Source organism: Pristis pectinata, chromosome 10, assembly GCF_009764475.1.
Source record: "Pristis pectinata isolate sPriPec2 chromosome 10, sPriPec2.1.pri, whole genome shotgun sequence".
Lineage (NCBI taxonomy): Eukaryota > Metazoa > Chordata > Chondrichthyes > Rhinopristiformes > Pristidae > Pristis > Pristis pectinata.
The window spans coordinates 53,676,702-54,249,556 of NC_067414.1; the positions used below are offsets into that span (position 1 = coordinate 53,676,702).

General features: G+C 40.3%; 4 protein-coding genes across 9 annotated transcripts; 3 read left to right on the forward strand and 1 right to left on the reverse strand.

Annotated features, from left to right (window-relative positions):
* The first annotated feature begins 12,718 nt into the window (after positions 1–12,718).
* On the forward strand, positions 12,719–242,956 carry rcan2 (regulator of calcineurin 2). Of its 3 annotated transcripts, none has more exons than XM_052025197.1 (5): positions 12,719–12,935; positions 13,616–13,838; positions 183,752–183,925; positions 188,961–189,132; positions 239,713–242,956. In XM_052025197.1, exons 2-5 carry the CDS (start codon positions 13,617–13,619, stop codon positions 239,871–239,873), a joined length of 729 nt encoding a protein of 242 aa, XP_051881157.1. In that variant the 5' UTR covers positions 12,719–12,935; position 13,616; the 3' UTR covers positions 239,874–242,956. The 3 variants fall into 3 exon arrangements, with proteins under 3 accessions (XP_051881157.1, XP_051881158.1, XP_051881159.1); XM_052025198.1 differs by lacking the exon at positions 12,719–12,935 and adding an exon at positions 12,961–13,100; XM_052025199.1 differs by lacking the exons at positions 12,719–12,935; positions 13,616–13,838 and adding an exon at positions 145,773–146,089.
* A 12,389-nt stretch (positions 242,957–255,345) lies between these two features.
* Positions 255,346–287,050, forward strand: enpp5 (ectonucleotide pyrophosphatase/phosphodiesterase 5). Of its 2 annotated transcripts, none has more exons than XM_052024846.1 (4): positions 255,346–255,406; positions 278,358–279,230; positions 284,409–284,588; positions 285,652–286,800. In XM_052024846.1, exons 2-4 carry the CDS (start codon positions 278,396–278,398, stop codon positions 286,050–286,052), a joined length of 1,416 nt encoding a protein of 471 aa, XP_051880806.1. In that variant the 5' UTR covers positions 255,346–255,406; positions 278,358–278,395; the 3' UTR covers positions 286,053–286,800. The 2 variants fall into 2 exon arrangements, with proteins under 2 accessions (XP_051880806.1, XP_051880807.1); XM_052024847.1 differs by lacking the exon at positions 255,346–255,406 and adding an exon at positions 271,644–272,029 and having other exon boundaries at positions 285,652–287,050.
* A 2,815-nt stretch (positions 287,051–289,865) lies between these two features.
* enpp4 (ectonucleotide pyrophosphatase/phosphodiesterase 4) lies at positions 289,866–362,237 on the reverse strand. Of its 3 annotated transcripts, XM_052024139.1 has the most exons (6): positions 362,047–362,237; positions 317,350–317,608; positions 314,863–314,933; positions 307,599–308,482; positions 303,070–303,240; positions 289,866–293,852 (listed from the first exon to the last, which is right to left on the reverse strand). In XM_052024139.1, the coding sequence occupies exons 4-6, from the start codon at positions 308,425–308,427 to the stop codon at positions 293,485–293,487; spliced, it is 1,368 nt and encodes a 455-aa protein (XP_051880099.1). In that variant the 5' UTR covers positions 308,428–308,482; positions 314,863–314,933; positions 317,350–317,608; positions 362,047–362,237; the 3' UTR covers positions 289,866–293,484. The 3 variants fall into 3 exon arrangements, with proteins under 3 accessions (XP_051880099.1, XP_051880098.1, XP_051880100.1); XM_052024138.1 differs by lacking the exon at positions 362,047–362,237 and having other exon boundaries at positions 314,837–314,933; positions 317,350–317,659; XM_052024140.1 differs by lacking the exons at positions 314,863–314,933; positions 362,047–362,237 and having other exon boundaries at positions 317,350–317,659.
* Positions 362,238–362,597: 360 nt separating this feature from the next.
* LOC127574793 (chloride intracellular channel protein 5-like) lies at positions 362,598–483,006 on the forward strand. Its single transcript, XM_052024142.1, has 6 exons — positions 362,598–363,253; positions 455,018–455,127; positions 458,035–458,160; positions 461,074–461,180; positions 477,623–477,804; positions 478,608–483,006. Exons 1-6 carry the CDS (start codon positions 362,858–362,860, stop codon positions 478,773–478,775), a joined length of 1,089 nt encoding a protein of 362 aa, XP_051880102.1. The 5' UTR covers positions 362,598–362,857; the 3' UTR covers positions 478,776–483,006.
* The last annotated feature ends 89,849 nt before the right edge of the window (positions 483,007–572,855 follow it).

Consider the following 572,855-nt stretch of genomic DNA (forward strand, 5'->3'; position numbering starts at 1 on the left):
AGTGGCTGAGGCTCTAAGTTCCAGACCTTTATCCAAAAACTGTTTTTCCTTATGACATAGAAGGTCATTTCAGCTCATCGATTCTATACTGGCTCACAAAGCAATCCCATTCTCCCACTAAATTTCTCTCTAATTTGACTTCCTCACAATCACATTAAGTCTCTCCTCCAGTATTTACCCCTCACCTACACGCTAGGGGCAATTTGCAATGGCCAATTAACTCACCGACCTACACATCTTTGGGAAGTGGGAGAAAACTGGCGTACCTGGGAGAAACTCATGCAACTGTAAGGACAATGTGCAAACTCCACACAGACAGTGCTGGAGGTCAGGATTGAACCCAGGTCACTGGAGCTGTGAGGTAGCAGCTAGTACATCTTTAATTCTCTTTCCCTTTTTAAGGAAAGAAGCCATGCTCCTTAAAACATACTCCTGGGCCATCTACACTAATATCCCCTCATGAGGCTACACCCCAGTGAAGCTCCTAGGAATGTTTTATTGCATTAAAGGCACTATAAAAATACAAGCTGTTGTCGCACTGACTTTAAATTTAGTTGTTATTCAAATTGCAATTGTTAGGATGTGTTTATAATTAAGGAACATTCAAATCATTAGGAGCTTGGAACATGCAGAGAAATAGTTCTATTGATGAGGTTACAAGAAAAGCAAAGCTCTAAACTTTAAAATAATAGTTTAGTATTAAAAAAACAAACAAATGCTGCTTTCATTTTAAGTGATTAGAATGGTATAATGGGGATGAATTTTCACAGTGCTTCTCCTGTTTGAGTCCCAAAAATCCCCAGAACATACACTGTAAATGGCAAAGACATAAGAAGGTTCCATAGTTGATCTATTGATCCATTAACCAAAAGGGGACTTCAAAGAAAATCATTGGCCTCAAAACTGGATGGGGTATTGCATCTTTTTCAGTGCTACAGGAACTGATTTGGTCACAATTTTAGAACATTGTGTTGCAACTTGCCCGACTTAAGAAATTAGATAACACTTCCATGCACATATAGTGCACACCGCAGAAACTTGAAGTGATCTCTTGCCTGCCCTGTCAAACTGGATCACGTAAATGCACCTTTTGCAGCACATGAACTAAGCACAGGTAACCTGATGTGAACATATGGAAGAACCACATCCCCCTTTCCCCCACCAAACCCCGCAATGTGCACCATTCAAAGGGATACTCAATTACTTGCACATTTTATTGGGGATTGTGTTTGAACAGATTTCATTTGGCAGGAATTGGGTTGTACAAGTGTTTCCAACTAATTTTGAAGTCCCACACTACCAAGTTCAAGAACAGCTACTTCCCTTCAACCATTCAGTTCTTGAACCAACCTGTACAACTCTAATCACTACCTCAGTATAGCAACACTGTGGCAACTTTGACCACTTCGCACTACAATGGACATTGATTTTACTTGTTCTAAACATGTTCCTTCTTGTACAATTTAAGCTTAATTTATGTTTAACTTGTGAATGCTACTTATATGATGCTACGTGCCTGTGATGTTGCTGCAAGTAAGTTTTTCATTGCACCGATGCATACATGTATGTGCATATGACAATAAACTCAACTTTGATTTTGACTTTGAATTTGAGGTGAAGGTTGAGGCCAAGGATTCCATTCTTGTGCAAAAAATGGGTTCTTGAGTTCTGAGTCTGCCGTGGCTCCAGCACCACCATGAACAGAAGGCAGCAGCCTGAGGACAAGGTCTCCAGGCCAGAGGAAACTGACAGGGAGAGACTTGTGTTGGCCTGAAGAACATGTTTTGTCTGAGACTTGCATGAGCAATGATCTTACATCTGCCTTATGAGTGATCAATGTATCTTAGGCTAAGATTCGCCAAGGAAGTGATGACTACCATCCACCACCTGATGCTGGTAGACCTCTAGCCATCAATCTGTGCCTTGATCATTCTGACTGAGACACTGAATTTCACAGTAACTTGCACTTTCTTTTTGTCTGGATCATTGAAGGCAGCACTGACAGATAAATGCCACATGTTAGAGTTTACCTCTGCTCTTTGAGGGACATCATGGAGTCTGTAAAGAGAAAAGAGAATTCATCTCCTCCTTGAGTAGAGGCATGCAGTTACTCAAATAGCTAGCTTCCCCTTGCTTTAAGGAGCCTGAACTGAATCTATATGCTATTGAGGGCTCTATGCAGGAACAGAAAGGGTTTTTACACCCCATACATGCAGAATGTTTGTCAAGCACCAACAGAAAATATTGATGGTGGACACTCTGTACCCAAGAAACTCTCATAGCTCATTTATTTACAGCCAATCCACTCTGCTTGCCATATTTCAATTATCATGCAGAACCAATGTTTAAATAGCAAGAGATTGAAATCCAGACCCTGTTGCAAAGTCTATTCACCATCTGCAAAATACAAAAGAATGTTCCCTATTTATCAAGGAGTCCTTGATGCTAGACTAGCTCCACTTACTATGGACTGCAAGTACGATGCAATTGCCATTTCTGATCATGCACTATTGAGATTATCAATTAAATTACCACATCTATCCTTTGATGTCAGACAATGGCGATTTAACCCTTCGCTATTACAAGACTTAGATTTCGTCCAATTTATTAAAGAACAGATTTCATTTTTCTTTTTAACTAACTTTACTGAAGAAATCTCCAGTGGGATAATATGGGATAAGTTTAAAGCATATATCCGTGGTCAAATTATTTCATATTCCGCTGGATTGAAAAAATGAACTAATAATGAAATATCTATATTGGCTGACAAGATTAAAGAAATCAATAAAACATATTCTGTTACTCCTAATCTGGAACTTCTTAAAAAGAGAACAGAACTCCAACTACAACATAGTTTATTATTAACATCTTCAATTGAAAATCTACTACTTAAAAACAAAAGTCAATTTTATATACATGGTGACAAATCTGGTAAATTATTGGCCAACCAATTGAAAGCTACTATATCTAAACGTCAGATTAATAAAATTCGTAAACCAGACGGTACCTACACAATAGATCAAGTTCAAATTAACAAACCCTTTCAAGAATTTTATTCTTCTTTATACCAATCAGAATCCCCTGAGGATCCTACTTTAATACATGAATTTTTAAGAGATTTGAAGACTCCCCAATTATCTTTAAATGAACGCTCTACATCAGATGCTCCCATTTCGGAGGAAGAAATAAAGAAAGTAATATTTTCAATGAATTTGGGTAAAGCACCCGGCCCTGACGGATATACAGCTGAATTTTTCAAATCCTTTTCTGATATTCTTGTTCCCTGGTTAGCCAAAGTTTTTAAAGATGCCTTATCAGTGGGTAAACTACCACAGTCTTTTTATGAAGCAACTATTTCTTTAATTCTTAAAAAAGATAAAGATCCCACTGATTGTGCATCTTTTAGACCTATTTCTTTATTAAATGTAGATTCCAAAATATTTTCCAAAATATTGGCCTTTAGATTGGAAAAGATTCTCCCACAAATTATCTCTGAAGACCAGATAGGATTTATTCAGAATCGTTATCTACATTTTAATACTAGGAGATTAATGAATATTATATATACCCCTTCATCCCAAATTCCAGAATGTGTTGTTTCACTAGATGCTGAAAAGGCATTTGACAGAGTCGAATGGGAATATCTATTCAGTACACTTCAAAGATTTAATTTTAGTCCTAAATTTATATCTGCGATTAAAATGATTTATTATGCACCTATGGCTTCAATACTTACTAATAATCAAAGATCTCCTTTGTTTAGGCTTTTTCGAGGTACTAGACAAGGCTGCCCGTTAAGCCCTTTATTATTTGATATTGCTTTAGAACCTTTGGCTATTGCACTTCGGGATTCTTCAAATATATGTGGTATTACTCGTGGACAGAAGGTTCATAAAATATCTCTTTACGCAGATGACCTGTTACTTTATATTTCTAATCCAGAGGAATCTATCCCCGCAGTACTATCATTATTAGATCAGTTTAGTGTTTTTTCTGGCTATAGATTAAATCTTAATAAGAGCGAACTTTTTCCATTAAATATGCAAACCCCAATTTATAGCCAATTACCTTTTAGATTGGTAACTGACTATTTTATGTACTTAGATGTTAAAATTACCAAGAGACATAAGGACTTACTTAAAGCTAATTTACTACCTTTAATTGACCATGTTAAACAATTATTTACTAAATGGTCCCCACTGTCTCTATCAGTGGTAGGCTGAATTAGTGCGGTTAAGATGAATATTTTACCAAAATTTTTATATTTATTTCAAGCGATTCCAACTTTTGTTCCGAAATCTTTTTTGACACTATTGATTCTAAAATTCTTTCATATATTTGGCAGAATAAAAACCCAAGGTTAAGTAAGAAATATTTACAAAAACTAAAAAAGGATGGTGGTATGGCCTTGCCTAACTTTAGATTATACTATTGGGCAATCAATATTAGATATTTAATTTTTTGGATACAAGATTCAGATGCAATTCAATGCCCCAATTGGGTACACCTTGAGTCCCAGTCAGTACTTGAATTTTCATTAGTTTCTATTTTAGGAGCTCCACTCCCTTTTGCACTTACCAAATTAAGTAAACATATGATTAACCCAATTGTTAAACATACAATACGAATATGGTTTCAATTTCGTAAATTTTTTGGATTGAATAAATTTAATCTATCAAGTCCCATTCAATCTAATTATTTCTTTCATCCATCCAGAGTTGATTCAGCGTTTTCCATATGGAAAAGGAAGGGAATAGTATGTTTTCGTGATTTATTCATTGATAACTGTTTTTCATCCTTTGAACAATTGTCTAACAAATACAATTTGCCTAGATCACACTTTTTTCGATATTTGCAGATTAGAAATTTTTTAAAAGCTAGTACACCTTCTTTTCCCACACCTTACAAAACTGAAATTACGGAAAAAATTTTAGGTTTTAATCCTTGTCAGAAGGGCTTGATAGCAATAATCTATGATCTAATTATGAAAATTCATTCAGAACCACTGGACAAAATTAAGAATGAATGGGAAAGTGAACTCCAGACATCTTTACCTACAGAGACATGGAAGAAAATTCTTCACTTAGTTAATACATCTTCAATGTGTGCCAGACAATCTTTGTTACTGTTTAAGATAGTTCACAGGACCCATATGTCAAAAGATAAGCTAGCTCGTTTTTATCAACATATAAATCCTATATGTGACAGATGTAAATCGAATGTGGCTTCTTTGACACATATGTTTTGGTCCTGTCCTCCTTTGGAAAAATATTGGAAAGATATTTTTAACATTATTTCATATGTATTGAAGATTGATTTACAACCTCATCCTATCACTGCAATTTTTGGAGTACCAAGGATAGAGTCTGGCTATCTATCTGCCTCCACTAACCATATGATTGCCTTGGTTACCTTAATGGCCAAACGATCCATTTTGCTTAAATGGAAGGATCCAATACCCCCTACTACTTTTCAATGGTTCTCTCAAACTATATCGTGTTTAAACTTGGAAAAAATTAGGAGTGGTACTGTTAATCCTTTGCTTAAATTTGAGGAAGTTTGGAGTCCATTTATTCAATATTTTCACATGATATAGATCCCCTTGTAATAACCTTTCAACTTAAAGGAATGGAGTTGACGACATAATATTGCTCTGTTTCTACTGAGAAATTTTAGTCCAGTTTTTTTTTTCTGTTTGTTCTTTTTTGTATTTTTTTTCTTTAGCTTAGTTTGGTTTGATATATTGTTTATAAATTTTCTTACTGTTTTGGGGATTTTTTTCTTTCTTTTATATTTAATAATAAATCTTTTCTTTTATATTATATTCATTCACGAACAGATCGTTGGATCTACAGATTTTTTAATATACTTTATTATTTTTTATGACTATCCATGCCATGATTGTTCTTCTGATCTCTTTGTATTACATGTACAAACATTGATGTTATATATTAATCTGTATTAATTTGAAAACTAATAAAAAGATTGAAAAAGAAAGAAAGAAAGGAGTCCATGTCCACCTGAAAGACAAAAGATGTAATATGGATATGGTGAGGGAAAATGAGAAGTAAGATGAGCACACTTATACCATGCACATCTTATAAAACAGACAGGAATATGGAATGAAGGGAAAGTAGTTTGAGATGGAGAATCAGCATGAATCAGCATGTGCTGTTAATGGGCACAGACTCTGCAAAAGCTTCCACATTAATGTCCAGAGTCCTCTTCTCCAGTTAGCTGGGCCTAGGGACAGCCAGTTTGTTGTGGGACACTTTGTTCTGCAGTAGAAGGGGAAGATTGCATAGACAAATTACAATCTACAATGTCCTTGCCATGACTAAGTAGATAAATGTGCTAAGGTAGAGATTCAAAAAATAGGAATCGTGATTGATAATAATCATTGATGTATTAATGATGAAAGAGAGGTTATATGTGCTGCAGGTGAGCAAGCAATTTCATTGCACCTTGGTGTATATGGGAGTAAAACTAATCTGATTTGATCTGACCGGTTGGATGATGGGATTTACTAATATGTTCACAAGTCTTGACCACGTGGGTGATATGAATAACTTTTGCAGGCACCATAGCCAGGTCTAGGATAATTCAATTCTGGTGTTGACCTTCCTAAACATCACCTCTCACTGCTGCTTTATTGTGATTGTTTCCTGGACCCCTGGTCAAGGAGAACCTCCCTCTTACTCTCCACATTAACAGCATGACTAGAAGTCAAGGTGCTCATTTCAATCCATGGTATGTTATGGCTTGCCCATTGACCTGTAGCACTAGCTGAAGGCAATGGGCACCACCCCTTTAAAAGATGTGGTCATGGCTTCTTCTAGCATCTGTTAAGATCAGCTTTTGCTTGTCACTCCTAATTTACACCCAGTGAATATACACTAATGCACTAAACAGTGTGGTTGTCACTGCTTAACTCTCTCCTAATATTAATGAGATTCAAGTACAAGTTTCAGGTGTAACCTACACCGGGTCAACTTGATACAAGGATCTGCATGCATTTTGATTGGTGAGTGCGTTCTTCAGTGCGATCAAATTTCCAAGCCATTTGGTTTATCATCCGTAATAGCAAATTTACTTGACTATCAAGGCCATTGAAGATTCCCTCCAAATCATGAGCGCCTGGATTTTGCATTCATTGATAAAAGACAGGGCTCACTATTGACCTGAAAGGATGCTGCCCACAACAATATAACCATTCCTATGTCGTGCATATCACTTTTCCTGGCTGTTTCCGACAGGCGTATGTAAGCTCTGGTGGAACTCTGCCATCCAGCAGCCATGATGTCGTCAAGTTCACTGAGGAAGACATTGAAGACACCTTACAGACAGCAAGCTAGGAACTAACTATTTAACCATTCTATAGAGGTAAAATAAAGATCGGAACATGCAGATAAGGTTACCATGGAAGCTGGAGAATAAAAGTTTTTTTTTACTTCAACATGTATTTTGAAATATTTAGCTGAGTAAATCCCTAGACATAAAATTGGCTTTTGAGGGCTTAAGGTTTTACTGAACTATAACTATGGCTATTGGAGCATTATAAAACTTACTTACACTTCATTCTACAAAGCTTAACATTTTTAGTGTGTTTTAAAGTAAGAACACTTCATTAATAGTTTTTGTTTATTTACTCAGGAGCAGGGAACACTGACAGCAACTTCTGGATTTCTGTATTTAATTGTACATATGTGTGCTCCATAAGTTTCTATAAGTTTAATGGTACAATGAATGCTAACACTGACAGCTTTCCTGTTATTATATGTATCAAGAATACCTGAAATACAGAATCTAAAATATATGGGATAAGACAGGCAGTAAGTACCTCAAAACATAATCACGTGTCACTCCATGGATCCGTGATTGAGAGTCCTGGGGTAAGAATTCGTGCATTTGTAATCTGCAAGGTATAACTACAATTATGTTGTCCTCTTGAGGATGCATCTTTGTATTCCAAATCCTCAAATAAATTTGCAGTCTGAGAATTTTTTTCCTGCAAGTGAAGACATGCAAAATAAATACAGTAAAAGGAAATGTTAAACTTGAAAATGTAGATATAACCAACACATAATTCAAATTACATTCATTACTGGAAATTCAAACATATTTTCAGCACAAATACATCAGCATAAAATTTAAAGCTTTACATTGACGTATAAATGTATTTTTACCCTACAATCTGAAATTCTGTCACGGAAGTGATGTTGTGTAAAATTTATTATTATCTGTAATACAAATCACGTTAAATCACCAGACTAATATCTAATCTGTTTTTGTGGTAGAAGTGCATCAATAAGCATTAACTTCACCCACTTATTTCCAGGTTTCCAATAACTGCAACCCTTTCCCAATATTGTGGAGCAAGTTGGAGTGGGTGGGCTTCAGAGGGATCAGAGAGGAAAGGGTAGGAAGGGGATAGAATGGTGAATTGTGTAGTTCATTGGTTTACAATTAATATGCCCCAACAATGGTCTGATCCAAAACTGGCACTTTCTATTGGAAGAAAAAAATTTGCATTTTGGAGTAGGAACAAGGGATCAAATGGCATACTCCTATTTCTAGTTCTTATGTCCTTTCAAAATCACAGGGTATTTGAAAGTCCAAAAGCTGATGTTTGAAGCATTGTCTGTTGAAATGTAGGAAACGAGACAACCATTTTTGCACTATAAACTCCCACAAACAGTAGTGCTACCCTAAGCAGATAATTTATTTTAGTACTGCTATTTGGGGGATAAATACAATTGGGTTATATCAAACCTTCGTAGGATTCATAGATCAGAATCAGATATCATTGATTTCCAAGCATAATATCTGTTCTTTTGATTTTCTTCTTCAGGCATCAGGATCCAAACTTTGGCTGTTTATAGGAAATACAAGTAAATGAATACATAGGATTTCTGGAGGAAGATATTAGGGGGTATGGTTAGTCAAATGTATGAAAAAGGGTACAATTTTTAGGTCCAATTAATGCTAAATTCAAATTGAAATAAAACCCCAAATTACAGGGGTTAGAAATCTATTTACTAAAGTAAATTGGATAATCATAAATCATCCATGTTAAGTGCCACAAATATCATTCAGGTTGTTTCCTTGCTACTGGCACTAAGCTTGTGGGGTATAAATACGGAGGTAAAGCCCGATTCTGAAGAGAAGTACAGACAGATGTTCTTCAGGGAATTTCACTGGAGTGCTCCTCCAGCTCTGATTCAAACTTGGGTTGCATTTATACTGCAGCTTTGGTGACAATTGAACTAAAATTGCTTTGTGCGGAAATTACATTGTATAAATGCACCTTCAATCACGCTGAAAACATTGTCATGTCATTAGGATTTGTTTGAACTTTTAGCCTTCACAGAATAAAGAGCTAAGGCCCTTAGCAATTGCCATCTCATTCTGAGCTAGTCAAAGCATACTGAGTTTGTGGATGTGCAACTCAACTTAATCATCATGGGAAATTTCAGACCAACTTCTCTTCTCTGGCATTAAGAGGATTCTGCAGTGAACAAAATGCTTGAGATGATATGCACCAACTCAAACTTGCCAGATGTTAAAAGAGGAGGGCCTAGGCATGGATGAGTGGTGTTCTACACTTATAAACACATTCTTACAGCTGGTCCACCAGGCTTTGACCTCCCATGCTATCAGTGGGTCATTTGCAACTGATTCAGGATAGCCATTGGGCAACCAATCAATGCCGATGAGGTCTTTGAGACAATCCAGAATCAAATGCAGTGTGATGCAAATATTAGTGCTGAGGAATGCCCACAAAAATTCAATGGTGAGTTCTGGTGGCCCACAAGACCACCAAAAGTGGTTTTGCTTGGCTTGGCAAATGTGCAAATGATAAATAAAAATGCTAAATACAAACATAATTAAATTATTGATTTTGTGCAAAACATTTTTGCAAAGAGGAGGTGGGGGAAGGGGGAGCATTAGGTGCTTGGGGTCACTAAATGCAACAAAGGTCTGGGAACAAATACTTTGCATAGTCTTGGTAGCTGTCACTGATGTGTCACTCAGTCAAGAAAAGATCAAACAATAAGAGTCAGTTGTGATGGAAAAAAACAAGGCTTAAAGATTAAAATACATGTGCTATATCTAATGATATTATAATTGGGACTCTCAAGGGAGTTTTCACCAGTCCAAGTGGGATGCTACATAATGATTGAATCATTCATAATGAATGGAATCAGGCAACTTTTTTATGTGTGTTTCTCAGGGTTGCAATTAAAGGTCATTGGGTGAAATTAACTGAAAACAAAAGCAAGATGCTAGAAATCTGAAATTAAAAAAAAAACAGAAAGTGTTGGAAGCACTCAGTAGGTCAACTATGCAAAGAAAGACAGAGTTAATATTGCACTCCCTTGTCTGTTCTAGCTGCCATTTCGTAGCTTTTATGAACAAATCACCACGTTCTCCCTTCCTAACTGCCTTCATTAACCCCATTGACCACTTACAGCTTATCCCCATGGCAACCCTGACCTCACCTTATCAGACATATACCCTTTGTCCTGTCCACTTCCCCCCAACCCCCTTCCCTGCAGCTGAATACTGACTTGTTTTCTCTCCTTTCCAGTTCTGGCAAAGGTTTTCAGATGTGAAACAGTAACCTTGTTTCTCTTTCCACAGATGATGCCTGACTTGCTGAATAATTCCACCGTTTTGTTTTTATTTGAGTAAAATTAATGATTTTCTCTCTCTCTCTCTCCACCGATACTGACATGCTGACCATGTGAGGTGCCAACAAGGTAAAGCTGCAACAGAGAACTGCATGCTTGCAAATGAACAAAAATATATTTTTGACAGAGCTAAGCAATCTCACAACCAACCGGCCGGATCAAACCTTGCACTTCTGACTCATATAGTTTTGAATAGTGGTTAAGAAAAAGAATGGTGATCAGGGTTGTTGGAAGTCAATTCTCCCAGCCCGAGGACATCGTTGCAGGAGTTCCACAGTGTCCTATCTCTAACCATCTTCAGCCACTTCATCAATGAATTTCCTTAAGGAAGAAGAGGCTCCAAGAACAGTGCCATCCTCAGTGATGACAGAACCCAGTGTGTGAGTGCTAAGTTTGGCCAGAAACGCAGAGTGGATGAACCATCTTGGCTTCTTCCTGAAACCCCTGCCTTTGAACAAACATGAACCAAAGAGCTGAATATCAGAAAGGAGCGGAGATAAACTGCTATTAAAATCAAGTAGCATTTGACCAAGTGTGACTTCAAAAGCTCTGGTAAAACTGCAATCAATGGACATTCAGGGTAAAACACTCCAAAGGCAGGAATCATACAAAAAGGATGATGATTATGGTTGTTGGAGGTCAATCCAACATCACTGCAGGAGTTCTACTGAGCAGAGTCCTATGCCGAACCACTTTCAGCTGCTTCATCAATAAATTTCCTTCCATCATTGAGTTAGAAGTGTAGTTGTTTGTTGGTGACTGCATAATTTTCAATTGCATTCACAATTCCTGAGTAATCCATACATGTCTGCAGCATGATCTAGGTAGGGTTCAAGCATGAGTGCCACAAAAGTGCTAGGGAATGACCATATCCATCAAGATACCCTTGACATTAAATGACATTATCATTGCCAGGTCCCACATCACCAACATCCTGAGGATCACCATTGAGCAGAAACTCAATTGGGACAGCCATATAATACCATGACCACAAAAGCAGGCCAGAAGCTGGTTATTCTGCAGCAAGTAACTCATCTCAAAGTCTTTATCCCATCTAAAAGTTACAAATCAAGAGCACAATGGAAGACTGTCTACCTGCTTTGATGACTGCTGGTTCATCAACACTTAAGATACTTGACACCATAAAGGTCACAGCAGCCAGCTTGATTAGTGCCTGATCCACTACCCTAAATATTCATTTCCTCCATTGCCAGTGCAAAGTGCACCATCTACAAACTGCACCGTAGCTACTCACCCAGGCTACTTTGATAGCACTCCCCAAACCTCAACCTCTGCCACTGAGAAGGACAAGGGCAGCAAGCACATAGGAACCCCACCACCTGCAGGTTCCCCTCCAAGTCACACACCATCTTAATTTAGAAGTATCTCACTATTAGATGGTGCCAGAGCGTGGTGACTTGTTGCAAGCCGCTCTCTACAGATCTACTCATTACCCTTACTATAATCGTTCTACACTTTTAAGCTTAAATTACCCCAATGCAGTCTATACTGACTCAATATAACTGCACTGTGTAATGAATTGACCTGTACAATCGGTATGCAAGACCAGTTTTTCACTGTACTTCGGTACAAGTGACAATAATAAACCAATACCAATGCAACCTAAATCCTAGAACTTCCTGCTCAATAAGATTGCGGGAGCACTTTCACCAGAGAAGGGCTATTCAAAATGGCTTACCACCACCTTCTCAAGGGCAATCAGGAATAGGCATTGAATGCTGGCATGGCCAGCAACACCTGGATCCCAAATAAGTAGAAACCCATCTTACGTTTTCTGTAGCTGTGGAATTCTTTTATCCCAGTTCTCATGTTGTTTACTAAATTTTTTTTTGGCATTGGCATCCAGCTGGCTCCCACTGAAGAAAGGTAACGTAGGCTCAACCACCCCCGCAGTTACAATGAACCACCTGCCCTGTCTTCAGCACAAACCCAGCGCCAGCCTAACGGCCCGCCCCCTTCTGTCTTCGCTCTCTTCCGATTGATGCCGGCACCTTGGTCCGGAGCGTAAACGTGTCGCAGCGCGGGCAGTGATGGGGCAGAGCGCCCGTCAATTAGGACGAGCGGGCGTGTCGCTGCAATGGATTGGCTCGTTGAACTGGCGCTGTGAAAGATGTCAATGGGTCTCCTCCCCACCCCCAGCTGTCACAGCGGGCTGAGTGAGAACAGAGGAAGCTGATTGCGCTCTGGCCGCAGGGAGACGGCGAGCTGGGACCCAGGCAGGTAGGAGATTGTGTTGCGTGTCAGTCAGTGTTGGAGTCTGAAAGCAGCAGTTAATCCGAGTTGAGCCTTGGAGGTGATGCAGAATAACAACGCTCGTAACTGCAGGTCACCGTGCTCATTCCCATCAACCGCCAGATTGGCAGCTCCACAGCTGAACAGTTAAAGGTTTGCAACGGTGTTTACAGCCGAGTGCTCCGGCTCTTGTGAGATCTGCACTTTATGGTGCGGCGTAGCTCATCTATCGAGAAAGGGTGTCCATCTCTTCAATGATACTAGTTTCATTTTATTTTTCCTTTGGGGCGCGGGTGCTGGTGTTGGGAGCCGGAACAAACCTGAGTAGCACTGCAAAATCAATGAACAAGAAATTAATCCGGAATATAGTGTGAAACACTGTCTCTGGTAAAGCAGTTCAAATTGATGGCTTTGCTGTTCCCTTATTCTGTGTTGGTTTCATTATAGTCATTTTCTACTTTTAGGCATTGCTGGAGAGAATTTTTATTGTGTGTCAATCTCGTTGTTTTGATATTCCCAGACTAACATAAGTGGGTGCCTTTAGGAGTGCTGATCGTTTGTTATCTCTCTGCTAAGGGTCTGAGATAATCATGTTTCCATTGAGGTGATATAATTTAACTGCCCATTGCAAGACTGCACTTAATCGCACTTACTTTGTTTTTGAGCAGGATGAGAGGAGACGATCCCTTTGCTGCTATGAAGAACCTGAAACGCTTCAGCGACAGAGCTGCTGCCGGCGATTTTTTCCTTCAGGCTGCAGACATCCGTGATCCTAATGATCACATCCTCTCGCAGGAAGATTTCGATGAGATAACGGATTTCAATGACCTCCCGACCTCACTCTTTGCCTGCAACGTGCATCAATCTGTTTTTGAAGACGAACAGCGAAGGGTATGTATGACCATCAGTAACATGGATGCAGATGGATCTGAAATTATTGAACAATTGGACTAGTGCATCCTGATTCCGTTTGTATTATTTGCTTTAAGCATGTCAGAATATCTCTAACAAAACACCCTGTTTAGTGACAGGGAGTAGCAATAATGAAGAATTGTTAGTAAATGAAAGACAGGCAGTGATGATAGATATCAAGATTGTGTTACAGATAATAGGCATACAAACACAATAAGAATTTTCTGGAGGAAAGAGTTTTGAGACAAGCTTTTAGTTTTCCAACAGAACATGGACATAGGCATATTGCCTAGCTTGGCTTTTTTCATTATATGTGCTGTGCATAAGTTGTATGTGGATGAGTGGTCGAAACTGGGGAGTTAATGGGAATGTGGGGAGAATAAAATGGGATTTGTGCAAATGGGTGCTAGAGGTGGGTGCAGATGTGATGAGCCAAAGGGCCTGTTTCTGTGTTGTAAGTCCATGTCAAGTTGTTGATGTCTGAGAAGGGTTGGAATGTGGAACTTGCTACTACATAGTGTAGCTGAGTGTCCATGTACATGAATCAGATGGAGGCATTTAAAGGGGAGTTTGAAAGTGTATGGGAGAAAAAGTTGCAAGGAGATGGTAGGCAAAAGAATGCTTATCAGGGCATAAACATTGCCAAAGACCAAATGGGCTGAATGGCTGGATCCTTGTTTCTGAATGGCCTGGTCTGATCTGTGATTAGCTATTTAAAAGCTGGAATTCCTGGGCTGCACCTTGCTGTCATGTTCTACAAAGGAAACAATAATGCTGAATATTACAATCTTAATACCATGTACAATTTTGGGTTGCTCTATAATGATAGGTCAAAATCTAATGAAACCACTGAATAATTCATCAATCTACTTTTATCAGATTTATAAAGGTGCTAACTATGGCATACTCATGAACCTGAAGATGCCAGGCTCCATCCCAGTCGCTGTAAATTGAAAACCAAGATCATGCTTTATTTTTAGTTCTGCAAAAATTATTTTTAAAAAAGCAGTGATTTTAGCCAAAAACATTTGCTTCTGTGTTCAGTGTGAAATCCCATGGATCCTTCTCTCTGATGCTTAGCAATTTTGTTTATGGAAGCGCGATCATACAGTTGCAACATGAAGATTTCTTTTAGCTGATCTTATAAACTTGTAGCACAACAAAGCAAAGAACTGTGCAAAGCACATGAAAACATCACACTATTTATAGCACACTGAAGAAAACCACTGATCCTGTGTTATTTTTGGATGTGGTGTAAAAAGCTACTGAAGTTCTCCAAGGGTTACTGTCCAACAATCCTGATAACTAAAACTTATGTTTGGATGTTAATTGGAGGACTTTGTCAGTTTGGTGCAAAATATGGTTATGAAAATCTTTGTTATTGATATGTGCAGTTATTATTGTTGAAACATTATCTATTTAACTGTTTAATATCTACACAAAAACAATGGCTAATCAGCACCAAGATTCAGTTTTATTTTCATTTTCTTCCAAATTCTTTGCTACACTGAAATAAATCCCAATAAGTGTTTAAGTTCCAAATGTAGGGTATAACAGCTCCCCAAATATTCTATTTTTGTTCATAGGTCTAGTGAACATTTTTAGCTCCCAAATGAACACTGCTTGAAATATGTGAAAAATTTTGGTTCAAAATGAGTTCCAGATTTTGGAACGTAGTGTGGGTCCTGTGAATTCTAGGATGAGTAACATTTACAGTGCCAATTTTACTAGAAGACACAGCAGTATTTTTATATTATTTAGGTAGTGCTTCTTGAGAAGTAAGTTGAACTCCTCATTTCATGTGTTTTGGATTGACTGAGGTTCATCCAACTTAAGCATGTAAATTTTATCTGTGTGACTGTAAACTCTCCAATGATTTAGACCTCTTACAATAAGCCCCTCTAAAGTGAATGACTGATGTCTTCTTCAAATATTTTGTCAATTTTAGAATACTTAAACAGTAAATAAAGGGTTCAAATAGTGTCCTATATCGTATGAGTGAGGCTTGTGATGTTTACACCCTTCATTCAAGGTTAGGCTGTGGATCCAAAATTATTCTCTGCTGTTCTTCTTTGAAATACAGTACAATCAGCATTTTAATGTTTTTGACCACTTTTGTGGTGAAGTGCACTCTTTGCTGTTCAATGATGTTCATTAGAGAAGGTCAATATTGATTATTGTATTGTATTTACAGGTTTAGTACAAATAATGCTGGAACATCTTATCACTTGCACACATTTTATTATTTTCTCTTGTTTTTCAAACCCTTTACAAAAGTAAAGTTTCAGAACTTAACAAAAATCCATTTCAGAAAATCCTGGTTAAGTTATCACCTGTCTCTGATACATGAACGTTGATTTCATGGTGTTCGTGAATCTCTGAAAATAAGTCTCAAGCTAGTTTTGATGGTCATTTCAAATTGAAGATACAATCAGTTGAATGAACAAGAACATTTACGTGGTAAGTGGGAAGATTTTTAAAATATCAAAATAGTTCCACGTTTTCTATCAAGTGTGAAAATTACCATCGGTAAGAAATAGAGCACAGGCCATCATAGTTCAATTGTAAAAGCATTTGGTAATGTATCTGACAGACTCATAACTGATAGTTAGCACAAGTATTAGCCACTGTTGTCAAGCTGATTTGAAGATGAGGTTTTAGCAATATCTGATGAATGGGAACCACATAAAATAAATTGTCATTATTGCTGCTACTTTTTAATAACATAGGATCATGTTGCAAATAAGTACCATATTTTTCACTATTTGCCTTCCATCTCTTTTTGTGGATTTAAAGTAGAAAATGTCAGGTGGGTGGGGGGAACTAAATTTCCAAACAAGTTCTGGATTAATATTCATGTTAGGTAGCTCATTTGTCAGTCCATGTGGACAATCCCAGATCCTGTAACAAATCCTAGTGATGGGATCATTTCCATCGCAAGCTCTGCGGCACAAGTACTTTGTTCTGAATCATAAGCACCCGTGTTCATTTTGGGCATTCACCAGGGCCCAACTTAAATGGGCCCTGATGACTTCAGGAGAGGTTCAAATTTCTGTGCAAATCTATACTTCTAAATATGTTATCATCAGGTCTGTTTGTGGTGCAACATTGTTAAATTTAAACCCCTGAGTGTCATGTTTTGCACACATTATAATTGTTCACTCTAAAATTAAATGTGAAGCCTTTCTCTAAAAAAACAGTTATACAACATTGACTCCCTAGATTAACAGATTTGACAATAATCCTGTTCTGACCCATGGCTAAAAGATAATCTGAGCCACTGTAATTGTAGATATATTAAATGATATAACATCCCTATTTTAGTATGTTCACATGGTGCTTAATTCTGATAAATTTTGATCTGAAGAGAAGAACAGTGTTCTTGTTCATGCTATTGTTAATACAGAGTTTAACAGTCTTCTGAATTACAATGTTTTTAGATTGTTTAATGCCATAGAATTAGAAGCAAGAATGAAGATCTCAGTTCTGTCATTTCTTTTGCTCTTCAAAGATGCTATTCTGCCCAACTGAATTATATCAGAATCAGATTTATTATCGCTGTCTTATGATGTGAAATTTGTTGTTTTGCAGTAGCAGTACAGTGCAAAGACATAAAATTACTATAAATTACAAAATAAATAAATAGTGCAAAACAAAAGGAATAATGAGGTTGTGTTTATGGGTTCATGGACCATTCAGAACTCCGATGGCAGAGGGGAAGAAGCTGTTTCTGAATCATTGAGTATGGGTCTTCAGGCTCCTTTATCTCCTCCCCGATGGTACTAATGAGAAGAGGGCATGTCCTGGATGGTGAAGGTCCTCAATGATGTCTTTCTTAAGGCACCACTTCTTGAATATGTCCTCGATGGTGGGGAAGGTTGTGCCCGTGATGGCGCTGGCTGAGTCTATAACTTTATGCAGCCTCTTGCGATCCTGTGCATACCAGCCTGTGATACAAGCAGTCGGAATGCTCTCCACCGTATATCCATAGAAATTTGCGGGAGTCTTTGGTGACATACCAAATCTCCTCAGACTCCTAACGAAGTAGAGTGAAGTCCATTCTTCCTTGAAAACTTTGAGAACAGTTTTAACCTAACTCAATAAACAATGGGATTGCATCAACTGTCAACTATACCCAGAGAAAAAAATAAAGTGACACATAAGATGAACACCCACTTGAATCCACTCATTTCACACACAGTGGTTTGATTGAATTCACAGTTTGATTTTTTTTCCCATATGGAAGTAGTTTGATTTCAGTAGTAACCATATCATTCTTTTGACCATTTCTTTTGAAATATAAATCACAACTGTTCAAATGTGTAAATGTGACTTATTAATACTGTTAAACCTAATTGAAGTGTCAGAGTGAAAACAGGTTGTCTCTAATGCAGTTTGAGTAGACTAGGCATGCAGGGATCATGGTTGAAAAGCCCAGGGCACAGGTGCTGGCACCCTGCAAGCTCTTGGCAATAGCTCACATGCTTTAATGATTTCAGGACAACAGTCAGATTACAATGAAAAATTCACCACAGATCATTGCATGGCTTCTGCTAAGCCTCTTGTAACATTGTGACCCATGGCTCATTCCTATTTGTGATTGCATGAAGTTCAGGTCACTTTATTCCAAACACATGCTGAAGGAACTGTTTGTACTCATAGCACCTTTGCCTTAACAGGTGTCACATTTTCTCTGGTTTCAAATCCAATTATATCAAATTGAGAAGTGGGAGATTCTGCTGCAAAATGGACTCTGCTGGACTTAGTTAATTTCACTCATTTGGCTCTTTTGACACATAACAGCAACATGTTGTTCTTCTGCTTATATCCTTAACCATGGCAAAATCAGTTGTAGCACTGAGCACCTATTACAAGAATGTAAAATTCATTTAAAGATGTAATGATTTCATTAAAAAAAAATTCATACACATTTTTAATTGCATGATGGAAATACTTATAATGGCATAATGTGTATTTGAATTACTTCTGTTGTATTTCATCAAGAAAATCTTCCATATTTAATCTTTCTCAAATGTTTTCTAAATGTTCTTTTACAAAAATCATATACTTTAAGCAAAGATTTCCAGCAATGGACAACGAAGATTAATCAAGCTGTACTTAATAGATGTTTTGACTTACCTAATGGAGGTAATCATATGTAGAGGCAGCACAGTGGTGCAGCTAGTAGAGCTGTTGCCTCACAGCTCCAGTGACCCAGGTTCAATCCTAACCTCCAGTGCTTATTGTGTGGAGTTTGACTATTTTCCCTGTGAGTATGTGTGTTTTCTCTGTGTGCTGCACTTTCCTCCTACAAGCTAAAGACATGTGGGTTGGTAGGTTAATTGGCCACTGTAAGTAGTCCCTACTGTGTAGATTAGGGGTAGAATCTTGCAGGAGTTGATGGGAATGTGGAGTGAATTAAATGAAATTGGTGTAAATGGGTACTTGTTGGTTGGTGTATTGACTTGGTTGGTAAAATGACCTGTTTCCATGCAATGTGACTCTGTAAGTAGAAGATTAAACAATAATACAAAAGGGAAAAACTTCCTTTGTGCATTATGTGGAGTGGAATTCCAACATGCATTTTTCATAAATGGATCCAATGGCTAAAGTTTCATTATCAACTGTCTTTCATTATTGAGGAATGTGGATTTATTATTTTCCTCATTGTACATGTTTTTTGGGTGACATGTGGAGTGGTATTTGCTGTGCCTGAAAGGAACTTGTGATCATTTTCCACCATTTACTTCAGAATAATACTTAAAAAATTGAAACTAATTTTAAAATGATAAAACATAATTTTTAATAACAATTTTGTTTATGATATTTTATCTTCTCTCTTAATACCATGCATGTGTTCCAATCTTTACCTAGTTTTCTTTGATTTTAAATACTTGCTTTTTCTTTCCTGCTTTGCTGGTAGCAAGAATTCTTTAATCTGATTGACTGATCAGCCTGGCTGTTGGCTGCACTGTTCCTTGATGCTGCAGTTCCTTCATAGATGGTGCCGCATTCAAAGTCACATCAGACAAGTAGAAGTGAATGCTCCAGCAAGGACAATCCCATTGTTGGTCTTTACTAGTATTTGTTGCACTTCAAGGGAGTGTATTGTTTTAAGTGCAAGATTCTTTGTGACTATTAGCTTTCTGATACTTCACGCACATGATATAATTCTTATGCACAAGCTTAGTGAATTTTTAATGGACTTTTCAGTCATGAGGAGCACTCTAGCCTATTCTGATCTTGCTTTGACGAGTGCACCAATAGACACTTTTGAGCAAGAATCATTAGATGGCAATGATATTTTGAACTAGTCTGATTTTGCTTTCGCTAATCTAAAGACCAGTTGCAATACCCTGACTACTGCCTTGGCATCAATCAATTAATTCTGGAATTAAATCTGATTGCTTCTAGTCTGCATAGCTCAGTTATACTAATTAAGGTCCTGCATGGCAGTCTGGTCTGGAAGGTTAAGTCCCATGGAATCCAGGGAGATCTAGTTAGGTGGATTCAAAATAGGCTCGGAGGTAGGAAGCAGAGGGTGGTGGTTGAAGGTTGTTTTTCAGAATGGAGGCCAGTGACTAGTGGTGTGCCACAGGGTTGGTGTTGAGACCCTTGTTATTTGTTATTTATATAAATGATTTGGATGCGAACGCACAATGCTTGATCAGTAAGTTTGTGGATGACACGGAATTAGGAGGAGGTGTTATTGATAGTGAAGAAAGTTATCATATATTACAGGGGGATCTTAATCAGTTAAGGAAATGGGCCAAGGAGTGGCAAATGGATTTCAATACAGATAAACATGAGGTGGTGCAATTTGGAAAGTCAAACCAGCGGAGGACTTTTACTATGAATGGTAGGGCACTCAGGAGTGCAATGGAACAGAAGGACCTAGGAGTAGCATAGTTCATTGAAAGCGGCATCACAGGGAGACTGGGAGGTGAGAAAGGCATTTAGCATGCTGGCCTTCGTCAGTCAGGGCATTGAGTATAGGAGTTGGGACATGTTGCAGTCGTTTAAGTTATGGTGAGGCCACACTTGGAGTACTGTGTACAGTTTTGGTCACCCTGTTATAGGAAAGATGTGGTTAAACTGGAAAGCAGGTAGAAAAGATTTTTGAGGATGTTGCCAGGACTAGAGGGCCTGAGTTATAGGGAGAGGTTGGCCAGACTAGGTCTTTATTCCTTGGAACATAGAAGAATGAGGGGCTACCTTATGGAAATGTTTCAAATTATGAAGAAGCACAGATAAGATGGATAGTAACAGTCTTTTCCCCAGGGTAGGGAGTCCAAAATGGTGGGTATAGGTTTAGAGTGAGAGGGGAAAGATTTTAAAGGGACCTGAGGGGCAACTTTTTTTACACAGAGGGTGGTGAGTATATGGAATGAGCTGCCAGAGGAAGTAGTTGAAGCAGGTACAATAGTATCATTTAAGAAGCCCTTGGATAGGTACATGGAGGAATGGGGCTTAGAGGGATATGAGCCAAACGCAGGAAATTGGGACTAGCTGGGTGGACACCATGGTTGGCATGGACTCGTTGGGCTGAAGGGCCTGTATCTGTGCTGTATGCTCTATGACTCTACAGTAGAATTGTTATCAAAGCCATCAGAGTTCTACTAATTTATGTAGACCATTGTGAGCTTGTGCAGTTCTCTTGTTTTGCAATTCAATTTCAGTTGTGCTGACTTTCAGTTTTGTAAATTTGATGAATTTTAAGCTATGATTGATTTCAGAAGCTGCTACTGTGACTTTCCAATTACTGTGGTTTTACTGTTCAGTTTAGAAGATTTCTAGAGAAGGAGACTATTGTAAGGAGGTTTGAGGCTAGACATTGTTTCTGCAAGAAAAAAAGTATTGAATCAGTTTTGTCAGTTTTTTTAATTCATTGAGTTGTTTATTCCATTATATTGGAATCATTTTAAGTCTTGTTTTTACATTTATTGCTTTTGTGATTTTTAACTTATCTGAATATGCTTTATTTTTTATCAAATAGATGCATCTTTGTAAATATAACTTCTCATTCTCTTGATCCTCTTTAACCGAGAGATTTGATTGAAATAAAAGTAAAACTGGCTTGTACTTTTTCTCCCAAGGAATCCCATCTGAAATGAGCCAATTATAAAACAAAAATGGCTAAATCTTCATCCTTAATCATGTGTAGTAAATGACATATATATTGGTGGCACAAATTATACTCCACATTAGAGGATCTGCTCCTTTGACTTCAGCCACTCCTGTACATGCATATTTAGCACGTGATTGAGGACAGATTTCTCCCCCTTAGTCCATCTGTGTCAATTTCATTAACCTTCCTCAAAGTTAATGAAAGTTAACATTCAGGAGGGCTGCACTGAAGCTCCTAGTAAGATGTGAGGCTAAGCTAAAGTTCACAATGTTCCCAATGTGTTTAGTCATGCAGTTATTTTTAAAAATGTGGCAGAGGTCCCAATTAGATTAACTCACTATGCCATTCATTCCCTATGGTTATGTATAGGATACAAAATTTAGCACATATTTTTAGGCAGATTCAGTGGGTGGGGGGGGGGGGGGTTTAAATAATTTATTAATGTGTTCAAACTGTCATGGAAAAAAATCCTGCAGTTATATTTTTAGAATACTTTTTAAGATGTTTCTTAAAAATCTGAATATTGCCAAACCAGTTCTACTCAATATTACTAATCTTACTCGAATTGACATCAACATGGTTGATTCTTAACTGTCCTCTGAAACATTTAGCAAGCCATTCATCAGTAACCAGTATTGGCATCTATATGCAAAATCTGAAATGAGTTTAATTGTTATATATCTATGATATATTGAAAATCCGGTATTAGCTTTCTGTTGTCATGTTTTGACAAATGTTTGTATCAACATTTTTCATTATTGATTAAAGAGAAGAAAGACTTGCATTTATGTAGCACTCGTCATGTCCCTTTCTTGAATTCCCACAGCATTTTGCAGCCAATTAATTACTTTTGTGGCACTGTCACTGATGCAATGTAGGAAAAATTGCAGCCAATTGCACACAACATCCCAGACAGCAATAATGGAATGCACTTTAGTGACAGATAAATATTGGGACATCTCTGGAGATAAATCATCATAAATTTTAATCTCCTCACTTATAAAGAAGAGTCCATGGAAACTCAGTACATTTAATTTACAGTCTTTAACTAATGATGAAACTGAAATATCTCTCTATTGCAATTCCAGTTTCTTGGTCATTATGTACTGGCACTCCAATTAATGAATCTTCTCTGCTTCCCAACATGTTGTTAGTTTTTGCTACTTAATTTTATGTCACTGTGCTTTATAAGTAATGTTGATTTCACATATCTGTCAGATTTCAAAGAGCATCAGCTGCATTTCATTTTTCAAAAATGCAGTTATTATAAATAGGAACACAAGAACCCTCAAAGTCATCAGCCTCATCACCTGTGTCAACTTTACTATCCTCTGCAATGTCCTGAGAGCTGTAACAAATCACCGTGTGAAAATGTTTCACTTTCTTCCATTTGTAGTATCTATATCTACTTCTTTGGGTGAGTTTAGGCCCATTTGAAAATCCTCTTTTTTTATCTGAATGAATCAGTCTTCAAGTTAGCCAGAGCAATGGACTTAATGAAGGTTGCCTACTTTGTGTCGGAGTTTGCTCTGTACAGTATCAAAGGAATATAACGCTGTCAATACCCTGCAAAAACTATGTCAAATTATCAATAAAGAATTACCGATGCTATGTTTACACTATGAACATAACTGTTGTACCTTGACATGCTCAACCTATTGAAAATGTATGAACTGAATACTAGTGATAAGGCTTTATGTATCACTCTGGTTATGAAAATTCTGTTCTGTATACAGAAGATCAAATGCAGTATAAATCATCTGGTGAAGAATGATTATTGTAGTCTCTTTGGTTGTGGTAGGTCTGATGACATTCCAATACTTTCTTTAATTGTCAATACTTTGTGAAACCCCAAGAATCAACTTCTTAGATGTTTATTCTTTCTGTACTGGTGTCCTGCATCATTTAGCGAGACACAAAATATACATTTAAGATGTTTGCTGTCTGTTGCAGTGTAAAAGTGACCCAGGTGTAGTCTTGGAGTTTACACCTGTCATTTGACCCAAAACCACACATTGGAGTGGTCTGTTGACACCTGGAGGTAATTTTAACCTTACCTGCCTGACAAACAGGAAGAGGATTAATGATGTGCTCACTGGTGTGAATAAAGCAGACTTATTAGTTACATTCAGAAGACAAATGGATAACTAATTGAAAGGAAAAATAGTTTAAGGGGCAAGTGGAGAGGGCAGGGCAGTGGAATTAACAGAGTCATTGAATTAAACAGCATGGAAACAGGTGCTTTGGCCTAACCTCATACATACCGAACATGTTGTTTACTTGAGCTAGCCCCATTTGCTTGTTTTTGATTCATATCCCTCTAAACCTTTCCTATCCATGTACCTGTTTTTCCTTAACTGATGTAACACAAGGATAAATGCTAGGGTCACTGTTATTCACCATTTCTGTAACCGATTTAGATTCTGGAACTGCAAGTTATATAACTCACTCCAGGAAATGTATTATCTTTAGGGTTTATAGATGTAAGCTCCAAAATATTGCCTACAATGAGTCATGTTTGGAAGAAAAAACAGATGTACTGCCTGGAAATTGCTTCACACAACTGAAAAAAATTGATTATGAGCAGATGAAAATCAGCTTAATCTGGAGTGGAGTAATTTGCGCTCATTTCTAGGTCTCTAATGCACATTGGGAAATTTGATTCCTGACCTTTGGATTTTTATTTCCATAGCATTTTATTCTTGTATAAAACTCTCCAAAATGATACCAATAATAGTGAGCCACCAAAAGCTTTTTCTCCAGCATGATTTTTTGATCTAAATGGTCTGCACAAAGACAGGTTTTATGTCATCATAAAAAATGCTTTTCCTAATCCTGTTTTTCCTGAAACATTGTTATTTAAAGGACTGAAACTCAAACTATATTCTTTGTCTTCATTGAAATTTGTGACTTCCTGTGATCTCAGATGTAGTCTCACACGCAAGTCAAGACTGCTTTGCCCATTGATGTCAAGATTGTGGTCACTTGCAGCTTATTATCCTGAGGATAATTTCAGTCTGCTGCTCTGATCTCTGCTATATCTCATAGTTTGCTGCTCACTGCTCCATGAGGGAGGTACCCACACTCCATACTCAAGGAGAGAAGAGGTTTAACTTTGCTTCAGGCCACAGGAGAGACATAATGAGAGAGATTTTTTTAAAGAGATATCTTTATTAGTCACAAGTACATCAAAACACACAGTGAAATGCATCTTTTGCATAGAGTGTTCTGGGGCAGCCCGCAAGTGTTGCCACACTTCCGGCACCAACATAGCATGCCCACAACTTCCTAACCCGTACGTCTTTGGAATGTGGGAGGATACCGGAGCACTCAGAGGAAACCCATGCAGACATGGGGAGAACGTACAAACTCCTTACAGACAGCGGGCCAGAATTGAACCCAGTTCGCTGGTGCTGTAATAGCGTTATGCTAACCGCTACACTACTGTGCCTGCCCAGGCTTGTCTTGTCAGGTTTGCCTGGTTATAGCTGTGGAACGGTCTCCACGGTCCCCTTGCACAAAAACAAGCTGCCTGCTGGTACTGTTTTACAGCAGGCCTATCCAGGTCTCTCTGACACCCAGGAAATTCTCTCTGCCCCTTCATGGTTTGTAGCATCCATTCTTTAAGAAGAAACTATCCTGTGCAGAAGAGAGAACACTACCTCTATTGTAGAATGTCCCTTCAAAAGGTGGCTGCTAAGCTGAATGCAGGTTGTGAAGACTTGCTACAGATAATAATCCTATCCTATGAATCCTATGAATCTTGGAATCAATAATTGCAATCTTTATATCATTTGTACGAACAGCATTAGAATGTTTTTATGCCATGCCATTTCTAGACCAAGGTGTTTTAACATTTTATGTTAGAGTTCAAGATCACATGCTCACTTAAATGGCGGCCTTACCTTAGACAATTTGGGCAAATCATTGTTTTTTCAACTTTTCAGCAGGTTTTTCTTTCATCCTTCAGATCCTTTCACCATAGACTTCTGTCAATAACAAAAAACAACAATTTAGCACTAGAAATTTCTATTTGTGTTGTAGTTTGTTTTTTCTATTTTTTCTGCTATAAACCTCAAATTGTGACCTGTGATGGAAAACATTACTGATGGACAATTTGTCTTGAAGTGATTTTGTTGCAAGCTGCAACTACTCCATAAAAGAGTACTTTTACACTGCTAAAATAAATGCAGGTTGTATTTATGCTATAGTGAATCAGCCCTGTTCTGTGTTAAGTGTAAATTAATGCCACTAAACTGTCTATGGTCTCCAATCATATAGTTTTGAAGGTCTAATTTTGAAAATGTGGGCACATAATTGCTCTTTAAAAGAGAGGCTGACTTCATAGACAGGAAGCCAGAAGAGGCTGCGTGTGAATCATTGCATCAGGATAATTTTCATGAAGTAGTGATGTCACTTTTATGTACTGAAGAGGAAAATAAAAATTGTCATTTTATTTTGTGAAGATTGTGTCCTTTCAGTTTGCATCTAACATATATAACTTATTCATTTCATGATGAACAGTTCTGCGTTTATGGTCATAAGGGTTTTGCACTGCTGTTGCTTGACCCTACTACTGATTGGATATCAGACAAATTAACTTTGCTGATTTTAGTGTCTTCTATCAACAAAAATTGTTGTTTTGTTTATACTTATCAATATTGAAAATGGGTGCAGCAAAAATAATTACCATTTCATCTGTGTAGTATCAGAAAGAAAGATGGAAAATATTTGTCTAATTATATGCTGATACCTCCCAGAGAGTGTCAAACTTAATCAAACAGATTTATCAGTCCTGGTGTGGATGTAAGTTCAATTAGTTCAATGATTTATTATTGCATGTTCAAACATAAAAGTCATGCTGCCAGTTTGCTAAGTCATCCAGATAACTTGGGCTGAGGCAGCTTAAAGAAGTAATACACGGTACTTCCTGAATTTTCCAATGAGAATGAGATGTCTGCACTTTCAATTAGGGATACAAGTTCCAATTATCAATATATCAAAGAAATGCACAGGAGTTCTCAATGGTGCCATGTTCATTACCACTCTTTCAACCAACTGATGCAAAAAAATATTGTATCACTGGAGCAATGTCAGAGGCCTGTGCCCACTTTGGACTCCTCCATTACTCCAATGACACCCAATGAAAGCTCAAGGAACAGCATCTTTCATCTGAGTATGTTATAGCCATTGGGACTTAATATTGAATTTAACAACTTCAGGTAACCTTTTTCCCCCTCTCTTCACAGACATGGCTATGCCTTTCTGTTTCAATGTTTCTTTTCTCTATTCAATTGCTGCTTTTTAAAGTAATTGTTACTTTGATACCTTTGGTATAGATATTTCAGCTGTTTCTCTCCATCTCTCCTGCTGTCCTGCAATCTAAAAAGCCCTTGTCTTCTCACTTTTCCTGTTATGATGAAGGGCTCTTGACCTGAAACATCAGTTCTATTCCTCTCTCCACTGATGCTGTCTGACCTGATTAATGGTTCCAGCATTCTCTGTGTTTGTTTCAAATGAACTGGTCATCATTATGTTGCTTGTGTGAGTTTTTTTTGTGATATTGGACTGCAAATACTGTAACTGCTCTTCAGTACAACATTTACTGCAGCACAAAAAAACTTCATTGACTGAAAAGAGATTGGGAAAACCTAACCAGTGGCTATGGGAATACATGTGGTTTCTTTTCATGACTGAGCCACGATAAACTTTTAAGGGCTGCAGAGGTACACTGTTTCAGCTGTGGGTTAGTTGGTTGTACGTTTGTATTTAAGTCAGAAGATCATAGGTTCAAGTTGAACTCCAGAGTTGAAATGCAAAAGCCAGACTTACTCTTCAGTACAGTACTGAGGGAAGACAAGAGGGAGACAATAAAAGACTACAGATGCTGGAATATGGAGTGACACACAAAAAGCTGGAGGAGCTCAGCGGGTCAGGCGGTATCTATGGAGGGAAAAGGACAGTTGATGTTTAACGTTAAGACCTCCATCTGGACTGACAATGAGGGAAGACAGTGCTGTCAGAGATGCCATCTTTCAGATGGGATGTTAAACATTGACTTTATCTTCTCTCCGAGGTGGATGGAAGATAGCCCAGAATGTTATTTCAAAGAAGTTTAGGCTAATTGCAGCTAACATCACAAAAATATCTCAGCTGAACCTCATTACATTGATTCTAGTGAGAGTTTGCTATGCACAATTTGGCTGTTATGTTTCCTACATTACAATATTGTCTAGGCTTCAAAAAGCACTCAATTGCCTGTAAAGTGCTTTGAAATGTCCTGAGGTTGTGAACAGTGATGTAAATGAAGTTTATCTCTTTTATGGTTATAAAGAAAACATTAGCACATTTTTTGGGGCAGACCTTACCATCTGGAACAATCTGTTCAGTTCTGTCTGTTCCAAGAGTTGCATGGTATATATAGAAAAACCAAGTTAACAATGAAAATTAAATTTTTTGTCAATCTTTAAAACATCTCAAGAAATGTTAACCATAATTAATTTTCTTGAGTAGCATCACGATTTGCAAAGCATTCACTTCATCCTGTATCTCTGTTTACAAATCTGATTAAAGAGCATGAAGACTACTTTAAAACATTGTTGCTCTGCAAATCTGCAATGACAGTTGTGCCGGAGAGCAAACTGATTTTGAACCTGATCAGTGCCCTAATGTATGACATGAACAGGTATTATTGAAGGCAAATTTACAATTACTTAGATTAAAACTAATAAAACTTCTATAAAGGTGGTTTAAATTTTTGCAAGCTGTTCTATGGTTACAATATATATTTATGAAAGAAGCTGCAATTATGTTCTGTCAGCTTCGGCATCTCCTAAATTTGCTGAGCCAACATGAAGAACAAATAAAACTGCAGATGCTGGAAGCCAGTCAAGCGGCATCTGTGGAAAGAGAAACCAGTTAACTTTTTGGGTCAGTGACCCTGCCTCAGAACTGGACCAGTGGGCTAAAATAAACTTGAGTCCAATACTCATTTCCACAACAGAATAGGATGCAGCATCTCACATATTCTCATTGAGCAGTAAGTTTGGACCATTTGCATTATCATGGCCTGTCATTGTGTCCATTTTAGACTCCAACATTAGGCAAAACCAACATTTCACACTGATACTTCAAGAAAGTGCTTTTAGAAACACTTGATTATAATTTAGTGCTTGGTCTGTTGGCATGGTGACAACATATCTCCTTTTGCTAGTTGATATAATGGAACAGCCATTTGTAACAAACCCTACATATGACAATCTGCAAATAAAGACTCTGGACCAAGTTGGATGCTACGTTTCAATATGTTGGTGACGTTGTATAAAAGTGGTCCAGTAAACAATCCAAGTATTTTGAGAAAAAATAATACTTGGATTGTTTGCCTGACCCACTTTTATACAATGCCTTCAACATAGTGAAACATAGCACAAAAGCTGGAGACAACCAAGGAGATATTAGTTTAGTAAAATTGGCATTACTTGTCCCTCATTTCATCCTGAGCCTGAAGTCATCTCACCACAGTCAGTTACTGACTGGTATTATGCATTTGCCAGAATGAATTTGCAGAGTGAAATGACCGAATAGGACAAGGGGAAAATCATCTAAATGCATCACGAATGCAGTAAGGCCTGTGATGTGGAAAGCAAGATCAGAATTTGGAAATGTGGTTCACAAAATTAAATAAGGTATGATATGTCGAGATCTCATATGTTATAGTTGTCAACTATATGCTGAGGGATTTATACATCAAGTATTGCCAATAACGGTGATGAAGCCCATGACTGTCGTGTTAATGAATGTAACATGATATCATTAAAGTGTTGTACTGCAGCATGGAATATATATGTGTTTTATTCTTCAGTCATTAGGTTTTCCCAATAAAAACAAAACTTTATGATCGATACACATTTGTCCACATACCATGCTGGATGCAGCTTTTACTAATTTCTTAGATCTTTAAATCTTCATAGGATGCTGATAACATTATTATCACACTATGTGTACCATTTGTACAAAAGACATCAAGTGTTGTTTAGCGCCTTAATGCTGTCACTTTATATTGCATGGCACATCCACCCAGTATGTCGATGCATGACTTCAGTCATGTTAACTTTTAACGCCCCGTGAGGAACCAGGGACAGGAAATAAGAAACTATTGTGTTGCCCAGATTGCTAGGAAAAATTAAAACGAATCCAGGTTCCAGTAATTTCATTTCCCAAAATACTTATTAAAATGAATTAGGATTCTGATTTTGGTAAATTATATGCTATAAAACAGAATGGAGTGACTGAGATTTTATTTTAAACAGGTTAGATTCTCCGATAACATGAGATTAGTTTTGCAAATTGCACCCGACAGGTATACAACATACAAGACAAAAGGATGAATTTAAAACCTTAGTCTTTGGTGATTGGTTGGCTATCTCTGCCATCTTCTAGCGAGATAGGACACCTGGTTGAGTGGTGCCACAAAACAACAATCTCTCGCTCAACGTCAGCAAAACTAAAGAGCTAATTGTCGTCTTCAGGAAGGGGAAGGAGGGCAAACAAGCGCCAGTCTACATTTGGGAATCAGCGGTGGAGAGAGTCAGCAGCTTTAAATTCCTGGGTGTTAACATATCGGAAAACCTATCCTGGGCCCAGCACATAGACGCAATCATAAGGAATGCATGCCAGCGTTAAGGAGGTTCGACTTGTTACCGCACACTTTAACAAACTCCTACAGATGTACTCTTGAAAGTATCCTGACTGGCTGCATCATGGTCTGGTACAGCAAATCAAATGCACAGGAAGGTTAGAGGCTGCAAAGAGAAGTGGACTCTGCCCAATGCATCATGGGCACATCCCTCGCCTCCATTGGTAGTATCTACAGCAGGCTCTGCCTCAAGAAGGCAACATCTATCATCAAAGATCCCCACCATCTGGGCCATGCCATCTTTTCACAGCTACCATTGGGCAGGAAGTACAGAAGCCTGAAATTCCACACCACCAGGTTCAAGAACAGCTACTTCTTCAACCATTCGGTTCTTGAACCAACCAGCAAAACCATAATCACTACAGTTTAGCAACACTATGACCATTTTGATCACTTTGCTCTAAAGTGGACTTTGTTTTTTTTTAATTGTGTCTTCCTTGTAAAAAAAAAGTGTATAATTTATGCCTAATTTATGGTTTTCTTGTGAATGCTGCTTATATGATGTTTATGTGCCTGTGATGCTGCTGCAAGTAAGTTTCTCGTTGCGCTTGTGCATATATGTACTTGTGCATTTGATAATAAACTTGACTTTGACTTGATTTCTAGATGGCTCCAACTTTGTGGCTTAATGCTTGTGGGCAACAAATCCCAATATAGTAATACCCTCTGAATTTGACACAAGGCCATTTTGGTTGAAGCAGAGACACAGTTTTAAAATTAAAATTACTTTTGAAAGTAATATTAGAAGATAATGAGTAATTTTTATAATGAGGTGGTGAGGAACAAGGTTGTATTGGAAAACAGTTTCAGAGTGTTGAGTCTTAAGCTTTCCATGTCTTTTGTCAATAGGCACCAACTATTTTCAGTAACATTACAGCACTCTCCCTCTGAGAGCAATCTGTAGTGCCTTCTGCTAACAGGTGGCAACCTGATGGATGCAGACTCTGGTGCTGAAACAATTGGAGGACCTGTGGAAATCCAAACCTAATTTCATTCTATCCACGTATTTAATGTAGCACATGAGATGCAGTGGTTCCCATCAACCATAAAGGGACCAGGGAAATCCACACTAATCCATAATGAATTCAAAGGAATGGTTGTGCTGCCTAAATTAATCAGTTCTTGATATTTTGCAACAAAGATATAAGTAATATAGTAAATCTATCACAGTGCTTCCTTCAACAATTTAAAGACAGTTCTTTGAAGTGTTTACAAACAGATATTGCCAGCTGCTGTACCTAATGATTAACATGCACTGAAGTGTGCACACATGGAAAGAGGCAAATTGATTTTGCCAGAAGTATTTTCAAAACTGATTAATTTGGCCCTTTTTTATTGGCAATATCAGAGTGCAGTTCTCCCTATGACTAATGACTAAATAAGCTGACTAGCCCAGGCAGAGTTGCATGTTCGTATAAGGCAGAGAGACTAATTTAATAAAACTTAGTTGTCATTTTTCTGGGCAGTGGTAACCAATGTTCTGAGCAACTGTGAATTAGTAGATGGCGCAGAACAGCAGAATGTTGCATTTTTGAAGTTATTTCGCTTTGTAATGGACCCAATAACATACAGAGAGATTTTTATTGTCTCACTGGAAATGGTGCAAGCTCAAAATTAGGCCGTTTCGGACAATTTGGAAGCTGACATGAGAGATGAGGTGTGCTTGTATGACATTCCAAATTTATGTTAAGTTTAAACTTGGTTGATGAACTGCAGAGACTCTTCATTGTTAGTAAAATCTATCTAAACTACCTCCAATAAGAGGGAGTCTAACAACCCATCCCTGACATTCAATGGCATCACCATCACTAAGGACCCCACTCTCAAATTCCAGGGGTCACTATTGACAAGCACGCGACAGCCATGTAAATATCATGGCTGCAAGAACAGGACATAGGATGAGTATCTAACAGCGAGTGACTTGTCTCTTTCCACCAACTACAAGGCCTAAGTAAGGAGCATAACGTTATAGTCTTCCCTTGCCTAGATTAATGCATCTCTAACAGCAATGAAGAAACTTCTCACCATTCAGGCAAAACATCCCACTTGATTGGCACCCTTCACTCACTTTTATTCCCTCCACTTCATTGTACCACGGTTGCAGTGTATGTTATCCACAAAGTATAGCAATGCAGTGACTCTCTTAGCGCCACCCAAACATGCAACAACTACCACCAAGAGGGACAAATCAGAAGGCTCATAGGAATACGACCTCCAGCAAGATCCCCTCTAAGTCGCACATCATCCTAACTCAGAAATATATTGCCATTCTTTCATCGCTAGTAGGTCTAACTCCTGGAACCTCCTACCCAACAGGATTGTGGGACCACTTTCACCCAGTAGCCTCACCACTCTCTCAAAGGCATTTAGGGATGGGCAATAAATACTGGCATTGCCCAAAAACAGAATAATTACAAAAAATTCAAAAAGATCCGTGTCACACAGAATCTATGACTTACTAAAATGCTTGAGTTCAATATTCCATGAAACTACAGCATATATGTTGGTGTGTTTACAGTGTACTATGGAATGTTATTAGTTTGAAACGAAGTGTGTCAGGGTTCTTTACCTAAATGTAAGGTCATGAAGAAATAATCAGATAAACTTTTAACGTCACAATACATGTGAATCTCAAACACCGTCAGACCAGATCTGTAAGTTAGTTCACACAGTGTTCTATCAATTGGATTCACCTTTTCAGCCACAACTTTCCACCTGTTGTTGGTGCTGACTGGAAGGTTTTCTATCCAGGATTGGGAACCTATGGTTTACTGCCTATATTAACGAATCCTGTGAGAGAATCGTGGTGCCTTATCTTGCAGTCATTGTTGTCCATGGGAAACGGCTCGTGCTATCTGCAGCTACAATGCACCTTCCTGTTTTAAGAGACAGAGAGGCAATTCTCCATCCAAGTGGCCATTACTTGCCCTCCCCATCCTACCAACCATCATATACTACACATAGACAGGCAGGCAGTAAGCAGTCTCGGTGGAAGTGGCTGCACACTTGTCCAATGATAATAAATCTTAGCAGGAATACCCTGTATCCATACGTACTGCACATGCTCACTGTATAACCACTTCTGTACATCACTGCATTTCTGGACTTGTATATTGGCAGGAAATAGATTAGAAATACACATGTGGCCTTGGTTTTCAGGATGTATCTCCATCAGTATATCTATCATTAGGCGTTGGCTACTTTATCGTCTTTTTCTCGTTGGGATGTCTATTTCTTCCGGGTATTTTGCCCTTCTTCAAATGTGGCTTTGACTCTGTGATTGAACACAACTTTGCATTTTCATGTAGTTTTTTTAGCCTCATGCTCCAGTTTCTTTTGCTTTGCCTACCCATCCACCTCTGCTCACTAGCCCCCAACCCCCACTCTAAACCACCCACAATTGCTGTGAACCTTTGAAATAATGCTCAGTGCTTGCCTTGGTTTCTGATACGTGCTGTATGACCTGTTCTAAATCTGGAATGCATACTTATACTCTCCTCCACATATCTAAACACAAGTGAAACATTTCTGATAACAAGAATAAAAAAGGGGCAGTTTGAATAGATAGGATTTTTTTCTTTACTGACTACTTCAGAAACGTGAGTTTCCATACTATATTGAGCAATGCAATCCACTTGGAAAATATTTTCTTTCAGTTAGCAACACACATGTATCTGAAAATATCCCATGAATGAATGGCAGCCACACTGCTTGTCAGCAGTAATACTTAGAGAAGAATGAGGCCCGATATTAATGTTCTGAGGTTGGTAATGTTCATAGAGAAATGATAAAAACAATAAACAACAATATGTTGCTTAAGCAGTAATCTACCCAGAAGTGTAAAACTGTATAAAGTTTTCTTTAATCCAGTTCAATTCAATGTTACAACTGATGTAAACAAGGGAAAGCAGGGAATAGAAAAGATTTAATTCATCTACTATTCATGATGCTGTATACTATTGTTTGTACGTTAGTGTACAGAAGTCAAAATTGACTTCTAAAACATTTGTTAAGTGGCAAATTATGCTGAATTAGTTGAAAATATAATCATCAGGAGAAATTCCAATTTTAAAGATTTCTGTCATCTGAAACATTGGAAAATAATTAAGCTGAGGTTGTACTTTTGAAATCAGTACGATGTAGTTTTAGTAAGTAATTAAATATTATAATAATCTGTAAGTCTGAGTGATTGATATGTAGATTGTTGTGATGGGAGTTTCATATGGAAGCTCATCACTTTACAATTGTAAAGTCCCATAGAAATAAATAATCTTGAAATTACTGATACTGTTGCATCATTGATACTTATAAACCTTGGCATACGAATACTTATATAGTCACAATGCACATTCTGGTCTAAAAATAGGGTGTTTGATGGTGTGCCTGAGATGATGTAATGCTGTAAGAACTGATGTTGGAATGAGTAATGCTTTTATGTTCAATATCTTCATAGAACAATTGACTTTGTCTATTTAGATATTTGCTTATCTTTATTTCAAGGATGTTCACTGTGAATATGGCATCTTTAGAGTGGAGCTCTTTGAGGTACAGCTCAGGTCACTGAGTTAGAACTATGCTCCTGTAGGTGTAAACCTTTCCACATTTGGCTTAGTGTGTGTGTGTGTGTGTGTGTCTGTGTGTGTGTGTGTCTGTGTGTGTGTGTGTCTGTGTTTGCACATGTGTGTTTTTGTCAAAAACTTTGAATTACATAGCCTAGAAATTGCAACACACAAACAGGTCATTTAGCCTAAACAATTATGTTTTTCTTTGGCCTTCACATGAGCGGTGAACTTAATCCCAGTCTGTTTCCAGTCAGGCTACAAACATCAAATTGGTTAAATGGTTTATGCATGTACTTTTAACCTTGATATTAAATAACATATTTAAATTCACAGCAACCCTCTTGAAATTTATAATGTAGGAACGTAGGAAATATTTTTCAGGTTTTAAAATAGAAAGATAAATCGATTAAGATCCCTGGATGTGCAACACGTTATTTCTAACAGTGAGTACTTAACCAGCTGAAAACATTTTCATCTATGTTCCCCTTAAACTTTGGAAAGTGTGACTTTGCAGCACTGCCAGGCACTTCTTCTCTCTTCAGGCTCTAACCTCTGAAAGTTTGTCTGAAAACTTCTTCATCTTTTTGCTCTTTCCTCTAAAGTGCTGCTTAAAACCCAGCCGTTTAACCAAGCTTTTGGCCACTTTACAGAGGTTTATGTGATTCAGTATCACACCTGGTTTGATAATGTGTCTGTGAAGTGGCCTGTGACTTTTTACAGTGCTCAAAGGTTTAGTATAAGTACAAGAGTGATGCAGGAGACTGCAGATGCTGGAATCTGGAGCAACAAACAATCTGTTGGAGGAACTCAGCCTGTCAAGCAGCATCTGTAGGGGGAAAGGAATTATTGATGATTCAGGTCAATTCAACTCGTCATGCCAATCAGTGGGCACCTTTCCTAATTAACCCCATTGCCCAGTACTTAGTCCATAGCCCTCTATGCTTAAGCAATTCAAGTGCTCATCTAGACACTTCTTAAATGCTGTCAGTGACCCAGTTTCAATCACTTTCTCACATAGTGCATTCCAGTACTCTCTGGTTGTACAGGGTCCCCTTTATATTCCCTCTGAATTTCTTCTCCCTTACCCTAAACCTATGTCCTCTAGTTTTATCTACTTCTGATATGGAGAAAATATTCCTGCAGTCTACCCTGTCTACACTTCTCATAATTTTATATACCTCAAACATGTCTTCTCTTAACCTCCTCCACTCCAGGGAGAAAGGACCTGGATTCTCCAGTCTTTCCTCATAAATTGAACTGCTCCATCCCAGGCAACAAGCTGCTGAATCTCCTCTGCACCCTCTCCAGCACTATCATGTCCTTCCTATAGCATGGTAACCAGAACTGCAGTTGAGGTCTGACCAAGGTTTTATAAAGTTGAAGCATAGCCTCCCTACTTCTGTATTCAGTATCTCAACTAATGCCAGTATCCCATATGCCTTCCTATGTTGTCTACCTCTATTTCCAGCTTAAAGGACTTGTACTCCTAGATCCTTCTGTTCCTCAATATTCCCTAAGACTCAGCCATTCATGGTATATGTCGTAGTCTCATAGTTCTCCCAAAATGCATCGCCTCACATTTGTCTGGATCAAACTCTATCTGCCATTTTTCAGTGCATTTCACCAAAACTTCAATAAGTCTTTGCAGCCTAAGACTACCTTCTCAACTATCAACAACTCTGCCAATCTTTGTGTCATCCGCGAACTTACTGATCTTGCCTCCCACATCCACCTCCAAGTCATTCACATATATTACAAACAACAAGGGTCTCAGCACTGGTCCTTGTGGGACACCATTAGTCACAAGTATCCAATTGCGAAAACAACCCTCTACCATTACCTCTGTTTTCTGTTGCCAAGCCAATTTTGGATCCAGTTTGCCAACTTGCCTTGGATCCCATGGGCCCTAACCTTTTGAACCAGTCTCCCATGTGTGATTTTTCAAAGGCTTTACTAAAGTCCATATAAATCACATCTACTGCCCTGCCCTCGTTGAAATACTTTGTTACTTCTTCAAACAATTCAATCAAATTGGTCAGACAGGATTTGCCCTTCACAAAGCCATATTGGTTATATCTGATTAGTCCATGACTTTCTAAATGATCATTAATTCTCTCCCTTAGCATTTTTTTCCAGTATGTTCCCTACCACTGACGTTAGGCTCACAGTTCTATAGTTACCGTTTTTTTTTCCTGCTGCCTCTTTTGAAAAAGGGGACCACGTTTGCTGCTCTCTAGTCATCTGGTACCTCACCATTGCCCAGTGAAGATTTAAAAATCTCAGCCAGCGCTCCAGCAATCTCTTCCCTTGTCTTCCGCAGCAGCCTGAGATAAATCCCATCTTGACTTTCACTTATCCTTTCACTGGATTCTCCAACTGCGAAGTCTGTTTCCTTTGAGAGTACGAAAGAAAAGTATTCATTTAGGACCTCACCTGTACCTTCTGGCTCCACACACAGATTGCCCCTGTTGCCCTACATTTTCCCTGGTTATTCTTTTACCCTTAATATACTTAAGGAGCATCTTTGGATTTACCTTAGTCCCATCTGCCAGTTATCTCTCATGATTCCTCTTTGCCTTCCTAATTTTCTTTAAGTGCCCCTCCTACACTTTTTATACTCTTGACAGGCCTCCCTCATCTTTAGTTCCTATACCTGAAATATGCTTCCTTTTTTTCTCTTTATCCAGTCCTCAATATCCCTCAACATCCAGGGTTGTCTATGCGTGTTACCCCAGGCTTTCACACATACAGGAACATGTACGCCTTGAACTCTTGCTATTTTTCCTTTGAATGCTGCCCACTGTGCACATGTAGATTTATTTGCAGTTAGATGCTCCCAATTTACCTTTGCTAGGTCCTCCCTGATGTAAATGAAATTGGTCTTACCACAATTTAAGACCTTAATTATTGTCCATTCCCATCCTTTCCCATAACTACTTTAAAATATACAGAGTTATGGTCACTATCTCCAAAATATTCCCCTACTGAAACTCCCTCCACTTGACTGGCTACCTTCCCCAAGATAAGGTCCAGTAATGCTCCTTTTCTCATTGGCCTACCTACATACTGTGCCAAAAATCTCTTCTGGACACACCTCAAAAATTTCGCCCCCTCTGATCCTTTAACGCTAAGGCAATCCCAGTTAATATTTGGGAAATTGAAATCCTCCAGTATGGTAACCCAATTTTTGTTGCATCTCTCTGATATCTGACGACTCGTTGCAAGCTGCACTCTGCAGATCTACTCATTACTTCTATTATAATAATTCTACTCTATGACTCTAACCTAAATTCTATGACTTTAAGAATTACTAATAAGGTTCTTTTAAATCTCTGTGACTGTAACACTTTATTCTGCATTCTGTTATTGCTTTCCCTTGTACCACCTCAATTCACTGTTGTAATGAAACAAACTGTATGGATGGCATGCAAAACAAAGTTTTTCACTATACTTAGTTACATATGACAAAAATAAACCACTTACCAGTTTACCGCCAGTGGCTGCACCTCACTGAAGATCCTCCAATCATGTCTCAGTGAGTGCAACAATACCGTAGATCCCTGTGTTAAAGCTTTGAGTTCAGCTACTTTGCTAGTTACACTCCTTGCCTTAAAATAGATGCAATTTAGCTTGAATTCCCTTGATGTTTACTTACTCACTTGTTCTGCCTGCTGGACTTAACAAACTTTTTTTCCTCTAGGTGCTTGTACCTCTCCATCTGAACAACTACTTTGAGTCCCCTGCCCCTGCCAACTCAGAGTGAACCTTCCCCAACCAGCACTAGCAAACTTCCCAGCAAGGATGTTGGTCCCACTTTGGTTAAGGTGCAATCCATTCTGAGTGTACTGGTTCTACCTTCCCCAGAAATGGTCCCAATGATCTAGGAATCTAAAGCCCATCCCTTCAGCCTTGCATTCTTCTCTATTCCTTTACTCAAAACCTTTGAGGTCCTGTTCTTTAAACGGCCATCTAGCTCCCTAAACTCATGTTCCAAGACCTCATCCCTTCTCCTACCTATGTTATTGGTACCCACATGTACCTTCACCTTTTGTTATTTACCCTCCCCTTTCAGAATGTCCTGCAGCCACTCCAAGGCATCCTTGATTCTAGCACCAGGGAGGCAATATACCAACTTGGAGTTTCTTTTGAATCCACAGAAATCCTTATCAGACCCCCTTACAACAGAATTCCCCACAACTATTGCTCTCCCGCTCTTGGTTCCCCGCCTCCACATTCCGTTAGCTTTCCTAATTACTTGCTGGAGTTGTTATATGGTTTCAGAAAAGTTTCATGGTTTGCTTTAATCCTGTGAGGTGATTAGTAATTACTGTCAATGCAATGATTGTAGATAGAGGAGCACAGGTTTTAGTGCTGATGTCTGGGGAATTCCAACTGAAAAACTGATCATCACCACCTTCTGCATCTTGTTGCAGAGCCAATGTTGTATTCAAACTGTCAAAGACCCTTTAACCCCATGGACTACAACTTGCTAACAGGTCTATCCTAATGGTATTGTGCATTTATAGCAATTTCAGAATATTATTCTGAAATCATTTATTTTATAATGATACCAAGTACAGATATTACATATATTAGAAAACGGCTTCTCTGGCAAGAGATTTCACCGTGAATGTTTAAAGAATATCAAGGTATTCTGGTAATTTATCTCCAAATAATTGCAACAAACAGGCTGTTGGCCTTAGTTTAAAATTAACTAATTTTACAAAGATGTTGTAGAATTATTGCTTTTTATTACTATTATCCACATAGACTCTGACAGCTATTGAATACTTGGCGAATAAGATTTATCATGCAGTTATAATTTGTAAAACTGGTAGTTAGTGTCTATGAGCAATGTGAAGCTGAGGCTAAACTGCAGCAATGTGTTAGCTTTTTGTCACCAAATAGGCTTAAATAATAAAATAAATAAAATTTGCTTGTTCAGTGTGAGATATTGGCAGTCTTTCACTTTCAATAATTCAATTTGATTTATGGAGAATGCTAAGAATAACATTTACTGGTTCTGTAATTAGCTGTAGTTTTGCATCATAATACCTAGCATTTCCACATCATAAGTTATTTTTGTAGAAATTAACTGCAAAAATGGATATTTAAAATAAAAACTGCACAGATTGTTCAGTAACCTCAGGAATAAAGTTGCAGATTTCCTTCTCTGTGGGAATGATAAGTTCCTCAATGAAGAGACTGACAGGAAGAGAAATTGTTTTTTTTAAATCAATAATCCTTGCCATCTGTGAGAGATAAAGAACTTAATGTAGTTCTATGCTCTTGGACACTGAAGTGAAATGAATGTGTTTATAATTACACTTTTTTTGAAATTATGTTGGTCTGGCAGAATTTCTTAATTATCTATTGTTTCTTCTTCTTCTTTTTCTTGTATATTATTATCTATTGTTTCTTGTTTATCTCTCCCTAACAAGGCAATACTAACAAATATGAGTTTTAAGAACAAGTAAAGGTCTTTAGACTTGATGAACAAGCTTATATTTCTTTACATGGATCAGCTGCACTAATGCACTCCTCATACACTACTGTTCCTTATAAAATAGCTTTTCAAAAACTGTTCATGCTGTTTTCTTCAGTAACCTTATCCAGTAATTTATTCAAAATTCTACTATCACTCAACTAAAAATGTATTGGCAAAGCTCAATTCTTAAATGTCTAATTTTTCTCCCTTGATATTTGAATTGGTCACCATAATGAACAGTTATCCTTGATCTGTTTCATCAGTTTCTCTCATAAGTATATAAATATACTACCCGATTTGAGCTGACTGACCATCGACGGTTCTGTAGGTTTGTGAGTCAGCTTGGCTGAGACTTCTGTGGGTGCTTGGCTACACATGGGAGTCAGAGGTGAGCTGGAGGCCAGATGCATCCAACTTCCTAATCTGTTACTGGGCTCACAATTGGACAGAGGTCACATTGTATCTGGCCCCCTAGCTTTAGGTCAGGGCTGGCAGGCATGCAAATGATGACTGCCTTCATTTGAATGGGGTTACGACCCTGTCATAAAAGGTTAGTGCAGGTATGCGTTTGAGTTCTTTCACATTAATATTTTTAGTTATTTAAGTCTATCTGAGTAGCTGTTAATTATCTATTACAATCAGGGATATTTAAAAACAATTTGAAAGCCTTTAAGAGTGGTGAGCTGTCAGTGGTTTACAGTGTCTTCTGGGGTGTGGTCTCAAGATGCACAGCCTGAAACCCACTAGTTGCTTTAGTCCACTACACTTTTTGTGAGTTCTCTGGGATCCACTCTCAGTTTTCAGCATCTGGTGAAAATGAGTGCAGGCATGCAGACATCAGAGCCACTGAGTCCAGGCTGAGTCCAGCATAGTTCGGTTCATTCCCTCACAGTATTCTCTATTTCACAGGAAATATCATCTTTTTAATCATATTTTAAATTCCTGATATTTGGCATCATCCTTTTTGTTTACTTTCCCAAGCCATTATTTCTACACTCACTTTACTTCCTGTTGTATTCATTTTTTGGTTGCATTGTTGTGTTAACTTTTCCATTATAAATTCTTTTTCCCAGTTCCCACTTAATTTTCTCAAGGCAGTATTCTGTCATAGTTTGCTCAAGAGTATAACAAATCACTCAAAATACTTCTTAAGAAGAATTTTGATTTGTCACATTTTTTCTCAGTAATTCAATTTGGTGTCTAAGATAACTTATCTAACATAATTTAAAATCTATTTTTATAGTGAGATAGCTGTGGAAACAAAGAGTTGTAAATGTTTATTGAACAGTATCAGATACATTGCTTTATTATATTTTTATTCCTTTTCCATTATAGGTTCATTAGACATAGGTTCAGTCTCTCAGTAATTCTTAGGCTCAAAATGATTTGAAAAGGTGCACTGGGTTTACATATGTAAATTGGGTACCTAATACTCTAACATATTGTCTCAGTATCTCCCTTATTAACTCTCTAAGATAAGGTAGGTTAAACTATCAGGGAGGATGCTTTATTCATGCACCAGTTTACAGTCTCTCCCTCAAGTACCTTCTCAAGCACTGTTACAATACTAGCTTGCACAAGACACAGTCCTTAAAGGGGTGGCACTATCAGAAAATTAATTATTGTCCACAGATTGATATTACATATCAAACATCCCACCTTTGAAAAACAAATAAAAATAAGCATTCTAATAGTTGTCCATTCTCTATGTGCTTTACTTTGGCACAGGGGACAATGGACTTCCTTCCAGATCTTTCAGAGAATGAAGTGATTTCTTTGGCTGTTCCTTTCAAGAGATCTGCAGGTCTTGCATTTCTGTAAATGGGCCCTGAGAGGTTTGAGCTCTCGCTGTCTCTTTCCATCCTTCCAGACGTATTCTCTTCAGGCACTGTATTGTACCATCTTGCCTGGTCGCCTCCTCAGTCTTTTACATCAACAGTTGAGGGAATTGAATATGTTCTGCCCTGCTGATTGTCTCAAGCTCAGTATCCTCAGCATTCCTTGTGTCCTTGAGACAGGTTCAGCTAAGCTACATGCATATTTTGCCCAGTTAATACCGAATCCTTAACGTTGTGTTCTTGCAAGCATTCTCTGCAGCCTCTTCAATGCTTTTTGGAGAGGCTCAATAGCAACATGTGATCACCGTGCAGTTATACAACGTGATCACGGTATACTGGTCCAACATCCCCAGTCTAAGGTTAACAGAAAGAAATGCATTCTCAGTTTGCACATATATTGGCTGTTTGTCTGTTAGAGTCTGCTTGTGTATGATATAGGCGGGGATATAGTTACACAGTGGCACAGCTGGTGGTACTGCTGCCTCACAGCTCCAGCAACCCATGTTCAATCTTGCCCTTTGGCACTGTCTGTGTGGAGTTTGCATGTTCTCTCTGTGATTGCAAGGGTTTCCCCTGGGATGCTCCAGTTTTTTCACACATCCCAAAGACATGTAGGTTGATACTGTATTGCACTGTAATTGCTCCTAGTGAGTAGGTGAGTGATGGAATCTTTGGGGATTTGGAATTGGAATTGGTTTATTATTATTATTATTATTATTATTGTCACTTGTGCCGAGGTACAGTGAAAAACTTGTCTTGCATACCGATCGTACAGATCAATTCATTACACAGTGCATTGAGGTAGTACAAGGTAAAACAATACAGAATGCAGAATAAAATGTCACAGCTACAGAGAAAGTGCAGTGCTGCAGGTAGACAATAAGATGCAAGGTCATAACGAGGTAGATTGTGAGGTCAAGAGTCCATTTTATCATAGTTGATGAGAATGTGGGGAGAATAAAAATTGGATCAGAATAAATGGGTGTTTAATGTTTGGTGCAGACTCAGTGGGTGAAAGGGCCTTCTTCCATGGTGTGTGACTCTATTAGGGGTGGTCATTTTAAACAGGTGCTTAGGAACAACTTCTTGCAGAGGGTGGTAAACCTTTGGAATTCTTTGCCCTAGAGGATTGTAGAGTCTAGATCATTGGGGGTATTTAATGAGGAAGTGGATGCATTTTTGAAATATTAAGGTATGGAAAGCTATAGAGAATTGGCATTGAAGAGGAGATGAGAACCATAACAGATGGTCATATTGAATGGTGGGACAGTGAGGGGCTGAATGCCCTACACCTGGTCCTGTTTTCTTATTTTTTTTATGTTTAGAAGATTCCTATTGTAGTTTTAGCCAGAGTATTTCGGAATGACTGTAGATCCAAACAACCAATGCCCTCCAGGTACTCTGAGCCCTGCCACTTCCCTTTGATATGTTTATGGAATCTTCAGTAGCACAAATTTAACAGCAAGTAATTGCTTCTTAACAAGGTTTTAACAAGCAAAGGACATCAATTGCAAGTCAGTGTTAAAATGGATTAAATTTGATTAGTAGCAGGAGCAATTTATGGGAAGTTGGATGTGCCTGGATTGTCCCTGGAACCAAGTGATATGAAATGCAAATCAGAAATCAAATGTAAATGAAACTAATAGGCAGTAAAGAGACTGCTGTTCATACTCTATTCACTAGTATTTTAACATTTATTAATACTATAATGTTTTCATGACCTGTAAACTAGGACCACTTTGATCTATGTCCATCAAATTGGCTATCAATCTCTTCAAAAAAGCTGTGGCTGTATCTCTATGGCAGCCTTTGAGCATTCAGTTCCATCTTGCTGCATGCACCACATCACACCCAGGGGAGAGGCTGCATAAAGCTGAACTGCTTGGTTCATCAGAGGGTTAGTTAAATATTTCCATAAGGAACAATACAAAGTCTATTTTATGAACGAACATTCTTGTCAGAAGCCTTGCCTAGCAGAAGAAGATAATAAATTAACCTATTAATTTTATTTATCCTTTGACAGTTTAAGATATTCTGCAAGGTATTGCTAAATGAAATCCATATCAAATTTAATCCCTTGATAGGGAGAGATTAAGTGACTTGGGAGAGATTAAGTGACTTGGCAAAGATCTAGCAAAATGAGTGTAGTTTGGGAAAATATGAAGTTGTCCATTTTTGGCAGGAAAAATAAAAAGGAAGTGCGTAAGGATCTGTTATGCAAAAAGCTGGTATGCAGATATTGCAAATAATCAGGAAAGCTAACAGAGTTGTTCATTTCTAGGGATATTGAATACAAAAGTAGGGAGGTTGTATACTTCAGTTATATATGGCAATGGTGAAGTAATGGGTACAGTACTGGCCTCCTTGTTTGAGGAAAGATATAAATGCATTAGAAGCAGTTCAGAGAGGTTTTACTAGACTAATTCCATAGGGCCATTTTATGAGGAAAGATTGGACAGGCTAGGCTTGTATCTACTGGAGTTTAGAAGACAGAGAGGAGACTTCATTGTAACATACAAAAGCAATCTTAAAGGAGTGGATGGGGAGAGGATGTTTTCTTGTGTGGGAGAATTTAGAACCTGTGATCACTGTTTAAAAATAAGTGGTTGCTCATTTAAGACTGAAATGTGGTGATTTTTTTCTTTCAGTGGGTTATGAGTCTTTGGAACTGACTTCCTCACAGGGAGGTGGAAGCAAAATCTTTGAATATTAAGTCAGCAGCAGAGAGATACTTGATAAGCAAGGGGAGAAAGGTTGTGAATGTGGAGTTGAGGTTACAATCAGATCAGCCACAGTATTATTAAATGGCAGTGCTAACTCCAAGGGGGCCAAGTGGCCCTCCACTTGCTCCAATTTGTATGTCCTCTTGTAGTCTTAATCTACAGATTTTAATCTGACAATGTGATATTTGCAATATCTGGGCAGATAATTCAGTTTTTGTGATGAATAATAATTATTCAGGATGTGAATATTTCCTTATGGATAATAAACATGAGGTTGCATGTTTCAGAAGGCAGTTATACCTATGAAAGCTGTCTTTTGCTGTGAGCATCAGAGGAAGTTTGGGTGATCTAACAAACATCGGGTAATGATTATAACAGCCAATCATTACCTCAATTTACAAAGTGGTCAAAAGAGCCACAAGTTATATTTACAGGTTATATTTTACAATAATTATATTTATAATTATAGTACAAATTATATTTACACAGTACAAGGCTTGAATTGTAAATTTTGGTTTGTGCATTTATATATATTCCAGAACTAATGTATGTGCTGGCAATTAAGGATGTTCTCCCAATGATGATTTCGTGATAAATCCAGTTTCACTCACCACACCATAAAATCACATGCAAGCAATTTACGGAAGACATCGGTGATGGCAAACATTAATGCATTTGCAGTCAAAAGTCAATAACTACAGGTCTCCTGTTTACAGTAATCAAAGTGCACTAAATCCACTTTAATGCTATTAGGTCTGCAGCTGCTCTTGGATTAATTCCACCATCGATATCATAGCATGTGGATTAGGAAGAATTTTCCAGAGCTTCAGAAAGAGGTTTGATTTTCAAGGTCAGTTTTTGTTATAACTTGATCAGTATGCTCCAGCAACATTGAAACTCTCCCTGTCACAAAGAGTGAGAGCTTTAATTATAAGACCTGAGTGCATAATTGACATCAGTATCACCTGCTTTTTGGGTACCGGAGTTGTTGTATATGTATAAAAATGGCAAACTCTTCTGCCATGACTTATAACACAAAAAAAAGTACACCAGGTCCCTCAAGTCTGCCCCACCATTCAGTCTGATCATGGTTGATTTATGCTGGCCTCAACTCCTCCTCTGTGCCAGTTGTCTAGAACCTTCAATTCCTCAACCTTTCTAATATTTATCTATCTACCCCTTGAAAACTTCTAGTGATCTGGCCTCCACCACCCTCTGGGGCAGAGAATTCCAGAGATTCACTACCCTCTGAGAGAAGAAATTTCTATACACATCAGATTTAAAATGATGGGCCCCTTGTAACTATGTCCCGTGATTTGTGACTCTCCCACTAGTGAAAACATTTCAACATCTTTTCTGTCAAGCCCCCTTATTTGTTTGAATAAAGTCAGCCCCCATTCTTCTGAACTCTAAGGACTACAGACCCAAATGGTCCAGAATCAAGCATGTTACATGCCACCTTGAGAAAGGATAAATAAAAAGCATTCTTTATCCAAGTCCGCAGAAGCAGGCATTAGAATATTTGTAATGCAAGTACACTCAAATTTTCACTACCAGCATAGGTCTCTGAAACTCACTAAAACCAGTTGCAGAAGGTGTATCTTGCTGGTCTGAAGCACCCCGTAGTCAAATAATGAGGCTCTGAGTGGCAGCAGAAGCTTACACAACACAGTGGAGAAGTTTCACAGAAACTCCCCTGGAAACTTTGCCTACTGCAAAGCCCTGCTTCCTGTTTTACCAGGCATCAAAGATGTCAGGGATTTGAAATGTATTATAATATCCATCATTTCAGATATACTGACAAACTATTAAGCAAAATTAAGAAGTGAAAAAATAAATGATGAAAATAAAAAGCAAAAATACTTAAAAATAATTTTAATTAAGTATACCTGAACCTGAACCATAAACATTAAACATGGGAAATAATCCAGGACAGTACGGGCCCTTTGGCCACAATGTTGTGCCGACCTATATAAACCTACTTCATGATCAATCTAACCCTTCTCTCCTACATAGCCTATAGCCCTCTATTTTCCTTATATCCATGTGCCTATCTAAGAGTCTTTTAAATGTCCCTATTGTATCAGCCTCTACCACCAACTCCGGCAGTGCGTACCAGGCACTCTCTGTGTAAAAAATCTACCTTTGACATCTCCCCTCAACTTTCCTCCTCTGACTTTAATCTGGTGTCCTCTGGTATTGGCCATTGCCACCTGAGGAAAAGATGGTGGCTGTCCACTCTATCTATCCTCTCATAATCTTATACACTCTATCAAGTCACCTCTCATTCTGTGTCGCTCCTAAGAGAAAAGCCCTAACTCGCTCAACCTTTCCTCATAAGACATGTTCTCTAACCTAGGAAACATCCTGGTAAATCTCCACTGTACCCTCTCTAAAGCTTCCACATCCTTCCTGTAATGAGGTGACCAGAACTGAACACATTACTCTAAGAGGTTTTATAGAGCTGCAACATTACCTCACGGCTCTTGAACTCAGTCCACCAACTAATGAAGGCCAGCACAACCATACGCCGCCTTAACCACCCTATCAACTTGCGTGGAAACTTTGAGGGATCTATGGACTTGGATCCCAAGATCCCTCTATTCCTCCACACTGCTAAGAATCCTGCCATTAACCTTGTACTCCACCTTCAAGTTTGATCTTCCAAAGTGTAACACTTCACACTTGTCCAAATTGAACTCCATCTGCCACTTCTCTGCCCAACTCTGCATCCTGTCTATATCCCATTGTAACTTACAACAATCTCCTACACTATCCACGACACCTCCAACTTTGTGTCCATCTACCGACTTACTAACCCATTCCTCCACTTCCTCATACAAGTCATTTATAAAAATCATAAAGAAACAGGGATCCCAGAACAGATCCCTGCAGAACACCACTAGTCACCACCCTCCAGGCAGAATATGCTCCATTTACTATCACCCTCTGCCTTCTGTGGGCAAGCCAATTCTGAATCCTTGCAGCCAAGTCTCCATGGATCCCATGCCTCATGACCTTCTGGATGAGCCTACCATGGGGAACTTTGACAAATGCCTTAATAAAATCCATACACACCACATCTACCGCTCTACCTTCATCAATTTGTTCTGTCACCTCCTTGAAAAACTCAATTAGGCTTGTGAGGCATGACCTGCCCCTCACAAAGCTGTGCTGACTATCCCTAATAAGACTATGCTTCTCCAAATGCTTGTAAATTCTGTCCCTAAGATCCTCTCCAATAGCTTTCCCATTACTGACATAAGACTCACTGGTCTATAATTCCCAGGATTATCCCTCTTACCTTTCTTGAACAAGGGAACAACGTTTGCCATCCTCCAATCCTCTGGTACCACTCCTTTGGCCAGGAAGGACACAAATCATTGTCAATGCCTCAGCAATCTCTTCCCTCACTTCCCGTATTAACCTGGGGTATATTCCATCGGGTCACAGGATCTTATCCTAATATTTTTCAGAAGCTCCAACACTGCCTCTTTCTTAACCTCAACATGCTCCAGCACATTAGCCTGTTCTAACTGACCTCACATTCATTAAAGTCTCTCTCCCTAATGAACACTGCAGCAAAGTATTTGCTAAGGACCTTCCCCTACCTCCCTTGCTTCCAGCCACATGTTTTTCTCTTTATCCTTGAGTGGTCCTACCCTCACATTTTTTTGTGATTAAGCAAATCACAAAAAAATTCGAAAGGAGGATTTTTTCCTTACCTTTCATTTCTGCACCCCGACAATCCTCTTTGAAAGCAATGGAGTTTTGGATCCCACATCAGGTCTAATCAATTCCCTCGTTAAAGCTGGGGAATTAAGCACAACCCAGCCCTGCTGATAGACTCCATAGAGTGTCCAGCCAGAGAGTGCATTGAAAAGTACCAAGCCAATTTGTAAGCATGGAGTTTGCCTATGCATGCGCAGAAGTCCTGGAGGTGCTGAATTTACATGGATATAAGTCAACAGTTTATCCACAAATGTGGCTATTTAGCAGCCACTAGGAATATTCCTGCTGGAATTTTACTACGCCCCAAAACAGCACCAGTTTGCATTGCCTCTTTTTATTCAGTTACTGGATGTGGGCATTATTGGTGAGGCTTACATCTGTTACCTGTCTCTTGTTGTCTTTGTGAAGTATCAATGAACCACTTTTCTAACTGCTGCCATCCTTCTGAAGGATGAATGTTGGGTAGAGAGTTTCACGATTTAGAACCAGCGATGAAGGACTGTATTTCCAAGTCAGGATGGTGTGTGATTTGGAAGGGAACCTGTGTTCTCATGTGCTTTTTGACCTTGTTCTTTTTAGTAGTATAAGTTGCAAGTTTGGGAGATGGTATCAAAGTATCCCATAGAAGAGCTCCAATCAGTTCTAAATACCACCTCAGAAAAGAACGTACATATCATAATCAGCACTGACCAGCTTCAGGAACAGCTCCCTCTTCTGGTCGTGACCTCCAGACCCTCCCAAGGTCTGCAATCTTTCCATCTCACCACACCATCATCTCCTATCAGTGCTTCCTAGGTCACTGCTGATCACTAATCTTACTCTTGTTCAAGAAGGCTTTAACTAAATGTTGTGATGTACCATTGGCTTGCCAACGGTGTATGGTGAGGAATTGTGAATGGAAGTCAAAATGGAATGCAGTTGCTGGAAACCCAAAATGACAACAGCAAGTCCTCGAAATGCTCAGCAGGTCAGGCAGCATCTGGAGAGAATTGTGATTGTAAACCACAATGGAGTTACATTCATGTGATGATGATGGTAAGATCATTGAGGAAGGTAATCAGGCTTGGGTCACTGTTCTGATGCCCTGCTGATGTGATGACTGGCTGTTGACAGCCACAACCATCTACCTTGTGGCAGTCACCGGGGAATTTTTTCTATTATGTTTAATTTTGTTGCCATATAGAAAAAGAAGTTGATGAAATTACAGGCAATTCTTCTCAGGCATTCTATCTGGATAATAGTTATAATGAGGCCAATGGTTTTAATGAAGCACACACTGATAATCAATGAGTGGATTATTGTAGGTTGATGTTATTCACAACACTGTTGCTGACTTCTTTCATTATTGCACTAATGATTGGGAAGATGCTGCTAAGGCCAGGTAAGATTGATGGTTCTTATTTTTGTGAATAGAGAAATCAATGAGTAGATGACATTGATAATTGTACTCTAACATTAGAGAAAAGGGCTATTTTTGGCGTCAACACCAGAAGGTCATCTGGCCTGCTATCTTTGACATTGCGTGAGGCATTTGTTGGTGATCTACACACTGACCATATAGCATACCTAAACCCTACTATTTCTAAGCCCAGCTTTCTTAGACGTGCTTAGTACCCAAGCATGAAATTGGAAAATTTGGCTCAGCGTTTTTAAAAATAAGGATATCAAAAAAAAGCAAGAAGGATCAAGACAAGGAGATGCAGTGTGCAGGTGTGGAAAATGTGCATTATGGAGATGGAGTTACCTTAAAGAACACAAGCAATGCCATATGTGCTGAAAGTAACATCTGGGATGAATGAATCTAGGAAAGACAAAAAAATCAGGTGAACTGTGGCATTATGTTTTTTCCATTTAAATTTGCTGTGTATTTTTTCAATCACTGAATATAGATGTTGTTGGTAAGACCAACATTTTTGCACAACTTTAATTGTCCCTGAACTGAGTGGTCAGCTATTTCTGAGGTCAGTTAAGATTCAACATGCTGGTGTGGAATTGGTTTCACATATTGGCCAGACTAGGTAAGAAAGCGGATTTCCTTCCCTCATGGAAGTTGGTGAATAGAATTAGTGTTCATGGTAACCTCACAGGTTCATGGTCACTACTGCTGTAGCTAGTTTTTTAACCCTAATTTCTTCAACTTATTGAATTTTAAATTCCCAACTGCCAAGTCCCACAATGACAAATTCTGGATCATTAGTCCAGACCCGAATAATTCAAAACATAAACATTATATGTTCATTTCTTGACTCGTGTGACCATGGACAGCTACTGAATCAGTGGCTGATTGGATTGACTGAAAAGGAAGTCAAGGAATTAAAGGGTTTATTCTGTGCCATTTCAATTTGTCTGTGTGCAATTTCATAATGACTAGAAATGCCAGCAGTTTGTGATTTGCTTTATCTTTTTTGTGTTAAACTGCCACACAGTAAGAGGACTTTAAGCCACTGATTTCATGATAAATACTTTACTACTCAAATATTTTCAGAACTTCAAGTTATTTGACAGATTTAGTATTTTTTCTTTTTTAGATTATTTTAGTTTATTTTTGTTATACAGTAGAAACTCATTGCGCTTAGTGTTAGAAATCTCTGCATTTCTGTTCATTCCTTTTACTTAATTGTTGCATTTCCCACAGTTTATTTATATTCCCACATTCCCCAAACTCCAATGTTTTTATTTTCCAGTAAATTTTCTGTTCTTTCAGGTTACATCACATTCTGAAACTTGAACTGTGCTCATAGAAAGGGATAGATTAGACTGATTGAGCAATGTCAACACGAGATTTAGTAGGTGTTTTTGAATTATCCAAATGCTTGCAAAAATAGGACATATATAAATATTTGTCTCGCGACTAAGGAAAATGGTATGATGTGACTCACTGTTACCAAACTGACTGCACATAAGCTGCATAATTTTCTTCAGAGAGAAAATCATCCCGATATGTTTGTTCTAAGGGAAGTTGACATTCATCTCATGAATAAGGCTGAATCATCCCACTTAAGAGCAACTGGGATGCTCATTTCATACAACAACTGGTCCTTAATTTCTGTGAATTTTACCAACACTTTTTTTGAAACCAAATTAGTAAATGGGATAGTTACACTAGGAAAAGACTAAGCTTGCTAACAAATGATAGAATAATTATACAAGAGCAATTTTTTCTTCTTATTGTTTTGTGCAAAGTAGACATGAATCTAGTCCACATTAAAATCAGAAATATGACTTAAATAAAATCTCCCTTATCTAATCTCTAATCTAAGGTCTGTGCCTGTATGAGAACTTTGGGCCCTTTTTGAGCATTGGATTTGCATATGCCTGTTGAGCCAATGATGTCAAAGTATCTGTCGTCCTGCTTCCATACATATGCTGTCATAGGTGTGGCGGATCCGGAACACATTTTTGAAACTGTGTGACGTGCACTTAGATCAAATTCCTATGTATATTACTTAAAAATGCGGCATAGCGTGGAAGGATTTCTAGCTCACAACCTGTGTAAGAGGTTTCATTGTATACTAGTTTAGTAGAGACATTGAGGCATTTATGTAATGGGTTAATGTTTCTGTTAAAATAGTGCATAGGGGAATGTCATAAGAACGTGTCAAGCATTAGTCCAACGAGATCACTAGCTGTACTTTCTAGACTATCACTATTTTTAGCACGTTGGCTCTAGGCCAGAGATTTATGATAAAGAGCATTGGTTCCCACAAGGAACTGTTGTACTCTTTAGTATAATAACTGCCAAATGTCTGAAACACATTGACAGAACATCAAGAATGTTGTGTCAGCATGTGTATCAATCTGTACTTGATCATTTACTATGTCTGAGAGTGATGACAAGAGTAAAAAAAAATTAATATAATCTTTAAAATAATAGCTTTTTGGCCCCAATTTTTCTTTGGCAAATCAACATATATGTGTCATGTGGAAAATGTGAGATAACCCCCAAGGTGAAGATATTTCTTGTAAAAACAGAAATACTCAGTGGGTCAGGCATCACCTGTAGACAGAGAAACAGAGTTAACTTTTCATGTTGATGACCTTTCATCAGTTTTGATGACTCTGTTCCCCTCTTTAAAGTTGCTGCCTGACCTGCTGAGTATTTCCAAATATTTTTGTGTTTATTTCAGATCTCTAACATCTATAGTTTGTTTTGTTCTTTGAAAATATGTGTATTTGTACCTATAGGAATTCACATAGGATTTGGTCAGGTGTATATTTTAAGACCATGCAAATAAGGAAACTGCATCATCCAATGTCTTTGCTCTATCTGCTTGCTGACAACTTGGGGCAGAAGTGGTGGAGTGTATCTTTGGTAATCAACGTTACTAAGAGCCTGGGAGTTTAGGATTCAAGCTTCTTAGAAAGCTGATTTCTCCACCATTGTCAGTTGCAGACCAATCAAGTGCAGCACGGAATTCATTCAATTCTAAAATAGTTGTGTTTTTGTTAATTGATCCTACAATGAAGTCAGGCACCTTATACTATGGAAAGGCATCACAGGGTGTCCCTGAAATAGAGTTTCCAGTTATGCAGTAGGTGTGCCCACCTGTGTACCTTTCATCTCACATGTGGGATCTGAGGTGCAGTAGATAGGTAGTAAGATAACTCCATCAAAAATCAACTACCATTGTAGCTGCACGGAAATGTGGAGTCTGTCTGTGTTGCAGGAATTAAGCAGTCAAAGCAGTTCTGACACTCATTCCTGTAAGTTGTAAAGCCAGCCCTTCCTGGACCTATCTCTGCAACTTTCTTCCTAAACCCATTCAACTTGCCACATCTTTAAGATATCTTTCTCTCAGTGTCTTTAAATGCTTCTTTAAAATATGTCTCTTTGACTATGCCTTTGGTGAATTCTCACATCCTCTGTTGCTCTCCAGCTCATATGAAATGCTCCAGAATGCCTTGTTTTGTTAAAGAAACCAAAAAAGCAAGTTGTTGTTGGAAGGTTGTTGTTAGACCCTACAGCTGTCAATCAGAGAGCACTGACCTGTGATTAGATGAGGTTAAAATCTTGCCTCATTTGGGTTGGAGATTTCTGTGCACTGATTTTGTGTATTTCACGTGTATTTGACTATGAAATTAGATCATGCCTTCTCTGGTGTTCTTCTCATATATCATGCCAAAAACTGCTCTTTGTAATCTATGAATAGTCTTGGTTTTACAAGTTCAGCTAGAACGTCATCCGTATTTCCAAGTGGGTAGTGATTTCATTTGAGTACTTTAAGTTCCCTTGGATTGTTGCACAGGAGCATTTTAACTCAGGATACTGACCATTACAAGAGCCTTTCCATCAACAGGCTTATTGGATACTTGCCCACTAGTCTTTTGCAAGTAGAGCTAGCTTTCAATCTGACAAATTTGTGATTTGGATTTTGGAATGAATTTGCAGATTTTGTTTGAACATCCCCTCTCCTTTAGAAGACATCCTGCATCTTGGCCAGTGCTCCACCTTCACAGTATTCCTATGACTCACTTTCACAGGTCACCCATGTTTAATGATTTGCATCTGGAACAGATTTATGCCTAATTGGCATTACTCTGCCTCCTATTCTTGGAATTTCAACAATGGACTCTCCTATTCCTTAATGGTTTTATTTCTGTTTTGTTGAACAAGGGCAGTGTGTGTGTGAGTTCATGCATACAGGTGGCACAATGTGGAGCAATAAGAAGTAGCAAGCAATTTGGTTGTCAATTTTTTTTTTGCCAAAGTGGTCCCACATGTAAACTGACGAAGACTACTGGTCTAGACCTGTCAGGATTTTGAATATTTCTATCAAATCAGTTCTAGGCCTTCTCTGATCTCAGAAAAATCCTAAATTCTGCATCTATCCAAATAACTGAAGACCTTCTTTCCCCAGATCATTATAACATATCCTTCCTATAGCCTGTGACCTGAATTGGATGCAGTACTCGAATTTTGGGTGAATCTGCACTTCATAGAATTTCACATAACCTCAAAGCTTCTGTACTCCTTGACTCTATTTCTAAGCTCAGGATGTGGTTTGTTTATAATTTGCTTTCTGAAGATGTTCTAACACCTCATAAGATTTATGCACAAATACCCAAAGGTCTCTTGGTTCCTGAACACTTTTAGAATTGTACCCTTGATATTGTGTTACTGTTCCTCAATCTGCATACTAAAATGTATCAGTTGAACTTCTCTATGTTAATTTTCATTTGCTATGTGTCCACCAGTTCCGTTTTTATGCAACCTCTTGAAAACTATCACTAACCTCATTGTCTAGCACACAAGGTTTTTACCATCTGCAAATTTTGAAATTTTGCAATGTACACCAAATCATTACATGCATCAAGAAAAGCTATGGCACTAATACCAGTCTTTTGGGTACACCCTCTACCAGCTTGCTCAATACTGATCACTATTTCATGCCCTAAACCAATTCTGTATCCAGGTTGCAACAACTTCTTTTATTCTGTGGGATTTCATTTTGTGGGTGTCGTCTGTACCTTTGAAAGCCCACACATACATCAATTGCATTCCCATCTCCAACCTTCCCTGTAACCTCATTAAAAATTTAATTGTTACTTAATAATGATTTGCCTTTAAGAAACCCATGCTGATTTTCCTTCATTAATTTAAATAACTATCAATTTTATCCCTGATTATCTTTTCCAGCAGCTTCCCTTTAACTGAAATTAAACCAACTGGACTGTGGATGCTGGAATTATCTTTATATCCTTTATTAAACAATCATGAAGGGAACATTTCCATTTCTGTCATCGGGCATCAACCAACTGTCTGAAAAGGTCTGAAAGATTGTGCCCTCAATTTCTGCCCCTACTTCCCTCGGGATTCAGACCAAGTGATTTATCTTCCTTAACCACTGCCGGCCTTTCTAGTGTCTCCTTATTCTTAACCTATTCAATATCTCAATTACATTTTCCTTTACTATAATTATGCCATTCCCTTGATAGATGAAAGATTTTATTTGGTACAGCCGCTTAACATAGAATCAAATAAAACTGGCAAACATTTCCCTCTCATGATTTTGAGTGCTTAGCTGAAAGCACATTGCTGCATGAAGCTTCTTAGGCTCCTACATTTCTTGCTTTTCAAAACATTCTGGTAAATTCAGAATGCGGCCATGGAATATTTGTTACCAATTCCATTAACAAAAAAATTACGTTTTCAATACATGTCGGTTGTGTTTATTAATCATTTCATCAGTGTCCTGTCACATTACAAGGATTTCAATGTCAAAGGAAAATGGGCAACTTCCTGAACTGGATGAAAAGTTACATTAATATTCATCTATTCATGGTGAGGGAATAGAGAAAGAGGACCAGGTAAGGTAAGCACCTCTCTGGGGCAATATTCCTTTCAACTTACTCTGGAGTAACATTGATAAGAGTCAAATCCAGTCCCTCCTCCTGCTGGAGCCAAGGGTAATGCATTATTGAGACATGAATACAGATAGAATGAGAAAAAACTTGCATATTTTTTCCACAGAATGACTCAAACACTAAGAAAATAATCAAATATAGCTGACCCCTACATTAAAGGGGAGTTGCGTTCCAAGAAAACGGACTGTATCGCAATTCTCCCTAACGCAAAACCGTGTCATCTGCGCATGTGTCAAGATACATGAGTTGAAAAGAAATAAATTTTGTGTTGATTTATTTACTATTTTTCACATAAATTCAGTGAGAGCAAATTTTACTCCGTATCTCCAATTATTGGGTAGTGATTTTTGAATTCTGTAAGGGCGAATTTCATAAGCCATAGTGGCGGTAACACTGGGGTCACTTGTACCGTTGTAGAATTGTCATCCTTTAAAAGTAGCCAAATGCCAGAAGTGAGATATGGTTTTGTAATTTGTTTCACTGATGTGCAATTAAGAAATCATTACAACAGTTTGATCTTCCTTTTCTCACTTGGGTTCTAAAATTTGGGATAATCACTAAGGCTGTGTGGAAAGATACAGCTAAATGCTGTAAATACTCATTGGGAAACTCCTCTCAGGGCTTCATTTGCTACTGGAGTCTTCTGCAAATTTGGTTGCACTTTTGTCATGAAATCATGCCCAGTAATTTTAAATGAAGAAAACTTTACAACAAAGTAACCTCACGTTTCTGATCTGTACTCTCAGCTCAAGAAGCTTTCATCAGGAGAATACATACCCCCCTGACGTGAGGTGGTTTGAAAGGCTTCAAACTCAATTTTTATCCATGCTTTCCTGTTTATGTCCTTTTATTCATAAATTAGTGGCATATTATAATGTTGATTTATTTCCTCTTGGCCTCATTTTTTATGGTTTATTTTTCCTTCAGCTTTATTTTTGCCAAATCTGACATCTCATTACATTTTCTTTCTTTGTTCTTATTTTCCCTTTCAGAATGCCACAAGCTCTCATCTTCAGTTTTGTTCAGCAAATTTCAATGTCTTTCAAATAGCATATTTTGCAGATCCTATCTGTGAATGAGTTATTATTTATTATAAGGTATTTATAGCATCTACAGACTTTAAAACATGAATTTTTTGAGTTGTGTTAATAATAGAAAGACAGACAATTGTCAGTGAGATCATTATGACAAAAATATTACTGTGGGCAATTTACATTCTTTGCTTTGAAATGATAATTAGTGTACATCAATATAATTATGTTGTTTGTTGCTCCAATATGCCTGAATTAACAGAGGAGTCAAATAATATACAAATGAGTCATTTCTCTCCAGCTGCATCAAAATAACAATAAACTCATTAAGTATAGTATCGCAGGGTTCAAGAAAATATTATTTACAAAGCATTACCAGTTGTATCTTAACAGCAAAAAAGGTGAGTTCATCACATTGATTAACATTACTCATTGTGAAAAAAAATTTATAAACAATATATGAACATCAGTAAACTGCATGTCCAGGTTAGAATTTATGATGTAGCTTTTACTGAATGACGTATCTGGAAAATCCAGTATATATTCAGATTTACTAAACATGCAGAAGTCATACACAATATTATACACACTAACTTGTCATTATAAATGGAAACTATGACAATGATGAAGCTTAAAATGGTTCCTTTGTCTGTATTGAATCAGCATATCCCTCAAGTATTGCCAGCATAAATAAGTTATGGTTGTTCACAAGAGTGAAGGAATGGCTAAGACTCATGTCTCTCTGTGTAAAATTGCACAGCTCATTTATGGTAGAATGTGCTTCTTTATACTATGCAGTCAAACAAAGCTGGTGGAACTTTGAAATATAAACAGAAAGTTGTAGAAAGGCTCAGAAGGTCAATCAGCATTAGGAAGTTCATATTCTGACAAAAAGTTCACAAAACTTGAAAGAAACCCTTCCTCTCTGCACGGATGCTGAGTGTTTCTAGGATTTTCTTTTTTTATTGCAGTGAGTAATGCCACTATTTGTTTTATTTATAATTTCTTATCCAATATCCATTTATATAATTCTGACTTCCCACTTGACTGAAAGTAGTGACTCAGGCTGAAATGGGTGCTTTTTTGAGAAACCATATTTCTCTCACCTGTTTTCCAACACTTTCAGTAAATGGATCTTCTTTCTTCTGTATAAATGAATCATGGTTGTTCACAAGGGAGAAGAATTGGTGAAGCCTCATGTCTCTCTGATTTGTGAAATCTTTATTTTTTAAGCAATAATCAGCAGTTTAGAGAGCTATAAGACTTGAGCATGAATGATTAACCTTCCTTGGACTAAGGTATCTTTATTAGTCACATGTACATCGAAACACACAGTGAAATGCATCTTTTTGCATTGAGTGTTCTGAGGGGCAGCCTGTAAGTGTTGCCACGCTTCTGGCACCAACATAGCATGCCCACAACTTCCTAACCCATAATGTTTTAAATGTACACGTCCATTCTTCACATTAGCAGATATTAGCACAGTTCAAGGTTTTTGTGGACAGAAGTGACTCATGTTTTCATTTACAGTGAAAAGAAATAGGTAATACAAGTTGAAAACTGCAAACCAGCAAAGAAATACAAGAAGCATAAAAAATCATTGAAGGTCTAGTCATCTTTTGTAGGTTGGATTTTCTGATCAATGTTATTTTAACTGCACTGTGTCTCATTTACAATACCACTAACATTAATAAAATGGAAATTGGAAAATCAAAGCTAGAACCTTCAGTTGTTGAAAAGTGTTCCAGTTACTGGCAAGGCAATTTAAATTGGTTCCAATTACTTAATCTACTTCCAGTGTAATTTTTCATGGCAGAGAACTATTAGGGAGCTATTTTTTGTTCCCTTATCAAAGAAGCAACAATATTAGTTCACATTCAGCATTCTGCTTTCAGATAAATTTAACATATATAAAAGTGCGATGCAAGGATCCCCAAAGTCATACACACTCTGCAAAGCCTAGGCCAAGTAGAATCTGTACAATCCAGTCAATACCAGAGCCACATCTTGCAGAGTCTGGTAGATCCAAACACTTTTAGCAATTTCCCATCAATTAATTATTGAAAAGAATCAATTGAGTGAAGGGGTAAAAGTTTCATCAAATTGAGTTTTCAGGTTAATACATTGGAAGCCAAGCTAACAACTCTCTTCATTTTACTTCCATCTCAGTTCTTCAGTGGCATAAAGTACCTGCAGTAGGAAGCAGCTGCTGTTATATTGGCATATATAACTATTCTAATGTGTAATTATATCATAGTTACAATTTTCCATAATTTCTACTCATCTAATGTGATTTGTATTGTCTTTATTTTTAAACTGCACATTCAAATTTGTTAAGCACTATTCTTCATATGGAATTCATTTTAGAGCGTCAGTAATCAGCTGATGGAGGGTGGTTTCTTGTTTATTTTGTTCCCTTTTTCTGTTATTGTTAGGAGACTTTAATTAGCTGTGGTTCTGCTTTCTTACTATTTTTATTGATAGTGAGTTTCCCAATGGGGTTTTCCCTGTAGCTGTGCAATGTAAAGCAAGATGAGAATCCGGGGGAGGCCCAGTACATCAGACTCCATATGCAACGCAGGTACCCTCCTGCTAGAGTATGTGCAGAGAGGGGAACATAATGCTGTGCCTCAGGAGCAGTTTGTGCAGAAGCTTTGATTCTGGTAGGAAGCCTTCCTGGAGTCAGAGCACATACTCTGCTACAACTTTGGCACAGGCAGTGCCTATAAAACTTGCACTCTTTAGGTTTTGGTCTTTTTTCTCAGTAAGTGTGGAACTAAAATAAAGCATCTCATTTTAGCTTTGCACTCTATTCTTTACTTTAGTTCTTGGTCATTAAGAGATGAAAATAAAATAGACGAAAGCTAGAAGTGAATGCATGTGGATGTGCATGTGTGTGTATTTGCCCAGTAAAACTGGTTATCTTTGAAATTGGCTGTACTTTATTCAGTGGTACGAAACCATCTGGCTTGATACTGAAAATGTGAGTACTGAACTTCTGTAGCCAAAGTTCTGACTGTTTTGCATGGCTCTCAGTGATGATACCAAGCTTTCATGCTCAGAAAGCATTTAAATAAAAATGTAGGATCATACCCCAAAGTGGATCACCAAGGCAGTATATGAGGTGAGCCTCCCTAAGGCAAGATCTTCTGTAGCAAGGTCTTCTACCTGTGGCACCTCCTGGTCACTATTTTCCTTCTCAGAGAAAAAAAAGTGGAAATAGTTTTCAAAGACATCCAGTTAAGCAGACTTCACAACATGGGGTAAAACAGGAATGTAGGTGCTCCAGTCCTTGTGACGTGCTTTGCTAACAGTTCATGGAGGGGAATGTTGGTCTTTTTTTGGGTGGGAGGCTATAACTAGTGGGGTAACAGAGGGATCTGTGTTTGGGCTTGAGGTATCCAAAAGATATAGCAATAATTTGTACAAACAAACCAAGTGAACTTTGCCAATGACACTAAACTGGGTGGGATTGTGAATTCTGAGAAGGATGCCAAGAGGCTTCTAGGCAAGTGAGACAGATTGAGCAAGTGGGCAAAAATATGGCAGATGCAGTATAAAATGTGAAGTTATCCACTTCAGTAGGAAAAAAAATGGAAAGGTGGCTCATTATGCAAATGATATTCAATTGGGAGGTGTTGATATACAGAATGACTTGACTATTCTTGTAGACTAATCACTGAAAGAACAACACAGGTCCAGCAAGCAGTTAAGGAGGCAAATGGTATGTTAGTCTTCATAGCACAAGGATTTGGATACAAGATCACAAGACAAGGGAGCAGAAGTAGGCCATTCAGCCCATCGAGTCTGCTCCAAAGAAAAGGGGAAAAAGAAAAAAGAAATGAGAAATGGGGGGGGGGGGAGTCTGCTTCATGAGCAAAAAAAAACCTATTCTAACCCCAATTTCCGGCCTTATCCCCATATCCCTTGATAACTTGACTAATTAGATATCTATCTATCTCCTCCTTAAATGCATCCAGTGATCTGGCCTCCACTGCTGTATGTGGCAAGGAATTCCATAAATTCACTAAGCTCTGGCTAAAGAAATTTCTCCTCATCTCTGTTTTAAACCTGTACCCTCTAATTCTAAGATTGTGCCCTCTGGTCCTGGACTCACCCACCAAGGGAAACAGCTTGGCCACATCTACTTTGTCCAGTCCTTTCAACATTTTAAATGTTTCTATGAGGTCCCCTCTCACAGTCCAAGAGCCGACAAATGCTCATCATATGTAAGCCCTTTCATTCCGGGAATTATCCTCGTAAATCTCCTCTGAACCCTCTCTCTGAACCCTCTGCACTGAACCCTCTGCACATCCTTCCTAAGATATGGGGCCCAAAACTGTACACAGTATTCCAAATGAGGCCTCATTAGTGCCCCGTAGAGCCTCACCAACACTTCCTTTTATACACTATACCTCTCGAAATGAATGCCAACATAGCATTCGCTTTCCTTACCACCGATCCGACCTGGTGGTTAACCTTTAGGGTATCCTGCACGAGTACCCCCAAGTCCCTTTGTACTTCTGTACTTTGAATTTTCTCCCCTTCTAGATAATAATCTGCCCTCTTATTTCTGTTTCCAAAGTGTACAACTGCACATTTCTCAACATTGAATTTCATCTGCCATTTCCTTGCCCATTCTCCTAAACTATCTAGGTCTCTCTGCAACCTTCCTGTCTCCTCAATACTCTCTACTCCTCCACCTATCTTGGTGTCATCCGCAAACTTAGCCACAAAACCATTTACTCCATCATCCAAATTGTTAATGTACAGGGTGAAAAGAAGCAGCTCCAACACCGACCCCTGCGGAACACCACTAGTAACCGGTAGCCACCCAGAACAGGATCCTTTTATTCCCACCCTTTGCTTTCTGCCAACCAGCCAATGATCCACTCATTCTGTTATCCTACCTGTAATTCCATGACCTCTCATCTTATTAATCAGTCTCTTGCGCGGCACCTTGTCGAAGGCCCTTTGAAAGTCTAAATACACAACATCTACCGCCTCTCCCTTATCCACCCTGCCTGAGATTTCTTTAAAAAACTCCAATAGGTTGATCAGGCAGGATCTTCCCTTCACAAAACCATGTTGGCTTGGACCTATCTTGCCTTGCACCTCTAGGTATTCCATAACCTCATCCTTGAGGATCGATTCTAATAACTTTCCCACCACTGACATCAGACCAATAGGTCTGTAATTTCCTTTATGCTGCCTCGCTCCTTATAGGAGCAAGGATTCCTTGCTACAATCATGCAGAGCCTTGGTTGAGATATTACATGCAGTATTGTTTGCAGTTTTGGTCTCCTTACCTAGGAAAGAACATACTTGCAGCAGAGGGATTACAGCGAAGGTTCACTAGTCATGACTGTAATGAATAGTGCGGTAGGGCCAAAGGGCCAAATGTCTTATTCCTGCTCCTATCATTTACATTTCTATGTACAGTGGGTGAGAAAAATGATAATCATAGGTTCTTCTTGAATCTCACCCATCCTTCCCCAAGAATTTTAGCTCCCTTTCCTCATATAGGAAAGAAGACAGGTTAGTTTGTAGCGCTGTCACCTCCAGCTGGACTTTTTGTTGGCTCCTTCAGAAAGATGATGTTCCAATTGCAATTTTAACTGTTAGTTAAGCTAGACAGTTATTGTAGAAGCTCCAGTGGGTGTGAAGATTGTTGTATGTGGCATTACATACAAGGCTTCCTGTGTAGTGCTAAATGCATACAAGTGAAAGCTGTGGTAGCTATAAAGAGTGCTCCACTGCTCATACTGTACATTCATAAACCAGCTTTTAAAGAGCTCTGAGAGAATAAGAAAGGAAGGTAATTATAAGTGGTAAGTCATGCTGTATCATATGTTGGAGTTAGCAGAGAGCATATCAGGAAGAGAGAATTTTTACACTAATCCACATCTGGTAAATTGTCACTACAACTGGAGTACAAGGCTATTGTGTTTGTCTAGAAATGAAACCACACGACTTAAAATTCATGACAGTTTCTCAAAGGATTGTTTAGTAAGTTATTGCCAGAAAGGACATAGAGCATCAAGGTAATTCTGGACAAATCTATTTTAAAATTTCTCCATTGAAGTATAGGAAACTATATTTAGTTTAGTTACATAATTTAATACAAACGGTTGCATCATTTGTTTGCTTTGCCTACCCCTTGACATCTGTGTATTTATTTGTGGCATTTGTCAATTTAGCTTTCCTAGTGACATTTGCAGTTCCACCAGAGGTGGCTGGTACAGACATGCTCACATGCAAATTTACTGGATTGCAGTGGAGGTTAATGGATGGAACTGTATCACTGGCTTTGGCTTTGTTTCAGGCAGCCAGTGAGAGTAAAGCTTTCAGCTGTCTGAACTTTAGAGCTGGATAACTCTTATTGGTGCTTCACAAGATCTGAGATGGTACCTCCAGAGGCAGGTTAATGACCAGAGAGCATTTTGGTTTCTTAAGAAAGTTTAATCAACTATGCAGCATTTTACATGGCAATAGGTAGCTGTCTAGTTGATTGTGATGTCGCCTTCCTGTTCATCATTTTATCAGCGCAGACTCCAATATCAATGAAATAATACCTGGAGTTAAATATATTTTAACAGTCACATCAAAAAAAACAATTTCCAACTCAAAACGTCAACAATTCCTTCCCTTCCCACAGATACTGCTCGACCCGTTGAATTCCTCCAAAAGATTGTTTGCTGCTCCATATTCCAGATCTGCAGTCGCTTGTGACATTTTGGTTTATCATCTCAAGGAGATCAGTTCCAAAGTCAAAGTTGGAAATTGTCCTAGGACAACAATTTTCAAGCAATTTTGTGGTTTTCTCACACAACCTGTTACAATGTATTTGTAGACATATGAAATTGCTTCTTGCCCATCCTCAAAAGTAACTGCATACTTCTCCCTTATTTCCAAAATGTATGGTTTACTTTTCTAACAAGACACACAAACTCCATCCCCCTGCCATCCCCGCCCCCGCTACCCCCTCCCAGCATCTCCAAGCACTCATCATTATTCTTCCCTTCCTTCTCCAAACTCAACTATATGCTTCATCCTTCATTCCCAGATGTATACCCTTAAAGAAGTTCCAAAGAGGCTCAACGACTGGTTATCCTTAGAAAACGATTATATGTGGGTGCTGTTAAAAAATGTCTTTTGATCAATTCTATATGTCTTCACTTTAGCTTAAAATCAGGTGAAATTAGACAATGGAAATCTCTTTTGCAAAAAGCAATCGATGCTATGTCATTTTAACTTTGACAGATTTTTATTAGCTCGAAATATTAACAGGCATAATGAGTCAGTTCACAGATCAGAATGATCTTGTTAAATGGTGGGACAGGCTTGAGAGGCTAAATATTCTCCTCCTGTTCCTATGTTCCGCAATACCAGTATCAGCTCATCAGATTTTAGACACCGTGTAAAACTAACATCATTTGAAGAGACACCCACCAGTAATATAGTTACTTTGTTTCTCATTGTTTTTATGTGGAAACTAAGGAGTTGTAGGTATTGAGGAACTAGAATTATGTGACTTATTTTCCATAGAGGATGCAATGCAACACAGTGAGCATTAGAGAAAATGGACAGTTGCACTAAAGAAAGGTTAAAAGGACTTTCATGTTTAGCATCTTCGCAAGCATTTGACAATTGGTGAATTACTTCAGAATTATGCTGAGCCAAGCAAATGCAAAAAGGTCACAAAATAGGTCACAAAGGTCACTCTTGACCTCACAATCTACCTTGTTTGACCTTGCACCTTATTGTCTACCTGCAAGGCACTTCCCTGTAGCTGTGACACTTTACTCTGTATTCTGTTATTGTTTTCACCCTGTACTATCTCAATGCACTGTGTAATGAATTGATCTGTACGAACAATATGCAAGACAAGTTTTTCACTGTACCTCGGTACAAGTGACAATAATAAACCAATACCAATACCAAATAATAATGAGATAAGTTGATGTGTGGATTTATCTTGATAGGACTGGTTGAGGAATTTAGAATCCACACCAAACCTCCTGGTCATTTTCAGGTGTGTCCACTGGAAAAGGCAGATTCAATTTATTGGGTCCAAAATCCCAGTGCTCTGATCCAGATTGGAATATCCACAAACCAGATCAGGGATCTTCCAAATGAGTATCTATTGGCACTAGATTTACTGAGAATTCTGGTTTCACAGAGCACTTAAAGATCGGACTAAAAAAATTGTTGCTACCTTCACAATGACAATTGATTTTTGATGGGGAAAACAAGATTTGAAGAAAATATAATTACAACTATTCTGGTAGGTAGCACTGAGTCTCCTCCTGTCCTTGGTGTCATCATTGAGATCATGGATAAAGAAAAATTGCATCCCTTTCCAAGTCTAATGGAGGTGTGCAGCTTACAAAGAAAGTAGCTGAATTCTTATTCTAAATTCTGCCTTCTAACCAAGAAGTTCAAGACCAACCTCTTGATCCAGAGTCATTAATTCTTACTATGCAGCGCACCTAGTATAATAAACTGATCAATTAGCCCGGATTAAGTGCTAAACTGCTAGAGTGGAACACAAACCCTTGCTCTACTAACTTAAGGGGAAGAATGAGACAGGATACTATGTTTGTAATATTTGAGGATTTAATTGGGATACTGTTCCATAAAGGAAATACACCATATACAAAGCTCAGGTTTGTTCCTTTAGCACTTAATTATATTTACAATTGTGTCAGATTTTATTCATTTTGCTCCTGTCCCTAAATGCCCTTTAGAAGATGGTTGCAAGTCACTTTCTTGAACTGCTGCAGTCTTCCAGCTGAAAATGCTTCCATTTGTTAGAAAAGGACTCCCGGAATTTATTGTGCTTTACAACAGAATATGCTGGATCTACTCAGCAGGCCAGGCAGCATCTGTGAAGAGTGAGAGAGAGCTAATATTGTGTAGTATTTTGCATTTTGTTTGTCATGCTTTATCACTTTGTTGAAACATCTCAAATTGAGCTTATTTATTTTAGGAAACAAGTAACCAAAATCTATAAGTGATTGAGTGGAGTCAATAGAATATTGAACTATCTGCCAGCCTCTTGCATTTGGCACAAGACTCATCTCCATTTTGCCATTTTTCATTGTTTTTTTATATACTCTTTGCCTTCCCCTCCTTCCTATCCCTTAAATAGTTGCTGTCCCTATTTGTTGCTCTATGCCCTGAACCTGAGTTGAAAAGTGAAAGCACAAGAAGACTTCATACCAATAAACAATAATCTAATAAAACCGTGACGGAATGTGGAGCAGGTTTCAGGAAATAACTGCATTTTTCTGTTTCCTAAATGCTTGCATGGTTTAAATGGAAAACCTTCCATGTCATTGTGAGTATTGGAATAGCATGAAATGCAAATTTCTATTGTTTTGTTCTTTTGAAGAAAAAGCAATACTCAATTACTAGGTGTTATTGTGGAAGTCTTATCAGCTGGATAAGGATGTACTGCATATTCTGATTAATTGCTGCATAATGAGCACAGGCTTATGAGAATATTTGCTGTGATCTGCTTCTGCAAGATTTTTAAACAATTCCCTGTCCTATATAGCTCTTTAAAATTTAGATCATGGGAGGAGAGCTTGTGAGTCACCAAAATTGCTAATTCGATTATGAAGAGATGTTCAATTTCTTATAGACCAGAATTAAATCTGAAGCAGAGGATCATGTGTGCAACTCCATTCCCATTACCATGGATTAATTTGGTATTTATGGATTTTTTTTCACTTCACGATGGCATTGGGACCATGGATGTCTTGCACACCAGACCCAGCCATTTTTGACCAAGCTATTCCAGTAAGATGTAAAACGTTGTACTCGTTGATCTAGTACACAAAAAAAGGACCGGTTAAAAGGACCTGGTTAAAAGCCATTCAATCAGCCAGCTCACAGTCACAAAAATGAGAGAAGAAATAATTAATATGGCCATCAAGTGACACTTTTCCATTACTTCCTGGAGCCCTTGATAGCATTCTCGCCTCTGCATTAGGTAGTTTTGGGTAGAATGCCCATTTCAGAGACTTCAGTACAAAAGTCTAAGCTGACATTCTAGTGCACTACTGAGGGTGTGGTGCACTGTTTGCAATGACATTTTTTGGATGGGTCATTAAAATGAGGTCCCATATATAATCTGGTGGGCGTTAAAAAAAAATCCCATGGCAACTTTTTACCAAAAAAATGAGTTCTTTCCAGTGTCCTGTTCAGTATTTATCCCCAAGCTGATAGCATTAAAAAAGATTATCTGCTCATTATCACATTGTGAGATCTTGCTGTACATAAATTGGCTTCCATGTTTCCCACAACATGATAGTGGCAGCATTTGAAAAAGTACTTTATTGACGGAAAAATTCTTCGGAATATTATGCGGCTGTGAAAAATGAAAGCTATTTTAAGATTTCCACTGAACATTGTTTTGAGGCCATCATCAGTGAAATATCAAAAAAGAAGCCCCTTGCGGCCTTCTCAGCTTATCTGAGCAGAGGCAATAAATACTGCCCTTGCCAGCAATGCTTTTTACATATTACTGGATGCTTGTGATCCATCCTATCACTGATACATTCATCTGCTTATATGAAGTTTCTGTTACTGCCTGCATCTGCTCCAACTATAATTGGCAATCTTCTTGGATCTTTCTCCAATCTTCATCCAACAACTAGCACTTCGAAATAGATTCATGGTTCACTTGACACATTGGTATTTCTGGAGGTTAGCTTAAGGCAAATAAACTGCTATTTTGCCAAACGAAAATTTCTGTATTTCAATATAATTATTGCACACGAAGAGCTTAAGATATTTCTGCTGGTTATAATAAGGTGGAATATAAATGCATATTATTTTGTTCATAGTCAAAATAATGACAACTTATATCTTTAATAGTGAACAGGTGAGATTATTTGAATAAAATTCCCTGACTTCGATGCAGGAAAGACGCACTAGCATAACGGACAAGCTATGCTTCAACCAACCTTTTGATGTTTTTGTGCTCTGCATTTTCATTTCTGGAAAACAACAGTGAAAGTTCCCAGTAATGTTTGGATTCCTTGGAGTTCAGGACAAGGCCTGATGGAACTAATTAGTGAAATTTATTTATCTGCTTTTGTTGCATTACAAACTTATCACAGAACATAATTATTAACTAATAACTGGAGGGAATGTGAGGAGTAATTAACAAGAGCATGATCAATTACAAGCCTTGGTTGGAGGATGTTAAATTCCAGTACTTATGTAAGATAGGGTAGGGGAACATGAGACAATTTTGCATATTACTAGTCCACTTGAATTTCAAGTTCTGTAGCTGTGTCAGGCTTGATGACTACAAAACCAAAAATTGGTTTGCTCATGGGCTTTGAAGAGCCTTTCTTGTTCTAGGTCTCGCACATTTGAAATAGCGACAAGTGAAGCGAGCCTGTTGACAATCCAGCAACTGCACCATGCACCAGGTGGGATCCCACCACCAGGCACATCTTCCCCTCCCCTCCCATCTCCACTTTCCGCCAGGATCGCTCTGTCCGCAACTCCCTTGTCCATTCGCCCCTCCCCACCGATCCCACTCCAGGCACTTATCCCTGCAATCGTGCCATGTGTTACACCTGCCCCTACACATCCTCCCTCACCATCATTTAGGGCCCTAAACAGTCCTCCTAGGTGAGGCAGTCCTTTACATGCGAATCCACCAGTGTCACTTATTGCACCCGGTGCTCCCAGTGCGGCCTACTCTACATCAGTGAGACCCAACGCAGATTGGGGGATCGCTTCGTTGAGCACCTTTGTTCCGTCACCGGAACAGCCCGGATCTCCTGGTGACCAGCCATTTCAATTCCACTTCCCATTCTCACACTGACATGTCTGTCCACGGCCTCCCCTACTGCCAAATTGAGGCTAGACACAGATTAAAGGAACAACATCTCATATTCTGTCTTGGTAGTCTCCAACCTGATGGCATCAACATCGATTTCCCTAACTTTCGGTAACCTCTCCCCTCTGTTCCCCCCTTGGGTTTCCCTTGTCCCGCTGGCCCCTTTACCCCTTCTCTTTCCCCTTCCCTGGCCTCATGACCTACCCATCACCCACACCTTCCTCCCTCTGGTTCCCCACCTCCTTCCCTTCCTTCCATGGTCCACTGTTCCCTCCTATCAGATTCCATCCTCTTCAGCCCTTTGCCTCTTCCACCTATTACCTCCCAGCTTCTCACATCATTCACGCTCCCCCCCCCATCTATCTACTTTCCTCCTCTCACCTGGAAGAGTTGGCTAAGCAAGCATAATTCAGGTGTAGTTGGTATACAGGGGAGACATAATGATGCAGCTAGTGGAGCTGCTGCCTGACGGTCCCAGTGACCTGGGTTCGTTTCTCAAGAGCCAGTAAACAGTGAACAGTGACCTGATTCACCTTTTTTTAAAAAAGATATCCTAATACATTGACTTGGTTGACTTCAGCTGAGATAAAATAGCACATTGTTACTATCAAGTGATCATCCTATATGGCACTGACTGTCCCAACTTTTCTGCATTTCAGTCAAAGGTGTTTTTGGGGAAGACCAGATCCAAACATTTCTTGCAACGATACATAAAGCTTAAGTATTGACTGCAGCGCAGTTAGCAACTCTTTTCCCTCAGATAGAAGGCACCCAGTTCTGGTGGTGCTTCAGATACATGAATATAATAATCTAGGCTGAATCAGCTTTGCAGTTTTGAGGAGGTACTGCTCTGCTGGAAAAGGCCACTTTCATACACGCTGTTAAACCAATTTTGCAATTACTCTTTCAGGTTCCATTGATTCTATTGAAAAGAAGAACAGGCGAATTATCCCTGATGTCCTGTCCAATATTTATTCCTTAATTGACATTGCATAACAGGATATTTCCAGGGGAAAATCTTATATAGTAGCTGATGGAATAATGGGTTGTAGATGCCCAAGGACATAAGAGGCATCAAAATATCATTTCTCTGGCATCTCAGAAGTTGCCAAAACTTTGAAGTCCTATCCCAAAACCAACAAGACTCTCGGAGGAAGACTGATTTACCCACCTCTTATATTGAAATGGCCCTGAATCATGAACAGTGAAATCAAGAGACGTGATTTTGTGACTGTGCCAGAGCTATGCCTCCATTTTGTAAAAGTGTTAGTATGATTTCTTATGATTTACTTAATCCATTTATTTGAAACAGGATATAAAAATAATGTTAATCAGGAAATGAAGATATCTGTAAATGCATTACGAGACAGTTTGAGATATATGAGCATTCTTATTGAACATATGCACTGTTGTAACTTGCCAGTTGAACATTGAAGAGCCTTTATTGCCATCTAGTGATTGTAGATGAAAAATCAGGAGGCTTATTTCCAAAGGATGAGGAAGCAATTCTGCAGGGATATTTACATAATTTACTTTGGCAAATGGAATTTGCAAAGCCTTTCCAGTTTTGTGATATCTTCAAGAGTTGTTGCTATATATAATTTTATGAGGAGCTTATAGTTTATATTGGACATGAGAATGGAGTAATGTGAAGTGGGCTGTTTCTAAAGCCCTGCAAGCTCTTGTTGCCATTTTTAAAAATTAATCTATTATAATGAAGTTTCCTTTCCCATTTGAAAAATGAAAAAAAGACTAATTAAGGTTTCCAACCAAATTCCCTATAGTCAATGGTCTGTTCAAGATAACTTTTTCAGGAATAAGAATTCTGGAAAAGAAATCTTAGTCAAATGCTATTTTCCTTTCATTCATTCATGGATTTCTTGTGTCTCCCTGACAAGGCCAGCTTCTAATGCCCATCCTACACATAGAAATAGAGAGCATGGCAGAAGTACCAAATGAATGCTGCTCATCCGACTTTACTAATGAAAAAAGTCTGACAAAATCATAGGAAAAGACGGATTTCTTGAGATATTGGACAGGCTACCAATTGATAAGCAGGAAGACTAAAAAAGGTAGTTCAATGTAAAATATTTAGCTTATGCATCTCGAACCATAAATCATATGGGCATGGATTTAAGGCGCTGTTTACTTGTAATTTGCTTTTGACATAGAAGCATATTCAACAGTATGGTGTGTGCTCTTCTCATGTCAGTGCCTGAATTCGTTAGAAAGAGTGCATGGGCATGTGGCAATCAATGGATTTTAATATTTCTACATTACCTCAGGCTAGATGATGAGATGTTTTGGCTTTAGTAAACAGCCACTCAGATTTGCCGCAAATGAAGGGGGAAAATATTGTTGAAAGCAAAGAGATAAAAATCCACCTTCTGAGAGACTTTTTTGTTACTGCTCAGTAATGAGGGACCAAGTCCACACAGTCCATTATTGGGGACTGAGGCTAATAATCAATAACAATCTCAAAGATTGCACTCCGCAGACTGGAGATGTCAGTCAGGCTCCCTGATTGTGCCCACTGTTTCTTTCTACCAACCTGTATCTTTATTAAATAAGCTTGGTTAATAATTACAGTATATTGTTTTCTGTATAAGTAATTAGGGTTGAAAGGCAGGGTTATCAGAAGAAACGTCAGCTGGTAGTTACCAATTCTCTTCAAATATTCAGATAGATTTTTAGATATTAAGGAAATCAAAGGGTGTGGGGGTCGTGCAGGAAAGCGGCGCTGTGTTAAATATCAGTCATGATCTTATTGAATGGCAGAGCAGGTACAAGTTGCCTCATGGCCTACTCCTGCATCTATTTCTTACATTTAGAGCTTCTGTATGCTGTGCTTCTGTCCGTATTTTCAGTAGAGGTGTTGACATTAGGTTGGATCGTGCTTGACCTAGCCCAAGCTTCAAGTTCAACACTCACCTCCCCCTTTGATGACCTGCAGCTGCATGCATCTTTTATGACTCCATGGACCCAATTGAACTCAAGGCCAGACTACCATGGCCGTTCCACAAAGCAAACCAGTTCTGAGGATGATCAGCCCTCAGTTGACGGATGCCGACGCCTTGTCCTCTGACCATTCTATTGGTCTTTTGATATCTCTTGCTTTGCTGTCACCGTCCTTTTCAATTATTTCTCATAGTCTGTGATAATAAGAGACTTTTAAAGTTGTGCATTATTTGCATGTACCATCAGACTAAAACTGTAAAAAGGAGATCACTTCGAAAGCATAAGGTTATTGAAAAATGCTTGGTAACTTTTGGCAATTTCTAAGTTGGTATGTATACAAGTGCCTTAGTGTTTATGAGATGCTGGTGGTGCTGATAGGTGGCGTGTAAACCTTCACATTATTAATCACACTTGAAAGAAATAATTAATTATGTTAAATGTTTTGATCTTAGAGGCAGAAGTCCTCATATTCTTTAATTACTTCTTGCTTTTCGGCATCCACACTTTCCTTTTGTTTTTGCAGAACATTGTCAGCAGGTGGCATCACTTAAATGCTTCATCTCAGCACTTCCGAGTTGGTAGCACTAATATGCTCAAAGGTTGAACTATTTTAATGGAAGACTTTTAATACAAATATAACTGTCATTGAATGCATTTCTACTTTTTTATATATTTTGTTCTGCCAACTCCACATCCAAGCATTTTTAGAAAGTGTCTGTCAATAGAGCATGACTTATTAGTACTTCACTTATTAGTACTTGAATCAAGAGGTCTGCTCAGGTAAAAAATGAAATAACAATCCAACCATGGCCAAACTGAACCCGATGCGAGCTCAAGGATCGATAACTTTTTTTTGTTTTGACACCCGACCAGAGCTGAATCCGACATGTGCATTTGGGTCTGACTTGCAATTTTTTTTTCCAAAACTGATCTGATTTGAATCCAATGTATGTTCTCGGTCCTTGTTTGGCTCAGGTCAGTTAGCCAGGCATAATCTGAACATCAGTAGCAGACAAACAAACATCATAAAATAATGTGTTACTTCTGATTATCCTTAATTAGCTTTCTGCCCATTATATCATACGTTAGAACAAATGTGCATTTGTACAGTGCCTTTAATGAACTGAAGGTATCCCGATGCAACTTACATGTAATGAAACATGTTAATGTCTCATTACTATTGTGATGTATGGAAACTCTGGTTGAATTAATTATGATTGTTGCCTTTGAAATATGCTTGTATGCTACCTGTGAATGTTTACACATTCCTGAGAAATAGCAAGAAATAGCAGAAGCAGGTAAAGCCAAATTGTATCCAGTTACACATTTGGTATATTTTGTAGGCTTTCTTTGGCAGACTTGGAACTTTGTGACACATTTCCAATATACATTTAAGTTTCCAAATTTAGGATGTGGATTGTGATATTATGGATGGCTTGTAGCTAGGTGGAGGTACACCATAAGCATACTCTGAGTGAATGTGGACAATAAAACCAAAAGACAGAAAATGGAAGATATGGTGTGAACCAAATGGTCTTCAGACTTTGAAACATTTGAGAGGAATTTGTGTTACTAGAATGAAAACGATAACCATTTCAAGAATGCTTGGTATGCTGAATTGCTGAATTTTTAAGGTAAGGAATGTTATCAGTGGCAAGAGACATTTTTTGTTTCTGAGGCCAATCTAACCACAAAGTGGCTGGGGTAAAATGTATTACTCAGTCAGAGGGAGAATAAAGCTTCTTCCATTCCTTTCAGGAACACCCTTCATGGTGGTGTTAGTGATTTGATTTCTTACACTGACCATCCTGCAGCCTATAACTAAGGCTGAATTGAAGAACCAATGAGAACATACTTGCAGTAAGGTTTGCTGAATACCTCGTTAATCTTCCATCTGGGAACCAATACAGGACATCATCCACCAAAGAATGTTCACCACTGCTGTTCATGCACATGTCCGGCACTCCTATTTTGATTGGCTCAGTTAGTTTTGTGAGGAACCAATAGATAGAAAGAAAGAAGACACATGTTTTCAAGATATCCCAATAAATTTTATAATCAATGAAGCATTTTTAAACTGTAGTACCTGTTGCAAGATTGAAAAAAGCCAGGACCACAAAAGCAATATGATAAATGCTTATTTTAATGATGTTAATTGAGAGATAAATGCTTGTGGACCTTACTCTTCTTTAAAAAGTGTTCAGGATCTTTCCTGCCCATTTCAGGGGGCAGAAAGGACCTCAGTTTATTTGGCTGAATCTTGATGATAACTGTTAATAGATCTGTGGTGAACACAATCAAATTTGGGATTTTTGTGCATGGGCTTCCCATCACAAATGTTCTGAACTTGTAGACAGACTCCAAGCAACAGGACTATGCATTGCCAGAGTCTGAATGAAGTTCAACTGCAGACCAAGAATTCTCTTGAGATTATTCTAGAATTTACATCAGACAATCTGTTCAAGATTCCTACTCAAAGTTAGACTTTGTCAGCAATTTTGTGTGGGGAGTCTTGTTCTGAACCTCCACAGCGCTCTCTTGGTCAGCACGTGCACCAAGCCGGTCAAAACTGGATTAGCAGGAAATCGGAGAGGTAAATGTAGGGGGCAGCTGCCTGAGCTAATGGCTCATCTGTAAGGCACCACTGCAAGAGATTGTCAGTACCGTCCAAAGTCAACCTCTATTATGTTTACCTGCATGGCACTTCCTCTGTAATTGCAACACTATCTTCTGCATTCTATTTTATTTTACTACCACTATGTAATTATGTATGGCATGATCTGTCTGGGTGGCACACAGAACAAAAGCTTTTCACTGTATCTCAGTACATGTGTCAATAATAAAATAATACCAATATGTGCTTACATCCAAGCGAAGGATTTGAACCCACAACCTTCTTCCTCTGAGATATGGCAGATATTTCTGCAGGATAATTCCTTTCTGTCCTTTGCTTCAAGATCATGCATTCAAATACCACTCCTAGACTTAAGCATATAATCAAGTGCAGTAGTAATATTGTAAATGCTGTGCTTCAAATGGCTTTTTACCATGCATTTAAAAATGTGCTTAAACTCTTGAAATTACAAAGTTATTTCTCAAAAATATGATAGTGACGGTATATAATATTTCTCAAGAGGTGGTACACGGAAGGAGTGTATCTGTCACATTGGGGAGAGACTTAGGTAAGTATTACTAGTTTCCTAAACATTATTTTGCTGCACAAGCAGTAAAAATGCGACAACCAGTGCAACTATTTCTTGTTTTCTCATATATTCTTTGGATGCATAACAAAAAAGGAAATTTGGCACATAATTATTCAGTTTATGTCCATGATCTGAGTTACATTGTTGTTTGAAAAATTGAATGTATTTATGTCATGCTGCTAACAGGTTAATTCTCAGCAAGTGGAGGAATTTTAGCATTAATGTTGTTATCGTGCAGATTCCAGTTACATAATTATTCACAGTGGAAAGTTAACATTTCAGCATTGTTTTCAGCTGTGCCTTATATGTGGAGTAAGTTCCACAGAAACATAAAAAATCATGAATTAATTCACTCTCATGGAACTTGTGTGAATAAAAGTAAATAAATCAACACAAAATCTATTATTTTCAACTCGCGTTTCTTGACACATGCGCCTATAACATGATTTCGCATTACGGAAAATCACAATATGTACTGTTTTCCAGGAACACCTGTACACATATGGATATATGACAAATACTTCTGTGTACAGCTGAGATTTATTGCAAACAGAATTTTGATCACATCACCTGACCTACATTAGTGAAAGTTTTTGGACAAATTTTATGTGTCCTATACTTTCTGATTAAGGTGGTCAAGTAAAAATAATGATTATTCTTGTTTATCAGCTTCTGTTAAAAGGCTGGAGGGAAGTTCCTCCTTATCAACAGATATGTGCATAATAACAGCCTGTCTATGCTTGGATGTATACCCAGGCTGTTATTTATAAATTTGCCATCAATTATGATATTAAAATATTACAAAGCAAATTAACATTGAACTACAAATGGGAATAAGATATCTTTATTAGTCACATGTACATCAAAACACACAGTGAAATGCATCTTTTGCGCAGAGTGTTCTGGGGTCAACCCGCAAGTGTCGCCACACTTCCGATGCCAACATAGCATGCCCACAACTTCCTAACCAGTACATCTTTGGAATGTGGGAGGAAACCAGAGCACCCGGAAGAAACCCATGCAGACACAGGGAAAACTTAGGAACTCCTTACAGACAGTGGCTGGAATTGAACTTGGGTTGCTGGCGCTGTAATAGCGTTACACTAACCACTACACTACCGTGCCTGCCCTAAATTTACTTTAGAATGTCAAGATACATCCGTAAAGTTGGTTCACTTTATCAAATATTTCAAGGTGACTCAGTGGATAAGTGGAAAGTGTCTGCATGAATTAGTGGGCACCTAATTTGAGGTCCACCATGCATTGATCCCAGTCTAGGTAACAGTGGGCATTACAGTTAGCAGAAATATTGTGTAGTGAAAAAGGAGGCCTCTAGGGCTCCCACAGAAGCAGCTGAGCAACATCTGTTTACAGTGTTCCTTTGTGATCTTGTGAATGCATCAAAAACAATTACCATTTTCATATTTTCCAAACAGGCTAAAGTTCTGTGGTTGTTACAATGGAGAGTTAAGACAGGGGTATATCAGAATGGCCACAGACATTTTAAGGACCAAAATATACTGGATTTCAGCAGCTTGTACAAGGCCATTGACATCAAGGGATGCAGATAAAGTCAGAGACTCGTTAGCTCAAGAACTCTTGCTCCCTGACCCTAAGGGATCGACTTTAGAAGATAAGGAGGGGCCCCCTTATGGGGAGCAATCCTACGGAAGACCACTCAATACAAACCCTCCCCATTCTTGAGCAGTAAACTATAACCACATGCACCTTCAGTCTGCCAGAGGCTCTTTCCCTGTGACACTTACCCCGATTCTGTGAACATCACTAGTCAGTACAACATCTTTATCCCATGCTCATGAGTTGTTGATTGGCAACAGCAATTACTGGTTTCTGGCAAAATGTGTTTGCTTGGTGGAATGTAATATCATTGAAATACTCAGGTCAGTAAAATGTCATTGTGACATTTAGTTATTTCATTTAGGTGTTCCTGTAATCCAGAAGGAACCAGCCAAATGTTAGAAGAATGGCCGAGTTTTCCAAGAAGGGCATCCTACTGTCAGAAAAATAACTCAGAGCAATGGTTATTTAAGTCAAACTTTGGCTAAGGATTTGACAAACAACCTGTATGATAATATCTTATAGTCACGATCTAACTTCTGGGCATGAAGTCTCTTTAGATTATGTTCTGTCAGTAACATTATTCATGGACTGGCTCAGCAACAAGATAACAAATTTTGCTAATCTGCATCTGATTTTACTGGGAAAATATCCATCCAACCAGAAAATGTTGCCATTATTCAAATTTACCACTTCACTGAACTGCCTAACTGATAATGCATGTTAATGATGCTAAACATTGTAAATATGCACATCATATGCCAGTAGAAAATATAGTGCTAAAAGAGGCAATAGCTGTATGCTTCTTCAAGCTAGATTTTTTCATTTATCTAAAACAAGTTGCAAATACAACTCTCCATCCATGCTTGGGGATAGGATATGATTGGAAGTCAGAAAAGTTGGACAGAGATCAGAAGCCAGAGCCAGGCAATACAGAGTTGGAGGGAGGAATGTGAAGGACTGAGTTGGGTGTGGGTCATGGGCCTGGCATCTGATGAAGGAGGAGGGGTTGAAGTTAATGAATTAGATCCAATGCCTGCTGAAACCAGTCATCCTTGCACCCTGCCCTTTCAGCAGCTGGGATACTTGAGACCTGGGACAATTGTCTAGCCAGAGCTAAATTTAACTGAGAAATTAAATCTCATTGTAATATTTAAATTACTAGCTCACCTTTGGCGATTGGGCTTGTTATCTGTCCTCCATTTTGCCTCCAATGAAGTTATAGGTGCTTGGCTCTGAGATTTTTAGCATTTTAGTATTCATCTCAACCCAAACCCACCTGCTTTGGGAGGCTGTAATCTCCTTCTTTGATTCATCTCATTGCTTATTTTAATTGTTGTTTCACGGCAGGGATCCATGTTCAGTCAATGCCTTTACTGCATGTCCAAATGTCAGCTGCATGCATCAAAGTTCCACTGTTTGAGTTTGCAACTACCTGCAGAGTAGCCAAGTTGCAGAGTCAGAGTGTTTGCCAAAGTGGACCACGTCTACTGCCATTCCATGTTCAAACACTGTTAAAGGACAGTTGACACCAGACTTGCTTCTCTTTCTCCATTCCCTGTCACGCTGTGGAGGATGGGGTGGAATGGGTAGGGCCTTGACTGCTATCTCAGCTGAGGGTGAGTGCAGTTTGGGCCTTGTTGCAAAGGCAGGTAGAATTGAAAAAAAATGGAAGCAGGAGAGACAATATTAATCAAGGAACTAGAATATTACAAAATGTGAACATGTGGTTTTAGAGTTAATCAAGGATTCCTTCATAGCACTAGAATATTGCAAAACGTGAAAATGTTTTAGAGTTAAGAAGAATATGGAGATTGTTAATCCATTGGCAGAGTAGACTTCTGAATAATGAAATGAAGAAAGATGAGGAGATGTGTGGACAATTTGGAGGAAAATATTGGAGCAGAAACATGGTTATGGGTGACTTTAATTATGCAATGATTTATGGCTTGGAAATTATCGAAATAACAGTGTTGCAGGGATTCCTACAATGTAACTAGTGGTGCATTCATGATTAGTGATGTCCCCACTGAATAGGCACCCTTGGTTTTATCAGCAGTGATACTAGACTGCTGAGGGATGAGGGGTAATAGCTAGGAGCCCAGGCTAGGACCCTGGGTGGGATTGCAATCTCCATCCCTCCATCCTTTCAAAAAGATTGAGTTTAAAAGAACATATGAATGCAGCCTTTTTAGGGATGTTACACAGCAGGAATCTGGTTGTGATGTTAATTTAGTTGTGAAGTGATGCCTTTCTAGGTTTAAAATATTTACTGTAGATGAGGAAATTAAGTGGCCTTGAAATGAACAAATTAGTATTTGGTCAGACCGTAATTGTATTTTTAAAGAATAACTATTACTAATTGGAAATAAAGATTCACAGTTTAATCCTTTAGAAATTCTCTGGATGAAATAGGATTCTGAACATTCAGAAATACTCCTTCGGTTTGCCATATGCTCACATTTGTTTGTTTTTCACATGTTTTAATATTTTATTGAATAAGGTGCACAACAGTAGTCTAAGCAGTCACGTACACATTTTACACCAAATTCACAACCTGATGAGGGCAGGGAAGATTTCTGGAATTTATTTAAGCTTGCCTCCCACGAGTTGTCAGGTCTTAAATGCAGAAGTTTATCACTTGAGTTTAGAGCAGCTAAGGAGCCCTTTTTAGGGGTGCTATTGGATTGTTCCTAAACCTGGGCATAGGAATTGGGATTGGGGATGAGCAGGCATCTACTGCTTCCAGTGCAGGCAGCACACAACCTTTGTCTGATAATAGTTGCAGCATGCAGCCAGCACAAACCACAGTGTCGGCCATCTGCTGTACACCTGAACAGGTGGCCAACACTGTGAGTGACATCTGCTCAGTTCTTGAATACAGGCCATCAGAAAGTGACTCATGACATTGACCCCACCATTATCTGGTCCTTTCTGAAAGTTATTTTGTGGTGTCTGATGGCTGAAGGCACAGAATTCATTGCAGTACAAGCAGATGCCGGTCAGCATCTGGGTGCTGCTGTGAAAGATGGGTTTGCTACATCATAGCCGTGGACGACGTCATTGCTCTAAAGGAATTTCAGGATGACTGAGCAGCAGGCAATATGTACTCCTAATGGATTACTAGAACTGCTGAGGCCTCCACTGTTACAGCATCTTCATAGACAACAAACTGCTGTACTTTCTGAAGTTGGCATGTGTGTCTTCCCACCACTGCCACTTCATCTGTGCTCTTGCTGCTGTCTGTCAGGCCTGTCTGGTGCCACACATCCTGAGATGATGCAGTCTGCAGCTGGCCTTTTGGGTCTTCTTGGCAGCGGGTCCTGGAATTTTTGATGCAGCCTTGGAGAACATGAGGTGTGCTTTATGTTCAGAGCACAGCCACCAAACAACCTTTCAGAAGGTTGTGGGATCAGATGACTGGCAGTCAGCACTGTGAGAACCAGGACGCAGTGGCACAAGGAGTTCAATGACCTCACATGCACAATTAAAGTCAGTGAATGCACTTTGAACTGTGCCAGCTCTAAGTGAATGCACAATGGTGATGCTTGTGTTCAATGCAGCTCTCTTTCATTTAAAAAGACAGGTTGCAATAAATATTTGTGTTTTGAGGCCTAATCGACTTTGTGATGATTAGCAACAGAGGGAAAGTAAGTTGTTGCACTGCTGATCAATGTGGAATGGAGGGCACAGTTAGAGGAATTGTTCACCATCAGCCAGATCGAAGTAAATCATATTATGTTCCTCTATGTTTGCTGGTAGATTGGATTGCCATGAAAATTATACAGATGTGTCACCCCTGCCTTACACTTCTCAGGGAGCAGCTTTGACAACCAGAGATGCCTCTTGCGCTCAGTCAGTTAGACAGCTCCATAAATTTCATGCACACAACCCCTGAATTTGTTGGGGCTTCTGTCAGACTCTGGTCACAGTTCCAACAGCAGAACAGTGGAAATGGCAAGCATTCCATTTTACTGGGTGTCCACATTTTTCTGCATGTTCCAATCTGGTGTGAAAGAGGTGGAACCTGAAATTGAATAGTTATGAATTGCAGGTGTTGGAAGTAAAAACAGAAAATGGTGGTGTACTTGGGTCAGGCAACAGCTGTAAGAGAGAGAGTTAACATTGCAGGTCAATGACTTTTCATCAGAGTCGCCGCTCACCTGTTTTCAGAATGGGTTAGGGAGGAGAGTGAATCAGGCTCCCAATCTTTTGGTTTCATGGGACAGGCTATAACCTGAGATGCGCCTGAACCCTTCATACATTCCAGTGGGAATAGTGCTGGAAAGCACCATTGAGATCAGGACTTGTGCATGATTGGGGCCATGGTCACTACATCATCACAGATGTATTAGACAATTCATCATAAGTCCAACATAAAGGCTTTAGGTACTTTATTTGGTTCCATACAGAGTGACTGGAAGAGGAATCACCAGACACAGATACCTTGACCACATTACCACTGAAGCACTGCAGAAGCTTTAGGTGCACAGATCCAAGTGCGTGAGGTCCCTAGTGCAGGAGCACAACACATTTCCAACCATGGCACAGAAGGAGAAAATCCACGTTTAAGAGAGATTGCAAAAACAGCCTCATTCAGACTTCTGCTGGTTTATCTAATTCAATCCATTGGTTAGAGGCTTTGAAATTTACATCCATTATTTTTGCATCCTAATATTCTTTATGTAACTGAACATCCAGATGCTCAGCCATGGCAGTATATAGTAGCATTGTATTTATTGACCATTCCTAATTGCCTTTGAGAAAATGGTGGGGAGCCCCTTTTAGGACTGCTGAGGTCCTTTTGATGAAGCTACTCCCACAATGCTACTGGGAAGGGGATCCCAGGATTTAGAGCCAGCAACAATGAAGGAACTGCAATATATTTCAGATTGGAGTGCAAAGTGAATGGGCACATGCTGCTGGTAGTGTCTCCATACTTCTGAAGTTCTTATTCTTCTTGGTCGTAGAGGTTGAGGCTTTGGAAGAGTCTTGGCAAGTAATTGAATTACATTTTGTATATAGTGCAACCACTGTGAAGCAGTGATGGAGGGATTGGGTGTTTCAGATAGTGGATAGGGTACCAATCATACAGGCTGCATTCCTGGATAGTGCTGAATTTCTTGAGTATTGTTGGAGCTGCATTCATCCAGAAAAGTGCAGAGTGTTCCATCACACTCCTGATTTGTGCTTTTTTTTTAATAATAAACGTTTATTCACTAAAAGCACTACAAAAGACAACCAGTGTCAATACACTACATCTAATACAGAAAAGAAGAAACTAAGCAATGACATACTACGGTAGAGAATGCAAACTAATACTAACGGAACACACACGCGACGCTACACCCGTTAACGCGACACGTGACACTTCAAATAAGAATCGCGTTTGTACCGTCCACGACACACGCGATCCCCTGAGGGGTCCACTGAGCGCGGAACTCAGCTAGGGTGCCCGCGGAAACCGCGTGCTCCCTCTCTAAACACACCCGCGCGCGCACGTAAGCGCGGAAGACGGGCAGGCAGGCCGACCTGCCGGTACCCTCGGCCGCCCTCCGCCGCGTCCCGTGGATGGCCAGCTTGGCCAGGCCAGCAGGAGATCCACCAGGAGATCTGCCGCGCGCCCCTCCCCGCGCCGCACCAGGTGCCCGTAAACCAACAGCGCTGGGCTGAAGTGCAACCAGAACTTAAGCAGCAGCCCCCGCAGATACTCGAAGAGGGGCTGCAACCTCTTGCACTCCACGTACGTGTGGTACACCGTCTCCTCCCGGCCACAGAAGTGACAGGCAGCCGCTGATTTGTGCTTTATACACAGTGACGAGGCATACCCAGCCTCTGACCTACTTTTGTAGCCATAGTATCCATGTGGCTGTTTCAGTTGAGTTTCTGATCCATTGTGTTGATGGTGAGGGACTCGGTAATGGTAATAACATTGAATATCAAGAGTATGTAGTTAGATCCTGTCTTGTTAGAGATGGCTGTTGCCTGACATTTTTATGATGTGAATATTATTTGTCATTTATCAGCTCAGGTATGAATGTCATCTAAGTCTTGCTGCATACAGATATGGATTGGCTTCATTTGTTGAGGAGTTGAGGAGGGAATTAAGCATTGTGCAATCATTGGTGAACATCCTCACTTTTGACCTTTGGGAAGCAGCTGAAAATGGTTGGGTCTAGGACGCTGTCCTACAGTGGGGCTGGGATGATTGACTGCCAATAACCGCATTCCTTTGTACAAGTTATGACTCCAACCACAGGAGTCTTTTTGCTACCATTGACTTCAATTGTACCAGGGCTCCTTGTTGGCTTGATGCCATGAGCAGTCACTCACATCTCACTTTGGGTATTAAGCTCTTTGGTCTATGTTTGAACCAAGGTTGTGAAGAGATATGGAACCAAGTGGCCTTGAGAAAAATCGTAAAAACTGCAGATGCTGGAAATCTGAAACAAAAACAGAAAATACTGAAAAAATTTAGCAGGCAATACCTGTGATGGGAAAACAAAGCTAATGTTTCTGGCTGAAGATCGTTCATCAGAAATGAAGAAACCCAAACTGGGCATTGTTTAGGAGGTGACTAAGTGAGGCTTTGCTGGCACTGTTGATGACAGCTTCCATCAGTTTACTGATAATTGCGAGCTGAATGACAGCAATGGATTTGCCTTGCTTTTTGGGAACACAACACAGCTGTTGCAATTTTCCAAATAGTTGCATGGATGCCAGTATTGTAATTGTATTGGAACAGCCTTGCTAGTGTTGATGTTAGTTCTTGCATGCTGTACCAGAGCTGAGATGTAGTGTGGCCCAATCACTTTTGCTGAATCTAGTGTAAGAACACAGAACAGTATAGCACTGAACAGGCCCTTTGGCCCACGATGTTGTATCAATCTTGATGCCAATTTATACTAAGTGTCTGCCTCCTATGTATCATCCATATCGCTCCATTCATATTCATGTGTCTATCTAAAAGCCTCTTAAGCTCCACCAAACTGCCTGCTTCCACTACTACCCCCAGTAACCTATTCTAGGCACCTACCAATCTCTGCATAAAAAAAACTTTCCCCCTCTAACCTTAAAAGCATAGAACGTAGAACATTACAACATAGTACAGGCCCTTTGGCCCACAATGTTGTGCCAACGTTTTATCCTGTTCTAATATCTACCTAACCCTTCCCTTCCACATAGCCCCCCCCCCCTTTCTTTATTATTCATGTGCCTAAGAGTGTCTTAAATGTCTCTTATGTATATGCCCCCCACAACCTCTGCAGGCAGTGCATTCCATGCACCCACCACTCTCTGTGTAAAAAAACTTACCCCTGACATCCCCATTATACCTTCCTCCAGTCACCTTAAAATTATGCCCCCTCGTGTTAGCCATTGTTGCCCTGGAAAATGTCTCTGACTGTCCACTTGACCTATGACTCTCATAATTTAAAAACCCTCTAAGTTTGTCCAACCTGTCCTTATATCTCAAACCCTCTAATCCAGGCAGCATCCTGGTAAACCTCTTCTGCACGCTGTCCACAGTCTCCACATCCATCCTATAAAGGGGCGACCAGAACTGCATGCAATACTCAAGTGCAGTCTGACTAAAGTTTTACATAGCTGCAGCATTACTTCCTTGCTCTTATACTCAACACCTCTACCAATGAAGGCAAGCATGCCGTACGCCTTCTTTACCACCTTATCCACTTGAGTAGCTACTTTCAGTGAACTATGAACCTAGATCCCAAGATCCCTCTGTACCTCAGTGCTACTAAGCTTAACTGTATACTTTGTCCTTTCATTTGCTTTCCCAAAGTGCAACACCCAGCACTTGCCCAGATTAAACTTCATCTAGCACTTCTCTGCCTGATCTGTAACTGATCTATATCCTGCTGTACTCTTTGATAGTCCTTTACACTGTCCACAACTCCACCAATCTTGGTGTCATCTGCAAACTTGCTAATCCACCCATCTACATTTTCATCCAAATCATTGATATACTGTATATCACAAACAGCAGAGGTTCCAGGACCGATCCTTGCAGAACACCACTGGTCACGGGCCTCCAGCCAGAATAACAGCCTTCCACCCCTATTCTGTGTCTTCTATTGGCAAGCCAGTTCTGAATCCAAACTTGCAATTCATCCTGGATCCCATGTATCTTTATCTTCTGAATCAACCTACCATGAGGGACCTTATCAAATGCCTTACTAATGTCCATATAGGTAACATCCACTGCCTTACTCTCATCAAGCTCCTTTGTCACCACCTCAAAAACCTCAATCAAGTTTGTAAGGCATGGTCTGCCGCACACAAAGCCATGCTGACTGTCCCTAGGCAGGCCATGCCTTTCCAAATGCACATAAATCCTAGCCCTCAGTATCCTCTCCAATAGCTTCCCTATCACTGACATGAGGCTCACTTGCGTATAGTTACCTGGATTATCCCTATTTTTGTTCTTGAATAAAGGCCTAACATTTGCTACTCTCCAGTTACCTGTTGCTAGCAAGGCCACAGAGATCCTTGTCAAAGCCCCAGCAATCTCCTCACTTGCTTCTTTCAATATTCTGGGATATATACCATCATTCACCTTAATGCTTTTCAGAAGGCCCAACACTACCTCCTCAATCTCAAAATATCCCAGCACATTAGCAATGCGTCCCAGCGAGGATATTGGTTCCCGTCCAGTTCAGATGCAAACCATCTTGTTTGTGCAGGTCCTCTCTGCCCTGGAAGAGAACCCAATGATCCAGAAATATGGAGCTCTCCTTCCTGCACCAGCTCCTTAGCCACAAATTGAATTATTTCTCACCTCACTAGCACGTGGCACAGGTAGTGATCCTGAAATTATAACCCTGCTTTTTAACTTTGTACTTAGCTGCCTAAAATCATTTTGCAGGACCTCATCCCTGCTCCTGCCTATGTCATTGGTACCTATATGGACCATGACCTCTGGTTCTCAGTCAGCTCTTGATATGATGTGGGGTGATGCGATCTCAAGAGGATGTTGAGATGAATCAACCATTCAGGACTTCTGGCTAATGAAGGGCATGAATGATTTAGGCTTCTCTTTTGCACTCACATGTCAGGCTGTGCCACCACTGAGAATGGGTGTTTTTGTGCTTCCTTCTCCTCCCAGTAGCTGTTTAATTGCCCACTACCCTTCACGGTTAAATGGGACAGAACTGTAGTCCTTTGATCTGATCCATTGGTTGTGAGATCACTTAGCTTTGTCCAGTGCATGCTGTGTTTACAGTCCTGTGTAGCAGCTTCACCAGGTTGGCACCTCATTCTTTGATAAGCCTGGTACTGCTCCCAGCATGACCGTCTGACTTCCTCATTGAACCAAGATTGATGCCCTGACTTGATAGTAGTAGTAGAACAAGGGATATGCTGGACCTTGAGATATGGATGTATATTTCTCTTGCAGTTGATGGTCCACAGCACCTCATGGATGCCCAGTTTTAAACTGCTGGATATGTTGTGAGTCTGTCTCATCTAGCACATTTATAGTGTCACACAACACAAGAGAGGAATTCCAAGGTGTGAAGACGTGACTTTGTCTCTACAAGGGCTGTGCAGTGGCCACTTCTACTGATTCTGTCATGGACAGGTGCATCTGCAAATGTAGATTGATGAGGATGAAGTCAAGTAGGTTTATCCCTCGTGTTCATACAATACCTTCCGCAGTCCTAACCTGGTATACAAGTCCTTCAAACTTGGCTGACTCAGTCTGTGGCGGTGCTACTAACCTACTATTGGTGATGGGTTCCCCAAGTACATTTCCTTCCTCCAAGTGTTCTTTGAGATGGAGGAGCACTGATTCGTTTGCTTAGGGAGCAGGGTAGCAGTAGGATGTTTCCTTGCTCTGTTTGGCCTGATGCCACGGGACTTCAAGGAATTGGTCGTGAATGCTGAAGACTCCCAGGGCTACCACCTACCCAAGCATACCACTCGCGTGTGAAGGTTACTTATTTCTTATCAGCATGATTGTATTGCTAACATTGCCGATTTAACAACTAGTATTTATTATGTTGGCCATTTTCTTACCGTTTCATTGTACCAGCATACTTTCACCTCTGATACACTGTGCCACTAATTTTGTTGGGTCTGTCTTGCTGCTGGGACAGGACACACATAAGGATTGTGACGGAGAAGTCTGGAATTTTTCTGTTCAGTATGATTCATGACTAGCGCTATGTCATCCTGTTCCTTGAATAGTTCATGGGACAGCTCTCCCAGCTTAGACACCGGATGTTTGTGAGGAGAATGTAACAGGGTTGACTGCGCTGGGAGTGACTTTGCTGTGTCTGAGTTCAGTGCCTGATGGTTTATCCACTTTATGCTTTCTCTGTTTAAACAGAGCAGCAATGGTACAACTGAGTGGCTTCATTGGCCATTTCAGAGTCAACACATTGAGAGTCAGGATTGGCATTTAGGCCATACTGTAAAAGAACGGCAGATATTCCCTCTAAAATGCATTAGTGAGGCAAGTGACTTGTTACTGTAATACTGTATTTTGTGGAACTCATTAATAAGGACTAGTTTCAGATTATTAATTGAATTTAAATTCTGCAGCTGTCATGGTAGGATTTATACATATGTTCTGGATTGTTAGCACAGGCCGCTAGATTGTTAGCATAGTAACTTAACTGCTATACCACCAGCATACTTAGCTTATGGTGCACCTGTAAATAATGATGTTGTGAAATCTGAGTGGCATTAATGTATTAACATTCAGGATCTTCCAACAACATTTTGCGATAATATAGACCAGACTGGTAGAAGGTAAAGAAAATTGGCTCTGCCATCATTAGGGCCTTGAAGTTTATTCAAGTTAATTGTTTGAACAAAGGAGTTAAATGGTTTTAAGGACTTGTTCAATGTTCATACGTTGATGTTGTTCAGGGGTTAAGTTTTAAGTTTTAAGAATAAATTGGATAGATACATGGACGGGAGAGGTCTGGAGGGTTATGGACTGGGTGCAGATCAATGGGACTAGTGGAATAAAGTTTCAGCACAGACTAGAAGGGCTGAATATCCTGTTTTCTGTGCTGTAGCGTTCTATGGTTCCATGTTCTATGGTTCTATGGGTTAAGTCACTTTTTAGGCTTTATCTGCACAGTCATGAGATAGAAAGTGCCAGCAGCATAACTATTTGACCAACTGGACATTACCAATGGACTTGCAAAGCCACCATGAAAATTGGATCTGTTGGATTTCTGAATAAATTGAATATTGATACTTAACTTTTAACCATCACAATAAAAGCCCTGAAAACTTGCTGGATTATTAAAATATTTTTGGTGTCTTTGCACCATATACCTTAAATGAAAGCAAACTGCTTCAACTATTTGAACAGCACCATTTCCTTAAAAAGAATCTACCATAAACTCAATCCAACACTGAAAATTTGCAAATGAGTCCAAATTGGCCTCATTAAAATTCACTCAACTTCCAAAGTCGATTTGTATCTCCTCACTAATGACAAGACAATTGGCTGGGCCTCCCGAGAGCCTGCTAAATGGTCTCAGATTTACATCTGTGTCCCTCTGTGAGCAGAACAGCCATCAACCACATAAATTCCAACCAGCACTTTCACAGAGTGAATGAAGCAAACTCCAATCGTACACAAGTAAATGTGAGCTTTAAATTGACTGACAGGTGTGTGAAGTACAGCTGCAGTTTCTCCATGCTGCACAGTGCACCAGCAAGAGATTAAAAAAGATGGAGAAAAATCAGTTGTAAACCTCAGGAGTTCTCTGACTGAATTTCTTCATAACACATTCAAGTGCCTTCTAATGATATCAGTAATATCCTCAGGCAACGTATAAATTTCATGCATGCCAAAATCAGTTAGTTTGTGCATGGTTGCCCGCACATTTTCACTCAATTCCCAAAGTCATTAGAATGGTTGCACATTTATCTTTGTTCTAATTTTATATCTCTCTTTTGCACATCAACGCTCATAAATTGATACTACTGTGATATCAGTCAGTGGTCAAAGTGGACGATTGCCTAATGCAAGTATAATACTGCAGCACTTTGGGTGTATATTGATTGCCACAAATGAAAAGAAGTGTGGGGAAAGAAAAGGCCAATCATGTTCACTGTACCCAGTATCCCACTATGATTATTTTCTTGGATGTCTCCCCACCGTCTGTTGATATCCTTTAAGAGATACATGTTTCCTTCCTTTGTCAATTCTGGGCAAAAATCCAAACAGATCTTGTAATATTTCTGTAGCCAGCATTTATTATTTTGTTCCCTTTTTAATGCTTAAAATCTGGTGATTTTGGAAAGGAAAATGGAAAGGTATAAAGGAAAATGAGTTGGTTTCCAGCCTGAACGCAATGAGACAGGGAGAAAGACTCCTATTTGCAACAGTATTAGAGGCTGACTCCCAAAAGTACTGCCAAGCAGCCTTTAAAATTACAGAGAATTGATAAAGTCTAGGTTGATAAAGTTTAAGTGGAAGTTTGAGATTTGAGATAGGTGCAAGTAAATCATAGGGCTACCTATTTCAGTTGAGAACATTGGTAGGAAGCTGGGCATGTGAATACGTCAGTTTTTTTCACAATTCTTTGTGAAACTTCAGAAGTTATCTATATCAGGATATTTTTGTTTATTGTCAGCTTAGGTCTTTATTGATCTACCAATGTACCATGCCCCTTATTGGTTTCATTATACTTTCATCATAAGCCATTTGAAACCCCAAACAAATCACATGCACTGAATTTTTCTTGTTCTCTGTCTTGGTTACCTCCCCTTATAATTGAGGCAGGTTCTTCGTATGTGGTTTGCAGTTGGAGTAGGTTTTCTGGCAGGGCATAAAACCAGTGTTGTTGGTTAGCCACTCATTACAGAGACTGAAATAAAAGCAGAAAGTACTAGAACAACTCAATGGGTCAGGTACCATCTGTAGAGAAACAAAATTAAAGGTTCAAGTTGATGACCCTTTATCAGAATGCATTTCCAGCAATTTTCAGATTTCTTGATTTCTAATATTGCTGTTTTTGCTTTTGTGTTATAGAAACTGCTAGAATTTCATTTCCATGAAAATCAATGGAAATGAAAATAAGGCAAGGTTGATGACAGGCAGCTGATTAGTAACACCACCTTTATGACGAGGGAGAAAATTGAAATTCTACCCTGGTGGTTCTATTATCTGACTGCTGCCCATAATTGGTGCACCCTCTTCATGGTCATTGAAAGCTACTCAGAAAATGTACTCAAGCATTTTCCCACTCTGGAGATTGGAAGAACTGCCTTGTAATTTATATTTTACTTGTCTTTTGTTTCTTGGACATATTTTTATTATTTTCTATTCATTTCAGTTTTTGATGTAAATAGAATTCACCCAATGATAAGGTAAGTGTATGTTCCCTGGCTATACTACCAGGTGATGATTTTGTTTTTCTGATTTAAATGTCCTCTACTCATGTTATATCCTTGCAGCTATATCATTACAGCATATTTCACGAGATTGTCAATGAGAATCAGTACTCTAGGGCAAAGTACTCCATTGATTAGCACCCCATTCAGCACCTTACTGCTTCCCTAATCTGGTGCACCATTCCTGCAGCATATGCCATCTACAAAATGCATGATAGCAACTTGTCCAGACTTCTTCGATGACATAGTACAAACCTTCAGCATCTATCACCTAAAAAAAACTGAGCATTCAGAAGCTGAGCATTCTAATTTGGTGTGCTATGTGATAGGAGGGGTACCTGCAGGTTTCCCTCCAATCACAAGGCATCTCAAATTAGAAATAAATTATCATCCCTTTAGGTCAAGTCCTGGAATTCCTCACTTACTCTCCTGCAGGAGTACCTTCACCACAAGAATACCAGTAGTTCAAGGAAGTGACTGTCACCACTTCCTTCTGAAGGGTTATTATCAATGGCAAAAGTTGCTGGTCTAGCCAGCATTACACATATCCCGTGACAAACTAATAATTGAAAATTAATCCACTTCATTTCTTCAAGAACTTTGATTCTAGTTTCTAACAAATGCCAGGGAGAGCTTACAGTACAATATTAATGCCCAAATGAGTTGCTGGGTGGCACAGCAAATTGTCTTTCCTTATGTTTGTAGGTTCTTAAAAAAAATGCCTTTCCCCGAAGTGTTTGTTTAAAGATATTAGCTTGTGGCACCTGCACACAGCCAATTACAATTTTTTAGTAAAGGTTTGGTTAGTCAATGTAAGCTGAATAATGAAAGACCTGCCTTGCTCTAAATGGAAACCATTGGTACCTCAACTGCTATTTTTCTGGGTGCCCAGATTCTCAGCTGAGCTATTGTGCCAGCTTTTGAAGTATTGTTTTCCTTCGGAAGCACATCAACTGTCAGAGGCAGCTGAGGCCTCTTGACAGCAGGAGCAGGGGGAACAGAAACCAAGCATCTGTATATTTAACCAACAAGAAAACTTTAATAATTTGCTTTGGTGCTTTACAACCCTCACCTAATTAGTTAGAGGTGTGGCTACAATACATCCCTATTAATTAGTGACATCATTGTAGCCAGTGAGATAAAGAAAAGCATTTTCTGGAAGCAAGACTGTAATTTTCTCAAATGGAAATGACACAAACCATTACTTATCAAATTATACTCATGTGAATATTTGTACAGAAGCTAGTGGCACAATACAGTCCTCTTAAATATACACAGTCCACTGTTTGAAATCTAACACCATTGAAATCTGCTTTAAGGGAAGCACAAATGGACAAGGCAGCTGATACTGTAACATTGTGGTTAAGTTATTGGACTGTTTATCAAGGGACAGAAGCTCCAATCCCACCACAGTAGCTGGGGTATTAAATTCAGTTAATGAAATAAATTCTGGAATTAAAGAGGTAAAGGCCATGAAACTATTTGATTATTGTTAAGAACCCAATCCATTCTGAGGGGTAGGTTTTTCACACAGAGGGTGGGGAATCTGGAACAAACTTCCAGAGGAGGTAGTTGAGGCAGATACAATGACAACATTTAAAAGACATTTGGACAGGTACTTGGATAGGAAAGGTGCAGAAGGATATGAGCCTAATGCAAATGTGATTAGCATAGACAGGCATAGTGGTCAACATTGAGGATGTAGGCTGTAAGGACCCATTTCTGTGCTGTATGATTCTATGATTCTTTCTATTCTTCATAAATGCACAGTGTGAGAAAGTATACTGGTCTGGCTTGCCTGTGACTCCTGGCCCACAGCTCTGTGGTTGACTCTTAACTGCCCTCTCAAATGGGGCACCCTGTTCAAGGACAATTGAAGAGGGGAATAAGATCATAAGACATAGGAGCAAAATTAGTCCATTTGGCCCTTCGAGTCTGCTCTGCCATTCAATCATGGCTGATATTTTATTCAACCCCATTCTCCTGCCTTCTCCCCGTAACTCTTAACCAATCAAGAACCTGTCAATCTCTGCCAAATCCACCCAACAATTTGGCTTCCTAAGCCCTCTATGGCAATGAATTCCACACATCACCACCCTCTGGCTGAAGAAATTCCTCCTTACCTCAGTTTTAAAGGGATGTCTCTTTATTCTGAGGCTGTGCCCTCAAATCCTAGACTCTCCTACTAATAGAAACATCCTCTCCATGTCTACTCTATCCAGGCCTTTCATTATTCCATAGGTTTCAATGAGATTTCCTCCTTCGTCCTACTGAATTCCATCAAGTACAGGGTGAGACATCAAATGCTCCTCATATGTTAAGCCTTTCATTCTTGTGAACCTCCTCTGGTCCCTCTCCAGGGCCAACACATCTTTCCTTAGATATGGGCCCAGGATTGCTCACAATATTTCAAATGCGGTCTGACCAATGCCCTATAAAGCCTCAGCAGTGCATCCTTGCTTTTATATTCTAGCCCTCTCGAAATGAGTGCTACCGTTGCATTTGCCTTCCTTACTACCTTGTACCTTCGATTTCTGAATTCTCTCCCCACTCAGGAAATAGTTTACACCTTGGTGCATATCCCCACACTTCCCTCAGCTGCATTTCATCTGCCACTTCTTTGCCCACTCTCCTAACCTGTCCAAGTCATAGTCATAGAGCCATACAGCATGGAAACAGGCCCTTCAGCCCAACTGGTCCATGCAAACCAAGATTCCCATCAAAACTAGTCCCATTTGCCTGTGTTTGGCCCATATCTCTCTAAACCTTTCCTATCCATGTGCCTGTCCAAGTACCTTTTAAATGTTGTTAAGGTACCTGTCTCAACCATTTCTTCTGGCAGCTCATTCTATATAGTGACCACTCACTGGGTGAAAAAGTTGTATCTCAGGTTCCTACTAAATCTCTCCCCTCTCACCGTAAACTTATGCCCTCTAGTTCTTGATTCCCCAACCCTGGGAAAAAGACTGTGCACATCACCATATCTTTGCCCCTCATAATTTTATACACCTTTATAAGATCATCCCTTATTCTCCTACGCGCCAATGAAAAAAGTCCCAATTTGTTCAATCTCTCTCTCTATAACTCAATCTCTTGAATCTCAGTAATATCCTTGTAAATCTCCTCTGCACTCTTTCCATCTTAATGGCATCTTTCCTATAGCAGCGTGACCAAAACTGAACACAGTATTTCAAATGTGGCCTCACTAACTTTCTGCAGACTCCCTGCCTCCACAACACTACCTGTCCCCCACAATCTTTGTATCGTCTGTAAACCTGGCCACAATGCCGTCAGCTCTTTCATCCAGATCATTAACATATAAAGTGAAAAGTTGTGGTCCCAACACTGACCCCTGTGGAACTCAACTAGTCATTGGCAGCCATCCTGAAAAGTACCCCTTTATCCCCACACTCTGCCTTCTGCCAGTCAGCTAATCTTCTATCCATGCTAGTACCTTGTCTCTAACACCATGGGCTCTTAACTTGTTTAGCAGCCTTGTGTGCGGCACCTTGTCAATGGCCTTCTGAAAATCCAAGTAAGTAACATCCACTGACTCTCCTTTGTCTAACCTGCTTGTTACTTTCTCAAAGAATTCTAACAGATCTGCCAGGCAAGATCTCCCCTTAATAAAACCATGCTGATTCCATCCTACTTTATCATATACTTCCATGTACTCCGAAATTTCATCCTTAATAATGGACTCTAAAATCTTACCAACCACCGAGGTCTGGCCTTCCAGCCTGTCTCTTACCTCTTAAACAGAGGGATCACATTTACGATTTTCCAGTCCTCTGGGACCCTCCCTGAATCCAGTGATTCTTAAAATATCACTACTAATGCGTCCACAATCTCTTTAGCTACCTCTTTCAGAACTCTGGGGTGTAGTCCATCTGGTACAAGTGATTTATCCACCTTCAAGCCTTTCAGCTTCCCCAGCACCTTCTCCTTAGTAATGGCCACTACACTCACCTCTGTTCCCTGACTCTCTTGAATTTCTGGCATGTTACTGGTGTCTTCCATTGTGAAGACTGATATAAAGTACCTATTCAGTACCTCTGCCATTTCTCTGTTCCCCATTACTACTTCTCCAGCATCATTTTCCAACAGTCCAATGTCCACTCTTACCTTCCTCTTACCCTATATGTATCTAAAAATTTTTTTGAAATCTTCTTTCATATTTTTGGCTAGTTTACCTTCGTATTTCATCTTCTCCCCCCTTACAGCTTTTTTGGTTGTCCTCTGTTGGTTTTTAAAGGCATCCCAATCCTCTGGTTTCCCACTAACTGTATGTCTTCTCTTTTGCTTTTATGTATCCCTGACTTCCCTTGTCAGCCATGGTTGCCTCGTCCTCCCCTTTGTGTGCTACTTCTTCCTTGGGATGAAATTCTGCTGGAATAAATGCTTATATTCTTTGAAGGAATAAAAATAAGTTATCAGCAGCTTTGTTTTTTTTATGTTCTGCACATGAGTGAAGGGTTAACATATCTACAGTGGAAATATGTGCCTATGCATTCAGATCAAAAATATAGTAAGTATATGTTTGTGTATGAGTCTAATTCTAACAATCCGATGTTGTTCTCTTTTTCTAAATTGTACGATAATTGCATATGATTATTTCTAACATCTTTGGCTGGTGTTTAAAAAAAAAAGACAAATACCTGCATGTAATGTTTTGATTTCTTATTTACCAATAATGTTTAATAGAAATGTTGTATGAAATGGTCTGAGTTTTCATAAAATTTTAGGTATACAAAGAATATTCCTAGTAGACAGAGAAGTAGTGCAAAAGCTGAAATAAAAACAGACAATTGCCAAAAGATACATCATCATCCTAAAGAGAAAGCTCTGTGACAATTCAAGGAAAATTTGCTATTGAAAAAGGAATAAAGTAAACATTTCAATACTGAAAGGGTGGGGTGACTTTTATGGAAATATTTTCATTTCTGTTTTATTCTCTTGAGTAATAAGGGAGTGACCAGTGTGAATTCTGATATGGGAAGGTGCCTGTAGTGCAGCACAGGGTGGCTTAATCAGTGCAAGTCAGTTTGTTGATTCCTCGATTCCATCACATTTACAGCTCTGTACGGAGAAGAAGTTAATGAAGGAGGAATGTTAGGAGAGTAATGGAATCAGCAACAAAAATAGGTGCATTAACTACAGTGACTAAGCAAAGCGAATGGAAATCCACAGAAGGAAAAAACACAGAGCAGGGAACTGAAAATCAAAAGGGAGTTATGCTCCAACGCAGAAAGATCAGGAATAAACAAAGAAAATGTTGGAAACATTTCAGCCTGTCGGGCAACATCCATGGAAAGAGAAAAAGAGTTTACGTTTCAGCTCATAAAAACTTCAGAAAACTTTTCTCTCTTTCCCAGTTCTGATGAAGGGTCTTTCACCTGAAACGTTAACAATATTTCTCTTTCCACAGATGCTGTCTGATCTGAAGAATGTTTCCAGCATTTTCTGTTTTTATTTCAGATTCCCACCACTCGCAGACTTTTGATGTTCTAAAAATGTCATTTTTTCCTTTCTTGTCGCACTTTCCAAACCGATCCATATTTCCAGACCTTTTATGTGTTCTCCCTCAGAATTAAGATTATAGATTATATTTTTTAACTGGAAATGATACCATTATACTTATGGCCCACGGATTTGCAATTTCAGTGCTAATTTTTTTGGCAACACCTTTCATTGTAGGAAATGTAGTTAAATCATTGGACTAGTATTCACAGGCCTGGGCCATTTACGAGTTTGAATCCAACTACAGCATCTACATTGGATCTGAAGAACTAATATCAGTACTGGTGACTATGAAACTACTGGATTGCCATAAAAATCCACCTGGTTCACGAACATCCTTTAGGGCCTTAATGTGACTCCAGATCAACCAATGTGATTGACTCTTAACTGGCTTCATAATTCAGGGACAAAAAGGGATGGGCAATAAATGCTGGCCTTTGCTGTTGATGTGCACATCTCATAAAAGAATTAAAAGTAGTCTTGATGGCAATATAAAACATGCTTGATAGATTGGGATTGTCATGCTATTCGTCATGATGATATAGTACATAGATAAGGCATTAGTACTGAAATTGTAACCTGAGTTACCTACTGCACTGTATGCTTCACATCCTGTGGGCCTGCACTAAGTATGAATACCTAATATGGCTCAGGACCATACAGACAGGAAGAACTAAGACCTTCTGTTTAAAATGCCTGCAAGGCTCATCAGGCCTCCATTTGTTTGCAAATTAGTTCTGCTCATCACAATCTGGTTGATAGGCCAGAGGGAATCACATCAGTTGCTCAGAGTCAATGTGTCCTGACTGCCTCTGATCTTACACAAAGAAAGCTCAGTTGCCATGTAGCAAGGCTGTTTCATTTGGCTGTCATTTCCCTTCTTCCTTTCTTCAAATGTTGCAAAAATTTCAGAGTAGCACAACTTAATGTCAGCTGGAGTGAAATTTCAGGGGTCAGGGCATCAATTTCATGTGATGTTGTCATTGATCCTGAGGTCCCCACCATTCCAGAGGTCAGTCTTCAGCCAATTTGATTTACTCCAGGTGATATCAAGAAACGGCTGAGAACAATGGATATGGGAGAAGACAGTATGCCAGCTATAACACTGAAGACTTGTGTCTCTAGCCAAGCTGCTTCAGTTTAATTTCAACACTCATATCCACCTGACCATGTAGAAAAATGCCCAGGTTTGTCCAGTTCAGGAAATGCAGGACAAGCGCAACCCAGCTAATTTCTACCTCTTCAGTCTACTCTCAATCATCAGCAAACTGGGGGAAAGTGTCATCACCAGCGCTATCAAGTGGCATTTATTCACAAATAACCTGCTCGTCAATGCTCATTATGGGTTCCACCAGGGCCATTGAACTCCATTACTAATTGGTAATTGGTTTATTATCATCACATGTACTGAGGTACAGTGAAAAACTTTGTTTTGCATGCCATCCATAGATCATTTCACAATAGTACATCAAGGTAGTACAAGGGAAAAGCAATAACAGAATGCAGAATATCATTACAGTTACAGAGAAAGCGCAGTGCAGGCAGACGATAAGGTGCAAGGCCATGACAAGGTAAATTGTGAAGTAAAGAGTTCATCTTCTCGTATAAGAAGACCATTCAATTATCTTATAACAGCGGGATAGAAGCTGTCCTTGAGCCTTGTGGTATGTGCTTTCAGGCTTTTGTATCTTCTGCCCGATAGGAAGGGGGAGAAGAAGGAAAGTCCAGGGAGGGAGGGGTCTTGTTCCAAGCATGATAAGAGAATTGAATTCCAGAGGTCAGAAGTGGTTGACAGTTGACTGACAGTGTTATCATCTACAAAGTCTACTGTAATTACATACCAAGGTCAATCCAAAAGCACTTCCCAAACACATGCTCCTTAACCACCAAATCACAAAGCATCATTGTTGCAGGGTCTAAATGGAACTCCCAGCAGTACTGTGGGAGAAACTTCACCAGAAGTAGTTCAAGAAGGCACCATACCACCTTCTCAAGGCCTTGCCAGTGATGCCTGCATTCTGAAAAATGAATAATCAAAATCTGGTGTTGTGACAGAACTTAAGAGAGTATGTAATTATGTTTCAATCCCCAAATGGGTTCGGGGCATGAAATCATGGACAACGTGTCTGAGTTATGAATTATTTCTTGTTTGAAGGTTTGATATGATGTTTTTGTAGGAGTAAGACTATTTGAAAACAGAAATTTAATTTAGTTTGAGGGTTAGTTACAGCAACCAGCAAATTGGAAATATTGTGCAGAATTTATCAAATGAGTCTTAATGGAGTTGAGAAGCAATATTCTTTTTGGCAATAATATAGATATTTTTATTCTGATCATGCAGGAGGATATCTGCTGGTATTTACCCTTCTGCTCAACTCAATTTATGCTGAGCTGCTGACAACAGAATTTGGAACAGCTCACTCAGGTTATTAAGGATTAGGATGTTCATTTCATTCTCAGCACAATCCTACTCAGAAAAAACCTTAATCTACCAGATATATTCCAAGCCCACTGCCCACTCAGTGGACCCCTCTATTTCCTGTAAGTGCTGAATTGTTTAAATCGAGTTCCGTAAGTTTCAACTTTGGACAAGACAAACTGATCTTTAATAACATGAATGATTCCCTGCAGTTCCATCTTCACTTGGCACGTTTTCCATTTGAATACAATCAATAAATGTTTAGTATGGAGATTAGTCTGGTTTCTTTAATTATATAATTTAACAATAACTGAAGATCATCAGTAGAGCTTAGGGAACCTGCAGGTGTGCCAGAAATTTCCTGAATGGTGAACTCAAGGTGAACTCTGAAATCTCCATGACAGAGCCTGTCTAATTTTGCCTCTGGAATATCATCTACTTTCCCTGCTGCCTCAGTTTGATTCCTTATGTATTGACTCACCCATCCTTCCCCTTTGTGTGCCGTCCCTACTCCCTTCACTCCCTCACTGATGGTGCGCCAGCTCTTCAATTTCCTCCCTAACCCTCCCCAATTTACTACCCCTCTGTCCTCCTTCAGATCTTCCTTAAAACCTACAGCCTTGAAGCTTTGAGAAAGTTTGTGGCCAATGTTCCTAATATTCTTTTTGGCATGGTGACCAGTTATGTCAGGCCATACATCTTTGTATAGTAAGGGTGCTGTATGGAACATAGAACAGTACAGCACAGGAACAGGCATTTCAACCCACGATGTTGTGCAAACTAATTAAGCTAATGACAACTAATCCCTTCTGCCTGCATGTGGTCCATATCCCTCCATTCTCTGCATATTCATGTACCTATCTAAGAGCCTCTTAAATGCCACTATTGTAGCTGCCTCCACCCTGGCGGCGCATTCGACGCAATCACCACTTTCTGTGTGATTAAAAACCTGCTCCGCACATCTCCTTTGAACTTTCCCCCTCTCACCTTAAATGGATGCCTTAACATTAAAATTAGACATTTTGACTCTGACTGCTCTATTGTCCGAGACCACAAGAAACTGCAGAGAGTTGTGGGCACAACACAGCACATCACGGAAACCAGTCTCCCCTCCATGCAAAAACAAAGGACTGCAGATGCTGGAATCTAGATGAAAAACATGATGATGCTGGAGGAACTCAGCAGGCCAGGCAGCATTTGTAGACAAAAGCAGGTGGTCAACATTTCGGGTCAGGACACTTCTCCCCTCTATGGATTCTGTCTATACTTCTTGCTGCCTTGGTAAAGCAGACAATATAATCAAAGACCCCACCCACTCCTGACGTTCTCTCTTCTTCCCCCTCCCAATGGGGAGAAGATACAAAAACCTAAAAGCACGTACCACCAAGCTCAAGGACAGCTTCTATCCCACTGTTATTGAATGGTCCCCCGATACGATAAGATGGACTCTTGACCTCAGAATCTACCTCGTTGTGGTCTAGCAACTTATTGTCTGCCTGCACTGCACTTTCTCTGTAGCTGTAACACTTTATTCTGTATTGTGTTATTGTTTTTCCCTTATACTGCCTTAATGCACTGTTATAATGAAATGATCTATATGGATGGCGTGCAAAACAAAGTTTTTCACTATACCTTGGTACTTGTAACAATAATAAACCAATTTACCAATCTATCCAAGCCTCTCATAATTTTATAAACTTCTATCAGGTTTCCCCTCAGCTTCTGCTGCTCCAGAGAAAACAACTTGAGTTTGTCCAAACTCTTCTTACAGCATACATCCTCTAATCCAGGCAGCTTTCTGGTAAACCTCTTGTGCAGCCTCTCCATAGCTTCCACATCCTTCCTATAATGGGGCAGCCAGAATTGAACGCAATACTCCAGTTGCGGCCTAACCAGAGTTTTATAAAGCTGCAACATAATTTCCTGACCAACAAATAAAGCATGCCATACACCTTCTTTACCATCCTATTGACTTCTGTGGCCACTTTCAGGAAGCTATGGATTTGGGCCCCAAGATCCCTGGGGATATAAATGCAAGTTATTTTGAAGTTTATGATTCTCACAGAGGAGACCAATTTGGTCAAGTGAGGTGAACAGCGTCATTTTCTGATGTTCCTTAAAAAACATTACTGCCTTATTACTGCTGTGCACATTTCTTAAACTCCAGCTGGCCAAACAAAACTTCCTACAGTTTTGTGCAGGCTTAAAAATTTCCCTTTTTGGTAATTTGTGCATCTGAAAAATAGCATACAGTTGTGATTACCTTTAATATTTATGGGTTGGGAATTGGGAGGAGCAGAGGCTACACAGATCTCTGCTGTCTGAACTCAAAACCAATGCATGCCATTGAGATAGGAGTCATTTCTCTCTCTTCTGCATGGAAAATTCCCATGTGAGACAGGTTTGCACAATGCCAGCCCTGTGTGTATAATTTCTCATTCATTCGCTACCTCACTAAAACTTAGATCAGTATTGTATCTGAGCTTGAAAATGCCATGCTGATGCAGTGGGATCTACTCTCCTGGATCTTCGTGTGGCACATTTGGTTGTACTACACCTGGCCTGGGAATGTTTGGTGCATACATTGGTAAAAACCTATTTCCTTTCCCAGCACAGGCAGTGTCACCTTTACACACCCAGAACATGTTAAAAATAAAGGAGCAGAGCTCTTTGGTGCTTCATGGAACTTTTAGCAGCAGTTCCTTGATACAGCTAAAGAACAACAGCCGGCTGGACTGGTGGTAGTGGAAAGGGCACGCATTATTATTCTAGCTTGTCCAAGTTATCCACTGAGAATTCAAAGACTTAGCTGGTATTTAAACCTATTGTAAAATGAATGTCTTGACCTTGCCATTTTGTGGATTTTTCCCCTTACGTTGTTATGGTAAGGTTAATTTATACCTAGTAATGCCATTTTATACTCTCATGACATTAATTAAGATACGAAATGTTTGCTGCCTTTGACATTTCGTTCTAGGAAGATAAAACTCTGGAGGAGCCTAGCAATTCATTGTTAAAAACTATTGCAAAAAAAGATGCGTGGCAGTGCAAAATACAAACAAAATAGCAAAAGTGACCTTCTTCAGTTCTGTTGTGAGTGAGAGTCATTGGTTATAGAGACTGCAGAAGATTAGGTTCCACTGAATATACACAGTTTAAAAGGTGCTCATTCACTATTTGAATTACAGTCTTTTGAGGGAGAAGTTGATCTTTAATCAGCTAGCTCTAAACTAGTGCTTATCTGTCATCAGTTGTACAGTCCTCAGTTTTAGGTTCCAATGATTGAAGCTCCTGCTCCTCTGCAGTGACTATGCAAGGAGGAGGTGATTTTACAATCCATACCTATGTAATCGCAGCTTGAGTACCATGGCCTGTACCATAAAGGGCAGACCAATCTTTAAAGATACCTACAATCTACAGGGATATAGATAGGCTATGTGAATGGGCAAGAAATTGATAGATGGAGTATAATGTGGGAAAGTGTGAGGTTATCTACTTTGGAAGGAAGGATGAAAAAGCAAATTGTTATTTAAACAGAACAAGACTATAACCTATTGCAGTGCAAAAGGATCTGTGGGTTTTAGTACATGGAACACAAAAGGTTAGCCTGTTGATACAGTGAGTAATCAGAGGGTTGATGAAATGTTGGCTTTTATTGCAATGAGTATAAAGTAAAAAGAAGGGAAGTTTTTATATAACTTTATAAAATGCTGATGAGATCACCACTGGATTATTGTGTACGGTTTATGTTTTCATAGTAAAAGAATGATACTTGATTTGGAAGCACTACAGAAAAGGTTCTCTGGGTTGGTGCTTTGCATGAAGGGATTATTGTAATAAGGAAGGTTGAGCAGGTTTACTCATTGGAGATTAGAAGAATGAGAGGTTATCTTAATGAAACATGGGATTCTGAAGGGCATTGCTGGAGAGGATACTAAGAAGATGTTTCCCCTTAGGGGAGTGTGGTAGAATGAAGGTACATAATTTCAGAATAAGGAGTCAGCTCCTTAAGACGGAGATGAGGCGGAATTTCTTTCCTCTTGAGGTTTAGAATTCTCTACACCAGAGAACTATTGCGGCAGAATCAATGAATATATTAAAGATGGAGACTGATAGATTTCAGGAGAGTTGAAGGGTTTAAGAAGAGAGGGTAAAACTGCTGTTGAGGTCAAGTTTGGATCAGCCATGATAATATTGAATGGTGGAGCTGACTGGACGGCTGCTTGGCCTTCTCCTGCCTCTGTTCCTTATGTTCTTATGCTCTAAATTTGTTGCTTTCTTAATAGCTGAACCTCTTAGATCAACATTCCTGTGATCCTCAGCTATGGGTGTGGGGTGGGGATGTAGTGTCATTCTCTGACCTGTTGCTTGCTTCTGTTCTGGTTTGACCTCTGGCTGTCCCAGTTAACTTGTTCAATTTGTTGCCTTCAAGCTGACTGACTAATTCCCATGGAGAGGGCTGTCAGAGCTGTGCAGAGTGGCATTGAATAAAGTAAATAAAAACAAAATAGTGGAGCATAGTAATAGTGCTCAATAAGCAACATCTAAAAATGCACTGCAGTTGCTCACCTTGGCATTTCTAACAGCACCTCCCACATCTGCAACTTATAAGGTAAGATGTTTTTATTAGTCACATGTACATCAAAACACACAGCGAAATGCATCTTTTGCGTAGAGTGATCTGGGGGCGGCCTGCAAGTGTCACCATGCTTCCGGCACCAACATAGCATGCCCACAACTTCCTAACCCATACTACCACCAAGAAGGACAAGGGCCTCATGTTCATGGGAATACCAGCACTTGTATGTTCCCCTCCAAATTGTGCACCATCTTGATTTGGAAGCATAACACTATCCTTCACCATCGTCGGGTCTAAACTTTGAACTTCCTACCCAACAGCACTGTAGTAATTTCACCAGAAGGATTGGATTCAAGATGGAGGTTCACCACTACATGCTCAAGGGCATTTAGGGCTGGGTAATAAATGCTGACACATGTCCTCAAAAAATGAATAAGTGCTGGGAGAATCTATATTTGATGGGCACCAGTGAGCTTCTGTTATTTCTGATTGTACAGAAAGAGGAAACATGTTAACACATATACACATATCCTCAAACCAACTTGCTGTTGAGCAGACTTCACTACTGATGTTTACAGGCCTGGGTGTCAGCAACTGTGTGACTGAATGTTATGGAGAGTCCAGTAAGAGTAAACAATGTACAGATCCTGAACATCTCCTGCCTCCTTCTAGAAGCCAAGCCCTGCATTAGAAGGGTCAGGTACAATAATAGTTACATAAAAGTGCATGGAAGTTTTACTTCAGTGTCATTAGAATATTAGACATAATACCTATGTCACTGTAACACATACACATGAACCCTCTCATATTTCATAAGCAGCCTGTTCAAGTTAAAATTCTTATTATGGTTAGAAATGCAAATTAGCACCATTTTAAAATCACCTTTTCCTACCTATGTCTGTATAAACAAAGCATTTAGTCATCACCCAAGTGACTATATGGAATATTTTCACATGGCAACTAGTTGAAGTGATTAACAAGAATGTGGAAAGCCTCTCCGAAATAAAGGTCAAGGTCTGTAGGCCATTGTAAACACAGCTGCTGATTCTTTTCTACATGGATTATAAAGAGCCTGTACTTGAATAGAACAGTAATAACTGATTACATGAAAGCATGTTTATTGTTGCTTTTATTTGCATCTACAACTGCTTCTTCCTACTCAGGTGGGAGTGGCAGGATTGGTTAATGGATAATCGATGGTCCCTAGTTTTCTGAGACTGTAGAAAACTGTAAAGAATTTGAAATAACAATCTAGCCCATTAATTACAATCGACATCATTCAGGCAGCTGCAGAAAGCCAAAGTATTCATAGAATATCAATGTGATTTTCTTATATGAAATGATAAATTAATGTAATTTGCTTGTTAATGAGCCTAAAAGTTTGATTATTTACAATGGTAATTATCTGCTGTTTCAAGTACTTACAGAGAGGGCAATGCATAATATCAATTGGCAGGATTTCAAACTCTTGGAAAGAGTGTCATTATCTCTGTATATGAGCTTTCTAATGCCGCGGAGAAGTGATGTTGACAATGTTTTGTGGTAGTGCAACGCGCTTTGCAATTGCTATAGATGCTGTTTTCCGTCATTTGCCATTTTATTCTGCAGACCAGAATTTGAATTCAGTCCCAAAACAAGTGAACATGATCATTTTATTTCAGTGCCAGTTGTCCCAATTGCTTTAGCCAATCGAGTGATATTTGATATAATACACAAAAGGTGCTGGAGGAACTCAGCAGGCCAGGCAGTAAGCTCTGTGTTATGAAAACAAATATCAGTGAATATGACAGAAGGTCTTAAACCTGAAAAGTTAACACTCTCTCCCTTTCCACAGATGCTGCCTGAATTACTGAATGTTTCCAGAATTTTTTGTTTTTGTTTCAGATTTCTAGCAACTGCACTTTTTGATTTTCATCAGTGAATCCCCACCTCCACCCATAACTCCCAAAGGTATTCAGCACCAATACATGACAAGCAGCCTGCTCAAACTTATGTGCAGAAAGAATTTGGTCATCACTGTCAATGAGACAGATGGTATCCTAGAGTGGCCACGGGTTACAGGATGCTTATAAGTCATCCTCAGTGCCATAGGCATGCCTAAGAAGAAGAGGAATGGGCAACCACCAGAGACTGAAATATCAGCAACCAGTCAGATCTTCCCTGACAACCAAATGAGCACCGTACCAGTATAGTACAAGTATTTCAATGCTGGGTAAATGTATGGCTTTAGGAGATCTGAAGTTTTTGAGAAACAATATCATTGAGCCACCTAAAGATGGCAGTGTGTCAAGAACATTTAGTCTGCAATACATCATCTGGTTTGCATCACTTTTTTGCCTGTTTCTGAAATGGGAAACAATTTTTTTTATTTAGAGGCTTATTTCTAAGTTTCAGTAGACATGGAGATTACACGGGACAAGGAAAAATAATTTCCAAACAGGGAAACTGCAAATCCCATGGAACTTTGCTTAAGTGAGTTGTTCGTGACATTATAAGGATGACTAATTTCAGGACTTTCCATGCTGTACAGGCAAGTGAGATAGAAGCAACTTGAGCATATGGCAAGGAAGCCAGAGGGCCATCATATCCATTTGATGCTCTTTGGGATAATCTGTTTGTTAAATTGTTGCCTGCCTGAGGTATATATGACACTGATGTCATTCTGATGTCAGTTCATTTTAGTAATTGGTGCTGTAGTGCTTGTAAACAAATGCAAGCCTTTTCTCATTACAATATGTACCGGTTAGAGAAAAATAATGATGCATGAACTGGCCTTGATGGACAGAAGTAAAGAAGCAAACTTTTGTTCCATTGTGAGCGTGAGTAAGCGAGAGCAGTAGCAATTTTTAGCATGTGAGCATTTACTGATTTGACAGAGGTGTTGCACGGCAAAACATGAGTTCAGCAGCAGATGACTGTCTAGTACCTTATCTACAGCCATAATGTCTTCATCCTCTGACAGTACTCTGTGCCAGGTGCATTTTAACCTTCCTGGCAGACCAAAAGGTTGGCAAGACCTATCCGTTGACCACACATGTGATAAATGAGGTCCACAAACTACAGATCAGTGTACAACATGCAGGCAATGAAAACTGTGCTGCCCCTTGAAATATGATAGAGCAGACTATTGTCATACCAAAATAATGCTACTGGGCTACAAAGATTCACCATCCTCTGAGTTTGCAGCTAGGATGTTTCCCTGGCTGAGAAGTTTTAACAAGGTATCACATGAAATGGCAGGTCTTTTAAGACCGAGATAAGGAGAAATTTCTTAACTCAGAGGGTGGTGAATCTTTGTAATTCTTTACCCAAGAGTGCTGTGTCAATGAGTTTATTCAAAACAGCGATGAATAGATTTCTGGATATTATTGGCATTAAGAGATATGGGGAGAAAACAAGAAAATGGTGTTGAGATAATAGATCAGCTAGAGAAACATCCTCCCCACATCTCCCTTATCATTGCCCTCCAAACTTCATAGAAGTCTAGCCTACTCGATCTCTCCTCATGTGACAGATCTGCCACCCCAGGAACCAGTCTTGTCAATCGTTGCTGCAATCCCCCTATAGCAAATGCATTTTTTTAAAGAAAGACTAACATTCCCAGATGTGATCTCACCAAGTCCCTATATAATTGTAGTGAGACGTTTTTACTTTTGTATGCAAATCCTATTGCAGCAAAGCCCATAATATCATTTGCCTTCCTGCTTGCTGCATCTGCATGCCAGCTTTAAGTGACAGAGAACAATTCCAACAATGTTTACTTGTGGCCTAAATTGAATTGTTTTGGAAGATTATGTAATATTGTTGAAAAAGCTGTGACCTCAGCAGGTTTCTTATCCTATGCTATTCATGTACCCAGAAGATACAGCCCTACAATCTGCTTAACCCCTTGGTTTATGCCTTGGTTCAGATAACCTGCCTCAGAACAGCACATGAAGTATTGTTCTACCTCCACCAAATGACACTGAGGCATTCCATTGCTGAAGGACCTGGCATTCAAAGGACATCCAAGGTGGTCCGAAAGGGAGTGGCATTTAGTGGTGGTGGAGTGGGAACAGAGTTGTGTTGAGATTTCTTACACTCTGACCAAGAAAGCCTCAACTGCTCCTGGAGTTCTCATAGATTCTGTGCTGGATCGATGGGAGAGGATGGTTCCCTCTTCTACCCACAAGGCATCTGAAAACCCAACCTTCATTAAAAGGGCTGTAGATGTAACAGTCTCCTCTTTTCCCTGTTTTTTTTTTGCTCTTTGGGCAACCACCAGGACCATAGATGAGGAAAGTTTTCATTGTGATCCTTGGATATTGTTCATGGATTTTAATCATTTGTGTTTGGCAATTTAGTATCTGTGAAACAGAGCATAAAAAATCTCTAAAATTTTAGTTGGTCACATAAAGGTTTTTGCAGCATTATTCAATATATTATGAAGAAAAATAATCAGTAAGTTTATTTACAGTCATTTACTTGAGGATGGAATCAAGGCACCCAGTTTAAAGCAGCAAGTTGTGTGATATTTTTGTCTGATTGAAAGCTTTTTGAATCTAACTGATAATTTTGTTTGGCTCTGATTACTGTTTCAGGAGAATAAATTATTAGCCTGTGTTTTTGAAATTAATGGGGCAGTTGAAGCTTTTTGCAGAAGCAGGAGTCTGTCTCTAGTCATCAAGGTCTAAACTAGTGAAGCATGTTAACGTATCAGAGACCTGCAGATGATAAGATAAGTAAAAGAAAACATGCAGCTATGTACGTGGAGAAATGAATTGTGATTAATGGTCTTGCAAAAACATTTTAAATATTATTAGTTTAAATTATCATGAAAGTGCTAGCTAAACTCATCAATTGTAAAAGTATGCTGTCTTCCTGTGACCAACCATTTGGCTGCTGCTAAATAAATTTGTTTGGCCATTAAATTCCAAAAGAATTTTTATTTTAGTGCTGATCTATTGCATTTTAAAGCCAATAAGCAAAATGTAGGGCCATGAAATTGAAGCACGGGTAAAGTAATTGAAAATGTTTCATTGTCTTTGGTGTGCTAAACAGACTAAAAAATTACTTAACCCTGGTTATTAGGGCCACTGAAAAGATAATGGTGGATGTGGGGAGCTGAGGATTACCCATGGGAATAACCTGAGACATGAAAGCTAAATTAGCTGGAATGCAAAAGGTAGAAGAAACCCTAATACCTAACAGTCTGCTCCCCCAAAGCAGTTTGGTTAGGGATACAAATAAACCCTGGCCAAACTGTGCTCTGTCACAGAAAGTTGCAGCAGGCAGTTAGGAAGGCAAGTGATATGTATGTTGGCCTTTATTACAAAATGACTTACTGCAATCATGTCTGAGCTGCCAGTGGTCCTGGGTATCTAAAAAAAATGCATGATCTGGTGGGTGATTGGTTCCATTTCCTGATTACTTTGGATGAGGAGAATGACTTAAATTCCTGAACAATCATAAAGTCCCCTTACAATTTGCTGAGAAAATGCGTCAGAGTTCTCTGATGGTCTAGTGGGAGATGCAATAGAAATCCCTGATGCTGCAATGGTTAAATTGAGACTTCTCTGGCTATTTATTTTGATCGAGGATGCGTAAGAGAATTAACTTTCCTAGATAGATACCAGGAGATGCATCATATTTTCCTGAAAGTTCATGGAAGGAGTCAGAGGCATCATTTCCCTGAGCGTCAGTAGATGCTGCACTGGTGTTCCCTGCTTATTCAGTGAGGTGTTGCCGCAGAGGTTGTCAGTGCTTTGTAGGAATACCTTCATTTTTTAGGCATTCAAGGAAGCATCTGTCAAGAATTCCACAGCTGCATGGGACAGCTGCATTTGATTGATAATCATGGTTTACAGATTGGTTCAGAAAATTCAAAATATGGAGCTTTTTATCTACAAATGTCACATCTGAAATATCAGTCATAACCTTCTATGTTTCATGAAGGCTTGGGGGTCCAGTCTGTAATCAGAATACAATTCTGGATGAGGAAGCCCGTTTTGAAGGCCATCTTAATTCTTCCATCCAAAAGACAACATGGCATCCATTTATTTATTAAATGATTATGAAGTTTTGATGCCTGTTAATTCAAAAGTTTGTTTTGTAGATTGATTACTCATTTGTGTGAGAATGACATTAATTAATAGCCTTTCAAAGGGAGCTTTTGAAAGGCACTTTTGGAAGTAAATTTTCAAAGGGCTAATCACAGTCCATTTGGATTGCCACTCTCAAAGAAGTTGGCCAGGAGGAACTTCAATCTCTAAATGCTTGACTTCTGTTGATTAGCTTTCTATCTTATTGGTGAACATGGACACTCCCTCCCTCACAACAATTAGCAGAGCTTTACAGATCTCATGAGAAGATCTCTCAGCACTTTTGAGATATTTGCCATCTATATCAGGAAGTATTTTTTCTTTGTTTTGATCCTGATTTTATTCCCAGAGAGGCAGAGTTGAAGGTATATTCCAAAGCATTTGGAAATGGACAGAGCTATCCCATAGGGTTGAACGATGGGACTACTTCTGTTCTTTGGCAATAACATTAATTAGGATCTAACTCTGGAGGGGTCTAAGATTACAGTTGACAACAAAATAGGAGACATACCATTTTTTTTTAGAAAACCGAAGGAAAGTCGATGCCATATTCATGCCTCTCATCCACTCTTGCATTTGGCTGACCCAGTTCTGGACAAAGATTGCCATCAGAATGTGATAATGGGATCATGGAGATGTAGAAGCCAGTGAATGTCAGAGTGAGGTGGCTAGACTTGTTCGCTTTGGTGCTCCCTGACACGTTGTGATGCAAATGTTACTTCTCATTTATCAACCTATGCATAAATACTGTTCAAAATTTGCAACATGTAAGCTCTAAATGTCTTCATTTCTGAGGAATCACAAATGCAACCTGAGCATTGTGTAATCTCCAGCAAACAACCTCGCCTCTGCATATGCATGTACAGTATATGTATAATGAGGGCAATTAAAGCCTTGGTGATAAGGATGGTGGCCTGGGAGAAGGTGCTGTTGTTGGTTACTTAAGGATTTTTGCATTTACAGGATTGGTGCTACCTCCAACCCTGGTGGTTTGAGGTGGCTGCTATAGGTAGTCCATGGCTTAGAAATGCAAAGGAGGACAGGGATAAGTGCTGCCTGATAGGACCGTGAGCTTTGTGATCAGTTGAGGTCTTCAGGATGTTCCATGCTGACCACTTCCTAATGGACTTATGGTCCAAGGGATTGGTCCGGAAGAACTTTTCCACGAAAGACAGGTAGTGCGGCAATGTCCAGCTGACTGGGACGCCGTGTGGCCATGGGGCCAGTTCCATCCTTTGAAACAGCCGGGACAGGTAGAACCTCGGTACATAATGACACTTGGTGCCCACGTACTTGGGTTCCACACACAGACTAATGCAGCCACAGACGAAGGTGGTCGTCAGGATGAGGGCGACGCTGGGGACACCTTTACCCCCATTGTCCAGGGACTTGTGCATGGTGACCCGTCGGACCCGCTCCATCTTGATCCCCAGATGAACTGGAAAACGGCACGGGTGATTTCCAAGCCGGAGGAGTGAGGAACAGGCCACACCTGGACTCGATGGACACTATGGGGTGGTTCCCAGAGCAGACTGTCCAGACCATCTGGCAGAATACCTCATCGCCAGAACTCACCAACAAGCACTAAGACCCCCTCGCTTGGCTGGCAGTGAGAGGGGCCCTCGCAGTCAGATCCATCCTGCATGGTTGGGGCAACACCCCTTAGCGCGCACTGCCCCTGGCAGGACTGTGCTGGGGATGAGATGGTTGCCCACATCTTTGCGGGCTGTTGGTTTGCGAGGAGGGTGTGGCGAAAGATGCAGGGGTGCTTATCATGTTTCATCCCCAGCAGCTGCATAACAGAGGATTCTCTGATCTACGGGCTGTTCCCAGGGACGCACACAGAGACGGACATCAGCTGCTGCTGGAAGGTCATCAACTTGGTGAAAGGACGCCCTTTGGTCTGCCTGAAAATTGTTGGTCTCCCAGCACTTTGAGATGTCTGTAGGGGAATGCTGCTGACTGGCACATTCCAGGCTGCAGGAGTACGTGCTGAGGGACGCACTGAAGCTGGGTGCAGCCAGCGCAAGGGCTCAGTGGGGAAGGATGACAGTTTAGGGTTCTTCTGCCACAGGAGAGGGCGGGGCGGGGTCTGGGAGGAAGCCCATCAACTGTTTGTAAATATGGGATTGGGGTATCACCCCAGGGAGCCACACGTGTGGCATCGGTGCTGTGTTTTTTTATATATAAAAAGGTAACACTAAGAACGGAACTGTACACGAACGTAAAGGTTTGAACTGTTTTATTATTGTATATAGTTTCTTTTATTATGAACAAAGTTATTTTGTTAAAAAAAAAATCAGTTTAAGGTCTTGATCTTGAAACATCCTTTTCCTTAGACGACTAAAGCCTGTGCTGGTGCACTGAAAGCAATGCCGAATTTCATCAGCAAAGTCTGCCTTAACTGAGAGGCAGCTTCTGTGACATGGGAGGTGGTCCACATTTTCGGGGTTCTCATCATGAACCATTATTATGAAATGGGGAGTGGAGTGCAGTGGGGAACAGTAAGTAGAGCACCTTTGCTTTATGGCTGTTGAGAGTAAGGTTCATCCTGTGGTATGCTACATTGAATGAGTTGATGATTAGTAGGAAACTGGTCTCCAAACATTTACACAAGGATTGTCTAGATATTGCGTCTCAACTACTGAAGTTGGGGTGAACTTGTTTCTGGAGTGGAGGTGACATAGGTTGAATCGTTTCCCATTAATCCTGTAGGATTAGCTTCACTCCAGCAGGAAGCTTGTTGGAGGTGAAGTGCGGCATTACAGCAGAAAGGTTCATGGAAGTATTGGGGTGATGACTCAGCCTTGCTCGATGCTGATCTGCATTGAGTTTGGATTTATTGTAGACCCTTTGGTTACAATCATGGCTCACATGCCATTGGGCAGACCACATTGCTGGCCTGCCTGACACCAAACTCCTGAAGCAGGACATCCCATTCCAAGCTCTTTCATGATAAGAAGTTGCCAGACTGACAAATTAAAAAGATATTCTTAATACCTCCTGGAAAACATGCAACATTCCACCAGTGCTTGGGAATTGCAGGAACATGACGGTCAAAGTGGAGATGAACTATTTAGGATGACATTAACAACCTGGAATTTATGTGTTGGGAAAAGTGTAGTCTAAATGATGGGCAGAGTGCACTGCCTCTAAACCAATTTACCCATCTGATTCACCAACCTTTTCCTGTCCCACACCTGTAGCAAAAACTGCATCCCACATTGGCACTCATCAGTCATCTCTGAATCCGCAGAACTAGAGTGGAAGAAGGTCGTATTTGATCCTGGAGGACCACTTAAGAAAATAAGATACGTATAACTTAAATGCCCATGTACACCCATATTTATGAGGTCTTGGGCCTAAGTAGGGGTACACACAGAACCCAACTTGAGAATCATTGAGCAAATTGCTTGCTGCCTCCGCACATCTGGTTTAATTATGGACCGAGTGATGAGTACATTCGGCAGCAAACTAATTCATCAACATTAATATTGAGTTTTTTCCAGAAAAGGTGTTCAGCAAATCTTTTGTAAGCAGATACAATAGTATAAAGGTCAAGTTATTGGACTGTTATCCAGAAATCTGAACTAGTGATCTGGAGACATGAGATTTAATCCCACTACTGAAGCTGGGGAATTTAAAGGTCATGTTATTAAATAAATTTTTCATAGTGACGATGAACCAACACTATCTTTGTAAAACCCATCTGGTTCACGGAAATTTTCTTCCCTTACTTAGTTTGGCCTACGTGCAACTTCAAACCATGTAATTGACTCTTGACTGTGCTCTGAAATGATGTAACAGGGCATTCAGTTCAGGAAGCAATAGGGATGGATAATTACTGTCCATCTTGTCAGTAATGACCGTATTCTATTAACAAATACGTAAGTAAAGTTTCCAAGCACATAAATGACATAGGCATTAAACTGCAAAATTGTACCATTGGATCTGAGGGAATTTAAATATTATATTTCCAATTCTTTTCCCTCTCTAAATGGAAATAGATTTAACAAAGGTTTTTTTTTATTTTCCTTTGACTAACAACAATGTGAGACCCAAACAAGTCACTTTTAGATTGTTTCAATGGAATATGGCATTGTCAACGAATAAGTGATGCATAGAGTAAGGCTAGCATAAACCCTGTCGTTGGACTTGCTGAACATTGAGAGAGCTGAGTTGTAGCTATTGAGTAATATATTTAAGGGAAACTGGGGTGAGGTTGGTGGATGTTGACTGGAGGACAGTGTCCCAATGCCAGCTGATATTTCGGTCTGTCTAGCCAGAGATGTGGTTAGTTTCAGTTCACAGCCTGCTAATAAACACAGGTATTATATACACCTTAGGGACACTAAGTTTTATTCATGATAAATGGCAGCTTCAGAATACAAACAGCTTTAATACCTGTTGTCATGGAAATGGATGCAGACCCCAAACTGTCCCCACTATACAAAGGATGTTACAGCAAGCAATCTCCATGACCAAGTAATACAGAAAAGAGCTTAATCAATCTGAAATATTGAGTATTTTTTCAAAGTGCAACATTAAGATAAATAACTTCCTACTTTTTGATTGTAGGTTTGAATTGTTGGAAATCATAAATAAGGATGAACACCTGGCTAAAACTAGTGTTAAGTTGGGTTAAAGAATGGTGTCTCCCACTGATATCAGGGGATGGGGAGGGGGCAAGGATCTGTCAATGAAAACTCTAGTTGATAGGCTGTGAGGCTGAAATCAGCTGATCATATTTCAGGATACAAGTCCTCCTCAGGTTACAACAGGGTTCTGTCCATGAATTGCTCATAGCCTGAACAGTTCACAAGTTGGAAATATGGCTGAGAACTGAGTTCCCAGGCAGCAGCAAATGCCTGCAGAACTGCAGCAGCCAGCAAATCCATCCTGCAGGTCTCCCAAACGCTCGCTGGTATGTACGGTATGTATATAAGTCGGCCTTTCCCTAAGCAAGGGAGGACCTGTATTTGACCACTTTGAAATGCCATCTACTTTAAATGTGGGTCAAGACTTTACATAATAGGACAATTTTTTTGGAAGAATGTCAATGGAAGGCAGAGAAAAAAAGAATCAAAGTTCTTTCTGAATTGTTGCTCTCCATTGCATTGCACATTCTTTAAAGGAGTAAGTTGGTTTAGTAATCACTATATTTGCAGTGAGAACTGAAAATGCTGAGAGTACACAGAAGGCCAGACACCAATGAAGTAGAAAGATTTGTTTATTTGGATGTGAGCCTTTATCACTACTTCCATTAAAATATAATAAAAATCGAAAAAATCGAACAAAACATGCATGGTCTGTGGAAACATACCCTGGGTGGCAGCATGGATGTTTCAGCTCTCTACTTTTATTAACCTTCTTATTTTTCCCACCCTGTATGACAGGTTGACACAAATTAAGCAGAATGAAACAGACACATTAACAAAGTAAGCCAAGATAGACTCATGTAAGAGGAGGTATTCTATAGTTTGGCTCATTCTTTCCAAAGATTAAACAAATAACTCAGTGAAGAACTCTATCCAGTTCATACAATCTCCGGAAGGGAGCATGTCAAATTCTTCTCTGTCCTCCAGACTAATAAATCTGTAAGCATGTGGACAGAATGACAAATCTGCAAATCTATAATTAATATGTTGTCAGGCGGTGGTTGGAAAGTTAAATAATGATGGCATGTAGATGTGGATTGCACCACAGATTTGCTTTGTTTTGGTGAAATGTTTGTAGCAATAGTGCAGAGACCATATACAGATTGCAGCTGTGGAGTTGGTGATCTTTTCAATAAAAATGGTCTGTATTAAACTGAAGCTGTTTTCAAATACACTGAATCAAAATGAAGTACAAAGCAGCAGAACAATATTAGTTGGACTTTTTAAAGGCTGACCTAGTTTCCTCTGTATGTAATCTACAGATTTAGGTCACAAGAGATCAAAAGGACAGCAGCTAATGCAGAATGTAAAAGCAAATTAAATTAGAATCAAGAAGTTATTTTCCTGAATGTGATTTCATAATCTGTCTGATCTGTTAGCAATATTAAATAAATATTTTGTTACTCTTTTTCAGTTTTTTTAAACTGTAGCCAGGAACCCTAATTGTCTGCTTATAATTCTCAGCATGCATGGAGTAATGCACTTCAGAGCCCGAATATTTTGGGAGATCAGAAAAATGATTTAGTCAGGATATGAAGAAAACAGCCAGTTTTTCCCCTAGGTTGTCTTGAAATATTTCAAGGAAACTCAGCAGCAAATTTTCCAGTAACATAACCTTGCTATTCTGGTTGAAAGGAATGATTTAGTATACAAGGCAGTTCATGTACTTCATCAAAGGCATAGCTATCCATTCATTGAGCACATTAATTGAACTCCTCAGTTTTTTATATATTTTGAATCTCACCCAACAAAGTCTTCTACTGGAATGCCATCCCTGGCCTTTTAAAGGGCCATTTCACTCCACAGAAGAATCGCTGGATTATATGTCCACACGCATCACCCTCCACCACCCACACCCCTCCACTTTCCTCACCAGTGAGCAGTCAGTCTGTGCTCCTAAAGCATGGGCAGCCCTCTTTGAACGTTAAAGTGACATAAAATTGGTTCGGGTCTTTCACTGTGCCACAAATGAAGACAATTCATTGTCAGTTAAGTGCTTGGGACATCCTGAGGACATGAAAATCCAAATTCTTTTTCCTCCTCCATTTAGTGTCTACCTTCAAATATGTTGCCTCACTTTGGTCAGAACTTCTTTCTTTTACAATGTTGTGCAAATGCTGTGTGCCACAATCTTTCCTCTGTGTTTTAGGAATATTGGTCAATGATCCAGATAGGAGTAGAAGTAGTGTTTGAAGAAAATCTGCAACACGGACATCTCTTGTTCCAATGTGCTCCTTGTTGCATATGAATGGCTGGTTAAGATGGCAACACTGCATGATTCATGTCTCCCTGAAGCCTTTCTTCATTTTCCGTTGAAAGAAAGAAGCAAGCATGTTATTGCAGAGTGAGAATTCATGTATCAATATGGACTTAAATTAGGTTTCCCAAACAGTGTGTTGAAGATTTGAGTGAGCTCCATAGTAATTTGAATGCAGTGGGAGAGATGAAAGCATTGTTGAAGTAAACAACTGTAAGAAGAAAATGAACAGATCATGTAACAAACCTTTCATCCAGATGAACATTAGGATACTGACCGATGCCACAAAATTAACTCTAATTTTCCATTATGTACATATTATTATTTAGATGCATGCTGCATCTGTCACATCTGAGGAACAGCACAACATAATTCCAAATAGGCCTCTCAGCAGCATCTTCAGTAAACATTTTTGGTGCAATTTATTGAGAAGTCTGTGTTCAATGCCCTCTTCTGAAGTGTTTTTACTGGCTGCATGAAAAAAAGTGGACACACTGGTGTTGTAGCAAGTGACAAGCTGATAGTAATCATACTTAGATGGCATTTTTGTTTGTTATTTTCCACAATTCATTTTGGAAAATTAAATGATGATATTTAAATCATTCATAGAAAAGTATAAGTGGGTGAATTAATTTGAAATTACTGAGTAAAAGCAGTATTTGAAATTACAATTCAACTATACTACACGTCATTACCATTTCTAACCATCTTATTGCAATATTATATGAGCTGGGTAGATTACACAGTAGACTGTCAGTTCATTAACATGAACAACATCCATGCTTAGAAGTGGACACTCTCCCCACTCTTGTCACTAACTGTCAGCACCCTGTGTCAGGTATAAGTAGCATGACCAGAAGCAGTAGTGCTACCATCCTAAGAAAAGCATTAAAAATTCACTACGTACTTCCTTCCAGCATTCCCACCAGCCACCTTTCTCCAAATAAGCTCAGAAGGATTTAATCCAAAGTATAGATGGTTTGAACTTAGGTACAGATCATTTCACATTCCAGCCAGTAGAGAATGAAGCTTGAATTCCATAAACTTGGCTGGATTTAAATTCCATCTCCACTGCTGGAAACCTTGAGATCCCATAAAAATAAATAATTTACAAACAAATTTGATTTAGATATTACTATAGAGACACAAGAGACTGCAGATGCTGGAATCTGGAGCAAAAAATGAGCTGCTGGAGGAACTCAGTGGGTCAGGCAGCATCTGTGGAGGGAAGTGGACAGTCAACATTTCAGATCGAGACCTTTCATCTGGACTGAAAGAGCAGAGGGGAGATAGCCAGTATAAAGAGGTGAGGGGGAGGGATGGGGCAAGAGCTGGCAAGTGATAGGTGGATCCAGGTGAGGAAGGGTTGATTGGCAGATGGAGTTAAGTGGGAGAGGGAAGGGCGGAAATGGCGACAAAAGCTGGGAGGTGATAGGTGGAGGCAACAAAGGACTGCAGATGACGGAATCTGATCGGAAAGTAAGGTGGAGCATAAGAACCAAATAAGGGAGGTTGAGTGAGCATACAGGAACAGTGGGGGAGGGATATTATTATAGATTTGTAGATGGGAGAGAAAATATACTTATGTAGCGGCTGCTACCGTGATGTGAAAGCAAGACACTAGTCGGTGGGCTGCAGAACAGAAACTGATTTATTTTCCTGCCTTGCGCAGGCCTTTTAAGAGGAACGGTTCCGCCCACCGAAAACGGAAATGACATATGCGCTACGTCGTCAAACTTTTTCCTGCGCGTGGGTTCTCCCCATTGTTCGGGGAAGACTAAGGCCCAACGCCACCTTGGGCCTCACCGCTCCGACGACGCGCGACCCGACCGCCGAGCCGGTTCACTTGCTCGGACGGTGAGTCACTACACTTAGATAATATAGTAAATTCAAATCATCTCATACTCTGTGTTACATAAGAAACATCTCATTGGTGATGGATAGATTGCTTATAATTTTCAGTACAAATTTCATGCAGGTATACTTGGCAAAATAAAGAAAATCATTTCTGTTCCTACAGTCTCCTGGATCAACAATTTCTGGCAGATAAGGTTGAAAATGACTGTACTAATTTGTAGTTCATTGCCACATGAGATACATGCAATTAGATTGCAGTATTGGCTCAATTATGGCATTCTTATTTGAGTCAGAAGGCTGTAGAGTTGAAACTCCATTCCAGAGACTTGACCAGATAATTTAAGACATTTTAAAGCAGTAGTGAGGGTGTACCTGTATCATTTGGCTCATGTGTTAAACCACAATTATTTCATTTGGACCTGACAGATCACGTAACACTTATTGAAGAAGAGCAGAAAAATTCCGTCAGAGTCCTCATTGATATTTAGTACGTAACCTGCACTGGATTACCCAGTTGTTTACTCTATAGTATTTGCAGGACCAGGTTGTCAGGAAGCTGGCTGTTATATCTTCTCCACTGGCTATATCTCAAAAGCTACTTCTTTAGATGTAAAGCGCTCTGAGATCTTCTGAGGTTTGTACTTAGAATCTTGTGCTGATCACACAGCATTGTGGTATCTATGTATTGTACTCAGAAATTTAGCCTATTGACTTCAACAGCATTGAACTTCAGAAGCAAAGCAAATAGTGCAGCTGCTGAGGTATTATGGTATAGTTTCAAGTGGTCAAGGACATGCATCTTCCCCCAAGTTTTTCAATCTTTTTCTCCTAGTAGTTAACATTCCCACCTTTAAAGTACTTATTGTGTCCCAACTTTAATTTGATAATTTCATTGTTGTGTGACAATTTTTAAAGATTTTTCTCATTTCATTTCCTCACCTTCATAATCCGAAAACAGTGACTCAAGTAGTTTTGATTGTTTTTATTTTATTCAGAGGATGTGGGCATCACTGTCAAGGGCAGCATTTACTCCTCATTCCTAACCTTAAAACGATGATAATGAACTGTCTTCTTCAGCTGCTGCAGTCCTTTTGGTGAAGATACTGCTGCAAAGCTGTGAGGGAAGGAGTTCCAGGAATCTGACTGGTGACTCTGAAGGATCTGGGATATTCTTCCAAGTTAAGGTGGTGTCTGACTTGGAGAGGAGCTCACAGTTCATTAGGGCTCCTGTACAACTACTGCCCTTGTCCTTCTTGGCTGCAGGATTTGTGGGTTAGGAGGTACTGCAGACAAACCCCTCGAAAATTACTGCAGCACATCTTTTAGATGATCATGTGTATTTCAGCACTCTGATTACATAGCCAAATGGTTATGCTTCACATGTGTGATATCAAAAAATTGGCACATGATTTTATTATAGGAGCCTTCACTTTCAAGCCTGATCTTATGATAAATTTTAACTCCTTCCAGCTGGTTAAAACAGATGGCCACGATTGAAATGGAAGTGCTGTGGTGTTGAACGCCTGTCCTATTTCTGCTTTGCCACTGTTTTTTCCCGGAGCTTTTCAGGGATATCAGAGGTGCCTTCCTGACTGTTTGTTATCCCATAGGTAAAAAATTTAATTTATTAGTAGTATAGTCAAAGTTTTCTAAATTGATACCTGCTTAAATTTTGTCAGTTAAGGAACAATATTCTACAGCTAAATCTAACTTCATATTTTTCTAAGATGTGTTTGTTTTCCCTTATTCCTAAAACCATCTGCTGTTTTGAACACCTTTTTCTCTTGAGGATCTTAGTGTATTGGCAACAGGGAAGTGAGGCAAAGATCATTCAGGGATGTAGAGGTTTAATTTATTTGATATTTATTCAAAAAAGATGGGGAGGAGACAAATTTAACAAACTTCAAAAACGACGCTCTTTGCCCCCCATAAAGTAATTGGCAAGGTATATAGCAGGCTATGGACCCAGTGCTGGTAATTGGGATAAGTACTTGATAGTCATCATAGACATGGTGAGCCGTAGGGCCTGTGTCTGTGCTGTATGTCTTAGTGACTCTATGATTCTGTGGAGGTCATGCTGACCCATTTGCTAACCTTAAAAGGTTCTAAACTGTAGTCACATTCCAGGATCTGAGTATTTAACAATCAAGCTGATACTTCAGTAGAACAACGTGGAAATTCTATGGTATTAGATGTGTGTTTTTTTTCCCTAATGTAATGTTGAACCAAGGCCAAGCCTGCTTATTTCCTTCTGAACAATTCAAAGAAGAGTGTGAGTGGTACCGGTATCCTGGCCAACATCCTGCACATCACTAACATCACCAAACACACAATGGGTAGATTTTAATTTAGATCACCAAAGCTGTCATTGAGGCTCAGGTAATCTTAACTTCTGAAACTGATTCCAAATTGGTAACTTGGTTTATTATTGTCGGTACAGTGAAAAACTTCTTGCATACCATTTATACAGATCAATTCATTGCAACAATGCATTGAGGTAGTACAAGTACAAGGTAAGACAATAACAGAGTGCAGAATAAAGTAGAACAGTTACAGAGAAAGTGGAGCGCAGGTAGACAATAAGGTGCAAGGTCATAATGAGGTAGATTGTGAAGTCAAGAGTTCATCTTAATGTACTAGGGAACTGTTCAATAGTTTTATAACAGCAGGATAGAAGTTGTCCTTGAGCCTAGTGATATGTGCTTTCAGGCTTCTGTATCTTCTGCCTGATGGGAGGGGGAAGAAGAGAGAATGTCTGGGGTGGGTGGGATCTTTGATTACGCTGGCTGCTTTACCAAGGCAGCGAGAAGTGTAGGCAGAGTCCATGGAGGGGAGGCTGGGTTTCTGTGATGTGCTGAGCTGTGTCAACAACTCTTTTCAGTCTCATGTGGTCACGGGCAGAGCAGTTGCCATACCAAGCTGTGATGCAGTCAGATAGGATGTTTTCTATGGTGCATCGATAAAAATTGGTGAGGGTCAAAGGGGACAAGCCAAATTTCTTTAGCCTCCAGGACAGGACAGGTGATGTTCACTCCTAGGAACTTGAAGCTGTCAACCTGAAGCTACAGGAATTACATCAATTATAGTGCAGAGCAGTTAAGATTGTTGGGCGACAAATGGAAACGGGCCCCAGCAGGGCAATGTTGGAGGGGTTCACATGTGCTCCAGGTGGCGCAAAAGGCTTTGCAAGAGTTACTTTTGTAAAATGTACCGTGTCATCTATTAGCTAATCACCGTGCTCAAGATGTGTGGCTTTGTGTGAGCTTCTGAATGTGGAGATTAAAGTATCAATAACTTTATCAGTCTATTGTTTTTGGATTTTAATTTGGAGAAAGAGCAGAGACAAAGTGTGTGGAAGCATTCCTTGGGAGATTAAATAGAATGAATGGGACATTGCCATAGCATAAGGAACAAAAGACAGTAATGGGTAGAAAGTCAACGTTTCTAAGAACAAGAAACAAGTGTGAATTTGACACATACCCTTCATCAGGCAATCATTAATAGCATATGATCTGCAGAAGGAGAAGTCTGATATGCAATTTATGTCCCCATTCTATATTATTTTAATATATCAGATAGTTTCATTTTCTAAATCTTTATGCTTGGACATCATTAGTATAGTTTTTTTTAAAGCCTTTTGTTGCTAACAGCTGTTGATTTTTTTGTTCTGGCACACAAAGGAAAATGGCTGCCTGCAGCCTCTGAAATTAATCCACATTGATGCCTGGAACCAAAGTTTCTACTTGCTTGAAGGAATGCAATAAATGTGCAGTGGTGCATTCATCTGAAAAGAGCAATTAAAATGGCGGTCCCATGGTACTCATTGAGGGATCAGTAGCTACATTTCTTGGAATTTATTTTTGTTGTCTGCATTTATCAGCTCATAACTTCTTACCAAATCATTCACATTTCCAATGTTGTCAGTAATGATTCTAGTACTTTTTACTATTCCCTGCCCAGCTTAACAGTTGGATTCACCAGCCTTCTACGTTACTGCTGTAAATATCTTTTCTACGCAAAACAAAAGGTAGTTGAAAAAATTATCTATAGCTTAAGATACTTTCTGTTGCAGAATATGAGTTTATTTCATTCTTTGAAGCAAGCTGTGTCCTTCTGGAAGTGTATATTTAAGCCAATGGTTCCTAAGCAATGTTTGGATTCACCCAGTGTCATGAACATATTATTTGACAAATAAATGATAAGTGCACTGCAATATTTGGAAGAACAGGAGTATGTGGCCATATAATTTTGATTGGAAAGTAATGAAGATTTGAGAGTCTGCTTCTGATTTAATAGTGGATCCTGAATCATCAATATGATTAAGCTTCGAGCCATTTTACTTAGCTTGCTGAATGGTAACTTTTTGACATTGCTGTCTGATTGGCAGGTGGCTATGCCATTATTATTATTTTCTTCATGATAAATAATTCATAACGCATCCAGAAAACCAAGACATTTTCCCTTTGCTTCAGAGAATGACGTCAAGATAGGGCAGTTCATCAGTGCTGCAGATATAAAGGTGGTGCTCAGTTGTGATTGCTGCATTAAACTGCCACTCTAAAGGCTGCAGGAAAATTCATCCTCATTGCATCTTTTCATACAGATAACACATTTCAATGTAAAATGATAAACAAGATTCATCATTGCAGCTGTGACAAACTGTAGATATTTCTGGTAATATATAATTTTCAAATGATTTTTATTCAGCACCATAACAAACCTCAAGGTTAAACTCAAATCCCAGCTTCTACTGATTAATTAAATAAGATTGAAATAAAATATTACCAGTCAGTGCCTTTATCTATCAGAGAAGTAAAAGGACAGATTCCGTGTGGCCCTGAGATTTCAGGTTCATTTATTTTCTAAGCTCTGAATTGTTTAATGTGTGAGATGCAATTTGACATAGTTTGTGAATGATGGGTATGACAGGATGGTGTCGATGGAGCTTTACTCTGTGTCTAACCTGTTCCCTGGGAGTGTGTGACAGGACAGTGTGAATGGAACTCTACTCTGTGTCTAACCCATGCTGCCCCCCCACCCCTCAAGAGCATGTGATGGGACAGTGTAGGGGAAGCTTCACTCTGTGTCTAGTCCCTGCTGATCTTGCCCTGGAAGTGTGTACTAGGGAAATGAGGGGGGCTTCATTCTGTATCTCACCTCTGCTGCCCCTGCCCTGGCAGTGTGTGATAGGGTAATGTAGAGGGAGCTTCACTCTGTATCTAACCCATGCTGCCACTGCCTGGGAGTATGTTTGAAGGGACAGTGTAAGGAGAGCTTTACTCTGTGTCTGACCTTGTGCTGTATCTCACCTGAGTGAATTTGTTGGGATAATGTCGAGGAAGAGGGCTTTCCTCTTGATCTAACCTTGTACTGTGCCTTCATTAGTGAGCTTGATGGGGTAGCAAAAAGGGAGTTTTACTCTGCATCCAGAATAAAATGCTCAATACACTATTCCATACTGAATGAGCCTTCACCAAGGGAAAGAAGTGCCCCCTTTCAATTGTTAGGGTTTGAATTAGGAAAATCCAGCCTCCAGTCTGAGTTATAACATTTTATTCTGGAAAACCAGGAGATGCTGAAAAGGGAACCAAGACAAATTAACCAAGGCCTACCTGAGTGAAAATGCAACTATGGTTACGACAGTTTAGGCAATGGGGCCAGAGCTGAAACCAAGGCCCACAGCCGAACAAGGTTGATGGCCGTCTCCTTTTGCTTTATCACAGGACTTCTGGGATTTTTTCCTGTTACGTAAAATTGTGTTGAAAGAAATAAAAATTTCTTGTGACTTACCCCACAAGTCACCCTGCTGGTCAGAGTTACTACACTGAGGGCCGGTCCTGCTGAAAATATTTAGAGCCAAAGATTACAAACAGGCATTCTTCACCTTGGGGCCTTCTTGCTCTCTACCTTTTGTGGATGTTACATGGTACAGTCAAGTATCGTTCTCTAACCAGGCTCAGATGTGCTCTGACAAAGTGGGAGTCAGCAAATGAGAAGTTGTCACTCCCTGGATGTACCTTACTTAGAAAATAACACAGACACAGTGGGCCGAATGGCCTTGTTCTCTGCTGTAAATTTCAGTGATTCTGTAATGTTAGGGTGACTATGCATCAGGTCACTTTTTTTTTGAATTAGGATGGTTCTATCTTTCCGTGCTTCAAACACAGAGCAAGCTTTATAAACCATTAGTAATCTTTTCAGTACATGTGGCACTTTTAAATTAAGGTAGGATTACAGGATGACAACCATACTTGAAATTATAAGCTTGATTATACTTTTCTGAAATTAATCATTATTCTGAAACTGCTTGTCCTGTCCCTTTTCCATTTTTCAAAATGTTCCATGTCATCCCACTGCTGCCAATCTGCTCCACTGCTCCATTACTCTTTTCCAATGAAATTATGCCCATTTTATCTGTTTCCTTTTGATCATCCTAATTTTAAACTTCACCCTTGGTCCCTGAATTTGGCATTTAACAGGAGTACCAACCCCTCCAACCCCTGGACCGTCTACCGCTGAAGTCAAGTCATCGTTCTTATCAAAATCTTATGAAGATCTCTTACATCTTTGTTTTTGCACTATGGTTATGGCAGACTTCCCATGGAAATTCAAATCCTGTTAGTGATAAGAAAAAGGAAGATTGGTTTTATCGATGGCTGAGATCATGGAATCTTTGCATTAAACAATGGTTGTGTTGAAGAAGGAGCTGAAAGCTTCTTAACATCAATCATGTTGAGTATTCATTTAGATTCACTCCTTTCATTATGAGACAGCAGGTGGGAACAAAATGGAATTAATTGTGATAAAGATACTATGATTGTGGCTGCAGTAATATTAAGTAATGAATCTTACCATTCCAAACACTTCAACAAAACCCTCTATAAGTCAGAGGTTGACCCAGCACATCTGAAGCTGTTCTTCTTCCACCAAAGTCATGGGTCCTCCCACTGGTAACCACAATGGTGTTGGGTTTACTGGAAGAATGCTGATAGCAGGATCGCCAGTCAGATTGACTCCCAGGGCTGCATCAACGGCAATCCTGTTGTGGCCCTTTTAGAACTGTTAGCACTCTTTGACAAGTTAGTGTTGCTATAGCAAGAACATTTGAGTAATCAACTCAAGTCTAAATAAGTCTTGCATGTAATTAGTGCTATTCCTGCTTCAAAAACAGCTGGCCATATTGAAAATATACTTGGAAGTAATTCTTGTTTCTTTTCATGATTTGTCATAACCTATGCCATGTGCCTGTGCCGCAAGGTGAGATAATATTGTTACCTAGAGTGATAAACAGGGCCTACAGCACAGGAGGCCACCTGACTCATAGAACAACACCAGATCTGTGAAGGGGCCTTCCAATTAATTCTATTCTGACAAGTTTCCTTTTCTAATATTTTTCTTGTTCAAATATTTCTCTATTTCACTTTTGAACCTATATTGTGGATCTTGCTGCATCACTCTTTTAATTCAGGCATTCCAGGGTAGAAAGTTGGACACATAGGACTGTGTTTCTTTCAGTGGTCCTTATGGCAATTTGCTGCGAAATTAGTGTATGCCAGGCATAGTACCCTCCATGTCACTCCTGGCTCAACTATGTTTTAAAAATGCTCCTCCTCAGATGGGATCCCACTTATTTAATTCTGACTAATTTCCTCCTCTTCTCCAGTGCTCCACCACATGGTATCAACTCCCTTAAAACTTAAGCATCTGTCCTGATCCTCTGATTTTGCAGTACTTACTGTTCTCAGTCAATATAGTTGATCAGAGCAAACACAGTTTTTGCCTTGTACATCTCAAAGAGGGAGCTTACTGCAGAAGCCAAGCCCCTCATTTATATATGGAATGGTGGAACGCCTGTCTTAGAACACTGCTACACCTCCAGAAAATTTGTCTGATCTGGTGTCTTTCAAGTGTTCTGGGGATGTTGGTCCCCAAAATTGGCATGTGTAAGATGGATGCAACACTGGCTGTTCTCAGGGACTGCACATCCAAACCTTAAACATGCTCAACCTGAAACTTGGTCAGACCATTTATCAGGCTCCCTGCCCACTACCTAAAACAAATCTCAGTCCCCTTACATTTAGAAGTGAGGGTCCTGGCCAGTTTTAGAGCCTCCATGCCAAATTAACCTGCATAGAATGGAGCAGGCATTGGGCCTGATCTATTGAGAATTTTTATGGAGGTTGCAGTGGCCACCTTCAAAGTGTCACATCAAAACAAAATAAAATTACTGTGAAATCAGGAGGAGCAAAGATGCATTTGTCACTTTACTGTATCTCGGGATTCATCTATGATACATTGCAGGCCACAATGACACCAGCTCTTGGAGATGTGACAGGCACCAGTGGTTCATCCACATTATATTTACGTCCCTCCAGGCATGATTTCCAAACAGCCTTGGGTCTTTTGATAGTGGGGTCTATTCTGTGCACAGTACACATGGTTCACACAAAAATGTGCCTAAAGTAACATCAGCTCTCTTTTTCTTCAACTGGAAGTCCACCAAAACCTTAATGGGTAAGTTTGCTGGATTTGACAAAGGTGTGCATTCAGAGTCCTACCAGCAATTCCTGGATTCTCTTGTTGATGTGAGTTCAGCAACAAATTGTGTGTTATAGTACAATAAAGACTGAAGGATTATTAAAAGTAGCTGTTTAGTGGAATGAAAATCAGAAAAATTGATAATGCGTAAGACAATGGCTTCACCATAAAGTGAACACTGACTACAAATTACTCAATAAATCCTTTTGGCCTAGAAATTCTGGTGCTGAAGCTAAATACTGTTTTGTCACGGGCCCTCCTGTTACAAATTTCAGACATGCCCAAGGCCTTTTGCCTACTGTCCAGGGTCTGGCCTGCATGTGTTCCCAGATGCAGACCAATGTGGTTGACTCTTGGCTGTCTTCTAAAATGACCCAGCAAGTCATCTAGTTCAAAGGCAATTAGGAGTGGAGAATAAATGCCAGCCTTGCCATTGATTCTCACATTTACGGCAGTCTTTTTGTATATAGTGATATTGTACAGTTCCCAATAGGACCCTATGTTAAGCTACATGCATCCTGCTTGGGGTATTAACCTGTATGTGACAGTCCTAACTCATTATGTAAACAATGCCCTTTTTTCACATCTACTAATCAAAGAGATGCTTTACCCAATCAGCTCACAATCACTCAAAGTCACACTGAAAGGCCATTATATGGTTATATTGTACCTATATTAATATATAACATAGCAATTGTGTCAGGCAGCAATAAAACCTGGAACCAATTCATAGTAAATAGGCAGTATGCTAATTAGATTTTGGGATTAAAAACTTGTTCCCTTTGTTTGATTCTAAAGTGCAATGCAAATGAAAGCTAATGCTCTGAATGTCCCTTCATTATGGGGAGTGCAAGGATGATAGCATGGAACATTTTTTTTCACAGAATATTCTGTTTTTTTGCTTCAGTGAAGTTGAGATTTTTAAGCAACTTCCTGCTTAATTGTGAAGATAAATTTACTTTTGCTTAATAATCAGATTTAAGTGGGGTATCTGATTGAAACAATCCGCATGCTGTGGTGAATTTTTGTATAATTATGCAAATGAATCATGTGGTCAAAGGTTCCAGTGATTTAAATACATGATTAAGTAGCTTGTCTACTGAGTTTCTTGCTGTAAGAATTAGAATAAACACCCTTGTTAGAAGTGCCTATGTTTTGCAGATATTATAGCATTTACCAGCAGTGTAGCAGTATCACCTTTTGTTATGCTACGGATGCTTGCTCTGAGATTGTGTCTACTCCTGACCACAGTCACTAACTAAGAACCATCTCAGCATAAAGCCAGTGGATGCCCATCTGCACTGCAAGAACTTAAAATCAAGCAAATAAGTTAGGCATAGAGAGGAAATATAATCTTCTTCCATGGAAGCATGAGATAGGGCATATATTTAGATTTTTTTTCAGAAATTTCCTGGTATTTGCCAGCCCAAGTATGTTTTGCAGCCAGTTGGCTCTTTGAAGATCTCTGCAGTAACCAAGGCCAGGAAAATTGTTGGATTGGCACTCACTTATCCGCCATGATTATGAGCTGAAAGAGAAATGGCCAGTGTTGAACAGCTTTCAGACTTTTGACAGAAAACATTTCAGAACAAATGCAGGGATAGGTGAAGAATGTCCATGGAGAGGATTGCTCTATTTGTTGGTGTAACCCTGGAGATAATAATTCTGCTACTCTTTTTGTATCAGGGGACCCTCTATAAAAGGTGTTATAAGCACTGTACAAGAATCATGGCAATGTATAGTATGTATTGTACAGAAGTCCAGAGGCTACAGTGGCACAATTATGGATGATAGTATTGTAAACCATGTGATACCATACAGCACTAAAAGAAGTGAGGCTATGTTCTACGGTGGGATTACTTTATGAGGCTTCAGTGAACCTGGATCATGCCTGGTGAGCAGACCAAATGCCTTCGAGCCCAACACAGCCCTGACCTGTTGTTCCAGCCCAATTGTCGCCCCTGTCATTCACCCCATGGCACTTCCAGTCTATGCCTCAGCATCCAATAATATGGATTTCCTCCATTCAATATATGACTGATGGTTGATCCCAGTGGTTACTGTGCTGCTGAGGCAGTGGGGGCACAAGGCCAGTGCTGTAAAGGTGAATGAATATTTTAGGACTTTCTTGATTCTCCTTTGGGATTAATGTCTGCTTTGCTTCAGCAGATGAAAATAATTGAGTCACTGGTTGAGATTGCTTCAGTCTGTAGAAACAGGGCATGGGTTTGATAAGATAAATAGATGAACATCCTTTTTAAATGTCACTTTTTTATATTTTAAATGCACACCGATTTTTATTTTGTGAAGTTTTTGGATGAACAATATTTTAGGAAACAGATTGTTAAACGTTTGAAATTTGGTAGGGTCTATATATTAAATAAAGTGATTGGAATTGATGTGTTCTGTAACTCATGTACCATTTGGGTAACTTGCTGGAGATTAGGGAGAAGTATGACTTTAGTTAGAAACAAATTAACCAGGTTAATTCTGTGATTCTGAACCTCCAGGAGAACAGCTATGAGAATTCAGCTAAAAGACAGAGCTGATACTCCAAACTTACTCCCAATGAGCTTAACTCCCTTTGAGAAAGCAGAATTGAAAATTTAGCTGCACTGTCCCATTTGTGTTTACTGAAGATCCTGAATCACACATTTTCCCTCAAACGATTCTCATGAGTATGTACATAACTTATCATAGCTCACATTGTCTGCCAGTTCCCTTTACTCGCTTCACTCGTCCCGTACAACAACATCAATCAAAGAACTGTTTCCTGACAGTTTTGAAACCCTTAATTTGTCTGAAATGTTACATTCTATTGTAAGAATTTCTTTAACTTCCAAATACATTTTGGGAATGTCTCTGGAGGCACAAGAGACTGCAGATGCTGGAATCTGGAGCAACACACAAAAAGAGCTGGAGGAACTCAGTGGGTCAGGCAACATCTATGGAGGGAAATGGACAGTCAACGTTTCGGGTCAAGACCCTTCATCAGGACACCTGTCCTGTTGCTGGACCCACTGAGTTCCTCCAGTGCTTTTTGTGTGTTGCTTGGGAATGACTCTAGTGGCTCTAAGACTTTCTCAACAAAATGAATATATTTACTTTTTTGTACTTTGTGAACACTCTTCAGAATATAGGAATTTATCTAAGAGTGTGGAAGATGCTGTTTCACAAGAGTGATTATCTAATATGATGAAAGTTCTGGAAATGCCCCAAATCAATCTGCAACATTCTGAAGGTTGATGGGCTTCAATTCTAGGAAATGATCCAGCAGTATCCTTTGGACAATGGGCTGGAGTTAGCTCATTACCACCATTGTCCAGCAGTGGTCCTTGACCACATGGAGCTGAGAGACTGGATACACTTGGCTTCTGACCCCTCAGTCTATCTCAGTCATGACCAGAGGACAAGTGTTAACCGTGTTCATTTAATGGGGTCACCAAACTTCATTAAGATGATAACTTTGGTTTAAGATTTTTTTATTTACTTTGCTTTATTTCACATTACATATAGGTTTTAAAATCATTTTAGATAAATTAAGTATTAATTTATATTTACTTACATCCATTTAAGCTGTTTTATTAAATGCCTATTTATATCAGAGATATTTAAAAATAGTGAAATTGCCTTTGACAGTAGTGAGCTATCAGACCATCAGAGTGGTTTTGGGAGCAATGTTTCAGATTCTGCTGCCTGAGGCCTTGTTGGCACTTGTAGCCTCTCCACCTTGTGGAAGGATGGCAGAGCGAAGGCCTTCAGCACAGTGGGTGCTGCAGGTAAATACAACTGTGGGATTAACATGTAGGCCGAGTGTGGATGTCAGGTTGGATTGAGTACGTTGTGCCATCACTATTTGGAATTATAGGTCTACCATTATGGGTCTTTCATTATTCTGGAATATGCAAAGGACTTGAGTTACCAGAGGTATTTTCCTCCATCTGAAAGAAGACAATCAAAAGACGAAGCACACAGGGCAGCATTTTTAATAAATAGCCTGAGCAGAAGCCTTACCTTTCAAGTATACAGTCAGCCAGCAATGAGGAAGAAAAACTTACTCAAATAATGCAATTGATAGGATTGTTCCTCTGAAATAGCAATAGAGTTTACTTTGGGCATTGGTCTATTGATTTGTAAATATTATTATGGAGTCAGTGCATCACAATACGGCTGCAAGCACCAACTTACTTGAAACATTGCTTGATCTGGGCTGGAATGCACTGTAGAAACAGCCAGACACTCTGATCTCAACATTCATTCTTGGACTGAATGTATGTTACTCAAAGGTAGATTATGTCACATAAGTTCGTTGTAAATTAATATAACTTCAGGAGATATACCATATAAATGGAAAGTCTAGATTTCTGTTACTCTTGTTTTTGGAAATGCTCGTTTACTGTTTTTAATAGATGGTGTTATTTTATTGTATGTATCTGACAAATAGGTCCACATATCATAAAGTCAGAACAAATAAAAAATAATTGTAAAAAGCAGATGTTAATATAATGATAGTCTAACATTTCATTGCCCATCAAAAAGAGTTGCCAAGATTGTTCATCACCAGAATGTACTTTCACTATTGAAGGCTTAGTTAATGAGATGAGGTTCAGTATATTAAGAGATAATTATCTTAATGCTTAACTATTTTAGTAAGACAATAAATTTCATTTGTATGGCTTCCTCAAAGAAATCTGTCTGTAAATTTATAAAGATGATTTAATGATGTTGTGAATCCATAAAATGATTTAATTTTAACGTAAACTAAATAAGGATCATAAGTAAACAGTCACATTGTGTTGCCATCCTTAATGTTACTCAACTAATAAATAGCTGTGAGTAAAAATACAGCAAATAGGTTATTCGGCTTTTATAATACAATTTTTTTAAACAAATTTCACAAGATCTCTAATTACTGCCAGCACGGTCTGTTAATTCAAAGAATGCCTATCTGTATTGATGTCAAACATACAAAGTGCTATTCAGAACCTTTGGTTTTGCAGGCAACCTTTACTATGTACATGGTAGCACTTCAAATAATTTGTGTAGATTCACTCATTCATTCAATGTATTTACCTTTGAAAAGGTATAATCGCCAAGAGTATTAAGGTTTTCTTTTCCATGCCATACAACTCTTAACCAGGCAACTTAGCATACTTTGTTTGCATGCATAACATAAGCCCATTGTAACAAATGCTTGAATACTGTATATTGAAGGGATCTTCCACTGACTGAGCTCACTAGTCGTTTGCCTTTGGAATAAGCCGTTTCTTACAGCCTTTGCCATTCACATTCAAAAACACTTTGGAATTAATAAAAAATTTAAAAAAGATTATAACATTTAAAATTATTAAATTAAAATAGCTAAAATCTTTTACAAGCACTTACATATAATTAAACACATTCAAACTAACTGAATTAAAACCAATAAAAAAATCTACCTGTGTTTCTCTAGGAAGCGTTTTGCTCCTATTGAAATCAATGGGACTCTGGTACCTGACCCAAGTTCAGTGGAAAGATTTCCCCGTCTACCTGGAATGAAAACCAGGATCTCAGCCTGCACTCAGGATTTCTGAGCAATCACAACACCCCCCCACCCCCAGTGCTGAAAAACTGGCATAACTACCCCATAACCCCATAAAGTTTAGTTACAGACAATTATGTGTTGGTCTAACTGTTTTACCTTCAGGAGCATAGATAAAATTTGAGGTACTGGTTTGTTGGTTGACAAGGAACTTTGGAATACAAGGAACTTTGCTGTATGTATAGAACAATACATTAAATTTCTGTTATGCATCATGTTGCTAATTATAGTCATACTTTAGAGTTTGAGAATCAATTCAAATATTCGTTCTGGGCAGGACATGGCACCGAGAGTCATTGAATATACGGTCATTGGGAAGAGCAGGAAACATTGACATGAGGGACATAAGGAACATGTAAACTCTAAACTCAGCAGATTCTGTTCTCCAGTCTGTAGCAGGCTCTTGGGAAGTAAAGGGAAACACAGGTTAAAGACAGATTATTGATGCCCTGCACCCTTTGTGTGATGATTTGTTCTGTATCCTTTGTAGGTGAACAAACCAGTACTGAAAATGTAGTGATTTTTATCTCAAAAGAGACTGAATGAAGATTTTGTCCTTCTTGAAGTCAATGGAAACTAAATATGCAAACAAAATATGCAGTTACTACTCCATTGTGAGTTTAGTGCATGCACGTTCAACAGAATCTTCTTTTGGCAGGCTGGTGGTTATAGTGTGGCCATCTTCTAGGATGCCCAGTATTTTCTCTGGTGATGCCATTAGTAAGTTGTTGCCATTTTGGTGATCATTACCATCTGTAGTCATCAGGAGGGAGTTGACGGGCAGGTGAGAAAGAATCAGTTACAGGGAAATAGTTGGGGGAATAGGATTAATGGGATTTCTCCGAGGGCCAGCTTAGACTTGATGGACCAAGTTGGCTCGCTCTGTGCTGTAAGAATATATGAGTTGATCCAGAAATTCAATTACTAAGTGAATATTTTTTATGTATTACAGGATCAAAATTGCCACAAACTTAAAATCCTTATCCCTGTATTTACTGGCTTCACCATCTCTCCACATGTGCAAACTTCCACAGTTCGAACTTCAGTGCACCAACTTTACAATTTTTGGGCCCTGGACTCTTATTAACTATTTCACCACCACAGGTGTTTATTGCCTCAAACATTCAGGCCTCACATTATGGACTCTCATCCCTAAATCCTTCCATCTCACTAGCTTCTAGTCCTCCTCTCAAAAGAACCTGCTTTAAACCCACCTTTTTGACCAATAATTTGGTCACTTCTATCACTACTTCTTCTTTAGACATCTACTCATATAATAAATACAATTTTTGTCCATTTCCTGAGTTATTTTCTTTTGCAGATTCCTGAGTTTTTGGTATAGGTTGAAACTCTCTAGTCCGGCATTTCTTGGGCCAGCATGTTTCAAATCTGCAGTACAGATCTCTACTAATAAACTAATTCTAACTAAGATCTAAAATTAACTAAGTTCTGTACTTATCTGTAGCTAAATTAACCTACCTGTGCAATTTTTGCAAAGTCAGCTGACTGTGATTTCAGCTGTCTGCATTTATGACTTACCAAGACTTCGGATTAAGGACAGTTCTCAGAACCCTTAGGTGACCCAGATAAGTCTATACTTAAAAAGAAGTTGTTCTGCTCAGAGGAAGATGATCGGAAGCAATTTTTTGTGGTCTGGATTTTTGTCATTCGGCACCAGTCAGGTCCCAAGGGTGCAGGACTAGAGAGTTTCAACCTGTTTGGCAACTTCACTGAATGCAAAGCCACCTGCTTGTTGAATGACAGTAAGTTCAAAGTTGTAATGGGAAGGTATTTATCATCATCGATCTATGCCACAGGAGAGACATATCAGACTAGCATATTTATAATAGAATTATAGAATGTCAGCAATGAGAAGATATTAACAATGACATTTTTGATGGACAAAAATTAGACATATCTCAAACCTATTGAGGCAGACAGAACACTGTTAATTTAACAGCTTGATAATGGACTAGACCGAGTTCTGATGTGGAAACTTGCTGGAGGTTAGATGAAGGCACATTTGATCTCCCATTCTGTCAGAACCCACCAATGAATCCAATAGCGCCATGGGAATGTATTTCACATCTAGCCCGCCAGCTTTATTTCAGCCAAGGAGCAAGCTATGAATGGCAATGACAACCCGGGCAGTGGAACCTAAACCCCATCCCATGGCTACCACCCACCTTGCTGCTATTAAAGGCATTTGCACAGTTTTCAGATACCTGTGATATTTAGAAATATTTAAGCAAATTTAAGTAATTAAAAATATTAAAGAAATAAAAATCTAGTTAGAAATATACTGAAAATAATTTAAAACATAAATATGAAGTGAAATAAAAATGAACAAAATGAACAAATGTAGAATCATAGAGACATACAGCACAGAATAAGGGCATTTGGCCCACCAAGTCCGCAGTGACCAACAGCACCCTTTCATACTTATCCTACATTAATCAGATTTTATTCTTCACACATTCTCAACAACTCTCCCCAAATTCTACCACTCACCTACAAACTTGGGGCAACTTAAAGTGGCCCATTAACCTACCAACCCACTCATCTTTGGGATGTGGGAGGAAACTGGATCACCTAGGGGAGACCCACATGGTCACAAGAAGAATGTGCAAACTGCGCATAGACAGCACCCAAGGTCTCTGGCGCTATAAGGCAGCAGCTCTACTAGCTGCGCCACTTTGCTGCCCTTAATTTAGCTTTCTAACATTTTTTTGAGGAAACTGAATTTCACAGATATCTAAAAACCATGAAAATACCTTTGATAGCAAGCTGTCAAATGCTATCAGGGTGGAGTTGGGAGTGGGCTGTTGGGTTCCAACTGCCTGAGATGTAGCTGTATCTTGGGGCTTGCTCCACCTCATGGAAAGGTAATGGAGTGTGTGATCCCAACACAGCCCAGCACAGCCCAGCCCAAGGGTATCAAAACTGGTCGTGGGATTAGCACAGTTTGATCAAGCATAATCTGGTTCAGTATCTCCTAAGACACACAAAGATTTGTGTATGACACACAAAGATTTCAAGTGGTTTCTGGTAACCAATTAGAAACATTTGTAATACACTGATGATAACTATTGTTCTGGACAATGAAGATAATTTATACTTTATTTAAGTAAATATGATTTTGGGAGGATTTGTTCAATTGCAAAGAATATTCAGGATCCCATTTGGGGGGGAGGTATCTAAATGACAAAAACAATTTAATGACATCTCCTAAGGATTATTATTATTCATTTTAGTGTGGCAAATTAAGATTTAAAGTCACAATTTAACTAACTGAACACAATGAGTAGTGTATTCTTGGAACATAATTTCTCGCTGAAGTGACATTGAATGAAATCCAATCCAGAAAACATTTGAAAGCAAATCAATTCACTGCAGAAATAAATAGATATTGTGCAATTCTTTTGTATGTAATTCATTCACATTGCTTAGTTTCTTGTCTCTTGCAATTAAGAAAATAAATCCTCTGTCATATTATGACTGGCCTCTGCAATGGGACCCTGCTGTTTAGATCACTCAGAGACATCCTCTGGTACTCTCCAGGGAGGACCTCACGATTCATCATTGCCTGCTACCTGCCAAATAATCTTGCCATCATGAGAGCACAGCCTTTGTCTGAAAGAGTAGCATCAGGAGGAGGAAAAGGTCTGAGGATGATGGTATATGATGAAAAGAGAGGTCTTTTTGAGATGCCTTATTGCCCTGAGAAATGCTTGAGGATCCCACCACATCATCTCTGCTGGTAAGCATTGAGATAGCCTTTGCCACAGTGCTGTAAGACTTTGGTATGATGTGCCCTTAATCTTTTAAGTGTAAAGTTGGCATTGTGCCACACTAATGCCTAGAAATAACAGGCTCCATTGTGCAAGGCCATCTACTTCCATTTTGTCCCACTGCCTGTGCTGCCATTCAGTGCAGTGGCCCCAAGATGCACAATGACTGGAGCCACTGGATTCAGTGCTCACCTTCCCTTCAACAGGTCGAGCCATGAAGCCATGCTGGAATTACTCATGCTTAATGCACAGTGACAAGTGTTCCTCCTGCGCAATGCCACTTTAAAGCATGTTTCTAGCACAGTACCTATTTTACTTACTGAGCAAATACTGAGTATTATAAAAGGTTTCTGTGGCAAGACACAGGAACAGCAATTGATTCAGTTTTGCAGATGGTTGAAAGTGGAAACTTGATACACCCTGTGCACCTCATCTCATCTGGGTAAATCAATAGGAAATCAAGGATTGCATGTCATATTCCCTGCAGACATGAGAAAATGCCAATGGAAAATACACCAAGACCACTAAATATACCTGCTATTCAAAATCGGGGATGGTGTAGATTGCATGAGCCCATTTTAGTCTAGGATTAACGTCCTCTGTAGAATTCATCAAATTGTGAGGATCAAAGAATATGAAGCAAAAATATGCTGAGATTTACTGCTCAGCATCAGAAATGTGCACCAGCTCATTTCCTCCAGCTGGATTTGAGTAATGTGTGCTTTAGGAGGAGGGCAATGATCGACCAGTATTACACCGGTTTTTCATGAAAAGTTGAAACCAGTCTTTATGGATCGGACATTTTTGGCCCCTTTATATCCTCTCTTAGATAGTCCAAAAGAGATTCACCAGGCTAATTCCTGGGGTGAGAGGATTCTCTTATCAAGAGAGGTTAAACAGGCTGTGTCTGTGTACTTTGGAACTTAGAAGAATGAAGGGTGATCCTATTAAAACATCAAAGATCTTCATCCTACTGGGGCATGACAGAGTAGATGCCAAGATGTTTTCACTAGTGGGAGAGTCTTGAATGAGGGGACAGTCGTTTAAACCAAAGTATGTAGAAATTTCTTCTTGCAGAGGGTAGTGAATGTCTGGAATTCTCTACCTCAGAGAGTTGTGGAGGCCAGATCATGAGCAGAATTTAAAGTGGAGTAGATAATTTTTGAATGATTGGGGAACTGAGGGTTATGGGGATTTGGCACAGAGCAGGAATTGAGGCCTGGAGCTTGAGTGGTGGGGCAGGCTTGGGGGGCCAGGTGGCCTCCTCCAGGTCCTGATTTCTTGTGTTCTTGGATGCCTCCTATAATGCCAGGAACTGTAAAGGCTATGTAAAATGCATTAAATTACTTCATTCTCTTTGGGATATTTTCATTGGGAATGTGTTTCTGATAGAACATCAGTATTTCTTTGCGATAAGGAGATCAGATAGAAGAAGCAGACTCCTTCCAACCCTATGGAATGTGTTAGAGAGGGCACTGTTGGGCTGTCCTCTGAAGGCTGAAAACTCCCCTATTGGTACTGAGCTTTGAATAGAAGAAAAATGTTATCCAAGGAGTACTGTACAAAAACAGAGTGTATTCTGTTCATTAAGTTAAACGGATGGAAAATTGAACCTGATTCGATGTGGGCACAGTTTAGAAACCTTAAAGAACAAACCAGTACCATCTATAATTAGTTAGTTTGGCTAAGGGCTCTTAATTTTTGTATTTTTATTCTGCTAGTTGTATAATTTAACTACATAGCCCTGTCTGACATTCCTTTCTGGATTATTCATAAAACCTGGTTGGCAGCCAAAGCTGTTCTGCATTTTTTGCATTGCTGTCCAGCTGTTTTTTTTACATGTACAGCATACAAAAATTATAAATACCACATGTGCTGATTTTTCTATTAAGTCTTTTTTTATGTGGAATCTTCATGTTAGAGTGGAGAGTGTGAAAACTTTAATGTGTATTTAGATTTTTTTATATAGTGTAGACAGAGAAACTGCTTATATCAAGAATTACAAATATTTGTTTCTGTTCAGTTTATTTATATATGTGTGTGTATATATATATATATATATATATATATATATATATATATATATATATATATATATGGATTTGACATTTCTGTCTAACAATGTTCTGAGATTCCTTACCCTGTGACCCTCTCCATCATAAACTTAACAGGAGTTTACTTCTCTAGATAAGATAAAGTTGGAGAAAAGGTCTTTGTGTTCTCAAGTGGTTACAGAGTTGAGTTTGAAAAAGTGAAGTTCTTGCATTTCAAATTAATCTCAAATTCTTGAAAATACTGAAGAAAAATAGATCTGTATAAAAAGTATATTTGACCTCTGTTTTGACCTGTTTGTACTTTTGTGCTCAAATTATTAAAACCAGAAATGTCACCCTTTCCATTCCCCTAAATTACTGAGATACCATAAAGTAACATTCTTTATTTCTGGTTGTTGAGATGGTTGCCCTGGTGTTTCCGTTGGCAGGGCACTCAGTGGTGTCATTCTGAACCAAGTTCAAACTCTGCTCTGTGCTGCTATCCAATCTCAGCTATTATGGTAGTTCTAATTGTCCTCTGCAAACAAGGCAGGGAGTGGCAAAGCACTGACTAGTGCTCTCTATCTTTCTCAAAGTCTTTACTGGCATTGTGTATATACATACTTCAGATGAGGGAATGTACAGGTTTGGTGATGGTCTGCTAATACCTAGGCCCCATTTGTTACAGTGGACAGGACTCAAACATGAGATGGCTAAAGGTGGACAGCCAACTATCCTGAGCTGAGCACCTCAGTCCAGGTTTGACCCAGTTATCTCCCACTCAAAAGTGGAGTAATACAGCCATTGCCCAGAAGGTGGAAAAAGTATAACAGACAATAAGAGGCTGCCATGAAGTTATCTAAGGGAATAATGTACAAAAAAAAGATTCTATTGTCTGCTCATTAAGTTAAATGGATGGAAAATTGAACTTGATTCAATGTGGTCAAAAATACCACAAGACCCCAGGTGACCTCTAGCTCCTGAAAATCAAAAATCTGCAGGTGTTAGAAATCTGAAATAAAAACAGAACATATTGGAAACACAGCAGGTCAGGCAGTAATTGTGGAAAGGGAAACAGAGTTAATGTTTCAGAACTGGAAAGAGATAAAACAAGTTAACATTAAGCTGTGGTGAGGCTGGAGGAGGGATGGATAGGACAAAGGGAATATCTCTGGTAGGGCGAGGCCAGGATTGTGAACCAGGTCATCTGACTGATGGGTTAATGGGGGCAGACACAAGGAAGTGCATAGTCCTTTGTTCATAAAAGCTATGAAATGAGGGCAATTAGAGAGTGAGACCAAAGCAATGTAAAAGATGTGAAATACAGATCTGAACTGTCATGTCCAGTAGGTTAGACTATGTTAATGGAGAGAGATTAATTGAGCCTACATCGCAGATGGGTGGGCCAGCCCATTCTGATACAGAGAGAGAAAACAAGTTACGTGCAGTTGCAGAATTCAGTGTTGAATTGAAGTCCGCAAAACACACAGATGGAAGATGAGGTGCTGTTCCTCAGGCCTACATTGGGCCTCAATATAATAGTGTGGCAATCCACAGGCAGATCGGTCAGAGTGGGAATGGGAAAGAGAATTAGAGTGGCAAACATCTGGAAGCTTAGGGTATTCCTGCAGACCAAATGTAGGTGCTCCACAAAATGATTACCCAATCTACATTTGATTTCTCCAGTGCAGAGGAGAGCACATTATGAACAGTGAATGCAGCACACTAGATTGGAAGAAATGCAAAGAAATCTCTGCTTCACTGGGAAGGAGTTGGGCAGATGTTGCAGCTCCAGTGGTTGCTGGGAATGTTTCTATAAGAAGGGAAGGATTGGTGGAGATGACAGAGCAGACAAGAGAATCATAAAGTGAATGATTCCTTTGAAATGCTGAAAGGGGAGGGGAGGGGAAGATGTGTCTGGTGGTAGAAGGTCATTGAGGGTGGCAGACATTGAAAAGGGTGAACCATTGAATATGGGCGCTGGTGGGATGGAAGGTGAGGACCAGTAGAGCTCTCTCTTTCTGTCTAGGACAGGGATTGAGAGTAGAGGTGCAGTTAATCGATGAGATGCAGTCCAGAGCTCGGTTAACTGTGGTGGAGGGGAAACCATGGTTCAGAAAGAAAGAAAACATCTCAAAGGGTGGAAATTCACAGCAAAAGCAAAGAGACTTTCCAGTTATGGATGAGTGCAGGAAGTAGCATCAAGGTGAGGAAGGGGGCCCAAGTAAGACTGAAACAAAAGCTGCTTCACATATTCCATGAAAAGACAGACATAGCTTGCGCCTGAGCAAGTTCCCATGGTTACATTTTTGATCTGGAGAAAGTGAGTGTATTTGAAGAAGAAGTTGTTCCATGTGAGAACCTTTTAGCTCCACTCAGGTCAGCACCTTATGATCATTATGCGATTCTTTACCATTTGCTTCCTCACACAGATCATTCACATCTATTCCGACCCCATTCTTCCTGCAAACCTCTGACCTTGTGAACTATTGTTCATATCCCTTTGCCTCAGCCAACTTAATGGCAACACAGGTTTGTCCTGGCTTGGCTTTGTTCTAAATAACATAGAGGGCAACACATTTGCATTAATAGTTACCTTACAGAAAGACCGTTTGAACAAAAAGATATTTATATATTGTCTAAATTCTGCAACATGTCCGCAGGTAATAATAAAACCCAAAGAACTTTGCTGCAGTTAACAGAATTTGCTCATCCAAGTTTCCCATCATGCCTTACAATTACAATTTTACAACTATTCACAAGTAAGAGATCGGGAGGGATTTGTTTGAAACTATATGTGTTTCAAATGATATTTTCATTGAGACCTCTCAGATGATGTAAAGCACTGCAGGGCACCATTTGATAGATGTCCTTGTTCATCGACGTTCTGGCCAACATTTATACATTGTGTTTATAGCAGATTATTGGATCATTTATTTCATAATTAATTGTCACACCTACAGTATCTCTGCAAATTGGTTGCCAAGATTCCCTACATTTCAAGTACTTGATATAACCCAATACTTGGAGAGGGGTTACCAAAGAGTGAGTTGTTTTTCTCTTTTAGAGGAAGGTTGATACAGAATGCCTGGCAGAATTGGAAGTATTGAGGTTATATATAAGACAACAAATTATACACTTACAATTAATACTGGTTTACTGACTTAGTAACTAAACTACTGAACATGGTGATGCAGGGCTTTGTGTTGCACACTAGATGGCTGTGTTATCTTAGGACATAAATTTTCTCAAAAACGTTGCTACTGTACTACTTTAACTTTGATGGATGCGTCACAGAAAACCTGTCAATACAGGACCAAGTCCGAATGCACTCATGACCTGCTTGAGAGGCTACAGATATGTTGAGCCTTAATCCACAAAATGCTTATGCTCATTTCTTGCTGCCGTCATTGCTGTCAGATTGCATCACAGCACACAAGTTGAATCACAGAAGATTAAAGTGAAAGAGTGCACTCATGTAGAATGATTTACGTCAGGCGTGGTGATCAGATGCCAAAGCCTTGCTGGAAAATGAATCTTTTACTTCAATTATCAATGCTGAAGTCACTTAAACTACTAATCTCATTACAGCCTTGGTCCAAACATGAAAAAGAAGAGCTCAACTCCAGAGGTGAATTTGGAATAACTGTTCACAAGTGCCCTTAACATCAAAGCAGCACTTTGATTGAGTATTGCATCAAGGAGCCCTGGCGAAACTAAAATCACTGGGAATCATGGGGAATTCGCTTCACTGGTTGGAATCATACATAGCACAAAGGAAGTTGGTTGTGGTGGTGGGAGGTCAACCTTCTCAGCCACAGGACATCTCTGCAAGAGTTCCTCAGGATAGTGTCCTAGGCCCAACCATCTTCAGCTGCTTCATCAATGACCTTCTTTCAATCATAAGGTCAAAAGTAGGGATTTATGCTGATGATTGCACAATGGTCAGCACCATTCACAACTCCTCAGATAGTGAAACAGTCCACACCCAAATGCAGTAAGAACTGGACAGTATCCACGCCTGAGCTGATAGGTGGCAAGTGACATTCACACCACACAAGTGGCAGGCAATGACGAGATCCAACAAGGGAAATTCCAGCTATCACCCGCAGGCATTCAATGGCATTACCGTCACTGAATCCCTCACTATCAATATCCTGGGGGTTATCGTTGACCAGAAACTGAAGTGGACTAGCCATATACACAATGTGGCTCCAAGAGCAGGTCAGAGGCTACGAATCCTGCAGTGAGTAACTCACCTGCTAACTCTACAAGACTCAAGTCAGGAGTGTGATGGAATATTCTCCACTTGTCTGGATGAGTGCAGCTTCATCAACACTCAAGAAGCTCGACACCATATAGGACATAGCAGCTCGCTTGATAGACACACCATCCACAACCATTCACTCAATCCACCACCAGCACATAGTAGCAGCTATTTATAACATCTATAGGATGAACAGCAGCAACACACCAAGATTCTTTAGACAACACCTTCCAAACCACGGTGTCTACCAAGGGCAGCAAAAGCATGGGAACACCAGCACCTGAAAGTTGCCCTCCAAGCCACACACCATCCTGACCTGGAAATATATTGCCATTCCTTTATCGTTGCTGGGTCAAAATCCTGGAACCCTCTCTGTAACAGTGAAGTATGTATACTCACACTTCAAGGACTGCAGCAGTTCAAGAAGGCAGCTCACCACCACCTTCTCAAGGGAAATTAGGGATGGACAATTAAGTGCTGGTTCAGCCTGTGAAGCCCACATCCCTTGAATGAATAAAAAAAGGTGTACTGCAAGGATCATAAAATAGTGCCTTTTTCATTGAAGTGTATTTGGGTGAAGGTTAATTCATGAGTTGGAATTATGTATAATTTATTAGGGAAATAGTGGGCAGGAAATTTGTACAAAAGATCCAGAAATGGTTGGATTGATTGTTTTCAGACATGAGCCTATAGAATCATGGAAACTTACAACACAGAAATGGGCCCTTATGCCAATACATAATGCCTATCCATTTGCCCACATTAGGCCTGTATCCCTCTACTCCTTTCCTATCCAAGTGCCTGTCCAAATGCCTTTTAAACGTTGTAGTTGTATATGCCTCCACTACCTCCTCTGGCAGTTCATTCCAAATATTCACCATCCTCTGTGTGAAAAACTTACCCCTCAGATCCCCTTTAACTTTCTCCCCTCTCACCTTAAACCTGTGCCCTTTAGGGTCTACAGTGGATGCCACCTCCCTGGCCCTACACTCAGCTCTGGAGCATCTGGACAGTAAAGACACCTACGTTAGACTTTTGTTTATTGACTACAGCTCTGCCTTCAGTACAATAATCCCAAGCAAGCTTGTCACCAAACTCCGAGACCTAGGACTCAACACCTCCCTCTGTAACTGGACCCTTGACTTTCTAACAAACAGACCGCAATCAGTGAGGATAGGCAGCAATACCTCCGACACGATTATTCTCAACACTGGTGCCCCACAAGGCTGCGTCCTCAGCCCTCTACTCTACTCCCTATATACTCATGACTGTGTGGCCAGATTCTGCTCTAACTCCATCTACAAGTTTGCAGATGATACCACCGTTGTAGGCCGTATCTCAAACAGCGATGAGGCGAAGTACAGGAAGGAGATAGAGAGCTTAGTGGAATGGTGTCATGACAACAACCTTTCCCTCAATGTCAACAAAACAAAAGAGCTGTTCATTGACTTCAGGAAAGGGGGTGGTGTACATGCACCTGTCTACATCAATGGTGCTGAGGTCGAGAGGGTTGAGAGCTTCAAGTTCCTGGGAGTGAACATCACCAACAGCCTGTCCTTGTCAAATCATGTAGATGTCACAGCCAAGAAAGCTCACCAGTGCCTCTACTTCCGCAGGAGGCTAAAGAAATTTGGTTTGTCCCCTTTGACTGTCACCAACTTTTATCAATGCACCATAGAAAGCATCCTATCTGGATGTATCACGGCTTGGTATGGCAACTGCTCTGCCCAGGATCGCAAGAAACTGCAGAGAGTTGTGGACGCAGCCCAGCGCATCACGGACACCAGCCTCCCCTCCTTGGACTCTGTCTTTACCTCTCATTGTCTTGGCAAAGCAGCCAGCATAATCAAAGACCCTACCCACTCAGGACATTCTCTCTTCTCTCCTCCTCCATCGGGTAGAAGATACAGGAGCCTGAGGGCACGTACCACCAGATTTAAGGACAGCTTCTACCCCACTGAGATAAGACTATAATGAGATGGACTATGACTTCACGATCTACCTTGTTGTGACCTTGCACCTTATTGCACTGCACTTTCTCTGTAGCTGCAACACTTTACTCTGTACTGTTATTGTTTTTACCCGTACTACCTCAATGCGCTCTGTACTAACTCAATGTAACTGCACAGTGTAATGAATTGACCTGTACGATCGGTATGCAAGACAAGTTTTTCACTGTACCTCGGTACAAGTGACAATAATAAACCAAAACCAGTACCAATACTTTCCTGCCCTGGGAAAAGAATTCTGACTATCTACCCCATTCATGCCCCCTATAGTTTTGTAAACCTCTGCAAAGTCACCCCTCAGCCTCCTACATTCCAGTGAAAATAAACCCAGTCTATCCAATCTCTCCTTATAACTACAGCTCTCCTTTCCAGGCAACATCCAGGTGAATCTCTTCTGCAATCTCGCTATTGCTACCACATACTTTATGTAGTCTGGTAATCAGGACAATACGCAATATTCTATGTGTGGTCTAAACAATATTTTATACATCTGCAATATGATGCCCCAAATCTTATACTCAATGCCTCGGCCTATCGAGGCAAGTATAATAAAATGCCTCTTTCACTACCCTATCCACCTGTGCCTTGTACCCCAAGGTCTCTCTGTACATCAACACTCCAAAGGTCCCTGAGATTTACTCTATATTTCTTAACAGAATTTGACCTCCCAAAGTGTATTATCTTCCACATGCCTGGATTCAATTCCATCTACCACTGCTCGGCCCAACTTTCTAGCTGACTTTATGCCCTGCTGTATCTTTAAATAACTTCCTCATTATATATGACTCCAGCAGGTGTCATCTGAAAACTTACCGATCATACTCCCTACAAATTCTCACCCAAGTCATTTATATATCTTACAGACAACAAAGTTCCCAGCACCAAACCCTGCGGTACATCACTTGTTTCAGATTTCCAGTCAGAAAACACCCAGCCACCACTACCCTCTGCCTCCTATGCCTCCTATCACCTAGCCAATGTTTGGATCCGGTTCACCAACATGCCTGGGATATTTTGTGCCCTGACCTTCTGGACCAACCTATCATGCAGGACATTTAGTTGCAGACTCTCTTGCCCTGAGCATTCATCCATTTCAGGAACACAAAGGTTGTTTAGCCTGGGAGCAAATGTTTGTTCCTGTTGCATTGCTAGAGCTGGATCCAGTGCCTGAGCAAGCAAAAGCCTTTCTAAATAAAGTGTTCTCTCTCAGAAAAACAGCCTCAGACTTGTAGTTTCTTAAATAAAAAATCATTGTCAAAGAACCTGTCAGAATGTCTGCAGCCTACATATTTATAAAAGTATTAATTTTCTTTATGACGTAGTGAGAAAAACATCATGAAATTGAGTGGAGTTGCTTCCATTCAGTGGAATGAAAGCCACAGCAACTGTGTGTATTTTACTCTTATAATGGTTGTGATTTAAGAGGAAACATTCCAGTGCTTTGGAAATCAGCCAATGAAAATTACATATTTTTATTTAAGGTGAAGAAGTAATCTAATGCTAAAAATATCATAGAATGATGTCTTAAGTTAAAAGTCATCCACTAACTTAATATTGTAATGGAGAAATGCTATGGTAGACTATTTTAAGTGTGTGAGTGTAAGCATTTGAGTGGCGCATTACTGTAGGTGTGAGTCAGAGCCTGCACTGTGGCAGGCAACATTGTTTTGATGGATAGGCCTAACTCATAATCATGTTCAGTTTGCTTCACTGAACACCCTCAAGATAAAAGTCTTAAAAAAATGAATTTGGCTGATGTCAGTCTGGCAGTGATGTCATTACTGAGAGAGGGTGTTCAGTGCTGTTCAGTCCTCCTTCTGCTGCAGTAGACAGAGTCAGGGCTCTGAGACAGAATCAGCCACTTACTGGCTGAGAGGCAGCAGCACATTGGCTTCAGGCTACAAAGCTTCTAGCAGTAGACTTCTGTAGTTTAATTCTTGACACAGCTTGCCCAGTTAGTTTGTGAAGTGCACTTTACCAAGGAGTGCAGTTTTGGTGAATGGGAGGATGCCAGCCCTTAACATGGACTGTGAGCTTTCTACTCTGCTTGCCTGTCTGGTCGATGTGGAAGTTTTTACCAGCCAAGAGATAAAGGTATACTATTTAATATTATCTAATTTTGTCAACCTTCTCTAAATATTTAGGCTAGGCAGTTAGTGTGATAGTTAAGTTCCATCTGGACTGAATACAGCTGTGAACTATTACAGTCTTGTACAGGATATGTTTTACATAGTACAGAAGTAATGAAGATTCTTTTCTCTGTAACTGTGATCATACAGTAGGTTAAAATGTATCTTCTATTTTTTTCTGGAGCCAATGTACTTTACAAAACAAATTATGGACTAGATCATCTGGTAGTTGATTCTCTCCTATTGCTCCTTATGTTCCTTCAGCTGCTTATCGGCTCTTGATTATACAAATTAACATATTTCCTCATGTAACTAAAGCTGGATGTCCCAATTCTTCCCTGAGAGTTTAAATAACTAAATCATTGGCCAAGACTACTTGTTTGCTCTTCCTCTGGAATTATTTAATCAAGGGTTCAGTAAGTTAAAGATCGAAAATAAAGGCAATCATTTTAGAATGCATGAAGAGGACTGGAGAATTTTTAAGTAGACTTTGAACCAGTTTGGTACAAGAACAAAAAATATTGACAGGTAGTAAAATGTAAGTACATGTCCCATTTTATGATTATGCCCTCATAATTATCACCTATTCTTGTCAGGAAATACTGGCTGTAATTTTGCTGCACGTGCAAAGGACAGTGAACAACTTCTCACAATAATTAGCTGCAGGTCAGATGCATAATGCAAGGTTTGTATTCCCTTCCTAACATACAGAATCCTTCGATGTGTAAATATGTTAAGTGCACCTCAGCTTCCTGGCATATTCTGTGCTGGTTTGGAAAATATCATGCTAGAATCTGACTGACCACAAATCAGGCCACACCCACAGAACAATCATTGCATTCGTTAGCAGACCTATGAGAAAGGATCAGAAAATTAGCAAATTAGCCTGAAACAGTTTGTTCAAGGGCACTGATATATTTTGAAAGCTTTTTTTTTAATTTGCAAGACACCTAACACTAGTCCAATGAAAAAAATAGTTTTGTATATTTCTTAAGTTTTTTTTTAATGATTTAGCATTTGGTTTAATTACATGTAATGGTTTCACACTGATTTAAAAGGCTTAATTTTTGTAATAAACCCACTTTCAGCTGTGTTGATCAAACTTTACAAAGTTGCTTATTTTAAACAAGTTTTTCTTAAATAAAAGGTAGTTTTAAAATGCTGCACAATGACAAAATTCATTTCAGTTTTTATGTTGTCGATAAGCAAATAAGTTTGAGCAGTGAATTAGGAGAAAAAGAAATGTCTAAATATACTTAATTTGGGAGATAGATTTTACTGGAATCATAGACTAGGCCCACGGTGGAAACTTGGGTGCCTATTCAAATCCATTTTTGGAAAACCAAAATAGAATCTGCTTTCAGCCGTGGGTATCATAATATGAAAAATACTTTTCTTCACGTCCCCTTTCACTCTTTTACCAGTCACTTTAATTCTGTGATCTCTGGTCCTTGACCTTTATGCCAATGAGAACAGTCTCTTTTTATTCACTTTGTCTAGGTCCTATATGACTTTAAACACTTCATTGAATCTCCTCTCAGCCTTTTATGATCTAAGGGGAGCAGCCATAGCTTCTCCAGACTATCAGTGTAACTGAAGTCCCTCATGCCTGAAATCAGTCGATGTTTTTCCTAAGGACCTCATATCCTTCTGAAAGTGCACTGCCCCAAATTAAACACAATGCTCCATCTGAGACTGAATCATTGTTGCGTAGATGTTCATTATAAATTTTTTGGTTTTATGTTCAGTGCCTCTATTTCCAAAGCTCAGGATTCTATATCCCAATATCTCACTTTACCCTGATTGTCAAATTAGGAGTTCAAGATAATCTTTGCCTACTTTTGATTGTGTTGGAACTGCTGACCTCAAAGTTCAGTATGACATCTGAGTGTTGGTAAGTCATCTCTAGCTGAATATAGTGTCCCCTATTCCTGGTCAGATCAGAAATGATTGAGAATTTTCTCTGCTCCAAATGACTTGAAGACACAAAAACTCAAGAAAATAGGAGAAGGCAAACTGGACCCTCAAATTCAGCCCACATTCAGTATGATCATGGTTGATCAGTCCAGGCCTCAACTTTTCTTCTGTGCCAGTTCCACATAGTCCTCAATTCCGTTCTTTTATAAATATATCCACGCCCTCTTTAAATGCCTGCAGTGAACTAGCCTCTATAGCCCTCTGATGCAGTTAATTCCAGGGACTCACCATCCTTTGCGAGAAGAATGAATTCATACACGTAATTTCTTTGTTACTATCCCCCAATCACTAAATTCTGCTGAAATCAAACTGCTTTTATGGAAGGTGTTGCTGCAGATTTGATTGGTTCAGTTATGCTGTTGTTCAGGAGGACCTATGTAAATAGATTCTCTGAGCAGTCTGCTACAGTGTGTAATTTAAAGAGACTGGTTGCTTATGTCTAAGGCTACAGAAGTTTGAACGAGCAATAGCAAGCAGTTAACAGTAGATCCATTGAGGATTCATCTTCTGGAGCTTGGAAGAAACAAAATAATGAATAAAATTCCATATAATTCAAACCAATACTTCTGCACAATATTGCAATCTTGACAAAAATTAATGTTTTTATTAATTTTGATTTAATTCATGTTCTCTTTACTATATATTTTTCAAACATTGCCCAATTAAGAATTGGACTGGAAACTCTTCTGGTGGTCAAGGTTCTTTTTAGGGAGGCTGGGGCTATAGATCTGAACATGTTTTAAGTCTGAGGAATAATTACAGATAAACTTAGAACCATAATTGTGGTTTCAGGAAATCTTCACTGACATCCTGTACACGTGGGATCTACTTGCCTTTTTTGTTTTTGCAACTCTCATTTTATTCATGCTTCACAGCACCTGAAGCTACAGCAGGACAAAGTGACTAATCCAGGGACCAGTGCAAATTATCATTTGTCTCTGTGGAAATCATGCTTTCTCCTTCGTGCAGCAGTAGAAAATCCAGAGCCTTTACTGTCTGAAGCAGTTATTTTCAGGCCGGAAAATGTCAACGTATTTGTTCCTTTCCATTTGTCAGGAAAATCCAGTAGCATAGGCAGGGTGTTATCCAGAGAGTGTTTGCACATGACCATGTGGACTAACTAAAACAATTTCGGAAAAGATAAATTCAGATAAATCAAATTAAAAGAACTGTTATGTTAAATAGCATTTAGCTACTCCATCAGTACAGTTTCTAATAGGCCCTGCATCGTCTTGATGAACATTGAGAAGCACAAATTAATTTTTACTAGTCCAGTTTTTACTGGAGTTGACTTGCTCTGGAAGAAAATTCATTGGTTTCTGTTCTCCATCAAGTGGCTTAGGGCTCATTCTTTAAAAAAAACAGTTCTCCGTTGTAAATAAAGGGGCTGGAAATTTTCGAAGGTAGTTGATTGAACATTCTGAATAATCCACTACTAGTACCAATGGGCAGAAATTGGACCAAGTAAAGTCCCTGGGACCTACAGAAAAAAATAAAGTGCAGTCCAGAGATGTTTTGCTCTCGAAAACTTTCAATAATAGGGAGCCCTTCTGATTTTCTCCTCCCTCTGCTCACAGAAAACCTGTAATAATGCATCACCATACGAGGCAGATCTTCACAAAAATCCTGAGTATCTGAAGATTTTAATATTCAAAATCATACAGAAGAAAAATGGTATAACACCCTCCAAAGTGTATTTGACAGTTGATTTTATCTTGATTTCTGTAAGATTGCCTTAACATTCTTTGACTATTCATTTGCTTTGCAAAACAAGCCAATCCATCATACCAGTTGCCAAATTGTAAGAATTTTCTGCTATCATTTTGTGCTTGAACAAAGGAGTGGAAGGAATAGACAGGTATATTGTGTAGAGAGAAGGCACTGAGCTATCACATTTTCTGCTACCAGTTCAGATACTGACACCATGTGCATCCTAAAGGTTAGTTAGTGTGGGTTCAGCAAGTGGTGAGTGACTGGGCATCAGTAGGCTACAGCCAGGGCAGCGTGAAAGAATAAAGCCAAACTTGTCAGGGAACTGTGCCTTAGACAATTTCTGCTTCAGAGAACACCAGTGTGGACTTTGATCTACAGATCTTGGGCTCGAACATGGAAGTGCTGGGAGCATTGAGCAGCCCACCTGTAAGCCTACAACCTATGTCGAGAAGCTTGAAGTAGGCCTCAAACAACTTGTCACAGAGCTTTGAGTAGAACCTGGAGCCCATCCTTTTCAGTACAGAAGTGCCGGCCATTTCTATCAGTATACCTACGGTTCCAAGCATGGCATTGTGACTGAAGGCAAATGTTGCAGCTTCCTTTGCTGTGCATGCAGCTGGCCAACATCAGTTTACGTCTGTGCAGATCAGTCTGCTACCATCTAATGACACTAATGTTTGAAGGGGCATCAGAATAGCTCAATAATCTGACCTTAAACACACTACAAGGATTGGTGAGGCACTTTCTGTTGCCCTATCTCAGGAAGACAGCAGTTGACTCCTACCTTTGCCACTCCGCTAGTGTCTTTGCAATTGTCTGTCAGCCGGCCTCCCCAGACTTGTGCTGTCCATGCTGATATAGTTCAGTACATAGTCAGGCCTTCTTGGCTCAAACACTTTGAGGTTCTTTCCAAGGTCTCTGAGAGGCTGCAGTCTCCCAGTCTTCCACCAGCCATTCTACAGCCACAGCATTGCATTTGGATGAATACTTCACACTGTGCTGAGACAAAAAGAAGCTGCTCAGGTTGCTTGCTCCCTTGCTATTTCCTTCCTTTCTCTAATCTTTTACCTCTACCACCTCCCCCCTCCCCCACCACGTTCCTGCTCCCCATCCTTGATATGTAACTGGTAACGGGAGCCATCACATCATGATGACCATGTCATGAAGCATTGAGTAAGCCATCACAAATAGTGCTGATTATTGCACAGCACTTTCAGAATGGCTCAGATTGTTTCAAGTGTTGTTTCTGCATGCCAGTGATTTCTTCAATCACATTTGAAAGTCAACCTGACTTTTATAGCATGTATACTGTGTGTGCGTGTGTGTGTGTGTGTGTGTGTGTGTGTGTTACAAACCAGTCATGGAGTCACTGGGCAGCACTTTTCATTTGTTTCAGGTGAGGGTCTCGTGTTATTAGTGCAGCAGACTGCTGGGGAATGAAGGCATCATGATTGCCACCAGATTATCAGCCATTGACCTACATGATTTGATGTCTGTGGTCACACATCAGCTTTATATTGAGGGAGTGGAAATCATTTCAATTTTGTATAGGTCAGTGTTGACATGCAATGTTTGTGTAATGATGTGTACACAGTCAATGACATCCTGCCTCAAGCTGAAGCCTGCAGTCTGGTGAATGTGCTTGCTCTCTCCATGGTCATTTCTGGAAAGAGAATGAAATACAGTGAGTACTCTTGGAACTTCAGCGACATCCCTTGTGCAACACTGAACAACAAACCATGAGATATTGCAAAGATCCCCAGCTCTAGTCTTGAAAGAATCAAACACATAAGTGTTCATCATTATATTTCCATGGCAGGTGCTGACAGTGTGGTCCTTGTTCTGCTCTGAGTTCACAGCAGTTATGGCTACAGCAGGTGGGAGATGTTACTGAGGTTGTCCTTCCTTAAGTGCAGGCATCTCACACATTATCCCTTGCTGAAGTTTAGGTAGGAGAATATTCCCTGAACACCCTTGCATGATGCTTACTAATTCCCTCATTCTGGGACTAGCTGATTTGTGAAAAAGCATTGAAGAGAACATAATACTTCTGTCACCTGCCTCATTACTTCCTACAGACTTCTGCATCTTGAATCAACCACAGAAAGCAATGAATACTGCCAGAATCTTGCCTTGGTTGCGTAAATTATTTATAACCATAATTTGTGATAACATTAACCTTTTAGTTCTTGTAGCAGTTCAAAGTGCTGGAGGTAATTAGGATGAGGAATATGCATCAGGCCTTTAGTGCTCCACACTTAGTTTACTTTCAAATTCAGTCAAGGTAAAATTTTGTCTCAGTTTTGATCTGGACCCAGAATGGGTGCAAGCCTAAAGCAGGAAGCTTGAATGTAGGCTTATATTTTGTCTGATCTAAGCAATGTTGGTGAGCAGCTGAAACCTGTGGCACCTATTTCTGCAGAAACTAAATTCAGACTGCCTGCTTCACTAGCAGCAGTCTGTTATGAGGTGCCAGGAGGAGGGTGTGCAGACCTTGGGTGACAATCCAGAGTGCCGCGTAACTGGGAAGTGTTCCCAGTGTGCTTGGTTCCACAAGAATCTTGTGGGAGAAAAAATAATACTCTGTTGGCAATGATCAGAAAAATAATTGCCACAACTTAAATGGAGAAGACTCTGCTCCCCACTCCATCATAACCAAGTTTCTGTGGGGTTTTTTCTGACACTAATGTTCTCTGTTGCACTTTGTATGCATCTGAAAAAAAGACTTTGCCTAGCTTTAGGTTTGATTTTCAAATTTCCTTAGGGAGCAGAACAGTGGACCCTGAAACTGAGCAATGCAGCCCCATATCATCCTTGTAATATGGGTTCAACCTGGTCCAATTTTTATAATATTTTAAAAATATATATTTGAGCACCTTGATTCAGACCAGGCTAGCCTTTGATCATTTTGGAATGGCTCTCCTGCTCTCACACAACTTCAACTACAACCAACCTTAACATTTGGATTCAGAGGATGTGAAGTTTTGGAATCTTCAAATCCAATATTTGAAATTACTGCTCTTCAATTGTTTAAACAACTTAAATGTTTTGTGCAGAATGCTGACAGTTATGACAACACAATTCTAAGAAGCTTTTGGATACTGGTTTTCTGACTGTGGACAACTGGATGTAGCTTTCAGTTTCGTGAAGTGATGTCTTTTGAAGTTGACATTGCACACTTGTTGGTGAGTAAGGGAACATTACTGCCCTGTTATTCACAGTTTATCTGAAGGAGATAAAACAGGAAAAGAAAGTACAAACAATTTTAGACCTTTAATTCAAGATGTTCAAATTCTGCTCTAACATATTAGAGTTAAATGACATATTGATGATCACAGGAGTATCATAAAATCTGGTTTGGCTATAGGAAAGCCATCAGGAAATAGCCTTCAATTGAAGTTGAAGATCTTATGGCAATCCTCTATACATTTTTTATCTCCAAGAACAGGATTGTTGAATGGGCTCCAAGCTGTTTAAACTGATGCCTCCAACCATTTCAATTCCAATTTTAAACTAATTAATAAGCTTATGCTTACTTAGTCTTCATTACAACTTCAACCTGCTACAAATCAACAGTAAAGGAACATTTTAATTGATAGTATAAATAAGTTATGTGCAGTATTGATGTCCATCAGAGCAATTAGTTCTACTAATTGTATCCATTGGATAAACAACTTAGATCAAACTGGAAATAGATTGCCAAAAAAGATGCTGTGTAATTCAAAAGTTTAATTGAAAAAATAACTAATTTGGAAATGTTTTCAAGTTAAACTTATTGTAAACTAAATAATGTAGCTTGAAGAAAACCTGTACAAATATTTGTGTGCATGAGGCGGAATGGTTTAACAACCCAGATTTTCATGGTTTAAATATAACTTTAAGAGAATGGAAGCGTATATAAAGACAAAGAAGATTCTAATTTTTAAATCATTTCAAAAACGTCATCGTGTTTTTTTTTCTAAAGATGCTAGCATTACTGGAAGAAAGTTGGAGAGGCAACACATATAAAAATTTATCTTAATTCCAGTTGATCCTAGTCAGGTGGTGCTGGATATTGGGTAGACCTGGATTGACAAGATGTTCCACATGGGTGTCTCTGAAATAGCTTCCTTCTTCCTGAACCTTGGCTTCCCCACTACCAGAGTGGCAGAGCCCTTGACCACAGGTCATCTGTTTCCCACACTTCTGCTCTCACCTCCTCTCCTAGAAATACTCGGGTCCTTACCATTCACCCCAGTACACTTTGCATTCAACAAATCATCCTTTGCAATATCTACCTTCTTCAAAAAGATTCCATCACCAGATACATCTCACCGCTCCTCCTTTTTCAGCATTTCAAAGGGATCATTCCCTTCTTTATCCCTTGGATCTTTCGTCTTAATTGATCACTCCCCTTATGGCACTTTCCTATGCAAGTGCAGGAGGTGCAACACCTGTCCTTTTATCTCTTCCCTTCTCACCATCCAGGGATCTAAACATCCTTCCAGGTAAAGCAACAATTCACTTGCACTTCTTCCAATCTATTGTACTTCATCCAGTGTTCATGATTCAGTCTCTTTTACACCAGAGAAAACAAACACAGATTTGGTGATCTCTTTGCGAAGCACCTGTGTTCAGTCCGCAGGAGAAACTCTGAGCTTCCTGCTTCTTGCCACTTTAATTCTCCTTCCCAATACCACTCTGGCCTATTGGTCTGCGGACTCCTGCCCTATAAAAGTACACTCCAGCCCAAATGTAAGATTGCAAAACAGCACCTCACCTTCCGTTTAGGTCTGTTGCAGCCTTCCAGACTCAAATGCAAATTCAATAACACCGGTAACTCGTTTTGTCTGTATTGGAACTGGCCAGTCCATCTGTGGTCTTAACTCAGTTTTTCTCTCTCCATTGGCACACCCGGACTTGATGGGCATGCCTTACAGTTTTGTATTTTCCAACTTTATTGTCCCTTTGTTTGTGTTCCTCATCCTTAACTGCTCCCATTAACCCATCGACTGGATAATCTTGTTTACAGTTTATTGCCACAGCAACCCTGGCCTCACATTATCAGAAGTATTCCCTTTGCCTTATTCATTTGTCCACCTCCACCTCTGTAACTTAAAACCTACTTGTTTTCTCTCTTTCCTAGTTCTGATGAAGCATCTTTGACCTAAACGTTAACACAGATGCTGCCTGACCTGTGTCTCTGGCATTTTCTGTCTTTAGACTTGAAACATTAACTCTATCTCTGTCTCTACAGATGCTCTCTAACTAGCAATCTTCAGGATTTTCTTTTTTTTATTTCAGATTCCCAACAAATTTTGACTCTTTTCTCATTGGAATGGCAGACTATGGCTTCTCTTCTTAAATTCATACTCCTAGTGTCTGCTTCTTGGTTTGGATGAATGACCCCAGTTACTTAATGGAACCAATTTTCATCGACGGCATGAACTGCAGATGCTTCTGCTCCACGATTGTTGCTGCAGAAATCAAAGTTCTGAAGTCTGTGATTTTATTCAAATTCCCCAATAGGAAGCAGAAACATTAATGTTTCCCAGCAATTATTTTTTGAGGTTTATATATTTTATTTCTCAGAGTACTTCTAGCTGGAGGTTCTGAGGGAAATCAAGTTGAGCAGGTTAATTCAGTAATTTCCTCATTAATGGATGAATTCAAAGATTAAAAACTTAAAGTATGAGGGCAAAATTGGCATTCAGTCAATGAAGTCTTCTTATTTAATACATAGTTTAATGTTCTTGTTTATTTTCAAATCTATTGAACCTATGAATACTGTGAAGGAGGTGATTCTGTAAACTTTCAGTGAGACAGCACTCTGAAACTTCTTCAGAATGTGATCAAGTGAATGATTAGATAGAAATTCAGAAAGACAACTTAGATTACCTTGCTCAAGGCTGGCCAATTGCATTTTATAAATAACATATTATGGATCCAGGGACAATGCTGCTTTGGTATATTTTGTTATTTTTCACCCTTATTACTAGCAACCTTAAACTGATATTTATCTAGTTCTATTTCAATGGAGCTTGTGCTAGAGATCTGCAAAAATGTACGTGTAAAAGTGTTATTTTCATCTTCGGTCTTGCTAACATTTTGTTATTTTGCAGAACATTTTCTGGTTTTACCTGTAAACTGCTTGTATTGAAAATCAAAAAGTACTGCAGATGCTGGAAACATTAAACAAAAGCAAAGAATGCTGAAACTCTCAGCAAGTCAGGCAGCATCCATTGAAAGAAAAACAGGGTTAACGTTTCAAGTTGAAGTTTGAATAAGTGCTGCCTGACCTGCTGTGTGTTCCTGGCATTTTCTGTTTATATGGCTGCTTACATTGGCTTTGCTACATTAGTTTAGACATCAAGATCATAGACATTATTAAATGTAGTTTATGCATTGGACAATAAGTCTTTGGAGCCAATTTCACTCTATTTTCTTTATTGATTTGTTTTAATGTCACCCAAATTATTTGTAATTTGAATCCAGAATTTGAAGACACAACAAAAGTAGATCAAACTGTTTTGCTTTGAAATGAACATGTCTGATCCAGGAGAAACTTGGTTTGAATTGTGGGTGGATCACTTTCAAAATGCTAGAATTTCTATTGACAAAAAAAATCAAAACCATAAAATAACTTGTTTCATATTTACTTGTGATCTGAAATTGGTTTCGAGAGTTAATGTTTGAATTTAGATCGAAAGAAAAACAATACAAACACAGGCAACTTCATTTTGTATCTTCCAGCTGCCAAAACTGGAAACACTATGCAAAAGTACCTCCAGCTAATATTTCTTAGATGTATTTTCATCTGGTTTCCTCTTACAGTTAGTCCTGATTCTCCTGCAGGGTCCTTCCACAGGCACCAGCATTCCATGTAAATCTTGTTGCCTGTTTTAGAGTCTGCAGGCTAATTACTTGACCATGGAGACCATTACAATTGAGATTCATCCTATTTTCCTAACAGGTACATTTTTAACAGAGCTCAGTCATTAGCCATCAAAGCAATAAGATGGCCAATCCTCTCCCCCCACCAGGCCTGCAGGACTGGGACCAATTATATTTTCCAGGCTGAGAACAGAACAACTGTGAACTAAATATATGATCTGTAAGCTTTTATCCACTATCCAGTGGAAGAACTATTCATTATCATTTTATTGTATGCACAGAATTATTGATTATTTATTCATGTAGGGATAGACGTTTCCATTAATCCACTTGGTTATCTTAGGTTGCCAAGGTCTAGGAGGAGGACAAAGCTGAGATGGGGAAGATTTCCTCCAAATAACAGGGTTTTGCTTACTTTTCCTCTATGTAATGTGACCAATCAATCCAACCTGTCCAACATATAAAGAAACAAATCTGCCCCATTAACCTTTTCTTATGCACCATTCAAGAAACGGTATATGAGAAAAAGTTCATGCTTGTTGCTTCTTGATCATCTCTGGAAGTTGTTTTGACTGCTCTATTGAAAATACTTAACAAAATCCTACTAGTTATACATTGAACATACTTACATTTCATTGAATGACTGCTTGTTTCAATATCTGCAATTAAAATCATTCACCCTTTTAAAATGTAGATTAATTGTTTAGTTAATACAACAAAATGAAAATCAAATTGATGAAAAATAGTAAACAGAGGGATCTTTTCTTGAAGATTAAATATTGTTAGACCATCAATGGAAGCATTTCTGACCTTTAGGGAGTAATGTGATGTACTGTCTCAGTACATCAATAACTGTGATGTGTGAATGCACGAAGTGATGTGCTTCAGGACTCAAGCAAAACAGCTGCTTAGAGGTCATTTCAGGTCCATGAAAGATATTAGTATTGCATGGATGGGGCTGCTGCTTTCTGCTTGGGCCTGCTTTTCTGTGCGTGACCCAGGTGTATTTTGTTTTGCTGTATAAGCATGGAGCAGAGTGATAGGAGCAATGTCAGACATGCACTGTATGACAATAAACATCACCTTTTGCATACCTGAGTAATTTGTGAATTAAGCCAGAATGTACCTGACCTTGACTGTGCCTCCTGTTCAACCCTCATGTGATCCTCCTGGCCATACTAACCTTTTGTGGCCTTGCGGTTTCAATTCCTGCTGCAGCCATCCTGCAAAACAAAGCTGTCTGTTAGCAACAACCAGGCCTCAGGTGGAGGGTCCTGATGAACCTCAGGCCCCACCACCAGACTACCCTGACAGCTTTTTGGCAGCTTGAGTTTTACCTTTACTTAATTGACAAGCTCATCAGAATGAATGATATTGTACTCAATACCCAAGCTATGACTGACATAAAGCTAAGAAGCTGAATACAAGGTGTATCTGCCCCCTCAGCTCAATGCAAGTGAGCTTTGCTCCTGGCCTCAGTGCTAAGAACAGTGACAGAGCAAGAGGTTCAATGCACTGGTGTCCAACTGCCAGCATACCCCATACCTCTGTGTACAATGTGCAAGCAGGGAAGTCAGGAAAATGCTGAACTGCAAAGACGACCTTGTCGGCAAATCTCCTCTACCAAGATATAAGCACCTATGGGCCTACTATGATCCAAACTGTGTGATCAAATTTTCATTAGCACAATATGCCAAATAAGGTACCAATCATATTTATTGGATGATTTTACATCAAAATAAAACCACAAAGCACTTAAAAAAAACACTCTACATGATCGAATTTCTGGACCCCAATATCTTTCTTTGTCCTGGAAGTAACTGTTAATATTCATCTACATTATGGTGACAAATTCAACAAGAGGATTCAATGATGCGAGAGTACTAAACAGTGACAACCACCAGATTTGCACCTGGGCGGGTGTAACCCTTCCCAGCTCCTGAAGAATTTCATTTACAGCTTGATCCAATTTGCCAAATAGGCATTGTTGGCTGGGCTCTTAGAAATTTGGTAGCTTTCCCTCTGAAAGCACAGTTAAATAACACAATATGGTTGTTATTGCTCTTGAAATAGCAATATTTATAATGGGTAGCTTAGGAAAAACTGAGAAAATGTTAATTTCTGTCAAAAATGCACTTGGATCTGTTTATCTGTTTAGGAATGGTTAAATGAAGAATTGCTACCTCCAGCATCCTTAGTGTGTTAGATCACTGCAGGCTAGTCACAGCAGTGGAATGCTAGTCACAAACCACTGTCCAATTTTGTTTCCTACATGTGCAGAGGTGGCAGAGAGCTATCCGAATGGTATGTATAATTAGCTTTATTTTTCAGCAAAGAATTCCATCTGCCTTAACTCACCATCTATAATTTTGAAAAGAAATATTTTCAAGGGTTTTTTTTTCAGATGACAGAGTGAAGAAGATAATGTTATATCCACCATAAATTGTGAGAGACAAGTTTATGTGCTGCATATACAATGTTGACCTGCTGACAGGTGTAGCACTAGGGGCTGGAAATTAATTTGCAAATCATGTTTGTTTTTGGAAACATGCTAAAGGCAATTGAAACATCTGATCATATGGAATATAATGTAACTTTGAGTCATACACTTCCACGCACAAGACTTACCTAAGCACAAAGGTTGTTGGGTAAGCAGCAATGACGTCATTTGCCCTTTGAATGCTCCAAACTTTGCCCTGGTGTTGTCCACCGAGCTTCAGAAAAGCAGGGAGCCCACTACTGTGCCCATCCCATCTCTCTGAGCATTTGGTGAGAACTGCTGCTTTAAGAGTTTCTACCACTGTGGAATATCTCTTCCTGTATAAATCTGAAATTCTGTTTCACTAGTGAGCACAAAGGCTGGGTAATCATCCATTTACTGACACAATGCTTTGAATTTTGTCTGCAAAGGAAAATTACTTCCCTTCTTCCTGGTTTAATTGTGCAGTCCCATTCTAGCACACATTTCCATGTGCATTCAATGTCCAGCTCTATTTCTGCAAAGGATAAAAGCACATTTTATTTAGTGTTGACCTTAAGTTAAGGCACACCTGTCCCTAGCATCTCCCTCACAGTGCCTTTCTAACATTGGGCTTTGCCATAAGACCTGTCCAAATTTGAAAGGTCACAGAAGAAGCCTGTGCTCAAAGAATGAGTTTTCATCTGTGGAAAGAACTACAAGGTTAACTATTTCCTTAGTCAGAGCATTTGAATTAGAATGTTATTCCAGTGCTCAGGAAAGATCAGCCTTGAACTATTTATATCCTGGAGATTTTGATCTAATTGCTGCAAAGTTATGTACCTCCTGAGAAGAATTGGCTTCATTTCCAAAATGACCATTTTCTGTAGCGGCTGTTTTTAGAAAAACTGTGCTGCCAAATTCCTAATTTCATTTAGGATTTTATCCATATTTGTACAGGAATGTATGTTGTCAGTAACTGGAATTTTTTGTTGATGAAATGAGAAGACTATTTTATTTTTAAATGTGCAGTTTCAGAGGTTAGAAAAAGTGTTAACAAAAAAGCAGTGTGAACATATTTTTACTTGATGATTAATGTACATTACTAATCTTTTTGTTTATTCATTTAATATCAATGGAAATTTTTTCCACAAGATAATGAATAGAGTAGGAAATAGTTTGTATAGTACTCATTGTACAGTGAAAGTACTGATAGTACAGAATGGCATTAAAATAGAAATATGTCATCAGCAAGATAGCAAATAGTCAGTGATATGATACACTGGTATTTATAATCTAATCAACCAAGCAGATTGGTCAGTACACTTTTAACAATGTTAATCCATTTTACCCTTTGGTCTTTTCTTGATAACCTGTGCTTCCAATGTACCGGAGTTATAGAGCTGTAGAGTTGTACAGCACAGATCTTTTTGCCCATCTACACTAATCCTGTTTTGCCTATATTAGGTCCATATCCTTCTGTGCCTTGCCTATTTAAGTGCCTGTCTAACGTCTCTTAAGTATAGTGATTGTATCTGACTTTGTCACCTTGAGTTCCAGATATCAACCACTCCCTGCGTTTTAAGAAAAAACATTCCCCTCTAATCCCCTTTAAAACTCCTTCCGCGCACCTTAAACCTATGCCCTCTTGTTTTTGAAACTCCTACCATGGTAAAAAGATCCTGACTATCTACCTAATCTATTCCTCTCATAATTTTATATACCTCTATGAGTTCACCCCTCAGCCTTCTACATTCCAGGGAAAACAAACCCAGCCTATCCAGTCTGCTCCCCATAACTTAAATCCTCCAAACTAGGCAACATCCTGGTGAATCTCCTCTGAATTCTCTCCAGTGCATCCTTCCTATAGTGTGGCGATCAAAACTATACACAATACTCCAAGTATTTTACCTTAATTTTTTAAAAATATTCTTGTTATGAGTACATAGAGCTGCCTTCAGAGTTTTAGTGCAATTGGCAATTTACTGCTAATTTGTTGCCAGCTTTTGGCTCTAAATTAGAACAGCATTGACAATACATTAACCTATTTTGGAGTGAAGCCTCCCAGCTGATAAGGAATTCAGCCAAATATCCCAAAGGTGACAGGCCATTCTTTAACTTGTGTGCCAGTAAATTCCTAATTTTCAATGTTCCTTTATCTTTAATCTACTTTGAATATGTGTTTTAATCAGGACTAAATATGTTACTGAGGCAATCCTTGCTGGCCTACATTAGAGTTGCATCACCTCTACAATTGTAAAGGGGTTTGCAGAAACAGAGGGACCCATAGTGTATATAATGCATAAATCCTTGAAAGTGGCAGAGAGACTAGTTCATAAAACACTTAATATGGCACAGATCTAAAATTTTGGCAGAGTTAACGGAAGTATAAGGAAAATGTTTTTCATGCAGTGATCTGGAATTTACTCCTGTAGTGTGGTGGAAAACGAAATTGGATAGGCACAAGGAAATATTTTGCAGGACTATGGGAAAGGAACAGGGGAATGTGATTGACAGATTGCTTTACTGGGAACCAGCATGGACTCAATGGTCCAACCTCCTTCTATCCTACTATATTGTAACTCCATCAAATACTGAACTTTTTATAAAGTAGGGAAGTGGGAATTTCATATGTGATGCATATCCACCTTATCCCTTTTCACACGACTAGCCTTGTAAGGGCTTGTTCCCCACCAAGGCCCGTGGGATCTTGCCTGCAAATTTCTATCAGTCATGGAATTTTGGCTCAGGAAGTCACTAATTATACTGACTGGTCAACACCATGATAGAAGCAGGAGTTTGTTGCCAGTGAAGAAACTGCTACTGGCAATATTAGTGGATGAAAGTTTAACATTCCTTTGTCCACTAAGTTGATCTTTTTGAAATGAACTGGTTAGCTCCTCAGTTAAAGGAACATTAAACAAATGTAGGGGAACATTAAATAACAAACAAATTATCAGGATAATTGAAATGAAAAACACAATGATGCTGGAGTAACTCAGCAGGCCAGGCAGCATCCGTGGAGAAAAGCAGGTGGTCAACATTTCGGGTCAGGACCCTTCTTCAGGACTGGTGGTCAATGTTTTGGGTCAGAACCCTTCTTCACAGATGCTGCCTGGCCTGCCGAATTCCTCCAGTATCATCATGTTTTTCATCTAGATTCCAGCATCTGCAGTCCTTTGTTTCTCCAGTATAATTGAAATCCCCATCTTTCTCCATTTATAGGCTTCTCCGATCAATACACACTTATTTTTTTCCCTTTCTCCTGTCCAAGAGACTGATAACAGCAGCTTTGTTCCTTTGTTGTCATTGACCTTGATTACTTCAATTGGATCTGCTGTAGCAGGTATTGTAACTCTTTTTATGAGTGCTTGTTTGCTATAATTCTTACTTCTTCACATGGCTTGATGTGCTCTTTTGATAGCTATACATCCAGGTACTCTAATCACTGCGAATGTCTGATTTAATCAGTTCTCCACAGCAAAAGTGACTGACCTTCTTTCATTCAATATTTGCGTTAGTGGCCTGAAACACAGGGTCAGATGGCCTGTTTGAAGTTGTTGACCCACCCTTTCCCTTTCCCTCTCCATCTGCATCCTTACCCTCCCTATTCCATATTGTCCACCATCCACCATCTCTCTCACCCACTATCTTCTCCCCTTCTCCTATCTTCCTCTTCTTCAACCTCCTATCTACTCCTCTCCTCCTTTTATCTCCCCCTCTATCTTCCTCCTTCCCTTCCCCATTCTCCCTTGATCTCTCAATCTACCTTGTCATGGCCCTTGCACCTTATCTATCTACCTGTACTGCATTTTCTCTATAGCTGCAACACTATGTTCTGCATTCTATAATTATTTTTCCTTTTATACTACCTTTCCGTACTTATGTTTGGAATGATCTGTCTGGATGGCATGCAAAGCAATACTTTGCACTGTATCTTGGTACATGTGACAATAATAAACCAATTACCCATTACCCTACTTGCTACTTTCCCCCTCCACCATTCTCTCCTTGGTCCAAGTAGCTCTTGATTGGTGGAAGAGGTTGATCTCCAAATTCCCATGCTGGGAATTGGCAATTTTGTGTTTCTCGCTGATCCATGGAGACAAGGTCTACTGGGGTATAAAATTAGATCCCGATCCAAATCTGAGCTGGCTGGCCAAAACCAACCCAACTTTTAATTTTCTCCAGTCTTAACTCGACAGACCCCCACCATAGTTACAGTAATCTTAAACATGCTATTCACATGCTGATAATGGCAAGCAAATCATTCTGACTTGGATAACGTACTAACACATCTACAGAGAAAACAGGAGCAAGGTGTAAGTTATTTGGCCCTTTGGGTCAGCTCCGCCATTCAATATGCTCACAGCTGATCACCTATCTCAATATACCATATTCCTGCTCTCTCCTCATGATCCTTGATGCCGTTCTGTACAGAAATTTAAATAACTCCTTAAATATATTCTGTGACTTGGCCCCACAGCCCTTGGTATAGTGAATGGTACAGATTCACCATCCTCTGAGGGAAGAAAATTGTAAATGTGACTCCTCTTTCCAGACACCTGAGTTAGGGTAAATATTCTCCCCCAGTTCTAGTCTCTCCAGCCATGTCAGAATTTTGTATAGTTTCATAATTTGTACATGTTGTAAACTGGACTGGGCCAACACAGTGACTTGCCCAAACCCAAATACTTCATCTGAACATGATACATGTGGTTGGGTCCCATCCGATTTAAGGTGGGTAGCCAAACTCCAGTGTGCAGTCAATGAACAGCATAGTTAGTGTTGGTGAACACACAAATTTTTGTGGTGAGCAGTTGCCTTATGTGTAAATGCAGATCTCAATCCCGGCAACTGTTTTCATAGTTTATCCAATTTAGGCACCCAAATTTTAATACTAACATCATCATGCTTTGCCGGCATAAGTTTAATTTATCTTACACTCTGCATTTTATATTTAAAATCTTCCCAAATCAGATCCATTGGCCTGGTTTGTCAATTTTTCTGAATTTGAATGACATTCCTTTTTACCTTACAGTACAGAGGTAGCATAGGCGGGTATCTGCTGTGCATTTTCCAGTTACAGATATCGTAATCATAGTACACAATGGTGGAGAACTCTTTACAGTGGTTATCTGTTATTCTTTTGCTATTTGTACATTAAGTCCACTTTGTGGCCATTATACTGTTCAATTCTTCCAGTTTTAATTTAGCTACTTATCACACTTCATCTCTCAGAGTTAAATCAAATAATATGTTATTTCTTGATGACTTCAGTACTTACTAATGATGTAGATAACACAATGGACATCTATATATCCAAATATGTGCAATGACACAACGATTGGTTCCACATTAAATGGCTAAGACGGGTGTGCATAATTGCAAAATATATGGATAAATTAAGTGAATGATCATACTGTAACTGTTGTAGATGAATTTCTAGATGGACCAAAAAGGAATAAATGTGATTTTTATTTAAATGATGAGCAGGGCAGAACAGTGGAACTCCTTAGAGATTTAGGAGTCCATGTAAGCAGAGCACTAAAGTAGAATAATGAGGCATAAAAACAAAATCTAAAGGCCCTTAGAATTTTAGCCTGCATTACTTGCATGATAAAGCCCTGGTTCAAGCCTATCTGGCTTATTGAGCAGCAACACACATACCCAAAATTCGGGTGCCAAACTGGTGAAGCTACAACACAGGACTGCATGTTTGCTAAGCAGCAAAAACATTAAGCAGTAAAGGTATTAAGCAGTAGACAGAGCTAAGCAATCTCACAACCAAAGACTTGGTTCAAAGTTCTGCAGTTGCACTGACATGAAATACTAAGTACAAGGTTGGAGCATTTGAAACCTGTGGATGAACCAGCTCAATTCACCCTGAGGTTCCACCATCACAGGAGCATAACTGGAACACTGACAATATGGAAATCACCCTGTATATCCTCTTCACAACAATCAGGACAAATATAATCAGCGAAGAATTGCCAAATCAGTCTTCCCTCAAAGATCTTGAAGTGATGGAAGGTGTTGAAGACAATGCAATTAAGCAGCACTCACTCACCAACGCTCAGTTTGGGGTTCACCAGGACCACTCAGCTCCAGACCTCATCACAGCCTTGGTCTAAATATGGACCAAGAAGCTGAATTCTAGAAGTGAGATTAGAGTCACTGCCCTTGATGTCAAGGCACCATTTGACCATGTGTGGCATCAGTTTGCCCGAACAAAACTGAAGTCAATGTGCGTCAAAGGGAAAACATTAGTGGTTGGAATCATACCGTTCATGAAGGAAGATGGATGTGGTTGTACATGATTAATCATCCAGCTCCAAGAGTTCCTCAGGGCAGTGTCCTTAGCCCAATCTAGTAGGGCTGGGCAATGAATAGCACTGAAATCCTGAACATGAATTTTAAATCTTCAATTGCTTCATTTATGACTTCTCATCCATAAAAAGTTCAATAGATAGTCACCAATGATTGCAAAATGTTCAATTCTATTCAGATGAAACATCCCATGCCTTCATGCAGCAAGACCTAGGTAATACTCGGGCTTGGGCAGTTGATTGGCAAGGAACATAAATGCTCCAGGCAACAAACATCTCTAACATGAGAGTCTAGCTGCCAATCTTTGCTATTCAATGGCATTACCATTTCTGAGCCCATATACCATCAACATTCCACAGGTAACCTTTGATAAGAAACTTAATGGGGTCAGCCATATAAATACTTTGGCTAAAAGAGCAGGTCAGATCTTAGGTATCCTGCAGTGAGTGATTCACCTCCTGACCTTCCAAAATATTCCCACCACCTACAAGATACTAGACAAGAGTGTGACTCTCCATTTGCCCGGATGAGTACAACATCTTATCTTATCTAACAACACTCAAGAAGATCAATATCATCCAGGACAAAGCAATCCACGTGATGGTAACTGATGCACCACCTTAAAGTTTCGTTCACTCCACCACTGTGTACTATGATTGTGATATCTGTAACTGCAAAATACACTGTAGTTATTTGCCTACGCTACTCCAGCAACACCTCCCAAACCCACAACCTTTACAGCCAATAAAGTCAAATACAACAATTCCTTGGAAAATCATCACCTGCGGGTTTCCCTATAAAATGCAGACAATTTTGACTTGGAACTGTATTGCCATTCCTTCATTGTTGTTGGGACTAAATCCTGAAAGTCTGTCCCCAACAGCGCAGTGGGAATACCTTCTCCAGAAATACAATAGCAGCTCAAGGGGTGGCTCACCACCCACCTTCTTAAGGACAATTGGGGATGGGCAATAAATGCTGGCATTAGCAGTGATGTCCATATCCCAAGGGGAAAATAATGTAGCCAGTTCTTGAAACCTCGTCTCAGGTGGGATCAGCTGCCCTTCGTATGTTATATTATGAGAATAAATTACATAAATGAGGTTGATTTACTTTGAAAAATACTGAAGACAATCAGCATCTATGGGAAGAGAAGAAAAGTTGACATTTCAGGTTGTTATCTGCTCCTTTTTTTCACAGATGCTGACTGGCCTATAAATGTTTCCAGCATTTTCTTTAGAGCCAGGAAGGCAAAGGGGTAACTTAATTGAAGATTTTAGAAGGGTAAAATATCCACTGATGGGAGAGTCAAAAGTAAAGTGACACAATGCTAAAGTGAGAGTCAGATCATTCAACCGCAACAGCAGAGAAGTTAGAAAACATTTCCTCAAACAGAGTCAGTTAGAGGTTTGGACCCATGAACATGCCACAAAATGCAGTAAATTCTAGCTCAGTTTATAATTTCTGATCCAAGTGATGTGGGGACAAAGTGGGTGAATGGGATTACACATACCATGATCAGCCATCATATATTGCCTGGAAGAAATACTCTATAAATTGAAAGGTCTACACCTGTGAGACACTTGTTTTAATCTATTTGGGAATGATTAAAATCAACTGATGCTTTTACCCTAATGTTGAATCTCTCACTTGCTTCTCATGTCACCAGAAAGAAAGTTAAAGAAAACACCTAACTCCACTACCCTTTCTTGCCTGTCTTTGCTGGGTGGGCCACTAGCTGCTGCTTTGCAGCCAGTTAAAATTGCATGACTTTTCCGTGTGATAAACATACCTGCCATCTGCCCATGTTGAGTATATGACTTAGGCCATTTCAGCCGCCCACTCGCCTGGAATTTTCTGGGGGTGCATGGTTATACTTGCTCCTTGGTTCCAGTAACTTGTGGATAGCTTGCATCCATGAATCAAACACTGCCTCCATTTTTAAGTTCGGCACACTGAATTGATTGTACAGAGAACCACTTCATGATGTGCATAGTGTGTGTGATAGGTAAGACATCATGGTAGATATTCATAGGGTCATAAAGCAATACAGCACCGGTACAGGCCCTTCGGCCCAATCAATCCGTGCCAACCACGGTACCCACCCAGCTAGTCAAATTTCCTGCATTCAGCCCATATCCCTCTAAGCCCCGCCCCTCCAAGTGTTCCTTAAGTGATACTATTGTACCTGCCTCAACCACTTGCTCTGCCAGCTCATTCCACATATGCACCACCCTCTCTGTGAAAAAGTTGCCCCTTAGCTCCCTTTTAAATCTTCCCCTCTCACCCTAAATCTAGTTTTGGACTCCCCGACCCTGGAGAAAAGACTGTTACCACCCACCTTATCTATGCCTCTCATAATTTCAAACATTTCCATAAGATTGCCCCTCACTCTCCTACGTTCCAAGGAACAAAGACCTACCCTGACCAACCACTCCCTTTCACTCAGGCCCTCTAGTCCTGGCAACATCCTCATAAATATTTTCTGTACTCTTTCCAGTTTAACCACATCTTTCCTATACCAGGACGACCAAAACAGTACACAATACTCCAAGTGTGGCCTCACCAATGACTTATACAACGGCAACATAACTGCCAGCTTCTCAATGGAATCTAAATCCCCTCATAAGCATTAACTTTGGGGGAAAAATCTTGCCCACTTGCACCTCAAGGCGGCACTCATTTTGTGACAAAGTTGCTCTCTCTTCTGGTGTTTAACTCTCCACTGCTCCTGCATAGCTCAATTTTCAGCTCCAACTTTACTCTCTTAACTTGCACAACTGCCACACAGAATGAATACATTGACAGTTGGAGAACTAACTACATCTTGCTGTAGCACCCAGTACACTTTAAACCCCTCTTAGATTTGAACCACAGAAGTGAAGTAGATAAGAAAAATTGTACATCTGTGATATGGAAAATATATAAATTAAAATATCAACATTTCAATTCCAATTCCTCCAGTTTTTGGCTGAACTCCACATTTCCCTAGCCTCTCACACTTATCTGACTTCATCTAATTCAAAAATAAACTTTATTCATGAAGAAATATATACAAGAAATACAAAGCAATACATGGCTTCCTTTATATTCATAGTGTCATGTGGTTTATGCATTCATAGTATTGTCAAAATATATTTGTAGTGGCATCAAATGAATATATTCTATGTACAAAAGCATTAATGCCACGAATGTGGCTTCTTTGAATAACAGGGCCCAGCCTCTCAGTGCCCAGTGGTGGCAGGACCTCAGACTGCAGTCCTTCCCCACAAAGCCTTTGCCCTGTCTGCAGCAAGCTTCAGTGTGTACTCCATTGATCCCTTGTGAATTTTTAGAATGCTGCATGTTATTAAAAATTGATAGCCTCACAGAATAAGGCCAGCAAAACCACTTCAATGTGAACAATACCAAATATTAAGATATTATACATATCTTCTCAACCTGTTTGAATTTCATGCATCATTCCCTGTTTGAGAGTGTGAGCCCACAGCCTGCTTCAGGCAACTGCCACGTACAGTCACCTGCTGGGAGTTACCTAACCCAGAATCCTCTCTTCCCATTGTGTGGCTAAAATTGGTTCATAATAAGTGAATAACTCAATCCCAATTCTGAACACTTTGATATCCATCATGCTGATATTGTACTTGAACAAACAGCACCATTTGGCAGCACAAACAATACAAAACATATATCAGCTGTGTCATTGCTAATAACAATCCATTTTCTTCAGTAAAAATTGTCATGTTAATGGATTTGAGTCCATGTGTTTGAACATTCCTGTTCAGTAAACTAGTTGTCAGTTTGAAAATTTGTGCTCTGGTTGTGTTTGCTGATCACTGAACAACATCCAAAGCATCTGTCAAAACTGCTCATTTCATGCAGCACTTAAAAAGCAAAACCGCCTTTTCTCTGCCTCTCTTGGTGCCTAGTCATTTTTGCTCAATTGAAAGGCACTTAGCAAATACAACACCAATTTCATCAGGCAAAATTGGTGTTACATTCTATTTTCCAGTCTTCGTTAATGTTGGGAATAAGATCAAAATGAGTATGAAAATCTTTAAGGAAATTTTACACATGAAAATCCATCTGCCACTTCAGTAGACTGCTCAAAAAATCTTACTTTCTTTCCTAACTAATTTAGGGATGTTTAGAACTTCATTCTCCTACAATTAACAAAATGGTCACAAAACACTAAACTTGAATTTTGTATGCCAGGTTAGATTAGCTTGAAATGCATGGGAGGTTTCATACCTAATAGTTTCATTCTATCTCTTTTGAAACAACATCTTGGTTTAGTTGTACCTGCCATAATATTGTCTGTGATAAGGATTCTGTCCTGATTTATCCCCGGCCTATATTATTTCAGCCTGTTTAAGTCACTGAGAAAAAGTGATTAACACAATACTGCTGGAAAGAAAGATAAGATCTTTATTAGTCACATGTACATCGAAACACACAGTGAAATACATCTTTTGCATAGTGATTTTGGGGGGCAGCCCGCAAGTGTCACCACGCTTCCGGCGCCAACATAGCATGCCCATAACTTCCTAACCTGTATGTCTTTGGAATGTGGGAGGAAACCAGAGCACCCGGAGGAAACCCACACAGGCATGGGGAGAACGTACAAACGCCTTGCAGACAGTGGCCGGATTTGAACCCGGGTTGCTGGCACTGCAAAGCATTGTGCTAACCACTATGCTACCGTGCCGTCCAACGACTTATCGCTCGTCCAGTTATCATATATACTGCACTCTTCTGCAAAACTCTGCCTTGCAAATAGTCCTTTTCAGACCAGATTATACATTTGCTGGCTTTCCAAAGATGATGCTGATGTTTGTGAATAATATTAAACTCCTATTCAAGCCAGGAATCAGAATTTGGGTGAGTGAGGCCACACGTGGAGATTCAAATGAACGTGGCAATCAGGTAAGGAGTGGGTGGAGATTAGAATGGGGGGGATTGGGAACAATTACAGTTGGAGAAACCTTGAGCTCTAGATTACATAGTGCTTCCCTGAGAAACAATTAGTGTGAGGGGACCTCCAGAAGGACAGAACATGGACATTAAACTTGGGCCTTTTATTGATAGAGTCGATAGAGAGAATCCATTTTCTCTTACGAAGGAATGCAGAATGAAGAGATGGACTGTTTGGGAATAATGACGGAACGTGCTTCTTAATAAGAGAATAGTAAAACTCCAGAACTCTCTCCCCAAAAAGCTGATGAGGCTCAGTCAATTGAAAATTACAAATCTGGAAATAGAATTTGCTAGGTAAAAGTCTTAACGTTTACAGAACTAGAACATGCAGATGGAGTTAAGGTTCTGATCAGGTGTGATCCCTCAGCAGTCTCAATCAGCCATCACTGCTGCCTTTTCTGACCTACATTAGCTCCTGCTTCATTGTAAGTCTCACACTCTGAAATTTCCTTGCTGAAACTCTGTGCGTCTCCTCCCCACTCATCTTAAAGTCCACTTCTTTGACTGGGCTTTAGTGATCACCTAAAATCTCAGGATCCAATTTCACCTGATTATGTTAATGTTGTTATCTGAAGGCAAATTGTTATTGATAAAACCAGATTTTATTCCCATCATATCTATCCATTGTTCTACGCTCGGCACTAATATGATCTGTGGCTGTTGTCATAGAGTCATACAGAGATACAGAAACAGGCCCTTCAGCCCACTGAATCCAGACCGACCATCAACCACTCATTTGTACTAATTCTACATTAGTCCCATTTTTATTCTCCCCACATCCTCACCAACTCCCCCAAAATTCTACCACTCACCTATACACTTGGGGCAATTTTACAGTGACCAATTTTTATAATTATTCTGCGAAGTTGTGGCATCCCCAAATCTAGCTCCAAGGGATATCCTTGTTCCCAGCCATTCTCAGTTGCTTTGTTTCACCTCAGAAACCTCCTCCTGTTCCTTGTAATAGTTACCCATTATGACTTGAACTTCTGCTCCAATAATTTACTTACTAAGACCACGGAAGTGCTTAATCTGATATCGTTCACAGTTTGAAACTTATGACCTGATATATAATCATTGGTATGACATTTAGCTATCTAATTGTGATCTTGTTTCAAAATGATACATATTTTTGGAACTCTGCTAATACTCCTATGAAACATGTGCATCATTTTCATCATTTTTAAAGTCTCCCTAGCACTATGCACTCTTAAGCAAAAATGTCATTGTATGGCCTTCCTGAAAAAAAATTGTCAGTCATACCTCAGTATTCTCACATTTAAATTCCAGGGATTTAGATTCAAATATCACTCCAAAGACTTGAGCATAAAAATCTAGGTTGGCACTCCAGAGAGGCCTGAGGTATTGCTACACTCTCAGTGATGCAGGCATTCAGATTTTAAAAAAGGCTCTGTCCATCTCTCAGATGGGTGTAAAAGATCCCATGACACAACTTCACTATTTGATGTGAGGGGGGCTTTATCAATCCATTGGTCAACACAGTATCACAAAGAGAACTCATTTTCAAGTCATTATCACATTTCTGTTTGTACGATTTTGCTGTGCACAAGTTTTCCATGTTAATGCAGCAACAACATATAAAATTACAAAAGTGGCTTCTGGAAGTCCTGACCAGGATGTGCAGACACAAAATAAATGTAAATCACTCCTCTTGCAGACCAAGTCTCCTCTCAAATGACCTTAGCCCTGAAATTCCTTGCAACTCTAACCAATCTCCTGCCCAAATCCTGAGAAATGGTGTAACTGGCTGGAAATGGGTATATATATATTCTACATCTCTGATGGGTTTCCACCAAAAGTAGGATGTAATATTGGGGAAAACCCTAGACAGCACTAGGGCCTTTTTATGTGCTGTAGTTCATCATGAATCCTCTGAAACTAACTCAAAGGCCTTACATTGGAGTCTCTCCTTTTCCCACCTCCAATAATTATCTAACTCAAATTCTGCTTTTGCTGATGTTCCTTTTCTCCAGTAATCCACATTTAAGTTAGATTAGCTCAGCACTCACAAACCCATGTCCTCTCTCACCGCAATTTCGGAAATATAGGGCAATTCTTCAAAGGTCATCAAATCCTGCTGGTTATTTCCATTTGGCCACCACAACTCTGAATTTACAAATGATCTGTTTGGTGTCTCCACATTAACAGTCTTTTCACTTTATTTGATCCTGGCATTCTCTCTCCATCCTTGGCCAAAGTTTGCAAGTGTCTGAAATTCAGAATGACAGCTGAAGTGACTGGTTTTATCTCTACATGCAGATGCTGATTTTTTAACAGCAGAAGTCGTTTCAATTGGGACTAGGTGGGCAGAATTCCAGTTGCTGTTGTGGGCCAGCTCCTGGCACAAAAACAAAGCCACATTAGCAACTGTGCAGAATGGGTTGGATGTATTGATGCAGACATTTCAGGCCTGCCAGTTCATGGCTCCTCTGGCATGGTTTGCCCCAGCATTGCACTGCAAAATACCAACCACAATGACATCTGAATTTCTGATCTGTGTATTTTATACAGATAACTTTTTTAACCGGTACCCAGTTAAGTATTAGCCTCTACATCATATTCACATTTTGGTCACTTGTTTAATTGCTTTTCACTTCTTTATTGTCATGAATGAGGATTGGCAGCAAAAGGTGTGGGTAAATCAGACAAAACATATGGAGCAGGTAGTTACTTATGGCAAAATAAGCTCCTCCCTCAGATTATTTATGAAATTCATGTTTTCCCTAATTTTATCACAAAGAGTAGGAAAACTGAAAAGTATTATTTCATAATTGAACAGGAATTTCAACCCCAAAAGCTCCACAATTCTAAATAAAAAAACGAAAGGATTTTCCATACTAATTCTCTTTGTGAATTATTCAGAACTTCAGAATTATGTATGGAATGATGAACATAAAATATTGAGGCATCCAAAAAATGTAGAATCCAGATATATCAGAAAATCTTGGATCCTGGTTAGCCTGCAGTTTGCTTACATTTCAGATCAATGATTCTATGCTCACTGAACATCCTTTCTGGGATGTGAGCTGTAAGTAACTGACTGTAATATTAGCATTCCATTACTTAGTGTAGTCATAAAGCATTCTTGCCTAGACAATCAATTGCAGAACACCTTTTTTTTCAATGCATGACAAGTCCCCAGTTGTGTGCAATTTCAATTGCAATTTGCAATAACATTACACTAATAATGTTAAATCAAGTGGTTTATACATAATGTATGCAGAGTACATTTTTTAAACCCTGCTAATTTGAAGTATACCTTGTCACAATAAGCCACATGTATGCATCTAACACACAGTGTGGAACATGTACAGGAAATCAGGTTTGAACAGGCAAAAGCTTTAAATTTAAAGGCCTCCTTAATAACTTGTAGGTCAGTTGGAGATTACATTGTAGGTGACCTAGTTGTGCTCTAGAGTCTAATCTTTGGATTGCACAGTTTTTGTTTACTTTGTTGAGGTGAAATGATGATTGACAAGAAAGCTAAAAGTACCAGTCGTCTAAATTCTGAGGCAATCAGAGCAAGTCAGTAGCTGGATGGTGAGTGAATCATCTCTTGACTCCCCTTTTCACTGCCAACAAAGCATACATCAGGAGTGTGACAAAATACTCTTCACTTGCCTGGATGAATGAAACTCCAGCTTTGATGATTGGCACCATATCCATCACCATAAACATTCCTTCCACTGCCAGTGGGTCATGGCTTCAGTATGTAGTGTCTGTAACATGCAGTGCAACGATTTACTAAGGCTTTTTTGACATAACTTCTCGAACCCTGGAACTCTGCTGCTTAAAATCCTGATTAGAAAGATATTGCTCTTCTTTTACTGTCACTGAGTTAAAATCCTAGATCTTGCTTCCTCACAGCACTGAGGGAATATTTCACCACATGGCCTGCAGCAGGTCAAGACGCAGTTGACCTTTTCATTGAGAAGTGGGGAAGGGCAACAAATGCTGGCCTTGTCATTTTCTTCAATTCATTCTTAGGACATGTTACTCAATCCCATGAATAAATAGAAAAATGCTGAATTATGATATGTTGTTTGGATTAATAATAAGGTCCACTATCTCCAATGTGGTTCCAACAAAATGCTATGGTAAATCACACCTGATTATGACTTCCAAAGTTACTGCATTCTCATTAATCACTGCATGTCCTCAGTTTTTGACTGAAGGACAATTCAAAAAGAATTGCAAACTGGCTGGTACATTATATAAGAAACACTTGATAGAAATGGAATAAAAAACAAAGAGATTTAAGTATCAACAGAACAAAAGAATCAGGCTTACTAAAAATGCTTTTAAGAGCTTAGAAAATCATCTTAAGTATTTATTTACTTTATCAAAAACATTTACATTAGCCATTATCAGGCTTTCTCATTTGCATCAAATAGCATTCCAAGCTGCTTATTGAATCACATTATCTTTCTGAGATATCACAGCAAACATATAGACTAAAATAATACCATTGATATGAATGTATATAATGTTTTGCTTAACATATTTCCAAACTGTCCAGTTAAGCCTGTCTTAATTAACTTGGCCTATCCTTTTAAAACTTGTGACGAATTACTGCTTTCGAATATTTTTATTAAATTTGTCTAAGCCTAACAACAACACTGCAAGGATTGAAGAAACAACCATTAATATATTCCCTAAGATCTCAGGAAAATATCATTATTCAAAAAACATTAAGTTATAGCTTTCGGATCAGAATTAATAAATTATTTTCCATAAAGGAAATGTACCTTTATTCTGATAAATAGCACAAATCCCAATGTATTACTTACATTTAAAATTAAATTGTACAAGGGTATTCTGAAATTCTTTGGAGCATTTTAGTATAAATCTGGAATTTGAAAATAATTGCGGTTATTATGTTATCATTGATTACAGAAAAGGACATAGCAATTTAATGCAAGCCAAGGTTTATCATTTTAGAAAAATTCAGTTACAAACCTCCTGAGTAAAAACATTAGTTCACCCTATTTGTGAAGCAAAAATAAAATGAAACAAAAGCCTGGACTTCGTTTGCGGCAGTCTTTGTTTCCCAACTGGCTGCAGCTGCATCACAGATATGTGCGTCATTCACTGAATTAAATTGAAGATGTGAACTGTTTCAGAGTGAGCAAAGGCAATTGAGTGCCATGCTGTGACCTCAGTAGCTGTCAGTGCTATGCTGGAACATGAATTAGATTTTCATTATGCTCTCAGGCAGATGATATCAAGGCTTTTGTTGTGCCTGTGCATTGAAACATTAAGTGGGCCATTTTCAAGTCCCTTTGATGCCTTGCAGTCAGCCCTTTGTTCCTCCTGTCATCCAAATGCACACACAAACACACACACAAAACACACACACACACACACACACACATATATGTTTCTCCTTTACTTTTTACTAAAAATTCTTCATAGGATTCCAGAGTACTCTTGAAGGAGCAAATGCAAAATATTTAAAAATTGAGCAAAATCATCTTGGGTTTGCTTTAATACTGAAACCTATGGTTTATAGAATTTTATTAGTTTTGTATTGCATTTTAGTGTAGCTCAGTTGATGAATGGTGTATGTATTGAAGAACAGAACAGGAGGTTATCCGGTTTGATTGTAAATCTGTGTTTGATTAGCTAATGATTAGCTGGACTGTGGAGGTATCTGGCCTCAACACCCCTCGGCTGGAAAGGCTCAGTTCAAAAAGCTTAAACTACTCTTCACGTGTGTGAGTACAGCATTAGTACTGATATGTCAGTACAGGATATTGCAAGTGTTGACTTTCTATTGTGCTATTTTTCTGATTAGACTTCAAATTGAGGCCCTCTCTGTCTACTTGGACAGATACAAAAGATCTATACCACTATTCCAAAAAGAACAGGATGGTTCTCCCAGAACCTTGGAAACATTCATCCTTCAACCAATATCATCAGAATAGATTTTTTTGGTCAGTTAATTCATTGCTATTTGCGGTACACAGATTGGCTTCTGGATTTACCTACGTTATAACAGTGGCTACAATTGAAAATTAACTTATTGGATCTGAAGTAGTTTAGGACATCCTGAGGTTTTGAGAGGTGTCCTATAATTACAAGTTCTCTTTGTTTCTTTATACTCTTGTAAAATGTTGTTTGTGTTGATGTGGTGCTTTACATAACATTAAAGCATTTCAAGGTGCTTCACAGAAAAGAAAAAATGAACACTATACCAATGAAGGAAATTGCAGGAGGAACGACCAAAGCTTGGTCAAGAAGGTGAATTTGAAGCAGACTTTATAAATGAATCAATGCACATGGAGTGGTGAGTCAGTGATGCACAAGAGACAAAAATCAGAGTAATCCAGAGCTCTGGAGGCCTAGAACAGATTGCAGAAATTGGACGAGGCCAGAGCATAAAGGAATGTAAGTTCGAAGTGATGAAGCTCTGGGGATAGGTAGGCAATGGGTTAGGATTGCATGGGAGAGATTTGATATAGCAAAGTTTAAGAGAATTAGATAAGCAGCGGTATGTGGAAGGTGATATACAGAAGGACATCCAGGTGAGCATGGAAATCATAAAATGCTGAGATACAAAAGACAAATCAGATGATATAATGGTAAGAAGGAAATGGTTCTTGTTCAGGGGGAGATGCAGAGGAAGAAGCTCAGCTCAGCTTTAAATAGGAAGTTGAGGATATGAACCTTTTGTTTTAACTTTGGACAGTAACCAGGAAGGATGATGGAATTGGTGGCACTTGTAGAGGTGTTTAACTGTGAAATTACTTAACCTTTTTTTTGGCAATTTCTCGGCGTAAAAGAGAATTATGCTTTGCAGTATTTTATGAAATTTTGTCCACTGTGAGGAAACATAAACACTCAAAATGCTTGAGTAAAATATTACTTTCCTACAACCAGAATTCTCTATTCCAGCTACCTGACACATTAGTGAATTGGAAGGTATCTTCAATTTTCAACAGAGGAGATCTTGATTTGACAATTTATTTGGGAAAAAAAGGGTTTGGATTACTGAATAGTAGAACAAAATTATCTCTTTTATAAAGAAAAGCTATTGACAATAATGAATATAGAGTGCACTGTGTCACCTAACGGATGTTAAGTTGGAATAGTGACGGAGTCTACCTTCACTCTTGATCTCCCAAACCACCAATTCAGCAAGACAGTCCACACGCCACCTAATTATTTATTTAATTGAATAAAGAAACTTGTGAAAATCTTTTAATGATTGTTGATAAAATATGGGGAAAATAACTGGACTTTATTGGTTAGAGAAAAAATGCACTGAAATCATGAAACTGACTAATACTTTAGGTGATAATAAATTCCCTTAGTAATCATTTTATAAGATCATAAAGTATAAAATGTTGCCAAATTTAGTATAAAATGATGCATTTAACCAGCAGTAGACCTTAGTGATTGTGTGATGATGTATGCTGTGTATGTAAGCTATCTTTTATGTTATTCACATACGGTAGATGCCAGGACTGTGTTAGACACTGTACTCTAGCGACACATTTTCTTTGTGAACATTAGGAGATATCAGAAACTATTAATTTTTAAATTTCCCAATTAAATGTGTTGTCTTGAATCTAATATTTTAAGCCTAATTTCCCCTGTATTTGAACATTTAAAATTGCGACCGAGACTGAATCATAGCGTTATATTACTGAGTTAAGAAGTATTAGGATGATTTATATGGAAAGTTGTACATAGAATATAAACTTAATTCTGTCACTGTTGCATTGATCATGTCTTGTCCCTATTTGTGGGAGCAGACCTCTCTGGGAAAGATTATGAGAGCTTCACCACACAGGCTGTTGCTGACTGTTACTAGAAATTTGTTATGTTCAAACAACTCTTCTTCATAAGGATACTCACTTTATGGAAATTGTTAATGCCCACAATAATCTTATCATAAGATATAAAGCATTGCATACAAAAATACACCTACTATTCAGAATATGAAATCTATCCATGTCATGGTATGTATTTTTTAATTGCTAGCATTATGTCATTATGAACAGGTAATACAATCCACCACAAACTCTTAGACCATAAGACCATAAGCAATAGGAGCAGAATTAGGCCATTCAGTCCATCCAGTCTGTTCCACCATTCAATCGCGACTGATATTTTCAACCCCATTGTCCTGCCTTCTCCCTGTAACCCTTAACCCCCTTACCAATCAAGACTCTATCAATCTCTGCCTTAGATATGCCTAATGACTTGGCCTCCACAGCCCTCTGTGCCAACAAATTCCGCAGATTCACCACCTTCTGGCTGAAAAAATTCATCCTCATCTCAGTTTTAAAGGGATGTCCCTTTATTCTGATGTTCTGCCCTCAGATCCAAGACTCTACTACTAATGGAAACATCCTCTCCACGTCCACCCTATCCAGGCTTTTTAGTATCCAGCAGGTTTCAATGAGATCCCCCCTCATCCTTATGAACTCTATCAAGTACAGGCCCAGAGACATCAAACGCTACTCACACGTTAAGCCTTTCATTCCCCGGGTCATTCTTGTGAATCTCCTCTGGACCCTCTCCAATGCTAGCACATCCTTCCTTAGATATGGGGTCCAAAATTGCTTACAATATTCCAAATGTGGTCTGAACAACACCTTTTAAAGTCTCAGCAGTACATCCTCGCTTTTATATTCTCGTCTTCTTGAAATACTAACATTGGATTTGCATTCTTTACTACTGACTCAACCTGCAAGTTAACCTTGAGGGAATCCTGAACGAGGACTCCCAAGTCCCTTTGCACCTCTGATTTCTGAATTTTCTCTCCATTTGGAAAATAGTCTACACCCTTATTCTTCCTACCAAAATGTATAACTCCACACTTCCCTACACTGTATTCCGTCTGCCACTTCTTTGCCCACTCTCCCAACCTGTCTAAGTCCTTCTGCAGTCTCCTCGCCTCTGCAACATTACCTGTTCCTCCACCTATCTTGGTATCATCTGAAAACTTGGCCACAATGCCATCAGTTCCTTCGTCTAGATCATTAGTGTATTAAGTGAAAAGTTGTGGTCCCAACGCCGACTCCTGTGGAACTCTGCTGGTCACCGGCAGCCAGCCTGTATGCCCACTCTCCAATTTCTGCCAGTCAGTCAATCTTTGATGCATACTATTACCTTGCCTCTACCACCATGGGCTTTACCTTGTTTAGCAGCCTCGTGTGTGGCACCTTATCAAAGGCCTTCTGAAAATCCAAGTAAATAACATCCACTGACTCTCATTTGTCTAACCTACTTTTTCCCTCCTCAAAGAATTCTAACAGATTTGTCAGGCAAGATCTCCCCTTAACAACATCAATAAGATGCTGACAACATCCTATTTTTATCATATACTTCCAAGTACTCTGAAATTTCATCCTTAATAATTCACTCTAAAATTTTAACAACCACCAAGGTCGGGCTAACTGGCCTATAATTTCCTGTCTTTTGCCTCCCTCCCTTCTTAAACAGGGGTGACACATCTGCAATTTTCCAGTCCTCTGGGATTCTCCCTGACTCCAGTGATTCTTGACAGATAACTACTAATACCTCCACAATCTCCTCAGCTACGTACCTCTTTCAGAACTCGGGGTGTAGTCCATCTGGTCCAGGTGATGTTCTCAATGTTACACTCTGCAGGTTTGGGAACGCTGTACTCTTTATGTTATACAACTACAGCAGTGCACTACATTTATATATAATTGAATGCAACTGAGAAAAATGCACTGGATATGTTTACATTTCACACCCAAGTAGTTGTATACACATTATTATAATCCAGTGCAAATTGTAAATAAATAATAAGGTGATTACTCCCCCATAGATAGTAATGCGCTTTCTGGGTTGCATAATAGTGTACAGACCAGCTAGAGATTAGGGAAGAAGATACGGACAAATTCAATCATTGCTCAGTGCATCTTGCTGCAATCCACTTATGTATTAAAAAATGAAATGAGTAAAAATCAGTTTTGATGTCCACCTGGCATCAAATAGACTGCCAATAATAGCCAACTAGGCTCCCTTCTGAAGAATAGGCACTTCGAAGGGATGCTAGGCAGCTGCATAATTTAGAAAATTTTTGACAACGTTATTTGAATATCAAAGATATTAATGGCCATCTTTCAATGTGCACCTGATTGCACATGTGAGGTACCAGAAAAACTAAGATTAAAGTGGAAAAAGTAAGAACAGTCAAAAGAAAAAGGCAATTGAATGAAAAGGAAAGTAAGATAAGACTGAGGGAAGAACTACTTAATGGGAAGAACTACTTAATGGCAAGAGGTCGAGCTCAGTCAGTGAAACATTGAAAGAAAATGATCTGCATCAGATATGCAAGAAAAGAGTGAGGTTGTTTCAGTCTACAAAGAGTACTTAAATATGTAGAATTGAAAAGAGTATGTTTACAGCAAGTTTAGAAGTAGACCTAGGAAATATTGCAAACATTAGACACTCATTCAAGGTCTGAAAATTGACTTTCCTGCATGAGCTATTTTCAGAGATAGTTGCTAAATCCAGAAACTGGTCCTGGTCTGGTTGGTAAACTGATGGTTAGCAGGTTATAAATTTCAGGGCACATGAAGGTAAACCCAGATTCTGAAAATTTACATCAGGGTCCATATATCATCATACAGATTATACAAACAGTACAGTTCCTGTTGAACTACTTGTATTGGTACCCCTCTCCAGATTTCATGTATTGCAATGTGCAGCTTCTGATACTTACACCCTGAAGTTCCTCATGTTATATTGTCACAAAAGTTAATGTAAGGTCTCATTTTTCACATGTTAATCATATTCATGTCATACACTTCCTGCAAAGATCTGTAGTTTGATGTAATCATTTATACTTAGGCATAAATGCCAAATAACTTACTTATTAGACTCTGATCCAAGTAATCTGAAACTTTAAACATTCAAATTCCAGAGTCTGTCCCTAAACAGAAAGAAAATAAACATTTCTCCCTACTATTTGAAAACGTTAAATCCATATAACCTTCGAACAAGTGTCATGAGAAGCCTCTTTAGTTCTTCTTAAAATTCTGGAATCTAAAGTTTATTTTTCTGCAGACTTGTGTCTCGCAATTAGGAGAATTGGGTCATTATAACATACTTAGTTATCTTTGGCTATCAGATAATATGATGGGGGTAATTTAGATGTTTGAAATGGTGAATTGACAGTCTGTATACATCTCCTGTTTTTTATTCTAAATGGTTTGGGCATAAAATGATCTAATATGGTGCAGAATTCACAATAGGTTTCTAAGGAGAATGCATAAATATTTTTAAAATAAAAGAATATGTGGAGAAGGGACCAAATCACCTCCTGTGTTGAAAAATTCATTGACTATACATCATGACAGTATTATAGAATATCCTCTTTCTGCACATTGGCAAGCACACAAAAAATATGAATACAATGAAAATGTTACCACATTTTCCTTCTTATGTTCTGGACCATATGCCCATGGGAAAGATTTTGATATGAGTTTATGGAATACGATTTAAATAAATTGGTGTTCCTTGATAATTTATTGCTTCTCTCTACTGACCTCTCATGCCCTTTGGCACCAGTATTTACAGAGAAGGTGCAGGAAAGCTTGAAAAGGGCAAAAAACCTGGCTAGACCTGGAAATCCTGCCAAATTTAATTACAGGATCTCCATTAGTTTCACACTGGTTTCCTACCCGGCCACTGGCCAAATTGACAGCTTGGCTCAGGGCCAAGAAGGAAAGCTAGTGACAGAAGGCTGTAGGTGGAGACCCATGAAGACCATCGCCAGCAGCTGGGAGCAGGAGGAGGTCATGGTCAGGGATGTGGGGTATGAAGCCATTGGACTCATTCAGCAAACAAAGCGAGGGTGGAAGAAACAGGCATAATCATCGTGGTGGGCAGTGGGGAAGAGATGCAAATGCTTATCTGATGAGCCTGAGCAAAACACTCCTGTCTCCCTTGTGGAGTGTAAAAGGAGGTGATTACTTCCACGCCTGTTGGTTTATATTCATACTGTCTTTCAAGAGTAGTGAAGCCCCTGGTCTGTCCCACAAATCCAACTCCCAACATCCTTTTTCCTGTGGACACAGGACATCTCTCCACCTTTGACCGCAAGACCTCTACTAGATTGCTGGAATACCTTGGAAACATGTAAATTGAGTTAGATTTGCCTGCAGGACAATTGCTAGAATCCCTTGCGGTCACATTACACCTCCTCTCTGGACATACAACAGCATTGTTAATATTGACTGGTTGCTGTTCTATCAGTGCTTTAACCAAGTTAGCATGCTGCCTTGTTGCAATCATTTGGATGGACTAATAACAGACTGTGATTCCTGTGGCATTGTTATCCAACTTAATCTCCTTGTACGTTTGATGTTTTAGATATCTTATATCACCCAAAACAAAGGCAAATATATTTTAATTGATCTTACTGTGGATATATTAAATAAAATCAAAATAAAAATAAGGCTTTCAGCACTATCTGGTATCTACTTCTGGAAAATAGTTGTGTTACCCAGCTTTGTGTCAGTGTATTATGCTTCCACCATAAGATGAAAATGCCAACACTTGCCTTGATACGAAGGTTGGACAATTAAGTAAATCCTGAAGGCTGACCAACATCCATAGCAGCATAGACAAAGAGACGAAAGAGAACAGATGTGATTGAGGGCAGAATAAAATTTTCAAGTGTAATTTGTTTTCAAGAATGCATTCTAAGAGTTTCCTCAAATAATGTAAAGATTCATTTTGATGTATATTACATCATCATTCTCCTCAAAACTCTTAATTAAGCAGCCTAATTCAAGGTAGGACATTACATCCATCATTGACATGCATGGCAATGTGATACAGGATTAAAATTGTTTGGAGACTATAAAGAGCAGGTGATCCACTCTGCTAGCAGTCAGGTGGTGAAAGTGAAGATTTATGACATGGCTATAATGGCTACATGTATTATTGCAATTATCTGAATGACAACATCTTCTTTCTTTCAAATAAATTAAGATCAAAACTGCCATTACTTCACTCCGCCTTGGTCTTAACTTTAAGAATCTACAAACCCCCCTTACTGTTTAAACCATGTCACAGGATTATTTATAATCTGTACTGATTTATAACAGTTTTAAACATGCAGCTTGCTTATCACCTTTATGTGAAATTGTATGTAAAGACAGGAGGGAGGCAGGAACGAGTTCCTGAATGAACCTTCTGATATTTTCAAAGGATATAGTTTGTAAGCTGAAATATTTGGATAATAAACATGAAATTTAAGTTTGTTTTTTGCTTTGTTAAATGCAGGAGAAGTTTGAAGCGCTTTTCTTGGCTTATGATGACCATGCCACATTCCAGCTGTTCAAAAGTTTCAGGCGTGTACGAATTAACTTCACCAATCCCAAAGTAGCAGCCCGTGCCAGAATAGAGCTCCACGAAACAAAGTTCAATGGGAAGAAGCTAAAACTCTATTTTGCACAGGTAATGAATTTGAGATTTTGGATTTTGTTCACTAAATACAATGTGGCTTTTTGATGGTACACTTAGGGTAGAAATTGGATCTCATTGTGCTGTTTGGTATTCATAACATGGGCACAAGGAAACCCAGTTTTTGAAAGTGGTTTCCTATGCTTTAGTACAAAACTGAAAATATTTCAAATTTACAATGGTGATCTGTAGAAGCATTAGTCCCCTTCTTATACAGTCCCTTCCTTATACAGATGAAGGACCTAAGTTATGGTTACTGACCCAAAGGGAAATTGTTGTTCCAAATAACAGAGGAGGTATCCATCTTGCTTCACATGTGTTGCATGTGCCCTGTTAACAGTCCGTCACATTTTGTTTTAAGCAGAACCCCTGAAAAATCTCCTGATTATGATTAGCCCCTTGCTGCTGTCATAATCTGCTGTTCACTTCCACACTTCACTCATCCACTCTCCAACCCTTGCTATTATCTGAGTCAGCTGGTGTAAGTTAGGTGAGCTGAATTTGTTCCTGCAAAAGTGTGGGTTGACTATTGAATTGCTGCCAGAGTCAGCAGCTCACCCACATTATTTAGGTGATATCTGAGGCTCAAATCAGGTTAGACCTGGGCTACCCAACTGGAGCAGCTTAGGGCTATGAACAATTTCTATCCTATTAGAATATTAGAAGTCAACTATTCAAATTTGAATTTTAAAAGAACATCTATCTTTAATAGCTAGAGTACAACACCATTTTATTTCATTTTCAGTAGTTTAGTGGATGGTTTAAGTTGTTCTAGTCTAGTTTTCACATAATTATTGAATTAAGATAAGGGATTTAACAGTGCAACAGGAATATGTTTATCATCTGGGTGGAACACAGTAAGGAAAACCTGTCAGGATACTCCTAACTGATCCTGCCAGACTTTCCTTTGTGTTGCCAGACATTTCTTAACGCTTAGGCACATAAAGAGAATAACTCGTTAATGATGGCTAAAAGTGTTTCTTTTTCATCCCAATACTTAATCCAATTACAGCCAGGTTTGGATAACTGTTAGGTACTGACTTTATGAGTAGTGTTTTTGAAACCTCCTTAACGTGTAATATAATGTGTAACATGCAAACATAAAATATAATTTTCTCTCCCTTTGACCAAAATAACATTATTCAGAAGTTTTTCATGGTTACAATTGGTGTTGGCTTTAATGCTGTAATTGAGACTGCCCAAGCACACTTCAGTTAGAACCCTTACAACAGAGTCCAAATATTGTTCTCATTAGTCTGCATTGCTTTTGAAACCAGATCCCAATTCTGAAAGAGTTGCATGGTAATACAAAACCCAGTCATCAGCTGTTTTATTTTCAAGTTTATAAAACAACAGTCGTGTCTGTTTTTATGTGATCCAATCACTCTTTAATGTTATTATGAAGTACTCTTCTAATAATGAAATAACTGCTAACTTCTGAAAGAGCAGGCAGCATCAACATAATAATATTAGTCATTGGGATCATACTGTCATTGTATATTTCCCAGATTGTCCTGCCACTCAACAACATGATCTACCTTAATTAAAGGCCATTGAACATCAAGGATGTTCCACATTCAGGAGGTTTATTTTTCATATTAACTCATGTCTTGATGTTAGCAGTTATTGTTGTTCAGAATATCATTATTTTGGAATATTTTAAACACCAACATTTCCTTATTTTTTCAAGTAATGGTCCAGAGCTCCATGGGGTTATTTAACAAAATCACATTCCTGTCACGACAAATACAACAACAAGTGTTTTGGTAATAGAAAACTTCACAACTCTCTGCACACTTATAGATCAACTTTTAGTTGACAGCAGGATGGGGTGTGTTTAAGAGGAAAGGAAGGCTTGGGGTGAAGTGCCACATTCTCTTCCACATCCCACTTCCTCATGTTCTTACAAGGCAAGCTGTCAAAAACATTTAAAATTACATGTCTTCACTTTCCCAGTTTTCAGGCAAGTGCATGTGGCCTGAGAGAACTTAGATCAAAGGAAATCTTGATGCTAAATGAAAGGTGGAAATGAAATATATGCTTATGCCCATGTACATAAATCTTCCATAAATATCCATACGTTGGTTCACTACACCCCTATTGCTTAGAGCTTCTTCTGGGAAGGTACAACGTGAGAGTTGAGCAAGAACTTCTGCCTATCAACTTGACATCTTAATAATTCCAACCTGTCTTCCTGGTTACACATGTAAGGCACTGTTATCAATGCAGTATCTCAACACTGTATTGCAGTGATTCCATGATCTGATGTTCTCCCCATGGAGCAGTGCTCATAAGTAATGCCAGATTGCAGATTCACTGTCTGTAACAAAGGAACAGATGCAATCCAGAGTCATGCCCAGAGATTACAATCTTTTAAATCCCTTATAGAAAAAAGATGGAAGCAAAGGCTCATACAAAAGTCTCCTGTTATATCTTGCTCCTCAGAGCACCTACACAAGCATAAAACTAGGTTAGTGCTTAATGAAACTTTCTCAATTCTCATGCTTCTTTTCAGGCTGAGATCAGGGTCCATTCATCACTTCCTTCTCACCAACAAGTATGTCTTGTTCCTCTGGCACCAGCACTTACTTCTCCCCCCACCCCACCACCCCCCCATATTAATTATAACTTGCCTCAAGCATCGCCGCCTACAGTATCTTCTAATAGAAATTCTATGTAAAGATGTCTCAGAACCAACATTCTGAAACATATTTTCAATCTTTGTAGGCTAGAAGAACAGACTGCCAATGGCCCTGAATAGGTCAACACCTCACAGCACACCGTACTCTTCAAGCCAACATTTGCAGTCTCCAGCACACTTGCAAGTAGTCAAACACTCAAGTTAGTAGGCTTGGGTGGCTCTTTATGTTCCATAAGTGAACACCTCATAGGTGCACAAGTTACTATCAATTCCCAGTTATGTGTCTTATGTTTCTGCAGATTATTTCATATCTAGTACTCACAAAGACTACCATTAATATTTAACATTTAAAGCTGAAAAACACTGTCTAGTATTTGAGGTGGTACAATCCCACAAGCACTAGTCACCTCCAATATCTTGGCTAAATAGCTGAGCTCTGTTGTGCACATTCTGTGAATGCCTGTGAAGCATAGGTTGCATCATCATTAAGCCCTTTCTTGACCTTACCCAATATCCACAAATTCATATTTTCCAACAGTACATTTGTTTGTGATCAGCAGCTACTTCTTCCTCTTGCATGCCCAGAGACAGTAATGTAATTGCTGTGCCTCGGTTGCAGCTTCATTTAAAATCAGCTATCTCAGAAAGACATTTTAATGGAAATAGTTGTTGCCAAGGGGAGTGGTTTTATAATCCAAAATAATATTTGTTTAAAGCCCCATTGAAGTGTTCATATATTCAAGTTTCCATCTGGAGCCAAGTTTGAAGGGATCATTTGGGGATCAAGGTTCTGGGGGGAGATGTTGCCTTTGGGTTTCATTGTAAACTTTAAAAAACTGGTGTTATGAATGTAATGGGTTCAGTTTCTCAGTGTGTGTTTCTGGCTGTTGTACCCCCAACAGTCCTGTAAAATTACCTCTTACATATGTTTAAATTCTTCACCAGCCAAAGTACTGAAATAAAATTCAACCATAAAGTGTAGTGAAAAGCATAAACCTATGTAGAAGCTGAAAAAAGTAAAAATGTGCACTTGATGTGTTGGGAAACCAAAGTGTATGGACAGCCATATAATGCCTGATATTAGCAAGGTTGAGGGGAGTAAAATTTTTGGTCCAGTTGAACAGAGGTATAGAAGATTTCACTATGTTTAGGAATTATTTGTTATTTACTAGTTTCCATAAGTTTCCATCTAAAGAAGCCAACAATCACCAAAGCAGCCTAAGAGCTGACACCAAATTAATGATGTCACACAGCAATCAACTATAATCTCTTCCATTCAGTGCAGAAGGAGATTCTGGTAGGTTTCTCCATGTTTCAGAGCTTTCTGCAAAAAGCAAAATACTGTGGATGCCTGAAATTTGAAACAAAGCAGAAAATACTGGAAATGCTCACTGGGTCAGGCAGTACCTGTCGTGGGACAAACAGACTTAACCTTTCTTGTCAATGACCTTCCATCAGAATTCTTTCCACAAAGGTACCCTGACTAGCTAAGCAGTTCAGCAGTTATGTTTTAATTTCAGATTTCGGGCGTCTATAATATTTTGCAGTAATAACCTATACTCAGTGACATGGCTGTCACGATTTTGATGTGTCATGCTTTTGATCCTTTTCAGCAGCACCATCTCAACAATATACTGTAGTTCCAATTGTATCTTACACCTCAAGCATCACAAACTCTAACAGTTATTAGACATAGCTGTTGTAAGAAACCATTCTTTCCCATCATTTTATTCTAACCCCATTTTTCCTTCCCATCTTATTCCTTGTCACAATTTTTCACTTCATCCTGTATTTTAAGCGGATGTGACTTCCTTGACTGCTTTCACCTTCTTTGGCCGGAAGTCTTCACCCCATGTTCCATAATTTTGTAACTGTTGTAAAACTGTGGCCTATGGAGGCTTCATTTTCCAGAATGCCTTGAGCCAGTCAGTGACTTCATGGCTGTTCTATGACCATGTGCACACCTTTTCCCAGACATCCCTTAATACTTCTGCTTTAAAAAAATCAGATAAATTTGGAATTAAAATTAATTAACCTTGAGCCAACTGCTGCTTGCTGAAAAGAATTCAAGAATACCACCAGTTTCAACATATTCCAATTTTACTCCTAATAGACTTCTCTCTAATGTTTAGTTTAGGTTTTCTGGACTCCCCAAACAAAATAATTTTTGTCACCTATCTATCATCACTTCTTCTTAACATCTGTAAAACATAATAAAAAAAAACTCCTTAATCTTCCAATTAGCAGGGAATATAATCTTGGTTTGTGTAATTATTTATGTCTGTTTAACTCTTGAGGACCAGGAATCATTGCACAGGAAGTAAACACCTGCTGTTGTCTGATACACTATGGATTATGGCCTAAGCAGGTACCTATATTTTTTCTCAGGTTCAAAATCAAGGTTCAGATGGAGATAACCTGCATCTTGCCCCCCCACAGCCAGCAAAACAGTTTCTCATCTCCCCTCCAGCATCACCACCTGTAGGCTGGCAACAAATTGATGATGCAACTCCAATCATCAACTATGATCTTCTCTATGCAGTGGCAAAACTGGGACCTGGTAGGTTTTTCCATGTTCTGCAATTTTGTTACAGCTGTTGATCAGTAACCTACGGAGGGTACATTTTTCAAGGATAAACTTGGAGTAAAATATCACTCTTTTAAGAACAGGAATCTAAGAAAAACTTGCCAAGAATAGAGGTGTGGTTAATAAGTCTCTTGTTCTGGTTGACCGATAAGTGTCTTACATTTTCTGCTAATCTTTTACCTGCATGACAATATGTACAAATTCTGTTTTACTGTGTCTGCTTTCTGGCTTGTTAGCTCATTGTACCTTGAAATATAGCTTTTCACTTGAACATGTCCATAAACTTGTAGGTTTTATTATATTTGATTTAAATAGTAGCTATGAAATTAATTACTTCTTACTTATCCGCAACATTCTGAATGCTTGCCTGTAATCCAGAGATTCTTGTAATCTGGCTGAAAAAGGGAGATTTATGTAGAGATCTAATAACTGTAGAACATAGCACATAGAACAGTACAGCATAGCACAGTACGGGCCCTTCAGCCCAAAATGTTGTGCTGACCTATATAAACCTACTCCATGAGCAATCTAACCCTTCCCTCCTACACAGCCCATAACCCTCCATTTTTCCTTACATCCATTTGTCTAGCTAAGAGCCTTTTAAATGTCCCTGTTGTATCAGCCTCTGCCACGATCCCCAGCAGTGTATTCCAGGCACTCACCACTCTCTGTGTGAAAAACCTGCCTCTGACATCTCCCCTAAACTTTCCTCCTCTCACCTTAAACAGATGTCCTCTGATATTGGCCATTGCCTCTGTGGGGAAAAAGGTGCTGGCTGTCCACTCTATCTATGCCTCTCGTAATCTTATACACCTCTGTCAGGTCACCTCTTATCCTCCTTCACTCTAAAGAGAAAAGCTATAGCTCACTCAAGCTTTCCTCATAAGACATGTTCTCTAATCCAGGCAGCATCCTGGTAAATCTCCTCTGCACCCTCTCTAAAGCTTCCACATCCTTCCTATAATGAGGTGACCAGAACTGAACACATTGCTCTAAGTGTGGTCTAGCCCGAGTTTTATAGAGCTGCAACATTACATAGCGGCTCTTAAACTCGACTAATGAAGGCCAGCACACCATATGCTTTCTTAACCACCCTGTCAACTTGCGAGGCAAATTTGAGGGATCTATGGACTTGAACCCCAAGATCCCTCTGTTCCTCCACACTGCTAAGAATCCTGCCATTAACCTTGTACTCTGCCTTCAAGTCTTTTGCACTAAGGAGATGCCAATCAATATTAGTGACAACAATCCTGTTATTTTTGCACCTTTCCAAAATCTGCCTACTTATCTGCTCATCAGTGTCCTGGTGGCTACTGGGCGGCCTGTAGAATACTCCCAGTCGAGTGATTGCTCCCTTCCTGTTTCTAACTTCCATCCACGCTGACTCAGTAGACGATCCCTCCATGACGTTCTCCCTTTCTGCAGATGTGATACTATCCCTGATTAGCAATGCAACTCCCCCACTTCTTTTACCTCCTTCCTAATCCCTTTTGAAACATCTAAACCCTGGAACATCAAGCAGCCAATCCTGCCCTTGTGACAGCCAAGTCTCTGTAATGGCCACAACATCTTAATTCCACGTGCTGATCCATGCTCTAAGTTCATCACCCTTATTCTTAATACTTCTCACATGAAAGTAAACACATTTCAACCCATCCAACTGACTGCATTTATGCTCTATCTACTGCCTATCCTTCCCCACAGTCTCTCTGCACAGCGACATCTACCTTTACACCAACGGCTCCATCATCTGACCAAACACTCTGGTTCCCTTCCCACTGCCAACCTAGTTTAAACCCTCCCCAACAGCTCTAGCAAACCTGCCTGCAAGGACCTTGGTCCCTCTCGAGTTCAGGTGTAACCCGTCCCTTTTGTATAGGTCATACCTTACCCAGAAGAGATCCTGATGATCCACAGATCTGAAACCCTGTGCCCCGCCCCAATTCTTCAGCCACGTATTCGTCTACCATATCTTCCTATTCTTACTGTCACTGGCGCATGGCACAAGCAGCAATCCAGAGGTTACTGCCCTTGGGGTCCTGCTTTTTAGCTTCCTTCCTAACTCCCTATATTCACTTTTCAGGACCTCATCCCTTTTCCTGTCTATGTGTACCATGACTTCTGGCTGCTCCCCCTCCCCCTTAAGAATGCTGTGGATTCAATCCGAAACATCTATGACCCTGGCACCTGGGAGGCAACATACCATCCGGGAGTCTCGTTCTCATCCGCAGAATCTCCTGCCTGTTCCCCTAACCCCTATCACTATCGCACTCCTCTTCTCCCCCCTTCTGTGCCACACAGCCAGACTCAATGCCAGAGACCTGGCTGCTGTAGCTTTCCCCTGGTAGGTTGTTCCCCCCAACAGTATCCAAAGCGGTCTACTTGTTATTGATGGGGATGGCCACAAGGGTACCCTACACTGACTGCCTAGTCCCTTTCCCTCTCCTGACCGTCACCCATCTAGTCAGTTCTAGCGTTTTCATTTGGAGCAAAAATGGATACCAATTGTACAGAAGGTAATAAAAATGGTACTAGATCATACAATATAAGATTAATAGTTATAAGCATTAGTTAAATAAGAGCAATTCTGGCAAGATTGGAGTTTTGGACAAATCCTGGAAAGTTAAGCAACAAATGCATAACTAGTGCAACTTAAGGTATGTTGTACTCTCGGTATCTATGCTAATTAACATGTAGTATTGTTCGTGCTTATACTGTCAGCTCTCTGTTTGTCATAATGCCAAAAGCCTAATGATGAAAAATTAAGGTCGTTAAACTTCAGATTGTTTAATATGCTTTATTTCCAAAGTAAAACTCTGTAATAGTTTTCCTCTGATAATAAAAATTTCCAGCTCAAATATTTACTGAACCGCTGGACATTGGACTGGATCAGGCTTGATCCAAAGCATTGCTCACTCTCACCTAACAACACTAACTCTGCTGTAACTCAAAGCTTTTACAGCCATGTGGCTGTCAATGACCTTGAAACCTTGGATCTGTGGCCTTCCCATGACTGGAGCAGGCTGTGAGTGACAACACACTGAGGCCTCACCCTGACAGACTTGGACTTCTCAGGTGGTCGAAACCCTGTCTCATCTTACATGGTCACAGACAATTAAAAACAGTTGAAATTCATTTAGATAATTAAAGATAATATTAAAAGCAATAAAAAATGTAAAATAATTTCATTTTAATCACTGTTAGCTAAATAAAATATAATTATATGGAGAAGTAAAGAAAAATAAAAAATTAAGCTAACAGTTTCATTTTAATTAAGGTTGCGATAGCACTCAAAGGTTGGTGTAGATTCAGTTTATCCTGCCTCTTGGCTCAGTAAGTTACAGAATGCCCTTGGACCCAGAGGTGAGCCTGGGGCAGAGTGAGAGGTAAGATGCATCCACATCAGCCTTCTGGTGCATTCTGTTTCACACTACTGTGCCAGTCAGGAATGTGATGATTGGCACACTGCAGCTAATTACTGGTTCTCTACAAAACTGCTGGGTGGCACTCAGTATAAACCAGCCAATTAACGTTCAAGCATCTCTTGGTGCTGCGAGAGATCTCATTCCATTGCTAAAGACCATCACTAAACATCGGATTGCTAATAATTTACAATGCATGACCTGGATTCTTTGCCTGCCAATTGTGCTGATTGAAGAGGTGTGAGCAAAACTACCCATGCCAGAAGGGGCCTCCTGATTTGTTTGGATGTGCACTTGAGCTGCACTCTGCAAGGCTATACACCAAGAATGGGGAAGTAGCATTAAACTGGATAGATTTTTTTTGGCTGACATGGACTTGTTGGACTGAATGGCCTCCAATTATGCCCTAGATCTCTATGACAATACTATTCCAGTTTAGAGGCAGTTACATGTAGAAAGGCAATGTGCAGAGTCTCTCACAGCACTCTGGGCAGCAATATAGTAACTAGTTTTCCCATAGTGGAAGGAAATGGTATTTAACATACTGCCAGTGGAATGATTTCTCCATAACATATTAACTTTTCCAAATGGAATTTTTTTCTGGGAATGCCTTGGAAAAAAGGACTCTTCTTCTCTTTTTAGGCTGCATCAAAATGCAGGATCCTGATACCCAACAAATGGCACATGTTGAACAGTTGAGGTGGCAGGAATTACAATGAAGGCCATTTTTGCTCCTTTACATCATACAAAAACCCACACCTGGTCAGGCAGAGTTCATTTCCCCCATTCCCATTGTATCTATTAGTCCATCCACCATCCCATCACCTTCCTCCATCAGACAGGCTAGTTGAAAGAAGAGGTTAGAATTATTGATGCACTGTTGTATTAAATATTATCAGCATCACTCTTTGGCAGAGGATAGTGAAAATGTAGCATTACATATTGCACAAGTGTGACATTTACAATTCCAGGTGCTAATTCTGGAGAACAAAAAAGACCTGTTACAGTCACAAGCCAAAGGTGATTGCTCAGTCAACTTTCCCAGTTATATCTTGTCTACTGTCTGCAAATAAAACTCAGATTCAGAATCAGATATATTATTATCACTACTTATAGGATGTGAAATTTGTTGTTTTGCTGTGGACTGAGGAAGAGATACAGATATGATATCAAATCAGCACTCTTCCCAAGAGAAAGCCCTAAAAGATATTTCAAAGTTAAGCCATGGATTATTGAATAATGCCACAGTTTCATAGGCAGCAAAAAGTCAAAATATGAAAATTTTCTATGATTTTACACCAATTCTAGGGTTTTTTGATACCAGGTATTTACAATTGTGGTGGAAAAGTGCAATGAAATTTGATCCAACTGTGATTGATGTTCCAATCCAAGGACATAGAGCTATGAAATCCAACATGGTTGAATTCCCTTTAAACATTTCATGGACATGGATTTTGGTGTTATTATTGCTCTCCACATTATGACATTGCTTTGCACAGACCCATCATGGTAGTGCTTCAGCATACTTTTAGCACGTGGATCAATTTAAGATCAGTGTCTGCTTGGACAGATACAAGGCTGCCATCCCTAAGAGCTTTTACTGCATCACCCTGGGCTGCAGTAAACAGAGTTCTGTCAGTGGCTCCTCTCATCAGCCATAAATAAATACTGGTTAAATTTAAATGCTATATAAGAAATTAAGTTTTCATCCCTCAACTCATGATACAAAGATAAAAATGGTGAATTTCACTCATCTTGTGATTACTGTGAGTGGATTAATGTATGTTTGCCACATTTTTGGCTTTTGCACTTCAGTCTATGTATAGGTATCTTTTACCTCTTAATTAACGAGAAGTTTGTTGTAAAGTTGGAAGGTTGGAGATGGTGGTCTGGGAGTAGGCTGTTTGTGTTTATAAAACTAGGACAAGTAATGAGCTAATAGTGCTGACACATGGAGTCAAGTTCAGTAGATTGATGGGATGAAAATTCTCCCAGATGGCTCTAAAGTATTTTATGAAACTAATTTGTATATATCCAACCTAGTTCTCAATGGGCAATGGTCCAAGTGAACAAACAGTATTAATTTATCAACATTTGGCAATTACATCCAGAAAAGTCATAAGATTAGGCAACTGGAGAAAACCACACACATGAAATGGAGTCCCTGGGGGCAAAGGTTGCTATTGATGTACTGAGTAGCGTTTAAGGTACTCTGTATCTAGACATGCTGACAGATCTTGGAATGCATGATATTGACACTGGGGCTGATTCCAAGAAAAATTCCCAGAACCATAGGTAACCCCAAGACTGTTGAAAGGCACTCTAGTCTTCTCTGTACTAACTCTCTTTCCTTTCTCTCCATTCGTATGAGCATCTCACAGCTGAATTATAACGTTGCTGAATCAGAGGGAAATCTGCTGGACTCTCATTTCCTCCTTCTACTGCCATGTATATATAAAAATCAATAAAATGCAAATGCTGCAAAACTGAATCCCAATCCTGGTGGCACATATGTGAGGAAATGCCCAAAGTTATGTGTGACATTTTCCCCACATAATCAGGGCATGATATCATTGTATCAAATTTCACCAAAATTTATCCAAATATAATTTACCATGTTCTAATTGAGTTATAACCCTTTATACATCATATTATTCACATTAGGTGATTTTCTAAAGTAATTAATATTTTTGAACATGCATCCCTTAAGTGTGTGCTTCACAGAGGAAAACATATTGAACATGAAATATGTGCCTGTGTCAGAGCAAAATTTGATCTTTAACTTCTGCTTTTTACCCTGAATAAACTAAAACTGAGATTTTTTTTGAAACGGTGGTACCTATCCAGACTGATCAGAGATCTGTTCTTCACTCTATTCTGATTCAGTTGACAATAGCCTCAGTGCCTCCTACGTTAGGGACATGTAGACGCCACGGCCAAGAAACCTCACCAGCACCTCTACTTCCTCAGGAGGCTAAAGAAGTTTGGCATGTCCCCCTTGACCCTCATTAATTTTTATTGATGCACCATAGAAAGCATCCTGTCTGGATGCATCATGACTTGGTATGGCAACTGCTCTGCCCAAGATCGCAAGGAACTACAGAGAGTTGGGGACACAGCTCAGCACATCACGGAAACCAGCCTCCCCTCCATAGACTGTGTCTACACTTCTTGCTGCCTTGGTAATAAAGCAGCCAACGTAATCAAGGACCCCACCACCCCAGACATTCTCTCTTCTCCCCCTCCCATTGGGCAGGAAATACAAAAGCCTGAAAGCATGTACCACCAGGCTCAAAGACAGCTTCTATTCCACTGTTATAAGACTATTGAAGGGTCCCCTAGTATGATAAGATGGACTCTTGACCTCACAATCTACCTTGTTATGGCCTTGCACCTTATTGTCTGCCTGCACTGCACTTTCTCTGTAACTTTAACACTTTATTCTGCATTCTGTTTTTTTTTCCTTGTACTACCTCAGTGCACTGTTGTAATGAAATGATCCTCATGAATGGCAAGCAAAACAAAGTTTTTCACTGTACCTTGGTACATGTGAGAATAATAAACCAATTTACCAATTTAATTTAATTTAAGGAGTAAGCAGTAAAGTCAAGTAAGTTAGAGAGCCTATAACCAATCACTATGGACCTGGAACAGCATGAGATTAAATAAATTACTGAAGTTAGAACCTGAGGCAAGTTTTTCTGAATGCGTGCATCATGATAAGAGCCTTGCCCACTGGGATCATGAACACTGACTCATGAAGGAATGAATGCAAATTATGTTTATCAGCCACTGTGAGTAGACGAGAATTACATTGCAATACAAATTAAGCAGTTGCAGGAGTCAGCCCCAAAGGGCTTAGTATGAAGTGTGAAAAAATTGTGCGGAAGGGTTGGTCAATTTTTATCCCATCGCACTAGCTGGATCATTTTCTCTTTCATTTGGTGCAAATTATATCCATTCAAAACTCAGCCATCAAGATCACTCCGGCCAAAGGACAGCCTTGCAAACCACTGTTTCAGTAGCTATTGCTCATGAAGCTGTCACTAGTGATAGTGCGCTGTTATATTTTGACTATCTGGCACAAAGATTTGTGTTTAAACAGGACAGCCAAAAGGAAATGAAATGATACCCATAAAATAGAGGGGCCTCTCGAAAGAAAATATGTTTTTACTGCTATAGCTCCTGAAACAGTGTTATTAATTTGTGGGTTCTGTTGTGCAATGCATTGGCACTGCTTGCACTAAAACTGTGAATGAGCACAGCAAGCTTTTGCTGTGTTTGTTTACTGGAAAATGCTCTGGGTTGTTTGAGCATACATGTCATTCATTAAACTGTTATTACCCACCAAGGTCATATTTGCCATCAAATAAAAAGTGCCTCTGGGGCCATTAATAAATTCCATTAGCAGTCAGATTTCTATTTTAGGAGCATTGTCAGCTTGTTGATGAAGATCATTCTCTGTTAAAGGGGAGGATGGTGTCTAAGTTCTTAGAGGGAGTTTCTGCATGCAATGTAGGAAGCTATGAAAGGCTTCACAAAAACAAGACTTCTGTTCCCAATTGGCATATGTACACTGATTGCCAATTTTTCATTTATACCAGACAATTGTATGTTTATTATACAGTTTGTGAAGAGTTGATCAATTGATTTTGTTCTTGTTCCACTTCGATGAAGTATATAAGGTTACAAACTTGCACACAGGCAAATTAATTTCAGTATAGTTAACTGTCAGGTGATGCATGGAGTACCTGTAGAGAAGATGCAGGAAATACTAAAACCTTGGCCCATAAGTACATGATCGCCTCCACTAAAGCTAAGAGTGAAGTCAGAAGAAATAATTTTGCCCAGAGTGTGTCTGAGGAACTCCTTGCCACAGGTAGCGATTGAACTACGTTTTAGGAGAATTTGAATATGCGTAAAGGGGAAAAAGAAATAAAATGAACAGTTAGATCGAGAAGGTGGGTGGAGGTGTGTGTAGAGCATAAACATCAACATGGGCAAAATTCTGACCTAATTCTGTGCTTGTATATTCTTTGTAATCTGTACAGGATAGGATGGGGACAATGAATTTCCTTTACACTTATTCATTTCAAAACTTTGATGGAAGTTCTGTGGAAGCCATGCTTGCATGGGACTTCCACTGAAGTAACTGCTGGGTGACTCAGCCAGCTGAGGAAATTCAGCCACTCATTAAAGTGCCTGTTCTTGATAATTGCCACCAAAAAGGAGGTAAGAGTTTGGATATGAATTCAAAGCAGTCGGGTCTTGGGTCACAATTAATCAGCATTTTTCTGCTGAAGGGGATTGCAAGGTTACGATGTTACACAGATGGTGAAATCCACCAGAGGGAATGCGAGTGTGCTCTCGGAGGTGTAAAACAGGCTTTGCATCATCAGATTTCTAGGTCAGGGACTTAAATTAGTTATTGACTATGTAACTTACTTATAGTAGAAATTGCCTTTGTCAACAAGTGATCATTTGGAGGAAAATACTTCTCTGAATTCCAGAGGTGAGGTGAGAGTAATTGAAACAACATTTAACAAAGTATGGCATTAAAGAACCCTGATAAAATTGAAGTCAATGGACATCAAGGGATAAACACACCAATCATTGGAGCCATACCTTGCCAAGTGCTTTGTGTTCCTGCTTATCTCCCTCCAGCAGTTGTCTCCAACCTCCACACCCCTCCCCCCCCCCCCCCCACATCGTTCCCTCTGCCTCTCATTTTTTTTTCTCTCTCGGTCTGCCTCCATCTATCTCCCAGCTCCACCTCACCTCCCCTCCCGTACCTGGCGCAACCTGCCTGTCATTTTACACCCCTGCTCAGTCTCACCATTCGCCTTCTCCTCTTTGTACTGGCTATCTCCCCTCTCAGTCCTGATGCAGGGTTTCGACCCGAAATGTCCACAGTTCCTTTCCTCCCACAGATGCTGATCGATCCGCTGAGTTCCTCCAGCAGATTGTAATTTTAAGGAATAGGTTAACAAGTGGCAAGTTACAGTCATGCCACGAAAGGGCCTGGTAATGACCATCTACCCTTGACATTCGATGGCATTATAGCCAAGCCCCCCACCATCAACATCCTGGATTTACCTTTGACTAAAGCATAACTGGATTAGTATCATAAAAACTGTGTCCGCAAGAGTTGGTCAGAGGCTGGGTACTCTGCAGAGAGTGACTCACTTCCTGGCACCACAGAGCCTTCCCACCATCTGCAAGGCACGAGTCAGAAGCGTGATGGAAAACCCTTCACTTGCCTGAATGAGTGCAGCTTCAATAATACTCAAGAATCTCAGCACTTCCCGGGGACAAAATAGCCCATGTGATTGTCACCTGATCAACCGCCCTAAGTATTCATTCCTTCCATCAGAGGTGCACAGTAGGTGCAGTCATAGAGTCAGAAAGTCATAGAGTCATACAGCATGGAAACAGACCCTTCGGCCCAACTTGTCCATGCTGACCAAGATTCCAGCTGGTACCTGGTACCAACTAGTACCTGCCTCAACCACTTCCTCTGGTAGCTCATTCCATATGCTGTCCACTCTCAGATTCTTGTGAAATCTCTCCCTTCTCACAAACTTATGCCCTCTAGTTCTTGATTCTTCAACCATGGGAAAAAGACTGTGCATATTCGCCCTATCTATGCCCCTCATAATTTTATACACCTCTGTAAGATCACTGCTCATTCTCCTACGGCCCAATGAGAAAAGTCCCAACCTGCTCAACCCCTCTCCATAACTCAGTCCCTTGAGCCCTGGCAACATCCTCGTAGATCCCGGTACTCAAGTGCATGGAAACACCACCACTTGCAGGTTCCACTCCAAGTCACACAGCATTCTGACTTGCAAACATATCCTGGAACTCTCTCCCCAATAGCACCACCTTCTCAGTTAGTGGTGGATCATTTACTAATTTGTACTGTTCAAGATTTTGTCATATCCACTAGCATGTAGAGCCCAAATTCAGGTGCAAGCAGCCTCTGTAACAAGTACTTGAATTTTTGGAATGGTTTTCCAATGGTAAGTCTCCCCACCATAAAGTTGGAAATTTACCCCTCTTTCTAGCACTTCACCATCACAAAGACTGATGCAAAAGTCCTGATTTTGACTCATACCTAATGAGATTTGGAGTGTTAAGGGAGGGGGCAGTGCAGGGTTGTAACCCAGGAGGTTACAATAAGGGTAGGTGACTTTACCTTCTTGTCTACACTACACCTCACCACCTCCAAAATACTTTAATCCCAGACTTTGCAGGTTGGTGCTTAGTGTGGAAGGCACGGGGTAATGCTTTTGAATTGTTGATCATAAGCCAATAGAGATTTAATGGTTTCCTTGTTGATCTCAAATGCCTGTTTCCTGGTCAATCACCATCAGGTTTATGCAGAAGTCTCTCCTGGAAACTAGTGATGACCCCCATCTTTTAAAATAATCCAGGCTTCACACCAGCATAGCCTTGTTACACCATCTGTCCTCTTCACACCTGGGGGTAATTATTTTCTATACACATTTCTAAGGTAAATCCTCTGAAGAGCAAATGAGTAAGATGGCCCTGTGCATTTCCATAAATAATGCTATTTGAAACTAAACATTTGTTTCTTCCAATAAAATCTGGTTTCTTCCAGAAAGAATTTACTGTTTCTGCCTTCTTGTAATGAGCTATTTTCATGCCAATGTGGATGTGGTTTCCTGCTGTGTTTTGAAAAAGTGCCCAATATAACTGGCTCAATGCTTGGATTAGTAATTACATCAGTGGGGGAGACTGGGTTTAACAGGAATTCATCCTTTTCAATACATATATCTATATGTAGCGACTCACCGTCCGGGTAAGCGAACCGGCTCAGCAGTCGGGTCACATGGCGTTGGAGCGGCAAGGCCCAAGATGGCGGCGGGCCTTCGTCTTCCCCGAGTGACGGGGAGAACCCACGCGCGGGAAAGACTTGATGACGTAGCATATACGTCATTGCCGGTTGCATTGGGCGGGAACAGTCTCCCTTAAAAGGCCCGCACAAGGCGGGAAAATAAACCAGTTCTGTTCTGAAACTCTATGACTCGTGTCTTGTGTTCATTCCGCGGTAGCAACCGCTACATTGGTGACCCCGACAGTCCAAACGGATTTTGGACCTGCACAATGGATGGCAACGCAGCATCCAACGCAGTGGCACTCAAGCTGCCCACCTTTTGGACATTTCATCCCAGTGTCTGGTTTCACCAGGCCAAAGCGCAATTCCACCTTCGGCGGATCACCTCCGACTCCACAAAGTACTACCATGTGGTCAGCTCTCTGGACCAGGAGACAGCCACCCAGGTCAGTGATTTCATCCAGTCCCTTCCGGAGGAACATAAGTACCCGGCTTTCAAAGACCTTCTGATTCGGACCTTCGGCCTCTCCCGTCGTGAGCACGCCACCCGCCTGCTTCATCGCGATGGCCTGGGGGACAGATCCCCATCCGCGCTAATGAATGAGATGCTGGCATTGGCCGAGGGGCACAAGCCCTGCCTAATGTTCTAACAGGCCTTCCTCGAACGACTACCCCATGACATTCACCTGCTGTTGGCCGACGCTGATTTCAGCAACCCTTGTGAGGTGGCTGCCCGGGCAGACGTCCTGTGGAAGGTCAAACGCGAGCGCGGTTCATCCGTCGGCCAAATCGCCAGGCCGCGAGCCCAATGCCCGCCTGAACCAGTCCCAGCAACCGGGCGACCACACCCCAGAAACACAGACGACGACACTGCCAACCAACTATGTTTCTACCATCAGAGGTGGGGCGCGGAGGCCCGTCGATGCCGCCCACCCTGCAAGTCAGGGAAACACCAGCGCCAGCAGCCGCTAATAGCTACGGCGGCTGGCCACCGACAAAGCCTCCTATTCGTTCGGGACAAGCAGTCTGGGCGGTGTTTCCTCGTCGATACTGGAGCAGAGGTCAGTATTTTGCCCCCGACCGGCCGCGACACTCGTAACAGCAACAAGGTCTGGTACTCAATGCCGCAAACGGCACAACGATACGGACTTCCAGTACCCGTACACTTCAGTTACAATGTGGCGGCAGCCGTTTCACCTGGACCTTCACCCTTGCCACCATCGCCCAACCACTCCTAGGAGCCGACTTCCTTCGGGCCCACAACCTGTTAGTCGACCTGCGAGGGAAACGGCTAGTCCACTCCACAACCTTCCAGACCTACCCCCTGGGAGAAACCAGCCTACCAGCCCTGCGCTTGGACTCCATTTTCCTGTCCGGCAACGAGTTCACCAAACTCCTAGCCAAATTCCCATCAGTTTTGGCACCTCAGTTTACGAATTCTATGCCCAAACACGGGGTCCAACACCACATCATTACCACAGGGCCACCACTTCATGCCCAAGCTCGACGCCTACCTCCAGACAAGCTCCGCCTGGCAAAGGAAGAGTTCCGTCGCATGGAGGAGCTGGGGATTGTTTGCAGGTCAGACAGCCCCTGGGCCTCCCCCCTGCACATGGTCCCCAAAGCCACCGGCGGGTGGAGGCCCTGCAGCGACTACTGCAGGCTGAATGACGCCACCACCCCGGACCACTATCCCATCCCTCACATCCAGAACTTCGCAGCGAACCTACATGGGGCCCGCATCATTTCCAAAGTGGACCTCGTTCGGGGATACCACCAAATCCCAGTTCATCTGGATGACGTCCCCAAAACTGCAATTATCACCCCATTCGGCCTTTTCAAATTCCTTCGAATGCCATTCGGCCTTAAGAACGCCACGCAGACCTTCCAGCGGCTGATGGATGCAGTAGGCCGAGACCTGGACTTTGTGTTCATTTACTTAGATGACATAACTAATCGCCAGCCGTGACCGCCGAGAACACCTTTCCCACCTCCGCCATCTGTATTCCCGTCTCCGTGATTTCGGCCTCACAATCAACCCGACCAGGTGCCAATTCGGGCTTGACTCTATCGATTTCCTCGGCCACAGAATCACCAGCGACGGAGCAACACCCCTACCTGCCAAGGTGGATGCTATCCACCATTTTGCCCGTCCCAGCATGGTCAAAGGCCTACAGGAATTCCTTGGGATGGTCAACTTTTACCATCGGTTCATCCCTGCAGCAGCCCGTATCCTGTGTCCTTTGTTCGCGCTGATGGCCAGTAAGGGCAAGGACATCGCCTGGAATGATGAGGCTGCGGCTGCCTTTGTTAAGACCAAGGTTCTGCCACAGCAATTCGAGCCTACCCGTAGAAGGTTCGACCACATCCACGTTGACCTCGTAGGACCTCTGCCGGTTTCAAGAGGGGCTCAGTACCTCCTTACCGTCGTGGACCGGTTCATGAGGTGGCCAGAGGCAACCCCTCTATCTGACATCACAACTGATTCCTGTGCCCGGGCGCTGCTCGCAACTTGGATCTCACGTTTTGGTGTTCCAGCCCACATCACTTCAGACAGAGGCACACAATTTACCTCCAGCCTCTGGTCTGCATTAGCGAACATGCTGGGGACACAGCTGCACACCACCATGGCCTACCACCCTCAATCAAACGGGTTAGTGGAACGTTTTCACCGCCATCTGAAATCAACCTTGATGGCCCGCCTGAGGGGTCCTAACTGGATTGATGAACTGCCTTGGGTCCTGCTCGGCATACACACTGCCCCCAAAGAAGACCTGCGCGCTTCGTCAGCTGAGCTTGTGTACGGGGTGCCCCTAGTTGTCCCAGGGGATTTCATACCTGCCCTTCGAGACCAAGGGGAACAACCCCCAGCAGTCCTACAAAGACTGCGCGAGAAGCTCGGCTACTTGGCCCCGATCCCCACCTCACGGCACGGTCAAGCCCCATCCTGTCAGCCCAAAGAACTACGAGACTGTAAGTTTGTTTTTGTTCGCAGGGGCACACCTCAGGCGCTGTTGCAACAACCATATGAGGGACAGTGCTGCGTCATCAGGAATAATGGATCCACCTTTATTTTGGACGTTGGGGGCAGGCAACAGGTTTTCACGATGGACCGCCTCAAACCGACCCATTTAGATCTGCAACAACTGGTCGAGGTTTCAACGCTGCGACGCAGAGGTCGACCCACTAAGCGGCGGCTGGCACAGCCCGCGGACCTTGGGGACTGTATCGCCTGTTCTGGGGGGGGTTGTGTAGCGACTCACCATCCAGGTAAGCGAACTGGCTCGGCAGTCGGGTCGCACAGCGTTGGAGCGGCGAGGCCCAAGATGGCGGCAGGCCTTCGTCTTCCCCGAGCGACGGGGAGAACCCGCGGGCGAGAAAGACTTGATGACGTAGCATATACGTCGTTGCCAGTTGCATTGGGCGGGAACAGTCTCCCTTAAAAGGCCCGCGCAAGGCGGGAAAATAAACCAGTTCTGTTCTGAAACTCTACGACTCGCGTCTTGTGTTCATTCCGCGGTAGCAACCGCTACATATGTATATATAAAATTGAAAAAAAATAGAAAAATATAAAGATAAATTTAAGTGAGTGCTGATAGAATGAAAGGAATTATCTTTCAATTAGAGGATAACTTTGACTTTGAAAGACAGGTGAATTGCATCTATTGAGTAGTTAAATAGTTATCAAACTGAAGCAACTTACCTCAAACTGACCATTTCCAGATTTAATAAAGACAGTAAAGGGTGGGGGGAGAGCGGAGGAATGACAAAAATGATCTCAGGAAAATCCTCAGTCATTGAATTCCTTTGGAAATCTGGTTACCTTAATTATATAAAACGTCCATCTTGCTGGCTGGACTTCTTGTGGCTTTGGAAAGCTCTTAGCAAAAAGAGGTCAGGTGATGTGGATCCATCAGTCTCCTCCAAGTCCAACCAGCTAATCTGTAAACGATCTCTCTTACACCTACCCACCAACACTGAGAGCCGTGATCTCTGACTTTACCTCCAGCACCCAATCTCTCCCCAATATCCAAACACCAGGGTTGTGATGAGGCCAAAGAATCAGATTGGTGGGCAGCCCCAACTTGTTACTTTGAGAAAAACTCAACTCACCATACCCAAATTGGTGGCCATAATTTAGAGAGAAGGTTAAGTGGACAGAAAGATTAGAGAAAAGAAATAATATCAGGAAGAGGAGCCCATACTGGAAAACAGGAAATGTGGTGGAATAATAAAAAATTCCAGAAGAATTTGATACATCAGATTGGGAAGATCTCTTTCGACCAGTTGGTGAATCAACACTTTATAATCATAAATTTAAGACCATTTCCTAAAAATTGATGGGAGAATTCAAGAAAATGATTTCTTTACATAGAGAGTTGATGGGACTTGAAGAACCCAGCACAAGCGACATTGTAAGCAGAATCTATAAGAGCCAGCAAAAGTAAGTTAAGAAATTTTCAGAAAGGCTAGGGAAAGGGCAATGAATTAAATTAAGTAGGCCATACTGTCAGAAAGCCAACATAGAGACAGTAGGCCAAATGGCTTCCTACTGTGCTGTAAAATTGAAATTAGGACTCTATTCTATGATTTGTTTGCATTTCCTATTTAAAATCAATACCTTTGTCAATTTAGGCTTTCAGTATAGGAATATCTTGGTCATCAATTGGATTATAAATATAAGTGCTGCTTAGTAAATTGAAATTATGCCCTTTTTCAAAAGTTTAGGATACAGTAAATTATTCCATAATTAGTTTTCTTCCAGTTCCCCTCAGGGGATGTGAATAAGCAGTTCGGATCAATGTTGGTCTCTAAAGATATTATTGTTTATAAACCCATAATTTTCAGAAGTTTGTTATTTTTTATTATTTAGCTCCTGTGTACAAAGCCTTTAGGCTTTTTAAATGCTGAAGACTGCATAAGTCTTAAAGGTTATGAAAGGAGTTGATAGGTAGACTTGGAGGAGATGTTTTCACATTGGAGGGAGACTAAAATATGGGGGCAATAAATATAAAATAGTCATTAATAAACCTAATATTGATTTAGGTAGAAAACACTTTATCCAGAGACTGGTCAAGACATGGAACTGGATGTCACAAGAAGTTGAGGAACATAGCATTTAAAGGAAAGCTGGATAAACTCATGAAGGAGAAAGAAACAAAACATTACATTAGTATGGTCAGATGAAGATGGATGGGAGAGAGCTTGTGTGGAGTGCAAGCACCAGTAAATGGACCAAATGTTCTGCTTCTGTGTTTTAAATTATGTAATAGTCCTGATAAATGCATAGTCCCAAGGAATTTATTCATCTGACTGGAACTAACATTGTTCTTCAAATAATCTAACATGATAAATAGATCTAACTAGATAATCTTGCTATAAATACTGAATTGAAGGAGAGAGAGCCTACTCTGTAAGAAACAAGGTGAAAGTATTTTGCAACCCCAATTCCCATCTCTTGCACACCCATTATAACTTGCATAACAAAAACTTCTTAAAAAAATATCTCAGTACTCGAGCTGAATGATTAGATGGCTGCTGTATCTACCCCTGTCAGACCCACCCAGTGTTAAATTGGAAGTATGTATATTAGAACATTTTAAGCTCTCAGTGTGCCTTTTGCCAAAATCCTGCCTCCCCCAAAAAGAGAGTATGTTCTGTGCTAATAGAATCACCTCATTAAATATTTTATTGCATGCATGTCTGTATTTTCATGAGTGCTTCATAAGAAGAGATCATTCTATTGTTAAATAGTCAGGTCACAGCCCGGAAGTCCTGCCATTTCTGCTGTATCTGCTTCTGTCCCTGTCACCCCATTATCTTGTTTAACCATGGAGTCACCAGCAGCAATAATCCAACTGAATCATCATTGATGCTGTGTTGGGTGAGCTGCCTCTTACCCATAAAAGCCTGGCTGTTCTTTGAAAATGGGTAACAATTAAGGATACCTCAGGCCATGCTTTTCCTGTACAAAGATTGTACCTTGTGTCCCATGCACACAGCCTAAGTAGACATGCAGCACTTTTGCAATAGATGGAAAGATCTTAAAGAGTTGAATAAGAAAAGAATGGCAGAGATAAGGTTAACCAGTTTCAAGTTATGTTATAGCTATAGGTTTCAGACATTGGTAACTGGCAAATACAGAACAGATGCCAGAAAGGATTCCTTCAAGGATTGTATTGTTAGTTTCTGGTTTGGGCATTATGGCAGAAGCAAAATCTCGAGAATCATTTGAGAGTCAAATGTTCTGATTTGGAGATTGTAGGTTTTTATGGAGGAATAAGTTAGATGGATTGAACGAGTTACATCACTTTTGTGATCTTAGTATCGCTCTATTTCCCACATTTTGATATGGAACATAAACACCAGCATGATGTACAATTCCACAGAGTTGTGATTAGTTGTATACTTTGTACATTGTTATTGTCACAGAGTTTGGAGAAAATGTACCATGTTGGTATCAATAATGTGATTAAGGATAAGATTTTATGAAAACCATACATTAAAGTTTTGCACCAGACTTTGCAAGCAGAACAAAACATCTGATACTGATACAGTAATGAAATCAGAGATTGGACAACCTATCATGCTAATGGCCACACAGCTCTCCAGAAACAAGCTATTCATCATAGTGACTTTCTCACTGTCTTGAGTTTACTCACAACTTTTACATGGATGAGTCTGTGTGCCAAAGGTATATTTATTTCTCACATATAATACATGGCTGGAAAGAATAGTAGTCACAAATCAAAAGAGAGGAAAGCTATCGAGCCGCAACATATCCTTCCCTTTTTATGGTGGAAAGTCATCTCTCATAACCCTAACAGCTCCAAAACTCTTAAAAGAGCACTATCATCATAACTATTATTTATTACTTGTCAAGTATGCAACATAATAATCTAACATTTTAAGATACATTATCATGACAGCTGTATGTGTCTTCAACATGATTAAAATACTACACATTTTTTTCCTCCTTAATGACAAAGGATTTGTCATCTTGTCATGTAAATTTGAGACCCTGTAATAGTGGAGACACAAGAGAGACTGCAGATGCTACAAATCTGGAGCAACACACAAAATGCTGGAGGAACTCAGGATCAGGCAGCATCTATGGACGGAAATGAACAGTTGACGTTTTGGACTAAGACCCTTCATCAGGACTGACCCTGTGTGTTGACCCTACAACAGTGATATTTTCAGTGTTTTGGTCCAGGAGAAAGGATTGACAACTATTCCTACTTGTCAGAGCTGCTTAGACATTAAGTAAACAATATATTAATCTTTTGGAACAAAAAAATTTCAAAAGCTGCGTCAAGAACCATCCTGGAAAAATAAGGTGGGAGGTATATCAAAAGAAGGTCACAGGTTCCTCATCGAGTCATTTTTTTAAAAACGTTGGCCTAGAAATTCATCTGCCCAAGCCTGTGTGAAAATAATGTTAATGTAACATTAACCAGTTTTTCATGTTTCTGGGTGGTTTAGTGCTGGTCGACAATAAGGAATGGATTTTTGGTGCTAGAATTCCATGTATGCTTTTTCTGGCACCTAGGTTGCCCAAATGACATCACCAGTGGTGCAGTGCCCAAAATTTGTTTCTGCCAGGATTGTCAGCCTCATTGGTCATAGAAGAGCTTGCTGTTAATTATGCTGAAGACTTAGACTGAATATTACTTAAAGGATAAGACACATCTCTGCATTCACCAGCAGAGCATGACATATTTCTCTGTTAAGCAAACTTGCCCTAAAGGGGATCCCAGTCACCACATCCCCAGGTGATTTCAGGAGGTTCCCCCTCCAAGGTAGATGGCCAGAAATAAATCTTAAAAAGAACAAGTGTTTCTGTATTCATCAGGTCAAAAATTAGCAAGAAACTGTTTAAGGACATCCAGAAGAGGAGGAGGCACATGGCAAGAAATTACCAGTAAAGTGTATGTAAGGGCATAAATATTCTCTATGAATTGGGAGCCTTGCATTGCTGAGGGGAGCCATGTCATAGGAGTCATACAAGCATACAATTATGCCAATCCTACACATTCCCATGAATCCCCCCTCCCCCAGAACTAGATTCTACCACTCACCTATACAGTAGGGGCAAACTACAGTGGTCAATCTCCTGCATATCTTTGGGAAATGGGAGAAAAACAAAACACCCAGATGATACCCACGTAGTGACAGGGAGAACATCAAACTTGACACAGATAGCACTTGAGGTCAAGATTGAACCAAGGCCGCTGGATCTGTAAGGCAGCAGCTCTACTAGCTGTACCACTGTGCCAGCCCAAAATGCTCTTCCAGGAGTGAATGCAAAAGTAACATTCGTCAAAGATAGGTTCCTCCCCCTATCCCTTTGCTGGTAGACCATTTCTCGATGTGCAGTGCAACAGTGAGTAGGAATGCATGGTGTGTAGCATATACCTTAACTTTAACTCTAAGAGCTGTGCATCATTTATGCTTGCTAGGTAAACCTCAGGTAGCAAATAAACACAAGTACTTTCATTGGTCTCAGAGTCAGGGATTGGTCTCAGTCAGGGAACCCATCATTTTTAGGAACCTTGCCCCCAGATCCTTGCGAGCTTTCTCTGCTGATATGTATTGCAAAGGACAACTCAAGAGAAGCTTTCTTGGCAAAGTGAGGAATTTCTATTTTCATAAATGTAACTTTTGCATTCACACCTGGAAGAGATATTTAGTGTAAAAATGGAAAAGGCTGGAAACACTCAGCAGGTCAGAGAACATCTATGGAAGAGAAACAGAATTGATGTGTCTGGTCAAAGACCCTTTGTCAGAACGTGGAATACAAACTAGGAAGCATAAAAAAGGTTGTGAAAGCAGGGCTGCAGCATGTGCCCAGGGCTCAGCTATACTAACGGAGAGAGAAAAATTGAGCCAAAAATTGAGTAAGATGACTTACAGCAGAAATGACCGGCTCTAATCCAGACAGAGAAAGTGAGTTACCCAATATTGAGTGTGGAAGGTTGCACTATGCCCAGACAGAAGATAAGGTGGTGTTCCTCAAGCTTACATTGGGTCTTGTTATAACAGTACAGGAGGCCACAGACAGAAAGGTCAGAGTGGAAGTGTGATGGAGATTTACAACGCCAAGAAACTAGGTTGCTCCTGCAGACTGAATGCAGGTGCTCCACAAAACAGTCACCCAATCTGCTGCAATGTAGAGGAGACCACACTAGATTGAAAGGAGCGCAAGTGAATTGTTACATCACCTGAAAGCACTGTTTGGATCCACAGTGGGAAAGGAAGAGGCAAATAGACAGGAGTTGTCTCTCTTGTTGTCTCTTCTATTTTGGAGAAACCAAAATGTATTGTATTTTTAATACTTTAATCAGTAAAATCTATTTAAGATGTTTTTTTAAATGTCTCTGAATATCATTGGCAAGCTGTCAAAGGCTATTGTGGGTGGTTCTAGGGCTGGGCCTCAGCATCTGCCACCTGAGGCCTGATGGCCACTTGTGGTCCATGGCCCTTAGTGAAGGTCCATTGGGCCATGAGTGGTCACCATGCTTCAGGCTTCTTGGGCTCTATGACCTCCATCTTTGCCCATGGAGGTAGCTCACTGGCTGTGCTGGGATGAGGAGAAGCACCAGCAAAATCAACTACCTTTGATGATGGTTCATGGCATGGGGTGAAGCTATGAGGTATTGTTGGGGAAGGCACCTTGGAGGAGAGTTAAGTGATGTCCTCTAACAGTTAATGGTTTGAATGTGGATTCATGAAGAACACTGCTACTCTTCCTTGTTATGATTGCTCCGAACACCCATGTCAGAGCAGCTGAAGAAGCCAACTCCACAACAACAACACTCAAGATGGACATTTGTGAATTAGTTTTTCAAAGGGTTCTAAAACAGGCTTCAAGCACTTTCTACTTACTAAATAGCCCTAATCAACAAGGCAGATGACATGCTTCCTGCATAGAATAAATGCACGCCCACCATAAATTAGGAACCTGTTCTATTTCTTTTTAAAACTTCTATGGTTTTCGCTACCTCCGTGTACAGATTTAGCAAATGTAGGCATGGGATGATATTGGGCCCACAATGTTTAGCGTCAAGAGGCCACGGGTTGGTAACAGTAACAGAATAAGAGAATGGTAACGGAATAAAATTATTAATGGTAACAGAATAAAATTATTATTAGAAGTTAATTTTTTGCAACAATATGTTATACCATTATACCTCCTCACACATTTACTGTTAGTCAAATGCTATTGCAAGTTTCTGATGATTCACATAAACTCTAGTAATCTATTTATAAACTATATTTCCTGGCAGCATAAAAATATTATCCTTTTAGAATAATGCCAAACCACCCAAGAGAACATGTATTTTGTTTTCTCAGGTGTTATTTGTTAAGATTTATAGTGACAGGTAATACAGTTAAGACCCAAAAATGCACAAATTGAGAAGCAACCTGCTAAAAGACATTTGATTAAGGTCAGTATTTAATTACTGTGCTGCAATTCCAATCAGGAAGCAGTGAATGATAAGAAAAATATTGGATGTTCATCACATTCAAATAATAATACATTTAATTTGAAACACAACATCCTTTCTCTTGACCTCTAACAGCTGTGTTGCAAAATATTTGCTGTCAAAACTTAATAATATTCTGTTTAAGATAGTTGAGTAAGATGCTACAAAAAGTATATATTTTAAGAAATTTTATAAGGAATAACCGTAATTGCCCTGGCAAAGATGAAGCTGAGGGTTTTCTTGAACTGTTGCAGTCCCTCTGGTGAAAATATTCCCACAGTGTGATTTAAACCTAGCCATAACGAAGGAACAGTGATACATTTCCAAATCAGGACAGTGTATGACTTGGAGGGAAACCTACAGCTTGTGGTATTTTCATGAGCCCACTGCCTTTGTTTTTTAGATGGTGGAGGTTTCAGGTTTAGAAGGCATTTTCAGGATAACCTTTATGATAAGATAAGATAAGATCTTTATTAGTCACATGTACATCGAAACACATCTTTTGTGTAGTGATTTTTGGGGGGCAGTCCGCAAGTGTCGCCACGCTTCCAGCGCCAACATAGCATGCCCATAACTTCCTAACCTGTACATCTTTGGAATGTGGGAGGAAACCGGAACACCCGGAGGAAAACCACACAGACACAGGGAAAACGTACAAACTCCTTACAGACAGTGGCCAGATTTGAACCCAGGTCGCTGGTGCTGTAAAGCATTATGCTAACCACTATGCTACCGTGCCTGCCATTTGCTACCTTTATAAATAATTGCATTGCATTTTGTATACATTGCAGCCAAATGTGTGATGGAAGGAGTGAGTATTTAGATGATGAATTGTGTGTCAATTAACTAGGCTGTGCTCTGAATGGATGATGGTGAGTTCCTTGAGTGTTGTTGGAACCTTACCCATCCAGCAAAATGGAGAGTATGTAATCATGCTCCACAATTGTAGATGGTGGAAAGTCTGTGATGAGTCAGGAGATTATGTACTTGTCTGACTTATACTTAGAAGGTCAGTGTTTATGTGCAAGGTCCAGAAAAGTTTCTTGCCAGTGGTGAACCCAAGTTGGATTTTTTTTACATAAAATATACAACAGTTACTTACTTGGAAAACTCTGAGAGCACAACCCAAACCTGTGACCTCTGGCACCAAGATGGAAAAGGGCAGCAGGTACACAGGAACGCTAGCACCTATGTGTTCACCTTCAAGTCACATTGGAAATGCATCACACTTCCTTGATCATCAATGTGTCTGAATCATGGAACTCCCTACCCAACAGCATTGAGGGAGTATGGCTGCAGTTGTTCAAAATGGTGGCTCAATGCAACCTTTGCAAGGATAATTAGGGACAACAGCAGGCAAATCCTATCTTTAGCAGTAAGTTGCCTGTAAACACCTAATACATGATGACACATTAAAAATGTACGTTGGACCCATCCAGCAAGGTGCAAGTTGTCCAGAATTGTGCCTGTTTGAGTTTCCATGTTGCCACACATTGTTGGAAGGTGGAATGGGGTGGGGATATTTAGGCATTGGAAACCTCATGTGTTGAACACAGTTCCCAAGCTCATGGGTGGATTTACCAATCTGATGTAGTCATTAAATGTCTGCCACTATCTCAGCTGGCCACTGTCGTCCTCACCACCAAACTGTATCAAAATGTGTAACAAATTCATATTGATGTGGCTCTTACAAATGATGAGTATGCAAATTTTTCACAACTCTGCCAGTGTGTGAACCAATGTAAAATTTGATCATTCTTTATTTACTCTGAAATTTTGTTTTTCATGGTTCACATACCATGAAGTCTGACACCTGCTTGACATATGCATAGACTTTGGTAATAGCATTTTCTCAGCTGATGCACTCTGTTTCAGTATTTCTCTTCTTTTGAGTTCCATGCAATCTTTAGTGTTGCCTTGGTAAACTAAATAATGGCTGAAGTGTTGCAACCAGACCTGTTTACTTGGAATTCTAAGCAAGCTAAAAATCATTAACACCAACTATTTGCAAAGCCTTCATTTTACACGAAAGGTCAATTTTGAATAGTATTGTCTATAATTGTAACATGTGGCAGATGTAATATTGATTGGTAGCATTTTAAGATTTGAGCCATGTGACCCACTGCCATCTATATTGTTGCTATCCTGTTCATTATGGAACTTGTGAGGGAGTCTCCCTCTGTGGAGAAAACCATAATAAGGAGAATGCTCACTGCAAGGTTTTCTTTTAGTTAATAAGGTTGCTTATTTTATTGAATAAGATTGCTTACAGTTGCTTTGAATTACTATTTTCCAATATCTTAGATACTGAGGCAATAATATTTTTCCCACATAGCTTTCAGTTGAAGAATCAAACAGACAAACTCCGTATCTTGCATTGTTTTTGGTCAGTAATAATATATGAGGAAATCAGTAATGACAACTTAAAATGTCTAAATGTAATGAGTATAAATGATTAAGACAGAGCTGAACTTGTTTACTTATTTAAGCATTTTGAAACTTGATTGAAAACATTTGTTTGAAAGCAACAGAGGTTTGGTACTTAGGAGAAGTTAACAAGGAGTAGTTTATGGGCACTGAATATTTTTATAGAATAGGATGGCATAAGAAACTCAAAGAATTTGACCCCCTGTTGCACTTTATAAGATCAGACAATTTTATTCTGCATTTCCTATTGGTTCCTTTCCTCAGTGTTGAAAAAGAACTATGGTTTCAAGCTGCAGCAGTGTGTATCAGGAATTTTGTTTTGTGAATGTCAACTGCTTATTCAGTGAATAACGGAACAAAATGAACGAGGAAAATCTTGGAATGACTGAGTCCCAGCCAGGGCAGCAGAAAGCTACAGTGGGCATTGCCATTTTCCCTTCCTGAGGCACAGGCAGGAGCCTAGTTCCTCACTACTGTAATGTCTAAAGATCCTGAAGAATTCATGTGTGAACATTACAAATGTGCCAGGGCCTCTAATGGTGTGATATTCCCATTACTGAATACTTTTTGTTACACTCTGATGATTTTAAGATAAGATTTCTTTATTAGTCACATGTACATCGAAACACGCAGTGAAAGGCATCTTTTGCATAGAGTGTTCTGGGGGCTGCCCGCAAGTGTCGCCATGCTTCCGGCGCCAACATAGCATGCCCACAACTTCCTAACCTGTACGTCTTTCGAATGTGGGAGGAAACCAGAGCACCCAGAGGAAACCCACGCAGACACGGGGAGAACGTACAAACTCCTTACAGACAGTGACCGGAATTGAACCCGGGCCGCTGGCGCTGCAATAGTGTTAGGCTAATCCATCCCGTTCAATGAGAACAAGGTGACCAAAATATTGTTGCCCATTTCCACTCAATTTCTGTTTGCTGCCATTCTTTAAGATGGTGAAAGTGATGGACTGAGTCAGCAGGGACTTTTGCTACTGTATGAGACAAAGTCCTACAGAGGTATGAAGCTCCATTAACTTTGTAATCACTGACAGAGCAGGCTTGGGCAATAGAGGATTAGATCTTGTCAAGTACATTTTACATTCTTGTTCCTGGGACCAACAGAAGCAAGAAAGGCTGAGCATCTGCTGCCCCATGCTCTTCTCCTCTTAGTCCCTATAACCCCTGTGGACTAAGAGGAGAAGAGCCTGAGGCAGCAGAGGCTCAGCAACATAGAGCAAGAGGACTAAATTGCCTGGACAGTGGCCTACTCTGGGTTTGGGATCACAGCAGACACTGGAACCTTGAGCAACAAACAATCTGCTGGAGGAACTCAGCTGGTCGAGCAGCATCTGTGGGGGGAATGGAATTGTCAATGCTTCATGTCAAAACCCTGCATCATGGTTTGGGATACCTACTCTGGGCTGAGAGAAAATTACAATGGCAGGGAAAGAATCCAGTGGTCCTGGCATATGTAGGTACTGATGACACAGGCAGGACAAAGAAAGAGGTTCACTACAAGGAGCTAGGCACCAAATTAAGAAGCAGAGCCTAAAAGGTAATAATCCCTGAGACATGCAAAATATGACAGGACAAATGAGATTAGACAAATGAATGCACAGCTGAAAATCTTGTGGGATAGAAGTAGGTTTTGCTTCATAGGGCACTGACACCTGTACATGGGAAAGTGGGAGCAGTACTGGGGGCACTCGCAAAGTCAGAAGTCAAAGTCAAGTTTATTGCCATCTTCACAAGTACATGTATGCACAGGTGCAATGAAACACCTACTTGCAGCAACATCACAGGCACCTAGTGTTAGAGAAACAACATTCACAAGAAAATCATAAATTAAACATAAATTATACAAAGTTATATAAAAAAGAACACAATTAAAACAAAGAAGACAAAAGTCGATTGTAATGCAAAGTGGTCAAAGTGAAGTATGCTGGGACCAGTGTTCTTACAAGCTCTATAGCTAGTGAAATACAGTGGATTTTAAACTAATTGGTGCGGCAAGCGATCAAATTTGCAAAGATGTTGTAAACCAAAGAGTGGAGATAAAACTAGGGAGAAGGGTATTTACATAGGCAATGTTGGACTGTTTCTGGAGAAACTAGAGCATACAGTTTTAAGAGTAAATTAGTAGATAAGGCTGGAGGGTACAAAATTAATAAAAAAGACAATTAAATGCCCTGTATCTGAATGCAGGTAGCAATCAAAAGAAAACAGATTGACTGAAAGTACAACTAGAAATAAATATGACCTGATAGCCATTACAAAGACATCGCTGGAAGATGATGTGGATTGGGATCTGAATACTGAAGGGTAAATGAGCTTTAGGAAGGATAGGAAGGTAGGAAAAGGTGGTTGATTAAAGAAGGTCTAGGGGAGGAAACCGGAATATAAAAGTGGTTTGGGTGGAGATGAGAAATAATAAAGGCAATAAGTCACTTGTGCAAGTATTGTACAGGCCCCCCAACAGTAACCACTTAATTGGACAGGGAATAAAGGAAGAAATAATAGCTTGTCAGAAAAGTGCAGTGATAATTGCGGTAGCTTATTATCTACATATTGAGTGGAGAACTCTGATGGGAAAAGATAGCCTTGGTGAAGAGTTCAGAGTGTTTTCAGGATAGTTTCGTGAAACAGCACATTCTGGAGCCAACCAGAGAGCATGCTTACTGGTCCTGGGATTGTGCAATGAGGTGGTTTAATTAATGACCTCATTGTGAAGGCACCTCTAAACAGCAGCGATCATAACATGATTGAATTTTACATTCAGTTTGTGTGAAAGAAGCATGGGTCCAAGATTGTTATTTCAAAACAGTAACAACTATGAAGGCATGAAATCAGAGCAAGCTATAGTGAACCGGCAAATTAGCTTAAGGGATCAGTCAATTGAGATGCAGAGCAGTCATTTCAGAATATACAGAATTGATACATTCCAATGAGAAAGAAATTTTCCAAGAGTTAACTAAAAGTTAAAGATGGTATCAGACGTAATGAAAAAGTATGTGTTTGTGCAAAGATTGATGGCAGATCAGAGGACTGGACAGAATATTAAAAAATACCAGAAGTTTTACAAGAAAGGGAAAAATAGAGTATGAGATAAAGCTGGCCAGAAATATAAAAACAGATTAGGACGTATTTCAAAAAATATTTAAAAAAGAAGTTAACAAAGTGAGCAATGGTCCTAAAGAAAATAAGCCTGAGGGATTAGTAATGGAAAATAAGGAGAGAGCAGATAATAGGGTTGTTAGGAATGCGTATAGTATGTTGGCTTTCATTAGTCGGGGTACTGAGTTCAAGAGCTGCGAGCTAATGTTGCAGCTCTATAGAACTCTGGTTAGACCACACTTGGCATATTGTGTTCAGTTCTGGTCACCACATTATAGGAAGGATGCGGAAGCTTTGGAGAGGGTGCAGAGGAGATTTACCAGGATGCTGCCTGGATTGGAAAGCATGTCTTATGAGTATAGGTTGAGTGAGCTAGGGCTTTTCTCTTTGGAGAGAAGGAGGATGAGAGGTGACTTGATAGAGGTGTACAAGATGATAAGAGGCATAGATTGAGTGGACAGTCAGAGACTTTATCGCAGTGCGACAATGGCTAACACGAGGGGACATAATTTTAAGGTGATTGAAGGAAGAAATAAATGGATGTTAGGGGTAAGTTTTTTATACAGAGAGTGGTGGGTGCGTGTAACACACTGCCTGCAGAGGTTGTGGGGGCAGATACATTAGGGACATTTAAGAGACTCTTAGATAGCCACATGAATGATAGAGAATTGGAGGGCTATGTGGAAGGGAAGGATTAGATAGATCCCAGAGCAAGATAAAATGTCAGCACAACATTGTGGGCCAAAGGGCCTGTACTGTGTTGTAATGTTCTATGTCTATGTCTAAAGCAGTCCTCTGCCTCCCTTGACCATACCTTCACAGATGAATAAAACAGGTATTTTGCATCAGTCTTCTCAACAGAGGATATGTCCTGTAAGTAGCTGTAAATCAGGAACTGGAAGGGAAGAAGGAACTCAGGAAAAATGCAGTTGCTGGGGAAGAGGTGCTGAGCAAATTGGTGGATCTGTGGCCTGTCAAATCTCTGGGGTCAGTTGAACTTCGTTCTTGAGAGCTGAATAGAAGTAGCCAGTGAAATATTTGATGCATTGGTTTTAATTTTCCAAAATTTCCTGGATTCAGGAAAGGTTCCATTAAATTGGAAAAAAAATCAAATGTAACTGATTTTCAAAAGGGGAAGGAGACAGAAAGCAGGAAACCATAGGCCAGTTAGTTTAACATCCAACATGGTGAAATTGTTAAACTATTATTAAAGACATTAAAAATAATGATAATCAGACAAAGTCGACATTATTTTGTAAAAGAGAAATCATGCTTGACCAATTTATTGGACTTCTTTGAAGAAGTAACATGAGCTATAAATAACGATGAACCAGTGGATCTACTATACCCAGATTTTCACGGTGTAGATGGTAACATGTTGGCATGGTTATAAGATTGGCTGGCTAAATGGAAAGAGAAAGGAGGTATAAATGAGTCTTTTACTGGTTGGCAGTATGTAATGAGTGGTGTGTCACAGGGATAGATGCTGGGGTGTCAACTTTTTACTATTTCTTTAAATGACTTGGATGAAGGCACCAAAGGAATGGTTGCTAAAATGTGTTTAAATTTGCTCATGGCAGATAGGGAGGAAAATAACTTGTAAATATAGGAAGGCTACAAAGGAATATGGATAGGTTAAGTTAATGGGAAAAGGTCTGGCTTTGCGGGACAATGTGAAATTGTCCATTTTGGCAGAAAAATATAAAATGAGCATTTAATCTCAGCAGTGAAAGATTGCAGAGCTCTGAGATGCCAAAGGATTTGGGTGTCGTAGTTCATGGTCTACAAAAGATCACAATGCAAGAACTGCAGGTAATTAGGAAAGCTAACAGAATGTTATTGTTTGTTGCTGGGGAATTGAATACAAGAGTAGGGACTTATGCTACAAGGCATTGATGAGAACACAGCTGGAATAGTTTGTACAGTATTGGTCTCACTTAAGGAAGGATACTAATGAGTTGGAAGCAGTTCAGAGAAAGTTTACTTGATTAATATTAGGAATGAGCAGGTTGCCTTATGACGAAAGGTTGGACAGACTAGGTTTACATCTGCTGGAGCTCAGGAGACTGAAAGGAGATCTGACTGAAGTATACAAAACCTTGAGGTGTCCTAACAGCGTAATGTGGGGAAGATGTTTCCTTCTGTGGGAGAATCTAGAACCAAGGGTCACTATTTAAAAATAAAGTCACCAATTTAAGACAGATAAGGTGAAATTTTTCCCTTAGATGATCTGGGTCTTTAAAACTTTCTTCAGAATCAGAATCAAATTTATTAACATTGACTTAGATGACATGAAATTTGTTGTTTTGTGGCAACAGTACAGTGCAAAGACATAAAATTGCTATAAATTACAAAAATAAATAAATAGTGCAAAAGCAAAAGGAATAACAAGGTAGTGTTCATGGTTTCATGGACCATTCAGAAATCTGATAGCAGAGGGGAAGAAGCAGTTTCTGAATCATTAAGTGTGGGTCTTCAGGCTCCTGTACCTCCTTCCCGATCTAATAATGGCATGTCCCAGATGGTGAAGCTCCTTAGTGATGGATGCCACCTTCTTCAGGCACCACCTCTTGAAGATGTCCTTGATGACGGGGAGGGTTGTGCCTGTGGTGGAGCTGGCTGCGTCTATACCTGCCTGCATGTACTCCTCCCCATCCCCCAAACTTCTTATTCCAGCTTCTGCCCTCTTCCTTTCCAGTCCAGATGAAGGGACTCAACCCAAAACGTCGACTGTTTATTTCCCTCCATGGGTGCTGCCTGACCTGCTGAGTTCCTCCAGCATTTTGTGTGTGTTGCTCCAGAATCCAGCATCTGCAGAATCTCTTGTCTCTACAACCTTATGCAGTCTCTTGCAATCCTGTGCATTGGAGCCTCCATACCAGAATGCAACCAGTCAGAATGCTTTCCACTGTTAGATGCAACCAGTCAAAATGCTCTCCACCATACATCTATAGTAATTTGTAAGACTCTTGGAAGACTTACTAATGATCGTGGAAGCAGAGTCCTTGAAAAATTTTAAGGCAGAGGTGGATAGGTTCTAGATAAGTAGGAGAGTGAAAGATTACATGGAAAGACAAGAATATGGAGCTGAGGTTGTAGTCAGATCAGCCTTGATCCTTTTGAAAGGCAGAGCAAGCTTGCGGGGCTGGGTGGCCTACCCTGCTCCTACTTCAAATGTTTGTATGCTGAACTTAAGGCTTAATGGAGTCAGCAAAGCATCAGCACCTGGAATTACCCAAAGTCGTGTCTTCTATTCCATTTTGTTCCATTTGATCTAAATCTTTCCATGCATGTTTGATTGTATTTCATGTGGCAGGAAGTGTTTTGCAGAAGGTATTTGATTTTCTGCACTTTGAAATCAAGGCAAGTTCCGTCAAATAATAACTAGTTCTGCACCTCCTGGAAATGTAATAGCATTGCCTGCATGAGCAGTAATTTTCAAACTAGTTTTCTGAGAGGGGGATTTTCTAACCGCAATCTGTGGCAGTGCTCCATTCTTCAAGGGAGCAGAAACATTATGTAGGAACTGGGAATGTGGATGTGAGCACTGGAGACAGATAGCAACAAGAGTACTAACATACATGGTGGTAGGTAGTGAATGTCAGATGATTATGGGAGGTGTAAAATCTTGCATCTGATCCTTCTCTTGTCCTTACCCACAATGAATTTTCCAGCTTGTCAGTGAGTATCTAATGAGACTTCTGGCAGATTCTGTCCTCTCTAACACATTGTAGCAGTCATTGTTCTTATCTCCCATCTTTATCTGCCTGCCCTGGCTAAGATCAGGTAACACCAAATAACAGAAAACATATTTTTAAGAAGAAAACTGTTCTGTATATTTTGATCAGCTGATCTCTTTCAATTAAAATGAAGCCACTGTACAACAACACTTTCCTTTCAATACCAGGGCACCACTGTTTTGCATCCTTTTGAGATGTGTGTTTTGCTGCCTCTATGGTTACAGTATATGCAGTGTAACTTTACCATGGTCAGGTACAGATGGACATTAGTTTCTCTGCCTTGTCCCTCAGTCTATATGCACCAGAGATCAATGAACAAAAAAATAAGTAGGAACAAAAAAGTAGTTAAATTTGACAGAAGCTCTGGGCTTGAATTCTATCAAAAATAGACCTATTTGTCCTAAATCAGGACATAAATTAATTTTTAGAAAGGATGCTTTTATGCTAGAAAATGAGATTACATTTTCAACAGATAAACTGCACTTTATGAGTCGTGCAGGGTACCAGCTTTATGTAAAAAAGGAACTATTGATCCAGAGTGTATGTAATTAGTTTCCCTTGCTAATTATTACAAGATACATGGACCTTAAAATTACTGTAGTTTAACAGAATAATTTTATGAGACTCTGCTCTCTGCACCTGGTGTGCAACCTTACTATATGCAAGCATGAGTTGCCGAATCTACCCTCCTAATATTACAAGGAATAATTTAATGATCATGAGTCCCAGGTGGAAAGCCTAGCCTGCTGGCAGCAGAATTTGGACACGAATTGTGGATAGTTTTCTAGCTTATGCCTTGACTTTCATTAAGTGTTATTAATGAGGTGTGGCCCAGGCACCTTGCCATACTATTCCTATGGGTCTCTCTCTAACATGGCCTCACATCTTACAAGCCTGTTCATGAAAAATGTTAACCTCATATTAAAAAAGTAGACAAATGTTTGATGAAATGAAAGGTTGACATGGATATCCTATGCAGAAACCCTACAACAAATGCCTGGTATGGAGGTGCCAATGTGCAGGATCAAAAGAGGCTGCAGAGGGTTGTAGGCATACCCAGCTCCATCATGGCCACAACCCTCCCTGCCACTGAGGACATCTTTAAGAGGCAGTGCCTCAAGAAGGCAGTATCCATCATTAAGGACCTTTACTACCATCGGGGAGGAGGTACAGGAACCTGAAGACCCACACTCAACATTTCAGGAACAGCTTCTTTCCCTTCGCCATCAGATTTCTGAACAGTCCACAAACCCATGAACGCTACCTCGTTATTCCTCTTTTGCACTATTTATTTAATTTTGTAACTTACAGTAAATTTTATATCTTTATGTCTTGCACTGTACTCCTGCCACAAAACAACAAATTTCACGACACATGTCAGTGATAATAAGCCTGATTCTGATTCTGACATTGGTGTCAATCCTTTGGCCCCAGTGCCGAGATGTAAGGACTCTTTCCTTAGTACTGCCTTAAAATGCTCTCAAGATATATGCGCTATATTGTAAAATCAACCTATGTAAATACTTTTTAGGTGCCCCACCTTTTAGCTCATGATGCACTGTGGGTGAGTGGACTGAACATTAGTCAAGAGCAACCAGTAAAGTGCTGTTCATTTCCACAACATTTTTGTAAATGTGTTGATGCATTTAGTCATCATTGAAGAGTTGGTGGTTGAAAGTGAAAGATGAACTTCAAAACATGGCTATGCACAGAGGAAATAGACCTTTGGGTCTGTAAGATAAAAGTTGGGAGTGGTGTTCTCAAAAATCAGCTGACTGGAATCAAAAGCTGGACTAATGGTCCAGATGAGCTGCACCAAGGGGTGACCTTTTAATTTGATTTGAGTCTGGATGAGCATTGGGCACAGATGGCACAGTTATTTGCAGTCCTCATTTTCCTGAATACAGTGTATGAACTGGGCACAGACCAGGCTGCAGGTTTATGCTCTCAATAAAAAGGGGCCTGAAGCCTAACAGATACAATGTTTTTTCTGCTGGCCCCCATATCAGCCTGTAGCCTCTTTCCCTGCAGTTTGGTTTGATTCACCAGTGTTCAGGTAATTTAATGCAAAAGGATTCAGCTGCTTATGTCATTTTCGGTGCTTACTGACAAATTTGACATCATTCTGTAGCTGAGAAATTAATTCTGCCCTGAAGGCAAAAGAAGAGATAAAGAAAAAGTAATGGCAAGGATTGCAGAATAGTCAGGAGATTTGTGCCCTTTTATGTTAGCCAGAAGCAAGAACGTGACCTTCTTTGATTTCTTTATTTAAAATAATTGAGGAGATTTTAAATAAACTGAATACTACATGTGCAATAGAGTGGAGCACAAAGTAAATAATATTTTTTTGTGTCGTGGAAGCAGTGATGGTGTCTTGTGCTATTATTGGCATGGCATGCCTTTTGTTTGTATCAGGATAATGGAAAGTGTTCCTACAGTAAAGCAGAAATAATGTTTGGAATGTAAATAACATTTTCTGAATTAAAGCAGGAATAACCATGACTAATGAGGCATATAGCATATATGGATTTAAGGGGCATCCAGATACAGACCATCGAGAGTAATAAGTAGAAAGTATATACTGATGGGGTTAGGTGAAGAGGGTTGGAAGGAGACGTGTCCTCATACGTAAAATGCAACATATTAGCATGCAAGTAATTAGGAAGACAAGTGGAATGTTGGCATGTACTGCAGGATGATGGAATACAATATTAGGAAAGTATTGCCACAACCGTGCAGGATTTTGATGAGACCACACCTAATGTATCGCATATAGTTTTGGTCTCCTTATTAAGGAGAAACATACGTGCTTTGGAAGTTCAGAAAAGGTTCATGCAGTTTGATCCTACATAAAAGGAGTTGTCTTACAAGGAACATTTGAAGATATTGGACTTACTGAGAATAAGAGGTGTTCTTATAGAAAAATATAGAATTTTGAGGAGATGACAATGTCAAGTCAGAGAGACATACAGCATGGAACAGGGTCTTCAGCCCACTGAGTCCATGCCAAATATCACTGTAAATGTTGAGTGAACGTTTGCCCTCATGGAGCTATCTGGAACTGAGGTGTAGTTTCAGAATAAGAAATGAGGAGTATATCTTCCCTCAAATAGTCATAAATGTTGGGAGCTATCGAGGCTAAAACAATGAAGGCTAAGATAGTCTCTCTCTTAGTCTATATGAGAGTGAAGGGACATGAGTAACAAGCTGAAAAGTTGAATTGAGGCCAAGATCAGATCAGTCATGTTCTTACTAAAAGACAGACCTGGCTTGAGGGCCACATGGTCCACCCCTGCATCTGTTTCATATGTACAGGTTGTGCACAGAGCACTTGGGCCATTTGACTTGGTTTGGTGCCACACATTCTCTGCAAAATTTAACAATGAGTTTCATTATCAAATGAACTGAATGTACTTAAAAGAATGTACTTTTTGCTGTGTGCATCTGTGCTTCTTAATAGCTTGTACAAAAAGATATTCATTCTCTGCAGAAGACCATGGATAGACAGCATGGCTAATAGCATGGAACAAAACCAGAAAATGCTGACAAAGAGGCTTCAACCTGAAACTAACTCTGTTTCTTCTTCCACAGATGTTGTCTGGCCTTCTAAGCGCTTCCAACATTTTCTGTTTTTCTTTCAGATTTCCAGTATCTGCAGGGTTTTATTTTTAATTTTCTAGTAGCTGCAAAGCTGGTGTATCATCAAGTTTTCAAACATAGACTTGTCTTGACAAGTGCTGTTCCCATACACAAAAACAGTTTCATTATTGAGATTGAGCAGAGGTGAGGTACTTTCTCAACACCAGTTGGAGAAGCAGTGACCCACTATGACTAACTCCTTGCAAACAACTTAATGTTGACTTTGGCAGAGGCTAGGGGGAATATCAGCTACTAACCACCCAACCAAAAATAGCTCACAATATTGGCACCAAGATTGGGGGCATAGTGGACAGTGAGGAAGGCTATCAAAACTTGCAGCGTGATCTTCACCAGCTAGGAAAATGGGCTGAAAAATGGCAGATGGAATTTAATGCAGACAAGTGTGAGGTGTTGCACTTTGGGAGGACAGACCAGGGTAAGACTTACACATTGAATGGTAGGGCTCTGAGCTGTGCGGTAGAACAGAGGGACGCATAGTTCCTTGAAAGTGGCATCACAGGTAGATAGGGTCATAAAGAGAGCTTTTGCCACTTTGGCCTTCAGAAATCAGGGCATTGAGTGCAGGAGTTGGGATGTTATTGTTGAAGTTGTACAAATGTTGGTGAGGCTGAATTTGGAGTATTGTATGCAGATCTGGTCGCCTAGCTACAGGAAAGATATCAATAAGCTTGAAAGAGTGCAGAGAAAATTTACAAGGATGTTGCCGGGACTTGAGGACCTGAGTTATAGGAAAAGGTTGAATAGGTTAGGATTTTATTCCCTGGAGCGCAGGAGAATGAGGGGAGATCTTACAGAGGTATACAAAATCATGAGGATTATAGATAGGGTGAATGCACACAGGCTTTTTCCCCTAAGGTTGGGTGAGTCTAGAACTAGAGGACATAGGTTTAGGGTGAAGGGTGAAATATATAATCTGAGGGGAAACTGCTTCACTCAGAGGGTGGTGTGAGTGTGGAATGGGCTGCCAGCGGAAGTGGTAGATGCGGGTTCATTTGTAACATTTAAGAGAGGTTTGGATAGGTACATGGATGGGAGGGGTTTGGAGGGATACGGTCCGAGTGCAGGTAGATGGGACTAGGCAGAAGATCAGGTTGGCATGACTAGATGGGCTTAAGGGCCTGCTTCTGTGCTGTAGTGCTCTATGACTCTATGGTTCCTCATAGAGTACTGAGTGGGTAATGACATTTTCTTATAAAAGCTAGAAGCATGTAATGATAAGCCAAAATGATGGATTTTCTAGCAGGCATTATATTTTATAATTTATATTGTCCAGAGCAATGAATTTTTCATCAAATAATTTTCAGTATTTGCTAGTATTTATGTTTAGGGGCCAGACAATATTGCCTGTCAATTACATCCATTTGGTATCTGCATCCCTGGTCCTATTTAAGTGAGGTCCAGGCTCAAACTGGTTTCTGCATCTCCACCACCAGTGCTGGTGGGCAACTGGTCACTAACCCAAAGTTAAAACTAACACTTTTCTGTGTGACAAAGGATGAAATGCTTTGAATTTTGGCATTTTATTTGGTAAAGTGCTTCATAACATGATTACTGTCGTTTTATGGAACATTGCTGCAATTTATGTCGGAGCATGAGGCTGGTTTGTGCAATAAAATGGTGACATTTCTCAATGGAACTCATCCAGCACTGACTCCGATCCAGGTCACAGATCAGTGCTGGGAGGGTGACAGTGAACCGGCCAGGGTAAAGGGGGTGGTGTGTGTTGGAGTGAGGCTGTCATTGGCCTGCAGTTTTGCTGCAAAACCTATAGGACTATTCCTGCTCCTCCTGACTCCTAATTAAGGATGGTAAAAGGAAACCTACCTGTTCTTTGTTAGCTTCCATTGGTGCCTTTAATTAGGCTGCTTTTGGTTTTGATAAAGTGAATAGTGTGTGCATATCTCATGCCCTGACAAACTTGACATTGCTATATTAGGTACCTAATTAACATACAAAGCAGTTTACAATCTGTTGTATGTGGACACTTTCAGTACTCAGACGGCACCAGGCAGCAGTTTTGCAGCTACTGTACTTACAGACTCAGGGTTGAGTCTGGAACTTATTCTTTCCATCTTCTACTTCACACCCAGACATAACGGCACAAAGGAATAATTTCACCCTCAAGGATTTTGTAGGGCGTTCACAAAACGGGCATCCAGCTGTTTCCCTCCTAAGAATGGTGAGGATCACCTCAGGACTTTGGTCCCATTTACTGCCCTTCAACCCTGGGTTTCAGTAATACATTCTTTCCACAAAGCAGCTGCTGTGGCTCAGCACAATTTTAATTCCAATGCCAGTTCAAGCTTAGTCTATGCGCAGTGTTGTGTGGGACAGAAATGCAGAATGATTGGAATTTGGCACATGATTGGGCCAGAGAAGTTAGGTTTGGTGGGAGTCAGGAGAGGTGGTGGTATTGTGGATGTGGGAGTAGTAGCAAATGGAGGAGGCAGCAAAGAACTTTTCTTTATAAGCTGAGTGTCGAGACTTCCAGAGGAAACCTAATGAAAAACGCACAGCAATTAGAGAGAAGGGAGTGCTCACTCAACTTAATGGATAATGAATAGAATTTCTTCCTTTTTCCATTAATTCAATGTGATGGCAAGGAATTATTGCTTGACAGTGATTAGTCAAGTCCATTAGAATGGTGCCCTTTCTTTCTTGAGACTTGGGCTTAAGTAGATTCCCAAGATAAAACCACTTAAGGGGTAGGCTATGTTGAGCCAACCTCCATGCTCATAAATTCACAATTGCAGTCATATTCAACACTAACGAGTACAAATAATTACATTCATTTTCAGACTAAATCTATAGGCAACAGTATTCATGGAAATAAAATTAGATTATTCAGCTACTGCAACTGACTGAATCACATAGTTCACCTGCAGTCTGCTCTGCTTTTGGCATCCAGATAAATATAGCAATGCCATTAAGAATATCTGAGACATGAGGGCATGTTTTCCAATCAGTATTGCCTGATCTTCAGGTATAAAGAAATGATAATCAACTTGAAAATCAGTCACACTGGTTTTCTGCTGAAAATGCATATTTCTAATATTTTTCAACATAACCAGGAACCAGTGCCTGAAACATCTGGAAGCCTTATTCTAATATTCTACCTCTTCCACCCCAACTCCCTCATATTTTATGGATATACAGGCTTGCTGAGATTTGAGCTTGTTTTGTCTGCATTTCATTCAGTTGATCAGGGATCTCTGTGGCAAGTGGTATTCTCTTATCTCTTTTATCTACAGCTCCATTAGGTTCCAATACTTTTCAGAGGACAAAAGGCAAAGGCCAATGGCAGACTAAGCTGTAGTAGGGACACTCTGCATCCACAATCAAAGCTTCAGACAAAATCTTGCATGTCTCCAGAGCAGTGCCCCAGGAGCCTAGCATTCACAGGGGATGCCATTCTGGAGCTAAGTAGCATGCTGCAACTAGACTTGCAGCCAAATTTTTTCACAGGCCCATTAGTGTTGGGACTGTCAAGGGCAAAACCACTCTTAATTTTAATGGTTCAAAATCACTTCATGTTTTCATGATTTATGATGCATCTGCAACATAAGTCAATAAGCTGTCAGTAGATATGTTAAAAGAAATGACCGATGCCCTCTTTTGAAGTAATCAATCTCAGCTTGTACTCCATGGATAACAGAAAGCAGCATGAGAAAACCGTAAACCTCCAGGGAGTTATTCATTGCTGATTAATGGCTCTTCTGTGCTCTGTTGCACAACCCCATTACCTATGTGATCAGGAAAAGATTTTACTCACATAGGGGTTAGCTCCTGTAACCACCATGTGCATATCAATTTGCCAGATCACAGTCCAAATGCCCTAATTCCAGTGTGGCCACCTGTCCCACCAATATTGGACTCATAAAGGCAGGACTTGGATATGATCAAAGCTTTTGACATTCCCGCAACATCCAAGGAGTACGTGTATGATATTACATCATAATCATTGTGATTCAATATTTACATGTTTTAACTCATTGAGAAGAGTGCATCCAGCAAACAGCTGAATCAAAGTTTCAAGGATTGTTAATATCAGTTGTCTACTCCACAAGTTCTCTATATCTCAGAAGGCAGGCAATCAATCCATGTGACGCCAAGAAATGACTGAGAGGATTGGATACAGCAACAGCTATAGGTCCAATATCCTGGCTGCAGTACTGAAGGTTGTACTACAGAACCAGAAGGACTTCTAGTCAATCTGTATAGTTACAACGCTGGCACCTATTCAACAAATGTGAAAACTTCTAAGTGCTGGAAAGACACAGTATGTCAAGTAGTACTGGTGGAAGGAACAGAGTTAACATTTCCGGTCCATCATTGACCAGAAAGTAGTCTCTTTCCACCGCCACGTGTTGCCTGACCTGCCAAATCTCTGGTTCCCATATTGACCTCATCAGTCACCCTAGAACCCACAAAACTGGAGTGGAAGCAAGTATCTTCATCCTGAGGAACCTATTAAGACAAGAAGAAGGATTTGCAGGATTTTCTGTTTTGTTTGAGATTCCCAGTATTTGCAGTATTTTGATATTGCCTGAGCATATCCAATCTACAAGAAGCCAGGCATGGCAGGCTGGTAAATTATTGCCCTAGTAAGATACACTCAATCACTAGCAACATATTGGTAGGTGTCAGCAGCAGTGCAATCAAGTGATACTTCCTTGTCAAAAAAATCTGTGAAGCTCACTTTGAGTTATGCCAGGATCACCCAGCTCCAGACCTCAATATATGGAACAAACAGGGCAAAGCAGCTGAATTCCACAGGTGAGACAAGAGTGACTGCTCTTGACATAAAGGCAGTATTTGACCAATGTAACATAACAGAACCAGATCATTGGGGGCATTTAAGGAAGAGATAGATAGATATCTAAATAGTCGGGGTATCAAGGGATATGGGGATAAGGCCGGAAATTGGGATTGGAATAGTTTTTCTTCCTTCTTCTTCTTCCTCCCCCCCCCCCCCCATTTCTCATTTCTCATTTTTTCCCTTTTCCTTGGAGCAGACTCGATGGGCCGAATGGCCTGCTTCTGCTCCCTTGTCTTGTGATCTTGTGAACTTTAATAAAAACTAAGGTCAGTGGGAAAGAATGGGTAAACTCTGTTCTGACTGGTGTTTTGTTGGCTATCAATCATCAAAACCCTAGGACATCACTGCAGGAGTTCCTCAGGGCAATGTCCTGACATCTTGAACTGTTTCATAAATGACTTTCCATCAACGTTCAGGCATGGGCTGAAAAGTGGTATATAATTGTCATCCATACACTAGGGCTACACAATGACCATTTCCAATAGCAGAATCTAACCCCTTCCTCCCTCTACTAGGTGTTAGGTGACATTACCATCAATGAATTCTTGCCATCAACACCTTACGGACCACTTTTGATCAGTAACTTAGCTACATGAACCACATGAATAGAAGAGCTAGTCAGAGACAGGGTATACTGCAGCACCAACTCAACTCCTACTCCCTAAAACTTGACCAGCATCGACAAGGCACAAGTCATGAATCTGATGGAATGATGTCCACTTGCCTGGGTGACTGCAGCAAATAACACTTGGGAAGCTCAACACCATCTAGGACAAAGCAGTCCACTTGATTAGTACCCAATCCATCATGATGATCATTCACTCTTTACAAACTCCTCTGCAGTAGTTGTCCAATCTGGAACTACTGTCACTTAGAAGAACAAGTCCACAAGCAGATGTCAACCCCACCACTCTCAGATCCCCCATTACATCATAATATCATGTTGTATAGAGTCATAGAGTACTGCAGTACAGAAGCAGACACTTTGTCCCATCTAGTCCATGCCAACCTGATCTTCTGCCTAGTCCCACCTACCTGCACCCCAACCATCTCCCTCCAAACCTCTCCCATCCATGTACCTATCCAAACCTCTCTCAAATGTTACAGTTGAACCCACATCTACCACTTCTGCTGGCAGCTCATTCCACACTCGCACCACCCTCTGAGTGAAGAAAATCCTCCTCAGTTCTCCTTATATATTTCACCCTTCACCCTAAATCTATGTCCTCTAGTTCTAGACTCACCCAACCTGAGGGGAAAAAGCCTGCATGCATTCACCTTATCTATACCCCTCAAAATTTTGTATACCTCTATAAGATCTCCCCTCATTCTCCTGCGCTCCAGGGAATAAAGTCCTAACCTATTCAATCTTTTCCTATAACTCAGGTCCTCAAGTCCCAGCAACATCCTTGTAAATTTTCTCTGCACTCTTTCAAGTTTATTGATATCTTTCCTGTAGCTAGGTGACCAAGACTGTCTAGTAAAGGTATCCATCACTTCTTCATTGTCATTAAGTCTAATTAGTATAATTATAATTGTAATTGATTTATTATTGTCACTGAGATACAGTGAAAAGTTTTTATTTGCTTGCCACCCAGACAGATCATTACATACATAATTACATCATGGTACTACAAAAGGGAAAAAAAAATACAGAATATAGCATTACAGTTCCAGAGAAAGTGCAGTGCAGGAAGACAAATAAAGTTCAAATGGCCATGACAAGGTAGATTGAGAGGTCAGGAGTTCATCTTTAGTGTATAAGAGGTCTGTTCAAGAGCCTTATAACAGTGGGATAGAAGCTGTCCTTGAGCCTAGTGGTATGTGTTCTCAAGCTTTTGTATCTTTTGCTCAATGGAAGCGGGGGAAAGAGAGAAAGACCGGGGTCAGAGGGGTCTCTGAGTATGTTGGCTGCTTTCCTGAGGCAGCAGGAAATGTAGATAGAGTCAATGCAGCGGAATCTGGTTTGCATGATGGACTGGGATGCATTCACAACTCTCTGCAATTTCTTATGATCTTGGGCAGAGCAGTTGCCATACCAAGCAGTGATGCATCCGAATAGGATGCTTTCTATGGTGCATCTGTAAAAGTTGGTGAGAGCCATAAGGGCCTTGCCAAATTTCCTTAGCCTTCTGAGCATAACACCCATGTGAATGGAAAACCCAACCCAGCACCTCAGTGGGACTGTGGTCACTATGCGAACCACAGTGGTTCAAGGAGTTGGGTGACCACCAGCTTTAAGATAAGATATCTTTATTAGTCACATGTACATTGAAACACACAGTGAAATGCATCTTTTGCGTAGAGTGTTCTGGGGGCAGCCCGCAAGTGTCACAACACTTCCGGCGCCAACATAGCACGCCCACAACTTCCTAACCCGTACGTCTTTGGAATGTGGGAGAAAACCGGAGCACCCGGAGGAAACCCACATGGACATAGGGAGAACATATAAACTCCTTACAGACAGTGGCTGGAATTGAACCCGGGTCGCTGGCGCTGTAATAGCGTTACGCTAACCGCTACACTGCTGTGCCTAGGCAGGTCAATAAATACTTGCCTTGCTGGTGTTGCTCACCAATAAGACACATCTCTGGAACATCTATAATAACCACAAAGAGGCATCACTATGAATATTCCAGAGTATATGGTCACCTGGCACAAGAGGTCCCCAAGGATAGGATGAAATTTGAAGCTTCAAGAGCTTCAAGATTCTGCACATTGCTTACTCCAACCAGCAGCTAGCACTGTTTGCAGGAAAACTCAAGTCTGTCTGATTGTTCTATATGCAAATTGCTAGATTCATGTTATATTGTAGAATGAGCCCCTATAGCCAAGCAAAGAAGAATGCCATGATAGTCACTTATCTTCAATAGATCAATTGCCCTCAACAAAGATGAATTCTAAAGAAAAAGTAATATTATCCTTGGAATCCACGCAATTGGGATGGAAGCAACATCCTTAATCTCAAGGGACTGCTTGAGAAAAAGAATATTATTTTTTAATTTTTACCAATGTCCCCTGAATGAAGAGGTCATATTTCCTCAGGATACTTTCTATATCACTGTAAGCCATCAACCAATGCGAGGAGTAGTATGAAGCAGTGTGGTTAATGACATTTTTCACTGTTGAGGCACAGAAATACATGACTAACCTTGCCCATATGTTACCACGCAAATAGCATTTTCTGTGGAATCCCACAACCATCCTGGAAGTTAACTATTTCTTTCTAACTGGTTTGTGCAGCATTTCATTTTTACACAATATATTCATGATTGGACATTAAAACTCTGTAAACTATCAACTGCAATATCAACAGAAAGTTTTGACATTTTCGCTCCACAAAGTCATTGGAAATAAACTGATAACTATATTTGAGTGGTGATCTTATTCAAATTTCACATTTAGCTGGAACATAACATGACAATATCCTTCATTTAAATCAGATCCTCTATCCCTGAGTTCTAATACAGTCATTCTTTAGGATCCAAGATAGGGCAACATATTTTCTGATGTTAGAGTTTGATATTCCATTTGAGAAGACAGATGGTGAATTTGCATTTATTAAATGGATCAATAAAATCCATATTGCATGCCTATTACTGTGGCTCTCTTTTAGACTCAGTAGCATCTTCCACCTGCAGAGTCATTGTTTCTTTGATGGATGAAGGGAGCATTTTTCTCAAGCAGTAACAGCAGAAGTGGGAAGAGAAGGAATGGGACAGCTGAGGAGACCGCTGCTGCTGAAGGAAGTTGTCACCATTAAGGACAGTGTGTACTCTTAACTTGGCTGCTCACAATAAGAGCAGTACCAATCTTGCCCACTAGGGCATGTAAAATTCTAGATGTGGCAGCACCTCAACTGATGAGCTACCTCCAGCATAGACTTCCGCATGCATAGCAGAATTTGAACTAAAACTGTGTAGCATATTCCATGTTGTACTTTTCCCCAACGTTAATGGTCCTGCACACTTCTGTTCATTTAATTCTTGACAACTGAATTTCTATTTAAGATTGATGGTGGGAAATCTTTTAGCTGCCAACTCTAAATGACAGCATTCCTGCAGGTTTGATCACAAGTTGGTTTGACCTGGTGATATTTGACAATTCAATGCCTGACCACGTGGCACCTGATCACATGACTTCTTCAAATGCTGTTGTATTTTTTTAAAGGCTTTATTTATACATTACGGTAGCAGGCCCTTCCAGCCCAATGACCCCGCGCCGCCCAATTACATCCATGTTAATCTACTAACCCGTACGTCTTTGGAATGTGGGAGGAAACTGGAGGACCCGGAGGAAACCCACGCAGTAAGGGGGAGAACGTACAAACTCCCTACAGACAGCGGCGGAAATTGAACCACAATCACTGGTGCTGTAATAGCGTTACGCTAACCACTACACCACTGTGCCACCCCTAAGTGATTTCTAAATCATTTCACAGGCTCAGTCCCAATAAGAAAGATTTTTAATGCATTGCAGAAAAGCCAACGAAGAGGTCATTTGCCCCAGTGCTTTCTCCTGCAATCCTATTTATCCCAAATCTTTCATACTTCTGCTTTTCAAATAATTATCCTTCAAATAATCCCCTTCTTTTTAAACTAAAATTTAATCTCTAATGGCCACATGTGGTGATGAAGTCTATATTTAATAGTACTCAGTTAAAGGGGAATCAACTACTGGAGGGGAGGCCATCTGTTCCATAATTGGAACAGGAGGTGTGAGAAATGATGACTTTGGCCATCTGAATTGGAGCCTCACCTACACATTGAAGTCCTACCTTGAGAGATCCATATCTGGTGTTATCATGACCATTCACACTACCTCAGCTGAGGCCAGAGAAGGAATCTCAACTTGACATTGGGCTATTACTCAGTTAAAGGACCTTCCTCTATCTTATTCCCCAGTCTCCCTTGCTCTCCTAAGCATCATTCCTATGCTTCCCTTTCTCCGCCCACTTGAGTTGCAAGCCATCCTGATTTCGGCCTTTGCCAGCTTCACTCCAGCAGTAACTCTGTGTGCTAGTGGTCAGTGGTATCTGAGCAACAGCCATAGAGGTGGGTGACCAGTGGGGAAAGTGCACTGCAGCAGAATATTATAGCACTGATGCACTATGCTTCTGCAGACAATGTGCTGAAAGAGGTTTTGAGAGACAACTGCTGATTACAAAAGGGTTGTGACCACAAGAGCCATAGCCCAAGGGTTATAACCCTTGATTCATAATGATTCATAGCCCAAGGGTTATAACCAACTTGCATGATCGTGGCATTACAATTTTTGGAATAAACTACTTTTTTTCAAATCAAGTCAGCTTGCTGCTCTTTCATTTAAGGTAGTGAACTATTTGACCTTTCCATTATAACAATTTTTTATGTAACATGAATCCAGCAATTCGGGTTGAGAATTTTTTTGCCAAAGCATTATGGCTGTTATAGTTAATGTATTCAGAAGACATATTGAAGCAAACATAAAGATGACCTTATTCCAAACTTTGCTTATTTGAGCAAAATTGTAACAATTCCAATAAACTTCCAATGAAAATATAGAACAGAGAGAGAGATAAGAGAATTAAGAGATTCACATGTCCATTATTAACGTTGTGAGGATATGAAAGAACAATGCAGAATTAGCAATGCAAGTTGGAGGAAAATATTAATAGATTAAGAATAATGGATGTTGAAAGATAATAACATTGTGAGATTTAAATCTTAAGGTATATAATTTAAAGAGACAGGTGCAGGATTTTTAAAATATTAATTATGTTTCTTCCACTTACAAAGCGGGCTGAGGAGTACGTCTCTAAGATTCATTTGGCAGACAGACACACTTCTCTGGACTTTCCATCCTTTTTCAAGTGCCAAATAAATGAAGTGACCTTCTTTAATGTTATATATTTGGACAGTCAGCACTAAAATCCTCAAGAGGTAGGTCTCAGGGCTTATAGTGAGATCAAAAGACAGCCAATTTTCAGCCCTTTAATCTTTACGAAAGATCTGGACAAGGTAAATGTTAGACTCAACACTCAATATTAATTGGAGAGATGTATGAAAAGACAATGTGGATGATTTTCAACTCATAACTGGCCATTGATACTAAAAATATGATGGCAATGGATGCATGGTCTTGACCCGAGACGTCAACCATCCCTTTGCCTTCACAGTTGCTGCTTGACCCACAGAGCTCTTCCAGCAGTTTATTTTTTTGCTGAAGAAAATAAACCTTACTTCATGTGGAAACTCTTGCCCAGAAGTTGGATGATATTTTATCAACTTTTATGCAAGATTTCACATAAAAAACAATTGTTCATATTTTAATGTGATTGCACCATTTTTGGTGTAAGTCCTGCCCTTTGAGAAATTGTTAGGGCACTTCTAATTGTAATTCATCCCAGCATGGGTGTCGTTTCCCAGCTTCTTTCACAAAAATAATGGCATCACCAATGAGAATGATGTTCACCTTAGCCTTATGGGCACAAATTAGACTAATAAAGTGCTGCCTGCAACATGCATTTTTCACTCGTAATAAAAAAAGAACAAACCTCACACCAAGTCAACAACCAGATGGGCATGTACCAGCAGACCTAAGGACAGCTTCTACCCCACTGTGATAAGACTATTGAATGGTTCCCTTATACAATGAGATGGACTATGACCTCACGATCTACCTTGTTGTAACCTTGCACCTTATTGCACTGCACTTTCTCTGTAGCTGTGACACTTTACTCTGCACTGTTATTGTTTTTACCTGTACTACATCAATGCACACTGTACTAACTCAATGTAACTGCACTGTGTAATGAATTGACCTGTACGATCAGTTTGTAAGACAAGCTTTTCACTGTACCTCAGTCCAAGTGACAGTAATAAACCAATACCAATACCCTGCTGGAACATCAAAGTTTTGCTCTCTGATTGGCCCTGCCTGACTGTTCACTGCACTGCTTGTACTAGAGATCACTTCTATGTGCCAGATTGCTTACAGAATGTTTTCACTGCAGACTCTAATGCGGTGGTCTCTGCCAGAATTAGGAGCCCATGCCTCATAGTAGCCTGGGGCCACCTACAGCACAGGAATTGATGTGGGGTATGATTGGGGGGGAAGGGGAAAGAGGTTTGGCTGCAGGCATTAAAAACACACGTCATCCCCTCCAGCTCCCTTCCACCCCACCTTTTCCTTCTTCTCCATGATACCTTGCGGAATTGTACTGTGGGTGCATGGTGAAGGCCATGAGTGGTCAGTGTATATATGATGTGAAAGATGCTAGCTCTGCCTTCAGCTGCCATTGGGAAATAGACAGGCAGTGGTCTAACAAAGAAAGAAGGTGCAAACCTATTTTTTTTACATGTAAATTTCACCAATTTAACAATTCTTTAAAGGTACCCTAATTGCATGATGGGCTAAAGGCAGCAACCACTTATCCATCAAAAAATAGGTGCAGTCCTATAGGCATTAGAGACTATGAGATGGTTCGGTGAAGGTTTTCAGGATTATGAAGAGATCCAGAAAATTATGCATTATATGAAGGTACGTTAAAACAAGAAGTACAAAGCAAAAATATATAGCATTTTTACCCTTAATGAAAAAAATAAGATTTCAAACAATATAAAAGAAATAAAAGGTAAAAGTTGAAAGCAATTGTAAACAGAGTAGGCATTGAGCGCAGCAGTGAGAAGTCAGATATGGTCCATCAGTGGAACGTTGATGTTCAGTGGCCTTTTCATGATCTTACTTTTTGTTATTAGTTTACATTTCTCTGTTACATTTTGGCTGAAAGGCAAAAAGTAACAATAGCAAGGATGCATTCTGTAATAAAACTTATTGATTATAAAAGATCTAATTGCATAAGACATTCAGTTCCATTTTGCTGAAACATCCACTTTGACCACAAAGTTATGTAACAACCAGTATGGTTAATGTTACATAAAATATTTAAGTACTGTAATTTTTAGACTGTATATGAGTCTCCATCAATAATTCCAATGACAATATAATGAAATTGGGATCAGAAATGTTCCATACAGTAGTATTAAAGAAATTTGTCCCTGATATCTTTAAATCTAATTTAGTTGCAATTTAGCAAATCTGTAAATTATGTTCAGAAGAATTAATCCATTAATCCAAAACAATCTGTCAAAAGTTCAGCGGCTCTTCGTAGCTCTTTTTGGTGTTTTTAACCTTTAAAAAGCACAACAAAAATGCCTCCTTTGTTATTTAAAACATTCAAAATATTAAACGATATTTAGATTGATCTTAAACAGCCCTGCTTCAGTAATTTACCTCCAAATATGATATGGTTTAATTTATCCACATGAGACAGGAACAGTTGGGCCCTTGGGCCACTGAGAATGATTGTTGTGGGAAACAAGCTGGATGTCCACACAGCAGGCTGAGAGATAACCTGCAAATCTGCATCATTGTCACCAACATTAATGCTTTTTAACACAGCATTGGGACACAGGGACAGCAATAGGCTATTCAGCTCTTGAGCATGTATTGCCATTCAATTAGAATATTGTTGATCTGTACCTCAACTTAATTTCCTTTCTTTTGATCTATATCCCTTGATATTCTGAACTAATAAAAAAATGTCAGCCTCAATCTTGAAATTGTCATTGCGGCCAGTGTTTGTAGCCTTTTGGGAAAGAGAAATCTAGATTTCCATTACCCTTAGCTGATAAAGTGTCCCTAATCCTCACCAAAGAGAATAGTTTCTGAGAATCTGTCCTGTCAAATGCTTTTATCATTTTAAGCCCCTCAATTTAATCACCTCTCAATCACTATTCATTAGACCAGTGCAGAAAGCAGCAGCTACAGAGATTAGAGAAACCCAACATTTGTGTTTTTAGCCCATCCCAAAAAGGATAAGGAACAGGAAGTATCATCCTTATTTTATATACTTTTAAAGGTGCTTAAGAATATTGACTGTGAAAACCCACGTAGGTAGGAACTGATGATAAATGTGTAAATGGTAGGAGGCATCCAGTACAGATTCTGTCTCTTTCCTGCTTATATGAAAGTTCTTCAATTCTCATGCTAATGGTGAAGACCTGTTCAATGGGAAACCTCCAGAACACTCCTTAGTGAGTTAGAATTGAAAACTGTTTCTAGATTCCCCTTCCTTGCTTTAGAGAATCACAGAAGTAAGCTATTAGCCCATTGTGTTTGTGACAGACAAAAGGTGCTGCTTTGTTTAATGCCACTTTCCACATCTTGGTCCACTGCCTCTTCATATTATTGCACCTAGATCACCATCAAATATTTTGAATTGCAATGAGAGCTTCTGTTTTTATCACCCTTTCAGCTCATGAGCACCTCCTGGCCTTTAGGTGAAAAAATTTTTCATCTTCTCTCACTAATCCTTTAGCCAATTACTTTAAATCTATGTTTCCTGTATATTGACCTCTCAGGTAAAAGCAAATCAGTCCTTCCAATCCATTCTTTCTGGGCCCCTTATAATTTTATACACCTCAGTTGAAAAGTCTTTCCTTACAGCTAACTTCTGCAGTCCTGACATCTTTATAAATCTGCTTTGTATTATCTCTATTGGAATACTGTAATGCAGGGACCATAACTGTATGAAATAGTCAAGCTATGGCAACATATTTCATAAATTTTATATTTTGTGCTTCAACTAATATAATATCCAATATCTAATATGATATCCAACGTGCCTCTTAAGTGCCATATATATTTGATCCACTATCTTCATGAAAATGTAAGTATGATTTCCGGTGCATCTCTATTCCTTAACATCCTAATACTGAGTGTTCATCCATTCACCTTGTTTTCACTCCCCAGTGTGTAACCTCACACTTCTGCAGGTTAAAATCCATTTGCCGTTTTCTGCTCATGTGACCAGTAAGTTGATATCTTCTTCACTATCAATCTCACAACCTATCTTTGTATTATCTGTGAATTTCTTAATCTTGCAGCCTGCATTTGAAGTCAACCTCATTGAACAATGCTGGGTCATTTTCTTGATATGTTGTAAGCACTTTGATAGTCCAGGCTATAAGGTGGCAACTTGAAACTTTTGGAACAAGTGTTTTCCTATCAGATCTTCATGGTCGAACCTTCAGCTCAATTCTGGATCTCCTAATGAGCTTTACAATGCCTGGTCATCAGAACTACAGTCTCATACCCACTGAAGGATCAGGGTGCATGAATTTTGTGCACTCTGTCCACCTCCTATCCACTCTGATGATGGTGCCCTCATGGAGCCTCCAGCTTCACCTAAGCTTGTACAGGACCTTGTTTCTGACTTTTTTTTTCTGATTAAACGGAAAGGAATTAAGAAGAGGGAGAAATGTAGTTTGGACTGGTGATCTGCTATCACACAAATTATGCTAATACACGGTTTGCATGTGGATTAGTGTGCGCTTTAGTATTGCCTTTAGTGATACAGTTTTGGACAGAAATGTTTTTAGCTGCCAACTTTCAACAAACACCTAAGATATTTAAGATATTCCAACATCTAAGCTCACTTACAAACGTAGGTTACACAGGCTAAATGAACAGAAGTATGGTGATGGTGACTCCCAACATACCTCACAAGCAGGGGTTGAATTGGTATTGGTATTGGTATTGGTTTATTATTGTCACTTGCACCGAGGTACAGTGAAAAACTTGTCTTGCATACCAATTGTACAGGTCAATTCATTACACAGTGCAGTTACATTGGGTTAGTACAGAGTGCATTGATGTAGAATGATTATAGTAAGGGTAATGATTAGATCTGTAGAGAGCAGCTTGCAACAAGTGACCACGCTCTGGCACCAGAATTATGACTCAGACAGCAAATGGACTGAAGCTAGGAAAATAAATGTCAACCAAATATTGCCAAAAATATCCGATTCTATTAAAGAAAGAATTCATCTTGAAACTAATAGATGATCCCAATAGGTTATTCTATTTTCAACCTATTAACCTAAAATGTTAACTTTGTTACTCTTTGTTGGTGCCCGACTTGTTTTGAGCATTTTCTGTTTTAAATTCTATTTATAATCTGTTTTCCCTCTTTCTTACAGGAGAGAAGTACGAATTACATGCAGGAACTGAATCAACTCCCAGTGTGGTGGTCCATGTCTGTGATAGTGAAGCAGAGGATGAGGATGAACCGAAGAATTCTCCTAAACCAAAAATAATTCAAACCCGCCGTCCTGATCTGCCGCCAGCAATGTCCAATTGAAATATTGATGCGCACTTTTAGTCAAGTATGATCTAGTGCTCTCTGCTGTGGCCATACTCTGTTGAGAGGAACAATGGTCTGTCATTCACAGATGTATTTGTTTTCGAGCCCCTTCTGAGTTTCTAAGGCTTACCAAAATAGGATGGAAGTGGTTACTATGTGCATGCCTATTTGCTATATACAAATTAGTATCTGATCATATCATAAATCATTCATTTATGTTAGAATGGCATTAGTAAAACCCAGGAATAATTGTAAAGCTTGGCATTATAACTCCAACATGAATATAATTTAAACTATTAAGTACATGGTAACCTGCTGTTCTAAAATGATTTGGTATAAATGTTTGATCCAATTTTAAATTAGGCTTAAATTCTTTGAGGCATATTGTGATTATGTCTGCTGTGTTCTCTGACTTGTTCAGGAAATGAAAAGGTTAACGAGTGGTCTGAGTTTTACTTTTTTGGCACTGAATTGCCAATGATGTCCTTGGTGAAAATCCTGTGAGACATAAAAGATATAGGGCAACCTTGGGGAAATACTAACTTTCATTTATATCAATGTGCAGTACATAATGTCAGCATCTTCTAATATAATCTTGTGAAAAGGTGTAACTGTAATTTGTATTTTTATCACTGTTTTAATATTGATAAAATGTACTGATTGAAGTTATATGCAATATACTTACTGAAAATAGGAATGACAAAATGAATATAGACATGGATAGACAAATAAGCATTATTACAGTCATGAATTTTCCAATCTACACATCTGTTCAGGATGAGTATCAATAGACCATATTGTCACTTGCTGCATTGAAGTTTCTCTGTTGTCCTATTACAAGACATCTTTATGGTCCAATTAGCACAAAACAACCTGCTATTCCATTTTATAGAAAACACTTTTTTAAAAAAAAGTAATTTCCATAACACAGGGTTTTTAAAACATTTTTGGCATTTTCTCAATGTAGCTTTTCTTTTACTGTGCTATGCATATTACTAACCCACACAGTATACAATTGGAGGTGTCCAAATATTGGATTGAAAAAATATGGTCTATAAGTTACTTGATGGTGTAATAATAAAATGTGCACTTATTGTCTTTGGACATAAGTTCTAGTGACACAGTTAAGAAAATATAAAAACTAGACTAAACTCTATCTATCAACATTTACAATAAACAATTTAGCATTTTTCTTGATTCTGATTTATTTTGAGACATTCACATATTTAACCAAAGACTGCAAATTGGATTAGAAACTCACTTAAATTAATCAAAATGTTGTAACTTTCCAATCGTATTTTCAAGTTTCATGTAATGAAATATTTGTTAATGGCTCTCAATATTAATTCCATAGTTATTTGTTTTTATTCTGGATAACCACTTTGCTTTGTTCAATTCATATTATCTATCATATATAACATTTAATGATCATTCTGCTTATTGTATGTGTCACTTTCTGTGGTGTTTTAACATGTTGCAAGAAGTAACTCGGGGTTTCTACTCAACAATTTAATCAGTTACTATGTTTTCATGAATATTCTTTTTAAAATTACATGAAGGAAATATTAATGAATAAGACATAGGAATTAGATCGAATGAGTACACAAATGGCACAAAGGAAAGTGGTTAAAACTTGCCAAGAGGCTATAAAAAGAACCAGTAAATAAATCTACTGTATAAATGTAATCATTCAGAATGCTGAAATGTTATAGCCCAGTAGAATCAAATCTCATTATAGCAAATTCAATCGATTCATGTATTTTCTAATCTCATGAAACTACATTAAAATGAAGAGGTAAATGAATTCCATTGACAGTGTTGAACTCCCATCAAGTAGTATGCTAAATGTCATTTGAACTGAATTCTTCTCCATCTCTTTCAGCCCTGGCTTTCCCTATAACTTTCCCCAAAGCAGTTTGAAATTGGTGGTATTCTTCCCCCAAAGGAGTCCATTAGATCCCATGGTTGTACTGTGTTCAGAAACCCTTAAAGGCCATCTTAAAGGGATGATTAGCTGATGATAATGAGATGCTTTGCCAAGTGACTAAAGCTTTCGTGTATAGTTAGAATATGACATTGTTAGTAACTATTAGTATTGGATATTGTCTGTGTTATTATGTGTCTTCGCCACTTAATGGGTGCTAGTAATAATACTTCTTAAATTAATTGCCTTATATATGTATGTCTGGTATTTATCTGTTGTTATTTGGTCTGTGCACGGAACAGTGTCTTATTGTTCAAAATGGTGGTCATTGTAGCAGAATTGTACCTGTGCCTAATCTGAGATTTTGCAAAAGGCACGCTCTCGCAAACACATCTTTGAAAATCCCTTCATTCAATTATAATCCACATTTAGGCACGTTCAAAGTTTTGTGATTAAATAATCATGATTATTGGTCATATAAAGCAATGCTTCATTTAAGTCTCTTTTTAAAAATGCTATTTTTTATTGTTTCTGTAACATAAAATATTCTCCTTACAAGTAGTTTATAACACATTTGTTTGGTTACCAAATAGGCTGTGCCTCATCGCTAATCACTCAGCACCTTATTATGTAATTCTTTAAACAGCTCTTATAGCGATGACCCTAAGAACCTGTGAAAGTCAGGACAGATGTAATGAACACCACAAGGAATAAAACACAGGATTTGCATTAAGAGATAACAATGAGACCATCAGCACTCATTGCATTAAGAGAGGAAATCTGATAGCAACCTGTATAGCTAATTGCTGAAACCTGGATATTTCTGTACATGATTTCTTGCACCCTACTTTACCTCCCCACCACCCACTGTACCCCACTCAGGCTGCATTACTGCAACCCTCTCTAACATCATCTTAAGAAACTAACAACAAAAAAGTTATTTATGAACTATTCTGACTTTAAAACACAGATAATGTTGTGGTTCTTTGCATAAATTTAGGACATTTTTAATGGCATACTGAGCCATAGTTATTGCTTAACAACCTCTCTGGCCCTCAGTAAATAATTTTATATGTGTTGATTGCCATTCCCTCAGAAAAATATTTCAAAATTACATGGATTTTAAAATAAAAGGTATTTTTATTTTAGTTTTCAAGTTTGTTTATGATATATCAGCTTCTACCTTCATCTCATGTGTATGTAAAATTCCTTATTTCACACTCTGCAAAAAAAGAAATTCAGTTAGCTTTTTACTTCCTGGATTACTGTCTGTGAGAATTCTTCACTGTGAATGACTGCTCAATATGCTTGTTGATATCACTGTTGCTGGACGCCAGAGAGCCTTTTGAGATGATACCCGACAACCAATGTAGGAAAAGATAGAATCCATACCACAGAGATTGCTCAATCTTTTTGAATGGTTTCTTCAAAGTCCGCGATAAGCATTATTGCTTCATTGCTGGCTACAAAATTCATGCCTGTGTAAATAAAAATGTTACTCATATTTCCACATTGCTACATTGTTCTGGATTCTTGAAGTCGGATCTAAAATCAAAACATTTAATAGGCATGTCAACGAGATAACTATCATATTTTTACAGTTACAGCTCCAAAAAGCTTTTTAAAGGTTTAGGGGGTGTAGTAGAATTTGTAATGCCAAAACAAATATCATGAAAATTGTTTTTCTTATTCAAAGAGAAGAAGAAATTACAGAATTTCCAGGATCTTTATCTTTCTGCAATTCAACTGACATTTAGCACTTAAGTTGCATAACATGAAATCTTGAAGGCATGTGTTAAGGTCATTCAAAGTTAGGGAGCAGAAATTGGTTGTCATTGCACTTGATATAAAATGTGGCTAAAATGAACAAATGCAATGTTATGTTGAAGCCTACAATTTAAGTTAAGGAAGCCTACAATTTTCAGGCATTGCAGGTGCCAGCTACCTAAAATGAGCTCTTGCACAAGCTAATAAGCCCGATTTAGCAAAATTTTGATTGGCAACTGTTCCTGCATAGATGTCGCTTAAGATTTGCCCACCATTGAAAAGGTACCTACATCTTTTTTTTGCACTTATGTGAATCCTTCTACTGCCTTTTGCTGAAGGGCCACTGCTGGCAGGGCTGGTATCAAAAGAATCCATTGCTGGACACGGGTGAATTGTCTATGAAGCTATGACTAGCACTGTCTGTTTGCTCAGATTATTTCATTTCTATTTTGTTTTTCAACCCAGTCGAGATGCATAAACATGGGAGTAAGTTACCAGAAAGCGATAGAGCACTTTTATACCAGTTCTGAATTTGACCACATTTGCCAGATTATTGGACTTTACAACATACATCCTTGACCTTGAGGGCTGCATTCTTTGTATTAATTTCCACAGCTGTCTCCACTGCAGAACTCAGACATTAGATGGCTTTCATTTGTGCTGCAATGGAAGCTGAGACATTGGCCATCAGATGTTACATGATCCAGAAGTATTGAAATGGAGCTGGTCACCAATAACCTGCTCAAAAGATGGCTTTGTGCAAAGTCCTAAGCAAAAGTGGGAGCTGAACTCCCCCTTCCCCAATAATATTGGATACATTTTTTATGGCAGGCCTATCTATGCGACAGATATTTCAATGTGTCTGTGTTTTGTCTTTCTCATGTAGGCTGCCCCATCAAGTCCTCATTTATGCCCTTTGCAGCAAACCTCACCACTACACCAAGATTCTCCTTGGTCCCAGCACTGCTTTCAGGCCTCTTGTGCCTGGTGACCTACCCACCCCCCACTTATGTATCAGTCTCCAACTCACACTAACGTTGTAAAGGTTATCTGAGCAGGAGGTTGTGACAGTCAAATTCAGCAATAAAATGCCTGCATTTTGTTCCCTAGCTGTTCATTCACAGCTTGCCCAGCTTTGCAGTTCTTGGTTGCTGAAGGGAGAAAAGCACAGTGGTAGAGATGTGGTGAGGGGGTGGGGGTGGAAGTGAAACATGTATGCTTACACCATCTGCAGCTTCTGAATCAAAAGAAATTGTGCAATATGGGGAAAATAGGATACGAGAGGAATTGCACGTGAGCACAATCAAATTCAATGACTTCAGCAACAAACACTCTGCTGGAGGAACTCAGTGGGTTGAGCAGCATCTGTGGGGGGAGGGGGGAAGGAATGGTCAATTGTTAGTTGCTCCTGATTGCAGCATCTGCAGTCTCTTATGTCCTCACAGATTTGGGCAGCACTCATGGTCACGGATTTCCGACATTCTCTCCACCATGGTGTTAAAACGATACAGCTATATCCATCCTTTAGCAGGTTACTGATCCTGCTGCCTTGTCCCGAAAGAAACAGGGAAGTGTGTTATTCAACAGGTGCAATGTGTTTGGATGAGGTCTATGCCACTGTTGAATAGGTGGACGTGTGCGAAAGCAGTAAGGTAAGGATGTGAGGATTGGAAGTGTGTGAGACTGGGTGGAGTAGCTGAATGTTGTATGAGTCTTGATTGATAGAGATTGTTGGCAGGTGCTGTTGATTGAGTATTGTCTGAGTCTAGTGGTGCAGATGGTGGGACATAGCATTTGTATATATTAATTGACCTTGAGCTTGTGTGTGAAATTATTGGACTTCCCTGTATACATCCTGGACCTCGGGACTGCAATTTTTGTATTAACTTTCTCAGCTGTCTCCTTCCACTGCTGTTTCAGCACATATCTGGAGGACTTCCTGGTCTCCACAAGAAAGCGGCCATCTCTCGACCTCATTGGTTAAAAAAAAACAGTGCTACTTCAAAAGATCAGGGTGCTCAATGTTTATTGTGTCATTCCCATTCCTTGTTGCAAGCAAGGTTCTTAACCAAACCTCCTGGAGGCATAATACGCCTCCTTTTTAAGAGATGCAGACTGACTTTAAATCCAGCAAGTTAGGTTAATCAGGTTTGGTCACTCACAACATAGGGGCCCTCGGTCATGGACTCTTGGAGTCAGCAGAATTGTTGATCTTATTAAAAGCTGTCAGTGTTATATTGGGTGTAGGGCCACAGATTCCATTGCCTGAGGCCGAATCATCACTTGTGGCCTACTTTGCTTTGGAGAAGGATTACAGAATGGAGGCCTCCAGCACAGCTTGTCCCATGGGTGCTGCAGCAGGTTAGTGTGCTGTGCGATTAGTATGGTGGCTGAGCACAGGTAGTGGGTCAGACTGAGCACAGTCCAGCCTAATATAAGTGAAAGATTGGTTAAAGAGAATGTGAACACTACATTGAAGAACTATGATATGCAATTGTACATACTTTGTTTGGAGCAGCTAAATAGAATATATATGTGCAAAATATATCATTCATCCATACATTCATCTTTTATCAAATAACTTTGCCTAACATTTTAGGGGCCAAGGAATTGAATCAGTGCAGAATCAGACACATTCCCAGTTCAATGTGCATGCCAAATGAGGCTAGTACCAGCAGCCTCAGTACAGCAGTGCTGTGGGCTCTGGGCACTAATTGTGCACCAAAGACAGATCATCAGTTGCAGTGGAGGGACCAAGTGTGGTGTGGGGTAGGCAGTTGGCAAGCTGGAGTGGGGTGGGGACGAGGTGGTTAAAAACAATAATTATTTTACCTTTCAGGGAATAGATGTTAGAAGAATGAAGAAGCATGTATGCCAATTGGTGTCATTGTTTGCTGTCCAATTAACAAAGGGGGCTGAGACAGACGTCAGACCTCTGATTTGCAAATGCAATTTGTCTAGCTTCAATTTCAGGCATGCACCTGGGACACCCATAACTCCCATGTGGTATTAGCAAGCACATGCACTTGTCAAAACCGTTAAGCCAAGGATTAACCAGGTTGCAGGTTTTGCTCACTGTCTGTAAAGCTTGAGTGAGGAGGCAATCAACTTTCAAAGGGTATTATTTATTCAGTTATGCATTTGAAAGCCAGTTATCTTCAATCCTTCAATTTTTTTCACTACCTTCAAATAAGTCTGGGTTATTGAATATCAAGGAAAATAATTATTTTATTAGTTTTTCTGTCAAGGAATTGCTGCTGCTTGAATCTTTCGTCCCAATTTTAATTGGTCATGCTCAAAGAGTTCAGGGAAGTGTTTGTATCAGGCAAACAATTTGTCCTTTGCTGGATTTGATTACAAGGCAACTGAAAATTGAGCAGGAAGTTCACGCAAGGATAACCAAGAAGAAATACAAAAAGATAGACATTGCAAAGAAAAACTTAATTTGCAATTTTATGTCTAAAAGTTGGCCTGAAATCAGTGTTACGCAATCCAGCCTCAATTACACACACATAGCAAACCATGCTAGCAATCAATTTTGGGTAATATTGGACCAGGCATTTCCTGTTGTGAACCATGCTAGCATGCCTGACCTATTCTCAGTGTTAGATCTGCACCAAACAATGCCACAGAACAACAATGCACATTTCTGCCCGTATGGGTGTAAATTGAAGCAAACCTTAAAACTTCAACATCGTGGAACATTCTCAGTAGAACTACGGACATATCCTGCTAATTTGCTGTTTTTTGAGGGTGATTCTCTACAGACTGGGTGCCCTCAGAAATGACTGCAGGTCACTCAAACACCTTCCAAAATTTACTGTGTGTGCTACTGTAAACAGTGAATATTTTCTCCTGCATTTAGTCTCTGGGATCCTCAAGCAATTGATGCCTCAATAGTGACAACATTGGCACCAATCTATTATTGGAGACTTCATTATGTCTGTGGTGAGAGCACAGTGACGTTGGGACAAGTGACATTGGACAGCAAGCAAAGATATGTCCCTCAGCAAAGAGACTATTCCCACAGAATTCAGAGGAATCACATTCTATCTAGACTTCTCTCGTGAACGATATATTTGCAGGCTCATTACTTCCAAAGTAATCATCACTGAAATATGTTGCATGATTTCATGCTTGGACTGCTCTCTCTCATGAAGGTCATGCCGACCCCAGACTTCTTCATAGGATAACTCCAAGCCATTATAGCCGTTCTTCCCAATTTGTTGCTCACTTCAGCATCAAAGATTATGATGGAATGATTTTATCAGCTTTGATTTCAGTGAAAAGAAAGTGGCATCTTGGGGACTGGGATTTGTCAGCATTCCTGGCTTCCCAAGGCTGTTGGCGCACTATGAAGAACCCAGACATTTTTACTGACAGGAAAAAATTTCCACTCCCTCAATATGCAGGTAGTTGTGGATCATCAAAAGAATTTCCTCAGGGTGAATGCAATATTTCCAGGGAGAAGACATGACTTCTTCATCCTGGGGAAGGGGGGGGAGGGGTGGCTCTGCAGTTTTTTTCAGCAAACAGCACATCCCTGAGGGATGGATCCTGTGGCACAAGGGCTAGTCTCTGCTTCCATGGCTGCTCAGATCACTCCGTTCCCCAATTACATTGGCTGAACTACTGAAGTACCTGGACCAAAATGTTATTGGTTTCTTCAAGATGAGATTCAGTTGACTGGTATCAGTGTGGGAGTTCCTTGCAGTACTTTACAAGCAGATGGGAGTCTTCATTTCAATAGGAGTTCTTATATCTGAAGAAGACAATTGGCTCCACCTCCTGCAGATTCTTCTTATAGTGGACCTGAAGGGTCCCTTGCTACATAGGACCTCCCTCCAGCATGTATCCCATTGTTCAGGACTTCTGTATCCTTTTGATTGAATCTGGGAGCTCTGTTCCTCTGCAAACTCCCTCAGCTTCGTGGCAGCTATCGCATGTGTTGCTGGTGTGTGGTTGCCATTAAGGTCTAACAACTTTCACAGTTTGGTGCACAGCACAGTATTTGAAGTTATGTTTAATTGAGCCTAATCCCATTGCCAGCCACATAGGTCCCATTTTAATGAATCTTTATGGATGTAAACCACCTAATGCCATTCTAGACATCAATTTGGCCAATTCCACAATTCTTTGAGAGGAGCCTAAATCAGCATATATAACTAAATACAACAATGATTTAGTATATCCAATCCAATTTCCAAACAATATTGTTTTACTTTTGAGTATAAATAGTGTAAGTTTGTGTGTGTGTCTGTGTATGTACCTAATATATAACATTTATTTTGAATTACTTACATGTTCTTTTTTCCAGCAGCATTTAGTGAGCTCCATTATGTTGCTCATTGATAAATCTCTCATTGCCGTAGTTCAGATAATCTACAGGAAATCTCTTTGTTATCCTGAACACAAAAGTTTACCCAACCATTAATGAAGATTCTCACAGTGGTATGGAAAGGTAGAACTCACCGATAAGAGTGAGGGCAAATCACAGAAATTACAAAATCCCAATAAAAAAGGTATAAAGGGCTGTAAATATGTCCTATATTACCATAATTGAATGGACCTATGGGCAGGCATCCAACTTGAAGAATGATGATGTTAGAAGCTGGTGATGCAATTGGATATTTAAAATTTAAATTAAAATGTAAACACCTCTGGTTTCTTTGGGAAAGGATGGGAAAGTTCTTCAGAAAATAGAGGACTGTGTTCAATTGTCATTAAACATCTGTGTTCAGTCTTTTATTTATAATTAGTGACCTCTTATGGACGTTAGTTGAATTACTCCTTAAATACAAATTGCTTCAATCACTTTTTCATCAGCATTCAGAGCGATCGGTCCAGTTTGCTTATTTCTTTGAAATGTTTCCAATTATTTAATTGAATTGATGGTATAAAAAAGTATAATTTTAATAGAATTAACTTAAATTGTACAAATTAACCTTATTTGAAGTGGAAGGAGTTTGTGAACATCTGTGACGGTGCTTTTCGACAGAATGAGACCCCACACGTGCAATAATCAATTTTCAGTGCTGTGACCCTCAGTGCAAAAATTGAAGGACAGCAGGAAGAACAATGACACTTGCAGTGTTTTTACATTTAGCAGGTAAACCAACAATCAGGTTGACACCTTCTTCCCCAACTTGCAGCCATCTGAATAGTAACCAATGTTCCAAAATCCACAATGCTCCGATGGCTGCCCCTTTGAAAAAGTTTCACTTGCTGCAGAGTGAGAAGGCATTCCACTGTATTTGGAGAGTATAAAAAGATCATGGCTGACCCCAAATCCCATATGGTGAAAATATTGCCCACAATCCAGGAACTAGGCTTAAATCAATGAAATACTTTACAAAGAATGGCACAGTAAAAAGATATTGTGCCCAACCAGTCAAATCCAGCATTTATACTCCACTCAAGCCTCCTCCTGTCTTTCTTCATATAAATCTATCAGCATGACCCTATTCCCTTCTCCCTCAAATGTTGGTCCAACCTCCTCTTAAAAGCATTTATACTATTCCCCAAAACCACACCCTGTCATAGCAAATGACAAAGTCTTGTCATTATTTGGGTAAAGAAGTTTATTTTGAATTCCCTATTGGATTTCTTGGTGACCATCTTATATTGATGATCTCTAGTTATGCTTTTTGCTACAAGTGAAAACATTCCCTTTGTATCGATGCAATCAACATCTTTCATAATTTAAAAAACCTCCATTAAGTCATCCTCAGCCTTCCTTTCTCAAAAGAAACAAGCTGTGATCTGTTCACCTTTTCCTGATATATTTATTTAACCTTGCACATCTGGTTTCATCCTTGCGAATCTTCTCTGCAATTTCTCTAGTACCATGATACATTCTTTATAATATGGCAACCAAACTGCACATTGTAATTTTAAGTGTGGTTTACCCTAAGTTCAAAACATAACCTCCCTACTGTTTAATCCTATACTTTTAGGGAAAAAAACAAGTTCTTGGTTTGCCTTTCATATGGACCTTGCTAACCTGTGGTGCAACATTTAGTGAATGGTGTATTTGTACTCTGTGATCCCTTCGTTCGCACATTTCCAAGTGATGTGGCATTCCTGTTCATTCTACCACCATACACTACCTCATTTTTAATTCTATTGAGCTTTACTTGGCAATTATTTGTCCATTCTGCAATTTTATAAATGTTCTCCTGTTATTTGCTTACACTTCAGTTGAACAATTTCCCCAAATTTAGTATAATTTGCAAATTTTGAAACTGTTATTGATTGTTTTTTAAAATTGTTCATGTAAATTTTGAACTGCAGTCATGAGTTAGTCCCCTAATTTCATGTTCTCTTACCTTATTAATTAGTATATTATGGGGTTCTTTATCAAAAGACTTTTGGAAATTTTAGATAAATTTCAGCTACTGCATTGCAATTTTTTCTGTGTTACCTTTAAGGTTTTCCTATTGAAATCCATGCTGAATATTCATTATTATACTTTTTGTCTCACTCCTTAGCGTAAAGGGGATAAATGGGGCAGAGTTTGTTAGGTGTGTCCCGGAAGGATTCCTGGCACAGTATGTGGACAGGCTGATTAGAGGAGAGGCCATACTGGAATATGGTACTAGGGCAATGAGGCTGATCAGGTTTCAGATCTCTCGGTGGGAGACAATTTTAGAGACAGTGACCATAACTCCTTGACCTTTACTATAGCCCTGGAGAGGGATAGGAACAAACGTTATGGGAAAGTATTTAATTGGGGGAGGGGGAATTATGATGCTATTAGGCAGGAACTTGGGAGCGTAAATTGGGAACAGATGTTCCTGGGGAAGTGCACAGTGGAAATGTGGACGTTGCTTAGGGAGTACTTGCATGGGTTCTAGATAGGTTTGTCCCATTGAGGCAGGGTAAGGATGGTGGAGTGAAGGAACCGTGGTTGAGAAGAGACATTGAATATCTTACCAAGAGGAAGAGAGAAGCTTTAGAAAGCAAGGATTAGACAGGGGTCTAGAGAGTTACAAGGTAGCCAGGAGAGAGCTTAAGAATGGACTCAGGAGAGCTAGAAGAGGGCATGAGCAGGCCTTGGCAAGTAAGATTAAAGAAAACCCCAAGGCATTCTACACGTATGTGAAGAATAGGAGGATGACTAGAGTGAGGGTAGGACCAATCAGGGATAAAAGAGGAAACATGTGCCTGGAGTCAAAAGAGGTAGGGGAGGTCCTTAATGAATACTTTGCTTCAGTATTCACCAGTGAGAGAGACCTTGATGTTTGTGAGGATGGCGTACAACAGGCTGAAACACCAGAGCATATTGACATGACAAAAGAGGATGTGCTGGAACTTTTGAAAAACATTATGATAGATAAGTCAACAGGGCTGGACAGGATATATCCAAGGTTATTACAGGAAGCAAGGGAAGAGATTGCTGCACCTTTGGCAATGATCTTTGCGTCCTCACTGGCCACAGGAGTAGTGCCAGATGATTAGAGGGTGGCAAATGTTGTTCCTTTGTTCAAGAAAAGGAGTAGGGAAAACCCTGGGAATTACAGACCAGTGAGTCTTACTTCAGTGGTGGGCAAATTACTGGAGAAGATTCTTAGAGACAGGATTTATGAGCATTTGGAGAAGCATAGGCTGATTAGGGACAGTCAGCATGGCTTTATGAGGGGCAGGTCATGCTTCACGAGCCTGATTGAATTCTTTGAGGATGCGACAGAACACATTGGTGAAGGTAGAGCAGTGGATGTGGTGTAGATGAATTTTAGTAATGTGTTTGATAAGGTTCCACATGGAAGGCTCATTCAGAAAGTCAGGAGGCATGGGATCCAGGGAAACTTGTCTGTGTGGATTCAGAACTGGCTTGCCCATAGAAGACAGAGGGTGGTTGCAGATGGAACGTATTCTGCCTGGAGGTTGGTGACCAGTGGTGTTCCACAGGGGTCTGTTCTGGGACTCCTGCTCTTTATGATTTTTATAAATGACTTGGATGAGGATGTGGAAGGTGGGTTACTACGTTTGCAGATGACACGAAGGTTGGTGGTGTTGTGGGTAGTGTAGAAGGTTGCTGTAGGTTACAACAGGACATTGATAGGATGCAGACCTGGGCTGAGAAGTGGCAGATGGAGTTCAACCCGGAAAAGTGTGAAGTGATACACTTTGGGAGATCGAATTTGAAGGCAGAATACAAAGTTAATGGCAGGACTCTTTGCAGTGTGGACGAACAAAGGGATCTTGGGGTCCACGTCCACAGATCCCTCAAGGTTGCCGCGCAGGTCAATAGGGTTATTAGGAAGACATATGGTGTGTTGGCCTTCATTAGTCGGGTATTGAGTTCAAGAGCCGCAAGATAATGTTGCAGCTCTGTAGAACTCTGGTTAGACCACACTTGGAGCATTGTGTTCAGTTCTGGTCACCTCATTATAGGAAGGATGTGGAAGCTTTAGAGAGGGCACAGAGGAGATTTACCAGGATGCTGCCTGGATTGGAGAGCATGTCTTATGAGGGTAGGTTGAGTGAGCTAGGGCTTTTCTCTTTGGAGAGAAGGAGGATGAGAGGTGATTAGATAGAGGTGTACAAAATGATAAGAGGCATAGATGGAGTGGACAGTCAGAGACTTTTTCCCAGGGTGAAAATAGCTAACACGAGGGGGGATAATTTTAAGGTGATTGGAGGAAGGTTTGGGGTGATGTCAGAGGTAAGTTTTTTACACAGAGAGTGGTGGGTGCGTGGAATGCGCTGCCCGCAGAGGTGATGGAGGCAGGTACAGTAGGGGCATTTAAGAGACTCTTAAATAGACACATGAATGACAGATAAATGGAGGGCTATGTGGGAGGGAAGGGTTAGATAGATCTTAGAGTAGGATAAAATGTCAGCACAACATTGTGGGCCGAAGGGCCTGTACTGTGCTGTAGTGTTCTATGTTCTATGTTCTTTATCCTATTGTCTCCTTTAGTGGGGATTCCATTATTTTTCCAACAAAGGTTGTTAAGCTGATTTATCTATAATTCCTTGGACGTATTCTCTACCCCCCCTTTACCCCAGGTCCTTCTTTTTGTTCATCCTCTCACCCAATAACCATTTTTAATGAGTTATTACATATGTGTAGTAATGCCTCTGCAACTCTCCCAGAAATTATTTTAAAATATATGAATGCAATCCATCCAGACTTAGGTTTCATTGTCACTGAGTTTGATTATTATGTTAAATATATCCTTTTTTTCTATTTTATTTATTACATTCTCATCTCATTATACATGTCATGTCCACCTGCTGTATCTCCCTGGTAAATAAAGAAACAACATAATTCTTTAATGTTTTTACTTCCCTCTACTGATGTTCTAGTAATCCTTTGATGGTCCTAGCCCCAGCATAGCCTTTGTTTTTTTTATTATGCATCTGTAAAATATCTTACTATTTTGCTTTGTGTTCTTAAGTAATTTAGTTTCATAGTTCAACTTTGCCTTCTCAATTGTTTTCTTTTTAATTCTTTCATATTCTTCATAATTTTATTTATTAATTTTTCAGGTATGTGTGTCGCAGGATAGGCCAGCAGTCATTGTCCATCCCCAGTTCCCAAGAGGAGATAGTAGTAAACCACATTCTTGAACCACTACAGTCCTTCTGGTGAAGGTATCTCCACAATGCATTTGGAAAGGGAGTTTCAGCATTTGGACCCAGCAACAATGAAGAACCAATATATTTCCGAATCAGTTTGGTGTGTGACTTGAAGGGGAACTATGGTTGGTGGTGTTCTCATGCACTTCCCTTTGTGTTTCTTGTTGGTAGAGGTTGCAGGTTTTGGAGGTACTGTCAGAGTGGCCTGTGCAAGTAACTGAAGTGCATTTTGTAGTTGGTACACATTGCAGCCACTGTGCACTGGTAGTGAAGGGAATAAGTGTTTGGGGTAGTGGATAAGGTGCCAGTCAAGCAGCCTGCTTTATCCTGTGTGGTCTTGTCTATTGTTGGATATATCCTCATCCTGGCAAGTGGAATGTATTCCTTCACACTCTGGACTTGTGCCTTGTAGATGATGGAAAGGTGTTGGAGTATCAGGAGATGAGTCACTAGCCACAGATTCACAACATTTGACCTGCTCTTGCAGCTACAGTTTTTATTTGGCTGGTACAGTTGAGTTTCTGGTCAATAGTGACCCCCTAAAAGTGTATGGTGACAGCACTTAAGAAGTGTCTGGATGAGCACTTGAATCACCTGGGCATAGAAAGCTATAGGCCAAGTGCAGGACAATGTGATTACTGCTGGTCAGTGTGGATATGGTGGACCTAATGGCCTGTTTCCAGGCTGTTTGACTCTATGATAATGTACTTCTCTGCTCTCTAAGCATTTAAGGTACACTTCTTTCCTTACCCATAGTTGTTGCTTGACGTCTCTATTTATCCATGGAGTCTTAAGGCTGTCTAGTTTGTTCTTCCCTTTCAGTAGAATACACTTTTTTTACAGTCAGCTGAAAATGTGATTGAGGAGAAAAATTGCAAAGTCCAGCACTAATTACATATGCTCCAGCTTTGCCAGTCTGAGAGCTGAGCTGCAGCATCAATATCCAACAAAATATTTGACTGAAGATCTGACCATTAAGCTTCCTGCTTTCTGCCTGTGACTGAGTTCTACTGGGATACAGAATGTGTGCCTATTTACTGAATAAATGGAGCAGTGCAAATTCACCAAACTGTATATGCTGTCCATGAGCCACATTCCAAACTTGTGCCCTGGACTTGCATATCATGGAGGAACTGAAACAATATACACCCTTACTGTTGCTGCTTGAAGGTTTCATGGCAGCAATTAACACTAATCTCATCACTTAAAAGGTACTTAGATTGAAATGAACAAGATGAGCAACTGAATTGTGGTGAGTTCAGTTCATTCTATCTTCAACCTTGCATTTCAATCATGAGCCAGTTAGCAGCATGCCTTTTTCATGTAAATCTATAGTGGAGCAGTACATCCTGAACAGCAAATTTTAGATTACTATTTTTAACCAAGCATCTATCCTCAGTAAAGTTGCTTTAGCATTTATGAGTAAACAACTGTCATTGCTAGAAATATTGTCTTGATATTGTTCCAATAGCAAATTATGGCCATAAGTTTTTAAACCTTGATCCTGCTAAACTGACAGGTTAATCCACAGGGAATTATTTGCTTTTTGCCCACAATGTTAATAAAATTGTAAATATTTTCTCTGCAACTTCAGTGGAGTGGTTGAAGTTGTTAGGCAAAGTGGCAAATTTCCTGGATTACTTTTAGCAGAATGGGAACTCCATTTGTAAAATCCTCATATACTGGCCACTGAATGAAGGAGAGGAGACTTTGCAGGAAAATGAAGCAACAATGAAGGAATCTGTTCATTCTGCAGGTCTTTTCTGGACGTCATGGAACTTCAATGTCTTAGCAGCCTTAGTTTTACACAAAGTTAGTCCTGTTTAATGCAATAGGTTGCCCCATATGTTGGCATTAGAATTCCTATTTGATTCCAATGGGATGAATTGTTCTGTGCAGGCACTTTACAGAATGAGATGCATCAATATACTGGCAAGTATTAAATTAATTTAATTATCTGGAATTTGTAACAACAACAACTAGTTTTAGTAATGATGACCACAAAAACTACGGGGTTGCTGTAAAATCGTGATTCACTTACTGTATATCCTTCAGGGAAGGAAATCTGCCGTACAGACCTGGTCTGGCCTACATGTTACTTCAAACTCAGATCAAGTGGTTAACTCTTAAATACTCTTTGAAATGTCCAACCAATTGACTCAGTTTGAGGATGGCTCACCCGCCAGTATCTCCTCAAGAGCAATAAGTGCTGTCCTTGCTGGCAATGCCCAGGAACAGAAAGTAGAAGACAGTTAAGAGAGTATCAGAAAATTTATTACACAACAACCTTTCCTAAAGACACAGTTGTTGCATATGTACATAATTAGGATGGAGTCAAACCAAGAATTACTGAACTGGAACTAAGCCATTTTTCTCCTCATCTCCTGCTTCCTCCTCCAGGTTTCAAGCTTTAATCTGCAGAATCTGTTCCTCAATTGGTATCAAATGTTCATTTAGTTATCTGCTCCGGTTGTGAGCAGTAGCCTTATGTTACTAACTACTTCCTCCAACAAAAGCAAAACCAATGTGTAGCTGATTTGGCAATATGTTCCCTGCACTCCACAGGCAGCCAAACCTTCTGGGTAGGGATGGTTGTACAGGATGCAAATGCTGACTTTGTAAAGATTTCTCAATGTATTCACAAGTTACCCATGTTACACATAGAGCAAGAAGATACCTGGACGTGCAGGGAATTGAATACAAAAATTGGGAGGTTATGCTTCAGTTAAAAGAACATTATCAGACATCCACTGCTGCTCTGAATTTAAATGTACACAATTGTGGAAAATAAAAACTCATGGAGTAAGCAGTAATATATCAATGTTGATAAATGATTGGTTGGCTAGCAGAAAACAAAGAGTAACCAGGTATATTTTTTTTTCTGGTTGCCAAGATGTAACAAGTGGAGTATCACAGGTCCAGCAACTCAGATTCAATTCTGACCTCTGCTGCCGTGTGGAATTTGCACGGTCTCCACTCTGACTTCCTTCACATGCTCTGGTTTCCTCTCACATCCCAAAGAGGTGCTGATTGGTAGGTCAATTGGCCACTGTAAATTACCCTTGGTATGGGTGGCTGGTGGGACAATTGGGATCAGGCTGTTAATGGACATGCATGGGAGAATAGGTTACAGAGAAATGTGGAGAAATGGGATTGTTGAAATTGCTCTGAGACCCAGTACAGACCCTGTGGGCTGAATGGCCTCCTTCTATGTTGTGAGAAATGTGAGAAATTTATACCAATGACTTGATGAAGACATTGAAGCTTTGGTTGCTAAATTTGCTGACGACACAAGGATAGATAGAAAATTAAGTTGCGAAGAAAACATAAAGAAGTAACAAAGGTTAAGCAACCAGGCAAAAATCTAGAAAATGGAATATAATGTGGAAAAGGTGAAATTGTCCATTTCAGCAGGAAAATGAAAAGAAGCATATTATCCAAATGTTGAGAGATTGCGGAGGCAAGTGGATACTCAACTGTATAATTTGAAAAAAGCTTAGTGTGCAGCACAGCAAATAATTGGGAAAGCTAACAGAATATTATCATTTATGGCTAGGAAACTGAATACAAAAAATGAGGAGGTTGTGCTTTAGTTAATAGAACATTGTTGAGACTACATCTGGAGAATTGGGTACAGTATTGGTCTCCTTACTTGGGCAAGGGTTTGTAGCAGTTCAGAAAAGGTTTACTAGACTAACATCTGGAAAGGACAGGCTATCCGAAGGAAAGGTTGAACAGGCCAGGCTTATACTTACCAGGGTTCAGAAGAGTTAGAGGTGATTTGATTGAAACATATAAGATCTTGAGACATCTTTTCAGGGTGGATACAGAGAGGATGTTTCCTCTTAAGGGAGAATCATGAACTGTTTACCTGTTGTTTAAAAGCAACAGGTCTCCCATTTATGACACAATGAGGCAAAATATTTTCTCCCAGTGGGCCATGCAGATTTTGAATGCTCTTCCTTCAAAAGTGGGGAAGCAGAATCTTTGAATATTTTCAGGGCATAGGGAGATAAATTCTTGATAAGCAAGGGGCTGAAAGGTTACTGTGGGTAGCAGGGAATGCGGATCAGCTTTGATCTTAATGAAAATAAGCAGGCTTGAAGGGCCAAGTGGTGAACTTCTACACATAATTCATATGTTTGTATATTAATCTGTTCACGGGTTCTACCATACAGAATATGGTTTGGTCTGTGGTTTCTTTTTAGATGGTTCCTGGGAATGTTCTGACCTGAGCTGGAGTCATCTGATCTGACATTGTTTTCCTTAAACAAGATGGACTCCAAGGACTCATTATTTTACAATTTCACAACAATTGTTCGCGTCTCTGCTTAGTATCAAACACACTAGCTTTTGGAAACCATACAATATCAGAAAACAAGACATGTAGCTCTATTGCTGGTCACTGGAAGCAATCTTCCCACTGAATGGAGCATAAAAGAACTAGCTTCTCTGCAATATGCTTTTAGAAAGGATGATAATTCTATTTTCCAATTCTTTCATGGGATAGAACAAAACTATCTTGGTCAGCATTGAATGCTCTCTCCTAACTGCTCTTGGTGGCAGTGACCAATCTCCTTGAACCACTGCAGTTTTTCCAGTGAAGTTATATCCACATCCCTGTTGGAAAGGACTTTGACACAGTGAAGTGTACTAATATATTGCCATTCAGGATCTTGTTCATTTCAAGTAACTCTGGAAGTCCTTGCATTGCAAAGATCACTGTCAATTGTGTTGCTTAAACAGAACTATCCATAGTAATTGCATCCATACACTTTAAATCTGCATCTACTTTGAACATGACCATAAATGGATGAAAAAATAATCACATTTATCCTAGATCACAGTTTGCTCAAACATAGCCACGGGTTGAAAGGAGCTACTGACGGATTTTTACAATGCCCTCTATATTACTTATCTTCCTTCAGAGTGACATCCCACAATTTGTACATTCCCAGTCTCCAGACAAACCTTATGGTAACTTGCTTAATAGAAGATACACCAAGGTCCTTCATTCAATTGCTTGAGATTAGCTGTTCTTCCTTGTGGTGGACAACAATTCTGAATCTCCAAAGAACCATTAATTAGTTACGTAGTTTAAACTATTTCTTGTAACATTCCCTTTCCCATCTATGCTGGATGTGTTTGTACACCCAAAAGAGGGAAAGGTAATGTCTCTTCATGGAAGCAAGCTGTTGACTTGTTTTTCGTAGACCATCCATATATTCCAGCTATGATGTAATCTCACCCATTATTGTTGTCTCACTTGGGGGTGTGCTATCTGGTAGTTCATACAGTGCACCATCATTTTGACTGTGGTATCCACACTCATATATGAACATAGTCAGATGAAGACATTGTTAATCATCATCTAGAGTCATAGAGTTATACAACACAAGAAACAGCCCTTTGGCCCACTGAATCCATGCCAACCATTTTACACTTATCCTATACTAATCCCATTTTATTCTTCCCACATTCCTATTAATTTCCCCCAGATTCTACAACTCACCAAGGAGCAATTTACAGTGGTCACTTAACCTACCAATCCTCTTGTTTTTGGGATATGGGAGTAAACTGGAGCACCCAGAGGAAAGCCATGTGATCATGGGGAGAATATGCAAGCTCCACATAGACAGCACAGCAAGTTAGGGTCGAACCTGAGTTGCCGGAGCTATGAGGCAGCAGCACTACTAACTGCACTACCGTGCAGCCCCAGCTGTGCCACTGTGCCGGTTCAGTTGAGGTTCAGCTGAGATTAGAGTAAGTGTCTTCTTGGATCAGAGGTGAAGTAAAGTGATATGATGTACCTATATGAAAGTGGCCAACACAATCAGTACAACTGGATTAAATCAGTAATGTTAGTGATATGACTACATAAATATGAAATTTGTTTCTTTATCCCCTGTCTTGGATTCACCAAAAATTCCCTGTTGGAATTTGTGATGCATGTATTGGTGGTACTTTATCACTCCATCAACAATAGCTAAAGCTTCCAGATAAGTGTTGTTGCTCTGCTTTGGAAAGACACACTATGGAAAACCAGTTGGTCACTCAGCTTCATATGGTGTGGTAAAGCTACTGCAACAATTTAAGCCTGTACCTCACAGGACAGCAGCAATGGTTTCACAGGATTTTAATGAAAAAGAACCTATGGATTCAGCAGCAACTGCTTCAGTTCTCACCTTCATGTTTCTTTGTCCACCTCCCCATTGTTTTGTGATTCAGCAACCTCAATAAATGTCCCTGCACAGTGCTTAAATTTGGCAGGAAATTTCTGTTACAGTTGTGAAGTTGTCTGTTAATTTGGCTAGAATAGGTGTGTCCAAAATTGCTTTAACCTTGTCCTAAACTAGGTGGAGTCCTCAGTACCTATCATATAAGCAAGACACACACCTTTCCTCTACAGTATTCTGCATCTTGGAATCATCAATATACACATTCCTGCTCCATTTTTCTAGATGTCATCCAGTTGGTGATACATGGCAGACCCTGAACCAAACTGTCCATTGTCTTCTGGCAAATACCTGGACCTGATGTTATTCCAAACAGATGTCAATTGCATTGCAACAGTCCAAAGTAAATATTAATCATCCAATACTCCATTGAACCTTTGTCTAACTTGACTTATCTGCAAGTATGTGACATATCAAGAGTTGTGAAAATTTAGTCTCCTCCTTGAAGGGCAAATAAATCATCAATCAGAAGTAAGGGGTATCTGTCTGCCTCTACTTATTTGTTGGTTGTTGTCTCATGATCTGGAGAGATCCTAATTATGCCATTTGCTTTTATTCTGGGAATGACTGGAACAGCCCATTCAGAAACTCAATGATTGCTGCTTCCTTCCATCTCTTCAGTTCTCCCCAACCTTTTCCAACAGACTGTAGGTTCAAATTGTGCTTTGAAGAAAGAAATATAGCATTATCCTTCAGGTGAATGTTGGCTTCCACATCTTGAATACTTCCAAGATCATGACAAAATGGCTCAGGTTTCTTGTTAAGTTCAGTTGACACAGACGGTTTCCTCACTCTCTTGGTCTCCCCCCAACCTATCTTTGTCTTTGATAACTAGTTAAAGACCTTCAAATCGGATCCTTCACTTGGAACAATCAGAAGAGGAAGCCTTGCTTCATATTCACCACTTTGCACTCTTATCTTCACATATTCCAATCACCTTCTTCCTTTCCCTGGCCTTCCCTAATTGTCCCTGCACTGAAGAGACAGATAAGAATCAACCACATTGATGTCTGTGGAGTTATATATAACCCAGACTGAATAAGGATAGTAGATTTCCTTCCCCAAAGGACATTAGTTAAACAGATGCGTTTTTATGACAATCTGATGGTTTTATTCATGATTCCGCCTTCTTGCATATGCTTCACACATTAAGATAAACAGCCTTTAGGCCTGACTTTTTAACATGCTTAGACTCCTAAGCATTATTTTGCACTGTGGCCCTGCTCATTTCCTGCCATTGATTTTTCCTTTTCCACTTTTGCTTTTCCCTTTTCTGTCCTTTGCTTCTATCCTAGTTTATACTTCCTCAGTCTCCCCTGCACATCCACCGCCATTTTAGTTTAAATCTTCTCCAACGACCATTGCAAGCACTCCTCCTAGATCAGTAGTCCCTGTCTCACTTGGATGTAACCTGTTCTGGTCTGTTCAAGTCCACCTTCTACAGAACAGGTTCCAATGTCTCTGGAAACCAAATCCCTCCCTCCTGCGCCTTCTGTCCAGCCATGCACTCATCTGGTCTATTCTCCTGTTCTATGCTCATTAGCACATGACATTGGAATTAATCCTGATGTTACTACTTTTGAGATCCTCCTTTTTAATTTAACTCCTAACTCAAGTTCATCTTGTGCAATGTCATCCCTTTTTTCACCAATATCTTTGGTACTGATTTGTTCCTTGACAACTGTCTTTTTATCTTTCACTTCAAAATTCTCTGCTGCTACTTTGATGCCAACATACTGCCCTGTTGTCACATTTGTGGCCACAGAAATGCTGTCTGTTCCCCTTACACTTTAATCTCCTGTCATGAAGGCTTTGTCACACTCTTTGCTTGAGAAACCATCTTTCCCAATGATATCCAAAGTAGTATATCTGTAGGAGAGGGGCTTGGCTACAGGCGATTCCTGTATTACCTGTCTTCTGGTGGTCACCCATTCCCTTCCTGCCTGTATGGTCTTTACCTATGGTGTGACCACTTCACAAAACATTTTGTCCACCTACATCTCAGCATTGCTGATGCTCCACAGTGAATCCACCTGCAGCTCCAGCTCCAGAGTGTGGTTAACCAGTAGCTACAGCTGGCCATGTTTCCTGTACACAATGTTGTGAGGGACATCTTCCCACATAGCGCAGGAGGAGCATTCCATAGTTCTGAGCTGCTCTCCTTTAAATTCCATGGATCTGAAGAGACCTCCCATGAATTACCCTTAAATTAAGCTCCTTAGTTAACCTCCTCATAATTAAAGAATATTGATCACATTGGGAACCTTATTCCACTCCAAATACTACTTAATGCAGTGTAAAGTCCTTGGAGACACAAGAATCTGCAGATGCTGGAATCTAGAGCAAAAAACAAACCGCTGGAGGAAGTCAGTGAGTCAAGCAGCATCTGTGGAGGTTGAGTCAGAGGCTGGAAGGTGATAAATGGAGACAACAAAGGGGTGCAGATTACGGAATGTAATAAGTAAGGAAGGTGATGTGCAACCAGATGAGGGAGAGATGATGAGCAGATGGAACCGGGTGAAGGAGGGGAAAGAAACTGGGTAACAGGGTGGGGGTGGGGGGTGGTTTGAAAAGGTGAGGGGTGGGTTGAGAGAACCTGGGTGGATCAGAAGGAGAGAGAAAGGAATACAGGGAGTGGGGGTTCCCTAAAATTGGAAAATTCAATGTTCATACATTTGCATTTTAGACTATACAGGTGGAATATGAGGTACTGTTCTTCCAGTTTGCTTTTGGCCTAACCTTGGCAGTGAAGAAGGCCGAGGACAGACAAGTTGGTGTGGGAATGGGAAGGGGAATTGAAATGGAATGTAACTGGTAGATCAAGGTGGCCACTGAGTACATATCACAGGTGCTCAGCAAAGTGGCCGCCTCGTCGATGCTTGGTCTCGACGATGTAGAAGAAGCCACGTTACAAGTACCAACTGCAATAGACAAGGTTGGAGAAGATGCATGTGAATCTCTGCTTCACTTGGAAGGGCTGTTTAGGTCCATGGTGGTGAGGGAGGAGGTGTAAAGACAAGTGTTGCACCTCCTATGTTTGCGACGCAAGTGCAAGGGGAAAGGGAGGGGTGAGTGGGGGGGGATGATCAAACCATGGAGTCATGGAGAGAGTGTTCCCTGCAGAAAATAGAAAGGGGTGGGAAGGAGAAGTTGTGACTGGTGGTGAGATCCCATAGCAGCTGGCAAAAACAACAAAGAATGATGAGCAGATGTGCAAGCTGATAAGGTGAAAGGTAAGAACTAAGGGAACTTTATTTCTGTTCTATGTGGGGGGAGGCAGGGTAAGAACAGAAGTGCAGGAAATGGAGAATAACCTGGTGAAGGCTCTATCAACCACAGTACAGGGGAAGCCATGTTTCATGAAAATGGAGAACACTTCAGATGTCCTGGAATGAAAAATCTCATCTCAAGGACAGATGCAACGATGACGGGGAAACTGAGAGAAAGGGACAGTGTCCTTACAAGAGACAGGGTGGGAGGAGGTGTAGTCTAGGTAGCTGTGGGAATCAATGGGTTTATAGTAAATGTCAGTGGATTGTTTTCTCCTTGCGATGGAGACAGGGAGATCCAGATAGGAGGGAAAGGTGTCAGAAATGGTCCAAGTGACTTTGAGGGCAGGGTGGAAGTTAGTAGCAAAGTTGATAAAATTGATGAGTTCTACCTGAGTATAGGAGAGACCACCAATGCAGTCTTTGATGTAATGGAAAAAGAGTTGAGGAGTGGTGCCAGAGTAGGTTTGAAACAAGGATTGTTCCATGTAGCCAGTGAAATGTAAAGTCTTTACCTGTACTTGTCTAATGATCTGTAGTTTTCCACCATCTCAGAATACAGCTGAGCTTCTCTGGATGCTACTGTTAATCCTTCTGATTCCATCCATCTGCTCTCGCTGACATCCAAGCTGTAGTGCCTCATCTGTGCCATGCCCTGATCTAGATCTCCAGTTTTGTGCAGTGTCTATACAATGATAAGAACAATATTGGATTTTATGTTGACCACTTCAGTTTTCATATCTGTGGGTTCCTCCTGGCTTTCACCAATGGTAGTCATATGGGGTGTTGATTCCCAAAGGCCCTCACACACAATAGCATTTGATTTCTTTGTCATTGTTTCTGTAACATTTTTTTTACAGGAAAGACATGTTAACTATCTGCCTAACCCTCAACCTGGAGGACAAAGGGTCTGTTTTGACAGACCTCTCCTCCTCTGACCAAAGTGGCATGCTTGAATCTGCTAGCAGCATATGTTCCCACCATCACAGACTCTAGGGATCATTAAATCGTATGAGTTGTTTTATCACAGCTAGTCAGAGATACCAGGGGACGACTTAATCTCTGCTTATCTTTAAATCTTTTTTCTATATGCTCTTTGAGTCTTTGTTTTGTAAATCATTGTTCACTGAATTATCAAGCAAAAGTCAAATATCTTTTCAGAATTTAAAGAAATTCAACACGAATAAGGTTAGTGTAATAACATTTCCAAACCATGAGTAAAAGGCAGATGATAAAATGTCACATTGGCAAATCTACAGGTACACGCAAAGGCAGTATTGAATGTGCCTGATTTTTAAATTTGCTTCATTTCACCATTGTTGGGCATCCTGTTAGCTGCCTATGATCTAAGCAATTATAGAAAACCAGTAGGGCCACATCAGGAGAATTGTGTCACCATACCACGTTGATGTGAAGGCTCTAGAGAGGATACAGAAAAGATTTTGGAGGGATATGGTCCGGGTGTAGGTAGAAGGGACTAGGCAGAAGATCAGGTTGGCATGGACTAGATGGGCTGAAGGGCCTGTTTCTGTGCTGCAGTACTCTACGAAAATATTTCCAAGGATGGGATTCAGTTACAGGCCTGACTGAGTGGCTAGATAATAAAGATTGAGTGGAGATTTAACAGAGGCATACTAGATTATGATGGGTGTAATCAGGTAAGCATCAAGGATCTTGGAAAGGTGCAAAAATAACAGGGTTGTTGTCATGGGTGACTTCAACTTCCCTAATATTCATTGGCACCTCCTTAGTGCAAAAGGTTTAGATGGGGCAGAGTTTGTTAGGTGTGTACAAGAAGGATTCCTGACACAGTACGTAGACAGGCCAACAAGAGGAAAGGCCACAATGGATCTGGTACGAAGCAATGAACTTGGTCAGGTGACAGATTTCTCAGTGAACGAGCATTTTGGGAATAGTAACCACAACTCCCTACCTTTAGCATAGCCATGGACAAGGATAGGAACAGAAATAATATGAAAGTATTTAAATGGGGGAGGGCAAATTACAATGGTATCAGGTAGGAATTTGGGAGTGTAAATTGGGAACTTGGGAGCGTAAATCCACCACAGAAATGTGGAGGATGTTTAAGGACCACTTACATGAGGTTCTAGATAGGCTTGTCCCACTGAGACAAGGAAAGGACGGTAGGGTGAAAGAACCATGGTTAACAAGAGAGGTGGAAGGTTTAGTCAAGAGGAAGAAGGAAGCTTATTTAAGATTTAGGAAGCAAAAACCAGACAAGGCTCTTGAGAGTAATAAGGTAGCCAGGAAGGACCTTGAGAAGGGACTTAGGAGAGCTAGAAAGGGACATAAGAAAGCCTTGGCAAGTAGGGTTAAGGAAAACCCTAAGGTGTTCTACATGTCTGTGAGGAACAAGAGGATGACTAGGGTGAGGGTAGGACCGCTCAGGGAAAAATGTGTCTGGAGGCGAAGGAAGTAGGGGAGGTCCTAGATGAATATTTTGCTTCAGTGTTCACCAGGGAGAGGGACTTAAGACAAATGTGAGGTTAGCGTAGAACATGTAAATGTGTTGGAGCATGTCGAGGTTAAGAAAGAAGCAGTGTTGGAGCTATTAAAAAGCATTAGGTTAGATAAGTCCCTGGGGTCAGATAGAATATACCCCAGGTTACTATGGGAAGTGAGGGAAGAGATTGCTGGAGCGTTAACGATGATCTTTGAGTTCTTCCTGGCCACAGGAGTGGTACTGGATGATTGGAGGATGGCAAATGTTGTTCCATTGTTCAAGAAAGGTAAAAAGGATAATCCTGGGAATTATAGACTAGTGAGTCTTACGTCAGTGATGGCAAACTATTGGAGAGGATTCTTAGGGACAAGATTTATGAGCATTTGGAGAAGCATGGTCTTATTAGGGATAGTCAACATAGCCTTGTGAAGGGCAGGTTGTGCCTCACGAGCTTAATAGAGTTTATTGAGGAAGTGACAAGACAAATTGATGAAGGCAGTGTGGTGGATGTGGTATATATGGATTTTAGTAAGGCGTTTGACAAGGTTCCCCATGGTAGGCTCATCCAGAAAGTTATGAGGTGTGGATTAGCTCATGGATTCCAAATTGGCTTGCCCACAGAAGGCAGATGGTGGTTGTAGAAGGGGAGTATTCAACCTAGAGGTCAGTGACAAGTGGTGTTCCGCAGGGATCAGTTCTGGGACCCCTGCTCTTTGTGATTTTTATAAATGACTTGGATGAAGAAGTGGAAGGATGCGTTGGTAAGTTTGCAGATGACACAAAGACTGGTGGTGTAGTGGATAGTGCAGAAGTTTGTCATAGGTTGCAACGGGATTTAGACAAGATGCAGAACTGGGCTGAGAAGTGGCAGATGGAGTTCAATTCGGAGAAGCGTGAAGTGATGCACTTTGGAAGATCAAACTTGAATGCAGAGTACATGGTTAATGGTATGATTCTTAGCAGAGTGGAGGAACAGAGAGATCTTTGGGTCCAAATACATAGATCCCTCAAAGTTGCCATACAAGTTGAAAGGGCGGTTAAGAAGATGTATGGTTTACTGGCCTTCATTAGCCGGGGGAATGAGTTCAAGAGCTGAAAGGTAATGTTGCAGCTCTGTAAGACTCTGGTTAGACCACACTTGGAATATTGTATTCAGTTCTGGTCACCACATTATAGGAAGGATGTGGATGCCTTGGAGAGGGTGCAGAGGAGATTTACAAGGATGCTGCCTGGATTGGAGAGCGTGTCTCATGAGGAGAGGTTGAGCGAGTTAGGGCTTTTCTCTTTGGAGCGACGGAGGATGAGAGGCGACTTGGTTTTGGTATTGGTTTATTATTGTCACTTGTACTGAAGTACAATGAAAAATTTGTCTTGCATACCATTTGTATAGATCAATTCATTACACAGTGCATTGAGGTAGTACAGGGTAAAAACAATAACAGAATACAGAGTAAAGTGTCACAGCTACAGGGAAGTGTAGCACAGGTAGACAATAAGGTACAAGGTCATAACAAGGTAGATTGTGAGGTCAAGAGTCCATCTTATCGTACTAGGGAATTGTTCAGTAGTCTTATAACAGCAGGATAGAAGCTGTCCTTGAGCCTGGTGGTACGTGCTTTCAGGCCTTTGTATCTTCCGCCCGGGAGGGGAAAGAAGAGAGAATGTCTGGGGTGGGTGGGGTCTTTGATCATGCTGGCTACTTCACCAAGGCAAAGAGAGGTATAGACAGAGTCCATGGAGGGGAGGCTGGTTTCCATGACGTGCTGGGTTGTGTCCATGACTCTCTGCAGTTTCTTGCGGTCCTGGGCAGAGCAGTTGCCATACCACGCCGTGATGCATCCAGATAGGATGCTTTCTATGGTGCATTGATAAGAGTTGGCAAGTGTCAAAGGGGACATGTCAAATTTCTTTAGCCTCCTGAGGAAGTAGAGGCGCTGGTGAGCTTTCTTGGCCGTGGCATCTACGTGGTCAGACCAGAACAGGCTATTGGTGATGTTCACTCCAAGGAACTTGAAGCTCTCAGCCCTCTCAACCTCAGCACCATTGATGGAGACAGGTGCATGTACACTGCCCCCTTTCCTGAAGACAATGACCAGCTCTTTTGTTTTGCTGACATTTTGCTCTCACTTGATAGAGGTGTATAAGATTATGAGAGGCATAGACAGAGTGGACAGACAGCATCTTTTTCCCAGGGCAGTAATAGCCAATACTAGAGGTCACCCGTTTAAGGTGTGTGTGGAGGAAAGTTCAGGGGAGATGTCAGGTAGGTTTTTTACAGAGAGTGGTGGGTGCCTGGAATGCACTGGCGGGGTGGTGGTAGGGGCCGATACGATTAGGTCATTTAAGAGACTATTAGATAGGCACATGGATGAAAGAAAAATAGAGGGTTATGGGAGATGAAGTAGAGAGGGGGATAAGTTTGAATGTGGATAAGGTTTATATAGGTCGGCACAACATTGTGGGCCGAAGGGCCCGTACTGTGCTGTACTGTTCTATGTTCTATGATCTGCTGCCATTTGCAGATAATTTGAGGTTCAGGGATACTGATTTTAAGTTCTGGGCAAAAATTACAAGGGAGATTGTTCTTTGAGATTTGTTAAAAAGAGTTTTTTTATACAGTGAGAGCTGATGGTCTGGAAATCACATTTTGTAAAGATGGTGGAAGCAGCTTTCAAAAGGGATAAGCACCTGAGGGAAATTAATTTCCATGGCTGTTGGAAAAGGAGAGGGCGTAGAACCAAATAGATTTCCCCAAAAAGTGCTGGTGTGGATTGCTGCACAGAATAACCCTCCTGTATTATAATGATTTTATGAGTCTAAGCTCATTCATCATTGTACTATAAAGCAAAATCAAATATCTTTTCATGATTTGGTGAAATTCAAACACCTTAGGGAACAAAGCGTGACCAAAATGAGATAAAATTTTGCAGAGAAAGTGATGTAATTCAACCCAAAGCCTAACAAATCCTAACAAAGGAAACTATAAAAGTATCAGATGAGAGTTGACTGTTGTTGAAAGGGAAAATACATTGAAAGGTTTGACAGTGAACAGGCAATGGCTAACATTTGAAGAAATAATGCATAAATCGCAACAAAATATACATTCCTTTAAGGCACTAAAATCCCAAAGGAGAAGTGATTTATCCATGGCTGACAAGAGAAAGTAAATTAGAGTTACATTAATGGAAGAGGCTCATAAAGTTGCCAGAAGTCACTGGAGGCCAGGGAACTGGGAGCAGTTCTGAAATCAACAAAGGAGTTCCAAGAAATTGATAAAAATAGGGCAAGGAAGAAAATAAGAGTAGACTGGTGAGAAATATAAAAACAGACTGTAAGAGTTTCTTCAGGTATGTAAAAAGAAATGACATATGGGCAAATATTTATACTTTACATTCCAAAGACAGGAGAATTTTAATGAGGGATAACGAAAGGGCAGAAGAATTAGAAAACTACCTTGTGTGTGTCTGCAGACAAAAGTATTTGAGAACCAAGCATCTTGCAAACAAGATGGAACTGAAGGAAGTAAGTATTAATCAAAAAATAACACTAGAGAAGTTGGTGAACTTGAAAGCAATAAATGCCAAAGACCCAACGATCTATACTCCAGAGTTTCAAAAAAGGTGGCTATAGAGATAATGGATTATCATCTTCACAAAATTCAAAAGATTCTGGAATTGTTCCTGTGGATTGGAGGATAACAAATGTGACCCCACTATTTAATAAAGAGGGAAAGCTAAAACAAGGAACTGCCCATTGGCCAGTCTAGCATCAGTATCAGGGAAAATATTGGAATCACTTATGAAGGATGTGAGAACAGAACACCATGAAAAGAATGATAGGATTGAGCAGCATCAGCATGGATATATGAAAGGAAAATCAAATTTGACTAATATGCTGCTGTTCTTTGAGGATGTGGCTAGTAGAATAGATGCAGGAGAACCAGTGAATGTGGTGTATTTGAATCTTCAGAAAGCTTTCATACCAGAGTTGATCAACAAATTCTTAGTACACATAGAATTGGGCCAATAAACTGAGATGGGCTGGGAATTGTTATTGGACAGAAAGCAAAGTTTGGAAACAAATAGATCATTTCTAAGGTTGACATGTCATGACTAGTTGGTGCTTGGTCCCAGCTATTCACAACGATTTGGCTGAGGGGAGCAAATGACACATTTCCAAGTTGTCTGATGATACTAAACTAGATGGCATTGTGAGTATGGAGGAGAGTGTTGAGAGTCTTCAAGTGGAGGTGGTCAAGCTGAATGAGTGGGCAAGAACATGGCAGAGTTAACATCATGTGGAAAATGTGAGGTCATCCACTTTTTTCTACAAAAGAGAAAAGCAAAGTATTTTCTAAATGGTCGGCTTTTTTTTAAGTGTCGGTCCTTAAAGGGACCTAGGCATGTTTGTGCACAAGTCATTGAAAGCCAACTCACAGGTATAACAAGTAACTAGGAAGGTACATAACAGAGAGAATTTGAATGCAAGAGTAAGGAAGTCTTACTGCAACTGTATAGTGCCTTGGTGAGCCTTCGCCTGGAGTATTGTGCACCTGGTGTTAAGATCTCCTTTCTTAGGAGAAAATGTGCTTGCCAATGGAAGGACTGCAATGAAGATTCACGAGACTGATTCCAGAGATGGTAGGCTTGCTGTATGAGGAGAGGTTGAGCAGATTTGTCCAATATTCTCTGGAGTTTAGAAGAATAAAAAGATATCTCATCAAAACCTACTGCATTTTTACAGCACCTGACAGGCTGGATATTTCCCCTGGTTAAGGAGACTAGAATCAGGGGTCATGATCTCAGAATAAGGGGTAGATTGTTCAGAATTGAGATGAAGAGAAATTTCTTCTCTCAGGCTGGTGAATCCATGGAACTCTCTACCCCGAAGACTGCAAAAGTTCAGTTGTTGAGTTCATTCACAAAAGAGATAGATAGATTCCTGGTTATTAACTGAGCCAATGGGTATAAGGCAGGAAAATGACATTCTGGTAAAGATTAGCTATGGTTTTGGTAAAAGGTGGGTGGCCTTTTTCTTATATTCAAATTCCCTCCCTAAATCTGTCCGCTTTTCTTCCTCTTAGACTCTCCTTTGGTCATTTCCCCAAGATGTGGGAGGGAAGATCTTAGAGCAGGATAAAATGTCGGCACAACATTGTGGGCCGAAGGGCCTGCACTGTGCTGTCGTGTTCCATGTGTCTCGGCATCAAACTTTCTCCGACATCAGAGCAGCGCTTGGAGCAGTCTGTCGCTTCACATGTGCAAGCTCTTGTGGCTGGGGAGAGGTCTCTTCCTCACCCTCCAACCACCTGCACTGGATGGTGCAAAGCGTTTAGAACAATACAAAGTTATGCAAGGTATCAACACTGTTAGCAACATTACTGGACTGTTGGCACTTTTCACCGACAGTGAGAGATGCTGATTCAGCGGATCTTCCCCTCTGGTTCCAATCATCCGTGTGAATGAATCAAGCCGCCGCCCGCTCCCGTGTAACAGTTCCAGCCCATCGCAGACCCCGGACGTGGCCCGGGTTGCTCGGAAACCTCTGTGGACGCAACAGAGCACCTGTCAGCCAATGAGCAGTGGGGGCTCGGGGCGCTGGCGTGGGCGGGAGGCGGCCTGGGGGCGCAGCGTGTTGCAGGGAGCCGGGGGCGTAGCTGGAGCAGCTGCTCCCACCCCTGAGTCGGGGTCAGCAGCAGAGGGTCAGTGAAGCCGTATCATGTGCGGTCCCTGGAAATTGCAGGGATGATCCCGAAAGGTTGAGGATTTGGCAGGACCCGGGCAGAATCGCAGTGTCGTTCAGCTTCATCTGCTTGCAAAATGGTTTCCCAAAGGCATCTTTCTCAAGGCGCCTGGTATTTGAACAGCATCTGACCTCTCTGTCACTTCGGTATTTCCGACTTTCAGGTGAGGGTGGGTGTGTAACCTTTCTCATTTGGTCAGGTTTTTTACTGCAGGTTAGGCCCTGATAATCACAACACTGCGGGGTCAAGTGCAGAATGAGATATTTTGAATATGCGCTTTATTTTTAAACAAAGCGTCTGGGCTTGAGGACAGTTCTTTGAACTAAGGGTTCCCTGGTGTCAGGAATAATTCGAGATATGGTATAATTCGAGATATGTGGATTTTTAATAAAGTATCAGTTCAAGGCTGAAAGAGGCCTTGGATATATATCGTGCATGCCTCGCTGTTTGAAGGGGGTATCTTTTTATGTCTATTTCTGTGTTTTCCCTTCATACCTGTGCAAAATGTTCCCCTTCTCTTGCGAAGGTTGCTGCTAAATCTTTTTCCTTCAACTTGTCATTGGGTGCTCAAGTCGGTCTTTCCTCAAGCTGCCTTAAATCTGTACATTCTCATTATAAATTCTCTGCTTGTGCAAACAACTTATTTTATTTACTCTTTCAAAACTATTGATGATTTTGAACACCATTATTACATTAGCTCATAACTTTCACTGTTCAAAGGGGAGCAATGCCAGGTTCTTCAGTATTGAATAACTGATATCCTGCACCCTGGTAACTGTTCAAGTGTGTGTCAATATTCAGAGTTAAATCCATTTTTTAAATGGAATCATGAATAATGTTGCTGGTGTTTCTGAATATTCTAATTAAATATTCAGAAACAAAGTAGCTCTGAATTTTCTCCCTGATAAATGGTCTTTGACCTGAAATGTTAACTGTTTCTTTTTCCACAGAAATTGCCTGACCTACTGAGTGTTTCCAGCATTTTCTGTTTTTGATTTGGATTTCCAATATCTGCAGTTTTTTTTTATATTTCATTGGCAAAATGGTTACTTTGAATGTATTATAACCTGCTGACTTTTGAAGTTCATTCATGTGTCTTTGACCTAACCTGCAAATACATTGATTCTGGGACTGGACATGAGCACCAGATTTGATGAAGAAGTGCTTGTGTGGTGGTATGCCCATGCTTCTTGGGTTTCTCTGCTGTGGGGAATGATGGCCTGGATTCTCAGTCATACGGCACAGAAATGGTCCCTTCAGCCCACTATATCCATTCTGACCATCAAGTACCTATCTAAAAACAATATAGCAGGGCTGCCCCCCATGTACCTTGCCCTCCTCTGCCCTGTCCAACCCTCTGTGATGGAATTAATAATAAGACAATGGTACAGTTATTGGACAGGAACATTTGGTGACTGGATATGTATATTTAACAAAAAAGGCATGAAGTTGCCATCTTTCTGGTCCACAAGCTATAATGGAGTCTTACCAACATTCTCAACATCGTAGCACTTGGAATAGTGTGAAGCTCCTGTAATTGGAGTAAAAAAAAACTGCAGATGCTGGAAGAGCTGAAAGAAAAACACAACATGCTGGAAACATTCAGCATGTTAGACTGCACCAATGGGGAGAGAAATGGTTGCCGTTTGCATCATTGACCCTTCATCAGAACTAGAGAAGTGAGTAAATGTGGATGTCAACTTGCACTGAGAGGGAGAGGTGGAAAGAACAGGGAATGTCTGTGAAACGCTGTCGAATTACTTCAAATAAATATCCACATTTGGAGATAGAAAAGAAACAAACTGAAAGAGAGTGGTGCAGCTACATCTTTGAAGAGAGAAAGGAAAAAGGACTGGTTACTTGTTCAATATTAAGTTTTGTGAGCTTCAGTATACCCAGATGGAAGATGAGGTTCTGTTCAAGTTCACAATGGGCATCACTGGAGTAATGCAGGTGAAAGACAGGTCGGAGTGGGACAGAGAATTGAAATGACAGGCAACTCAAAGCTCAGGGTCGCTTGTGGATTGAACAAAAGTATTTTGTAAGATGGTCAACTAACCTGTGTTTTGTCTCCAACATAGAGCAGACCAATATACTAGAAGTGCAGTGCAAGAGAATTGGAAGGACTGTTTGGATTCCTGGATGATGGGTAGGGAAGAGGAAAAAGGTCAGGTGTTGTTGCAGTTGCATGGGAAAGGAGCATAAGAAAGGGAATGGTTGGCTGAGATGGAAGGGTGGACCAGGAAGTCACAGAGTGATGGCATAAATTATGGCAGATGATCCATAATTTATCAGGCTGTGCAGGCTGGTGGGTGGAAAATGAGGACAAGGGGAACCCTAACCAGGTGCTGACTGGAGAAAAGGGAGCAAGAGCAGAAGTGTAGGAAATAGAGAAGATGTAGTTGAGAGTCATATCAATTAGAGGGAAAGCTTTGGTTAAGGAAGCCATCTTAATGGCACTGGTGTGGAAAGTTGCTTCATCAGATCAGATACAACAGAGATGGAAAAAGAGGGGGAATGGCATGCTTACTGGTAGGATGAGAGGAAGTGTAGTTGACGTAGCTGTGGGAGTAGGGCTTTAATAGATGTTCTTAGCCAGCCTGTTCCTGAGATGGAGATGAGAAGAAGAGTAGTTAGGCCTCTGTTCAAGGAAGAACTGCCAGAGATCCAAACAATCCTTAAGGTGAAGCAATAATTCGCTCTCAGTTCTTTCATTTTGGTGTAATATATTCTGTGTTCATGAGGTAAACTCATTTGAGAAGACAAATGCAGATTAGGTGACTGCAGAGCACTGTCTTTCAGTCCATAAGGGTGACTCTGAGCTTCCAGTCAACCGCCACTTTAATCCTCTGTTCCATTGTCACTCTGACTTCTGTCTTCCACAACCTACATGACTCCAATGATGCCCAAAGTAAGTTTGGGTGACAGCACTTCATCTTCTGCCTGGGTATATTGAAGCTTTGGAACTTGTTTTGCATTTAATAATTTCAGGTAACCACTCCTTTTCTCTCCTCAGATGTAGCTGTACCTTTCTCTTTCAAATTTTCTTTTTTTTTCATCTCCAAATGCCAGTTTTTAAACTAACTTTACCTTGGCAACTTGGGTCTCTACTCTTTCACAGACATTTCCTCTGATCTCTACACTCCTTCTCCTCTATGCAACTTATCACACTTGTTTTCTAACTTTTCCATTCCTTGACCTGAGATGTTGACTCTGTTTTTCTCTCCTCACTGATGCTGCTTCACCTGCTAAAAGCTTCCAGCATATTCTGTTTTTCTGATTCTGTACTGGCATCTTGAATGTTCACTAAACTCATCTGAAAATGTTTGGCATTGTCAATGCCAGTGTTAGTAAATTCCTAATGATGTGGGTCAATAACAATCGTTGACTGGTGTGCAGACTTATTCCTTAAGATTTTAATATTTTTTTTAAATCTTTTTTCTTTTTCCCTCAATTCAGATTTTCTTCCCCCCTCCTTGCTTTCTGTGCATGATTTGGCACTATTAATTATTCTGACCTAACATTTCTAAATAACTCTTATTTTCTTCAACCTGCTCAGCTCAAAGGTCCCTGTAGAGGGGGTTGTACCCCAAATACCAAAATGTTTTCTTAATTGTGTTCCAGTGTAAAGTTGCATGAAAAGTCTGAGAACATTTTCAGTGTTTGCTTCTGATATCAAGATCTGATACATGGGATCCTATAAATTAAAGGTGCTGCAGTGCAGAACCTCTGAGATCTGCTTTCACTGAGGGAGTTACTTTTTTTACCGCTGGAAAATGAGGTGTGCATTGGTAAAGTTAAATGTCAGCTTGCTTCAAAGGTTTGAGATCTTGTCACAGAATCAGTAGGTATACGCATTTGAATCGAGCCTCTTTAACTCAATCACTTTAAAACCATAATATAACATGTTAATAACTTAGCAGAGAAGCTTTAGTTTGATTTGGACAGGTTGAAGCTGTGGGCAAATGCATGGCAGATGTGGATAAATGTGTTTGACTGTGTGATCCTTTGTGAAATGTTTTTGATTATCACCAAAGTGGATAATCTACAAGAAAACATTATTGAGATGGTGAAAGGGGAGGTGCAGTGAGACCTGTAAGTCCTTGAAAGTTAGTCACTTAAAGTAAGCATACAAATACAGGAGGTGGTTAAGGCAGCAAATGATGGATGTATTGCCTTCATGGTGAGAGAATTTTAAAGTGGGAACTGGGATGTCTTAATGCAGTTGTACAGGGCCAAGGTGAGATCACACTTGAGTATTATGTGCAGTTTTGATCTCCTTGTCTGAGGGAGGATTGTTTTTTGCTATTGAGGATTGCAGCAAAGGTTCACCAGACTGATTTCTGGAGTGGCAGGACTGAGATATGGATGGAAATTAGGTTGATGAGCTTATATTCACTAGAGTTTAGAGGGAATCTCATAGAAGCCAACAAAATTTGAACAGAATTGGACATACTAGATGCAGGAAGGGTGTTCCTGATGCTGGGCAAGTCCAGGACCAGGAGTCACAGTCTAAGATCAAGGGTTTAACCATGTAAGACTGAGATGAGGAGAAATGTCTTCTCCTATAGAGTGGCGTACTTCCATAGAAGGCAATTGAAGCCATATCATTAAGTGTATTCAAGAAGGAGATGACTTGAAACAGTGTCTCTGGTTGCAACTTTCAGCTGTACAGTTGTAAACAGGAGTATTTTATAATTGCCCTGGGAGCTGCACACAAAAAGTCGCCCCTCTCTGGCGCCATATTTAACGTTGGGCCAAAGGATGTGGCCAGGCACAGCTCAAACACCATCTATAAATTCACCGATGACACCAGTGTTGTTGTCAGAATCTCAGATGGCAACGAGGAAACGAACAGGAGTGAGATAGATTGGCTGGTTGAGTGGTGTCGCAACAACAACCTCACACTCAATGCCAGTAAGACCAAGCAATGGGGGAAGTCGGGAGAACACACACCAGTCCTCGTTGAGGGGTCAGCAGTGGAAAGGGTGAGCAGCTTCAAGTTCCTGGGCATCAACATCTCAGAGGATCTGTCTTGGGCCCAACACATTGATGCATCACAAAGAAGGCATGCCAGTGGCTCTACTTCATTAGGCGTTTGAGGAGATTTGATATGTCACCAAAGACTCTTGCAAATTTCTACAGATGTATGGTGGAGAGCATTCTGACTGGTTGCATCACTGCCTGGTATGGAGGCTCCAATGTGCAGGATTGAAAGAGGCTGCAGAGGGTTGTAGACTCATCCAGCTCCATCATGGGCACAACCCTCCTTGCCATCGAGGGCATCTTCAAGAGGTGGTGCCTCAAGAAGGTGGCATCCATAATGAAGGGCCCTCACCACCTGGGACTTATTCACATTACTACCATCAGGGAGGAGGTACAGGAACCTGAAGACCCATGCTCAATGTTTCAGGAGCAGCTTCTTCCCTTCCACCATCAGATTTCTGGTCCATGAACACTACCTTGTTATTCCTCTTTTGCACTATTTATTTATTTTTGTAATTTTTGTCTTGGACTGTACTGCTGCTGCAAAACAAGAAGTTTCATGACATATGTCAGTGATAATAAACCTAATTCTGAGATAGATACAGTTCTTAAAGCTAAAGGGATCAGGGGTCTCAGAGAGAAAGCTGCAACAGGGTACTGAATTTAGATAATCAACCGTGGTCATAGTGAATGGTGGAGAAGACTCGGGGCTGAATAACCTCATCCTCTTTTCTATGTTACTATGTATAATATTGCAGGACATGCCATCTTTCAAAGAGTTGCTGAAGTTCCAGAAAAGTTCTTGCTGCACTTTTTTTTTCTTGATCACTAAAACAAATCTAAATGCTCATGTCACTTGTAGATTTATTTTTTTGGGAATTGTGAAACGCTGTATCACAATGCATTGCATTTAAATGCTTCCATTTAAATGCTGCTTACTTCAGGCAGAAGCAATTTCAACTTCAAAAATCATGTTAGTGGTCAATGATTGAATGATTTTCTGTGGGAACTTATCAAAAGTAGTAAGCCTTAAGAAAAACCTTCTGAGATCCTATGCTGTAGATCAGGGTCGAGGCAGTTATTAGAAAATTAAATGTGGACTGTTTATTTTCCATTAATTATGAATATCTGCAGTGCACCTACATGTTTTTTTGATAAACTGACCTATTTGCAAGGGTGTTCAGTGGTGAACTGTCTCAGAAAATGTTGGCCTTGTTTAAGCCTGTAAATTTGTCATTTTAGGTACATTTTACTAGGTACTTCTGGCATCTGATTATTAATTCATCTGTACAAAGTTAACTAATGGCAACAGGAACACAATATTTGAAATTTCTGGTACCAAAGAGTAAAGTGCTCCTTGAAATGTACTTCAACATGAAGATTGGGTGAGGAGGGAAGGAAATGAGGAGGAGAAGATTTCTTTTTAAAATTATTTTAAAAATTAGTTTGTACTGAGATTTGAGCAATTTTAATTAAATCAGATTGTTGCTATTTCTGTGTTGCAGCTGGTGCCTGAGTAGCTGTCAAGATATAACTATCCATCATGACACCTCGCAGCTGGCAAATTTGCTTTTGGCAGATAGTATTTGCCTTCACTGTTATTGGAGTTGTATCTCTTCAACATGAGCAACCAAAGATGCTACTGGTATCTTTTGATGGATTTCGTTGGGATTACATCCATAAAGTTCCAACACCAAACTTCCATTATGTCATGGAAAATGGTGTTCATGTCCATCGGATTACAAATGTTTTCATCACAAAAACTTTTCCGAACCACTATACCCTTGTAACAGGGTTGTATGCAGAGAGCCATGGAATCGTATCTAATGAAATGTATGATAATGTTTTAAATAAATCTTTCTCTTTGGGCAAAATGGAGACATTTGATCCAATTTGGTGGGAGGGGGCCTATCCACTTTGGGTAACAAACCAGATGCAAGGCCATAAGAGTGGAACAGTAATGTGGCCTGGTACCGATGTTCAAGTACATGGCATGTACCCAACTCATTACATGATTTACAATATCACTGTTTCATTTGAGGATCGAGTGGATCGACTGATTGATTGGTTCAAAGGAAAAGAGCCTGTTAATTTTGGCCTCCTGTACTGGGAGGAGCCTGATCTTTCAGGTCATGATTTGGGGCCAGATAATCCTCTCATGGACAGGATCATTGCAGATATTGATCTAAAGCTCGGTTTTCTTATAGTAAAACTTCAGAAAGCAGGACTATGGGACACAGTAAACTTGATAGTCACAAGTGACCATGGGATGGCTCAGTGCTCTAGAGACCGGATTATTGAATTGGACCAATATGTAGATCGTAAGCTATACAAATGGATTGACTTCACGCCAGTCTCTGCTCTATTGCCCAAAAAAGGTAAGATAAACAGAATTAATCATTTTTTAAAAGAAAATTGTACTAGGGAAGGTGGGGGGATTGTGTTTAAAATAAAAAATTGTCCAAGTGTAAAGTTCCATTAATAGGCACTACTCCTTACGTGAACCTTGTATTTCCCATTGAAGCTGATGGTCTAATTTGACAGCTGACAAAGATCCAGATATTGCTGGTCTGGTACCTCCTGTCCAGAATTGCTGCCTGTGGGCCTTTGTGCCAGCATTTGCCTTGTTCGAGTGTGTAGAGTCTCCTCTATCATTCCTCCATACATTGTACTCCAGCAGAGCAGTAAAGAGATCCTACCCTTGAAACACCTGACAACATAAAAACATAAGGAATAGGAGCAGGAGTAGGCCATCTGGCCCATGGAGCCTGCTCCGCCATTCAATAAGATCATGGCTGATCTGGCTGTGGACTCAGCTCCACCTACCTGCCTTTTTCCCCATAACCCTTAATTCCCCTACCATGCAAAAATGTATCTAACTGTCTTAAATGTATTTAATGAGGTAGTGTCTACTGCTTCCCTGGACAGAGAATTTCACAGATTCACTACACTCTGGGAAAAGCATTTCCTCCTCGTCTCCGTCCTAAATCTACTCCCCCGAATCTTGAGGCTATATCCCCTAGTCCTAGTCTCACCTACCAGTAGAAACAACTTTCCTGCCTTTATCTTATCTATCCCTTTCATAATTTTATATGTTTCTATAAGATCCCCTCTCATTCTTCTGAATTCCATCGAGTATAGTCCCAGGCGGCTCAATCTATCCTCATAGGTTAACCCCCTCATCTCCAGAATCAACCTGGTGAACCTCCTCTGCACCACCTCCAAAGCCAGTATATCCTTCCTCCAGTAAGGAGACCAGAACTGCACGCAGTACTCTTGATGAGGCCTCACCAGTACCCTGTACAGTTGCAGCACAACCTCCCTGCTCTTAAATTCACTCCCTCTAGCAATGAAGGCCAACATTCCATTTGCTTCCTTGATAGCCTGTTGCACCTGCAAACCAACCTTTTGTGATTCATGCACAAGCACTCCCAAGTTCCTCTGCACAACAGCATGCTGCTGCAGTCTTTCATCATTTAAATAATAATCTGATCTTCTATTTTTCCTTCCAAAGTGGATGACCTCGCATTTACCAACATTGTACTCCATCTGCCAGATCCTAGCCCACTCACTTAACCTATCTATATCTCTTTGCAGATGCTCTGCATCCTCTGCACAATTTGCTTTTCCACTCAACTTAATGTCATCAGCAAACTTAGATATGCTACACTCAGTCCCCTCTTTCAAATCATTAATGTACAGTGGCATGCAAAATCCAGTCAACATTTCTGTTACTGTGAATAGCTAAGCAAGTAAAAGATGACCTGATTTCCAAAAGGCATAAAGTTAAAGATGACACATTTCTTTAATATTTTAAGCAAGATTGTTTTTATTTCCATCTTTTACAGTTTCAAAATAACAAAAAAGGAAAAGGGCCCAAAGCAAATGTTCGGGCACCCTGCATGGTCAGTACTTAGTAACACCCCCTTTGGCAAGTATCACAGCTTGTAAACACTTTCTGCAGCCAGCTAAGAGTCTTTCAATTCTTGTTTGGGGGATTTTCGCCCATTCTTCCTTGCAAAAGGCTTCTAGTTCTGTGAGATTCTTGGGACATCTTGCATGCACTGCTCTTTTGAGGTCTATCCACAGATTCTTGATGATGTTTATGTTGGGGGACTGTGAGGGCCATGGCAAAACCTTCAGCTTGTGCCTCTTGAGGTAGTCCATTTTGGATTTTGAGGTATGTTTAGGATCGTTATCCTGTTGTCGTCGCCATCCTCTTTTCATCTTCAGCTTTTTTACAGATGGTGTGATGTTTGCTTCCAGAATTTGCTGGTATTTAATTGAATTCATTCTTCCCTCTACCAGTGGAATGTTCCCGTGCCACTGGCTGCAACACAAGCCCAAAGCATGATCGATCCACCCCTGTGCTTAACAGTTGGAGAGGTGTTCTTTTCATGAAATTCTGCACCCTTTTTTCTCCAAACATACCTTTGCTCGTTGCGGCCAAAAAGTTCTATTTTAACTTCATCAGTCCACAGGACTTGTTTCCAAAATGCATTAGCCTTTTTAGATGTTCCTTGTCAAACTTCTGAAACTGAATTTTGTGGTGAGGATGCAGGAAAGTTTGGAGAAAAAAGGGTGCAGAATTTCATGAAAAGAACACCTCTCCAACTGTTAAGCATGGGGGTGGATCGATCATGTTTTGGGTTTGTGTTGCAGCCAGTGACGCGGGGAACATTTCACTGGTAGAGGGAAGAATGAAATCAATTAAATACCAGCAAATTCTGGAAGCAAACATCACACTGTCTGTTTAAAAAAAAAGCTGAAGATGAAAAGAGGATGGCTTCTACAACAGGATAACGATCATAAACACACCTCAAAATCCACAATGGACTACTTCAAGAGGCACAAGCTGAAGGTTTTGCCATGGCCCTCTCAGTCCCCCAACCTAAACATCATCAAAAATCTGTGGATAGACCTCAAAAGAGCAGTGCATGCAAGAACGGCCCAAGAATCTCACAGAACTAGAAGCCTTTTGCAAGGAAGAATGGGCAAAAATCCCTCAAACAAGAATTGAAAGACTCTTAGCTGGCTGCAGAAAGTGTTTACAAGCTGTGATACTTGCCAAAGGGGATGTTACTAAGTACTGACCATGCAGGGTGCCAAAACTTTTGCTTCAAGCCCTTTTCCTTTCTTGTTACTTTGAAACTGTAAAAGATGGAAATAAAAAAGTAATCTTGCTTAAAATATTAAAGAAATGTGTCATCTTTAACTTTATGCCTTTTGGAAATCAGGTCATCTTTTGCTCACTTAGCTATTCACAGTAACAGAAATTTTGACCGGGGGTGCCCAAACTTTTTCATGCCACTGTATATCGTGAACAGTTGCAGGCCCAGCACCTACCCCTGCGGCACTCTGTTTATCACTGATTGCCAACCAGAGAAACGCCCATTTGTCCCAACTCTGTCTTCTATTTTTAACCAATCCTCTATCCATGCCAATGCATTACCCCCAACTCCATGCATCCTTATGGATAAGTCCTTTATGCGGCACCTCATTGAATGCCTTCTGGAAATCCAAGTATACAACATCCACCTGTTCCCCTCTATCCATCGGGCTTATTATATCCTCAAAGAACTCCAGTAAGTTTGTCAAACAGGACCTGTCCTTCCTGAAGCCATGCTATGTCTGCCTGATAGAACCACTTCTATCCAAATGTCTCGCTATTTCTTCCTTAATGATGGCTTCAAGCATTTTCCCCAAATACAGATGTTAAGCTAACTGGCCTATAGTTACCTGCCTTTTGCCTACATTCTTTTTTGAACAGCGGCTTGACATTCACTGTCTTCTAATCTGCCAGGACCTGCCCAGAGAATTCTGGTAAACTATCACTAATACCTCTACTATAACTTCCACCATTTCTTTCAGTACCCTGGAATGCATCCCATCAGGGGACCAGGGGTCTTGTCTACCTTTTAGACCCACTAGTTTGCTCATCACTATCTCATTGTACAAGACCAGATTTAAGATAGCATTTTCCCTTATAGGTTCAGTAACATGCTGTTCAAGAAAGCTATCACGGATGCATTCTATGAAGTCCTCCTCAACACTGCCTTGACCAACTTGATTCGCCCAATCTATGTGCAAGTTAAAGTCCCCCATGACAACTGCTGTTCCATTCTTACATGCATCAAATGTTTCTTTGTTTATTGCCTGTACTACTGTAATATTATTTGGTGGTCTATAGACTCCCACCAGCGATTACTTTTTCTCCCCCTTCACTATTCCTAATCGCTACCCAGATAGATTCAACATTCTGTTCCTTGGATCTTGTATTGTCTCTCACTGTCACCCTGATCTCATCCTTAATTAAGAGCGCTACCCCACATCCCTTACCTTCCCACCTATCCTTTCGTATTACCTGATACCCTTGGATATTCAATTCCCAATCATCTCCATCTTGCAGCCACATTTCTGTAACAGCCTCTAAATCATACCGCTTTGTACTGATTTGTGCCACAAGTTCACTGACCTTGTTTCGAATACTACAGGCATTCAGGTAAAGTGCCCTTGCACTCATTGTCAGCTGGCAAATTTGAGGGCATGAAATTATTGGTTGTGAAAGTAGTAATTTTTTTAAAAATTGTGTTTTTACATTAGTTCAATTAAGTAATGCTATTAAATATTAAAGGTAACCTAAAATGCTTAATAAATGATTGAAGATCTTAAAGCAGAATAATTAAAAAAAACACTACTTTCCCCTTTTGCCCTACAAACCCATTGAAATTGGTAGAGCCATGGATTCTGCCACAGATCCAGGAGGTGATGTTTCTGCCCCAGTGTAGTGCTGGGGAATCCCCAGCTAAACCATCTCCACTGCCAGAGTCCATTCCAATGGCAGAGGGAGCTGACAGATTCGGCCTTCAGTAAGCATTGAATGGCAGTGTTTCCATCCTCCTGATGGCCGGTATGTTGCATGCTATCCTCCATAGCAAAGGACGTTTACAGTCCTTTCAGTTCTGGTGCAATGTGTCAACCACTACTTTTTAATTAAGATTTTTGGGTTATAATCAAGCCCATTGTTTATTCACCATATTGCTTACAATGAGGTCATCAGGCCTTTTATTTGACATAATCTGACGTCAGGTTAACTTTAACTTCCATGACTGTCCTCCTTCAGGATGTTGAGTGTTATGATTTTTCAATCTGAGCCAAGTGTGGCAACGTAAATATTCGATGCCCAAGCCAGGCTGATATGAGAAATGGAAAACTGATCTGACTTGCCATCCTGTCTACTAGTAACAAGATTATTCCCATTTGAAACTTTACGATTCTATTTCATAATTTTGTTACTTTTAATGTAGTTTTTCTTATACCTATACTTGAGCAAATGTATCTCTTTGCCTTTTTAGTTGGAAACTTTTAATTGGCAATGAATATCTCGTTGGTCAGAAACAAAGTCAAACAAATATGTAATTTATATATGTTCCAGCCAGTTTTTTTTTCCTTTTAATTTTACCTTCCTAATAAATTGCAAATAGTTTTAAACACTAACTCTGTACTGGAAGACATCCCGGTGCTGTTGATGAGGTTACTGCTTTGATTTGCTGCAGGCAAATACAGTGAGGTGTATAATGCCTTAGTGAATGCTCACCCCAACATGACAGTATACAAGAAAGAGGATATTCCAGATCGTTTTCACTACAAACACAGTGACCGAATTCAACCAATATTACTTGTGGCAGATGAAGGCTGGACCATCAACCAGAATAAAACATTTGGAAAATTCACTTGTAAGTGTTTTAATAACATTGGTAATGTTAAATCTGTCTAAGATGGTACTGAGAATTTTCAGACCTTTTATATTAGGTAGGGGCAGCGAAAAAAGGAAGCATTTTTTGTTTTGCTGTGTTACTCTTTCTGAAGTGATTTTTTTTTTCAGTGCTGCTTTGTCATCTTTCAAATAATTGCCACACAGTGCAATCCCCAATGCACAAGTATCTTGGGAAACATTCCCTTCACCAGTCCCTCCCTGCCAACCCTTGTGATGCTAAATGTACCACCTTAATGGCCTACATAATAAAACTGGTCTCAGTAAAAGTGACTTGTAATAAAACCGGTCAGGTTCATTGGTGAAAATTAATAGAGTACAGATGCTGGAAAGCTGAAATAAAAACAAAAGTTAAGGAAATGATCTGATGAAGGACTGTCAACACTTCCGCAGATGCTGCCTGACTTGAGGTTTCCAGTATTTTCTGTTTTTATTTCAGGTTCAAATTCCTTCTTTTGAGGGAAGGAAACTTGTGTCAACTCACACTAACATATTTGTATCTGATACAAACCAGCCAAACAAGCCAGTCAGTAGTGCCAAATATCTATGGCTCACCTGGCTAGGCAGTAAATACTGCAATACCCACATCCTAAGAGGGAATCAAGTTTTTTTTTCTTATTTACCCAAAGGATAAGTAAATCCACCTTTTGAGAAATAGTAGATAATTGTAATTAAGTGTTCCCTGTTATTCCATAGCTGGATGTGAATGTGACATGAGTGGATTTGAGTGTCTGATGGAAAGCTAAATATTATGGATCCTGAGTTAGATTTAAAGAAGATAGCCAGAATAAAAATTAAAAACAGAAAATGTTAAAGAATGATCTTGGAGTGTGCATTGTCTCCTTAAAGCAAAAATCTGCTATAAATTTTTAAAATATGCTGTTATCAATTTCAAATTGGCATTACATTTTTTTAAAGACTTTGTGTATATGACACTCTTTCTGTTGTGCTCCCAGCATTCATGTAACTTAAAGTGGCAAATGAAATTGAAATATCTGCCAGTTACCTTCTGTGTTCTTTTCCAGTGGGTGATCATGGATATGATAACAGCATAAAGAGCATGCAGCCTATATTGATTGCCCATGGACCTGCTTTCAAGAAGAATTTTTCCAAGGAATCTATAAATAGTGTTGACCTCTATCCGTTACTCTGCCATCTCTTGGGAATTGACCCTGTTCCAAATAATGGAACCTTTAAAAATGTTCAGGAATTATTACTTCCCGTAAGGATGATTACAATTGGAAGTTCAACAGTGGACATTGAGTCCCAGAATGAATTAAGTTTGTATGCATGGCCAGGTATCCTCCTTGGAAGTTTTTTAGTTGTTGGATTTTTATTAGTATTTATGCAGAAAATGACGAGAAGCCAGATGTCTGAATTGAATATTTACCAAGGTGAGATGGCTCAACCCTTGCTGCTGAGTTAAAACCAGGGCTCTGTGCTCTGGATCTCTGTATTTCAATGTGCTATCTGTTATTTGGCTTTTATTTTCTCAAAATACACATAATCTAGTTGAGTCACGGCAGTCACTCAAAGATTGAGGCATTATAAATTAATTTCTGTCAATGAAATCCAGATGTTTTGCCAGCAGTACCATTGGGGAGGCACTGCACTGCAGTATATGAGTACTTCTAACATATAAGTGATGTATACAAGTGTAACATTTAATAATAACTACAATAATAATGTTCCAGGATTTTGATCAGGAATGTGTCAAGGAATACTTGTTAAAAATGTTAAGTTTTGACATTGCCATTATAAATGCAAAGCCATTGTATAATCTGATGGGGAAGCATAACCCAAAACATCATGCCATGCCATAGATATTGTAATATTGCTAAGAAAAATATCCCTGTAGTTTCAAGCTAATTGAGCTTATTAAATGATCTACCCAAAACATTCTTTTTAGTATAGTAGTATTTATTTAAATTGACGCTCATTGAGTAATGCAAGGATGTTTGAGAATGGTGAGCAAATGACAATCCCTGACATTTTAATGAAAAATAATGGAAACGTGGTAAAGTTGATGGGTGACCTGTCATTTCACAATGAGTTTTGAAATAAATAATGTATGTAACCTATATGACTGTTCACACATGCTATATGGACTATGAACATAGCATTATCTGATGGGTTTAACGGTTTGTACACTGCACTGACCTGGTCTTCATTTTAACTGTAGTACATTTTATCTCTCTTTTCCTGAAAGACAACTAATTCTTTGATATTAAAAAAAAATGATGGATAAAGTAGAAACAAAGGTTCTAGCAAGATTTTGTTGATTATCTGATCACTTATGAGTTTATCTCAATTACAGTGTTAATCACCATTTTAAGGTTACCACAGTAAAAGGTCATTCAATCTAACAAGTCTGCAACATTATTTTATCTGATGTCTTTGGTTCATTAAAAATCCTGTTTGCTAAGATTCTGCTCATTCTTTTTAAAATGGTTTTTCATTTATCCTGGATGTGGTCCTAAAAATTTCCTTTGGATTGTTTTGCTTTGTTCCTTGCATTTTATGCAAAGATGCATTTCTTCTAGCTCCTTGGCAATAATCGGTACTGTGTGTACTTCTGCTATGCAAACCTCAGCTCATTAAAATCCTGCTGTGTTACCGTGTGCCATAACCAACAGGCTTTGTCAGCAAAGTTGAAGCATGTGGCATAAAAAGGACATTGGATAACCATAAGGTGGAGATAAAAATGTAAGGCCATTGAAAAAGGGCTGGTAGTTGGAACCAGAGAGTTGCTCTGTAGAGAATGGATATGATGGGGCAAAGAGCTTGGGAGAAGGCCATAAATTGACTATATCTGCTGTGTTAAAGAATCCTTTGATTCTGCAAAAGTATCTCTGACATTTGGTGTTAATAGTGCCAGGTAGGTGCAAGTTGTTATTTCTGTAATTGTTTGGTTAAATCAGTTAGTGAGTGCAATATGCCTTGGGTAAGAGCTTGATGCATTGTAATTACTGAATATTGCAACAGAAGCACTAACTTTCAAGACATTCTACAATAATGCATAATTTAGAAATGCACAGTAATATTAGACCATCAGCATTAAGATATCCACAGATAATTTGAATGTGATACTGACTTTTTGAGGATGTGACAAAGCACCTTGATGAAGGTCAAACAGTGGTTGTGGTGTACATGGATTTCAGTAAGGCATTTGATAAGGTTTCTCATGGAAGGCTCATTCAGAAAGTCAGGAGGCATGGGATCCAGGGAAGCTTGGCTGTGTGGATTCAGAATTGGCTCACTCATAGAAGCCAGAGGGTGGTTGTAGATGGAATGCATTCTGACCGGAGGTCAGTGACTAGTGGTGTTCAGTAGGGATCTGTTGTGGGACCCATGCTTTTTGTGATTTTTATAAATGACTTGGATGAGGATGTGGAAGGGTGGGGTTAGTAAGTTTTCAGATGACACAAAGGTTGGCAGTGTTGTGGATAGTGTAGAAGGTTGCTGTAGATTACAACAGGACATTTACAGGATGCAGAGTTTGGGCTGAGAAGTGGCAGATGGAGTTCAACCCGGAAAAGTATGAAGTGATACACCTTGGAAGATCAAATTTGAAGGCAGAATACAAGGTTAATGGCAGGACTCTTAGCAGTATGGAGGAACAGAGGGATCTTGGGGTCTACGTCCATAAATCGCTCAAGGTTGCCGTGCAGGTTGATAGGATTGTTAAGAAGGCTTATGGAATGTTGGCCTTCATTAGTCGGGGTATTGAGTTCAAGAGCTGCCAGGTAATGTTGCAACTCTATAAAACTCTGGTTAAACCATACTTGGAGTATTGTGTTCAGTTCTGGTTGCCTCATTACAGGAAGGATGTGGAAGCTTTAGAGAGGGCACAGAGGAGATTTACCAGGATGCTGCCTGGATTGGAGAGCATGTCCTATGAGGATAGGTTGAGCGAGCTAGGGCTTTTCTCTTTGGAGCAAAGGAGGATGAGAGGTGACTTATCTCTATCAAGAGGCATAACTTGATAGAGATGTACAAGAGGCATAGATTGAGTGGACAGTCAGAGACTATTTCCCAGGGCGAAAATGGCTCACATGAAGGGGACATAATTTTAAGATGATTGGAGGAAGGTATGGGGGGATGTCAGAGGCAAGTTCTTTTTAACAGAGTGGTGGGTGTGTGGAACGCACTGCTGACAGAGGTGGTGGAGGCAGATGCATTAGGGACATTTAAGAGACTCTTATAGCCACATGAATGATAGAAAAATGGAGGGCTATGTGGGAGGGAAGGGTTAGGTTGATCTCAGAGCAGGATAAAATGTCGGCACAACATTGTGGGCCGAAGGGCCTGTACTGTGCTGTAATGCTCTATGTTCTAATGAGTGTGGGGTGGAGGGAGACGTGCAAAGAGTAAAAAGAAAATTACAAAGACATAAGCAGTTATCAGTTTAGCATATTAATTTAATCGGTTTTTTCTAAGTACAGTAAAAAAATATTGAGTGGTTATGTAAAGTGAAAGCTTGGTTGATCGGTTGAGTATTTCATACATTCTTTCCATGTCATTTTATTGTAAAGAAAAATCTGAAAACTAATATGGTGATTTTATGAACTTCGACTTATTTTGTGTTCACCCAGAATAAGGGCAGACTTTTATGTTGAGGTACCACCTTTCTTCTATCAGAAATGCAATCAATTATTTGTTTAATTGTGATTGAACTTTGAGCTGTTAATATGCATTTTGAGTTTTGCACATGAAGAGGTTATTGAGTCGACAATGCAAGTTGTTTTAAACTGATATTTTGAGAACAAAATTAGATTAGTGAATGGATGTTTGATAAATAAGTAGAGGAAACATTATCCAGGTTTAAAAAGATAACACCTGCAGTTACTACTTTTAATCTATTATAAGATAAATCAAGCTGTGATAAACAGGCAGTAATGTTTAAAGGGCAATAAATAATACAAGTAACTGGTGTTTACATCACTCATAAACCATCTGAATGAAGCTATATCAAGAAAACTAACTAAAGGAATCTTGACAAGCGTTAAGCAATTGTTTTGATAAGGTAAGAGCATTAACATAAGAATACTTATTTCCTGAAGTAAAATAGTGGTAACTTTTTGACTGCAAAATGGTCAGCTAGTTGTACTTTTGAGCCAGCAGCAGTTAATGAGGCCTGCCCAAAACTGGGTGCTTCAGTATATTTATGGAAAGTTGCTGATGCTTACTAATTGACCACAGAGAGTGTACCCGTCTTAAAATGGCCATCTAAAATCTAGTCTTGGAAGGAGGTTGGTGAGGTAATGGAGAGGAGAAAAGGAGTTGCGATGGAGAAAAGGTGAGAATGTGGTTGGTGGAATGGAGTGGTCTATGGTAATGTCCTCTGTTTCTCCCATCCCTGGTTCTGCATACAGTTTAAAATACTTTGAAAATTTCACTTAAGAACTGATTTTAAATGGTTAAGAACCTCAACAAATTGGGCAGAGCATGCAGACTCATTATCCAGAGATTTAAGTCTGTGTGGAGAATCAGGAATTGACATGAGAACTCACTTGAAAATATGCAAGGGATCCATATGCTTTAGATCATCTGTTGAATATATGCACTGTAATATGGTAGTGGATGTATTTCACTTGACTGTGGTGTGGAAGACATCAGTGTTTTCTTTCATTGAATTGTAATCGGTGCAGTAGAGTCCAGTTTCTACCCTAGTAATTCTTCAGTTTGGTTATGGTTATTCATTTAGTAGATTCTGGCTGTACGTTGGAGATTCATCATCTGTGCACTACATAAACATAAATGGCAATTTCTTTATCCCTTGCATTAACTTGAAATGACTCCTGAGCAACAGAAGTACCTAACTTTGCATTTGAGTTTAATATACAAGAAGCACCCCATGACTTATGATCAGCTGCTACAACATTGGGCAAGATCAAAGTTTACTTATTGCTACTACTTAATATAATTTCATTTACCACATGAATGTATTTTGCTTGTATTCAAATCTGATAAGAAATCCAACGTTTGCTGGCTTATTTTTCGTTGACATACAGAAGTGAGTGTTGCATATGTAATTGGTCCATCAATATTTGTAAGGCTAACAATGATGAATACTAATTGAGAACACTCCTGTGTTAGCATCTTGCCATTTGAATCTATTGGCCAAATAAACAATGTGTGTTAATTTGTGATAACCATACCAGTTTGTCTTGTTTTCACATCTAAGTTTAGTCCATTGTAATCAGGCAATTACTTCAGTGATGTGATATATCCATGTATTACAAAAAAAAAATCAATACCAGAATCTGTTTACAAAAGTAAAATATTTATTAATCACTGTTCAGAATCCAAATACACGAGGCAGAAAAGTGATAATTCCTGAATGCATTTTTTCATTAGCTTATTTTCATAACCCTTCATCTTGTATCTTTTGTGATCTGAAGTGGACTTGTAGTCTGGAAAAATATTTACAGTTCATCTTTAAATTTTAAAATCACCATTTATTTGTTGCAGTAGTCCATTTAAGATTGAAACATTAAACTCAATTAGACACAGGTGCCTTCAACTTTAATAACAAAGTTAACAGTATTTAGTTTTAAAAATCACCAGTGCTCATACCTTTTACCAAAGTTGGTTAACAACCAATGTAGAAGTGAGGAGAAATATTGAAACATTGTTTTCTCTTTTCAGTGTCTTAAGGAAATGAAAGAATTCTAAACAAGTTGCTGTTTACAATAACAGTTTGGGAGTTGCTCATTTTTACGTAGTATTTTGACAAGTATTTAAAGTAATGGGGAGAGATGCTAATGTCTCTTGCTTTTATTTCTGATTTGTGCTGATTTAGTTTTGCTCACTTTGTGCAGAATTTTGTTTCCTAAAAGGCAGGGGAAAGAGGTGTTGTATGAATGCTGGGGGGGGGCGGTGGAGAGAAATAAACTGTACCTAGTTTTAAATAAATTCAGTGTTTTCACTTACCTGTTCTCTTTGCTTCTATTTTCTTCACACTTGTATTTATTCTCATTTAGCTTTTTTAACAAACTGGAAGTAAAACACTATATTTTATAAAATAGTACTGTCTAAAATGGGACAGTTTTCAAAGGCTCAAGTTTGAACGATACCGCCAGTGGCATGAGGTATCTCTAAGATCCATTCATTTTGACTTTTAAAGTGGTTTTCTTGGTAGCATATCTCAGCAAAATAACAGTGATACATTAGTTCTGAATTTGCAATTTCAATGAAGCAGTATCAAACACTTGGATCTTTACGCTCATGTACGTTTGTGGAAATCCCTATTTAAGCAGTCAGTTAATCACCCAAAGAATGTTATTTGGAGTGTGCAAGTGATGTAACAGTTTGACAAACAGATTAGTATAAATTTATGATTTGAGGCTAATTATTTCTTGATAGTTAACTTCTAAAGCGTTACATTAGCTGGGTTGAAATAGAATGATAATGCTTTCATTTTTAAAATATCTATTAATAAACTATGATTACTGATATAAACCAGGCAGTAAACAGTACACATTGGCCCAGATCATGCTCCTTATCAGCCAGTGATTTTGAAGAGAACAGGTGGCTTGTAGTATAACATGATGAGTACATTCCTGATTTTTTTTCCATCTTTGCACTACAGTAGAAATGTGAACTCTATTGGAGCTTGGGCTCTAGCATGTCTAATCTCCACACAGACTATAATGATTTGAAATAGAGTAATACCTTCCATCCTAAATGGAAATAATGAGTAAGGTATGGATTCCATTTATGATTTGATCCTTAGCCTCCATATATGTCAACCATTTGTTACCAGGTCAAAGCAACTACACATCATTGCTTGTTAGTTTTAGCTGCACGTTTTCCCATATACTTGTAGCTTTATATAATGACTACCATCCTCATTAACAGACATAACAACATCTACTTGTGAGTAGAGTAAGAACTTAAGGATTTGAATATTCAGCCAAAACTTCATGGGACACTAAAAATAAAATCAATTTGTATTAAGTTACATTGCAAATATTAGAAGCATTAATCCTTCAGCACAACTGTTGACTATTACAGTACCAATGGAAAAATACTGTACACCTACCTCTATTCAATTGCCTAGTTTTCATAATAGCTAATTTGAATAAAATCTTTTGAAAAGTCATTTACTGCATGTCAGTTAAGTACTTTTGATAGATATACACCCTATTTTCTACGATATAAAAATCAATCTCAAATCTGCTTGAAATAATTTGACTAAAATGTTTAACAATCTGTAGACCATCAAGCAACTCGAATAGTTATGAAGATTCACCTACTGTTTGCAAAATTTAATCCTTTAATTACCAACAGATCAGAAGATGTTTAAACGATCTGGCGCTCCGGGGGCACTGGAGCAAACAGTGACTTCTCAAAATGTCCAAACTAAAACAACTATTATAAATGTAACGTTTTCTTCCATTCTACATTCTATTTAACATATTAACTTTTTCCTTGCTGTATGACTGATCCTATACTTGAAAGTTAAATAATCTCAGCATCTTTAGGCGAGCACCAGACCTTAGTTCTTTTTGAAGTCAAATGACCTGTCTGAAAGCACTTGCAGCTCTGATAAATCAATATGACTTGATACTGATAACTACCATTGCCAAGCATTCTGCCGTGAAGTAAACAAGCACAATGGCTGTAGAAATTACCTGGTCTTACTAAATCTAATAAGATTAGCTCTTGTTGCTCCCTGCAAAGTTGTCTCGTATTTAGGATGGATGTGTTTTGGTATGACTTTGTTGCATGGTGTTTAGGGTTCTTAAACTTAAGAAAGTTGTATCACTAAACAACAGTGGCTTTTGTCACCCTAAGATGATAAATATATTTCACTGACAATCATAGAAGGCTCTTGCCACACAGCTTTGAAATTAATCTATCAAAGGATCATCATCATCATCATCTTGTAGTTGAAGACGCGCAAATGCACGGCGAGGTGATGCTCGTTTTTTCAGTAGTATTATGAGGCAGGACAATGTAATCAATATCATTAAGGAGCCAATCACAATTCCAATCACATCAGGTAGGCCCACACATGACTCACTGGCCAGTAAGCATCGCACGTTTCTGAAAGTTCCATTGTTGGGCTCCTCCTTCAGTCCAAGGATGTGGCACATCAGTGGATAGACATCAATACTGTTGATGGATTCCATTTTATAAGCTTTTTGAAATACTGGTCCATAAGCCACCAGAAGGGGATGCATGCTCGGTAAAGCATTATCATAACCATGGTCACCCACTGATGAAAAATGCAAGATATAATTCACATTTATTTTTCATTCCATTGAGAACAAGTTGAAATATTAATAAACATGCTTCAGTGCAGGAATTTCATAGAATTTACTGTTAACTTAGCACAATGTCTACCTTGTGTTGACGCTGCTTTTGCCCCCTCCCCCCCCATCTGCTTTGCCTAACACCATCAATACTTCCTTTGTGTACACCCCGTCAATGCATTAATGCTAGTCGCTTCTGTTAACCCACGTTATAGTGAATTCCACATTCTTGTCACTTAGTAGAAGTTTCCCTTGGTCTGTAATTACTATAAAAAAAAATTCTTATTTCATCACCTCTAGTTTATAATTTGGCATCCCCAGCCCAAAAGGAGGAACCACCTCTAAGTGTGCTTTAAATTTGAAAGTTCTCTATTAGATGATCTTTCTGGCTTTGTGTTTATAGAAGATAACCCCACCTTGTTCAGCAGGGCTGCTGTACCTACCCCAAAGATGGTCTCAGTCACTCCTTGACTCTGCCACAATCACAAGCCTCCCAGTGCACTCTCCTACCATGTGTTTTCACTCACTCCCTCCCATGATGGCCTCTCCACTCCAAAACCAAAGTCTATTACTTCCTAACCCAAAGGCCTGGCAGCAATTCCAATGGTCACAAGATTACAAGACAGAAGTAGGCCATTCGGCCCATCGAATCTGCTCCATGAGCTAAACTAAAACTATTCCTATCTAGTCCCAATTTCCGGCCTTATCCCCATATCCCTTGATACCATGGCTAATTAGATACCTATCATTCTCCTCCTTAAACGCCCCCTATGATTGGGCCTCCACTGCTGTATGTGGCAAAGAATTCCATAAATTCACTACCCTCTGGCTAAAGAAATTTTTCCTCATTTCTGTTTTAAACTGGTACCCTCTGATTCTAAAACTGTGTGCCCTCTAGTCCTGGACTCACCCACCAAGGGAAACAGCTTAGCCACATCTACTCTGTTCAGTCCTTTCAACATTCTAAATGTTTCTATGAGGTCCCCTCTCATTCTTCTGTACTCCAGTGAGTACAGTCCAAGAGCCGACAAACGCTCATCATATGTATGCCCTTTCATTCCAGGAATCATCCTCGTAAATCTTTTCTGAACCCTCTCCAACATCTACATCCTTCCTAAGATTTGGGGCCCAAAACTGCACGCAGTATTCCAAATGAGGCCTCACCAGTGCCCCATAGAGCCTCATCAACACTTTCTTACTTTTATACATTATACCTCTCAAAATGAATGCCAACGTAGCATTCGCTTTTTTTTTACCGCCGATCTGACCTGGTGGTTAACCTTTAAGGTATCCTGCACGAGGACCCCCAAGTCCCTTTGCACTTCTGTACTTTAAATTTTCTCCTCATCTAGATAATAATCTGCTCGTTTGTTTCTTTTTCCAAAGTGTACAACCGCACATTTCTCAACACTGAATCTCATCTGCCATTTCTTTGCCCATGCTCCTAAACTGTCTAAGTCTCTCTGCAACTTTCCTATTTCTTCAATACTCCCTACTCCTCCACCTATCTTGGTGTCGTCTGCAAACTTAGCCACAAAACCATTTACTCCATAATCCAAATCATCGACATACAATGTAAAAAGAAGCGGCCCCAACACCGACCCCTGCGGAACACCACTGGTAACTGGTAGCCAACCAGAACAGGATCCCTTATTCCCACCTTTGCTTTCTGCCTACCAGCCAATGCTCCACCCATTCTAATATCCTACCTGTAATTCCATGAGCTCTCATCTTATTAATCAGCCTCTTGTGCGGCACCTTGTCGAAGGCCTTTTGAAAGTCTAAATACACAACATACACAGCCTCTCCCTTATCCACCCTACCTGAGATTTCCTCAAAAAACTCCAATAGGTTGGTCAGGCAGGATCTTCCCTTCATGAAACCATGCTGGCTTGGACCTATCTTGCCTTGCACCTCTAGGTATTCCATAACCTCATCCTTGAGGATCGATTCCAATAACTTTCCAACTACCGATGTCAGACTAATAGGTCTGTAATTTCCTTCATACTGCCTCCCACCTTTCTTATACAGCGGAACTACATTTCCAACCCTCTAGTCCTCCAGAACCATGCCGGAGTCTATTGATACCTGGAAAATTATCACCAATGCCTCCGCAATCTCTAAAGCCACCTTCTTCAGAACCCGAGGGTGCACTTTATCTGGTCTGGGAGACTTATCTGTCTTTAGTCCATTTAGCTTCCTGAGCACCTTCTCTCTAGTAATCTTGACTGAACTCAGTTCTATCCCCAAGACCCCTGACTATCAGGTATATTGCTGATGTCCTCGACAGTGAAGACCGCTGCAAAATACTCATTTAGTTCCTCTGCCATCTCTTTGTTATCCATTATAATCTCTACCACACTGTTTTCAATTGGTCCTTTATCAACCTGTGTCTCTCTTTTACTCTTCATATATTTAAAAATAACTTAGTATCCTTTTGAATGTTATCTGCCACCTTCCTTTCATAATTCATCTTTTCTTTCCTAATGACTTTCTTAATTTCTTTCTGTAAGTTTTTAAAAGTTTCCCAGTCTTCTGTTTTCCCACTAATTTTTGCTTCCTTGTATGCCCTCCCTTTTACTTTTATTTTAGCCTTAACCTCTCTTGTTATCCACATTTGTGCCATTTTTCCATTCATAACCATTTTTCTTGGAATATATCTGTCCTGCATTTTTCTTGTTTCTTGTAGAAATTCCATCCATTTCTCTTCTGCCTTCCCTCCAACTAGCTTACTTTTCCAATCAATTTGGGCCAGCTCCTCTCTCATACCACTGTAATTTCCTCTGTTCCACTGAAATATTGACACACCTGCTATCAGCTTCTCCTTTTCAAATTTGAAACTGAACTCAATCATATTGTGATACTAGTTCCTAATGGTTCCTTTACCTTTAGTTCCCTAATAACCTCTGGTTCGTTACACAGCACGCAATCCAAAACAGCCGATCCCCTGGTGGGCTCATCAACAAGTTGCTCCAAAAAGCCATCCCGTAGACATTCCACAAACTCGCTCTCCTGAGATCCACAGCCTTCCTGGCTTTCCCAATCCACCTTCATGTAAAAATCCCCCATAATTATCTTGACGTTGTCTCTCTGACACGCTTTTTCTATTTCTAACTGTAACTTATAGTCCACATCCTGGCTGTTGTTAGGGGGCCTATATATAACTGCTATTATTGTCCTTTTACCCTTGCCATTTCTTAACTGCACCCATAAGGATTCTACTTCTTCTGACCCTATGTCCCTTCTTTCTATTGATTTTATATCATTGTTCATCATCAGGGCCACACCACCCACTCTGCCTACCCGTCTATCTTTCCTATACACTGTGTACCCTTGGACATTCAGTTCCCAATCACATCTGTCATTAAGCCATGAGTCGGTGATTGCCACAATGTCATATTTTTTAATCTGTAGCTGCGCCACTAGGTCATTCACTTTATTTCTAATGCTCCGTGCATTTAAATATAGTACATTTAGACCAGTATCTGCTACTGATTTCACTGTATTTCTATTGTTTGGCAAATTATCCTGTCTTTTCACCTGCCTGTCCTTCTTACCATCTTCACTGCACACTGTCTTGATCTTGTTCCTATATACCTCTTCCTCTATCCTAACATCCTGGTTTCCTTCCCCCTGCCAAGTTAGTTTAAACACTCCCCAACAACTATATTAAACATTCCCGCCAGGATATTGGACCCCTTGGAGTTCAGGTGTAACCCATCCTTTGCTGTGGTTCGTGCCACCTTTTGTTTTTACCCAGAGCCAGTTTGTTTGTACAATCAATGCTGCATAATGTTAAAACGTTATACTTCCCTGATCTATGATAAGGGTACTGAAAGCAGCATCAGCTCCCACTGAAGTAAGTTTGCAATACTTAAAATGCAGGTCTATTAGTTGAAGGTGAGAGGCTAGGTCAAATTTCTTCACTGTGGAATCTGCAGATCCTGAGATTTTTGGGTTTTAATTTACAAGCATTTGAAAATTGTAACATTTTGACATGTTAAAATTAAAATAGTGCCAAAGAAAAATAAATTATACTGGTAAGTATATTTTAAAAAATTAAATTATCTTCCAAGGCACCGAAAAAGATCAAGTTGTAGCGGTTGCTACCGCGGAATAAAACAAGACTCACTCGGAGGATTGCCAAACAGAACTGTTTTTTTTTCCCGCCTTGCGCGGGCCCTTTAAGGGAGAAAACTCCCGCCCAAAAAACCGGCAATGACGCAAGTCCTACGTCATCAGGATTTTCCCGCGCGCGGGTTCTCCCCGTTGCTCGGAAAGACGAGGCCCGCCGCCATCTTGGGCCTCGTCGCTCCGACACCGCGCGACCCGACTGCCGAGCCAGTTCGCCCGACTAGACGGTGAGTCGCCACACAACCCCCCCCAGAACCGGCGAGACAGTCCCCAAGGTCCGTGGGCTGTGCCAGCTGCCGCTTAGGGGGGCGGCCTCTGCGTCGCGGCGTGGCAACCTCGACAGGCTGTTGCAGATCCAAATGGGCCGGTTTGAGGCAGTCCGCCGTGAAAACCTGTTCCCTGCCTCCAATGTCCAAAATAAAAGTGGATCCGTTATTCCGTATGACTCGGAACGGTCCCTCATATGGTCGTTGCAATGGCGCCCGAGGTGTGCCCCTGCGAACGAAAACAAACTTACAGTCCCGTAGTTCCTTGGGCTGGCAGGATGGGGCTTGACCGTGCCATGAGGTGGGAATCGGGGCCAAGGCGCCAAGCTTCTCGCGCAGTCTTTGTAGGACTGCTGGGGGTTGTTCCCCTTGGTCCCGAAGGGCAGGTATGAAATCCCCGGGGACAACTAGTGGCGCCCCGTATACAAGCTCAGCTGACGAAGTGCGGAGGTCTTCTTTGGGGGCAGTGCGTATGCCGAGCAGGACCCAAGGCAGCTCATCAACCCAGTTAGGACCCTTCAGGCGGGCCATCAAGGCCGATTTTAGATGGCGGTGAAAACGTTCCACCAACCCGTTTGATTGAGGATGGTAGGCCGTGGTGGTGTGCAGCTGCGTCCCTAGCAGGTTCGCTAATGCAGCCCAGAGACTGGAAGTGAATTGGGTGCCTCTGTCTGAAGTGATGTGGGCCGGAACGCCAAAACGTGAGACTCAAGTTGTGAGCAGCGCTCGGGCGCAGGAATCAGTTGTGATGTCAGTCAGGGGGGTTGCCTCAGGCCACCTCGTGAACCGGTCCACGATAGTAAGGAGGTACCGGGCTCCTCTTGAAACCGGCAGAGGGCCCACGAGGTCGACGTGTATGTGGTCGAACCTCCTACGGGTAGGCTCGAACTGCTGTGGTGGGACCTTGGTGTGTCGCTGGATTTTTGACGTCTGGCAGTGCAGACAAGTCCTGGCCCACTCACTGACCTGTTTGCGCAGGCCATGCCAGACAAACTTGCTGGCGACCAGTCGGACAGTAGATCTGATGGACGGGTGCGCCAACCCATGTACCGAGTCAAAAACGCGTCTCCGCCAGGCTGCAGGGACTATAGGGCGGGGCTGACCAGTCGCAACGTCGCAAAGTAGGGTCCGCTGACCTGGACCAACCAAGAAATCTCGGAGCTGTAGACCCGAGACTGCAGTTCTGTAGCTGGGCAGTTTGTCGTCGGCTTGCTGTGCTTCAGCCAGGGCCGTGTAGTCGACACCCAAGGATAGGTTGTGGATGGTTGGTCTGGAAAGTGCATCAGCAACAACATTATCCTTTCCGGAGACATGTTGGATGTCAGTTGTGAACTCGGAAATGTAGGATAATTGTCTCTGCTGACGAGCTGACCAGGGATCGGAGACTTTGGAGAAGGCAAAGGACAGAGGCTTATGATCGGTGAAAGCGGTGAAAGGCCTGCCTTCTAGAAAGTATCGGAAATGCCGGACCGCCAGATACAGCGCTAGAAGTTCCCGATCAAAAGCGCTGTACTTCAGTTCGGGCGGTCTAAGGTGCTTGCTGAAAAATGCCAAGGGTTGCCAGCGGCCTTCGAGTAGCTGTTCCAGTACCCCACCCACCGCGGGGTTGGACGCATCTACCGTGAGGGCAGTCGGGACGTCAGTCCTGGGGTGTACCAGCATCGTGGCATCTGCCAGGGCGTCTTTGGCCTTAACGAAAGCAGCCGCAGCCTCGTCAGTCCAGATGATGTCCTTGCCCTTACCAGCCAGCAGCAAGAACAGAGGGCACATGATACGGGCTGCTGCAGGGATGAAACGATGGTAAAAGTTGACCATCCCAAGGAATTCCTGTAGGCCTTTGTCGGGGCGGGCAAAATGGTGGATAGCATCCACCTTGGCGGGTAGGGGTGTTGCCCCGTCGCTGGTGATTTTGTGGCCGAGGAAATCGATAGAGTCAAGTCTGAATTGGCACTTGGACGGGTTAATCGTGAGGCCGAAATCGCGGAGGCGGGAATACAGCTGGCGGAGGTGGGAAAGGTGTTCCTGGCGGTTACAGCTGGCGATCAGTATGTCATCCAAGTAAATGAACACGAAGTCCAGGTCTCGGCCTACCGCGTCCATCAGCCGCTGGAAGGTCTGCGCGGCGTTCTTAAGGCCGAACGGCATCCGAAGGAATTCGAACAGGCCGAATGGGGTGATAATCGCAGTTTTGGGGACGTCATCCGGATGGACCGGGATTTGGTGGTATCCTCTAATGAGGACCACTTTGGAAAAGATGCGGGCCCCGTGTAAGTTCGCTGCGAAGTCCTGGATGTGAGGGATGGGATAGCGGTCCGGGGTGGTGGCGTCATTCAGCCTGCGGTAGTCGCCGCAGGGCCTCCACCCTCCGGTGGCTTTGGGGACCATGTGCAGGGGGGAGGCCCAGGGGCTGTCTGACCTGCGAACAATCCCCAGCTCCTCCATGTGACGGAACTCTTCCTTTGCCAGGCGGAGCTTGTCTGGAGGTAATCGCCGTGCTCGGGCATGAAGGGGTGGCCCTGTGGTAACGATGTGGTGTCGTACCCCATGTGTGGGCCTAGAATTTGTAAACGAAGGTGCCAAAATCGATGGGAATTCGGCTAGGAGCTTGGCGAAATCGTCGCCAGAAAGGGAAATGGAATCCAGGCGCGGGGCTGGTGGGCTGATTTCTCCCAGGGGATAGGTCCGGAGAGTGCTAGAGTGAACTAACCGCTTCCTTCGCAGGTCGACTAACAGGTTGTGGGCCCAAAGGAAATCGGCTCCTAGGAGTGGTCGGGCGACGGTGGCAAGGGTAAAGGTCCAGGTAAAACGGCTGCCGCCAAAGTGTAATTGAAGGGTACGGGTGCCGAAAGACCGTATCGTTGTACCGTTGGCGGCATTGAGTAGAGGACCTGGTGGCCTGTCACGAGTGTCGCGGCCTGTCGGGGGCAAAATACTGACCTCCGCTCCAGTATCAACGAGGAAACACCGTCCAGATTTCTTGTCCTGAACGAAGAGGAGGCTCTGTCGGCAGCCAGCCGCCGTAGCCATCAGCGGCGGCTGGCCCTGGCGTTTCCCTGAAACTTGCAGGGTGGGCGGCATCGACGGGCCTCCGCACCCCACCTCTGATGGTAGAAGCACAGCTGGTCACCCGTGTCGTCGTCTGCGTTCCTGGGGCGTGGCTGCTCGGTTGCTGGGGCCGGGCGAGGCGGGCGTTGGGCTCACGGCCTGGTGATTTGACTGACGGATGAACCGCTCTCGCGCTTGGCCCTCCACAGGACATCTGCCCGGGCGGCCACCTCACGGGGGTTGCTGAAGTCGGCGTCAGCTAACAACAAGTGGATGTCATCGGGGAGCTGTTCGAGGAAGGCCTGTTCGAACATCAGGCATGGCTTGTGTCCCTCGGCCAATGCCAGCATCTCATTCATTAGGGCGGATGGGGATCTGTCCCCCAGGCCATCCAGATGAAGCAGGCGGGCGGCGCGCTCACGACGGGAGAGGCCGAAGGTCCGGATCAAAAGGTCTTTGAAAGCCGGGTACTTATCTTCCTCCGGAGGCAACTGGATGAAGTCTCCAACCTGGGCAGCTGTCTCTTGGTCCAGAGAGCTAACCACATGGTAGTACTTCGTGGAGTCGGAGGTGATCTGCCGAAGGTGGAATTGCGCTTCGGCCTGGTCAAACCAGACGCTGGGCCGAAGTGTCCAAAAGGTGGGCAGCTTGAGGGCCACTGCGTTGGCTGCTGCGCTGTCGTCCATTTCGCGGGTCCAAAAGCCATTTGGACCGTCGGGGTCACCAATGTAGCGGTTGCTACCGCGGAATAAAACAAGACTCACTCGGAGGATTGCCAAACAAAACTGTTTTTTTTCCCCGCCTTGCGCGGGCCCTTTAAGGGAGAAAACTCCCGCCCAAAAAACCGGCAATGACGTAAGTCCTACGTCATCAGGACTTACCCGCGTGCGGGTTCTCCCCGTCGCTTGGAAAGACGAGGCCCGCCGCCATCTTGGGCCTCGTCGCTCCGACACCGCGCGACCCGACTGCCGAGCCGGTTCGCCCGACTAGACGGTGAGTCGCCACAAAGTGTTAGATTAGTGTTAGCCACAATTGAAACTCACACTTTGCCTGTAGTGTGTACCTGATCCATAAAATGTTATGTTGAAAGCACTTGGACATCAAGGTAGCCTAATATCTTTGAGAAAAGCACGATACAACAGTGAGCCAGACATCTTTACCATAGACTTGGAATAGTTCAGCCCTAACTAACAAACAGGCAGACACAAATTGGTAGGACCTGGCATGTAACCTTAGATGGTTGATATCTCTGTGGCTACATCTCTCACTAACATTTTTTTGTTTTTTTTTCCTCTATAGTGTGTTTTCAGTGAGACCCTTGTATGAAATTGAAAATCTATATGGTCAGTCGTACTCTTTGATTTATCTACTTTCCTCCAGAAAACAAAACGTTTGCTTCAGTAATGAATAATTCTGCATGTCTGAATGATTATCCACATGCAATTATGAGAAAATAATTTTATTCTTGCATAGTAAAAGCTCCAATGAAAATCTACTTGCAGTTTCTGACCTTGACTGTTTCTTATGTTAATTAAAACAAGTGTTCAATTTAATTCTCTGCCTGATCCTACACAAGTTACTGATTTAATTATTGTATTTGAGGGTTTGATGCTCATTGGTTAGAACTTTTTATATACACAAATGAAACAAACTGAAACAACACCAGGATAAAATTCAATTCAGATTAGTTAATGGCAAGCAAATGTCAAAAAAGTCTTTTACATTCTGGACTTACATTGTGGGATTGTTCCATTCTGAACAATCGTCCATCCTTCATCAGCAACAAGGAGAATTGGTTGAATTCTTTTGTTGTGCTTGTAGTGGAAATGATCTGGGATATCTTCTTTCAAATAAACTTTCATATGATTATCGCAGTTTGACAGCAATTTATACACATAATTTACATCTGGTTAAAACAAAAAGAATGACATCTTTATGTAAAAACTAATCAAAATGAATTGAAATGAAGAAAAAAAATGAAACAATGTCAGAATGCTGATCAAGCCTGCCCAGTAATGAAAGGTATTGGCTGTTAAAATACAATCCAATATTTAGAGACTTAATTGATCTATTATAGTTTGAATAACTGTTGCTCAAGATTCTGACCCAGTAATGTAACCATCAGTCCAATTAAGGTTGCTTTAACTAGATACAAGTTATTAACAAGCTGGAGTAGAATTTCCACTTTGCCTGTTGTCAGTGGTTCTAGCATACATGACACCATTCTGAATTGCCACAAACAAGCAGTGTTTAAAAACTTTAAATTTTGCATTCAAAAGAAATTCTTTCTTTAAGAATGATATGGGGCTGTTTGATTAATAGAGCCAAAAATTGACTTAATCACAAATAACTGTCAAATTAAGTAATTTTAAATTACTGAAAATACGAACTTAAATATACAAAACAATTTTTCAATTTTGATGATCATACAATTACTTAGTACAATAAGGAAAAAACCACATTCAAAAGGTATCTTTGCTCTTCTTGCACCCAGAAATACAAGCATAATAGAGCACCTGCAAAAGAGCACAATTAAAATGAAAGCTCTCAATTGTGATTAATCGCCTCTGAAAGCTTCTGTATTTGACCCAAAATCTTTGAGATTTTCTTTTATAAGCAGGCAATGGAACTCTCACATCTGTCTAGAAATTTAATAGCATAACACTGATTAGAGTTATAGAGAGATACAGGTCCTTTGGCCCGAGTCCATGCTGACCATCGAACACCTATTTACACTAACCCTACATTAATCCCCACATTCCCCATTAATCCCCATTATTCTCCCCACATTCTCATCAACCCCCCCCCTCCCCAAGATTCTGCCACTCACCTGCACACTGGGGGCAATTTACAGTGGCCAATTAACTTACCAACCCCACACATCTTTGGAATGCAAGAAGAAACTGGACCTCCTAGAGGAAACTCACATGGTCACAGGGAGAAGGTGCAAACTCAACACAGACAGCATGAGCTCAGGATTAAACCTGGGTCTCTGGTGCTGTGAGGCAGTGACTCTACTAGCCGCACCATTCTGCTGCGCTTATTTTACCAAGTGTAAAATGCAATGACCATTTCAGAGTAATGTTGCAGTACTCTGGAAATTTGAGTCATCAATTGATGTCACTCACCATGCAACACTTTTTGGACTACTGTGTGGGAAATTAGTTTGCCCATGAAAAACTTCTCCTTTGTGCCCTTCCTCCCTCGAACAACTGTATCAAAGCCCTCAACCCACAAATCATACCCTCTCAACTTCATGATTGGCTATGGCCCCTAATTCCACACCCCTGCTCCAACAACCCTGATCCTCAGGCCAAACCCCCAGCTCAATCCTATGACGGATGACTGCCTCCTTCCCATTTCCCTAATCGCCAGCCCTTTCTGCCTCCCAGCTCCTCTAACTATGTCTTCATTTCCCAGACATACAATGTACCACACAAATGGAAAAGTATGTTGCTGATTCAGCTGCTCACTGAAGCATCAAAAGAGTCAATAGGCATCCCACATAAATATCATAAAGCACAACTCAACTGGTATGCTATAATTTCTAGGCTTTTATATTATCTTTACATGCTTGTGTGGACTGTGGACCACACAAATTCAGGTGGGTCTAGTCCCAATGGTACTGTTCCTTTATCTCAAAAATGTGTTTCCTATCAAATAGAACCTTTCTTTCCCACTTCATTCCACCATCCTGGTGTTTACCTCCACAACTTGCTTATCCCTATAGCAATCTTCTTCCCCAGGTCCTCTTCTTTAGCTCCTTGAACTGGCTTTCTCTAAACAGAACCTCTTGCTTGATGTGCCTTGCATTATTTTCCCCAAACATGGGCCATAATGACTTCCTCAAGCCAATTAAAGACGCTCCTCACACTGTCACTAGGTGGCTTACAATTCAGAGTTAAACACAGAACGTAGAACACTACAGCACAGTACGGGCCCTATGGCCCACAATGTTGTGCCGATATTTTATCCTGCTTCTACCCTTCCCTTCCACATAGCCCCCTATTTTTCTATCATTCATGTGTCTATCCAAGAGTCTCTTAAAAGTCCCTAATGTATCTGCCCCCACAACCTCTGCCAGCAGTGCATACTACGCACCCACCACTCTCTGTGTAAAAAACTTAGCCCTGACATCCCCCTTATACATTCCTCCAATCACCTTAAAATTATGTCCCCTCGTGTTAGCCATTGTCACCCTGGGAAAAAGTCTCTGACTATCTACTCGATCTATGCCTCTTATCATCTTGTACACCTCTATCAAGTAACCTCTCATCCTCCTTCTCTCCAAAGAGAAAAAGCCCTAGCACTGGTACCATAAATGCTCTCTGTCCTTTACTCTTCCCTTCCACATCACTCCTCTGGTCAACTTTCTCTCCATGATATCATGGTCAGCATTCTGGCTGACCTCTGACCCTATCCTCACTAGTATCATAAAGCTCTGTTCTTCCAGCATGCTCGGGATTTCCATGCTGGACAAGCAGATTTTCCAGACACTTTTAATTGACTTATTTTTAAGATGTTAAAACAGTAGAATAATAAATTGGCCAGTGAACCCTGTAAGGTTTAAGAGAATGCAGGAACCAGGCCCTGGTGAGCCAGTTGCCGAAGGATCAGGATTTCTGAGTGATTGGATAACAGATTATCAGAATTTTACTTCAGTAGGTACAAATACCAATCCCACAGGTAACTTTTTTAAAAAAAATGTTTCATATTCTCCATCTCACTTGGGGTTCCCTTTATTCCGTATATTATAAACTATTGTTTTGATCCTGTCCCCGACCTCCATCCTAGCCAGATGAGGTGCGGTTCAGTCCTGCACCAAGTCAAACAGAAATAAAAAGCTTGAAAGCAAAATATCTTTATTAGTCACATGTACACCAAAACACACAGTGAAATGCATCTTTTGCGTAGAGCGTTCTAGGGGCAGCCCGCAAGTGTCGCCACGCTTCTGGCGCCAACCTAGCATGCCCACAACTTTCTAACCTGTACGTATTTGGAACATAGGAGGAAACCGGAGCACCCAGAGGAAACCCACAGACATGGGGAGAACGTACAAACTCCTTACAGACAGCAGCTGGAATTGAACCCAGGTTGTTGGCCCTGTAATAGCGTTACTCTAACCGCTACACTACCATGCTTGCCCCATGACTCAAGGACAGCTTATATCCTGCAGACTCTTGAATGGATCTCTTGAACCATTCTCTCTCTTGAACAGACCTCGAATGCTAAAGATGAATTCTTGATCTCCCTGTCTACATTGTTGTGGCCCTTACACTTCATTCATTTACCTGTACTACATTTTCTCTGTAGCTGCAACACTATATTCTGCGTTCTGTTTTCTTTTACTACCTTGATGTACTTACGCATGGCAAGATCTGCTTGGACGGCACGCAAACAATTTTTTTTCCACTGATCTCAGTACACATGAGAATAATAAATCAATACCAGGTTGTCCAGGTACTTCTACCTCCTCCCTTATTTCTGGTGTGCATCGAACTCAAAATCTCGTTCAAAGGCTGAACCAGAGAGATCAGAAACTGAGAAATCTATATCAGAAGCATTCACTCAGGATATTGTCTGCAAACTCTCAAGTATTGGCAGGAGGTGGCAAGACCTCTTCCTTCCTTCTCTCCATTGAATTCACACTCTGATCAAATTCTCAACATCTGACCCTATCTAAGGCCTCTATGTATGAACATTCTGCATCAACAGATATCATTTGTTTATAAACACCATATGAGTCACATGGTCACAAACAACAGAGCTGCTATGATGTTTGCACGATCAAAGGACCACTATTGGTAAATGGCACCTGCCAGTCTTATTATTATGTTGATTATTCCATCCGCGGATATGATTCTGCACTGATATGGTACTTCCTTGTGCATTTTCATTAAAGGATTAATAATTGGAATAATATTTAAATTCTTTAGAATATAATTTAATAATATCTGCATTAAAATTAAGATATCAAGATCATTACATAATTTCCATTCTTATTTAGATTACATTTTCAAACCAGTGTCTATTTCTTCCTGCTATTTCTATATTTGTTGACATTTACAATTTTCTGCTACAGTAAGTCTCTTTGGCTAGTTTCATTTTGACTTCTAAAACTTTCTGTGAAGAAAGAGTTGTTGTTAAGAATATGGAGTTTAGCCACCTGTACCTATATTCATATTATAACTTTTAAAAACAATTTTGCTATTATAGTTGATCAGTCATTATTGTATAGCTATTACTACTTTTATTAGCACTTACCTGAAAGAGGCAATATAGCTGTCACTGGAGAAAAAGTCACCCGAGTGTAGTTACCACGTCCAATGCAATTATCCAGTTGTATAACTTTCTTATCAGAACACTGCGCCATCCCATGATCGCTGGTGATAACTACATTAACTATGTTCCACAGTCCAGTCTTTTGAAGTTGCTCGATTAAATAGCCAATGTTATCATCCACTTCTTTCAACATTTTGACCAGTTCTTTACTATTAGGTCCATAATGATGTCCAGTAGAATCAGGCTCCTCCCAGTACAATGTACCAAAATTAATGGGGTGTGTTGAATTGGAAAACCATTCTATGATGTGGTCAACTCTCTTACTGAATGGAACACTGCGGTTATAATTTAAGTAATAGGAAGGGGTTGTATTGTGTATAGACACATCAGTACCAGGCCACATTGCTCCACCACTCTTGTGACCTTGCCGTTGATTAGTCACCCATATTGGAGTGGCCTCATTCCACCAAAATGGATCTTGATCTCGAAAGGTTGAAAATGTCTTGTTGGTGGCTGTATCATACATGTAATTGGCTACAATACCATGGCTTTCTGCATAACGGCCTGTGACAATGGAGTAATGATCTGGGAAGGTTTTGGTAACAAACACATTTTTTACATGCTTCACCAGGGCTCCATCAGTGATCATCTTCTGAAGGTTAGGAAATGTGTAACGTTCAAGGTAACTGGCTCTGAACCCATCAAAAGACACAAGCAGTAATCTAACCTCAGAGTTGTTTGTTGCACTACTACAGAAACACTCAAGGAATGCAGATGCAAACAGCATGAAATAAACCCAGAAAACAGACATTGCGGGATTGTTTTCTCAAAGCTTCCACTGTCTTCTGCGAGGCCAACTTGATGCACTGAAAATATAAGAAAATCATTAAATGGCAAGTTTTTGTTATAAAAATGACTGCCAGAAACTATATCATGAAGGAAAACTTTACAAAATGATTCCAGGATCACAAAATCTTCATATTTCTGATCTTGATAGCACTTATCAATGTAAAAGAGAGTAGCAAGGAGGCTAAGATACCAGTCAGTATCAAACTCTGTGATAAAAAGGTGTGGGCTTTTTCTCTAACTTATTCATGAGTTACATCCATCATGGCAAAGATGACCATTCATCATCCACCCATCAATGCCTTTGAGATGGTGGCAGTGAACCACCTCGTGGACTGTTGCAGTCCATTTGCTCCCAAGTAAAGCATTAAAAAATTTTGACCCAGTGATAATACAAGAATGGCATTATATTTCCAAATGCGGATGGTGCGTGACTTGAGGGCTATCTGAAGCTACTCATGTTCCATCATTTGCTGCCTCTGTCTTTCCAGTCTGGGAAATGCTGTTGAAGAAGTCATGGAGAGTTGGTGCAGTAGATTTTGTGGTTGCACATACTGCAGCCAGGCTATACTGGAGGTGAATGCTTAGTATGGTGAACGGGATGCCAGTCAGGTCGCTTTTCTCTGGACAAGTTCAAGTTTCTTTACTGTACTTAAAAGCTGCACTCAGCCAGGCAACGGGAGAGCACTGCAATCCATCCTGATTTGTGCCCCAGTATGGAATTTGGTGATGATAATGCCCCTGTACATCAAGGGGCAATGGTGAGCCCCTCTCTTATTGCCTCACATGTGTGTGGTTTGAATGTTACTTTCATTTATAAGACAAGGCTTATATGTTGACCTGGTCTTGCTGCACACAGATACAGTCTCCATTGTCTATGGAATTGCAAACAGAGAAGCACATATATTAAAGAAGCATGGCTCCAGTTTCAATATGTAAATTTAATCTAATATCGTCATCAGGGCCTGATCAGCAATTTCAAATAAAGGCCGGGACAGGAAGCAGTTTTGACAAGTGTACCTAGTGTTGGATTTTGTAGCAGAAGAGGCTCTGGAACTGAGTTTTATTTTAAATCAAGATTTCTGGTGGACCAGGCGGAACGGGAATGCTCCTCTAGGGCTCTGAAGGAAGCATTAATCCTCCTCTGCTCCAGAGACAGGCTATACTTCTCCCCTCAGTTAGGACTTGCTTACTTATCCTGTTCAAGGGCAGAGCCACTCCATCCTCCAAATTGTAGCCAAGGCCTGTCCTCATTGCCAGGCCTCTATAATGTTATTTTACTACCAGCTTTATAATGGAACTAAATTTGATGTGATGAGCCTTCCACTTTCAGGGCTGTACAAAAGGAGTGCTGCATATTGATCTGAAATGCAGTCATTTGATGTCTGCAAAGTAACCTTAAAAGATACCAATATGTTTCTGTTTCTAGTGTGATGCCTTAAGTCACTACAAAAAACTCAATATTTAAATAAAATTTCATGCGTCCATAAAATGAAAATGTTAGGCATATACAAACATCTGGAGACAGTAACTGACAAACCTTCATTACTTTTAAAACAGGAACTGTACAGGCAACCTCCACGTTATGACTGTTTGGGTAATGGAAATTTGCCCTTACCGAAGTCACAAATCACATCCAAATAAATCTGAGATATGGAATAAAAATGTCCTCTTATGAAATTTATATTTAAAAAGTAAATAAATACAAACTTTTTTTTCAACTTTCACTTCCTGGCACATGAGCAGATAATTAAGCTTCGCATTACGGAAAATCAGAAATGTGACCCATTTTCTAAGAACGCAACCCCCCCACCCTTCCCATAACATGGGGGATGCTTGTGTTTTGCTCAAAATAGGAGAAACCCATTTCTTTTAAAAAAGGGCAAAAAAAATGAAAGAAGCAAGAACAGAAAAAGTGAAACAGAAAACTGAATTACAGAAACTGTGAATAGAATCTATTCCAAAACAAAACCTGATTTGGTCAAATAACTCCAAGGAGAATTCAGATGAAGAGTAATAAATGTCTTTCACAGCACAATGCTCCTTTACCAATGATTTGATTGACAGTTCTTCTCATCTATTGAAGGTAATTTGATTCATGCCAAAATGTGATCTAACCTACCAGACTTCAATTAAAACAAAGAAAGCTTCAGGAATCTCATTGAGAAGCACCTCTTTACTCAGACCGCAAATATAGTGAAAGTTTTCAATTATTAATCGTGAGACATGATCATGAAGTACTTTAGCCAACACCTCCCCTATTGTACCACAATGTTGCACCTAAAGACCACTCCCTATGCTTTCTAAATTCTCCGGGATTAATTCTGCGGCTGATTAAGCAACTTTAAAAATCAACTCACCAAACTTCAAGGAGTGGAAAAATTGTAAAGATAATTTATATGCCTTTTTTTCAGCTTACAACAGTACACGGGCACTTAATATGTACAAATTTAAACTGATAAATGGCAATCTGTACATTATAATTTCAGGATCATCTCTATCCATTCTTTAGTAACTGTACTTGACATGGTGTAAACATATTGGTGCTATTTACTAGTGTTTTCTTCCTCAAAGTAAACTGTAAAATGCAACCCAATTTCCAATCTGATTATTCTTGTCACAAGGACTAATAGGGATTTTGCAAGAAACTGCAGAGAGTTGTGGACACAGCTCAGCACATCATGGAAACCAGCCTCCCCTGCATGGACTCTGGCTATACTTCTCGCTGCCTCAGTAAAGCAGCCAGCATAATCAAAGATCCCACCCACCCTGGACATTCTCTCTTCTCCCCCCTCCCATCGGGCAGAAGATACATAAGCCTGAAAGCATGTACCACCAGGCTCGAGGACAGCTTCTACTCCGCTGTTATAAGACCATTGAACAGTTCCCTAGTATGATAAAATGGACTCATGACCTCACAATCTACCTCGTTTTGGCCTTGTACTTTATTGTCTACCTGCACTGCACTTGCTCTGTAACTGTAATGCTTTATTCTGCATTCTGTTATTGTTTTTCCCACGTACTATGTAACATGCAAAAGCAAGGTTTTTCACTGTACTTCAGTACATGTGACAATAATAAAACAATTTACCAATTAGTTGGAAAAGACTTCTTCCAGATGGTTTCACTAATCAATACCCAGTATTGGTTCTCATGAGCTCAAATATGGCCATTTGTCAAAACTGCAGAAATGTAATGTTATCTGTTTAAAAAAAAATCAACCACCACACACACCAGATGAGAAAAAATGCATTTAAGACTTGAAAGGAGCTTGAAGATAGTTGATCTCCATTCATACCAAGGTTTCATGCAGCAGTGTGGTCTATAACAGTCATGATCAAATAACCAAATAAACTGGTTCTTTCATCTGCTGGTGAATTATGTAAAATATTGGTCAGACCACACCTACAACTGTGTCTGTTTTCAATCATACTCCTGAGGTTATAAGATGATCAACAGGATAGTGATGGGAACAGTGATATTGTCAGCCAAAGAACACTGAAAGATAACTTAGTTTCTTCATCCACAGTTGCATGATCAGATGAATGTGTTCCCAAGTTTACTAATTTCATTTCAAATCTCCAGTGTCAACAGATATTTGCTTTTTAACTATGAAATATGCTGTAAACAAAAACCTGAATTTGTCCTCATTCATAAAGATGGGCTGGTTATCTACAATGAATGTTATACTGTGCTGAATGAGAAACCCAGAGGGCGGAAATTAAAAATAAACCAAAACACAATGTGAAACTGGTATTTGTGTGATGGAAAAATGTAATTTAAAGATCTAGCTAGTGAGCATCCTTCTTTGAAAATATCTTGCCTACCTCAGCTAGCCTGTGTGCAATCCCAGCTTTATAATCGGTTTTAAGACTTCCCCTATAACAAAAGTTTACCAATGACCAAAAAGGAATCATTTCAATTCAAGTTTATTTGCATTTTGGGCTGACTTTTCAATGGCGAACTTGGCGAGAGCTGAATTGTTGGAGATGTTACTCAAATGAAATGATTATCGCTTCCCCCTCAGGTGGAAGAACAAGAAAATTTTCCTCAAATCCTGGCAACTAATTATCCTTCAACTTACACTACCAAAAAACATAAATTAACTAGTCATTTTATTTCAGTAAATGCAGGAGGCATCTTTCTATGCATCCTGGCTGCTGTGCCTTTTCATGAACTTTCTTCACAATATGCACTATCAGGAAATCTTGTACTCTGATGCCTGTGACCTTGTAGCGGGGTAGCTTCCATGCTCTAATAATCTCCATGGTCTGTGCAGGCAAGGACTTTTGCTTCTGGAAGGGGTAACCTTGCTGCATGCATCTGAGGAGGAAGGGCAAGACAAAGCAATCACCCTGATCCTCCAGGTTGAGGGTCCAGCATAGGGCTAACAACTCTGCCCCGTAAACTGACAGAGAAACTAACTACTGTGTGACATCCTTCAGAAATCAATGCCTCTTTTGACTGTCATTGGTGAAAACCTAAAGGAAGCCATATACATCAAAACAAAAAAAAATTGTTTTTCAGAACATATGGGTAGTATTTGAAACAGGAAAGCCAGCACAGGTCTTGGTAGAGGCAAGATGGTGAAAAACTGAAAGTTAAACTGAAAAGTCTGAGAACAGCTGAAGAAACTTTGAAAGACTTGACAGAAACAGGCAGTTGTGAAAGAGCTTTGTTGCTGCCCCAAGTCCAACGGTGGTACATCAGTGCAGGCCAATGCTGCTGTTGCACAGTTCCAGGAACCTAGGTTTGGTCCAGACTTTGGGCATTGGCAATGCAGGTTCTCTCTGCAATTCCAGGTCCCCTGGATGCTCTGGTTTCCTCCCACTTCCCAAAGACAAGCTATTGGGTGATTAACTGGCTAGTGTCAATGTAAATTGCTTCTAATCGTGGGTAGCAGAAGAACCCGGGGGGGGGGGGGGGGGGGGAGTGGGTGGATGGGTTTTGGCAGATCATGGGCATATGGGAGAGACAGGTTGCAGGGAGCTACGGGGGGGGGGAGGAAATGGCACTGATGGGACAGCAGTGAGAGTCGGCATTCTCATATCTCCTTACAACATAGAAGGTGGCCATTTCAGCCCATAGAGTCCATGGGACTCACAAAGCAATTCCATTCCCCCCTAATTCTCCCTGCATTCCCATCGACAACCTCCTGTCCTGCCCCAAATTCACCACCTACCTACACTAGGGGCACTTTACAATGGACTATCAACCTACAAATCTACATGTGTACTTGGAACAGACTGGAAGGGCTGTAAGGCCATTCTGTGGTAGAAGGAAACATGTAATGGGTGGTAAGTGCAGAGAAGTCAAAACAGAGCAACTGCACGAGACATTTATTGTTGGAAGCTGTTAGGCTGTTTACAATGTGGTCCTTGTGCCTCTGAACTAGTTTTTTCTTTGGGTGCACAAAATGAGTATATTGTTTATTGTCTGGATTAGCATTAGTATGATGCAAATGGTATGGTTTGATAACTGGCATTTCACATCATGAGGTGGAATTGCTGGAAAATTCTCCTTAAAAAAGGCCGCGTTTTACTCTTACAAAATTAGATTAGAGCAGGTCCATTAAACAAATTGAGATCATCTGACTTTCACATTCATGACCCACCAGTTACTAATATAGTAGGAATTTTAAGCATAGAACACAAATAAGACAGATTTTTGAATATACGATTTCCTGCAGTGTTTTTAGAATGTTAAGACTACATTAAGTACATCAGAGGGTCAGCCTCACCCCTCTATCCTTTCCCTGTTACCTTGCAAAGTTTTCCTTTTCTCACCAAAGGGAGACAGGTGGTCTAAAGAGGTATATAGAAAGGGCTTAACCCCCTGTCCACCACCATTGCTCCCTCCCTGTCTGGTTGGGATGTTTGAAAAACTAAATCAGGAACCAAAATTGCTCACTTCCTGTTTTAACAGAGGCAGAGTGAGGAAATGGCATCCAATATGCTCCTAGGAAACAGGTAAATTATTAAAATATAATAATGCTTCAATGAGGCCTTAATTTTGACAGCAATCTCATTTACACTTGCAGTCAGTTTGATTTCCCAGACCACAGAAAATACACAGATGAAGGGTGGTATGCGGGATCAAATATCTATGACGCAAGTGCCTTTGCATTCCATGGGCCAAGTGGGGCGGGTTCTCTTGGCACAAGGAAGAAACTAACAAACCTGTAAACACCACCGTCCCTGCCATGTCAGCATCCTGGCTATACCCCTACACCTGATGATTGGATCTGGCCACAGCTATGATTTGAACACTATCTATTCTTTACATCCACCATCCTAACTCTTGGTCTTCAATTAGAGTAGTTCTTGATCAACATTCCTTCCTCCCAACCTGGCAACAACCCCAAGATACTGTACCTTCCACTTGGCCCAGTTGCTCTCACCTCAGCTCGAGCCTGTACCACAAACTTTCCAGTCTTACAAGTCCTAAGTCTTAGAACTGTGGGTAGGAAATCTACAAGGGAAAGAAATATTCCAGTTAAAAAACTGTATGAAAAAGTGCAACATCCCCACTGACTCATGGGAATCACTTGATTGTGTTCATTCAGAGTGGAGGTGGTGCTTTCAAAATGGCACTGAGAAACTCCAATCCAGGGATCAGGAGCACAAAGAGGCCCAGGATAAATGGTGGAAGGACCGCAAACTACCCACAAGCCTATTGCATCAGGCCCCTCCTGCCCCACCTGTAGCAGAGTCTGCAGTTCCCTCATTGGCTTCATCAGCCACCTCAGAATGGACACAACCAAAGTAGAAGCTAGTCATCCTCCATCCCCAGGGACTACCTAAGAAGCAGCTCACCATGATGCCATTACCCCTGATGTCCCCGAAGTTCTAACTATGGCCTCCTCCTGTCTCTTATTGACATGCTGCATTGAATGTATCCTAAAGATGAGAATGGTCTACATTATATAGCTCACAAGAAAACACTCAAAAAGTGAATAAGACATAGACAAATCATAGACACATTTCTATTACTCTGCTGATGACAAGAGATTATTTTCTACAAATCAGAAAATAAATAACTACAACACCACATCCTTGCAGACAATAAAATAGTGATAACCAGGGGCAAATATGTGATTAACTCTCCAAATATATTTCACAGATAACACCACCGATCTTAGTAAAATCTCGGATGGCAACGAGGAGGCGTATAGGAGTAAGATAGATCGGCTGGTTGAGTGGTGTCTCAGCAACAACCTCACACTCAATGTCAAGAAGACCAAGGAAATGATTGTGGACTTCAGGAAGAGGAAGTCAGGAGAACACACACCAGTCCTCATTGAGGAGTCAGTGGTGGAAAGGATGAGCACCTTTAAGTTCTTGGGTGTCAACATCTCCAAGGATCCGTCCTAGGCCCAACACATGGATGCAATTACGAAGAAGGCATGCCAGCGGCTCTACTTCATTAGGAGTTTTAGGAAATTTGGTAAGTCACCAAAGACTCTTGCAAATTTCTATAGATGTACAGTGGAGAACATTCCGACTGGTTGCATCACCGCCTGGTATGGAAGCTCCAATGCACAGGATTGTAATAGGCTGCAGAGGGTTGTGGACTCAGCCAGCTCCATCACAGGCACAACCCTTCCCACCACTGAGGACATCTTCAAGAAGCAGTGCCTCAAGAAGGCAGCATCCATCATTAAGGACCCTCGCCATCTGGGACATGCTCTCTTCTCAATACTACCATCAGGGAAGAGGTACGGGATCCTGAAGACCCACACTCAACGATTCAGAAGCAGCTTCTTCCCCTCCATCATCAAATTTCCGAACGGTCCACGAACACTAGCTTATAGTTCCTTTTTTTTTTGCACTTTATTTATTTTGTAATTTATAGGTTTTTTTATGCCCTTCCACTCTACTGCTGCCACAAAACAACAAATTTCACCTCATATAAGACAGTGATAATAAACCTGTTCCTAAACCTGAAATATTTGGGTGTGATATGAAATAGGACATGGGGAATAGAGACATGCACTAGCTCACATTTGCAGGCAGCACAAATGGATAGATAGCCAGGAGAGTTTAGAGATAGTTAAAGCACAGATGAGTATTTCAGTAACCGATGGGCTAAAAATGAGCTGCAGGTAGGCAATCCTTGAGAAGAGGATGGGAGGACTGAAACATCAAATTGGATGCTAAAGTCACCAGAAGGCTGATTGGAATTGGTAGTTATAATTGGTAATTGGTAATCATCTATATAGTAAGGACTGAAGACAATAGTTTTAAACGTGCTAATGTTTAATCAGGGGATTCCTGCTAATCACATACTGGGTGTTCAACAAGCAACATGAAAAGTCACTTCTGAGTGGCTGAGACAAGAGAGTAATGAGGTAAAATTGGGTGCTGTCAATGTACAGTCAGGGTTACACACATTTTTTTGCATATTATGGTGAAGGGCAGCAAGCAGATAAGTGGGAGAAGACCCTGGTCAGACCCCTAGGGACAGCAGAAGTAGTGGTATGAAAATGGAGCATGATATCATTGCATCTCACATTTACTCACGTGAAGATGGCTATATCATACATTGATAATAACGCTTAAGAGTTGATCATGTGGTTCACAGTCACTGCCCATCACAATATTCCAAAAATAAAGCAGAACAAAAAAAGAAAATCGAAAAGGTCTGCTAATCAACTAGTCTGCATTACGCGAAAACATTAGCCTAATTTCCCTTACGCGTTTCCAGAACTTTCTATTCTATTTTAAGAACATGCCATTTACGTACAGCTGAAAAACGAAACAATTTCTAAGCAGCCTTGTGCAGCTGGCAGATGCTCAATAACCATAGGGATCATGAGATATCCAACAGAAAATGTAAATCAAGCAAAGTGAAACGCGCTGAAATTAAACATTCTGGGCTCCATTACCTGCAGAATGAAGCAGTCTTCCGGCCTACGAAGTAAAATCTTGCGGTGAGAGCCAGCGTCAGTGCCGAGGGTGGGAAAAGGTTTGAGGGCACTGCCAAGGTGCGGGCGTGTGATCTTAATTCCAAGTGCGCTCCCTGTCACCACAGCACGGCAACACTCCTCACTACTTCCCCGGCCACACACGACCACTCCTACGCGGGGTTATGCCCACCGCCTCGTCCAATTCTTCCAGACGAACATCAATTATGCTAACAGAGGCCTAAAGAGAATAGAGAACATCATATAAAAAGAAACTACACCCTTGCGTGACTTCCGCGTCCTGAAGGTTGAGAGCGTTTGATTGACAGGAGAATCCGGCGCACGCACCGGGGGCCGGGCTCTCGCGGCTGTCACTCTGCACCCGGGGTACAGTTGCAGTTCTGTGCACCCTTCAGTTACCCACTCGTATATCGGCTTTCATTCTTGTTTTACAATCAGAATTATTGTTGCACGTTAATAATTATGGCAGGATGCATTTATTCAATTAACCTTAAAGTAATAACTTATTTGTTCTGAAGTTAAAACAATGTATAGATGGTTAAACAAAAACAGAAAAATGATAGAACCGTTCAGCAGTTCAGCCAGCATCCGTCGAGACACAGAGTTTGGGACCGTTTGTCAGAACTGGAAGAGGGAAAACACGTTGCTGAGAGAATGAAGGAGGGTGGATAGGACAAAGAGATGATGTCTGATGGGGTGAAACCAGGGTTGCCGCTGTGATAAGTTATTGATGAAGCCAGCTGGTTGATAGATTGACGAGGGCCCTTAGAGAAAGAGAACACAAACAAAAAGATGTAAATGCTCTGAAATGCGGAACTGTAAGGAAATGCTCAGCAGATCAGGCAATGTCAATGGAGAGAGAAAAAAAAACTGGAGTTAATGTTACATGTGGATAACCTGCAGCAGAGTCAGCCAGTCCAGATACAAGGGGAGAAAGTAAGCTTCCCAAAAACATTGAATTTGATATTGCTTCTGGAAGACTGTAATGTGCTCGAATGAGAGACAAGGTGCTGCACCTCAAGCTTGTGTTGGGCTTTGTTATAACAATGCAGCAAGCCATAGAAAGGTGGGTCAGAAGGGGTATCACTGGACTCATTATCAAATTCAACAATTTCAGGTAACTCGCTTTCTTGTTTGTATCAGAATTAGCCCGTTCTGCTGTAGGTTACCCATTCACAATATTAATTCAGTTTTTCTTTTTCCATGAATACTGCCTGACCTGCTGAGTATTTCCAGCATTTTCTGTTCAGTATGTTTATTCTGTTTGTGTCAGGTGTAAAAGTTGGTGGATTTAATTTATGAAACGGTTATGATGATGCAGGTTTATTGTAAGTTCCTCAAAGGATCTTAGAAATTTACAGTGCATTGAAATTCAGTCTATCATATTTACACCCGTTTAAGATGTGCTTGTTAAATGTTTCGATTTGATCCAGTCTTTGGTAATTTACATGAATTTCTGATGTTCTAGGGGATTTGAGGTGAATTACTTTTATATATAGAATGTAGGCATTGTTGACGAGGACAGCATCATCCCAAATTGCCTTATGAAAATGATGGTGAGCCTTGTGATGGTGAAGATACTCACAATGATGCTAAGTAGGGAGTTCTGTGATCTGCTCTTGGCGGTGATGAAGGAACAACAATTTTTTCCAGTCAGAATGATGGTGTCTAACTTTTTGGAATATCTGCTGCTGTTCCTGGTTCGCTCCCTTTGCTTTACAGTAATGATAAAGTGAGGGATATGCAGGACCATAAGGTGACAGAATGAAATGGAATAAGGATCTACTACTGCCATTGGATCACAGTGCCTCATCAATATCCAGTTTTTATCTGCCAATTTTGTTCTGAATCTATCCCATTTAAGTATGATAGTAGTTCTGGCAGGACATGTTTTTTGCCTGCCCAACATCAGACTCCTGAAACAGTACTCGATTCTGATTTCCATCATGGGAAGAGATTACCAGGTAAGCAGAGAAGGGTATGCTCATTGCCTCCTTGAAGAAATGCAACATCCGCCTGAATACTGAGAAGCGCTGGCCCATTACTATTCAAAGTGGAAAAGGAGTATTCAGGAGAGTATTGAACACCTTGAGTCCATGTACACAGAATATCTGTGCAAGGAACTCACAAACTACCCACCCACCCACCCCTTTAGGTACCTTCTGCCCCATCTGTGTTAGTCTGTGATTCCCATATTGGCCTCAGAACCCACAAAACCAGAGTGGAAGAAAGTCGACTACAATTTCTGAGGGTAGCAACCACATATAGGCCAAACTAGTTAAATGGTAGACTTAATTCCTTAAATCAGATAGGTTTTTACAGCAATCCTGTAGTCTTATGGTTATCTTTCTGACACTCATTTTTTAAAAAAAAAATCTGGATCATTTAGTTAACTAAATTTAAAGTCCCCAACTACTAAGTTATGTTGTGAAATCATTTCTCTGGAATGTTAGTCCAGGCCTCTGGAATACTGTTCCACGTGCTGTCATCACCCTACCCCATCCCACATCCCGGGTACTGATCTGGACCCTGCACCAAGAAGCACCTTTTCTTCCTGTGTCCAGATATTTTTACACAAGGGACAAAAATAGGGAAGAAGACACAAACTCCAAGTGTAGGAGTGAATCAAAAACACACATCTAATTTTAAGGGAACTGCATTCCAATCATAAATCTTCTAAAGCTAAAATTATTTCAGGTGTTAAATTTTGACTGTTCAAAGCATTAAATCTTTCAATGTATTTCAAGAATGAATACAGTTGACCTAAATTGCATGCAAATAATTGTTGGTGAAAAGACAGATGGTCAGAGAGACTGAGGCCAAGGCCTCCCTGTTATATCAACAGTGGAAGATCCCCAATCATGGGATCTACAGCCTCTCCCTAACTCCCTGCAGAGAGGTCTGAGTCAGGACTGGTGGGATTGAGGGGAGCAAAATCCACTGGGAAGAATTCTGCTTCTCCTGATTCAACAAAAAAACTGTTACTTACATTTTGGGGGCCTATTCCTCTTGACTATTCGATATGACCTCACGATTTACCTTGTTGTGACCTTGCACCTTATTGCACTGCACTTACTCTGTAGCTGTGACACTTTACTCTGTACTGTTATTGTTTTTACCTGTACTGCATCAATGCACTCTGAACTAACTCAATGTAATTGCACTTTGTAATGAATTGACCTGTACGATCAGTATGCAAGACAAGTTTTTCATTGCACCTTGGTACAAGTGACAATAATAAACCAATACCAATACCAATTCCAATGACTGGATGGAGATTGCTCAGCACATCCCTCTGAATGGCACTGTGCCCTTCATGTGTGAGAAATGCTAGCATTTCAAACAACTCACTAATTAAAATTGTGAAACTTACTAACAGGAATATAAACAGCTTCTGAATCTTCAAAGAGTATGTATTAATTTTAGTTGGCATAAGGACCAAAAAGACCTGTCACTAACACTGATTGGAAGGAACATTTAGATTCCATTTTAAATCCTGGAGTTTTTTTAAATTATTTAAATAAAGGCAAAAATTCTGGTTTGAGGAAAGCTGACAACTATGACTCAACACTGCCAAACTGAATTCAAACTGTCTGGATGTACTTCAGTTCATATTTATGTCTGAATATTCTTTGAATTTGTTCTGGAGTCTCCTGTAATTTATGAAAGTTAACAAGGCTCTGGTGACTTGAGCAGAAAGACATGGTTCTCCATAAAATATATATAGGAGGCCTTGTTAAAAACGAGAATTGTTAAGTGAGTAGCAAGATGTGGTAATCTTTTGGTTACATATGAAACTGCAATAGCAGATTAAATGTACAAAGAGGAGTGTGTTAGAACAGATCCTACAGAACTTGGAAAGAAATGGATAGCAATCGCCTCAAGCTTGAAACCTGATGCAGTGAATCCTCTGGCACAGGATACCCTATTATATACTTAATTCCTGTGAAAGCCTGTAAATATCTTTAAATCCTATTATCTTGCAGAATTTATCTCTATTCCCAAAAACAAATTCAAATGAACATAAACGTTGGTTTCTTTCATAGGACAGTGATTTTACAATTGGAACCTATATTTCTCAGACTTTAGCTCTGCTATGTTATGTTCATTATTTTGCTATGTGTTCTGAAACTAGATTAGAGTTAAGGGAATATTAGCCTTCAAGGATCATAATTTGATTTGGACATGGTCGTACAATGATGTGCTGAAATGGATTACAATCTTCTGATCAAAGATCCAAGATAAAGCGGACTTAGTGATCTGCATTCAGTCCTTGTTATCTGCCCATATGGTATCCATGGGTCAGTCCCAAACCCTGTCTTGAATTTTTTTCAATGACTTTCAGCTACTGACAAAAAAGATTTGAAACACCTTCAAAAGAACAAAAAACCATGTACAAGTGTCTTCCTCCACACTTGGTCTACACAGACATCTCCCATGTTGTCTGGTGTATCCACATCCCATTATTTTATCCAGTTCTGCACGTGCTTTACCTCAGTAAACACTGTGTAGTCATTTGCTACTACCCAATTGCTTCTCATCTCATCTTCCTGAAAGTTATTCTATTAAAGGTATGTGCATTTTGTGATAATATTGCGTTATTATATTGATTTGTTATCTAATATCATTTCCTTTTTATGTATTTAAGCATTTTAAAGAGTTTGCATATTATGCTTTTAGAACATTATAAGGCAGATTTAGATTTATTTGGGGTTGCATTGGGTACACAGCAGAGCTTAGTCACATCCATGTTTTTTTCAATCAATGTGTGCCCCTATCCCTTGCACATAACAAGGACTTACTATGTTGATTATTTATAACTTGCCAAGTCTTGGTACATTGTGTAATGGAGCTTAGTAAATTCCATGAGATGTGTAGAATGAATTTAGAATGCTGGATGGATTTTGGATTGGAATCAACCTTGACAGATGCAGTAATCTGGGACTCTCCTTTGATTCCTAGAGCCTCTATCAATATCACAAGATCACAAGACAAGGGAGCAGAAGTAGTTCATTTGGCCCATCAAGTCTGCTCCAAAGAAAAGAAAGCGAAAAAGAAAAAGAAAAAAGAAATGAGAAATGGGGTAAAAAAGTCTGCTCCATGAGCTAAAGGAAAAAAAATACTATTCCTTTCTAGCCCCAATTTCCAGCCTTATCCCCATATCCCTTGATACCTTGACTAATTAGATACCTATCATTTTCCTCCTTAAAACACCACCATGATCAGGGCCTCCACTGCTGTATGTGGCAAAGAATTCCATAAATTCACTACCCTCTGGCTCAAGAAATTTTTCCTCATTTCTGTTTTAAACTGGTACCCTCTAATTCTAAGACTGTGCCCTCTAGTCCTGGACTCACCTACCAAGGGAAACAGCTTAGCCACATCTACTCTGTTCAGTCCTTTCAACATTCTAAATGTTTCTATGAGGTCCCCTCTCATTCTTCCGTACTCCAGTGAGTACAGTCCAAGAGCCGACAAACACTCATCATATGTAAGCCCTTTCATTCCGGGAATCATCCTCGTACATCTCCTCTGAACCGTCTCCAACATTAGCACATCCTTCCTAAGATATGGGGCCCAAAACTGCACACAGTATTCCAAATGAGGCCTCACTAGTGCCCCGTAGAGCCTCATCAACACCTCCCTACTTTTATACACTAAGCCTCTCAAAATGAATGCCAACATAGCATTCGCTTTCCTTACTGCCGATCCGACCTGGTGGTTAACCTTTAGGGTATCCTGCACGAGTACCCCCAAGTCCCTTTGTACTTCTGTACTTTGAATTTTCTCCCCTTCTAGATAATAATCTGCCCGTTTATTTCTGTTCCCAAAGTGTACAACGGCACATTTCTCAACACTGAATCTCATCTGCCATTTCCTTGCCCATTCTCCTAGACTATCTAGGTCTCTCTGCAACCTTCCTGTCTCCTCAATACTCCCTACTCCTCCACCTATCTTGGTATTGTCTGCAAACTTAGCCACAAAACCATTTACTCCATCATCCAAATCGTTAATGTACAAAGTAAAAAGAAGCGGCCCCAGTACCGACCCCTGCAGAACACCACTAGTAACTGGTAGCCAACCAGAACAGGATCCTTTTATTCCCACCCTTTGCTTTCTGCCAACCAGCCAATGCTCCACCTATTCTATTATCCTACCTGTAATTCCATGAGCTCTCATCTTATTAATCAGTCTCTTGTGTGGCACCTTGTCGAAGACCTTTTGAAAGTCTAAATACACAACATACACAGCCTCTCCCTTATCCACCCTACCTGAGATTTCCTCAAAAAACTCCAATAGGTTGGTCAGGCAGGATCTTCCCTTCACGAAACCATGCTGGCTTGGACCTATCTTGCCTTGCACCTCTAGGTATTCCATAACCTCATCCTTAAGGATCGATCCTAATAACTTTCCCACCACCGATGTCAGACTAATAGGTCTGTAATCCCCTTTATGCTGCCTCCCACCTTTCTTATACAGCAGAACTACATTTGCGACCCTCCAGTCCTCCGGAACCATGCTGGAAAATTATCACCAGTGCTTCCGTATTCTCTAAAGCCACCTCCTTCAGAACCCGGGGATGCACCTCATCTGGTCCGGGAGACTTATCTGTCTTTAGTCCATTTAGCTTTTCTAGCACCTTCTCTCTAGTAATCTTAACTGAACTCAGTTTCATTCCTTGAGACCTCTGTATGCATCTGTGTTACTTCCCCCTCCCTTTCTCCAAAGTTAAAATGAAGAAGTTAAAACACAACAGGAAGCATCAGATGATAAAATTGTTTTGAACTGAATGTGTGCAGGAAAATGCTACAGGTTTCTTCAGTGCTCCATGGCCTGTTTTTTTAAAGAAACCTTTATGTGTGATGTTTACATTTCAGAGACCATGAGCTGCAGGAAGTGAGTAGCAAGCCTTAAGCAGCTATTTGTTCATTCTGGAGATAGTAATCTTTTCTGTGTCAGACTGTTCAAAGGTTTGCTTTAGTTTTTTTGGCTCTCATTTTCTCCAGTTATATTCAGTTATTTTCCTACAGTCCTTTAAAAAGTTGCTAAAAGATGTAGCAAGGCCATTTCACCTGAAATGTATATTGGTTTTAATTTTATATTGGTTTTAATTTTGGGATTAAATTAATGTTATTGAGATTAACTGATTTGCTAAATTGTGAAAAAGGCATTCTGCGTATGATAAAATTCTAGTTACTGTAAATAATGGAAAATATTTATTCTGAACAGAAGATTATCAAGTATTTTAAAATGTCACACTTTTGAAATCCTCATCTACGTGGAGGAGTCAAAGAGTTAATGGTGAGCACCAGTGATGTAACTGGGGTGTGGATCATTTCAAATCTAAGAGGACAAGTTCAGTGCAGGACACCTTGAATGTGACAGTCATGAGCAAACTGCAGCAACTTCTGATCCTGTAATTTACTGTGGTTATAAAAAAACAACCAAGAGAAATGGAATCTGAAGAACACCTTCCATCTCTGTGACAACAATCAGTAAACATTATTGTTGGACTGTGCCAGATTTCAAGAGATAGTAATGTAAGTGGTTACAAATATCACTAAAATAAATGTCATATTATTGGGGTTTGAAGCAAATTGTAAGTACAAGGTCAGGAAAAGGGTGAATGATTTTAATTTTTCTTGCATCAGATTCACTGTTTCAATATTCAACATGCAACAGCTTCTGCTTTGCTAAATGCAAACATGAGTCTACGTTTTAAATGTCAAGTTTCTTCATTTGAGCGGATGTTTCACCACAGTAACAGAATTTAAATAGTAAGTGACAAATGCAGATTATGCAATTAATCCACTGAGCCCTCAAGAAAAACTGCAGTGGATTTTCTGTTCATTATAGCAACTGACATGACTTTTTTGAATCTGTGTTAATGGCCGTGGGGACATAGGATTACTTGGAATAGTTACTTATTAGAATGGAGTTACAGAGCAGCTTTTGGTGCAAAGGGGAGTTTAAATGGTATCATGAATGATCAACCGTCATGGCTTGATGACAAATTGGACTAGAGACATTTCCTCTCAAAGGTTTAACACATTCATCCAACATGGACAGCACAATGATGTTGCGTGCAGTTTAGCTGTATCACAGCTCCAGCATCAAGGTTCAGTTCTGATCTCTGATGCTGTCTTGTGTGGAATCTGCGGACCTTTGTGACTGGGGTTTTCTCCTAGGTGCTTCATTTTCATCCTTCTTGCCAAAGACATGCTGGTTGTTGGGTTAATTGATTACTTCCAGTAGTAGGAGAAGCAGGGGGTGGGTGTCAATGAGCAGGTATGAAAGAATAGATTACAAGGAAATGGGAGAATTGGATTGCTCTGAGACCCAGCGTAGATGGGTTGAATGGCCTTCTACATCATTTGAAATATGACAAAATATGAGGTTCATTTGTTATCTTCCGAGACAACCTATATTAGGGCAGTGGGGCCATGGGGGATATCGGGTGATAGGGTACATTCCTTCAAAAATAATGGTCTGTTCTTCTGTCTGTATTGTAAATCTACCTGGAATCGTTTAGCTCTGAAACTTAAATTGACACATGCTGCTTTTCTAGTAATCAAAAAGGAAGAATGTCCGGACTGGTTGATCACTGCCCATTGTCGTGTATCAAGGAAGAACCATCTGCAATTTGCAGGGAAATACTAATAATTCCATGTGGAATTTCTGGCATATTTTCCATAAGTAAGTGCCACCAGGTTTGGGATTTTTGTATACATGTATCTGGACAAAGAAATACCAAACTTTCCAAGATTTCTCTGACTGTGCTCTAATGTTGGACTCCTTGTAGATTCCAGCAGCAGAATTCAAGGTTGTGAAAATTCCACCCCACTCAGGCTTGAGAACCCAGCTGAAAAATCTGCACCATTTGACTGGATTGGAATGGCTGCAAGGATGCAAGGTAATTTACATTATTTAATTAATTCAGTTTAGGTAAACATTGTTAATTGTTGTTGTGCTCTAAGGAGTTTTAGATTGTTTAGTTCTTGGTTGTATCTTTAAATAATTTGATATTTTAAAAAGAATATGTATTTACTCTTTGAATATTTTTGGATGACAAAGATTCAAAAACATTCAAAGTACTTGACAACTGAACAAGCCAGGGACACAACTTTAAAGATTTTCAGTTCTTTCCTGGGCAGATAATGCTCTCCTCACCCCCTCCCATGTGATTTCTCTTACTTATGCAAGACCTTCCAGCTGTGCCAAGCTTTGTCACTGGTGAATGAGCCAGCACTTTGCAGCAAGTGGAAACTGGTAGGCATGGGTGGTGGTGGTAGTGTATCGGTCAGTGGTGAGGGTGGGAAGCTCACCGCATGCAAGAAATTCTGGGCATTGTTACTCTTGGAAACACTGAGAAGTTCTAAACACCTTTACTAAATGGGTCCAGTTTGAACTTATCCTTGATCTCACATGGGAAGGTTGTTGGGTTACAGATAACTAAAAACTGACATTTTGTAGATTCAACTGTTCTCTGGGCTTGGCATAATTTTCAAAAGATACAGCAGAATCAAGCCATAATATAACAGCAAAGATTGAGGAAAAATGATTGAGTAAAATAAACAAATGTGCATTCATAACTTGGATCATTGGGTATACTTAGCCATCTTTTAATGGGTACTGATAATATTTATTGGACAGCAAAGTTCCTCCAGGACTTTTGAATGAGATGAACAGTAATAAACTGAAAAGTGTAAAATTGGGTGAAAAGACATGATTGAAAATGCAAAGTCATATAAAATTACACCACCAATTTGTATCCAAGGCTGTTGTCCTAGGTGACTATGAATACATTTATGGAACTAATGAAAAGGAATAAGCAAACAATGTGAGAGTCCTTTAACCCAGAATATACTTGGGCTAGATCTTCAAAAGGCCCATTGGCAATTAACTTAATTGATGTAAAAAAATCTGGTTAACTAATGTCCTTCCTTACCTGGTCTGGCCTGTTTGTGACTCTAGGTCCACTATTATAGTTGACTTTTAACTGTCTCCTCAGTTCACAGGCTATTAGAGATGGATAATAAATGCTGGCGTTGCCAGTGATGCCATGTCCTGTAAATTAATACTTTAAAAACAAAACCTGATCCTCTTCCCACCACTGACATTACATGTCCTCCACTCTCCAGTCAGGTGTCAAGCTTCCAGAACTAGAATTAACAAAAGAATGAACTGGGTGAACCTGAAGGTCCACTCCCTACTGAAGTTGAGGACTGCTGCACACAAATCTGGTGATCCTGAACTGTACAAGAAATCAAGATATGACCTTCGGAAAGCTATCAGGAATGTCAAGAGACAATACTGACTCAAAATAGAGTCCCAGATCAGCCGTCAGTTGTGGCAGGGCTTACATTGCCATAACAGGCTACAAGACAAAGACGGGCTGCAGACTTAACAACAGCGCATCTCTCCCTGAGGAGCTTCACGCATTCTATGCGCGTTTTGAACAGAAGGGAAGTGGATTGTCACCACCCACCCTGATAGCCTCCAACGCAACTGAACCTGTGGTCACCGTCGAGGACGTAAGATCAGTCTTCCAGAGAGTGAACACAAGGAAAGCATCTGGCCCAGATGGTGTCCCTGGCTGTGTGCTCAGATCTTGTGCTGATCAGCTGGCGGAAGTATTTGCAGACATATTTAACCTCTCCCTGCTTCAATCTCAGGTTCCCACCTGTTTTAAGAAGACCACTATCATCCCAGTACCAAAGAAAAGCAACGTAACATGCCCTAATGACTACCGACCAGTGGCTCTGACATTCACCATCATGAAGTGCTTTGAGAGGCTGGTCATGGCACACATCAACTTCAGCCTCCCAGACAATCTCAACCCACTGCAATTTGCCTATTGCTGAAACAGGTCTACAGTGGACGCCATCTCCCTGGCCCTACACTCAGCTCTGGAGCACCTATGTTAGACTATTGTTTATTGACTACAGCTCTGCCTTCAATACTATAATTCCAAGCAAACTCGTCACCAAACTCCAAGACCTGGGACTCAACACCTCCCTCTGTAACTGGATCCTTGACTTTCTGACCAACAGACCGCAATCAGTGAGGATAGGCAGCAATATCTCCGGCACGATTATTCTCAACACTGGTGCCCCACAAGGCTGTGTCCTCAGCCCTCTACTCTACTCCCTATATAGTCATGACTGTGTGGCCAGATTCTGTTCTAACTCCATCTACAAGTTTGCAGATGATACCACCGTGGTAGGCCGTATCTCAAACAATGATGAGTCAGGGTTTAGGAAGAAGACAGAGGGCTTAGTGGCATGGTGTCATGACAACAACCTTTCCCTCAATATCAACAAAACAAAAGAGCTGGTTATTGACTTCAGGTAAGGGGGCGGTGTACATGCACTGGTCTACATCAACGGTGCTGAGGTCGAGACGGTTGAGAGCTTCGAGTTCCTAGGAGTGAACATCACCAATAGCCTGTCCTGGTCAAATCACGTAGATGCCACAGCCAAGAAAGCTCACCAGCGCCTCTACTTCCTCAGGAGGCTAAAGAAATTTGGTACGCCCCTTTGACACTCACCAACTTTTACAGACGCACCATAGAAAGCATCCTATCTGGATGCACCATGGCTTGGCATGACAACTGCTCTGCTCAGGACTGCAAAAAACTGCAGAGAGTTGTGGACACAGCCCAGCGCATCATGGAAACCAGCCTCCCCTCCTTGGACTCTGTCTTTACCTCTCGCCACCTTGGCGAAGCAGCCAGCATCATCAAAGACCCCACCCACCCGGGTCATTCTCTCTTCTCTCAGGTAGAAGATACAGGAGCCTGAGGTCACGTACCACCAGGCTTAAGGACAGCTTCTAACCCACTGTGATAAGACTATTGAACGGTTCCCTTGTATGATAAGATGGACTCTGACCTCACGATCTACCTTGTTGTGACCTTGCACCTTACTGCATTGCACTTTCTCTGTTAGCTGTGACACTTTACTCTGTACTGTTATTGTTTTTACCTGTACTACCTCAATGCACTGTGTACTAACTCAATGCAACTGCACTGTGTAATGAATTGACCTGTACGATCAGTATGTAAGACAAGTTTTTCACTGTACCTCGGTACAAGTGACAATAATAAACCAATACCAATACCAGAACGCTTGCTCACTGTCCTTCAGCCTCACCTGCACACAAAGGGTACCCTTGTGAGTGTAGCACTTGACTCTTCTCAAGTAGATCATGTCATGGTTTGTGGGGCCATCAGGATCCAAGCCACCACTGCAGAGTGTGATTCACAATTTACCAGGTATGCTTATGAACTATGTTTCACTGTGATTATCACATCCTCTCTGACATCAGTAGACATCCTCATCGTTATCTGTGCCACCTGCAGCACCACTAAGGAGTTTCAGCTACTGCTTACAAGTGGCACAGTTTTCTGTTCTGTCTTTGCAGGGTCTTGGGATTGGACATCCTCAGAAGAGGGAGTAGGAGGAGCAAACACAGCAGAAAAGGAAGGTTCTGATGATGATGATGACCACAGTGTTTCATTATGCCTGACATCGCTTGGCACTGCCACAGAGACTGGTGCCGTGAGGGATTAGCAGGTATGGCTCGAAGGAAGGTTATCACAGGGACATACACCAGATACCAATGGGATGCAGTCTGATATGAGATACAGGGAATCCAGTGTGGGGGCTCGTGGAGGGAAAGTCTGCACATCTGCACTGTCCCAGAGGGCAAACATGGGATGCCTTCAACAAAAGGCTGATGCTGATGCACATCTGCCTCACAAATTCAGGAGATGATGATGAGTATTTACAACCTTGCAGGAGGCAAGGAGGCTTTGATCTCTACTCTGAAACAAAAGCAGAACATGCTGGAAACACTCAGCAAGTCAGGCAGCAACTGTGGGTAGAGAAACAGTTAACATTTTGGCAGTTCCACAGATATTGTCTGACTTGCTGAGTTTTTCCAATGTTTCCTGTTATAGAGTCATACAGTCATAGATTCATACACCATTCATTCATACAGCATGAAATGGTTCAGCATTTGGCCAAACCAGTCCATTCTGACCAAGATGCCCATCTAAGCTAGTCCCATTTGCCCACATTTAGTCCATATCCCACTAAACCTTTCCTGTCCATGTACCTGTCCAACGGTATCTTAAGTGTTCTCATTTTACCTATTCAACCACTTCCTCTTGCAGCTCATTCCATATACTGACACCCTCTGAGTGAGAAAGTTGCCCCTCAGGTTCCTATTAAATCTCTCCTCTCTCACCTTAAACCCCTCTAGTTCTTGATTTCCAAGCCCTGGGAAAAAGACTGTGTGCATTCATCCTATCTCTGCACCTCATGATTTTATACACCTCTATAAGATCACCTCACATCACCCTACCCCTGTCCTCATTTCAAATTTCCAGCACCTGCAGTTTCTTGATTTCCATGGCCTCCACCCTGTTGGCCTTTGCTGGATGTTTGTGACAATCCCATCACCCAGCACCTGCTGTGCAGGTATATTTGGAGGCCAAAGAAAATCTTGCTGCTTCTGGTCTCAGTGTGATCCAGTTAGAGGTCTGGTCTCTTCCACATGGGAGCCATTGGAAGATCTGATGGTACAGCGATATGCCACCAGGGAGCAGCTGACCGTACTCCAGGAGCAGAGAGATGCTGCATGTAAGCAGATTGCTCTCCTGAATAACCAGACAGATGATGCACATGATCTTGACTCTCTTCTGCAGCAGCAACTTGTGCTGTCTCAGTCAGGTTGCGCCCTCCTCATCATGAATAGAATACTGCTCAGATATGACAGAATGCTACCTCTGACAAGAATATGTCAGTCAGTTCAGCCCCTGGTCTGAAGGTTGAAATGACAGTTGTGTGGTCTGATTGCCAGCAGATTATTGGATCATTGTCTGTATGTCCCATGAGTTGCTTGGTGTTCAAGTTCAGGGTTTTAATGTACCCCTTATGATGTCACCAAGTGACTTCTCACCATGGCCTCTCAGGCATCCCATTCCCTCATGCCCCATCCCCTGCCAGCTCCCTCAGTTGCCCTGGGCAGCCCATCGAGGGCAAGAGCTATTCACAGGTCTTTAAGAACACCTGCAGAATTAAAAGGAAAGGAAACAATGTTCAAGGAGTCAAACTTCAGCCACTCGGCAATGTAGGGTCAAGATATTGAAACCCACGTATAAGATAAGAAAATGGAAAGGCACTCGGGTGTGCAATTTTACAGGAAAAATTTGTAATATTTGTGTTTATCTTAGTTTTTTTCAGTTAGAAACTATTTGTTATGCTAAAATATGTTCTCATTCAGGGCAAATAACACCCTTTGTGGTGCAGAGAGAATTGATATGGGTGTAGCAGTCGTTGGTATTGCCACAGACCCTGCCATGTCACAGTTGGAAGAGTTACAATGGACTGCTGCCTGCTGAAACATCCACTGAATGAGTATCTCAATCGCTTAAAGCTAAACCACTTTAGCTCTAAAGCTGTCCATTCAGATCCCCCAATTTCTGCAGAGTGTCCCTTTAAATAGACACAAGTGCAACAAGGTTGTGTGATGTAGTCCTGAGAATGTTCATTTAAGGTCTTAGGTTGTAATCAGAAGCTTCATTTTATCTCTGTAAAGGAGGAATCATGTTGTGAATGACTACAGATGTCATTAGGTACATGGCAAACACCAAGAAAATGTCTGACTTCCTTCACTAAACTGCATACAGAAGTGCCCAGGCCAATTTTCCAAAGACTATTAGCTCATTCCGTTCCGGGTAAATTTGCTCTGTGTATGATTTGTGAATGAAAAACTAAAGCATCCAGTTTCTGAGATGCTGTGTGTGCCAATGTGAGACAACCAGTGTGCAGGATGCAAAATGAAGACACACTGAAGAATGGCTATCAGCCATTTGCAGCCAGGTTGATAACACCATTACGTGAAATGATTAATATGCCTCAGGAATGTGAGAAATCCATTAAGAGTTTGGTAGAGCTAGAGGGGAGTTGATTGAAACATGCAAGATCCTGAGGGGTCTTGACAGGGTGAATATGGAGATGGTTCCTTTTGTAGGAGAATCTGGCACTAGTGGTCACTGTTTAAAACTTAAAGCAGAGATGGAGATTTTTAAATTTATGTTCGATAAACCATGATCTTATTAAATGGTAGAGCAGGCTTGAGGGGCAGAGAGGCCTACTCCTGCTTCTAATTAAGAACCTGACACACTGTGGGAGGTTGGAAGGGGCTTTAAACTGTGAAAGGGTTTTTGCATGGACAGTTTTTAAATCTGGAAAAAAAAACTAATGGTGCCTTGAAAATCTGATTTAAACCTACTGACCACTGTATTCAACCCAAGTGGGTCAGGCCTGGATCAGGCAAACCTCATGGAAGAGGCAGGCTAACAATTTAAATATGTTCACTGATCATTAAGAGCAATCTTAACAGCAGTTTATAATGTAATCCAGGGTATATGGATTTCCTGAGCTTCCTGGGATAAGGCAGGGAAACCATGGTAAGAAGACAGTAGAATAGGAAAGGATTTGGGAGGGGGGTAAAGTGCTGAGAGATTAACAGGTGATAAATATTACTGCTTTCTTGTGTAAGAGCTGTTCTTTACAGAGATACTGTTGATTCTTGCCTTGAGAAATCTTAGAGGGAGCTTTTGTAAGAATGGTGCTAACTTTCTGTTGCTGTTCAATTTTAACTTTGTGAACCTGCCCACATTGGTCAATGCACCACGCAGCCCTCCATGGCCACTGGTGCTGTGCATGCTGTAGTTCCTTAGGTCTCAGTGGAGGACCATGATCCGCAACCATAAGGACCAATGGATCGGTACCAGGTTGCTCCTTCCTAATTGCAGCTGCTCACAATGGGGGAATCATGAGAAATGTCTAGTCGGCTATTCACCACAACATAAAGAAAAAAAGTCTACAGATGATGGTTCAGTTGAATCTGGAGGACATGTACTTCCAGTAGTCGGGAAGGTGACCACCATCCTCTGCTTGTAATGAATGTGACCATCACCCTCAGCACTCTTCTGGACATGTCAGAGACCCACCTGGTTTCTGACAGTCAGCCCCCAGGTCACTCAGGAGTTTTCATTAACATTCAGGTGATAAGTTACCATCGGAAGACCTTTCTCTGAGTGGGCACGAGATTTAGTTTCATTGTTTGAGAAGTGTTTAGAGGAAAATTCACTTTTGTTCATCAGAAACTGCCTTGGTATGATGTGTGAGATGACTTCTCATTAAACTGAACTTCAGTAAGTGAATAAAAATTGTGATAGTCCTTTAGTACTCCTGATAGTACTGAAGGATATCTGCAGCCATATCAGACAATACTGAGAATGTGTACAATATATGAACATTCACAAGAAGGATGAATATATAATGAACTATAAAACAATAATTGGCCATCTGATTCCCTTGAACATGAATTCTGTGATAAGATTAATTCTTGTTTTATTTGCTCTAAATTACCCTGAATATAAGTGTAATTCATGTTTATAGTGATTATCATTCCACATTTATAATTGTTGACGATTACATGTTTAATTCCTACAAAAAAGTAGGTGCGTCATTATCTGGCTATTTCTCTGAGAACACCAGTCAAGATCATTTTAGCAATGAAGGAAGCCATTTAACCTGTCTCACCTTTGGATCATGTATCACCTTTTGATATGAAAGAGATATATGAAAAAAAGGGATTAAAATGCTATCAGGAGGCTACAGTATTAAGGGAAGAGAGAGATGCACAATTAACAAACCTGTGCACCAGTTCCCCTGCATTGACTGCTGAAAAGAGCACTTTCAGCATCCAGGACAACTTTTGCCACTCTGCCAATGGTATGAACTATCATTCAATTAAAAAGAGAGTAAAGGAAAAAAAGAGACGAGAACAGAGAAACTCATGCAAGAAATATTTACGCAAACTCATGAAAATGCTAATACCCCAAATTTTTGTAAACAAGGTGATGGACTACTTCTACTAGTATACCATATTGCATATGTATAGCTCACTCAGTAGCTATGTCAGTCAATAGAGAGAATGTGTATAATCTGTGCAGCATTTTCACAACAAATAATCTGCTAAAAATTTATATTAAATTTAAACTATCCAACAGGAAATTAACTAGTTCAACTCTTATCTTCCATCAGCCTAACAATATAAATAAGTTGTTTACATAATGGTAAAGGCAAATGAATTTCCCTTGAATTTCCCAACGGGGAAATGCAGATCGCAGTTACGGACGCAGTGCAGGTGTTCTACGAAACGGTCACCGAGTGCTCCAAGTGTGGCCTCCTCCACATTGGTGTTCCATCCGTAACCACGATCTGCATCTCCCCATTGCCAGTCACTTCAACTCCCCCTCCCACTCCATCACTGATATGTCAGTCCTCTGCCTCCTCTGCTGCCAGGAGAAGTCCAAATGCAAACTGGAGGACAGCACTTCATTTTCCGTCTTGGGACCTTACAGCCTAACGGCATGAACATACAATTCTCCCACTTTAAGTAAACCAAACCCCACCACCACACCCCCCCCCCCCACCTATGCCTCTTTTCTTCCCTTTCCTAGCCTATCTCTTTTTCTCCTCACCTATTTTTTCCCTCTCCTTCCCTCACTCCACACCTTTGACCCATCCCTTAGTGGACTTGTTCTCCCCTCCTCCCCCATACCTGCCTATCTCTTACCTGCATCTACCTATCACCACTTTGTGCCCACCCCGCCTCCCCTCTTTTGTCCACCTATCACTGCTATGTTTTCCCCCTATATATTGGGCTTCCCTTTTTCCTATCTTCATTCCTGAAGAAGGGTCCTGACTCGAAACGTTGGCAGTCTGTTTTTCTCCATGGATGCTGCCTGGCCTGCTGAGTTCCTCCAGCATCTTGCTGTTTTTTTCAACGTGTTGCTAATGATAAGGCTGTGGACCAGCTGTCATTCACTTTTGCCTTCTCCCATTGTCAGTTCTGCTGTTTAATCTCTCCTGTTTTACAACATATTACAGACCTTCTATTTCCTTTTATCCCCAGCCCTCTGCGTCTGCTGAAAATTTGTTATATCTAACTTTCCATTTGTAATGTCAACCTAAAATGTCAACTCTCCACAGTTGCATCCTGATCTGCTCAGTGTTTCCTGGATTGTATTTATGCTAACCTTTGGTCCAAACTGTTGACTAAACAGAACCTCTGAGAGAAACTTAAGAACTTCTTGTACATTTTTCAGATAATATGACAAAGAAGCCCTTAGATGAAATCTCTGGCAGATGGAGACTGACATGCCAAATTCTAAGGTAACTTTACTATAGCTAATGTAAAAAGTCTATTAGCTGTTTAATTTATATACTCAGTAGAACACAATACAGCAAAGAGAAAAATAAAGAAGCACTGGGATTGCATTTGATTGCAAAGACTTACAAAGAATTATTTTACATTAAGTCCTCTAGATGGCAGTACAGCAGTGAATTCTAAAGAATCTTTGCTCTTGCACCATTTGAGTTTCCTGCTGTGTTTAGCCACCATTCCCTCCTCAATAGAAGTTTCATTTGCAAGGTTGCTTGGAGCGAAGTGGGAAGGATCCCAGCTCTCAATGGCATATCTTGCCCATCAGGATTCATTTAACTCATTCAGAATGTGCTTTTATTATTGTCCTGGGCTACTGAGATTTGTAAATCTTGGCTAAAGTTTGTGAGAAAAACTAAATGAGTTCCAAATTACCTCAAATGGGCTTCATCTGTCGCCAAGGAGATTAGTCAGTTGACAACTGCCAGATGAGTGGTTGAGCCTTTGCTAAGTGGCCTAACAGATTCCAGTGCTTGAACCATGGTATTGCCATAATGTCTACTATGCTTGTCTCTCTGAAGAAAAATGCTGTTCATTATGACAAGGTCGAGCTCCAAGCATTTTGTCAGGAGAAGGACTCTGTTGGAATTAACCTACCCTACTCCTTCCTTGTCAATCACAGAGCACCCCTTCCTACCCTGAGACTGAAGTCACACAGGAAGATCCACGTGCCTTCCTTCGGAATGCAGATCAGGATGTTTTCAAGGTCAAAGCAGAAGTTTTCCTTGATTTCATTTGAAATTTCCAGCTAGGGTTAGGGTGTTTGCATTGATGATCAAAGTGTGTTGGTTCCATGTTAGAGAGATCCAAAGAGTCATAATACCTCAGGAGGACTTGCTAAGACACTGAACTAGCTCATTATTGATGGTGAATCTCACTCCATAAAGATAGTGTTCTTCTTCTGATTTATCCCTCCAGAAGAAAGCACAAACCCATGACTTTGTTCTTTAAACTGCTAGCAACTGCAAAGATGTTTGTGTCAACAATATTCTGACAGGCAGTGATGACTATTAGACTGACCATTGCCTAAACTGCATTTTGATTCCATTGACCTGGCCCCAAAACATCACCATCAACTAAAGTGTCACTGCAAGAAGGTCAATGTCAAAGCTCTCAAGGGCACCACAAAGGCAGTCGTCCTCAGACAACCTGTCAATTCTCAGGCCACAGGAGCTGAAGAGTGTCCACAGAATATGGGCTGCCCTGAAGTCTACTACAGTTGGAACATCTGAAGAGAATCTTGGCTTAACTCCACTTAGAAAAAACAGGAATGGTTAGATGGGCGGCACAGAGCACAGCTAGTAGAGATGCTACCTCACAGTACCGGCTATCCTAATTCAATCCTTTGGTACTGTCTGCATGTTCTCCCTGTGATAATGGGTGTTTCCTCCAGGTACTCCGGTTTCCTCCCACATCCCAAAAACATGTGTGTTGATAGGTTAACTAGCCACTGTAAATTGTGCTTACTGAGCAAATGAATGGCAGAATTGGCAGGGAGTTGATGGGACTGTGGGGAGAATAAAATAGTTTAGGGTAGGATTAGTGTGAATGAGTGATTGATGCAGCCTCAGTGGGTCGAAGGACCTATTTCTGTCTGTATCCCTCAATGGCTCTCCATGAGAATGACAAGAATGAGGAGCTAATCAACCACAGGTGCAAGATGTTCATTAACTGGAAGCTCCACCTATACTCAAGGGGAAAGAAACAGCCCATAGGCACTTGAAAGCAGAGATCCAGGGACCTAAAGAATAGATGGCAGACTGAGAGAGCACGAGAGGCTCAACAACACTCTGACAGCCATGGTATGCAAGGGTCCTTCAGTGGTGTAAAAGCTATTTACACTCCATACTCCCCAGCCCTACCCCACTGAGAGCCAAGAATGGCAGTGAACATTAGGGACAGCGAGGCAGTCAATGACTGCTGCAAGGAATACTTCAAAGACCTCCTTGACTTGAGCACTCTGAACTCCATTCCAATCCACCTAACTGGGCCAGCCTTGACACCAACCCTGAATAACAAGAAGCTGAGCAGGCTGCATTCCCAACTCAAAAATTGCAAGGCCTCAGAAACACAGGATAACTCCACTAAAATCTTAAAATTCACCAGTGAAGGCTTGCTGCCAATTGACAATCTCATCATCCACATCTGGGAAGAGGAGCATATACCAGGGGGCCTCAGAGATGATATAATTGTGACCATTTTCTTTCTTTCCTTTTCAATGTTATTTATTAATTTCAAATTAGTATTTTTAACAATAGTAATTATACACATGATACAAAGAGATCGGGATTACAATGATAACAGTTAACATGTACAAACGTAAAGAGTAAAATATATGATCTGAACTTCCCAATCTCTTAATAATTGAACATGAAAAAGATTTAAAAGAAATTTGATTATATGAGAAATAAAACAAACTAAAAACAGTAACAAAACAAAATGAATGTTAATATTAAACAAAAAATAACCAAGAACTAAACAGAAGCTGGACTGTCGTATTTCATCGAAGAAAAACAAAATGTCATTAGATCCTCTCCACTATATTCGAAAAGAAAATTATTGAAAAGGATTCGGAAATGGTCAACCTACATCACATGAAAATGCTGGATAAATGGGTTCCAAGTTTCTTCAAAATTAACCGAAGGATCAATAGTACCATTCCTTAATTTTTCTAAGTTTAAACATGTTATATTTTTGGAAAACCATTGTAATGTCGTCGGAGGTTTTGGATCTTTCCATTTAAATAGAATGGACCTTCTGACTATTAATGTAACAAATGCAATCATACGACAAGCTGAGGCAGATAAATGGCCAGTATCCATCATAGGTAACCCAAAAATTGTAGTAGAACAATGTGGTTGTAAATCAATATTCAATACCACTGAAATAACACCAAAAATGCCTTTCCAATACTTTTACAACAGAGGAGAGGACCAAAACATATGTGTCAGAAAGCCACCTCTGAATTACATCTATCACAGATAGGACTTTTTGGGTGTAAAAGCGAGCTAACTTATCCTTAGACTTATGGGTCCTATGAACCACCTTAAACTGTATTCGAGAGTGTCTGGCACACGTTGAAACAGGTATTAACTAGTTGAAGAATTTTCTTCCACGTCTCTGTTCGTAGAGGTATGTGAAGTTCTCTTCCCATTCATGCTTAATTTTAGCCGGTATCCCAAAACGTATTCTGATTATCAAATCATAAATTATTTCTATCAAGCCCTTCTGATAAGGGTTAAAACCTAAAATTTTTTCTGTAATTTCAATTGGATGTGATATCGGGAAAGTAGGGAGAGTAACATTTAAAAAGTTTCTAGTCTGTAAATATCTAAAGAAATGTGATCGAGGCAAATTGTACTTATTAGACAACTGTTCAAAAGACAAAAAACAGTTATCAACGAATAGATCACAAAAACATGTTATTCCCTCCATTTTCCATAAAAGAAAAGCTAGATCAATTCTAGATGGTTGAAAGAAAAAATTAGATAGAATAGGACTTGATTATTTAATCCAAAAAATTTACGAAATTGAAACCATATTCGTGCTGTGTGTTTAGTTATTGGATTCGTCATTGCTTATACAATTTAGTAACTGCAAAGGGGAGGGATGCCCCTAAGATAGAAGCCAATGGAAACCCTTGCACTGACTCACGCTCGAGATACACCCACCATGGACATTGAGTTACTTCTAAATCTTGTGTCCAAGAAATTAAATTTCGCATATTAATTGCCCAATAGAAAAATCTAAAATTAGGCAAAGCCATACCGCAATATTTTTTAAATTTCTTTAAATATTTCTTACTTAACCTTGGGTTTTTATTCTGCCATATATATGAACGATTTTCAGAATCAATAATATCAAAAAAGGATTTGGAGATAAAGGTTGGAACCTCCTGAAATAGATACAGAAATTTAGGTAAAATAATCATCTTAACAGCATTGATTTAACCAATCAGTGATAAGGACAATGGGGACCATTTGGTAAACGATTGTTCAACATGATCAATTAAGGCTAGAAAGTTAACTTTAAATGTCCTTATATTTCTTGGTAATTTTAACACCTTAATAAGTAAAGTAATCAGTCACTAATCCAAATGGTAATTGCCAACAGATTGGAACTTGCATATTTAATAGGGAAAGCTCACTTTTATTAAGATTTTGTTTATAACCAGAAAAAAAAAACACTAAATTGAGCAAGCAATGATAATGTTGCAGGGTTGGATTCCTCAGGGTTAGAGATATAAAGTAACAGGTCATCTGCATATACTGATACCTTACGCGTCCCATGTCCAAGACTAATACCAGATATGTTGGAAGAGTCACGGAAAGCAATTGCCAATAGTTCCAAGGCAAAACAAGTAGGAAAGGACTTAAGGGCAGCCCTGTCTAGAATCTGGGGAAAGCCTGAAAAGGAGGGATCTCTGATTCTTGGTAAGTACAGAAGCCAAAGGTGTACAATATATTAATTGAATCGCGGGTATAATATTTTGACCAAAATTAAATTTTCTCAGGCGTGTTAAATAAATATTCCCATTCAACCCGATCAAACGCCTTCTCGGCATCACGCTAATAACGCATTCTGGAACGTTAGATGAAGGGGTATAAGCAATATTCATTACTCTCCTAATATTAAACTGCAAATACCGATTTTTAATAAATCCTGTCTGATTATCAGAAATAATTTGTGGAAGTACATTTTCCAATCTGGTAGCCAATATTTTGGAAAAGAGTTTGGAGTCCACATTCAATAAGGAGATAGGTCTGTATGATGCACATCAAGAAAGATCTTCTAGAATTCAAGACATAGATGTATCATAGAAGGATTGTGGTAATTGACCTACATATAAGGCAACCTTAAAAAGTTTACAAAACCAAGGAGAAAGGAGATAAGGAAAAGTTTTTAAAAATTCTACTGTATACACATCAAGACCTAGGTGCTTTACCAGAATTCATCAAAGAGATTGTTTTTCTGTATTTCTTCCTCCGAAATGGGTGCATCTAATGTTAAACGTTCGCCAGGTGTTAATTTCAGACTGTTCAATTTCCTTATATATTCGTACATTAAGGTCGAATCTTCTGGCAAATTCTGATTGGTATAAAGAGGGCTAAGATTCTTGAAATAAAATTAATTTGGTCATGATCAACCGTCAAATTCCCATCTATTTTACGAACTTTTATAATCTGACGTTCAGCTGAAGCAACTTTCAGTTGGTTGGCCAATAATTTTCAAGGTTTATCACCATGTATATAAAACTGACTCTTGGTTTGAGTAATTGCTTTTCAATTGGGGATGTTAATAATAAATTGTGTTGCAATTGAACTTGAATTTTCTTTTTATAAAGCTCCAAATTAGGAACAACAGAATATTTTTTATCAATTTCTTTAATCTCATGAACCAATTTGTGTATTTCATTATTAGTTCGTTTTTTTTTCAATCCAGCAGAATATGAAATAATTTGACTACGGATATACGCTTTAAAAGTATCCCAGAGTATCCAATTGGAAATTTCTTCTGTACAGTTAGTTGAAATGAAAGAAGTAATTTGTTCTTTAACAGAACTGATAGATTTTAAATCCTGTAGCAGAGAAGAATTGAATCACCATTGCTTGGCAACAACAATTAAATCAGTTAGTTTAGTTGATAGTTTCAAGGGCGCAAGGTCAGAAACGGCAATCACACTTACAATCAATAATAGATGGAACTAATCCAGAGTCAATAAAGAAATAATTAATTCTAGAGTAATTGTGGTAAACATGAGAAAAGAATGAAAACTCTTTCGCGTTAGCGTGCAAAAATCTCCAAACTTTTAAAATTCCAGTATAAATGACAAAGGAATTAATAAAAATCTCGGATTTTTTTTTCATTACCTGATTGGACGCAGACATATCCATCGAAGCGTTCAAACAACCGTTGAAATCTCCACCCATAATCAACATATATTCATTTAAGTTAGGAAAAGATGCAAATAAATGTTAGGCTCATATTAGGCTGCCCAGAGAAACTTGTCTCCAACTTACACTTGCTTCACGAAGCCATGATACTAGCCAACAGTCCACAGCAGAACCAGTCTCAGGGAAGACCAGTGTCAAAATAAGGCTGCATCATTGTCCCAACACTTTTCTCAGTCTTCCTCACCATATTGTTGCATCTCACTTCCTATGGGAGTGAAGCTAACCTTCAGAACTAATGGATAGCTGTTCAGCCCACAGCAACTAGGCTCCAGAACCTAGGTCAGTCAAATTTCAGTAGTCAAGCTGCAGTATTCAGACATTGCTTGCGTTCATGCACATTCAGAGGCCGAGCTCCAAGACGTTCATTGAAACATACAAGAAGCATGCTATGTTGGCGCCGGAAGCATGGCGACACTTGCGGGCTGCCCCCAGAACACTACTCAAAAAGATGTATTTCACTGTGTGTTTCAATGTACATGTGACTAATAAAGATATCTTATCTTATCTTAGAAGATGGACCTAACAGTCACCATCCTCAAGATCAAGGTCCTCTGCTAACATGCCTCCACTGCACCACACCACCTTCTGACAATAAAGGTTTACAATGAGACCTTTGAAAACATGAACCACTTTCCATATCTTAGAAGCCATCTCTAGCCGAAAATAAGCGTTGATGATAAAATTCACCAGTGCCTTCAATCCACCAGCACCGTCTTTTGTCTTTGAAGGAAAAGGGTATTTGAAGATCTAGATCTGGGACAAAATTCCTGGTCTAATGGATTGTAGTATCCCTGCCTTCCTATGTGCTTCTGAGACTTTGAAATCCTATAGCAGGCATCTTAAAGCACTGTAAAAATAGCACAAGCATTGTTTCTGCTAAATCCTCCAAATTCACTTGAGAAAAAAGTGACTAATGTCAGTGTCCTCTTAGGCTAACGTCCTCATCATTGAGGCTCTAAACAACCCTGGTTATTCAAATGCTGTATTGTGGAGGGTTGTGGCTGTCACATGACAGCACTGCCCACTACCTGGTCGGAAGACACACCGCTGCAAATGAAGGTTTGGCTATGCCCCACCCATCAGCGCACACCTGACCATTGGCCTTTGTAAATTACCTGGGCTGGAGCCCCCAGCCGTCCAGCACTATAAAGGGCACCACATGTGCTCGACTCCTTCTCTTTGCCACCTTCGAGGGACCACCCTGCTTCACTCCAGGCAGAGTACTGTGGAACGGCACTGGAGAAATCATTGGTGAGGTGTGCACTGTTTAAGGGTTGGGAACGTTTTAGTTAGTGTCCCTAGCAGCATAGAGTTGTGCCTGCACTGAGTCAAGGGGTCGGGGTATTGTATTGTGTGTGCCTAGTTCGTTGTGTGTGTGTGTGTGTGTGTGTGTGTGTGTGTGTGTTTTATCCCCGGTCCGATTTTCCCATGCTCACTATAGACTGTGCGCGTATGTGTGTGTTATTCCCGTTACCATTTTCCCACGCTTGTCTTTTGTAAATATATCATTTACTGCCAGACTGTGTTCAGAGTCCTTGCTTTTGAGACCTCTCGAACCTGTGTTCTCACTCACAACACTTTGCGCTGTGAGCAGGGTCTCAAAGGTCTTGGCTGAACACAGACGCGGGGAGGGATGTTCTGGAACGGGCTAGAAAGCCAGTGCAGGCACCGAGGATAGGATTCCCGGGTGGACCGACGAGAGGAGGAATTTGGGAGTTTGGCCAGCATGCTGGCAGACCGCAGTAAACCAGTGGACTAGGCCAAGCAGTTAGACCTGTGTGGTGAGAAAATGGGGCACCACGTGGTCTCCCTCCTTAAGAAGTTGGGGTTCCCCAAGGCTAAGAGAGTCAAAGGGGTGCCTTCTGGCTGCTTGCTTCCCCCTGAGACGCCAGATTGGGATTACCGGCCAGATACAAGATATATGTCACCAAAAGACAAGAGATAGAGGTGTTCCAGCAGCGCTGCTGTAACTGCAGGAGGCAGTCCAGGCTGCCCAGACCCGAGTCAACAACCTTGAGGCCAGAGGTACCGAGGTCGCCTACAGGCTGATCCAAATGCAGCAGGTGCAGGCAGCCCGTTAGTCTGGCTGGCAGCCGGACCCGCTCAAAATTCGAGCCCTGGTCCGGCGAGGCGACAAGCTGGATGCATGGCTGGGGGATGGGGATATATAGATGGATAATGACGAGGAGGGGGGTGCCCAAGGAGCCTGGGTCCCATCACGCACGCCCTCCCCCCCCATGCACCCAAACCCCTGCATGCTCGACCCATCACCATGCGGTCCCAGGTCCGCCACAGAGAGGAGGGGGGTGAGGATGAGGAGCCGCAGGGAACATGCCATGGTCACTCCGAGACTACAGAGACCCTGGATTTCTCAGCCAAGGAGCTGGCCCAGTTGGTGGATCGGTACAGCCAGCGGCTGGGCGAGCACCTGGCTGCATGGCTGCTCTGACTGTGGGATGAGCAGGAAGCAGCGCCCTGGGGAGCCTGTCCAACCAGCAGAGTGTCAACAATGCCCTCCGGGTGCCACAGGAAGGGATCTGGACAGCACTACCCTGTGGGATTGGGTAGTGACCACCGTGAGGGTCCGGTACCCTACCCTTCTCGAGTGGGACTTACATGGGTGACCGCAATGGAACGCGGTCAGTGAAGGCACCAGAGTCATTAGGGAGTGGGTGCTGGTGAGTGGCATTTATGAGGGAGCCCGCGATCGCAACTTTTTAAAAAACACCAGGGTGACCAGCGTGCTAGCAGGATACCTGGTCACCACCGTGTGCCCCGATTTGAGGTCAGTAGTCTTGTGCCTCATGGCACCGGCTAAAGGGAAGACCATGTGGGACGCCATCAGCCTCCTGCAAGGGCTAGAGTGCTTGCAGCGGGGGAAGCCCACCAGGTCCGTAGGGCGAAGACGAGGGCTGGAGACACAACCCTCGTTTTACATGCAAACGGCTGTACTTGGACCTGTTGCGCGCAGGGGTGGACCACGCCAGCATAGATGGATCCCGACCTCCGCCATTTATGCGCTGTGAAAAGAGCTTTGCAGAGGAATTCTGGCCAGGGGAAAACCCACAACCACCCTGGGATCAAGCTCGACACAGGGGGTGCCCCCAACCTCTGGACCATGTGGCTGTCCCTGCCGACACTGCCTCTGCCCCTCCCCCACTCAAAACAGTCTCTCCTGCCCTCAAGGCTGAGCTCCGGGACCTACTGAGACAGGAAATGTCCCATGTCCGCCAGCAGGAACCTTCACCCACGGGGTGGCAGACTCCACCCCTCCCACAGGATGAAGGCCAGGGCCCCCGGCGCATTTGTTCCATCGCCCTCTCCTGCCCAGGAGACCCGGGGCCACATATACCCGTCGCTGTACATTGGGAAGGGGCAACATACAGAGGTGGATGGCACTCGTCGACACAGGTGCCCAACACTCCATCATCCTGGCGACCCCACTGGGTGGAAAGGGACTCAGATGCAAATAGAGGGGTTGGGGGTTTCCTTTTACCTACGAGGGAAGTCACGATCCACATGGCCATCAGGAGTCACCTCCTCAACCCGTACAGTTTTGATAGTGGCTTTGCTTGAGTGCATTCTGGGAATCAATGTTTTAGAGGGACAGACCCTCCATACTAACAGGGGCAAGTTTATGTTTGGGGTTGCATGGGCTACAGTCATATTTGGGGCAGCCAAATGGGAACCAGTTGTTGTTTCCCCTCCCTCCAAGGTCGTCTGTAGCCGACAGTACAGAGTGCCAGGGAGACACCAAGATATCACCGAGGCTGTCCAAGCCCTACTGCAGGAGGGCGTCATTAGACCTACAGCCTGTCCCTTCAACAGTCACATCTGGCCCGTCCGCAAAAAGAATGGGATGTGCCACATGATGATGGACTACGGACCCCTCAACAAGTCTGCTCCCCTTTTCGCTGCCGCCACGCCCGACATAGCCACCCCAGTGGAGGACATTACAGGCGCCCAGACAAGCCTTGGTACGCAGTGGTGGGTTAGCCAATGCTTTCTTTTCATTCCCCTCCATCACGATTCCCAAGACCAATCTTCATTTACGACGGGAGACAATATACACCTGTCACCTAACTCAGGGCTATATTCATAGCCCCACTATCTGCCATGGTTTAATTTCCCGTGATTTACAATGCATTCAACTTCCCCCAGAGGTGTCAATTGCCCATTATATCGATGATGTCCTCTTACAAGGTCCGTCTGAGACCATTGTCTCAGAAGACCTTCATATGCTAATCTCCTCTCTCAGGGAACGGGCTGGGCCATTAATATTGAGAAGGTGCAGGGCCTCAGCCAGAATGTCTTGTTTCCTTGGAATACAATGGCACTCAGGCCAACAAGATATTCCCAAAACTGCTAAGAATAAAATTTTCAATTTTGCCATCCCCTCAAATAAAACCAGCACCCAGAGCTTCGTGGGCCTCCTAGGTTATTGGTGGCAGCATATACCCCACCTTACCATGCTCTTTAGACCACTCTATAGGGTCTCCTGTAAGAAAGCCACATTCTTATGGAGACCCGAACAACAGGCTGCTTTTGAAACAGCAAAGCAAGCTGTTGAACAAGCACTGCCACTTGCTCCCCGCCAGGCAAGTGTCCCTTTTGAATTACAGGTCTCGGCCAGTGAGATAGTCGCCGAATGGAGCCTTTGGCAAAGATCTAAGGGCGCAGAGTCCCACTCGGTTTCCAGACCAAATCTCTGCCCGAAGCTCTGCCACTTATGCCAATCCCGCTGGATGACTTTCAGATGAACTGTTTGCATAGACTTTTCGCTCCTGTGGGTTTTGGCATATCTGTTTGGGGGGGGGGGCTGAATGGCAGTCCCCCACCACTCCCCTCAACACTACATAATATCTCTTCCGGTCATCCCCGATGGGTTGGGTGTTTCAGGAACTGGTATTTCCCTCCCTACAATTTGACCTCCACCCAAGTCCTGACTCTCAGGGTCATTCCACAGCCGGTGAGCAGACCTAAGGAATGCTGGTGCAGGCTCCCGAATAAGCACGGTTCCAACCTTTCAGTCGGTCACAGCAACTGCGAACGAGACTGGTATCTGGGTGCCCCAGTGACCACTGTTAATGGTGCCGTTAAGCTGGGGGCTCCCTGGACTTTGAATGGGACCACTGGATTTGCGGCCACTGTGCCTACCCATGCCTCGCTGCGAGCTGGTACAGTTGCTGCTATCCAGCGTTTGTGGTGCCCTACATCCACTCCCTCGATGACCTTGGGGAGCACCCGATAACAGCGGCCACCGAGACAAGAGGGCCATTACAGAGACGGAGAGGTTTTGGATGATAGCCTTTCCTAGGTATGGCACGGCCCGATTGTCCCATGAGGTCATCCAGATGACCATCGTGCTCAAGACGCTGGCCAACGAAACGGCGGTGGCACTGCAACACACCAAAAATGCCCTGACTCGAATGGCGGGAGGGCTGACAGCTGTCAGGATGGTCGCCCTGCAGAATCGAATGGCCCTGGATTACCTACTCACTGCTGATGGTGGTACCTGTGCAGTGATTGGTAAAGAGTTCTGCACATTTATCCCTGAAGAGTCAAGAAACATCAGCCACTTGGCCGCTCACATTCGGGACTCAGTGGCTAAAATTCAAAAATCGAGGGACCAGTTCCTCCAGCACACCTCATGTGGCTGTTTGGGTCTCTGGGGGGATGGTGGGCAACTGTCATCCACTGGGCAACTGCTCTCATTCTTGTTGTTATTGCTGTCTGTATATTATGTTGTGCTTGCCAGATTATCAAGAGCATGTCTGCCTTTCATTAGTGCTGTATATTAACATATAGCTTTAAGTTTAGAAATAGTTGTTACTATGATTTATCAGTCTATTAAGGGTAAGACTTCTATAACGATATATGGGTTTTCTTTTCACGGTATTCCATTTAATGATTGGCAAGTGGTGTGACTTTCAAGGGGTGGACTGTATTGTGGAGGGTCGTGGCTGTCACGTGACAGCACTGCCCACTAGCTGGTCGGAAGGTGCACCACCACAAATCAAGGTTTGGCTCCGCCCAACCCATCAGCGCATACTTGACCATTGGCCTTTGTAAATTACCTGGGATGGACCCCCCAGCCCTCCAGCACTATAAAGGGTGCCACATGTGCTCAGCTCTTTCTCTTTGCCATCTTTGAGGGACCATACTGCTTCACTCCAGGCTGAGTACTGTGGAACGGCGCTGGAGAAATCATTGGTGAGGTGTGCACTGTTTAAGGGTTGGGAGCATTTTAGTTAGTGTCCCTAATAGCATAGAGCCGTGCCTGCACTGAGTCAAGGGGTGGCGGGTATCATATTGTTTTTCCTTGATTGTGTGTGCCTAGTTCGTTTTGTGTGTGTGTGTGTGTGTTTTAACCCTGGTGCGATTTTCCCATGCTTGCTATAAAATGTGCGTGTGTGTGTTATTCCTGTTACCATTTCCCCACACTTGTCTATTGTAAATAAATCATCTACTGCCAGACTGTGTTCAAAGTCCTTGCTTTTGAGACCCCTTGAACATGTTTTCCCACTCATAACAGATGCCCAATGCCAGATTCCCAAAATACTCCGTCATAGGAGGATAGAGAAAAAAATTCAAGCTTTCTTGAAGAAATACAACATCACCACTGACTTCCAGGAATCTCTGGCCTCTAACTGCTTAAAGTGCAGATGGTGTATTTGGGATGCTATTGAAAATCTTGAGGGCATTGATATACCGTATGTAAGTGTTGGAGGAAACACTACCTCACAAACTACCCACTTAACCAGCACATTAGCTGCCTCCAGATCCATCTGTGGAAGAGTCTGCAGCACCCACATTGGCCTCATTAGCTATCTTAGAACCCACAAAACAAAAGTGGAAGCAAGTCATCCTAGATCACAACCCAAGAATAAGTGGACTGCTGCTCTATACTCTGAAGGATAAATCCCCATTGTTTGTGAATGCATTCCCAGCACCTTCCAGATTCAAACACAGAAACTTTCCAAACCACTCCCACTCATTTTAACTTTCACTTTTAGCACTGTTCAGTTAGTTAAGTGAGTTACAGTCAATTTCGACTGATAAGGAGGTGCCACAAAACTGTTTCTATTTTCACATGTTACAGCTACTCAGATGCTTGGGTTGGTCTTACTGAAATTGATATCCACATAATGGGATGAAGTAAGACTCGAAACCTGAGTTTAGTCACGCAGCTGGCGTGGACGGTAGGATTTTAAAAAAATCAAAAGGTCATGGCCTTCCAATGATCACAAACTCAAAACTTCCATTAAATATTTTAATTACCCATTGAATGAAAATACCATAAAGATTACAAGTACAATGGGGAACATTGTATTAACTTGTGACATCTTATCATAGGTGCACTGTGAAGATATGAAAATAATTTCAATTCCACGAGACTTTCTGAAAGTAATTACTGATACCACAGAAAAGTGAAATTTACCCTTGAATGATTCGAGAGTTTGTGCCTTTCCAGAAAGTCATCTCAATTATTTTTCAAACTGACTGCGAACAAAAGACATCTTGATAACTCCCCTGAACTTTTATTGTTTTGTGGTCCCTCCTTATCATCCAAAATTGACTGGAACTTCTTAAACTAGCTGAACAATGCTAACAGAAGCTTGTTTTAAGTTTCACCTTTAAATGAGTTGTTTAACTGCTTCTTTCTGCATGGGGTTTCATGTTTCTGTGCTTGACTCTGGAAGCTGCTGGAGATGCATTCACACACACAAGGAGCTATACTTAACAGGGAAGAGCTGCAATTTTCTTAACTTCTTCTTAGACAGTCCTTGGATTGAGGATGACTTGCTTCCACTCTTTTACTAGTCTGTAGTTATGTTAAGGAATCTGCATATAGTAAGTACTGCAGTATCTAAAAAATATACTCCAGTTCCTACTCCAGCAGCATTTCCAAAATCCATGGCTGCTACTGCCAAGACAGGCAAAAGAAGCAGGCATATGAGAATACCACCACCTGCAATTTCCTTTCCGCACACTATCCTGAATTGGAAATATATCACCGTTCTTTTCTCATCCTAGAATTCCCTACCCAATAGTACAATGGGAGTACCTTGAATAAATGACTGCCATGGTTGAAAAAGGGAGGCGATACATCCTCTCAAAGACGATTAAAAATGGATAAGAAATAATGGACAGGGATGCCCAGATCTTGTTAAAGTGATTTAGACAAAAAGGTTTCTATGATCCCTTCTCATTCTCCTCCTTTCAAACTTGAAGCGTCCAGGGTTTCTAGCCTTTCTTTGTGATGCAACACCATAAGGTGAAGGATCTACTTCAATGTTTTCTGATCAATGTGCAAACTATCTGTATACAGTATTCAAGATGTAGCCTCTCTGCGGAACTGCATAGTTTCAGTTTGAGTTTCAGAGTTATATTTAGCCAATCTGACACAATTGCTCAGGGCCCTGCTTGCATTTGTTTCCACACTCGGAAATACTTCAGGTCATCATCCGGCAGTTGGACACCATTCATCAGAAATGTGCAAGGGGAGAAAAATATCGACAAAGAGAAACAGCAATAAATAAACAATTAAGATTTCTTTTGGTTTGAATCAGTTTTATCCACTTGGAAGTCCATAAAATTCAACAGTGGCATCACTGTTTTACATAGGCAACAATGACTTCTTCAGGAGAGTATAAATTTCTCCACATATTTCTTTTGTTGCCAAGTTCCTCGGGTCTTTCTTTGGATGGCATTAACATCTGACTGAAATGGACTGTGGGGCCATACTCTTGTATCAAATTTCTGCAAATTTTAGCAGCTAGTGCTGAATCTAGGATCAATTTCATAACTCTGCCAATGGACGGTACCTCTCCCTCTCGACAATGCATCAGAAGGACTTGGGGTGAGTGGCAAGTATTTAAATTGATAAAAATAAAACTATAGCACAGGTTGCCATAAATGTTAACTTTGGTTTAACAACAATGGGTTTTGTGGTACCCAAGCAACTCCACTGGGTGAGAGAAGTCCATGTAATGAAACTCCATTCCTCAGATTTAGTTGCCATTTAAACATAAAGCTGGACAACTGGGTTTTTCTGAAATTGATACTGGGTTAGCATATTTTAATTCTGTGAGACCTCCCTCTACATTCACTGAATTTCCTCATGATTATGGCACATATTTCCCACACTTCACCTTCTTACCACTCATTGTCACAGAGTATCTACAGTCATGCAAGGGTTAAGAAAATGGATCATAGTTTTATCTTGATCTTGGATCTTGATTTGGTCAATGATCAATGCATCAATGAACTGTATGCCAGAAATACTGCCTATAATCTGTGCTGGGCTAACTAATTTAAATGGGTAGCTAATTCTGCCACTGCATTCTCAGAGTTGGGACAACATGCTACCTTGGACTACCATTCTTGGTCAGCAGCTAGCAAGGTGCCATAAGCAGCAGTTCTTCTATATAGCCAGCATGGGGATAATGGACAGAATGGCCTCCCTCCATGCTGTAACATTGCATAATCTCAGGTAGTAAAGGAGATTGACCCATTTGCAATTTCCCTGCTGCTTGAATGACCTGTTGACATTTCTATCTAGACAGACCATTGCAACTTGTCGTGGTTTAGCCAATTGGTGCTGGGGCTGCCCTACCAAGATGTGTCATTAATTTCAGTAAAGTGGAACTTAGAAGAAAATGTTTATTTTTAATAAAGTGGTGTTAATCACAATATTAATGTTTCAATGGTATGAATTTTGAATTTCCCAATTTCAGGTAACCCACACTCACTGTGTTCCTCTTCCATTCCTACTAGTCCACCGAGGTTCTCCATCCCTTTGTTCACCTTTCCACTCACCACCCCCCACTACCCCCACCGTTACCTAGATCCATTATCCTCCACCACCTGGCGTCATCTGCCATCAACCCAACTCACCTGGTTCCATCTTTATCATCTACCAGTCCCTGTCTCACCCCTCCCTCTCATCTCCTTATACTTGGCTATCTTCCCTCTACACTCTCATTCCTGATGCAGGGTCTTAACCTGAAACACTTACCATCTCTTTGCCTCCACAGATGCTGCCTGAGTGCCTTCAGCAGTTTGTTTTTTGGCTCCAGGTTCCAGTATCTTCTCTCTTAATATTTCATAAATCCATTTTTGTTTTGTAGAGGAAAAATTTCAAAATGACATCACATGTAAGTGCATTCAGCAACAGGATTTAAGTCACTGGGTTTTGTTTTTACAGATTAAAGAAAGACACAGGGTAGAAATTGGATCTTAGAAGCAAAGAATTATACACCTTAAGAGGATCCAGTTAGCCCATTGTGTTGTCTCCTTAACAATTAAAAAGTCCTTTAACCTAAATTGGTAGTCAATAGGATAATCTATGGTGAGGACTCAGTTTCTGCCACCTAAGGCTTATTAGAGGCAGTTTAAAGGGCACTCTGCTTTGTGGGATGGCTACAACAGCAAATCCTAGACTTTGATTTGACCCACAGAAAGTTATTAGCACCACGTGATGTGGTCAGGATCAAGCACCATCCGTCCCATTGTCTTCAGTTATAAATGCATCTGTCTCTTTTATAACCTTTGTTAATCTGTCAGGGTTTATAGATAGCCCATCCTTTAAAAACTCAGTTTAAGGAAAATGATATGATTTCAAAGTCCAAAATAATAGGTCACTTACATGTCCAAAAACACACGCAAGATTTAATTCATTCCAAAACCTGACATTTTCCCCATAACCCTGCAAAATACATATTGATCCAATCACTGTTTGAAAGTTATTTCGTCTGCAGCTACTACCCTTTCAAACAGAGCATTCCTCATCACAATTCCCACAGATAAAAAACTTTTCATTTAGCCTCAGAATATTTTGCTAGCAGCCTTGTTCTGACTATTTTTGATGGTGCAGTGGTCCAGATTTTAGAGCTGCTGACTCAAAACTCCAACAACCCAGGTGCAATCCTAAACTCTGGTCCTGTCTTCATTGGAGTTTGCCTGTTCTCTCTGTGACCATGACAGTTTCCCCAGGGTAGTTCAATTTCCTCTCATAATCTAATGTTATGTGGGCTGATTGGCCATTGTAAATTGCCCCTTTTTTCTGGGTGAGTGGTAAAATCTGGGGAGGAGTTCATGGGAATTTTAGGAGAATAGATTATGTGGAAAATTAGTGGGGGGGGCTGGGATTAATCTGTGATTGATCTGTATAAACTCAATTGGCTGAAATGGCCTCCTTTAATCTCTTAAGTAAATATGTTAAATATGGAAGGCTTGTATATATTAAAGATGGATCTACAGCTTGGGTCTGAATAATCTCTGAAAGTGGGATATTACCAAAGGAGCAGAATAGATTCATAATTTCCTGACATTGAATAGTTAAAAAAGTTGCATGGAGACTGAAGTGGGATTGCTGAAGATAGCTATTGACCTGTGATCTCCCATTCTCATACCCATCCACTCCCCTCCACCCAACCCACTTCCAGCAACTGACAAGGTGATTATTGCAATTTTTGATAAGGCCTCACACTGTTATCTTAAAGGTACACAGATCACATTTAGCATTAACAACTGCCAATAAACTTGTTTTGCTTGCACGTTGTTCTCCATTGGATCTAAAATTCTGCAAATCATGCTAAAAAACCATGTAGAGGTCAACCTTACAAACAGAAATTACAGAAAATACAGGCAAATTATTTAAAAGTTTTATGAATCACCAGTCAGGCCTCAGCTGTAGTAATGTTTCCAAATTACGGCACTGCCATTTAGAAAGAATATCAGTGGTTTGGAGAATTTAGGGGAAATTTTCTGGGATGTACTGGGATGAGAGATTTCTTTTATGTGTAGAGGGGATAAGTAGATCTTGTTTTTCTAAGAGAAGTAGTTCAAAACTTTGAGGGTTTTGATAGAATATAGAGAAACTGTTCAACCATCAGAATTGTCAGTAAACAATGACTTAGTGGCCAAACAAAAGGGAGAACAGGAGAAAACTTTTTAACCAGATACAACTTATCTCTTTGGGGAAGCTTTTAGTCATCTGCCAGAATTACTCCTCCCTTGGCTCTGAGTCAATTTTTGTCTCATTTTGTATCTGTAAAGTAGCTGGGATGTTTTGATGTAGGACTTTAATTCTAACTCACTGTTGTTTAATTGTAAGATTAGCTCATACTTCCTTAATTGATGCATGGGGTGTTTTCATATTTTATGAGGAAGACAATTTTTCTATTAGGATCCCATATTTTTTCCAAGTTTTCCCATATATCTAATAAATAAGAGTCATAGAATCATACAGCATGGAAACAGGCCCTTTGGCCCAACTCGCTCATGCCAACTATGTTGCCCAGCAAGCTAGTCCCATCTGCCCATGGTTGGTGCATAATCTCTAAACCTCTCCTCTCCTTTAAATGTTGCTAATGTGTCTGCCTCAACCATTATTTCTGGCAGATGGTTCCAAATACGCACCACCCTTTGCATGAAGAAGCTGCCCCTAATGTCCTTTTTAAGTCCCTCGCTTCTGACCTTAAACCTATGCCCTCTTGTTTTTAGCACCTTCTGGTATGGAGGCTCCAATGTACAGGATCGAAAGAGGCTGCAGAGGGTTGTAGACACAGCCAGCTCCATCACAGGCACAACCCTCCCCGCCATCGAGGACATCTTCAAGAGGCAGTGCCTCAAGAAGGTGGCATCCATCACTAAGGACCCTCACCACCCGGGACATGCCCTCTTCTCATTACTACCATCAGGGAGGAGGTACAGGAGCCTGAAGACCCACACTCAACATTTCAGGAACAGCTTCTTCCCCTCCGCCATCAGATTTCTGAATGGTCCATGAATCCATGAACTCTACCTTGTTATTCCTCTTTGCACTATTTATTTTATTTATTTTGGTAACTTATAGAAATTTTTGTCTTGCACTGTACCGCTGCTGCAGAACAACACATTTCACGACATATGTCAGTGATAATAAACCTGATTCTGATTCCTCCCTCAGAAAAGGACTATGTGCTTTCATCCTGCCTATGCCCCTCAATGCCTTATATACCTCTATCGGGTCACCCTTCAATTTCTTACATTCCAGGAAATGAAGTCCTAGTGTACACAACCTCTCCTTGTAACTCAGACCCCAAGTCCAGACAATATCCTGGTAAATCTTGTCTGCACTCTTGCTAGTTTAATAACATTTTTCCTATAACAGGGTGACCAAAACTGTACATAATACTCCAAGTGCAGCCTCACCAACAGCTTATATAACTGCAACATTACTTCCCAACTCCTGTACTTAATGCCCTGACTGATGAAGGCCAGCATGCCAAACACCTTCTTCACCACCCTATCTACCTGTGGCGCCGCTTTCAGTAAACTATGCACTTGCACTTCTAGGTCCCTCTGTTTCATAACACTCCTCAGGGCCCTACCATTCACTGTATAAGTCATAGCCTGGTTTGATCTCCCAAAATGCAATACCTCAGATTTATCTGGATTGAAACCCATTTGTCAATACTCAGCCCACATACCTTGCTGATCAAGATCACCCTGTAATTTTTCATGATCTTCTACATTATCTGCAACACCAGCTATTTTAGTATCATCTGCAAACTTACTAACCATGCCTTGCACATTCACATTCAAATAGTTTATATAAATTACAAACAACAAAGGTCCCAGCACTGACCCCTGTGGCACACCACTAGACACACGCCTCCAGTCTGAGAAGGAACCCTTGACCATCACCTTATGTTTCCTACCACTGAGCCAATTATAAACCCAATCTGCTATCTCTCCCTGGATCCCATGCATCTAACACTGCAGACTAGCATGCCATGAGGGACCTTGTCAAAGGCCTTGCTAAAGTCCACATAGACAGCATCCACTGCCTTACTCTCATCTATCCTCTTGGTTACCTCCTTGAAGAACTCCAAGAGATTTGTCAGATACCAGTTCCCATGCACAAATCCTGCTGACTGTCCCGAATCAGATCCTGTCTCTCCAAATGTTGGTAGATCCTGTTGCTCAGAATCCCCCTCCAGCAACTTATCCACCACTGATGTCAGACTCACTGGCCTGTACTTCCCTGGCCTGTTTTTGCTACCCTTTTTAAACAATGGTACCACATTAGCCAATCTCCAGTCCTCTGGAACCTCACCTGTGGCTAGAGATAAAGCAAACATCTCAGCAAGGGCCTCCGCAATTTCTTCTCTAGCTTCCCACAAGGTCCGAGAATGCACTAGGTCAAGCCCTGGGGATTTATCCACCTTAATGCACTTTAAGGCCTCCAATACCTCCTCCCTGCTAATTTGTATGTGATCCAAGAAAACACCACTCATTTCCCCCATTTCCTTAGCTTCCATTGTTTTCTCCACAGTAAAAATTGAAGAGAAATAATAATTAAAAATCTCACCCATTTCCTTTGGTTCCATATACAGATGGCCATGCTGATCTTTAAGGGGAGCTATTCTCTCCCTAGCCACCCTTTTACTCTTAATATACCTAAAGAATCTCTTGGGATTTTGCCTAGCCTTGCCTGCCAGATCCTTCTCATACCCTCTTTTTGCCCTCCTAACTTCTCTCTTAAGCGCACTCCTACACTTCTTGTACTCATCAAGAGACTCACTAGTTCCCAATTGCTTATGCGCAGTGTATGCCTCCTTTTTTAACTAGAGCCTCAATATCTCTCATCAACCAGTGTTCCTGAAACATGCCAGCTTTTCCCTTCACCCTAACAGGAACATGCAGGCCTTGAACTCTCGACATCACACTTTTATAGGCCTCCCACTTGGCAGCCGCTCCTATGCCTACAATCTCACCTGATCAGCCACTGCAAGATCCCGCCTAATGGCTCTAAAAATTTGCTCTGCCCCAGTTCAGGAGCTTAATCTGTGAACCGACCGTATCCCTCCATAACTATTTAAAAACTAATAGAATTATGGTCACAGGACCCAAAGCGCTTGCAGACAGACAGTTCTGCCACTTGCCCTACTTCACTTCCCAGGAGGAGGTCCAGTGTTGCACCCTCTCTAGTACTTCCCTCTATATATTAACAAAGGAAGCTTTCTTGGACTCATTTCACAAATCCCACTCCATCCAAGCCTTTTACACTGTGGTTGGCCCAGTCAATATTAGGGAAGTTATAATCTCCCACTAATACTACCCTATTATGTTTATAACTAGTTGTAATCTCTCTACATATCTGCTCCTTCAATTCCTGCTGACTATTGGGGGGCCTATAATATAATCCCATCAGAACGACCATGCCCTTCTTGTTTCTAAATTCTACCCATATGGCCTCACTGGATGATCCCCCAAGAATATCCTCTCTAAGTACCGTTGTTATGTCTTCTTTCATCAAGCAGGCAACTCCGCCTCCTCTCTTACCTGCAACTTTGTCACACCTGGGGTATCTGTATCCTGGAACATTGAGTTGCCAGTCCTGCCCTTCCCTCAATCATGTTTCTGTTATGGCTATGATATCCCAGTTCCCAGAGCCAATCCATGCTCTGAGTTCATCCACCTTACCTGTCAAGCCTCTTCCATTGAAATAAATGCAGTTTAACCCAATGGTCTTTCCTCTCCTTTTACTGTGCTCCTGTATATCCTGACGACTAACTTTGATCTCGTTGACTATAGTATTATCCCGATTTCTCATCAGCCACTCTACTCTTCAGCCCCCACCCCCATCCCTGCCCCTGCCACTCTAGTTTAAACTCTCCCAGCATTAGCAAATCTCCCAGCCAGGGTATTGGTCCCCCTCCAGTTCAGGTGCAACCCGTCTCCCTTGCACAGTTCACCCCTACCCCTACCCCAGAAGAGATCCCAATGATCCAAGAACTTGAATACATGCCCCCTGCACCAGCTCCTCAGCCACACATTCATCTGAGATATATTTCTATTTCTACCCTCACCAGCACGTGGCACTGGGAGTAATCCAGAAATTACTAGCCTTGAGATCCTGCTTTTTAGGTTCTCTCCTAACTCCTTATGTCCAGTGTGCAGGACCTCTTCCCTCTTTCTGCCTATGTCATTGGTACCAACATGCACCGCAACCTCTGGCTGCTCCCCCTCCCCCTTGTGAATGTTCTGCAGCTGCTCCAAGATGTCCCTGACCCTGGCGCCTGGGAGGCAACAGACCATCCTGGCATCTCTTTTGTGGCCACAGAATCTCCTGACAGCTTAAGGTCGGCTGTTCTTATTGTAGCTGTCTTTAATTGCATCACTGGTTGTTTGTTTTACCATCAAATGATGCATTTAATATATTCCCTCAATCACTTTTAGCTAAAAGCAGTGGACTCAGCAGCATAGTAATTAAATTACTGGATTAGCAGCCAGAGTTCTCAGCCGGTGATCCAGAGACATGAGTTCAAATCCCACCATAGCAACTGGGTAATTCAAATTCCAGTAATTAAATTTAAAACAAGGGAATTACAACACACAGTAATGGTAACCATGAAACCACAGAATTTCACCTGGTGATGTCTTGCTGGTTGTGGGATCTATTCCTGAACTCTATGGTGATTCGACAGAATGGTGGGAATGGCTCTGATCCTGTTGTTGCCCACTTAACCTTCACTGTAAGGCATTAATAGGAGGGGTCTGCATGCTTTAGCTAAACATTCTGGTTCTCCTTTGCACATTTCTTCAGCTATGCTGGCCAATTCAGTGGTAAATGTGATTTTTTTCCCCCCATAGTTTATCAGCCCTGATTCTGAAATTTGCCTTTGTACATCAATCCATTTTTATAACAATTAACAGAGTAATTTTCCAATTGATAAGGTGCTAAATTCATAGATAGTGGGCACAACAGGAGAAAAGCATAGGAGTTCTATGTTAGTTTGCAGTGTTCACCTGTCACTTACAGTTCTTCACACGAAATTTGTAACACTTCAATTTAGAATTTCATCCTACATTCCTTATGATGTGATGATAAATGACAGTGTACCTTTTTGCCTGAAACATCACTTCAAGCAAACTACAAAAACAGATGATTGGAATGTTCTGAAGATTGAAGATGATAAATATTTATTGTACTCGAAATATCATTTTTATGTACTTGTACTGAAGAGTATGCAGTCAGAAAGTTATGAAACATGACCTACGTCTGTATAAATCATGCTCTGTGCATCATCTTATCTCTATGTACCATGACTGATCATTGACCTTTCTCCTCTCTTTGGAACTTACTTGTTACATCTATTTGCTTTAGCCCCTTCTTCCAAATTTAAATGTTTCTTGAAATCTACTTTGGGTTACCATTCTAAATTCCTTCCATTAAGTCTCAATGCTGTCTCATTTAAGCCAATTATGAAGCACCACTTTTCTATATTGAATTATATCAATGGAAGTTACTGTCTTCCCTTCTTAGGCATTCCTTCAGGATCAAGGATAACTTGCCTCTCATCTGATTCAATGGGTTCCGAGGAGGCTGATTAGGCCAAGGTGGGACATGCAGACTCTGTCCCTGGTGGATGTTTAAGCAGGTTCTTGATGGGTGGGCAGTGGGTAGTTTGTGAAGCAGTGTACTTCACTTGCTGTTTATGCTGAACTTCTGTGTGCTCCTGAAGCACAGACTCAAGATTTCCAATGCCATTCTGAATGCTTCATCTTCATTTTGAGTAAACATGGGTCAGAAATTCTAGAAATTAGTGGAGATGTTACAATTTATCCAAGTGGGCTTTAAGAACATGCTTGAATCTTTTCCTCTGTCCACTTGGTAATCTCTTGCAGTGATATTTCTCAGAATAGGATGTATGTTTTGGATTCTGATGTTGGGCTTGTGAATGACATAGTCTACTCATTGCAGCCAATTGAGTAGGGCCTTAATGTTGGCTTGAAAAAGGGCACTGTGTTTGTTTGCTTATGATGCTAGTGGATTTGAAGGATTTTGTGGAGGCAATATATGTGATATCTCTGCAGTGCTTTGAGGTTCCTGCTGTGGGTTTTCTCTGTCTCAGGAGCATTTAGGAAAACAAGGATCATTGCTATCAGAAACTCATGAGCTCCATATTCATTCTGAGATTGTGAACATTAGACATTTCCTCAGATGTACTGGTGCACAGAAGATGGTGATAAATTTCAACAGCAATGTATGCCTTTACTGAGAAATGGTTCCTGAAATATAGAAAGCAGTCAAAGTTTTCCAGGATTTTGCTGTGGATCTTTATTATTGGAGGTTGTAAAGCAGGGGCAGATTGATAGGGGACATCTGTTTTACAGATGTAAACCCATTCTCAAACAAACAAATGATGCCTCAGAACTTGAGCTCCAGACATGAGGATACACAAGCATTGTCTGTGTACTGCAGCTTGATGCTTGAAGTTGGGATGATCTTAGTTCTGGAGTGGAAGCAATGTAGGTTGAATGGTTTCCCATGCATCTTGAAGATTAGCTGCTTCTCCAGTTGGAGGTGAGCACTAACATTACATTGGGAAAGATTGAGAAAAGTCTTGGGGTATGACGCAGACCTGCTTGAAACTAGTCTGCACTGTAATTGGATCTGCTATGGACCCACCACAGACTGCATGCCATCATGCAACAGATGTGGGACAGAGTCAAATTTCTGTAGGTGGCCAAACATGAGAAGCTCTGTAATACCACTCATTTTTAAAATTTTATTTTCATGGGTGTCGCTGGCAAGGCCAGCAGTTATTGCTTATCCTGAAATACCATTGAGAAGGTGGTGGTGAAATGTCCTCTTAGACTGCTGCAGTCCTTCTAGTGAAGGTACACCCATAGTGCTGTTGGGTAAAGAGTTCTAGGGTTTGGACTCAGCAACAGAGTTCCAAGTCAGGATGATGTGCAAATCTGAAGAAAACCTGCAGATGGTGGTGTTCCCATACTCCTAGTGCCCTTGTCCTTCCTGGTGGTGGAAGTCATTGGTTTCAGATGTCCTGTCAGAGTAGCCTGGGTTTGCAACTGCAGTGCATTGTGTTGATGAAATACACTGCAGCCGCAATGCACCAGTGGTACAGGGAATGAATGTTTATGTTTGTTGACGGGGTGCCAGCGTCACTGGCTGCTTTGATCTGGATGGTGTTGTGCTTCTTGAGCATTGTGGGTGCTGCATTCATCCATGCAAGTGAAGATCATTATATCACGCTCCTGACATGTGGCTTGTAGATGATAGGAAGACCTTAGGATGTCAGGAGATGAGTCACTCACTCAGTGTAACCAGCTTTTGACCTGCTCTTGTAACCATAACATTAATGTGGCTAGTTCAGTTGGGTTTCTGGTCAATAGTGGCCCCAGGATATTGATGATGAAGGAATTGGTGATGGCAGTGCCATTGAATGTCAAGGGTAGATGGTTAGACTCTCTATTTTTGGAAACGGTCATTGCCTGGAACTTTTGTGAGCAGGCAACTGGGCAGACACGTTAGTGTAGTGGTTAGTGTAATGCTTTACAGCGCCAGTGACCCGGGTTTGATCCCTGCTGCTGTCTGTAAGGAGTTTGTACGTTTTCCCCGTGTCTGCATGGGTTTCCTCCAGGTGCTCCGGTTTCCTCCCACATTCCAAAGACGTAGGGGTTAGGAAGTTGTGGGTATGCTATGTTGGCGCCGGAAGCATGGCGACACTTGCGGGCAGCCCCCAGAACACTCTACGCAAAGGATGCATTTCACTGTGTGTTTCGATGTACATGTGACTAATAAAGATATCTTAAATAGTATTGAATATTGTGCAATCATGGCCTTGCACAACCAGAACCATCTTCATTTGTGTGACTCTAATATTTGGTGTGTTTTCCCTTTGATGCCCATTGAATTTTACTAGAGATGTGGATACACAAGCATTCTCACTCTCATCTTACCTGTGGAAATTTGCTCATTGGTACAGGTTTGGACGATGGGACTGATAGGACTTGATAGGACTGTTGATGACAGCTTTCTAATGATTGAGAGTAGATTGGTGGTAATTAGCCAGATTTCATTTGTCCTACTTTTTGTAAAGAAGTCATTCCTATGTAATTTTCCAAACTGTTGGGTAGATGCCAGTTTTGTAACTGTGCAGGAACAGCTTGGCTGGAGGAACAGCTAGCTCTGTGCAGGACTTCAGCACTAACAGCTGATATGTTTTCTGGTCCCATAGTCTTTGCTGTATTCATTATTCTCAACCACTTATTGATATTACATGGAGTGAGTTGAATTGGTGGAGACAGGATTCTGTGATGGTGCAGATCTCAGGAGGAAGCTGAGATAGATCATCGGTTAGGCATTTCTGTAAGAATATGGTTGTGAGTGCTTCAACCTTTTGTTTAGGGGAATATGGGTCAAACACAGGGAAATGGGACTCAGGAAGACACCTTGGTCAGCAAGGACAAATTGGGCCGAATGGGCTGTTTCCCTGCTGCACAACTCTATATACTGGACCCAGCCATAGTTGAGGATGGGTGCAAAGACCTTTGCGAGGTCAAAAAGGCCACGTATAGCAGTTGATGCTGTTACCTGGATTTCTTTTGCTGCATCACAGTGAAGATCAAGTCCATCATAGCTCGGGATAGACACAATGCATATAGTCCTTTGGGGAGCAGCTCTTTAGCCACTGGGAGGAGGCAATTGAGGAGGACCCTGAAAGACTTTCCCTGTGGCAGGCAGGATTTGTCTCTCCAGAAGCTGAGCACAACATCGTGTCTCTGGACTAGGCATTGCACCCTTTTCAGCTCCACTGCCAAAATTCTTAAAATTCGCCACTGCCCAAGCTTTTGATCTCTTCATTTTCTGTTTCTGTCGGGGCCTTTTTTTCCCAGCGCATCAGGCACCACCTTGGCACAGTTTTATTTCTACGTTAAAGGCAAGTTTCTGATGTCCCAAACAACTTCTGAAAAGTTTACCATGCACTTCTGGTGCGACGTGGACAGCGTCCCTTTAAGCACCGTGCAAAGCTGTGTGCATGCAATGCAGCAATTTTACTGTTAAGTCAGCAGGTAATCCAGATAGCGGGTTATATTTCACCAAAGTAGTTAATGATTGACTGAAAAACTCTGCAACGTATTTCACCTAGCTATACTTGGGGGCGGGAAACTGTAATCTGCACAGTTACACTGGAGTTGTTCTGGCCTTATTCCAATCACACTCCTAGGGTGTAAGTGCACTAGGAGCTGGAGCACGGGTTATCTCCTCGCTGTAGCGCCGAGCCCTTGACCAGTAGCCGGAGGACCCAGAGCTAGCCGCGCTCGACGGCGCCATTTGTTGCTCGTTCACCTGAGCGACGCCACTTCTTGAGGAAGATCACTGAATCACACACACACACCTGAGCATGGAGAACGGTTTGGATGAGAATATCTACAAAAACCCCGATGCGGAGATGAAGCTGGAGGTCAATCACGAGACCTCGCTGCAGGTGGTCGGCGGGGAGCAAGTCGCTGAATACGATGAGGTCGCCCGCTCCCCTTCCCCGAGCCGTTCCTCCCCTTCCTCCTCCTCCTCCTCAGTGGCTTCCAACGTCGAGAGCGCGGAACTGGACGATCACCACTACGGCTCGGGGCAGGACGCTGACCAAGAGGAGGTGTTCGACAGCAAGGACGAGGTGGACGAGTGGCAGAGCCACAGCCCCAGCCCCCATAGCTTGCACCTCAACGGCAGCCCCAGGCCGGGCCCGGGCGGCGATGACCAACAGCCGCAGCAGAATTTCGACATCTCCCTCTATGTCAGGGTAAGGATTTTTTCCACCGCTCCCGCCTTCGCCTCTTCCCCCCCCCCCCCCCCCCCCCCCCCCCCCCAATTCCCTAGTTACCCCACAACTTCCAGGCACGTTTCCTCGCCAAAGTTATGTCTGTAAAATGCTGTTTGTACTATCAAGCATTATCCAGGTAAGCACAACCCTCGCCCTTACCTCAAAATGCCCCGGAAACATTGGCGGTCTCCCCACCTGTGGTGTCTTAATTTACGGCGTGTGAGGTCCGGCTGGCCCGTGCCAAGCCGTACGGCGCCGCCTTCGGCACCAGCGCCCCACCGGTGAACGGGAGGTGCCGTTCCGGCGGCTACCGAGAGCACACACCTCAGTCTATGGTTAGGTTTGCATCGCCCGCTGTGTAATCATCCTTAGAAAGCTGAAAGCATCAGTGTATCGGGTATCCCAACAACATTGTGAATTCAAAATGTCGATGTGAAACCTTGCAATATATTTAGGATACACGAAGGGCGGTTTCTACCGTGATCTTTACCTGATCTACTGCCGCATCCCGTTTATTTGCAAATTCTAATCCATCTTGGTGATATCAGAACACGGTTCTACAGTGAAATAAGCTCACTGGTAAAACATTTGAACTGTGTATCATTGGTGTCACTGCACACAACTGAAAGCATTTATGTGTACGTCGGTACAAATAGTCTTATCACCAAGCGGCTTTTGCAGTACTTTGTGCACTTGCAATTAAATTGATTAATGGCGGACTATTTGCTTTTGATTGTTACTCAGACTTTTACTAACTTTTTTGTCATCCACAATAGTGACTATCAATTATTCTGAATTGGTTAGACCAGAACAGCCGAAGAAGCCACTTTAAATTTATGCACCTGAGTACTTCTACGCTAAGAATTATGCTGTTGCAGCAGATTGAATTAGCTTGGCACTATAAATGTGCGCAATTCCTCACTACGTACATCTAATTGTACCGCCTCGTTGAGGTACTGCTTCTATACATTTCATTGAACTATACTCTTATGCATGACGGTTGAATGCAAATCGCCAACTGTGAACAGAATGTTAAAGGCAGTCTGTGTGTTCGGGCTGGCAGTGTCTTTTAAAGATTTGATGATTGCGAGACTTCTTGTTTGTAATATTTTCTGCCTTAAAAGAGGACTGGTCAACATCTGTGAAGCGTCTAGTGGAGAGTGTTGTGATATGATTACACCAACACATCGTTGTCTGTATTTCGGACAAATATAACAATAACTTCAATGCTCGAATTTGGGGCTTTAATAATTCGGATTGTTCCATGTGCCTAACACTGCAATATTGGGTGCCATCGAATGATTTTCTGTGAAATGTTCTACTTGAAGGCAAGCTGTTCTTTTTCCATTCCTTTGAATGCAGCTTGCCTGAAAATTTTAATTCGGGAGGGTGGTGGTTAATTCTCTTAAGCACTAAGGAAAATAATTTATATATTTGGGTTAGTTTTTAAGTACATTTTTCATCTACATTTTGCACACATTTTCTCAAATCCTTCCATCTATAAACTCATACCAAAGAAATTGCAATATCCGGAAATACACAACTTAATAACCTAAGAATACAGAATCTTTTTGGACTTAGGAGTTTGCTTTATGGATCAGATCAGTCTAATAAAATTCTCTGTGGCAATTTTAAAATACTAAAACAACAAGCCAAAAGCTTGATTCAATATTGGAGTGCTGATTCTTAAACAAAAATCCTGCAATTGAGAAAACATAAGTAAACTTGGGGAATCTGATAACCTTTCAAGAGAGCTGATCTGCCTGTGCTGAATACATCATCTGTAAACTAATTTACTGAGATTTTTTTGGCAGTTAATACATCAGTTTAAATTGTTTGTTCAGTGAATTTTTGGTCTGCATTACTGACTGTTCAACTGGTAGGGATCAACACTTGCATTACAGTTCAATTTATTAACCAAATTTTCTTTTGGATTTAAGTATCATGGAGAAATGCATGATGTAGTAAAAGCTCAATTGTAATGTAAAAACTCCTAGGAACATTTGTGACAACTCAGTTAACTGTATGGCCAACAGAATATTGTTTGACAAAAACATTTAATATGCTCATCTCCACAATCAAAAAAAATTCCCCTCCCACTGTACCAAAATATCTCTCAACCAAAGTCACAGATGGTATTCACAGTGACTGTTGCAATATCTTTCCTTTTATCTTTCTGTTGAACCTTTGTTTCAACCTTTAGCCTGTATTTAGCTTTGTGGTCTTGTCTTCAATATGTTCCATCCTAACTATTTGATCATAGAGCATTGCTAGCAGCCTTGGCTCTCTTCTTGCTCCATCTTGGCAACATGACCTGAAGACTAGGTCAGCATTACGAAAAACAAATTTATCAGGTTGATGTCACATTGCTCTCCAGGAGAGACTATTGCAAGCAAATTTACTGCATAATACCAAAGGTAGATTTTTAACAAGAAAGCTTCATTATCTGCAAAGCACCTTGGGACATCCTAAAGTTTTAGAAAGATGCTTTAGAAATACAAGTCTCTCTTTTATTTGGTCAGCCACCTTGTATTTCAAAGGTGCTCTGCTCTGCTTCTCCACCCACACCAATTCTTGCACAGTCTGCATGTTGGGAAGTTGAGTTTAGTATGCAGACCTGGATAAGCTGTAAATTCCTCCAGTTAAATATTGAACGTCCAAAGTCATAATTTCATCTGCTGGTTTCAACCATGTTCTTCTTCCTGATCCCATCTGCTTATCTGATGTAATTGAGTGGTTGCAGCTTAATATCCTGATGAATACCTGATGCCATATCATGTCATTCATAAAGACCCTCTCCTAAGTCCATAAAATCAGAATTGTGTTTATTATCACTGACATGTCGTGAAATTTGTTGTTCTGCAGCAGCGGTACAGTTCAAGACACAAACATTATTGTAAATTACAAAAATAAATAATTAGTGCAAAAGAGGGATAACGAGGTAGTGTTCATGGGTTCATGGACCATTCAGAAATCTGATGGCAGAGGGGAAGAAGCTGTTCCTGAAATGCTGTGTCACAAACCAGCAACAAAAGAAACACACTGAGCATGATTCAGTGTTAAAAACTATTTTATTAATCACTACTTATGATAATATGTAAAATAAAAGTAAAAATGTTAGTATGTTAGAATTCAAAAATGTTAAACCTCGAACGTTAACCCCAAAACTAAACTCTTCGTGTGTGTGTGTGTGACAAAGTCCAAAACTCCCAGTTCCTGAATGGTTCTTAAAGTTCAGTTCCGCAAGCCATAAGGTGAAATATGAGCAAGGGCTTCTTCAACAACCACCGTTGTCTGAAGATAAGATGTAGATGTAGAAAAACATAGAGAGAGTACATACGAAATCCAAATGTTCCACGATGGAACCCAAACGACACTTCAGTGTTTACTCGGTAGTGACTTGCTCACCCTGAAAAGCATCCGAACCGTGGTCGTCCACACACAAATACCTGTTTCCTTCTACAGGTCAGCAACAAAGTGAACTCCACCGGATTACTTCCAACTTCCATACATGGATTTCAGTGGCAAACACAGTTATTGTTTCTCATCCATCGATAGAGAAAACAAGCAGGCTGGTGTCTCTCTCTCTTCTCTCTCTCTCTTCTTCTTCTAACTTCTTCTTCAACGTCATTACGTCCTTTATCTTCTATTGACGTAAGCACGCCCCACACACACATACACACACACTCTCTATCTTAAAGGGACTTTCACTGAGTCCATAACACCTCCCACCTAAAAAAAATTTCCCAAGAAAATTTTAACCGCGCATAGAGTTAGTAATGTTAATAATTATCACGCTACACAACTACAGACTATCAGATTAGTACAGATACATGTTTCCCATTTAACATCGGGAAAGACAATCAGCAATCACATTATCTTTGCCTTTAATGTGAGTTATCATGAGATCAAACTCTTGCAAAATTAAACTCCAGTTTAACAGCCTTCTGTTCTTGTTTTTGACTCGGCTCAGAAACACCAGTGGGTTATGATCTGTATACACAGTCAATGGTTTCTGAGCGGTGCAAACATATACACTGAAATGTTGCAAGGCTAAAACAAGCGACAGTAATTCTTTCTCTATGGTGGAATAATTCTTTTGATGCTCATTAAATTTCTTTGAAAAGTAAGCTACAGGATGGTCAATATCATCAAGGTCACCCTTCTGCAACAACACAGCTCCTGCAGCTTCATCACTGGCATCTACTGCTAATGAAAATGGCTTTTCAAAGTCAGGTGTTCTGAGCACAGGATGGTAGCATAAAATGGCTTTCAGCTTCTCAAATGCTTCTTGACAAGAATCTGTCCAAACAAACTTTACTCCCTTCTTCTGAAGATTAGTTAGGGGAAGAGCAATATCAGCAAAATTTTTACAAAATTTTCGATAATATCCAACCATTCCCAAAAATCTTCTAACAGTCCTCGTACCTGTGGGAATAGGGAACTCAGATATTGCTTGAACTTTTGCCTGAACAGGAGCTTGCTTGCCTTGACCTACAACATAACCAAGATACGTCACAGTGGCATGGCCAAATTCACTTTTAGCCAAGTTAACTGTAAGGTTAGCCTTGGAAAGTCTTTCAAACAACCTTTCTAACGCAGAGATGTGATCTTCCCAAGTATCATTCCCAGTCACTAAGTCGTCAATGTAGGCATCTGTATGTTTTAACCCATGAATCACTGAATTAATCATTCTTTGAAATGTTGCCGGAGCATTTTTCATTCCAAATGGCAAAACATTGTATTCATACAATCCAGAAGGGGTTACAAAGGCTGAAATTTCCCTTCCTCTTTCTGTTAATGGAACACACCAGTACCCTTTTAATAGGTCAATCTTTGTAAGAAATTTTGCCTTTCCCACTCTGTCTATGCAATCATCCACCCTAGGAATAGGGTAAGCATCTGACTTTGTTACAGCATTCACTTTCCTGTAATCTGTGCAAAATCTAACAGTTCCATCAGGTTTAGGTACAATAACACAGGGCGAACTCCAATTTGAAGTAGAATGTCTAATAATATCATTTTCCAACATGTATTTTATTTCCTGATCAACAAGTTTACTTTTTTCCACATTCATTCGATATGGGTGTTGTTTGATTGGTTTTGCATCCCCAACATCAACATCATGGGTAATTATCGATGTTCTGTTTGGAACATCTGGGAACAGATTTTTAAATTTTAAAATTAATTCTCTCATCTGTTGTTTTTGTGAAACTTGTAAATGGTCCAACTTCGTTTCAAGGTTCTCCAGGATATTTTGGTTTTTCAGTTTCGATGGAACAATATTTGGTCTAAATGGGCCTTCCTCAACATCAACATCAGGCATTCTAGAAACAACCTTTTCACCATCCACCAAGGCCACAACTGAATCCCTCTCATAATAAGGTTTTAGCATGTTTACATGACAGAGTTGTGTTTTCTTGCGTCTATCTGGTGTTTTGATTATATATGTTAGATCAGTCACTCGAGATTCAATAACATAGGGTCCAGAAAAACGAGCTTGCAAGGGATTATTTTGGCTAGGGAAAAATACCAACACCTTTTGCCCCACTGCGAATGTCCTAGGCCGAGCACGTCTATCAAAATATGTCTTCATTCTTATCTGGCTTATTTTCAGATTCTCTCTCGCTAGCTGGCAGACTCTCTCCAACCGAGTTTTAAATTTTTGGACATAGTCCAACAGACTCAAGTGAACTTCCTCATTAACCCATTGCTCTCTTAACAACTCCAAAGGTCCTCTCACCCTATGTCCAAACACAAGCTCAAACGGACTAAATCCGATTGACTCCTGGATCGATTCTCTAACGGCAAACAAAAGTAAATGGATACCTTCGTCCCAATCCTTGGTGTTTTCAAAGCAATAAGTCTTCAGCATATTTTTGAGAGTAGAATGAAATCTCTCCAGAGCTCCTTGAGATTCTGGGTGATATGCAGATGATACAATCTGCTTTGCTCCCAGCTCATAGACTATTTGTTGAAAAATTTTTGACATAAAATTACTACCTTGATCAGATTGGATTTCTTTTGGCAAACCAAACAAGGTAAAAAATTTTACAAGAGCCTTTGACACCGTCTTGGCCTTAATATTTCTAAGGGGTATTGCCTCTGGAAATCTAGAAGTGGCACACATGATGGTTAACAAATACTGATTTCCAGTCTTAGACTTTGGTAAGGGGCCAACACAGTCCACAATCACCTTCGAAAAGGGTTCACCAAAAGCAGGAATTGGTTTCAAAGGAGCCACAGGGGGTTTTTGATTTGGTTTACCTACCATCTGACATGTGTGGCAGGTTCGACAAAACATCACCACATCTTTTCTCAAACCAGGCCAATAGAATTGTTTCAAGATCTTCCCTACAGTTTTATTCACACCAAAATGACCACCCAAAGGCATACTATGGGCCAGGTTTAAAATCTCATCCCTATAAACTTTTGGAACAACAACCTGATGAATAACTTCCCATTCCTCAGTAACAGGAACATGAGGAGGTCTCCATTTCCTCATTAACACTCCATTTTTGACATAGTATCCAGTTGGCATCTTTTCAATCTCCTCACATGAGAGAGCTTTTTCTTTCAATTCTGTCAACTCAGGGTCCTTTGTCTGTTCCACCATAAAATCCTTCCTCGACAAAGACAAATCTTTAAATTCAGGCTCACTGTAAGGATGTTGATCCTCCAGTGAAGACAGAAAAGTCTCAGATAAGGCATCAAAATTTTCTTCCTGTTTAGGACTGTCACAAGGAACTACATCAGACTGCACCGGACTGTCTGTCTTGGCTAATTCTTTAGCTCTAGCTCGAGTCACCGCACATGATGGGTAAACATCTGGATCATCCTCAGACTCATCAATCCTTGGTTTGGTTGTTAACCGTACCACAGGATCACTTTCTCCATTTGCAAGGTCATTTCCCAATAACAAAGAAACTCCTTCCACTGGCAAACTAGGTCTTATCCCTATCTCGACTGGTCCTTCTACGAACTTTGACTTTAAAATCACCCTGTGAAAAGGGACAGACATAGTCTCACCTGTAACGCCTCGTACTAGATTTACTTCACCAGTGTCACTTTCTTCACCAAAATTAAAAACACTGTCCAGCAAGAGAGATTGACTAGCCCCAGTATCTCTAAGAATTTTCACTGGCACCTGGGGTGACTCATCATTCAGTGAAACAAAACCCTCTGATACATACGAACGGAATTCTTTTCTCACCTCCTCCAACTTTTCCGCTTTTCCCTCTTGCAAGGACTGATCTTTAACAGCATCTCCTAAACCTTTTTGATTTTTAATTGCCTGAAAGCAAGCATTGGGCCCAGCTTCCTTCTTTTTCTTCAAAAGGGCACAATTAGATATCACGTGGCCAGGTTTCCTACAGTAATAACAAGTACGCTCAACAGGTTTCTCCAGCTCTGGCTTCTTTTCATCCTTTCCTTTTTGATTACCTCCCAATTTACTCTCCGGTTTCCCTGGATTGTCTTTGTAACTCTTTTGAAAGGTTTTAGGTTGTCCCCATTTGGATTTATGGGTTAAAGCATAATCATCTGCCAACCTAGCAGTTTCTTGTAAAGTTTCCACTGCCTTTTCATTTAAATATGTTGTTAATTCAGCTGGAACACATCTTTTAAAGTCTTCCACTAGTATCAATTCTGTCAATTTATCATAATCCCCATCTACATTTTTAGCCAGGCACCATCGTTCAAAACATATTCTCTTTCCATTGGCAAATTCCATATAAGTCTGATCTGCAGATTTCCTCAAGTCTCTGAATTTTTGTCTATAAGCCTCAGGGACCAATTCATAGGCCTTCAAAATAGCTTGTTTTACCTTGGTATAATCAGCTGCATCCTCAACAGACAAAGCAGAATAAGCTTTTTGAGCTTTACCTTTAATCACACTCTGTACCATAAGAGCCCATCCTTTCCTTGGCCAGTTTGAACTCACAGCAACCTTTTCAAAATGTTGGAAATACTGATCAACCTGATCTTCTTCAAACGGAGGGACTAATCGAACCTCCCTGCTGGCTGAAAAACCATCATCAGAATCAGATTCCGAACTCCTACGCTTCATTTGTAACTCATGCTGCCTCTGTTTTTCCTTCTCCTCACTATCCAGCTCCATCCTCTTCAATTCCATCTGCTTCATTGCTAGATCAGCCTCTATCTTCATCTGAGTTAGCTTTTGTTCAGTCTCTAATTTCTTTTGTTCAGCCTCTAATTTCTTTTCCTCTTGTTCGGCCTCTAATTTCTTTTGTTCTCGTTCAGCCTCTATCTTTAACTGGGTTTGTTCTCGTTCAGCCTCTATCTTTAACTGGGTTTGCTCTCGTTCAGCCTCTAATCTCTTTTGTTCTCGTTCAGCTTCTAATTTATTTTGCTCTCGTTCAGCCTCTATCTTTAACTGGGTTTGCTCTCGTTCAGCTTCTATCTTTGCCAGCTGCACCTGTGCCTCAGAAATTGCTATTTCACTGCCAGGAAACTGTTTTAACACTTCCTTCTCAAACACCTTCTTTTCCACATAATGGCCAGCTATCAATCTCTGAATATCTGCCTTTCTCATAGACTGCTTTACTTCTGTAAGGTTTAGCCTTGTAGCAATCTTTATCAAATCATCCTTTTTCGCCACCTCCAATCCCTTTTGGGTTGGTGACTCCAAAAATGCCTTAATATCCATTGCTGCTGGTTTCCACACACACAAGCCAATTAAAAAGAATTTATCAGACCTCCCTCAAAAATCTTTGGATTGAATCTCGAACAAATCTCGTCAATCTGGGGTACAATCCCAGACGACACTCGTTAACCTTGGGAACTATCCCGGACGAGCCCCCAATTTTGTCACAAACCAGCAACAAAAGAAACACACTGAGCATGATTCAGTGTTAAAAACTATTTTATTAATCACTACTTATGATAATACGTAAAATAAAAGTAAAAATGTTAGTATGTTAGAATTCAAAAATGTTAAACCTCGAACGTTAACCCCAAAACTAAACTCTTCGTGTGTGTGTGTGTGTGACAAAGTCCAAAACTCCCAGTTCCTGAATGGTTCTTAAAGTTCAGTTCCGCAAGCCATAAGGTGAAATATGAGCAAGGGCTTCTTCAACAACCACCGTTGTCTGAAGATAAGATGTAGATGTAGAAAAACATAGAGAGAGTACATACGAAATCCAAATGTTCCACGATGGAACCCAAACGACACTTCAGTGTTTACTCGGTAGTGACTTGCTCACCCTGAAAAGCATCCGAACCGTGGTCGTCCACACACAAATACCTGTTTCCTTCTACAGGTCAGCAACAAAGTGAACTCCACCGGATTACTTCCAACTTCCATACATGGATTTCAGTGGCAAACACAGTTATTGTTTCTCATCCATCGATAGAGAAAACAAGCAGGCTGGTGTCTCTCTCTCTTCTCTCTCTCTCTCTTCTTCTTCTAACTTCTTCTTCAACGTCATTACGTCCTTTATCTTCTATTGACGTAAGCACGCCCCACACACACATACACACACACTCTCTATCTTAAAGGGACTTTCACTGAGTCCATAACAGCTGAGTGTGGGTCTTCAGGCTCCTGTACCACCTCCCTGATGGTAGTAAAGCAAAGAGGGCATGTCCCGGATGGTGAGGGTCCTTAATGATGGATGCCTCCTTAATGATGGATGCTACCTTATTGAGGCATCGCCTCTTGAAGATGTCCTCGATGGGTGTGCAGGGTTGTGCCTGTGATGGAGCTGGCTGAGTGTACATCCTCTGCAGCCTCTTTCTATCCTGTGCATTGGAGCCTCCATACCAGGCAGTGATGCTACCAGTCATAATGCTTTACACCATACATCTAGAAATTTGCAAGAGTCTTTGGTGACATATCAAATCTCCTAAAACTCCTAATGAAGTACAGCCACTGATGTGCTGCCTTTGTGATTGCATGAATGTGTTGGGCCCAAGATAGGTCCTCTGAGATGTTGACGCCCAGGAACTTAAAGCTGCTCACCCTTTCCACTGCTGACCCCTCAGTGAGGACTGGTGTGTGTTCTCCTGACTTCCCCTTCCTGTAGTCCACGATCAATTGAGTGCGAGGTTGTTGTTGCGACACCGCTCAACCAGCCAGTCTCTCTTACTGCTGAATGCTGCCTCATTGCCATCTGAGATTCTGCCAACAACAGTGGTGTCATCGGCAAATTTATGGATGGCGTCTGAGCTGTGCCTGGCCCCACAGTCATGAGTGTGGAGAGAGAGTAGAGCAGAGCAGTGGGATAAGCACACATCCTTGAGGTGCACTTACGTTGATTGTCAGTGATGAGCAGATATTACTACCAGTCTGAACTGACTGTAGTCTCCCAATAAGGAAGTTGAGGATCCAGTTGCAGAGAGAGGTATAGAGACTTTGTTATTTTTGCTTCAGATGTTTAACATCTATAGTTTTTAAATGGTTATTTTCATGGTTTTGTTTAGTGCTTTTTATTCCCCCTATCCTTTCACTGAAGACTAGATCCTAAATCAGAACCCCATCATCTGGAAGATAGAGATGTTCATGTTAATATTCACCTATCACCTGCCTGCGTGTGCTCCCCCGCCCCCGCCCTCGGACCTTATTACTTTGGCTTCTGCCCTCTTCCTTTCCAGTCTTGATGAACGGTCGCAACCCAAAACGTCGACTGTTTATTTCTCTTCATAGATGCTGCCTGACCTGCTGAGTTCCTCCAGCATTTTTTGTGTGAGTTGCTCCAGATTCTAGCATCTGCAGAATCTCTTGTGTCTCTTTAATACAAATGTATACGTGTTTTATGGGATTACAGAATATGCACTGAAGAGGGGCATAAGGCTTGTAGAGTGAATTTTTTTCCATCACTTTGATCTCCTCTTTGTCTATTAGACAATGAAGCCAATATTGAGAACTCTGCAAAATGCTGAAATTGATCTATTCACAAAAATATGCATTTTATGTTATAAACATTGATTAAATCTTTCCTCTGTTTACTCTTTTCAAAGAAAAGATCACTAGCTCGACTAATTTCTCATTGTAACTAATATTCTCCAACATTAGCAATATTCTTGTAAACCTCCTTTTGCACTTTTTCCAATGATATTTTCTGCAACAAGATTAGAACAACGGTCAATACTCCAGCTGTAGGCTAACTGGCCTAATCTTGTATATACTTCAAACTTGACCACCTTGTTCTTGCATTCTTGTCTTGGCCACTAACAAGCCTTTTAACTTGGCTAACCACCTAACCTGCTGGTTTTGGGGATCTTTGCAATACACTTCACTGTGCTTCTACTCCTCTCAACATACAGCCATTTATTGGATGTTACCTTATCTTGCTTCCCCTGCTTCATTACTGCACTTGGTACTAAATCCAAGTAATAATGCCTTGCATTTCCACGGTGCACCTTGCTTGCAGAAGCCATTTTGTAGACCATTCCTGGAAAATGTTGCATCTCTAGCAGGAGAAAGAAGAAGCACGGAAAATGTTGGTTGGAGGATGAGGATTAACAGACTTCTTCCAAAAGCTTGCTCTTCCTATTTGGCGTCAGAGTCAAGTGCCTGCCACATTAGACGTTTTGCATACCTTGTTGTAAACTTGTGGAAATTTTAATAAAAACTTTAAATTTGCTAGAATAGTTCTATATCATTAATGATTTTTCACATGGGCTACTGTTTGCAAAGCTGAGATTCTTTGAGCACATTCTAGTGAGAGGCATTTGTGAAATTGTCATCTTACCCACCCCTATCTTGTGGACAATTTCAGTGAAAAGGTGAGCAATAACATTGTAAATAAGTAACCCCACAGTGTAGAAATGCAAGGGAAAATCTACATTGGAGAAAGAGATTAGAAGTGCCCAGAAGCTTAATTAAGAGATAAAATTTCAAGAGTGAAATGATAGTGTTAGGAAAGAATTTCAGAGAATGGATCCATGTTACTGGAAACAAAGTTAAATAATGTTTATGCAAAGGGGAGTGAGTGGCACATGTAACCATATTAAAACTAATAGTGTTAAAGTGTTTGGGTGCTGGAGGTGATTTCCATAAGATGGATATAGGAGCAGGATTAGGCCATTCTACCTATCGAGTCTGCTCCACCATTCAATCATGGCTGATTTTTTTTTCAACCTCATTCTCCTGCCTTCTCCCTGTAACCCTCAACCCCCTTGAGGGGCTTTCAGCCACAATAAAGCCATAATGATTTTTAACAAATACTTTTAAAAAGTTGTTATTCATACAGGAAAGAGCAAGTGCCGGGGTGATGGGTGAATAGGATTTGTAGCAAAATACAATTGTATAGTTGTTTGGGTGAATTGAAGTTTAAGGATAGGCAGGTGAACTATGAAACATTAGCTCATTTGTACCTGTTGATAAAGGGAGGAAATGAAAGTGTCATTAGCACGTAGGCTGTGAGGGGGAAGATTAGGAGGTCATTGTAATCCAGACTGGATGAAGGGTCGCAGCACAAAATGTTGACTGTCCCTTTCTCTCTACAGTTGCTGCCTGATCCACTGAGTTCATCCAGCAGTTTCTTTTTTGCTCTAGGTTCCAGCATCTGCAATCTTTTGTGCTTCATTCTCACAAATAAACTTGGGAGTTGCAGAGAAGAAATTGGAAAGGTGGTGGAGGCAGATAATTAGAGGAAAAGCAGAGAGGATTAATTTTCAACTTTTTTTTCCCCAGGGAGGAAAGATTGTTTGATCATTGTAGAATCTCCCCAAATATTGTTATTTGAGATGAAGAGGATGAAAAATACGTAGTCTATTATGGATAGACAAAGTACTATGCTAAGTTATCCAGGTAGCAAAGTTGAAACCCTTGATCCATGAACAAAGCCACAATGTTCTGTTATTGTGTGCAATGCACTTGTAGATAAATCCCAATGCCCTCTAATCTCCATTATAAAGATGAAAGATTCATAGTACAAGACTATATATGTTAAAGCAGGAAAAAGAATCTTTTTGTAATCTGCCTCAGTCTATTAGTTGAACTTGTATTTATTTATTGCACTGTTATGGTTTCTCTCCCCCTTTTAGTTTACAGCCACCAAAGGGGTGATGTCTCTCACCATTTGCCACCTACAGGGCAAGAAACTATGAAGGGTAAAAACGGGGATAATTTGAGACCAGCACAATAAAAGTAGTGCGTGACACATTGTGCTCTGGTTCAGAAACAGATCTGCATGAACTTTGCATTTGCTTGCTCTCCTGCACTGTAACCATACATCAGTTGCACACAGGCTGTGCTGATTATTTTGCACTTTGGACTTTTGTGTGAGGAAGCTGTCTGCAAAACCCACTTATTGAATAACCTGCATGAAATCAGAAATTGAGAAAATTGGATAGCAGAGTTCACAGTTCCATTCATAGTTTGCAGAAAGAGTTAAGTTTCATATGTGAATTTCAGTTCTGCATTTGTTGTGCTGATGAACTGAAGCCAAGCAATTGTTCAAAGTTCTCCTTGGTTTTATTGCCAATAAAGTTGCCTGATTACCTTGAAATGTTACTGTTGTATGGCTGAAATAGTACATTTATTATGAGCAAAAATGTGAGGTAACACCCATCCCACTGTTCCTTCAGGATCTGCTGAAGTACTTAAGTTTCTAGGCTGGGTGGAATTATTTCAATGTTCTCATAATCCTTATGGCATAATTTGGACAAAGCAGTTTCATAATACCATAACTGGTCATATCTATGTGTCACATCGCACATCTCCCTCAACACAATAGGCAGGAAACATGGTCATAGGGCCCTATTAAAATAATGATCCTTAATAGTTCACTGTCACCACATTCAATATAGTAAAAATTACAAGTGGCACCTGCTATACTTCTTAGCTCGACTGTATAGAATTGTGGATTAATTGAAATGTTTCTCTGCAAAGATGAAACTCATCATGTACCTTTTGACCCATTCTTCAAATCGACAACCATCTCAACAAATGTCTCTCTAAGCAATTAGTCCATCTCCATTACCTCGGTAGAGTCCTTGAATGTGGTATTATCTTCTAAATGCACATCCACCTTTCCTGGAACACCCTTTTGAATTCTTCCAAAGAGATTCCTACTGCTGCCACAGGACATAAATATTTTGTCTTGAATTCACACATGCTGTACAGTATGATTATCCCTCCTTGACCTCTTAACCTTCCATCCTGTGAGACACAACTCTGCTCTCATCAGATTGCATTTGCCTGGTTGCATTCTTATCTATTCAATCTTAATCAAAGTCCTCTGTAGTAGTTTTTTTTCCATGCTGTTGCTTCTGGTGTCTGCTAATAATTTTATGGTGAGAGGGATGGGAAATGGTCAGTTCCACTGCCAGCACTCTGGTCTTTGAGTTAGCAGCTTCAGGGTCAAGGTCCCCTCCAGAGACTTGAGACCAAATTTCGGGGAGTACTGGGGGAGTTCTGCGCTGTTGGTATTGTCTTTTCAGCTAAGACATTAAACTGAGGCAGTATTTGGTATTGGGTGGATGTGACAGATCTCAAGAACACTTTTGTGCTTTAGGAGTTCCAGGGAAGAAAATGAAATGTGTAATCATGCAAATCTTTTAACATTACTCATTTATCTGCATTAATCATCAAGAGAGCATTTTCTACATGTAAGCTGATCGTCCAGCTTTATCTCTTTTGTTTGTCAGTAATGGATAAGCAACCATTTCTTCCACCGGAACCTTGGAAATGTCATATCTATTGTAGTTGGCTTCTGCCAAAAGCACTTTCCTAGGGACTGATACTATCCCTTTCCCCCGGTAACTGTTTGTGTCTGAACCAGACTCTTTGGAGCAGGCTTGGGTGGCTAGATGGCCAACTCCTTTTTCTTCTGTTCTTATTTGCAACTTTGGTGTGATGTTTGACTCAAGGTGAGCTCCATCACTAAGACACTTATTTCCATCTCATTACACTGTATTAGCTTGTCTGCAGGTGATGCTCTTGCTTATGAGAAACTTTCTGACCTATCCTTTCCTCCAAAACTCTGCTGCCTATATCCCAATGTAATCAAATTCATCAAATGGCTCGTCCTTTTGCAAGCTACAATGACTCCCAGTTAAACAACCATTTAGTTATAAAATTCATATTATCTTGGTTTCACATACCCCATTGGCACTGACTCTTCTCGGTAATTTCCTGAGTTTCTGAAATATTGGAGCTGCTTCAATCCCGGCCCCTTGAGGACCCCTGATTAAAATTGCTCCACCATTTATAATCATGCTTTCAAAGTCCAGTGCTCTGGACTTCATTTTCTAAGAACTTTCCTAACTCCCTCCTTTAAGATGCTCCTTGCAATATGTTCCTGATTTGACTTCTGTTCATCTGTTCCAATAACACTTTTTTTGTAGCTCAGTCTTAAATAGGTTTACAAATACCCCATAGAGCACCTTGGGATACTTTAGTACATTAGAATAAGCATGTTGTTACAGATTAGGTTGCTATTTGGTGAATGTCCTTTTAAGACATGGGACAGTAGTGTGTGCGTGGTGCTATTACGACAACAGGAGATATTGACATGCTGACGTTTTGGTTCAGTCAGAGAGAGAGGAAGAGAGACACTGCCTGCTGGTCTCTGTATCGATGGATGAAAAACAGTAACTGTGTCTGTCACTACAATCCATGTGTGGAATTTTGAAATAATCCAGTGGAGTCCACTTTGTCGTTAACCTGTAGAAGGAAACGGGTATTTGTGTGGACGGCCACGTCTCGGATGCCTTTCAGGGTGACAGATACTTCGGAACAAAGCAGTGGAGATCATCAGTGACTGAGGTGGTGTCGTATGGGTTCCATCGTGGAACATTTAGGTTTCATAATTTCTCTCTATTCTCTCTCTATATTTTCTCTTCAGTCATTGGTGGTTTTGCAAAAGCCTTTGCTCATATTTCATCTTATGGCTTGCTGAACTGAACTTTGAGAACTATTCTTGGACTTGGAGTTTGGGAATTTGCCACACACACACTTCAGGTTTAGTTTTTGGGGTTAATGTTTAATATCTAACATTTTTACTTTCAACATTCTAACACTCTTTCCTTTCTTATTATCATAAGTAGTTATTAATAAAATAGTTTCTAACACTTATACATGACTCGGTGTGCTTCTTTTGTTGCTGGTACGTAACAATGTGCGTAAGAGTTGTGTAGCATTGATTGAGATCTGAGACATGATGAAGTGCCCAAATGTCCAAGGTTGATATGGGTTAAGGGGAAGGAAGACACAGGTTTGCACTTCTGCAGTGTTTTGTCAGTTTACCTGCATCTCAATCAACACGTGTTAAAACACACTGCATTACTTTGAAGTGCAATCTGTTTTACAACCATAGGCAAAGAAAATAACTGAATATTTTAAAAAAAGATGTATGCAAGAGCCTATCTGGTACACAAAGGTTAGCACTTTGTATCTTGCAGAGGCATTTTTATATATTCATCAGCAGTCTACAGTGCTTTATAATTACATAGAGATGGTTGCTGAATTTGCAATTGGATTTAGCTTGACGTGGAAATGCTGTGGGACCCCTTCAATAACCTCTTAAATTATATACAATATGAGAAAATAACATTTAATTAGATATAAGCATTAACTGCAGAATTAAGAGGATTTTTAGGTTGATAGTATACTGCCATTGCTAAGTCTGTGCTACTCCCATGGCTAAACGGATGATGTTGAGGAGACTTATTGGAATGGATGTTGGAGGTGGGACAATGCAGGTCTCCTATTTGCTCCTAAGTAGATAAACGCAAGCCTGATTTGGAAATTATAAGCATTGCTTGAATAACTTTTATTTTCCCCCGACTATAAGAACCTTTTAAAGCTCTTTCCATTGGCACCAGTTTGCGATTGCTCTAACTTCTTCATTTTAGCACCCTTGCTGCTCACCAAGATAATCCAACGTGTATGGAAAGCGCAGTTGTCTGAAGTCATAAAGGTAGGTCTCTCTTTTGCTGGCGCTCAGTTACTGAAGCAAGGGTGGAAAATTGTGTGAACTACTTCCTTTAGATCCCTGAGATTATCTTCATTACTTTTTATGAACAGTGTAAATATTTACAAGTACAGTTGGGTGTACCTAAATGAAATGCAAACACATCATGCCATGTGGTGTTAATACTGTGCTTACTTGCTCAGACAAACAAATAGGGGAAATTTAACTGGAGATGGGAAGGTCACTGGAACTGGGGTTTACAAGTTAATTTGCTGACTTGATTAAAGTTGCTTTGCAGATTGGGGGCAATTGTGTGTAAATAATGTTCCTTTGCAATTTTGAATTACTAGAGTGCAGAGCATGAACTGAGTGTGCTCTGGCCATCAGATCACTTGATACCAATTACCAAGCAACAGCCCTTTAAAGGACCATTGCTAGCTGCTCCAGCAATCTAATATTTTGACATCTTTGAGTTTATATCTACTCTAGTCCCAGAAAGTTTCCTTCCCTACTTTGTCATTCTGACTTCCATGGCCCTTTCTGGGATCACCATGACAGATTTTTGCTTGAGGAGGAGATGCTGAATTGCCTGACTGGTGAGGTCCCCCTTATTCACATCTTCCTAACATTGCAGTCTGGTAATTGTTTTAATTAAGGCTTGGCCACCAACATCAATGAATTATTTTGTGTTTTCCCTGAAGAGCCATAAAAACCTGCTGGAATTATTGAAGAATCAAGAGAATATTGAGAATGAAAATGAAGGAATCAAGTATTGGTTAAAAATGAGCACTGGCGAAGTTGGAGAGCTTGAAAGCTAACAAATCCCAAACATCCTAAGGTCTTCATCCAGAGTTTTGAACAGGGTGGCTTTGGAGATTAGTGGATGCTTTGGTTATCCCCTTCTAAGGTTCTGTAGATTCTGGAATTGTTCTTGTGGAATGGAAGGTAGTAAATATGAACACTTTTTTTTAGAAAAAGAGAGAAAATGGGGAATTACAAACTTGTTAGCCTAATGCTAGTGGTAGAGAAAATGCTGGAACCTATAATGAAGGATATAATAATAGAATAGTTTGAAGACAATGATAGGACTGAACAGAGACCACATGGATTTATGAAGGAATAATCATTTTGACTAATCTACTGGAGATGGGGCAAAAATTTTTCACTCAAAGGGCAGTAATATTTGCAATTCTCTACCTGGATTGCTGTGAAGGTTCACTCTGTGTTAATTTAAAACAGATTGATAGATTTTCAGACAACAAGGGAATCACCTCAGGAGGGTCGGAATGCAAATAAATATTTTGCACCCATTTACACTCTTGGAAGGCCTTCACTCTTTAGAGCACTACATCCAATGCTTGGAGAGTCTCTTGGAAACACACATTTGGGTAATTATTCTTCTGCTTATAGAAGATCAAGGAGTGATTTAATTGAAATGTTTATGATGGTTAAGGGAGTTAATAAGATAGATGAAGAGTCCAAGACAAGGGCCTTGAAGATGAGAAATCGGGGGAAAACTTTAGAAAGTGCTCCTTCATAACAATGTAGAAAAAGTTTAAACACTGACATTTTTGAGGCAATGTCAGTTTAAAATTTCTAAATATAGATTTTTGGTAGGCAAAGGTTTAAAGGATTATGGAACCAATGCAAGTAAATGAAATTAAGATACAAATCAAATATGACCTAATTGAATGGGCTCAAGGTTGCTAAATGGATTACTCCTCCTTTTGTTTCTGTAATAAATGGTCATGTTTAAAGAGAACTATTTAAGTGAATGCCAGCTCTCAGAATCCACATTTGAAGAAAGCCCCAGCAAAGCTGCTTATGGCAATGTAAAATTGAAGATGCAGAGGGTGAGTTTCTGAGCAGTTGATGAGGTGGGAGTAGATTTTACTAAATGATCACTCCACTCTCAAGGCTGGAGACCTACTGTTAATTAAACAAAATTAACAAAGTCAATTAGAACAAAAAAATTGCCAGGAATCTGAAATAAAACAAAATTCAAGAAATACTGGAGTTTCTGCTGCATCCGTGGAGAGAAAAATAATTACATTTGGTGTCATTTATCTTTCATCAGAACCTTTTTCTCCACAGATGCTGCTTGACCTGCTGATTATTTCCAGCATTTTCTCTTTCATTGGGGACCAAATATAATGACATGACTTGCTGTGAGAAATGGACTTAAGGCTTCTTTACAAAGACCTCTATGGTAGCGTGGCTTACTGCCTTGTACAGGAGAAGGATGTGGTCTGGACATCCATGTCCTTCGGAGTACAAGATGTTCCCATCAGATGATATGATGGAGCAGTTGTTTGTATAGAGCACAAAGCAAGACCAGTATATGAGCAGAGACTAGTTAGACAGATCACTAATACCTCCTTTCTATTGGGCAATGTTTTTAGTGAGCCAAGGTCCAAACTTCAAAAACAATCAAAGTTGGTGTCGACTGGTTTAAAATATTGTATGAAATGTCAACAGAAAAGTTATGAAAACTGTATGTATTGTTCAGTGCTCAGATAATGGTACATTTTGAAGTAGAATCCTTCCCAGTTATGTGTGTACAGCTCCTCAGGAGTTGACAGAGAAAATGGATCAGGTTGTAGCATGATAAAGGTTTCAAATATATCTTTTGAGGGAATGAAACATGTCAAAGCAATTAACTGTCAGGATGCTGCTATGACAACTGATGTTGGTGGGTAGTGAAGGAGGCTGGTATTTCATGCACTCTTTTTCCAAAAAAGGTTGTTCTCTAACTAGGTACAGAAAAGTAATGCTGTATTTTGAAGTCAACATAAAGCACGTTGCAGTACAATGAATGTTCAAAGATTGTTAACCAAAGACAAACAGTTCATTCACAATTTCTGCTGGGAATATACTACTTTTTTTCATGTGCGTTTTCTTAATGCTTCCAAGAAAAGAAAATATAGCTTTGGATCTCTTTATTGTCAACCTAGAAAGAAACAAACAAAACTGTTTTGTTGGTTTGAACCAGTTGCACTGCAAGCTGTGATTCTGGCTGAAACTGATCCCAGTTCATTCCTGGCTTTGTAAGATAGTGCCTGACCAATTGTTATTTAACACCACCTCCATGTTATTTATATAGTATCTTAACAAAAGCAGAACCTCCCAAGGCACCTTGTACTGGCATGAGGAAGTGGTAATAATAAGACGATAACAAGGCTTGGTCAAGTAAGTTATGTTTTAAGGAAGACTTCTGGAGAAGGAGCAGAGGGGTTTAAGGAAAGACCAGTGTTGATGTGAAAGAAAATTTAATGGATAAGGTTAGATGAGCAGAATTTGGAGTGGGTTGGAAGCCTGAAGGATCTTGGATATAGGAAAGAATGAGATCATGAAGGGGTTTTAACAAGATTAGAAATGTTAAAATTTGGAGGACTGAGAGTCATTGAGACAGTGGTGATGTTGAGTGGAATTTTGTATAATGAACCATGGGGCTTGAGACTTGAAAAAGTTGAGAGATCAGGCATGGAGCAATATGGTACAGATACAAGCCCTTCAGCCCAACAAGCCCATGCCAACCATGGTGCCCACCCAGCTAGTCATAGTTCCTGCATTTGGCCCATATTCCTCTATGCCTCACCCCTCCATGTACCTATCCAAGTGCTTCTTAAATGATACTATTTTACCTGCCTCAACCACTTCCTCTGGCAGATCGTTCCAGATACTCACCACCCTCTGTGTGGAAAAAGTTGCCCCTCGGGTCCTTTTTAAATTTATGCCCCCTAGTTTTGGACTCCCATATCTTGGGGAAAAGATTGCTACCATCCACCTTATCTATGCCCTTCATGATTTTATGAACCTCTATAAGATTGTCCCTCATTCTCTTATGCTCCAAGGAATAAAGACCTAGCCTGGCCAACTCTCCCTATAACACAGGCCCTCTAGTCCCGGCAACATCCTCAAATCTTTTCTGCACTCTTTCCAGTTTAACCACATCTTTCCTATAACAGGGTGACCAAAACTACACAGTGCAGCCTCACCAATGACTTGTACAACTGCAACATAATTTCTCAACTCCTATACTCAATGACCTAAAGCCCAGCGTGCTAAATGCCTTTTTCGCCACCCTGTCTGCCTGTGTTGCTGCTTTCAACGAACTATGCACTTGTACTCCTAGGTCTCTCTGTTCCATTACCTTCCCTAGCGCCCTACCATTCATAGTACAAATCCTACGCTGGTTTGACTTTCCAAAATTCATCACCTCACACCTGTCTGTATTGAAATCCATTTGCCACTCCTCGGCTCACTTCCCTACAAGATCCCCCTGTAATATGCGATAACCTTCACTATCAACAACACCTCCCAATTTTGTGTCATCCATAAACTTACTGATCAAGCCTTGTGTATTGGCATGCAAATCGTTTATATGAATAACAAGGGTACCAGCACCGACCCCTGGGGCACACCACTAGTCACTAGCCTCCATTCTGAGAAACAATCTTCAACCACCATCCACTGCTTCCTACCTCCAAGCCAGTTTTGAACCCATCTAACTAGCTCTCCCTGGATTCCATGGGACCTAACCATCTAGACCAGCCTGCCATACGAGACCTCGTCAAAGGCCTTGCTAAAGTCGAAACAGACAACATCCACTCCTCTACCCTCATCTACCTTTTTGATTACCTCTTCAAAATATTCTGAAAGGTTCATCAAACACAACTTTCCATGCACAAAGCCATGCTGATTCCTCCTAATCAGACTCTGTCTATCCAAATGCTAGTAGGTCCTGTCCCTCAGAATTCCCTCCAGTAACCTCCCTGTGGATTTATCCACCTTAATGCTCTAAGGCTGCAAACAACATCTCCCTGGTAATGTGAATGTTCTCTGAAACATCTCCACTTGTTTTTCCCTTGAGCAACCATGATTTTCTCGGTAAACCCAGAAAAGAAATATTTGTTAAAATCCCACCCATCTCCTGCTGATCTCCAAGGGGACCTACCCTCTTCCTGGCTACCTTTTCACTCTTAATATAGCTATTAGAACCTCTTGGGATTTTCCTTTACTTTACCTGCCAGATCCATCTCGTATCCTCTCTTCGCTGTCCTTGATTTCCCTCAAGGGTATTCTTAATCTTTTTATAGTCATCAAATGATTCACTTGTCCCTGACCTCCTAAACACAATATATGCTTCCTTTTTCTTGACCAGAGCCTCAATATCTCTCGTCAGCCAAGGTTCCCTAAACTTGCCAGGTTTACCCTTCACCCTAACAGGAACATGCTGCTCCTGGACTCTTGATATCACACTCTTAAAAGCCTCCCACTTGCCATTAGTTCCTTTCCTTTCAAACAAGCTTGTCTATTCAATCTCTGTTAGATCCTGCCTAATTCCCCCAGAATGAGCCCTGCTCCAGTTTAGGTCTCTAACCTAACTTTATATCTAACCTAATCTCTAATCTTAAAACTAATAGAATAGATCCAGGAGGCCATTAAGTCTGGAGATAACCAGTCTCTATCAGGACACTTTTTTAAAATTGGAATGTGTGATTAAATTTTTGCTTGAAATGTTAAAGCTGGAGCCTTTATCAACAACTTGTACAAGACCGACATAGTGAAATAGGAAAATGAAAAATGAAAATTATATCTCCAAACTTGTACCATGGAAGATAAATGATAATTCTCTTCACTTCAAAATGTAGTAAAGCTTCTGAGAATTTCACTAACAGCTTTGGTCAAACAATATTTGAAGTTAGAAATGTGTTGTGTGTTTTTAACCTTTAATGAAATAGAAATCAATCACTTCATTTTCACCATGCAGTAATGCATTTTCTAGTGTACAGCTCAGACAGTGATCTATTACACCTTGATGGTTTTTGAACCAAGATGAACAAAAAGGTTTTTGCATCACACTGGCTTCTTAAGCACAACGGTGAGGAGAAATGACCATCCTTAAGGGAGGCTAAGTGCTTTCTCTCCTTGAACTAAAATAATAAGAATTTCTGTACTGTAATGCTACTCTTTGCCAGTTTTTTTTGCATTTGCTGGACTTGATACCTATGTCTTTAATGTTAAACATTTTTCTGTAAATTGCCATTTTGATAGATCAGAGGATTTGGCACACAAATCACACGGGGGAAAAAAAGTCGCTTGTAGTAGATCTAAAACGGAGCTTGATTGAAAACCATTCTCAAGTAAGTATGTTAGCCTACCCAAATGCAGAGGTGGTTGGATTGCTGGCAGCTTTTCTTTCTGAAAGTAGTTTCTGCAGTAGTTTTTAAACAAATGCCTGTTGGAATTGCTTAATTGAAAGCTATCTCTTTAAGAAAGTGGAGAAAGCAGGTGATGCAAGCTATCTTAGTATCTTTGTTTATACAAATAACATTTTACTCCTAGTTCTTTATCTTCTTTATCTTGTTACTCCCAATGTCATTCTGTATATGCTCTCTTTTTTTAAAAATGGTTGTGCATTTAAAAGTGCCTTTTGGGACCATTTGATGTCCCAGGTGCTGTCCCAGGTCACTGTTGCTTTATCTTTAGGATTGAGAATAAGCTATTTAGCCCTGTAAGCTTGTTCCACAATTTGGTCTGATATTGACTGATCTATCTCCTATGTTTTATATGCACTGTTTCCTCTCTTAGGTATTTGTTAATTTAAAAAAAACTAGATTTAAGATCTAACAATTGAACTAGAATCAATTGTTTGCAAAGCAGTTTTCCAGACATCTACCATCCCTCATGAGGAGAGGGGTTTTCTAACCTTCAATCGTAAAAGGTTTAGTATTTTTGATTCTGGACTACTCTTCCCTAAGTTTTGCCACCAGCAGAAGCAGTTTCCATCTGGTCTAGTCATTTTTGGCCTTTTATTTTTTGTAAAGTTTGATCAGATAACTTCTTAACCTATATTCCAGTTAATATAACCCTGGTTTGTGTAATCTGTTTTTGTAATTTAACCTTTGGAATCCAGGTATCACTCAGGTGAATCAACTCTGAACACTTTGCAGGAATTAGTGACAGTACTCAAAGCTTTTTCAAATTGGGGTTACATAGACCATAACGTCTGCTTTTTTGTCCTCCAGATAAAAAGGCAAGCATTTGATTAGTTTCTGTGAAAATTTTATGCACCTGTTCCATTATATTGAAGACTTATTGGTTTCTTTGGAAGTCCATTGTTTCTAGCTATTCCCCAGCCTTTTAGAGTGCCTTTCTCCAAAAACCATCTCTTGCAGAGACTCTCAAAGGATAATCTGGGACAAGGTCTCATTCCAGTTATAATGCCTTCTCTTTCAAAGCCACATAAATTAGGTTAAAATCAGAAATATAGCATGGATTTTTATTTTTGTTGGAATTTAGTAAGTTAATAAAAAGCAAATTTTCACATCTGGTTTCAAGCTTGTCTTAATGTTGGTTGTTAGGATGGTAGTAGTGTAGTGGAGAGCATCAATACACAACACAATATGAGTCATTCCAAATAGGTAATGAATTATTTCTGCTTACGCTGTAGAGTGTATTTCACTGCAATATAATTTCTTTGGAAGTATTGGAGGAGGAGGAACCATGGCAAAGGAAGTTCACAAATGCCCATGGGAATCTAAAATACTTAAGGCAACAAAAATGTTCTGGGTATCAGACCTGTTTTGGTAAGAAATACAGCACAAATGTACCTTCCCTCAGAAAAATATGTATTTTTTAAAAAGGACTCTGAGTAATCCTGATAGGAGGGGAAGATATGCTGCTATCTTTCAGGACCTTTTTGGAACACTGTCACGTAGTTGACCACAACATCCTCCTCTAACTCTTCTGTATTGTCCAGCCCAGTGGGATCCTCCATGCCTTGTTCTATTCTTGCTTGTCAATTTGTAGTCAAATCAACCTGATTTCTCTTCTCTTCCTTTCGTGCAAATTTTCACTCTGGAGTGTTCCATGTTTTTTTTTCCTTTTGGTTCCCATCAGTAAGCTCCCTTTGATAGGATTATCCATAAACGTATTATTCTTCCACATCTATAATGATGACTTCTACCTTTTTAACTATCCTTTTGAACTCGTGCGTTTCTTCTGCAGTGTTCAATTTTGGATAAACTGCAATGTCCTTTGGCAAGACCAAAGCCATCAGTCATGGCCAATAACTCTTAACAATTACTAAATATACTATTCCTTTCCCAAACCATTGTTTCATTTGAACAAGACTGCTGCTCACTTTTTCTGTTCTACTCTGAATGGAGGTTTTGACCACCTATCAACATGACTGCTCACAGCTTTGTAACGTAATCTACTTTGGCTCATTCCATGTCTGAGTTACTTCATTTAAGCCAAAGTTACTTTCAGATCAACTATTTCAATGCTCCAATAGCTGGTCTCCCCACCACACAAATCATTAAAACTCTTGTCCATCACCTATCCTACCACAAATACTGCTCAATCATCACTCCTGTCCTTGTATACTTACTTTGGCTCTTGGCTTACTTAAGGACCTCAATGTACAAACATATAAATTGGGAGTGGGAATAGGCCACTTGGGTATTTGAGCCTGCTCTGCCATTTAAAAGACATAAGAGACTGCAGATGCTGGAATCTGGAGCAAAAAAACAAACTGCTGGAAGAAGTCAGAGGTCAGGAAACATCTATGGAGGGGAAATGGACAGTCAATATTTCAGCTCAAGAACCTCATTTTTTGCATTTTATTTAATACCTAGAGTAGGTGGGTTGCCTTAAAAAAAAAGGTTGAACAGACCTGCATTTTATCCACTGCAGTTCAGAGGTGACTTGATGGAAACAAAATGCTTAGGACGTTTTGGGTTAACAGGATGCATGTGGAGAAAATGTTTCCTCTTGTTCAAGGATGTAGAACTAGGGGGTTACTGTTCAAAAATAAGGGGTTAAGTTTAACCCTCTTCCTCCCTCCCCCCCCCCCCAAAAAAAAAAAAATTCCTTTGCATCTCTTCTCCTCAAACACATTTTGTTCCTCTTTTCATCTCTGTTAGCTTTTTCCTATTACTGGTATCATGTGCTATAGAATTGCCCAGATGTACTGTTTTTTACTTTATTTACCTAACACTGTCTGGCTTTTAAGCAGCCTTAAAACTCAGCTATTTATCACACAAGATAGAAAGTGGGTGGTGAGGTAGCATCTTGCCTGCAAGAGCGAAGGCTAGTTGAGGAGATGGGACAGGCTTTGAAGAGGTAGTAGAGGGAAGGTGAAAGGTGATTGTTAGAGGGAGAAAAGTAAGGTAGTGCCTACTTGCACTGGGTGGCATTGGGTATGATAACGATGTCCTTGGGCATTTTATAAATGCGCCAATTTGCAGTACTTAGGTTGTACTAGGACAAACATGCAAAGACTTGTTTTACATTATTACTATATTGCATTACTACTTGATGCTGATTTTTTTCAATCTTTAATTTAAAAGGCAGAAGCAAAGCCGTGAGTGCCTTGGTTTTGAGTTCCTCAAGTATGAGGACATGTTATGAAGGACCTGTTTGTTTAAACCAAATTACCAGCAATAAGCCAATTGGCAGGTGGTGATTTTTCCTTTGTGTGGCATGTAAGTGCTGTCCTGAGGATGATAAAAGACTTAAAAATATGGGACCCTGAAAGGAGGAAGAAGGAAGTAAAAAGAGACAAGAAAAAGAAAGCAGAAAGGAAGTGACATTATTATAACAGTAATTCTCCAACCAGTAATAAAGAACAACTGTGAACTTCATTAAGTGTCACACTGAGTTCTTGTAATACTTCACCTTGTATTGATAGTACTTCCTTTGTGAAATGAGTGCTCTGGCTTGCTGTGAGCCATTTTGTCTGGAGTACAGTTTATTCTGATCACAACATCAAAGAAGGAACAAAGATGCAAGCTCTTCTTATGAGTAGAATCAAATGAGAAAAGTGTAATAAAAATGATTACATGCATAAATTTGGGAAATGCTGTCTCTACGTGAGTAACAGCCAGGGAAAACGACATGCAACAGCTAAGATGTGCTTTCTTGTACCAACTGTGCAGAATCTGTGAACATCTAGCCCTGTGTTTCAGGTTGATGGATGACTTCTCTTTATTTAGATGTTAGTGAAATATCCTTGTTTAACAGCAGCCATGTGAGAAAGTTTCACTGTCAAACGTGACATGCAAAGTTCAGTAAAGAAAATGAATGCATCTTCAAAGTTCACTGGCTTTAGTTTTAAATAATCATTTGCTAGAAATATAATGATGTAATAAAAAACAAAGTTACGGTTTTTAAAAGTATGATCCTTTGTGGATCTCAAGCCATATGAGATGTGACAACTTCATGTATCACTGTTAATGCTTATTTTAGTAATGAGTATGACAGAAATGAACACATTCTTGTTGTCTTTATAATCACTTCCTTTCTTTACCATCTGTAGCATTTTTGCTTTTGCTGTGGATGCTTACCTGTTCTGCTTCTAGTAGTTTTTTTTTGTGTTCCATCACTTTTCCACTTTCCTGTGAAAGAACACTAATTGTGGATTGAATGGGAATTCTCAGGCAGGAAGGTGAAATGATGCAATTTATGTGGAAAAGCTTGAGTGAGGGTGTTGATATTCCTGATGAAATGAGCATACTTGAAGACCAGAAAATAAAGCAAGCTGCAAATGCTGGATATCTGTCATTAAAAACAGAAAATGCTGGAACTTCTCAGCAGGTCAGACTGCACCTGTGGAAAGGAAATAATTATCATCTCTCGCTCAAAGATCGGACGTCAAACCTAGGAAAGAGAAAAATGATTTGTTTTAAGTTGTAGTGAACGTGAGGCAGGTGTCTATAGACAAAAGGAGTAAGTCTAAGGTGGGGCCAGGTTTGCCATTGTGATAAACTGTTAATGAAGTTATCTGGTTGATAGATTACTTAAGGCTGTTAGAGAGAAAACAAAGGGACATGCAAAAGCTGTGAGTTGCAGGAAGGAGCTGTAGGAAATGCCAGCAGATCAGGCAGTGTCAGTGGAGGGAGAAAACTGAGTTGATGTACAAGTGGATACCCCAGCAGAACTGGTCATTTCTGATACACAAGGCAAAAGTAACTTGCCTGACAATATTAAATTTGATTAGAGTCTGGAACACGGCAACAAACCAAGATAGAAGATGAGGTGCTGTGCTTTATGCTTAGATTGGGCCTCATTGGAGTATTTCAGGAAGTTGCATTGGTAACTCTGAGTGGGATGGAGAATTTAAAGTGGCAAGCAACAGGAAGCTTGGGGCTGCCCCAACGAACTGAATGAAGATGCTCTGCAAAGCTGTCACTCAATCTGCATTTGGTTTCTCCAATGTGGAGGAGACTGCTCCGTGAGCATCAATTGCAATAAACTGGATTGCCGGATGTCCAAGAGAATTGGATTCTTCGAGAAGAAAAAACACAATGATGCTGGAGGAACTCAGCAGGCCAGGCAGCATCCGTGATTCTTCACCTGAAAAGACTGTTTGAGTCACTGAATGATGGGAAGGGTTGAGGTAAAAGTATGGGTGTTGCATCTCCTGTGGTTGTATGGGAAAGTTCTGCAAGAAGGGGAGAGGTTGATGGAGATGGAAAAAATGGACCAGGGAGTTCTGAAAGGGCAGGCCCTTTTTGGAACACTGAAAAGGAAGGCAAAGTGCAACTGGTGGTGAAATCCCATTGAAGTTGGCAGAAATTGTGAAGGATGATCCTTTGGATAGGGTGGAACTGTGGCACAAGATTATTGCTTCATTAACCTGGCATTGATTCTGATCTTGTGTGCTGTCTGTGTGGAGTTTGCATGTTCTACCTGCCTGGGCTTCCACTAGGTGCCCCAGTTTTCTCCAGTATCTCAAGGATGTGAAGGTAGTTAAATGACTATTGTAATTGGACATGGTGGCATGAGAATTGAGGAAGTTGATGGGCATGTGAAAGGAAGTGGTTTGTGGGGACTTAAGTGGGGGAATAGGACTGATGGGAAAGTTCTGAGAACTGGTACAGCTGCCTCCTATGTTGTAAGAAAATATAAGAAACATTTCTGAATGTGGAGGCTGGTAGAGTGAAAGGTGAGGATTTGGGGGCTCTATCTTTGCTCTTTCTGGGAAGGGAGCAGAGGTGCAGGAAGTAGATGAGATGCAGTCAGTGGCTGTACTAAAGAAGAGGAAGACACAGTTAAGGAAAACAAAGTTATTTCAGAGGCACTTGTGTGGAAAGACTCCTCATCGGAGCAGATACAGTGAAAATGGAGAAACTGGAAGAATGGTGGATGGAAACAGATAACTGTGGGAGTCTTTGCCGTTGCAATCAGCATTTCTCACTAATCTATTCCTTGAAATGGCTACAGAGAGATCCAGAACAGGTAAGAAAGAAGAGATGGATCATGCGAAGGTTACAGTTACTGTTTCATTTGCCTAATCATTGGACATTGTAGATTTTTGTTTTTTGAATTGTAAATTTATCTATGCGAACTGTACCAAGGAGATTGTAGTATAGAAATTTTCCCCTTGTGCACAGATTGGTGGAAAGTTCTAAGAATAGAAATGGTTTAGTTATAAACATAAAACTTCAAACCATAACTTGACAATGTCAACATAGTGCAGTCATGCATTAATGTGATAATATACTTAAAATTCACCATCACAGTGTCTGTTACTGTGAATGCTATCTGAGTACTGATTAAACTTCTTGAGATCACTGAACTTTTCTCATGTGGTTCCCCCTAAGGTTCTTCAACAACATGCATCTCTGGTTAACAGTGGGAAGGCAGCTTGATTGCTACATTATATTTTTATTTTCTCAGGAAATGAGGTTGACAAAATTTGCAGCTTTTCCATCCTTAATTCACCCTTGATGGCGATAAACCACCATAAAGAATCCTTGCACTCTGCTGAAAAATGTTTTTGTCTAATTATCTTGGTAATGTGTGAATTGGGGATGAGGCACTGTGTATATCATTGAGCATGTAGCACTAGAGATTGAAGGGTTGGGATTTTTTGCTGGAACATATCTGATCATCAGACTGTTGGTACAAATGTAAGCAAATATTAACCCATGATCAGTTTTTTAAAAAAAATTGAACAAGTTTCGGAGTCAGTTTTTCAGGAAGTAAAATAATGTTGCTTATGAAATTAGAATATGTACTTCCCTTCATTCTCAACACTCAAAGGTTCCATATGTAATCTTAACTAAATTTTGTTGAAATGCCTTCTCTAGATAATTATTCACACATTCCACTGGCTGCCACTAAATCATCTCCTTGAACCACATCGCCTTTACTTCTTAACAAGTGAAAGAGCTTTCTACTTTATCTGTTGGGACTGGACTACAATTTTATGTACCTCTGGAGCTTTTTTTTTACTATGCTCACTAATTGAATTTTTCTCTAGTTTTTCTTTGTGGTTCATTTTAAGTTTTGTCTGAGATTTTCCTTTGGGGAAATAAAATAATCGCCCCACCATCCTGCTTGCTAGTAAAAACAGAAAATGCTGGAAACATTCAGTAGGCCGGGCAGCATCTGTAGAAAAGGAACAAATTAACATGTCAGGTTGAAGACTTTTCATCGGAACTGATACAGACCTTGGTCCCTATACTAGATGACATTGTGAATGTTTTTTTTCCTCTTCAGGCACAATCATTCTCTCCATTCCAAAACCCACCCTTGATCCCATCCAGACTTCACAACCTCCCTGGCCTCTCCATAATCCCTGATGTGTTTTTGCACGTTATCTCTGGCAACACCAAGGATAAACCCTTTGTACTTTTGTTCTTCGTATACATGCAGCCCATCATTAATACCTTAAGATATGGAATCTGGTAATTCTGAGAAGGGATGAAAGTGGTATGGGATGGGAAACTTGGAATTCGGGTTTTTCTGGAGGTCTCAACTGATTTTGCTATTGGACCTGTCACAATTCTTTTCAACATGTTTGCTCCTACTAAGCAAAGTTTGCTGAGCATGTCAGGCAGAGGAGCTAGTGCTCCTCCTCACTAACTGGTATGGTTGTAAAGGCACTTGATAGATCTGAGCTTTCTTGCCACCTTTTAGCTGTTGGTTTTCCAAAGACATTTGAAGCATGGTCTGCTGGTGTTGTAAATTATTTACAAAGTGAGGGCACATGCCTCCATAATATTTTAGTGACCACTGTGCCTCCGGGTGAAAGATTATTTACCCTGCTCTTAGAGTGGGCACCATTTAAAACCAGAAATAGCTAATTTGGGTGCAACTTGAAAATTTTGGAAATTGTAATTCCCCTCTTTCTCACCAATTTTCCCACCCACCCACCTACTGGTTTAGGTTCTACATTTACACTGACAATATCCAGCTTCTATTTCAACCTCTCATGACTCCCTATGGTATTTCTCAACTATAAGTCCTGTATCCATGTTTTGTACAGCTTGTTAAATGCAGGCAGCATCGAATCTTTGGATCTACCATAAAATCTTTAGCCTATTTGCTCTCCATCCTCTCCTGCACCTCATTCAATTCCTCAGTTTGACAGGATGCTTGGCACCTTGGAGTCCAAACTGAGCTTGCTATCTCATACTTAGTGTTACAAAGGCTGCTTGCTTCTAGGTTTTTATTTAAATTGGGCATCCCATCTTATTGTGCTTTCTTACTAACAGACTTCTCATTTCCTTTGCTGTCCTAGCAGGTGATCCATTAGCCTTGCTCTGCTCTGTAAACTCCAGCTCACAAAACTCTGCAGTATTTAAATCTACACTTCACCAATGCTCAGATGGCATTTGTGTCTTTGACTCGTATTGGCTCTAGGTTTGGAGGCCTCCAATTCTTATATTCCAAAGAGGATGACCTTGCATACGCACAAGTAAATGGCTCACTATCATAGCTTTGTCTTTGCACTTGGTCTTGTGGTTTTCTAACGTTATGCTCCCATCTACAAAACATACTGTTGCCTCCTAACTTTGTGAAGTTTGTAAATTTAGCAGTGGCACGGATTTTCCATCCAAATCTATAACAACTGTGAAAAGCAGATTCTTTGATTACTAATTTTACTTTTTTAAAGATCTGGGCATCACTGGCTAAGATTGACATTTATTTCCCATCCCTAATTGCCCTTGAATAGGTGGTGGTAAGCCTCGTCCTTGAGCCACTGCAGACATTTTGTTGAAGTTACTCCCACAATAAATTGGAAAGGGAGTTCCATGATTTAGGCCAGAAACAGTGAAGGAATAGCAATATAACTCTGTCGGGATGGTGTCCCAACTTGAAGGAGAACCTGCAGCTAGTCATGTTCTTATTGGCCTTGCCTTTAGTGGTAGAGGTCATGGGTTTGGGTTGGTGCTATGTAGTGGCTTAAGCAAGTAGTTGCAGTAAATTTTATCAATGGTACACACTGCAGTGGTGAAGGGCATGAACATTTGGGTATGAAGTGGGCTTTTTGTTCTTTGCTAATTGTCACATCTGCCATTGAGAGATTATTCTTCTTGTTAACCTCTAAGTGTCACAAGGTTCTTCCGAAGTTATGGTTAATTTTCACTAATAAACACTTGTATAGTATCCTATTAATACTTTTAAACAAATCACTACGGGTGACTTCCTTGGGCTCTTCCTTATCCATGGTCCTAGAGATCCCTACAAAATTCTGTTTGATTTATTATTTGTGACCTACACTTTTGCTTCCTTACCCAAGTGCTCTGTTGCTGCTCCTGCTGATAGATTCCAGTACTTCCCCAAAAGCATCTGGTATCTAGTCATTCCTTCCCTTTTTCGTGCCAGCTGTGGAACTTGAAGCTATTCCTTTAGGTGGTGAGTGTTGCAACCCATAGGACTAAAGTTGGATGCCTGAGGAATGCATTTTTTAAAGAAACAGATTGACAATCATTTATGGGTTGGAATGGAGATGAACAGGAACTGAAGTCTTGTGGATGGGAACCTAACTGATCTTGTTGACCAAGGTGGGCTGGTACATGTCCAATATACCTAAAGGTGTTGAAGGTGCTTGTGTAAAAAAGTAAATGTCTTCCCACTGCTCAATTATGGGACAACATCTACTTCCCCTTAGTTCACCTCTTCCATCTCTCTCCCCTTCCCATCTGGTTCCACCTATCACCTACTAGACTCTATTTCGCCCCACCTTTTGCAGTATATATTGACAATCTTTTCTCTTTCTTCTCATTCCTGATGCGGGATCTTGACTTGAAATGTCAACTTGCGCATTTTGCCTCCACAGATGCTGCCTGACCCACTGAGTTTTTCCAGCTTTCTGTTTTTGTTCCAGATTTCAGTATCTGCCATCACTTTTATCTTCAGGACAAAATTAGCTTTGAAAATTTTCAGTCAGCATTGATGAACGCTATCTGGAGTTTGGGTTCATGGTGTACTTAACTAGCAATTCTTAATCAGGATTTAGAATGATCTATGACCTTGTGGTTTATTGTGTAATCTGAAGTGTGACTTATTTACAGCTTTTTGTGTATTGTTGCCATGGCATTGCAAACAACTCTAATATTTAATAGATTAGTGCGTCTTGTTGCATCAGTTAAATCACTCTGAACTCTCCAATCACACTGTTTTGATAAATTAACTAAAGAACATGTATTTCTAGAACTGTGGGAACAAAATCACTTACATTTAATGTAAGTATCTTCATCAAAGAAATTGCTTTCCATTTTGGGTTTTTACTTTTAACAGGAGAAACCACCCCAGCTTTTCTGCAACCACAGGGTGAAGTTGCCCTGGCATCATAGTGTAGCAGTTAGCGTAACTCTATTACAGCACCAGTTACCCGGGTTCAATTCCGGCCACTGTCTGTAAGGAGTTTGTACCTTCTCCCTGTGTCTGTGTGGTTTTTCTCCTGGTGCTCTGGTTTCCTCCCACATTCCAAATACCTATGGGTTAGGAAGTTGTGGGCATGCTCTGTTAGTGCCAGAAGTGTGGCGACACTTGCGGGTTACCCCCCAGAACACTCTATGCAAAAGTTGCATTTCACTGTGTGTTTCGATATACATGTGACTAATACAGATATCTTATTCTAATAAATCTGTGTCCTTTCCAAGGCTTCAATCATCTTCTCTAAAGAGAGGTGTCAGGAATTGGCCACAATATTCTTCCAGAAGTTTAGCATAACTTCCTTGATTTGTACTTTATGCCAAAGATGCTTTGTGCCTTTTAGAACATTCTCAACTTGTTCTGCCACTACTAATGATCTGTGATTTGTCTACTTGCACCTCCACATCTTTGTTCCTGGCCCCCGTTTAAAATTATCATCTATTTAATTGCCTCCCCTCATTTTCTTGATAAAGCAAGTCATTTCATATTTTTAAACCAAATCCATCCATAAAATGCCTGAGAATAAACTGTGGATAAGTGGATTGAATTGCTTGCTAAGAAGTCCTATAAGAGAAGGAAATTATTTCTTGGGGCAAGAATTTTGGGCATATTATTTCCATTAGTAAGTGAATGTTTTGATTTTAAAAAAACACTTAATTTACCCTCCATAGTAAACGATAATCTGATCGTTTAAGAATTGCATTTTAATTTGGTGATTGAGAAGTACAAGGTCTTCTGTAGTTAGGCAATTTTTATAGCAGTGTTTAATCTACATTAAATCTTGGCCAAATGAACAAATGGTTGCATCCCATAGACTATTGTAAGAAGGTTAGTTAAACAAGAATGTGTATTTTCTGAAGCAATGCAATAATTTCCTTTTGTGTATTTGTTCTAGAAAAGAGGCAGATATTGAGCCCATCATGACCCCAGAGGTATGGTATAGATAGTACAAATGGAATATTTGAGATTTAACCCAAGTTGCATTGAAATTTGATGCTGTTTCCTGCCAGTTTCAAAATTGCTGCTTTCTTAATACTTACGGGGTTTTATTATTTTTTTAGCATCTGGGATAAAATGACATTCCTGATGATTCATTGCTCAGAAGAAATTGGGTGGATCATTACTGAATTGTCTGAATCAATTGTGATGCATTTTGAAGCCTAATACACTCTTGTAAACTGGGAAGGTAAAACTATCTTATTTCATGTTCTGCTTGGGTATCTTACCAATCCAATAGTATGAATACTGAATTTTCTAATTTCAGCTAACCCTTGCCCTCCAGTGTTTTACTTACGCATACACACACCCATCTACCTGGTTTTCTTTACCCCCCACCCCCTCCCCTTGTTCACCTCCCCAACCCCCTCACCCCAGTGGCTCTGTCAGTCCATCATCCTGTCCCCATCTGCTTCCACCTATTACCTAACCCTCTACTGTTATATACTGGCAATCTTTCCTCTTGCCCCTCGGTCCTGATGAAGGGTCTCAGACTTCCACCTTCTGTCTTCACACACGCCACTTGACCCACTGAATTTTCCAGTGTTTTTCTTAGTTTTGTTCCATATTCCAGTATGTGTAGCCTCTTTTTGTCTTCAGAATGAAATATGGGCTTTGTAAAGATTTTCAGTCAGTATTGAGGCCACCAAACCTTTCTCTGCAATGTGATGCAGAGTTTAATGAGCTTTATTCCACAACCCTCCCAGATGGCCTGTATCTTCTTGATATGTGGCTTCCAACCTTTGATTGTCTTGATCACCACTAGCAACACCTACGCTGTGTAGGTCTTAGTTCCCTTCCTGAAAATGGATCCTAGGGTGGTATCCACTTTGTGATGGCTGGAGTGCTAAATGTAGATGTGGAGTAAGAGTTTTTGAGTGGAAACCCTTTGTAGCTCATTAGCAGCAGTTTTTTTTTGTTGGCAGGTATTGGGATTACCCTGCTAATGGGAAGCAAATTCATAAAACATCAGTTTTCTCCACATTTCTTTATAATGAACTGTTTTGTATGTGGCCTTGTCTAGTACCATTTGCTCCAGCAGCAGCAATATGCGACATGTATTTTCAAAACAATTCAGTAATATGCTCTGTGACTGTGACATTTGGTGGTCTAAACATTCGTCTTCACTCCAATTGTAGTAATTGGCTTGGTGCATTTTTTTTGTTCTTGTGCATGACCGTCTCAGCTTGGTGCAGCTCCTAACTGTCCCAATTTTCTTAGCATTTATTCATCAATGGTATCTTATCTCTTCCCATTTTGTATGGGTTGAGAAGGATGCATTGCACAACTAGCGAAAGGTAATAGGACTTTCTCAGACTTCATTGAATACTTTATTCAGATAACATTTAATCAGTGCAAAAAAAATAGATAAATTGGAACTTTAGTGAAAAGATGAAGTTTTGATCCTAATTGTTGCATTGAAACTGGTATTTTTGACAGCCTGGTGGAGGTGCTTTTCCTATATCACTTCCCTCTGTTTTAAAGTCATGTTTACTTGGAGTAATGGGCACCTATTGAGCAACTCCATTGAGAAGGAAAAGAATATTTGCCACTATCGCTATGGAAACCTCTAATGCATTAAGGATTAAAAATTCAAACTATTTGCTTAAGCTGAAAGGTTTGATTTTCAACTGATTAGACGTGAGGAAAAAGTTCAATTATGACCTAATGTGCAGTTGTGCACTTGCTCTTCCTGCTCAATCACTTATCACATCTGAACTATATTTTAGTTGTGACTGTCACTGAAATTGGGCCACAGCTTGATCGTGGTTTGTACTTGAAGACCAGGACACTGTTAAGACTCTTTTTGGTTTCTTAAGCATTTGTACCATCCAGAATTTTGGTCCTAACCACACTGTGTGTGTGTGTGCCTGCCTGCCTGTGTACTTTTCCAAGCAGCTTCTCATCCCAAGTCATGTATTATTTCCATTCTATTCCTCCACCCCCCCCCCCCCCCCCCCCCCCCCCATCTGACTCTCTCTCAACCAAATCCTTCACTACATCCTGGCACTCAGTGCTGTTGTTTTTGACCTTTTTTTGCTGCAGAGCTACTGCAACAAAATTCTTTTGCCTTTCAACAGTCTCTCCTTTGCACTCTCTGTGCCTTGAGTTTGTCCTTTGGTAAGGCATATCTGCAATACTATATCAAATCTTATCCTCCCACACAGTTAGGTCTTGCTGCTATTATTTTTTTGAGAGTTGGTTTTTTTATATAATAAATGAGGATGAAGTTCATTTGTTTTTGATTGTAAATGTAACTTTTGTTAAATGCAACTTAAGTTATATTTGTGGTCCAAATTTCAATATAGATATGATCTTCAATTATAAAGATATACCCAAACCTTCTTATTTCTGATGCATCTTCCTGTATTAATTAGCAGGTTTTTATTTTGTTAGATTCTTGATTGGTCACTAAAAATATTACAGTATTTATTGATTACTTTATTTAGATGCTTCTGTGGTAAGTAATACCTTATAAAAACAAAACTGACAGGCAAACTTCTGTTCAGGAAAATAAAGTGTTAGATGACCAGTTTGAGAATATATATTGCAACCGAGTAATGTTTTGTTCATTTAATTTTTGTCCATAAGAAAATAGAAAAAGTTTTTATCAAACACTTCATGGAGACAATTCTCACCAATGTATCTTGATAATCTATCAGTCAATTGCCAGTTCATTGTTTGGTAGATTATTTATTAGGTCATCGTATCCTTATGCTCTGATTTTCTTTTCATGGAATTTTAGGGCTTGCGTTGCTTGACTGCAAGCTGTAAATAAGCATTTACTGTTAGTGTGGTAGTATTGGAGATTGGCATTTATTGCAAGTTCAGCCATCTGATTTTTGACTTTGCAGCTTTTGTTAATCTCTCAAACTATGCAATCCACAGGAAATGGAATTGCTAGCCCACAGTTGCAGGCATCCACATTCTTTCCATGGGCATGTAACCTGTGATGGAATATTATAATAATTCTAAAATAATCCCATTGTTGATTTTATCCCCTCTTTTCCCCCACCCATCTCCATTGTTGAATGGCAAGCTGCAGCTGGCTTTGCTTTGTCTTTTGTCTTGTACTCAGATCAGATACTCAATCAGTATTTAAAGTTGAATAAATGGTCAGTTACATGTTTCACTGTCTTGGAGCTATTGTCTCTAATTGAATTACTTGCATACTTATGCTGAATTCTGACAACTTCTGGAATAGTGTTGAGGCAGAGTTAAATGTTGGATGGGTAGGATGTTAACAGATTTTTATATGGTGTGCCTATTTCAGTTTATTTACTAAGAGGGGTAAGGCAGCTTTGTGCAAGTGGAGAGCATCATTAAAGTCAGTCTGGCTTGATTTTGGTGAATGCTTGCTGGTCACTTATGGAAATCAGTGGAAAAGGACTGAAAGCATCTATTGTTCCTCACCCCAGAGCTATTAGCATTCTAGAGATGTGCACGGTGCTTAAATTGTGCTAATCTTGCCCTAGTTGTTTTTCTCCACATCATAGCTGCTAAATAGCCAGTATTTAAAGACCACAAATTTAAATTGAAGATCTGTGGCATCAAATCTTCAACTATGAATTGAGAGGTTGGCATAAAATATATGAACAGAGAATTGTACCATTTGAACTGTTTGGCTTCATTGCAGAGCAATTGTTCAATTTTATAGTGTCTGAAGTCTTAATTTGGCTGACTGTTGTAACCTCACTATTGCCATGCTCCTTGGTAACTGAAATGTTTCCTTGGTTTTTAAATTGACTTGCATTTGGCAACTCTATTACAGAAACTTTTCCTTCGATCATTTCAGTATGCTGGTTGACATAATAAGAGAGCTTAACTGACATGTTATTTGAAGAACAATAACATTACATGTCAGTACAAGCTCATTCCTCTTCCTCCTTTTCAGAACACTGAAGTAATGCCACAGTTATTCTGCATGGAATTACTGTGGCTTTAACTATTTTGATAAAGCTCATTTCCTCTGTATTTTAACCCTTTTTGTTGGTCTTGTGTCTTTTTTTGCATGTTTCTCTCCATATCAAGCTGTATTTTTAATATTCTTGCATGCTTCATCCAGGTGGCTGTCTGGCAGGTTTCTTCTTGCAGTATATAATGGATCATCATCTAAGTTTTCCCCTCTTTACTTCAATTCCACCTCCCCTCCCAATTGCCTCTTCTGGTTTTTGTCTCATATGCCAACTCTTGGCATTTTGGTTGCATGTGGGCATTTGAGGGAAACATGCTTTACTCTATCCTGTAAAATATTACAGTGTAAGAGTGCAAAAATAAGCATCTTTGTGACTTGCCTGCTATTCAAGCATTCACACCCAGAGGGTAGCAGTGAGTTGACAATTGGTGTATATTTATATCAAAGAGCAAAAACCTGCAGATACTAGAAGATGTTCTTGTTTTCTAACTTTTCTATGGAAAAGTTACCTACAGAACATGGATCCTTGACTTCCTTATCGGGAGACCACAGTCAATGTGGATCAGTAGTAACATCTCCTCCTTGCTGACAGTCAACACAGGTGCACCTCAAGGATGTATGCTTAGCCCACTGTTCTACTCTCTCTACACTCATGACTGTGTGGCTAGGCACAGCTCAAACACCATTTATAAATTCACCGCTGACACCACTGTTGTTAACAATCTCATAGTGATGAGGAGGCGTACAGGAGTGAGATTGGCTGGTTGAGTGGTGTCGTAACAACCACCTCACACTCAAAGTCAGCAAGACCAAGGAATTGCTTGTGGACTTCAGGAAGTGGGGAGAACACACACCAGTCCTCATTGAGGGGTCGGTGGAAAGGGTGAGTAGCTTCAAGTTCCTGGGAGTCAACATCTCAGATCTATCTTGGGCCCAACACATTGATGCAATCACGAAGGCACCCCAGCAGCTCTACATCATTAGTAGTTTGAGGAGATTTGGTATGTCACCAAAGATTGTTGCAAATTTCTACAGAAGTGCGGTGGAGAGCATTCTGACTGGTTGCATCACCACCTGCTATGGAGTCTCCAATGTGCAGGATTGCAAGAGGCTGCAGAGGGTTGTAGACCCAGCCAGCTCCATCACGGGCACAACCCTCCCCGCCATCAAGGACATCTTCAAGAGGTGGTGCCTCAAGAAGGTGGCATCTATCATTAAGGACCCTCGCCATCCAGGACATGCCGCCTTCTTGTTACTACCATTGGGGAGGAGGTATAGGAGCCTGGAGACCCATGTTCTCCCTGTGTCTGCGTGGGTTTCCTCCGGGTGCTCTGGTTTCCTCCCACATTCCAAAGATGTACGGGTTAGGAAGTTGTGGGCATGCTATGTTGGCGCCAGAAGTGTAGCGACACTTGCAGGCTGCCCCCAGAGCACTCTATGCCTAAGATGCATTTCACTGTGTTTCGATGTACGTGTGACTAATAAAGATCTCATCTCTTCTCAATATTTTAGGAATAGTTTCTTCCCCTCCGCCATCAGATTTCTGAATGGTCAATGAACACTACCTCGTTATTCCTCTTTTGCACTATTTATTTATTTTTGGAACTTGTAATTTTTATGTCATTATGTCTCTGCACTATACTGCTGCCGCAAAACAACAAATTTCATGACTTGTGTCGGTGATGATAAACCTGATTCTGATTCTTTTCCGAGTTATCAAGACAGGTCACTAACTTGAAATGCTCACTATACTTCTCTGTCCACAGATGCTGTCTGATTTGTAACATTGTCGGGAAATAACAAATGCTGAAAATATTCAGTCATGAAGATTTAAATACAGAAACGAGCCCTTGGGCCCACTATGTCCACGCCATCTGTTGGTAGATCAGGCAGCATCTGTGGAGAGGAAAATTTAAGTTAGCAGTTCAGGTCAATGCCCTTTCATCAAAACTAGGAACAATTAGAAAACGTGTTTTTAAATTGTCACATGAAAATTTAAGAGAAACGGAATGATACAGATGATGTTGATGCTAGCAGAGAGAAGGAGCTGAAGGTTTGCTAATTGCGCTGATCTGTCTGGTGATGATGTAACTAGAGGGAGCTGAATGAGAGCAGAGGAGTGGAAGAAACAATTTTTGTAACTGTGTTACAGAACTTGGTAGTTGCTGCAAATCTGAAATAAAAGAATGCTAGAAACACCCATTAGGTTGTGTATCTGTGGAGAACCACTCCATGGAGCTAATATTAGAGATTAATGATCTTGTATCAAACTGTCCAGTTCTTGCACCAACTGGAAAAGTTAGTTACCTGAAATTGTTAGATTCACTGTTGAATCCAGGGGGTTGTAATAGCCCAGGGGTAAGCTGCTGTTCATCAAGCTTGTGTTGGGCTGCTTTGGAACAATGTAAGTAACCAAAGAGGTCATGGTGGGAATGTCGGATGAGAAAATCAAAATGGGCAACTGCGAGCCGGGGTCACCCCAGTGGTTTGAACAGAAGTGTTCTCAAAGTCTATATCTAATCTCTGGTTTCTTTAGTCGAGCACTGAATTGGAAGAAATGCAAATGAATCACTGTTTCACCTGGAAGATCTGTTGGGATCCCTGGATGGTGGGAAAGGAATAAGTAAAAAGGGCAGTTGCTGTTGTATCTCCTTTACTTTCATGGAAATGTGGCATGAGAAGAGGAATGGGTGATGGTGGGAGGAGAGAACCAGGGAGTTAGAGGGAATAGTCCCTGTGGAAAGCTGAAACGCAAGGGAAGATTTGTCAAGTAATGGACATTATGGTGGAGGATTGTTTGTTGAATGTGGAGACTGGTGGAGTAGAGGTTGAGGAACTTGTCCTTGTCATGGGTGGAAGGAGAGGGGGCGAGAAAGGAAGTAAAGTAAACAGGAGGTTGAGAGCCCTGTTAACTATGATGGAAGGGAAGGTGCGATTAGGGAGAAAGGAAGCTATTTCAGAAACATTGCTGTGGATTTCATTATTGGAACAAATACAACATAGTTGGAAAAATTGGGACAAGGGAATGCAGTTGTTACAGGATACAGGATGGGATGTGATGCAGCTGAGACAACAGTGGGAGCCTGCCAGCTTCTAACAGATGTAGGTTGATAGCCTATTCCTTGAGATGGAGAAGTGAAGTAAGAAGTAGACTTCCTGTTATTTGGCTTGTGCAGTTGAAAAGCCAATGAATATGTTTATAGATAATCGGTACTTAAAAGGATAGTTTGTTTAAAATGCAATGTAAAGCTTTCAATTTTTCAGTGCAAGTGATATATAATATTGATTTTATTTTTTGTTCCCCTTTTAAGATTAAATACTTTGCAGGTTAAGCATTCACATATCTCTTGGGATATTGAGTGCTTGTTGATGGCAATAACGATCTTTTTCTTCTGCGCACGCTGGAATAACTTGTTTGGATTATTGAGCATGAACGAAAAAAGAACTGATGGGAATAAAATGATCTCAAATGAGAGATCCTCATTCATACAGCACCTCTCTCAATACTTGTACTAACCTCTATACTAATATTTAGATCCCGAACAAGTATCACCCAATTTATAATTGGATCCAGTTTCATTAATTTTTATGAATGTAGGAAATTAATAAACATTGAAGTATACATTGTACCCAATGATGGCATTAAATAGTAAGAGAAAACAAGCAATTGTTAACTCTCTCCTTGTTTATTCCGTTGCAATACTGGATGTGGTGCAAGTGTCTAAGAAAATTTTTGCTAATGAATACAGATCTTAAAAATCCATTACTGAGCAGGATAAATATAACTTGTCAAGTTAAGAATAAATAGTCCTCCTTTATATTGTGATTGCCAACAGACTTGTTAATTCATTTCTTCAGGATGTGTATCACAAAAGAGGCCAGCATTTATTGTCATCTCCAATTTCCCTTGAGATGGTGGTGCTGAGCCACCACCTTTTAGGTGCTGAAGTCCTTCTGGTAAAAGTATTACCTCAATTCTTGAGTAGGTAGTTTCGGAATTTGGATCCAATGACAATGAAGGAACAATGATTATATTTCCCAATCATAACTATCTGTGACTTGAAGAAGCTTGAAGTTGTGGTATTCCCATGCAGCTACTGTCCTTGACCACCACCTGGTAAAGGTCCTGGGTTTGGGAGGTCTGTTGATGTGGTGTAGTTTGAGAAACTGCACTGAATTTTATAAATGGCACACATTGTAACCATGGTATGCTGGAGGGAGAGGGGATGAATATTTAAGGTGGTGGATGGATGTCTCTCAAATGGTCAGCTTTACCCTGCCTGTTTAAATTTTAGTGTGATTGAGGTTGTTAGAGCTGCACTCATCAGGCACATGGAGAGTATTCCATCACACTTCTGACTTGTGCCTTGTAGATGATGGAAAGTTAGCCATTCCCTGAACTACTCTTGTGTCGACAGTAGTTGCTGGTTCATTTGAGTTTCTGGTGAGCGGAAACCCCAAGATATTGATGGTGGAGGACTCTGTGATTGAAATGCCAGGAGTTGGTGGTTAGACTCTCAATATTTTTGTGACTTATCCCCCTTCAGGATATTTATGGTGGGGAACTTGCTAATTTGAATGCCAGGTGAAGTTGGTTTAACCTTCTCTCATTGGAGATGGTTATTACCTTGCACTTTTGAGGCATGAATGTAACTTGCCACTTATCCGTCCATGCCTGAACATTGTCCAGCTATTGCTGCATGCAGCCATAGTCTTGTTTATATGATGTTGCTGCAAATGAACATTACTATCTGAGAATATTACCACTTATAACCACCTGATGGAAGGTCATTAATGATGTGTTAAGAATGGTTGGGTCCAGGATATTGCCACGAGTCACCCCTGTAGCAATGTATTGGGGCTGGGATGATTGACCTCCAGCAACTACAACTACCTCCTTTTGTACAAGTTTTTTCCTCATGATGACAGTATGTGTATATGTGTGTGTGTTTGTATCTATATATGTGTGTGTGTGTATGTATATTATATATGTGTGTGTGTGTGTATATATATGTGTGTGTGTGTATGTATGTGTGTGTGTATATATATACACACATATATGCAGAGACTATATAATAAAAATATTTTTTAAAAATCACTTTTTCCAAGGGGATTTAACTTGAAAGCATTTGGAATAGAACTATAATGCTGAGTAACAAGCAGACAGTCAGCATATACCTTGGAGTTATGGGGGTAATAGCTCAAACTGAAAGTATTAGAATAGTTTGGGAAGAATGAGTGGCATGAATGTAATGAGACCAAGAAAACAAATTGTGCTGCCATCAAAAAGGGTGTGGTGGTGGTGTCACTATTAAATTACCAGACTAAAAATTCAGAGGTACTGGATAACAATCCAGAGATGTAAGTTTGAATACCACCATGGCAGCTGTGCAATTTAAATTAAATTATTGATGTGGAATCAAAAAAGAAAATTAAGTATTGGTAATTGCAACGATTTCTGAAAAAAAATCTGTCATCCTTATCCAGTCTAACCTAACAATATGATGGCTCTTACACATTGTCAAAACTGCCCTAGCAATCCATTCAATTCATGTGCAATTAGGAATGGACAACAAATGCTGACCTGCTAGTTTTGCCCAGCTTCTGAAAATGAAAAATGATTCTTTTTTAAAAAAAAGTCTTGGCTTGGATAAAGATTGCTGCATTAAGTGAATTTGTCCAGGGATGGCAGCTGGAGGTGGAAATTAGTGATTGCAGAAGAAAAATTTAAAAACTACAGATGTTGGAAAACTGAAATACAACCTGAAAATCATGGAAGCCCTGCTGAGTGTTTGCAGCAGTTTCTGTTTGTATTGGAATTCATGAAGATGGATTGGATATGTGGTCAGAAGCTCATCCCTGAGTTAAAGATGACAATGTAGCTGTGAACAGTTTGGTTCTGTGTGGGTCATCTCCTAGGGAGGGTGGGATTGAGATTGTGACAACAGGAACTGATTTTCTTGGTAGGGACTAATGCAATGGCCTTGGTCTTCCCATTATTTGGCAATGATTAAGTACTCAAAAGTTGATGCATGAAACAAATTACTTTGAAGCATGAAAAATTGCAATTCAGGAAATTATTGATTCAATATTTGTAAAAAAAAAATAGACACATGTCATTTGTCCTGATGATTTCATACATGGAATTTGAACTGGGACGTGTAGAATGTGAGTTGGCAGATAATTCCTCACTCTGTGATTGGTCCAAACTTGAGCTTTGACTGGAGCTAAAAATAGTTGGTATATAAAATAGCAGAAAAATCAGCAGGCTCTCCCAGTCTGTTAGAGTTGCTGGTTGACTTGCTCTTTATACATTCATTTTAATCTCCATCGCAAAGCATTTTGGTTTAAATATTTTGGGACCTCTATCTTCACTGCCCCTCTGTATCTTCACTGCCCCTCTAGAGGGCACCAGTACATGGTATACAACAGCAAAATCAAGCCCACTGCTGTTCAGTCTTATTTCTCAGGTGAATATAATGCTAATTAGTGAATAGTCAAATTGCAGTTTTCAACTTTATTCCCAGATTTGAAGATCAACAAATAACTTTGACAGCATGAACTTACTGTTATTTATTGCAGAGAATGCTCAAGACTGGAAGAATAATAATTCTACTGTAAATCTTTTTAATACATTTTAAATGTATGAAAGACAAGATCTTGAATACCGTATGAAGAAAATTATGTCCTTGCAATTCAGAAATGTTATTTTGGTGTATGAACCCTTAACATGAGGTTGAAATTTTGATGCAAGATTTTGAAGTATTTTGCGTGGGCTAGTACCTCTGTTATAGCAAGAAAGGAATTTTGTGCTTGTATAAAATTGTTCATGTGGTTTCATTTCAAAGTCTACATAAGTTGTGTTGACAATTTCACAAAGTATTCCAAAATGCACATTTTTTTAAAAAGGCACTGAGAAAAGGTGGTGTAAGTCATTGTTCCTCATTTTTTAATTCATGAAGTCAGATTTAACAGGGATATGTTAGCCTTGGCTGATTTGGTGTGAAGTGGTTTGTGCCACCAACCATTCTTCTTTGCTGTTATATTCAGCAGAAGGGAATATAGGAAGTGCACTTAATCAGTGTCCATTTTTTTCAGTTAAAATGATCACCTCAAATGAGTGTTGCCTTGTCCAACAGCTTTTCAACTAGCTTTGATTATAAACATAAGATTTTAGATGGGTATTTACAGTGTCTTTATCATTAAGCAACAATTTGCATCCCCACTTTTATTTAAATGGTTTGACACACCCAAGGAAGTGAAGAAATTGAGATGGGTGACAATAGAGTGCAGGGGCAGCACATAGATAATGAAGAGAGGCCAAGAATAGAACTGCAGAGAGCAAGAAGTTATTCGATTTAACAGGTGGATTTAATGCAGCCCTCATAGAGTAGCTGCACAATCTTGCTGTAATTGCTAACTAGCAGTTGTGTAATTTTACTTGTTTCCCATCTTGGGATCATTAAGACTAATTTGTATGCCTGATGAAATCAATTTACATTGAAAAATAGGTCTCCTGGTTTGTGGTTGACTGAGTTGTGGTACAATCTACTGCCAATCAGTTGAGTCCATCTTGTATCCTTCCTTGACTCACTTCCTGATTTGCATATGTAATGTTCAGTTTCATTATTATTCTGTGCACACCTGCAAAGCACAAGATATGGATGGTCAGATGAGCTTTTATTAACTAAGTCAGAGAAACTGAATCACTTCCTTCAATATAAAGGATATAGTGTGTGGTGATGTGCTAGAGATAGTCAGAGATGTACAGGTTTTAGTGGATAGATTATTAAAGTCACAGATTCGGCATTCATGAAAGTTGAAGAGATCATGTAGAATGTTTTGAAAATGTTGGCAATAATGTAACTTTAAATCTAAATATTTAAAAGCAGAGTCTCCATTTCCCTTGATGTCCAGAAATCTATCAGTTTCTATTTTAAATGGACATAATTCAACAGCCATTCAGTGTAGAGAATTCTAAAAGTTCTGAGGTGAAGAAATTTTACTTCATCTTAGCCTTAAATGACCCACCCCTTATTCCCTGTGCTTCCTGGTCTTGGACCCATCAGTCAAATGAAACATCTACTTTGCATTCAGCCTGATAAGCTCTTTTTAAGAATTTCAGTGAGGTCTCCTCTCATTCTTGTAAACTTTGAAGGAATATAATCCCAGTCTATTTAGACTCTCTTCCTTTTGGCAGACCTACCATCCCTGGACCCAATCCAGTAAATCTTTGCTGCATGTCCCCTTGGTTAAGGAGGCCAAAACTCTACACAGTAGTAGAAGATGGAGAGGTGAAATTAAACAGGGAAGTTTGCAAAGAAAAGAGTGCATGAAGAAAATATTGGCAGGTGCAATATTGGTGCAAAGGCAGGACATGTGGAAATAAACCCCATTCTTTTTGTTATCATTTTATTAATCAGAGTTCAAAGTAATTGAGTGAGACAAAAGATGTATGCATTGTTCTATGAAGACAGGTGTAAAGTATTAATTTAGAAGAGAGAGATAACAGATGACCAACAGATTGCAGTCAGTGAGGATAGGCAGCAACACCTCCAGCACGATTATTCTCAACATTGATGCCCCACAAGGCTGCGTCCTCAGCCCTGTACTCCCTATATGGTCATGACTGCATGGCCAGGTTCTGCTCTAACTCCATCTACAAGTTTGCAGATGATACCACCATAGTAGGCTGTATCTCAAATAACGATGAGTCGGAGTACAGGAAGGAGATGGAGAGCTTACTGACATGGTGTCATGACAACAACTTTTCCCTCAAAGTCAACAAAACAAGAGAGTTGATCATTGACTTCAGGAAAGGGGGTGGTGTACATGCACCTGTCTCCATCAATGGTGCTGAGGTTGAAAGCTTCAAGTTCTTAAGAGTGAACATCACCAATAATAACCTGTCCTGGTCCAACCATGTAGATGTCATGGCCAAGAAAGCTCACCAGCACCTCTACTTCCTCACGAGGCTAAAGAAATTTGGCATGTCCCCTTTGACCCTCACCAACTTTTATCAATGCACCATAGAAAATATCCTATCTGGAAGCATCATGGCTTGGTACAGCAACTGCTCTGTCCAGGACAGCAAGAAATTGCAGAGAGTTGTGGACACAGCCCAGCACATGGAAACCAGCCTCCCCTCCATGGACTCTGTCCATGCTTCTTGAGGCCTTGGTGAAGCAGCCAGCGTAATTAAAGATTCCACCCACCCAGGTCATCCTCTCTTCTCTTCTCTTCTCCCCTCTCCCATCAGGCAGGAGATACAGGAGCCTGAGGGCACATACCACCAGGCTCAAGGACAGCTGCTATTGAACAGTTCCCTTGCACGATGAGATGGACTCTTGACCTCACAATCTACCTTGTTATGACCTTGAACCTTATTGTCTGCCTGCAATGCAGTTCCTCTGTAGCTGTGACAATTTGTATTCTGTTACCGTTTTTATCCTGTACTACCTCAAAGCATTGTGTAATGAATTGAGCTGTACGAACGGTATGCAAACCAGTTTTTCACTGTACCTCTTAGAAGTGACAGTAATAAACCAATAGCAATAAATCAATAAACTCTAGCCAATGAAGTTTGCATGTAAGATGTACCTGTGCATGCCTGGCAGCCTCATTGAGCAGGTAGGTAGTGGGGGGAGTGGGAAGCATTATATGTCACAGAAATCAAAAAAACTTCAGGGCCTGCATAACCTTTGCACAATGAACCTAAAGATGTTTAAGAGGGTGCAGATGAGATTCACCAGGATGTTGCCTGGGATCAAGCAGTTCAGTTATGAGGAGAAACTGGAGAAGCTAGGTCTGTTCTCCCTGGAGTAGATGAGATTAAGAGGGGACATGTTTGAAGTATATAAAATTAAGAGATATAGATAGTGTTTACTGCAAGAAACTGTTCCCCATATCAGAGATCAATAAATCTAGAGAATGTGGGTTTTAGGGTCGGGGGAAACAGATTTAGAGGGGATATGAGGGGTACCACCTTCACCCAGAGAGTGGGAGGTACCTGGAATGCACTGCCTGAGAGAGTGGTTGAAGTTGGTTCACTGACGGTATTTAAGAAGCATCTAGATGAACACTTGAATCACTTGGGCATTGAGTGTTATGGATCAAATGGTGGGTGATGGGATTAATACAGAAGGGTGCCCACTGGTTAGCATGGACGAGTTGGGCTGAATGACCTGTCTCCATGCTGTATAATTCTATTAGATTTTTCCACATAGTACCCATGAGATTACACCATGCAAACAAAGTTTTTGGTCCCATTAGTCTGAATTTATGATTTGGGTGAAAACTAATTACATCTTGCATTTTGAAAGTCGGAAGTGGAAAATCCTAGTCACATTCCTGTAGAATGTGAAGGAATGCTTCCATCCAAGAAACCTTGGAGTGAAGTTTCTGGAATGATCTTCATCTGTAATTGATCAGTCTTTGTCAGTGTTTCACTAATCATCCTGTTAATGAGTTTGATCACTGAAGAGATCACCAGCTTGAATTAATCTCACTGAATGTGCAACTGAAATCTAGCCCCATTTTAAAAAGGAAGAGATCATCATACAAATTATAATACCAACATACAAGGATGTCATTAAGCCAGAAAGGTTGCAGAAAAGATTCACAAGGATGTTACAGGAACTGGAGGGCTTGAGTTACAAGGAGAGACTGAGTAGACTGGGGCTTTTTTTTCCCGGAGCAAAGGAAGCTGAGGGAAACCTTGTAGAAATATATAAAATCATGAGTGGCATAGATAAGATAAATGGTCACACTTTTTTCCAAAACCTAGAGGGCATAGATTTAAGGTGAGAGGGGATATATTTAAAGGGGACCTGAGGGGCAACTTTTTCCACACAGAAGGTAGTGGATATGTGGAATGAGCTCCCAGAGGAAGTGGTAAGAATGGGCACAATTGCAACATAAAAAAGGCGTTGGCCAGGTACTTGGATAGGAAAGGTTTAGAAGGACATGGACTAAACACAGGCAAATGGGAGTAGTTCAGGGAGGCAACTTAGCAGGGACAAGTTGGGCTGAAGGGCCTGTTTCCCTGTTGTACGACTCAATGATGACATGCAGAAATACACCCAGACTGGTGTTGTGCTCTCTCAAATTGGGGAATCCAAGTGTTGGTAGACCGATAAAGTTTTTTTCCATGGAACCTGAAGTAAGATGCTATCTAAACAAACCTTCTGTACTTGGAAATATGAGAGTAGTTTATCTAGTACATTAGTTACTGCCAGATTAATATCCTCCAAGGTTCTGTATCATTTGAAAAGGGTTTGCTGGAACTAACTGTGCTGAGGAAACTAATTGCTTGTGCCATATTTTATGCACCACCAATGTATTGTGCATAGTACAGTGACTTCATTAGATGTGGAGAGAAAATGTGACAAGCTGCTGAATTATTTCAACAGTATTTTTTCTTCATAAATGTAATAAAAATCGTACATAGAAAATTTATTCAAATGGTGGCATCAACAGAAATCTGTTAAGTTTGGTGGATTGAATACATGGGCAAGATTAAAAACTGCACGATCCTGTGTAACAGGACTCTGGAAATTCATTGTAGTAATTCTGAGTCCCCAAGGCACCGTCTTGTTCTGGACTACCAACAATTCAAGTATCAACATTGCAATAAGGTACTAGACACAATAGCTTAGAAGAAACTTTTCTCTAAGTTACACCAATGTTCATTTTGAAGATCATAATAAAAATAGTGTATCAAATCTGTGGAATGTTAATTTTTTTTCCCACTTGTTAATTTCTGCGAATATCATTGATTAAAATTCAAACCAATGACAGCCCTGTGATACAGTCCAATATTGTGCTGCTTAGAAGAAATATTACTACGTTTTGTACCTCAGCCATCCGGTAAGTTCAGTAACTGCTAATTTTTTTTTACAAAATACAGCAAATGTGATTTTGGATACTTAGTATTTTTTAAGTGTCTTTCTGTCAGAAAACTTTGGTGGTGGCAAAATAATGTTAATTACATTTGGAGAATTGGCAATAAATCTGGGAGCTAGACTAGTTGCCATAAAGGAATGAAATAATTCAGCAGTAAGTAGACTGTGCCTCTATTTACCCTATTAAGTTGAAGTGATCAACAACCTTTGATGTCCCCTATTTCACCATTATTTGGGAGTCAGCATTGTTTAACCTGACTGAAATAGTGAGCCAAGTGTGCCTCCAGGCTTGTTCAGAATTGAGAAAATTCAAAGTGGTAACTGGCAAGTTTCTTAAAAATAGTTGGGCTTGTAACAGAGGTGTTGGAGCAGAACTTACTGAAAACAATCATGGGTGTTTCTCTTTTAAGCATGAGTAGATTTGGGGCTCCCATGCAAATGTGGAAGTTCTGAACTTGCGGGCTGAGTTGATTTCCCAGATACATTTCTATATTGGACTTAAGTGAAGTCCTATGTCAGAGCACACATCTCCCAGCACGTTGGGGAACCTGTTCGTGATTAAACCTACAAGAACAGTAAACCATTCATTTGGAGAAGTTTGGATACAAGAGAGAAAGGCAAGAATAAGGTAATTAAGTTTGATTTAATTGTTTTAGCTGATGAATTTCAAGAATTTTTTTTAATTGTTTAATTTTTTTAACTGCTTTTCATTGTATTTTTTTTAGTGCTAGAAACATTCAGAATCATTCAACACATAGACAGCTTTGACAGTCAGCAAAGCCTGGGGGTATGGCTTTTGTCAACTGCCATAGTATTTAAGCTATCCTGTAGGTGAGACTAGTTATGCACTACTTGTATAATGGCATGGCATCACAGAAAGCCTTGCAGTTTGGGATTAGGTCTGTGCACATCAAAATCAAGGGATCTGCAAAAAGCAAGTTCATAGTTAATATCAATGTTGGTATTGAGTACAGGCATTTCTCCACTGACAGCAATTCATGGCCTATTAAAGTTTATAAATGAGCATATACCCACTTTTCAGGTAGAGCTATGCGGAACCTGGTATATACTTGCAAAGCAATAAATCTTGTGTCTTTGTTCACAGATGTCATGTCACCAGAAAAGTCAAAATTGCCTTATGAGGTCAGAACACAATATATGGGTCATCTAGGACCTCGTCATTCTGCTATAATGCATATAACCTTCTGCAGGCTGTCCCTGGGTAACCAACAGGTTCTGTTTTTATAGATGTCCATAAGTTGATTTTGTCCATATGTCAGAAAATACACAAAAATCACTTGATGTGGTAACTGCACCTCCACCGTGTTGCAATGAATGGAATCGAAAGCACATTAATTAGAAAAAACAATTACTGAAAGTGGAGAGGGGAAACTAGTTCTGCCATTCATAGAAACTAATGTGTACATACATCAGACTTGTGAATTTAATAATATAATGAGAGCTCGTTCATATGTAGGGGTTGACCTTAAGTCAGGTGTTCATAACCCAGAGACGGTCTGTACCACCATGCTTCTCAATTTCTGGACTGTCGTGCCTTGCCTAACCACAGAATTTATGTTGTTGTTTTTCTGAGTGTCCACTTTGTCCAATACACTGTAGGTCTCGGTCATAAATCTGATGCAGTGTTTCGACTTGAAGTATGGACAATTCTGTCCACCCCTCCATAAATGGTGCTCGACACATTGGGTTCCTCTAGCAGATTGTTTACTGCTCTAGATTCCAGCATCTGCAGTCTTTTGTGTCTTTTTTACCACTCCATGTCATAAATCTCACACTTGTTCAGTGCTTCTCTAAAATGTTATTTTTAGTGGTGATTTTCCAACTTAACAATCAAAATATTCATTTAATAATTGGTGGATAATCACACTTCCCCAAAAAATGGAGCAATCAATCCCAAAGTGCAATGTGAACTTAAATGTACTACATAGTACTGAAGTCCTGAACTATGGCACCCAACTTGAAGAGGTAATGGTAATGTTCACTTCCAGCCAGTGGCAGAAGAATGATTTTTTTGGGGGGAGATGTACCTATAATAATGAGTTGACATAATATTGAGCTCTATATTAAACACTATCATCATAGCTGAAAATTCCACTCCCACTGTTTGTGCAATTCGTAGTTTTGCTTCTGGGTATTTATAGAAGGCTTTTGCAAAGTGAAAATGAATGAGGTTTCCATTTCCGTAGTACCTTGTGATATCCCAAACAGCTGTTTAGCCAAGTGCACAATCAGAGGCAAAGTGATATGAGTGGCAGCTGGTTTTCATGCAGATTGTGCTATGCAAAGTAAAGAAAACCTTTAGCTTTATTCCCTGTCCCTCTTTCCTGAGACAGCATTTGTAAGGTAGTTGGGTTATAACAATCACTGGACAATGTCTTGGTTATATTTTTGAGACTTTGCTCGAAGTTAAGGTTCATTGCATGTTATGGTAGAATTTGAGCTCATGATCTCGGGGCCATTTCAGTGTCGGTAACTGTTTGCTTTTTCCTAATCTTGGCAGACTCGTGGTTTTTGAACTACAAACAAAACTTTCAAGGTTATGTTAAAATCATTTTTACCAGTTATGTAAAATTCTGATTTGAAATTCTAAAAGCCATATTTTAATTTTAATAAAAGTGCTTTGGTTAGATTGTCATGGACCCAATCTTGAAAGTGCAATGTGCTGGTAAACTTTGCCATCTCAGGAATTAGCTTAACATGACTTGATGTTGGAAAGGGAAAGTAAAGCAGGGAATGGAATGTGCAAACTTTTTTAAATTCTCAGATGGAATTTGCAACATTCCTTAAATCAACCAGCAAAGGAAAGTACAGATTCTCCACTAAAGTAGTTAGAAATCATGAAAGAAATAGCTTTTCATACTTATCCTTGTAAACCATAGTGTGCTTGCTACCTGCTCATATACACAGCAGAATTGTGTACAGTATTTCATGGCACAAGCAAACTCGTATTTCTCAGACTATTTATTTGCAGCCAACTAAGTGACGGTGCTCAGAATGTAGGGTTGGCCCGTTAAATAAATATCATAATTGACGATGGTCAGATTTCTTGTGAATATTGATAAATAGATTTTACTGCAATATGAGCTAACACTGAGTCATTGCAAGTATTTATTCTTGATCTTTCAGCACTTGGAATTGGAAATTGTGGCCCTATACCAAGGGTCCTTTTCAGTAGCATGACGTCCTAACATTTATGATGCCCCTTGTGGATCACTTTGTGTGTGCAAATGTGTTGTGGATGGTGGAATCATTGAAGCACTAAGTGTATTGTTTGAGGTTATGGTTGCTGGTTTGCTCCTTTGTCTCAAAGTTGCAATTGGAACTGCTGCTGCAAAGTACCACTGAATGTGAGCACCAGAATGTTCTAATCCAAAGTGAGGGGACCAATGCCCACCCCTACCTCCTACCCCACCCCAATCACTATAAAAACCTTCCATTTCTATAGTGTCACTCATGATCTTGGAATCTCCCAAAGCATGTTACAGTTAGTAAAGTACTTTTTGATAATAGTGTTTTAGTACAGGAAAGTATCTCTATGCTGAGGATGTGATTTTTCAGCAAATATTTCAATGCAGTCTTGGGATCATTTGTTGAGTTTTATGCATGTTTTCCAGATCTAAAACAAACACATTGCATATCCAGGCTCTGCCCCGGAACTCGGTGAACAACTTAATGACAGTAAAACCAGTGAAATTGTTTCTGGGTGATTTCACTTACATCCAACACACATGGGCAGGCTGCTTCCTGCTCCACAATGATTCATCTACATATAGGTGTATTTCTGTTAAACACCTTGTTCATAGGTTGCACGTTAGTTTCTGTCAATGAAAGAGTCCGGGTGTCTAATCATCTGTTTACATAGAATAATCTGTGTTTGACATTGTGGCAGCATTATTCAAGCATTACTCAATTGGATAAAAGCAGCTTTCTGCCTAAGGTTAACAGAAAATAAATAAAAGGAGATCAGTGTTTGCTGACGGAGGCTGGCTCCACCCTCTGTGTAACCCAACCTCTTTCCACTCGGTGCTATTTTTGGCTGCTTTGCTATCTCACTTACAACACGTACAATTAATAGTTGTTAGAGAGGAGCCCTACACGAAGGGAAAAGGAACTGTCACTACTTGTTGCTCTCTGAGGACCAGGTTTTTGTATAAAGACTCTGATTTAAACTTTCGCTGGTTTTTGCCTTGGGTGTCAGAAATACATTGGTGGTAGTGAGCTTGACTCGATGGTGTTTGGAACTTGCTGGAACTGTCCCGGAGGGGGGAGTATATGAATGGTTCCAAGTGGATTATTGAAGCTCTGAGGTGAGGATCAGCAGCAGTCGGAGGACCAGAACCCACTTTGACATGGCAGGTCCGGCTCCTGTCAATGGTTTAGACAAGGATCCTGAAATAGAACTGTTTGTCAAGGTAAGGTGCTGTTTAAATTGGGGCCATCTGCAAGCAAGGGGAAGGGGACCTTGTCTGTAGTTATGAGTTTGTTCAAGGAACAAGGACTGACATATTTCTAGTTTAAATACACTGGATTTTTTATATGCTTTTTATGATCGTTTCAGTTACGAGGCAGTAAATGTTTAGTAATGTTTGTACAGTAGGTGTGTTCACCCAAAACATTTTTTAAACTGCTTTCAAATGAATACTGGAAAAAGTACTGTGATTTTGTACTATCATGATGTTAAAAGGCACCAAATGTATCAGAAACAATGATTCCATCTCATTTGCAATGTGATAAACTGGCCAGTGCATAATTTCATCACTCCAAATGGGTGGAAAAAAAACCTTGGGTTATCTGTTGTGCTGGAAAATTAATGTAATCCCGATTCCTTAAAATAGTCATTTCTTTCAGAATAGATAGTGATATATTGAATCAGTTATAAGTAGTACAGCCTTGTGTGGCTGAAGTACAGTTGTAACACTTCAATTCTATCACAAGAATGTATTTGCAATGTTCACAGTTATTGTAATTGACTCAAATCCAGATGAACCCAATTGCTTTAAGCAGTAGTTATCCAGACAAATAAACATGTCATGTTGTCCTTAGTGAGTACTTTAGACCTTGTTTCCTCTCCCTCTCCCTCTCCCTCTCCCCTCCCCCCCATTCTATCATTGATAATTAATTACAGTATACCAAATGTTATGAACCAGAACTTCAAAGAATTTTTTTTCTTTTAAAATAATGTAAGCAGTTTTATTCTGTTCTTCCATTGTTCCACTCCTTATTTCTAAATTGCCTTAGTTAACTGTTTGCTGGTGTTGTCGTGAGAACCAGTCAAGGGAGATTAATTTTGCACATTGTCATTTTAGCAAAACGCTATATTGTACCGTGATGAATCAAATCTGAAAGTGAACAAATTTTGAACCTTTTTCATCAGAGTAAATGGAATTCGTAATTATTTATTTGTGGTTGAACTTGGGTAGGGTATCCCACACATGCAGCTGGGAGATCCCCTGTTTTATTTCTAGTCTGTTCTAAGTAAGCTGATCTTGTCAAAATAAAGTATGAGTTCTTAGAGTTTTGGCACACTTAGTGATCAATGCCAATTTGCTGTGGAATAGCAGCAGAAAATCAATTAATGCTAAACTAGATGGGTGACACAGACCACAAATTGTCCAAGACTATACTTAGATTGTCCTCGAGTGCTTTGTCCAGTCTGGTTAAATTTTTCAGTAGTTCAGAGAACAACCATGTGACTATTGCTTATATCAGAGAATGGAGTTTTAAATCGAGAAATGTAGAAAGCTGAACTGCAAGCCCTTGACTGGAGCCTGTGTAAAATAGTGAAGAATAAATGTAAAGGTGGACCATTATTTCAAACTAGACCAACTGTAATGAAAGGATACTGATAGGTGGTATCCTGGGAAGTTGGGTAGAGATGGTGATTACTGATGATAATTAAATGTACAGTATATTCAGGGCTAATATTGGGAAGAAGTAAAGAATATGCAACTATTAAAATCCCCAGAATCAATTTAAATCTGCAGTGAGATTCAGAGTAAGAGTGTCTTTAGGATGATGTGTTACAATTGGTAGCCAACCTTCATCCTCCCTGTTTTGCAATCTTAGACCCTGTAGGTGATTTTCTCCATTATGTTGAGCTATAGAGGGGAAAATTTAATAAGGTCTGATGGTAGAATAGAGTTGAAGTTTTTTTTTTCAAGCTTTCTTTATATAGATGGCTTGTTGGCTTTTGCATGTTCTTATGGGAAGTGACTTTCAATGGTAGCAGGTGCCAAGCAATCATACGCCACACAAAATAAACTTTCAGGGAAAAAGAAACAGTTCAATTTCCGTGAAGAAAATAATTACTCTTCATTTCTGTTTCTTTGATGCAATGTTGTTGAAATAGACCATATCCAAATTAATATATAGTTTAAAAAAAGTATCCCAGCTTTGTGTATTTTGAATTTGCTGGAATTCTAGGAAGCATCTCAAAGGAATGAACTTAAACTTTGTTGGGGGAATTAACAAATAACATCCAATGGTCTAGAAAATCAGCCAGTCCAGCACCAAAGTCTCAGTGTGCCAGATTATGAGTTTTACTGTGAAAGGAATATCAACTGGGATGCATGGCAATGGGTTTGAGCATTCCTGAGGCAGACCCCAGAAGGTTCCAAGTTCTTCCTGTCCCGCTTATCGAAACTATCAGCCACCATCTGCAAAATACATCACTAATTTTTTTAAAAAAATTCCTTTCTGAATCAGCATACAGAAATGTGAGAAATTTAGGATTGCTCTGCTAGACCTTTGCTGTTGCCATGAAGACCTGGAGCACTAGTAAATTCTGAACTGCATAAAGCAAAATAAATTGTATAGGTTGAGCATTCACATCTGTCCAGATTGCTGCATCCTCTTTTATAGATAAGTGCAAACTGGCAAGTGGGTAGGATTCTGTAAATATGTAGCATAGTTCAGACTTTTTTTATAAAACAAAACAAAATTGTTGGCACAAGAGCAGGTAACCAAATAATTATATCAAGTATTTCATGGGATAGTTTCTTCAGGTATTGTCATGGAATATTGAGTTGTATTGGATAGAATGAGTAGAGAAACATTGGTCAGAAAGCAAGTATCCTGATTTGTCCTTCCGTTACTTTCTAAGGCCAGACAGTTGTGTGTGTTCAGTTGTCATCTGATTCTAGATTACAGAGAAAGAAATGATATGGGAGGGAAGCTAGAGAAAATGTGCATTTAGTTAAGCTGGGTAGAGGGAGACAACTGCCTTTTAAGATGTGGCTCAACATCAAAGGTGGATGCATTCTACCACTGAAAGTTGCATATATTCCATCAGACCAGATTTGCCCTTCTTGCATGATCACTGCATTATACAGGTATACTCCCAATTTTTTTTTCCAATCTCAGAAATTTAGGGCTAGAGTTTAGCTGTTAGTGTTTGAAATTTTTTGAGTTTGCTGTGCTCCATTGAGTTACATTGCAACTATTTAACACTTGTAGACCCAATGTGCTCCCGTGTATGTGACTTCCTCTACATTTGAATAAGAACACCATCATGCATCCTGCCTATTTGCATGAAGCACTGCCTTGTGTCCTTATGCTGGCCGACTATTCCTCAGTAGCTCCTGGCCTCTAGCTGTAGGGCTTCCAGAGCAGCAGGTGAGGTGCAAATAAAATGCTGTCACTCTATCTGGCCATGGTTAGCACATATGTCTACAGCAGTGGCGTGACGTGTTTGGGTCCTATTATTGGCCCCTTACTGGTTTAGATATAAGTGTTTAGAATTGCATCTTAGGAGGACGGCAATTTAGGATTGCTTTCAGGCATGGGCTATGCCCTTGGCTGACACTACCATGCTTGGGAAGGGAGAACTTTCCAGAACAGTAACTGGTACATGGCACTTGGGTATAAAATTTGGGAACAAATTGCTGACATTTTGTTTAAAAAAAAATCCATCTGCTGCTTGATTTGTATAAAATTTGATAAGGATATGCTGTATTTTGATCTTGTCCAGCAGCAGCTGCCTCTAAATATAGTTTTTGAACCCTATAAATAACTCTTACAAATAAATTAAGGTCATTGGCACATGACTTTTTCCTGCCTTGGTTGTGTCATGGGCAGCTTGCTGCTGCTGTGAACAGAAAATTAGGGCCTTGAAATTATCTTTGTAAAGAAGGAAAGAGATTCCCTTAAAAATTGTTGGAAGTCCTAATATTCCAAAGCTCCATTTGCACTAGCACAAAATGCTAATGTACAGCAAAATTCAATGGTACTATGAGTTCCTGTACTTATAATCATATCCATGCTACAATCTGCTTATCTAAACAATTCCGCTGAATTGGTAAAATTTCCCGTTGACATAATGAATATAAGTGAATTTTCAGCAGCATTTCTCCTTTTGGGTTAAAAGCTATGCAATTTCAGCCTGCATGTGTGTTTATTGTCCATGTATTGCTTCTGAATGAATCTCCCTGATAAAATATAATTACATTGTTATTAAACAGGTGATATTATTATATATGGGCGTGCTCCTCTTTTACTGTAGGGCTACTGACTCAACATGGCATTAAATTAGCACCACTGTCCAAGATATGAGGGTTTGTTCTTTCATAGTTAAGTATCATTTCTTCATTCTAACACAGCTATCCATGATACTTTACTGCAGGGTGCAAAGTACTTCAGCTCGGTAACCTGAAACATGGTGATTGGATCAAATAACAGCAGTAGAGAGGGAAAAGACTGAAAAGCAGATTGAATCCTGAATTTTCATTGGCAAATTGAAATGCACATGATTGTACAGGTTATTTTTTGTTTGCATCCTAAGATTTCCTGCGACACAATTGTTTGTGTATTTTCTTTTCCTTGCATGTTCTTGACTTGGCAGAGTTCAAAGATTAGGGTCTGATGATTAGATATACTAATTAATTTAGCTGACACTTGATAGCAGAGAACTTTCCAGAACAGTGTGGTTATCTGTTGTCCTGAAATATCAGAAGTAAAGCTCACTGGTGCAATGAGTATGAAGTAGAATTGATGGCATCGGTACCCCAAGTTTTCAGCAACAAATTTGACTTTCAATGAAAACCAATAACTAAAAATACAGGAATGCATATATTCCTGCTACCTTCTAATTCTAAGTAAATACCAGATCACAGTTCTTTAATCATTGATCTGATTGGAAATGCTGCAGCAAATGTGACTGTCCGGAATCTCATTAATCTGGCATGCTCGGGACTTTGGTGCTGGACTAGTAGATTTTCTGGATTATTGAGTGTTATTTCTATTAATATTCCAACACGCTTTGAATTCATGTTTTTAGATGTTACACAGTAGTATAATAAACTTTGCAGTGAACCCGATAAGTTTAAAGGGAGCACAGGAAACAATTCCCTAGTAAATTTCAAGGGAGTGTGCAAAACGCAACTGGGTGAAATTTAAGGAAGCATGGAAACTGGGGTCCTGGTATGTTGAAGGGAGTGCAGAAATCGGCAACTGGTGAGTCAGATACTGAACCATTGGGATTTCTCAATTCTTAGATAGCAGGTCTTCAAAGTATGTTGTTCTAAGCTCAGAAGACATGATGGTGTGACAGTCAGTCACTTTCTGAGCCAGTGGTCTGTGTAACTGAATGAGCTGGATCAATGATATATAAGCTTGGAGTTCCAAAGTGCAGAAACTGAAAATTAAAAAAGCTAAAAGTGAGATTGTTCAGTTGTGAATTAATGCTGATTGTGAAGACCTTTGTTTTTGAGATATGATAATTCAGTCAAGGTGGATAGGCATTCAGTATCTTCCTTTATCATTGCAGTATTTTAATTGGTACATGAGATGTTCATAAACTTCATCATGTACGTCAAGGTCAATGCTGGGGTTAGAAGTATGCCATCACTGCCATTTAAGGACGGGTCCTCCCCAGGTTAAGACAGGGTTCTGTTCCTGAGAATTGTTCGTAACCTGAGCAGTTTGCAAGTCGGAAATGCGGCCAGCTGGCTGTATATTTAAATAAAAACATTGGCCAGCAAACAAAGGCAACATTTAGTTAAATCGGTGTTTAACTTGACCACTCATTTCTCTGAAAGATGCAATGATATTACATAGAACAGTACAGAACAGAAACAGGCCCTTCAGCCCATGATATCTGTGCTGAGCACAATGCTAAATTAAACTAATCCGTTCTGCTTGCTCATGATCCATATGCCTCCTTTCCCTGAGTATTCACATGCCTATCTAAAAGCCTGTTTAATGGCATTTTTATGTCTGTTTCGACTACTGCCTCTGGCAGTGCATTCCAGGCACCTACCACATACACACTTGTCCTACACATCCCCTTTAAACTCCACCCCTCCCCACCCCCTCACTTTAAAGTTATTCCCTCAAGTATTCAACATTTCTACCCTGGGAAAAATATTCTGGCTGTCAACCCTATCTGTTTCTCTCATAATTTTATAAGCTTCTCTCAAGTCTCCCCTCAGCCTCTGACATTCCAGAGAAAACAACCCATGTTTGTTCAGCCTCTTTTCCTTGTAGCTAATATTTGCTAATCCAAGCAGCATCCTGGGAAACATCCTGTGAACTATCTCCAAAGTCTCCACATCCTTCCCATAATGGGGCAACCAGAACTGCACCGAATAATCCAAGTGCAGCCTAACCAAAGTTTTGTACAACTGCAACATGACTTCCTCACTCTTGTACTCTATGCCCCTGCCATATGCTTCCTTTACCACTCTATCTACTTTGCCACTTTCAGGGAGTATGGAGTTGGACCCAAAGATTCCTCTGCACGTCAGTGCTAAGGGTCCTGCCTTAACTGTATACTTTCCCCTTGCATTTGACTTGCCCAATTTTCGTGTCATCTACAAACTTATTAACCCACACATCTATGTTTTTGACAAGTCATTTATGTATATTACAAATAAGATGTCACAGCACTGGTCACAGACCTTCAGCCAGAAGTCGTCCCATCCACCACTGCCCTCTATAATTATAATGGGCAAACCAATTCTGAATTCAAACTACCAATTCACCTTGGATTCTATGCATCTAAATCTTCCTGATCAACCTACCATGAAGGACCTGTCAAACACCTTACTAAAGTCCACATAGACAACATCCACTACCCTACCCTCATTAATCACCTTGGTCACCTCCTCAAAAACTCAATCAAGTTTATAAGATATGACCTGCCCCACACAAGCCAAGCTGACTTTCCCTAATTAGCCCATGTTCTTCCAAATGCTCATAAATCCTATCCCTAAGAATCCCCTCTAATAGCTTCCCTGCCACTGTGAGACTCACTGGCCTGTAAATTCCAGGATTATCCCTATTTTCCGCTCAAACAAAGGCACAACATCGGCTACTTTCCAATCCTCAAGGACCTGGCCGGTGGCTAGAGAGGATACAAAGATCTTCGTCGAAGTCCCAGCAATCTCCTCACTTGCCTCTCTCAATAACCCGGGATAAATCCCATCAGACCCTGGGGATTTCCACTTTAATGCTCTTCAAGAGATCCAACACCACCACCTTGATCTCAAAATCCCCTAGTGTCTTTGAATACCCCACACTGATCTCACTATCCTCCATATCCTTCTCCTTATTGCCGTGAACAGAGTTCCCACGTGGCAGAAGATGCCTGTAGCCCCACAGAACTGGCAAATCCAGCCCACCGGTCTCTCAAATGCTTATTTGTATGTATGGGCTATACTTAAGTAGGGCAACCGTAACTGGGGAAGACCTGTACCCTCATTTCTCCCAAAAGCCACAGTGAATTTTCAGATTTGCCTTTTGTCATTGCTGTTTAGAGATGTTATTTTTGTATCACGTGCCTTATTTGAAATTGTAAATATATTGTGTATATCTAATTTGCAAAGTTTGGTGTTCAGCATTCCATGGAAATATTTGGTGTGGTGAATTGATGCATTCTGGAGTATCTGTGGCATGTTATGAACTCTCAAGTATATGGGCAGTAAAATTTTCAAAGAACGTATTTACTTAAGAAGACACATTTGTGATAAAAGTGTGTTCAATGACAAAGGTTTTATCTTTATTCCAAACAGACATCAGAAAAAGAATGCCATTCCTCTTTGTCTATAGTGAAGGAGGTTTTTGCACAACTTTTTCAGACTGCATTCTGATTCCAAACATCAAAAGGTGATTTGCAGTGTTTATGGTTATAATGTTTCATTAACAGAATGTCATGGATCTAATACCCACCATCTGGTGAAGCTTAATGTTTCTCATTAATCAGATACTTTGGCAACATAATGGAAAATATGAAGAATATAGGAAGACCTTGGTGTTACATGTATGAATCCATGTATTATAATTATCAGCATTTGCAGTGTAATCAAGAAATAGTTACTTGACTAAAGTGTGTGGCTCATATGTACTTCAAATCTGTTTTTTGCTGTCTATTTGCCTCTTAGTAAACAAACTGAGATCACTAAGTCTGTTTGTCCATCAAAATCAATGTGTACTGATTGGATGTATTGTCTGATAGCCCTGATGTGACCCTGCCAAAGGTAATTGGTAACTGCTGGAAATAGTTATGCAGGATAATAATTAACCTTGTCTTCAAGTTGTGTAGTTTAAAGGTGTGAGCACACAACCTGTAATGGTAGTTAATTGCAGGTAGATGTTAAATTGAGGTCCTCACTCCCACCAACTCGCCCTCTCACTTGGATGCAAGATCATCCATTTAATATAGTGATCTTATCTGTAAACCCAACCAATTAGAATTCAAAAATTTTAAATTGCAAGAGATACAAGGACAGTTTTCTTCACATTGCTGCTGTGAAGTGATCAGTTCCCTGGGAGCCATGGTATTGGGAAAATGGAAAGAGTTCCACCTTCTGTGTCCCTGAGGGACCAGTGGTCAGGTGGGAGTGGTTATTCTACTGCCCATATTTATTTTTTGGATCCTAGGCTTTCACTGTGTTGGACAAGCACCCAGAAAATCTGTGGTTTGTCTACAAAGACCAGCCAAATTATCTGTAAGGGTATGTGAAGTTTGAAGAGGTTTTTTGCAGCATAAAACCCTTCTCCCCTAAAATGGATTGGGATCTTCAACCTTGTAATCCCTATCAGTACTCAAAGGGAACTGATTTGAGGACCAGATTGCACCTGCAGATCATGTGATTCCTGGTCATTCAACTGTGCTATACACTGCTTTATTTTCATTCAAATTTGGGTATTCATTTAGGATGTTCCTTTTACTCATGGGTTTTGAGTGTAGGAGTAAGATATCTTGCCGCAATTTTACAGGACCTTGATGAAACTGTCTCTGGAGTATTGTGTGCAGTTTTGGTCTCCTTATCTAAGAAAGAACATACTTACCGTAGAGGGAGTGCAGTAAAAGCCTTTCGATCTGATTTCTGCAATAATGGGACTGTTGTATGAAGAAACACTGTGCCATGTAGACTTGTATTCACCAGAGGAAATACAAGTGATGTAGACTCATTGTAAGAGAATGTATTGAATTGATGGTACAATGAATGTAGAGAAATAGACAAAAGATTATATTTGCTGTATATATTATGAATAAAATATATTTTTGGAAATAAAATCAAGAGTTTAGAAGAACAAAAGGGAGTCTTATTGAAACATGCAAGATTCTGATAAGGTTAGACTGACTGGATGCTTCTCCTGTCTGATACTTTAGGGTAAGGGGTCATAGTTGAAGAATAAAAGGTAGGCCATTTAAGACTGAGATGAGAAGAAATTTCCTCCCTGTCACTACCTACTGCACCATTATCTTATTATCATACTGTTTTCATGAGCAGAAGTACTGAAGTGGTAAAAGTATGGGTAGTCTGACTAACTATGTTCTCTAATGAAGTGAGAGTATGTAGATGAGTAAAAATTTGGAGCCAAGATGGATCTATTGGACCCCATCTGGAGAACACACAAGGTGATTGTGAAAGCGTAGGGGTGATGCATTTGATGGAGGTGCACTGGCTGTATTGGAATAGCTGTGATTTGAACTGAGGGCAGAGCTGCATAGCACAGCAGTGTTGTATTAAAGAATGCAGCAGGATCACAATTAGACGGTACCATGGTCACAGTGTCAAAAGGTGGGGGAAAAAGTTGGCAACTTTTGAACTTGCTGAAAAATTCAATACTTTTCATGTTTAATGGTTTCCACCACATAGACCAAGACAGTCAAGGTTGGAGCCCAGGATGATCTTGACATGATTTCTGAAGTGTTACATTTAACAGCAATGTTTCTGTCTTGGGAAGGGAAAATAATTAGGGTTCCAATTCATACCTGTCATTCAGTGACGCCTGTTGAAGCTGCATATTTGTGGAAGTTGCTTGGGGATGTGATTGACTGGCCTTTGATGTTTACCTCAGTTCAGTAGCCAGCTGGCATTACTACCCAAGCCCGCACATAGAATGCATCTAGAATGGTAGTTCATAACCTCAGAAATAAGTTGAAAGTGGAAAATTACAAGCAAATCAGTAATTTAGCTGAACCATAAGTCAAGTGCATTAGACTACTCACCAGCCCCTCTCAATAATCAAGTTCTAATTGCTCCAGCAGTTTATAATATTTCAACATAATTTTGTGTTGTAGATGCATCATAGAAGTGGACTATTAAGTGAATATCTGTGTGGGTACCTAAATAGTTCTTCATGCATACCTATTGGGACTCTCTGAAATACTTCACAGTCAATTAAGTGCTCTTTAATTACGATAGCAGTAGGAATCTAGACTTCACACAAGCCACCCATGCGACTTCATCTAGCTATCAGCAATACTTGTATTCCTTTGCCCCTCCATGCTTATCTGGCTTTTTCATGAATATATTTTGAGTACTCTCACTTCTCAATATTCTTTATAGGAGAGTTGAAGATTCTAACAAGTTTTTAGTTGACTGACACGAGGCTGCAGATGCTGGAATCTGGAGCACTACACAAAATGCTGTAGGAACTCAGTGGGTCAGGCAGCATCTGTGGAGGGAAATGGAGAGTCAATGTTTTGGGTGGAGCCCCATTACCTGGACTGAAAGAGTGGAGATGGCCTGTATAAAGAGGTGAGGGGAATAGGTTGAAGCAAGAGCTGGCAAGCAATAGATCCAGGTGAGGAGGGATATTGGGCAGATGGTGGAGGGAAGGGAGGAAGTAGTGACAGAGGCTGGGAGGTGATGGGTGGAGGCAACAAAGGGCTGCAAATGATGGAATTGGATAAGAATGGAAGATGGAGCATGGAGCCAAATGAGGTTGGGTGGCTGATGGGAACAGTGGGGGGAGGGGACCCAGTGGGATGAGTGTATGGGTAATAGGCAGATGGAGTGGGTGGAGAAGAATGGGATGATGGGGCTGGGATGTGTGTAGGAGGAACTGGGTAGATCAGGAAGAGAGAGAAGAGACAGGCAGTTTACCTGAAATTGGAGAATTCAGTGTTCATCCTGTTGGGTTGTAGACTACCCAGGTGGAATATGGGATGCTGTTCCTCTAGTTTGCATTTAGCCTCGCCCTGATAGTGGAGAAGGCCCAGGACAGACAAGTCGGTGTGGGAAGGGGGATGGGAATTAAAATGACTTGCAACTGGGAGCTCCAGAAGTCTGTCGCACATGGAGTGCAGGTGCTGGTCAAAAGGGTCGCCTAGTCTGTGCTTGGTCACACAGATGTAGAGGAGGCCACATGGAGAGCACTGAATGTAATAGACAAGGTTGGAGGGCGTGCATGTGAATTACTACATCGATGGGCTTCCTGAAGTTTGTCAGTGGCAGCAAGGTGAGATCAAAATGGCAATTGAAGTATGTTGCAGTTCAGGGACGTGAGTAGCAAATAATTATTGCAGCCTTGCTGCTTTCTTGTCTACAAGTAAAAAAGGATTTGTTCACAGTACTTTGTCAAAGTTAACATTCTACACCAGGAAATTCTATGAATCCTATCAGGATGGACGTTCCATCGCTGCCTTAGGTTGAATCATGGAAAACCAATAATATAACCAATAGCATCCTGCTTATGCACCTGTAGCTGGATAGCATAGAGGGAACACCAAAAAATGTGCAGCAAAGATTAGTGCTGAGGTAACTGCAATTCACTATTTGCATTTGTGATTTAAACCTGGAATCAAAAGCACCATTATTAATCATAGCAAATTGGAAGCAATAATCATTGTTGAAGAGGAATGCAGCAAATGACATGAAAATATTAATTAACTTTGCGAATAATTGGGAAATTAAGTTCAAAGGTAATAATTGCGTGGTAGCACTTTTTTTTTGCAGATAGAGATATCATGTTACTTTGAAGATTTGATTCCAGGGATGGTGAGAGAAGAAGTGGATCTTGTAATACCAATACACTAATAACTGAAAGTTGTACTACAAGTTAGCAAGACCATCTTTTAAAATAAACAAAATGAAGGGATAGAATTGAAAAGTAAGGAAGTTGTGCTAAACTATATTGAATATGATAGACCTACATTGAATATAAAATAAGGATATAAAGGCACTTGGGGATGATTTACAAGGATGATACTTGGAATGCACGAGTCATGTATGGAGGAAGAATGAACAGATTGTGTCCTATTTCTCGAGGGGAAAAAATGCTGATGTTGACTAATAGCAGTCCTCAGACTTGTTCATTTGTGTTGAGGTGATCTCCACATAATCTAGTGGGCTGTTCAGAACCACCGCCTTTACCCAAAGAGTGGTGAGAATGTGGAACTTGCTACCAGTCACGGCAGAAACGTCAACTGTTTATTTCCCTCCATAGATGCTGCCTGACCTGCTGAGTTCCTCCAGCACTTTGTGTGTGTGTGTGTATTGCTCCAGATTCCAGCATCTGCAGAATCTCTTGTGCTTCCACAAATTCTAGCCCTTTAAGGGAAGGCTAGAGAGGCATGTGAGGGTAAAGGTAATAGAAGGTCACACTGATGGAACTGGATGAGGAATGATGTTTGAGTGACCATTAGCATTGGCATAAAGGTGAATGGCCTGTTCCTGTGCTTTGTATCCTATGTGATCTCGTATGTTGATCTATGCGTTACTGTTAATTACTTGTCACAAGTAGTTGTGAGTTCTTCAGTGACTGCTGAAGTGCTACTGATCTCCACTACTACTTCCCCTCTAGCTGTTAGAATTAAGATCTGTGGAGGTTCACTTCTGATTTTCCTTGCTCCTCCTCAAATAATATGTAGAAATGCTGAATTATTCTTCAGCTTCCAGCAAACTAAATAACTTGGATGATGCAGTACTGTGTCAGTTCTAATGCAATGTCAATACAGCCACCTGTAATATGGTCTTAGTGTCATCGTATTGGGAAAGACTTTGCATTCCTTCTTAAAAGGCTTGTATTTTGCAAATTTCTGGACCAGTGTCTAAGCTGTGCATTGTGTACTTCTGAAATGTTGTAGCTTATGTACTAGATAAAGGAATGCAGTATAATTCTCTAATCAAAGTCAGATTCTTCTATCATCCAATTACTTTGCCTGTTATTCAGATACATCCTCTATTTACTACATTAAATTTTTTATGCTGCAAGAAGTTCTTTGAGTTATGTTGGTCCTATTTACAACCACAGCACTAAACAGTATCAATTTACTCAGAAAATGCAGGATTTTAAGTTGGTGGAAATAGAAAGTACAGTAAAAGTGGGTTGACTTTCCCAGAAAATGTGGTGAACGGGATGTAGATCAAAGTATCTCAGCCATTTATAGTGGTGTAGTCATCAAGTTTGATTGTCAAACTACCCAATCATTTCCACTCTGAGAAAAAGCTTTGTCACTGTATAAAGCCTTTTCATTGCGCCATTTCATTCAGTCACATTTAGGATTATCTTAAATATTCGAAGTGTACCTCTGGTCATGCAAGCAGATTTACTGATTGGCCTTGGGAATATGAGCTGATGAAACCTTGTCTCTTTATCACTTGAGTCCATTGACTGTGAACACAAAATTGGTGCCTTTGGGTACCTCATGTAAAAATGGAATCAAAAATCAGGCCAATGTGCCAATGATAATTATGTAATTGGGCCAGGAAGGAGGGGAGTTGGGTATAATTGGCTAGGAGAGGGTGGGTAGCGATGACTAGAAAAAGGCAAAATGGGAGGAGAGGGCAGAGACTCTGAGCATTGGGATTGGCATTTAACATATTTAAATAAAAGACGCAAATGCACACTTCACAAAACTTTATTGCCCAACATACTTCACGGTGATGGATGCAAGGGATTTAATCCCTCTTTGAGCTCTGCGCTCCAATCTTTTCAGGAAAAAGCAGCTGGTGAAGTTCGGGCTCATAATATACATCTCCTGTCCTCCGTATTAGAGGATTGGGAGCCTGTTTATCAGCTGGTTAAATATATAATCTGGTTGTTAAACTATTTCACTTTTCTCCACTATTGCCATGCAACAACCCTTGTTACATTCCATCAAACCTCCTGACCACCTTGCTTCTCAATTCTCATTTACTGTTTCTTTCCCCCTCGTGTACTTCATGTTTCCTCTCAAATGCATTGACATTGCCACTATTCAGTTATTGCTCAGCATCAATAACGACACATTCTGAACTCGAGTAACAGAGGTCTTCTGCCAAGAGGTACAATACTAAATGCAGTCAGCATGCCCAGACATGTCTAGTTGTTGGAAAGCTCATGGAAGGTTTAGTTATGGAAACACAAATAAATCCCTGCTTCACATAAACAATCTAATTAAGGGAGCAACATTTTAACTAATGTGAAGTTGAATTGATGCTCGCTCTTGTTACCTGGAATTCAAAATAAACCATATTATGGAAAGATTTAATTTAAGCATGATTTAAAATTTACATTTTAAATTGAGACTAAATAGAATCCCTGCCTGTCCTCAAATATTTTACAGAAGATACATATGATTTTTTTCATCTCTGCTCAGTCCTTCATGCCCTTAACTCCACATCCTCACCTACCTTCTGCCAATGACACAGATGACAACAGTATTTCCTGGGTAGATATCTCAGAGTCAGGCCCTTCAGCCCACTGCATCTGTGCCAACCATGATGCCTATCTATACTAATCCCACTTGCCTACATTAATTCCATATCCGTCTGTGCCCTGCTCATTCAAATACCTGTCCATACGCTTCTCAAATGTTGTTACTGTTCCTGCCTGTACCACCTCCTCTGGCAGCTATCCAGATACCAACGACTGTGGGGATAGAAGTGTACCCCTCAGATCCCCTTTAAATCACCTTCATCTCACTGTAAACCTATGCCTTCTAGTTTTAGACATCCTTCTCATAGAAAATAGACTCTGGCTTTCTATGCCTCTCAAGTTTATATACCTCTATCATGTCACCTCTCAGCCTCCTTTGCTCCAGAGAAAACAGACCCAGCCTATCCAACCTCTCCTTGTAACTCAAGCTCTCCAATTCAGGCAATATCCTTGTGAATCTTTTCTGCACTTTCTGTAGCTTAATCGCATCTCTCATGCAGTTTGGCAACCAGAACTGTACACAGCACTCCAGTTGCATCCTAACCAAAGTTTTGTACAACGGTAACATGACATCCCAACTCTTGCAGTCAGCTTCTTGGCTGCTGAAGGCAAGCGTGTCATATGGCTACTTCACTACCCTATCTACCTGTATTGATACTTTTAGGGGACTATATACATATACTCCTCAGGCCCTTGCCATTCACTGTATATGCCCTGCTTTGGTTTAACTTTCCAAAATGCATGAGTTTGCACCTCTGAGTTAAATTCCACCTACCATTCCCTTTCCCAGTCGATGTATATCCTGTTGTAACCTTAAACAACCTTCTTCACTGTCCAATATACCACCAATTATGGTGTAATCTGTAAACTTGCTTATCAGACCACCTAAATTTTCAACCAGGTCACTAATATATATGACAAGCAACAAAGGACCCATCACCTATTCCTGCAGTACACCACTGGACACAGGCCTCCAATCTGGAAAAACACCCCTCCACTACCACTCTGCTTCCTACCACCAAGCCAATTTTGTATCTAATTGACTAATATCCAGTTTTGTATCTAATTGACCCTGGATCCCATGTGTTCTAACCTTCTGGACCACCCGACCATGTGGGACCTCAAAGGCCTTGCTAAAGTCCATGTAGACAACACTTAATGCTCTGCCCTCGTCTATCCTCTTGTCATTTCTTCAAAAAAAAAGTTGTGAGATAAAATTTCCCGTGCATGAAGCCATGCTGTCTATCCCTAATCAGTCCTGGCCTTTCCAAATGCGAATAAATCCTGCTCTCAGAATCCCTTCCAATAACTTTCCCACCAATACAGTAAGGCTCACCAGCCTGTAGTTCCCTGGCTTTTCCCTGCTGCCCTCAAATAAAGGTAGAACATTAGCTATTCTCCAGTCTTCCAGTACCTCATCTGTGGTTAAGGAAGATGCAAAAATGTCTGCAAGGGTCTTAGCATTCCCTTTCTTCCCATAACATTCTAGCATACACCTGGTCAGGTCCTGGGGATTTATCCACCTTCATGTTTCAAGACCTCCAACACCATCTCTATCATAATGTTGATTATGCTCCAGGATATCACTGTTCCCTCCCCTTAACTCGTTCACTTCCATGTCCTTCCCACAGTAAATACAGATACAAGTATTTATTTAAGACCTCACCCATTTCCTGTAACTCCACAAATGGATTACCATGTTCATCTTTAAGGGGTTCTATTCTCTTCCCTAGCTACCCTTTTACTCTTGGTATATTTAAAGAATCTTTTAGGATTCTCCCTTATCATATCAACCAGGGATATCTCATGGTCCCTTTTTGGCCTCCTAATCCTAAGGCAGGCATGATAGTGTAGCAGTTAGTGTAATGCTATTACAGTGCCAGCAACCCGGGTTCAATTCTGGCCACTGTCTGTAAGGAGTTTGTACGTTCTTCCCATGTGGTTTCCTCCCACATTCCAAAGATGTACAGGTTAGGAAGTTGTGGGTATGCTATGTTAGTGCTGGAAGCGTGGCGACACTTGCTGGCTGCCCCCAGAATGCGCAAAAAAATGCATTTCCCTGTGTATTTTGATGTACATGTGACTAATAAAGACACCTTATTTCCTCCTCAAGGATATACTCCTACATCCCTTGTACTCGAGATTTGCTTGATCCCAGCTGACTCTACCTGAAACTCGCCTCTTTTTCTCCTGATCAAACCCTCAAAATCCCTTGTCATCCGAGGTTCTTTAATTTTGCCAGCCTTATCCTTCACTCTAACAGGAATACACTGGCCCTGAACTCTTCTTACCTACTGTTAAAAGCCTCATTGCCAGGTGTCCCTTTTACTTGCAAGCAGCCTCTCCCAGTCAGCTTTTGAGACTTACTGTCTGATGCCATTTGAAATTAGCCTTCCCACCCTCACGTGCCCACCTTCACCCCCTCCCTCCGAAATTTAGGACTTTAACTTGAAAAACAGTCCCATCTATCTTGAAACTAATAGAATTGTGGTCACTGGTCCCAATGTGCTCCCCCACTGACACACCAGCCTAAGAGGAGGTCAAGCGTAGCCCCTTCTCTAGTAGGCTATCTACATCTTGCTTCAGAAAACTTTCCTGGACACAGCAAATTCTGCCCCCATGGAATCCCTTGGCACTAAGGCAGTCCTAGTCAATATTGGGAAGTTAAAATCACCTACTATCACAATCCTATTATTCCTATACCTGTCTGTGATCTCCCACCTTTAATTCCTGCTGGGTACTGAGGGAGCCTATAGTATAATCCCATCAGTGATTTGGTTTCCTTTTTTTATTTCTAAGTTCTGCCCATGTGGCCTCACTGGACATTCCCGAGATATCCTCAGTACTGCTGTGATGTTCTCTCTTCAATGGTGCAACTCCCGTCCTCTCTGAGATCCACCTCTGTCACACCAGAAGCAGCAATACCCTGGAACATTGAGCTGCCTTTCCCATGTTTCTGTAATAGCTATAATATCACAATCTCATGTATTGATTCATGCTCTAAGTTTATCTGTTTTACCTGGTGAGACTTCTTGCATTAAGGTAAATGCAGCTTAGCCTACCAAACCTTCCATGCTCCCTGCCTGGCCTATCTACTAGTCTTGGTTGCTTTAACCTCTATTTGCTTCAACTTTTTCATCTGATACACTACTACTTTGGGTCCCACTCTCCTGCTGGACTAGTTTAAACCCTCCCAAATAGTATGGTGAAGTACATACAGATGCTGCTGAAACAGCTCAGCAGATTGGGTGGGATCTGTGAAGGCAGAAACTGCTGACACTTCAGGATGTTGAATCATTGTCTTTGATGGGTTGTCTGACTCTGATCTAGTAAAGAGCAAGACAGATTTTGGGTTGTTGTACGATTTAACCATAATGAGCTTCAGTGCCTTATTAACACCATTTGCTGCAGATCAGGTGGCAGTGATCTTATTAGAGAACTAAACAGTTATTGTTGTGTAGACCAAGATTCTGGCCCCTTCAATTGTCCCCACCCTCAAAGCACTGCTTTGGTGTTGTTAGATTGAAAACAAACATAGCAGTGCTGTTCATTCCCTTTTTGTTTGCATGCTAATTTTCATGTATAAGCCTATAACTGATGCTGAGGTATGAATTCTGTCTAATTTGGGAACATTAATTGATGCATGGATATGGAAAAGAGAGCACTTTTATCCACTTATATGGAATCAGGGTGTTACTGGAAAGGCCAGCATTTATTGTCCTATCCTAATAGCTAGGTAAGGTGGTAGTGAGCCACCTTGAATCACTGCACTTCCTATGGTTAAGGTGCTCCTATCGTGATGTTTGGAAGAGAATTTTAGGATTTGAAATCAATGCTGATGAAGGGATGGTGTTATATTTCTGTCAGGATGCTTTTACAATTTGGATAATATGCGGGTGATATTATTCTGCTACTGTCTTTATACCAGTAACTTGTCACATGTACAGATCTACTCATGCATCCAAGGGTTTGTTTGGTTTATGTTATCAACAGAAGCTTCCTCTGCCATGACTCTTAGCAAGTGAGCCCAGGCCAGTAAAGAAGACATGAATTTAAACATTTGTTCCTCATCTTTCTTTTCAGTTATTTGTCTGTGTTAGGTTAAAAAAAATGTTTTTTTTAAATCTTGAGGTTAGTGGCAAGCTTATGGCTTTAGTCTACCTGTCTGTGATTAGTGTATTCCCTGGTGAGCCAGGGATGTTAATCACATTGATTTGCAATCTGGGGTTTAGATCTTATGACTATTTTAATTTTGTGGTCTCCAAAGCTGTAACATGAAAAATGCAGACACTTCCAGTGAACAGCAAAGAAAGCATTTTGCCTGTTGCTAACTCTGGAAATGACAGGACACTGTGGCCAAAAAATACTTGTTATGGACATGTTAAATTGCAGTGTTTTGCAAAAATATACTGATTAAGATACGTTTTAAATTTTTTGCTAATTTATCCTTTCACAGCTTATTCTACCATTATTTCCTACGATGGCTGCATGGACTAGGTAATGCCATTTCACACCAGGGTAACATTATTTATTTATTCATATGCAGTGGTCCATCTAGTAACTTGATCAAAAACATTTCAGTCTATGGATGAATTAAACAGTAGTCAAAACTGGGATTTGTAGTCCCAGCACCATGGTTGGAAAAAGTGTTCCTGCTCCTGGTGCTTGTTTGGTCTACATTATCATCAGAAACTGTGACAGCATGTGAACTAGAGCCAGCAGAAAAGGAAAGATTCAGTGACGTTTCATTTTTCAATTAGTTATCTAAATGTTTGAATTCCATGAAAGGACCACGAGGGTCGTGTCAGTCTGTGCATCTCTTCCTGATCATCTAAGTGATGAATGTCGGAGGTGAGGAAATGCTGGAATAAAAGTCGCTGACATTATTTCCTAACTGACTGCAAAATGTCTTCTTCATTAATTTATGACTTATTTCATTTCTTTCAACTATTCTGGTGTAGGATACTAACTTCAGATTGGGGACCATTGTGTGCAGTGGGTCTGTGCCCAGAAGGATCTGGTTGAATGACTGGAAATTAATTTGTTTCAGTTACCATTTGAACTTATTGAAATAAGACAATTGCATAACACAATGGTCTTGTTCTGCTTCTGTGAGATTGCAGTTTGGAATACAATTTGCAAGCCAAATTATTTGTATCTGCCATGAATTTACTAGCATGTTAGCGCCATTATTTTATCACGAGCAGAATCAGTATTAACAAATGTGTGCAGTCATTTGAAGTTTGCTGGCTATTGTTAGTTATTTTCTAGATCTTTATTCCATTTATTCCATTGTAATTGTATTGAATTACTGCAGTGGTTTTCTACTCCATTCGCTTGATGAAAAGCTCGTGTCAAAGCTAACACAGTAACAAAGATTGAATGTCAGTGATCACTTTCCACATTGCATTTGACTAATGCAAGGTCCACAGTTCTGCTACTTTATTTTTGTATTTGAACAGTTGTTTGTATTTATTTTCATTGAAAATTGCTTTAAAAAAAAATAGATGGGTTTCACAGTTTCAATGGCTCTGGCTGGGGCAGGGACAGTGAAAAGGTTTTTTTAAATGAGCTCTACATTCCTCATATTGTGAATAAAACATTATCATTGAGGTTGGCACAATAGTTCAGTTGGCACAATAGTTCAGTTGGCAGACTGTGATCAAAAGTGGAATTTTTTTTCTAGTGAAGTGCACAACAAATTCACAGCAGGATGTTAACATGGAAGGTTTTTGCAATAACACTGCACAACAGTTTTTCATTTATCAAATCAGCAATGTGAAATTTTCTTTAAAAAAAAATTGCCTTGTCTGCTGTCAAGGAATTAGAACATTTTTCTTTCACGGTGGTGACCAAACTGACAGTTAACCATTTCAGAAGGTACTCGTCTTCCCTAGTTGATGCCAGGATTTGATTTGCATCTTGCATTATTACAAGTGTCAGTTGAAGTTTACTGTTAGCAACCTGCATATTTTTGTAAATTTTTAGGTCATATTTTACTTTTGATTTATTGTTTTTTGAGTTTCATTGAGGTTAATGTCATAAGTATCTTGCACCAGATGTGCTTTTAGTTACAGATGCAGATAGCATCTCATTTAGTTGCATACATTTCCAGATGTTCAGAGAGAGCCAAATCATGGAAGTGATCAGTTTTTTCAAGAAAATGTTTTGGAGTCCCCAATTCCACAAAAAAAATTATTTGAAGCAAAATGATTGCATTCAGTATAACTGTTTGATGGTGCTGATGAGATATTAGACTTTTCACTGAGTGCACTACCCAGGCTGTTGCATCCCAAATATTACATGAGAAGACTTGCCACTGTTCGTCTGGCCATGGAAACGCATCGCCACCTTGGCTGATGTTAGGATGCAAATGCACCCTTTGAGTTGGATGAAGAAGTCTGAGTCCTATGCCCTATGTAAGATCTATATTTTAGAGGATCTTGGTCATGGCTCAAGGTAGAATGACAGAATGGGATCCTGCAAATGTCTTTTTTTGTGTGGGATCTGAAGAGACAGGAGTACGGAGGTGTACAGTAGAAGTTCAGTTGTCCCCATACACTGGACGTGATAGATGTCAGTTAATCAAATGTGCTCATTAACCTGAAGTTGGCCTGGCTTCTCCTTTGCTGTATCCCCCACCATCCATTTTGATACCAACCCCATTGGTCTGGATGCTCCTTGGTGATACCACCTTGCACCCCATCCTGGCTAGTTACTGAAGTGCTTGATGAACAAATATTTGGAATTCATTCATGGCAAAGTGGATACCCCACTTCTGCACAAAATCCGCTTTGTATTGTGTACCACTATTAATGTGTGGATATAACCATTGCTCTTGAAAGGTCATGACCAGCTTATTTTATTTGAGTAGGGTATACAGAGTCTGGTCGCTTGAGGCAGGCTGATGGGTAGTGAAAATATGGAAAGGGATAAATTATATGGTTGGAAGAAAATGAATGATAATTAGGAATAAGGTAATGGTGCTGGAATCTTTGTCATCTGAACTAATGTAAGTTTTTAATGAGCCAGATGAGAAGATGAAATGAATGCTGCAGGTAATCAACAGGCTGAATTGTGGTTACCTCCCATCACCAGTTCCATAACCTTTCATTTTCAGGTCCGTGTTGGATTTCAGTACATCAATCGTGAAATATGGAAGTCTAAAACAAGCTGAAAGCCAGATGTCCATGCATGTAACTTTCTGCTCCACCACTGGACTTTGGATTGAGACCAGTAAGGGAGTACTGATGTACTGAAGTGAGAGACTGGGTGCACACTGCATGCAGCCCCTCACCTTTACACCAGGGACTGGTGTGCAAAGGATAACCCCACTCATTTGAATAGGGGTCTCTAACACTTTGGCGAAGGTAGGAGCTTGAGGTATTTTAATTGTCTTATTACATTAATATATTAATGGTTGTACTTTAAATTTTTTATTAAATCCATTTGGATAGCTTTTAAGGTGTTACTATTAGTTAAAAAGCTGTTCAACAATATTAGAAAGTGATGAACTCTAAAGCTGTCAGTGCATTCTGCAGTGGGGCTTTGGCACTTCTGCACAGGTAAAGCATGGGAAGATTTGGAGTTGGGTGCGGAGTCTCGGCAGAGGACAATAGAGTATGTTTCAACTCAATATGTTTTTAAGGATCCTCTATTTTAAAGTAAGTGTTAACCAGTTGATTTCAATGAACTATTGGCCTAAATTATACTTAAACTGACAGCAGCATTCTGCATGCTGGTCAGCGTGAATCAGACTTCTACATCCATGCAGAAGGCAGGCTCAAGGTGAAGGTCAGAAGCTGGTGCACATGAACTCCCATCCACCAGCAGAGCTGAAGGACGAGATGAACTTTCCATCTGGACCCTCAGCTTTATACCAGCTGTTGTAACCAGTGTGTCATTGTTCATTTAAATTGGGGTAGGTGGCCTCAATTGAAAAAGCTATACACGGGTAAGTAGTTTATTTTCCTTCATTTTTATAACTTAAAAATCTAGTAGGTGAAGGTATTTTCAAGTAAATTCATTAATTTTAAATTTTATGTAAATATATTTGAGTCATTTATAAATTCTGACTCTCAGTTATTTTAAATGTTACATAAGCCCTTTGACAACCTCACCCTGTCAAGTCCATCAGGGTATTCTGGGCTAGGGCCTCTGGATCCACTGCCTGAGGTCTTTTCATGTCTTGTAACCCATTTTGCCTTGAGGGATAGTCCTAGAATCCAGACCTCTCGGGTTAGTTGTTCCACCAAGCCAAACAAGTGTAGCTATGGGAGTAGTTTAGGGAGAAAATGTGACCAGCAATCTAGTCCATTACTCCTGCTGAAGTGGTTGGTAGAGGAAAGGCAGACAAATGTGCTAAATATCAGTGTCACTGAGTGATTTCCAGGCTGTTGTGAGCTGGCAGTGAAATGCAGCCATTGCACAGAAGTTTCAGTGATTATCAGTTCTATGCTGTAGGGCAGATTCTTTTGGTTCAGTGAAGCTTGTTTACTTACCCGGTTTTGCAAGGCTTCTGGCTTTGGGTGAAATGGGTCACACAGAAAAGTCCCTAGAAATTCATCAGCGGATTTTAAAATAAAACGTTTAAAGAAAAATATTTGAAAATCACTCTAGGGAAATTGGAGTGCAATTGATCATTTATCTAACACCATACATTGTGTTCATGTATTAACATTATTTGCTAATTCTCACAAAACAATATTGACACCAGCAAAGCTCTTTTTCTGCAGTTTCAGTGCCTGCTTCATCCTACAATGGCCATCACATTATCCTGAAACATGACACCTCCGTTCTAGACCCTTCAGCCAGGAAATCCAACCATTCAATATATATCCTGTCAAGTCCTCCTGAGGTTCTAGTTTCAATTTATTCACCCCTTCTAACCTCAAGTGAGTAGAGCCCATTCTACTGTTTTTTTTAAGGGAAATATTATAATGAATCTTTATTGCTCCATCTCCCATGTCTTCCCTCAAGTGAAGAGAACAAAACTGCAGATAGTGCAGCAGGGCTGATATCCCAGAGCTGTATATAATTGCATCATAACTTCCTTACTTCACACTCTACTCCCCTTTTCCTAATTGCTTGTTCCCTATGCATGCTAGCTTTCTGCATCTCATGCACAAGGAAATCGTATCCATCTGAGCAACTTGTTTTGGATTTTCCAATTAAAATAAACAATCTTGTATTTCTCCACTTTATATTTCATCTATTGCCTTTTTGCCCAATATTTTTATGTTCTTATGGAAGATCTGCATATTAAATCTAGATGTATCCATTTTCTAAGGGTATAGAGATGTATGAAACTATGATATCATGGCTGTTACAAAGACCTGGCTTAAAGAAGAGCAAATATGAAAGATTATTATCTGTTGTTTACTTGAGGTGCTTAAATTGAGACTTCCATTTTACTGTTGATTCAGAGGCAATTAAATCTAATGAAGCAGTCAGTGGAATTTCCATAAATATTTTAGCCATAGTAATTGGTTTAAATTTCAATCTTGGCTTTCATCATCTATCTCTCATTATAAATTCTAACATGCACTTTTAAGGGGAGAGAAAAGGTGGAAATTTGGCAGAGATTCGCTTTACTTTCAGAAATATTAGAAGTTAAATGCAAGGATTACAGTAATCTAACATCTGCTACAGTTTCATTGGCTTTCTGACAGGCAATAATATGACTCCTTCATTTTGTCCACTATAAATAGCAGAACTGAAATTTGGATGGTGCAGTGGGTTATCATTTCATATTTCTAACTTGAGTGCAAATACAGTACACACCAATGAATGGAACCCTTTTTGCCTGTCATCCAAATTACTTTAATACAAGTCTGTACAGTCTTGAACTCTCCCTCCTACTGAGACAGAAGGCTATGCCGAAAAGCCCATTCCTGTTGTTGAAGGACACAATCTGGATTGACACTCGGCATTGGACTGAGAAAGTCCTGCAACGTGGGAATGAATCCCTTTCCTAAATATGGGCATTTCTTGATTGACAGACATTCTATTTATCAATTTCTGCTGTAACTTGGATACCTCAGGATGCATGTCCTCAATTTACAAGTCTATTTTTCATTATTATCAATAATGTGTCAATCTCTTTGGATCTATAGGGATACACTTTAACCAAAAGACTTGTAATGCATTTTGCCCAGCTTTTATGAATTTTTTTCCAGGAGCACAGCCCTTTCATAAATGGAAGAATATTTGATATTAATCTGAAAACCCATCTATTTTCTTAGGTGGATGAAAAATATCTTGTAATGCTCTCTTCAAAGTAATAAGGTAGTTCTCTTACAGGGTGGTTTTTGAGTATAGGGAATGCAAGTGCCAGATCATACCAACTGCTTGTTCAGCATTGCCAGCAATGGGAACTCCTAACCGGTCTGTTCATGCCCACAGACAACCTTGACCCACTGCAATTTGCCTACTGCTGAAACAGGTCTATGCCAGATGCCATCTCCCTGGCCCTACGCTCATCTCTGGAGCATCTGGACAGAAAAGACACCAACATTAGACTGTTGTTTATTGACTACAGTTCTGCCTTCAATACTATAATTCCAAGCAAACTCCTCTCCAAACTCCTAAACCTGGGCTCAACACCTCCTTTCCTCCTTTTGCAACTGGATCCTTGACTTCCTGACTGTAATCAGTGAGGATAGGCAGCAACACCTCTGGCACAATTATTCTCTACACTGGTGCCCCACAAGGCTGTGTCCTCAGCACCCACCCCACCCCCACCCACTCTACTCCCTATACACTCATAACTGCCTGGTCAGATTCTACTCTAACTCTATCTACAAGTTTGCAGATGATACCACCATAGTAGGCCATATCTCAAACAATGATGAGTCAGGGTATAGGAAGGAGATAGAGAGTTTAGTGACGTGGTGTCATGACAACAACCTTTCCCTCAATGTCAGCAAAGCAAAAGAACTGGTCATTGACTTCAGGAAGGGGGGTGGTGCACATGCTGCTGTTTACATCAATGGTGCTGAGGTTGAGAGCTTCAAGTTCCTAGGAGTGAACATCACCAATAGCCTGTCCTGATCCAACCACATTGATGCCACAGCCAAGAAAGCTCATCAGCATCTCTACCTCCTCAGGAGGCTAAAGAAATTTGACATGTCCCCTTTGACCCTCTCCAATTTTTATCGATGCACCATAGAAAGCATCCTATCCAAATACATCATATCTTGGTATGGCAACTGCTCTGCCCAAGACTGCAAGAAACTACAGAACATTGTGGACACAGCTCAGCACATCATGGAGATCAGCCTCCCCTCCATGGACTCTCACTGCCTCAGTAAAGCACCCACTCTGGACATTCTCTCTCCTCCCCTCCCAATGGGCAGAAGATACAAAAGCCTGACAGCACATACCACCATGCTCAAAGACAGTTTCTATCTCGCTGTTATAAGACTATTGAATGCTTCCCTAGTACAACAAGATAGATTCTTGACCTCATTCTACCTCACTGTGACCTTGCACCTTACTGTCTACCTGCACCTTGCTTTCTCTGTACTGTAACACTTCTATTCTGCACTCTGTTATTGGTTTACCTTGCACTATCTCAATGCACCATTGTATAGAATTGATCTGTATGGACAGTATGCAAGACAAGTTTTTCACTGTACCTTGGTACAAGTGACAATAATAAACTAATAACTGTCAGTAAATCCTCTGTTGCAGCATGCCATCTCCAGACTGGTGCCCTATAACCTGGTCCAGAGGTCAAATTGTCTGCAGAGGGTGACCCCTTTGAAATCTGAAAGCATGTTAATCTTATCAAAGAGATGATTTACCATTGCTCTGATCAGGCTGCTCACCGATCTTCCAATCATAAGCACTTCTTTGTAGGAAGGGACAAAAGTTTCTGCCTAATACCAAAGGAAAAATGTGAGACTTGGTCTTGCCACCCTCACCATGGCTCTTAAGGCTCACATCAGACTGCCATGGGTTGGCTGTCTGATCAATTGCAAATATTAGAAACCAACTGGGAGTGGAGATCATAAAATGTAAAGAAGAGGAAAGTTTTGACTTCATTGCTTACCAGTCCTCAGTGTGACCCTTGGTACCATAGAACAATACAGGCCCTTCGGCCCAGCATGTTTTGCCGCCCTTCAAACCACACCTAAGACTTTAACCCCTTCCTCCCACATATCCCTCTATCTTAAGTTCCTCCATATGCTTATCTAACAATCTCTTGAACTCGTCCAATGTATCAGCCTCCACCACCACCCCAGGCAGCGCATTCCATGCACCAACCACTCTCTGGGTGAAAAACCTTCCTCTGACATCTCCTTTAACTTCCCACCCATTACCTTAAAGCCACTTCCTCTTGTTTTGAGCATTGGTGCCCTGGGGAAGAGGCGCTGGCTGTCCATTCTATCTATTCCTCTCAATATCTTGTATAGCTCTATCGTGTCTCCCCTCATCATCCTCCTCTCCAATGAGAACAGCCCTAGCTCCTTTAGTCTCTCCTCGTAATCCATACTCTCTAATCCAGGCAGCATCCTGTTAAATCTCCTCTGCACCCTCTCCAATGCCTCCACATCCTTCCTATAATGAGGCAACCAGAACTGGACACAGTACTCTAAGTGTGGCCTAACCAGAGTTTTGTAAAGCTGCATCATCACTTCGCGGCTCTTAAACTCGATCCCCCGACTTATGAAAGCTAACATCCCACAAGCTTTCTTAACTGCCCTATCTACCTGTGAGGCGACCTTCAGTGATTTGTGGATATGAACCCCCAGATCCCTCTGTTCCTCCACACTGCCCAGCATCCTGCCATTAACCTTGTACTCCGCCTTGGAGATTGTCCTCCCAAAGTGCACCACCTCACACTTCTCTGGATTGAACTACATCTGCCATTTCTCAGCCCAGCTCTGCATCCCATCAATATCCCTCTGTAAGCTTCGACAGCCCTCCACACTATCCACTACACCACCAATTTTTGTGTCATCTGCAAACTTTCTAACCCAGCCTTCCACCCCCTCATCTAAGTCATTAATAAATATCACAAAAAGTAGAAGTCCCAGAACTGATCCCTGTGGGACACCACTAGTCACAGCCCTCCAATCCGAATGCACTCCCTCCACCACAACTCTCTGCTTTCTACAGACAAGCCAATTCTGAATCCACACGGCCAAGCATCACTGGATCCCTTGGCCTCTGACCTTCTGAAGAAGCCTACCATGTGGAACCTTGTCAAATGCCTTACTAAAATCCATGTAGACCACATCCACTGCACTACCCTCATCAATCTTCCTGGTCACTTCCTCAAAGAACCCTATCAGGCTTGTGAGGCAAGATCTTCTGTTCACAAAGCCATGCTGGCTGTCCCTAATCAGTCCATGATTCTCTAAATGCTCATAGATCCTATCTCAGAATCCTTTCTAATAGCTTACCCACCACAGACGTAAGGCTCACTGGTCTGCAGTTCTCTGGACTATCCCTACTACCTTTTTTGAATAAGGGGACAACATTCGCCACCCTCCAATCCTCCAGTACCATTCCCGTGGCCAACAAGGACTCAAAGATCTAGCCAACGGTTCAGCAATCTCCTCCCTCGCCTCACGAAGCAGCCTGGGGAATATTCTGTCAGGTCCTGGGGACTTATCTGTCCTAATATTTTCTAACAACTCCAACACATCCTCTCTTAATATCTACATACTCTAGACCATTACCCTCACCAACACTGTCCTTAGCATCATCAAGACCCTTCTCCTTGGTGAATACTGAAGAGAAGTATTCATTGAGAACCTCACCCACTTCCACAGCTTCCAGGCACGTCCTCCCACTTTTGTCTTTAATCGGACCTACCTTTACCCTAGCCATCCTTCTGCTCTTTACGTATGAGAAAAAAGCCTTGGGATTCTCCTTAACCCTACTGGACAAAGCCTTTTCATGTCCCCTTTTCGTTTTCCTCAGCCCTTTCTTGAGTTCCTTCCTTGCTACTCTATATTCCTCACGAGCCCTGGCCGATCCTTGCTGCTTACACCTTATGTATGCTGCCGCCTTCTTCCTAACTAGTTGTTCCACCTCTCTCGTTACCCACAGTTCCTTCACCCTACCATTCCTTCTCGGCCTCACCAGGACAAATTTATCCCTAACATCCTGCAAAAGATCCCTGAATATCGACCACATCTCCATAGTACATTTCCCTTCAAAAATGTCATTCCAATTTACACTCCCAAGTTCTCGCCTTATAGCCTCATAATTCACCTTTCCGCAATTAAATATCTTCCCATCCTCTTTGCTCCTATCCCTGTCCATGACAACTCTAAAGGTTATGGAGCAATGGTCACTGTCCCCCAAATGCTCACCCACCGATAGATTTGTTACCTGTCCCGGTTCATTACCTAAAACTAGATCTAATATGGCATTCCCTCTACTCGGCCTGTCAACATACTGTGTCAGGAATCCGTCCTGGACACACTTAACAAACTGCGCCCTGTCTAAACTCTTGGCACTAAGTAGTTGCCAATCAATTTTTGGAAAGTTGAAGTCTCCCATTATAATCACCCTGTTATTTTCGCATCTTTCCAAAAACTGCCTCCCAATCTGCTCCTCAGAATCCCTACTGCTACCGGGGGGCCTATAGAATACTCCCAGGAGGGTAACTGCCCCTTTCTTGTTCCTAACTTCCACCCATATTGACTCTAGAGAGGATCTTTCTGCTTTATCCACCCTTTCTGCAGCTGTAAGTGTCCCTGACCAGTATCGCCACCCCTCCTCCTCTTCTCCCCTGCTCCCTATCCCTTTTAAAACACTGAAAACCAGGAATATTCAATATCCATTCCTGCCCTGATGTCAGCCATGTCTCTGTAATAGCCTGTACTCTGATTCTCCTTCCTCAAAGCCTCTCTACCTGTCAGATCTGACTTTTCCCCATCTCCTTCTTCCTCTGACCTACTCCGGTTCCCTTCCCCCTCGCAATCTAGTTCAAACCCTCCTGAACCACCCTAGCAAACCTGGCCGCAAGGACATTGCCCCCCCCCCCCCCCGCCCCCTCAGGTTCGGGTGTAACCCGTCCTCTCTGTACAGGTCCCACCTTCCCCAGAAGAGATCCCAATGATCCAAAAATCTAAAACCCTCCCTCCTGCACCAACTTCTCAGCCACGCATTTATTTGCCATCTCTTCCTATTCCTACCTTCACTATCGCGTGGCACTGGCAGCAATCCCGAGATCGCTGCCCTGGAGGTCCTGTTCTTCATCCTTCTGCCTAGCTCCCTAAACTCACTTTTCAGGACCTCATCCCTCTTCCCACCTGTCGTTGGTACCAACATGAACCACGACTTCTGGCTGTTCTCCCTCCCGCTCTAGAATCCTGTGGACCCGATCAGAGACCTCCTGGACCCTGGCACCTGGGAGGCAACATACCATCCGGGATTCATGCTCACTTCCACAGAACCTCCTATCTGTTTCCCTGACTATCGAGTCCCCTATCACTACTGTCTTCCTCTTCTCCTCCCTTCCCTTCTGAGCAGCAGGACCAGTCCCAGTGCCATAGACCTGGCTACTGCTGCTAGGCCCCGGCAGGTCCTCTCTCTCAACAGCCTCCAAAGCAGAAAACTTGTTACTGAGGGGAACAGCCTCTGGGGTCCTCTGCACTACCTGCCTGTTTGTTTTCTTTTTCCTTTTCCCTCCCCTGACAGTCACCATTCTATCTACTTCCTGAACTCCAGTAGTACCTACTGTAAGGGAGATGACTGTCTCCTTATGTACAGTATCTACAAAGCTCTCCCCCTCCCTGATGCTCCGCAGTGTTTGAAGCTGCAACTCCAGTTCATCGATTGTGAGCTGAAGTTCCTCAAGTGCTTACTGCAGATGTGGCCATCATGGACCACAGCAACGTCCATTAGCTCACACATCAAGCAGCTGCAGCACACCACTATGTCCTCCATCTGAACTAATTCTTTTTTCCCCCTAGTTTTCCTACTTAAAAATTTATAACAGGTAACGGGTAAACCTACCTACCAGCTACTCACCTGCCTTGCCCCTTTATGCTTAAGCCCCTTAAGTCAAAGCCCGACCACTCTGCTCCCTCTCACTCCACTGCCCACTCCGACGCTGCCCGCTGGATATGGCGGTTTGCTTTTTAAACTGCCCGTGCCTTACCTGTCGACATCACGCGCCTGCGCAGTCCAGCCCCCACTATTCCCGATTTAAAAACTTATAAAACAACTTTTAAAAAAAAAAGAACCTTATAAAATCTAACCCTTATATTAAAAACCCTATTTAAAAAAATATATATATATTTGATTAAAACTCTACCTGGTTATCTGAACCAAAGATAGTTCTTGGTCATCTACGTATGTGAGTTGGAAGTATGATAACTTTGGGGGCTATGCTATCTGGTGCAAAGGCCTTGAAAGATGTGATGCATGCCACTTTAGGGAATGTATGATATGACAGGCCTGTACATGGAGGAGGATTTTAGATGTAGAATTTAACATGTGTATTTTAATTAATGTGTCACAGTATTGTCATGCAAATCACAATGGTCCATAAAGTTCAGAATGTTGGTGCATATTTGTGAGTAAAAATAATGAATCTGTACTTCATGCAGGCATGAAGGAAATAAAGAGGAATGCATAAATTCAGCCTTTGTGTCTCTCAACCAGAATGATCAGAATGTCATAAATTTGTGTTAGGATTAATTTTATTTCTTCCAATTTTCTCTTATTTGCATTTTATTCCATTGTGAAAGAATTCCTACCAAATCAATAAATTAGGCCTTTTCTATAATGTGACACAAGCCTCCTATTATTTGCATCCTTCACTACTGTTATATCCACAGGGACAAAGGTGTCAGCTGTTTTCAGACAAGCAGTGAATGGTGTTCTAACAAAGGCACAGCTGTTTTCTATTTTGCAGCATTCCCTGTCAGTGTAGGACCTGTAAAATCACACAAAAGCGCACTGGTTATTTTATTATTACAAGCAACTTGGAGTCACATAGTTCAGTAGGATTTGTTTGCATTCTTCCCCCAAGATTATTATACCTTTTTAACAGCTTACCCAAAAGGAAGTACTCAATGCGTAGGATTGACTTGAAGTAATGTGATTTCTGAAAATTCTTTGCCCTGTATTCAATTAACTTTTATAAAAACTACTACACAACCAGTACAGTGCTTTGATTAGTTAAACTCTTTGAATTAATCATAGATCTTACTGTCCAGTTGCAGGTGTCTCTTTTGAAAGTGTTGGTTTATGTCAGAAGTTCTGACATAACTTCTGTTAGGCTATTAGGAATTATTTATTTACCTGTGGATGAAAATTTATGGGACTAAAAACTCTTACAGATAAATACACCAATCTGATTTGGAAGGCAAACAGTTTCAACCCCCGTCTTCCAACTGGTCAAAAGCTAAAGGTGGGTTGAAGAAGCCACCCTTTGTACTTGAATATCCTGCACGTAATAGATTAGATTAATGTAATCATTATGGAGGGATTGATTCAAATGCAGGCTGGATAATTGGCTAATGTGCCCACTAAATTAGGAGAAATTTGATTTCTGGCAGTAGGCAAATAGGATTAGAATTGTTTGAAAACCTTTTTGTTTAAATGTCCAGCCTAAAGATTGTCATTGAGGCTGAAGTTTCACTTAACTTTAGTGTACTGTTTAACCTATGATTTTTATTAAAAATGAATCTTTTAAAATAGATTAACAACTTAATTGAGCTAGTGCACAAAGGAATTTTACACATGCATTCTAACTTGTGATCAGTCGAGTTTCAATCCCACTGTAATTGCATGAGGAGAATAAACATCAACGTGAAGACTTGTTTGAGAATTTGAGCCCATTCCTTCTCACCAATAGGAATAATGCCTTTACAATCTAAATACAGCTAGCTTGGAATTAATAACACAAGTGCTGCCATTTTGAGATGTGAGGTCTGGATTTTCTAATGCAGACTTGATTTGCACCTGAGTGATAAAGAAGAAATTTTCCAGTCCCACGAATGGAAATGTGTTGTTTACAAGGCCAATTTGTTGTTTGCAGCTCCCGGTGCAAATTAAGACAGATGGAGCAGGTGCCCAGCAATGGCGACAGAAAATGCTGGAGATATTCAGCAGGTTAGGTAGCAACAAGTCAGAGAGCAACTGTGGAAAGGAATGCTATTAACATTTGAGGTCAATGACTTTTTATCAGAGCTGGAAAAGTTGGATTTTTTTGCCAGTTCTGACAAAAGGTGGTTGACCCGAAATGTGAATTATTTTGCTCCCTCCACAAGTGCTCCCTGACCTTTGGGGTATGTCCCACATTTTTGATTTTTATTTCAGCAGTACTGGAATTGTTTATCTTTTTGGTTTTGCAGTGGGTACCCTATGGTGGGAAGAATTTTAGGTAAGTTAATTAAAAATGAGTAGGGACAATTAAAGGGTGGGGCATCCTATTTGGACATTGCTTTCTGAAAAGTGCAAATGGTGACTCAGTCATTTAGAAGCCTTGGTCCAGGCAGGACGAAGAGGTGAGGAAGAAGTTACAGATAACCTGTGGTGTACCCAGCTACCGATTTCCTATTAATGCACTGAAAAATGAAAAGAAAAATAGTTTTTTTTCCTTCTATGCTAATCCACAACAATATTCCTAATGTTAGCATGTACGAAAGGGTATTGGCAGTGTTTTGGATTCCAGCTGACTCCTACTGTCGCTGGTGTGCCGCCCTCATGTGGCATAGTAGCTAAAGTGTCTGATTATCTGGCTGTTTGATGACTAGTTTGCTGCAATGCCACTTTGCTGTCATCCTGGACCAATAGGTATGGCATTGTCTACAGATATAGTTATTGGCAGCTTTGCATGGAGATTCCCCTCCCCACCCATGCCTCTTCTTTTCTTCCCTTTCCTAGCCTATCTCTCTTTATTTTGTACCCCACTTTTTTTTCTCTCTCCTTGCCTTTGACCCATCCTCCCCCTCAGTGAATCTGCTCTCCCCTCCTCCCCCACGCCTGCCTATCACTATCTCTTACCTGCATCTACCTATCACCACCTTGTGCCCACCCCGCCTCCCCTCTTTTGTCTACCTATCACTGCTCTGCTTTTCCCGCCTATATATTGGGCTTCCCCTTTTCCTATCTTCAGTCCTGAAGAAGGGTCCTGACCTGAAACATCGATCACCTGCCTTTCTCCACGGATGCTGCCTGGCCTGCTGAGTTCCTCCAGCATCATCCTGTTTTCCATCTAGATTCCAGCATCTGCAGTCCTTTGTTTCTCTTGCATGGAGACTCAGTTGTGTAGTTATTAGTGACCCTGGCGTGTCTTCAGTAACGGAAGTCTGTCCTGCCCTCTATGATGTATGATTGTGTATGAGGAGGCTTTTGATTTTGGTCAGTTGTCCATTAACACATGCTGTGGCCAGTTGAACATATTTTGATGTGCAGTCATTGTTCTAATGTTGAAAACCTAAGACTATAGGCGATCCCTCCTTTATGGAGGGGTTGCATTCCTAGAAAACTGTCCATATCCAATTTCTGTAACGCAAAATCTTATTTCCCATTAAATCCCATATTGTAAGTGGGGATTTGTTCTTTTGGGATGTTGTTCTCTCAACAGTAATGATAGTATCTCAGCTGCTGGTTCACTGGGTAGGGGCTTTTAAGAGATTGCCTTGTCACCTCCAAAGGAAATCTTGTAAGTGGCCAGCAGCTCCATTTGGATATGCAAGTGACTACAGATGCTGTAATCTGGAACAAAAAACAAACTGAAGGCTAAAAAGTGACAGGTAGAGACAGATAAAGAATTCACAAATCATTCATTCCACTTATTACCTGATAAAGGGTCTTGACCCGAAACATCAACTGTTTGTTTCCTTCCATAGATGCTGCCTGACCTGCTGAGTTCTTCCAGCATTATGCATGTGTTGCCACTTACCACCAATTCTAGTTATCAGGTTCCTGCATCTCCATTTATCAGCTTTCGGCCTTCGGGTTTACAGTTTGCATTTAAACTTGGGAGCTCTGTTTCGTATTTCAGATTCTTAGGTAGTGATCTGTGAATTCCGTGAAGGTGAATTTCCATAATCTGAATGGCAATCACACAGGAGTTGCCTGTATCTTCAGTCAGGAGGGTATCACCAACCAGCGTGGAAATGACCTGATAAACTGTTTCATTTAAATTAGTTGAGAGATTAATACTCGTATTAACTAGGAGATCAAAAAGAATTCACCTGTCCATTGAATAATGTCATGAGATTATCTATATGAAAGTGTATTAATACTATTTAGTTTATAATGCCTCTTTCAAAATACTGTCACAAAAACTCAAGAACAGAAATGACTACAGAAAAGTACCAAAGCAATGGAAAACAATAGGCTTAGAAATAAGTCCTCTGAAAACTTCTGGATACTACCTATGAATTTTCCTGAGTTTATTGTGGTCTAGAACAGTGGTTTTCAACCTTTTTCATGCTGTGGCCCCCCAGAACAGGTCCTTGTTAGATGGCAGACCCCCAAGCCCACAAAATCAAACAATCGATAATTCATGTATACAACACTTAAATTACTGCACATAGGCCCTATTGAAATAGTGACTATTTCAATCACCAATAATTACCAGCGGTGTCTTTCAGTGTTCAGTTCAATGTGAAGGTTGTGCCTGTTTTGTACTGCAGAGTTTGTCCAAGCGTGGTGGTATGTGCAACAAACATACGCGTATGTCATCCTCCATATTCAGTCTTGATCTGTATTTGGTTTTCATGGCAGTGACTGCAGAAAATGCTATTTCACACAAGTAAGTGGTTGCAAATGGTAACAGAACATTGGCGGCTTTGCCAGACAGCAGTGGATACTCCTGGGAACGTGCTGTCCAGAACGACAACAGTGATATTCAGTTGAACTGCAAGCTCAAAGTCCTGTCAGATGACAGTTCAGCCAATTCTTCTTGTTCACGTCCAGTTAAATCAGTAAGCATGCGTTCAAACGGATTTCGAATCCAATCAAACGCGCTCGTGTCATCGTCGCCGATATACTCATGGAAATAATGTGACAGCTGTTGAATATGGTTCAAGACGGTGCTTGCAATGGCCTCTGTCTTAGTCTTGTTCACTGTCAGAAAGTCAGCCAGTAACAGAAACGTATCATAGACGCCTTGCTCGCATCTTCCCTTCCAGATACGGAGTTTTTTCTGGAAGGCATTGATTTTGTCATGCGTTTTCAGAACATTTGAGCCAGGTCCTTGCAATGATAGATTTAAGCTGTTCAAAATGTTGAAAATATCTGCAAGATAAGCTAATCTGGCAACTCACGTCTCATCTGTCAAGAACTGTGCCAATGATCCGTTATGCTCATTTAGAAAAATGAGCAGTTCATCTCGCAATTCATATACACGCTGCACAACGCGGCCTCGTGATAGCCATCTGACTTCTGTATGTAGTAACAAATGCATATGCTTGGCTTCAATTTCACGGCATATGTTTTCAAATAAACGATGATTGAGCGGCTTGGCTTTGATAAAGTTAATGATTCTAATGCACGTGGAAAACACATCTGCAAGATTTTCATCCATATCCTTTGCAGTTAAAGCCTTACGGTGAATCATACAGTGGGTTGCTGCTACATGTGGAGCTACTTTTCACTCGTGCGACTAGACCCAACTTCCGTCCTGTCATTGTGGCAGCACCATCCGTGCATACTCCAATACACTGTGTCCACGCCAATGCCGATTGTACAAAAAAAAAGTGTCAAGCACACAGAAAAGTTCTTCACCGGTTGTACGCCCTGGGAGTGCCTTGCAAAACCAAAAGTCTTCCAAAGCCTCTCCTTCCCCCTTATCCCCTTCGTCATCAGAACCTTCCAGTTTCTGGTCAGCTTTTCTCTTCAGAAATTTCTCCATACTCAGCAATACATGCTGGACAGTTTAATTACTATTACTGATAAACAAAATTATCAAAACTAATCTAAAATTTACACGCTTGTGCACTTTTTGTTTAACAGTGACGTCACTGTGGCATAAATGCACGGTAAGTAAGCAATATTATTAAGGCACACTAACAACGTCACTCAGTTTCGCTAACACTACAGTGCACAACAGAATAGTAATGAGTAGTGAACACTACTGACTACACAAATCGAACATTAAGCGGCACCTTACCAGAAGGGAACACCGTCTAAGTCTCTAAGATTGTCGCCTATAACAGATAAAATAAATATGGCTGATTTTCTGCATAGAGGAAAACTGGAGCAAGCAAGTAAGCTACGTCTTTGTAACAGGTCACTTTTCCATTTTTTTCTTGGCTTGCTCGCGGACCACCTGGCAACCCGCCGCGGACTCCCAGGGGTCTGCGGACCACAGCTTGAAAACCTCTGGTCTAGAAAGTGAAAATGCCCAGTTTTCTTGGGCTTGGAATAGAGTTCCTGCAAGCCTAAATATTGGGAATAACAAAGCTGAGAATAAATGTAGGTAAATGATGTTTGTGTTGTAGGTGTTGCAGCTGGTATAATGAAGTCCTCCTCTTTTCTCCTGCAGGCTGGCATTGATGGAGAGAGTATCGGTAATTGCCCCTTTTCCCAGCGCCTCTTTATGATTCTGTGGCTGAAAGGTGTTGTGTTCAATGTCACAACAGTTGACCTGAAGAGGTAAGGGACTAAAAGTTGGCTGATGTTAATTATAACGTAAAACATCTAGTTTCAGAAACAAAAAAAGTTGAAATGTTATGAAGCAGAAACTGCTGTAAATGCTCCATAGGTCAGGCAGTATCTGTGCAGAGAGAAAAAGAATTAGCTTTTTGGGCAGATCATTCACTAGGAACTCTCGTCAGTCCAGAATATCACATTTAGCTGATTCTGTGATAGTTTGCTCTAAATTGTTCTTTTTTTTTAAATCACTCTCCACTGTATTGTCAGTATATTTATGTTCCTCCATGTTATGTTAGACCACATCTGGAATATTGTGTTCAGTTCTGGTCGCCACATTATAGGAAGGATGTGGAAGCTTTGGAGTGGGTGCGGAGGAGAGATTTACAAGAATACTGCCTGGATTGGAGAGCATGTCTTATGAGGAGAGGCTGAGCAAATTTGGGTTTTTCTCCTTGAAGAGACAGAGGATGAGAGGAGACTTGATAGAGGTATATGAGAGGCATAGAGTGGACAGCCAGCATCTTTTCCTCGGGGCCATAATGGCTAATACTAGAGGTCACCTGTTTAGGGTGCGTGGAGGAAAGTTCAGGTGGGATGTCGGAGGCAGGTTTTCTCACACAGGGTGGTGGGTGCCTGGAATACACTGCCAGAGGGTGGGTGGTAGGGGCTGATACGATAGGGTCATTTAAGAGACTCTTAGATAGGCACATGGATGAAAGAAAAATAGAGGGTTATGGGAGGTGAAGTAAAGAGGGGGATAGATAAGATATCTTTATTAGTCACACGTGTCTCAAAACACACAGTGAAATGCATCTCTTGCGTAGAGTATTCTGGGGACAGCCCACAAGTGTCGCCACGCTTCTGGCACCAACATAGCATGCCCACAACTTCCTAACCCGTACGTCTTTGGAATGTGGGAGGAAACCAGAGCACCCGGAGGAAAACCACAGACACGGGGAGAAGTTACAGACTCCTTACAGACAGCAGCCAGAATTGAACCCAGGTCACTGGCGCTCTAATAGTGTTACGCTAACTGCTACGATGTGGATAAGGTTTACATAGGTTGGCACAACATCATGGGCCGAAGGGCCTGTGCTGTACTGTTCTATGTACTTCCACCTTCTGTTGCTGATTACGATGATCACCCTGAATCCTGGAATTTTTGAAATTTTTCTTCAAATTTGTCCTTGAACTGCGTCACTTAAACCAGGCACTTGATCATGGGTCTTTCTATATGATGTTTTTCTGTATGATGTCTTTCCATGTGTCTGCTGTGATCTTGGTTCCTTCTCACAGCTGGACCTTCATTTACTTTGTCTTCTGTCAAAAGCAGGAATCCTGGTTAATTATGTTTCTGTTTGTGAGAAAACAAATGTTGCAAAAATTAAAGGAAAATACTAACTGCCACTGCTTGGAGGTTTAAGCAGCAAGAGTTAATCTGTTCATTCTTGCTCTGTTTAATATTTTAATCTTGTGTTGTTTGTCATCATTCTCTCACCTGCATACATTTGCCCAGAGCATGGTATAGAATGGGGGCAATTCAAATGAGTTCAATTTTATAATGCCTCTAAAATGTCTTGGAATACTTTTCTCTGGGCACTACACACAAAATTTATTGGATCCATTCATGTATATGTCACCCAGATAAGAAGTTTACAACATCACTTGAGTAGAACAAACAGTATTTATCCTTGTTGATATTCATTTTCACCACAAAATTTTGCATAGTGTAAATATCACTTTTCACTGACAAAGTATTTGGATTAGGTGAATTCTTTTTTTGACCAAGTTGGTGGTAGATTTTTGTCAACTCAATAATCAGAAGAAAAAATGTTTTACCTTGTGAAAATCCATTTGACTTTACCTTTATAGGTTTTGTTGGATTTGATGTCATGAAAGTCAGCATTACAGTTAAAACAACCTTATGCCACCTTCTGAAGTCCTCATACAAAAGAAAATAATGGCCAATCAAAATGCTGTATTTGAATGTTTGTGTTAGCATCACTCAGCAAGTCTCAAGTCAGTTTAATTGATAGCATCTCTAGTCTGTGATTGTCAGGAATGCTGCACAGTAGTGAGGGATTCTACTCTGATAACTACTCTTCTTGCAAAACAAACATCTTTTTTTATTGGATGGTCATGGGAGGCATTCATCAGCAATGTGCAAAACTCTCTGGTAAGATGTTCAACTGAGCTGGAGATCCATGACAAAAAAAGAAAATGTGAAGTATCATGGAGCTATTATTCTATTTTAGATGCTTGCAATTAATTGTAAAAGGGTTCTTAAATTCATATTCATGTGTCAAGTTTGCTAAATATCCCTCACATTTCACTGATGTATCTGAAAACCAAACACTGTAGGATTTTGACTTATTTAACTTTTTATACGCATAGAACAGCACAGCACAGGAACAGGCCCTTCGGCCCACAATGTTATGGCAAACTAATTAAACGCCTAACTAAACTAATCCCTTCTGCCTACACAAGGTCCTATCTCTCATTCTCTATACTTTCATGTATCTGTCCATGGGCCTCTTAAATGCCTCCATCGTATTTGCCTCCACTGTCACCCCCAGCAGCACATTCCAGGCACCCACCACTCTCTGTGTAACAAGAAAATCTTGCCCCACACATCCCTTTACCCCTTCTCACCTTAAATTTAAAATTTAAATTTTTAAAAAAAAATTAATTTAAAAAATTTAAATGCATGCCCTCTCGTATTAGGCATTTCAACCCTGGAAATTTTGACCCTGAATATGTTAATAAGGGCTTGAAGTCTGGTTCATTTCAGCAAACTTGGAAAACATTGATAGAATACCTGAAAGATCGAGAACTGAGATTATTATGTTAGTGACTTATCTGATGTTCTTTCATCCTAAAGTTGCATTCTTGATTATCAATTTCTAGAAAACCAGCTGATCTACATAACCTAGCTCCTGGTACTCACCCTCCATTCCTGACCTTTAATGGAGAGGTCAAGACGGATGTCAACAAAATTGAAGAATTCTTGGAGGAGACTTTGTGTCCACCAAGGTAAGTTCCATTGTCAAATTCCTCTTTAGCTTTACGAGGGTGCCTCAGCATGGTCAAGTACAGCTCTCTATATTAAATAATAGCTGTTGCTGATGCAACTAAGTGTCCAAAGTTAGTAAATATCTTTAGTAAATATCAGTAACTTGTGGGTGTTGCTGATGATGTAGATGGTGGTGGTGGAGGACAGAGGGGGGAGGGTGGGAGAGCTGGAGTGGGGGGAAGGGGGATTACAATTTTGTTGCTGGTCATAGATGAGCAGGGTACCTTTTCAGCTCCTCAATCAAGTTTGAGGGTTTGACTATTCCTGCTCAGTGCGGATCTCTGACGATGCTGGGGAAAGAGCCATCTGAGCCAGCAGAACCTGGACATGACTTTGAAGCAACTTTTTAACTCCTCAGTTCCTGCAGTTAACTCCTCAGTTCCTGCAGTCAGGCAGTAGTCTGCTTTTCTGAGAGTTACTCCATCACATTGCAGAGCAGATTTATTATCAAGATAGCCTAGTCATCTTGAAAGTTACTTCTTGGGTAAGTGGTGCCTCAACATAAGCACCACAAAAAAGCCTGAGTTTTATTTTGTGGATTTTATTGGCAATATCTCGATGAACTGGTGGCGAGGATGAGTAAATGTTTCTCAGGAAGCATACACTGAACAATACCAATTTACTCAGAAGATGGGAGGTTTTAAGTTGATGGTAATAGAAAGTATTGCAGTTTCTTTCAATAAAAGTGGGGTTATTTCCCTAGAAAAATGCAGTGAGTGCAAGTGGATACATATTGGGGAATTCAGTTAATCATTTAGAAATTGCCTGCAGATGACACCTCAACTCACCACAAGGCACCGCCAATAACATCTCAGCAAAATCCTCAATGTCCACTGGTGGGTTAAATGAACCAACACCTCTCCCTGGCCAATACCTCTAGCATCAAGTCTCTGATCATGCTCTATCTGTGCCAGTGGGTGAGCACACATCAAGAGCATGCTTGTCACTAGATTCCTAAAACAGGCATTATACAGTGTTATGGGAAGAGAGAGGAAAATGCCTCAAGGCAGCTTTGAAAACCTCCTTGCAAGAAACTGGCATGCCCTGATTGACTTGATGATCCCTGATTCTCAAGTACTTAAAATGGAGGAAATCTAAAGTGGTACTGAATACCCATAGTTGCTTCGGAATTGTGAGGAAACCAAAAGAAAATGGTGGATGGAGTGCTAAATGTCTCAGATGATCCATCTGTGCTTTAAGGGCCTCCTGCCCCATTTGTTGCAGAGGCTGCAGATCATTTATAGGCCTTATCAGCATCAGAACCCATAGAACTGGAATGGAAGCAATTCCTCCTTGATTCTGAGCAACTACTAGAGAAGTAACAATAGGAAGAGTCTGTTGTACAGGTTTTCTCTTCGGCAGTTGTTAACGTACAAAGCACAGCAAGTCATAAGTTGAATTTCATTTTCAAACTGGGTTTTTCTTTTTACATATGACAGCATTTATTATCCTATTAATTTGCTTGGAAAGGATTTACTTGTACAAAATGTTTAGTTGATAGTTTGGAAAGGTTGTATTTGTACATAATTATAGATCTAATATGCAGGAGAAGGAAATGTAAGTGTGTAAAAGGATTTTTCTGAGAGTTTGCCTGCGGTTCGAAACCTCACCCAGCGGCATGTATCAGAACATCACTCGAGTGTACACTGTTGAGTACTGAGAAAATTTATCTTGCCAATTTTATATGGGAAAATTATTCTTATTTTGTACCTTTATGCACTTTGTCTTTAATTTGAGGGATGGTCACCAGTAATTAATGCAAATTTATGGCATCTAGTGAACAATGTAACTGGAGATTTGTCACCAGGACTTCAATAGAAATCACTGCTACAGCATGCCTGGGATTTCTGGGATGCTCTTTGGTGAAAGGGAGCTAGACTATAAAAGGAAGAATACACTACCTGAAACAAGCTTTCTTGTGTGTTAATGGGAAAAATTGAGATCATTAATGCAATATTACAATTCACTTCTGTTGCCCTAGCCTAAGTGGATTTAAATGGGATGGAAATGCAATACTTGTTTCAATAGTATTAAAATGCAACTTTGACCAAATATGTTAAACTGTGAACATCTGTAATTGTTATAACTGAGAATTTCCAAGTGATATTGGTGGGGAAAACTGGCAAATTAATCTAGAGTAATTTTTACTCCTTTGGCAATGGTAACAGTTATACAGCACTTTTGGTGACTTTTTTTTTAAACTTGAAATCTATTGATACCTAATAAGTTAGATGGAAGGAAATGGCTCCCTAAGTTCTTTCTGATTATAGTCTTATGCAGTGGAATTTGGCACTGTTCATCTTGTATCAAGTATGTAAGAATGGACAGCACAGCACTAACGCAGTATGTACAGTCACAAAACTGGCAAACCAGACTTAGCAAAAGATAGCTGGTTTATGAAATTAAATATAAGTCATTGGCACAGTATACCGCTTTCTCAGAGTTTGTAGTTGAACCATCCTAATACAGTAGAGTATGCTCTGCACCTGGTAGTACTTAATTCATAGGATTACTGGAGGTTGGAGGGTAAAGAGTAGTAGTAATGCGATACGAGTTGGTTTCCTATATTGACATTAGTTACTTATAAAGTACACAAATTCAAAAATTTTAAGTAATACTAAAGTGTTATTTTACTTTTAGGAATAAAATTATAAGTTAACATCCTGAGGAAGCAGTAAGGATATTGTGCGTTCAGTGGAATTAAATTGCTACCACTGCTGGTATTAGACCAATAATCAACAATTCAAAGGAAAAACATTTAAGTGTCTCCATGAACATTATGGCTGTGCATGTGGTTTTGCTTTTGATCTGGCTGTAAATTTGTTGACAATGGGACATAATGATCAAAGATATATTTGAATTTTTATTTTCAGGTATCCCAAGCTTGCAGCAAAGCAACATGATTCGAATACTGCTGGAATTGACATCTTTGCAAAGTTTTCAGCATACATTAAAAACACAAGGGTTAATGCTAATGAAGGTGAGATCTGCAGTTCCCACTTATGGAGTGGAGATTATCGGTAGCTAGTGGGCTGGCTCCTAGCACTTCTGTTGTTGGGGCTATTAATGTGTAATATTCAATTCCCTTTGCTGCTTGATATCATGGGCATTGCTGGTAAACCAAGTCAATGTTTCATGGGCATATCTTGGAAACCAATATATATTGGCTATGCTTGGTTATCCTCGGTGGTAGTGATGAGCTTGTGTTGCTGTCCTTCTGGTGAAGGTATTTCCTAGCATTGTTGGATTGGGAGTTTGCAGAACTTAATGTAGCAACTTGATACAACTGAATGTGGCCTTTCAGAGGGAATAAGGAGTGAATCATATAGCAGTGTGTGCAGACCACCCCCCTGGTTATGAATGCCTGACTTATGGACACCCTCTATATAGAGGCAAGGTCCAATAATATTATTAAATTCAAAAAATCCAACATTTGTTCCCATGAATGGCAGGACTATTTTCCTCTCTGCCTCCACTTTAAGAAATTGTTCTTTCTTATCTTGTGTGCTTTTTGATGCCACTCACTACAATACTGTGGCAGTATGGTGACCATATCGAGTGATTTTTGTATAGCGGCATACGATATTTTTTTTTGCGTATTTTCTGATCTATGGACAAAATCAACTTAAGGACATCTGCTTAAAAACTGAACCCATTTGTTACCCAGGGATGGGCTGTATTGTCCTGGTATGGGTGGCAGATTTCCTTCTCTGAAGCAAATGGGTTTTTGCAATGATCTGCTGGTTTCACAGTCAGCATTACTGATATTCTTTAAGCTCCATTTTAATTCATTAAGTGAATTTAGATTCCCTAACTGCTGTGCTGGGATTTGAATTTGTTTGTCTGGATTTAGTCTAGACCATTAGATTACCAGTCTAGTAATTTAACCAATGTGCTACAGTTTCATTTTTTTTTTCTGACACTCCTGGCTGAAGATGGCTGAAACATCTTCAGTCATTAAATTTATACTTGTATTCTTTCATCGACTACAGTGAGATGCTCTTGAATCCTTTTCCGCCTTTTAATTATTGGCCACTCACTATTCATGTGCATGTGGCAGCAATCTGGAGCTTTGATCTAATCAATTGGTAGTGGCATCGTGTGGCTCCAACTGCGATAGGTTGCTTCTGCTTTTCAGTAAGCTTGAACTCCTGTTTTGCCTTCAAGATGGCAAATTTTAGAGATTTCTGTTGCTGATACAGATCTCTACATTGTTGTCCATTATTGTTCCCCTGATTATAAAGGATCACACAGATTGGCAGTGGGAGTAGATAAATTGTTCCTTCAAACCTGGCTGATCTCTTTTATCCCCATCTACTCATGATAACCTTTCATCCCCTTCTCATCAGATATCTGTATACTACTGCCTTAAATATTCAAAGGCTGCTTTCATCTTGCTTTGAGGAAGAATGTTCCAAAGAGTTACAACTCTGAGGAAAAAGTTAGCCTTACCTGCCTTGCATTTAGATTTAGGATAAGATGGAAGAGATTCAGATTAGTTTATTGTCATGTACAAAGTCAAAGTCGAGTTTATTGTCATATGCACAAGTACATGTATACACAGGTGCAATGAAAAACTTACTTGCAGTAACATCACAGGCACATAGCATCGTATAAGCAGCATTCAGAAGAAAAACATAAACACAATTTTTACAAGAAAGATTACACCAGGGTGCAATGAAATTCCTTGCTCGCTGGAAGCTCACAGAGGAAACTGTATACATGGTGATAATACAGCAATGAACGCAAAACAACGGAATAGTTTCAAGTTTTAGTTTATTGTCATAGGCATATATACCCAGGGTACAAATGCCATGAAAATTGGCTTTTTTGAAGCAGTGGCACAGTACAGGACAAATATTAGTTGATTATAGACTTAAATTAATATAAATTATGCATAACTACACGACAGAAATAAACATAACGACATTAATGCAAGTTGAGAAGAAAAGAAATGTAGTCTGAGGTAGTGTTGGGGTATTTCAGGTCAGTTCAAGAACCTGATGGCAGTGGGGAAGAAGCTGTTGTTGAACCTCAAGGTCCTCAAGCTTCTGTATCCCCTGTCTGATGGCAGCATTGAGAAGAGGGCCATTGTAACTCGAGCCCTCCAGGCACCATTCCTGTGAATATTTTCTGCACCCTCTCCAGCTTAATCACATCCTTCCTACAGCATGGCAACCAGAACTGCACACAATGCTCCAAACACGGCCTAACCAATGACTTGTACCACTGTGGAATGATGTCCCAACTTCTACACTCAATGCCTCAGCCAACAAAAGCAAGCTTGCCATAAGCTGCTTTCACCACTCCATCTACCTGTGCTGTTACTTTCAGGGAACTTTGTACTTGTACACCTGTTCAATAGTACTTCCCATGACCTTCACTATATATGTCCTGACCTGGCTTAACTTCCCAAAATGCATCAGTTCACACTTGTCCAAGTCAAATTCTTTCAGCCATCCCTTTGCCCACTCGTCCAATTGATCTTGATCCTGTTGTAACCTTCGACAACCTCTTTCACTTGGATGATGAATGATAAAGGACTCAGCACTAATCCCTGTGCCACAGCACTGGTTACAGGCCTACAACATGTAGAACAACCCTCCACTACCACTCTCTACCTCCTACTACCCAGCCAGTTTTGTATCTGGTTTGCTGTCTCATCCTGGATCCCATGTATTCTCACCTTTTGGACCAACCTACCATGCAGGACCTCATCTAAGGCCTTGCTAAAGTCTACGTAGAAAACATCCACCACCCTGCCCTTATCAATCCTCTTAGTCACCTCCTCAAAAAAAAAATTCAACCAAATTTGTGAGACATGATATTCCCATGAACAAAGTCATATTGACCATCCCTAATCGGCCCTTGCCTTTCCAAATGCAAATAAATTTTGTCTCTCAGAATCCCCTCCTGTAATTTACCCACCACTGAAGTTAGGCTCACTGGCCTGTATTTCCCTGGCTACAATAAGGCTCAACGTTAGCCACTCCCAGTCTTCCGGTACCTGTCCAAATATCTTTTAAATGTTATAACTGTATCCACCTCTACCACTTCTACCAATAGAAGGAATTAGGCATCATTAGCTTAATTAGTTCGGCACAGCATTGTGGGCTGAAGGACCTTTTTCCTGTGGTTTACTGTTCTGTGTTCTAAAGTAGAGATGCTGATGTGCCGCCTTCATGGTTGCATCTATGTGCTGGGCTCAGGATAGATCCTCCAAGATGTTGACAACCAGGAATTTGAAATTGCTCACCCTTTTCACCACCGACCCTTCAAGGTGCAAGGATAGTGGTGCAATCTGAGATGGTGCAAAAACAAATGGAATAACCAAGAGGGATAGAATTAAGAGTCTGAGAATGTGGCAGTACAAGAGGATCCTTTTCATCCAGAGAGAGTTGGGTATCTAGAATGCACTGCCAGAGAGAGTAGTTGAAGTGGGGTCGCTGACAGCATTTAAGTAGTCTCTAGATAAGTTCCTGAATCACTGAGGCATGTAAGGGTTTGGGAAATGGGATTACTGCAGATGGATGCCCATTGGTCAGCATTAATGTACTGTGCTGAATGGCCTGTTTCCATGCTGTACATCTCTATGACTAAATGGGTGCCTCCCTTATTTTCAAATGGTACCCCATAATTTCTAGATTCTCCCACAGGAGAAAGCATCTCTTCACATTCACACCATCAAGATCCCTCAAGATCTTGTATGTTTCAATTAATTTTCCTCTTACTCTCTGAATTCTAGCCTCTCCTCATAAGACAGCCTGCCATTTAGGTATCGGTCACACAGTCCTTCTGAGCTGCTCCAGTACAATGACATCCTTCCTTTTTATAAGGAAACCAATACTGTATGCTCTACTCTGGATGTGATTTCACCAGTGCTCTATTTCCCTACTTTTGTATTCAATTCCCATTGTAATAAACAATATTCTAACAGTAACATTTCTTGATTATTGCTTACCCTGCATACTCATCTTTCTTGTATTGTGCACTAGGACACCCAGGTCCCTCTGTATCTCAGAGCTCCGCAATCCCTTGCCATTTAAATATTATGCTTTTTAATTTTTTCTGCCAAAATGGACACTTGCATTTTTCTACATCACTCTCCATTTACCAGATTTTTTCCCACTCGGGTAAATGACCTCTGTCCCTTTGCAGGTCATGTCCTCTTCACAACTTGCTTTTCTATTTTTGTGTCATTAGCAAATTTGGCAAACGTTATCTTCGGTGTATTCATCCAAGTCATTCATATAAATTCTTAGGGATCAGTGCTGAGGCCTCAACCTTCTAAGTCAGATGTTGCATCTTGCCAATCTTGCCAATCAGGGGAAGACCCATTTTTGACTGCTCTCTCTTCCCCTGTTAGCCAGCCAGTCTTCTACAACTATAATGTGCCAGTGGTCATGTAGTTCCTGATTACCGAAAACAATCCTGCTGTTGCTCATGAACTGCAGACCCTCCATAGATGCTTGATTTTATTTTACTTGCTAAATCCATTCTGAAATTATTCCATTTTGGTTGACAGGAATGCCACTCAGTGTCACGGGCAGGTTATTGGTGTGCACTTGGGTCTCAGCAATACTGTGAGTTGGTCACTCCTACTGATGCTGTTGATAAGATGCATCTTTGATAGGTCAGCTGGTGAGGAACAGCCAAGTTGTTTTCTTTTCCTACACCATTATCCACAGACACTCTCTGGCAGCCAGAAGCATGCACGTGGATTTACATTTGCCTGCTTTTGAATAGACTCATCACACACATACACATATGAACATTGTTCATAATGTACTTAATGAATATTATGAAGGAGGCAGAGATGACGGTGGGCATATTCCTGTTGTGCAGAGTTCAGGATTTATCGGAACATTACTGCCATTCTGTTGCAACTTCTAGTGAACAGACAGAAGCTTATTTATTATCCATGCTTTATACTTTATATTAAAATGAAAAATGTTTTATTAAGCTTGAGTAATGCTTTTAAAGTTTTACTATCATCTCAATCAATAACTTGTCTAGACTATATTAAATTCTTATGATTACGTAATTCTCATTTCTTTCCCTTCCTTCATCACATCCGCCACAAGTTCACCTTGCTTATAAAACTTGTCATCTGTTTCTTTGATCCTATTCTCATTAACCAAATCCAAAAGCTTAACTTGACCAGTCAATAAAAACTGGCTGCAGGACAATCTCATTTTTTAATTGCAATGTGATGATGTCATTGCTGGCATTTATTGTCCATCTCTGTGGCTCCTGAACTGAAGAAGAAGTTAACTGTCAACCACTGGAGTCTCCCGTGGGCCAGAGCAAATAAGAATGCAGGTTTCCTGGAATGGGTTTTTAAGATAATTCAGTAGTTTATGGCCACAATTATTCATACAGGCTGTTTTTGTGTCAGTTTTATTTATTAACCTAAATTGAAATTTTCCATTTGTCATGGTGGGATTAGAATGCATTCTGGATCAATGACGTAGGCCTTTGGATACTGGTTCAGCTACCAACTACAATACTACATGCTCACCTACTCTTTGCAAACCTTTCCACTATCTCAGAAGCACAGATCAGGAGTGCAGTGGGGTGTACTTGGTTTATAGCTCCAGCGCTTCTTCAAAGTACAAGGCCATATAGAACAAAGCTGCCTCCATTAACGCTCCACCCTGAACATTTACACTGTAAAAGTTGGCCAAGGTTTCAACAGCACCTCCCAAACCTGAAACCTGTGCCACCTATGAGAACAAGGGCAGCATGTTTCTGGGAAATGCTCTGAAAATTCCCCTTCAAGTTGTGCATCATTGGGAGCACAATCATTCACTGATACTGGGACAAAATCCTGTACCTGACACCACAGTGAGAGCATCTTTAAGGACTACTACTGTGATTCAAAAAGGCAGCTTACTACCACCTTGAGTGAAATTAAGAATGGATGATAGGTATTGGCCTCACTGATCACAACACATGGAAGAATAAATAAAATAAAAAAAAACTCAACTTCCCTTCCTGCTCACGTGAACGTAAGAAATGGGATCAGGAGTAGTTCTTTTGAACCTGTGTGGTGGGGAAATCATCTTGAAACTGGCAGCAATTGTGAAGGACGATCCATTGAATGCAGATGCAGATGTGGATGTAGTGGACTGAATGGCCTGTTTCCATGCTGTATGACTTTAAGGAAGACATCGAGGCACCCATGTGGAAAGTTGCATCGTGGGAGCAACTACAGCGGAGACGAAGGAACTGGGAGAATGGAATGGGAGGCAGGGTGGGATGAAGAGTAGTTGAGGTGGCGTTTAGTTAAAGTCAACATTCATTAGCTTTTCTAATTACTTGCTGCGCCTGCCCATTGTGTTTCATGTACTGGGACCCACAGATCCCTTTGTACTGCTCAATCTCCAAACTCCCTTTGTTCTCCAAAACCATGAACATGCTGTTGCCTCCCAAGTTCATGCCCATCGTACTCGCAGCTCCGTGGCTGAATCTTACTAACTCGCGTTCCATTCCTGCCACAGTATTGAAACTGCTCTTATCAAAGTCATAATGACATCCAATATTGCCGCATCATAAGTCAACCTCCAAATGTCCTTACAGACTATGATGCATTTGACCATGTGCTCTAACTTTAGTGTGTCAATGGTCTTAGAGCTGGGTGGGATAGCACTTGCCTGGTTACATTTTTACCAACTGAGGAGTAGCCAAGGAATCGTGTTCAAGGCTTCTCCTGATTCCATATTATTACTTCTGGTTACCTTCTCCTGTTTCTTGTATAACTACTACCCCTCGACAACATTAGCACAAACACTGCCCCTGATTTCCATGTGCATACTGATGGGAGCCAGCTCTCACCAAAACCTTTTCTGACCCTGCTGCTGCCTACATTGAGTGCTTGATGAGCGAAAGTTTCCAACAACTGCATATTGGGGAACCTGAAGACGTTGTCTTCAGACCACAACGTAGACTTGTTAACAGCTGTTTCTCTTTCTGAAAACAATCTAGGGCTGAACCAGACCATTTAACAATCACAATGTCACGATTGCTTCTAAGATCAAGTTCAGAGCAGACATCATTGCCATCAAAAAGATCACTTTTTCCACTTAAAAGTATATCTCCTACCTTGCTACAGTTCATTTTATTGCTGGAAGCCATTCATTCCATTACCATCTCTGCACATGACTCTTCCAACTTTTGCCATATTCTCTCATACCTTCGATAAAATTTGCAGTCCTCCAAAACTCTCCTGTTTTTTGTTGTACCAAATCCCCCTCAGCCATTTGCATGGTGAGCTAAATTGCTGATGACAAAAGATAGGTAGGAAAGCAAGTTGTAAAGACAATATAAGAAAAACAAAGGGATGTACATAGGATAAGTGGGAGGGCAAAGATCTGGCAAATAGGGTGTAATATGGAAATTGTGAAATTGTCCCATTTTGGGCAAAAAATTAGAAAAAGTGTTCATCCTGACTGAGTGAGAGATTGCCAGGCTTTGAATGCAGAGGAATCTGTGGGTCCTGGTGCTATGATTTGCAGAAGGCTAGATGGAAATAATCACTAATTTGGAAAGCTAACAACATATTATTCCTGTTGTTAAGAGAGAATTAAATACAAAGGTAGGGAGGTTATGCTCTCAGTTATTTGGGTCATTGGTTGAGATCACATCTGGATACTGTGTACCCAATTGGCCTCCTTCCTTAAGAAAGATGTTAATACATTGGAAAACAGTTTTTGGAACTCTGTCAAAGTGCAATGGAAGCAGAGTTTTTATTTTGAATATGTTTTAAGGCAGAGGTAAATGGGTACTTAATAATCCAGGGAGTAGACTGAATGATAGAGTTGGGTTCACAGATAGGTCAGCCATGATCTTGTTAAATGGCCAAGCAAACTAGAGGCGCTGAGTGGCCTTGCCCTGTTCCTAATTCATTTGTATGGGCGTCTCCTACTTAAACAACATTTTAGAGTACCTTGTATTCAAATTACCGTTGCCTCCCATCTCTTGTCTTTTTGGATAGCTTCTGGTCCATAATAATTCAGAATACTTGTGGCTCATTTTATTTGCAGCATTTTTTTTCCTGGTTTTAGATTTTCCCAAAAGCCAACCTGTCATATGCCCAAATATATTTCCTTGCATGTCTCAATGCCAAATATTGTTTGGTAACCTTCCTGTAAAACATCTTAGGGTATTTTACCAGAGTTAAGGCCTTAAATGTTTTTATTTTCTGTACAGTCACAGGGAGTCCTTTACACACAATGCCTTTTTTATTTGATGCGAGAAATACATGAACTCATCAATTTTAAATTTTTTGAATCCTTCCATTTACTCAGATTTTTATTCCATAATAATTCACAGCTTTTTGCTGATGAAAAGTCAGTGTGTCAGTTCATAATCATGGTCCTTGGTGTAGCAACAGCCTTGAACTCTCTGTACCACACATGAACCAATTAAAATTTAATTGTCATTGACCTGCAACAACAGTTCCTCGGGAAAGGAAGTCAGTGGAACTTCAAATAACAACTGTACATTGGCACAGGATTCACACATCTGTTCCTAAGCAACTCTGGCAAAGGCTTTAAAGCCTCGAGTATGCTTGAAGAAATTTGTAGGCTGTTTAAAAGCCTGTGAGTGTGACACTAACATCCAAGATTCAGGGTTATTTTTATTGTTAGCTTAGTGTCTGACCTGTAGGAAGCTATTAGTTTTGAATCTCCAAACTACTGTGTGCATCCTTTTTCTCTATGGGGCACATTCTGCTTATCTAATTTCACAGAATTTTTAAGAGCTGCTTGACAAGGGGCCAAGTGTGTGCAGCAGAATAAATAATTTAGAGACTCAAAGCCACATGTTGTACAAATGTCTGATACATTTTTTCCTTTTTGTTGTTCATCTAGAATCACCCTTTAAAAATGGGGTTTTGGCTTGTATTATCATAGTCTCCAGCGGCCACCCACCCTGTCTGTGTTCCCTCCCCCTCCCCCCAGTACTCTAGTTTCCTCCCATGTTCCAGAGACCTGCTGGTTGGTTGGTTAATTGGCCACTAAGTTGTCCCTAGTATGGAGGTGAATGGTACAATTGGGGGAGTGTGGGGAGAATAGATTATAAGGAAAATTAGTGGGGAGTGGTATAGCTCTGTGAGCTCTATGGACTTGGGCTGAAGTGGCTTCCTTGTAAGTCAAATGGTAATATGGAGATAAAAACCTTACCCCCACAGTTCCATGCGTGATTGAGACTAGCTGGTTAGTTAATAATACTTGAACCATGAACATGTGAATGTATTGAATTACCAGATTGGTCACAGATCAAATTGGCTGAAACCTGCCGTGGTAAGCATTTTTCATAGGTATAAAATCAATTGAAAGAAAAATTACCTTTCTATAAATTTGCTATTGCAGTCACAAAGTAAATAATTGAAAAAGAATAAAAGGGCAGGAAGAATATTTCAATGCATTCTTTGTTAATATGTGCTATAAATTCTCTAAGGATAATATAAGAATAATAGTAATACAGTAAATATTTGGATTTTTAAAATGACCATAAACAACTTTCAGTTTTGGCTGAGAGTTCATTAATAACCTCACTTGTGGGGTATTTGCCATTTTATATTGCTGAAATAGTTAATTATAAAACAAGAATATTGTGGATTTTTCTTGACATACTTGATTAGAGGAAAATTTGGTGGAAGAAAATGTACGTCTAAGATTTATTTTTCCTTACTTCACCCAGCCAGGGCGCAGCACCAGAAAACCTACATGGTCATTAAAAAAAGTATATTAAATGATCTTGATGCTGTGATGGATCAAAGAGGATAGAGAATCTCTCTGAACCAGAGGGTTGATTTTAATTTCAGTGGCTAATGGATCAGCAGGCATCATCCACCACAGTCAGATGTGAGGGATTTTGAAGTACTTGCATTACACATTCAAACCAAGGGTATCCAATGGGTGTCTCAGTGCATCGTCTTGGCTCTAAGAAACGGCAAAGTTGTTCGATTCCTGCTGTCCCTGGTGGCTGTCATATTGGGTAGGGAGAGGAGGTGTGATCTGGGGACAAGGACCTCACAAACTAACAGGAGCCCAAAATGTCAGCGCTCGAGGAAGGGACATTTCTGTTCCTCCTCGTCCTCCTGATAAATAGTCCTTTCTTTGGATTGGACTGTTTTTCCGATCAACTTCCCCAATCCCATTTGTCAAATTTTGTTGTTGATTGGAAGAAGCTTGGGAAATTCCAGGTGTGAAATAACTGTGAGTGATGTGCTTGCCAAGAACTTTGATTACATACCCCCCCCCCCCCCCCCCACCCCCACAGTAAAACTTGGAAGTTGCTTGCTCTTTACTTGCCAGCCAGTTTGGGATGAAATAGAATTCACTTTTTTTTAAAAAGACAATTAATAGTGTCATTTTATGATAAATATGTAGAGGTCTTTCTGTCTGGGGCATATTGGAACATTTCTGTGTGGTGCAGGGAAGATTTTTCACAACCAGACATTAATTATTAATAACTGCAATTGTTTGTGTGCTTATCAAGACAAAGGATGTCAGTTTTATGGAATGTAACATTCATTAAGTCTCAGTATCGAGCACTTCCAGGCCAGCCTGGGTTACAGGTGTAGAACAACTATAATTTATCAACTTCGTCTTGATTATTGTGTGCATGTCAATAAGTTGTTTATTGATCACAACTGCTTTAGAACAGATAGTTTAGGAAGTAGTTGAGTCCCAGAGATAAACATGATAGCATCATTAAGTCAGCCTGCTCACATTAAGAATTAATAACTGTTTCTGCCAGTGGAGTTGAAATTCAACTTTAGCAAGCCACAAAAATGGAGGTACGGTGTGGGAGCAGCTGATGGACTGAGTGCTTATTATAGACCGTTCCATTTGTCTTTTCAAAAGCTACCTTATCTTGAGTGTGGGACATTGTACATCCTGTGCAGAACTCTGGGAAAACTAATGTCGCATGAACACTTGAAATCTCATTGTCGATTATTTTTAACTGTCAGAGGAAACAAGTTCGGATGTCTCCATCAATGAAAATTTTATTTTCCAAGGAAATTGAAACAAAGATGGATCCAAGTATAAATTGGCAAGGTAGTCTGTCTCTTTTATACTGGGATGTACAGCAGTTCCTGGAGATGTAGAACACAGTAAGTCTCAGGAAAAGCAATTTGTTGCAATGCCAAATTACAAATAGTTCCTAACTCAATTCTTTTTTGTGGCAATCCTCTGAATGTCACTTCAGAATGGAGTGAATGCAGAGTCATGGAGTCACAGAGTGATACAACAGGGATGCAGGCTGTTTGGCCCAACCAGTCCATGCTGACCACTTTGTCCACCCAGCTAGTCCTAATTTCCTGTGTTTGGCCTATATCCCTCTGTGTACCTATCCAACTGCCTCTTAAATGATACTATTGTACCTGCCTCAACCACTTCCTCTGGCAGCTCATTCCATATAATCACCACCCTCTGTGTAAAAAAAAAAAGTTGCCCCTCCAGATCCCTTTTAAATATTTCCTCTTCACCCTAAATCCATGCCCCCTAGTTTTGGACTCCCCTACCCTGGGGAAAATACTGTTACCATCCACCTTATTATGCCTCTCATAATTTTAAACATTTCCGTAAGATCACCCCTCATTCTCCTATGTTCCAAGGAATAAAAACCTAGCCTGGCCAACCTCTCCCTATAACTCAGGCCCTCTAGTCCTGGCAACATCCTTGTAAATCTTCTCTGCACTCTTTCCAGTTTAACCACATCTTTCCTATAACGGTGACCGAAACTGTACACAGTACTCCAAGTGTAGTCTCACCAATGACTTGTACAACTTCAACATAATGTCCCAACTCCTATACTCAGTGCCCTGACTAATGAAGGCCAGCCTGCTAAACACCTTTTTCACCACCCTGTCTACCTGTGATGCTGCTTTCAATGAACTGTGCACTTGTACTTCTAGGTCCCTCTGTTCCATTACACTCCCTATTGCTCTACCATACATAGTACAAGTCCTACGCTGGTTTGACTTTCCAAAATGCATCACCTCACACTTGTGTGTATTGAAATCCACTTGCCACTCTTCGGCCCACTTCTCTAACTGATCAAAAACCCCCTGTAATATACGATAACCTTCACTATCAACAACATCTCCTCCTAATTTCATGTTATCTGCAAACTTACTGATCAAGCTTTGTGTATTCACATCCAAATCATATATATAAATAATGAATAACAAGGGTCCCAACACTGACCCCTGGGGCACACCACTAGTCACCAGCCTCCATTCCAAGAAACAACCTTCGAACACCACCCTCTGCTTCCTATCTCCGAACCAATTTTGAATCCACCTAAATAGCTCTCCCTGGATTCTACGGGACCTAACCTTCCAGACCAGCCTTCCGTGCAGGACCTTGTCAAAAGTCTTGCTAAAGTCCAAATAGACAACATCCACTGTCCTACCCTCATTTACCTTTTTGATTACCTCTTCAAAATATTCTGTAAGATTTTTCAAGCACGACTTTCCACGCACAGAGCCATGCTCCTAATCAGACTCTGTCTATCCAAATGCTGGTAGATCCTGTCCCTCAGGATTCCCTCCAGTCACTTCCCCACTACTGATGTCAAGCTGACCAGTCTATAGTTCCATGGCTTGTCCTTGCTACCCTTCTTAAACAATGGAACAACATTAGCCAACTTCCAGTCTTTGGGAACTTCACCACTAACGATGAAGCAAATATCTCCACAAGGGCCCCCTCAATTTCTTCTCTGACCTTCCACAAAGTCTGAGAGTGCACTTGGTCAGGCCCTGGAGATTTATCCACAACAAGCTATAAGGGTGTAAGTACCTCCTCCCTGGTAATACGAATTTTCTTCAATACGTCTCCACTTGTTTCCCTTATCTCTCGAGCAACCATGTTTTTCTCCTCAGTAAATACTGAGGAGAAATATTTGTTTAAAAACCCCACCCATCTCCTGCGGCTCAAGGCATGGGCGGCTCTGCTGATCTCTAAGGGGGCCTACTCTTTCCCTAGCCACCCTTCTACTCGTAATATAGCTATAGAACCTCTTGGGATTTTTCCTTAATATAGCTATAGAATCTCTTGGGATTTTTCCTTAACCTTGCCTGCCAGATCCATCTCATACCCTCTCTTTGCCCCCCTGATTTCCTTCTTAAGAGTACTCTTAATCTTTTTATAGGGATGTACTCGTTTCTGACCTCCTCAACCTTCCTTATCTTTCTTGATCAGAGCCTCAAAACCTCTTGTCAGCCAAGGTTCCCTTCATCCTAATGGGAACATGCTACTCTTGGACTCCTGATATCACACTCTTAAAAGTCCCCCACTTGCTATTTGTTCCTTTCCCTTCAAACAGGCTCACCCAATCAACCTCTGTTAGATCCTCTGCTAATTCCCCTAAAATTAGCCCTTCTGCAGTTTAGGACCATAACCTGTGGACCTGACCTGTTCTTTTCCATCACTATCTTAAAGCTTATAGAATTATGGCCACTAGAGCCAAAGTGCTCCCTGACTGTCACTTCACTTACTTGCCCTGCCTCGTTCCCTAAGAGGAGGTCTGGTATTGCACCCTCCCGAGTAGGGCCCTCATATATAGACTCAGGAAATGTTCCTGGACACATTTCATAAATTCTACCCTATCCAGGCCCTTAACACTCTGGATGGCCCAATCCGTACTGAGGAAATTAAAATCTCCCACTAATACAACCCTATTATTCTTGCAACTATGAGCAATTTCTCAACTCACCACCTGCTCAAGTTCCCGCTGACTATTGAGGGATCTATAAACAGCCCCACTAGAGTGACCCTCCCCTTCGTGTTTCTAAATTCCACCCATATGGCCTCACTGGATGATTTCCCCCAAGAATGTCATCTCTAAATTCTGCTGTTATGTCCTCCCTTATCAAAAAGGCAACACCCCTCCTTGCTTACCTGTACCTCTGTCACACGTGTAGCATCTGTATCCTGGAACACTGAGCTGCCAGTCCTGCCCTTCTCTCAGTCACGTTTCTGTTATGGCTGTAACATCCCAGTCCTCAGAGCCAATCCTCGCTCTGAGTTCATCTGCCCTACCTGTTGAACTTCATGCATTGAAATAAATGCGGTTTAACTGAGTATTCTGTACCCTCCCTTTAATGTGTCCCTGGCTATCCTGATTACTAAACTTGCTCTCACTGGCTTGTGCTTTATCCCATGACTTGCTCATCTAGTTGTAAGCCTTTCTACTATCACTACTTTGAGATTCATAATAAACTGGGACAAGCTTAACATTGGCTTTGAGGAGAGAAGAACCTCAGTTGGCAGGATAATTAGTCTAATCCTAATGGTGTTACCATTATAATAAAAGCTACACCATTTTCAAAGCATTGAGCTTTGAGGTCTCTTTGCTTTGGTGTGGGGGTTTTAGCCATAGGGTAAGCCAAAAGAAACATTTTAAGATGCAGTTTCTTAATACCGTACAGATTAATCTCTACAGTAGATGTTGCTGCTGTAACTACATTGGCAATTGTTTAAAAAATGATTAAGTTCTGATAACAGCCCTTTAATTTGCTTTATTGCTTGCCCAATCATTACTGTATTTCATTTCCAAACATTTAATGGACAAGAAATTTTAACTTTGTTACTTTTATGGTGACCTGTTATGCAGTTTGAGCAATCAGCATTACTGGTTGCCTGTATATACAGTAAATATTACAGTTTAATAAGAACAGGTATTGTTTGTACAGCTGTTCTTGTGGTTGTCATCTGGTGTAACTGAATTTCAAAGCTTTACTGTCAAAACACACTAGTCACTCATAGGGATAATTAAGAATATGGAAAGTTAATTAAAATTTCAAGTATTTACAGCAACATTTTCGCAAACTGACAGTAACTGAACTTTAGTGAATTGGTAATTAGTTTTTCTTGAATGGACTGAAAATAGTTAAATAGTCTAAGTACATCCTCTCCTTGTACCACCCAATCTACAGGAAGTGATAAATTTTGACTAATTCTTTGCAATTGCCTTTAAAGTTAAAATGGGCAATTAGTATAAAATTTGTTCATTGAAATCTGATTACAGCTTTTCATCTGCTTAAAGTTTCACCAAAGAGAATATAACACTGCTGTAAGATTCCATAGACCTGTTTTGAGTCTTTATGCTCCCAATTCCTTATTTCTATCAAATTGAGGAAAAAACAAATCTGTACTTTAAATTCGCATTCCTCTGCCAATTGCATTCAAATTTTAGCAAAATATTTAATGTCAGTGAAATAGTGACTATTTTATTAACATTGAAGACCATGAACCTTCAGGAAACCTTTTAAACCTGTAATTGTAGAAGTGAATATGTTTGCTTTGTTTGCATTGCACGGCAGAGAATGTTGAGGGAAAGGAGTGAGGGATTACCTCATCTGTTTAGCCTTGGTTCCAACCAGGCTTAACTGATGCTAGTTTTACTCCAATTATAGTATCCATTTTGCATCATTGCAAAGCCAAAAATTCTATTCCAAAACAGTGTGCAATTACTGATATTTAAAGTTGTTAACAGTAGCATTCCAACAGATACAAGTTGTAAAGTGTCGGTTGAGTATTGTGATACTTTCAGATGAGGTGTTGAATTTCTGCTGTCTTGCATCACCTGACTTGGTTAGAACTAAATTGGGAAACCCAATGTGATTAAACTGCTAACTGCATTGTATTTGTGCCAACAGACATGTCTGCTGCCTCTTAATCTAAGTTCTAAAGAAAAGTAGTGAACAAGAATGAAAACTGCAAAGTGATCGGAACATGATTATTTCTGGTTCATTGGTTTAAAAACTCCAAATCCAGGCCTTTTACACTTTAACAGCCTTTAAAGCTGGTGGTGCTCACGAGGAACAAATTCTGACTATGGATGAAATTAGGTGCATTTTTTCTTTGGTAGTGTGCATTTATTTCTTTAAAAACATTATGATCCAATTTATAGGGCTATCACATTTTTATATGTCAGTGCTCTCTAGCAGTTGAGGATGATATGTTTAATGCTCAGCAACTGAGTGGAAACTTGATCATTGGAAAGAGGTATCATTTATGTTAAAATTTCTGCATTTTCTGTAAATATTTTCATTGAAATCCTTTGCCTTGATGATCACAAATGTGTCAAAAAAGTTAAAATTCAAAAATAACAGCTTGCTAGGGAATGAAAGTTTTTGTCTTCTTGCATATTGGGCTCAGGCAAAAATAATCGGTCAAATTCATCTGAGATGTCCAGTGGTAATGTGTTCATTCACTGTAATTTGGGATGAAAAGGAAGTCGGGCAACATCAACTTTTGTAAAAACAGAAAATGCTGGAGAAACTCAGTAAGTTGGACAGCTTCTGTGAAGAGAGATATAGAGTTGATATTTTAGCTCAAAGACCCTTCATTGTAACCGATAACCTGAGAGTAAATGTTCAAAACATTTTTTTGTAATTTTCAGGTCTTGCAAGAAATCTGATCAAAGCCCTGAAGGTGCTGGATGAATATTTGAATTCTCCATTGCCTGATGAGATTGATGCTGACAGTGTTGATGATGTAACTGTGTCTCATCGCAAGTTCCTTGATGGTGATGAGTTAACATTGGCTGATTGCAATCTTCTACCCAAGCTGCATATCATGAAGGTAACCAATCCCCTGACTTTCATTGTGCATATTTTTTGAGTGCCTAAGAAGATGAGAGAGGTTTCAATTTTACCTGCTCTTAATTGACCTGAGATTTTGCCTGCTCCTCTGCCTCTCCCACAGCATGATAAGGATTCCAGATGGGATGGGTAGTGTGGGGATTTTGAGGCTCAAGACGGTTATGGGGCTCGCTGGATGGACTGGTGGGCCTTCTCTTTAGAGTTTTTAGATATTTACATGTATGAAACTTTAAAGTGTTTTAGATTTATGAATTTATCAGTGACGTGGATATACTAACCTAGTAACTACTTTGTGAAGTTTACTGCCCGGTGCTGGTGTACATATGGTACTAAACAGCATAGTTTAGCATAACGTTTCACTTATTGGATATCAGTGTTCACGTCTCATTTTCTTACTTTGCTCTGGATATGACAACAGCAGACCGCCAGGGACCCAGCAATTTATTTCACCAGGAATGTAAAGGCAGAGCATATAGAGTTTCATGACTTCATTAAACAATAAAACAGAAGTATAATTTTGTAAGTACATTTATCTTGGCTAAATATCAAGCGCAAGATTTTTTTTTATAATTTAATAAGTCTTGCGACCTTCTACACTGCTCACTCATCCCACCAACAAAACTGCTCCATTTGGATGGAGGGTATGGAACTCTGGTTGTTTAGACGATAGGAAGAGAACGCGAACAAAACAGGTTGGTGCTTTCTTCAAAGCAGGGTGAAAAGGGGAACCTTGTAGACTAACGTGCACTTTAAATGAAATGTTTTACTTCTATTACTTTTCAGGTTGTGGCAAAGAAATATCGGGACTTTGAGATCCCAACAGAAATGACTGGAGTCTGGCGATACCTGAACAATGCCTATGCACGGGATGAGTTCACCAATACATGCACTGCAGACAGTGAAATTGAAGCTGCTTATGCAGATGTGGCAAGACGACTTTCAAGATCCTAAATCAATGAGGGGTCATGGCAAATGAGTGCTGATGACAAAAGACTACTTTCATTTGCCTTGCTTTTTAAACCTAAATTCATCCATTAGCACCATAAGGTTTCATTTGTGTTCATTTTAGTTGGTTTTATGCTTGTAAATAACAAACATGTTTAATTACTCATGATCTTTTTTCTCTCTCCCCCCCCCCCCCCCCCCCACATTAATCAATGCCCAATGTCTTTTGTTTGGAGCTTATTGCTTGTCATTAGGATTGTATGTGGCCTTATTAAGAACTTCAAATAAGTAGGCTTTTTCATGGTACCAAACTGGAATCATCTTTCTTTTGGGATTTCACAAGTGCTGCAAGTTCTAACAATATTCCCAGCTATTGTTAGAGAAAAATAAAATGGAATTACAAGGGTGATTGAGTTTAAAGCATAGAACTCAACTTGTCAGTCATTTGTGAAGGCTGGTTGAGGAACTAAATTAGGATTCTTTACCCAGTTAGTCCACACTAATCACTAAAGCTTCAGCTTCAAGCAAGCAATATTAAAGTTTTGTTATTTTACTTCCAATTGATTGTAGCTTTCTTTTCTGATATCCTGGAGGTCAATCAGAATACCATTAATTCTTGCTTTATTTGTTACTGAGAGCCAATCTATCTCAAATCAGATATGAAAAGTTCTTGGACACACAAAACCAAACTATTCAGTTATGCTTTTGTGCAAAGTTGCTGTTTCATAATAGGAGTACTGTACTTCATCTACATTGTCAACATTGTTATTTGGGTCTGGTTTCTCATACGTAGGTGACCCATATACTTTGTTCTTTATTTTGCATTGTTCATTTGACTTTCAAGGATAGAGTTAAAGCAACTTTGAGAACCGACTTTACTTAAAATAGAAAGTAAATTCATAAGCAGTCAGAACCTCTTATTTATTAACAAAAGATCGAGATTTTCAGAGAATGCCTAAGGATGGTGTTTTGCAAAGGAAAAATACTTTGCATACTTTTGCATAGTTTATTTTAAGAAATTGAGATCCCGTGAAAATAATTCACACTAGAAATGGAATGTTTTGCAGGTAAAAATATGCAGAACTGAAGCTCAAACATTTGATATAAATGTATGGGTTCACATTGTGCATGGTATTAATATTGAATGTGATGATTTGTTTGAAAATTTTGTCCACCATTTTACTAAAAGGACAGAAAAATGCTGCAATCTGGAGCAATTATCACATCATATTTTCTTATCGTTGACTGACAGTGGCATTGTGACCCCTTATGACCTTGAAAGAGGCAGACAAAAATGTACAAATGCTAAAATTTCAGAAGTTTGGGCAAGCTGCCTTATCTCATTTACCAGGAGAAATATAAGCAGCTGATTAGAAGTTAATGCAAGCACATGAATACAATATAGGTACTACAGTGTATCCCCGCATTACAGTAATTTGGGTCACGGAAATTTGCTCTTAAGGAATTCACAGATCAGTACTAAAAATTTGATAAATGGAATATAAATTCACTCCTACAGAATTAATGTAAGGAAAAAAAACAAAAAATTCAAAAGAAGCCACGAATTTTATCAATTTTTGTCAGGGGTTTGCATTATGGAAAATTGCAATATGGATGGTTTTCTAGAAATGCAACCCTTCTGCAATGTAGGGTTGTACTTCAAGTTTGTGGAATAAAAATAAAGATATTTCTTCATCAGAAAAGTGAAATATAGATGGTTAAATTGCGCCCTCTGGTGTTGCTTCTAAAATATTGACAAAAGTTTTGTTTGAGGACTGAATCAACTGTAATTAGTTGAACTTGTTTGAAGTTTTGAACTTTTATTGGGACAAAGTGTTGAAACTGAGTTTTATATCCAAGCAAGAGAAAATACATCTAATTACTGGTAGATGGGCCAAGCAATACTGTCTTTTGACTCGACGAAATGTAAATTAGAGTGAGTAAATCCAATGTCACAATGAGTACCAAAAGAGTCATCAGAGACTGCATTTTGTTTACCCCCACACAAAAGGAGACGTTTATGGTTGATGAGTTGGCAGCATTGGTCATCCCAAGAGCCATCCTGTGGCCCTTTTTTTTTTGTTGGTTCAGCAGATGGAAATAAGGAAGATAGCAGTTTTAGCTGACTGGCACAAGTATACTTTGCCCCTTGCAAATTCTTCCTGATATCAACAGAGAGTACAGAAGTTCTTTGGTTTAAAAAAAATAGGGAAGAAATTAAATTCCATTTTACTGTAAGTCACTAAAGATAGAAACATTGTACCTGCCATTTTATTTTTACAATATTTTTAATTGCTTCCTGAGAGATGGCTGAGACGTTGTTTAATCAGCTCAAGTTAAAAGTTTCTTCAATTTTTCAAATGTGCAACAGTTATTTTTTCTATTATTTAATAAATGTTTAATTTCATATTAATTAAGCAGGGTGGATTCCATTGAGAACTAATTGCAATTAATTAATCACTGAGCATTATACTTTTTCTGGACACTTTTAGACAAAAATACATTCTTCAGGTAATGTTGAACTGTCACCAAATGAAAGCTGAAGGAATCTCTTTTGGGTACAGATGTTTTCCTATTTGCAGTACTAGGAATCTCCTGTTACTTGGGAATACAGAAGAGTAACTGTAAGGAAGTCTGGGGGTAGACACCCAAAATACAAGGCTGGAATTTCCTAAATCAGGTTACTTCCTGGACCATCCTCCCCCACAAAGATTTCTGTCTGCAAGATCATCATAATGACTTCAGGCCATCTCCAGCTTTAAACATGTAGGATAGCTTCATCCCCAGGATCGTAGTAGGTTAGCAAAGCCATTAAAAGAAGTGTTTGAAGCAAGTATTTCATTGTATTACCTTGTGTAACATAAACCTCTAATCTGTTAGCAACTGAGAGGCAAGGGATTGCTGCTGGTGGATAATCAAAACTGGTAATATCATAACATAGAAATAAATATGTATTTAATAAATATCATCTAACTGTTCAGTAACCCAACAATGAAGAGTACAAACTGCAACAGAAAATCTTTCACTCACTTTAGTGTGCCTTATATATATGCAGCAGCGTCTACTCTTGTGGGCAGCTGCTATAAACAGTGCAAGCTCATGGCTCACTGTTTTCATTATAACACAAAGAGGAAGGCAGGCAACTCTGGTGATGGGAAAATGTTACTTATTGGACTTCCACTTTTCTATGACAATGAATGTAGCTTCAGCAGGTTGATGCTAAGATTGAGAACCTATTGTAAGGCTATTTCTCTTTTGAAAGTTGAAGAATGATTTGGATGCTTTTAAAACAGTGAAAGGTTTTGATTAAGCAAAGGCAATTTCCTCTGGTTGAGGAGTCCCCCAAAAAGATCATCAACTTAAAACTCCTACCAAGAAAATGAGCAGAAAGATTAGGAGAAATTTCTTTCCAATGGGAATTGTTTAGGATGTGAATATTTGCCACGGAAAGTCATTGTAGATGTTGTACTGTCAAAAATGGAGAAGAAGATAAGTTTTAAAGTACGATTTAATGGGGAGGGAGTGAGGAACAGGGTTGGGGTTATTCAAGCAAAGGATACGAGGGGTTTAATGGCTGCCATCTCTACAGGAAATTTATATGGTTCTCTAAGTTATCAATTGTAAGACATTTACCTGACCCTTGTCACTGGTATGTGTCCTGTGCAACTTCCATATGATACACAAATTACATTTTTTTTTAGTGTATTGAGACTGAAAATGCAAACCATTTAGTTTTGGAATAAAAATCAGAAAAGGCCACTCAAATTTAATTAGCTAAAAAAAATGATGACGTGATCCTTTGCATTAGGAGCTAAGCGTGTAACTCATCTTAATTTACACTGAATTAAGTGATATTCACAAGCATAGTTGCGATGAAAGCCTTTTTTGTTTCTTGTTGACTACAGAATTAGTATTTTTCATAACTGGAAATTTTTAAGTGATTATAAACAGTGAAGGTCTCTCAATTTACAGCAAAACATAGACTTCACTGAAAAGTTGGCCATTGTTGTTAGCTTGAGATGTGCACATGTGTTTTTGTGTACAAGTATATGGCTTCATAGTAAGACTGTTTGAGAATCTTAACCACAGAATGTACAATGAAGAAACCACTAGATAAAGCTAGATGCTGAAGTGATTTAATTTTTTGCTCTGATTATTTGCACTGGTTAGATAATTGTGCCCCAGTCTCGACTGGCAGCTGCTAAAGAAATAAAATTGTATATTTTCACAACATTAATTGAAATCTTTGTCTTTGTCACCACAAGTTACCACAGATCGTAACATTCTTATTAGTTGAGACTGTGTTTACACATGAGAACTCAGAAGGTAAGGGTGTTTTTCACTGACTGCTATTAAACCCTGTACTCTAACAGCGCTGCACTGGTGGTTGCATACTGTCTTGCCCATCCTCAATGGCATGTCCATCACTGGAATGTTCTATGTATTGTCTCTGCATTTTTTGTCATCTGTGGTCTGTAAATGTGAGGCAGCTGTGTACACTTTGGGATGATTTGGAAGTCACTTGAGGTGTTTGTCCTGAGATGGAACTGGTGCCACAAGAGTCAAGTTTTACAAAGCTCTGAATTGAAAAGAGGTGGCCTGCTCTGGTATTCCAGACTCTGATGTACAGTTGCCGGTGTGTTGTATTGATAGTTTATGATTGTCACAAAAAAGGGTTAATCAAACTATACAAATCATTCTCTTCAGCAGAGGATCTGAATTTAGTCCTTTCCTATTCAAACTCTTTAAATGATTTGATTTTCTTTGTAATCAAACCTCATTTGCTTTGATCTTTGAAACAACAGCTAGGAATGGATTTTTATTGGGCTAAGTTGAACTGCATTTGGCTCAGCAGCCATAGCTGCTGTCTGCCCGCATTTAGCGGGCTTGATTTGGAGGGATGAATGGGCTGACAGTCTGCACTTATATGTTCTGAGACCTCAATGGGGTATGGACTCTGGCAGAGTCCCACTGAAGCCCTGCTCCCAAGACACCCTGACAGCCTTTGACAGGGAGCAAGGTGTGGGATAAAACCTTCCCATCAAAGCACACTTTCAAATGTCTCTGATAGGCAGAGACATTCATAGAAATCTTAATACTGTGCTTTTAATGTAGTATTCAAAATTGTTTAAAATATAATCAAACTATGATCCAAAAATATTAAGATTGCTTTTAAACTAGAAACATACAAACACTAAGAAATAGTAAAAACTGTTAAAATAAATAACTGAACTTAGATTACTTTCTCCATCTAATCTATGGGGCTGCAATCATTATTCAAATCCGTGGGGTTACTGCTTCTGCACCAGGTTTGATTGACATATTGTGGGAGAGGCTGATTCTCCAGTTTAATGCTGGCACTCATAGTGCAATGAGGCTCTGCAGCTAGACTCCAGTGTCAGAGCAGAGTGACCAATATGCCAGCATTGTCATTCAGCATGCCTGGACTTGCATCAGGCCTGTGTAAGATGAGGTTGTATTTGCCTGCTTGTGGCTGAACACTGATTCCCTTCATAATCATCAGCCACAGCCTTTCAGGTTCAGCCTGTTACTTTGCCTGTCCCTGAACCTGCCCAGTATCCTTGATGACAATTACCTTGTACACTGTATCTAAAGTAAAATGAGAGCAGAAATGGCTTCTCTTGGTAGTAATCACCTCTCTAGAGCATGATGCTTAAACTGCCTTATTTTGAACAATTTATTTTTGATAATACCTCCATCTGGTACGTTAATCTATCTATTAGATAAGATTTCTTTATTAGTCACATACATTGAAACACACAGTGAACTGCGTTTTTTTGCGTTACTGATAATGTTCTGGGGGCAGCCCGCAAGTGTCACCATGCTTCCGGCACCAACATAGCATGCCCACAACTTCCTAACCCGCACGTCTTTGGAATGTGGGAGGAAATCGGAGTACCTGGAGGAAACTCACACAGTCATGGGGAGAATGTACAAACTCCTTACAGACAGCGGCTGGAATTGAACCCAGGTCACTGGTGCTGTAATAGTGTTACTTGAACTGCTACACTACTGTGCCTGCCTGTCGACATCACCAGTTTGGAGAACTTTTATCTTAAATTAGATTGAAACCCCAATTGCAGAACCCCAGACAGGTTCATATTCTTAAACAATGTTTATTTTTATCGTTTTATGAGTAAATATTTACCAGTCAATGCAATGAGGGGACAATCCAACCAGATGAATGTTTTCAGAACTGCAATAAAGTGAGTGTTGTTCACCCAGTCCATGTGCAGATGGCTCCATCAGCTAAGTAATTTGGAATGGTGGGAAGGACAGCAACCAAGAGAACAACTTGCATGTGTTGCCCCTTAACAGAGAAAGATGTCTCAGGTTCTTTTTAAACAGAGGAAAAACTGTCAAAAATAATATTAACTATTTAACAACTTCAAAACACCCCAATAATTATTTGCATTTTTCTATTCTATTTCCAAAGCTAACAATCGGTGTTCACTGAGGATTTATTCATCATCTTGAATAAGAATTTGCATCTCAATTACCCCAAAGGCCATTTGTCACAAATTTGAGGTCACAGATTAGAATGTTGTCTTTTGAGAGCAGATATCAGGAATTGAAATGCACATGTTGACAGATATTAATGGAAAGAAAATCTTGAGGGGTGAGGTTACCTGCACTTCCAACCTTTTGATTGCACTTCTGGCCTGGGAATTTCCACATCTAAAGCACAAGTTAGAAATATGCACCTTTAAATTCTGTAAACTGTTAGGTAGATAGTCTTGTTTTCTATTGTGATTCATATTCCAATAAGAACCAGGAGAGCCAAAGGGATGGAACAAAGGAATGGGACTGACTCGGTCCATGCTGGCAGAGTAATCAAATGGTCTGTTTCTGTGAGGGAGTGACTTTATGATTCTAATTCACACACCTTTGAAGAGCAGATGAATCCTAGTAAGGCAGATATATTTTGCATGACAGAAAGCATTTATTGTGATTCAAATGTTGTCTTTGACCCAATCTTGGAATCCTACAGATGGATTAGCATCTGAAACAGAATTGAATTTCAGCTGTTTCATTTTTGCTTTCAATAAATTAAAACAGCATATGAGGCTATTCAGTCTGTCATGCGCTACTGTTTCTTTGAAAGAACTTCTTCAATTAGTCCTCCTCTCTTATAATCTTCCCCATCGCCCTGAAAACTTGTATTTTCAAGTATACATTCATTTACATTTTTGAAATACATGCTATATTATCTATCCCCATGATTGGTATTAATCTTGTGTTTGCACTCTTTTGGTCTCTCTACCTGCAAGACAAGTGATGGAACTTTTGTTGTATTAAATATTTAGTTGTGTAAAATATTCAGTATCCAATACAGTTTCAAATACTTTAACAATCAGATAGCCATATTCAGAGATGAGGTGGACTGTCTTGATTTTTTTTTCTCTGAAGTTGTTTAATCAGATTTTGCTAGTTTAAATGTATGTTCCAAATGTATAATTGCTTTAAAACTTTGATTAGCTCTCTTCAGGCACATAAATGGACTCTAACTCTCTTTAAAGCATAAAAATATCATAAGATGGTCTGGAAGAAGTTTATGAAACCAAAGGCTAATTTTAGACATGTGGTTTGCTCATAACTGCCTCCATACGGTGCAGTATTTCTTGATGTTCATCCACAGGAACAATGTGATCACTTTATCCAATCTGGTAATCAGGAACAGTTTAGTATTAATTGCCACCAATTCCTGCCCTCAAAGCTTTCTAATAAAAGTAATTGAACTTTTGAAATATATTTAAGATATTACTGGGCCATACGTTGGACACCAAATAATACAAATAAGTGGGAGACAAAATGCTTTCTGTCGTCAGATGCCTTTGAAAGTTTAAAGTTTTAATATTTTGGAAGGCAAGATGCTGAAAATACGAACTGATAACATGGCAGTAAAGGAAACGAGGCAGCTGGGACCCAAATGAACAGCACACGCAGCTCCTTGAACAAACGGACTGAAGGACTATAAAATTAACATTGCAAGACTAGGAAAGACTAGCTAGAGTGAACAAATTTGACATCAATTCAGGTGCAGAAGGTGAATTAGAAAGAGAGAAAGGTAAGTTTAAGAATGAAAGAGAAGGGAGAGTAGAAAAAAAGTAATGGTTTAAATCTTCAACCTTTAAAACCTGATGGAATGATATTCTACATTTGTTTTTCAATCTCAGAGAAATTGTTTGGCACAGTTTAAAAAGAGAAGGGAGTCTTTGGTGTTTCGATCGGGAGCAAGAGGCCAGCAAATGAAAGCAGCCGAGGAGTTCCCAAGAGAAGTTTTTCTTCTAACGGTTTCGTGGATAGCGGGGAGTAAGTGCGCAGGTGCGTGACGTCAGTCGTTAGCACACGCACAGGTTAAAAAGAAGACTACCATATCCAGCAGGCAGCATCAGAGTGGGCAGTGGAGCGAGTGGGAGCAGAGTGTTTTGGGCTTTGGCTCAAGCAGCTTTGGCATAAAGGGGCAAGGCGGGTGAGTAGCTGGTAAGTAAAAGTAAGGTTTACCAGTTATCTGTTATAAATTTTTAAGTAGGAAAAAACTAGGTAGGGGGGAGAAAAAGAATTAGTTCAGATGGAGGACATGGTGGTGTGCTGCAGCTGCTTGATGTGGGAGCTTGTGGACCTTGCTGTGGTCCACGATGACCACATCTGCAGTAAGTGCTTGAGGCTGGAGGAACTTTGGCTCAAAGTTGATGAGCTGGAGTTGCAGCTTCAAACACTGCGGAGCATCAGGGAGGGAGAGAGTTATGTAGATACTGTACATCAGGAGACAGTCACCCCCCCCCCCCCCCCCCCCCCCCCCCCCCCCCCTTAGAGCAGGTACTTCTGGGGTCCAGGAAGTAGAAGGGTGACTGTCGAGGGAGAGAAAAGGAAAAAGAAAACGAACAGGCAGATAGTGCAGAGGACCCCAGAGGCTGTTCCCCTCAATAACAGGTTTTCCACTTTGGAAGCTGTTGAAGGGGGTGACCTGCAGAGACCTGGCAGCAGTAGCCAGGTCTCTGACACTGGGACCAGTCCTGCTGCTCAGAAGGGAAGGGAGGAGAAGAGGAAGGCAGTAGTGATAAGGGACTCGATAGGGAAACAGATAGGAGGTTCTGTGGCAGTGAGTATGAATCCCGGATGGTATGTTGCCTCCCAGGTGCCAGGGTCCGGGATGTCTCTGATCGGGTCCACAGGATTCTTGAGCGGGAGGGAGAACAGCCAGAAGTCGTGGTTCATGTTGGTACCAACGACATAGGTGGGAAGAGGGATGAGGTCCTGAAAAGTGAACTTAGGGAGCTAGGCAGAAGGCTGAAGAACAGGACCTCAAGGGTAGCAATCCCTGGATTGCTGCCAGTGCCACGTGATAGTGAAGGTAGGAATAGGAGGAGATGGCAAATAAATGCGTGGCTGAGAAGTTGGTGCAGGAGGGAAGGTTTTAGATTTTTGGATCATTGGGATCTTTTCTGGGGAAGGTGGGACCTGTACAGAGAGGACAGGTTACACCTGAACCTGAGGGGGGCCAATATCCTTGCAGCCAGGTTTGCTAGGGTGGTTCAGAAGGGTTTAAGCTAGTTTGAGAGGGGGATGGGAACCAGAGGGATAGGTCAAAGGAAGAAGGGGATGGGGAAAAGTCATATCTAACAGGTAGAGAGGCTTTGAGGAGAAGCAGAGTACAGGGTATAAAAGTAGAAATGTGGATGGGCTAAAGTGCATTTACTCAAATTCAAGAAGCATCAGGAATAAGGGTGATGAGCTGAGAGCTTGGATAAGTACATGGGACTACGATATTGTGGCTATTACAGAGACATGGCTGACACCAGGGCAGGAATGGATATTGAATGTTCCCGGTTTTCAGTGTTTTAAAAGGGATAGGAAGGGGGGGGAGAAGGGGGGAGGGGGGGCAATACTGGTCAGGGGCAACATTACAGCTGCAGAAAAGGTGGATAATGTAGAAGGATCCTCTCTCGAGTCAATATGGGTGGAAGTTAGGAACAAGAAAGGAGCAGTCATTTTACTGGGAGTATTCTATAGGCTCCCCCCCGTAGCAGCAGGGATACAGATGCTACTGGGAGGCAGATTTTGAAAGATGCAAAAATAACAGGGTTATTATCGTGGGAGACTTCAACTTCCTAAATATTGATTGGCACCTGCTTAGTGCCAAAGGTTTAGACAGGGCAGAGTTTGTTAATTGTGTCTAGGTCGGATTCCTGGCACAGTATGTTGACAGGCCGACTGGAGGGAATGCCATATTAGATCTAGTTTTAGGTAATGAACCAGGTCAGGTGACAGATCTCTCGGTGGGTGAGCATTTGGGGGACAGCAACCACTGCTCCATAACCTTTGGCATTGAAATAGACAGGGATAGGAGCAAAGAGGATGGGAAGATATTTAATTGGGGAAAGGTGAATTATGAGGATATAAGGCGAGAACTTGGGAGTGTAAATTGGGATGACATTTTTGAAGGGAAATGTACTATGGAGATGTGGTCAATGTTCAGGGATCTCTTGCAGGATGTTAGGGATAAATTTGTGCCGGTGAGGCGGAGTAGGAATGGCAGGGTGAAGGAACCATGGGTGACAAGGGAGGTGGAACAACTAGTTAGGAAGACGAAGGCAGCATACATAAGGTTTAGGAAGCAAGGGTCAGATAGGTCTCTTGAGGAATATAGGGTAGCATGGAAGGAACTTAAGAAGGGGCTGAGGAGAGCAAGAAGGGAACATGAAAAGGCCTTGGCAAGTAGGGTTAAGGAGAATCCCAAGGCTTTTTTCACTTTTGCGAAGAGCAGAAGGATGGCTAGAGTGAAGGTAGGACTGATTAGAGACCAAGGTGGGAAGATGTGCCTGGAAGCTGTGGAAGTGGGTGAGGTTCTCAATGAATACTTCTCTTCAGTATTCACCAAGGAGAGGGGTCTTGATGACGCTGAGGACAGTGCTGGTAAGGGTAATGGTCTAGAATATGTAGATATCAAGAGAGAGGACGTGTTGGAACTGTTAGAAAATACTAGAACAGATAAGTCCCCGGGGCCTGACGGAATATTCCCCAGGCTGCTTCGTGAGGCGAGGGAGGAGATTACTTTACCATTGGCTAGGATCTTTGAGTCCTCTTTGGCCACGGGAATGGTACCAGAGGATTGGAGGGTGGCGAATGTTGTCCCCTTATTCAAAAAAGGTAGTAGGGATAGTCCAGGGAATTACAGACCAGTGAGCCTTACATCTGTGGTGAGTAAGCTGTTAGAAAGGATTCTAAGAGAGAGGATCTATGAGCATTTAGAGAATCATGGACTGATTAGGGACAGCCAGCATGACTTTGTGAAGGGAAGATCTTGCCTCACAAGCCTGATCGGGTTCTTTGAGAAGGTGACCAGGAAAATTGATGAGGGTAGTGTAGGGCGTTTGACAAGTTTCCACATGGTAGACTTCTTCAGAAGGTCAGAGGCCAAGGGATCCAGGGAGGCTTGGCCATGTGGATTCAGAATTGGCTTGTCTATAGAAAGCAGAGGGTTGTGGTGGAGGGAGTGCATTCGGATTGGAGGGCTGTGACTAGTGGTGTCCCACAGGGATCGGTTCTGGGACCTCTACTTTTTGTGATATTTATTAATGACTTAGATGAGGGGGTAGAAGGCTGGGTTAGAAAGTTTGCAGATGACACAAAGATCGGTGGTGTAGTGGATAGTGTGGAGGGCTGTCGAAGCTTACAGAGGGATATTGATGGGATGCAGAGCTGGGCTGAGAAGTGGCAGATGGAGTTCAATCCAGAGAAGTGTGAGGTGGTGCACTTTGGAAGGACAAACTCCAAGGCGGAGTACAAGGTTAATGGCAGGATTCTGTGCAGTGTGGAGGAAGAGAGGGATCTGGGAGTTCACATCCACAGATCACTGAAAGTTGCCTCACAGGTGGATAGAGTAGTTAAGAAATCTTATGGGATGTTAGCTTTCATAAGTCGTGGGATCGAGTTTAAGAGCCATGAAGTAATGTTGCAGCTTTACAAAACTCTGGTTAGACCACACTTAGAGTACTGTGTCCAGTTCTGGTCACCTCATTATAGGAAGGATGTGGAGGTGTTGAAGAGGGTGCAGAGGAGATTTACCAGGATGCTGCCTGGATTGGAGAGTATGCATTATGAGGAGAGACTGAAGGAGCTAGGGCTTTACTAATTGGAGAGAAGGAGGATGAGGGGAGACATGATAGAGGTATACAAAATATTAAGAGGAATAGATAGAGTGGACAGCCAGCACCTCTTCCCCAGGGCACCAATGCTCAATACAAGAGGACATGGCTTTAAGGTAATGGGTGGGAAGTTCAAGGGAGATGTCAGAGGGAGGTTTTTCACCCAGAGAGTGGGTGCATGGAATGCACTGCCTGGGGTGGTGGTGGAGGCTGATACGTTGGTCAAGTTCAAGAGATTGTTAGACAAGCATATGGAGGAATTTAAGTTAGAGGGATATGTGGGAGGAAGGGGTTAGATAGTCTTAGGTGTGGTTAGAAGGTCGGCATAATGTGGTGGGCTGAAGGGCCTGTATTGTGCTGTATTGTTCTATCGTTTAATTAACACTCATTGGATTGTTAAAAATGTTGGTTGGCTTGGCTAGAATGAACAGGAGTTAACTTTTGCAGCTTCAGTTTGTGTCTACCTCATATACAGCCATTCAGTGTAGTTTAATGACATATCAGATATCGAAATTCATTCTCAGGATGCTAAGAGTGGTGCAACTCAGGTGGCAAGTTTTAGATTATTCTGTGCATCTTAATCTTGCAAGCACCATTAGTCTAACTGTTTTTACAAAAAAAATTGTGTCAATAGTTTTAATTCCCTTCATCTCAAATACTTTAAGAAGAAAAAAACTACAGTTATCAGATATTTGGGCTAAGGTTTCCTACTGGAAGTGAGTCTTTTTTTAAAAAAAGCTCTTCTGAACCAGTGAAATTACAAAGTTTAATCTCGACAAATGAAATAGTTGTATAATTAAAAACGTAATACATCCTATGAGCCTATCACACCTTTGTTTTCTATCACACTTCAAATCTCAAAAACATGTGTTTTTAATAAGGGGAAAATGGCAATTGAATCATAGGCTATTTAAGCAGTGGAAGAAGTGGGCTACCAGACAAGCTACCCACTTGCCCCATCTATGGAAGAGTCTGTAGTTTCCACATCGGAATCATTGGGCACATCACACAAACACAAGATCAAAGTGGAGACAAGTCATCTTCAATCCCAAGGGACTGTTTATGAAGAAGGTGGTTAAAAATATAAAGTGCTAAGTGCATTTGATTCATGAGACTTTGAACTGCAACCTCTCAAATTTTGCAGTGATTTTTAATGGCCATGTTGTCTTCTGAACTAAATAAATGCCATCATAATATATTAATAATCTTGTAATTTCTGCATGGTCCTTTGATCATTTTGATGTGATGAAATATGGTGTCAATAGCTATTTTCTCCATTCCCCAGGAGTTGTATCTGATCATCCATTGAGGTTATAGGGCAGGTTAGGGATCCAAATTGGTTACCACAGGCCCTTTTTGCCTTTGCCTGCACCTGCTCTCTACAAACACAATCCAGTCAGTCCCACTACAGCTCTTCCTCTAGCCCTGCAATTCTTTCCTCTGACAATTATCCATCCAGTTCCCCTCTGAAAGTGGCATTTGAATCTCTTTGCACTGGATTTCAAGCAGTGAATTTTAGGTCATGGCTACTCATTACATCAAAATGTATTTCCTCATGTCACCTGGTTCTTTCGTCAGTCATGTATATCTGTGTCCTCAGGCTCCTGAAGTTTGACCAGTTGAAATGTTTTCTCTTCATTCACTTTGCTTAAGACCTTTTATTTTGAGAACTACTAAATCATCTCTGAACTTCCTCTGCTCCAAGGAAAGCATCCCAACTTATGCATATCCCAACTTATCAACAGTGCTGAGGTCGAGAGGTTTGAGAGCTTTAAGTTTCTAGGAGTGATCACCAATAACCTGTCCTGGTCCAACCACATAGATGCCATGGCCAAGAAAGCTCACCAGTGCCTCTACTTCCTCAGGATGCTAAAGAAATTTGGCATGTCCCCTTTGAAACTCACCAACTTTTATCGATGCACCATAGAAAGCATCCTATCTGGATGCATCGTGGCTTGGTCTGGCAACTGCTCTGCCTGGCACCACAAGAAGCCACAGAGAGTTGTGGACACAGCACATCATGGAAACCAGCCTCCCCTCCATGGACTCTGTCTATACTTCTCGCTGCCTTGGCAAAGCAGCTAGCATAATCTGGGACATTCTCTCTTCTCCCCTCTCCCATCAGGCAGAAGATAAAAAAGCCTGAAGGCACGTACCACCAGGCTCAAGGACATCTTCTTATCCCACTGTTTTCAGACTATTGAATGGTTCCCTTGTATGATAAGATGGAGTATTGACCTCACGATCTACCTCGTTATGACTTTGCATTTTATTGTCTACCTGCACTGCACTTTCTCTAGCTGTGACACTTTACTCTGCATTTGGTATTGTCTTACCTTGTACTACCTCAATGCACTGTGTAATGAATTGATCTGTATGAACAGTACGCAAGACAAGCTTTTCACTGTACCTTGGTATGTGACAATAATATTCCAATTCCAGTCTATCTACATGACTGAAATTCCTCATTCACTAGATCTTATAGCATGGAGACCAGAACTGAACTTAGTACCTGGGTTTCAGCTAACTTGATGTCTTACAGATGCTCAACTGGAATCTCCTTTCATCTACGTTGCTTGCCCTTATTTTTAAGCCCCAGATCTGGCATGTTTTTAAATCAATTTCTCATCCTATCATTTTCAAATTTTGTTCAGATGTATGTTTGGGTGGGGGTCGGGGGGGGGGGAGGTTCTCAGTTTTTGCAGCCCTTTTTTTTCCTTTTGTTGGTTCTTCCTACCAGAATATCAGTTCACACTTCCCTGTATTTAATTTCATCTGCTGTATGCCTCCTTTTCCACCAGCCTGTCTGCATCCTCATTATCTATCTCTGTCTTTGCTGTTCTAAATTTTATGCTCTTTTCAAATTTTGAAGTGGTGTTTTGTACACCGCAGTCCAATTTATCAACAAGCACCAAGAAAAGCAGTGATCCTGGCATCAACTTTGGGGAAACATCCTTGCATGTTTTCCAGCCCTAAAAAAACTCAACTTGTCCTTGCCCCTTAGCTAATCTTGTATTCCACTGTCTGTTTTATTCTCGGACCTTCAACTTTACTGATAAACTTAATGCTGGGGCACTTTCTCATAAGGTTTTAGAAATTCTACATTCAAAGCATCAATTTATTGCTCTTAGTATCTTCATCTATTACCTCATTAAAAAGACATCAATTAGGCAAGGATTTGTTAAAAAGTCAATCACCCTTTTTAGTATTGAAATGTCCTCCTCAGTCATGGAAGCCACAGACTTCTGTTCCTTATCTTTCCTGACTATTTTGTATACAGGAACATATAGTATCCAATCATAAGAACATATAGGAAATAAATGTAAGAGTAGACCATTCAATAAGATTATGGCAGATCTTTTACTTCATTTCCACTTTTCTGCACTGAACCTGTATCTGTTGACTCCCTTAACATCTAAAAGTCTATTGATCGGTTTGCCTGTTTGGATCTAGTTCTCTCTTATTGCCACAACATCTTCATCCCATGTGACTATTTGTGCCTGCAGCTTACCAACATCAACTCTTGTGAAAGTCTCAATCAACTTTTTGTGCAAATCGATTTGATTCACTTTACTAATACCACATCCTGATTTCCATCCTCCTGTCAATCAATTTGAAATATTCCCTGCCTGCCAACCACTCCACAGAATTGAAAAATGCTGAGGACATTGATCCCCACATTGATGAGGTGCAACCTGCCTCACTTGTAGAGGTCTCACTTCCACCGGAACGAGGTGCAATGGCCCAGAAATCAGAAGCCATCCTTACTGTGGCATCTCTTCAACCACTCATCGGTCTGTACTTTCTTTCAGTTCCTAGACATGCTTACGCATGGCACCAGTAGTAAACCAGAGATGACTTTGAGGTCTTGTTTATTTAATTATTTCCCAATTCTCTGCATGTGGAACCTCATCCTTCTTTCTACTCATGACAGCTGACCAATAACCATTCATCCTCACCCCATGTAATTTTTGTTATGCTTCCCTTAAACTATAAATCATAATAAATCAAACCATTATATTAAAACTAGGATTTAATGTTTGTCATTGAAATGGGGACCAGATTATATCAGCCTGCATTGGTACAACTGTCCTTGCTCTTTAACTTTTTTTTAAACCTGAGAGCTCCACTTGTCTTGATTCCCTGTTGACAGCACCGTGGAAGATCATTCTGCATAATTGAAATTGATTCTTTTATAAGTTATATATTTTTGTATAATGCAAGCCAAAATGGCTCAAGTGGTCACAATACTTCCATGAGAAGCCTTAAATCCATGAAGTAACAGTTCCTTTCAGAGGCCTGCTCACATCTCAGACTATATGTCTGTAGCAGGAATGTCCATCTGGGAATTGTTGCCTGACTTTTGTTTTGCCCAGACTTGCACTTAATTGCTTAACTAATAACCAATTAAAGCAAAGCAACAAGGAGCAAGAAAATCCAAAGATCTAGAATTATATCCCCAAAGTTCAGACAATGATTACTAATTAATAATATTTGATTCTCAACAATCCTCTGGCATTTAATGTCTCTGTGCGTGATGTTAAATTCTTAACTGAAGTAAGTGCCTGCCATATCCTGTCTAGAGAGCTGTGTGGCTGTTTAATGATATGGGGAAGAATATTGGGTGCTACTGATACAAAATGATAATTTTGCATTAGTGTGAGGATTGTGTAACACGATTAAGTAGGTGATTTAGAATGGTCATGTCTTGGTATTAATATAAGGAAAATAGCTACTTTTCCTTAGAATCTAGGCAGAAAATGCTGAGTGAGTTACACCACCTGTGGGTGCAGCTGTGTTAAATGCAAACGCAGACGAAGAATCCCCAGGGTGCATAGTATTCCGTCAAATCTCATAGAATTATGGTACCTAACTTATTCCAAAGGGGGGGGGGGTGGGGAAAACCATAGGCATCATTTCAGAATAAACTATATGGTGTTAGTTTATGGAATGAGTTCAAAATCCTTTAGTCATGAACTATTTGGGCAAGTTGGTCCAAATAAATCACTGTGTGGAGGTACTGCTTGCTTGAGAAAATCAAGGTCAGCTTGTGGTTCCTACTGTACAAGTAAAATCCTTCAGTGAGGCACACTTTACCCCAATTCACCTCCTTTCACAAGGATATTAGCAATGGCTTTCGAGGCCAGAGAATGGATTTTCTTTTATTAAAATTTCAAAATACACTTGCTCTTATTTCAGATGTTGAACTGTCTCTCATATAATGGCAAGTGTTACCATAAAATGAGTGTAGTTTTGTCAGTTTGCTGAGTGTTTATTCATCGAAAAATGGAAGGGAATTGCTGATGCTAATCTCCATATTTACTAAATAATGGTCTTGTAATAAAGACTTATTTATATAAATAAAAGAGAGGATCTTGGTGGTACTTTTCATTTCTAACTTTCGTCCCATCTGCCCTGATTGATTCCTGATGAGATCATTTCAGAGGTACAAGCTACCTCTCCTTACTCACCACGGTGTCTGTCCTTTGTACAAGAGTTGACGCTAAAGCCTGGACATTAATGGAGCAGTTTATATTGGGTGTGGATGGAAAGAAGGGAAGGTGGATAGTGTGGGTGGGATGTGCCTTTGAAATGGGAACCTAGATATTTAGATTTCCTTGCACGTTGTACTTATCTCCAGGGTGTATCTTTTGTCTTTGGTCTTTAGCCTGGAGTTAATCTGATTGATTGGTGGGGGGAGAGGAATCTAATATAAGGTCTGGAGTGGGATCTGTTCCTAACATTAGGCCTTTGCAATTGCAAAATGTTTTGAGGGACGTGAGCTTGAGGAATTAAGGGAACGCTCACACCCCTCCTAGCTCTGAATCTACTAGCTGCAAAGACTCTTCCTTCTACCTGAAGTGTTCCATGGATTTCTTGTGACTTGAACAACAGCCATCCACTGTAAAGCCTAAAGGCAGCTTCATTAAAATGGCTAAATGGCCAACCCATTATTTTGAGTTTGTTGGCTATTTGTGCCTTCCCTGCCTTTAAAAGTCATAAGTTTAGAGGAAGAACAGGGTTAGGATTCATATCTTTAAAAACTTCATGGCCCCTCTACCTGTTTCTAACACACCCAACTTATTAGACTTTTGAGGCTTCATTGTGGACCCTGACTATGTGCCTGCTCATATGCACAGTTGTGCAATATCCAGCCAGTGTCACTGGGTAGATACTGAGGTTGAGAATTTGCACGGACAACCCCTTTCCAGCCTTGGGTGGCTAAGGCTGTTGGTGGAGAAAAATACTGCAGTCAAAACAATGCAGACTGGGAATCCGACCAGGAGCATTTCAGATCTGAGCAATTTAGGAGAGCTTCCAATTCTTTTGCTGATAGTTTAATTTAAGCACCAGAACTTTGAAAAGTGGTTTGAAATGCCATACCAGGTGCAGTTATGTCTCAGGCATCTTCCTGAGTTAAAGGTGACTCTCTCCCAGTTGAAGAGGGCAGTTCATCAATCTGCTATTGGGTTATTTTTAGACCAGGTTACTGATAGATCCCATGATGCAAGTGCAGAGAATTGTTGTCAATATGTTCTATGGAGCTACAGGTACTTGAATACCTTATCATTACACTATTTAATTCACATGGTTAAGTTTTGTTAAACAATAATATTGGTCATAATACATTTTGATGCAATTAAACTGGAGTTTAATTTCTGACTTTTGAATAATTTCTGAACAAATTATGGACGTCTTTATTATTTTCTGGTTAATGAATCTCAAGCCATATATGATTATATGGGTTACACAATGATATGTCATTCAATTATCATTTATTCATTTGTAAATAAGTGATCATGAAGGAGACATTTGTGACCTCCCAAATTTTGATAGTAAATATATAGTTAATGCACAGTCACAAAAAGCATAAATGTACATGTTTTTCATCATGGTCCAAAACAGAAATTAGAGACAGAAACAGGCCACTTGGCACATAATGGCCATGCCAACTATCAATGTCTATCTGTACTAAGTCATAACTTAAATATTGCACCTCACATTAGTGAAGAAACAAAAATAAACAGGCAGTGCCTATAAAAGGATCTGAGATGAGACTTGACGCCCTACTTGTTTTTGTACAAGCATATGAATGTTTGGAAATTGCAAAGTGAAATTCCCATACATTTAAAATAGCTTCAGCTTAATGTCACCGTGTATAGCTTTTCCTGTTTATCTATTTCTGGTTGTTGCAACATACATCATATTTACCAGAGGCCAGATCAAGGCAGATTACTAAGTACCTCCAAGATATAAACAAATGAGCAGTTGTATAATATAAAAAAAGTAATTATTTACATATGTTATTTTGGTAAATGTAAGACAGCTAATGCTCTTGTGGAGTTCTATTTTTTGTTTTAGACCATGATGTAAACCATGTACGCTTACGATTTTTGTTACTGTGCTTTAACTATATATCTAATATCAAAATGTTGGAGGTCACAAAAGTCTCTTTCGTGGTCACTTACTTACAAATGAGTAAATGATAAGCTGGTGTCAGAATTTCAATGTGGTTTATAGGGCCACTCTGGAATTCTTAACAATTTGAGCTTTATTCCATCACCAACCTCAAGATCTTATCAATTTGCACTTTGTGGTTAGTGCACCCTTTCCAGAGCCAGCTGACAAAAAGTTGTGTCTGGATTCCTAATATTTTAATCAGAGAGCAATTACAATGTTTCTTGAGATGAACTACAATGATTAACAAAATTACTCCTCTATTTGTTTACAAATACTTAATATTAAAATGTAGTGAGGCACAAGAATCCCAAGCAGTAACTTAAAACTGCAGATTTTATTATTTTATTGAAGGTATTGTTTTTCATTTGAGAAACAAATCGGTGAGCAGCAATGTAACTTTATTTTCAGAGATTTTCATTCCAAGTTCAAGTTCATCATTGTCATAGGCATACATAGAGTATAAATGCCATGAAAATTAGCTCTTTGCAGCAGCAGCACAGTACATTACAAGACAAGGACAAACATAGGTTAACATAAACTTAAGTTAACATAAATTATATGTAACTTCCTTGTATGCAAAAAAAAACAAAATAGACATAATGACACTAGTGTAAGATTGAGAGAGAAAACAAATATAGTCTGAGGTAGTGTTAAGGTTTATGAGGTCTGTACAAGAACCTGATGGCAGTGGGGAAGAAGCTGTTGTTGAACCTTGAGATGTGGGTCTTCAGGCTCCCATACCTGCTGCCTAATGGCAAAATTGAGAAGAGGGCATGGCTCAGATGGTGGGGGTCCCTGATGATGGATGCTGCCTTCCTGAGAAACCACCTCTTGTAGATGGTGGGGAGAGCTGTACCCATGATGGAACTGGCTGAAACACCACTCTCTGTAGCTTCTTGTATTTCTGTGCATTGGAGTTTCCATACCAATTAGTTCTTCAAAACTTGATTTGATATTTTGTTGATCAACATTGCTGCAACCGAAATTATTGTACATAAGCCTACTTTCAACCTTTAAATTTACAGGAATATGCGAGAATAATCAGAGCAAATGGAAATCAAAGGGACAGCACGCGCTTCTCTCGGCCATTCTGGATTCCAAATCACCCACTTGGCTCTTCCACCTCTATTCCCTGACTGGGGTGGTGGTGAAGTAATTAAAATGTATTCAATTAAACTTTGCCACTCTTTGGAGGGCTCTGAGAATGGCTGGGAGCTTAAGAGGGGCCTTGAGTAGCTATTGGCTGGAATGTAGTGGAGGAACCATATATGGCTTCTTAATATGCAAACCTCCGCAGTAGAGTTTACTGGATATTTTTCTATTCATAGTTCAGTAGCAAAATAATAGAAATTCATCTTCTTGCTCATCATTGATTGTTTCAGCCAATAAAACATATGAGGTCACTTCGAATATAGAATTATTGAAAAACAAAAAAAACACTGATCATGAACATCTGAAATAAAACAGAGAACGTTAATTGACTTCAAACATTAACTTTCTATGCTCTCTCTATGCATGCTGCCTGCCCTGCTGAATATTTCCAACATTTAGCATAGAAATATCTGGTCATTAATACTTTAAGACCTTGTTACACACAAATTAGTTGCTGCATTTCATTATATTACATCAGAGACCACGTATTAAAATTACTTTGTGTAAAAGTGCTTTGGGACAATTAATAGTTGTGGTAGTCCTATATTTTTCATTAAAGTATGTAAATTTGGCAAATGTTGTTTACACTGTTATTAAACAGAACTAAGGTTTAACAGTGGATTTTAACAGAACCTTCCATGAAAGGAATGCCTACTGGAAATTCAACAGTAGGGAGTCAGAACAAGTACAATTTTCACAAGGAGTACTAAATCATTACATAATTGTGTTATTTTAATTTAATTATTTTTAAGTTGAATTGTCAAGTTTTCAGTAAACCTCGGCCTCCATAAAAGGATAGGTAATAATTATCAGTCTTTCTTTCCCATATGAGGAAGTCCACATCTCTTCCCATTCTCTCAGTGAAAAAGTGAAAAAATGTAAGAAAATGTGAAGGCTTGGAATGATGAGAGATTATCCTAGCCCTTAAATCCATTAAAAAAAACTTCATTTCTGTTTCTTTTTTCCTGTTATGTTATATTGTCTTATTAATTTCATATTTGTAATTTTGTACTTTTAATCCAAATCAAATCAATGACAATTGCGAAGACTGATGAAAAGAATGAAATAGATGTTGCATGCATGGATTTTCAGAAAGCATTTAACAAAGTTCTACCCAGAAGCCTAAGATTAAAGGGCCAAGAACAGCATGGATCAGAAATTGGCTTCAAGGCAGAAAGCAGAGAGTGCTGAACAACTACTGTGTTTGACATGGTGGATGGTGGGCAGTGGTGTTCCCTGTGTTGGCAACAGTGTGATATTGTATATACATTAATGACTAAAATATGGGAGCTCAAGTAGATTTTCCAAATTTTCAGATGATACTAATCCTCCAGTAAGGATGATAGCAACACACTAGCAATAGGAAGACATTGGCTGGCAGAACCTGTAGACAAGTGTCAGATGAAAATTAAGAATGATATGTGAAGTGGTACACTTTGGAAGAAGAGACATTATTGACCAACTGACATAGTTCTAAAGGGAGTGTTCAAACTGAGGGGCCTGGGTGTGTATGAACATTAATTATTAAAAGTTGCGGGCAAGTTGAGAAAGTGGATAACAGAGCATAGAGTATCCTAGGGTTTATAAATAGGGGCCTAAAGTACAACAGCAAGGAGTTGTTGCATTGTTGGTACTGTTAAGGCACTGTGTAGGCACAGTTCTCCAGTTCTGGCACCACACTTTAGGAATGATTTGAAGATTACAGAGGGGACATAGAAAAGGTTTACTTCAGTGTCTTAGAGTTTCTAGAATGGTTCCAAGGAAAAGGGATTTCAGCTCTTGGGTTAGACTGAGAAACTAGGGCTCTTGGTGCACAAAATGTTGAGAGATTTACTAGAGGGGTAAGAGATTTTGACTGCTTTAGATATGGAAAATACAGAAAAGATGTCCTGTTAGTGAATGATTCAAGTAGCAGGAACCACAGGTTTAAAAGTTGTGGCAAAAGATAGAAGAAGGGTCGGAGGAAAAATTGCTTTGGTGTAGAAGGTGGTTTCAATCTGGACCTCACTGCCTGTAAGCACCTCATAATTTGAAGGGAGCTACGGGGAACAAGCAAGTGAATAGGACTGATCAAATTACTCTATTATGAGCTGGCATAGACTTGATGGGCCAATGGCCTTGTGTGTTATAATAATACCATGGTTAACTTTTTAAAAATCTAATCTTGGTCACTAATGGAGTAAAATCAAATTTCCACCCCCCCCCCCCCCCCACTTTTTTTTCTGAGAATAAATCCTGTGGTCCAGTCTTGAACTCAGCTTTGAAACATTATGATTCATCTTGTCTTTAATTACTTTTGTTGTTAGCTGTTGTAGACAAGATATTTGTAGCAAATCCAATTGCAAACAAAGCCCATTCACCATCTGCCTTTCTACAAGGGATATCCCAGAACAGATGCACATTATTCATGTTTCCTATTTGAGAAGTGTTTGGTTGCAGTGGTTAACGTGAAATTTATTGCACGAGAATATCTTGGGAGTGATTTTAATCATAATACTGTGACAGAAATTAGGTCAGTCGATAATTAGAATCGTCCAGGTCACTTCCCTCCGTGTACTCTCAAAGGTTGCCTCTGCAAAGTTTTGTAACATGTTCATGGTATCATGGTGTTACACCAATTATATTACTTGCCTAGTAATCCAGAGGTCTGGATGAACAATCCAGAGACATGAGTTCAAATCCCATAGTCATTGTGGAATTTAAATACAGATTAATAATCTGGGATTTGGTGGGGGAAGAAAAGCAACTCATGACCACAAAGGCTGCCAGTTTATTGTAAAAACCTTTCTGGGAGAAAACCTTTCTCAATCTGGCCTATGTGATTCCAGATCCAGCCCATGTAGTAGATTCTTAAATGTGTTCTGAAGTGGTTTAGGAGGCCACTCATGTACCATTACAGCTGTGTTCAAACAGAGAACGAATGAAATGAGATGGATCACCCATCATTGACTTTGCACTGAATTCAGATACAGTTGAGTTGACCATGCAAGTTGTCCTCTGGGGATGATGTGTAAGTTAGGAGAACTGGTCTCGTAGACTAGTCCAACATGGTCATCTCACAGAATCACTTCTTACCAGCAATGCGTCTGAACATGCCTTGATGACTACCGACCAGTGGCTCTGTCATCCACCGTCATGAAGTGCTTTGAGAGGCTGGTCATGGCATGCTTTAACTCAGCCTCCCAGGCAATCTCAACCCCCTGCGATTGGATGCCATCTCCCTGGCCCTACACTCATCTCTGGAGCATCTGGACAGTAAAGACACCTACGTTAGACTATTGTTTATTGACTACAGCTCTGTCTTCAATACTATAATTCCAAGCAAACTCATCACCAAACTCCAAGACCTGGGACTCAACACCTCCCTCTGTAACTGGATCCTTGACTTTCTGACCAACAGACCATAATCAATGAGGATAGGCAGCAACACCTCCAGCACAATTATTCTCAACACTGGTGCCCCACAAGGCTGCGTCCTCAGCCCTCTACTCTACTCCCTAAATACTCATGACTGTGTGGCCAGGTTCTGCTCTAACTCCATCTACAAGTTTGCAGATGATACCACCATAGTAGGCTACACCACAAATAACAATGAGGCGCAGTACAGGAAGGAGATAGAGAGCTTACTGATGTCGTGTCGTGACAACAACCTTTCCCTCAATGTCAGCAAAACAAAAGAGCTGGTCATTGACTTCAGTAAAGGGGGTGGTGTACATGCACCTGTCTACATCAATGGTGTTGAGGTCAAGAGGGTTGAAAGCTTCAAGTTCCAAGGAGTGAACATCACCAATAGCCTGTCCTGGTCCATCCACATAGCCAAGAAAGCTCACTAGCACCTCTACTTCCTCAGGAGGCTAAGAAATTTGGCATGTCCCCTTTGACACTCACCAATTTTTATCAATGCACCATAGAAAGCATCCTATGTATCCTGGATTCATCATGGCTTGGTATGGCAACTGCTCTGCCCAGGACCGCAAGAAACTGCAGAGGGTTGTGGACACAGCCCAGCGCGTCACAGAAACCAGCCTCCCCTCCATAGACTCTGTCTCTACCTCTCACTGCCTTGGTGAAGCAGCCAGCATAATCAAAGACCCCACCCACCTGGGTCATTCTCTCTTTTCTCCTTTCCCATCAGGTAGAAGATATAGGAGCCTGAGGGCACATACCACCAGGCTCAAGGACAGCTTCTATCCCATGGTGATAAGACTATTGAATGGTTCCCTTATACGATGAGGTGGACTCTTGAACTCACAATCTACCTTGTTTGACCTTGCTCCTTATTGTCTACGTGCAATGCACTTCCCTGTAGCTGTGACACTTTACTCTGTATTCTGTTATTGTTTTTGCTCTGTACTACCTCAATGCACTGTGTAATGAATTGACCTATACGAACAGTATGGAAGACAATTTTTTCATTGTACCTCGGTACAAGTGACGATAATAAACCAATACCAATATCAATAAACATATGTTGGGTGCACTCTGTCCCACTGCCAGACCAGACCCACCAGAGGTGGCAGTCCATTGGTGTTTTGAATGAACATGACTGAGCCTCCACAGTCAACCAGGGTAGAGAATTCTAAAAATCTACTACTATCTGAGTAAAGAAATTTCTCCTCAGTCCTAAATGGCTTGTGGTAATAGGACAGAATTAATTAATAATCTCATAATAATAGATCCCTTAGAAACGAGTGACCAAAATATGGTGACATTTCAAATTTAGTTTGAGAATGAGGAACATGGTCTGAATCTAATGTCCTAAGCATAAATAAAGACTATCAAAATTGTGTAAGGATGGTTGGCTATAGTGGACTGGGAACATGGATTAAAGGGTAAGACAATAGATCCACAGTGGCAAACATTTAAAAAATGTTTCATATATCTCATCAAAGGTATGTTCTAGTGAGAAAGAAAGGGTCTACAAGAAAGATGCACCCTCCCTGGCTAACTTAAGAAGTTAATTGTGGTACTGAAATTTAGTAAAGGCCCACAATGTTGTGAAGATTCATGGTATCATCGAATCATAGAACAGTACAGCACAATACAGGCCCTTTGGCCCACAATGTTGTGCCAACCTTTAAACCTCGCCTAAGACTATCTAAACTCTACCTCCCCCATATCCCTCTATTTTAAATTCCTCCATATGCTTATCTAGCAATCTCTTGAATTTGACCAATGTACCTACCTCCACCACCAGCCCAGGCAGCACATTCCATGCCCCAACCACTCTCTGGGTAAAAAACCTTCATTTGATATCTTCCCACCCATTACTTTAAAACCGTGCCCTTTTGTATTGAGCATTGGTGCCCTTGGAAAGAGGCGCTGGCTGTCCACTCTATCTATTCCTCTTAATATTTTGTATACCTCTATCATGTCTCCCCTCATCCTCTTTCTCTCCAAAGAGTAAAGCCCTAGCTCCTTCAGTCTCTCCTCATAATCCATACTCTCCAAACCAGGCAGCATCCCGGTAAATCTCTTCTGCACCCTTTCCAACGCTTCCACATCCTTCTTATAATGAGGCAACCAGAACTGGACACAGTACTCCAAGTGTGGTCTAACCAGAGTTTTGTAGAGCTGCATCATTACCTCGTGACTCCTAAACTCAATCCCATAAGCTTTCTTAACTACCCTATCCACCTGTGCGGAAACTTTCAGGGATCTGTGGATATGAACCCCCAGATCCCTCTGTTCCACAAGATCACAAGACAAGGGAGCAGAAGTAGGCCATTCAGCCCATCGGGTCTGCTCCAAAGAAAAGGGAAAAAAAAGAAAAAGAATGAGAAATGGGGGGGGCAATGAAACAAAAAACTATTCTAACCCCAATTTCCAGCCTTATCCCCATATCCCTTGACTAATTAGATATCTATCTATCTCCTCCTTAGATGCCTCCAGTGATCTAGCCTCCACTGCTGTACGTGGCAAGGAATTCCATAAATTCACTACACTCTGGCTAAAGAAATTTCTCCTCATCTCTGTTTTAAACCTGTATCCTCTAATTCTAAGATTGTGCCCTCTGGTCCTGGACTCACCCACCAAGGGAAACAGCTTGTCCACATCTACTCTGTCTAGTCCTTTCAACATTTTAGATGTTTCTATGAGGTCCCCTCTCATTCTTCTGTACTCCAGTGAGTACAGTCCAAGAGCCGACAAACGCTCATCATATTGTAAGCCCTTTCATTCCTGGAATCATCCCCGTAAATCTCCTCTGAACCCTCTCCAACATCAGCACATCCTTCCTAAGATATGTGGCCCAAAACTGTGCACAGTATTCCAAATGACGCCTCACTAGTGCCCCGTAGAGCCTCATTACTTCCTTTCTTTTATACACTATACCTCTCAAAATGAATGCCAACATAGCATTCACTTTCTTTACCACCGATCCAACCTGGTGGTTAACCTTTAAGGTATCCTGCACAAGTACCCCCAAGTCCATTTGTACTTCCGTACTTTGAATTTTCTCCCCTTCTAGATAATAATCTGCCCGTTTACTTCTGTTTCCAAAGTGTACAACTGCACATTTCTCAACATTGAATTTCATCTGCCATTTCCTTGCCCATTCTCCTAAACTATCTAGGTCTCTCTGCAACCTACCTGTCTCCTCAATACTCTCTACTCCTCCACCTATCTTGGTGTCATCCGCAAACTTAGCCACAAAACCATTTACTCCATCATCCAAATCGTTAATGTACCGGGTAAAAAGAAGTGGCCCCAACACCGACCCCTGCAGAACACCACTAGTAACCAGTAGCCAACCAGAACAGGATCCTTTTATTCCCATCCTTTGCTTTCTGACAACCAGCCAATGCTCCACCCATTCTGTTATCCTATCTGTAACTCCATGACCTCTCATCTTATTAATCAGTCTCTTGTGTGGCACCTTGTCGAAGGCCTTTTGAAAGTCTAAATACACAACATCTACCACCTCTCCCTTATCTACCCTACCTGAGATTGAGATTTCTTCAAAAAACTCCAATAGGTTGATCAGGCAGGATCTTCCCTTCACAAACCATGTTGGCTTGGACCTATCTTGTCTTGCACCTCTAGGTATTCCATAACCTCATCCTTGAGGATCGATTCTAATAACTTTCCCACCACCGACATCAGACTAATAGGTCTGTAATTTCCTTTATGCTGCCTCCCACCTTTCTTATACAGCGGAACTACATCTGCGACCCTCCAGTCCTCTGGAACCATGCCGGAGTCTATTGATTCCTGGAAAATTATCACCAATGCTTCCGTTATCTCAAAAGCCACCTCCTTCAGAACCCGGGGATGCACCTCCTCCAGTCCGGGAGACTTATCAGTCTTTAGTCCATTTAGTTTTCCTAGCACCTTCTCTCTAGTAATCTTAACTGAACTCAGGTCCATCCCTTGAGACCCCTGACTAACCGGTATATTGCTGATGTCCTCCACAGTGAAGACCGATGCGAAGTACTCATTTAGTTCCTCTGCCATCTCTTTATTATCCATTATAATCCCTCCCACACCATTATCGATTGGTCCTATATCAACCTGTGTCTCTCTTTTACTCCTTATATATTTAAAAAAAACTCTTAGTATCCTTTCTAATGTTATCTGCCAACTTCCTTTCATAATTCATCTTTTCTTTCCTAATAACCTTCTTAGTTTCTTTCTGTAGGTTTTTAAAAGTTTCCCAGTCTTCTGTTTTCCCACTAATTTTTGCTTCCTTGTATGCCCTCCCATTTGCTTTTATTTTAGCCTTCACCTCTCTTGTTATCCACAGTTGTGCCTTTTTTCCATTCAAAACCTTCTTTGTTCTTGGAATATATCTATCCTGTATTTTCCTTATTTCTTGTAGAAATTCAATCCATTTCTGCTCCACCGTCCCTCCAGCTAGCTTACTCTTCCAATCAATTTGGGCCAGCTCCTCTCTCATGCCACTGTAATTTCCTTTGTTCCACTGAAATATTGATACAGCTGCTATCAGCTTCTCCTTCTCAAATTTGAAACTGAACTCAATCATATTGTGATCACTAGTTCCTAATGGTTCCTTTACCTTTAGTTCCCTCATCACCTCCAGTTCGTTACACAGCACCCAATCCAAAACAGCCGATCCCCTGGTGGGCTCATCAACAAGTTGCTCCAAAAAGCCGTCCCGTAGACATTCCACAAACTCACTCTCCTGAGATCTACTGCCTTGCTGGATTTCCCAGTCCACCTTCATGTTAAAATCCACCACAATTATCTTAACGTTGTCACTCTGGCATGCTTTTTCTATTTCTAACTGCAACTTATAGTCCACTTCCTGACTGCTATTAGGGGGCCTATATATAACTGCTACTATTGTCCTTTTACCCTTGCTATTTCTTAGTTCCACCCATAAGGATTCCACCTCTCCTGACCCAATGTCCTTCCTTTCTATTGATTTTATATCACTACTAACCATCATGGCCCCACCACCCCCTCTGCCTACCCGCCTATCCTTCCTATACACTGTGTACCCCAGGACATTCAGTTTCCAATCACATCCATCATAAAGCCATGACTCGGTGATTGCCACAATTCACAGAATCCTGCCATTAACTTTGTACTCTGTCTTCGAGTTTGTCCTTCCAAAGTGTACCACCTCACACCTCTCCGGATTGAACTCCATCTGCCACTTCTCAGCCCAGCTCTGCATCCTATCAATGTCCCTCTGCAATCTTTGACAATCATTTCTAGATCAGAGGATCTAGAAAGTTTTAGAAACAAGCAAAAAACTTAGAGTGAGAAGATAGAGAATGAGAGTGAACTATCAAATAAATTTTAAAAGTAGTGAGAGCTTCTGCAGATATATAAAAAAGGAAGAAAGCAACTAAGGATGAGACTGGGGAATTAATAATCAAAAATAAAGAAACAGCAGAGATTCTAAATGATTATTTTAGTTCAGTCTTTGTACTAGAGGACATTAAAAATATTCCCAACAATGATAGATAGTCAAGGAGCTGTAGGGAAGGAAGAACTTGAAACAATCTCTGTCACTGGAAGAAAATATTGAGCAAACTAATCAGTAGAAGATTGGTAAATTGGTTTATTATTGTCACATGTACAGTGAAAAATTTTGTTTTGCATGCCATCCCCACAGATCATTTCATTACAACAGTGCATTGAGATAGTACAAGGGAAAACAATAACAGAATGCAGAATAAAGAGTTACAGTTACAGAGAAAGTGCAGTGCAGGCAGACAATAAGATGCAAGATCATAATGAGGTAGATTGTGAGGTCAAGAGTCCATCTTATTGTACTAGGGAACCCTTCAATAGTCTTATAACAGTGGGAGGAGAAGAGAGAATGGCCGGAATGGGTGGGGTCCTTGATAATGTTGATTGCCTTACTGAGGCAGCGAGAAGTGTAGACAGGGTCCATGCAGTTGAGGCTGTTTTCCATGATGGGATAAGCTGTGTTCAAAACTCTCCAATTTCTTGTGGTCCCGGCAGAGCAGTTGCTGTACCAAGCCGTGATGCATTCGGATAGGATGCTTTCTATGGTGCATTGATAAAAATTGGTGAGGGTCAAAGGCGACATGCCAAATTTCTTCAGCCTTCTGAGGAAGCAGAGGTGCTGGTGAGCACCTGACTGACAAGTCCTTGGACCTAATCACTTGCATCCCAGGATTTTAAAGGAAGTGGCTGCAGAGATAATGGAAGTATTGGCCATAATCTACCAAAATTCCCCAGATTCTGAAGGGGGTCCCAGAGGTTTGGAAATCTGCAAATGTAAGGTCATTAATTCAAGAAAGTTGGAAGAAAGAAGCAGGAAACTATAGGCCAGTTGGCCTAATATCTGACATTGGGAAAATACTGGAATCCATTGTTAAGGGGGTAGAGTAGGACATTAAGAAAATCATAAGACAGTTGAGCATTTTCCAGGATCAAGCAGCTAGTTTGATAGGTGCTCCATCAGCCATCTTAAATATTCATTTCCTCCAGCACCAATGTACAGTGGCCACAGTGTGCACCATTGACAGATGAACTGCAGTTATTCACCTTTGCTGCTCAGATGCCATCTCTCAAACCCACAGTCTCTAACATCAAGAAGGGCAAGGGCTTCAGGCACATGGAACTACCATCTGCAGGATCCCTTCCAAGTTGCCCTCTATCCTGACTTGGAAATACACTGCTTGTCCTTCATCATCACTGGGTCTAAATCCTGGAACTTCAGCTACTTGGAGTATTGTGTTCAGTTCTGGTCACCTCATTATAGGAAGGATGTGGAAGCTTTAGAGAGGGTGCAGAGGAGATTTACCAGGATGGATCGGAGAGCATGTCTTATGAGGATAGGTTGAGTGAACTATGGCTTTTCTCTTCGGAGGGAAGCGGGATGAGAGGTGACCTGATAGAGGTGTACAAGATGATGAGGCATAGATCGAATGGACAGTCAGAGACTTTTTCCCAGGGCAACAATGGCTAACACAAGGGGGCATAATTTTAAGGTGAATGGAGGAAGATAATAAGAGGGATGTCAGAGGAAATTTTTTTTTACACAGAGTGGTGGGTGCGTGGAACGTACTGCCGGCAGAGGTTGTGGGGGCAGATACATTAGGGACATTTAAGAGACTCTTAGATAGACACATGAATGATAGAGAAATGGAGGGCTATGTGGGAGGGAAGAGTTAGATAGATATTAGAGCAAGATAAAATGTCAGCTCAACATTGTGGTCCAAGGGGCCTGTACTGTGCTGTAATGTTCTATGTTCTATGTCAAACCCACGCCTCAACTCTATAGGATTACCTACACCAGAAGGACTGTGGTAGTTCAAGAAGGCAGCTCATTATCATCTTCTCAAGGACAATTAAGGATAGGCAATAAACATTGGCCTTGCCAGTGACACCCATATATTGAAAAATGAATAAAAAAGTAAAGAGCAGGCAGCAAGAACACCCAACTGCCCTGAGCCACAATAATTCAATAGGTAACATTTAAATGAAAATTCCATCTGGTCACTAAAAGAGTAAAATAAAGTTCCCCTGTTGTTTTTCTCTTAACAGAACAAATCAGTGATCTGGTTCTGAACTCAGTTGTGAAACCAACATTCACCTTGGTACTTAATTACTGTGGTTGTTAACGGTAGTTGATTTGGAAATTTAAAGCAAATCCATTCACTTGCAAATCCTGATCCTGATCCCTATCTACTATTTTAATCAATTAATTCCCGATTATGACAGAGAAACAAGATCAAGATCCTCGAGGACCATGATTCTCTGTACCTGGACGTTGATCTGCAATGATTCCACAGACTGAGAGGGAAAGACCAAAGTCAAGGAAGCAAATCATTCTTTCTTTTTACAATGAGAATGAGTGGATAAGGTTACATGGCATTTTCTTTTACCAAAATAAGTACAATAATAACAACTGAAATGATTGAATCCAAAATACAATAGATGTTAGAAATGTGAAGTAAATCTGAATGAATGCAATCTGTTTCGTGTCATTGTCTCATTTTAAGCTCTTATACACCAAAGCTGGTAATTTAGAATAGAGCAATATATTTAAAATGACTGAAGATGAATTTGCTTCATTTTAGCAATGTAAACATTCAGTACTTCTGAAGAAATGTTTAATATTTTCTGAGAATTTGAACCCCTGCAGTAATTCAGACTATATTCCAAATTCTACAAAGCTTCCTCTTTCCTCTTCAGTCTTTAAAATGAAGTTGACACAAACAAGATATGGTGGGGCAGAGGTATGCACACAAGGTAGGGGAAAGCAAGGGCACAGGCCCCTCCCTCCACTATCCTCTCCCCACCTGCCTGTAATGTGGTGACGCACACACAAATGCTCAGTAATATTAAGAATACGTGTTCATTCCCCTACAAAAGCATGCACACCAGCCTGCTGTGTACTTCCCTGAGTAGGTGTCCCTCTAGGTGAAGGACTTCTGCTCATCTGCTGTACCTCAGCATTATATTCTCTGAAAATCGAGTATACATGGAATTTCAACCCCAAAGTTGTAGCATTTGAGTAAATAAAATACTCCAAAATGGAAATGGGCTCGGCCTATACTTCTAGCCAATCATAAGTAAATCTGGCTCCACAGTTGGTCATAAAGTAAAAATATAAATTTTAAATATAAATTCTTGTTAACAAGTCACACAGACTAAAATCCAAATGCATGTTAAGTATGTCCTGTTTTCAATATTCCTAATTGTTTGTCCACTAATTTTACGTGCTGGAAAATCTGGAGTGAATTGAAATGATCTTTACTCCTATCCTATAAGACACTTCAGGATAAAATTCTTGCAATTTAATGACTCAGGCATGTTGAATGAAGAAAGGAGTAATATGGGGTATAATTTAAAAAAAGATTTGAAATTGATCAAGAAGTGATTCAGTTTGTGAGCCAGATAGGTTTTATGATTCTAAAATTTACTGTGAAATATTTGATTATCATTTGTTTCATGGATAACTCGTATGGAGTTACTTAGCTATTCTTTAGCATGGGTCATCTTTGTCAATGTTGGTTTACTTTTAGAAAGGGAGTCAGCCCCAGGCACCCTGTGTACAAGGATAAAGTCCATGTGCTCATGCAAATAGCATGCTAAGCAGCATCACAAAGCAGAATTTAAGTTAGTTTTTTTTCTAAACCAGGACTCGGAAATATGTTTGCGCTTGACAACATTAAAGGATGAATAATTGCTTTCCAAAATTTGTATTTCAAATACAAATGTTCTCAATAAACATTGTTTGCTTACAGAACCTGTATCATAAATGCAGTTTTAAGGATCTCATAATGGTGCTTTGAAATATCTGAGTGACATTCCTTTCTGGAAAGCTCAAAAACTTTGTATAAAACCATCCTTTATTTTAAACTTCCTGCTTTCATATAAAGAGACCGGTGGCAGGAAATGCAACAGACAACTCTTACCATTCAACGAACAAGAATGTAATCTGTTACAGTCATGTTGATAAAAATCTGCTTTCCTGTAAAGATTTATCACATTAACAATGTTGCTCTGCAAACAAATTAGTAAAATAGACATTCAATTGGAGTAGTGTTATTTGGCAAAAGAAAGGTTGGCATGGTTAGATTTCTGCAAGTGCTAATCAAAATTTTAAATGCTATCAGCCCACAGGAAGAAAAAAAGTACAGTTTGACAATGTGATACTCAGAGTGAATGCTGTCCTGTCTACCAAGGTGAAGCTATGAATAATGATCCTACTTTATGTACTGGTCGAAGCCATGCCCACCAGGAGCACATAATGGAAATTCCGACCCACATTGCTTGCTATAGTTTGGTTATTAAAAATAATGGTTGGAAATGTTTGCACAGTGTGTGTCCATAGTTTCCAGAAGTGCTGTTGGCAGGTAAGGTGCTTAGACAAATAAGTTTTGTGTAAGATTCTGATGGCTCCTCTTGGTCAATATGTGTTTAGATTCTGGCTTTGATTGCTGATTGTCCTCCTTCTCCAAGACAAGGCTTATTTGTGGAGCTGATGAAAATGTTGGTTGAGGTGGGGATGGGGTGGGTGGTTACACTCTGCCAAAAGAAATCAAATCTCTTTCCTATACTATGCAATGTGCCTGTGTTTTTTTATAATTTATTTGTTTAAGGAATGTGGTCATTGATAGCAGGACTAGTACTTTTCATCCATCCACAATTGCCTCTGAACTGAAAAGGAAGAGTGAACTGCATTGCTGGATCTGGAGTTGAATAGAGATCAGATGAGGTAAAGATAGATTCCCTCCTCTAGAGGAGGTTAATGAACTACATGGATTTTTAATGATCCTGAAGTAGTAAAAAAGTCTACATTACAGTTACTAGCTTTTATTTTAGATTTATTATTCAAATTTAAATTCCCCAGCTACCTTAGATGGATTTGAACTTCTGTCTCTGGATCAATCGCCAGGCCTCTGCATATTACTCCATCAACTTACCCACAATGCTTGGACCTTGTTGCATCTGAGCTTTGTTTCCTTCCATAAATAAAGCAAGGTGTATATTAACCATGATTAAATCTTGATCCTTGCAGTCTGCATTTGTTAAATGAAAATACGTGAATGTATAAATTTCTCTTAGTTAGCTGATGTTCTGATGAAAAGTTATTTACCTGAAATATTAATTCAAATTCTTATTCCACAGATACTCCCTGACCTAATGAGTATTTCAGATTTCCAGCAACTGCAATATTTTGAAGTTTATGTTGCAGCTGTCCTCTCTGGTTCTGGAAAGTGGTGGAATAAACACTTCACCAGATCCTGGTTTAGACTATCAGCTTGAAACCCTCACCACATTTAAGCAGTACTTGGATGTATATTTGAAGAGTGCATGATCTGCAGGATTACAGAGCAAGTGCTGGGAGGTGTGATCAGGCTAGGAAGCTCTTTTATAATCCCCACAGACATGATGGGCCATATGCCACACTTGTGTTGCAAATTTTCTATGATCCTATTGAAGTTTTAAGAAATGCTTTGCAACCAGACCAGAATAATCCCGGCCTACAATGTCTAATTTGAATGCTGCAAGCACATCTGGTGTTCATTGTAAACGTTGGGATTTTGCATATTGCCCAATTTGTTCACTGTTTGCATAGCTTTTGACATCATAATAAAGCTGTTACAAATAATATGGAAGAGTATATTCACCTGCAACCATGTTCATGGCATTAGGAGTATCTTATTGGATTCTCACAAGATGGTCCTGAATCGCTCAAAGTTCAGGACAATCATATTGCAGATTAATGTCCAGAATGAGATTTATGCTGCATCTAATTGTGTGTTCTTCAAAGATGGTAATGTTCCCAATAACTCAAGTCCCAAATGCATTTTCTAGCCATGCAGATCAGCAAGGTACAAGTTTAAATCCACAGCCTGCACTGAGCTTCCAGGGACACAGGGGCCTACCACCCCAGTTATTTTAATGGCTACATCATATGAGCCTGAATCTATCATCTCCCTGGAGTCCTGTAACACCAATATAAACACAAAGAGAGGGGAACCTGGATATAAAGGGTCTGAAGTTATGATATTCAGAAAGAATTGTTTGCATTGGCTACTTGGCAAAAATGTGGTGTGAGTGACCATTTTCCCAAGTTTCTGTAAAATAACTTCTAGAAATCCATTGTCTTTACTATTTGAGTTATTTTAGTTCTCTGGATCTGAATGACAATTAAAAGTTCCCATTATAAGCACAATCTTATTGCTGTATGCTTCTTTAATCTGTGCAGTTATATACTCAATACTGCATTGCTAGTGCCGGGAGATCTGTAGATAACTCCTTCCAGGTCTAGCATACTTCTCTCAGCAAAATATTTCACTGCTTTAAATTTGCAAAATAATAAATTAATTGAAAAAGTGTATAGATTTACTCAGCTCTATCAAGTTCTTTTCACTGCCTAATTACGTTTAGTATTTCAGTTGGAAAAATTGTATCTTTCATTTCTACAAGTATCATAGTGAGATAGAGCATGGAAGCAGGCACTTCAGCTCCCTGAGTCCCCACCGACCGTCAAGTACAGATTTTGACACTAATCCTACTCTAACCCATTTTTTTCTCCCCACATTCTCTCAAACAAAGCATGTCTGGTTTATTTGAGGGCTCTTTTCAAGCAGCAAACATCGCCACAACAATGCACCGATGCTGGAAGATGTCATGAATGATGTCATACACATACCACTGTGCTTTTCTTTTTAAAAGGAACAATTAATTGGTTAAGTATATTCACAAATGTTGTAAGTTTAACTGAATCACTCGTCTTCACATTGCCTTTAATATATTAGTGTTCCTTACATTGAATTGAGAGATCCAATGGATATTGTTGGAGAAATATCCATCTTCAGACTTATTGAAGATGTAATTTCTTGACTTTCTTCAGTTATGTTCTGTGTCAACTCTTCAACAATTGTAAGGGACACTTCAGGAGTGTATTCAAACTTCTTCATTATTCTCTTGGATATCTTGCACTGAGATCATGTGGCCAGTACAAACCTTTTTGAATTTCTCACCAATTCTAATGACATAATATCTAGAACTCTATTTCTCCACATTCTCTTTGATATCCCATTTTCTTATTTCCAACCTGCCTGGTGGTCTCAGCACAGATGCCTTAGCATACAATCTGGACTTGTATTCCTTATGGAATGTGATGTGATGTTTGTTATGTTTTGCCTTCCCATCTGCCACCTATCTTTCCAAGTTAAGCTGAATTAGACTCAAAAGTGTCCAGGGTCTTCAGGTTATCAGTATTCCCAAAGGAAACATCCTGTTAGGAGTGCTGTGAGTCAATGCTTCATTGTGATACTTGCCCTACCTTTCATGACTTGTTTCTTTAGTGTACTATACACACTGACGTTTCAGCTTCTCCATTTGAGAGGGGTGCTAAAAAGAAGAGAACTGATGCTTTGTTCTACTTGTTTCAAGAATTGTTCAGAATGAAATGATCTGAATTATGGGCCACTGACTAACACATTCTCCCTAGCAAGGCCAAGTGTCATAAAAATGGATTGGAGTTCCTTTATTGCGTGGTGGTGCATGAGTCCATTGCTTTACCACAATCCATTCCAAATGTCCATTAACACCACTAGTTACCTGTCTATGCCTTTTCCACCATAATCTACATAGAAAACGTGGATTAGTCTCGTGGGCTACTTCTGTGCTTGAAGTATTGCCCTTGGTTATAGGCTTGGTGGGCTGTACACTGGCTTCCTGGCTCTTTCAGGTCCTTGTCCATGCTGTGCCCACAGTCAAAACTAAGTTCAAATGCCTTTGTACCCAATATACCTAAATGTTCTGCACGGAGTTCTTCCATAACCTTATTTGGTCTAGTTACTCTTTAAGCTAATTTAATGCAGATCTGATTCAGGGACATCAGACTCCCTTCTGTGATGGAGAGACTTTATAATTTTATTCAATCATATCTGAGTTAGTCCAACAGCTCAGTGTATATTCATACACTTGTTTCAAAGTTGGTCTTTTTGTGTCATTTTTGCAATTTGCTAAAATGGGGTGAGCATCCTCTGCTGCCTGTAGAATGTAAATTGTGATTTCTAAGTTCTATTCTTAAGGCAATCTCAACAAGGCATCTGCGGAGGTGTTTTGTTTAAATGACCTTCATTGTTGTAGTCGTAGCCATAGTCATATTGAAAGAGGATGATGGCCCATCTCTCGAAGCTACTAGGGTGGGAGCAGTGAGTTGGAGCAAGAGTGGCCAACGTAGGTTTGTGGTTAGTAACCAATATGCTAGGTGGCCCTAGCATGAATTTACAAAACCTGATAACTCCAAATACATTTCCTAATACCATAAGACCACAAAACCATAAGACATAGGAGCAGAATTAGGCCATACAGCCCATCGAGTCTGCTCCACCATTCGATCATGGCTGATTTATTTTTACCTCTAAACCCCATTCTCCTGCTTTCTCCCTGTAACCTTTGACGCCCTTACTAATCAAGGACCTATCAACCTCCGCTTTAAATATACCCAATGACTTGGCCTCCACAACTGTCTATGGCAATGAATTCTACCACCCTCTGGCTAAAGAAATTCCTCCTCATCTCTGTTCTAAAGGCACATCCTTCTATTCTGAGGCTGTGCCTTCTGGTCCTGGACTCTCCCACTACTGGAAACACCCTCTCCACATCCACTCTATCCAGGCCTTTCAATATTCGGTAGGTTTCAATGAGATTCCCCCTTCATCCTTCTAAACTCCAGTGAGTACAGGCCCAGGGCCATCAAATGCTCCTCATACATTAACCCTTTCATTCCTGGGATTGTTGTTGTAAACCTCCTCTGGACCCTCTCCAATGTCAGCACATCCTTCCTTACATATGGGGCCCAAAACTACTCACAATACTCCAAATGTGGTCTGACCAATGCCTTATAAAGCCTCAGCATTATATCCTTGCTTATGTGTTCCAGTCCTCTCGAAATGAATTCTAACATTGCGTTTGCCTTCCTTGCTACCAACTTAACCTGCAAGTTAACCTTTAGGGAATTCTGCACCAGGACTCCTAAGTTCCTTTGCACCTCCGATTTCTGAATTTGCTCCCTGTTTAAAAAATAGTCTGTGCCTTTATTCCTTCTACCAAAGTACATCACTGTACATTTCCCTACGCTGCCATCTCTTTGCCCATTCTCTCAACCTGTCAAAGTCCTCTTGCAGTCTCCCTGCTTCCTCAACATTACCTGCTCTTCCACCTATCTTTGTATCATCCGCAAACTTGGTCACAAAGCCATCAATTCCATCATCCAGATCATTAACATAATGTGAAAAGTAGCGGACCTAACACCGACCCCTGCGGAACACCACCAGTCACTGGCAGCCAACCAGAAAAGGCCCCCTTTATTCCCACTCTTTGCCTTCTGCCAGTCAGCCAGTCTTCTTTCCTTGCTAGTGCCTTTCCTGTAATACCATGGGCTCCTATTTTGTTTAGCAGCCTCATGTGTGGCACCTTGTCAAAGGCCTTCTGAAAATCCAAGTAAACAACATCTACTGACCCTCCTTTGTCTATCCTGCCTGTTACTTCCTCAAAGAATTCCAATAGATTTGTCAAGCAAGAATCCATGCTGACTTCAGCCTATTTTATCATGTGCTTCCAAGTACCCCGAAACCTCATCCTTAGTAACGGACTCTTAACATCTTACCAACCACTGAAGTCAGGCACTGGCCTATAACTTCCTGTCTTTTGCTTCCCTCCCTTCTTAAAGAGTGGAGTGACGTTTGCGATTTTCTAGTCCTCCAGAACCATTCCTGAGTCTAATGATTCTTGAAAGATCACTACTAATGCCTCCATAATCTCTTCAGCTACTTCTTTCAGAACCCTGGGGTGTACTCCACCTGGTCCAGGTGACTTATCGGCCTTCAGATCTTTCAGTTTCCCAAGCACCTTCTCCTTAGTAGTAGTGAATGCACTCACTTCTGCTCCCTGACTCTTGAATTTCTGTCATGTTGCTGGTGTCCTCCACAGCAAAGACTGACACAAACTGCTTATTCAGTTCGTCCGCCATTTCTTTGTTCCCCATTACTACCTCCCCTGCGTCATTTTCCAGTGGTCCGATGTCCACTCTTGTCTCTCTTTTACTCTTTATATATCTGAGAAAAGCTTTTGGTATCCTCTTTTATATTACTGGCTACCTTTCATCTTTTCTCTGTTGATTTTTAAAAGCTTCCCAATCCTCTATTTTCCCATTAATTTTTACAATATTGTATGCCCTCTCTTTTGCTTTTATGCTGTCTTTGACTTCCCTTGCCTCATCCTCCCTTTAGAATGCTTCTTTCTTTGAGCATAGGTTACTTCTTTACTTTATGTTGGCATACAACGTATTTCTCATGGCCACTGTCCATGACATGACTTAACATTGCCAGAAGTCCATACCTGGAAGGATTGCAAGCAAGGATTAGAAGGCAATTGGTCACCTATTGGCCCAAAATGGAGTCACTGCTGAAAATAAAAAAAAATACAGAGAGAGACTAGAAATCAGAAATGAAACCAGTAAATACTGTAAATATTCAGCAACTTGGGCAGCATCTGTGCAGGGAGAAACAGAGTTAATATTTTAGGCAAATGAATTTTACTTCCTGCTGCCTGAGCTGCTGAATATTTCTAGTATTTTACATTTTTTTTATTTAGGACTCATGACTGAGACTCTTACAAAAATCATATGCTTTCAGCAGGTTTTCTCCCCACAGCCTACTCCATTCTTTTTAAATAGCGAGTGAACTGGTGTCAATATTGTTACAGGGCCTAGCAGAAACCTAGGAACATACTACACCACTCTTATAACTGATTGAAGGTCAGTAATAATTTCAGGTTCCCTGGCTTTCATGATAGCCTCAACCTTCTCCTTAACTAGCTGAAGATTTGCCTCCATGTTCAGGCCGAAGTGAACCAGCTCCTTTTGCTTGAAAGTACATTTGCTCTCTTAAGCTTTACATTATGATGGGAAAGCCAACTGAAGATTTTAAGTATTCAAAGATTTTCCTCCTCTGTGGCCATCGTAACTAGAGTGTCATCCTCATTACACAAACAATCCCGGACTCATTGTAGTGTCTCATCCAAGGTTTCATGAAATATTTTTTCTGGTGATCTTACTCCAAAAGGTAGCTTGGTATTTGAATATAACTTCTTGCAGGAGTTAATCATTGGAAGCTTGTAGGCTTTCTTTGTCTGTGTTGGCACAGATGGGATAAGCCTAATTTGGTGAAGATTTTGTCCCCTGCCAGTTCAGTTTACAGATCCTGGGATGTGGGCAACGATTACTGTTCATCATTAACAGCTTGTTTAAGAGTCACCTTATTACTTCTGCAGAGTTGGGAGATTTAACTGCTTTTGGGCATTAACAAAAATTTGTATCACCCAATTACGTTAATGCCTTTCTCCCCAGTATTTGTTCAACTCTTCCTTGACAGAAACCTTCAGTGTGCCTGGTGCTGGTGGGGGTTTGCTGCAAGTCAACTGGGAATTTGGCTGGATGTAAATGGATGTTATTAAGCTGGAAAGGGTGCAGAAAAGATTCACTGGAATGTTACCGGGATTAGAGGGCTTGAAATATAAGGAGAAACTAGATAGGCTGGGGCTTTTTTTCCAGGGTAGGGGAGTCTAAAACTACAGAGCATAGATTTAAGGTGAGATTTAAAGGAGACCTGAGGGGCAACTTTTTCACACAGAGGGTGGTGGGTATGTGGAATGAGCTGTCAGAGGAAGTGGTAGATGTGGGTGCCATTACAATGCTTACAAACATTTGGACTGGTACATGGATAAGGAAGGTTTAGAGGAACATGAGCCAAATGCAGGCAGATGGGACTAGCTCAGGTACACGGCTTGGTCGGCAGGGGCAAGTTGGGCCGAAGGGCTTGTTTCAGTGCTGTGTAACTCTATGATTGTAAATCTTAGCTTTATGTCCCTTAATACCCATATATGAATCCTTCAATATATTTTCATGTTGGTCCACATGTGTTTTTTAGTTGTGGTTATTTACCTTAATTTTGATATTACCTAATGTTTTACCCTTGCCTTTTGTGGTGTTAATGCTATTTAAAATGTACAAAAACATTTGCCTCAATTTTATGTAAGCCTCCCATAGACTACTTCCACTCCACCAGAAAATGAGTTGGAGGCAGGGTACAACTGCAGTGAGAAAGATTGAGAAAATAATTGGGGCACTGATTCAGCCTTATTTGACACTGGTCTTCACTGAGATTGTCTCTGTTGTTGACACATTGTTTGGGATCACAGCTTATGAACCAACATGAAGATGGAGAAAAATTTCTTCAGGCAGCCAAATCTTGGCAAGTACGCCACAGTCCTTCCTGATAAATAGAGTGAAAGGCTTTGGTGAGGTTGAAAAAGTTTATGTGCAGTGATTGGTGCTGCTTCCTGCTTTACTCTTGGGGTTGTGAAGGTCATGTCCAGTGTACATCTAAACGGACAGAATACATGCTGCGATTTGGGGAGAGAATAGCTGCAGAGAAATATGTGGGGGAATGGGATTGAAGTTTCAGCATAAATTCAATGGGCTGAATGGCCTCACAAAAACACAGGAAAATAGAAGCAGGAGTAGGCCACTAAGCCCCTCAAGCCTTTGAAATTTCTATGCACCTCCATTTTAAATGACTGGCCTCTTATTTTGCAGCTACGTCCCCTTGTTTGTGACTCCCTCATTAGTGGATACATCTTAATACCTACCCTGTCAATCCCCCTTAGGATCTTATATGTTTCAATAAGATCACCCCTCATTCTTCTAAACTTCAAGGAATACAGATCCAAATGTCTAATCTCTCTGAGCAGGACAACCCTCTTATCCCAGGAATTAGTCTGGTGAATCTCCTTTGGACTGCTTCCAATGCTACTATATCCTATAAAGGGACCAAAACTGGAGACAATATTCCAGGTGTGGCCTCACCAACACCCTGTACAACTGTGACAATACCTTCCTATTCTTAAACTCCAACCCTTTTGTAATAAGGGCCAACATGCTGTTTTGCTTTGTTAACTGCTCATTGAACCTGTCTGCTAACTTCTTGTGAGTTATGCACTAGAACACCTGGATTTCTCTGAACTTCACTCATTTGTATTCACTATCTCTATTTAGATAATAATTCCCCTTTTGATTCCTCTTATTGAAATGCATGACCTCACACTTGCCCACATTAAGCTCCATTTACCAAGTTATCACCCAATCACTCAATCTATCTATATCCTGTTGCAGAATCAGGATGTCCTCATCACAACATGCCCTTTCACCATTTTTTTGTGTTATTGACAAACTTTGAAACCTTACATTTCAATCCCTCCTTAAGGTCATTGACGTAAATAGTAAATCATTGATGGCCAAGAACCAATCCATACTTCTAGCCTGATTAGGACCCATTTATTTCAGCTTTCTGCTTTCTATGTGGTAGCCAGTTTTAAAATCCATGTTAACATACTTCCTCCAGTACCTTGGGCTCTTAATTTATGCACCGATCTCTTATGTGGCACCCTGTCAAATGCCTTTGGGAAATCTGAATACATCACATCCACAGCTTCCCCTCCGTCAACTGTCCCAATTACATACTCAAAGAATTTGAGCAAATTCGTCAAACATGAATTACCTCTCATAAAACCATTTTTGATTATACTCAGCTTTCCTACGTAATTAGTTATTTCTTCTTTGGTTATTGACTGTAGCGTCTTGTTAATAATAGATATTAAACTTACTGTTCCTTTGTTTGCCTTTAGCCCAGTGGCTTTCTCTAATACTTTGTCCCTTGTGATTAGGATTTTTACAAGTTCCTCCATGTTATTTGAAATTAATCCACCTGTTATCTTAGGGATATTCAGTGTGCTTCCTCCAAAGTGAAGATTGACGTAAAACATTGATTTAATTTATCCGCCATTTCTTTGTTTCCTGTTTTTAATTCACCAGCCTTTTCTCTAGAGATCCCATACTTACTTTATTCTGATTTATATATCCATAGAACTCTTACTGTTGGTTTTGCTATTACATGTAAGTTTTCTCTCAGAATCAGTTTTCTCCCGTCTTACAAGCTTTTTTGTATGTCGCTACTGAATCCTTAAAACTTCCCAGTCCTCTGACCTTCCACCAGTCCTTGCTGCTTTGTATGCCCAACTTTTCAATTTAGCATTATCATTAACCACCTTTGTTAACCACAGATTTTGCCTCTTTCTCATGGAATCCCTCTTTCCAATTGGGATAAATTCCTCTTGAACATTATGAACCAGCTATTTGAATATCTGGCACTGGTCATCTACTAACCTGCCTCTCATCTTATTTTCCCAATCCACTTTAGACAGGTCTACCTTCATACTTTTATAATTGCCCTTATTTAGATTGGTTTTGGTCCTGTGGTTTTCACCCTCAAACTTCATCTGGAATTCTATCATATTGTGGTCCTAACTCCCAGGGGATCTTTAACCACAAGATCTCTTATTAATCCTTCCTCATTAAGTATGCCTCACTCTTTGTCATAAGAAAATACAAGAACAAGTTCCATTGCCTGAACTGAGAATATTGCTTTCCTTTCTGGTGAAACCAGATGTTGGTTATAACAAGGCTTCTCTCCAAGTATTTTATCAATTTGACTCTGTGCTTCCTCTTTGCCAGAGAATTGCATCCTTTCTGGCATTGAAATCACCCTGAAGGAATAGTTTGCCTTTCTCTGGAATTTGGGAAAAGGTGTTATCAAGGTTTTATAGAAGTCCTCCTTGGCCTCATCCATAGCTTCCAAGGTTGTGGTGATATGCTAATGACCTTAGCATGAGGGTTCCATGTTAGAATGAGGTGGAGGATCATAAAGTGCTCACTTATCCCAAAGGAGGAGTCACTGCTACACCAGGCTAACTCATTATTGATAATTAAATCCCATGAAACAAAGGTCCTTCTTCTAGTTGGGCTTCCGGAGGAAGGTGTACCCACCAATGTGTTCTTTGGGCTAGACATCACCCATTGTGTCTCATACAGGGCAGTGATGTCAATGTCAAATCATCTGAGTTCTCAGGCTTTGATAGTGGACCAATATTCAGGTCTTTCATTGTTGGGGTTGGTTCTGATATTCCAGGTCCCAAGCTTCATACGGAGGACTAGAAGTTGTCTATTTGTGATTTCTTTAAAGTGAGGTAGTCATTGCACACCAGATACCAGATGAACTAATGAAGCAAGACCTCAATCCAGTGACAAAGAGGGCGGGGGGCACATATCCATTACCATTGGCCATTGATGGAAAGTAGTGGAATTTTTAACACTGTTCAGATAAATCAATCAAAAGGTTTCCAATGCATAACAAAATTAGTCCTGCTATTCTGAATTCATATTCTATCAGCACAGAAATGACATAAAGTCAAGATCTTGATCTTTTGCTCCTCTGTCTGCTGGAGTTTGTGTCTGCAATATCCCATTGAGGAACCAATATTTAGATCCATAAGCAACTGTTTTTTTTCTCTTTCCTATCCAAAAAGAAAACTGCAAATTTGAACCCTACAGAAGATAACTAATCTATTTTAAATGACATGTATAATATGTAGGTTGGTCACCAAATGTTTTCTTCAAATAGTTGCTCAGAGCCACAGTTTCCCTCTACCAGACTTACAGATCCTCTCTCTTAAATGCCTTCCTGAGCCAAGATCTAGAATCTGGCTTTTGTCTAAGGTGGTTAACATGTTACTTTGGGGGTTAAAAGCTGAACACTTTAAATACCAAAGCACTTTATAAAAACTGCAAATTTTAGGACCACCTGCAAACATCTCCCAAAGGATAATATTTGTTTTGACAGCAAGATTATTCATGAAGTGTGGTATTGTTCAATTTCTCCTTACTTAATATAGTATTCATTTTCCCCTTTTTGCTTCAGTTATCATATATTTTAAATTAGAATTGTTATTTTTTTCTCCCGATTCCAAACCCTTAGCTCATACATTTAACAATATACAATTTTAGCTGTCATTTTTTCTTTGGCCAGCCAAGTGTTTGATATTCACCATATTGAAAAGTCTCTGAGCCAGATGACTGAGAAACCTCCCCACATTTCCATTGCTTTGTATGGAATATTCACTCACACTTCATGGGGATAAACCCCAAACCCTAAAAGCTTTATATCAGTATGGTAGAAGTTTATAAGTAACAGAAGCCACATTCATTGAACTGTTCAGAAGAGGTGATCTGGGCAGATGGACTACTTTTCTGCTCAGTGGGGTGGAGGGGCAGAGGGAGCTGTGGCTGGAGAGCAATGACTGGTGGTATGTCTGCTCAGTCTGGAGGGGGATAATTCGTTTTCCATCTGTGTGCTCTTTCTAGTGCTTCAGGGAAGTGAAGTAGGTTACCTTTGCTTCTTGTTTGGGTGGTCAAGTGAAGAACGAAATATTCTTGTCAGTGTAGGGAAGGGGACCAGGTTTTGTGGTGGAGATTTGTAATTGGACTAAATTTTCCTGGCAATTTAGCTATCAATTTTTCCTTTGCAAAAAACAAGAGATTGTTTCCACAGTGATCAAGAAGATAAGCTCTAATGGGACTATCTGTGTGATATCTACAATGGCTCAGGAAGTTTATTATTAAGTGATTCTTCCAAATTAACATATTTTTTCCAGGATCACATTTTGTTCTAGTATTGATTTAGGTTTTTTTTGCTTACACATTCTACATCTGCAATGTACAGGTAATTAGTTCATCCCATTATTGGCAGCAATGGAATATGCAGAAAGTAGGAGTGAACAGGAAGATGTGATGGGGGGTGGTGGGGAGACAAGGAGGACGACAACAGGGAGAGAGTGGAATAAAGGAGGAGGCAGAGGAAGAGAAGGAAAGAGAATGCAAAGGGAGAAAATGAGAGAGCAGGAGGAAGGAAAGGGAATGCTGGGGATGATCAGTAAGAAGACAGTGAAGAGCTGTAGAACAACAGGCCACTGGGAGATAAAGAAGAACAGCCCCTTAAAGAGGGAGATACTGCTGGTGGAAAATGCAGGTGTGCTTGCTGCAAGATTGGGCAGCAATGAGAGACAACTGTAATCAAATAAAGGTGCTGGTTGGAGTTGGAAATGCAAACAGCAGGGAAGAAGGAACAGAGCTCATTTGGAGGGGGCAGGGGTACAACATTTAGTAAAATGATGGGGAGTTAAGGTTGAAAACTTGCTCCTGGCCTGGGATGTCCTGATGTGTTGACGGAAGATAAAGTTTAAGGTTAAGGGTCAACAAGTTGTTTTGCATTGTGTGCCCTTGATATTCTCCAGCAACACATTTCATTTTTACTTGTTGCATATATATATATATATATATATATATATATATATATATATATATATATATATATACACACACACACACACACACACACACACACATATATATATATATAGTTGAGAAATGTTTAAAGGGGTTGCTGTTTAAAAATAATGTTTTAAAAAAAATAGACAATTTTTGTTCACTAATTTCTTTGCAGGAGATTTTCCATAGAAGTTCATGAAACACAAGTCTGTATTCTAAATAAAACTCAATTGGTATGAGTGTATTATTTATGTGATTTAATGTGGTGTAAATCAATGCCTTTTGGTTATGAAAGTTTTAACCCCAAATGGCTGCTTTATCAGTGTGCTAAATATTTTAGTGTGTTTGCTTTAGGAGTGCACCCAGTTACTGATTTGCAATTTAGTGCCAAAGCTGAACATGTAGTGTTCAGTAATAATAACATTCTCCCTATTACACTATGTCATCTTAAGTTGCACAAAGTGAAAGGAAATTGCAGATATAGATCTTTTTCTATTGTGGAATGCCTGTGCTTTCATCCTCAGCTGTTTTGTTTTCTATCAGTTACTAAATCTAATTTTCTGCTGTAAATATTAACTTTAATGTCTCTTTGATTTTTGGACCAAGTCCAAGTAAGCAAGAACATTTTCAAATAATATTTCAAGCTTTGTAGTTCCATAATATTCTGATAGAAATGTTTCTCAGACAATACGAAAACCGATGACAGTGGACTGGGCGTTTAAGCATTTTTTCTGCTGGGCTTCCTCCAAAATAAAAGTGATTAAAACAAAAATATTTTGTAAACCATTCCTGTTAATAATGTATTTGTCGTATAAGTACAGATGGTCAAATATTACAGATGGTCAAATTATGATGTTTGCACTGCAGGAGTAATGAATGGATCCTTGCAAAATGCAGAGGCTAGAGGTGAACAGCATAGGTTGCAGAGATGCATTAATACCCTGAAGTTTTAAACAAAGATTCAGAAAAAAAATGACAAAGGTTTATTTCACCAGCAGGTGGTTTTATTCTTGAAGACGTTGATGGATGGCTAAATTCCACAACAGAACTAATTGTTGCTACCCTGTGGAAGGAGTGGATCCATGAAGAAGAACAGACCTTTCTTCTGCTCTTATTGTCTACCTCTGATCTTAAATTCATCATGTCAATGTTGAAAAGTGGCCCTATCACTAATTCTCCTTTCTTATCTTTAAAACAGCAAAAACCATTGAGCAGATTTCTCCAAAAATGATTCATAAATCAACTTAATTATGGTAATTGAATTTGAATTCCATCCAAATAACAATGGAATCCAACATTTAACCCAATGGATATAAGTTTACACCTTTAAATAAATGGGCCAAAACTGTCTGGTAAATGCTGATGGTTTCCCTGCAAACTGCTGGCATTTACCCTTTTATGTGTAACCTAGTTTGGGACTTCACTGCATGTACTTCCAAATGTGGAAATGTTAAAAGCTCTGATGCACTTCAGCCAGCGAATCTGTCCACGTGCTCCAGCTCTGCAATCCCAGCAGCTGAGGAACCTGCTCATGGGTTCTCCACCAGGATCCATGGATTCTGGTGGAAAATGCCCATTCATTTCAATGGAGTTTATACAGCAGCAGGCAAAAAGGTAAGTTGAATATTTCAGCTTGAACAATGTAGTTGTGTTCAAGGTGTTTTTGTTTTACTTTAATTATGTTAATAATTTTAATTATTTCATTAACTTTTTTTTCAGGGCTTCTCAATGTCAAAGACATTCTGCAGTATTTCAACCACTTGACTGCATTTACAGATGTCAAAGCAGGAAGTGTCTTTCAAAAGTTCTCTCAGCCATTTCATGGGTGAGGATTGTAGTGGTCAAGCCTATGACCCTGACCCCATTTATATTGCCTGAGAACCTGGTACTTCTGAGGGTTTTACAACTGGGTCCAGCTTGGCCTCACCCAGCAAGTTTGGCTTTATTGATCCAATCCAAGTGAGTGTGGGACTTGGGGAATTCAAGTGGTAAGAATGGATGCTGACCCACCCATCAAAATCTGGGTCATTATATTCTCCATAGATCATAATCACTATTAGCAAGTTAATTATCAGTGATAGGATCAAGGCAAATTATATCACACAGTGAAGCATCTGGGTTCCAAGTGAACCACAGAAGTAAAAATGCATCTTCTCCATTACCTCTGCGAAGGGAACAGGAATGTTCAATAAGAATAGGAGAGTGTGGGGTTAGGATTCAATCAGGAGAAAGAAAAGTAGAGAGAAATACTGGGTTGAGAAAATGAAACGGAGGAAAGTAGGAAAAAATATATGCTTTTATGGATGTCAGAAAAAGAAGTTCTTACCCTTAAAGGAGGCTTCACAATTAAAGTAGTTCTCTTTCTGAGCCAAGGACTTTGCTTGTCATTATGCTAATTATTATGTTCTTATGCTGTTATCTGCCAGGTTCTGTGGTAGATTTTGTAGGCAACTAATCTTTTGTATTTCATGGGTATCACAACCTTGCCATAATTATGCATTAGTACTGGTGAATGTCCATAAATGGGATGTCATTTTGACAGCAGGTTGTAGACCATTATCATCCAAGCATTGTTTGGTGTTCTTTATGCAACAGCATTATGAACATGAAGGATAAAGCAAATTTGATGACTCGCATCCTTATGACATGAATCCTGAGATTAATTCATGCGAGTGCAAGACTCATTCCAGAGCACCAGCAACAAAAAAGGCAGCTGGGATCTATCTTCAATGTTACATCTTGAATAGTAAGAATTATTAAGATGCTTGTATATTGCAGAAAAGGAATAGGCTGTTCTACTATCCCAATCCATTCTATATCTAATTAAATCATTAATGATCTATATCTTAACTCCTTTCACCTTTAATGTTTGTGTAATTCTTTACATCCTTACCGAACAAAAATCTGTCAGCCTCAGTTTAAAAAATTTCAAATGACATAGTTTTGACCTCTTTCCACTACCCCAAGAATTGTTTCTCAATTGATTCAGATCTAATTCTAAGGTTACACCCATAACTCAGGGTTCCCTCACCAGAGAAAATACTTTCTCTCTGTAACCCCATTTAATCTTTCAATCATTTTAATTATGTAACAGCACACTTATATACAAGCCATCTGTGTAATTGTTCTAAAAATGTTATCATTTTGGAACACAAACCACTCCAGTGAAACTGCAGTTTTTCCTTTATTTGTAAAAAATCAAATGAAGACTTTTGCACTTTTCTGTTTGTCTTTGTCTATATGTGTCACAAATTAGAACTATAACCAACAGGCATAATTAATGCTTATCACCTTAAAACTTTAACTCTGTCATTATCAAATCAAAATGTTGCAATGTACTATTTTCCCCAGAACTTATGGAACAGTAATGATGTAAATTAGGAAACAAACTACTAAGAAAATCATGTACAGGAGCTCCCAGGGTTACGAATAACCTGGCATATTGAAATCCAACTTTATGCAAATTCTCCCATAAATTTTTAAAGCATTTTTCAACCTAGCAATAATAATGAAATGTTTCATGGTATTCATTAATGACTGGATGCAGTGTATATTCCATTAGTTTAATTTTGAGTAGTGTTAGGGTGATTATTCAATGAAATGAAAGAATTATAGCAAGTGTATGTAGTGTGATACAATATGGGTAGCTACAGAAAATGTATGTTTCTGACTTTCGGAGAAATCAACTTACGGATGGTTCTCAGGAATGAAGCCCTTACGTAATCTGGGCACTGCCTGTAATTGAAAACATTTTTCAGCAGGTACTTTGAGCAATTTATGGGAACTCTGAGCAGAAGGCACAATCATACAATGATGAAGTGATGTAAGCCAAACCCCATAAAAGTGAAGGCAGGGGAACTTGTAAGTGGAAAAGTGTGATTCAAAAGGGTGACAACTGAAAATCATTATACAGACAGGAAGTCCACATAAGTTTAAGAGTTCTGAGGCTGCAGAGTGTAGTGGACACAGCCCGGTTCATCACGGGCACAGCCCTCCCCACCATTAACAACATCTACAGGAGGCACTGCCTCAAGAAGGTGGCATCTATCATCAAGGATCCCCACCATCTGGGTCATGCCCTCTTCACACTACTACATCAGGCAGGAGGTACTGAAGCCCGAAGTTCCACAATACCAGGTTCAGGAACAGCTACTTTTCTACACCCATCAGGTTTGTGAACCAGCATGCACAACCCTAATCCTGCCTCAGCAATGGAACACTGTGGACCACCTCTTGCACTACCATGGACTTGTCTCTGATCGTGTATTTTTTTGAACTAATGTCTTGTTTTGCACTGATGTCCTGCCACCCTGAGAAGGCACCATTTATTCTTATTTTCTGTTTTCAGTCTGGCACGGATTGAAAATTGGTTGACTGACTGAAAACAGAGAATAGGAATAAATCTCATGTGCTTAATTTTGCACTGAACTTTATCAAAGACTTCTGAATATAGTGAAACTCCATTAGTCCTCTATCCCATCATTTAGAAATCCAGATAGTTTAGCATCTGGCTTACTGGGAGCTCTTCCCCACACTCCCTTGATACTTGCTGGGCCACAGTTTTCTGTGCTGCCTTTAAATTTACCAGGCTCAGTTTCCAAGCTCCTTTTAAACTCACAGGGTACTGTTTTCTGTTATCCCTTTAAATTCAGCAGGCCCTGTTTCCCATGCTTCCATTAAATTCACTGGGTTTACTGTGTAACATCCTAAAAAAATAAATTAAAAATGTGTCAAGTATTAATGGTATAACATCCAATAGTCCGGAAAATCTTCCAATTTGACACCATCAAAGTTCCAATGTTGCTGTATCACCAGATATTCACTGTTTGTAAATACACTACAGCCAATGGTTCTCCCTTATCCATTCTATCAGTTATATCCTCAATAAAATTTGTTTTATTAAACACTATTTCCCTTTCACAGATTCATGTTGAATCCAGTAGATATTTTCTAAATATCATGTTATCACATCCTTTGTAAAAAAAAAACTCTGGCATTTTCCTTGCCACTGATGTTAGGCTAAAGCTCTTTAATATAGAGTTACAAAGCAAGTATTATTTTGAATAACATTTTGTGTTTCTTTGCATTAATGTAATTTCTGGATCAGAGGATTTAGCTAAAGAAAGATAGAAAAATGGAGGGTAATGTGGGAGGGAAGGGTTAGATAGATATTAGAGCAGGATAAAATGTCGGCACAACATCATGGGCTGAAGGTCCTGCACTGTGCTGTCATGTTCTATGTTCTAAAATATGTTTGCAGCAATGATATCAGAGGTAGATTGAAAGGTTGACAGGGAAATAGGCACATCTATTTGTAAGGGAGTAAATGTATTTTTCTCAAACAGAATTTAATACGTTAAGGGAGACAGTTCCAAAAAAAGCTGAGATATTGTTGTCCATGTGTGTCCCAAACTGTTGAATAGGTCCTTTGACAGAACTGCTTTAACACCACACTGTAATTTATCCATTATTTTTAAGGCCTTATAAACTCCATAAGGTTAGGTTTAGGATTTGACTGCTCAGTTTGCAGTAATGCCAATGGGAAACATGCCTCTGAGGCGCCAGTGGAATAATGACATGACCAGCATGTCATGGCCATGTTTGGAATGCATTCCAGACATTAAGAATTTGCTCCTGGAACCATCAGAGCTAGATTATTGATTTTTGAACATTGCTGAATATTACATTCTTTACAAAAAAAAGAGAACAGTTACAGCTTTACTTCAAGTTGCAACCAGCTGCCAAGTTCCTCTCTTCATCACTGACAGTTCACTTATTCCACCTCTCAAGTCAATATTATCACAGTCATTTTTTCAACCTCTGCCTGCGTAAATCATCCCTGTGTTGAATTTCACAGTGAGCAGGTTCCTGAGCAACAGAACCCCAGTAGGCATTAGGTGTTCCCATCAGCAGAAAAAGACATAGTCAATAATGCTGGCCAAAACGACAGCAGAAATTTATCACAACTCAGTTGATACATTTTGCAAACTCTGTGGGATTGCAAGCACACACAGATGAATGAGTTATCTTCACAAAAGGATTACTGTAAAAGGTAATAATTTTGTGTGCTTATGGTTTTGGTTTCTTGTCTTGTTTTCATTTACTAAAGCACAACGTAAAACAGTCGAGACAGTAAGTGCAGTTCCCTGACCTTTGTCCCTCGGAACAATGAGGTCCTGGATGTAAAAGCCAAGAAAACTCTACCTTGGGACTTCCTGGGTGAAGCTCTACGGGAGTCAATCCTAGACACCCATTTCGTTTTTTGTTTGCAAGTTTTGTTTGCCATTTCAGCACAGGACCACACAAGAAAAATGGTGCCTTCAACCTGCTCCTAAATCCAGGCTGCCTAGGAGATCTTTTGGGGTCCCAGGAGATACTGAGGAAAAATTAAGGGACTGTTGTTAATTTTCCCCCTTTTCCATTCAGGATCCTGAGGTCCAATGAAGACCTTCCGAGCGTGTGGCCTCCATTGTCAGTAAGAAAGCTGACCATAGCCTGAAGATGTCTGAGTTTCCTAATCCTACTGTCAGTGCCAGGGTAGGCCTGCTCCAGGATGCCCTAGTCCCTACAAATGCCCTGTTGCAGGAAATATGGGTGATTTGGGGCTTGGTCAGAAGCAGCTCACTTTGTGGGAAGAATTTGGCGTTGTGACCCCCCAGTAGGGAATGACATTCCATTGTACGGTCACTCCCTTTCACTCTGATTATATTTCTCAATAGAGTGATGTTAATGGCTGCTTCTGGAAGGTGCATTATGTGGAAGCAAATGCCTTCTCCTACAACTCAGTTCATCGGTATTGTTGTGTCTCCCACAATTATGGCATTGAGAAAGTGCCTAACCTGTGGCCTTGGAGAACTGAATTTTTGTTAATAAACCAGAAGACAAATTGCAATTGAAAAACAAGATTGAAAATGCTGGAATTCTGAAATAAAACAGAAAATGCTGAAAGTATTCAGCAGTTTGGGCAGCATCAGTCCTGAGAAAAAGATTAATTCTATTTCTCTCTTCACTGATGTTGTCTGACCTGATTATTTGCAGCATTTTCTGTTTCTGTTTAAAATAAGTTACAAAGTCATCCTCCCCAAGCTAAGAAATATTTTCTTCTGCAGGCAACCGCAACACTTCATAAGCCAGTATGTTCAAAGCTTTCATACAAATAAGCAAGCTGGGCTTCAGTACATTGAGTGTGCTGCTGCTGACCACACAACTTGTGTGCTGCATATTACACAACTGTTTCCACTTGTTTCAGTGGAAAATAAGTCCTTCCAAAATGACATGTGTATATTTTTGGTGTTCAACTTCATATAACTTGCAGTTCTATTTGAATTAGGTTCCTCTGTACTTCTAGTAAAATCAACAGGAAAGGAAAAGCTTTTAAGAGTTCATCCTACTAATGGATTTTCAATATTACGTAATTCTACAATATCATCAAATAAATCACCTCTTTCGTTTAGGTATCAACCTTATTTTAATCCCTAACTGACATGAAACGGGATGACATCTCCACCACAAAGACACCCTCCCCCCACCCTCCCACCACCAACAAAAGCTCTTCCATCTTCAATGCAGGAGTTAAAATAGCTACACTTGCTTGTGCCATAGCATGTCTTTCCTGGACAGTGAGATGAAATGAAGCAAACATTGCAACCTCATATTGTATCCATTTTGAAGCATTAAAATATAGTTGTGTTTAGTGTTAGTGCCAAAATGAGCTCCCCTCAAAAAGTTGCAAGATTGGTCAAAAACAGGCTTGAAACAGCATTAGTGTGTTTTACACCAGGAAAGAAGCTTTAAAACACAACCCACGCAGGAGCCAGGATCAATTTTGCACAATTGCTGACACGTTACCGCCCAGAAATCAAAGAGGATTGTCAGCTTTTAAAGGCAGACTTCCCATAGAAATACCCATGGCTGGCACAGAGGAGAGAGGCTGTGAGAGAGTATATTCAGAGAGGTACATTGGAGTCCTGGTCAATGAAACTCATGAAGTTTCTCCCCTCTTCGTTCTGTTCTTGCACTACTTATTGTAGCAACATTTGAGGGAGTTTGTTCTGGGAGAGCATCGGCGCTATGAGCACGGTTGCAGGTTGAGAGGAAGCGTCTACTCCATATTCACCCATCTCTAGGAGATGCTCTTTGTGTGAGGGACAAGGGGCAGCACATTGGCACAACAGGCAGTGCTGGTGTCTCACTCACACACAGTAGGAGTAATTTACAGCAGCAAAATGACCTATCAACGAGCACGTCATTGGGATGTGGGAGCAAACAGGAACGCACAGGGGAATTGCACATGGTCACAGGGAAAACAGGTGAATTCCACACAAATAACACCAGAGGTCAGGATCAAGCCTGGGTCACTGGAGCAATGAGGCACCAGCGCTACCACTTCCAGATGAGGAATTGTTGTTCAAGGTGACTGTTCATGGAAGAAGACGTGAGGCTGCATTGATCACATGCAATGGTTGTGAGCCAAGTGCAATATGCTGCTTCTACTGCTGATACCTCATCAGTTCAGGCTCAGTCTGTACCTTGAAATGGTCAATTGCTGTAATGGTTTAAGATGAACCTTGTTAGGATTTCCATGAGGCATTTTTCATTGTTGAATGGGTGTGGACTTCATTGGCTTGAAATATTAATCCCTCAACACATTTCCCTAGCCATTGATTAATATATTGTGATGTGTATTATTCTTATCAGCTCTAATGAGCTGCAGTCAACATTGAACAGCAATGCAAACTGTTCAAGACCTGGCTCAATGCTTAGACCTCTAGCATTGAGCTCCTCGGAGCAAAATGTACTTTGTGTAAAGATCACAAGTCAGAGAGTTATTGTAGCAAGTTATTTACATAATAGAATCAGGGATTCATTATAATCAGTGCAGGGGGACACATACAATTATAGCCAGCACCAAAGGTCAGGATTGAACCAGGGTCACTGGAGCTGTGAGATACCAACACTGCCTGTTGTGCAAATGTGCTGTCCCTTGTACCCCAGGATCCCTCCCTCCACATACTGTTGGCCACTAAAAATGTCCAGCAGCCTCTGGATGAAGGAATCATTTGTGATGACCATCAAGAAATTTTTCTCACAAATGAGAACCAGCTGTACGTTAAGGGATTGAAAGCTGTGGAAAGCTAGCAATATTGGCAAATTCCAATGCCTGAGTTTTCACCTGTCCCTCAGCAAAATTAAAGTAGATTAAATCATTTTTCCTTAATGCAGTGACTGGGTAACCTCTCTGATGCCACTGCGAGCAACAAATTGGGAAACATGGCTGAGATCATCTGTGGTCATTTGGAAATGTTCTGTGAAAAGGAAGTTGACAGACAATGTAATGTTCACCTCCATGGAGAGATCTGTCCAGCCATGAGAGCTGGCCAAAGATCTTCCCACAAGGCATTACTTGTTACAGCATTGACAGCTTTGGAAAACCTGAGCCTGAGAATGCATTGATCACCAGGTAGGATATTGTTTCTCTGAAGACTCTGTGAAGGCAGATTCTTTGCAGATGGATGTGTCTTTGCCTCCAATCCCAGGTCCCCGGCCCTCCCTCACTGGCCTGTCATGACTATTCCAGGGCCCTCAGCATTGGAGCAGTGTCAACGCTGAGGCACCCAGTGAACGAATTGCTCAGTAGTTAAATGCAAGAAAAAGTCTTGGTGCCAATTGTAGCACATTTATTGGACTTCAGAATGTGTCTGAGCAGACTGCAGCCAGTTCTGAAGCTGCCCACTCAGGTATCCTGATGACAGCAGTGTGCTGCTTTATGTAGTAAGAAAAGCAGGAACGTGGCAGGATGTGCTCCTCGTTCAGATGAGACTGTTCCACAAAAATTGCTGTGTGAAGCTTTGAGCTCCAATTTATGCCGGCATAGGCATTATCATTAAGTGGGAAAATTTCTGGCACACAAACATAGATTGCAGCAGGAAATGGCTGGTCCAGTTTTGTGATTGTTGTGATAATGTTCTTCTGTTTACCGGAAATGATTGCTTGTGTGATTTGCTTTGGTTAACATCAATTTTGGATCATGTGGCGTTCACAAACTAGCACTCTGCAATCCAATTTCTAGGCAGACCTCTCTGACAGCTCTCTCCCTCATTCCAAAAGAATAATTTGAGCACAACAAAGCAAAATATTGTAGAGAATCCAACTCTGGCTGAATTCTTCCAGCATTTTTGTTTTTGTTTCAAAACATTGCAGATACTGGACACCTGAAATGAAAGCAGAAAAAGTTGGAAACAGTAGGTCAGGCAGCAAAGAATGTTTCATAGTGTTTGTTGTCTAGGTATAGGGATGGCAGATTTGTTCCCATACAAATCATGATTGATGCATTACATTGATTTGAAGTGAATGAGCTTGGCCATTGAATTACAAAGGACACCAGCTTCTGTGTTGTCATTGCTCACTGGATGGATTACAGAGTAGTTATATTTTTCAATGCTGATTTGATGCCATCATTGCTGAACTGGATCTCAATGTTGCAGTTAAAGCCATTTGTTAAACACACACAAGGAACAAAACCACACCGACTGTCCTTTTAAAGAATAATCAACTACTTGCATGTTAGAGATTGATTGATTTCTACAAGCTGCTGTTTCAATTGAATGCTGTTTAATGCTTTCTGACATCTTAAAGTTGCTAAGGTCTATAGGGAGTGATGTCTCAAATACTGAAGAAGGGTGTTTGCAGACTGATTGTCTGAGTCATACTGCACAGAAATGGGCTCATATCCGTATCCATGCCGATCATCAAGTACCCATCTATGTATTGATCCCACACCTACAGTCCTGATGCAGGGTCTCAATCGACTTGCACTTTTTGCCCCCACAGATGCTGATTGACCCACTGAATTTTGTTTTTTGTTCCAGATTCTAGCATCTTTTGTTTCCATTTACCGCACTTGGTCCATGACCTTCTATGCCTTGGTAGTTCAAGTGCTCATCCAGATACTTTTTAAATTTTGTGAGAGTCTCTATCTCTACCAATTTCTCAGACATGATGTTACAGATTGCAACCAAGCTCTAGGTGAAATGATTTTTCCTCAGATCTCATCTAATCCTTTTACTACTCACCTTAAATCTATGCCCTCTGGTTTTAGAGTACTCATTATGGGGAAACATTTCAAACTGTCCACCCTATTCATGACCCTCATAATTGTGTATACTTTTACATATCTGGACAAGCCAGTTGCTCCATTCCATGAATGTTTTACTTTGCATTCACCTTGCAATGTAGCATGACAGAGCCAGTGAGCAGAGAACATGAAGATCAAGAGAAGCTGCTGGCAGGAAGAAGAGCTAGAGGAAGAGTGTCATCAGGAGACAATTTCCCCTGTCCCTGCCCCCGGGTCTTCAGTGAGCTGCTCTCCTCCATAAACCTTGGAAAGAAACTATTTGTGAAGCTTTTGTGCTTTAGTAAGGATGTCTCAATTAATTTTGCTTTGTGTTCTAGCCACAATTCCATCTTCAAAGATGGACTTTACCGTGGTCACTGTGGTCCTGAGCTTTCATGTGTTGGGTTTTTCCAGGCTGCAGTTTGCGAGCATCATGAGATCATGAATTGGGATTGTTGGCTGATATGATTGTACAACATTCCATTTGATTTGCAGTGCAGCAGCAAAAGGACCAGTGCACGCCTGCGTGCAGACAGACAGAGGCATGAGATGAAACGTGGCAAGTAACATTCATGCCCACAGCTCTGATAAAACCCTCAAAGCCTCTCTGCATTCTGCTTTTGGAACAATTGCCTGCACCATGGTGTGCAGTGTAGTATTGGTAAACCATGGAGTCTACTTACCTCATGTGTCTTTGGCAAATAATAATGCCCTCTCCGCTGACTTCCACCATTACTGGAACCATAATGCATCTCCTAATTATTTATTTCAGGCTGTCTTTAAGCAGTAAAAATTATGATTAACTGATTCTAGCCACTCCTGAAATTGGACTCCAGTTGAGCTTGAACAAAGAAATTTCATAGCAATCGTAGCGAGTTACCAATAATGACATTACAGTAGTGGCCGGCACTGTTTCCTTATTTGGGGCATAGTGTAGCTTCTGTGTTTTTTCCTTGTCAGTTAGCTGCTGCTGCCTTTGGTTGTCCACCACTTGAATCTTCTATAGGTAAGTGTGTCAATGAGTGTAATTCAATGTGTTTGGATATCCGTGGCTGCGGCAGTGTGTATGAACTGTGAAATGTTAGTACAAGGCTTGAAGTAGTGCTAAGTGTGAGAGATGTTTTGAAGCATACAGATGTTGAATATGAGTCCTGATTGCTTAATGTTGTTGATGAGAGAGTGATGGTGGTTAAGTTTGTTGAACAATGTTTGAAGATCATGGTCCTGTTAGTATGATATGGCATTTGATGGTGCATTCACTGACCTTGGCCGTGCATGTGATTCCATTGAACATTGCATCTTCAGATACACATCCTTGAGGTTTGACTTCCAACATTGACATCTCATGCCATCTTCTTCCATTACCTTCTGAGATGCTGATTGGAAGGACTCCAGGTCCCTGCAGAAATGGGGCATCTCCTCTCTACATTCTGCACCATTGCATACAGTGCAATATTGGTAAACCATGGAATCCACTTATCTCACGTGCCTTTGGCAAATAATGATGCCCTCTCCGATGACTTCCACCACACACTGGAACCATGATGCAACTCCTAATTATTTGTTTCGGACTGGCTTTAACCAGTGCAAACTAGCATCAACTGATTCTAGCCACTCACGAACATAGACCCCAATGCTGAGACCATTAGTGCTTGCGAGACCCTGAAATCGTCATACAGAGCAGGCAGCATTAATTTGCTGTTTGGTGTTCTTGGTCTTCATCAGGCTGAACAGATATGGGTTACAATCCTCTTGCCCATTTTCAAGGGATATTGAACTTAGCCCTTTATCTTACTGTAGTGCCCACTAAAGAAATGTACATATTTTGCATATGTACGGACACAAACATTAAAAAATATGACTGCACAAAATTTATGTCCTCAGTAAAAATGGAATGGCTACAGCATCTAATTCAGTCTAAATGCATATCTGGGCTGGTATGTGCCAGTTAAAAATCTGGAATATTGCTTTTAGGGAACACTGCATAGAACAGGGAATGAGACCATAATTCTTTCATGTCACAATTAACTGAAGAATCACAAATCTTAATTAGAAGTATGCCACTAATCTGTGATCTCCAGCAGTAAAAATGTTGATATTAATTTGCTTTAAATACTATCATTAATCCTGATTAATATATCACTATTTGCATTAAGGTTTTGGATCATGTATTTTTGAATTATGTTGTTCAATCTATATCAAATTATCACTGATATGATCATTTTTACCTGGTAATATTCACTGTGGACTATTTCATCTCAAGCATTTCAAAGACAAATTTTTAGTGGTATGAATAGGTGACTCTATCATCTTCTTTTGTGGCAAATGTTGTAGTTATATCCAGAACATTCAATCAATAAATATACAATTTAAGAGCTGCAATAGGCTACATGGTCCATTGAACCTGTTCTGCCATTCACTAAGATCATGGCTGATCCAATAGTCAACTCCGCATTTCCCCGTCCCTGGTAATCTTTCATCCCCTTATCTAGTACCTATTATCTTTGCCTTAAAAATATTTAAAGACACTGTTTCCACTGCTCTTTGGGGAAGAGATATGGGGAAAAGGCCTGGAATTGGGGCTAGATGGGAGAATAGTTTAGCCCATGGTGAAGTGGCAGAGCAGACTCGATGGGCCAAATGGCCTACTTCTGCTTCTTTGTCTTGTGATCTTGTGAAGAGAGTTCTAAAGACTCATGAACCTATGAAAGAAGAAATTTCACCATGTGTTTTAAACAGTGCCCCCCTCAACCACCCCCCCCCCATTAACACAGTTCTAGATTCCAGCCCAACCCCACCCCACACAAGAGGAATCATTCTCTCCACATCCACCCTTCAGGATCTTGCCTAGTGTTGCCTCTTCAGAATCATCAAAGTGTTTCCTAAGAATTATAATTCCTGCTAATGCTTATGGGAGTGGATTTTTACTATTAAAATTTTTTCCCAGTAAAATGATAATTTGAGGGGAACATATTTAATCTGAGTAGGGAAGATTGGATGTTGGAGTGAAGAATTTGCAGTTGTCTCACTAATAGATCTCAAGATGTAACCCAATGAATGGCAGTTAAGGCAGCTGTATCTCTGGAATTCATTTCACATTATTCATCCAGAAGAGAAGAAATGGAAGGGATTTTTTTTTAAAGAAGTCCCAGGCTTGCCAAAATAGATTATTCAGATGCATTGTGTTCACTAAATATAGGGATAGCCATGAAGGTTGAATATGTTGGTCCTTAAAAGCCAATAGTGACAGGTAAATATCATTGCATGTCTCTGGATTTGAACTGCATTCATGTAGATAAAGGGCTCCAGTGTAAACAGATAATCCTGCACCCAGTGATACTGACCTTTCTTTCAGTGGTGTGGCATGATAAACAGCCTTTCTTAGACTAACAACATATGTCTAGTAGCACTAAAATCACCTGGTAATCATCAAGCATCTGTTTTAGATTTCAATTCCCTTAAGATTTCAGTTTTGCTATATCAGCCTTGTTTTTTAGTAGCTGCTTGTCAAACTTGGTTTGAAGAATACTTCATCACAAATCTGGATGTAAACACTGAGAGCAATGTTCTATTAAAGTATTATAAAAAAATAAAATCATTATCTCATCAGTGCAATTGTGCTAAAATTTCTACCTGTTTCTAAAATTTGTGCAAACTTAATTTGTAAGCTGAAATATTTTGTTACCAAATTTACAGAAATTAGAATGATTTAGCTTGCATTGTGAAGGATATATTGGGGTGTGGTTACTTAACCTAATGGATCCAGTTGCACTGAGCTGGTCACCCTACCACCTCTTCACCTGCAATCACCCCATGCCCAGATGACCTGGGCCTGAAGAGCCTATCTCAGTGGCTTTCCACGTCCCAGAGTCCAGCAGGCAACAGAGCCTTGGGTAGAGCACTGAGCCTCGGAAGCCTTCCCTCCCTTCCCCAACAAAATACACCCAACAGTCTTCAACAACTGGCAAAACATGGGTGGAGCTTTGCCGATTGTAAACAATGTCATTGAATTTAAACATCTGACATGCAGGAGGATTTAAAATTGTTATATTTGAAGTAAATAATTTTTAAAAAATGTTTTATAAAAATGTACTAAATCCATAGCACATAAAATGCATAAATTTAAAATGTTAAATTAATGCAAAATCATTTGGAAAGAGTAACTATCTTCCCATTTGCATCCCAATCCTCTGTCCAGCATTCCCTGTTGTAAGAGGTGTTAGCAAATGTCAGCATGATCTAGCCCATTAGAAGTAAAGTCCTGGATGGTTTACATGTGTTCAGGGAGAGTTCATTCATCTGGAGGAGTAAGAAATAGAAACAAAATATTTGAGAGCTATTACACATGTAAGGGGAGGCAGCAATACTTTTTGAATCTGACTTAAGGGAAGGTATGGCTGAAGGATCTGAGTCCCCGCTGGAGGAACACTGGAAATCTCACTGGCGGAAGTAACCCTGCCAACTACCCCATCAATGTTTGATGCAGAAGTCTTCCAAAATCTCCAAAGCATGGCAGGAATTGGCCAACGAGTGAAAGTTTGCTCCTCAATGCATTGCTTGTGAGAGGAATGAGAAGGAAGTTCTCAAGACTGTGGAAGAATGCCAAACCATGGCACGCTATTGGGTGCCCAATAAAAATAAGACCATTTCCATATGGTATTGCATTCAGTGCATTGCATACAGCCTGGCACTTATAAGCTTAAAACTTGTTGACTGCTCTTTCTTTCTCTCACATGACTCTTGAGCTTACTCACTGTATCGCCATGCTCCTACTGAATTCCTCGTATCTTTTCAGGAAAGATGCTAACTGATAAATGGAGTGCCCAGTGTTACCTCCTAATGCTCTTCCATCTTGTTTTAATGGAGGAGGCTGCATATAATCATTTGCAAAGACGCCTATATGGTGGCAGACGAGTCACACTGAGACTCTGCTATTACCGGCAGAGGAGAACCCAAGGAAATACTCAAAGTGAGGGCCATTGTGGAATGTGGTGACCTTGTGTCAGGGTAATGGAAGGTTGGGAGTGGGGTGAGGTGGGGGGTAGCAAAGAGGGGTGGGATTTGCATCGGCCTGCCAGCATCTAACACCAAATCAATAATCTCCACATTTTTGAACTGCAATCCACATAAGATAAAGGCAAACATTCCATTAATCTTTTTGATTACTTTTTGTGCTTGTGTAGCAGCTTTTAATGATTTGCGTGCATTGATATATTGAGCCAAATTGCACAAAGGGCCAGCTAATGACTCAATAGAAAACTGCCAGCTTGCTGCAATGTAGGTACATCTGAATTCACTCTCACTGCCCTAGACTCACCATTGAGTCCAGTAGTGTTCTATAACATTACTGACCAAGGAACTGGATGATCTTCTGATCTTTAAACCAGCTATAGATGATGTATCTTTCATGGCTCCTTTCAAGCCAAGTCAAGTCAAATCTATTGTCATGTGCAAAGGTACGGTGAGGTACAGGTACAATGAAAAACTTGGGTAGGTACAGACAGCACACAGAAAATAATTTATATGAGAGAGTGAAGAGAGAGAAAAAAAACAAGACCTTTGTGCAAAAAAAACCACACAATCAGAGGTAGGTCCATGGTGTTCTATTGCTGAGGTAGGATTAGGGTTGTAGGAAAGTAGCTGTCCCTGAACCTGGTGGTGTGGGACTTCAAGCTTCTGTACCTCCTGCCTGACGGTAGCGGCAAGAAGAGGGCATGAGCTGGATGGTGTGAATCCTTGATGATAGATGCTACCCTCTTGAGGCAGCGCCTCCTCTAGGTGCTGACAGTGGTGGAGAAGGCTGTGCCCGAGATGGACTGGGCTATGTCCACAGCCTTCAGCAGCCTCTTGCATTCCTGTGGATTGCAATTGCTGCGCCAGGCCATGATGTCTGGATACCTTCAACTGTGTATCTGTAGAAGTTTGTTAGAGTATTTGGTGACATGCCAAATCTCCTCTAAAAAACCTCTAAGAAAATAGAGGCGCTGGCGCACCTTCTTCATAATTGCATCTATGTACTGGGCCCCAGCACAGGTCATCTGAGATGTTAACGCCCAGGAATTTGAAGCTGCTGACTCTCTCCACCTCTGACCTACCAATGCAAACTGGCACATGGTCTCCCGAATTCCCCTTTCTGAAATCAACAATTAGCTCCTTGGTTTCGTTGATGTTAAACATGATGTTGGTATTGTGGCACCACTCAGCCAGATGTTCTATCTCACTCTTGTATGCTGACTCATCGCCACCCTTGATCCAGCCAACAATAGTGGCATTGTCGGCGAATTTATAGATGGTATTGGCGCTGTGGTTAGCCACACAGTCATGGGTGTAAAGAGAGCAGAGCAGGGGGCTATGCATGCAGCCGTGAGGTGTACCTGTGTTGATGATCAGTGAGGAGGAGAAGTTGTTACCAATCCATGCTGATTGGTGGTCTGCTGATGATGAAGTCAAGGATCCAGTTGAGTGAATGAGCCTAACACCCTTGATTAAACTGGTTGGTTTAGCAAAGATTTTTTTTTATTTTGCTTTATTTCTGTGTATATTTCATTTTAATTAATTAACAGTAGCTCAAGATTATCTTAAATACATTTTCAATGTTTCAAAACAATTTTCAAATTTTAAAAATTATTTAGACTAATTTCAAGTCTTTTTAAATATCTCAGTTATCAGATATTTTAAAATGGTGAAACAGCTGTCTAACTACATGAAGTATCAGAGGCCATTCAGGCAGTGCAGGGACTAATACCACAGGATGCATCAAATAGAAGCCCAGTGGCTACTTGTGGTCTGCTGTCTTTGCAGGGTGACTGCAGAGCTGAGGCCATGATATCATTGGGAGTCATACAGTCATTTAGTATGGAAACAGGCCCTTCAGCCTAACAGGTCCATGCTGACCAATATTCCCACCTAAGCTTGTCCCATTTGACCGTGTTTGGCCCATATCCCTCTAAACCTTTCCTATTCATGTACCAGTCCAAGCGCCTTTTAAATGTTGTTAATGTACCTGCCTCAACCACTTCCTCTGGCAGCTCGTTCCATCTACTGACCACTCTCTGGGTGAAAAGTTGCCCCTCAGATTCCTATTAAACCTCTCCCCTCTCACCTTAACCCTAGGGCTTATAGTTCTTGATTCCAAACCCTGGGAAAAAGACTGTGTGCATTCACCCTATCTATGCCCCTCATAATTTTGTATGCCTCTATGAGATCACCCCACATTCTCCTACGTTCCATTGAAAAAAGTCCCAGCCCATTCAACCTCTTTCCATAACTCAGACCTTTGTGTCCCGGCAACATCCTCGTAAATCTCCTCTTCACTCTTTCCAGCTTAATGGCATCTTTCCAGCTTAATGGGTGCTGCCGTATAAGGTTAGTGTGGGAGCACTGGTGATAGCTTGGCTCAAATTCAATCCATCTCCATTAAATCTTTTCCTCCTGCCCAGCTCTGACTTATCTTTCTTAGATCCAAAGTGGATGATTTAACTGAGAGAAACAAAGGACTGCAGATGCTGGAATCTCGATGAAAAACATGATGATGCTGGAGGAACTCAGCAGGCCAGGCAGCATGCGTGGAGAAAAGCAGGCGGTCAACGTTTCAGTTCAGGATCCTTCTTCAGGACTGAAGATAGGAAAAGGGGAAGGATCCTGACCTGAAACGTTGACCACCTGCTTTTCTCCACAGATGCTGCCTGGCCTACTGAGTTCCTCTTGGATGATTTAACCTTTGCATATGTTGAATTCCATCTACTAATGTTTTAATCATTCATTAGTCTGCCATCTCCCTTTGTAATTTTGCTAACTGTAACTTCTAACATTGTGTTGCCTGAAAACATAGAAGTACAACCCTTAAGTGTTTCATTAAAATTATCAAAAATGCAGCTAAAAAACTGAGACTCTAGTAAAGATCCCTGAGAAATACCATTTGTTACATCTTCTCAATCAGAGAACAAATCTTTTATTCCTACTTATCCTCTCCTACTTCCCAGTTACTTCCCCAACCACACAGCATGGTTATCTCCAATTCTGAAAGTTTTATCTTTGCTACCAATTGCTTGTGCAGAACCTTGTCTTCTGTGCATTTTGCAATGTACTTAGACAGACACCTAATCATCTTGCTAGTGACCTTCTCAAGTAATTCAGTTGGATTAGTTAGTCATATTCTTGGTATAAATCTATGCTGACTTCCTTTCATTAGCTGGTATCTGTCTGTCACTTTATTGATAGATCCCAATAACTTCTCCATAATTGATATTACACTCCCAGCTCTGGAACTGTGTTTTTCTCTCATCCTTGTAACCTCTCTCCCTTCTTAAATAATGCACCACATATTCAATATTTCAACCCAATGGCACAATTCCAAATGGAGAGAGCTGGGAAAACTATGATAAATGCATCTTCAATTTCTTCATCCATTTCTTTTTAAATAACCAGGTCCTGAAGATTAGTCAATTATTTTCTCAATGATAGATTTGCTTGACCTAATTTGGTTTCCTTGTAGCACTGTTACTTTGTTCTCTTTTCTATTGTGAGAAGCTTTTTCCTTCTTCTTCTCATGATAATCTAGCGAAGTCAGAGATCGAGCAATTGAAGGGTACAATGTAAACCTTGCAAGTTGTCCTCAGCTGGGTCCCACACTGAGCAGTGACAATTTTCAAGCAGTGGGCAGGCCAAGTGGTATTGCATGATCTGCCTGTTGCAGCAATTATTGATCTCAGGTATTGTAGTATAACACCATTTTATCATGTCAGCTCTTATCCAGTTAACTAGGGTATGGTGATGGCTGCATCTGGTCACGATGCCATAGCCCAGGCAAAGAGGGGATGACTGACCAATTCCCCTGTCAAAAGAGCTTCATGACGGTGTTGCTGAGTGACAGTTTCAGTTTTATGCTTATGTTTTTGTTAGAAGTGTTGTAGTTTCTGTCTCCTCTTTTTTCACAGATTCTGTTTCTGTTCGCTATGCAATAGAATATTTGCCATGAGTCAGGTACAACTAGAAGTGCTGCGTGTCATTGAGACAGCCACCTCCCCCAAAACATAGCTCACTGTCTTGAGATATACAAGTTCTTTTCTATAGGTCTTCACAGGGGTTTCCTTTGCCCCTTCTCATACTCTAATGGCGTTTGTTTCAAAATTCCCTTCCACAGGTTGTCTACTCAATACTCATTCACTGACTCCCCAAAAGCTTCCCTTTTAATTCAAAACATATTTCTCATCCTCTTGTGTTTTCTAATTATATTAGACAGTTTTCCTAAAACTCACTGGAATTTCTCATGGTCAACAAATTCCCATGGCAATTCTGTACTTCTAAATTAACTCACAGAGAGTGGCTGCCTTGAGCTGTTCTCAACACAGGTTTAATATCACAGGTAACTAAACAGGCAAGGTTCAATTTAAGAGTTGACCTCAGTTCTTACAAATCTTTCATGAAAATCAAAGGCCTGTAACTCATACAAGATCCTTTTTGGCCTACTTTTGAAAATAAGGCATCACTTATGGAAGTCAGTACGTGTTTATTTTTAAATAAATATCAGTGTCATTTCTTCAGATTTGAGTGTAGTCTTAAACTGTGACTCATGACTCCAACAATAATACCTGACTGTGAAGTGAGCTGGATGGTTACATTGTGAGCCAGATGGCATCTGCTTTCCTTCAGCAATGGCTCTATTAGTTCAATGTGGCAAATACAGTGGGTTTTTTTACACATTTAACCCAATTCAATTGCTGAAGTAGTGACATAAACCTATTACAGCAGTCTATAGCGTTCTCCTCAGATTTTAATCATTAACTACAGTAAGACGATCTGTAAGATGTAATTTAAACATTAAAAAAAAAGATACTACCTTCTTATATGCCAGAAGTTAACTTTGCACTATTAGAAACATTGGTTTTTTTTCAAAGGTATTCTGAAATACCTGCATCTGATAAAGCCTATACTGCATAAGTTGTAGTGACTAATCCTATTCACTGCATCTATGAAAATTATTTTTAGATGTCTACCTTATGTTTATTTTAAATTGCCAGAATGAAGATTTATAACTTTACAGTTGCTCAAGTATACCAATGTTGTGGATTTATTCACAGTTTAACATCATAAAACTGTCACGTTAATTTTACATAAGATGTGATATATCTTCTTTGAACCTTCTCCACTTCATGTATATTTGAAGCAATGAAAAAAATCAACTGAAAGAGGTGTCATGTTGGATCTGTGTTCATAATGTTAGTCAGATAATTCTATCAGCTAACAAAACATAACTTAATTTTAAAGAAGATCTTTGGTTACAAAGAAGTTTCAACATAGGATATATCTTGCAAGAAGTTAGTGATCTTCATCTTAGGATATGTAAACTATATAGTCATTATTTTTATTCTACACTTTCATTGTAGCTTAAAGAAACTTGATCAGAAGAGCTAACATTTTGGTATGGCCTTTCTATGCAATAAGAGAGAGGTGAAATATAAAGGAAATATAATTGCATATTCTGTGTAACTCTTTGTCTTCTGTAAATTTATGTAATGTGAATGGATGTCCAGGCAATGAGATGCTAAGGACAATGTCACTCCATAAGAATTAATAATGAAAGACTTTCAGAACTAAAGGGGGAAAAGTACTGAATTACTTTTAAAGGATAATAATATTAATAATAAAGCATTATGTGCACTCAGCTTTACTATGAGTGACTGTAGATGAGGGATTACAGTTCAGCACATATTATTTTACATGCTATACTGCCTGGGGTGGATGAACAAAATAAGCACATTTCCTTTGCTTTCCTTTTTCTTGGCTTGGAGTTTTAGCCATGTTTCTGGTTTGAATTATGTGCTCCATGTGGATTTTGTTTAGTCCTACTACGGAAATGCAGTAGCTACTTTTAAAAAAATGCAGAACATTTTTTAAGATAAAAACTACAAGACGAATTGTTCAAGATTTACGATTCATTTCTATGGCTGATCCATCAAGTGAATCCAAACGAATGTGAAAACATCTTGCACAACAAGAGTAACAATGAATATTAGAATACCTTTAAATGAGTTGATATCAGAAATGTATGGAGATGCAAAACACCCTTTATTGCATTAGTTAGCCAATACGTTGAACATGCCTGTTTGTTATGACAGGTGGTTAAAGTGATTCATCCTAGTTTACATTACTGCTAATATCCAAATTTAAGCCCCACTGAAGTCCTTAATTTTCATGGCAAAGACCAAAGCCATTCTTTTTGTCCCCATCACAAAATCTGTTCCCAAGCCATGCACTCCATTTGTGTTCTTGGCTACTATCCAAAAGTAACACAGACAGTCTGCATCCTTGGTATCAAGTATGACCCAAGGTGAACCTTGGACCATATTTAATTCTATTAAGATAGCTATTTCCACCTTCATTACATCTCAACTCTGCCCTTCCTCAGCTCATCATTCCAAAATATTCCTGGACAACCTTCTGTATTCTACCTTCTTTAAACTTGAGTTCATCCAAAGCTCTGTTGCCCCTGCCCTAACTGGTGCCAAATCTTATTCACTTATTCCACCTGCTGACCTTCTTTAGATCCCAGTTAAGCAACACCTTGAAGTTCTTCTAAATCTCCCATGGTCACAGAGTCTTCCTACATTCAGAATCTACCATGATCTCAACCATCCACATCTCTGTAATTTGCTCCAGTCCTATAACTCTCTGACGTAAATGTGCTCTCAACTTCTAGCCTCTTGATCAGCCCCAAAGTTAAATCCTGCACCTTTGGTGTACCTTCAGCTCTAAAGGCTTTAAGATCTATAATCTCCTCCCTAAACCACTCTACCTTTCTTTCCTCCTTTAAGACTCTCCTCAAATCTATCTTTTTGACAAAACTTTGGTCATTTTCCAAACCTTATATCTCCAAATGCTGCTCAGGGACAATTTTTGTTTGTTTTTACCTTTTGCTATGTTGGAGGAGATTCTTAATAGGAGCTGTAGATATAGGTGGTGGATATTTATAGAATTATGCAGCTATCCTGGAACCTAATGACAATACAAAGGTAGTCACATGCATATGGTTCCACTGATGGATAATGAACAGGTCAAGAGAATCATGCAGATTTATATTCAATTCTCAGACAGATGTTATAGTTTATCTTATAACGAGCTACAGCACCTGGCTGATTTGAACAGCTTGAGTTACTTTTACTGATGTCTCCTTTTATTTCTAAACACATGATTGTTCTTTACCATGTATTGCTGTTATATTGGCAATGTTACCAAATACATGCACAAAAAGTTCAGTGTATAAATGTACATTGAATAATCAATTGAGCTTTCATGTTAGTTAAATTGTAATTCTTTGGTGCATGAAATATAGATTTTATAAACTCCATCACCAGGTCTTTAACAATCATATTAAAAGTAAGTGAATTTACTTAACCATTTTGACGTGGCATTTAAGTATAGTCTGAACATAAGAACAAAAAAAGCATAACATGTAAGAACAGGAGTAGGTCACACAGTCCTTCGAGCCTGCTGTAGTCTTTTGTTTACAATGTAAATATTTCATTGTGGTAGATAAACCAAACCACAACGACTCAGTATACTCTCCTGCTTTTCACAACAGTAACCTCAGCTGCAACATCAGTAGAAGCTGTACGCTGTTTAAAATGAAAAACAGCAGAGCTTCTATTAACATTATAAAAATACTAGGTTTGCCCAGTGACTAGTCAGCTTGTATGAGTAAACAGTTGTGACTCGTATCACTGCCAAAGTTAAATTCTATTATTATCCACTTGTGTGGTCAATGATGATTTTGGCACAGATACTGGATAAATCAGAATGACAGGCTTTTTTTAAACAGGTTTAGCAAACATAAGATCAAATGTCACATACATTTTGTACTTCCTAATGCAAACCAACCCCAGGCTAAATCTTCAAAATTGCATAGATCTCATAATTTATTAATTTCTTACAAGCTGTGGTCAATTTAGTAAAAACTATCCACAATTTGACATACATTTTATAACTATTAATAGTTTGGCTGCAGAGATCAAGTTTAAGACACCAAGTGACCCATGATCTTATATGTGGCTCATTGTTAATCACAGGGCCAAAGCCAAGGGAAAGATCAATGATTGGCTGTGTCCACAAAGAAATAATGCATTCTTGAAATTCAGCTTCACCATTGATGCTTGAATATTTTCAGTCTAGATGGAATAAAATAGCTCAGGATTCAAGAAATGGATTTATTTCTGCTGAGATCTGTGACACCTGCAAAGTTTTCAATCATTAGAATGTTTTAAAAATATTGCAATACTCTGCTTATTAATATATCTGTTCATTGTAAAATTTGCTGCTTAGGTTGTATGTTAAGTGAGATCTTTATGATTTAGGGATGGTACCAGTGAAAAAGAATATGTAACGTATTGGCCCTTTGGTTATTCCTCCTCTTCCTGCAGTCCCTTGGGATCTGAGGTGACCAATGAGGACAATGTGGATGCGCCTCTTCCACAGATCAGACAGGAGAGTGGGTAGTTATTGAGGCAGTCCACTGCTTCTGCTGCTTATGCAGGCCTCTGTGTGCTCCCAATGGGTGGCCTTGAGGTTCTTAATACCATCCTGAGTGCTCCTACTCTGCTTTCCGTGGTCATGGGCCAGGGATTCACAGAAGACAAAAGGACGTGGCATTTCTTCAAGGAGGTTTTGAACACATCCTTGCAACTTTTGCTTTGTCCACCTGGCAATCTCTTCCCATTGGCAGAGTTTGGAATTGAGTGTCGGTTTTGGAAGTTTGGTGTTGAGCATGCAATTGACATAGCCTGCTCACTGTGGCTGACTGAGTGTAACCACAGCCTCAATCCTGGAGATTTTGTCATGAGAGAAGGTCCTGACACTGATAAGATAAGATGTTTATTTATTAGTCGCATGTACATCGAAACACACAGTGAAATGTGTCTTTTTGCATTACTGAGAATGTGCTGGGAGCAGCCCGCAAGTGTCACCACTCTTCCGGCGCCGACATAGCATGCCCACAGCTCCTAATCTGTACATCTTTGGGATGTGGGAGGAAACTGGAGCACCCAGAGGAAACCCACGCAGACACATGGGGAGAACATACAAACTCTTTACAGACAGTGGTGGGAATTGAACCCGGGTCACTGGTGCTGTAATAGCGTTATGCTAACATTTTTGGGGGGACAGTGATGGTGGTATTTTTCCAAGTATCTTGAGGACTGCTTCAGGTAGTTCAGGGCTCAGAAGTATATGGAAGGGCAGGGATCATTGCTGTCTGGTTTGCCAAGAGTTCTGACCCTTTTGTAACATTGCTACAGTGTACAGCTTAATTAGAGCAAGACAAAAATATGGATTGAAATAAAAGGCATGTCACAAATAGGTGAGTTTATTTACTGTCAATGAAGAATCCCCCGGCTCTGAATATTCTTTCATGCTAAGTAGGATTTGTGACTGTAGTGTCAATGGGCTTTAGTGGTGTTGGAAGTGCAAATGAATAGACAGAGGTAGGGCTGTAAACAGAACATCCTTTATTGAAGGCAAAGCTACTGTCTTGGTATAACAATGTGTCAAGAGTCACAGCATGTGATACAATATATGCATCACATATATTTAAAACATAACAACATGTATGAACCCTTAAAAAGGAAATGAACACAGACAATCAAAAAAGAACTTTTCACACACATAAAATCACACAGCCGGTTATCTATTTGATATACCATTAGATATTAAGCTGATTATGATCTCCTGGTCTCTTCTTTCAATGAACCTTTATTGTAGGCTATACTTGACATATATAAAGTATCCACTTCAGATACTGGTGATTCCCGTGGATGTGTGTTGCCTACATAGCTGAGTTCAACTCCTATTTTACAATTGCTGCCTCAACATAATTGTCTTCACGACTTTGAATACACTGTATTACTTATTCTGAATCATCATCTCCTTGGTGTCACCCGTGTGCACTAGAAAAAACTGTCCATATAAATCTTAACATGACCTCCAATTACTCTTGTCAATGGCTACAGTGGTCACATTCATACATTGTTATTGGTAAATTACTGGATGCTGTGAACTCAGTTGCAACAATGTCTCCTTTGATTGCTTCTTGAAGCTCGCCATCATCCTGTCTCTGCTCTCACACACTCTTGCATCCTGACTCTCCCTCTGACTCACTGCAGACACCTGGCCTACCTCTTATGGCATCATAAAGTCAACCCCTTCTTTTTCTGTGGATAGTTGCCAAGCCTTTAAATACTGATGTAACTGTTTTCAATCTGACCTGTTGTATGCTCACTATGCTGGAATGGGCTGACTTTAAATCCATGCCTGCTGTGACATCCTTTAGAGGATCTTCAGAGCTTTGGAACTGCCTCCACATTGACATGCACTCCTCTATCAAAGTATCTGGTCAACCTGTGCTTGGTTCAATCCACTCAGCAATTCTATAAAGAGCAATAGTTTGTCGACACTCAGCTCTTCCCCAAAACAGCCTTATCTCTCCTGTATCATCTTTGCCAGACCCAATCAATATTACCTCACTGCAATACCTTGTGCTGAGACTCATAATGGACTGTTTTACACTGTCCCTGAACTTGGAATGTATGGATCAACATCCTAGTCCAATTCTCTCACTAATTTGTTTCTTTTCTGTACAAGTCCATTTCTCAACATTGTGATTGCCTTTGCAGGCACCTCTGCAATGGTTACCTTTGGTCCTGCTATTTCACTGCCATCATGGCATAATAGCTACTTCACTTTCTGACCAGCGACAAAATAGACACATGCCCAACCTTCATGACCTGCTACCCAAACAGTCAGCACTGAGAATCCATGGGTCTTAAAGAAAACCTTTCCCTGTCTCTGGAGGTGCACCCTTTGTTATTGTTGTCTCACATCTGAAGGTGTCATGTCATGTTCACTTCTGAAGAAGGGTATTCAACCTGAAACATTAGCTCTGTTTCTCTTCCCACAAATGTGGCCTGACCTGCTGCTGAGTGTTTTCACTGTTTTCTGTTTTTATTTTATGTTCCAATTTATTGCTTTCAGTTCTCTCAGTGCATGAAAAATCTCTACAAATTGCTGCCATACCTCCTCCCAGGAAGATCTTCCATTTCCTTCTCACCGCAGTCTACCTTCCCAAGGGCAGTTAGGAATGGGCAATATATGCTGGCCTTGCCAGCCATGCCTGGATCCCAAAAGTGAATGAAAAAGGTTAGAAAATGGATTACTCTTTAAAATAAAAAGATGGTGCAAGTAAATAACAACAACTATTAATAACAACAGAAAACAAGGTGGGGAGGGCAAAGAAATTAAGATGGTGGTCAACAGTTTGGTAGCACTGAATTGAAGGATGCAGAAGTATGCAGTGATTTTGAAGAGGAGCATATGGAGAGGTGGACAGAATGTAAAGAAATATCCCAGTTCAGATAGGGTCAAGGCTAAGGCTTCAGACATGTTTGTCTTTCTGTTCGAGAGGAATGGAGAGAAGCAATGGTGGCCATTGAGCAGATGACCTCAATCTTAGTGACAAAGAAGTTTGCAGTTTCATGTTCTTTTTAATCATTCACAGGATGTGGGTGTCTCTGACAAGGTGGGAATATATAAACCATCCATCACTATTGATGAGAAGGTGATGGTGAGCTGCTGCCTTGAACTGTCCTAGGAGTGAAGGCACCATGCTACTGTTCATCCAAGAGTTCCAAGTGTTAGACCCAGAATAATAAATGGCAATCTATTTTCAAATCATTACTTCAATACAAGTCAATGTATCATGGTTAAGTAAAAGGTGAATGTGTGACTACAGGATGATCCCCTGAATGGCTAAAGTTCCTAGGCCCCTAATGCAGCAAAATTAAAATAGAATATTATAAATTACAGCTGAAACAATTCTTTGGATAAAGGCAATTTTTAAAAATTACACACTGTTTTAGACGTGGTGGCACAAAAACCGCTTTGTGTGTTTAATGATTAAATCTTGTGATTTCAAAAGCATGGGGAACAAACTCTGGTAAGCTTAACAGGGATCAGGTAAGTTTAAACAAGCACATAATTTAAACAAAGAGCTGGAGAACCAAAACAGTTCTTTAAGGATACATAAAACAGTGACAATGTTTTAACTATATTTTTTATCTGTTGATTGAGTTAATCCAATAAAGAGAACCATGGCAGGGCACCTCAGAGCCGTGGAACACCTGAGAATGCCAGGATACTTCCCGTAGCTTGGTTAGCCACAGGTGCAGGAAGCATCATCAGCTGAAGGAGCTCCAGCTCCAATTTTTAGAACCTGAGAAACATTGATGTCACTGCAGTCCATCTGTAAGGCTGACACTTTCCTGGACAGCTTATTGCAGGAGATAGTCACCCACAGCTCAAGCAGGGGTTGGGTGAACATCAGACAGAGAGAAAAATACCAGGGAAGTTGTTCAGGAAACCCCTGAGGGCATATTGTTCTCCAACCAGTATGTGTTCTGGGTGCTGATGGGGGAGAGGTTTCCTCAGAGTACCACTGCCAGTGCCAGGGCCATAGCCCTATGGGTGGCTTAACAGAACAGGAAGGGGGGAGAGAGGTCAAGAATACAAGTTATAGGGGAGTTTATGGATAGGGGAGCAGGCAAGCATTACTGTGGTTATGGAAGTGATCCCAGGATAAAATACTGCTGGTGCCGGAGCTAAGGATACTTTTCAGCAAATGCAGAAAATTTTGCAGGGGCAGGGCGAACAGTTAGAGGCCGTGGCTCATATCAGTGGGATAGGTGAAGGAAGGGACAAGGTCCTGCAAGAAAATTGTAGGAAGGAAGGAAGAGATTTAAAATGAAGAGGTTCAAAGATGTTGGTCTCCAAATTAGTCCTTGTCTCACACACCTGAGAGTTTAGAAACTGAAAAACAGCACGGATAAAAGTAGGGAGAGGTTGGAGGGATTGCGAAGGAGAGAAAACTTTAAAGTTCTTAGTCATTGGAAACAGCTCTAGGGGTGGAGTGGTGAAGGGATCCGTGCAGGCTGGATGGACTAGACCTCACCAGACCTGGGATCAATGTCTTTGCAGTGAGGTTCACCCATGGTGTGAGGGGAGGTTTAAAGCAATTTGGTGGAGAGGTAGTTTGGTACAGGAAGGTAGCGTTGAATTGGAGAAAGTTGCCCAAAAATGACTGAGAGATATATAGCATCAGAAAAAGAAGTATTTTAGAAGATTAGACCAAGACTAGAAGAAAGACTAAAATGAGTGTATAAGGCATGTATGTAAACACAAGAAGTACACTAAATAAGGATGGTGAGGTGCAGGGGTAATAAACCCTGAGGGATTACAATGTTGTGCCAATAATAGAGATTTAGTTAAACAAAGGGCAAGAATGGGTTCTAAATAATCCCGGATATAATGCATTCAGGAAAATTGGGAAGGGAAGAACAGAGCAGAAGTAGCCATATTGATTATGGAGAATATTGTAGTGCTGGAAAACCAGGACATCTTGGAACAATCAAGGGTAGAATCTTAACTTTAAACAAAGAAACATCAGAAATGTGATTATTCTATAGGCTAACTATTGAGAAGGACACTGAGGAGCAACTTTGTGGGGAAATCGCAGAGATGTGCAGAAGCCATACAGGAGGACTTCAAATATCCAATGTAGACTGGGATAGTAATAACATAAGGGGAAAAGAAGGACAGGAGGTTCATATTACGATCAGGAGAACTTCCTTGATTAGTACGTTTCCGGCCCGACGAGGAAGGCAGCATTGCAGGACTTGTATGTGGGAAATGCCTACCCCTGTCTCTCTGAGGGATCTGTAGATGCATTGAATAGTCCTTGTTTCAGTCATATTCAGGCATCCTTCCTTACATCTTTTTCCAATATGTTGATGACCACATTGGTGCTACTTCCTGCTCTTAAAAAGAATTCAAATGTTTCATCACATTTGTTGCCAATTTCTGCCATGCTCTCTCTTTTGCATGGTCCATTTCTGACCCTTTTCTTCCCATTCCTGGCTTCTCTATCCCCAAGGCAGAGGATAGGTCACAAGCCCATTCTCCCACGGCTATCTTAATCACACCTCCTCCCACACTGCTTGCTGTAATTACTTCAGACGTTTCTTCTAGTTTCTCCAGCTCTATTGCATACTTCCTGAAGAAGACACCTTCCACACCAATGCTTCCAAGGTGCATTCATTTTTCCTCAACTGTGGTTTCTTCTCCACCCTGGATGACTGGGTTCTCAACAGCAATTCCTGCACTTCTCTCACTCTCTGTCCTCCCACAGAGAAGGACAGAGTTCCCCTTGGCATCATCTTTCATCCCATTTGTTGAATGTATCTTCCACAGCCTCCTGTGTGATACCATCTTTACACACATCTTCACTTTCAGCATCCCGAAGGTACCATGCCCTCCAAGCCTCTTCCTTCTCCGACAGAACACATTCACCTTCTCAGGCACCTTCCCGTGCAACAGCCAGAGTTGCAACACCTTCCCTTTTACTTCTTCCTTCCCACTATCTGGGTACCCTAAACACCAAATGAATTGTAGACTCAATCTATATTACAAACATTCATTTCTTTTGCTAAATACAAATACATAGGCTTACTGTAATCCATATCATGAAAATCTTTGAACAATGCAATTCATTATACAGTTATTTTGAAATTCAGCATTAAACAAAGATTACCTAGGTTACACACAGTTTTCAGAACCTTTCCTCATATGGTCTCTATTCCACACCGATAGTTGAATTAATTTGCGATTTTGAGAGGAGTGGTAACACTGTCTCTTGATTGAACACAGAATGGATGATTCCAAACTGGAGCATTTCTGACAGCCATTTTTTTTTCTGCAAGAGCAATGTAACACCGACTCAATATCTCCCAATGAATGTTGTGGTTTTAACTCTAGCAGAGCAAATGTGAATCTCAGGAAGTAGGCATGACTGAAATTGTACTCGTTAATATTTTGATACACACTGTGGAGATAGATATTTAATTCTGATTTCATATTGCATTGAGTATTCTCCACAGATACATGATATGAGTCATTGCATTTAGAAGACATTAATGATTCTGATGCAGTTAAGTTGATCTATTAATGATAACTAGTTGTAAATAGTTACCAGGGTCTCATAGATAATAGATAGGTAAATTGTGCTCACTGTAGCCAGCAGTTTTGTTGGTAACCGTCAATGTTCAGCCTCTCCCACATAAGATTTATAAGATTTCTTATTAGTCACATGTACATCGAAACACACAATGAAATGTATCTTTGTCAAGAATATTCTGGGGACAGACTGCAAGTGTTGCCATGCTTCCAACGCCAACATATCATGCCCACAACTTCCTAACCCATATGTCTTTCGAATATGGGAGGAAACCCATGCAGACACGGGGAGAACGTACAAAGTCCTTACAGACAGTGGCCAGAATTGAACCCGGGTTACTGGCGCTATTATAGCATTATACTAACTGCTATACTACCGTGCCAGCCCTAAGGGACATAAGGAACATAAGGAGTTTCTGGACATGTGTATTCGCAGTTAGCCTGTGATGTACTAAGTGAGAAATGCTGCTACATCTCTGCTGTGCTCCTAATGCTGGACTCTGTATGGAGTCCAAAGGAAGAGCCTGGCCATGTGGGATTTCCCGGATTACACTGGAGAATTTGCCTCTTCCATACAAAGCCGATCAGACCTTGGTGGAGTACTGGAGTATCCATTATTTTGAATAGGGTTTCCTGACCTGGATATTAGGAAGCAAAAGTATATTATACTTTATTTATCTTTTGATCTATCCATCCATTTATTTTGTTGCTTTTAATTTTTGTTAGTGTTTTTACCTTTCACATATTTAAATTAAGTCATTTTCTTTTTTTTCCATTACCCAAAACAATGTTAACAGTTTTTGAAAGTACCTGGGAAGGAGTGATCTGAACATATTGTACCTCAATGGGCTTGGGACCAATGTTCTTGTTGGTATGTTTCCCAGTACTACGTGAGAGAGTTTAAACAAAAGGTAGGTGGATGGAATCAAAGATTCAGATTGGGAGAAAAACAGGTCAAGAATTAATGAAGAATTTTGAAAGATAGAAAACAAAAGAATAGAAAAGCAGGGGGTTTGCTATGTCTAATGCTACTTGCCTAAATGGTGAATAAGGTAGATGAGTTGTGGCCACTGATAAACACATGGAAACATGGTATTATACATCAAGTGGAAACCTGGTGTGAAGAGGGATAGACTGGAAGCTTAACATTCCTCGAGATAGAGTTTTCAGACAAGATAGAGACAGGTATAAAGTAGGTGTGAGGCAGTTGGCAATATTGGATAAATGAACAATCACAGCTGTGAGAAGGGATGAAATGTTATAAAAGATCATCAATTGAGGTGAAATGGATTGAATCAAAGGACAAACAAGGGGCAATCATTCTGTTGGGAATGTACTATGGACCTCCCAACAGTCCCAGGGAGTTAGAACAGTAAATCTATAAGCAAATTTCTGACAAGTACAAAAACACTGGGCAGTCACAGTGGGAAATTTCAATCAGCCTAACATTAACCGGAGTACAGTCAGTGTAAAAGAGATGGAGGGCACAGAATTCTGGAATTCCATTCAAGAGATCTTTATTGGCAAGCCCAAGAGGGTAGGGAGCAATTCTGGACTTTATTTTCATGAATGAAGCTGGGCAGGGGGAAGGAGTATCAGTGGGAGGGCATTTTTGTGGCAGTGAACATAATTCAGAGAGATTTAGAATAGTTAAGGAAATGATCAAAGACAAAATAGGAGAAAAGGTGCCGAACTGGGATAAGGCCAATTGTACTAGACTGAGAAGTGATTTATCAAAAGTGGTTGGAAACAGCTACTTGAAAGTTAATTGGCCTTGGAAAAATGGGAGGCGTTTAAGAAGGAAATTGAAGTGGTTCAGGGTAAACATGTTCCCACAAAGAAAGAGAGTGGGACTGCTCTTGATAGCATAATATATAAATAGTAGGAAAAGACAAGACATGAAGCTGATATCAGACCTAAAGCTTATCACAGAAAGCTTGGAACAACATAGAAAGTGCAGGAGTGTAATTAAAATAGAAATTAGAAAAGCAAAGAGAGTGCATTAAAAAATACAGGCAGGTCAAATCTAAAAGAATCCAAAGATGTTTTATAAGTACATAAACAGCAAGAGGATAAGAAGAAAGAGTAGGGCCTATTAGCAACGAGGAAGCTAACCTCTGTGGGGGGGAGGCAGATTGTCTTCACAGAAGGGAGTTGTTGTGCCAATGTGTGAAATATTAGATGGGTTAATCATGGAAAAAGAGTAAGGGTGAAGATGTTTATCATCTTTGAAAAATGGATAAATCACCAGGTCCATGTGAAATATATCCCAGACTGTGAAAAGAAGCAAGTGAGGAAATAGTGGAAGCTGTGACCACAGTTACTGAATCCTCCCTGCCTCTAGACATGGTACCAGAAGATGGGAAGACATGTTTCAGTGCTTAAAAAGGAAGGTAGGGATAAACCAAATAATTACAGCCAGTTAACTTAACTTTGGTAATCCTTATTCTCCAACATAATTTCTCTGTTTCTCTCTGTGAGAGAGCCTCATTAACTTTTACTATTGTTTTCCTTTTTACATATCAGTCAAAGCTTCTACAGTCTGCTTTGATGTTTTTGTTGGAATTTTCTAGTATTTTACTTTCCTCTTCCTAATCAATTTCTTGGTCTTCCTTTGCTGAATCCTGAAATTAACCCAATCCTTCAGCTAACTGTTCTTCTCAGCAACATTATAAGCCTTTTCCTTTGATCTAATATTATCTTTAACTTCTCTTGCTAGTCCTGGAAGGACCATTATGTTCAAAAGGTTTTTGTTCCTTAAATGGATACATATTTGTTGTAAACTGTGTATTAATTCTTTATATGTTAGTTATTGTTCATTTAATGCTATACCTTTTAATGTAGTTTCCCAATATTCAAGAACCATTTGAATTTTGCTTTAATCAGATTTAAGACCCTCGATTCAGAAGGAATTACATTTCTTTTAATACTTCTATAAATTTCTATCATTTCTTGATCACTCTTTCCAAAAGGAAATCTAAATTACCAGATCATCAATTAACCCTTTCTCATTACACAAGACTAGGTCTGAAATAATCTGTTCCCTTATGGGTTTCTCCACATACTGATCTAGAAAAGCAGCTTTTATATACTCCAGAGAATCATCCTCTGTGCTATTACTGCTGGTTTACTCATCTATCTATAGATTAAGGTCCCCCTTGATTATTGTATTATCCTTGTTACAGACAATACTAATTCACCGATTTCTGTAGAACCCTGCATTACCATTACTATTTGGGGTCCTACCTACAACTCCCATCAGTGTTGTCTGCCTCTTCCTGTTTCATAGCTCCCCCCAAACTGATTCTAATTCTTGATCTTCTGAGCTAAGGTCTTTACCACTGCTGCCTTATCCCTTCCTTGAAAATCAGGACTATCACTCTTATTTCTTCTATTCTTCTTATCTTTTCTAAAACTTTTCTCTAAAAGATTATACCCAGTTATTTCTACTTGTGTCATTAATTTATCCATCCTTCCTGCATGCATGTGGATAAAGGTCTTACATTTTGTCTTTTTACCACTTTTCCTTCCGTGGAAGCCGACCTGTGGGGCCATAGACCATTTGGGAAGGTGGTCTAGCTCTCTACCAACCAGCATGGGCAGGCTGAGCTGAATGGTCTATGATGGTTGAAACTGGTTTAAAGAGAAGTTCCCCTGAAAGTGGGCCTCTGCCCCCAGCCTTGCCTCTGTTGAAGACAGTCAGCATTCTGGGTAAAGGGCTTCAACAGGATGCCACCTGAGACTTACTTGTCACAGAGTACAGAGAATTAACTCGATTGGCCCCCTCTGCTCCTGGCCCAGGTCTTGTGGGCAGTGGGCCGAATGTAGTTCACTGTGGTCCATTATGTTTTGAGAATTGCAAACACTTCTATCTCCCTCATCTCTAAAATCCTACTTTGCAGTTTTAAAGAAGTGTAATGCTGCTTTCAGTGAGGACTTGTATAAAAGTAAATGCAAGTGATTATTGTAGGTGTGGGTATGAATCTCTGTAAAGGGGCTGGGCAGGAAGAGATGTCAGCCCCACTCACTACTGGTGAGAAGTAACCTTTGGATGAGAACTGAACCCTGACACCCAGCCAAAGTGGAGGCAGGTTCCCTGGAGCACCAGGATTGGAATTAAAGCTTAAATCTCAGGACAGGACAGAGTTTCTCAAGTACCAACAATTTATTTGTCTTGACGCATTTTCTGAGGCAATAAGTATAAAATTAATTATTTTCCCGTCGCAAGAGTCAATGACAAACAATAACTGCCAGCAGAGGGTGGTGTTTAACAGCATGAGAGCCTACATAGTAAATGATAATTAGAGAGTGTTAAAGAGCGTTGGTCGCTGCTGGCAAGTTCAGCAGTTTATCAACTGGTGTTTTCCACTGATTAACTGGAGTGTTCATTCAAGTGGAACTTGGCATTCTTTGAGCTTGACAGGAAGTGTTGGTGTGGGGGCGGCTGTGTGCTGCCATGGAAGTGAACTGAAGGGAATGTATTGTTTGATGGACTTGCTCATCTTCTCACCATGAATTCATGTGTTTGCTATTTTTGTTATCCCACATGGCTGTTGTGTCATTGCTTTCTCATCTCTCAGTGAGTGCAAAGGGAAAGATAGAACCATAATTGGCCCTTACATATAGTGCACATGAGATTTTGAACAAGTGATTTACTCAAGTGTACACCATAATATAATCTCTAATTACAAGCTTTGTAATTCCCTGCCTACTTCCTGCTCCTACTCATTCAATTGGCTCCAAAGAAAACCTGCTTGTGCTCTTTCATTTTAATTTGTTTTTGAATAACTCACTCTAAAAGCATATTTAAGCTGATAGCTTCCTTGTTCATTGTTAACTTTTTTACATTGTCCAAAAACAATACTATTTCAGTAACACATATGAACCCTCATAACAAAGAACTCACACATAGCCAGCCTAACAACGTTTTTGATCCAGATTTTCATTTTGAAGCCCAACTCAATTTTAACTAGACAGAATGTGCTTTTGAATTGTTTTAAAACTGCTTAACACCAAACTTTAATTTGATGAAGTAAGTTGATGTGTAATTTTATTGAAGGTAAAGATGCAGCACACTGTCAAGAGCAAGGGTGCCCCAAATATAATGAAAATATTTTTAATATGCCACAACAATTTGGATTCACATGTTTCTGAAATTAACTCCAAATGCTCCAGTCTCATAGACCTACCCTTCAGTACAAGCAGGAAGAGTATTCCCTCTCCACAGCTGAAGAATCAACTGGCAGCGTAATTTTTTCATGCCTTGATTGTGGACGACATTATAGTTTCATGACAGAATCATAATAGGGTACAACACATAAGGCCATTTGTATCTGTTTTGTCCCTTTGAGATAGTGATATCACATTATCCCATTACCACAGTGACCTGTCCTCCTTCAAGTACTGGCAGGCAAATAACCACAGGACATCACTGCAGTAGTTCCTAGGGGCAGGCAGGGGCAGATAAATGACAAACAATATTAATACCATACAAGTGCCAAGCAATAAGTGCCTTCTACAAGAGTAAGTCTAAACCTTGACATTCACTAGTTTTATCATTATTCAATCCCCAACATAAATATCATGGAATAAAAAGAAAAAATACTGGATACACTCAGCAGGTCAGGCAGCATCTGTGGAAAGAGATGCAGAGTTAAAGTTTCGGATCAATAACCCTTCATCAGAACTGTGAAGGTGATTCTCATAAGCATCATGGGATCAATATCAAAAGCAGATCAAATGCTGGGTATCCTGCACCTCCTGACTCCCCAGAGACTTTTCATCGAGTACAATCCTGAAGTCAGGAGTGTGATGGAATATCCTCCACTTGCAATGGATAAGTGGAGCTCCAACAACACACAAGAAACTCAACATTACCCAGGACAAAGCAGCCTGGTTGATTGGCACTCCATCAATCACACTGAACATTCAGTCCCTCCATCACTGTTTACCTTCTCAACTGGAAATAGTTTCTCTTTACTTCCTCTATCAAACAGTTCCTGATTTCCAACAGCAACAAACGATCTGCTGGAGGAACACAAAAGGTCGAGCAGCATCTGTGGGAGGAAAGGAAATGTTGACATTTCAGATTGGAACCCTGCATCAGAACTGCATTCCAACACTTCAGCTAAAGGTAAAATTCCAACACCTCTGCACCCCTAATTTCCAACACATCTGCTAAATCTTCCTTTTATTTTCTCTGCTCTAGAGAGGAACAGAAAACAGTCTTCCAGAATCTCTACATAATGAAGCCCCTCATTCCTGGTACTACTCAATAAGTCCATTCTGCTCACTCTCCAGCACCATGACATCTTTTCTACAGTGTGGTGTTCAAAATCAAAAATAACAATCCAGCTGATGTCTAACTGGTGAGTCATGCACATTTATCAAAACTTTGTTGTTTTTGTACTCTGTACCTATATTTATAAATCCATATGACTTTCTAATAATTTCCTTGAATTGCCCTACCACAAAAAAAGAACAGTCTACATACACCTACAGGTCTCTCTGTTCCAGCACCCATTTCAAAACTGAACCATTTAATTCGTGCAAGTTCTTCTTTCTTCCTTCCAAATTGTGTCACATCATACCTGGTTGCATCGAAATTTACTGATCAGATGATTATCTATTTCTTCAGTCTCCCTATGTTCTCCTGAAGTCTTTTACCATTCTCACCATTGTTCGAATTCCAAATTATTTGTAAAATTTGAAACTCTGCTCTTAATATTCAAAAAAAAAGCAGTGGCCCTGCTGGGGGCAGCTTCCTTGTAGATACCCACTGGGTATTGCCACCAGTCTGAAAACAACTGATCACCACCATTTTCTATTGCCATTCTACCATCGTCTCTTTGATTCCAAAAACATCAATTTTGCCAATAGCTTTATTATCTGGTATTTCATCAAAAGCTGTACATGATGACATTATCCTAATCAAAGAACAAGTTGCTCGAATTGACCCATTGTTTTTGAAATGCCAATTAATTTTGTTCTGGGTTGTCTAATTTCCTACTGCTGTGTGGCCTGCAATTTCTGGTTTTACTTCTCCCTTTTTTGAACCAAGGGTGTAAAATTGGCAGTCACTGCACCCAGTGGCAAAGATGATCAGAAGATTTGGGTTAAGATCTCATAATTTCCCACCTTATTTCCCTCAATAACCTAAAATGCATCCCACTTGTGCGACTTTTCCATTTTGAGGACACATTTACAGGTATCTCTTAATCAGATTTTGCATCACTCCTGGCTCCTTCATTACAGATAAAATGGCAGCATTTCTCAGTTAAAGATTGATGCAAAGTACTCTTGCCCTCTATCTTCCTTCAAACCCAGGTTCTAGATTTCTCAGCCAAGTGAAATAACCTCTCTGTATCTACCCAATGGAGCTCTCGATGAATTTGTGCATCAATGAAGTCACTTCTCATTCTTCAAAACTCTAAAGAATAGAGACCTATCTATTAGTTTTTGGCAGACCTGTCATGCCAAAAAATAGCTGGTCAATTTTAGCTTTCCTTTATGGCAAGTATAGACATTTTTAGGTTGGGAGACCTGAACTGAACACAATACTCTAGACATGGCCACACCAAGGCCCTATGCAACAGTAATAAGGATGGATTGTGAATATTTTCTGTTAAGTTCATGGAAGACACTTTAATAAACATATCCTTTTTCCATTTATTGTGTCTGAGAACTGAAAGACTGGTATTATGTTTATATATGAGAGTGATTGTTTTTATCTAGAGTAGTTGCTCTTCTTGAATGGATTCACATTATAATAAATTATTTTTGTTGTATTGTTACTATTAGCATAATTAAGAAAAGGTGCAAAGCCAATCAAGCAGATCACCACTAAGACTGAAGTATCTACAGAGTAGATAGGGTTGAACAGGAGATGGTGTAACATTTCTTGGTTATGACAAATGTTTGGCAATATTGGAAATAGACAGGAATGATTCTTCCCTTGCCAATATTCTCCCCATAAGCTTTATTATCAAATCAACATCCCTCCTCATAGCTCAAACTGACTCAAATGTTACATGGACAGAATCTTTGATAGCAAACCTGTGAAAAGGCTGAAATCTTTTTAATCAGGCGCAAATCTGAAAGGAAAGTGAGCAGCACTGATCCAAAACCATCATCTTCTTACTATGAGCCAGCTGCCTGCAGAAAACAGGAAGGAAGTGACAGCTGCATGGAAAGCGGGAGCAGACAGGAAGCCGTCAACCATCATTGAAGGAATAAGCAGCTGCAAGAAGCTAAATGTAGTGAGGGGGTTTGGGAGTTGTGGGGTGGAATAGTGGGGAGGGAAATTGAGTAACAGGGAGAAGCCTTTTGGTCCATTAGGGAAGTAAGAAACAACCAGATTAGGTCCCTTCTGATCCCAAATACACATCCTGCTCTCTGCATCTGGTAAGAAGGCCAACCTATACTATGAATTATGTTGCAGGCTCTGTAACGTGTTTGGATCCTGAGTGGGCAATCTTTGCCAACTCACCAGACTAACAGACTAATAGTGAAAAGGCAGATTTGATGCAGGTCTTCAGTGTGTAAGTGATCCATTCAGCCATAATTGTCATGCTACCATGTTTCTGTTGGGTAGAATGAATTAAAACCACTCCTTCAGGTTCCAAAATGCATGTCCCCCAAATAACAGCAGGGCTATGAAGCGAGAGACTTCTTTTAAACAGTTTTATTTAATGACCAGAACTTGCCCATTGGACTGTCATATTATGTAGTTACTGCATTACTTGTGACTCATGAACATCATCTGACACTTCAGTTATTATCCAGAAGATAAATTACCATTGGCATTCTCTTATATCTTTCTGTCCAGAAAAAACAAAACACTCAGACCAAGGAAGGAATAGCTGTCAAATAAATGTCTATTGGTTTAAGAGAGATGTAGAAATAGACATGAGCTGGGATGTGACAGAAAATCCAGAAGGAAGAAAATGTAAGTTGATGCAGTTATAATTCATTTTGTACACAAATGATTTAGCTTTCCAGTTTTGTAAGGTCTGTTTTGGAATATATCAATTTGATGGCATGCATAGTTCAATTTGCTCTTTATAAATTTTGCAGTAAATACCAGTGCAATCTGGATAGTGCACTTTTAATTGATCATTGACTATAACAAGCGTAAAAGTGAAAGATACAGTGAATTTTGAGTCTGGAGCCCAATAGAGGATAATGAAGACCCAGCATTTAGTGAAGAAAGGCAACAGACTATGGCCTTGTTTCAGAAACAATTTATCACTGGATCCCAGCAAAAGTGATGTAAAGATACAACTCTTGACTCACTGAGAAGTGCTCTTGACATTCCTTTAAAAAGTTAATGAGGAAAAAGGAATGTGTAAAAAGATTAAGCTTAAGTTAAAAGTGAAGTAAAAAGATTAAGCTTGTAAAGAGATTGGAAGTTTTTAGATATTAAGGGAACCAAGGACCCTTAACCATGCAGTAGATGTGAAAGGAGAAACAGAATAGAAGTCTTGGCCATCCTTGGAAAAATCTCTGTAATTCCCTATCACTTCCTAAGAAAATTTTGCAAAGCTCCAGGAGTCTGCACTTCCATAAGTTGTGTCCACTAGCAATAACTATAAGTGCCTTCTCTCAGGTGAATCCACAGCCTTCAACTGGTGTGTTTGAGAAAGCAAAGGGGTAACTTTCGTCTTGACTCTCCGATAGGTAATGCAATTTCATAGATTGGCAACTCATTGTAGAACCAGTTTGATCTTCATCCAATATATTTCAGTGGAATAAAAATCAGGTGACTTCTGTATCTGGCAGTGAAGTCAAAACTTTACCCCAGGGAATTCCTGGAAAAATATATTCCGGCATCTGACGTAAATTTTCATCAATGCCTGTGAAATTCCTCCAGGCTGCAGCTTCTTATCATGTACACCTCTGAACAAGCTTTCCACTCATTTCTGATGAAGAAATTTTGATTCAGAGTGGACAGTTCCAACTAATTCTTAGCCTGTGTCTTCTGTAAACATGTCCTACAATACCACCATCCTGTTGCATTTGAGCTAACCTGTCCCAACTGTTTGAGTCAACTCCTTCCAGTAACTTTCAATCCTCAATTAAATTCCTTCTGAGCATTTCTTTCTCTAAACTTGTGAGCTTAAGGCAAGGAAAAAATTTGATTCTCTTCTGTGCTTTTTCCTGAGTGTCAGTGGCTCTCATTTTCCTGTCTGTAGCCAGCAATGGTGCTTGGTGTTGGCCACAAGGTATTTGTGATCTCCATGTTTAAAGGTCTGCTCTTTCCTGACATTGGATGTAGTTGTGCAATAGTTCAAATGGATCCCCGGCACACAGTACCTGTGATGTCATCAAACTCTCAACCAAATGACGTCCAAGCACATTGAATAATTCTGATAAACAGCAATCAGCATGTCAGACTTTTAGCTAATATTTTAAACATTTTACTGAGCATAAAATAAAATTAAAACCATTACGCCTTGATTGCAGAGAGAAGGCTACAAAACCTTTAGAAGAGGGCTGCATCACTGACAGAAACCTTGGCTTTTACACATTAAATCACACATCCACAGAAATCCCAAATTCTCTCTTAGTTTTATGGTATGGATGGCAAATGCTGATAGTTTTACCATAAATATAAAGTGAAAATCTGGGCCTATGTTGCTCACCATATGCAGAGACCAAAAGTCATACAGAGTTGGAAAATTCCTTAATCTCATTTTCAAGCTTGACATCATTCCTGGGCAGGGAGCTCACAACCAATCAATGGCCTGATGCTAGCCCAAAAACGGAATTCCAGCTCATTGGAATTATTTGGTACACCTGTAATAATGCTGACTTTTGTTTTGATTTTATGGAACAATGGTAAATCCAGCTATGGTGATTATAAAGCGAATATATTTCAGCATGTCTAGATATGGTATAGTTAAGGATATATTGGTCTAGCCAATTAGTTGAAGGTTATGACAAGCTCAGAGCATGATCATAAGCTCCCAGGTTGTTAGTGAAGGAAGTATCTATTTGTCCGATTTTAGTTAACCCACCAGAATGTTCTAAATGGAGAACTGGGTAACTTGCCACCAGCCTGCATTCAATAACTTATTTAAACTGTGCAACCGAGGTGAAAATGGGAACCCAATTTATGTTTTACAGTTGCTATATGATTTTTGGCAGTTGGAGACGCAGAAGTGAAATGGAGCAGGAGGATCCACAATGCTACCTGTTAGCCAGGGTTCTTTCCCTCAACTCTTCAAGGAAGCCTTGGGTCTCTTTCTTTATCTCTTTCTCTCTCTATTTATCCCTGTTTCTCCCTCTCCCTCTCCTTCTCTTTCTCCCTCTCTTTCCCTTTTTGTCTCTCTCTCCATTTCTATCTCTCTGTCTCTCCACCTCCCTCTCTGCTGCCCTGATTGCTAACCTACATCATCCTCCACCCTCCCAAATCCTAACTGACACTCTCTATCTTCCTCTGTCAGAACTGAGTCTGACCTCTCCCAACATCTCCACCAAAACCCCCCACCCCCACCCCCACCCATCCAGGTATCTCAGGTTATGGGCTCATACCTTTGCTGATTTTGCCACTAATGTGCGCATCCGTTGTACAAGAGGAGGAAGAAAAAGAAAGGTAACAAAGTCTTGCTGTTAAATTTGGCTGGAGCTCTGCATCTCCAGCTTTGCTGGGTTCCTTGGCCTCTGCTGACCGACCTCCCATTTTTTGGATCTTTCCAAGCCCTATTTTCTGGATTGGACAAACATTTTTCTTTCTCCACCTTTTGGCAGATTTCGTATGATTAGCCTTTTCCCTGAAATTTCTCCAAAGTTTGATCATTTCCTTGTGCTTTGGTGACTACAGGTGGACATCGTGTACAAGGAGGTGTCTGACCAGAACACTGCATGGTTTGGTTATGACTTCCCTTAACTTACAAACTTTTATCTTGGGTATAAAGTTCCATATTCTGTTAGTTTTCTTGATAGGTATTTAGCATTGTTTGGACTTGTTCTTTATTTTAAAGAGGGTTGTCATGTTCTGTTTCTTATCAATTGTAGCCTCTGTTGTTCTACAATAGGAATACTGTCCCTTTACAAAAAGACAAATGAAGAATGAGTATAAATATTTTGACATGGCGAAAAAATACTAGACACATGGACAGCTTGGCGCCTCACCCAACCAAAGTCCTCCGAGGGTTAAGGTTTCAGACCACAATTCCATATCTGCCAACATGCGGAAAGTGTTAGTGACTGGCAACCGCTTCTGAGCTCTCCTCAGTAATTCACACTTCATTCATTCAAATCCCAGAGTACAGCAGCAAGCAGTTAATCAGATCAGCTGTTATACTCTTGCAACAAAGAATAATCTGATTGTGCCATGGTAGTTGATTACACTTCAGAATGTTTGGATTGTGTTCAGACCAGATGAATTGTCTGTGGAGAGTCAGTATTCTTCTGACCCTTTGAAAACTGCAGTCTATTCATAACTTCTTTCCACCACGTTAAAGAGCAAAATTGGCATTTTTATCAGTTTATTCAGATGTGCTGTGGTTGGAGAAAGAAGTTTGTCATTCTATGTGAATCCAGCTTGTAATGTTTGAAGGCAACAGACAATGTGTAAAATCTTTGAAAGTTTGTGAAGAGATCTTCAAAGGGTTAGCAGCTCATTTTATGTCTTTGCTCTTTTTTTGACATTAAGAACTCTTGGATGGAGAGGGAGAACTTTTAAACTGTTATATAAAGAGAGAATTTCACAAATGTAATTTTTTAACAGAGCGAAAATTACACCGTGCTGTTGTAAGGGAATCAATTTGGATGAAAATCAAATACAACGAAATCTTTGTGAAAAGCAGCAATGTAATATTAGATTCATCTTGGCTGCTTAGCCAAAGTAACTACTGGATCCAAGTTACAAATGTACTTTGTGCCCTAAAAATAATTTTCGGGGAATAACACACACAAAGTGCTGGAGGAACTCAGCAGGTCAGACAGCATCTATGGAGGGAAATAAACAGTCGACATTTCAACTTGTTCTTTTCTCTTTAGATGCGGGACTGTATTCTATTTTGAATCTGTAATGGGTAAACTGTAAAGGTTGGTCATCTGAAATTGAAACACAACAGACTGCAGATGCTGTGCAGAGCCATCAATTGTATCAGCTTTGCTATTAACTTCCGCCCCATCTTCAAATTCACTTAAACCATTTCTGACACTTCTCTCCCTTTTCTGAACCTCTCCATCTCCATCTCAAGAGACTAACTACCCACTGACATTTACCATAAACCCACTGACTCCCACAGCTACTTAGACTACACCTCCTCCCACCCTGTCTCTTGTAAGGATGCCATCCCTTTCTCCCAAGTTCTCTATCTCCGCCAAATCTGCTCTCAAGATGAGGCCTTCCATTAAAATGTTCATGTTTTTCAGGAAATGTGGCTTCCCCTCTATTGTGGTTGATGAAACCCATTCTCACACTTCCTCCATTTCCTGGACTTCTGGTCTCACAGCCCCTCCCCCCTCCCCAAACAGAACAGAAATAAGTTTCCCTTGGTCCTCACCTTTCACCCTACTAGCGTCCATATACAGCACATCATCCTTCGTCAGTTCCAATAGATGCAATGGGATCACGGCATTCATCATGCCTTCCCTTCCCCGCCCCTTTCTGCTTTCAGCAGGGACTACTCTCTATGTGATCCCTTGGTCTGCTCATCCCTCATGACCCCTGGCACTTTCCCCACAACCACTGGAGGTGCAACAGTTGTTCCTAGACCTTCTCCCTCACTACCATCCAGAAACCAAAACAGCCCTTCCAGGTGAGTCATTCGGTGCTCCCGATGTGGCTTCCCCTACATCGGTGAGACCAAGCGTAGATTATGCAATCAGTTTGCAGAGCACCTGCACTCTGTCTGCAGTGGCCACTCTGAGCTCCCAGTTGCATGCCATTTCAACTCCCCTTCCCTTTCCAACACCAACCTGTCTGTCCTCGGCCTTCTCCACTGCCAGGGTGAGGCTAAACAAAACTAGAAGAACAACAGTTCATAGTCCAGCTGGGTAGTCTACAACCAAATGGTTTGAACATCGAATTCTCCATTAAGATAACCCTTACCCCCTGTTTTTCACCCTCTTTCTCCTTCCAATCCACCCCCAGTTCTCCTATTTTTGTTCCTTGTCCCATACCCCTCATCTCCAGCCTTCCATCTCCCATTTTGTCCCCTGTCCCACCTGGTTGCATCTGCCCATCATCCCTCACCCCTCCTTGGTCCACCTTTCACCTACTGGCCCCTGTCTCATCCCTTCCCGTCTCTTCCTTACACCAGCTACTTTCCTCTCCACTCTCAGTCCTGATGCAGGGTCTCGGCCTGAAACGTTGACAATTCCTCCCCCCCCCCAACAGATGCTGTTCGACCTTCTGAGTTCATTCAGCAGTTTTGCTCCTACTTATCTGAAAGTGTTGAATCCAACATTAAATTCTGAGACCTGTAATGTGCCTGAAAGGAAGATGAGATACTGTTCCTCCAGCTTAGGTTTGGCTTCAGTTGAAAAGTGTGAGACGCCAAAGATTCAGGGGTCAGGGACAGGTGAAGAATTAAAGTGACAGGCAACAGGAACATCAGGGGTTACCCTTGCAAACAGAATGGGAATATCCTGCAAAACGGATCCTCAAGCTGTGTTTGGCTTCTCCATTGTAGACAAGGCCATATCATGAGAATTGTATGAAGTACACTGTGCTGGAAGAACTACAACTGAACTGCTAGTACATTTGGAAGGAACGTTCGGGCCCCTGAATGATGGGAAGAGGAGAGGTAAAAGAGCAGGTGTTGTATCTCCTGCAGTTGTTGCGACGGTGCATAAGATGGCAAGTGGGCGTCCTGGCAATGGAAGAAAGGAAGGAATGGTATCTTCAGAATTCTGAATGGAGAGGGGAGGAAATGCCTGTGGTGGTGGCATCTCATTGAATGTTGCATATAGTACTGGTGAAGATCCATTGACGGTGGAGACTGTCCACATCCTGGTTTCATCTCCTATCCTCATTTAGGGTGGGAGGAGTGGAGATGAAACCAGGATGTGGAATGGATATGGCAGTCAACTATGGTGGAGAAGAAATCATAGTTAAGGAAAAAAGACCTTTTGGAAGAACTTGTGTAGAAGGTGTGTCATCAGATTAGAGCCAGAGAAATTGGGAAAGTGGAATGGACTCTTTACAGGAAGCAGGGTAAGAGGAGGTGTTGTCAAGACAGCTGTGGCAATCATTGGGCATATAATGGATATTGGCTGCTAAACTGATTTGGGGACAGAGGTAGAAATGTCAAGAAAGGGAAGGAAGAGTCCAATGTGGACCATGTGAAAGAGCGAGCTGAGTGGAAATTGGCAGAAAAGGTGATGACGTTTTTGAGCTCTGTACAAGAGCAGGACGAAGCAGTAATACAATCCTCAACATACTGGAATAAAGAGGTGAGGGAGTAGACCTGAATAAGATTTAAACAGGACACATCCACATATCCCACAAAGGGAAAGACGTAGCTTAAACCCACACAATTCCTAGAGCTGCACCTTTGATTTGGAAGAAGTGAATGGAATTAAAAGAAAAGTTGTTCAATGTGAGAACAAATTCAGTTGGGTGAAGGGGTGGGGGGGGGGGGAGGAGATGGTGCAGGTGGGGGTTTGATTTAGCCCCTGTCCAAGGAAGAAGTGAAGATGTCCTCAAGGCTTTACAGTGGGGGATGGCAGTATTGACAGATTAGACACCCAGTGTAAAGATGAGCTGGTTGGGAGCCAGCAAATGGAAGAGAAAGAATTGAGTCAAGGAAGGAAGAAGTAAGTTGTATAGGACAAAAGCAGGCCGAAATGATAGGCCTACATTGTATTTATAGGTCTAAGGGAGAAGATAAACTGGACTATGCATGGTTAGAGAACTTGCTTTAAGTAAAGCAGCAATTAACCTGTGGCTCTAATTTAGTCTCGTGCATTTCAGAACTCATGATGTG

What these genes read in the sequence shown, in the direction of transcription:
- rcan2 (XM_052025197.1), top strand. Translation starts at nt 13,617, where the DNA reads ATGAGAGGAGACGATCCCTTTGCTGCTATGAAGAACCTGAAACGCTTC. An exon ending in TTGAAGACGAACAGCGAAGG is followed by an intron (nt 13,839 to 183,751) that starts GTATGTATGACC and finishes TGTTAAATGCAG; the next exon opens with GAGAAGTTTGAAGCGCTTTT. An exon ending in TAAAACTCTATTTTGCACAG is followed by an intron (nt 183,926 to 188,960) that starts GTAATGAATTTG and finishes ATTTTTTCTCAG; the next exon opens with GTTCAAAATCAAGGTTCAGA.
- enpp5 (XM_052024846.1), top strand. Translation starts at nt 278,396, where the DNA reads ATGACACCTCGCAGCTGGCAAATTTGCTTTTGGCAGATAGTATTTGCC. An exon ending in TGCTCTATTGCCCAAAAAAG is followed by an intron (nt 279,231 to 284,408) that starts GTAAGATAAACA and finishes GATTTGCTGCAG; the next exon opens with GCAAATACAGTGAGGTGTAT. An exon ending in AACATTTGGAAAATTCACTT is followed by an intron (nt 284,589 to 285,651) that starts GTAAGTGTTTTA and finishes GTTCTTTTCCAG; the next exon opens with TGGGTGATCATGGATATGAT.
- enpp4 (XM_052024139.1), bottom strand. Translation starts at nt 308,427, where the DNA reads ATGTCTGTTTTCTGGGTTTATTTCATGCTGTTTGCATCTGCATTCCTT. An exon ending in AGCTATATTGCCTCTTTCAG is followed by an intron (nt 303,241 to 307,598) that starts GTAAGTGCTAAT and finishes TGTTTTAACCAG; the next exon opens with ATGTAAATTATGTGTATAAA. An exon ending in GAATGGAACAATCCCACAAT is followed by an intron (nt 293,853 to 303,069) that starts GTAAGTCCAGAA and finishes ATTTTTCATCAG; the next exon opens with TGGGTGACCATGGTTATGAT.
- LOC127574793 (XM_052024142.1), top strand. Translation starts at nt 362,858, where the DNA reads ATGGAGAACGGTTTGGATGAGAATATCTACAAAAACCCCGATGCGGAG. An exon ending in AAGGGTTAATGCTAATGAAG is followed by an intron (nt 461,181 to 477,622) that starts GTGAGATCTGCA and finishes TGTAATTTTCAG; the next exon opens with GTCTTGCAAGAAATCTGATC. An exon ending in CCAAGCTGCATATCATGAAG is followed by an intron (nt 477,805 to 478,607) that starts GTAACCAATCCC and finishes ATTACTTTTCAG; the next exon opens with GTTGTGGCAAAGAAATATCG.